Genomic DNA, 505,552 nt, shown 5'->3' with positions numbered 1-505,552 from the left:
AAAGACGCTTCTCCTTTAACCCACGCATTTCCTGGACAGAAGACCATTTGATGATGTTCACATGTGGAGTTTAAAAGATCTTGTGTCCGGGGGTGGTGGCACATACCTTTAACCCCAGCACTTGGGAGGCAGAGGCAGGTGGGAATCTCTGTGAGTTTGAGGACAGTCTGGTCTACAGAGTGAATTCTAGGACAGTCAGGAATACACAGAGAAGTCCTGCCTTGAAAAACCAAAAAAAAATCAAAGATCTGCCAACCAAATCTTACCTTTAATTTCTCTTCTTCAAGCCTCCCTTTCTTGAATCCCCCCCAAGGTGGAGGCTCATCGTGTAACCCCAGCTGACTTTGAACTCAAGATCCATCCTGCCTCAGCCTCCCCAATGCTGAAATGATACTCATGTACTCCATGCCTGACTTCAGAAATATATCCGAAGTTTGAGATTGGGGTGTAGAGTACTTGCCTAGGCCCTGAGTTTGATCCACAACACAGTAAAAATAGAACCAGGACTGTATATGAGCCTGCAGAATAGTTGCCATAGCTAATATTTGCTGGACTATTGCCACAACTCCCCCCGTTTTATTTTATAATACCTTGCCTGTTGTGGGGAATAGCCCTCTAATATTCCCTGTCTTAGATGGCATCCTGCCCCCAATTATTGCCTGTCCATGGCTGCCCAGACACATAGCCCAGGACTGACAGCACCAACGAGCCAGACCAGTGCTGCAACCATCTAGCATGCACTAACTGGGTGGTAAAATTAACAAAAGCAGTATTCCAAACCCCTCATGACGGTTGAGTTCCATAACAGTAGCAGAAGCATGCAATACTGTGCCAGGAATAACGCACATAACATGATAAAAGCTAGAACATGTTAGCTGTTGAAAAGTCCAAATATAGTCCACTTGCTCCTGAACCAGAGCCACTTGTTGGTTCAAGGTCAATATTAAGATTGCTGACTCAGCCAGCTGGTTGACAGTCTCAGCCGTCTGCACAGTCTGGGAAAGAGCAATTCCGGCAACAGTATCTGAGCTGGCAGAGATAGCAGTCATGGCAACCACAGCTGTGGTGATTCCAAGGTCTCTTCTGCCACTCTTCTTATGGTCCAGCACTTGTCATATTTGCTGATACTCCTGACACTGCCGTGGTGTTCCCCCAGGCCGAGCACTGACTGGGCTGGGGCTGTTGGACCCTAGAGTCCAATCACCGAGGAGGAGTCTCCCCCCCCCCCCCACCGTCTCTCACACCACAGCTGATGTAAAAGCATGAGGATTTTATTAATTCTGTCATGACAGGGTCTTCTAGCATTCAGGAGGCTAGAAAGACCCTGAATGACTGGTACAGGCTATTTTTAAAGGGAAAAACCACAGAAGGAAGGGGTGTCTGGGGGTTGTTTAACTATTATGATTGGCTTATTCAAAAGGGCTATTACCAATAATTGGCTGGAGAGCGGTTGCCAGATCAGATGAGGTAAGGGAAAACATCTCAGGGTCACTTTGTCCCTTTCCCAGGGCCTGAGTCAAAACATCAGTAACTGAGTCAACACCTAAGGTTATCTTGCCCCTATTCAGGGAGATGGAAAGTTCTCAGTCCGTGCATGTGTAGCTGTTAAGGCCTTGGTTCCCGGGGGTTAAGGGGAAGCACCACTGCTGAGACTGAGAGGGCTCAGAACTGTCTTAAAGCTTTACAGGGGCAAAGTGCCTTCCCAGCAGCCACCTATCAGAGCTCTGCGTCCAAACTGGTGCATGGAGCTGAGCGGAACTCAGAGAAGCAGGCTGGCTGCTCTGGAACCATTGAAGGAGCCCCATTTAACAATCTTAAGTTAAATCTTAAGTTAAAATACCTTTCTTAGCAGTTCCCAGAATCAAATAAATGTCTTTCTCCAGTTAAGAACACAAAAGGCAACACAACATACATCTGTACATATTCTATCTTTTTGAGGCCTTCAATTCACCCTTCCTGCCTCTTTTATTACTTCCCTACTGGCCAGTCTTCCAGAGGCCATCCCTCAGAGCGACTCTGGGGATAAAGAAACACATACTCCTTTTAATCTGACTTGGCTTATTCCCAGTCTGGAACGTTTAAACCCCCTCCCGTAATAAACCAGGGGCTAACTTGAGCAGTCTTCCTTGTTAGTTCTGTGCCTTGTTGCTTTTAAGAGTTTCAGTTACTTTTTGAGGCCTTCAATTCACCCTCCCGCCTCTTTATACTTGCTAATCTTTTGGAGGATGTCCCTCAGAGTATCTCTGGGGATTAAAAACAAAAACCACATTACCTTTCCCCTTACATTCCTGAATTTAGCCGGTGGATGGAGTGACCCCACTCTCCAGATCTCGGTAGGACCTCCACTTGCCATGCCACTAGTGCAGCCTGGGTGCTGAGACTGGGGGGTGCGGGGATTGAGACACTGAGGCTTCCTTTCAGGTGGAAGAACAGCAACCTTTATATTGCCCCAGTTAAAGCCTTTTACACCTCTACTGCTTCTGTGGAAAACCACTGACCAGAAAGAACACAAACATCCTTGTCAATTACAGACCACAAGGAAGTTCCGCTGCTGTTCAGGGGTAGTGAGGGCAGCTAGATCGCAACAGACTTTACTGCAGTTGTTGGACTCTAGTGTCTAATCACCGAGGAGGAGGTCGCCCCAAGAGACCATTTCTGACATCACAGCTGATGTAAAAGCATGAGGATTTTATTTATTCTGTCATGACAGGGTCTTCCAGCAGTCGGGAGGCTAGAAGACCCTGAATGTGGTACAGGCTATTTTTAAAGGGAAAAAACACAAAAGGAAGGGGTATCTGGGGGTTGTTCTGTAACTATTATAATTGGCTTATTCAAAAGGGCTATTACCAATAATTGGCTGGAGAGTGGTTGCCAGATCAGATGAGGTAAGGGAAAACATCTCAGGGTCACTTTGCCCCTTTCGCAGGGACTGAGTCAACACCTAAGGGTTATCTTGCCCCTATTCAATAACTGAGTTCTATTTGGAGAACATTCACAAGGACTCGGGAATGATGGAAAGTTCCCAACATCTCAGTACATGGATGTATAGCTATTATGTCCTTGGTTCTCAGGGGAGGAGGGGGAGTACTGAGAGGGTTCAGAAATGGCTTTAGAATTGTCTTAAAGTTTTACACAGTAAGGTGATATGAGAAACATTTGAAGCTCATCATTGCTGGGCCTTTATTCATTGTTTCCCTCCCCATTTACGTTACTGACAAGTCAGTTAAAAGCAGCTATGCTATGAGGGGTACTCGGAATTAGACTGGGCCACCCAGTTCCCAAGCCCTTTCTCTGAACTGCCACCCGGTAGGAATGTCTCAAAAGCAAATACAGTTGCATTGACCCCAGGCTCCAATGAGGATAGACTTGGGAGACCTTGTGGCACTCATATATCTACCCCCAACCCCCAGAGGATTACAGCTCTGCGTCCTTTGGCTGTTTTGATGTTGGAGGGAATTACTAGGCACTATTGCTCCTGCAAAAGTGTCACCACCCGTGGGAGTCAAGATCCTCGGGTATTTCTCTAATAGAATTTCTACCCAGGTCTTATTTGCCTAATGTATGTTTGTTTTTGAGACAGGGTCTCACAATGTAGCTCTGGCTGGTGTGGAACTCCCCAGATCACGTGGATTTCAAACTCCTATCAGTGGGGTTAAAGGTGTGAGCTACCACAGTCGCCCTTAAAGGTTAATGGTGTTTGTTTTTCAAGACAGCGCAGCGGTTTTTTAGTGTGGCTCTGGCTGTCCTGGAACTCACTCTAGACCAGATTGGCCTTGAACACAGAGATCCGCCTGCTTTTGCCTCCAGGATGCGAGGATTAAAGGCATGGGCCACCAATTATTAGATTGATTTATTTTTATGTGTATTGAGTATTTTTGCCTGCACATACGTACATATGCCTATACATAAACACATACACACACCTCATATGTATGCCTGGTTCCCACAGATGTCGGAAGAGGTAGTCAGATCACGTGGACCTGGAATTAGGTACAGATGGTTTGAGCTCCTGTGTGGATGCTGGGAATGGCATCAAGGTCCTCTGTAAGAACAAGTATTCTTAGAAGTTGAGGCATATCTCTGGCCTTTGTTTTGTTTTCAAATTTTTAAAGTTATTTACTGAGTGTGTGGATGTGTTTGTGCATGTGAGAGACGCATGTATATGTGTGTCAGAGGACAACTTTCCATGTGGGTCCCAGTAATCAAATTCAGCAGGTTTGGCAGCAAACTACTACTTGGCCTTTTGTTGTTGTTGTTGTTGTTTTGATGCAGGATATCACCATGTAGCCCTTAACTGGCCTAGAACCCATAGAGATCTGCCTCCCTCTGTCTCCTGACCACTGAGGCAAGTACCACCACACTTAGCTTCTTTATTTCTTTCCTTCCACTTCCCCTTCTTTCTTACTTAGAGGCTTTCTTTGTGTAGCCTCGCCTGAGACCAGGCTTACAAGCCTCTCCCTCCCTAGATGAAAGGTGTGTGTCACCCCACACCTGGCTTTTTTTTTTTAAGTTATTTTATGTGTTATTTGGTGTGAGGATGTCAGATCCCCTGGAACTGGAGTTGCAGGCAGTTTTAGGTTGCCATTGTGGGTGCTGGAAATTGAACCTGGGTCCTCTGAAAGAACTGCTGAGCCATCTCTCCAGCCCCCTACTATTTGTTTTTATTTTTGTTTTGAAGGCAAGATTTACCAGTTGGGGAGTGGTGGAACACACCTTTAATACCAACAGATGCAGGCAGATCTGATTTTGAGGCCAGCCTGGTCTACATAGTGAGTTCCAGTATTGTCAGTTGTGAGGGGACCACAACTTCCTATAACCACCCCGGGCATTCAACACTTTCGGTTTCCACAGGTACCTGCATTCATGGGCACATATTCCTACCACATACACATAGTAAAAATAATACATATATAATTACATATATAAACACTACATCTGTCTTCCTGAAGTGTTAAGCTACCTGGAAAAGCTAGTCCCTAAAGGCCATGACTGAGCAGCATGCCAGAGCATCCTAAGTGGGCAAACCCATGGAGACTCAGTTTCAGAAGCTAGAAATTCAAGAGGTTTGAAATTGATCTAAGATGGCCACACTGGCGCATGCCTTTAATTCCAGCACTCGGGCAGATCTCTGTGAGTTTCAGGCCAGCCTGATCTACAAGTTCTAGTTCCAGGACAGGGTCCAAAACTACAGAGAAACCCTGTCTCCAAAAACAAAACAAAATGTAGCCTGAGGTCATTTGTTTTGTCTTTTGGGATCATTTCTTTTTTTTTTAAGATTTATTTATGTATACAACATTCTGCCTTGATGTATGCCCGCACACCAGAGGAGGGCGCCAGATCTCAGTACAGATGGTTGTGAGCCACCATGTGGTTGCTGGGAATTGAACTCGGGACCTCTGGAAGAGCAGCCAGTGCTCTTAACCTCTGAGCCATATCTCCAGCCCTGGGATAATTTCTTAAAGCCAGGGTTGGCCTTGAAATCCTTTACACCTAAGGATGACCTTGAACCGATTCTACTTCTTCCCCCTCCAAGTTGTGTTGGATTATAATTGCACCACACACCAAGATTCACGTGGTTTTCTTATATTTAAGTCATCTTGATCTCTTATCAGTAATAGGGAATAACGCCCACTCCAGTATTGTGTAACTATTTCCTCCAAATTGAAACATCATCTGGGAGGGAGGAGAGAGACTCAGGAAGCCAAGGAAACTGGTGGCTCAGGCCTTTAATCCCAGCACTCGGGAGACAGAGGAGGCATATCTCTAAATTCAAGGACAGCCTAGTCTACAAAAGCAAGTTTCAGGCCAGCCAGTTACACAAAAACCCTGTCTCAAAAGATAAAACAGGACTGGAGAGAGGGTTCGGCACTTAGGAGCACTGGCGATTTTCCCAGAGGTCCTGAGTTCAATTCCCAGCAATCACATTGTGGCTCACAGCCATCCATGATGAGATCTGGTGCCCTCTTCTGGCCTGCAGGCATACATGCAAGCAGAACAGTGTATATATACTATAATAAGTAAATCTAAAAAAATTAAACACAGGCTGGAGAGATGGCTCAGCTGTTAAGAGCATTGCCTGCTCCTCCAAAGGTCCTGAGTTCAATTTCCAGCAACCACATGGTGGCTCACAACCATCTGTAATGTGGTCTGGTGCCCCCTTCTGGCCTGCAGGCATACGCACAGACAGAATATTATTGTATATATAATAAAAAATTAAACACACACCAGAAGACAACCTGCAAAGTTATATAACCTGTGAGCAAGCACTTGGAGTAAGGATACTTGGTGGAGCAGACTGCTGGGTGAGCTTTCCAGTGGTACAGCTGCCATCTCCCTAGAAGAAAACACAACCACTATCCCTTCTTGAAGACTACTCACAGACGCTACAGGAACTCAGAGCAAAGCTTCAGCTCTAGGTGTGCCACCCAAACACAGGAATCATCTAATAAGTAGTTGGGAAGGGAGACCCCCCTCAGTGGGGTTGCTTGTGAGCTGCCCAAGTAGTCAGTGATGCAGCTTCTGGGAGTCATCCCTGTATTGAGTGGGTGTTGTGGTGATGGAATGGTTAACCAGGCTAAACTTGAGTGGACACCTAAGACCAGGACCTGGAGAGATGACTCAGTGGTTAAGAGCATTGGCTGCTCTTCCACAGGACCTGGGTACAATTCCCATTACTTACATGGTGGCTCACAAACTAACTACAATTGCAGGAAGCTAATGTCCTCTTTTGACCTTTGTGTATGGGGGCTGCTGCAGATGGTTTCACTATGTGGCCTTGCTGGCCTGCTTTTATGTAGACCTACCTCTGCTTTACCAGTGCTAGCACTAAAGAGGCGTACTACCACACCCAGATTTAATGAATACGTATAAATAAAGACCTGTGAATCCCCAAGCCACCAGCCCCTGAACTCTTCCTGTCCTCTCTAGCACCTCCTCAGCCCTCTGCGAACTCCATGGCTAATCCGTCAGCCATTTGCTGACCCAGTCCTTTGGTTCAAGGTTTCTTTATTGGCACAGTGGAATGGCTGTACAAATAATTCTCCCACAACATTCCCCTACCTCTGTCTAAATAAAAAGGAAAGGTTTTAACTGTAACATAGTAAAACTTAGATACAGTAAGAACAATTATCAAGTAAGAAATATATTCACAATTGGCAAATTCAGAGACAATATCTATCTTGGTGAGTTCAAGATTTTGCACCTAATTTATTTTCTATCATAATTAAGGTAAGCTGTAACTATAACTGTCTAATCTTAACCCCACCAGATAACCTAGAGAAGTATATAATAATTATCTGAATAAACAGGAAGTGAAAAGCAAGCAACTTCCAAAACTAAGAATCAACAGGGACATCTGGCTCCCGGGACAATCACCCCAGGGTTCCTCTGCAACATTGGTGCATCCATCTTCAGCCTGGGGGCCCAGATGTCTGACAGGCTGTTCTGTGAGCCAGGATTTTGAAGGATTGTCCTACCTGCCTTGGCAAAGTTTAGCAGTTGCCTGCTTTTTGTGTCGTATTTGTCCAGTTCGGACAGCATACTGGCAGCAGTTGAAGCAAGGGCAGTTTCTTTGTCTGGTGGCAAACTTTGCCATAAATGAAAGCAAACTATACCTCGGTTTTTTAGTGCCTGTCATCTTGAGGAGTAAATTGATGCTGCCAGGAGCAGACATGTCTCTCTGTTATCAAAAGGCCCTGTGTTATTAAAATATTAAAATGCCATATTCTGTTGGTCTCTAAAGATCATATTTTTCGAGACAGGGTTTCTCACCACTGCCCAGTGCAGCTATCTTTTTAAAATATGTCTCTTGATTGACCTTGAAAACATACCTAGCATGATTTATAAGTTTGATTATTATAGATGGTTAATTACTAGCCTGTATTTCTTTATTATTTGAATTAGCATTCAAGGACTAGAACTTTACATTTTTAAATGATGCCATAAACAAGAAATAGTATACAAAAAATCATACCAAGGTAAAATATTTGAGATTAGTAGTTCCTTTTTTAGTTTGAAAGTAGATTCAATAATCTACCCTTTTGCCAGGTGTGGTGTGTCACACATTTAATCCCAGCACTCCTGAGTCAGAGGCAAGTGGGTCTCTGAGTTCAAGGCCAGCCTGGTCTACAGAGTTATTTCCAGGACAGAGAAACCCTGTCTCAAAAAGAAATTCTACAGTTTTATTCTATAATTTCTATATCCACCCCATTTTCTTTTCTGAACAAGATCCCTGAATCTTTAATTTCCTTGTTTAGGTTTCTCCCTAACCATGACCAATAACAGCTTCTGACCCCCCGCCACCAAAAAAAAAAAAAAAAAAGTCAAACATCCATTGAACATTCAAAAACCACCCAGTCCACTTCTTGGGAATATGGGCATCATGTACTTAAAATCACTTCCTGTTGTCTGGGAACAACGGCATCCATAGGGAATCCTGGGAAAAATGAGATAAGATAAATCCCGGGAGAGCTGGCTGGTGTCCAGTCTCCGAGTGATGGGAAAATCCTGGCTGGATAGAGTACAAGACTGGACCATCTTTGCTAGCTGCTTTGAAGATATCCTGAGTAGTTTGTAGTCCAAAGATGATCTCTGGGTGGTGTTTGCCACACAATCCAGGTAGCTGCATCGTTGTGGGGCCCCAGTATCCTTTTGGAGACTTAAAAGGTTGCTGTTAGGAACAGACACAGTTCACTGCAGGGAATTTAAACATGTTAAATGTCATATGCAGCAGATATCGGATAGGTTAAAGGACCATGGCCTATTAAATAGTCTGAGGTACACAAACTTTTTCTAGTAACTAGTTTCTAGTTACCAGCTTCAGACTCAAAGCCCAAAATCACATACATGAAGCTAGATGAGACCTATTTCTAGAATTAGTATTCTATATGACAGTATCACAACAGAAGGTTTAAATATATATATTAATCTTATATAAAGATATATGTCTTTAAAAAAATTGTTTTCTGAGACAGGATTCCTCTGAAGCAATGGAGCCAGTCCTGGAACTCGCTCTGTAGACCAGGCTGGCCTCGAACTCATAGCGATTTGCCTGCCTCTGCCTCCTGAGTGCTGGAATTAAAGGCATACGGCAATGCCACCTGGCAAGAGAAGTTTTAAAGACTGAAAATAAAAAGAATATCAGATTATAAAGAAGAATATGAGATTATATAGAAGAGTCCCTAATTTTGGGTTTTCTTTTGTCTCTCTCATACTAGGCGGCTCCTCTGACATGCGAGAGCAGTTCTGGATTTTCCTTTAAGCATGCTTTGGTTTACAAGAGAGAGCCATGCTCCAATTCCAGACCCTATTGCCTCACTTTGCCCCGATGAGCTTTTTTAGAAGTGATTTATATATTTTTATTTTATGTGCATTCACGTTTTGCCAGTATGTCTGTGTGAGGGTGTCAAATCACTTGGAGCTGGATTACAGCCCACCTTAATTAGTTCTTTAAAGACTGAATTTGTAGTTGGAAATTTTTCTGTCTCGACTGGTCTCACCGGACCAGTTTCTTTACCGCTCGTTTCCCACCGCTGCTTATGAAATAATCACTCAGACAAATATTAAGTATAATTGCTTGGTCTATGGCTTAGGCTATTACTGGCTAGCTCACTTTTTTTTTAAAAAGATGTTATTTATTATATATACAGTATTTTGCCTGTATGCCTACCTGCAGGCCAGAAGAGGGCGCCAGATCTCATTATAGGTAGTTATGAGCCACCATGTGGTTGCTGGGAATTGCACTCAGGACCTCTGGAAGAGCAGCCAGTGCTCTGAACTACTGAGCCATCTCTCCAGCCCCTAGCCCTCACTTGTAAATTAACCCATTTCTAATAGTCTGTATATCGCCAGATGGCCATGGCCTTGCCTATGCTTGCTGGCATCTCCCCACCCGCCTTCTTTCTCTCTCTGTTTCTGCTATATTCTATTCTATGTTAGACCAAGGCAGGTTCTTTATTAGCTAATGGGAGGAGTACATATTCACCGTGTACAGAAGGGCATCTCACATCAAGTGTTTCCACATTCACCTGCGTGCTGAGGAACTGGGGAGATGCTAGGAAAGGACCTACATCCTCCATTTGTCCAGGAGGAATGATGGGAACTCCTGGTGGGTACACACTTCCTGGAAGTGGTGGCAGTCGATGCACAGCTCTGAGAATATAAAATCCACTGAATTATCTACTCGGATAGAATTAGCTGTGCAGTGGGGTCAGAAGTGACTTGGAGGAGCATGGGTGAGTTGAGTATCGGGTCTGGAAGGGACTTCAGTTGCTCTCAAGTGCACAAGGTCTCGTGAATCTAGTATTTAAAATATATAAGACCCCACAGTGTTTGGCATTAAAGTTCACAGAGATGCTGTCAAATCAGGGTTGGGATTAGCATTGGGGCGCTTAAGACTTTTCTCATTCAGTGTGTGTGCATGTACACATGGATATACATACATATAGAGACCAGAGAGCAACTTGTGGGACTCAGTTCTGTCCTGTCACGTGGATCCCAGGGATGGAACTCAGGTGGTTATGTTTGGTAGCACATGCTGTTGAACCTTTTTAAACCTTGAAGGACCAAGCTGTGGCCCCTGGCCGTCATTTGTCAGTGGAGTAGTATTGTCTTTTCTCTCTAACAGTGTTTCCTTCACGCTAGAGACTGCTCTGAGTCCTTGCGTTCTCTGACAGTCTGTAAACTCGGTGCTGTTAACCTTTCTTCTCCAGGCCTAGTAATTTGCCCAAATTCTCTGCTCACACAGCTGATATAAAAATGCAGCAAGCAGGGACTGGAGAGATGGCTCAGAGGTTAAGAGCATTGCCTGCTCTTCCAAAGGTCCTGAGTTCAATTCCCAGCAACCACATGGTGACTCACAACTATCTGTAATGAGGTCTGGTGCCCTCTTCTGGTCTGCAGGCATACACACAGACAGAATATTGTATCCATAATAAATAAATAAATATTTTTAAAAAAAGAAAAAATGCAGCAAGCAGAGCCAGGCTGGCAGCCATTGTGCTGTGCTCTGCTGTGTGTGAGCCCTCTGTGAGAGTTTAACTATCTCACCTTGTAGAGGAGGAAACAGGCCTCTGGCACCAACTGTCTACGGTGAGGTGTCAGGAACAGTGTGAGCATATGCCCAGGTAAGTGTCTAAATGATGAGTAAATTGCAGGAATAAAATGGGGTGGGGTTATTAGGAAGGAAAGTGGAGCTGCAGCCAGATGCGGTGGCTCACTCTGTTAATCCCAGCACTTGGGAAACTGAGGCAGGCAGATCTCTGTGAGTTCTAGGACAGCCAGGGCTACACAGAGAAACCCTGTCAAAAAACAAGATGTTCCGTTAGCTGTGTGCGGTGTCTCATGCCTTTAGTACCAGCAGTCCAGAGACCAGCCTGACCTACAGAGTTCCAGGAAAGCCAGGCCTACACAGAGGAACCCTATGTCAAAAAACAAAAAAAGGAAGACAAGCACTGGCTCAGGAGGCAGAGGCAGGTGGGTGTCTCTGAGTTCCAGGACAGCCAGAGCTACACAGAGAAATCCTGTTTTAAAAACAAATGAGAAAGAAAAAGGAAAGCAGAGGTGAGAGGAAAGCAGAATAAGCACTCACCCCATCTCTCTGAAGCCTCTGTGCCCAGTGTCCTGCCTGTTTCCTGTTGTCATAACCCCTGTCCTAGGCTTGCCCACATCCCGGCAGACAGCCTTTGGCAAGGCTTCCGGAAAGCCTAACCTGCCAGGGTCATCGAGGCGGGTATCAGAAGTGTCAGTGGGGGCACCCAGACAGGTTCCCAGGTGGCAGAATGCCTGTTTGTGGAGGAGCTGCTTTTCAGCTTTGGGTGGGTGCGGCATAAACCCTCGTGACCTTGCAGCTGACATTCCTCAGAAACCACATGGTCCCAACTGGCAGGGACAGCTGCAGACGGTCTAAACCAACCTTGTTCCCAGGGTGGCGCCCGTTATCCATCCAGGCCCTACTCAGCTCCTGGTGTTGCTTTTCCCTCCCAGTGGGCAGTGGGCAGCCGATACTTTGGATCCAGCACCATGAGGGTCTAGAAGCAGCTAACCAACCACGGTCTTTCCCTAAGTGGCCAGGCTGTGGGAAGATGGGGCAGGACCAGACAAAGCAACAGATTGAAAAGGGACTGCAGCTGTACCAGTCCAACCAGACAGAGAAGGCATTGCAGGTGTGGATGAAGGTGCTGGAGAAGGGCTCCGACCTCGTGGGCCGCTTCCGGGTGCTAGGATGCCTGGTCACAGCTCACTCAGAGATGGGCCGCTACAAAGAGATGCTGAAGGTACATGTACCCGCATAGGCTGCCGTGGGAGGGCCTGGGTGCTGGGAAGGGGCTGGGAACAGGGCTGGGTGGCTCCTAACTCCCAGGCTTCTTGTTAACTTCCTGAGAATCCTCTGTCTCACAGGTTAATAATTTTCAGAATTCATGGAGGACCCTGAGGCTTAGATAGCTGGGTATCTTAAGATGCAGGCTTGTGGCCTTCAGCTCGAGCCTCTGAGCCCAGGGATCTCAAGACCAGACCTCCAAACCAAGATTTTAGTCTGGTACTTGCTGGCTGGTCAGCGGTAGACTCCAGATCCGAGACTGGGTGTGAAAGGGTGGTGTCTAGAGGATCTGCGGTGATGGGAGCTCTGAGTTGGAGCTTTGGGGTCTGCTGCTCTGGCTGTTAGGTCGGGCTAGGTGTGGAGGTGGTACAGGTTGGGCCTTGGCTAAGTGTTATCTGCCTACTACCCTGGGGTCAGTTTGCTGTGGTCCAGACTGACACTGCACGGGAGCTTGAGGATGCCGACTTCCTGCTTGAAAGCTACCTGAACCTGGCACGCAGCAATGAGAAACTGTGTGAGTTCCACAAAACCATCTCCTACTGCAAGACCTGCCTTGGCCTGCCTGGCACCAGGGCTGGTGCCCAGCTTGGGGGCCAGGTCAGCCTGAGCATGGGCAATGCTTTCCTGGGCCTCAGCCTCTTCCAGAAGGCCCTAGAGAGTTTCGAGAAGGCCCTGCGCTATGCCCACAACAATGATGACACCATGCTGGAGTGCCGCGTCTGCTGCAGCCTGGGCAGCTTCTACGCCCAGGTCAAGGTGGGCCTGGGCCTTGGCGGGGGTGGGGGGGTGGCGGGGCGGGGAGGCACAATGTGGGTCTGGAGCTCCCTGAGAGCCTTTGGGGGTGGCGGGTCTCACTGTTTATGGTAACTATTCCCTGATTTCCTTTGAGCCTTAGCCAATCAGAGAATAGAACTATCTGACTTGCCATCCTGCAAATGGTCCTGCAGATGGCATAAGGTGGCTGTTAACCTGCCTGTGGTCTCATCAGCCGTGTATTCATCTGGATGGACGAGTGGTCTTTGACACCAGTGATGTGGTTGTTCAGAGAGCATTTCTGCTGCACATACAGGTCCACAAACTCACTGGCATGGTTTGTAGAGGCTTCACCTTGCTGGCTACTACCCTCAGCCCTCCTTTAGATAGGGTACGATGAGCGCCAGGGAAGGTGGAGCCATTCAGATGTCCATCTCTCAGGTGGCCTGTGTGAGAACAGCCATGGGTGGACTTGAGCAAGTCCCCCTCTTTCCTGAGCCCTAAGGGGTCTGGCTATAAATGAAGAACAGCAGGACTCACAGAAAGGATGTAAAGATTTATTTATCAGGCTGGAGAGATGGTTCAGAGGTTAAGAGCACTGGCTGCTCTTCCAGAGGACGTGGGTTCAGTTCCCATCACCCACATGGTAGCTCACAATTGTCTGTAACTCCAGCTCCAGGGAATCTGGCACCCTCACACAGATACACATGCAGGCAAAGCACCGATGAACATAAAGTAAAAGTAAATACATCTTTTAAAAACATGTTAATATTTTTAAAAAGATTTATCTAATATTTAATGAGGAGGGTTGGAGAGATGGATTAGCACTTGCTGCTCTTGAAGAGGATCCAGGTTTGGTTCCCAGCACTGACATGGTGGCTCACAACTGCCATTAACTGCAGTTCCATACCTCTCAGACCTCTGCAGACCGCTGCATACACCTGTTGAACGTACATAACACCCAGGCACACACAATACACTTCTATCAAATAAATAAGAAATATTTACCGAGCCAGGCACTGGTGGTGAACGCCATTAATCCCAGCACTTGAGGGGCAGAGGTAGGTGGATCTCTGAGTTCCAGGACAGCCAGGGCTAAGCAGAGAAACCCTGTCTCAAAATAAAAGAAAAAAAATTTACTGAGGATCCACTACATCCCAGGAACTATTGGAGTGTGTGTTTATAGCAACAGACAATTCAGGGTCCCTTACAAAGCCACAATCTATCTGGATGAGAAGGGCAGTTGACCCAATCAGGAAGGCGGTTGTGCATCATATGAAGAAAGGAGAGCAATTCCAGGATGTGGGGTGTGCTGGATGTGGGGTGTGCTGGATATGGGGTATGCTAGGATGTGGGGTGTGCTGGATGTGGGGTGTGCTAGGATGTGGGGTGTGCTGGATGTGGGGTGTGCTAGGATAGGTGTGCTGGATGTGGGGTGTGCTGGATATGGGGTATGCTAGGATAGGTGTGCTAGGATGTGGGGTGTGCTGGATGTGGGGTGTGCTAGGATGGGTGTGCTGGATGTGGGGTGTGCTAGGATGTGGGGTGTGCTGGATGTGGGGTGTGCTGGATGTGGGGTGTGCTGCCATTGTTAAGAGAGTAGTCGGAAAGTCACGGTGGCTGATGGTGGAAGAGAAGGTTGAGCCATGCAGAAATCTCAAGAATTAGCACCAGGCCAATCTCCACCCAAAGAAAGGGAGCCACAGAGTGCCAGAGTTGTGTGAGGAAGTGGGAAATCATGCAGAAAGGTGCGTGTGAACACTTCTCGTCGCCGGGACTTTAGTGGGGAGGGGTGAGAGTGTCTCCTGAAGCCCAGTGCAATTTTAAGATTGATTTTTGTTTTATATGTCTGGGTGTTTTGCTTACATGTGTGTCTGAGTACAAAGTGTGACACCAGAAGATAGCATTGGATCCCCTGTAACTGGAGCTACAGATGGTTGTGAGCTGCCATGTGGGTGCTGGAAATCAGAACCAGGTCCTTTGGTCTTAACCACTGGGCCATCTCTCTGGCCCCAAGCTTTGGTGGAATCTTAACTCCTGGCACATGATACTTTGTCCCCCCAGAAAGGAAAATAAAGTAAGAAAATATAACAATACAATGAATTCCCATATACCCACCACTCAGATGTATTCATATTTTACTAGCTTTGGTTTACACGTTTACTGTCATATGAGAAAATTGTTGGTGTCAGACTGGGGATGCAGCTCTGGTGCCAGAGTGCTGTCTCAGTGTTCACAGAGTTCGATTCCCTCAGCACTGCATACACTGAGTGTAGTAGCACACAGGTGAGCCCAGCACTGAGGAAGCAGACCAGGCTGGCCTGGCACTCAAAGATCGTCTACCTCTGTGTGCGCCACCACCATGCAGCCTTTAAATTTTATTTTATGTGCATTGGTGTAAGGGTGTCAGATCCCCTGGAACTGGAGTTACAGACAGTTGTGAACTGCCATGTAAGTGCTGGGAATTGGACCCAGATCCTCTGTACGAGCAGCCAATGCTCTTAACCAATGAGCTGTCTGTCTCTCCAGACCTTTGAAGGTCATTCTTAACTGACGATGAGTGTGGAGAGCTCTTGGGGTTCGTGAGTTCTGTGGGAGGCAGGGATGGAGGAAGGGAGAGAGAGACAAAATTGATGGCACCTCACTATTTTTATTTTTCTTTTAGTATATTTTTTTTCTTTTAGTATATTTTTTAAACTTAGTTTATTTCCTCTGTAAGAGTGTTTGCCTGCATGTATGTTCACTGTATGTGTGTCTAGTGCCCCAGGAGGCCAGAGAGGATATCCAGTTCCCTGGAACTGGAATTACAGGTGGTTGTGGGAGCCAGTCCTTTGCAAAAGCAGCAAGTCCTCTGAAGCACTGAGCCATCTCTCCTGCACAGCCAGCGTCTCTATTTGACCCTGAAATAGTTCTGTATAATAGCTCATATGCTAAGGTATCCTGGCATTTGGGAGCCACACTGCACAACAAAGTTCACTTATTGGGTGGATGCATTGGGCTGGGATAAAACAGGAGGGTGATTGCTTTTGCTCAGGTGAAGGAACAGCAGGGAACTGAACAGAACAGGGTTTCTGTAGAGGTTCTTGGGGAGGGGTGGAACTTTTCAGGGTGAAGCTTTCCAGGGTAGGGATTGGTGGGATTTCATGTCCAGAGATTGAGCTTTTTTACTCAGTAGGGTGGGAACAGGGTCCAGCTGTTAGGGCACTTAGAGTGTTCTGTGGGTTGAACCTGGCAGGTGGAGGTCCTCGGGAGACGCTTTGCCACTTGTATGCCTCAGGGGGCTTACATCTCTCCCCACCCTCTTTTTGGTTTATTATTTTTTTTCTTTTTTTCTTTTTTTGGTTTTTCGAGACAGGGTTTCTCTGCAGCTTTTTTAGAGCCTGTCCTGGAACTAGCTCTTGTAGACCAGGCTGGCCTCGAACTCACAGAGATCTGCCTGCCCCTGCCTCCCGAGTGCTGGGATTAAAGGCGTGCGCCACCACCGCCCGGCTGGTTTATTATTGATAAACAATCAGGTTACTGGAAAGTAGGTGATGTTATCATTGAACTACTTCGTTTTGAATTGAAGTACTTTGTGTAAACAATGTCAGGGTATAATTGGGAGTCACTAACCTCTTCCTTTAGCCAGGGACCAGTAATCCTGTAATAGCAACTGATTAACAGTCTGGTTAGAGATCTTTTGAACCTGTTGAAGAAATCTAGTCAAGAAGTTTATACGGCTGGGTGCAACCAGTAGGACTAAGAAAAACAGGAGAATGGAGTAAGAAGGTGTTTCTCTTGCTGGGAAGACAACATGACCACAGTAACTCTTATAAGGAAAACATTTAACGGGGGTGGCTTGCCTACAGTTTCAGAGGTTCAGTCCATTATCATCATGGAGGGGGCATGGCAGCGTGCAGGCGGGTGCGCTGGAAAAGAGCTGAGAGTCATACATCTTTCAGGAAACAAGAAGTCAACCGAGATACTGGGCAGTATCCTGAGCATAGGAAACCTCAAAGACCGCCCTACAGTGACACACTTCCTCCAACAAGGTTACACCCACTTCAGCAAAGCCACACCTCCTGTTGTTAGTGCCACTGCGAGATGCCACACCTCCTGTTGTTAGTGCCACTGCGAGATGCCACACCTCCTGTTAGTGCCACTGTGAGATGATAGGAACCAATCACATTCAAACTACCACAGAAGGGTAGACTCCCATTCCATACTGGACAGTTAGGGAGTCGCTGGCCAGAGGGTGAGGATGGTCTGAGCCACCCACTGGGGATCCCGGATGAACTAAGAGTGAACAGCTGGGGAAGTGGTCAGCCCCACTGCTCCCATGGTGACGCCCATGGTTGTACCCAGACTGTGGTAGGTACTGGCAAGAGTTCTTCACTGGTACCACTGCTAGTTTCGGGGAAAGGAATACCAGGGAACAAGTAAGTCCCAGCCCACCCTGAGTGCTGCAGAGAATCAAGGCAGTGTAAATATTTGGGCATAGGGGCTAGGTGGTAGAACTGAGGGTTAAGGAATTATTGCAGTCTACAGAATCCAGTGTGCTCACAAAGTATGTTCCTCAGGAGCATACGTGAAGAGACGTGGGAGAGATAGGGGTGGCTTTAGAGCAATTAGAGTGTCGGGTGGACAGTCGATCAGACAATGGACGAGGCCACAGATGGTTGTCAGTTTGACCCAAGAGGGACACACGTTCCCCAAAACAGTCAGGCAAAGCATCATTCAGTAGCTGATATGCAGAGGTTAAGGTCCGAAACGAGATGGTGTGACGGAGGTGGGGACAACATTGTCTTAAAGGGGTGATGTTGGGGTGTAAGGGAGGCTTTGGACCGCTTCTACCATGTCTATACCTAGGGTCTGAAAGAGTGGGATATGTGTCCTCTGGTTTGGTTTTTTTGTTTGGTTCGGTTTTTTGAGACAGGATTTCACTGTTTAGCCTGGCTGTCCTGGAATTTGCTTTGTAGACCAGGCTGGCCTCGAGATCCACCTGCCTCTGCCTCCTGAGTGCTGGGACTAAAGGTGTGGAGCACCACCGCCCGGCCTCTTTTTGGGGAGTGGGGTGCCCTCTGTATTTTGATTGTGCCTGATTGGGCAGCTGTGATAAATGCTATAGTAAAGTTTCAAATGACCTTATCTCCCATCTGGGGTGCCATAGGTCATTAATTAGTATCTAAAAGATTGGTCATTTTGCATAAAAGGTGGAATGTCTTCCTGAGTATGCATCATACATCCTACAGGATCAATAAGGGCAGCCTCTGTAAGTCTCTGGGCAGTGTCGACAGTGAACTCTAGTGTGATCACAGAGAAAGCAGGCAGAGTGGACAGGTGTCTGAGAAGCTGACTTAGGCACAGGTATCTTCTTTTGGCAACCTGCTGGTGAGCAGACTTCAGGCCCCACAACACACGTGATCTCGCTGAACTGTTAAGTACAGGTTTCCTAAACCTTTGAAATCTTTTTTTAATATTTATTTTTTTATTATGTATACAACTTTCTGCCTCCATGTATGCCTGCAGGCCAGAAGAGGGCACCCGATCTCATTACAGATGGTTGTGAGCCACCATGTGGTTGCTGGGAATTGAACTCAGGTCCTCTGAAAGAACAGTCAATGCTCTTAACCACTAAGCCATCTCTCCAGCCCAAACCTTTGAAATCTTAATATAACAATAGCATAGAGGGAGGAAGAAACAGTTTTCATTACCTTAAACCACTTTCTTAGACCCTCAGAACTTTCTAAAGCTTTCCCCAGTAACCTCTGCTAGGCTGTCTTTAGGAACTTCAGTCCTGCCACACAGTGCTAAGTCTCAGTTGTCTTGATGATCCCATCATGTATTTTTAAAGCTAATACACCTCAGTGACTCATTTCATAAAGGCCGGCTGCCAGCATGAGGTGCATTCTCGTATGAGTACATGGAGGTGCAGCGTTAATACCTCAGTAAGCAAAAAAATCTTTTTTTTTTTCTTTTTTTGTTTTTCGTTTTTTGTTTTTCGAGACAGGGTTTCTCTGTAGCTTTGGCGCCTGCCCTGGAACTAGCTCTTGTAGACCAGGCTGGCCTTAAGCTCACAAAGATCTGCCTGCCTCTACTTCCAGAGTGCTGGGATTAAAGACGTGCGCCACCACCACCCAGCTCAAAAAATGTTTCTTTAATCTTATCACGAACCCTGTTTTTATGATTTTTGTTTTTAGAAAAGGAATTATCAACCAAAAATAGAGAAAACTGGCCAGGCATGGGGAAAGCCCCAGTGAAGGAGAGATGGGTAAGGGAGTTATAGGGTCCTGAACTGGCCTTTGACAGCCTGCTATAGAGCAATTTCCCAAGCCTGTTAGGATGGGCTGTTGGTTAAAGGTGGGGGGATATCACTTCGATGATAAACATCCATGTGTAAGGGCTACCCTGGACAGGTGTAGTTAGAAAGGAATAGAGGAGGAGAGCAAGGTGAGATATAAAAGATTTTCAGGGCCGGGTGGTGGTGGCACACGCCTTTAATCCCATTACTTGGGAGGCAGAGGCAGGTGGATCTCTGTGAGTTTGAGGCCAGCCTGATGTACAAGAGCTAGTTCCAGGACAGGCTCCAAAGCGACAGAGAAACCCTGTCTCGAGAAAACAAAACAAAACAACAACAACAAAAAAACAAACCAAATAAGATTTTCAGATCATTTGTGCAGTGGCATACACTGCCACCACGGAAAACCGAGTGTGGTATCTTAGGCCATGAAAATGCACTGAGGCCAAGCTGTTTGCAACTGAGCAAGACTCCAATGCAACCTGAGCTCACGGAGGAAGAGAGGAGGGGTTGCAAAGGACTCAACTAGACGAAGTTCCTAAACTCCAAGCTGGAGCTGAGAGGCAAGACAGAAGCCCAGGAGGACACAGAGAAGCTGTTAGACAGGGGGCAAGGCCACAGAGGCCCAGAGGGTGGGGCCCTGGAGGGTGTAGCAGGCTCCAGGAGACAGGACACTTTCGGAGTAAGGGAGGAGGGATGGATGGAGAGAACAGGTGGAGGGGAGAAGTGGCTAAAGAAGTACGCTCTAGAATTTGGAATTAAATATGGTGTGTGGCAGAAGCCAGCAGAAGCAAATGATCAAAAACAGACATAATTATGCACACCGTAAGGAGTCAAATCAACAACTAGAGTCAGTTTGAAATGTCAAAATGTGGGCATGGCTGAAGGCTAAGTGTTGCATCCTCTACCAGTGCTATCTGAAGAGAGAGCACTCAGGAAGAGGGTAGTGTTTGGAGAGAAGCCCTTGTATGCTAGGAGATGGGGCAGTAGTGAAAAGAGAAGGCAGTAGTGGGTGACCCGGAAGTTAACCGTTTTTATTTGTGTATAAGAAGTTTGACAGAGGCCGGAGCATACGGGCAAGGTGCCCATCCTTGAACAGTATGCTCTGTGTTTTGGTAATTATGCAGTGGGCACAAAGTAATTTCCCAGTTGGTGACCCAGGAACCTGAGGGCGTATTCCCCTTTTCTGTAACCTGGAGAGAGAAGAGGGAGTTCAGTTCAGAAGATACAGGGCCAGGGTCTGGAGGAGGGCCTGTTGCAGCTTACAAGATAGCTTGGTAAGGGGTTCAAGAAGGGTTCGTGTGAGGGCCTGAGGGCAGCCTCATATAGAGAAGAAAAAAGGAATCCGAGAGTGTAAGAAGCTGGCCATCCTTGGGAAGGATAGAATTTTGTCCTTGGTGTTGGGACTTTGTTCTCTATCTAGGGTAATGTGGAGTACTAGCTAATCCTAGATAAGTAACCTGAGGGCGGACAGCTGGACCTGAGAGAGTAACAGCCTATATTCCTGGCTGGACAGAAAATATAGTAAGGTAGAGGCATCAGTCTGCACAGACGGACTGGTTATATATTGCATAAGCTTGGATTTAGGAAGAGACAGAATAAGTCAGAGGCTAGAGCCTGGCTAAATAGAGGTAGCATGTCCTGGATCCCCTGGGGTAGGACAGTGCAGCAAAGTTGGGTGGGAAGGTTCCAGATCATCTAAGTAAAGGCAAAGGTATTTTGTGACTGGGGATTGAGAGATGTGGAAAAGAAGGCATTCTTGGGCTGGAGAGATGGCTCCGCGGTTAAGAGCACTGCCTGCTCTTCCAAAGGTCCTGAGTTCAATTCCCAGCAACCACATGGTGGCTCACAACCATCTGTAATGAGGTCTGGTGCCCTCTTCTGGCCTGCAGACATACACACAGACAGAATATTGTATACATAACAAATAAATAAATGAATATTAAAAAAAGAAGGCATTCTTGAGGTCCAGGACAGGGAGGTGTTGAAGGGTGTGGTGCACAGGAGAGTGTAGGCATTGGGTATCATGGGATGCAGAGGGACCATGGCTGAGATGAGGTTGAAGATCCTGAACCAAGTGGTGGTCCATTGTTCTATTGTTGTTTTAACCTCAAATAGGGGAGTATTAAAGGGGGGAGCGGGGCACAGAAGGTTCTTTCTTAGAGGTCAGAAATAAAAAGCTTATATCCCCTGATCAGGGCTGTGGGAAGAGTGGGTATGGAGTCTGGGTGTTACATTTGGTGGGGTTTGGTGAGGTTGGTAAAGCTGACCCTCTACTCTAACAGTAGAGGAATGAGGAGAGGTGGGTCCCTAAAACTCCGTCAGGACTAAGTAGGCGACCCCAATATCCAGAAGGAGAGAGACAGATCACCCTGATACTGTGATGTCTACCTGAGACTCCCAGGCAGAGATGGCACTGGTCAGGCCAAGGGAACCAGGGACCCTCAATCATCCACAGCCAGACTGAGGACGACTGAAGGGTGAGGTGGGTTTGCTGCCCCCATGCCACGAGGGACATGGTTCGGGTTGTTTACATGGGTTCAGACAGGCCCAGGCCCCATGATCCTCCTGGCTGCATTTGAAACAGGGACCAGGAAGTTCTTAGGCTTTGGGAGGCTAGGAAACCTGGGCAGTGGCTATGGCTAGTCGAAAGGCCTTTAGTAGCATCAGGTATTTTTGTTTTGGGGTTTTATCATCTCTCCCATGGTACACCTTAAAGGCCATGGCCAAGACTTCTGCCTGTGGAGAAAGGGGTCCTTTTTCTAGATGTTTAAGTTTTGCCCTGATATCAGGGAGACTCTGGGAGAAGAAGGACCTAAAGAGTTGTGTCCACCTAGGTCTAGGGGTCCAGATTGGTGTATTGTAAGGGGATCTTTGTGAGTTGGTCTAGGAATTGAGTGGGGTTTTCATGTTTGTCCTGGGTGACCTCTTGGTGTAGTGAGGGGCTGAGGGCAGGCCTGTTTTTCATCCTGCCTGGCTCCTGGCCACCTGGCTAGCTTATGCCCGGAAATAACAACACACAAATTGTATTCATTTAAACACTGCCTGGCCCATTAGTTTCAGCCTCTTACACACATCTTGACTAACCCATATCTAATAATCTGTGTAACACCACAAGTGGTGCCTTACCGGGAAAGATTCAGCATGTCTGACCTGGTGGCTGGTTCCATCGCATCTGTCCCAGAGAGGAGAGGCAGGGCAATTGCCCAGAGAGGAGAGGCATGACAATTGTCTGAGCCATCTACCTCACTTCCTTCTTCCTGTTCTGTCTACTCCACCCACCTAAGGGCTGGCCTATTAAATGGGCCAAGGCAGTTTCTTTATTAACGAATGAAATCAACACAAGCAGAAGACTCTCCCACATCATCTTGGATCTTTTTCATATTTTAGAACTTAAGGGGGCCTTCGAAGACTAGCCAGGAGGCCAGTTACAAATCAATCCCTGGCAAGGATGCCCCCTGGGATATTGTAATTCCATTCAGGGGCCTGGTCAGGGACCCTCAGCGCTGACAGGGTGGGCAGCCTGCTGCTGAGGAGTGAGACCGAAGAGAAAGGAAAGGGACCATGAGCTGAGACTGAGAAGGAGGGCTCGTTAGTGTGATTGAAAACAGCGGAGGAATCCTCTAGGTTGGGCTTTAGAGCTAGGAGGAGTTGTTTTTTTTCCTTGGTTTTCTTAGGCCATGTGGTCACTTTTAATCAAGATGGGAATGAGGCTACCTTGGTAAAATTTTATTTCTAGAAACCATATGGAAAAGCCAGGTGTTTTGTGCTTGTCATCTCTGTGCCTTGGAGGTGATCCATGACGATCACTGCCAGCTAGCCTAGACTACCTGAGACACTCAGGCCAGTGTAAGACTTGTTCCCAAAACAAAACAAACAAACAAACAAAAGTCAAATGAGACCAAGGAACAACATCTGAGGTTGACCTTTGCCAGCACGCGCACGCGCACACACACATATAATATTGAAAAAAATAGTCTGCTGAAAAAAAATCCAAAATTAAAATCATGGTGGTTGAGGTCTTTAATCCTAGATCTCTGTAAGTTAAGGGCCAGCCTGATCTATATAGTGAATTTCAGGGCAGCCATACCTACAGAGAGTGAGACCCTATTAAAAAAACAAAAGTACGCCATGCAGTGGAGGCGCACGCCTTCAATCCCAGCACTTGGGAGCAGAACCAGGTGGATCTCTGTGAGTTTGAGGCCGGTCTGGTCTACAGAGTGAGGAGGACAACACAAAGAAACCCTGTCTTTAAAAAAACAAAAAACTAAACAAAAAAAGTAAAAATTACAAAAAAAAAAGAAAGGAAAAGGCTCTGGAGAACTGGAAAGATGACTCGGCACTGGCTGCCCTTTCCAAGACTGTGGGCTCGATTCCCAGCACCACAGCTTTGTAATTCCAGTTCCAGGGGTGTTCCACAGGCACCGCATGCATGTGGGCTAAGACATGCTGCTGGCAAAACACACCAGATAAAAAAAAGTAAAGCTCAAAGGAAAAAGAGCTTATGGGGCTGGGGATGCGGCTCCGTTAGTAGAGTACTTGCCTAGTGTGCCCTAGTTTGGGTCCCCAACAACACATGCACCTATTAGCATGGTCCCGAGTGGCAGTGAGTAGGTTCTCTACCTTGAGGGTTGGCGATGCCCTTTTGTGCCAGCTTGTCAACCCATCCTGCAACTCTGGGCTGTAGCACTTTCCCTAATGGGCTCATTGTCCCTAGGTGCTGCCTGAGTCACAGTCTCATGTGACTACCCATGAAATGCTGACACCTACACCCTTTTAGTCCCTCTTCATTGATTATTGGCAATTTCTTTTTCATTTTTATCACAGGGTCCTTTTTTCTCCCAGTGTTGGGGAATGGAATCCAGGGCCTTCCAGTATGGTAAACAAATCTCCAGCAGAGCTATATCCACAGCCCTCCATTGTTATTTTTTCATGTTTGAATTCTCTTTTTTCAGTTTTGTTTATGGGGGTTAGCTGTATGTGTTACAGTATATTCAGGTTTACCCCTGAGCTATCTTCCAACCATATTTGTATTTTTTGTTGTTTTGAGACAGGCTATCTCTGTGTAGCTCTGGCTGTCCTGGAACTCACTCTGTAGACTCAGAGATACATTTTCTGCCTCCTGAGTGCAGGGATTAAAGGCATGTGCTACCACTGCCTGGCTTATATTATTTTAACTTTGCCCAATGGAAGTCCCTCCAACCTTGACTCCATATCCTTTTGAGTGTTTTATTTACTCTCTGTTTATTTGACACAGGAAAGAGCCACAGGCTCATTCTGAGCATCCTTTGGTCTAGGTGTGAAGCCTCCTGTTCCCTCAGGTTCTTTTCAGTGGGCAAAGGTGTGGGTCCCAGTGTGTTCACGGCTGCCCCATGAGAAGCTGGAGTTCCTACAGCAGGGCTGTTTCCACCCACAACCTAGTGTTGTAAACTCTGTCTTTCTTTATCGAGATAGAGATTTTGGGTCCAACTGTTTGCTTGATTGGTTGCTTAAAGACGGTTTCATGTACCCAGACTGAATTCACATTCCACATATAGCCAAAGCTGGCCTTGAACTCCTCCACTTTCTAGATGCTAGATTTTCAAGTGAGCAATGTCACACTCAGCCTTGCCGTTAGGTTTTAAATGAAGTGGGAGATTTCAGAACATGTTTGTATGTAGTATGAATGATTAGGTAGAGAGACTTTAATGATGCAGACCTAGGGGTTTGGGCTTGGGGATTGGTTCCCAGGGCATGGATAGGGAGGGGCACAGAAAGGGAACCAAGATATAGATCAAAAGATGTGGCTATCCCAGCACTCAGGAGGCAGATGCAGGCACATCTCTGTCTACAGATCAAGTTCCAGGACAAGCTACAAAGCTACAAACTCTCCAAAAACCCAAAAGACAAAGAAGGCGTAGCTAAGAGTAGACATGGGCACTCCTGAGCTGCTCTCATGAGGTGTGGGAGGCAAGAATATTGACTCTGTATCGGAGGTGCTTTTGTGGGTTTGAGGAGGATGCATTTGAGAAGGAGTTCATGGGTATGCGATGTTCTTTGGTGCTAATGCTGATGGAACTGTGCCAGCGTTCAGGAGCAGCTGCTCCTGGGAGCTCCGGTAAACTCCTGTGTGGCTCTGCAGCCAAGCAGCCCTTCTGGGGCTGGATGAGCAGGAAAGCCAGCTGTGTTTTTGCTTTTTCATTCAGTGAACAAATATTGATTTGCATCAGCTAAGTCTAAGAACTGTTTTAAGCTCTTGGCATACAGCAGCAAACCCAAGAGGCCATACCTGTCCACTGGTTTCCCATTCTGCCTGGATCATGCTTTCCACTGGAGGTCAAAATGAATGAATGAGCTGGCTGTGACCATGGCGGTGCATGTCTGTGATCCCAGTTCTCAGGAAGCATAGTTGGGAGGACTGCAAGTTTCTACTAGCCTGAACAACATAGAAAAAAACAAAAACAGAAAAACAGATGGGGGTGGCTGTCCGAGAACCCAGGTCTGGAGCCCTGCCTACCACTCACTGTGTCCCCCTCCTGTTCTGTGTCCCTGCAGGACTATGAGAAAGCCCTGTTCTTTCCCTGCAAGGCTGCAGAGCTTGTCAACGACTATGGCAAAGGCTGGAGCCTCAAGTATCGGGCCATGAGTCAGTACCACATGGCTGTGGCCTACCGCCTGCTAGGCCACCTGGGCAGCGCCATGGAGTGTTGTGAGGTGGGGAAGCTGGGAAGCACTCAGGTCGGTGGGAGTGGGAATGGATCTCAGCTCAGGACACTGGGCCCCTATTTTCTAGAACAGCCCACACAACCCTATTCCCCCACCCCCTACCCTGCAACAAGGCCTGCCATTAGCCACTGAAGAGAATATTTCTATCACAAACTCTGTCCTAGACCTTATTTCCTTCCAGTCCACCCTCAGGGCAGAGATTCCCTGTCCCCAGCAACCTCTGTGGACAACTTTGAAAAGTAAGATATAAGGGCTGGGGTGTGGCTCAGTTGGTAGAGGGCTCGCCTAAGACGCACAAAGCCTAGGTTCAGCCAGGCGGTGGTGGCACACGCCTGTAATCCCAGCACTCAGGAGGCAGAGGCAGGTGGATTTTATGGAGTTTGACACCAGCAAGTTCCAGGACAGCCAGAAATACACACAGAGAAACCCTGTCTTGAAAAACCAAAACAAGGAACTGAAGAGATGACTCATCAGGTAAGAGCACTGGCTGCTCTTCCAGAGGTCCTGAGTTCAATTCCCAGCAACCACATGGTGGCTCACAACCATCTATACTGGAATCTCATACCCTCTTTTAGCATAAAGGTGTATATGCAGATAGAGCGCTTATACATAAAATGAATAAATCTTTAAAAATAAATAATGTTTTAAAAAAAGAAAACCCCAAACAAACAACAACAACAAAGCCCTGGGTTCAATCTGTAGTCCTACAGAAAACCCAGCTTGCTGGTGCATGGCTATAATCCAGTCCCAGCACTCTGAAGGTGGAGAAGGATCAGAAGTTCAAGGCTTGACTGGTTTACATGAGACTCTATCATTTAAAAAAAGAAAAAAAAGAGAACAAGAGAAGGACAGACTCGAATTCCAGTACTTCTTCCTCTGGTCCCAATAAAGGTACTTCTCTCTGAGTCTGTTTTCATCAGCCGGAGATTACTGTGATCTTAGTGGTGCAGTGACTTCATCTGAGGATGTCATGACCCTAGCTGTCCCTCTGAGGGGCTCCTGGGTATGGAACACCTCGTATTATGATCCCCTCAGCTTGCCTGAGTGCCCAGCCTCCCTTGCAGGAGTCCATGAAGATTGCGCTGCAGCATGGTGACCGACCGCTGCAGGCACTCTGCCTGCTCTGCTTCGCTGATATCCACCGGAGCCGCGGGGACCTGGAGGTGAGATTACCAGAATGAGGTGGGGGAACCTTGGGCCCGGATCACCTTAATTCCAACTCTGCCTGGCTTTGCAGACAGCCTTCCCCAGGTACGACTCAGCTATGAGCATCATGACTGAGATTGGAAATCGCCTGGGGCAGGTACATGTGCTGCTGGGTGTGGCCAAGTGCTGGATGGCCAGGAAGGCGTTGGACAAGGTGAGGCCAGGCCCTTTCCTGTAGCTAAAACTCTCCCTGGTGCTCCCAATTTGGGGTCACATAGGCAATACCGGGGGTGTGGTACTGGACTTGTGCCCTTTATTTAACATCTGCCTCACTCTGTTCCCATGAAGTCCAAATATTCCAGTATTTACTCTCAAAGGAGGCCCGTGTCTTAGCCTAGGGACCCACAGCTTATAAAGGGCCAAAGCTGGCATTTGAGGCTGAGATTCTTAAATTCCCTTCCACTGTCTCATAGCATCCCATGAGCAGTCATGTTCTGCCCATTATGTCTGCATAAACTAAGGTAATTTGCTCACACAGTCCTTCCTACCTTCCCACGGGACGATGGCTCCACCCATTTCCCTCCCCAAGCCCACTTTCCTTTTCTTTGCATGAGTCAAGGCAGTCAGACTGCCTACAGCTCTGGCCTCTGCTCACCTTCCAGGCTTTAGATGCCATTGAGAAAGCCCAGGACCTGGCTGAAGAGGTTGGAAATAAGGTCAGACATGATTATGTCTCCTGGGTCTGGGATCAAGAACCAGAGGAGGAAAATTAGGTGTGGCATACAGCTCTAACCCCACCACTCGGTGGAGGAGACAGGATAATCGGAGTTCAAGGCTAGAGTTGGAAACCAGCTTGGGATACGTGAGACCCTGCTAGAGCTCCAAGCTCCGCGGACCTTCTGATGGTACTTGCAGCCATCCAGAACCCCCGGATCTCCAGCTTCCTCCCAGAGAATATTTCTGGGGCTAGGCAGGCATTTCATAGCTTGGAGAAGCACTGAATTCCTAGAAGCCTCTTAACTTCATTAAAAACCCCTAGCAGGCTGGAGATGGCTTACACACCTGTAATTTCAGTTCCATGGACTAGACCTCTTTTCCATGGGCACACGGACAAGGGCATGCCTGTGGCACACATACATATGTGCAAGTAGAAATACTTGAACACATTACCAACCCTAACAACATCCTCTACTCCGTAAGAGCTGGGTACTTGTTATCAGGTGCTGTGTACCCTTATAGGTATTGGCTGCAGCCTTTCCTGGGAGCGATCTCATGCTATGGATGAGGCCCAAGGCCCCCAGCAGCAGCTGCTGTGTCTTAATACTCAAGTCCATAGTATATATAGTGTCTTCAGTTGTCCCCATTACATCCAGACCCCATAGTATATATATCATCTTCAGTTGTCCCCATTGGATCCAGACCCCATAGTATATATAGCGTCTTCAGTTGTCCCCATTGGATCCAGACCTTAAAGCCTTGGAGAAAGCTTCGTGTTTTCCTGTCTTCTAGAAAATGTGCATCTCTTTCGGCTCTGATGCACAGCCCAGCTAAGATGCTGATGTAGATTTGCTTTGGCCTGGACCACAGCCACTCACATTTATCCAGGTAGCACACTGAGCAGAAGTGAATACTCAGTAACAATTGGAAGCAAATGAGTTATTGTAGAGGCAACACAGCGAAACCCTATCTTAAAACAAAAACATGGGTCCCACGTTCTCATCTCTGTTCACTCGCTTTCTGCCCAAAGGGAATCTAAGGCTCGGGGTGGGCAGGGTCTTTCTCCCAGGTCCCACAGCAAGACAGGGTTGTGACAGGAGTAGCACCTCCTTAGCCCTGCCCTCTGTCTAGCCTCACAGAATCTGTTCCCACCGTCTTAGCTGAGCCAACTCAAGCTGCACTGCCTGAGTGAGGTCATCTACCGCAGCAAAGGGCTGCAGCGGGAGCTCCGCGCGCACGTCGTGAGCTTCCATGAGTGTGTGGAGGAGACGGAGCTCTACTGTGGCCTGTGTGGCGAGTCCATCGGGGAGAAAAACAGCCGGCTGCAGGCCCTGCCGTGCTCCCACATCTTCCATCTCAGGTGAGGCCTTTGCTGGGTGGGCACGACCCCAAGACCATACTAGCGGTGTCAAAGGCAAACTACCGGGTGTCTTCCCGGGCCCACTCACTGACTTCCCTCCAGCCTCATGAGGGGGCTCAGAGAGACCCCTTCCAGGACCCCTTGCCTCGGTGGTAGCAGATGCAAACTTTGCCCTAGCCTGGAAGCCTGTGGTGCAGGGCAGACAGGAAGTGAGCAGGAGGCCCGGAGAGCCTTATCTGCCACTGAACAGTGACCGGTGGACTGGAAGGGAGAAGACACAAGCCAGAGACTAGAGACAGTCTGGTCTGGGTGAGTGGACAGAGCCCTCTGCCTCCGCAGGTGCCTGCAGACCAATGGCACTCGGAGTTGCCCCAACTGCCGCCGCTCCTCCATGAAGCCAGGTTTTGTGTGACTTCAGTGACCATCGTGGGTTTTCACACCACTTCTCCTGGCCCTTTCTCTACCATCAAGCAGGAGCCCTGGTGAAATCCTAGAGTAGCTACCAGGACCTCCTTTACCTGGTCGGCCTGCTGCTTCTCTGGTCCTTGCTCCCCTCCCCTGCCTCTTTCTACTTTGTTCTTTATAGAAAAATAAACTGTTTGTACCTGGTGCCAGCGATTCTGACCGTTTCTCCTCACGTGGGCTTCCCCAGATACAAGACTCACTCTCTACTCCATGTGAGACCCCCAGCCACCCACCTTCTTAGCAACTCAGTTACTACAAGAATTGGAGCCAGGTGGTGGTGACACACACTTTTAATCCCAGCACTCGGGAGGCAGAGGCAGGCAGATCTCTGTGAGTTCGAGGCCAGCCTGGTCTACAGAGTGAGTTCCAGGACAGGCTCCAAAGCTGCACAGAAACACACTATCTTGAAAAACAAACGAAAGAGTCTCATTATGTAGTTCTGGCTGGTCTGGAAGTCATTGTGTAGATTCAGATTCACAAAGCTCCTCCTGCCTCTGGCTCCGGACTGCTGGAACTAAGGGCACGTACCACCATACTTGGCTCTGTCACTTTTTTTAGAAGGAACTGGTCATCATCTCCCAAAGGCCTCTGTACAAACACCACCATAAGAGGGGTTCAATTTCAATGTGTGAATTTGAGACCATAGGGAAAAGTTCCTACTGTGAGTACATTTGAAGATGAGGCCTTGAACAAGACAGTTAAAGCCTGGAAAAGTAGACCAGTGGGTAGTGTACTTGCGTAGCATGCGTGAGGTTCTAGCTTTAATCCCCAACATCACATAAACCAAATATGAGAGCATATCCTAGCATTTGGGGCTGAAGATAGGAGATAATGCATCCTCGTGCTGCAGGCAATGCTGTGGTTAAGCAGGAGATTATTGTGTTTTGATCCGATTCTCTTGGTTTGATCCAGGGCTTTGGGAACACTCTTCCACTGAGCTGCACCCCTAGCCCAGGAGGATGTTCTTTTTGTTTTGTTTTTGTTTGTTTTTTGAGACAAGGTTTCTCTGTTAGCCATGCTCTTCTGGAACTCACTCTGTAGAACAGGCTGGCCTTGAACTCGGAGATTCGACTGCTTCTGCCTTCTGAGCCCTGAGATTAAAGGCGTGTGCTACCATTGCCCAAGTGGAAGTTCTTTTGGGAAATTCTTACAATAGAAGTATCCAAGCTGATTTGGCTTCTAGCCTTCAACTTAATTTCTTTTGATTCCTGAAAAGAAGTTACAAGGCTGGCTGTGTTGGCTCAGGGCCTTTGGTCTCAGCACTCTGGAGGCAAAGGCAGGGCAGATCTCTAAGTTTGAGGTCAGCCAGAGAACTCTGTCTTAAAGACCGCTGTCACTGAAAGAGACAGTATTACTAGTGTTTTATTTTAAGTTCTCTGGAAATGTGAGGCAGGTATGTACATATGTTCCAGGCACAGATGACACTGCTGTAATTCAGAAAAGGCTGCGCGCCGAGACAAAGACACCTTGTGACAGAGCTCAGGTGGATATTGGCGGAAAGTGGATGAGAAAAGGGGAGACTGGCCTCTGGGGACAGGAGTGGCAGAAGAGAACATAGAAGAGAGAGAGGAGAGAAGGACAGACAGACAGAGACAAAGAGAGAGATGGGAGGTGGACAGGGCCCTTTGTAAAAAAAAATATATTTATTTAGTCGGGCGGTGGTGGTGATGCCTTTAATCCCAGCACTCGGGAGGCAGAGGCAGGTGGATCTCTGTGAGTTTGAGACCAGCCTGGTCTACAGAGTGAGTTCCAGGACAGGCTCCAAAGCCACAGAGAAATCCTGTCTCAAAAAAAAATGTATATATATATATATATATATCTGCCTGCATGTGTGCCTGCACTTCAGAAGAGAACACCAGATCTCATTATGGACGGTTGTGAGCCACCATGTGGTTGTTGGGAATTGAACTCAGGACCTCTGGAAGAGTGCTCTTAATCTCTGAGCCATCTCTCCAGCCCTGGACAGGACCTTTTTAAAAGGGAACGTAGTGAATGTGCACAGGAGGTGCTCTTAATGGCTGCAGCTGAGGACGGATACCCCAAGGTCGGGCCAGCACAGATGCCTGTAGTCCCAGCTGCTCAGGAGGCAGGAAGATGGTTCAGTTTAGGAATTCAAGGAACTATCCCATATCTTCAGTCTTTTTTGTTGTTGTTGTTGGGTTTTTTTTTTTTTTCAAAAAACACATAGCTTTTCATAAGGAGGAGATTAGGGAATAGGCAGGGTGGGCGGGCTTAGTGTTAGAATGGTTCTCAGGGGTGGTCTCTTAGGAGTGGTTTTGAGAGGTGACTCGAGAAGCAAAGAGAACTGGGGTACGTCTCAGTGGTATAGGGCTCCTCGAGCATATGGGAGGACCCAGGTCCAAACCCCTGTACTGAAGAGAAGAAAGGCGAGAAAGCCGGTGTCACGGTTGGCAGTTTTAATGTCAGCACTCAGACCAAGGTAGGAGGGTCGCCATGAAAGCGAGCTCAGCCTGGACTAAGCAGTAAGTTCTAGGCCAGTTAAGTTACAGAGTAAGGTCCTTATTTTCAAAAAGGAAATACGACTGGAGAAATTGCTCAGTGGTTAAGAGTGCTTACTGCTCTTGCAGAGGACCTGAGTTCTATTACAAGATATTTGATTCCACTGTGTGAAGATGTGTCACTGTGACTGGTTTAATAAAAAGCGGTCGATAGCTAGGCAGGAGATATAGGTGCGACTTCCTGACGGAGAGGGACTCCGGGAGGAAGGAGGGGATAATGCCAGCCAGAGTGCAGAGGAAGCAGGACATGACATGTAAGAGGAGAAGGTAAAAGCACAAGCCTCATGGCAGCAAGTAGATTAGTAGAAATGGGTTAATTTAAGTTGTAAGAGCAAGTTAGAAATGAGCCTAAGCTAAGGCCGAGCTTTCATAATTAATAAGAAGTCTCTGTACATGATTTGAGAGCTGGCCGGTAGGACAGAGAAAGACTTATTACAGAGTTCAAATCCCAGCACCTACTTTGGTGGCTCACAACCCATAATTCCAAAAATTTCAACTCCAATGGGACCTATGTCCTCTTCTGGCCTTCTTGGGCACAGCACTCGTGTGAATGCACTTAAGTAAGATAAATATTAAAAGAATAGAAAGACTGAAAAGTAGGGATGGGGTCAAGCAGCCAAATTATCAGAAAAGTACATTCTAGAACAATGGAACAGGATTGCCTGATATAGTCAAGGGACAGCAAGGAGGCTCATCACCATGGCCTAGAGCTGGAGAGACCAGAGAGAACAAACCACACAGAGCCATCGAGCTGCTGTGAGGATAAACAGCTGCCGTCTAGGCAGAGCTACGATCTGAACAGTCTCAGAGGAATTCCACTGGTTGCTATGTAGAGGACAGACTATGTACAAGACGGCTGGCCCGGATGCTTCAACACTGTCAGCATGAGTACAGTGTGAGGTCTTATGTCTCTCACACACACACTCGAGCAATTGTGAGCCTTTAGTCCCAGCACTCAGGATGCAAGACAGTTGGATCATTGTGAGCTCAAGACCATAGTCTATGAGTGAGACTCCCTCTTAAAGGGAGTGGGGAAAATAATATGTTTGATGACCTGGATTTTTTTCTTGAACTCTTGTGCAAATACTTGGATGTGTATGCTTATGGAGTTCAACACAGAGAAGTAAGATAAACAATCACATCACAGAGAAGACATGCCTGGAAAGTGCCATGAAGGGGAGTATGGGAAACATAGTAAGACTTGACTAGTCTTTGGGGCTGATTTACATGAGAGTTCATTGATATTCAGAGGGGACACAGAGTTATAGGAAGAGGAGAAGCCCAGATGTGGGAGGAGTTATCGTGGGTCTGAGAGAACAACCAAAGGGCTGAGGCCCAGGCACTGATATGGCAAGAGAAGGTGTGATCAGAGGAGGGACTGGAGAGGTGGCTCAGAGGTTAAGAGCACTGACTCTCTTCTAACAGTCCTGAGTTCAATTCCCAGCAGCCACATGGTGTCTCACAACCGTCTATAATGAGATCTGGTGCTCTCTTCTGGCTTGCATGCATACATGAAGGCAAAATGTTGTATACATAATAAATAAATCTTTAAAAAATGTGTTCAGGGACCAGACTTGGGTCTTTATCCTAAGAGAAGGAAGGCTCTGTTTGTTAATGTTTTCTTCTTGAAAGAATGGAAACTGTAAGGTAAAAAGGCCAGCCAAAAACATACCCTGACCTTAAAACTAGAGCCAAAGAAACACTCCACCCGTGATCAATTCAGAAAAAAAAATCAGTCCTTGAGCACAAAATCCAATCTCTGAGTTTGCCCAAACTCAGGGATTAAAATCTGAACAAAATCTTCACCCTGGAAAAACTCCACTCCTTAAAAAGCCCAATATAAGCCCTCCCTGTACCTGTTCAGTTTGGGGCTGCCTTTCTCCACCCTGGCAGAGGCAGCCACATTCCTGGATTCCTCCCCTCCAATAAATCTCTTGAATGAGATTTTGGGTGATGACCTTCTTTCACTAGAGTAGAGTGGGACAGAGAACAACTTTTGCTGGAGCAGGGGGAGACCCCCTTAGCAGAGCAGAGCTGAGCTGAGCTTTAACAGCTCTCTTAGAGAGGAGAGAACTGCTACATTCCCCACCAGATCAGAACTCTAGGTATCGCCTAGCTTCTGTTGGCCAGGATGCCCTTCCCTACAGAGCTGTGACACTTACAGGTGCTATAACCAGATCTAGCTTGAGCCTAATGTCTCTGGATATGCTTTGAAACACAGATCAGAAGGGGTTGATCTCCCAGCCTGGTCTACAAAGCAAGTTTTAGGCAATCAGGGCCACATAAACAACTCTGTCTTGAGAAACAAAATGTCTTAGGATTTCTGTTACTGTAAAGAGACATCATGTCCATGGCAACTTTTTTAAGGAAAACATTTAATTGAGGGTGACTCACTTACAGTTTCAGAGATTCAGTCCATTATCATCATGGTGGGGAGCATTGTGACATGCAGACATACATGTTGGCCACATCTTGAATATGTAGGCCATAGGAAGTCGACTGAGACCATTCAATAGTATCCTGAGCATAAGAAACCTCAAAGCCCACCCCCACATTGACACACTTCCTCTAACAAGGCCACTCCAGGAAAGCCACACTTGTAAAATTGTGTCACTACCTACAAAATTGTGGGGACCAATACATTCAAATTACCCCACAAAACAGAGAACAAAGGGGTGGATCTCACCTAGTCCACTTTCTTACTATTCTCAGAGACCAGTCACATCCACCAACCTACTTTATCTTCACCTTAGCCAATGATAGAAGTTACAAAATTATTTCACACTAGTTCAGAATTACATATTTTAAAAGGGTTATTTATTTAGGGGAGACTCACAGATCATTGTCCTCAGTCACAGTTTTCTGCACAAATGGGGAACAGGAACCAAATCTAACAGCCAGAAGTGAGAATCGGAAGCAAGAGAGTGAGCGCATGCTTTACAGCTGATTTCTAGTATAAGAGACCATGCCCAAGTGAGCTATTGGCTGAAGGAGCTCCCACAGCATCTCCCCCTTTTGTTTAAATAAGACAGTTCCTAACTCAATACAAAACTATGCACATTGGTAGCAGATATCAAGTGTAAAGTTAGGCTGGGCGGTGGTCCCAGCAGTCAGGAGGCAGAGGCAGGCAGATCTCTGTGAGTTCGAGACCAGCCTGGTCTACAAGAGCTAGTTCCAGGACAGGCTCCAAAGCTACAGAGAAACCCTGTCTAAAAAAAAAAAAAAAACAAAAAAAGTATAAAGTTAGAATTACAACCAGCATAAACAATATTAAACAAGAAACATATTCTAATGTTTTAATAAATATTTTATTCTAAGGAGTCTAAGTCTTATATTGAAAATGGCTTGGCTAGGTCATAAGAGGATGGTAACTCAGAGGCAGGCGGATCTCTGAGTTCGAGGCCAGCCTGGTCTACAAGAGCTAGTTCCAGGACAGGCTCTAGAAACTACAGGGAAACCCTGTCTCGAAAAACCAAAAAAAAAAAAAAAAAAAAAAAAAGAGGATGGTAACTACAACTATCTAATCTTTAATCCCACTGAAGGCCTGAGAAGGGAGATAATATTACTTGAGTAGGCAGGAAGTGCAATCAAGCAGCTTCCAAAATGTGCAGTAGATGACAGAGACAACTTGATGCCTGAACAATCACCCAAAGTCTCATTTGCAATTTTGAAGCCACCAACTTCAGCTAAGGCCTAGAGTAACTGACAGACCATTTTCAGAGGCAGGAAAAATTTCAGAACCATCTTACCCTGTCTTGGCAAGGTTTGGCAGTCTTTTTTCTTGTATCCTGCTTGTCCAGTCTGGACATCATGCACTTTGTCAGTGATCAAGGCATGGGCAGTTCCTTGCCCAAAGGCCAGTTGTGCCAAGAAGAAAACAAACTCCGAGTGGAGTGTCTTTAGTGTTCAACAGTCTCTCGGGAATAGATCAGTACTGCTAGGAGCAATCATGTCTCACGTCAACAGAACCCTAAGTTATTTAAATGCCATGTTCTACAGATCCTTGAAGTGGTTGAAGGTTACCTATCTATGCAGAATACAACCTCTATGTATCTAAAGAACCTAACTAGTCTGACTAAAAGTATAACAAACATGAATGAGTATTGACCTATAATACTTAATACCTATATAACTTAAAGATTAAGACTTCATACCAGAATATTAAACAATCTTTAAACAACTGTGCAGTAAAGGAAGACAACAACCTCAAAATGTAAACCTCAAAATGTAAATAAACAATGTATAAATATCTTGATCAGAGGTAGAAATATATAATGCAATATGATAAATATATCCTAAAAATTGTATCAATATACAAAATGTATTAAACAGAGGTAGAAACATGCATGCATACAATCTGACAAAGTAACTTAGCATAGGTGTACAAATATTGTAAACAGAAATAGGAGCATATTCAACATAACAAATATAATTTGAACTTGTATCAATATACAAAAATCTATATCAATGCAAATTACCCATGAATAAGAGCTCACAAGTATTCACTCTTACTCACTATTATTATTACTGTGAATAAGTTCACACTAATCTACCTATTATCCCATTCAATTTTACCTCTTTTTTTATCTCTGGGCCTACATAATTTCCATTTCAACCCCCAACCCTATATGAGTAATAATCAACACCAAAATGGTGTCCCTAACCCTGAGGACAAACTTTGTTGGGAGAGGGGACGTCATCTTCTAGAATTGCTTCCACTGTCATGGTGGTGATGTTCTTTCTACAGAATTTTGTAAAAGTAAAATGATGGTTAAGTTTCAAGATTGCTGTTTTAAATAATTGCAAATGGACTCTGAATAGACAATAAGGTTTTTTGTTTTGTTTTGTTTTGTTTGTTTGTTTTTTGTTTTTAATTCTTATTTGGCATTCTGGTCAGACTGTTGTAAGAAGGCGCACCATTTCTGCAGCTGGTACCCAAAAACTGGTCTCATAGTGGCACTAACAGCATCATGACATCATATCAACCAGGTGGACTTGTGGGGCCCCATCTTCTTCCTGGAAGCACCAAAGATTACTGCAGGAAAATCTACTCTTCATTGTTGAAAACTTAAACATTATTCATATAGACATATAGTCAATGAAAGATATGATATAAACAAAATGGGCATGGAGAAAAGTCAAATATTTCCTTAAAATCTATCTTCTTTCTGTCCCATACCAGATGGCTCCTGACATGAGACAGAAATTCTGAATTTTTCTTTTAACAACATGCTTGGATTTAGAGAAGGATAGCCATTGTCCAACTCCAAAGCCAGCTCTTATTTTTAAGTAGAGATGTATACATGCCCAGATAATCAAGTTTTATAATGCAGATGGTACAGCATCAGAAGTCAGATTTCTCTTTGCTTGGTGATCCTTTCTGGATAGCTGTATTTTCTTCATTAGGCATCTAGATGTTCAAGGTCTCTCCACTCTTTGAAGACGAGTTTTTTCCTGCAAAGACAAGAACAGAAACCTGCCCCAACCCTTATGAGGTTTCCTTACCACCTGTATGGTTATCACTTCTGTGGATGAGCAGTCATTTCTCTTTCTTAAGAGGTTTCACTTTTTCAAGCCAAATCTTTATCAATTTTGATGGTATCCATAGCTTTTCTTCTCCTGTGGAAACAATAGTGAAACTTCTTCCCCAATGTAGCACATCTCCTGGTTTCCATTGTGAGGTCAGCACATTCCTGAAATATACTGACTGATTTAATTCAAAAGTTTTTTCTATTATCCAATGACTCTCCACTGCTGTTGTTTCTGTCTCATTAGCATTAAGAAAATTCAAGGTTAATAAAGCATTATGTAATCTATTTCTGGGAGTATTTTCTGTCCCTTTCTGTTTGTTTAACATATCCTTTATAGTTCTATTTGATCTTTCTATAATTGCCTGACCTATAGGATTGTTTTGTATACCTGTAAAGTGCTTTATATTATAATAAGCAAAAAACCTTTTATTTTCTTTTTATACATTTTTATTGATATTTATTGAGCTCTACATTTTTCTTTGCTCCCCTCCCTGCCTCTCCCTTCCCCCCTTCAATCTTCCCACAAGGTCCCCATGCTCCCAATTTACTCAGGAGATCTTGTCTTTTTCTAATTTCTACTTCCTATGTAGATTATATCTATGTAAGTCTCTCTTAGTGTCTGCATTGTTGTCTAAATTCTCTGGGATTGTGGTTTGTAGGCTGGCTTTTTTGTTTCGTTTTGTTTTGTTTTGCTTTTGTTTTTCGAGGCAGGGTTTCTCTATAGTTTTGGAGCCTCTCCTGGAACTAGCGCTAGTAGACCAGGCTGGCCTTGAACTCACAGAGATCCACCTTCCTCTGCCTCCCAAGTGCTGGGATTAAAGGTGTGCACCACCACTGCCAGCATAGGCTGGATTTCTATGCTTTTTGTTTAAAAACCACCTATGAGCTGGGCGGTGGTGGTGCACGCCTTTAATCCCAGCACTCGGGAGGCAGAGGAAGGCGGATCTCTGTGAGTTCGAGACCAGCCTGGTCTACTAGCGCTAGGTCCAGGACAGGCTCCAAAGCTACAAAGAAACCCTGTCTCGAAAAACCAAAAATAAATAAATAAATAAATAAATAAATAAATAAATACCACCTATGAGTGAGTACATGTGATAATTGTCTTTCTGTGTCTGGGTTACCTCACTCACAATAATGTTTTCTAGCTCCATCCATTTTCTTGCAAAATTCAAGCTGTCAGGGACTGGAGAGATAGCTCAGTGGTTAAGAGCATTGCCTGCTCTTCCAAAGGTCCTGAGTTCAATTCCCAGCAACCACATGGTGGCTCACAACCATCTGTAAGGAGGTCTGGTGCCCTCTTCTGGTCTGCAGACATACACACAGACAGAATATTGTATACATAATAAATAAATAAATATTTAAAAAAATTCAAGATGTCATTATTATTTTTTTTTTTGCTGTGTAGCACTCTATTGTGTAAATGTACCACATCTTTCTTATTCATTCTTCTGCCAAGGGGCATTTAGGTTGTTTCCAGATTCTGGCTAGGACAAACAAAGCTGCTATGAACATAGTTGAGTAAATGTCCTTGTGGCACAATTGAGCATCCTTTGGATATATACCCAAAAGTGGTATTACTGGGTCTTGAGGAAGGTTGTTTTCTAATTTTCTGAGAAATCTCCACACTGACATCCAAAGGGGTTCTACCAGCTTGCATTCCCACCAGCAATGCAGAAGTGTTCCCTTTTCCCCACAACCTCTCCAGCATAAATTGTCAGCAGTGTTTTTGATCTTGGCCATTCTTACATGTGTAAGATGGAATCTCAGAGTTGTTTTGATTTGCATTTCTCTGATGACACGACTAAAGATATTGAACATTTCCTTAAGTGTCTTTCAGCTATTTTTGATTCCTCTGTTGAGAGTTCTCTGTTTGGATCGGTACTTCGTTTTTTTATTGGATTATGTGATCTTTTGGTGTCTAATCTCTTGAGTTCTTTGTATATTTTGGAGATCAGACCTCTGTCTGATGTGGGGTTAGTGAAGATCTTTTTCCATTCTGTAGGCTGTTATTTTGTCTTGTTGACCATGTCCTTTGCTTTACAGAAGCTTTTCAGTTTCAGGGGGTCCCATTTATTGTTTCTCTCAGTGTCTGTGCTGCTAGGGTTATACTTAGGAAGTGGTTCCCTGTGCCAATGCATTCAAGTGTACTTCCCACTTTCTCTTCTATGAGGTTCAGTGTGGCTAGCTTTATGTTGAGGTCTTTGATCCATTTGGACTTGAGTTTTGTGCATGGTGATAGATATGGGTCTATTTTCATTTTTCTACATGTTGATATCCATTTATGCCAGCACCACTTGTTAAATATGCTTTCTTTTTTCCATTTGATATTTTTTGCTTCTTTATCAAAGATCAGGTGTTCGAAGGTGTGTGGATTGATATCTGGGTGTTCTTTTCAGTTCCATTCATTTTCTTAGACACATATGCTGGATCATTGTCTGTCTTTATTTGTTCATGAATGCACATGATGACCATAACTTCTAATAAATATGTGATTCCTGAGTTGGCCTTTTCTGAGCTCAAGGCAGTTGCCCATTGAAAACCTGAATAATTGTCAATGGTGTGGTGTACATATTTTAATTTTCCAAATTCTGTAAAGTGGAACACATCAATCTGCCAGATTTCATTCCTTTGAGTACCCTTTGGTTACTCCCTGCAGGTAGTGGTGTTTGGTTATAGAAAGAGCAAGTAGGACATCACTTTATAATCTCCTTAACTTGTTGCCATGTAATAGAATACTCTTTCTTTAAACCTTTGCTATTGACATAATGTTTCTTATGAAATTCTGAGGCCTTCAGTACACTTCCAATTAATAATTGATCAATTTCTGCATTACCTTGAACTAGAGGACCTGGCAGACCCATATGGGAATGGATGTGATATATATATATATATATATATATATATGAAAAAGCCTATTCCTGATTATATCTTGAACCTAAATGAATAATGAAGTCAATTCTGTACATTCTGATATAAATTCAGCATTTTCAATATGCAAGATAACTCTTTCTGCATATTGTGAATCAGTAACTGTATCGAGAGGTTCTGGGACCTGAGGCCCCAGATTGGGTTAGTTTCTTTCTCCCTGAGGCTATGCTTGCAATCTCTGTCCTGCTGGGGTAGCCTGCTGATGAGTCCTAATCTCCCTCTGCACCACAGCCTTCTTAAATCATCTTTCTTTCCCACCTCCTCCAAGGTGCCACTATTCCTTTGCCCTCAAGAGAACTGATCGGTCCTGGTATCCTTCATAATGAGAAATCTAGTCTACATCTCTCCTACTTTCTCTCCTCCTGTCCTGTACTCTCTGTGTCTTTGTGTGTGTGTGTGTGTGTGTGTGTGTTGTGTCTCTCTGTGTGTGTATTGTGTCTGTGTGGGTACATTCACATGCATATGTTTGTGTCAAAGCTAGAGATGTAATAGGGTATCTTCCTGCTCCCTGCCTCCCCTCCCTGTTTGAGACAGAATCGTTCACTGATCCTAGAGGATTTTTAAGGCTAGACTGGTGTTTTGTTTGTTTGTTTGTTTTTGTTTTCTAAGTCTCAGTCATTCAATTTTACCAATGTTAAGTCGGAAGCCAGGTGATGAGATAAAAAGCTGCTATCCCAGAGAGGCAGAGAAAGCGCCTGGCTGCCTTCCTCTCTGTTGTCATCCCCAACACAGTTTTCTCCTACGCTCATCTCAAACAGAGCTTCCTGAACTAAAGCTTCCCCTCTTCTACATCCTATGTGTCTCTGTCCTCCTGACTACTCTCTGTGGATTTTATTTTCCTGTCTACTGGTTGGTTATTCCACCTCTTGATTTATGGTTAACTTTGATTAACCCTGTTTACAATATTCAAGCATAAAACTCTTGGATTAAAGGTGCTAGGGCTCAGGCACACTACAACTAGAAACAGGTTTATTTTCCCAGTAAATAATAAATCTTGGAGTTCACAATGTGATCAAATATCCTGCCACAGATTGGCTGTGCCATCGGGGTTCTAGGCACAGGCTGTGACAGCTATTCACATGGACGCTGGGGAGCCAAACACAAGTCCTCACGCTGGCAGAGTGTTCACTTCACCCACTAAGCTGTCTCCCAAGCCCACCACCAACCCATTTTTCACAAACTTTTGCTATAATTCTCAGGCTGGCCTCAACCTCCTGGGCATGCTGCCAATCTCGGATGGAAGTAGATATTTGAGGTCAATAGGCCCGTATGATAGTGATTCTCTGAATGATCCTGGGTGCATCATCCAACCCTCTGAGCTTCTGTGTGCTTATCTAAAATTAGCAATAATCTGTCTACAGCAGATTTACGTATTTATTTAATGTATGTGTGGGTGCCTATAGGATTTAAGAGCACCACATGTATGTTCAGTGTCTGAAGAAGCCAGAAGAGGCTGTTGGGTCCCCGAAACTGGAGTTACAGGTCATTGTAAGTTGTCTTGCATCGAACTCCTTATGTATATCATGCTGGTCTCCAACTCAAAAAGAGATCTGCTTTCTCTGTCTTCCTAGTGCTGGCTTAAAGGTCTGTGATGGTACAGCCAGTCAATTTCTCTATGTTATACAGCTCACTGTGTAAATTTCTTGTTTCCAAAGTATTGGGAACATTAGTACTGAGATACGACCTCCATTACCCATGTAAATGCCAATCCCAGCACTCAGGAGACAAAGATGGGATCCTCAGGCAAGTTGACTTAGCCTATCCAACCTGGTGACTTGCACGTTCAGCAAGAGAGCTCACTTCAGTATAGGTGGAATGATGAGGACTTGATGCCAACCTCTGGCCTCCACGAGCGTCCACACTCACACAGCGTCACCCTATCCCTACACGCACACCCACGATAAAACAATTTAAAAGCCTGGTTAATGTTTCTCTTCAGTAACCTTGGGTGGGGGGGCAGTTTGTATACAGTTGTAAACTGTGGCCTAGGGCGGCATGGCATTCCTCTTTTCTGCTCCTTTGCACAGGGCTGGATGTATCCTTTATGGGGTTGGGGAACCAGTGCCATACTGGCTGTTCTGGAACTCGCTCTATAGAACAGGCTGCTCTGGAGATCCGTCTGCCTCTGCCTCTCGAGTGCTGGGACTAAAGATGAACGATTCTACACCCGGCGTTTTACAAATCTTTCAATTTCAAGTTTACCCGGACCTTGACATTGAACTTGTGCCTCCGCAAAAGCCTTTTTAGTTACCCGCCTGGTTAAAACTGCATTTCCCGAAAGACTCTGCGACTCCCGCCTCTTCCGGTTGTGCGTCAGGCCCCGCCCTGCACGTGCCCCGGCCAATAGCAGCCCACCTACCGCTCCGGCACAAACCGGAGCAACCGGCGAGCCACGGGGCGGGCTTTGTGCTGGGTTTGGTTCGTGGAGACCGAGCGGCAGATTCGCTCGGCACCGGAGACGCAGCTACTTCTGTCGAGTCTCGAATCGCGGGTGAAGTTCGCCTCTGGTGGAGAGAGGACATTGAGAAAGGCTGCGCTGGGCTCCCGCAGGGGCTCGGGCGCGCTCCCAGTTTCTGCCTCTTCATGCAGGAAATGAATCTGCTGCCGACGCCCGAGAGTCCAGTGACTCGGCAGGAGAAGATGGCGACCGTGTGGGATGAAGCGGAGGTGAGTGCCGGGAGACTGAGCGGCGTCCCGGAGCTTGGGCCGGAGTGCGAGACAGTCTTGAAGGGCCGGAAGCAGGTGGCTGGGAGTCCACCTTGGGACGAGCTTGGGAAGTGGGCAGACGACCCGACTTCTTCATCCTGCTCTGAGGGAGCTGTGGGGATGTGGGACGGCAGCTTTTAGTAAGAGTAAATAAGTATTTCTTCCTTTCTTTAAACAGCAAGATGGCATTGGGGAGGAGGTGCTCAAGATGTCCACAGAGGAGATCATCCAGCGCACACGGCTGTTGGACAGTGAGATCAAGGTGGGCGCCTGGCTCGGGTGCATGTGGTGGGGTCAACAAGACCGGCCCCGCCGACCCCAGCCTCCTTTACAATCATAATGCAGGATGCTTGGGGCCTATCTCCTGGAACCAGAGAAAGCAAAACAGAAAACTAAATCTTTAAAGAGGAGAAGGGACAAACAGGTCAGCCTGGACTACATGAGACTGTCTTAAAGCACCAATCTTTTTTTTTTTGAGACAGGGTTTCTCTGTACCTTGGGAATCTGCCCTGGCTGGCCTTGAACTCGTAGAGATCCAGCTGCCTCTGCTTCCCGAGTACTGGGATTAAAGTCTTGGGCCACCACTGCCCGGCACCAATCTTTTTACTAAGTCTCCCCCCCCCCCCCCCCCACCACCCCTTTATTCCACAGCTACTTCACCAGGAAGTTTCATAATGGCATCTTGTCTGGACTTCTGCAATTTGGACACGGACAAGCTGGGTCTCAGTGGATGGGTCTCCCAGTCTGATGTCAACAGGGCCCTAATTAATGCAAACTGAATCAAGGTTGAACGTTTTATTTTTTCTTACCAGATCATGAAGAGTGAAGTGTTGCGAGTCACCCATGAACTCCAAGCCATGAAAGATAAAATCAAAGAGAACAGTGAGAAAATCAAAGTGAACAAGACCTTGCCATACCTTGTCTCCAACGTCATTGAGGTGTGTGTGTGTGTGTGTGTAAGAGGGGGTGTGGAGACATCTTGGGATGGGCCCCATAGGGGTAGAGTTGATACAAGCTCTCCTGAGACTCACTTTCTAGACGCAGGCCTGCACTGACGTCCTGAACTTTGCATACAGAAGCAGCATAGAAGCAAAGATTTTATCAGGCCTCTAGTATATAATTTTTTATTCCTTCACTTATTTTGGGTGTGTTTTGTTTTGTTTTTTTTTTTTTTTTTTTTTTTGAGACAGGGTTTCTCTGTGTAGCCTTGGCTGTTTTGGAGCTTGCTCTGTAAACAGAGCAACTCACAGAGATCCACCTGCCTCTGCCTCCCGAGTGCTGGGGCTAAAGGTGTGCGCCACCACTGCTTGACTCGTGTATTTTATTAAGCTTAATGCTATTTTGGAGAGCGAAGTAGGATCTGTGGCCTTGTAAGTGTGGGGAATTGTTTTGGCCCACACAGCAGTGGACTCTGGGAAGTTCAAGGGACTGGGCTTATTTTTCTTCTTAGTTGCTGGACGTTGATCCCAATGACCAGGAGGAGGATGGTGCCAATATTGACCTGGACTCACAGAGGAAGGGCAAGTGTGCTGTGATCAAAACTTCCACACGACAAGTAAGGCTAGCTCAGTAGTAGACAAGTAGTAGACAAGGGGCAGCACTGGGGAGCTTCAGTGAGGAAGGAGCTGAACCTGCCTGTAATTTTTCCTGAAGACATACTTCCTGCCAGTGATTGGCTTGGTGGATGCAGAGAAGCTGAAGCCAGGAGACCTGGTGGTGAGTGTTGCCTGAGCCCAGGCAGGGCTGCTCCCGTGAGCTTACACTGCCTTAGGTCACTGTTGCCTTCGAACTTGGACTTCTCCCTGCAATCTGTGATTCTTGTATTTCCCCCATCCATAGCTTTCTTCCCCTAGCCCTTCAGGCAGAGTGGGACAAATGCAGACTCTCTGCTTTGCTCTCAGGGTGTGAACAAAGACTCCTATCTGATCCTGGAGACTCTGCCCACGGAGTATGACTCTCGGGTAAAAGCCATGGAAGTGGATGAGCGGCCCACTGAGCAATACAGTGACATCGGGGGCCTGGACAAGCAGATCCAGGAGGTGAGTGAGGGAGGCACGGACCATGCCCGCCTTCTGTGGCTTTCTCACTTACTTGACCAGATTGTGTTCCCTCATTGTGCCTTTATCCTTGTAAAAGAGTTGGGGGGGGGCAGTGTTAACTGCTGATAGCCTGGACTCCAGAGAGACTGAAGGGGTTGCCCAAGGCCACAGGAAGGGCTAGTGCAGAAGCTCCACTCAGGCTCCTCCTTCTTTCAGTGTGTGTGACGTCAGCGCATGTGCAGGTGCATGCGTGCACAGGAAATGTCACTCTCCACCTTCTTCCTGAGACATGGTCCCTCTCTGAACCTGCAACTAGGCTCGTGGTCCTCCCGACTCTGTCTCCACAGCACTGGGGTTATAGAATTACGTTCATGCCTGGATTTCTCCATGGGTGCTTGAACAGCTGAGCCATGTACCCAGCCCAGGCCAGGGCCTGCTGTTCTAGAGTGACTGCCGTAGGGTGGGAAATGGGGACTTTAATGTCTTTTCGTAGGGAGGGAGAGTAGAGCGTCTGCGGTTAGATTGGGTGCATCCCTCGGGGCATCACTCTGCTCACCCAGGACTTCTTCCTGGCAGCTGGTAGAGGCCATTGTCCTGCCTATGAACCACAAAGAGAAGTTTGAGAACTTGGGTATCCAGCCCCCAAAAGGAGTGCTGATGTACGGGCCGCCTGGTACAGGGAAGACTCTGCTTGCCCGAGCTTGTGCAGCTCAGACCAAGGTGTGTGCAGGGGCCACTGAGGAGGAGGTGGGTGGGTTGAAACTGGGCTTAAAGATTCTTAGAATCTCTTGGGCCTTTGGACTGATCTGTCCCCTCTCTCTCAGGCAACCTTCTTGAAGTTGGCAGGCCCCCAGCTGGTGCAGATGTTTATTGGAGATGGCGCCAAGCTGGTCCGGGATGCTTTTGCCCTGGCCAAGGAGAAGGCGCCATCTATCATCTTCATTGATGAGTTGGACGCCATTGGTACCAAGCGGTAAGGGAGTGTGCTAAAGACAGCCAAGGGTTCCTGGCGGTGAGGGATGGGGTGGGAGCTCAAATCCCAACTCAAGTAAATTACAGCTCTTTCCCACCCCGCTCCTCCCTCCCTGAGCAGTGACTCTTCTGCTTTTCTGCTTCCTAAATTCTCACAGCTGCCACATTTCTCTCAAAAAAGAAATGCAGTCATCTCACGTGTATTCAAAATGTGTTGCATACAGAGCTCCTATTTAAAGCCCTCTGAGCCTTTACCCCATTCTCCTTAGCATAAGCGCTACGTTTGTGTGACTGTCCTTCCGGCCTCACTCTGCCCCACCCTGGACCCTCCCAGTGTCCAGTTGGTTTTCGGCTCTTTCCTGTTCATTGGTTAGCTGCCCAGCCATTGTCTTCAGACTCCAGAACCCTTCCTGGGGTGGGGTTGGATGCCTAGGCTCCTGATTCTCTGAGCAAGGTTTTGTGGGATCACACATTGCTCAAAGCCACAGCCCTAGCCCTGGCTGTTTCTGCTCACTGTCTGTTGTCAGCCAAGCATCTGATCCCAGAAGCCTCTGCAAGCTTTGTTGAATGCTGCAGTTAACTATTGGTGACACCTTTCTCTGTGCCAGTCCCTGGGCTGGGAGCCTCAAGTTGAGGCAACCATTTCCCTGGACAAGTTGGAATAGCCTGTGCTTATGCCGTGATGCCACTGGCATCTCGGGCGCCTGTGCACCACAGCTTCGACAGTGAGAAGGCAGGGGACCGGGAAGTGCAGAGGACAATGCTGGAGCTCCTGAACCAGCTGGATGGCTTCCAGCCCAACACCCAAGTAAAGGTGAATAAAAAAATGCAGCTGAGCTGCTGGGCTGACCCGGGGCTCCAGTACTCACAGAGTTGGGACCCATCTTTCCCACACCCTGTCCTGCCTCCAGTTAGAACCATGACTCGTGCCTATGATACACTGCTTTTCAGTTCTAGCTGCTGCTGCTCTTATTCCTTAGGTAATTGCAGCCACTAACAGAGTGGACATTCTGGACCCTGCCCTGCTCCGCTCAGGACGCCTGGACCGCAAGATTGAGTTCCCGATGCCCAACGAGGAGGCCCGGGCCAGAATCATGCAGATCCACTCACGGAAGATGAATGTCAGGTCAGCTGCAAGACGTTTTTGGACCTTCCGTTCTCATCCCTCCTGTACTGTGCTGCCCAGCCACTGACCGCCCCTCCCCTTCCTATGCATGCACATACTCTCCATTTCTCCCCTACTGTCTAAGAGTTCTGCTGGCACTCAGACCCAGACCCTACTCCTTGGTGGTATGGTCCTCAAAGTCACCTGCACCTCATCCTCCCATCTGAAGACACATAGATCGCACAGCCCAGTAGGTAGGCACAGCCCAGCATGACTTAGAGAGTTTTACCAGGACCAGATGATTGGAGCTCAGACCTGTATAACTTTCAGCAGGTGGCCTGACCTTCTAAGCATGTTCTGTTATTTGAAATTTGGGAATAATTACTCCACTTTGAGAATTGGCCATGGTGATGTTTTGGTAGTGGTGGTTGTTTTTCCCCTGAGACAAGGTTTCTGCGTATCTCTGATTATCCTGGAACTTACTCTGTAGACCAGGCTGGCCTTGAACTCACAGATATTCACCTGCCTCTGTCTCCTGAGTGCTAGGATTAAATGTGTGCACCACCGCCAGCACCCAGTGCCCTGATGATGTCTTAAGTACATTGCTTGGCATAAGAGGACAGATGTGGTACCTGCGCTGGTGACTGACGCACGACTCTGGCGTTCTCTTGTTTTCTTGCCTCAGGCAGATTTGGTTACTGGAGTCTCAGATGCAGGGTTTTAGAAGATTGCAGTATCAGAGATCTTTTTTTTTATTTATTTATTTATTTATTTATTATGTATACAATATTCTGTCTGTGTGTATGCCTGAAGGCCAGAAGAGGGCGTCAGACCTCTTTACAGATGGTTGTGAGCCACCATGTGGTTGCTGGGAATTGAACTCAGGACCTTTGGAAGAGCAGGCAATGCTCTTAACCACTGAGCCATCTCTCCAGCCCCAGTATCAGAGATCTTATAAGTAGCTTTGTCTAATCTCATTTATCTTGAACCGCTTATAATGAAAGAAAGGTCAGGGTGGGTAAAGACTTGCCTGCCAGCAGAGAGCGAGTTGACTTTATTGTTTGGTGGGTGCATAGAAGACATCTCCCCGTTCACGTTCCCTCTCGGTGAGTAATCGAGCTCTGTGGTGTCTGTCCTTTCTCCAGTCCTGACGTGAACTACGAGGAGCTGGCCCGTTGCACTGATGACTTCAATGGGGCCCAGTGCAAAGCTGTGTGTGTGGAAGCGGTGAGTGTTCAGGGGATTGGTGGATTGTTTCAGCCTTGCCTTTTCCCTGGATAGATCAGGGGCCCAGGCCTTTGGAAGTTGGGCTCAGGATTCAGGGGCCACACTAGACCGCATCTGTCATGGCTGCAGGGTATGATCGCACTGCGCAGAGGTGCCACGGAGCTTACCCACGAGGACTACATGGAAGGCATCTTAGAGGTGCAGGCCAAGAAGAAAGCCAACCTGCAGTACTACGCCTAGGGGCACCCCTAGTCTGCCCACTGGGGTGTGGGCGAAAGCTGGTAATAAAAGGTGTTTTCCATTCCTTGCCACCTGTCTGTCTCATCCTCATGGACTCTGGGTGGGAGTGGCCTGTATGGAGAAGGTCTTTTCCTCAAGAGCTACAGCCTCAAAAGTCCCACAGATGGCCATAGGCCCCAAACCTCCCAGTGGCAGGGAGGTACAGGGCACAGCAGTTCCCTAGAATCTTTTCTGTCTCTTCCCCAAAGTCTCCCTAAGTCAGCTCTGACTGCTGTAGGGGCTTGCGGCCTTGGAGTTCCCAAAGGGAGACCCTGAAGAGAAGGCAGAGTTTCCCGTCTTGCATGGCAGTGCTCTGGTCTGATTCTTGTTGCCATTACAGTAAGATGTAGGCTTTGGTTCTTGAAATAAAGCCCACCGCCCTGGCTTGTAGGCATCTTGTTCCCCAGGCCTCAGGCCTGACTGTGCCTCGCACTGCGCGCCCACCTCACTCGGCGGCTGCCCTGCTGTGCAGAGCCCACAGCCTTCCGCTTGGTGCTGTCACAGCTGCGGGCATGTGACATCCCCATCTTTTTTCTACGATTGATTTATATATATTATGTATACAGTGATTGTCTGCATGTTTACCTGCAGGTCAGAAGAGGGCACCAGCTCTCATTACAGATGGTTGTGAGCCACCATGTGGGTGCTGGGAATTGAACTCAGGTCCCCTGGAAGAGCAGCCAGTGCTCTTAACCTCTGAGCCACCTCTCCAGCTCCCACCATTCCAGTTTTATGTGGTGCTGGAATAGAACCCAGGGTTTAGTTCATGTTAGGCAAGCATTCTACTACCTGAGACACATCCCAGCCCCTATATAGGTCTTAATGCCTATTTTTTTTTTTTTTATCAGGATGGCCGCTGCATTATTTTTACTTTGTGTGTGTGCACGTGGTCAAGATACATGTCCATCAGAGGACAGCTTTGTGGAGTCAGTTCTCTCCTTCCACCTTTACCTGGGTTCTAGGGATCGGACTTAGATCAACAAGTTTGTGTAGGAAGTACCTTTACCCACTGATCCATCTCACTAACCTGGGTGTACCCATTTTACAGACACAAGAACTGGCCTGAAATTATAGCATAATAAAATGAGGTGGCATCAAAGGTTTTTATTTATTTTTTTATTTATTTATTTTGAGACAGGGTCTCACTATGAAGTCTTGGCTAGCCTGGAACTTGATGTAGATCAATCAGGTTGGCGTTGAACTCAGTTGCTTGTGGCCTCTGAGATTAGTCTAGAATGTTAGGATTAAAGGCATATGCCACCTTGTTTGGCCGATCATTCATCTTTTCAATGAGTTGTTTTGGCAGCCCTGAATGGCCCTTCAAAGCTGTTAATCCTCAAAATTCCACTTTTTTGCCAAAAAGGGGCAAAAATTCCTTGGCACTTTCCTTTCTTCCCCAGAGGACATGACTCGAGCAAGCTCCACCTTGCCAGCTCTCCTCAGTGCGACCCTACCCATGTGCTGGCTCACTGAGCTTCACATGCTGCCTGGTGATTGTGGTTTAATTATGTCTTGCTCCAGGAGCTGAGCAGCTAAAGGGCTTCTGATTCTGTCCTCTGGCCTGGGCTTAGGTGCCCCTCCTCCTTTCTAACCAGAGAATGTTCTCGGCCATGGTGCCGGCTCCACCATCACCTGGCTTCCTCAGTACAGCAGAGCCTCTAACCCTCGGGCTGAGTGCAGTGGTGAGCAGTGACATTGCCATCAGCCTCCCAGCTGGGCTGCACACCACAGCTCTTGCTGAGAGGACGACCACGGGCTTGGACCTTTCTGTCCAGAGGTCCCAGCTGGGCTGCACACCACAGCTCTTGCTGAGAGGACGACCACGGGCTTGGACCTTTCTGTCCAGAGGTCCCTGGAAGTCAGCCAGGTAGACCAGATCTCTGACGGATGTGATGCTGGAGCACTGACAACTGGGCATTCCCAGCTAAGGAGGTGGCTGATTGGGTGTGCCACCTGCTTGCACTAGACTCAGCACAGATGACTGACTTATCCCACCCAGGGGGCTGCTGAAGGCTGCTTGGTGGCTTAGAGAGGAAAGTGGGTTGGATGGAGAAGCAGGGCCCCTTGCTGTGTCATGGTGGTGGTGCAGTCAGGAAGGGAGCCCGGTAAAGACCCTTTTTCCTCCTGCCGGTATTTGGGAAGTGGGTGGTCTTATGCAGCCCAAGCTGGCCTGGAATTCAATGTTCTACCTCATGTATTACCATATCCAATGCTCTTCCTATGCCTTCCTTTTTTTCCCCCTTTGTTTTCCAAAATGGTGGTTTCATGTAGCCTAGGCTGGCCTTTTAACTCCCGATACTTCTGCTACCGTTCCTGGATGCTGAGATTACAGTGTGATGTCACACAACTCTCTTAAATGAACTATAATTCCACTGAAGTCAAAGCTGGAGATGACTTCATGGTCCTGATCCCTTGATAAGAATTACTAAGGGGGGGTCAGGGAATAAATATTCTTAGCTTTATAGGTCCATAAGATGAGGTGATGGTGACGAAGGCTCAGCATTCCTGGGCGGAAGGGTTACCAGTGGAACTGGGCGGGGAAACAGGAAGCTTTCAGAGATGCACAGCAAGGTCGGATCTGCCAGAGCACTGAGCAGAGCTCTGCTTGACCGCCCTAGTATGTGGGACAGTCTAGGTGATATTTATTTACATCTAATAGAACAGGTATTTACAGACAAAGATGAACCACAGCGTAACTGCTACGGAATCATTCAGACTCTTCAGTGGCCACTTCTCTAACACTGCGACAGCAGGGCTGAAGTCTGGCTGTTGAGTGGGCCAGCTGAGCACCTGGATGTCAGCCAAGGGAAATAGTTGGGGATTATGGCTTCAGCATTCTCCCAGTTCACATTCCTGAGCACTGACAATGTGGAGCCCTCACCACCCCCACCTTACTCAACCCAAAGGACAAGGGGCCTGAGCAGGGAAGGGCAGCAAGGCTCATTCTCCCTTCCCCGGGGCATGTCTGCTGAACCATGTGCTGGCAGGAGCATTTGGAGCTGCACTGGGAGACTGCTAGCCTGAGGATTATTTGGTGCCTTGCAGACTGCTCTTTGACAGCATTTGCTGGGGAAGCATGAGCTGGTCAGGGTGGCAGCCTCTAGAAGGAGATCCTGGAGAGGCTGCCTTGCTCCATGCTGAGTGGGGCTGGGGCTGCAAAGCACCAACCTCCCCTTTTTTTGGCTGTAGAGGTGGTATGGGAAGGGCTGGGAAAATGGACAGCAAAGAGCTGTGCAGCCTCTGCCTCTAAGGTGCTTGGGACCTGGATATATGAGCAGAGCTTTAATTAGTCTTGAGTTAGAGGCCCAGGAGGGACAATTCTGGGTTCTCTGTAGCCCCGGACTCTTGGAAGAACTGAGGGGCCTGTGCCAGCACCAGCGCTGCCATTCCTTGCTGTGCTGACAGTGGGGTGGCCAGGCTCTGCACACGGGTGTCTGGCTGTGTGCACACAACCTCTGTCCAGTGCGAGGCTGGTTCTAGCATTCACCCTCTGCCTCACACACAAAGTCACAGAACAAGTTGGTTCTCTATTGCCTGCTATGCAGAGTGGGATGTCAGGAATGGTTACTCAACGAAGAATGAAAGCAGCACCATCACCACAATGCCGGAGCAAAGCAGCAGCACCTGCTGCAGGGAGTGCCTGTTGGGAGAGGGGAGACTTAGGAGCAGGACAGGGTGGACAAAGGCAGTAGTTCCTCCTGAGCCCCATCAGTGGCCGTCCCAGGAGATCACTCACCACGGGTCATTTTCTTCTAAGAGGTCGGGCAACACATTGACCAGGGCAATATAGAGAAAGCCTCCAGAGGTAAAGGGCAGGGTCCAGACCACTGTCTCCCCTGTAGGGAACGATGAGCTGGTGGTAAGCCCAGGGGGCTGTATGTACCCTACCCTCCTGCAGGGGAGACCAGGGACACGAGCCCAGGAGCAGCGGGGCAGTGGCACTGTCTGGCTGAACATGACCATGTCTCTACTGAACATGACCACTCTCATACCTACTCCTTTGGGGGACTGTGTGCAGATGGCAAAGCAGGCCCCCAGAAGGCCTCCCAGGGCTGTAGAGAACTGTAGCTTGGCTGCAGTCCATCGGTCAAAGCCAGCTCGGAGCAGGATAGCAAAGTCACCCACCTGAGGAAAGGCCCAGATAGATGTTCACCCAGAGCCTGAGCACATGAACACCCAGCGTCCTGTCTACCTTGCCCCTGGGCCAGTGCCTAATGAAGCGGTGCCCCTCTTCCAGACCACTCCTGTGGGCAGGGCCCACCCCAAATCCCTGGCCAAGCGCTACACCCATGCTGAGCATGGAAACCTTGGGATCTTGGCTTTGGGGCCACCCTCTGGGCACTTACCTCATGGGGGATCTCATGCAGGAGGATGGCCATGGTGGTTAGAAGCCCAATCTGCAGAGATGGGAGTCTGAGTCTGATGCCTCTGCTGGGTAACTAGGCTTCCCCATACCCAGTCTCTCTACAAACAAGTGCTCTGCTTTGAGTCTGCGCTGGGCGGGACACTAGCTACAGGAAAGAGCAGTGACTGGAGGAGACAGAGAGCCTGCCCCCAGCACTGACAGCCTCACTGCAGACATGCTGGGCTGCATTCACAGCACACGGGGACAGTGCCACCCCTAAGCTGCAGGTTGGCTGTGCCTGGTAGAGACGGTACAAGACAAGCACCTGCGTGGCTCCATCTGGAGCAGTGCTATGAGGAGGAATATAGACAGGTGCCTAACTGGGGGTGGGGTGGCAAGTGCCTCTTAGAAGCACAGTTCAACTGAGGTCTGACGGATGAGTTTGGGAGGAAGAGGACACGGTGACTACCTAGTGTTGGGGCGGACAGACCAGTGGAGCCAGGGCACAGATGACAGATGGTAGGCGAAGGGACAAGCATCTAGCAGTAGGTACTTGACAGAGGCATCCTAGGGAGTGCTGGCGGAAAGGAACAAAGGGTGCGGCAGAGGTGCTCACTGCTCTTCCAGAGGACCTGAGTTCACAGCACCCACATTAGGTTGCTCACCACTGCTATAACTCTAGCTACAGAGGATCCAATTCCAGCTTGGGGATCTTTTGGCCTCCAAGAGCACACAAACGTGTGACACTGCGCAGACATGCACATAACAATCTTTGAGGACAATAAAGGTGAAGGGAGATAAGGGAGAGGCTATAGCAGCATCCAGCAGAGGGATACCGTTAGTAAAAGCAAGAAGCAGAGACTTTCTTTTGGAGGTTGATCAAATTGGTACATATTAGTATCATTTCCACCAGATGCCAGAGCTCTACTCGCCCCACCCCTTACCTTTTTGCTCACAAGGAAGCTGGTGGCCACAGCCAGCCCATGAGTGAAGTTGTCAATAGTGTTGGCCAGCAGGTTGAGATAGCCGCTGACCTGGGTGAAGGGAGAGAAAGCCGTGCTGAGCCAGGCAGGCAGAGCTGAGCTGGCCATTCAGCTCTGCAGCTGCAGGAGGGGGGCCCTCATGGGCCACTCACTTTGAGGTTCCGGACCACGGCTCTCAGGCCGGGCTCTGCAGCCGGCTGGGCCAGACAGTGGCCTCCATTGAGCGCGGCAGCAGTGGGGTCTTTGCTGGGGGCCTACGGCCAGAAGAAGGAGAGAGAGGTGACATTAGATGTCCCCCCACTCAGACAGGCAGACAGAAAGACGGGGATAAGAGACAGAATATCTCCTTGATCTAGCTAGACTTTGCTGATCCATCATCAGACCTCAGCCCCACAGTCTGCCGTTATCCATCTATGAGGTCAAGCTACTTCAGAGGCTGGCACTGCCATTCTTGGGAGTTCCCTAAAGTTGGCCCACCCTACTGCAGCTCTCAGGGAAGAGCCAGGAGATACTCAGGCCCTGGATATTTATTTTACTTTATTTACTTTAGAAGCAGAAAACAAAACAAAAAACAAAAAAACCAACCAAACAAACAAACAAACAAAAAAACCCAAAACTGACATATCCGGGCTCTGGGTCTTGTGGCTTACCTGGCTGGGGCCCTCCTTCTCCTTGCTATTCAGGAACATCTTCTCCAATGCCAGAAAGGTCAGGAAGCCAGCAATGACCCATAGCCCCAGCTGTTGCTGCTGCTGCAGACTCTGCCCTTCACCACCTGAAGGGGGAGCACTAACAGGCCATGCCAAGCCAGTGGCTAGAAGGGAGTCATTGGGAATGGGGCCTAGATCAGGGCTAGTCCAGGAAGGTTTGGGAGGGGCACCTACTGAACAAGCAGCTCCCAAAAGAAGCCAGGGCATTGGAATTCGACCTTCCCTCTTAGACAAGGTTTTCTGAATCTCTCTTCCCACATCCCTCCCATGGCCCTCTCTGTAGAGCCAGCAGGGCCTAGGCCAGCCTGGGCATGGGCAGGGTTCTGCCCTCCTATCCGGCCCTGTGTTTCACTCACCGGGGCTGATACGAAAGCGACAGGTGTAGGCCCATGCCTCTGGCAGCAGGTGCAGAAGAAACACATTGCCCCAAGAGGTCCACCCAAGGCAAAACTGAGCAGCTGCTTCAGACGCCAGGCTCCAGCTGTAAAGCAGACGGAGGCCCTGGCTGAGCTTGTGCTCCTCCTAGCACACCCAAAGGCTGGATTTCCAAAGACTACTGCCTTTCTGGGTAGCTCTTCCCCCACAGAGTGCTCAACAGGAACATAAGATCTGAGGAACCACTTTGAACTCAACTGATACTGAGTTTATTGCTTAAAAGATGGGCTTGGGGCCGGGCGGATGGTTGGCGCACGCCTTAATCCCCAGCACTCGGGCAGCAGAGGCAAGCGGATCTCTGTGAGTTCGAGACCAGCCTGGTCTACAAGAGCTAGTTCCAGAACAGGCTCCAAAAGCACAGAGAAACCCTGTCTCGAAAAACCAAAATAAAATAAATAAAAAGATGGGCTTGGGCCCTGGCAAGTTCCAGCTCTCTAATCCATCTGCTGGAAGATAACTTCTTGAGACTCGGTTTCCCCCATGTACAAATTGGATCAGAATTAAACAACACAGCATAAAGCAAACGTTCATTCAGTGGGAATATCTCGCCTCAGCTAGTGCCACCTGAGGAAAAACTGACAGAAACTTAGGGACTTTACTACTTGCATGTCCAGATTTGGAAGTGCTCCTGACCTCGCAGATAGATGCCGCTGGTGGTGGATGACCCCAGGGGACACCTGCTGTTTTCCAAGTTAGCCAGAAATCAAATGCTTCCCACTTGTCGAATGTAGCCAATACTCCAGTGCATCCTGCACTGACCCTGCCAAAGCCTCACAATACCAAGTGAGCATTCTGCACAGAGCTACCCCATCCCCCGGGTTGTCTGCAGGACACCTTGCATAGGCCACGACAGGTTCCAGGAAGGCTTGGTCACAGGTGGTAGCAACACCATCAGGAGCATGGCAGATGGCAAAAGGCAGTCACTCTGCTTATTCGTTTATTATTGTTGTGTGTGTGTGATGTGTGTGAGTGTGCAACCACCTGGGTGCACAGAGGACAACTTTGTAGTTGTTCCTCTCCTTCCTCCTTTACATGGGTTTCAGGAATGAAGTCAGTTTTGACAGGCTTGTAGGGCAAGCACCTTACCCATGAGCCCCTTCCATGAGCCCTCTTTTACTTTTTTTAAATGATTTATTCTTTTTTTTTTAATTATATGCATGTTTATGAATGCAGGTGCCCTGCCAAGCCCAGAGGATCCTGCTGGAAATATAGTTACAGACAGTGTGAACTGCCTGACATGCATGCTAGGAATTGAATCTGAATCCTCTGGAAGAGTAAAATGTGTGTGCTCTTAATAGCTGAGCCATCTCTCCAAGCCCCTACATTTCTTTTTTATACTTTGAGAAAGGGTTTACAAATAGCCCAGGTTGACTTCTGCCTGTTATGTAGCTAAATAAAGATAATCTTGAACTTCGGAGTCTTCTGCCTTCACCAAGTTCTGGGATTTTCAGTAAGAGCTACACGTCCAGCTGTAATTCAGTGCTGGGGACTGACTCCTGTGTACCAGGCAAGTCCAACAGCAGCTATGCTACATTCCCTAGCCTTTAGACACTAACCAAACCTGAGGGGCAGGCAGCACTTGCTCACCTCTGTACTCGGGGTTCAACCTGAGCCTGTAAATGCCTTCCCTCCTGCACCAGGCACATCCCCCAAGTGCTCATCTAAAACTCACAAGTCAGTAACAGTACCTGCTCTCATGGCAGGTGATAGGTGCTGGGGACATGTGAGGCACTAATTCTACTCCTGAACTCCATGCTCGATCTACTAGCCTTAAAGTCTGGCAGACTAAGGCGGAGTGAGATTAAGTGGTTGCCATGTTCTACTTAGATGGTGGGTGCAGAGCCAGGATTTGAGCCCGGTGTAATGTGGCAGCCATACTTCCAGCCATTCTTATACCAAGTCTGGGAAATGTTTGCTGAATGAAGTAGAAACAGATGCATAAATGAATGAACAAATGAATTGTATACATCTTCCCACAGAACCAAGGTGACACTGCTCTCCACCCCAGACACAGTGTACCTGGTACATGAGACTCAGCATTTTTTCTAAGAGCAAGCAGTATGTTCCTTCCCTTCGAGCAGATTCTCAGGGCCACTGAAGAGCCACTCACCTTCTGAGTGTAACATGGTCCCCATCTCCAGGGGAATGACCAACAAGGGAAAACCCACTGAGTCCAACCATGAGGGAGCCCCAGGAGGGAGCAGATCCAGGTGTCCAGTCGCTCCCCACTCAGCAAAGTACCCCAAGGACTCGCTTTCTTTACTATCCAGCGGACAGGCAGCTGCAGCCCCCAGGCTCCGGAGGGCTGGCTGAGAATCCTCCAGCCCCGTCTCAAGAGCTCCAGGCTAAGGACAGTGAGGAAGAGGACCTTCTGGCCTGCCATACCCATAGCCAGGGTAGGGACATCCAGGCATGCCAGCTGTTGGAAAACACAACGATGCTATGTGAGCTGCATCCTCAGACCAATACCTACTCAGGAGGTGCAGCATCTCCTCCCAGCTCAAATGGCTCAAATCAACCCTCCTGCTGCTCCCAAGGGTGGGTGAACACAGCAAAGGGGTTCTGCTCCTCTACACTTCTCCCAAGAACCGCACATTTTTTTCCTTCTGAGCTGGCTCCAGCCTGTGTGTCAATGTGTCCGCCTGAGGCTAAACTTTCCCTAATGACTGGGTGAGGCACTGCCTGGGCTCCTTCAGCCACCGGAGGGCCCATCCCTGCTGGGTGTGTCTCTAGCTGCCAGGAGAGGCTTGGCTGCCAGGATGTGCCTGTGAAAACACTCCAGGGTCTAAGGCCAGCAATGAGCTTGACGGGGTGGCACTGAGGAGCACAGGTGGAGAAACTGAGCAGTGGTCCAAAACCTCTTCCCCCTAAATGATCTCTTGGGTACCAAGAGACAGTGGAGCAGAAGAGAACAGATGCCTCATAGATGCAGGAGCACAGGCCATGACTTGTGGCTAACTGATTTTGATCAGGGAATGGATCTGGGTAATGCCTCCCTCACAGAGTATGAGATGCGCTGATAATGCCGGTAGTTGATGGCACGGAGGAGAGAACATCAGCCATGTGCCGAGGAGGCCTGAAGCACTCCCAGAAGGAATGTGTGTTCTGCAGACAGATCACCGGATGGGGATGTGAGTCCAACCAAGCAAGAAGTTCAGTCTGGAAAGTTTAAATGTGGTCTGCCCCAGTCTGTACTGACTGTGACCTTGAACTGCCTCAGTTTCCTCCCTCTTGCTGGTGAGTAGGAAGCCCTGTATCTGGGATCTTCAGGCCTTAATTAGTGAGACCCGGGGGGGAAGCGAAGCTTCACTGGTACCAAGGCAGGCCACAGCCAGTCAAGTTCTTGGCGGGTCATGCAGAGGCGACGGGGATCACAGGCTTGGAAGTACGGGGTATGGAGAGCGCGGAGTAGGCAAAGAGAAAGGAGAGTCAAAAAGTGAGCCAGAGAGTATCTGGTGGAGGAGAGAAGCGGGGCAGCCGAGAGAGATGAGGGGCAGGAGTGTGGGACGACAGCAGTAAGGAGACTCGAAAGCAGGCAAGTTCCACTCCTAGACTCTGGTTTGGGAATCGACACGGTCCATCCCACCCCGGACCGCTGGGCCCTGAGGTCCAGCGACTCACCGTGCGTGGCAGCGGTGGCAGAGGTGGCGGCGGGCGGCAGCTGCAGCGCTCGGGCGGCCCCGGCCATCCAGCTGCAGGCTCGCGCCCCGCCCCGGGCTCTGCCTCGCCCGGGCCCCGCCACTAGGCCCCCGGCACGGAGCCACCCCCCGGAGTGCAGCCACGTCAACGGGACAGTCCGGAACCGACGCGCCCGGCTGGCGGGGGGCTAGACGGAGCGGCGGCGGGGGGGCGCTTCCGCTTGTTAGCCATGGGGGACCCGCGCGGTCAGTGCACTTCCGCTCGGGCCGGATTACGGGGCTGCGTGAGAGGCAGGACGGAACGTGGGTAGACCGCGGGCACCGCTTCAGTCAGGCTTAGCTAGGTGAGTGGCAGCAGCCGTGGGGACCTTCGTGGGAATGCAGTCCCAGCAGCGGCCACACGAGGGCGCGCGTGGCCGCCAGACCGGTCCGTCCCGGGATAGAGCGGCTGTGGCTCCTCATGAGCTAGGGAAAGGGGAAGTGCCTGCCACAAGGAGGGGCCTGGCCCCGGTACCTCAGAAGAGGGAATTTTATTCTTACTCATCGAATTATTTTATGCTTGGTTTTTTCACTTTGGAACCTCAGGCCACTGTCTCCAGGACAGTACCCTTTGAGGTCCAATAATGTTTCTAGACCCTGTGTCCTGGAATTCCAAACTGGCACAAAGGGTTTTGTGTTCTCTTAACCCTGCACAAGCTGGGCCTGACCTCTACTGGAGCAAGTAATGACAACAATTACTGTAGTTCTCTGATTTAGTGTAGCTTTTTACTGAACACCCCACTATGTACCACTCAGTAATTAGGGTTATCTCACCAATTCCTCGTGTTTGTTTTTTTCGAGACAGTAGCGCTTTGGAGCCTGTCCTGGAGCCAGTCCTGGAACTAGCTCTTGTAGACCAGGCTGGCCTCGAACTCACAGAGATCCGCCTGCCTCCCTAGTGCTGGGATTAAAGGCGTGCGCCACCACCGCCCGGCAGTTCCTTATTTTTATCAGATGTGTACTGACTGTTGTGTTGCTTTATGGCAGCCACACAAATGGCAGACCCAGAATTCAACTGGATGTACCTAGGGCCTGTGATAACCACCTCATTTCTAAGCCTGAACACAGTACAAATGTGGCCTAAAATCCCCTTTGCATCCTTTTCTAGGAATTAGCCAGCAACCGGAGCAGAAGAACATTCAGCCAAGTGCTCCCTTGGGCAGACTGTGACGGAGTGAGGGTCTCTGGTTTTCATTAGCCTTCACCTCCTATAGTAGCTCTCTACATCTGTGGCTGGCCACTTTTTCTTTCTGGGTGCTCTGAGGGCGACTGAACTCACACAATGCAGCTGATGCCCTCACCTATTGTGTGTGTGTGTGTTGCATATATGTTTCTTCATTGTTTATTGGTTTATTTTGAGACTGGTACTCTCCTGTGTAGCCCTGGCTTTTCCTGGAACTAGATGAAGCTGGCCTTGAACTCACAGGATCTACCTACCTCTTCCTTCTCAGTGCCGGGATTAAAGACTGTGCCACACTCATGGTTTATTTATTGATATGTTGTGATATAAGGTCTCATCCTAGACCATCCTTGAACTTGCTGACTAGAGTATCTGAACCTCCTGATTGTAGGTGTGCACTCCTACACCTGATGGATGCATTGCTGGACCAGCATTTTATCAGATACACCCCCAACACTATACTCTTTTTCCCCACCAAAACGGGTTCTCTGTGTACGCTGCTGTTCCTAGAACTCACTTGGTAGATCAGCTGGCCTCCTCCACTTCCCAAGTGCTGGGATTAAGAGGGAGCATCACCACGCCAGGCCTAGGCCACCACTCCCAGCTGGTACACTCTAACATTTGTGCTTTCTAGCTACCGCTCCTTCAAAAGCTTCCTGTCTGGCTTTCCTCACCAGCCCCATACGTCTCCCAGGATGTGCTTCTGGGCCCTTATGGAAGTTCTGAAACAGAATGCCCAATCAGGTTCTTTGCCACAAGGAGAAGATGTCTAGTGAAGGCCACACTGGACTTAAAGATGTCTCCTCCTGTATGCAAATCATGCCATCTTATGTAAGCACCTCACAATATGCAAATGATTTCACAATAACACTGTCAGCTTCATGACTCTAGACCCTGGCCACCCAGGATGGGCACTAGCAAGACCCAGCTAGAAATACCACTTGTTATGTGCTCTCTTCTCAGCTGGTCTGGAATGTCCACCAACAGAACCTCATGAAATTAAAGAAGCAAGCACGTGGAGCTGGAGACAGAACAGGGTGGTCAGGTGAGAAGATCCATTGTTTGAAACACTGGCTTTGATACAGGCATTTAAACACTTGATCTTGGGTGGCTGAGAGATTGTGATTGTTCTTCCAGAGGACCTGAGTTCAGTTTCCAAAGACGAAGCTGAGTCAGTTCAGATAATGGCTCACCCCCCCCCCCCGCTGTACCTCCAGCTCCAGGGGGTGGGTGCCCTTGTCTGATCTCCATGTGCTCTTCATACTTGCGGTGCACAAACATGCACTCAGGCACAGGGCCGGCCTGGTCTACACAATGGGTTCTAGGCAAGCTAAGGCTGTATAGTGTAACTGTCTCCAATTTTTCAAGACAGAGTCTCACTGTGTAGCCCTGGCTGGCCTGGGACTCACCGTGTAGAGATTGAGGTTTCCTTAAACTCAGTTTTGCCTGCATCTGCCTCTCCAGTGCTGGGATTAAACTTTTAATTCTTCTCTCATATATTGCATCCCAAATATAGTTTCCCCTCCTTCCTCTCCTCTCAGTCCCTTCCCGCCACCTTCCATTCCTCCAGATCCATCCCTCCTCCACTTAAGTGTGTAGATATAGACACATATCTGTATATGTATATACATTATATATATGCATATATGTATATGTATATATATATATATATTAAAGTTGATCTTGAGCCAGGTGCCACGCTCCACTAATCCTAGCACTTGGAGAGGCAGAGGCAGGTGCATCTCTGTGAGTTCAAGGCCAGCCTGGTCTACAGAGGTAGTTCCAGCACAGCCAGGGCTGTTACACAGAGAAAAACCCTGTTTCAAAAAAACAAAAACAAATAAAAAAGGTTGATTTGGGGCTAAGGAGGTGGCTCAAAGTTAAGATTACTTGCTGCATAAGCACCAAGACTTAGCTAAGTTCAAGTCCTAGAACCTACATAAAGGCAAGCTTGTTGGGGAGTCTGGTGAGGAAGCTCACAGTTAAGACCCTGAGTTCTCCTGTAGAGGACTGAGGTTCAGTTCCTGCACCCACATGGTTGGCTCACAACCTCCCTAGATCTGGACTAAGGCATGTGTTACCATGCCTAGCTAGGTTCTTACACAGGGTCTGCATAGGTAATCAAAACCGGCTCTAATTCATGACTAACTTCATCTTTCCTCCAGCATAATTGAGACTCAGGGCACACACCACCATGCACCATACCCAGCTTATTACTATTGTTATTGTTATTATTATTATTATTATTGTTTTTTCAAGACAGGGTTTCTCTGAGTAGCCCCGCTAGAACTCACTTTGTAGACCAGGCTGGCCACCACCTGGCTATTTTATAATTTTTTTTTAAGATTTATTTACTTGTTTACAGTGTTCTGTCTGCATGTATGCCTGCAGGCCAGAAGAGGGCACCAGATCTCATTACAGATGGTTGTGAGCCACCATGTGGTTGCTGGGAATTGAACTCAGGACCTCTGGAAGAACAATCCGTGCTCTTAACCTCTGAGCCATCTCTCCAGCCCCCCTATTTTATAATTTTTTTACTTTGCTCTAAATTAGGTGTGGTGATACACACCTTTAATTCCCAGCACTTGGGAGGAAGAAGTAGGCAGATCTCTGAGATTGAGGCCAGCCTGGTCTACAAAAAGAGTTCCAGGACAGCCAGGGGCTACACAGAGAACCCTGTCTCAAGAAAGCACACCACCACCACCACAAACCATTATTTTGAGTATTGAGGGCACTCATATGCCAAAGCACTGTGACGGGAGCCAGAGGCAGCCTGTGGTCAGTTCTCTCCCTTCCACCTGTGGGTGCTGGGGGATTGAACCGGGCTATCAGGATTGGAGGCAGCCTCTTTAACCCTGAGTCATCTCAGTGGCCCACTTGTTAGATATCTTATAGAGAAGTAGAAGAGTTGGTAAGTTTTTTGTTTTTGTTTTTGTTGAGACAGGGTTTTCTCTGTAGCTTTGGAGCCCGTCCTGGAACTAGCTCTTGTAGACTAGGCTGGCCTTGAACTCACAAAGATCTGCCTGCCTCTGCCTCCTGAGTGCTGGGATTAAAGGTGTGCGCTACCACCGCCCAGCTGAGTTGGTAGGCTTTAAAGCAAAAAAAAAAAAAAAAAAAAAAAAATGATAGCAGTTTCAGAAGGTAGAAATGCTAATTGACCTGTCTGGTAACTGTTTATTGTAAGCACATATTGAAGGATCATGCCATCCCACAAATACGAACACTTGTTAAATGTCAATTACAAAAATGGGCTAGAGCCTGGAGAGGTGGCTCAGTGGTTAGGAGCACTCATGCTCTTCCAGAGGACCTGGGTTCGGTTCCCACCACCCACATGGTAGCTCACAACTGTTTGTAACTCAAGTTTTAGGAGATCTGCTACCTTCAGACATCAGGCAAAACACCAATGCACATAAAATAAAAGTAAACAAATTTTAAACAGAGCACTGGCTGCTCCTGCACAGGACCCAGGCTTGTAGCCCAGCCCCCCATGGTGGCTCCCACACATAACCATCTGTGATTCCTGTTTCTGGAGACCCGGCACCCTCTTCTGGTCTCCTCAGGCACATGTGGTTCACATACATGCAGGTAAAACATTCATACACATAAAATAAAAATTAAAAACATAGATAACCTTTAAAGGTGCTGTGGGCCCATGATGTGCACCTTAGTAGCAGAATGTCTGCTTAGCCTGCAGCAACCAACCCTGGTGTCACCGGAGCACCGCAAAGCCGGAAATGCTAAACAATTCGGCCTGGGGCTTCCAGGTAAAAAGCAAGAGAAGTGAGGGCGTGGGGCTTATTTGCTGCAATTTGCTATCTTCAAATAATGACAAAAAGAAAATTCATTAGTATATGTGCAGTTAGAGATGTTAGGTCTCTGCATCTCTGTGTAGGAGTAGTGAGTAAAAATGTAGAAGAGTGAGTAAAAATGGTTGTGGCGCACGCCTGTGACCCCAGCACACTTGTGACCCAGCACACCTGTGACCCCAGCACACCTGTGACCCCAGCACACCTGTGATCCCAGCACACCTGTGATCCCAACACACTTGTGACCCAGCACACCTGTGACCCCAGCACACCTGTGACCCAGCACACCTGTGGTCCCAGCACTTCTATAATCCCAGCACACCTGTGATCCCAGCACACCTGTGACTCCAGCACTCCAGCGGGCGGCAGGCAGGTCTCTTTGAGGTCAAGGCCAGTCTGGTCTACACAGTGAGCTCCAGGATGACCAGGGCTACATAGTGAGATCCTGACTTTTTTTTTAAAGGGGTATGAGGCCTGGTGTGGTGATGCACCCTCTTAATCCTGGCACTTGGGAGGCAGAGGCAGGTGGATCTCTGAGTTTGAGGCCAGCCTGGTCTATAGAGTGAGTTCTAGGACAGTCAGGATCAAAAAATAGCAAGACCTTGTCTCAAAAACAAAACAAAACAAAACAAAAAAAAACGAGTATGAATGATTACTCACATATTAGGAAGTTACAAATTCTTAAGAAATCATATAAATGGAGAAGAAAAAATAAAAGACATTTCTTTAAAATTTTTTATATGATTGTACAGAGGCAGGCAGGTCTCTGAGTTTGAGACCAGAAAGTGACACACAGTGAGATCCTTTTTAAAAAAAAAAATCTGGTTGCAGACTTCCTGGGACAAATGACTGAACTCCCCATGCCCCAGTTTCCTCAGCTACAAAGGAGCGAGTGGTTTGGGGTGCTTTGTTTCATTGGAGTTTTAGAGAGAGTATCCTGTAGATGAGGCTAGCCTTGGGTTGACCATGTAGCTGAGGCTTGCCTTTCACTCTGGAACTTTTCTGGATTCTGGGGTGGCAGGTTTGCACCTCCACGCTCATCCTGTTCTGGATTGTTGTGGGAACTCACACACACACCTAACAACGGGAAGGTTTATGGAAGGGTTAGATTGATTTGTGTGTGTGGTGCTGGGGGCCTGTGTGCAGGTGCCTGAAGAGTGGGGTTGAGTTCCCTAGAGCCAGAGTTAGAGGCTGTGGAGAGGCTGGGAACTGAGCTCTGGAAGAGCAGCCAACTGTCTGATCTCTGAGCCCTCACTCCAGCCCCACAGTTAGATAACAATATCTGCTGTATACATAGTTTTATATGCCTTGTGTATATGCAAAGAAAAATAGAGACAAGGTGGGGTTGTCCTTTCAGAACCTTGGTTCTACCTGCACACCACTACCCAAGCATGTGGCAGCCAGCCAGGCCTCTGCCCTTGGAACTCAGAAGCATGTTCCTCATTGGAGTGGTGGTGGAGTCACCCTGGCCTGGTGCCTTGGCCACCTGATACCAAGGCTACAGACGCAGATTGGGGCTAAGTGCTTCCAGAGTGTGGGCTCCAGAGAGGAAGGCATCCTCCTCATCATGGGCCTTCTCTGTGGGTCAGCAGTCAGGCAGCAACATGTTGTGGAACATCATTGCTCTGGGTTGCAGGTGAAATGTGGCTCACCAAGGTGTCCGCTGAGGCTCTCTTCTCCTAGTCCTGAGCCACACGCACGGTGCTGGTGGCTGCAGGGCTCTGCTTTCTTCCACACTCAGCAACTATTCCACAAGGAGGCCAGCCCTCTCCTTTGCCATGCTGAAACCTCCACTTTGCCCTGATACCATCTCTGTCTGTGAGAATCCAGCCTGACTATCCATGTGACCTTTAATCCTGGCACTCAGGAGGCAGAGGCAGGCAGATTTGTGTGAGTTTGAGGCCAGCCTGGTCTTCATAGTGAGTGCCAGGCTACACGGTGAGACTGTCTCAAAAAGCAAAACAACAAAATTCGGCCTGTGTCTAAGGCTTCCTCTTCCGGGAGCCTTCCTAACGCACCCATCCTGGAGAGTCTCAGTGCTGAGCATTTGGGGTAGAGTCCTTTATACTCACGGGCTCCAATTCTGCTAATTCAGACTTCTAGAAAAGACAAGTTTTGCCTGTATGAATATAAATATATATAGTAATGCCTCGCCCCATTTCCTGCCCAGGTGTGCTAATTATTAAGGTGAAATCATTACACTTCAATGCAAGTCACCTTGGCTCTTTCAAGGTCTTCTTTAATTTCTGTGTTTATTTACATTTATTTTCAGATGTAAAACCAAATCTTGTCTCTGTCTACTGCCTTTTTCTTCTTCTTTTTTTCCTTCTGCCTTCTTGAAGTAACCAGAATTTTGTGAGGCTTAACACTTCGGTGGTGTTTTGTTTTGTTTTGGGCGCTGGGTCTTCTGCATACCAGGCAACATTCTGCCACTGAACAATCTCTCTCTCCCTGATCAAGATCTCACCTTTAATTCCAGGCAAATTTGGAATATAATCCTTCCTCAGACCCCTCAGCGCTTTCTTTTTACAAAGTTTTTAATATATATGTATGCTTAGACAATGTTGTTTGATTTAATGTTTCCTTATAAGGAAAAGAAACTATTTTAAGTTTTCTTTCTTTTCTTTTTTAAAGATTTATTTATTTAATACACATTGGGAGTTTGCCTTCATATATGTCTGTATGAGGGTATAGCTGGAGTTACAGACAGTTGTGAGCTGCCATGTGTGTGCTGGGAATTGAATCCAGGTCCTCTGCAGCCAGTGCTCTTAACTACTGAGCCATCTCTCCAGCCCCCCTAAGGTTTCTTTTCATTATTTAGATAGTTTCACAGTTGTTTTCATATGAGCTCTGCACAATTATTAAATTCATGCATGTGCATGTGTACCTGTGTGAGTCTATGTACATGATGCCCAAGGAAGTCAGAGGGCATCGGATGCCCCTGTAACTAGAGTGAGAAGTGAACCACCTGTTATAGGTGTGGCATCCAAACCCACAGCCTCTGCAAGAGCAGCAATCACTCTAACTGCTGAGCCTTCTCTCCAGTCCCATTTGGGAGAATATTTTAAATGGATCTTTTTTTTAAGTTTTGTAATTATATTTATGTACAGAAAACTCAGCAGTACATTTAACCCAGTTTAGTGGCGAGTTCTTTGGCCTTTGCCTTTTCCAGCTTGGCAATTCGAGCCACAGATTTGAACCCAGAACGTTGCCTCCCCAGTGGCGGTGAATCTCATCCTATCTGTCATTGTAGTTGGTCCTAATAGCTTCCACCAGTTTGGCCAGAGCACCAAGTTAACCCGTCTTCTGAGTGAACAACATGTCTTCCCATGTGAAGGCAACAGTGGTGCACATCTTCCTATGGACCAGCCGCCCCAGCCTGGTCTTTCCCTTAATGATGCAGTAGGGGACCCCCATCTTCCAACACATGGCAGGCAGGAAGACCACCAGCTCAATGGGGTCTATGTCGTGGGCAATCACCACCAGCTGAGCCTTCTTGTTCTCTACCAAGGCGGTGACTGTATTGACGCCCGCTCGAAGGACAGGTGGTCTCTTAGTTGGGCCATCCCCTTTGCCAGCAGCTTTCTTCTCAGCACGGGCCAGCAGCCTTTGCGTCTTCTCCTGCTTGGTCTCTGGCCTGTACTTGTGGGCAAGTTTAAGCAACTGGGTAGCTGTTTGCCAGTCCAGGGCCTGGGTGAACTGGTTAATGGCAGGAGGAACTTTGAGCTGCTTGTAGAGGATGGCCCTCTGCCGCTGCAGCCTGATGTAGCGGGACCATTTGACGAAGCCTGTGAGATCTCTCTCAGGCTGGATGTCCTGCCCAATCCCAATGTTCTTAGGCCTCTTCTCAAACAAAGGATTCACCACCTTCTTTGCCTCTGGCTTCTTCGTTACGGCGCGGGGGGGGGGGGGGGGGGGGGACCTTCTTTCCCTTGGCCTTCTTTCCTTTGGGCATCTTGCCGGGCTAGAGGAGAGAGCTTAAATGGATCTTTTACATTGTTTGAATGCCATTGGTAGAAAACAGGAAGAAAAATGATTATTATTATTATTATTATTATTGAGACAGGGTTTCTCAGTAGCTATGGAGCCAGTCCTGGAACTAGCTCTGTAGACCAGGCTGGTCTTGCACTCACAGAGATCCACCTGCCTCTGCCTCCCGAGTGCTGGGATTAAAGGTGTGTGCCACTGGGCTGGAGAGATGGCTCAGAGGTTAAAGAGAACTGACTGCTATTCCGGAGGTCCTGAGTTCAATTCCCAGCAACCACATGATGGCTCATACCCATCTACAATGAGATCTGGTGCCTAGAACACTATATACATAATAAATAAATTTTTTTTTAAAAAAAAAAGGTGTGTGCCACCACCGCCTGTCTCCAGTATTATTTTTTAATCATGTTTTTGAATGTCTGTGTGTTCATGTACATCACGTGCATGCAGACACCGGAGGAGGCAGGGAACACGGGGTCCCCTGGAGCTGGAGTCAGGGGTGATTGATCTATTCCTTTGATACCTTTTAACTAACCCCATTTTCTGAGTTCTAATAGTTTTTCAACATCCAATGGAGTCCTTTGAGTGGATAACCTCTAGGGTAAGGAGGAACCAGCGTTGCTATTTACGAAGATGTGACCCGGCATCTGTCTCTGGAAACTGTTTTCATTGCACTGTGGCCGAGTCATTGATGATATTCTGTGCAGTTTTGGGTCATTCACATACTGCCTTGAACTCAGTGCTACTTCTGTGAATGAATCCACTGAACTTGATTTAGCCATTCTCTTGTCGATGGCACTTGGTTGTTCTGACATCGCGACTGGTAGTGTGTGCCTGGGAATATGGACTTGGAGCACAGGCTAGCTTCTGGACTTCAAAGATGGCTGGCTTGTGACTCAGCTAAGCTCAGATCTGTGTGGGAAGGCCGTGGTTTTCCCTGGGAGCTGTTTGGGCTGGGCTCTGTCTGACAGTATCAGGGCCATTCTGATGCCCCACCTCTTTCCAAGGTCTTGAGTCTGTCAGGCGTGACAGACTGGTTTGTTTATTTTTATTTATTTATTGGTTTGTTTATTTGTTTGTTGCTGTTTGTCCAAACAGTCTCATTTTGTAATCCAGATTAGCTAGAACTCAGTGTAGCCTACCCAAGCCTCGAATTCGAGGCTGTCCTGCCTCAGCTGGGGAGTGCAGGGATTATCCGAGTCACCGTGCCCCATAGGCTAGGTCAAGTAAAATAACGTTTCACAGTGGTCTTCCTTAGCATTTCTCTCCTTGTCCTTAAATGTTTGCTGGACAATGTATGTGTTTCCTCCCTCCCCACCCCCACAGGGTTTCTCTGTGTAGCCCTGTCTTGGAACTCGCTCTGTAGACCAGGCGGGCCTCTGCCTCCTGAGTGCTGGGATTAATGGTGGGCTGTATTTCTGCTTTTGTGGCTGTCTCTCTGTTGGATTCTTGGTTCTTTTCTGACCGTGTGCAGGGGTGCTGTATGGATTTCTGGGGCGTGTGCTCCCTGCAGGCACACAGCACACAGCGTTAGTCTGTGGTTCTCTGTTCACTTTCTCTCAGGTGTCTCCACCTTTCTCTTCCCTCCACCACTGGGCGGGAATGAGTGTGCGTGAGTGTGCGCGCGAGTGTGTGTGTGCCGGGGAGGGCTGTGCCCGTCAGAATCCCTATTACTCTGACGACCCTTCCAGCTCCCTTGTCCCCCAGGACTTTGGAGGACCCTCCCATTGGGGGTGAAGGCAGTCTGGTTTGGGGAGCCCCCGTGGGCTTGGGTCGGGCAGGATGGCAGGGAGGGTCCCCGCTAGGGGGTGATCACTTCCGCCGCCCAGCTGGGGGACGGCGCTCTCCGCTCCGCTGGGCAGCAGCGCCGCGGCTCCGACTCCCCAGGGCCCTGGGGTCGGGCGCTTCGAGGGGGGCGGGGCGCGGGGGGCGGAAGCTGCCGGCGCAGATAAGGCCGGGGTCGGTCCTGCGGCGAGACCGTGCGGGGACGCAGCTGGTTCCACCCCCGCACCCTTTACCACCCGGGTGGAGCCTCGGTGGAGTGAAGGAGACCCCACCTGCCCCAGAGCCGGACCCACCCAAGGGAGCGGTGGGGGATGGGGCCTATCCTGCTCCCTCGCCTCTGGACAAATAACAAGAGACAGCGACGGCAAGGCCGCCCCACCTCGGCCGTCTCAGCGGGAAAGCACAGAAATAAGCTCACTTCCCCCATAGCACTGTGGGATGGAAGAGGTTGACTTGGACGCTCTCTGAGGGTTTCCTTCATTTGGGGGCCCGATGTACCCCGAAGCCCTTGCTGGCCTTGCCACACCTTCCTGGCTGTCAGGCTTCATTGGTCCCCAATGTATGGAGGGGAAAAGGGTTTACCAAACTCAAAGCAAGCAGATTTTAGGCTTTGTGGAACCTCAGGTTTTTACAGTTTTGGGTAAAGTGTGAGGAAGATTACAAAGCCGTAAATACAGAATGCAGACTCCCTTCCTAGGGCTAAAGGGGTACAAACTAGGAAAGACGGTCAAGTCCGGTTTCCCTAGGCAGTACTCCCTGAAATGCCTAGCGGGGCTTACGTGCCTCTTCGCAGAGACCACCCACACAGGCAACTGGGCGGGAGGCCAGGGAGGAGAACTCTGCAGGGGTGACAGAGGCAGGAGGGACGTTGCTGTAGCTGCACCAAATCCCTTTTATGTCCAGACAGTGGTCCCTAAGCCTAGCGAATGTCAAGAGCAGCACAATATGAGGATAGGCAGCCACGGGCCTGAAGGTCCACGCCTTCAAACTCCACCCTGTCACTTAGCGTGCCCAGCCCCGAGGGCAGGTGGGAACAATTCCAAGGAGAGAAGGAAGGCCCTTTGGGGTTCCTCTGTGAAAGGCAACCTAACTGGAGTTGTACAAGAGCTTCAGGGCCCAGGCAGGCAGTGGGATGAAGGGGAGGAGCTTCCCCTGCCTCCTTGCAGGCCAGCTGGGAGTAGCTAACCCCTGCCGGACCGACGCTGTTCTGAAGCTGAGGGAGCTAGGAAAGAGGACTTTTGTTGGATACCAGTGAAGTCAGGTTGGACATTTCCAGGACAGGTTAGGCACGTTTCTCCTGTGTCTCCCAACTGTAGGGTCGAGTTACTTCCTCAGGGACCGCTCTTACTCACAGAAATGAGGCCAGGTGTGGAGTCACGGTTCTCTAATCCCAGGACTCAGCAGATCTAACTTTTAGGTCAGTCTGGTCTACAGCTTGAATTAAAGGCCAGCCAGAGCTACATAGACAGATCCCATCTCAGAAACAGACGGAGGCTCTTGCCGAGAACCCGAGTTCTAGAAGCTTCAGTACCACTCGGCAGTTTACAACAGAATATAACTACAGTTCCAGGGGGATGCGGTACACGTGGCGCACAAACACACGTGCAGGCAAAACATACAAACCCATGAAACAGCACCAACTTACAACAGAAACAACACTTACAGGCCCCTGGGGTCACCTATAGGGTAGCAGTTCCCAACCTGTGGGTCGCGACCCCCTTGTGGGTCAGAGGACCCTTTCACAGAGGTCGCCCAGACCATCTGGAAAACAGGTATTTACATTACAATTCACGGTAGTAACAACATTACACTTCCGAAGTAGCAATGGAACCATTTTATGGTTGGGGTCACCTCAGCGCGAGGAACGTCACTGAGGGTTGCAGCACCAAGAAGGTTTAGGACCTGTGGTTCTGGAGTCCATGCTACTGTTTCCTCTGCTGCAAGTCCAAGGAGGTAAAGGGGCCTCTGCATGGAGGGGCTGCTCCATATCTCCACACTCTGGTTCTGCATGGAGGGCTGCTCCACATCTCCACACTCTGGTTCTGCATGAAGGGGCTGCTCCACATCTCCACATTCTGGTTCTGCATGGAGGGGCTGCTCCACATCTCCACACTCTGGTTCTGCATGGAGGGGCTGCTCCACATCTCCACACTCTGGTTCTGCATGGAGGGGCTGCTCCACATCTCCACACTCTGGTTCTGCATGGAGGGGCTGCTCCACATCTCCACATTCTGGTTCTGGTTTTGGTTTTGTTGTTTTTTTGGTTTTTCGAGACAAGGTTTCTCCGTGTAGCCCTGGGTTGTCTTGGAACCTGCTCTGTAGACCAGGCTGGCCTCTAACTCAGAGATCCTCCTGCCTCTGCCTCCTGAGTGCTGGGATTAAAGGTGTGCATCAGCAATGCCCGGCCTCATATTCTGTTTTTTAAGTTGTTATCACTACCTTGAGAGCCTGTGTGTGCACGGGGGTGTGTGCTCGCACAAGAACATACCATGATGAACATGTGGCTATCAAAGGACAGGCATCTGCTCTCTCATTCCACCACGGGAGTCCTGGGGACTGGCCTCAGGTTGTCAGGATTGGTGGCAAGCACCTTTACCAAATAAGCCATCTTGCTGCCCCTGTTCGTTTGTTTTTAATAAAGAGTTTCACGCACCCCAGGCTGGTCTGGAACTTGCTGTGTACTTTAAGATGACCTTGAATTTCTGATTTTTCGTCTCCACCTCCCAATCGCTGGGATTACATGCATATATCACTATGTTCAATTCTCATTTTGGATTTTGTGATCTCTGTTCTTACAGAAACCTGAGAGAGTTTCCCCAACTCTGGCCTCTTCCAGGCAGGATCAGGATAGCACCAAAGCAGAGATCCGGGAAGGGATGACCCCTGGCCCGGCAGTGGTGGGGTTCTAAACAAAACAAATTTATCCTGGGCTGGTGGGCTCAAGGGCTCAGCTAGCTCCCTTTTGCAGGTTGGGTCACCTGCTTTCAGTCACTCCTCTGCTCTGGGCCTCAGTTTTCTCGCCTTTAAAATGGAGCTAATCCCACAACTGCAAGTACTAAGATGTTAATGAGCAAATGGACTGCTGAATGCCACAGACCATCTAAACAGGCATGGTGGGCAAGAAGTGCCAGCAGAAACGGGGGTCCCCCACAGCAGAAGCTGAACAGAGGTCTCTGTTCCCAAGGGGGAGCCCCTTGGTTGAGGACTGAGAAGCCCCATTATGGCATTCTCCCAGACCAGGAAAGGTCAAAGCAAGGCCAGGGGCCCTGGGGTGCTCAGAGAAGAATGGAGAGTCCAGGTTCTCACCTAAGTCAGTCAGGTGTTGGGGAGGAAGTGGGGATTTCTGGAGGAGGCAGGAAGGAGACTGTGGTACGGTACTGGCCACAGGATCACCAGAGGCCCCATTCCAAACCTTGTTTGCAAAGCTTGCAGCTTAAAAGTAAGCATTCCTTCTTTTTCAGATTCGGGATCTGTGGCTCAGGGAGGGGAATTCACAGGGCACACGCTCCTGGGTCTATTGCCTGGCTCTACAGACAGCCTGCTCTCCACCAGCGCTCACTGCCCAGCAAGGCTGCCAGTGAACTGGTGTGATCTTGTTCCCGTGTGGAGGAAACTGAGGCACCAAAGAATGTCAGTCTCTGCCACTGTCCCCAGGCGCTCCAAGATGGCAGCTGTCCAGATGTCACTGTGACGCTGGGGCTCATAGTGAGAGCGGAGAACTGGAGAAAGCAAGAGTTTACCACATCATAAGGTCGTCAGCAGAGGCGTCTGCACCCCTTCCTCACCTGTACCCCAAGAGTGGAGGTGGAGCAGAAGGAAAGACTCCTGATCGTGGACACCCCAAAACTAGAAAATAATTATGAAATTTCTCATATTACAAGTCCATAATACAAGTTTTCATCCTTTTTTTTTTTTTTTTTTTTTGGTTTTTGAGGCAGGTTTCTCTTTGTATCACTAGAACTCCTCTGTAGACCAGGCTGCCCTTGAACTCAGAGATTTGCCTACCTCTGCCTCCCGAGTGCTGGGATTAAAGGTGTGCGCCACCACTGCCTGGCTTCATCCTTATTAACATGGAAGGGGCACTCTTTCAGTCTTTTCCCTAAGTGGGCAATTCAGGGAGACACACCACGGTTCCATCCTGTGGCAGTTGGGGGTTGGGAAAAGAGCAAGGACAAGGTAAAGGCCTGGCCTGCTGTCACGGTGCAGGGCCATCTTGGCCTCTACTCCCTGCTTCAGCCATCGTCTCTCACAGACAGTTGTCCATCCTGCCCCACGGATCTCGTTCAGTCTCAGAGGCTCTCTCTCCCTCTGTGCCCTGAGGCTGCTGTTCTGACATCATCCTCGTGCCCTTTTGCTATGCACTCTGACATCCACTTTCCAGGACTGGCACACAGACCGGGGTTTTCTGTGCCTCCTAGGAGGCAATCAGGACCTGAGTTTCCTGGTCAGGGGTGCCCAGTCCCAGAGAGCAGTGAGGAGGTTTGGTGGGTAGATACCGGGGAGGAGGCTCTGGGCAGGAGAGGAGCCTAGGCTGCAGAAGAGATCTGGGCGCTGGCTGGAGAAGGCAGAAGGAAGGAGGGAAGGTTACGGGGTGCCCCGCGCTGCTGCCTGGCAGGTCCCCGTGCCAGGCTAGGGAAGTTTGTTATTTCTCCGGCTCTGACTTCCCCCTTTGATTTATTATAGCCATGAAATGCTCTGCTCTCTTCTCTTTTCCTTGCTGTTCCCCGGGGTTGGAGGAACACAGGCCTCCACAGGCCCTGGGCCTCAGCCTTACTGGACTACCATCTCTTTCCAAGGGCAGGGCCTGGGGACCAGGAGTGAGAGGTGAGTCGGGCAGACAGGGTAGGATGGGAGGGGCTCTGATCCTCCACAGGCAGGCTACCCCAAGCTGGGCAAAGGAGGGTAAAACAGTTCCACAACAACAGGCTTCCTGGGGTGCTAGAGATGGCAGGCTCAGAGGCTATAAAGGTCTCGGTCAGGGTCTGAAGGCCAGGTGTCTTCAAGTGGTAAATACGATATTGGAGACATGGCTTCTCTGTAACCCCTGACCCCATATTCTGACTTAAGGGCAGCCACAGAATGCCTGGCTCAGTCCAGTTTGTGTAGTGGGTCAAGAACCTTGAAGAAAAAAATGACCTGAGATCTGAGGGCCCAGAAAATTCTAGGCTCCCTTAGATCCCAGTGGGCCCTGCTCTTGCGAGCCAGGGTCTGTCTGCTCCTCCGCGGGCCTGGTGGCAGGAGCGTTTCTCCCAGCCCCGTGTGGTGCCTGTGGTAATGGAGCTGTTGGCGTTTTGCAATGGGCAGGGGGTGGGGAGGCAGTGCACACATGCTTCCTGTGGTGGCCGGGCGCTTCCTGTTTTCTCAGGCACCGGCCTTGCTGCTGCCGATGTGGAAATAGGGGGCAGCTGCAGCCAGGGCGGCTCCAGGCTGGGCACGCTGACCCTGCCCAGAAGGACTGAGGGGCCTAGCACCCTCAACTAAAGATCTAGCAGTGAGTGCCATGCCCACACTGACACCTAGTCTTGGCTTACCACAACCCTGTCAAAAGGGGGAAAGTCAGGCATATGACTCTGGTCAGCACCTGGGGTGACGGAGCCAGGCTGGCAGTGAGGGCACGTGGTTCTTGTGTCTTACTCTCTCTAAACGCCGCTCCAAGTCTCTTCCATGATCCAGCCCTTGGTTTCTGGTTTTGTGGAGTGTCATGGCAGCCATGATGTAAACTTCCTAGCCCGCATAGGCCCTAGTTCTAACATCGCTGAGGTTCACATTCCAAGAGCCACAACTCTGGGGACAGCACTGAAGCTGAGCCCCCCAGAGGTGGGACTTGGCATAGACCTTGGCAGAAAGGGAAACTGCCGAGACAGGAAGAGGGAAAGCCACCAGGTGGGACCCATCAGGACCAGTCCTGGTGTCAATGAACAGAGGAACAATAGTGGGTATCTAGTTGATCAGAAGGACACGGGGAAAGGATCTGACACCCCAACACCCTTCCTTAGAAGGTTGGCAGTCATTTGCAGGGTTCCCATCTCCCAAAGGGATGGAGGCCCACATGAAGTGACCCAGGAGCCTTGGAGGAGACCCACTTCTGTCCCTAGCTGTCAGCCTGCTTGCCAGAGTGAGATGGGTGTTGCCATTAGGGGCACGCCTTGAGGTTGACATCGCCTCTTCCCGAAGCTGTTTGCTTTGCTCATGAGCTGGTATTTCGAGAACAGAAGGGGATGACTCTGCTTAGTGTGGCCTTGCAGAGAAGAACAAAGCTTCCAGAAGGCTGAGGCCCAACCCCCTGGACCCTGGCGCGTTTGTGGACCAAGTTAGGTAGACCTCGTTGGTCTAGGATGCTGTGAGATGTGTACTCCACAGGAAGCTCCCTTCTAATCCCAAGATTTGCCAATCACAAGAGACCAGTCTCAGCTGAAGGAACTTTGGAGTCCCCTGACCCTGAGGCTCAGGCTAAGTGGCTGTGGGTCGGACCAGCCTGGCCTTCACAGTTCGTGCACTGGGTCTGAGTGCTGAGTTGGCAACATGGCAGCTGCCCTGGCCGTGGAGGCCCAGTTATAAATAAGCGCCATCTGGCCCGGTCATCAAGTTCTGCAGCCGCGCCTCCAGCCCAGCTGCATTACCTCAGTGACCACAGGTCTGAGTGCCCAGAGCTGGGCCCACCAGAATCCACCTACTCGGACCAAAGGCTGCCTGCGATCCTCGAACCTCAGGCTTTAAGCATCTGCAAGGCCCCTCAGGCCCAAGCCTCCCTGGATACAGGTTATAGACGGACAGGGCACATTCCTCCAGCACGGAGCTATTTACAAACCGAAACCGGGAGAAGTGAAGTGGCTGTGGCCAAAGTGGCTCCAGGCCCCCAGCCCCCACTCCCACTCCGTCCCCACTGGCCCAGCCCCCTCTCTCCGTGGCTTCCTCTTTCCTTCCCGCACAGCCTCCCAGCCTCCACTGCCTGGTCAGCTCTAGACTCTCTGCAAGCACCTCACAGTGACCTCTGACCCCCACAGTACTTTCCTGGGGGTCCCCTTCTTTCCATCTCAGGACCCTAACAATTGGCGCTCTTGGGGCTGTCCCCTCCCAGTGGTGCTAGCCCACCCTGGCCTGCACAAACACATTCCCACAATTCTCAGTTCCCTTTCATGCTTGGAAAAGGTCCAACCTCAATGGCCGCCACCGAGCTTCAGGCCTCCGCCCAAGGGTGTCTTCTCTGGCTGTTCTTAACCTTCGCAGTGGATATGTGGGGTCAAGAGATGTAACCAACTTGGGTGGTACTGGAGTCCCTGGGGCCCTCATAACATGCTTCTTGGCAGGGAACCCTGGCCATCATTCTATAAAGTTGAATTTCAGGCCAAGCTTGTGTGGTCCAGACGTGGCTGAGCCCAGCACTGCTTAGGAGGTACTTAGTAGGCAGGTTGGTACTTCAGAAGGCTCAAAAGACAAATAACTGGCAACACAAAACCATTACTTGGAGGCTGAGAGTGTAGCTCAGTAGGCACAAAGCCCTGAGCTTGGTCCCCAGCACCATAGAATCAGTTGTGGTGGCACACTTGTGATGCCAGCACTCGGAAGTACAAGAGGATCAGAAGTCCAAAGTTATCCTTTGATAAATACCAAGTTCAAGGCTAGCCTGGATGATATGAGACCCTGTCTCAAATCAAATAAAAAGAAAGCCTTTACTGAGGGAAGACAGCCTCCGGCACAGGGGCTCACAGTCCACAGCCGTGTCTGTCTCCGAAACAAAATGGTCTCGTTAGCATCATAAAGTGGAAACAGAGGCTCCGAGAGGCAGCTGTGCATCCAAGGGCCAGGTTAGAGGTTCACACCCTGTCTCTCTGTCTCTCCTCTGCCTGGCCCCTTCGCTCCTCAGTTTTTCTCTTGGCAGGACAGACATATCCCAGCTGTGACAAGGACAGAAACAGCGGAGATGACCCAAGGAGGAAGCAAGCCTTAGACCATGGAGCCACCTCCCCTAGCTACAGTACTCCTGCCCAGTAGCCCTGGCCTTCTCTGCCAGCCCTGTGCCAGGTGCCCAGTGTTTCTGTAGATGAGACTCATTTTCTGGCCCTGGAAACCTGTGATTGAATGGGGAAGGCAAATGAGCTACAAAATCCCAAAAGTTCCAAGAGAAGGCTATGGGGGACGAGAGGAGCAATGATGTTGCCCGGGATGGGAGAAGGGGTACCGGAGGGGTGCCTCTTGAGATGGAAAGCAATGCAGATGGGCATCCACGCTGAGTCATACCCCACGCCTCAGCTCCAGTGGGTCCCATAGCCTGGGTGCCTTTCTTTGCTCTTGACTTTGCTGAATTCCTACCCTTCTACCAAGGCCTCGGACAAAACCATAGCAAACCAGGCAGCCCTCACCTCCCTCCTACTCAGAGCCTGAACAGAGCCAGAGACCAAGTCTCCTTGTTCATAATACCCTTGCCAGCCCCACCCGGGCAGGCGTCTGCTCCCAGGCTCCAGCCCCCTTTGTCCTCTGCTCCGAAAAGCACCGTTTCCCTTTTCTGGGTGACCACATGCCATGCACAGGGAATTTCCATTGCAGCCTGCGGAGTGTCTGATTCACTCAGGCCCCTCACAAAATTAACTCCTTCCAGGCCCAATGTACTGGGCTCTCTCCCACCCAAGTGGGGAGGCCTGGGCGGCTGCACACTGACGTTAGGCCCCATAGCACGGGAATTGAACTCAGAAACCTCACTCTTAGCACACCTCATTCAACCCTGTCACAAAAACCTTAAACGCACAACCTCAGGGAACACACACTCTTCCCATCTAGCATGAGATCTGAGGGGAGGCAAACGTGGCCCCTTTCCACCTGTGCGGCCTGAGGTGAGCCTATTGTTTATCTGTAAAGTAGAAGAAACCCCTGCCCATAGCCTCACTGAAAAGACAGGGCCCACAGCAGTGGCAGCTCTTTCTTTCTTAGTTCTCCTTCTTGTAAAAAAACCCACTCATTCAGTCACAGGGTCCCTGCTCTTTCTTTTCCTGAGAACATACCGTTCAGAGACACTGCCTTTAGGGTGTCTTGTCCCAGCAGAGACAGGCCGTCTCCCGCTCGTCTCTGCCAGGTCTCTGAGTGCTTTCCTCTGGATCTCTAAGGACTATGAACTAAGGAAGATGCTAATTTCTGGAGATGGGACTAGGTCTTCTTTCCCAGACTGGGATGCTGGTATGTTATGCCCCACACAGCGTGCCTACTCCCTCAGTTAGCCTTGAGAAATCCCCACCTCCATGTCTAGAGGCCTCTCCTATGATGGCTCGCATCTGGGGATGAAGAGCCTAAGGTCCCTAGGAGTGGGTTCCTTGCTCTCATCCATGAGGAGGATGAGGGACAGGGATAGGAGGCATGCTGACTGCTTGGGAGCGGTGTGCCTGTTCTCTACAGGCCTCAGGAAGCGTTTGCAGAGGCCATGGAAGACGACACAAAATGTGGACTTTATCTTGGAAACAAGGCTGGGATATGGTTCTTGCTGGTGCCTCTCTTTAGAGCTGAGCTGAGCCTGAGCTCTGGAGAGGGGAAGGAAATCAATAGAAGGGCACACAGGCAATCCACGGGGGGCAGGTCCAGAGGACCTTAGATGGTAAGGGATGGTAGAGGGGGCTCCATAGAGGAGGGGGCCTAAGTGGGGAAGCAGCTCCTGTCCTCGGTGAGCAAGCTGAGGGTGTGGTGCTGCCCGTGGTGAGCAGACGGAAGTCGCTGTGGGTGGCGGTGGGTTTTGAGGTACCCGAGGCTGAGTGATGTGGCCAGGAGGTGAACTCCGCATCTGCGGCCTGGTCAGCAGGAGCTGGGGTAGAGCAAGAGTCAGAGGCATGTGCTGATCTGGGCGCTGGTGCTGGGCACAGGCACCAGGGACTGACATAGAACAGGAGGGGAAACTAAGGCTTGGGAGAGACAGGGCAAACTGCAAAAAGGGCAGTGTGGGGGAGTTAAGCCCTGGAGAGAGAGTGTCCTTTAGGGTGTGGAACGGGGTGAGCCCATGAGCAAAGCCTGTGGGAGATTGAGAAAGAGGTTCTGGGAATGTTGAGTAGTGTCTTCTGGCTGGCATGGGGGTAGGGCTGGCTGGACTCCCAGTGTAGGAGACTCCATAAAGGTCCCCAAGTTGTGGGCTTCAGCTCTGAACAGGTAAGAGCTAAGGAAGTCTCTCAAGTAGGGAGAGACACAAGAACTCTAGAGTTGGGACAGCTACAGAAGCCCAGGCCTTTGGGCACTCAGAGCTGTAGGTGCGTCCGGCCCACTCGCCAGCGCGATGTGTGTCCTTGGAGCCACCCTCACCTCTTTGGCCTGCAAAGCAGCAGTGACGAGACCTCCCAGGGCCACAGGGGACAGAGTGGTTGGCATTGACCGACAGCGGGTCCAATAGATCTGATGAGTACCCGTTTCTGTGCCCAACAAGCAGAACCAAGTCTGAGCACAGGTCCCGCAGGGCTGCTCTGCTGTCCTTGCTCAGAACTGCCTGTCCGCCCTGCTTGTCCCGTTTAAGCCTCCAGCTTCAGCATTTGAGCCCCTCCCCGGCTGCATGCTCACTCCATAGGATTCTAACAAAACCACCCGGCTACTGTCTGTCATCTCTCTGTCCTTGCCATGAGGGCAGAAAAAGATTCCTGCCTCTTCTGGTCACCTAGAATCTAGAGAACCCAAGTAAATACTGGTTGACTCTCTCAGTGTTCTCAAACGTCAGCCCTGTGCTGTGACCAAAGTTTGGGGAGTTCTGAGGGGCCCAAGTGACACAGGCTGGGGCCCCAGAAGCCTCTCCCAGTGTCTCAACCATGAGAGGAAGTTGCAAGACGGCCATTTCAGTACATGGGCTCAGCTCTTTTCGGTCAGCTTTCCCAGCCCTTGGTGAAGAGGCCTGAGTTTTCACATGCATCTGGTCACAGCTCCAGGGGATCAGCCCTCTGGGCTGAGGTGAAGGGCCGGGGAGGTTGGGGGTCATGCCCTGTCTGTAGTTACAGGACTCCTGTCGGGTTTCCTGTTGGTGGCCTACTCTGCCATTGCATTAGACCCTGCCCACCTCCCTCAGCCACCAGCTCAGAAGGGCAAAGGGAGACACAACCGCCAGGCAGGCCTGCTTGAGTTCCCTGTCATTCTACAGGCCACTCTCTTGTTCAGGGTGGGAAAGCGGCTCTGTCCTGTGCTGCTAATAGGAAGATAAACAGGACAGTTTAGTTAAGGGGAATGGGGCAGTGTCTGTCTGTCTCTCTTAGAATTAAAAATGATGGCCCTTTGACCTCATAATTCAGCTTTTATACATTTTGCTAGACATAACCCTGCATGTGTACAAACTAGGGTATTTTACCGACTGCAGCTCCACTTGGAACGGCGGAGGACTGTGCTGAGCAGAGACACGCAAGCCTGTAACTGCAGCAATAGCAGAGGACTGTGCTGAGCCTGTAACTGCAGCATCTGGGAAGCAGGGCCACAAGGCCTGTGAGTTCAAAACAAGAAAAAAGAAAGAGTAAAAGACTATAAATAACCCAAATTAATAAGGACCTGGTTACAGAAACTGTGACCACAAGACACGATCAAGCAATGCAATGGGCCACAGCAGCATGCAGCAGCAATTCTGGAGCATGCAGCAGCAATGCTGGAGAAAGCAGCGACAGCTGAAGTTTCTGTAAGTTTTCTATAAAAATTAAAGTCTGCCATGAAAATAAATAAATGATATACCCAGTCTGGGTTACATACTGAGTTCCAGGCTAACCAGATCCACATGATCTCAATAAATAAGTAAGGAAATAAAATTTACTTTTAAAGACATTCATTCATAAGGAGGACAGACAGGACAGAGCTGGAGTTCAGAGCGAGCTCTGGCCCAGTACAAGTGAGACCTTGTCTTCAAACAAGAGCGTGTTGAGTCTGGTGGCACAGACGTGGAATCCCAGGTTCTGGAGAGGATGGGACCGAGCAGCAAGTTCAAAGTTGGCCTGGGCAAAGCCTGCCTGGAGACTGTGTTTCATATTAAAATGTCAAAGGAGGATTGGCTCAGTGGCACACGAGGCCCTTGACAGCTCAGTACCAGGAAAAACATAAAAGAAGAAAAAGGAAATAATGAAAGATAGCATAGAGTCCCTTCTAGATGGAACTGGCAGGGAGGCACTTAGGGAACCCTCTGCTTGGGCTCTTTTGCCCTGTCTCTTGAACAGTGCTCCATTCCTAGCCCTGATGTTTCAGGTCTTGACCTGGGTAATGATTTCAGTTGTTAACTGCGCATAAATACCTTATGAACTCTGTTTCATAAATGGTGTCCCCTAATCCTCAGTTACACAGCTGGATGTGGTGACATCTGTAGCCTTGATACTTGGTTTTGCTTTGTTTTTCAGTACTTGGGAATCAAACTCGTGGCCTTGTGCTTGCTAGGCAAGTGCCCTAACACTGCAATCATCCTCACTGCTACTTATGAGATGGAGAGTCACTTGAGTCCAGGGATTTGGGGATAACCATAACAAGACACTGTCTCAGTAAAGAAAAAATAATAAGTTTAAAAATTAGCATATATTTAGTGTTTGTGCATCATGGCATCGGGGGGCATGCACACGTGTTGTGCATCATGGCATGGGGCATGCACACATGTTTGTGCATCGTGGCATGGGGGACAGCTTGTGGAAGTCAGTCCTCTCCTTCTACCACGTAGGTCCCAGGACAAAGTAAGTTGTCAAGCTAGGGGGAAGCCCCTTACCACTGAGTCACCTCACTTGCCCTAATTTTTTTTTTAAACAAACTACATTTTTCCCCTCTGGTATTGCCACGTTACATCCTGGAAAAGTAATCAGAACTTGGAAACGACTCGGGTTAAAAATGCATTGAATAGGGCCTGTGAAATAGCAGCAGAAGAGCACTAGCCGCTCAAAGCTGGCACCTGAGTTCAGTCCCAGGATCTCACATGGCAGAAAAGAACGAACTCCACAGAGTTGTCCCCTGACCTCAGCATCTGGACTATGACACACATACCTGCCCCCAAATAAACATAGACTCACACAATATGTTTTTTTTTTTTTCGAGACAGGGTTTCCCTGTAGTTTCTAGAGCCTGTCCTGGAACTAGCTCTTGTAGACCAGGCTGGCCTCGAACTCAGAGATCCACCTGCCTCTGCCTCCCGAGTGCTGGGATTAAAGGCGTGCGCCACCACCGCCCGGCTAGACTCACACAGTGTGTTTTAGTTTAAAAAAAACTCATGTATGCCAAACGATGGTGACACACGCCTTTAATACCAGCACTTGGAGACAGAAGCAGGAGGATCTCTTGAGTTTGAGGCCAGCCTGCTTTACAAAGCAAGTTCCAGGACAGCCAGGGCTACCCTGTCTCAAAAAACCAAAAAGAAAAGAAAAGAAAGGAAAAGAAAAAGGCTAGAGAGATGGCTTAACAGTTAAAAAGTGTGCATTGCTCTTGCAGTGGGCTAAAGTCACCTATAACTCCAGCTCTGGAGCAGCGGGAGCAGCGGGTCTTGACCCCTATAGAGTCATATATCAGACATCCTGCAAATCAGATATTTACATTACAATTCATAACAATAGCAAAATTATAGTTACAAAGGAGCAATGAAATAATTTTATGGTTGGGGGTCACCACAACATAAAGAACTATATAAAGGGTTGCAGCATTAGGAAGATGGAGAAACATTGTGCTAGAGGATCCAACATCCTCTTCTGAAGTCTGAGGGCCCCTGCACTCATGGGCACATTACTACCCCATATAGACACAATAAATCCTGTAAGATGTATTGAATGTATCTAACCTCCTCCCATCCTAGCTCCCAGGCACGATCAGCTGCCGAGCAGCTAAGGGCCAGCACCCGCTCTTAGACTGCGTACTGCTTGGCCGGGAAAAGGTCAACATTCAAAATCTGAATTTCTAAACCTAAAGTCTCTGTTGACAGCGTTTCTTTCACACAATTACAAACACGGTGTGCTATCTTTCGGGTAAACACTGTAAAGAACCGAATCACAACCCTGGGGAGGGTCATGTGACAGGTGGGGCAGCCTATGCAGGAGAAACCAATGCTGTTGGCCGTTTCAAGTCTATAACATATGTCTGCATTAGCAACTCAAAAATAAAAGATAAGTTAAAACTTTGTTTTCCTTTTTATTCCCTGGAGATTCCAATATTTTTGGTTCCAAACCAATTTCCTGCCAAAGAGAATGAGTCGGGCAAGAGGCACCTGGTGACTTTCAGAAATTTCAGACCCTTTCTGCTGGACAGGAGGGGGCTGGGGTGTGCTTCCTTCTCTGGGGTCACACACATCTTCCCTTGGTCCTCCTTGTCCTCTCTTCTCCCTCAATCTCTTCCCTCCCTACCTGAGGCTCCTGCTGCCAGCTCCACACTGCTCTCCTCTATTTCTCTTGCTCTCCCCTGCTACTGGAAAACCTGACCTGCCCAGCACCCTGGCCTCTCCCACAGCTGTGTGGCCCTGCTTGAGTAGACCTCCTGGCCTCACTTTAGCAAGTTGTTGCCTTAGCCCCATGAGATCACAAGGATGCAAACATCTACAATGGCAACAGACCCCTTAACCAGCAGTTTTCCCTGGTGTGTGTGTACACGTGTGTGTGCACACACATGTACATGTGCTCATGTATCTAGAAGAGAGAGGTCAACCTCAGGTATAGTTTCCCAGAACACTGTCTACCTTTGTTTTTGAGACAGGGTCTCTCACTTGCCTTGAACTCACTGATATGGCTAGGATGGTCTCACCTGCCTCTACCTCCCGAGTGCTGGGTTTATGAGGTATACCACCATGCCGGCTTTTTATGTAGGTGCTGGAATTGAACTCAGGTCCTCGTGTTTGCAAGCAGGCACTTTATCAATTGATCTATTACCCTCACCTAAATCTCTCTCTCTCTCTCTCTCTCTCTCTCTCTCTCTCTCTCTCTCTCTCTCTCTCTCTCTCTCTCTCGGTTTTCTGAGACAGGGTGTCTCTGTAGCTTTGGAGCCTGTCCTGGAACTAGCTCTTGTGGACCAGGCTGGCCTCGAACTCACAGAGATCTGCCTGCCTCTGCCTCTGCCTCCCGAGAGCTGTGATTAAAGGCATGTGCCACCACCGCCCAGCACCCAAGTCTCTCTTTAAAGACGCTTTTAACTTGGGCTGTACATTGGCAGACTCCCTCTATTGCTCTTGCTTTAAAACCACCACAGCACCAGTGCTCCACAGCCTGTAGTGGAGCTAGACGGTGCAGCCTGGTGAACTCTCTGCAAACTGCAAACAGCTTGTGATGACCATTCAGCTCAACCTGCTGAATGCCCCAGCTCGGCACCACAGTGAATGCCGAGTCTCAGATGTTTCCCTTGGTGACAAGGCTTGAATTGCACCTCGGAATCTGGGATTCCAGATTTTAACAACAGTAGTGAGGGGAAGAGGCCTGGGAGGCCTTTGGGAGGAGAAGCGGGAAGCTGCTAAGGGGTTCTCAACCACAGGCTACTGTGTTATCCAGAGGCTGGGCGCAGTCCTCACATTTCTAGAGAGTTTTAGTCTGGGACCCACCAGGTCTGTTCTGTAGCAGGTCTGTTCTGACAGCACTCAGGACCCTGGGAATGCTGAGCACGTACTCTGACTGAGTGGAGCTCTCTCTTACTTAAAAAAAGAACAAAGGTTTTTTTTTGAGATTTACTTCATTATTTTATGTGAGCAAGCGTTTTACTTATGGTATGTGTGTGCATCATGTGTGTGTGTGCCAGAAGAAAACATCAGATCTCCTGGGTTAGGCCCTCTGCAAAAGCAACACATCTCTTACCCACTCTGCCATCTCTCTGACCAACCCTGGGTCTTTTTTTATAAACTGCCTTATATAGCTGCCATGGGTTTGGACAGACAGAGGACAATAAAACATGTTTCTTAGCCAGGCGGTGGTGGCACACGCCTTTAATCCCAGTACTCAGGAGGTAGAGGCAGGCAGATCTCTGTGAGTTTGAGGCCAGCCTGGGCTACAAGAGCTAGTTCCAGGACAGGCTCCAAAGCTACACAGAGAAACCCTGTCATGAAAAAAAAAAAAAGAAAAAATGAGAGAAAAAGAAAAAGAAATCTTTCTTTTTCTGGAAGCCCTTGAGTCTTGGAAATGCAACCTACCTGACATCCTGACTGTGATCATAGACAGAACTTCACACTAGCCGCCTAGATCCAGCAGAAACTCCGCCAAGGGCCTCATATTTATCTCAGGCTCCCGGACTTGGCACTAAGGGTTGTTTGCCTTCCCATCATCCCTTTCTCCTGGCCACGGTGATGGCACTTCACTGATGCTGCTGTTAACTCCCTGCCTCTGCCCAGGCTGCCATCTCAGCCAGGCGTGACTTTGTGATACCCCTTGCACACCGTTCCCAGGATGTCCTTTCTGTGACCCTGACCAAATGACTTGTTCCTACATGTACCCCCTACCCCTCTCTCTTGCGTTCTCTCCTCACGTCTCTCTATAGCCCTGTGAACTCCCGAGGACCACACAGGTGATGGAGGAGAGTTATCTGTCTATGTTTTTTTTATTGGTTAATTAATAAAGAAAACTGCCTTGGCCCTTTAAGAGACAAAAAAATAGATAGGTGGAGTAGACAGAACAAAATTGTGGAAATAAAAAAGTAGAGTTGGGGAGACGCTTCAGGCAGTCTCCATAGGGAGTCTCCATGCTGCTCCTCTCCGAGATGGACGCAGGTTAAGATCTCTCCTGGTAAGCCACACCTCGTGGTGCTACCCAGATTACTAAATATGGGTTAAAGAAAGATGTGAGAATTAGCCAATAAGAGGCTACAGATAATGGGCCAGGCAGTGTTTAAAAAAATACAGTTTCCGTGTAATTATTTCGGGTGTAAAGCTAGCCGGCGGCCGGGTGGCGGGACGCAGCCCCGCCGCTTCACACTACACACAGGCCTCGTTCCTGTTCGTGTGACCTTATAGGCCCAGCACACAGAAGACACTAAGTGAGACCTTAGTGAACGGGTGACTGAACAGGCGAGCAGACAAGCGCAGGAAGAAAACAAGGTAGGGTCTGGAGGTGAAACTCAGTTGACAGAGTGCTCGCCTATGCTTGAAGCCCTGAGCGCAATCCCCAGCGCCACATAAAACGGGCTACTGAGTGTGGGGGCTCTCATTTTCAGTGCTGTGGAGTGGAGGCAAGAGGATCAAAAGATCAAGGTCATTCTCAGATACAGAAGCAGTTCAAGGACCCGGGCAGTGGTGGCGCACACCTTTAATCCCAGCACTTGGGAAGCAGAGGCAGGCGGATCTCTGTGAGCTCGAGCCCAGCCTGGTCTACAAGGTTTTCCAGAAAACACCCTGTCTTGAAAAACAAAAAACAAACAAACAAACAACAACAACAACAAACCCCAAAACCAAAAAAACAAAAAAACAAAAAAAAAAACACCAGTTCAAGGATAGCCTGGGTTAGGGACCCTATCGAGGCAGGAAACAAGGTGGGATGGGGAGGAAGAAGAAAGTAAGGAAAGAGTTTGGGGATGGGCACGGGGGCTCACACCTGGAATTCCAGCACTGTCAAGGCACCACTGAGAGTACAGCAGATTTGAAGACAGTCTGGTCTATACAGCTGGTTTCAGGCTAGCCAGGGATACCTTAAGCAAGACCTTAATAAAACAATCCAAAACAATGGATTAATGAATGAGTATATCAGACAGGGTTAGGTTCTCATGTCCCGGACCACCCTTGCTTCTAATCTAGTCACTTGGAGTTGGGTCTTTCGGAAGAGGTGTGAGGAAAAGCCACTGCAGCTTAGCCTGTGTCCTCACCTCAGGGAGGAGCCTGAGCTGGGTTCCCAGGAGTCCTCAGGAAGTGTGATCTGGACCCTTTGGGGAGTCTCAAGTGTAGATACAAGAAAACAGAGAAGATGGAGGTGATATCAACTCACAAGTGAGCTTTTCTTACCAGCAGCGATGAACTACAGGGATATGTGATGGGGTCAGGCAAATTTTTATATAAAACAAGAGGTTAAAGTTTACACAAGAGGGAGCTGGATGATCAAGAAGTTCACCCTCGGCCGGGCAGTGGTAGCACACACCTTTAATCCCAGCATCCAGGAGGCAGAGGCAGGAGGATCTCTCTGAGTTTGAGGCCAACCTGGTCTACAAGAGCTAGTTCCAGGACAGGCTCCAAAGCTACAGAGAAACCCTTTCTCGAAAAACAAAACCAAAAAAATGTTCACTCTCAACAGAGTAGATTCATTCTGTGTGCTTGTGTGTATGTGTGTGTGCGTGTGTTATGTGTGCATGCGTGTATGTGTGCGTATGTGTATGCGCGTATGTATGTGTGCGTGTGTGTATGTGTGCGTGTGCGTACGTGTATGTATGTGTGTGTGTGCATGTGTGTAGTTTATTCATTGCTCTACCCTTTAGACTGGATCTCTGAAGGACAGGAAACATTTTTACTTGCCCAGGATTCAGCATAGAGCGTGGAGTTAACTAACATTTGGAAGATGCATGCATGGGTGGATAGATATGTGGATAGGCTGACTGATGGGTAGACAGCTCAGTGACTGGTGGGTGGGTATTAGCGAATGGTGGGGTGAATGAGTGATGGGTAGTAGATGACTGATGGATGAGTGGGTGGGTGGATGGATGGAAAGGGGGTTAGCTGATGGACAGACAGGCAGACAACGAATGGATATGTAGGCTAAGTGAATAGATGGGTGGATTAACAGATCAATAGATGACCAGACTGACAGCTGATTATACAGAGGAAAAACATAAAAATATAAACTGTTATCAGATGGACAGACAGGTGGCTAAGCGAACATGTCTCCAAACACAAGGGTAAGTGGATGAGCTGATTGACAGGCGACAAATAAATGAGCAGTTGGACTAACAGACAGTGAGTAACTCTGACTGGTGTAGTGGTTTGGAGATGAGCAGACAATCAGAGAGATGAGGGTAGGAAAAAGATGGAAGGCTGAAGGGTTACAAACCAGGAAGTTTGGGAAACTGAGAAATCTGGGCTGGGAAGCCCATCTCTAGGGATCTGGAAGCAGCTGTGGTACTTAGCTGGGAGGGGGGCAATATAAACAGGCAAGGATTTTCCCAGGAGGAAGGGAAGACGCCTGAGGAGCCAGGAAAAGGGATACAATGGATAGACCAAGGGCCACTGAGGGCCCTGACTGGTTTAGGTAGGCCTAGCAGGGATTGAAGGGCCTACAGGAAGATCCAAGCCTGGCAGCCTTGGGATCAAAGTCTTCCACTTGCCAGATTCACTCTGCAAATTAGGGGCCCGTCGCTGTCACTATTTTGACCCCAAAGAGATGATTCGCCACGATAGGAGTCTGAGAGTTTGGTAATATGGGTTTGGAAGAATAGTGGACACCCTTAGAAGGTCTAGCGACCGGGCAACAGAGGCCTTTCTCCCTCCCAGTCCCAGTTTCCTCAGGCAGGGGGCCGGCCTGGCCCCATAGCCTCCCAGGGCAGCCCTTTGAGCACCACCTGCCCCAGCCGGCCAGAGACTTCCTGTAGCGCAAGAGATTTATGCAAACGGGCTGGGGCGGTGATGTCACCCCAAGGGGACTATCTCCCAGTGGCAGGCCCTTCGATAAAATCAGGAACTTGTGCTGGCCCTGCAATGTCAAGGGAGGGGGCTCACCCAGGGCTCCTGTAGCTCAGGGGGCAGGCCTGAGCCCTGCGTCTGACCCACGAGCGAGCGTCCAGCCCCCCGACGGGGCACCCGGTCCTGAGGGGATCTGCACTGATCTCCACCGAGGCAGGGGATCTGACCAACTTGGAGCTCAGCTGGATGTTACAGGCGTGCAAAATGGAAGGGTTTCCCCTCGTCCCCCCTGTGAGTACTGGGGCTTCACTACCTGCCCTACCTTGGGCCCTGGGATGTGTGAACATCTGCCCCCTAACCCACCAGCCCACCGGCTGCCCTCCGGCTCCCTATCTGTGGGAAGTCGGTGTTTCCTCCCCGAAGCTGCTGGCCTGAGACCCAGAGAGGGGCCATTGGCTTCCTTAGAGCATGCCCTGGCGGGCTGAGGGTTGCCGGCTGGCCCCATGGTGGGGCTGTGATCGGTGGGGCCTGAATAGCTATTTATAGGTGGGGCTCAGTAGTAGGCCAAGCTCTAGGACAGCGTACTGGGCTGAAGGCGGTGAGGGCGGCTACTGAGAGGCCATGGACGAAGAGATCTGGACTGGCCTAGCGGCCACCGGGATTCCAACCCATGACCTGTGGGCCCCTGAGACAAAAGCTGGTGGAACTCTGGGTCACCCATGGGTCCCCAACATCCAGTTTGTGGCCTGGCATAGTGGAATGGCTGTTGATTCAAGTGTTTGGGCTTTGGGCCTACTTGGACCTGAGAGTCTAGGGCAGTGGCCAAGCCTGGTTTGAGGTCTTGGGGTCAGGCTGGGCAAGAGTAGAGCATAGAGTCAAGACATGGCAGTTAGATTTGTGGCTAGGGCTGAGCTCAGTAAGAAATCGGGTAAAGGATGGGTCTGGCGACGAGAATGGGACCAGATTGGCGCTGGAACAGGAGGACCTGGATTGAGCATTTGAGTGGATTTCTGGTGGAACAAGGACAGGGACACAAGCATTGGGCAGATCTCACTGTTCCCCCTGTGTTCAGTGACAGTGGCCGCCTTAAGCAGATGGCAGTCCAGGGTCCCTTGGAGAGGACCCTCTGGCTTCCTCCTACCCTTGGAGGTGTTGGGACGGTGAGAAAGGGCTGAGCAGAGAAAGGCTTGCCCACCTGACTCAGCTTTCCCCTAACAGATCTCTCTTCTATCCCACCCTGCCTTAGAGCCCTAGGCCTGACATCATAGCCAACGTCCTGCACAGGGGCAGGCCCAGCGTGCTGCCTGGAAACCCAGGGAAAGGGGCAGCTCTGGCCTCCTCAGGGCCGGTTGGACCTCACGGTCCTCACCCTCATCTTGAGCTCCTTCTCTCAGCTGGGATGGAGAAGGTGCTGGGCAAGCGCAGGAGATAGAGGAGGTTGTCCCAGAGAGGGTCTACTCTCCTCAAGCAAAGCCACTATCCCTGACCCTTGACCTCTCCTTCCTGAACGGCAGGCAGATGTGGGCAAGGGGCAGCCCCCGAGCTCCTATGCCAGTTCCTCAGCCCCTCTCTCCAGTCCCAGAGGTCATTCCAAGTGTCTCTAGAGCGGTGGGCTCCCAAGTAGGCCTGGCCCACCATGCCAGCCCTGAGGGCCACAGTACTATTGTGCAATCCAGGGCACACTCTGCGGGGGTGGGGAGAAGCCCGAGGACTGTTGGGAAGGCTCTGGTATATATGTCCCTGTGCCCAAGCAAGTGAGAGAGGTGGGGAAAGGAGATGGAGGAGGCAGAGGGAGAAGAGAGGGAAGAGAAGATAGAGGAGAGAGGGAGGAAAGACAGGAAGGGGAGGACAGGAAGGAGGGAAGAGAGGGGGAGAAAGTAGCAGGGGCAGGGAGTCTTCCATCAAAATTACTGAGGGAGAAGGGATAGTCAAGGCCCTCTGTCCCTTGGCTCCCCAAACCTGCCCGGGTGACCTTTGTACAAATAATCATCAGCATGACAGTCATCCTGACCATCCTGTGCCTGCCTAGGGCTGGGCTGATGGAGGCTAACAGGGAGGGAGGAGTGGGCTGGGCAGACTGCAGCAGAGGGACAGCGTCGTGTGGGAGAGTGCAGGTGGAGACAGTCTGTGTGAGCGAACTGATGGCTGGAATGTGATGTGAGCTTGTGTGTCGGTCTGTACGGATGCCTGCAGGGCTGAGTGCGCAGTGGTGTGACTGGTCCAGAGAGCAGACGCAAAGACTTGTGTGAGATGTCAGTACGCCTGTGGACAGGTGGGAGTGAGTCCCCAGAGGAGTCTGGGTATAAGTGTGTCACAGGGAGTCCTTGTACATTTGGAGGAAGGTGCAGTATGTCCCCACAGGCTGGGCAGTGTTAGGGGGCTATGGAGAATGAGCAGAACAGAGGATGGGGCTTCACCCTCTTCTCAACCCTGGTCCTCCTGACCTCTCACTTCTCTGCCCCACCACCCTTTCCTGAACCTCCCACCATTGCCTCACCCCTGCCTCCTTGGGCACTCTGGATTCTAAGTATAGGTTGGGCTGCTCCAGGTGCCTCAGGGAAGGTTGCCGGCCTCACGCTTAGCTGAAAATCTTTCTGGAGTCTCCTCAACAGTTCAGGCTCTGATCCCTTCCTCTCTCAGCAGCCGTCGGACGAACTGGTTACTTACGATTCTGAACTATACTCACGCCAAACACAAGACTACTATGCCTTTATTGGCAGCGATGGAGACAGCCATAGCGGTGAGTACATTGTCCACCTGACCTTATCACAGCCTGGACTGGGCCTGGGTGCTCAGCATGCCCAGGGGCTGGAGAGAGACAAAGACCCCTAAGGCTCCTTGAGAATAAGATGAAGGTGCTATCTCATCCCTGTCTCCCACAACTTCTGTCCCAATCCTATCTTTGAGCATCTTCCCTGTGTCAAGGGCAAATTTAGTTTCTCATTTACCTTGTCTGATCCTTGGGGCTTTTTAAAAAATAGGTTATTTTCATACAATATATTCTAATTGTGGTTTCCCCTTCCTTAACCCTCCCCACCTCCCTACCATCCAAATCTGTACCTTCTTTCTCTCTCTCATTAGAAAACAAATAGGCATTCAAAAAATAAAATAAAGCCTGGCAATGGTGGCACACGCCTTTAATCCCAGCACTCGGGAGGCAGAGGCAGGTGGATCTCTGTGAGTTTGAGGCCAGCCTGGTCTACAAGAGCTAGTTCCAGGACAGACCCCAAAGCTACAGAGAAACCCTGTCTCGAAAAAACCAAAAACCAAAACCAAAACCAAAAACAGAAAAAGAAAAACCAAACCAAACCCAAAACAAACAAACAAACAGAGACAAACACAGAAGTCCCATAAAAACATAAAACTAGAAGACTAGGAGGTTAAAAAAAAAAAGTGTTCAGACAAAGCACGGTGAGACAAAACCCTGAGGAGACACCACTGAGTTTGTTTTGGGTTGGCCATCTCCTGCTGGGCAGGGTACCTGCCCTGAGTGTGGCTCATATACCTAGTGAGGCTCCACTGGAGAAAGCTAAGTTTCCCTTTGTGAGCTGTTATTAACTGGAGAAAGCTTCTGGGTTGGGGTGGGGTCTTAGGTCCACTTCCCCTCCATCACTGGGACCCCGTCTCCTTGGGGACCTTTTAACAAGTGAGATAGGTAGGGAGATTGGGTGAGCTGACTAGGCCAGTGGATGCTGGTCAGGCAGTCAGCCCAACCCCACGCCTGCTGCTTTTTCCTGACCACTCATTCCACCGCTTCCTCTCTTCTCTGTCACTCGCTCACATCACATTCCAGCCATCAGTTCGCTCACACAGACTGTCTCCACCTGCACTCTCCCACACGACGCTGTCCCTCTGCTGCAGTCTGCCCAGCCCACTCCTCCCTCCCTGTTAGCCTCCATCAGCCCAGCCCTAGGCAGGCACAGGATGGTCAGGATGACTGTCATGCTGATGATTATTTGTACAAAGGTCACCCGAGCAGGTTTGGGGAGCCAAGGGACAAGGGCCTTTTTTTTTTTTTTTTTTTTTTAAGACAGGGTTTCTCTGTAGCTTTAGAGCCTGTAGAGCCTGTCCGGGAACTAGCTCTTGTAGCCCAGGCTGGTTTCAAACTCACAGAGATCCGCCTGCCTCTGCCTCACAAGTGTTGGGATTAAAAGCGTGCGCCACCACCGCCCTATTCATTTATTATGTATACAATGTTATGTCTGCATGTGTCCCCGCCGGCCAGAAGTTGGCACCAGATCTTATTACAGGTGGTTGTGAGCCACCATGTGGTTGCTGGGAATTGAACTCAGGACCTCTGGAAGAGCAGTCAGTGCTCTGAACTGCTGAGCCATCTCTCCAGCCGCACAGAGGGCCTTGATCATCCAAAACTCCCTTCAGTGAGCCTCCCAGCCTTACTGTGTAGCCGGTGGCCATTCACACTTGCCACTACTGAGATTTGGGGCTCAGTAATTCTGTTTGTAAGAGGCTTAGCAACATTTTTATCTCTTCTGCTAGATGCCAGACCATGAGAACCAATCTCTCCAGACCCCCGCTGTGCATAGGGAAAGTCTCTAATCATCCCTTGTAGAGTAGACACCAAGGCCCCAGTCCGTTGGAGGTAGGGAGGAGGCCTGGCCCCAACTCTCCACCCAAACCCAGCCTTGCTCTGCAGCAAGTTATGGGGAAAGGGGTCTACCTCTTAGGGACTGGACCCTGGGCAAGGAGACCCCAGGTTACCAGAGATGAATCTTGAGTTCTAAGAAGTATAGTCATGTTGTTCCAGACTGGACTGGATTTCCCCAGGAGGCCTTCACCTGGGGACTCAAGGTCAGAGAAATGCTGAGGGCCACAGCTGGAGGAGGCCTAAGATCTGACAGCCACACCCAAGGCTGTCACACAGGGCATTTTCATTTGGACGCCAAACCGTGAGAACACCTTTTTCTGGCGTTCAGCATGAAATCTTCCTGGAGGTGTACCCTAGGGGGAGGTATATCAACTTCAAGGCACAGTTCTAGAAAGGCTTTTAAACACCCTCTTTTGTTCTTCAATGTATTCAAAGTGTCTAAGAAAGACGCATTCTGGGGTGAAATCCAGATAACACAGGCTCTTTCTTTTCCTACCTTATCCCCAGTTGTTCCCCTCTCCCAGATAAGAGCCAGGTCTGAGTAACACTGACACCACATCCACCCTCCAGCGCTCAGCAAGGTCCCTGTGGGCTTGAGGAGGGCGCCCCCTGGAGGTCCTGGACTGGCAAGCACAGCAGGGCTCTGAGTCCCTTTCTCATCAGGGCAGCTTCTCCTCGGCCTAATCCCATGTTCAGGTCACTGGGTTTGGAGGCATTTCCGTCAAGTCTTTGACCACTTACGTTTTGCTGCCCAAATATCTAGAAAGCAAATGGGTCTGGGGTCGGGACGATGGAGTGAGCTTCACAGGAAGCCCGGGTTTTTCTGACTCAGCGTCCCAATGAGTTCTTTGTATCTGGGGCAGGGCATTAGGAACGACTCTTGGTTGTCATTATGGACTTCTACTTAAGGCACGAGCCCAGAATTCCTTCAGAGTCTCCTCTAGTGTCACCTCTGCCATCACTGCCCTCTGAGTACTGGTGCTGTCCCTAATAGTTACTGGAAATTACTATTCGAAGGCTAAAGAATCCTTCACATCCTTCCGCTGCCTTCTGTGCCCACACGTAAGGAAGTGATGTCAGTGGGAAGACGTGGGTGGACATGGCTTCAGTCCCGACTCCACTGATGCTGCAGGACAGCAAGAGAACCTCTGAGTGCCTCTTCCTTGTCTGCAAGGCTGAAATAATTGGAAGCACCTTGGAGCTGGAATAGCCCATGAGGTGGCACATGTCCTCTATGAGGCTGTGTGTACCATGCTGAGAACTGGACTGGGGGAGGCTCAGTAGATGTTAGCATGGCTGTACCCCAAGCAAGCAGCTAGGCCCTCAGTGGTTCTCACCTTCCTAATGCTGTGACCTTTATACAGTTCCTCATGTTGTGGTGACCCCCTTGACCATGAAATGATTTTGTTGCTACTTCACAACTGTAATTTTGATACTGTCATGAATTGTAATGTAAGTACCTGATATAAATGATATCTGGTATTTGCTTCCCAAAGGGGTCACGACCCACAAGCTGAGAACTACTGAGCTGGGGGACTGGGAACAGGACAGAGGTCTCTGTGACAGGTCAACTAGACCATTGTTTACTGGCCTGAATGACAGCCACCCACCCACCCATCTGCTCCTTCTCTCATCCACCCACCCTACCCCATCCATTCTTCCAGATACTTCCTTCTCAGTTTACATTTCTCCTTATCCACTCCTCAGTGGGCAGAAGCCCTGCTTACATAAAAGGTCAGAGAAGCCTTGGAGAGGGTGACGGCTGGGCTGAAATTTGAATGAAGAGCAGGGACTGTGCATGTGGGGTGGATGGGGACAGAGAATGACAAATTCAAGAGCAAGAAGCCTTCAGCAGAGGACAAAGTGAATTCCAAGTGACAGGGCTTGAAGGCCATGGAGGATTACTAGTTGTATCCTGGTCTTCACTCTTGCTAGGTCAACCTCCACCAGGAGTTCTCAACAGGGAATTACATGATCTGAATAACCGTATGTGTGGTGTGAATATAAATACACTTCTATTTTTATATTTATTTTGTGTGCATATGTGTGTATTTGTAGGTCAGAGAACAACTTGTTGGAGCCATCCTGCCAGCCTTAAATACATTTTAAATACTTTATTTTTAACCATTAACATGATAAGACCTCAGGGGCTGCAGAGGTGGTCCAGCAGCTATGAGCACTGGTTGCTCCCACATGGAGGCTCACACCTGTTAGTAACTCATGAGCACCACATATGCACATGGTGTATTGACATGCACTCATGCACATAAAATAAATATAGCTAAATCTTAAAACAACAAGTTCTCAGTGCCACAGTGTAAGAAATACAACATAGCAAGCAAAGCCTTCTCTCTCCCATCTCCCCACTGCTGATGGCACTGTCTATTTTGCAGAAACTTTGTGGTGCATCTGTCTTCCTGTGAGTCTGACACCACCGGTATGTCTAGTCAGCTTGCTCTGGAGAACGCCTATCCTTCCTTCGGAGCACAGGGATTTCAGGGGGCTGCCACTTCCACTAGAATTTATATGGGTATTAGGAGTTGAATCAGCGTGCCATGGTTGGGCGCCCACGGCTTTACCCACTGAGCAATCTCCCAGTTCCATAGACATTGAATTTTGCTTAGAGCCTTAGCTGTTGAGCAGAGATGGATCAGCTTGGTCTTCCAGTTTGAGACGTGTAACACGCGCAAGCAGGCTCTGAAGAGGAACTTTCTCGTGTGTTGGCTTTAGAGGAACATTTGGCTGCAGCCATTCACATTGCAGGCTCACATTTCTGTAGGCTTCCCACATGGTAATCCATTTGAACAAAAGTGCCCATCATTATGATCACGTGACTATGACATGTGGCCGAGCCACAGCCGTCCTCTGATTGCTGGCTTTACCTTTTCCCCGTGCTCCTCAGGATACTGTTGTGAGCCCAGATGGCTATGTCTGTGTCTAAGCCGGTCCATAATGACACTCACTTTTCAAGACTATTGTAAGGACAGAGTGAGCCACCATATGCACAAAGCCCAGGACAGGCCTGATGGCAGGTGTACGTCTCACAGCTCCAGAGAGGCCATGAGGGAGGCCAGGCTGAGCGATTGTGTTGCCTCTCTCCCTGTCTGTTCCATGCTCTCACCTGGTAAGCAGCAGTTTGGCTATATCAAACTTCAGGGTGAAAAAAAAATTTTTTTTCTGTTAGAAATTTGAAAACATTTCTCTTCCGGTTACTACAGTTTTTCTTATGATGTCTGGCACCATTCCATGGGGTCCTCTTTTTCATGCTCTAGCTTTGTTTGTTTTTGTTTTTCAAGACACTGTTTCTTAGATTTATTTATTATGTATACAACATTCTGCCTCCATGTATGCCCGCACATCAGAAGAGGGCACCAGATCTCATTACAGATGGTTGTGAGCCACCATGTGGTTGCTGGGAATTGAACTCAGGACCTTTGGAAGAGCAGCCAGTGCTCTTAACCTCTGAGTCATCTCTCCAGTCCTCAAGACAGGGTTTCTCTGTATATCTCTGGCTGGCCTGGTACTTGCTCTGTAGACCAGGCTGGTTTTGAACTCAGAGATCCACCTACCTCTGCCTCCTGAGTGTTGGGATTAATGGTGTGTGCTACCATGCCCAGCTATAATCTAGATTTTTATTTTATTTTATTTTTCTACAGTTTTGTCTCTCTGAAAGTCCTTTTTTCTTCTCCCCTTCTCCTTTTACCTCCCTCCATCCCTTTCCTCACCTCTTCTTTCTCTCTTCCTTGGATCTCACCATATCCTCAGGCTAACCTCACATCAGTCACCCCCACCCCCTGCCATAGTTCCCAGGAGGTAGAAGGGGAGGCGTGCACCACCACACTCAACAATTTAAAATGGTCCCACTGACTTCTGGGTAGGCAGCAGATGGAAGGGAGACAAGGAAGGGATCTGGGTGAAAGGCACTTAGAAAAGCAGGCATTGCTCTCGCATCTTCCTGATGCAAGACACAGTGGAGGCTCGGGCTAGTGGCAATAGAGACAAAAGGAATAGACATTAGGCTGGGGAGATGGCTTGGTAGGCAAGACTGCTTGCTATGCAAGCATAAGGACCTGAACTGTAATCCCCAGTCCCTACATAAAAAGCCAGGCATAGCTACCAATGACTGTAACTCTAGCAATGGGGTCAGAGCCTGAGAGCGTCCTGGCCAACCAGCCTAGTCAAAATGGGTGGATGGGAGAGTCAGTGAGAGATTCTCTTTCTCTTTCTTTTTCACTCCTTCTCCTCCTTCTCCTTCTTCTACTGAGGTAGAGTTTCACTATATAGCCTTGGCTCATTGTGTAGACCAGGCTGGTCTTGCACTCACAGAGATCTGCCTGCTTCCTCTTAAGTGTTAGGATTAAAAGTGTGCACCACCACGTCCAGGGAGAGACTCTGCTTCAAAGGAAAAACAGGTGTAGAGTGATAGAAAAAGACCCTTGAAGACCTCCGGCTTCTGCATGTGCACACTCATCTGCACACACACACACACACGCACACACACATACACTGAAACAAACAAAAGGGTTAGACATATTCAGGAGAGGTTTTGCAGGTATGACAAGTATACAGATAGTATAAAATTTACCATCCTAATCTTTTAAAATTATATCTATCTATCTATCTATCTATCATCTATCTATCTATCATCTATCTATCTATCATCTATTTACCTACCTAGCACATGTGTGTGAACATGCATGTGCCACAGCATGTAGGTCAGAATCAGTTCTCTTCCTTCATCATGTAGGTCCTGGGTATCAAACTCAGGTAGTCAGCTTGGTGGCAAGTGCCATTGTCAAGTCACCATCCGAATCATTCGAGAGCATAAATGGGTGCTAATAAAATGCATTCACAAAGGCTGGGCAGCTGGACACAGTGGTTCATGCCTGTAGTTCCGGCACCCAAAAGACCAAAGACAGAGGTTCGGGAGCTCAGGGTCAACGTCTATGTTAGTCCTGCCTCGAACAAAACAAAACAAAAAATATTCACATTGTTATGTATCCATACCATTATCTTTTGAACGCATTTTGCCAAACTGAAGCCGTGTGCCCGTTAAACACCTCCCATCCCCAATCTGTCAGCCTTCCTTCCTTCCTTTTCTTTTTGTTTCCATTTGGATTTTCAAGATGGAGTTCTCTGTGTAGCTCTGGCTGTTCTAGTACTTGCTCTGTAACTCAGAGATCTCCCTGCCTCTGCCTCCCTAGTGCTGGGATTAAAGGCCTGTGCCACCACTGCTCTGTTTCCTATCTCTATGAATTTTATGACTTTAGTGACTCTAAGTGAAATCACACGCTGCAGCTTTCCTTTTATAATGAACTTATGATGACTGCCAGGACGCCCTCAGGAGTCACCCATGTTGTAGCACATACCAGAATTTCTCTCTTTTTAAAGGCTGAAACAATCCCACTGCATGAGTGCAGTACATTTTGGAAGTCAGCTGTGCCCACCACCCAGACCACTACATTTTGCTTAATGGCTCATCTGTCATGGATGCGTCTCTTGTTTCTACTTTCTGGCTATGATGAATAACACTGCTATGACCATACGTTTAGACCATGATTAGGACTCTGACATATTCATCTGGATGCACAATCACTGCGTCCTATGACAGCTCTTTCTTTAGTGTATGTATGTATGCTTTATTTTTGAGACAGGGTCTCATTTTGTAGCCCTGCTGACTTGGATCACCATGTCGACCTGGCTGGGCTCGATCCACCTTCTTCTGCGCTGTCACCTCAGGCTGCTTCATTGTTTTCAGTTGTGTGTAGTAGGCGTGTGTGTATGCGTCTGAATGTGAGCACATGCGTGTGAGTGCGTGTCCCTGGAGGTGTCAAAGGCATCGAATCCCCTGGAGCTGGAGTTACCGGCTCGGGTCCTCTGGAAGAGCAGTGGGTGCTCCTAACCGCTGAGCCATCTCCCGAGTGCCCCTTTTTCTCTGAGGAACTTGCCCTGTTTTCATAATGGCGGCGGCAGCTTTACAATCCCAGCTACAATGCACAGCAGCCGTGTTCTTAGCGGCACTTGTCACTTCCTGTTGCTACTGTTGGTGGGGCCGGAGTTATCCACACAGCCCTCTAACCAACCACTCCCATCCTTCCCTCCACCCCACCCCTTCCACTCACCTCCCATTCGCTTTTCCATCTAATAAATACATCAAGGCTAGATGCTGTGGGGTGAATAGGATGCAGGAGCTGCCAGATTAATCTTTGTATCAGGGGAATAATTAAAAACGCCAATAACCAGGATACATAATAGCGAGAAACAGGCTCATGAGGCTTCTGCTCTCTGGGCCTCCAAATCTACAGGCTGGCAGTGGGTCACTGCTTTCTTGATTTCTCACCTGCGATTTTTGTTGTTTTGCGTTTTTTGAAACATGGTTTCATGTAGCTTAGGCCAGCCTTGAACTTCCTACAGAGCTCAGGCAGGCTTTGATGGTCTCTTTCATAAAGATTTGTTTTTATTTTTTGTAATTCTGTGGAGACGCATGTGTGTGCAGGTGTCCTTAGAGGCCAGGAGTGTTAGATCCCTGGGAACTCAAGTCATAGGTTGTTCTGAGCTGCCTGACATGGTGCCGGGAACTGAACTCAGGACCTTTGAAAGAGAGTGGGCGCTCTTAACCTCTGAGCCATCTCTCCAGTTCCTGGTCTTCTGTTCTGAGAGTACTTTGGCTCTTCTGAGGACAGCCCTGGTTTCAGGCTAGGATCTCTGTTCTGAGGGAGAATAAGCTCAGCTAAGTGACTCTTTGACAGGGTTTCTCTGTGTAATAGCTCTGGCTATCCTGGAACTTGCTTTGTAGAACAGGCTGCCCTCAAACTCGTAGAGATCCACCTGTCTTTGCCGCCTGAGTGCTGGGATTAAAGGCGTGCGCCACCACTGCCCGGCTTTACCATAGGTCTTACTTAAAGCCAACAATACTACATCAATAACCTGGGGGTCACCCCAGAGCTGGCACAGTTTAGTAAGAATTCAACCTCTGGAGATACGTAAAGGTGGGTTTGGGTCATGACACTGCACTACCAGTGGCTACTGAGACAGAGGACTTAACCTTTGAGTCACAGCTTTCTTAACTGTCAAAAGGAAGGACCTACTCTAGCCTCTGCCACCTTAGAGTACGGGTTAAAGAGTTCAAATGAGTTACAGTCTTGGCATGAAGTTAGCATCAGCAATCCTATCAAGCACTGAGAGCTTCGGCATGGCGGAGCAGTCACCAGATACGCAAAGGACTTGATGGCAGTCTCTGAAGAACTGAGAGTCTGCTAACAAGGTCTTTGGCAGCTCCAGACAGAAGGCAAAATGGCACAATAAAGGATAGAACAAAGCTGAGCACCACTCTCACGGAGAGCTGTCCAAGGCAGGTGTGGTGGCTCAGGCTTCAGACATAGGAGGATCAACGCAGACTCTGAGGCTAGCCTGTGCGAATTGTCTAGAGCCAAGTATGATGATTCAAATCTGAAATAAAGTAAGAGGATCACCATAAATTAAAGGCTATCCTTTAAATTAGTAACTTCTGGGCTAGCCTGGGCTATAAAAAGAGACACAAGAAATGAGGTTAAGAAGGCCAGAAACCTTTGTTCTCTGAATGATTGCTTGAACATTTTCTCTAGGACCTCATATTTGGAATGAGTTTGCCTACCAGACTGTTGGTTACATAATTGCTTGGGCACCCAAATCAAGGGGAAAGGTGAGGTTTTGAAACGCTGTAGCTCAGGGAGTCCCGGCCGTCGCCTTGAGGAGACTGAGAACAGGGAATGGCTCACCTTCTTCCTGCAGTAAGCATTCACACTCCTGTTATCCACAGAAGCTTTGGCTTCAAATAGCACAGTGAGCTAGCAGGGGTGTGGTGTGGCTGGAAAGAGAGGCCAGAAGCCTTCCAGCCCACAACTAGAGCAAACACTCGGGGTTCCATCCCTGCGGCCCGGATGGGCTGGGAGACGGGCAGGGAAAGGTCGGTGGCAATGGCCAGGAAGGTGCTGATCCACCCAAGAGGACTTGCAACCCAAGTCCCAGAGCCCTTCTCTGTCCTTTCGGGTTTAGTGACCTTTGTTTTCTGTCTTGGGTCTTGAACCAGGACTTTGTGTGTGGCAGGCAGTGCCCACCAGTGTTATATAACCCTAGCCTTTTTTGTTTTGAGATAAGATCTTGCTTTTTGGCCAAGATGGCCTCAAACTTTAAAAACTATTTTGTCATTTTTTTATTTATGTCTCTATGCTCTGTCTCTGGTGTGTGTGTGTGTGTGTGTGTGTGTGTGTGTGTGTGTGTGTGTGTGTGTGTGTCAAGTCATGCTTTAGGAATCCAGAAGAGGCTGTTGAGGAGCTTGTGAGTTGTCATGTGGGCCCTGGGAGCTCAACTCCCCATTCTCTGAAAGAGTAGCACTCAGGCCTCAGACATGACCTGGAACTCGGCATGCAGATGAAAGTGGTCTTGAACTCACAGAGGTCAGTCTGCCTCTGCCTCAGGAGTACTGGGATCAAAGGCGTGTGCCACTACGCCCAGCTTGCCTTTGGTCTTCTTTCCTCTACTTTCTGATATTCAGATTACAGATGTGCTAGCACGGGCTCTTTAGAATAGAGCGTGACGAGAGTGGAGGCTCCTCCTTTGTGCCAGGATTTATTCTAAGCTCTCCACGGGCATCAGATAACTCATTCATCCATAACTCACAGTATATGGATAAGATGGCTATAAATTATTAGCCCCATTCAGATGAGGAAACTGAGGCCCACCCAGGCAGCAGGGTTTGAATGCAGTCCCAAGGCATGTGTTTTTCTTCTCTGTGTCACAGCCTCCTAGAGGTGGGTCCCTGCTGCCTAACTCAGAAGAGTCACACAGGAACAAGGTCTTAGTAACGACCTCTTAAGTGGGAAATGACCTCTTAAGAGGTTCAGTGAAAAAAAAAAAAACTCTAGGGTCACAGCACAGCACTACTGGCCTGGATGAGAAAAAGCCAGGTTTGTAATCCTGAACCCCCAAAGGGTAAGTCTGAATGGTCACAGTTCAGACTCAGCTTGAGTGACACCCTGTCTCAAAAACAAAACAAAACAAAAACAAACAAGACCAAGAAGGATGGGTGAAATAGCTCAGCAGGTAAAGGCACTCACTGCTCCCAACTTGAGTTTGATTCTTGGGACCCCTGTGGTGGAAGGAGGGAGCCAACTCCTGAAAGCTGTCCTCTGACCTCCCTCCACACAGCCACAACGTGTTTGCTCCCCAAATAAATGATGCAATTAAAAAAAGAGTCCTGTGATACCCAGGACATAGCTGGAAAGCATGTCATTTTTTAGGGGATGTGTGAATAAGGATGTATTTGTGAGAGAGAAGAAGATGAAGGCATGCACATGCACATGCCCTGGGTATTGGTGGACACGCCCTGGCCCAGCACCTTCCACCTCCTTCTTTAGGTCACATAAGGAAATCCCTCTCTTCACACCATAACCATATTCTCATTTTCTTCTTTTTTTTTAAGATTTTATTTATTTATTATGTGTTCAGTGTTCTGCCTGCATGTATCCCTGCAGGTCAGAAGAGGGCACCAGATCTCATTACAGATGGTTGTGAACACATGTGGTTGCTGGGAATTGAACTCAGGACCTTTGGAAGAGCAGGCAAAGCTCTTAACCACTGAGCCATCTCTCCAGCCCTTCTTTCTTCTTCTTAAACTTATTTTTTATGTATGTCTGTGCACGTGTGACAGCATGTATGTGGAAGTCTGAGGACAGCTTCAGGAGCTGGCTAGTCCATGCTGCTACAGGCACCAGACACCCACAGGGGCTTTCTGGGGAAATCTGTCCCTTTGGTCTCCCAGGAACCTGGGTGTGGCTTTACAGAAGCAGCACCCATAGGTTTGGGCAAACTCTCGCCGTGAGAAATGTCAGCCCTGTGACTTTGCAGTCACACTCTGATCATGTGACAAGGACCAATGCTTGTGACTCTAGGTAGTCTGGAGTCTGGAAGGTCACAGAGGCAGGAAAAGGAGCTGGCTTTTCCAAGGCCTGCTCTAGGTCTAGAAGCCCTTGTGAATGTGAGCTCATTTGTATTCTCCCAATAACAATGCCACCTATTTTATAGGAGGCTCCACCGAGGCCAGAGAGTCACACAACCAATACATAGCAAAGCCAGGATTCAGACTCAGGCTCATAAGCCTGTGCGTCCAGTCCCAGGATAAAATGGCTGCTGAGAACAACACCAGGCATGACTGGAGACCCAGGCCCAGGCTCCGACGCTGTTGAGGACTTTAATCTCGGCATGTTCTAGGAAACCACTCTAAGCCTGAGTCCTTGTTATAAAGTAACAGTGTAGCACATGAAATTATAGGAGCTGATTAATGTAAATGTTTGACTCAGCCTGAATGATTACTTTGTGTTATTGTGTCCTGCCCTGGCACCCTGGCTCACCCTCCTCCCTGGCTGTCCCCACAGATCATTACTGGGATTTCCCCACACACCATGTACACAGTGAATTCGAGAGCTTCCCTGAGAATCACTTCACGGAGCTGCAGAGTGTACAGGCTCCACAGCTGCAGCAGCTCTACCGTCACATGGAGCTGGAGCAGATGCACGTCCTCGATACCCCCATGGCACCACCCCATGCCAGCCTCAGCCACCAGGTGCGTGCTGCTGGCTGCCCTCTGTCCCCTGGACCTCCAGGCCTGTGGTGAGGCATGGAAGCATAGCAGGAAGCGGACACAGGCTCTTACTCAATGCGGCTTCCTGCTCCCCAGAGCCAATGGCAGCTGGTACCCCAACGGCTCTGCTGACTTCCTGATTGACCTTATGAGCCCACACCTTTATCTCACAGAGGATGGACAGACCTCATATGACCTGCTAGTCCTCAGCCATCCTTTCCAGCCCATCCCTGTTTGTGGGCCCTTAGGGTCCATGTAGCCAGCGTCTGAGTCACTGAATCACTGGATCAGCCTCTGCTGATCCCATGGCTCCTCACTGATCTTTGTGACTCACTGACCTCCACTGCCCTCTCATTAACTCACCACCCCCTTATTAAGTCCCGCTCACTTTTTTTTCTTCTTCTTCAAGACAGGGTTTCTCTGTGTAGCCCTGGCTGTCCTGGAACTCACTCTGTAGACCAGGCTGGTTTCGAACTCACAGAGATCCACCCACCTCTGCCTCCTGAGTTCTGGGATTAAAGGCATGGAGCTCCACCACCCGGCCCGAATCACTTCCTTATAACCAAGCCACTGCTCCCTGCACCCCCCTCCATTCCTAGTCCACTGCCAGGCCAGATGGCCGCAATGAGAAGGGTGGTAGGCTCAGTAACTAGCAAACCATTGCACCATGGCCACATCCCTGACCTCTAGTGTTCCCTTCTCAGTCTTCTTGGCCCTGCTGACCACTCCCCAGCACTCCTGCTCCCACTCAGCTGACCCCTGTTGCAGCCCTGGGCTACCCCTTACTGACTTTCGGCCCTTCCTCCCTCCCTTCCCTTTGCAGGTTTCCTACGTGCCCCGGATGTGCTTCCCTTACCAGTCCTTGTCCCCAGCCCGCCAGCAGAGCTCAGATGAGGAGGAGGGTGAGAGGCAGAGCCCCCCATTGGAGGTGTCCGATGGGGAGGCTGATGGTTTGGAACCTGGGCCAGGTCTTCTGCATGGGGAGACAGGTAGGATCTGCCCTCTAATCCAGCCCATCCTAGCTGCATTTACAACCCTTGTAAATCCTAGCTAAGGCCAACCGGCCCAGTAGCTGTGTCTCAGAGCTGAGTGTGTGAGTGTGTGTGTGTGTGTGTGTGTGTGTGTGATTCTCCACTGTGTAAGACTCTAAGTCTGTGTTGTGAGTAAACAGGCATCTCCTGAAGTGTGTGAAGGTTTGTGTGTGTGAAGGTATGTGAGCGTGTGAATGGGAGACTATATGCGTGTGTGTGAAGGCCTGATGTGTCCAGGCCTGTGAGTGTGGGGCTTGTGAGCATGTGACTGTGACGGTCTGAGTGTGTGACTACTTGTGCATCTGTGAGGGCCTATGATTGTGTGAAGGCCTGAGGGTGTGTGTAAGGTCCTGTGAGTGTGTGAGGCCTATGGGGGGGCTATGAGCGTGTGGTGGACTGTGAGTGTGTGAGGTATCGGGTGTGTGTTTGTGAATGTGTGAGTGCCTGTATGTGAGGGCGTGAGGATAGGCATGTGGAAGTGTGAGAGTAGATGTAGATGCATGGATGGATACATGTGATGTGTAGGTACGACATGTGTGTGTGTGCACCTACCACAGTCAGGAGCAGCTGCTGGGACAGTTCCCGGAAAGTCCTTGTGTCCCGGCCGCACCCGCCTGATTGCCCCTCTCCCACAGGCAGCAAGAAGAAGATTCGCCTGTACCAGTTCCTGCTCGACCTGCTGCGCAGCGGCGACATGAAGGACAGCATCTGGTGGGTGGACAAGGACAAGGGCACCTTCCAGTTCTCATCCAAGCACAAGGAGGCGCTGGCGCACCGCTGGGGCATCCAGAAGGGCAACCGCAAGAAGATGACCTACCAGAAGATGGCGCGCGCGCTGCGCAACTACGGCAAGACCGGCGAAGTGAAGAAAGTCAAGAAGAAGCTCACCTACCAGTTCAGCGGCGAGGTGCTGGGCCGCGGAGGCCTGGCCGAGCGGCGCCTCCCGCCGCACTGATCGCCCGCAGAGCCCGCCAGGCCCCCCGGCCCCCGCCGGCCACAGCATTAACCCCTCGCCGGGCCCGGACACAGGGAGGACATTCCCAGGGCCGAGGCAGGACTAGGGGCCCGGCCTCGCCCTCCCACGCCCGGCCTGGCCCGTCCCGCCCCGCTTCGCCTCCCACCAGGACTCTAGCCCGGCCCAATGGCCGCCTGGGCCTCGAACCCCACCCGAGGGTCAGCCTGGCTTCATGGCCACGGTGCTTCCTTGGGAGTCTGGCGTCGGTACATCTTTGTATATTGAATGCTCTTTTTAAGGCTCTTCCTCCCCCCACCTCCCCCACCCATTAGCCTACCAAAGACAAGTAAAATTATTCTCAGCTATTCTCCCAGCGCAGAGTCTCATTCAAGAGTTTGTGTGTGCCGGGCGCAGGGTGCGCTCCCTGTGCACAGATGTCTTTCTTGTTTCTCCAGAGGACCTGTATCCAAAGCTGCACTCTGGAGACATAGTGACCATGGACGCACATAAGGAAATAAGTCCTGGGCTGTTAACCAGGGGCAGGGATCATATTGAAAGACGCTCTGCGCCGGGGAGGCTTAAGTCTTAGTGATCTCAGTGAGCCGTGATCCGAAAGTGCAGGTGCTGGTGACTATGGCGCTAACACAGCTGTTCCGACCCTTGAGCATCTGTCAGCTCTGAGGAGGGGAGACCACAAAGCATTATTAACAGAGACTTCAGCAGGGCGGTGGGGGCGCACGCCTTTAATCCCAGCACTTGTGAGGCAGAGGCAGGCGGATCTCTGAGTTCAAGGCCAGCCTGGTCTACAAGCGCTAGTTCCAGGACAGGCTCCAAAGCTACAGGGACACCTGTCTCGAAAAACCAAACTAAACCAAACCAAACCAAACAAACAAGCAAACAAAAAAACCCAGAGACTTCACTGGTGAAATCTCGGAGTCTCCCCACTTAGCTTGAAGGCCCTTTGCTCCCTGGGGCAGCAGACAAGGGCTCTTATCTGTAAACATCTTGCTTTCAGTAGGCAGAAGTGGTGATAGACAGGGAGTGAGAAAATTTCCCAAAGCACTCTGCATACCCCAAGAAACACTGATTCTAGGGATGTGACTCCTGCACCCCTCCTGGAAATGTGGGTTCCTCCACATGATGTTCCCTAATCACACTAAGAGCCTTAAGAGAAGGCTAAGGGTATGAGCTAAGGTTAGCCCAGTGGTAAGGAAGTGGGGTGTTTGTTGTTTATTTTTTGAGACAGGGTTTCTCTGTGTAGCCCTAGTTGTCCTGGAACTAGCTCTTGTAGACAAGGATGGCCTTGATCTCACAGAGATTCTTCTGCATTTGCCTCCCAAGTGCAGGGATTGAAGGCGTGCGCCACCACCACTCAGCCGACGAGCAGTGTGTGTATATAATATTATGCTTCAGTTCTTTTATTTTGTGTGTATGTATGTATGTGAGTGTGTGCACATACCACATCATGCATGTGGAGGTCAGAAGAAGACTTGCAGAGGCCAGTTCTCTCCGTCCACCAGTGGATCCCAGAGACTGAACTCATCTGCCTTGGCAACAGATACCTTTATTTGAGCCACCTTGTTGGAGGCTCTTAAGCAATGGGTTTTTTTAAAAAAAATTTATTTAACTTTATTTTATGTGCATTGGTTTGAGGGTTTCAGATTCCCTGGGACTGGAGTTACAGACAATTGTAAGCTGCCATGTGGTTGCTGGGAATTGAACCTGGGTCCTCTGGAAGAGCAGCCAGAGCTCTGAACCACTGACCCATCTCTCCAGCCCCAAATATCAGTTTTTTAAAACCATTTTTTAGATTTTTTTTAAAAAAAAAACGTATATTCCTGTTTAGCCTGCATTTATGTATGTGTAGCACATGTGTTCCTGGTGCCTGCAGAGGTGAGGAGAGGGGGTCAAGTCCCCCTGGAGTTGGGGTCACAGATGGTTGTGAGTGAGGCACCGTGTGGGTACTGGGAATGGAACCTAGGTTCTCTGCAAGAGCAAGTGCTTTTATCCACAGAGCTATCTCTCCAGCCCACATCCGTTCTCCAGAAGACTCAGATAGGCAGAGCGGTGTATTCCTGGAATAGCAACACTTAGCAGGTTGATGCAGGAGGATTGTCATGAGACCAACCTAGATTACTAGTAATAGCTTACACACACACACACGACTTAAGAGTAGATGGTGTGGCTTTAAAGTAACTAAAATTGGGTGAAAATCATGTCGGGTAAGTTTCTGTTGTATGGAAAACTCTCTCCCTTCTGATGGTAAATAATCTATTCTACTAATGTTCCTTGATGGGGGTCCCCGTAATTTACTTTTCTGTAACACCCGATGTACCTGAAGTGACTGAGGGTCCACTTGCAGGACAAGAACAGTGGGAATGGGGTGGAAGATGGGGGTGGGATTCAGAATATTTTGGCATTGATCTTTAGTTAGTCCTTGTGACTTTAGTAAGAGCTGGTTCTGCTTCTGTCTTCTACTTTGGAGTACTTTTGGAGATTCTCTTCCCTGCCCTCACCTGTAGGTTCATCTAGCACTTCCCTTATGGTGATAGTAGCTCCCAGCATTGGCTACTCCCTGCCTGACCCTAGACTAGCCCACCCAGCATTCCAAGGTCCACCAAGGCTCTGCTAATCAATGGAACAGTAGCACCAAGCCCTGGACTCTCTAGCCGTGGGTGTCACAGGCAAGAGCACCTCTACAGTGTAGTTCTCTGCTGGGCGGGTACACAGACAAGGGCGAGGCTACTCCTGAGGTCTGCAGAGGGTTGGAGGGGCAGAAGCCATCCAATCATGCTGGGGAGGGTACAGAGGACCAAGTGGCTCTATCTTCTCCATGGAGGTACTTCAGCTGGATGGAATTTGTCTATATTTAGCAGGTGACTGGCAGGAGTCAGATAAGCGGGGATGGGGAGGGGGGATGGCTCTCATAAATAGTGAGACCACAGGGCCCTGCTCAGCTCCTCCCTGGGTGGCTTTACCTGCCTGGTGCCTGGTGTGACCATTCTCAAGATGCCTGAGCCAGGGAAGAAAACAGGTAGTTGCATGTACAGGTTGGGTCTGGATCTGGGACGGTGGATGTGCACAGCTTAGGGGCAGGGCCAAGATAATATGGATGAGGCCTCTAGGTTCCAGGAAGGGACAGAATAATCTTTTTTGGTCTGTCTGTTTCTCAGACTTTTTCCCCTCCCACCTGTGCCAGGGCCTCTGAAAGAAGTACCCAGGTCAACACCCATTCCATCTTGACCTGTTTCTTCTTCAGCCAGGGTCCTCATTTCAGGGAGCCCAAATTCAGGCTACAGGGGCACAGACTCACTGAGCCCCTGAGCGCCTCCTGGTCTCACGCACAGTGTGTGTGGGATAGTGACCCTTTTCACCTCTCCATGTCTGCCACCATGCCTGAGTACATGTGGAAGACATTTCCTCTTCTCTGGAGAATAGGCAAAGAACAGAGAAACAGTAATTCAGGGCCTGGCCAGGCCTGTGCCCTTGCAGAGGTCACTGGGGCAGGGCAGGGATCCAGCCCCAGCCCCCCTGCTGCCTCCAGGCCAGCATTATCTCAGTTGTTCATTCTTAGTCTGAAGCCCTCAGAGGACAAATTTAGCTGTATTCCAAGTAAGCAGAGTGCAGGGGTGGGTGGGGGTGGCCTCCTGGTGGGAGGGGGACTGGGCTTACCCTGAGTGTTCCTAGACAGGAGAGAGAGAATCCAAGGTAGGAGTGCCCTGTGTGGTGGTCAGGACAGCAGACTCGGCTCTTTCACCTGTGATCTTCTATCACTTAACCTGAGACATAAATATGGCTGCACCTACTCCGTAGAACTGTTGGAGCACTAATGAGAGACTTGGAGTGTGCTTACCCCAGTCTCTTTAAAGAAGGGCAGCAGGGATGGGTACCAGGGAGCCCAGCCCCACAGTCTCCTCCATCTGGCTCTTCAGTGTCAGCCTTCAGCAAGAAGCCGCGGTCAGTGGAGGTGACAACAGGCAGCACTGCACTGTTCGAGGCTGAGACAGAGCGCACAGGCGTGAAAGTGCGGTGGCAGCGGGATGGCGGTGACATCGGTGCCAATGACAAGTACGGTTTGGCAGCAGAGGGCAAGCGGCACACACTGACAGTACGAGATGTGTGCCCTGCAGACCAGGGTTCCTATGCGGTCATTGCAGGCTCCTCGAAGGTCAAGTTTGACCTCAAGGTCACAGAGGCAGGTAAGGGCTTGCCGACCTTCTTCCCAAGGCTTGAGCAGGGAATGGAGGCTGGGTGCTCGCCTTTGCCCTGGCGATGCTGTAAGTCAAAAATGCACATTCCTGCTCCTGCACCAAGATCTCTCTCCACAGTAGAGGTGGCTGCAGCCTTTTCTGAATTGTGGAGATGGGGAAACATAGCAGTGACCTACAGCCCTCTCCTGCGCAGACCCACAGTGACATCACACCTAGATAAGGACTTGGCTAGCTCTGTGTGTTGGCAGGGAATCCTAAGAGCTTGGGAGGTGGGGGGTTGGGTCAAGGCCAGAGCCTGGCAGATGGACCTCAGAGCTGTTCAGAGCAGAAATCCGGACATGGAGCAGGTGGGCTGTGAGGGCGAGAACAGGAGGTGCAGGCCAGCGCCTCTCCTTGGTGTGAGCCCAATGGCTGAAGGTGACTGCCACTGCTCACATGCCATACATCTTAGGTACAGCCGGACCCAGGTCTGGAGTCTGAGAGGGTGTGTGTTGTGTCTCTGGTTAGAAACTGTGTCATGCGAGAAGACAGAGCCTGAAGTTGCTCCCACTCCTGAGGAGGCCCCTGGAGCCCCCAGAGAAGTCCCAGCTCCAGTCACTGAGTTGGAAGAAAACGCTCCAAGTCCTGAAGGTGAAGGGGGCTGGGCGCCGTGGGACAGGCCAATGGGAGGACAGTGTCCCGGGACAGGTCTCAAAAGCCTTTTTTCTCAGGCTCAGCCCCAGGGAGTCAGGCAGCCCCGGATGACCCTATCGGCCTTTTTCTGGCACGGCCGCAGGATGGCGAGGTGACTGTGGGTGAGTGGAGCTTTCTGTGCTCAGGGGTGTTATGGGAAGTAAGCTCCAGAATACCCCAAGTTCAGTCTGTCGCCCCTTTCCTACAGGGGGCAGCGTTGTCTTCTCGGCCCGCGTGGCTGGGGCCAGCCTCTTGAAACCACCAGTGGTCAAGTGGTTCAAGGGCAAGTGGGTAGACCTGAGCAGCAAGGTGGGCCAGCACCTACAGCTTCACGACAGCTACGACCGCGCCAGCAAGGTGGGGCACCTGGTCGGGGGGCACAGGGCAGAGCGGGAATGTTGAGCTGTACCAGCCTGGGTCAGCCGTCACGTTCATGTGCCTGCAAGCGCCAGTCGCTGGCCTTGAGAGGTGGATCCTCACCCTGGCTTCCTCTGTCTCCTGCCCACAGGTCTACCTGTTTGAGCTGCACATCACAGACGCTCAGGCCACGTCTGCGGGGGGCTACCGCTGCGAGGTGTCCACCAAGGACAAGTTTGACAGCTGCAACTTCAACCTCACTGTCCATGGTGAGAGACCTGGTGTCTGACCTGGTCTTGTGGGCTTCGCGGGGGCTTAGTCCCTTGGGCTTTTCTCTGTCTCCCAACATTAAAGAGGGTGACTAGTCATGGCTAGATAGCCAGACTGACCACACGTCCAGCGCCGATCACCCAGGGTGTGAAAGAAATCCATGGTTTCTGGCAGTGGTAGCATACACATTCAATCCCAGCACTCAGGAGGCAGAGGCAGGTGGATCTCTGCGAGTTTGGGGCCAGCCTGGTCTACAAGAGCTAGTTCCAGGACAGGCTCCAAAGCCACAGAGAAACCTTGTCTCGAAAAACAAAACAACAAAACAAAATCCATGCTTTCAGGGTCTTTCGGGGTCGTGGGAGGCTTAGACGAAATGAAGGGTGGGCTCTGCTGCACTTGTGTGTGTCCCTGACACAGTGGAGTGTGAACTGGGAGGTGAGTGCAGAGCTGCCTGCCATAGAGGTTGGGATGACAAACTGCCTCCCTCTCTAGACACGACCCTGAGACAAGTTGAGAAGGGGGTGAGTCCCGTGGTCCCCTCTGAGCAACCCCATCACTTCATTCTCTTTGTATACAGAGGCCATGGGTTCTGGAGACTTGGACCTCAGATCAGCTTTCCGCCGAACGTGAGCGCCTCTCTTTCCTCAGGACTTGGGGGAGGCCAGTGGGAGAGGCCGAGGCCACTCCAAGTTTTGGATAGGGACATATGGGGGTGTGAAGGGCAGGCAAACTGGCTCCTGGGTCATTGAAAACACTGTCTAACCCACAGGAGCCTGGCTGGAACAGGTCGGCGCACCAGGTACCCTTTCCTGTCCTTCTCTGTCCCATACACAGATCCAGGTGTATCTGAGATGGGTGGGAGCCCCATTGGGCTGTGTCCCTTCCTCCTACTCCACCCCACCCTCTAAGCCCCTTCGAGTTCCCCAGAAGCCTCATGGGGTCCCCTTTCCACAGTGACAGCCATGAAGATATGGGGACTCTGGACTTTAGCTCCTTGCTGAAGAAGAGGTGAGTCCTTGGGTCACGCCTTCCAGGGCAGGGAGTAAGACGTGACCTTGAGGCTTCCCAGCTATGTGGCTCTGCACACGCCACCTCTCTGAGCTGATTTCCTTGTTAAAAGGGAGAGTCCCAGTGTGGAAAGGACTTTTGTCCTGACACCCATCCTCGGTGTACCCCCAAAGGCCCCATATAGCGTCTCCAGTAGATCATTTCTGTAGACTCTGAGGACCTAGCCAAGCCCCTTAACTTCATTTCTTTTTCTGTCCTGCCTTTCCCTCTCTCCCTATCCACCCCGCATGGCTACTGCTCCTGTTCCTGCCCAGAGAGTAAGCAATGGGTTTGGGAGCCTCTGGGGCAAGAGAACATTGGCTTTGGGGTGTGCACCCTTTCTTCCGGGGTTTGGTGAAACACACACCTCAGGGTGACAGTCCTGAGGCTTCGGGTGGCCCCATACTCTGTCGGATATTAAGAAGAGCAGGTCTGCTCTGAAAAGTAGGGGCACGGTATCCGGAAGAGGGAGGAAGTGGAGGCCCTGGGAACCATCCCAGTCTGGCAGGGAGGGGCCCAGACTTCTAATGTGTCCCTGTCCTTTCTTCCTCATTGGGAGCAGCAGTTTCCGGAGGTGAGTGCCCGGGCAACCTCAGAACCCGCCCTAGTTCAACCCCAAAACTCCTAGGCCTGTAGACTGGGAGGAAGGGGATTAAAAAGAGGGGAGAAGAAGGGAAGAGAAAGGAAGGGGCAGGGGAGGGGAGGGAATAGGGCAGAGGCAGGCCCTCATCCTGTGTCCAGGAACCCCCACCCCAGGAAGGGACAAGAGGGACTGCCTTAAGCTTCCCAGTGGCCTATGGGGCACAGGGACTCCAAACTGGAAGCACCTGCTGAAGAGGACGTGTGGGAGATCCTGAGACAGGCGCCGCCGTCGGAGTATGAGCGCATCGCCTTCCAGCACGGAGTCACAGACCTGCGCGGCATGCTGAGGAGGCTCAAGGGCATGAAGCCTGATGAAAGGAAGAGCACAGGTTAGCCCTTCCACACTAGCTCCCACTATACAGCTGCTACGTCAGAAAGCACCACACAAGAGCCTGCAGGCTGGGCAGATGGGGCCCTTTGAGGTACTGGCAGTAAAAAGAGCGAATTAACACGTAAGCAATGTAGAGCATGGTTTACATAATTACCTAATTTAATTCTCCCAACAGCACCACCATACAGAAACTATTATCAGTTCACTTTGACGAGTAAGGAAACTGAGACACAGAGACTAAGGGATGCACTGGGCACCCGTGTTCCGCTGTCTGCAGGCCCAGCCTGAGCGTTCTGGGCTTGCTCAGTCCCTCAGCTGTAGCTCTGGTTTTACCAACATGGCTGCAAGGGGCAGCATTTGTGAGGTGGCCCTGGACGGACTGGAGGGCACTCACTCCATCTGCCTAATCCCATTCTCTCCCTGCAGCACAAGACTTAGGGCAGTGCCCTGGAAGACTGGGCAGTGAAAACACTAGGGAGGGAAGTTGTTAGGGTCGCTAAAATGAGGCTTGGCATTAATGAGAGGAAGAGAGGGGCATGGGTCACATTTCCCGTTCTCATGATCTTGTTGGATGTCTCTGACCCTGCCCAAGAGCTGAGCAATTAGAAACAACCTCAAGGAAGGCAGGGCAGAGACAGACAAAGGGATGGACAGACACAGAACAGAGACGAGAAGACACAGTCATCACAAAAACCCAGAGGAATATACAGCAGGGCAGGGAAGATGTAGGCAGCTGCCTTGGCGGCTGTGGCTGCCGCCTGGGGAAACATGTGGGCGCTGGGGCAGCTGGGCTGAGGTGTGGTGTTCAGCCTTTCAGAAGAAGCTGGAGCCTGCTTACCAGGTAAACAAAGGCCACAAGATCCGGCTTACTGTGGAACTGGCTGATCCGGATGCTGAGGTCAAGTGGCTGAAGAATGGACAGGAGATCCAGATGAGTGGCAGGTATGGTGGGGGTGGGCGGGGTCCTGGGCCCTGGGGTTGGGGAGAGCTGCCCTGCCCTACCTCCCTGACTCTGGCTCCTGGTCCTCATATCTTCCCCTATTCCCTCCCCACTCCCAGGGTCTATTCCCAGGTCATTTGACCTAAGGCATCTCTCTTTTTCCCTATGTATCACTTCCTTCTATGTGGAACCCTGTAATGGCCCCTTCTGTTCCATAGCAAGTAAGTCTCTGCTTGACAACTTGAAGCAGGCGTGGGGTTTGTGAAGGGCACCAAGCCCAGGAAGGATAGCCATGCCCTCCTGATACGCCTCTGTGCCCTGCCCAGGTACATCTTCGAGTCCATTGGTACCAAGCGCACCCTGATCATCAGCCAATGCTCCCTGGCAGACGATGCAGCCTACCAATGTGTAGTGGGGGGCGAGAAATGTGGCACAGAGCTCTTTGTCAAAGGTGGGCGCGGGACCAGGGGGACCTGGGAGGAAAAGAGGCCGCAGGGAGGCAGACCTCACGGTGTTCTCCCCTGGACAGAGCCCCCAGTGCTCATCACACGGTCCCTGGAGGACCAGCTGGTGATGGTGGGACAGCGTGTGGAGTTTGAGTGTGAGGTATCAGAAGAAGGGGCCCAAGTCAAATGGTGAGTGCAGGAGTGTGGGGGGGTGGGGGGTGGGGAGGTGGGGCAGGGTTGGGGGCAGGGACATCCATTGTGCCATGTCTGACCAGGCTGAAGGATGGGGTGGAGCTCACTCGTGAGGAGACCTTCAAATACCGGTTCAAGAAGGATGGGCAGAAACACCACCTGATCATCAACGAAGCAACACTAGAGGATGCGGGACACTACGCAGTACGCACAAGCGGAGGCCAGGCACTGGCTGAGCTCATTGTGCAAGGTGAGGGTACCAGCCCAAGGCTGACTGGCCACAAGGAGGGAACAGGCTTTGGGCATCTTTGGTACCCTGAACCCCATCTTCTTATCTGTAAAATGTCTGTGCTGAAGTAAGCACTGCAGAGTGTTGGCACGGGGGTGGGGGTCAGGTGAGCCTGGCAGTGTCACCCCTGAACCCAAGTTTAGGCTCACACATCTGTTACACAAATGCACATACCTGGCCAGACGCCCACACACCCGCCACTTACTGCAAGCCCACACGTCCCCACAGAGGTACGCACTACTGCATTCTTCATTAGCCCATCCGTTCTATCTATCCCCCAGAGAAGAAGCTGGAGGTGTACCAAAGCATCGCAGATCTGGCAGTGGGTGCCAAGGACCAGGCTGTATTTAAGTGTGAAGTTTCAGATGAGAACGTGCGTGGCGTGTGGCTGAAGAACGGGAAGGAGCTGGTGCCTGACAGCCGCATAAAGGTGTCCCATATAGGGCGGTGAGTGAAAGAGAGAGAGACAGACAATTCATGATGGAGGGAGGGAAGGAGGGAGGGAGGGAGGGAGGGAGGGAGAGAGAGAGAGAGAGAGAGAGAGAGAGAGAGAGAGAGAGAGAGAGAGAGAGAGAGAGACATGGGCTGGAGAGATGGCTCAGAGGTTAAAAAAGAGCACTGGCTGCTCTTCCAGAGGTCCTGAGTTCAATTCCCAGCAACCACATAGTGGTTACGAGATCTGGCCTACAGGGATACATGCAGACAGAACACTGTATGCATAATATATAAATAAATCTTAAAAAAAAGAAGAAAGCAGGAAGACAAAATTGCGGAGGACAGACAGAGGGAGAGCCTCTGTAAGACAAGAGGGCAGTGGTACAGGAGAGAGAGTGTAGGACACACAGGGTCAGGTCCCCTACCATTTTCCCACCTGGGACCAGAGACCACTGAGGTGCTGGCTCATCCCAGAGCCTCTGGGGGCCGCTCACAGAGATTATCCAGATCAGCATTGGCCTGTCCCCAAGGGCCCCCGCCATAGGGATGCCCCAGTGCAGGCATCTCTTCTGCACTGCTGACCTCAGAGAACACGGGAGGGAGCTGGAAAGCACAAAGCTAGAAAGAGAAACCACATTTTAAATATCAGGACATGAAGGAGCCAGGGTGAGGCACAGAGAGGTCAGGACTGTGTGACACGATAGGGATCCTTTGTGTCCCCACTGCCCTTCAGGGTCCACAAACTGACCATTGACGACGTCACACCTGCTGACGAGGCTGACTACAGTTTCGTGCCTGAAGGATTTGCCTGCAACCTGTCTGCCAAGCTCCACTTCATGGGTGAACTAGCTGTGTGTGTGTGTGTGTGTGCGTGTGCATGTGTGTGTGCGTATGTGCCTGCAACCTGTCTGCCAAGCTCCACTTCATGGGTGAACTAGCCACGTGAGTGTGTCACATGAGCACGTGCGTGTGCAGGCATACACAGTTGGGGCAAGGCCGGGATGCCCTGTGGCTGGGCCCTTCCTTTCTCTTAGTGTTCCTTGCTTTTCTTCTCTTTCAGAGGTCAAGATTGACTTTGTACCCAGGCAGGGTGAGTCTTGGGACCCTTTTGTGCCACCCCAGCTTTGTCTCCTTCCCCACATCCCACTTCAACCCAAATCCCTTCCACTTCACAGCCAGAGATGACAAGGACCTTGAAAGAGGGACCCATGTCTAGGTTTCTACTGCTGTGACCAGAAGCTGGTGGGAGGAGGACAGGGTTTATTCAGCGTACACTTCCACATCGTAGCCCATCATTGAAGGGAGTCAGGGCAGGAACTCAAGACAGGAGAGGAAGCTGGAGGCAGGAGCTGATGCAGAGACCTTAGGGTGCTACTTACTTGCTTGTTCCTCATGGTTTGCTCAGCCTGCTTCTTTATAGAACCCAGTACCTCCAGCCCAGGGAACAGCACCACCCATAACGGGCTGGGCCCACCCCATCAATCACTAAGAAAACACCCTATGGGGTGGCCTTCATCCTCATCTTATGAAGGCGTTTTTTCTCAGTAGAGGTTTCCTCTATTAGAGCTTGTGTCAAACTGAAATATCTAGCCAGCACAACCCAGACCTACTACGCATGACCTCTGGGTCATCATCATCTCTCTGGCCCTGAATTCTTTGTGTGTATGCGTGTTTATGTACGTGCAGGTGAATTTATGTGCGTGCACACATGTGGGGGTGCATGTGGAGTCCAGAGTCCACCCAGGGGGTTATTTCTTGGATGCCATCCATTCTGAGGGGCTCTCACTGGGACCTGAGGCTCTGATTAAGTGAAGTTGGCTGGACAGTGAGCCCCAGGAATCCGCCCCTCTTCATCTCTGCAGTGCTGGGATTAATTGTGCTCATCTGGCTTCCTGTGTGGGTTCCGGGCATTAAACTCCTCTGGTTTTGTCAGTTGAATCATCCCTCTGGCTTTGATTCATTCAGGTCTAGAATGGGAGGTGACAGTGCATCACCTCCTCACAGGGACAGTGTCACCAGTGTGAGGTGTAAGCCCAACTCTTTTTCTTTTTTTAAAAAAAAATATTTATTTATTTATTATGTATACAATATTCTGTCTGTGCGTATGCCTGCAGGCCAGAAGAGGGCACCAGACCTCATTACAGATGGTTGTGAGCCACCATGTGGTTGCTGGGAATTGAACTCAGGACCTTTGGAAGAGCAGGCAATGCTCTTAACCTCTGAGCCACCTCTCCAGCCCCCAACTCTTTTTCTTTTGACTTTTTTTTCCTTTTCCCCCCTGAGACAGGGTTTCTCTGTGTAACAATCCCAGCTGTCCTGGATCTCACTCTGTAGACCAGGCTGGCCTCGAACTCACAGAGATCCTCCTGCCTCTGCCTCCCAAGTGCTGGGATTAAAGGAGTGTGCCACCACCACCCGGCTGAGACCATGTCTTAAAAACAAAACAAAAGCCCACAGGACTAACTATGCTGAAATTTGCACCTTTTAATGTCTATAAATTATACCTTGATGAAAATGACAAAAGCCAACAGTCAGGGACACGAGCTTCCAGCAACCATGGAATGACCTGTGTATCTCCTCTGCCACATTTGTGGGTCCTCTAAACTGTACTCCCCCATACAGAACCCCCCAAGATCCACTTGGACTGTCCCGGCAGAACACCAGACACCATTGTGGTTGTTGCTGGAAACAAGTTACGCCTGGATGTCCCTATTTCTGGGGATCCTGCTCCCTCTGTGTTCTGGCAGAAGACTGTCACACAGGTACTATGGTTACTGCCTCAGTTTCCCTACCTGTGTCATAGCAGATGAGCGCTAAGCTCTGCTCCATACCCCACCACCCCACTCACTGGGAGCACAGAGGCCCCTCACTGGCCAGAAGGCAGAGCGTGGTTGGAGACATGCGGGGCATGGAAGAAAAGCTGACTCAGAACCTCGAGCCCTAATTCAGTCTGTTCTGTTCCCAGGAGAAGAAGGCACCAGCTGGGACCCCTCCTGGTGCCCCAGAAGATGCTGGTGCAGACGAAGAGTGGGTGTTTGATAAGAAGGTGAGTTTGAAGTCAAGGCGTGGCTCAGGGTCCTCACTTTTCTCTATGCATGCCGTGTCCACCCCGAGGAATGGTGGACGGATGTGGGGAGGGAGCTGACAGACCAGCACCAAAGTGGCCTTGACTTTGCTAGGAAGTCATTGTAACTGGAATGGTTCCTGAATCCCTGCCTCATTTCCCCCTTTCTTCTTTTTATTAATAATTTTCCTTGTTCTTGGGGATTTAATTCATATATACAATGAAATAAGAACATATCTACCATTTTGCCCTCCAGCCCCCACACTCTCCCCTCCCAACTCCTCCCTTTCTTCTTCTAGACTGGGACTCATTATGCAACCCTGGCTGACCTGGTCCCTATGTGGACCAGGCTGGCCTCAAAACTCAGACATCCACTTGTGCCTGCCTCAGGAGCACTCAGTCTTTTGTTTCTCTAAGTTCAATTAGTGCTGCCAATAAATGCTTATGTGAGGGACCATCCACTGGAGCGTGGGCAGCCCAGCAGCTATCACTAGCCAGCAGTGCGTCGGTCAGGATGGGGCTCTTCTCTTTTCTCTGCCTCACCTTCTGAGATGTTTTCTGAGTCTTTGGGCAGCGTGCTGTGGAGCTCCTTCAGCCAGCAAGCCTTTAACGTATCAGCCTGCTTGGGCATGGTTTCTTATACTATAAATGCAGCCTTAAAGCTTGCACGCGCTCCCTCCCCTCCTGCCTGGCTGTGGGATTCGGTTCCTGTTGCCGGCTCCTGCAGGGGACTGTGATCTGTGAGTCAGAACCCCTCACTACACCCAACTCTAGCATCCATCTTCGGCAGCGCAGTCGACAGAGATGTCTGACTCAGGGCTGAACATTTGTTATCTTTCTCTTGGCACTGACTTTTATGCATCTCTGTCTTGACTGATTGCTTTCCACTGCAAAAAGAGCTTCTTGACTAAGGTTGAGATGGCCAGGTCTGTGTGTTTGACAACATGACCATTAACAAAACAAACAATAGCAGGCTCAACCCTGGGGCCTATAGCCGCCTCAGCCAGGGCTTCTGAGCGGCATCATAGCACCAAGCGAGGCATCTGTGGAGCAGGCCTCATATCCTAACACTCACCCCATAGCGGTCTTGCTAGTGCACCAGTGGACTCATGCCTGGCAGGTTGGTATGCAGGGTACTGTGCTGGGTGAGACCATGGGCAGCTTTTCTCCCCAACAACCTCTGGCTCTCTGAAAGCTAGCCAGCAGGGAAGAGGCTTCCTGATTGCCTGGAGACTGAGGGCTTCCACAAATGACCTCGGCTGTGTGCTCCTCTCAATAAGGGAGAGGGAGTGCCTTCCCTGGCACCCTGCCTGGCATGGCCCAGTTCTGTCATTTCTCCTTGTGCCACTGCTGGCTCTTCTGAAGGACTGAGTACCGTGGTCTTTCTGGAGCCTCACAATAGCTCTTGTGGGGTCACATTCTTCCCATTTGACAGATAGGAAAATTGAGGCAGAGTCTAGATTTCATGATAAAACTAGATTAGGGTCTGATCCCTTGCCTGTGGTGTCACATTGAAAATTTTAAACTAGTCATTATAGGGGTTCACTTTCCACTCCTGCTCTGCCCCCACAGACCATGCACTGAACTTCCGCTGATGGCTACCTTACAGACTGACTTGGGTCTTGTCCCCAATTCTCTCTCCCTTTCAGCTGTTGTGTGAGACTGAGGGCCGGGTCCGTGTGGAGACCACCAAAGACCGCAGCATCTTCACAGTTGAGGGGGCAGAGAAGGAAGATGAAGGTGTCTACACCGTCACAGTAAAGAACCCCGTGGGCGAGGACCAGGTCAACCTCACAGTCAAGGTTATCGGTGAGGCAACACCACAGAGAGCGTAGAGCAGCCCCAGGGAGGGTCCAGCAGCTATCGCAGGGGCACTCGCGAGCAGGCAATTGTGGTGACTGGTTTCTTTATGCCAGAGAGAAGTCCTGCTCGAAGGGAAATGCGTGTGTAGGATGCCACTGCCTACGGCATTGGTTGTTCTCTGGGAGAAATAAGCACGGGACAGTCTCTGTGTTCTGGAGGGCTGGGTGGGTTGGGTGGATGTAGCCAACTGGAGCTGGGACCTGAGGTGAAAATGGCCAGTGAGGAGCCATGGGTGGTAAGAGAGGGGGTGGGTGGTGGCATGAGCTGATTCTAGGTGGCTTTGGCTCCGGAGGTGGTGGCTGCAGATAGCAGTTACCCATGGGGGCGGTGGGAGCCGGACACAGTTGACGCCATCCCTCTTCCCTATGAAGACGTTCCAGACGCTCCTGCGGCCCCCAAGATCAGCAATGTGGGCGAGGACTCCTGCACGGTGCAGTGGGAACCACCTGCCTATGATGGTGGACAGCCGGTCCTGGGTGAGTGCCAGGGCACCAGGACGGCCAAGGGCAGCTGTCCGCTGAGTGGCTGGGCACAGACTGAGCTCTCGTCTCTCTCAGGATACATCCTGGAGCGCAAGAAGAAGAAGAGCTACAGGTGGATGAGGCTCAACTTTGACCTGCTGCGGGAGCTGAGCCATGAGGCCAGGCGCATGATCGAGGGCGTAGCCTATGAGATGCGCGTGTATGCGGTCAACGCCGTGGGAATGTCCAGGCCCAGCCCTGCCTCTCAGCCCTTCATGCCTATAGGTGAACAAGCTGGGGCAAGGGGCAGATGGCAGCAGCCTCTTAGCTGACAGGCAGTCTCTGCACAGGCCTGGGCTCCTGTACTGTCGGGGGTAACCTGCCTTGTCTTACAGATGAGGACACTCAGGCTAGACAAGTTAAATGACCTCGGAGACACCTCACTGATAGAACAGACACTCTGGGGGGATGCTAGTCATGTCTCTCCATGATTTGAGACAGGGTTTTACTTATGTAGCTCTGGCTGACCGGGAACTCTCTATGTAGACCAGACTGGCTTCAAACTTACAGAGATCCACCTGCCTCTGCCTTCTGAGTGCTGGGTTTAAAGGCATTTGCCACTCCCTCAGAGACCCTAAAAGGGCAGTGAATCCCCTAGATTCTCTGGAGTTACAGGAGTTGCTGGGAACTGAGCAACTCCTGAAATGGACGAGTCACAGCCCAGGCCCCAGCCTTACTCACCTAACCCTACAAGGCCGGGAAACGCCCATGTTTCACACCTCGCTGGCTTTCTCTGACACTTCTAGCACATTCTAGCTGACAGGAGAGTCCTTCCTACATCCATCCCCTGTGTGGTGCAGGCTGACTCTGACCCTCTCTACCTGTCTCTGCTCAGCCCCGCCTGGTGAACCAACCCACCTGACTGTGGAGGATGTGTCTGACACCACTGTCTCACTCAAGTGGCGGCCCCCCGAGCGTGTGGGTGCAGGAGGCCTGGATGGGTACAGTGTGGAGTACTGTCAGGACGGTTGTGAGTACCCCACCCCGGCAGCCCCAACACCCTGCTGGGCCCTGGGCAGCCCTCAGAAGGTGGGAGGGATTTTTCTGACTCTCCCTCATCTGTGCCCTCACCCAGGCTCTGAGTGGGTGACGGCTCTGCAGGGGCTGACAGAGCGCAGCTCACTGCTGGTGAAGGACCTGCCCACTGGGGCACGGCTGCAGTTCCGAGTGAGGGCACACAATGTGGCAGGACCTGGAGCCCCTGTCATCACCAAGGAGCCTGTGACAGTACAGGAGATACTGCGTGAGTGTCCTTCTGCGATGACACCTGCTACTGACCTCCTTTTCCCAACCAAAGAGACCCTGCCAGAGGCGGGGGGGGGGGGGCCGGGAGCCAAGGCAGAAGGGACCAGGGCCTTCATCTATGTCCTGGTTTTCCCAAGAGCCCCTAGTTCTGGACCAGGAAGTATATAGGCCATAACTTTCTTGTTCTGTTTCACCTCCAGTGTTGTTTGATGTCTCACTCTTTTGGCTTTTTGGAGGGTCACCCACTCAGCTCCCAAATAAATCACACATAGAGGTTTATTCTTAGTTAGGAATGCCCGGCCCTAGCTTGGCTTATTTCTTCCCAGCTTTTCCTAACTTAAATTATCCCAACCACCTTCTGCCTCTGGGCTTTTTCCTTTTCTTATTTCTATGTATCTGACTTTCACTCTTTCTCCGTTGGTGGCTGGGTGGCTGGCCCCTTGTGTCCTCCTTCCTTGCTCCTCCTTGGCCTCATTTTTCCTTCTATCTATACTCTCTGCCCGCCAGCCCCGCCTATCCTTGCTCCTCCCTCACTATTGGCCGTTCAGCTCTTTATTAGACCATCAGGTGTTATAGACAGACAAAGAATCACAGCTTCACAGAGTTAAACAGATGCAGCATAAACAAAAGTCACACGCCTTAAGATAATATCCCCAGCACTCCAGCACAGAGATATCATCCACAGAACTGAACAGGAGGCTCGGGGTCATTTGGGGTGATCTGGGATCCTCTTCCCATTCTTCTGTTGTTGTTGTTATTGTTGATTGAGACAGGGTCTCTCTGTGTATCCTGACTATCCTGGAACTAGTAGACCAGGCTGGCCTCAAACTTACAGACCACCTGTGCCTCTGAGATTAAAGGTGTGTGCCACATGCACCTGGCTCATTCTTCTGTTCCTTACCTCAACAAAGGTAGGATTGGTTCTCCAGATTGGAAAGAAGTAACAGGTTTAACCAGTCCTGGGCAAAGGTTCTAAAGCCTAGAATATACCTTAACTTACATTTTATAAGGTGCGTGACTCCAAATAAGTTGCTTGCCCTCTTAAAGTGAAGCTGGGTATGGTGGCATATACTTGTAATCCTGGCACTTGGAGGTGGAGGCAGGAGGATGAGGGGTTTATGGCCAGTCTAGGCTACCTGAGTTACTCTTCAAAAAAAAAAAAAATGGTTTAACAGTTAAGAGAACTTGCTGTTCTTGCAAAGGACCAGGGTTTGACTTCCAGCACCCATATGCGTGGCTCCTAACCATTCATAACTCCGTTTCAGGGGACTCACTGCCTTTTTCTGACCTCTGCCAGCACACACAAGGTGCACATACATACATGCAGACAAAATGCTCAAACACATAAATAAATCTAAAAAAGTGAAAACCACACACACAAAACAAAACAAAACGAAGGACTACAGGGAGGCTCAGTGGACAGCATCTAGTGTGAGCATCCTGGAACTCCTGGGGCTTAGGAGAATCTGGCCCAGGGCAGCTTTCTTCCCAGTTACGGTGCTCTGGGCCTTTCCTCAAGAGAGAAGGGGCGTGTGAGATCATTCGGGCTGGGGCTACAGAAGGGCCTCCCTTTAACCCACAGAACGACCACGACTCCAACTACCCAGACACCTGCGCCAGACCATCCAGAAGAAGGTGGGGGAGCCCGTGAACCTCCTCATTCCTTTCCAGGTAGGTTGAGCCCTTCCCTGTCCCAAGGGAGAAACCACAGTGGAAGGATCTTCTGGGGCTGTGGACCCTGAGACCCCAGTCCCATGTGTGGCTGGTGTAGTGCCAGCCAGCCCTTGCAGAGAGACAAGCTCAGGGTTGGGCCGGTCATCTTCCCCCAGGGCAAACCTCGGCCTCAAGTGACCTGGACCAAAGAGGGGCAGCCACTGGCAGGTGATGAGGTGAGCATACGCAACAGCCCCACGGATACCATCTTGTTCATCCGGGCTGCCCGCCGCACCCACTCAGGCACCTACCAGGTGACAGTTCGAATTGAGAACATGGAGGACGAGGCCACGCTGGTCCTACAGATCGTGGGTATGTAGCCCAGAGCCTCCCTTTCAGCACATCCACCTCTGGAGCCTGCAAACCCGGCCCCTGCAGAAGGGCTCCATATGCTAGCATCCCCCTGCTTCAGCTCAGGCAGCTTCAGAATGTGCAGTGATCCAATCAGATCTGTCTCCTGCAGACAAGCCAAGTCCTCCCCAGGATATCCGGGTCGTTGAGACTTGGGGTTTTAATGTGGCTTTGGAGTGGAAGCCACCCCAAGATGATGGCAATACAGAGCTCTGGGGTTATACTGTACAGAAAGCTGACAAGAAGTCCATGGTGAGTTCAGGGCCCTCCGAGGCCTAACAGCCTCGCTTAACCCAGTAATCTGGTTTCCTCCACTGCAGGGGTAGAGGCACAAGGCACCCGAGAAAGGCAGTGGTCCCTCAAAAAGCCCTCCTTTCCTTCATACTCTCCAGGAGTGGTTCACTGTTTTGGAACACTACCGTCGCACTCACTGTGTGGTATCGGAGCTCATCACTGGCAACGGCTACTACTTCCGGGTCTTCAGCCACAACATGGTGGGTTCCAGTGACCAAGCCGCTGCCACCAAGGAGCCTGTCTTTATTCCTAGACCAGGTGCTGCACCCTCACTCCCACTGTGGGGAGTTCCGCTGGGGAAGGGAAGGGAAGGGAGCCTAGCTTGGGGTGACTTCCTTGGTACTAAGACTTGCCGCCAACAGGTATCACATATGAGCCACCCGCGTACAAGGCCCTGGACTTCTCTGAAGCTCCGAGCTTCACTCAGCCCTTGGCAAACCGCTCCATCATTGCAGGCTACAATGCTGTCCTCTGCTGTGCTGTCCGGGGTAGTCCTAAGGTAGGGACTCAAGGTCGTGGGCTAGACTGCCAGGAGGCTGGGCTCCTGGGCTCCCTTTGGGTAGTCCGCTCCTAAGTTTGCCTACTGTCTTTGCTCCATCTCTAGATATCTTCCAGCCTTCCCCTGAACAGGGCCTAAGGCCTCACTGAAGGCTCTGTTCATTCTCAGCCCCAGCTGAGTCTGTGCTCGAACAGTCCTTCTGAACCCCACCAGTTCCCCTCTCCTGGACGCTTTCCTAGTCCCCCTCCTTTTACTTGTCATACAGCCCAAGATTTCCTGGTTCAAGAACGGGCTGGACCTGGGAGAAGACGCTCGTTTCCGCATGTTCAGCAAGCAGGGAGTCCTGACCCTGGAGATCAGAAAGCCCTGCCCCTATGATGGCGGTGTCTATGTCTGCAGGGCCACCAACTTGCAGGGAGAGGCACAGTGTGAGTGCCGTCTGGAGGTACGAGGTAAGGAACCTGTAGGACAAAGCAGGGACCCTGGGCTTAGTTCTGCTGTACTAGCTCAAACAGCACCTTGGTTGCTGGAGCCCTGGCCCTGGCTGGCTGCTGGAGCCCTGGCCCTGGCTGGCTGCTGGAGCCCTGGCCCTGGCTGGCTCCTGGAGGGCTGCGAAGACACCACGGTTTGTCTGCTTCTCTCTTACAGTCCCTCAGTGACCAGGATGGCTCCCCAGAGGTGAACAGGTATGTATTCAGACCACCTGAGACCCAGGGCCTAGGGGGCTATCAGGAAAAGGGGGCGCAGGGGGCTTCAGTTCACTCACAAGGTCTCTGTCACAGGTACAGGCGATGCCAGCCCGTGTACCAGAAGTCCAGAAGGGAGTTGGAAGTGCCGCCCTTTCTGCTATAGCTGTGTTTATGTGTGTGTATGCGTGTGCCTCCTAGGCTGGGGAGGACTGGCCAGCAGCTGTACCAGGCAGGTCTGCTGGGCTTTACAGAAACTGACTTCATAGCTCCTAGGGAGTGCTGTTGATCTGGCGGGCATAAAGTGTGTGGTCTTCAGAAATGCTGGCTGGCTCACTTTAAGGGCAATAAAAGATGGGTGCAGTCACAGAGGGCTGATGTTCCCTGTCCACAGAAAAGCATACGGGCATTTGCTTGATCTTGACAGGCACGTCATTTTCCAAATTAGTGTCCTGTATCTGTGAGACGTTAATTAGCACTAGAAAGGGCATCGGTCTCCCCTCCACCCCCACAGACCCCTATATTCATTCTTCAGGTGAGGAAAGGACGGATGTAAAAGTCTCAGGAGCCACGGGGCTTTCCTTTGGAGGCATAGGCATGAGCGTCACCCCGGTGGCCAAGGTGGCGGCACCGGGTAGAGTCCTGGACTACACTGGTGGTATTAAGATCCCACTGCATCCACAGCTCACAACCACGTCTCACATGGGACACACTCCATCTAGCGCAAGCACAGGGAATCACAACCTTCATTGTCTTCCTCCGCAGAGATCAAGTTTCCTTATAAATCTGGTGACCAGCAGGTCTTAGGAGTGTCACGGTGGCGTGATGGGTCTTCTGCCCACAGAGTACCAGGGTTTCCCATGGCATAGACAGCCCATGGAGGTTGGACCTGGGTTACTACTGTGAGTTTTACTCAACATAAAATACACACTTGGCTGGAGCACAGAGTCCCAGGTCACACAACACACCTGTGTTTTTCTGTGACAGTGGCCAGAGCACTCTACAACCTCATGTGGTAGGTGTCCCTCTCTGGGGCCTCAGGATGCCAGAGCCTAGATGTGGGTGAACTGGGGACAGCCTTCCTCAGGCCTGAGCTGAGAGGATGTATCATTTAGTGCACGGCAGCCAGGGAGTGCAAGCAGAGTTAAAGACATTTACTTCACATCAGACAGCTGTACACTTTCTATAAATAACGCAGATCTGGAATATTTACATTCATCTCCTGTCCAGTCCATGTCCTCCTCCTGGCCTGAAGCCAGGACACACTCTGTGCAGACAGACACGCATGTTGGACTCGGCTTGGCTCTCAGGCAGACCATCACCCTCACCCCTCAGTCATCTTGTGCCAGAGGCCAGGGAGATCACTGTAAGGATCCCAGCTCCGCACATAGCGGTCAGTCCAGGAACACCGTGTCGCCGATGGGGTGGGGCAGGCAGCAACATGACCTGCGGCCACAGTTTAGGAATCGTGTGAGGAGGCAGGAAGGCTGCCATTCACACCTGCTTCCCTCAGATCCTTTCCTCCCACCCAACCCTCGGTCAGGAAGGCTGACCCCAAGGAACTGTGCCATGTACCCTACAGTGCCACATCACAGAAGACGGAGAGAAGACCCCTAAACTGGAGGGTCTAAGGACATGGAATCACAGAACAAACATCTCCAGAACACTTCCTGGGGGGCTCACAGTGGCCCCACAGATACACACTCTCTGGAGCCCTGAGGGGATAGTAGGCTAGTCTGGTGTTGGAGGAAGAGAAGGGAATGGGACGGACAGACACAAAGACCCACTTCAGACATCACACAAAACCAGCTGAACTGTGGGGAGGAGCTTGCAGAGAACCCACACATCCCCTCTCCATCCCAGCAGCTTCAATGATGAAGAGCAGCAGGAGTGAGGGCGACCTGTGAGCTAGGCCAGCTGCGAACCCCTCTATCAGCTAGAGACAGGCCGAGGTGGGGTTCGGAGGTCTTCTTCACTGCTACGAACTGCAGCCACATATGAGAAGAGACACAACACAGAGTAGCAGATCTCGTGGGCCTGCGGGGCACAGAAGACCAGGCAGATCAGTCACACTGAGATTCCGCACCGTGGCGCGAGCCCGCGTTGGGCAGCACTCACCATCGGCGTCTTGTACTTGTGGCTCACCACTTCTTTAATTTCAGGAACTAAAACCGGACGGGCAAGAGACAAAACAGAAAGTTCAAAACTAAGAGCAACAGCGTCATCCTCCCGCAGGCGGCCGAGCCCAGCAGCACTGGGCTCCCCTTCCCTGTGGCCTCCACAGAGGCCACCCTGTCCAGGCAGACTCCTCAGATAGGCATCTGAGGTCTGCCGTGACTCTTTACTTGACAGCTGGGCTCTACACACTTCTCTGGGTGCCCAAGGTGGAAGGGCTGACCGTTCTCAGCCTGGTCACAGCCACTGTCCAGGCTGTTGAGGAGCTGCAGAAGGGAGGAGAGTGGTCTCTAGCCTGTGCCTCACCTTGCTGAGATGCCCGTGAACTCGTCCTTGTCACCAGAGCCCACAAATCTAGTCATGATAAATATCATTCCCTCCCACAACACCACACAGAGGGTCACAAGGTTGTAGGAGGTAACAGAATATTAAACCCATCATCAGACTTGGAAGTGTCCTTCCCTGTGAGGCAGGAGGATCTTGAGCCTGCCCGTGTGAGGGAGAGCGTCGGGGCGGGGGGCTCTGGAGCAGACACACTGAGCAGGAGAGACAGGCGAGTACAGCACCCAGGTGAAGATGATGGACGGGAGCATCAGGCAAATACACACATGTTCACAGCCCAGAATGCAAGATTAGGAGTCGCCCCATCCCAGCCATGCAGGGGCTATGCCCAGCCAGAGGAAGGATTAGGGTCCCCCAGGTCCAGCTTGTGAAGCTGGGAGGATGGCATGGCTTCCCCTGCCTCAGCGAGGAGGGGCAGAATGAGAGGTGGCCACACCTTCTTCTGACCCTGGGAGGTAGAATCCCCGGAACCCAGTGTTAGCATGAAATACACTCATCAAAGGCAGAGTAAGAAGCCCCAGATCATTCTCCTGAGTTGGAAGAGCTCCCCAAGTATCTCTCTGGCAAAAGAGAGAAGGGTGCACAGTGAAGAGAACCCAGAACAGTGAGCCAGCACGAGGGGAGGGACACGGGGAGGAAGAGGGTGGGAGATGGGGGACTGCTGGCCATGGAAGCAGCTAGGTTGGTTGGAGGAGCCCACCTACCCACTACAGGGCCCAAGGCTGGGGCCTGGGGAAAGGCAGCACGAGCCGAGGTCACTTTACCTGCTGGAGAACGAAGGTTTTCATAGCAGCGATGAGGGCACAAAAGAATGAAGCACAGACACAGCAGGAACTCAAAGCCCCAGGGCGAGACCCCACTAGACCACTCCTCAGTGCCTGTTTGGGGGGCACCTGCCCCTTCTGCCTCTGAGGCCCGCTAGGCTTCTCTGGCCTCAGCTCAGTCTGCTGTGGCGCCTCATGCCCTCCTCTAGAGCAGAGGCCAGGTGGAACCCAAAGCGGTGCAGGCCAGGGAGGCTGCTAGACACGGCTGCAGGCAACACCGGCACAGCAGAGCTTGAGGGTCCCCATCTGCTCTGCCCCAGAACCTTCTGAGCACTGGCTGGCCAAACCAGGGTAGGGGCGCTGCACACTGCCACCCTAGACTCAACCTGTCCAAGGCTCCCTGCTCTTCAGGGGTCACTGGCTACCCTGTCTTCATCCTTCCCTCTCTTCCCTGTCACTCCTGCCCCTCCTGACCTCTCCGCAGAGGCTTTCATCCCCTAGCCCCTCCTTCTGGAGCTCCAAGGTTTGAGTTACTGCCATGTGAGTCCAGACCTAAGAGCAAAATAGTGTAATTACCAAATTCTTCCAGGACAAAGACGCCTCGAACTGTATTGCACTTTTTAATGTGATTCAGCTCTATGAAAACCTGCAAGAGAGGGAGGGAGGAGGGCGCGTAAGGCCAAAGGCTCCACCCCTGCCCCATGGAGCCCACTCTCCCAGCTACAGCCCCACCCCCAGAGGAAACCTAGTTCCCAAAGGGAGGACATAAGAATCCACACACACACAATCAAAAGCGCTAAGGAGCGAAGAAAGCAGAAAGGGTAAGTACCTTCCGCTCCTGGCCGGAGGAGAAAGCATGGGAGAGAAACGAAGGCATTAGTTTTAATGGTCAAACCCAACCCAAAGGCCCCTCTGCTGGCCTGGGCTACCTTCCCATACCCTCTCCCCAGGGCAGCACTCATGGGACACGGTGCCCCAGGGATCTCCGACTCGGCCCTTCAGGTCTCTACCCTTCCATACATCCTCCTCCGGCGCAGAGGGCTGGCACGGGTGCAAAGCTCCCTTCAGACTGTCCTTAGGGTAGGAGGTGACAGAGATCCAGGACCTCCCAAGAAGTATGCAGTGACAACAGCTACCATGTGCTGAGCACTAACTGGGCACTTGACACATTTTCATCTACCTGGTACAGTCTATACAGCATTCTCTCCATCTTACAGATGGGAAGAAAGAGGACCAGAACATTGATCTTCCCATGGGTAAAGCTGGGCCTCGGATCCAGGACATTTTGACTCCAAGTCTGTATTTTTCCCATCTGCTATTCCAAGTTGCATAACCACACTGGGAAGGCAAAAGCTCTGTTCACCCAGCTGTCTGCTCTATGGCAGATTTGTCAGGCCCACAAGCCATTGCTCCATTATCAATTCAGACCATGGAGTCAGACCCAGACGTCGGTCTTCACTATCGCTCTCTGTAGGCTGTTACTTCTAGGAGACAAGCCTTCCAGTGAGGGTAGTGTGGGCACGGTGCGCAGCTGGATGGCGAACACCGAGCACTGGACGAGGAGGCGGGCAGGGTGTCTGGATGTCTAAGAGTTCATCTTCTCTTTTGTGGGGGTGGGGAGAGGGTGCAGGGAGAGCACTGAAATGGGGTAAGAAGCCACCTCTCTAGCACCTTGATGGTCCAAAAAGACAAAGGCACTACCCCTAAGATCTTTATGTGTCTGCTGCCACACTGGGTACGGATAGAAGGACAGGCCATCTGGGCAGTCATTTAGTTATTTCGTGTCACATCTAAACTTCCCAGCTAGACGTCTTTCCAGCTAAACTGGCAAGGAAGGACAAAGCTACCTCAAAGTCAGATATTCACCTCTCCCGAGTTTCTGCTGCTTGGCCAGGGGCTTCAGGATATCATATTGGGACCTAGTTCAGAGCCTTGGGAACATTAGGGGATGGGAGGAAAGGCACTTGTGTGAGGAGTCAGAGCCGGGAACGGACCTGGGATGATGCGCTGGCCTCAGAGGGAATTAGCTTAAGGAATGTCCACTGAGAGAAAAAGTAGCACTGTGTTAGAAGACCAAGAGGAGAAAGAAACGTCAGCTCCTAGGGTGGAATCACATAAGGACCAAAGATCCTGAAGCACTCCCCATCAAAGGAAGGGCGAGGCCTGTGGAGCAGGGCAGAGTGGGGCACCCAGAGGAAGAGAGAGGACAAGAATCAGCAGAAGGAAAGGCAAACACACAAACACACAGACAGACAGACAGACAGACACACACACACACGGTTCAGGCATACTAGAAGTACATAGGACTTCAGCCAGTCTAGTCTCTCAAAGCAAAACCACCAAGCAAAGCACACCCTGGGAATACAGGAAGGCAGAGACACGCAAGAGGGGCCAAGTGAGACGCTCCCACTCACACTGTGTGGGGAGTAGATGGGCAGCAAGCCACCGGCTCTCACTCTCTTTCCTGGTTCCCAACACAAGCTCCCTGCTGCATCTGCTCAGAGCCTGGTGGTCTCACCAAGGTCACTGTGCCCTCCCCTTTGGTTTCTCTCTTGGTTCAGCCATTCACCTCTCTCTGGCCCAAGGCATTCCCTTGCTCACTGGGAGAGCACCGAGAGCCTGGAAACTGATCTTAGTATAGGCAAAACACTGGGGCCAGGAGCCTTGTCCTGTTGCTTGTACCTACCTGGTTGTGCATGAACTTGAGGTTGATCCCTTCCAGGGTGACTTGCAGCAAGCCGCCCTCTCCGGTCTTCATGTCCTGCACGGGAAACTCACCACCTAGTTCAGGCCCTGTGGTAAGGGGAAGGTGTCAGCAACCGGCAAGACGGAGAGTCCCACAGTCCAACTTCCTAAGCTGGTCTCTGTGGTCAGGAGAGGGTACTGTGGGGGGTCGACCGCTTCTCACCAGGTTTGATGCTTTGCTGCCGGGCTGCGGCGCGCTCCATGCTGTCCTTCACGCAGTAGTACAGCTCGCGACACTGCACAGAGGGAGGGGACTTCCCGTGAGAGGAGCCCTCCCAGGGCTCCACCTTCCCTGCTCTAGGCTGCTGCCGCCCAAGGCTGAGGTCAATGCCAGGACTCGGGGGCCAGCGTAAGCTACTCCACATGATAGCTGGAGGCTAAAGTATGGCTCTAGGTGTGAATTTTGAATTTTAACTTTCCAGTGAGAAACTCAGCACTTAATACTAAGTGTCCACTCAATCCCCATCTCAAACAGAGACCCGAGTACCTTCTTAGTATAGAACTTGTTGAGCTGGGTCTCAGAGCCATTTCTACGCCACAAGCACAGGACCTTGGTCTTGGGACAGTAGGTCATGTTGATGAGCTTCTCGTACCACCAGCGCTCATAAACTGTGCCAATGCTACTGCGTAACACCAGACAGTCATCACACACCTGGAAAACGGGCAGTGCAGATCAGTGCTTCCGGGCCCTCACAGTCTCCCGTCCCAGGCCACACTACACGTGCCCCGCAGGGAAGGGACAGTATGACTGAGCCTAGGAGCAGCCCCGTGGTTGTTTTCTGCCCCGTCCTCAGGTCCCCCCCAGGTGAGAACATAAGCACTGAGCTGCTGGACACACTGTCCGCATTACTGACAGAAACGGGCTATTTGAAGGAAGCCTGTGTACAGAGGCACATTCCCATCAGTTAGTGTCACCTCCTGTTTGCTCTCTAGACCAAGGATTCAGAGTGCATCTCCTGCCTCCATCTTACAATCACGGGGAGAAATCAGCTCTGTTATCAAATTCAGGGCAGGCTTAACCAAGGAGAAAAAGTTGGAGCCAATAAATTTTCAACTCTTAGCTCTTTTCTACCCCTATAAAGTACTTACTTTTATAATTACATAAGTGACACACGGTTATTATATAAAATTACTCAATTAGGGATGATAAGTGTTGAGAAGCAAGATCCCCTTTGTATGCTTTTTTTTTTTCAAGACAGGTTTTGTCTGTAGCTTTGGAGCATGTCCTGGAACTAGCTCTTGTAGACCAGGCTGGCCTTGAACTCACAAGATCTGCCTGCCTCTTCCTCCCAAGTGCTGGGATTAAAGGCGTGCACCACCACCGCCCGGCAGGCATCAAAGCCAGGTCTGGGGATGTAGCTCAACAGAGCACATGCACACAGAAAGTACCCAGTTAGCTGCTTTGACAATCTAGTTATGATATGAAACTGTAATAATTAGGAGAGGTGAGATGCCTCAGCAAGTAACAGAGCTTGCTAAGCAAGTGTGGAGACTTGAGCTTGATTCCCCAAACCCACGTAAATATGGAGCAAGAGAGAACCAACTCTACGACGTTATCTTCTGATCTCATACACAGGTGGCGGCCCACACATCCACACACAAGCAATAAATTAACCACTATAGATAACTATTATGGACATATTGATGCTCTTTGAACCTTTTTCTCTCCAAGCCCTCTCTTCTCTGCTCCTGACCAGTTATCGCAGATACAGGACCTGAAACACTGCTCATACAAACCAGACCCCAGCGCCTCCTGGGCAGGTACTCCTTCTATCTCTTATTATAGTAAATGGCACCACTTACACAGGTGCCCAAGTCAGAAGTGAGGGGGACACAGCTCCTGTTCTGAAGCAGGAATACGTATGTCAATGTAACTGAGGAGGAAGCAGATATCCCCGCAGATATCAGAACTTGGCCAGGTGTTTCTCAGAGCTGAGAGCTAACAGCAACATCACACACACACACACACACAGTTCAGCTACGGTGAGACCTGCATCATAAACACCCCATACACACACTTTAAAGGAGACATAAATAAACCCTATAAACACAGAGGTGTTATGAAGCCGCAATAAGTAAATACATAGTTAGGAGATATTCTTGCCAAGATGTTGACATCTTGATGTTAACAAGATGTTAAACATCTCTACTGGGCTAATAGTTTATATGAAATACAAAGGATCAAGAAATGTGCCAGTGTTCAAGGAGATGTGATCACCAAAGGGTCTAGATGCCCTAAAGGCAGAAATCAAATTTCTTCAGCAAAATAACCTATTCACGGGCAATGCAATTATGTCACATATCCAATACTGATAGAAGACACGGTGAGGAAACATCTAGTTACTCAATTATTTGCATAATAACTTGATCAATTAATCATAAACGGATTGTGAGGATAAATAAGATTAAATAGGAAACAAAGACTAGCATTGGTTCAGGGGTTTCTTGTGTCTCCGACAGGAAAACAGAACTCACTTCCATGAAGAAGAGATCTCCATTTGTGTCTGTCCCTGCATGTACAACAAACGTCTGCTTCTTCATGTGGCGGCTGCCACTGGACCGGATGGAGAGATCACGTCCACTCTGAGGAGAAAGAGATACTTAGAAACATTCAGATGTTGCTCTTACACACAAATCTGAATAAAAATGTCTCACTTAGCAATTAAATTCCCAACAGCTTTCTTAGCACAACCCCACCCCCCAGATAGGGTTTCACCTGTGTGAGTGCTGGGATTACAGGCATGCGCCGCCATGCCCACCACTCAGCACAGCCAATCTGTTCACCCTGGTCACAGGGAAGAATTAAGGACTGTTTAGAGTCAGGGTCCCTATGCCTCCTTGAAGATCTCAAAGAACTTCTTTTTATGTGAGTTATAGCTATATTCACTATTCTAGAAATATAAATAAAACTTAATGTTTATTAATTCATTTAAAATAATTTGTTGATAGCCAAGCATATGAAAAAGAACATACCTTTTATAAAATAGATTTCTCCTAATAACAGCAATAATAAAAAGAATAGCAATGTGTTAACTATTTGAAAATCTCTTTAATGTTTGGCTTAGGAGAAAGTAGCTGCATTTTTGAGCTGGGCATGGTGCCACACACTCAAGAGGCTGAGGCAGGAGGATCACAAGTTTGAGGCCAGCCTGGGCTACATTAAAAACACCAGTAAAAGGGTTGGAGAGACAGCGCAGAGGTTAAGAGCACTGGCTGCTCTTCCAAAGGTCCTGTTTCATTTCAAATCCCAGCACCCACATGTGGCTCACAACCATCTGGCGCCCTCTTCTGGCCTTCAGGCAGACATGCAGTCAGAGCACCATATACATAATAAATAAGTTAATCTTTTTTAAAAAAGCTACCATTAAAAAATAAAGAACAGAGAGGGAGGCGTTGGCCCTGACGCATTCCTGTCATCTCCACATCGGAAGGTAGAGGCTCGAAGATCAGAAATCTAAGAAGACCATTCTTAGTGAGAAAACTAAGAACCAGAATTCCCCTTCTCATTAAAAAAATAAAAAGTCGGGTAGTGGTGGCCACGCCTTTAATCCCAGCACTCAGGAGGCAGAGGCAGGTGGAGCTCTGTGAGTTCGAGGCCAGCCTGGTCTACACAGTGAGTTCTAGGACAGGCTCCGAAGCTACAAAAACCAAAAGTAAAAAAAAAAAATAAATAAAAATAAGGTACACACCTTTAATAGTAGCACTTAAGAGGCAGAGGCAGGCCTGGCCTACACATTGAGTCCCAGGCCAACCAGTGCTACACAGTGAGACCTGCATCAAGAATAAAATAGAACAAAACAAAATAAAAACGAGTTGACAGAATAGTTCAGCAGGTAAAGGAGCATGACACCCTGGGTTTGATCTTTGGCACCCACACAGTAGGAGAGAACCCCAGCAGCCTGCACATGCACACAAACAAATCAAAATCCAATTTAATAAATAAGAGTTACAGATTCAACGCAATACCCAGCAAAATTCTTCAAAGACCTCGAAAGAACGGTACTCAACTTCATATGGAAAAGCAAAAAACCCAGGATAGCCAAAGCAATCCTGTACAATAAAAGAACTTCTGGAGGCATCACAATCCCTGACTTCAAACTCTACTACAGAGCTACAGTACTGAAAACAGCCTGGTATTGGCGTAAGAACAGACAGGAGGACCAATGGAACCAAATAGAAGACCCGGATATCAACCCACACATCTTCGAACACCTGATTTTTGACAAGGAAGCAAAAAAATATATCAAGTGGAAAAAATAAAGCATATTCAACAAGTGGTGCTGTCATAACTGGATATCAACATGTAGGAGAATGAAAATAAACCCATATCTATCATCATGATTCAAATCCAAATGAATCAAAGACCTCAACATAAAGCCAGCCACACTGAACGTTATAGAAGAGAAAGTGGGAAGTACACTTGAATGTATTGGCACAGGGAACCACTTCCTAAATATAACCCCAGCAGCACAGACACTGAGAGAAACAATTACTAAATGCAACCTCCTGAAACTGAAAATCTTCTGTAAAGCAAAAGACATGGTCAACAAGACAAAATGACAGCCTACAGAATGGGAAAAGATCTTCACTAACCCCACATCAGACAGAGGGCTGATCTCCAAAATATACAAAGAACTCAAGAAATTGGTCATCAAAAATCATATAATCCAATTAAAAAAATGGAGTACAGACCTAAACAGAGAACTCTCAACAGAGGAATCTAAAATGGCTGAAAGACACTTAAGGAAATGTTCAAGATCCTTAGTCATCAGAGAAATGCAAATCAAAACAACTCTGAGATTCCATCTTACACCTGTAAGAATGGCCAAGATCAAAAACACTGACGACAATTTATGCTGGAGAGGTTGTGGGGAAAAGGGAACACTCCTGCATTGCTGGTGGGAATGCAAGCTGGTACAACCCCTTTGGATGTCAGTGTGGTGATTTCTCAGAAAAGTAGGAAACAACCTTCCTCAAGACCCAGTAATACCACTTTTGGGTATATATCCAAAGGATGCTCAATTGTACCACAAGGACATGTGCTCAACTATGTTCATAGCAGCTTTGTTTGTCATAGCCAGAACTTGGAAACAACCTAAATGCCCCTGGACTGAAGAATGGATAAGAAAAATGTGGTACATTTACACAATGGAGTACTACACAGCAGAAAAAAATGACAGCTTAAATTTTGCAGAAAAATGGATGAAGCTAGAAAACATTATTGTGAGTGAGGTAACCCAGACACAGAAAGACAATTATCACATGTACTCACTCATAGGTGGTTTTTAAACATAAAGCAAAAAAAAAAAAAAAAACCCCAAAAAACTCAGCCTACAAACCACAATCCCAGAGAAGTTAGACAACAATGTGAACATTAAGAGAGACTTACACAGATCTAATCTACATGGGAAGTAAAAAGTATAAAAAGACAAGATCTCCTGAGTAAATTGGGAGCATGGGGACCTTGAGGGAGGATTGAGGGGGGAAGGGAGAGCCAGGGAGGGGAGCAGAGAAAAAAATAGAGCTCAATAAATATCAATAAAATAAGAGTTGTCTTTGTTTAAAAAAAAGTAGTTGAGTGTGGTGGCACACACCTTTAATCCCAGCACTTGAGAGGCAGAGACAGGAGGATTTCTGTGAGTTTGAGGCCAACTTGGTCTACACAGCAAGTTCCAGGACAGCCAGAGCTACTACTTATTGAGATATTGTCTCAATAAGGAGAAAGAGAAAACAGCTAAATTCTCATATCTGCTTCTGCACTCAAACTATTGAATGTATGGCTTGGGCTAAGGAAGATAAAGAAAATGTTATCTCACAGGTGAGCATTGGAAAGGGGCAATTTCTAAAAAGCTTTGTAAACCAGGCTGGCCTCAAACTCACAGAGATCCGCCTGCCTCTGCCTCCTGAGTGCTGGGATTAAAAGTATGTACCACCACTGCTTGGCTCTGTTTTATTTTGTTTTCTTTTTTTTTTCTGTTTTGTTTTCTTAAAAGAGGCATTTTAGTGTTGTGATTAGACAGATTTCATCTTGTAGATCCACAGACATTCACAGACCTCCCACAGAAACTGCTATCCTATGAGAATTGGAGTACTTAGAGAGTTCCAACACAACAGAAGGCTAAAACCTCACCTGGACTACTACCCCATTCTCAAAACTAGGGATTAACGGGGATGCATAGTGACGTGGCCAGAAATATTCCATGTGGAAGCCCTGTAGCAGGGAAAGATGACAAGCAGAATGGAAGAAAGCCAAGGGATAATCTGGTATGCTCACCAGATTGGTCAGCTGATCAAGCACCTCATTGATTTGTTGGCTGTATACAAGACCAATGTGGGACTTTCCCATTAGGCGCCGTACTTTCTTCCTGATGTCATTCTTGTTCACCTGGAAAGCCAAGACAGGAGTCTTAATAAAGGATCTGCTGTCTTCCCAACAGAGGCAGAGACAAATGTCTGTTTTCACATTATCTATCCGAGAAAAATGGAATTCTGAAGAACTGTTTCACTGACTATGGCAGAACATTATCAACTGTGCATTCTGTCCAATGGAACCCAACCGTAGAGGGAACCTTACAGGAAATGCTGATTCATTTTTTGTCAGTTTGACACAAGCTAGAGTTATCTGGGAAGAGGGATTCTCAATTGAGAAAAATGACTCAGTAAGCCTGGCCTGCAGGTAAGCCTGCAGGGTATTCTTTACTAATGACTGGTGTGAGGGAGTCCAGCACCCTGGGCAGGTGGTCCTGGGGTGTATAAGAAAGCAGACTGATCTGGGTTGTAGTAGCAGCGCATGTCTTTAATCCCAGCATTCAGAAGACAGACCAGGTGGATCTCAGTGAGTTCGAAGCCATCCTGGGCTACAGAGTGAGTTCCAGGACAGACAGAGCTACAAGAGAAACCTTGTCTCAAAAACCAACCAAACAAACAAAAAGGTGGCAGGAAAAGCTGGGCAGTGGTGGCGCACGCCTTTAATCCCAGCACTCGGGAGGCAGAGGCAGGGGGATCTCTGTGAGTTGGAGGCCAGCCTGGTCTACAGAGTGAGTTCCAGGACAGGCTCCAAAGCTACAGAGAAACCCTGTCTCGAAAAACCAAAAAAAAAAAAAAAAAAAAATAGAAACAAAAAGGCAGGCTGAGTAAGCCAACAAGAGCGCCCTCTGCGGCGACTGCATCGGTTCCTGCCTCCAGGTTCCTGCCTTGGCTTCCAGCTAGTGATGGAGTGTGACCAGTTAGTCAATAGCCCTTTTGTCCCATGTGGACACAATGCTTATAACAGCAGCAGGAACCTAACTAAGACACAAGATCAGTCAAGTCAAAAAACTTACAGAACCATCTCCACATTTGGGCATCTGATTTCTTCCTGTTCTAGGGAGAACAGGAGAAATTCCTTATTCTCACAGCCACTCCCTGCCACCACCACTGCCAGAGAAGAATTCTTTTGCTTGGTAATATACTTTACCATAGCTAGACGTGAAGCACAACTCAAATTATGGTTTATAATTACCTTGTTAATAGTGGGCATTTTTTTCTTTTTGACAAGATTTTATATAGTTTTATTTGGTCTTGAACTTATAGTCAAGGCTGGCTTTGAATCCCTGCTCCTCCAGTCTCCACCTTCCAAGTGCCTTATTTACATGAACTACCATGCCTAGTTAGGCAGATTTTTCCAGCAATAGAAAATTATGTATGACAAAGGGCTGGTGCTGAAAATAAATCATGAGCCTCTGAAGGATTTAGAAAATGAATTAAATCAGTTGTATTCTGTGGGGAGCTCTATTGCCTCTTAAAACAATTTAGCAAAAAGAGCACATATAAATTCAAAGTAGACAAATAACAAGTGATAATCAATTTATTTTATAACATTCACTAACAAAAACCCAGCCACTAAGTTAAGCAAATAGTGTGCAAGCTGGCAAAGAGGCCTTGGACTCTCAGCTAGGAAGAAAGCGCCAGTCAGATACTCTGACCACTTCCCAGCCATCCCAGAATTTAGGCAATAGAAGAAGCCTTGCTCTTCAAGCACCAGTGACAGCTGGGCATCAGCAAAACCAACCTTACCTTCATCAGCAGCATATAGGATATGAGGTTGTGTAAAAGTGTGGCCAGCAAGCGGTCTTCATCCTCCTCCAGACGCTTCCGGTCATGTTCTCCCAGGGACAGGTACCTGAGCAGAAGACAGGTACAAGTTAGTTCTCAGGCTGGAAGAACTGAACAGGGGTAGGCTCATTTTTCCTAAGTCCCGTACCTGTCGATCATTTCCTGAGGACCCTGGTCCATGCCCATCCCTTCTCTTTCCAACATCACAGCGTCTAAGAATGCATCTTCCCAGAATTGCATCTGGTCCCATAAAGTAGAACGCTCTTTGCCTGTGTAGAATAATGTTATTTCTTGGGTGGGGGGCATGGCTTATTTAACATTGCAAGAATATAGCTGCCAATTGAAAAGTTAGTAAGTTCCAGATAAAACAAGGCCATTCCAAATTCCAGCGCAAGGAAATGAAACCTTTCTCCCAGATCTAATACGTTTGCCACCAACCCCAAAGGCCTCCAAGCAAGGCCCAGCCCTTCCCAGGCATGAAGAATAAACATATCACACAAAGAAAAGCCGTTACTTATAGAAAAGGTCTCCATAGCAGCATCCTCTAACTGGTCCCACATCGATCCTTTGTCCCTTCCTGTCAATTTGTGAGCAGGAAGGAACATGGTAGCAAGAGGAAAGAAAGGAGACAGAAACACATAGCCTGTTGATTAGTACCAAAACCCAGATTCATCTAGTTTTCAGCTCCTGCTTATCCCACAGATTCCTTGGTTCAGATTTCAAAATACTATCTGGACTGGTGAGATGGCTCAGTAGGTAAAGGTGCTTGCTGTCCAGTCTGATGACCTGAGTTCAATCCCTGGAGCCCACGTGACAGGAAGAAAAAAAAAACTTCAACAAGTCCTCTGACCTCCACATGTGTGCACAGCACATACCACCCCCCATTAAATAAACAAATATTGAAACGAAGTTTAAAATGCTATCTGATGTCAGAATTGATACTAGCAGAAAGCCAAGCAGCAGCTGCTGGTGCTACCCCTCTCCCATGGCTGAGCCCAGGTTTCTTCTGATGCAAGGGGCCTTACCAGTCTCTTACCTAGTAGTCCCTCATACAGATAGACTCGCTGGCTTACGTCTTCAGAAGAGCGAATTGGACTGCCAGCCAACTTCTCCTTTGGCTTCAAGCTATGGGCTTTACCCTAGAAAGACAAGGTAGGTCAGATGCCAGACTGGTAAAAACAAACCAGGCACTTCAGTGCTCAGTCCTCAGTGGACGTCATCCATTAGCAACACAATTATCCCTACTAGGTTTGGCTAAAAAGTCATTCTGATAATCTTGTTTCCTGTTACTGCTTCCTAAAGCAAGAAATGAAGGCCTCACTCTGCCTTCCCCTTACATTTTAGTCTCTTAGGGCTGGGCATGCCTTTAACCTAGCTTGTGGGAAAGGAGGGTCAGCAGTTCAAGGCCAAACCTTAGCTTTATTGCAAGTTTGAGGCCAGCCTGGGCCACATGAGATCCTGTTTTACAGCCTCACCCCACAAAACAAGATGAAATCTTTGTAGTAGCATGACACAGTAGAAAGAACACGGAGTCTGGCCAAGGTCCAGATGCCTACTTTTTACTAATATTTTAGTTGCTGAAGATTATTTTCCTTGTCTATAACATGAATATTATAATATCTCCCTCACAAGACAAGAGAGATTATTAAATTAATTAGTTTATTTACTTAATGTGCACACACATGTGAATTCACATGTGTGTGCACATGTCTAAGAGTGTGAGGGCCCAAGAAGATAGCAGGAGTTTCCCTCCACTACTTCCTACATTATACACACACAAATCAAACAAGAAAAGCCTTTACTGAGTCAAAAAATGTAAGTAAACTTTCTTACCTCAACCATACAAACACCCTGTTCACCAGCACAGGACAATTAAGGCCAGAAAAGGTAGCACACGGTGGCCAGCATCCCAGAGTCAAAGCACAATCAAGGAATTTTAAAAAGTTTTTTTATACTTTTTAATGATTTATTTATTTTTATTTAATACTCATTGGCGTTGTGCCTGCATGTATGAGGGCATCAGATCCCCTGAAACGGGAGTCAGACAGTTGGGAACTAAACCTGGTCCTCTGGAAGAGCAGCCAGTGATCTTAACGGCTGAGCCGTCTCTCCAGCCATAAAAACGTTTTAAAGAGGGGGCTGGAGAAATGGCTCAGCGGTTAAGAGCACTGGCTGCTCTTCCAAAAGTCCTGAGTTCAATTCTCGGCAACCACATGGTGGCTCACAACCATCTGTAATGAGATCTGGAGCCCTCTTCTGGCCTGCAGGCACATACACTGACAGAATATTGTATACATAATAAATAAATAAATATTTAAAAAATGTTTTAAAGACTTTTCAAAGTATCACTTATTCATTTTGCACGTGTGGCCGGGGAGGGTTTACAGATGTGCCACGGCACGCATGTGTGGGCCAGAGAACATCTTTCAGGAGCTGGTTTTCTCTTTTCAAGGATGGAATTCAGGTTGTCAAAACTTGAAGGCAAAGCCTTTACCGTTTCCCAGGGCTCCACATCTTTCTGACAAGGCTTACTATGTAGCAGACTGGCCTCAAACTTAAGACCCTTCTTAGTCCCTCAAGAAGACAGGCATGAGCCACCACACCCAGCTGGAAGGATCTTTAAGTACTCTTATTAAAACAGTCTGTGTAGACTCAGAGAGTCGGGCCTTATAACTTGAGTCTCCCTGCTAACTCTTAATTGTACCTCGGACTGCACTGGCTCTACTAGGCACAGACAAACTGAAGGACCTAGAGACACAAGCAAGCACCAGTGGTAACAATGACTTCATTTAGATCTAGCCTCTGCTTTCCTCTATAGACAAAAGGGCTGAAAAACCGTTGTGGAGAATATCTACTGTCGTCTTAAAGTGGCGGGCGCCTGTATCAGAGTGGATAACACTATCTAAAGAAGCAGGAGTGTGCACAGCAGAAGGCTGAGATAAGAACTGAGTGATTTATTTCATTTGGGTATGGGGGGCACACACTTGTAATCCCAGCACCTGGGAAACCGAAACAGAAGGATCACGGGCCTGAAGCCAGCTGGGGTTGCTCAGTGAGACTGTTTCAAAAAAGAAGAGGAGAAGGAGGGAGAGAAGGAGGGACGGAGGGAGGGGAAGACCTTACTGGGCGACTATGGCCAGTTCCTCCCTTTCCTCTGTGGCACCACGCACACGCTCAGTTCACACTGAATCACACCTCCTGCCCCACTTCTTTTCATTCTGTTCTGAACCACTTCCTCTCCCATTACAGAAAGTCTTCTGTTAAGGAATAAAGCTTACAAAGATGGTGCTTGTGGCGGAATTGGTTTCAATTTCACTATCAGACAGAGTAGCCCGAGAGCTTGTCAAGTGGGCACAGCCTTCTCCTCCTGGCCCATCCCCTGCATTGCTGCTTAGGTCGCTGTCTGCTCCAAGGGTCTCTCCAGAACTGTTACTCACCTAGAACAGACAGACAACAGGAGAGGTAGCCCCAGAGGACCGCCAGGGCCAGCTAGAAGCTATGCTACTAACAGAATCCTTTTTCAGGTGTCAAACAGCTGCCCCCAACCCCCTTATGAGATGAGTGACATTCTGTGCACACACCTGAGAGTCAAGCCGACCCGAGACTAAGAACAGCCTCCAAGGGAAGGAGCCCTTCCAAGAAGACACCCACACCTCGCCCACAAAGAAGCCAATGTGGTATCCCCCTACCACGGTGCTAACTTCAGAATCCTGACTTGAGCTTCGGACCATAACAGCTGGACTCACACCAACGACCGAGTCTTGATCAGTCCTCTGAAATGAGGCAAAGGAACACCTATATTGCTTCTAGAAAGATCCTGAGCAATGAGTTCTTTTCTTAGCTGGAATATATGTAACTTATACAATGAAATACCGCATTAAATAAATACATACTCACTATGGAAAACAAAAGAAAGAATAAAGAAATAAGAATAAGCCATAAATCTACTACCCAAATTAATCTCTACTTTGAGTATATTTCCTGTTGGTCTTCTAGTCTTTTCTAGATATATATTTTTAAAACTAAACTGAAGCTAGGCAGAGTAGCACACATCTTTAATCCTAGAATTTGAAAGACAGGGGCAAGCAGATCTGTGGGTTCTAGGCCATCCAGGGCTACACAGTAAGATCCCCCCCACATATGTAACTTATATGTGTGTATATGTATATTTAATCATACTATGTTGCTAATTTTTTGAAAACACAATTGATAGCAGTATTGCATTCCTTGGTTCTATTATATTTATTTAATTATTCCCTATTATTGGTTATATTTAGGATTGTTTCCTTCTTTTGTTTACTGTAAGAAATATTGTGAGGGTTAGGGTATAACTTAGTGGTAGTCCTTACCTAGAATGTATACACTGAATTTAATTCCCACTGCCAATAACTTATAAATACATATATCTTTGAGATAGTAATTAAGTCCTAACAGCTTTCACGAAGGCTATCACAAACCTGGGAAGCAGATGTCAGGCTCACACCGCTGTCTGCGCTAATCTGGGACTTTTTCTCCTCTGTTTCACCAAGGTCAAAGACAGGCTTGATTACCTCTGGCCCTGAGTAGGGGAGGACTTCTGTTATTCAGGGCACAGAAGCTTGGGGCAGGCTGGGGAAGGGAGCGGGCAGCGGTAGAACTCATCACATCCCAGTCACTTCTCAGGAACTGCCCCTCTCTACCACTGCGATCCACTAGAAAAGGTCCCCAGAAGTCTTAAAAACCAAATAGTACATTAGACCTGGCCAAGGGTTTCTGCAGCCATCCTCACAACCTGAGAAAATTCAGAGCAAATCATCCTAACACAAAACATCCTACAAACAAACCCCACCCCGTGGCACCCAAAGTCAGAGGTCCACCTGTGCCTGAGATTATTAAAGTGTTCCCAGGATGCTCAGTGATTCTTGACAAAGGTGTCCAAAGAAGTCAGAAAAGGTTAGGGCAAAGGAAAGAAAGAAATACCATTTCCTTGGGCACTGCCTACCGCCCCCCCCCCCCATACCATCTACATTTGAGACAAAAACAAAAACAAAAACAACAACAAAAAAAATTTTAACTCACCCACCCCCAATGGCATGGCAGAAGGACAGAACGACAGGAAGCAAGAACATATGCCTAGGCAAGCTATTAGAGAGAGCTGGGAAGCTACAGACTCTACACAGAGGGACAGCAACCATCTCTGCCAACTACACCCACAGGCCTAGAGTAAAGGTGAGGGAGGTATCAGCCAAGGAGGGGCGCTGCAATCAGCACAAGTTCGCCCCACCAACTATACAACAAAAGAAAACCAAGGTTCAGGTATTTTACACGGTAGACACCTGATTGCTAATGAAGGGAGGGGCAAGGGGCAGCTTACCAGCCACAGGCCTTGGATTCACGCACCACCTGCCCCAAGAGTCCTCTGTCCTGTCCCTACAACTCTTCCTCCAAACACCACCCAAGAACAAATTTGGGATGGGGCTGGCAAAGGGAGCCCGCCCCAGCTGGGCCTGGGAAGTTGGCAGGTATGGGAGACTGAGGGGCAGGAAGGGACATTTGTTCCTTACTCTGTTTTTCCAAAGCCTTTTGCTTTTTCACTTCCTGGTGCTTGTTCCACAATTCTACCCCAGATGCAATGCAAGCAGGAGAGAGAGACAGAGAGTCAGAACTTGTCAGATTGTCAGAAGACCAGAGACCCCCCAACCCAGTTCATTCTGCTTCCGACACTAGATTATCAGTTAAGAGACACAAAGACATCCTTGCTTGGGTAGGGTTGAGGAATCAAGAGATCTAATTTTTGCCACCCCCATCCCAAATTATGAGCTGAAGCCTCTAAATTTCTAATCCTATTCCCAATGTGAACACTGAAGAATCTCTGAGCTGGAAGGGCTCTTCATGAAAGTACTTTATTCTGTATGAGAAACTGGACCCTGCTGGAGACAGATCAGCAGACTCCCAACAACATACTATGATCTCTCTGCCAAAGGAGCTCAGCAACAGCCACGCTTACAAGTTACAGATAAGAGACAGTCACATCAAGCAGTCAAAAAATTTCAGAAACATGAGCAGAAATTCGCTTGACACACTAGACTGGACAAAGGCCAGACCGTGCGCTTGAGTAGATTCCTCCTGTTGCTGCCAAAAACATAAAACAAACAGACAAACAAACCAATTTACCCTCAGAACTATGGCCTGCTCAACCAAAAGACCCATTCTTAGACACTATCTAGGAAAAATGCTTCCAGTAGACGTAAATGAGAACAGAAAATGGCCAAGACTAGCTTCTCAGTCAAACAAAGCACAGGGAATACCAATCTCTGCTTTTTTTTTCTTTCCTGGAAGGAACTTCAGAGTTTATTTAGTATAATCTCTTTATTTCCTAGACGAGGTGACAGACATTCTGATGGGGAAGTGATCTGTCCAAGAAGATTCAAGACTTTCAGGAAAACAGTGTTTGTTTCTGGAACATTGTGTCAAGCAGGAAAAGGTCAAGCTTTACTACTGCTTCTAGGAGACTATTTGCCAACCAGAGATCTGGAGATGTCCTAAGAAGAGAGCTGCTTCACTCCTGTGAGAACGCACGGTGGTGGCTAGAGGCCGCGGCAAAGAAGCATCAGTTTAGCACAGCACAGAGACTGAGGACCTAGAATCAAAAGGAAAGTAGCCTAGAAGACTCAAGGTCAAGCAGGAGTGAGCCCAAGAGGTGACGCCAGAGAGCAAATGGAGGAACCCCGACATATGTAAGTTTTGAGTCTGAGGTGGAAAGACAAAGAAGAGCCTGCTCAGAAATGTATGGCCTGGACTGGAAACATGCCAAACACGCCAGAAAGGAACTCATTCCAGAGCAGTATAATGCTTGGATGGGCACTAGATGCAGAATCCAGATGGTCATAATTTTACATCCCAAAGATGTACCTATAAATTTCCTAATAGTTTTCAGGAACATGTTTCTCTATGTGAAGAAATTCAGATGTAAATAAAAAAGGGATGGAGAACATAGCTCAGACTCCCTGCACTGCATCACATGGTCTTTAAGCAAACTTCATTATTCCTCAAAGATGCTGGTGAGGTGGCTAGAGAGCATGCAGGAAGACAGACACATACAAGAAAATGCTGCTGGAAGCAGACAAACCCTCCTCTCTAAAAAGCAAGCATGGGACAAGAAAGTCAGGATTCTGGATGAACTGAGAGCAAGGGAAGTTACTTAAGAAGCCAAGGCCACTTCGACATTATCAAACGCAATGATGCATACCGACAGACGCTACAAAATTCTCTTCCTTTAGACTTCTTGTGTCCAGCTCCTTAGGACCCTTCCCTGTAGCACTTGGTGCCCGAGGACCCAGCTGAGGGACCCTTAGCTGTGCCATAGCTTTTGGGTCCCCCCGCCCAGCCAGACCAGGATCCTTGCCCATAGGGGTCTCTGTTGGGCTTCTCTTTCGTTTGTCTGGTTCTGTGGGAAGGAACACATACAGAGAGTGGCTAAAGGAGGCATCCATCAGATAGGGGTCAAGTCAGGAAAACAAAAGGGGAGAAGCCAGAATGCAGGGGGATGTAGAGCAGTTAGTACACGGAAGGAAAAGCGAAGGCCTTGCTTGGTCTTTATGGTCGGAAAAGATTTCCTACATATAAACACACCAGAAAACAATCCCGAAGAAAGACGGTAGGGAGCGGCACTGAGAGACGACAAGTAGGATCCCTACCTTTACTATAGTAGTGGGTCTGGGCAATCTCCAAAAGCCCAAAGATGCTGGCCATGCCACCCAGACCTGCGTGGGCATAGGACTGCTCGAGACTGAGGACTGTGCACTTGAGGAGGTCTAGCATCCCCTTGTACACCTTCCGACTGATCTCCTGCAACAATAGCCAGGACTCAGAGCTAGCAACTTTTCTGTAACTTCCACATCTTTCTGCCCCGATGATTCTGACTCCGAAGCCCACATACTTACCACATCTTGGATGACATCCTGCCGGGCATCATCCTCTGATTGCACTGCACGGTTCAGTTTGCTCAGTACAAAGACTCGAAGCTGCTCGCTCTCCAGCAGCCGGCGTACCTTTTTCATATTGAGCCAGCCTACGCCCTGGCCGTCCAGCACACTGTGCACCACTTCCTTCAGGAACTGTTGGTTCTCACTACAGGGTCCACAAACCACTTCTATGGTCATCCGATCCTTGGCAGAGCATCCCCTCTTTCACCAGACAAGATGTTTACTCCAGGGTAAAGGATAAAGCTAAGTCTCCAAAAATGGCCACCACATCTCTATGTCCCCAAGGATCTTGTTTGCCAACTTCCCACAACCTTGCAGTTTCACCTTTCTCCGCACTGTGATACTGTTGCCTGGGGACTGGTTAGAAATGGGAGGTGCTAGTTGGGCAGGGGTGGCGCACACCTTTAATCCCAGCACTCAGGAGGCAGAAGCAGGCAGATCTCTGTGAGTCTGAGGCCAGTCTGGTCTACAGAGTTACAGAGTTAGTTCAGCCAGGGCTATGTAGAGAAACCCTGACTCAAAAGAAAAAAAAAATAGAAAAAGGGTCGGGGAGTACTGACCAAAACTGATTAAATCTACTGCTCTCCCCAGTCTTGAGCATCCCTCAAAAAAAAAAAAAAAAAAAAAAAAAAAACAAAAAAAAAACACCAAAAATCAAAAAAAGAACATTATCTTATTAACACTAACTGAAAACTGCTCTGCTAGTTGAGTGTGGTGGTGCATGCCTGTAACCCAAGTACTGGGGAACTGGAAACAGATCAGTTCAGGGTCATCCTCAGCTACATACTGAGTTTGAGGCAAGCATAGTAGGCAACATGAGACTGTCTCAAAAAATAAAACAAAACAAAGCTGCCCTGCCATTTATTACCTGGAATTGCTGGACCGGCCCTGGGGTGATGGAGGCTCTCTTTTCACAGTCGGACTGTGTCTAATGACAGATGACTTCTGGTCCACCAAGGCCCTCCTGTTTCCTACAGTAGGGAAGGCAGGAACGAAGGCGTCACTGGCACAGTCCATCATCGTAGCCACACCCATCCTCCGGAAGGTCTGGACTGGGTGGCAACAGAACAGCACACACAGGTAGGAAGTAGCCATGGCAATGTGCAGGAGGTAGGGATGGAGGTCAGGCCACTCCACATGCACCAGCAGCATGCCCCATGGGCTGCATGGGTGTTGTGGGGGACAGGCAAGGCAGGTCACTCATGTGACGTCGCTTGCTCCAAGAGGAGGTCCTCAGGCAGGCAGAGAAGATGCTGGGGGGGAAAAGTCATGCACAGCTCACAGGGAAGACCCACCTTCACCACTCCCAGGGCCGGCTTCAGTAACAATCTCCATTAGAGTATTTAGCCCAAATACTGGGACAAAAATACACAATTAGTAGGTGTACCACAGTACCTGAACCCCTGTACCCCTTGACGGAGCAGTAAGTCAGATCATCTGAGCATTCTCTCAAAGCATGGAAAGTGCGAACAACCTTGGTTCCTGGGCACGTCAAAGCTGGAAGCCACGTGATCAAGAGATAACCAAGGCTCTAAGAAAACCCATTCTTAGGCCTGGGACGGCTTAAAGCCAGGGGCAAGGTAAATGACACAGAAGGCCTTCATAAACTAAACAGGCACATGCATGAAAGAAGGAACACTGTTTTGTGAAATATCTAGCACAGGGATCCTGAGGGGCTCTGGGTACCCACAGGGAGGAGACATCTTGCAGATGCTATCATGGGAAGGAAGGGTGCAGTAGGAGGATGGGGCATGGGTAGAAAGGCTGAGTGCAGCACATGAGATGAAGCATCGCATGCAATGAGAGAGTTTCAATCACTCTTCCCTTCACATGTACCAGATGAAAGCCAGAGAGGCCAACACACCTTTCCATCCCTAATCCACCCATCCACCTGAGGACTCACCGTAGCAATGCTAGTTAGTTTTCTGTGTTACTAACCTAACCTCCTTTCACCCCACCTACTCCACGGCCCCCCACTAAAGAACACTCCTGCAGCCCCGCTGTCTCTAGCTGAATATGATGGGTGGTATACTCCCATAATCTTAGTGCTTAGGTTCAGGGAGGACGCTAAGCTTGAGGGGCTCTCCACAGGAAGATCCTGTGTCAACAAGATGGTTAGTTCTCACTGTTCTTACTACTATAATTAAATATTTCAGTATAATATTCACAGATAACAAACAAATGTCAAATTAAACTGAGAAAAGCCCCTCAAGCTACAAAGATCACAGATGAAACTGAAATATGGTCTGACCCTAGAAGCCAGTCAATACCACTGACAGACTACAAGTCGGCATGAATCCATAGTAAATGGCTAAATTCTATAAATACTGCTAGACTGCCCATAATTCTCCTCCTGTGGACCAGCTCCTTGGGAAGGAGTTTACCAACATTCACGCAGTGGGAATCTGAGGATGACTGAGCTAGCACACACTTCTTTCTGATAAGGTCCTCTCCAAAGCAGAGGTAATACCACGCGGCTATTGTCCTACTGATATAACAGGGCCCCTCCAGCTACAAAGGTGATTTCTATCTGCAACCACTTAGTGCTTATGGTGTGCAGTGAAAGCCATGATAAGCAATATGAGGCAACAGCCAGGTCCAATGATTTGTGGTACACAGGGTTCCTGACAAATACTTAGATGTTTGACATGTCTCTCAGAGAAACCTGATTTGACAAGAGAAAGGTTGTAGCTACCTTTCAGGCTGGGGAATGGTGTAGTCTTCTCTCGGGCACCTTTGGTGGGCAGTGTGAGGTTTGAGAGGCTGAAGCTTGTACTGTGGTTCCGATACAGGCTGCCTACAAAGGGGAGGGTATGAAAAGCCGTGAGCTAATGTTGGAGAAGCTGCTTGTTCGTCCCGGCCGCCCAGAACCAAAATAATCACACAGAAACTGTATTAATTAAAACACTGCTTTGGCCCATTAGCTCTAGCTTCTTATTGGCTAACACTTACATATTAATTTAACCCATCTCTACTAACTGTAAAGCCACGTGGCAGTAGCTTACTGGTAAAGTTTCGGCATGTCTGACTCTGGCAGCTCCATGGCGTCTCTCTGACTCTGCCTTCTTCCTCCCAGCATTCTGTTTAGTTTTCCCCACCTAGCTCTGTTCCCCTATAGCTCTGCCATAGGCCCAAAGCAGTTCTTTATTCATTAACCAATAAAAGCAACACATAGACAGAAGGACCTCCCATACCATTTCCCCTTTTCTGTTTAAACAAAAAGGAAGGCTTTATCTTTGACATAGTAAAATTACATATAACAATACAGTTATCAATAAATCAGGAAAACCTCCCTTAAGGGAGCTGCAGCATGCCACCAGTCAAAAAAAAAAAAAAAGATGCTAAACTTTGTTTCTCTGTGTCCACCATGTTGGTGCACCAAGCTAAGAGGACAAATGTCCATAGCATCCCAGTACAGTAATGGTTGTATCATCATCATCACCTCTCTTAAACAGCATCCCAATGGCTTGATCAGATAATCTCTGCTCTATCTTAAAAAGATGCAGTGTAATTTAGGGCGAACAAAGAAACAGCCAGGTCTGCTCAAAATCCAGTAATAATTTTCTCTGACTTCCTCCCATAAAAATGTCTGAGTCTCGTTCACTGCTAACCCTGCATGAAAGCCGGGTTTCATATGCCTTTGCTCTGAAGTGATATTCTCACCTGGACCCTAGGGACACCTACAACTATAGTCACCCTTTATGGCAGCCCTCATCAGCCCCTAGTCAATCTGCAGTCCTTCCTCTCATCTGTTAAAAGCAAGCATGAAAACCTGTTGCATGTATATTTCAAACATGTTCACTAAAGCTCCTTACCAGGCAAAGAAGACAGCAGATCCAAAACGAATTTGATAAAATATATGACTTATAACTTAATGTTTAATTTTTATCTATATTGTCTGAGATACATATGTAAATGGATAAGCGGCATGGCGCAGTGGGTAAAGGCACTTGCTACCAATCCCATCAACCTGAGTTGGATCCTGAGGAGCCCCAGGGGAGAAGAGAACTCCTACAAGCTGTCCTCTGGCCTGATATCCACCTGGCTCTACATCTCAAGTCCCAAGCAACATGTACCAGACAGAAACTGAAGCAGAAGAATGAGAGAGCTTGAGGTACTTACTAGCAAAAGACATGATGCCCCCGAAGCCCTCGGTGCTGTTGTTGGAGACCGTGGAATTGGGAGAGCTTGCTCGGGAGTCTGACTCTGCATCTGAGTCACTTGCCAGTTTCAAGCTGTTGGGCCGCAGCAGCTTTCGAGCCCTTGAATGCACAGTGGCACCCATGAGTCCCAGGCAGGGACTTAATCTTGGGAGTGGACCTTATGCTACACTGCAGTTGCAGAACTACCCTCTGGGGATGGGTGGCAGGAGAGCAGGGGCATTCGGACTTTCTGAGTAACCCTCACCCGGAATCACCGCAGTGAGGGGGTCACCGCAGTGAGGTCCTTCAGTCACCCATCTAAAAAGGATTCCCAGGCTCTCACCGATTGCCACCGACATGTTGGCTGAATCGGGGAGTGTAGCTTTCCCCCTCCTCCTCCTCATCTTCCTCAGGGGGAAAGCCATATTGGGGCTCGAAGTATGGATTGTCATAGGTTCGCTGGCACACTGACCCCTCTGCAGTCTCTGTCTGTCTCCTGTCCACAGTAGATTTGCAAATGCTGGGAGGCACAGGCGTGAGGGACCTGGAGCTGCCTGCTGTTGCCTTATCATCCATCTCTGTAGAATCGGCGTGTTCCTAGGGGTCACATTACATAAAACGTGGTCACCTGATGCCCTGTGATGCCTTCCCACAATGTCAGCTCAATGGCACAGACCAGGACTGTCAGAATCCCAGACTATGAAGTGCACGGGAGAAGAGCTACAATATATTTGATCTCTGGACTCACAAACTACGGAAGCAGATATTAGTGACAGCTTAAAGGAAGCCGGATGGCCTTCTGTTGGGGCTAAAGCTCACATGCTCCATTTCTCAGAGGATTTTAGTCAGAAGGTTACAGAGAAAAAGAGAGGAAGAACATGGAAAGGAGCAGACGAGGAGCTGCAGTCAGGCTTTCCTAACAGATGGAACCAGCACCTCACCACCCACCACGTCTCCACGTACAGAGTGGGCACCATGGGCAGTAGCGCCAGGGCTCCAGCGCAGCGGGGGATTTCCCTGAGAGTTCTCACTGTCTGGACCGGGCTCCTCTCCCTCTTTCTGGGTCTGCAGCTCATCAATATCCACTTCGCTGGCATCTCCCAGGGCTGCGTGCGTCAGCGGATCCACATCTACCCGGAGAGACAGGCACAAATCACCTCAGCCCCAGAACCCACCCCTGCCTGAGAATGGCCAGTCTCCCCAAGTATACTCACTAGGGGTGTCACCATGGATGTCACACTTCATCATCTCACTGACGAAGTCTCCAAGGGAGGAGTAGGACGAGCTCGAGTCATCACATTCCACACTATCACTGCCACTGCACGGTGAAAGGAAGAGGGGCTGGCCCAGGAGAGTCGGATGTTATGGCTCTCGCTGCCAGGCCTGACAACCTGAGTTCGCTCCTTGGACCCACATGGTGGGAGAGAACCAACTCCCTCAAGTTCTCCTCTGACCTCAGCATACATATAGAGCCACACAAATGCACACACACACACACACACACACACACACACACACACACCATAAACTGTTTCAAATTTTTTTAAAGAAAAGACGCTTAAGATGTAGCTGAGTTGGTAAATGCCTGCCCCCCAAGCAAGAAGGCCTGGGTTCAGTTCTAACTCTGTTCAGTGCATTCCTCAAGCACCATAACTTGGGAGTAGAGACAACAGAAGTTCAAGATCATCCTTAGTTATTTTCATCCAGCTTAGGACACAGGAGGCCTTTTCTCAAAATAAAATAGAAACAACAACAACAAAAAATCAGAAAGGGGAGATGAAAGAATCCACAGTCAGGGGGATGGAGAGATGGCTAAGTGGTTTGAGCAGTGGCTATTCTTCCAAAGGACCCAGGTTCAATTCCTAGCACTCACAATGGCAGCTCACAACTGTTCCAGAAGATCTGACACCCTCACACAGACACCACCAATGCACATAAAAAAAAAGAAAAGGAAAGGAAAAGAATCCACAATTAGTATTTAGAACCCCAAAAAGGGGAGCACAGTTAGCTCAAGGCTAGGGTGTCAAGGAGAGCATCAGCACTGATTACAGTGGCTTACGCTGTTATCCCAGACTTCGAGGTAGAACTGTGTGAGTCTGAGGCTGTCTTAGGTTACACAATGACACTCTGTCTCAGCATATAAAAACAGATGAAGGACTAAAGATATACTTCAACAGTTAACAGCACTTGCTGCCTCCAGCAGACCCAGACCCTGTTCCTAGCACCCACATGGATGCTTACAAACATCTGTAACTTGTTGTGGAATATCTGTACTGTGTTAAGAAATATTACTTTGATTGGTTTAATAAAGAGCTGAATAGCCAATAGCGAGGCAGAAGGTATAGGCAGGACTTCTGAGCAGAGGGAGAGGAAGTAGGAGATGAATCTAGGAGCATAAGAGATGCCAGGAGACATGGAAGAAGCGTGATGGGCGATGGGCGGTGGAACGTGACAAAAACGTAGATTAATAAAAATGGGTTAAGTTATAAGAGCTAGTTAAAATCAAGCCTAAGCTAAGGCCAAGTTCACATAATTGGTAATATGTCTCCATGTCATTGGGAGCCGGTTAGCAGAACAGAGACTCATTACAGTGACTCTAGGTTCAGGGGAGCCAATGCCCTCTTTCTCCCACATCAGGCAAGACACTTAAACACATATAAATAAAAAATTAAATAAATAATAAAAACAAAACCCACAAAAAGTAACCTACCAAACAAAGGACTAGGGATGTAGCTCAGTAGAGTGCCTTCCTAGCAGATGGGAGGAACAGGCCATGGTTCCCCAGCACACAAACTGGGTGGTGGCACGCACCTTTAATCCCAGCACTCAGCAGGCAGAGGCAGGAGGATCTCTGTGAGTTCAAGGCCAGCCCAGTCTATAAGGACAGGGGATCTCTGTCTCAAAAAACAAAACAAACACACACAGAAGGACGCTGGCAAAAACCAACAAAAGCAAAATAAGAAGGGAAGAGTATGAGGAAGAGCTGAGGTGACATGATCAAGACACATTACATACATGTGTAAAACTGTCCAATGATAATTTAAATATTCAAAGAAGGAGAAGAGGAGGAAGAAACAGGCTGCAGAGATGGCCCAGTGGTAAGGAGAGCTTGCCACACAATCATAAGGACAACTTCAGATCCCAGCACCCAACTAACAAGCTAGGTGTTCCACAAACTCCTATAACTCAGTTATAAGGAATGTGAAACCCTGTTCTGGCTTACACACTCACTGGAGAGTAAATCCACAAATATATTCACTAGATGACAGACAGACAGACATGCACACACACACACACACACACACACACACACACAATAAATCAATCTCTTTTAAAGAAGAAAACCAAGTAAAATATAATGCAAAGCTTCAAAGACTCACATCTACAACTGCTACGACATTTTTGCCTCCTGGCGTGAGGGACTGCTCACCTGTCATCAGTGGGGTCAGAATCAGAATCACGTTCCGGTGGCCCACTCAGGGCCTCAGCCAGCTGAGAACTGCCGTCGTAGACTCGATAATGGACGGGCTGCAGCTGGTGAGCATACCACTTTGGCTTGTCACCAATAAGGGCTGGATCAAACATATCTATCCAAAGAGGAAAAGCAGTGAGCAATAGAGAAAAGAAGTAGGGAAGTTAAAAGCAGTAAAAATGAAGAGCAGAAGCAAAAGAGGCCCTCAAGGGGCAAAGGCAAGAGGAGAGCAGGTGGACTCACTGTTGTGAATCCGCTGAAAGGCATAGTTAGAAGGGTTTAGGATCCATTCTCCAAAGTACTCCACAGCTTGAGTCCTGGCCAGTTTCTCAGCAAAGGGAGTCTGTCGGGGACGTGAGGCCAAAAAGGAGCCAGCTTGGAAAGCTACCACAGGTCGGGGGAAGAGTCGCAGGGTACGTGTGTGCATCTGAAAGCCCTGCAGCACGTTAGCAGAGTTGAAGAAACGGACCATGGCCACTCTGGGAAAGAAGGGGGTGGTGAGATAATCCAAGACCCATACCCTGTGTCATTAGGCTATGACCCAAGGTCTTAGACCACCTCCTAACACCATTGTTTAACAGGTTTCAACCACCATGGGGAGAGATCTTAACCATCAGTCCTGCTCTTCATGCTGAGAGTGTAAACTATTTCTTCTCCCTACTTTTGCTAAGGTAGGAAATACAACCAAATATCACACACATTTTATATAAAGTAAATCTGGCTCTGAGCTGTGGTCTCCCCTCCTCAAGAGAGCATAGAAGCAGACTTAGGAACTTGTGCTCTTACCTCGTTGCAACATCGACTGAGTCTACGTCATTGCCATAAATGAGTGGATTGAACTCAGTGGAAGGCGTGGCCTGAAGGTCACCAGAAGGCCTTCCCAAGAGAAGTGGGATCTCCTGGCCCTCGTGGAATTTCTCCAGATTAAGAATGGGCTGGGTATTGAGACTCATGCTGGCCAGGGCCTGGGAACAACAAAAAGTTCTCACTTAAGACAGGTTCTTACGCAGCCAACCTCAGTTCCTAGGAAAGGGTATTTTAAAGTCTTCTACCTGCCATTCTCTGGTCACAAAATTCTCTACGAGGAACTGTGCTCATTTGAAAAATCATGACCAACTCATTCTAGAGTCTGTATCTTTGAAAAAAAAAAAGAATCCAAATAATTTAGCTTTTAGAAAATAGTCAGAATTATGTAGCTGTCAGCAAAGCTCAAGGCATTTTAAATAGAACTTAAGTCCAAGACAACAGTTTCCATTTATTTTAGCCAAGAATGTGATTTTCAAATTGAAAAACACAAAGAAATAAGAACAACTGAACTGTAAAAAACAGACCTACTGGACAAAACAACAACAAAAAACAAAAACCAGAGCCTTATCAGGCAGCCTTTAATCTCAGCACTCGGGAGGCAGAGACAGGCAAATCTCTGAGTTCAAGGCCTGCCTGGTCTACAGAAAATTCCAGAACAGCCACACTTTGCCTCTGAAAACAAACAAACAAAACCCAAAAACACAAAATCAAACAAAACAACAACAAAAACCCAGAGCCTCACCAAGACATCCACAACTATGAAAACAACAACTCCCCCCAAACAAAACGATGTAACAAGAACAGAGTCTCAGGCCAGGCGGTGGGTGGTGGCGCATGCCTTTAATCCCAGCACTCGGGAGGCAGAGGCAGGCAGATCTCTGTGAGTTCGAGGCCAGCCTGGTCTATAAGAGCTAGTTCCAGGACAGGCACCAAAGCAACAGAGAAACCCTGTCTCGAAAAACAAAAAAAAAAAAAAAAAAAACAAAAACAAAAAAAAAAAACAAAACTCAAGAAGAGTCTCAAGTCCCCAATTTAAATTAGCCCCTGAGAGACTCCAAGATGCACCCTGAAGACTACTACTGATCTAAACCATTAGTGTTTCAAAGTGGCTGAGGAATCCCCTGGGCTGGTGTCACACTGTATTTGGAATCAGCACATCTGGGTGCTTCTGTGTTAATGCCTACACAGCAGTAAGCTGGCAAAAATTCATATAGCACTCGCTCTTCACATCCTTTCTTCTCTTCCCCCCACCCTCTTTTTTTTTTTTTTTTTTTTTTTTTTTTTTTTTTTGGTTTTTCGAGACAGGGTTTCTCTGCAGCTTTAGAGCCTGTCCTGGAGCTAGCTCTTGTAGACCAGGCTGGTCTTGAACTCACAGAGATCCGCCTGCCTCTGCCTCCCGCGTGCTGGGATTAAAGGCGTGCGCCACTGCTGCCCGGCCCCCACCCTCATTTTGAGACAATGTTTCATTATATAACCCTGGCTGTCTCGGAACTGGCTCTGTAGACCAGGCTGGCCTCAAACTCACAGAGATCTGCTTGCCTCTGCTCCCTAAGTCTGGGATCAAAGGTGTGCGCTACCAAGGCAGTTTCCACATTAGCCCCTCTTAAACAGCCATCAGGAATGAAAAACACGGCAAGTGAAGACAGCTAGAGAACTTTCTGACCTACAGCCCTCACCAGGTTGCATGAGCAGCGAGGAAGCAAGTGGGAAGAAAGGAATGACGAAGAATGACCACATTCTATCAGCACCATCTAGACTCTAGCTTTGAGAAGAACTACTAGGTACTTCAGACAGCACAGAAAAAGAGCCTTCAAGAGACTGTGACTCCTAATAAGCACAGTCTGTATCTATGGAGGGGAGGGAATGGAGCCGTGTCGTAGTTTACCTTCAGGTACTGTGTTTAGCATGCAAAATAAAAAATAAATCAATCAATAAAAAATGGCTGGAAGGGCTTACACAAAGAAAGGGATTTTTTTAGGAAGGGCATCTATAGGGACTTTGGAATCAATTTAACAAGCAAGTCTGTCCAAACGTCTAACTTTCACCTTCTAAGACTGGAGGAGAACTATAAAGACAGAATGACAGAAGGGAAGGATGTTCTTGGTTTTGTTTGTTTGGGTTGCGTTTGTCTCGCCACGTAGGCCAGGCTGGCCCGAGTGCCACCACACCTGACCGAAAGCATACAAATACATGGTATCATGTGCATTGCAGTGTGACAAACAGTGAATTAAAAAGAACCCTTTAAGATTCATTCTGCTGGGGGCTGGAGAGATGGCCCAGAGGTTAAGAGGGTTGCTCTTCCAGAGGTCCTGAGTTCAATTCCCAGCAACCACATGGTGGTTCACAACCATCTATAATGAGATCTGGTGCCCTCTTCTGGCATGCAGGCAGACATAGAAGGAATGTTGTATACATAATAAATAAATAAATCTTTAAAAAAAAAAAGATTCATTCTGCTGACTTTTAGCTGTTCCCCACTTGGGAGTTCATCCTCGTGGGTTTGCTCCTAATCATTTACGGCAAAGGGATGTTACCCATGTTCCTTCTTTTGGACGTAAGCAATATGTTCACATAACTGTAGCTACACACCCGAGTCTGTAGATGTTAGCACAGAATGAGAGTTGGTCGTGTCCCTGTGTCTGTCACACCATGTCCCACCAAGCAGCATCCTTCTCTAGTCTAGTCTAAATGTCTTGGGGAACATCTGTGGCTATGTAGGATCAATTCAGAGGGGGAAATGCTTAGTACAGGGTTCTGTGCCCATTACCTGGCCAAAGCAGTGGGAAAGGTCCCCTGGTATATTTCCAATGTATTACACCCCATTTTGTCAGCTGGAAAGTAAAGTCACAGAGATCCTAAAATAATCCTAGACCTAAGTATAGTGTTACAGACCTATAACCCTGGCTCTCAGGGGGCTGAGTCAAGAAGATCCGGAGCTTGAGATCAGCCCAGGCTACGGGGCAAGACCCTGATCAGTTCTTGCTGCTTCTGCAACTATCTGAATATGTGAATATTTTTAAAAATAAAAGTTATAATTAAAAAAAAAGATTCATTTTGCTGCACAAAATTTGGATATACCTCTCCTTAAGCCTGTTCAAGGTAAAGGAAATCTCTTCCACATGAAGGTTCTTAGGCCACTCCCTTCCAACAGGACCCTATATCATCTATTACTTACTTTATTTAAGCATTTTATGGCATTTTAATTTACGCTGTGTTGAGTATGTGTACATGCGTGGGTGCATGCATGTCACAGCATGTCTGTGGAGCTCAGAGAATAACTCCTGAGAGTAGGTTCTCTCCTTCTACCGTGTGGGTCCCAGTCGTCAGAGTTGGTGGCAGGCGCCATCACCTGCTGAACCATCTTGCAGACCCTTCCCCTCCTTTCCTTCATTCCTCACCTACCTGCTTCAAGTGTTTTTTCAGCTCTAATGATTCTGGTTCTGGCAGGACAGGTAGCACTTCTGCATTGGTGGGGGCAATCACCTGCAGCAGAGAAAGCAGAAGGACCCATGACTTTAGAATGAACTGTCTAGGAGATCTGCTTACGTAAGAGCAAATAACATGCCACAAGGAGATGTGAGAAACACACATCATCACATGTTATCCTGTACATATGAGAGCTATGCAGACATACATGAGCTACATCTACATGCCTGAAAAGAAATACACCTAACATTGATGACTGTATCTGAATATTCTTATGGGTCATATTTTCTTCTTTACATTTACTTTATTTTTGAAACTTACTTTCATTATTTCTAATTATGTGTATGAATGCAGGTGCTAGCAGCAGTCAGAGGTACCAAATGCCCTAAAGCTGGAGTTAGAGAGGGCTGATATGACGGGCACGGAACTCAGGTCCTCTGAAGAGCAGTCAGGGCTCTTAACTGCGAGTCATCTCTCTAACTCCTATACTTTTCTTTTTCTTTTTATGTGTGTTTGTGTTTGGAGGGAGGTGGCATTCCATGTCACATGTATGGAGGACAGAGGACAACAGGGGTGAATTCTCTCTTTTCACCATGTGGACCCTGGGTAATGAATTCAGGCTGTTAGACTTGAAGGCAAGAGTTTTTTACCTATTAAACTACCTTGCTGGCCCGGCTCTACACTTAATTTTACTTTCTAAAATTTAATAATGAACACAGAGTAGGCTTTCTACAAGAGTTTTAATATACTCACATTGTAGAATGTTAATATAATTTTAAATGTGTGCTGAAAAACAGTTTCCTACTTGAAACTTATGGGAAGCTATCACCTGATTATCTATCTACGTTCTATATAGTGATATATACAAAAGTAACCACATGGGGCTCTTTGATTATCTACACTACATATAATGACATATACGGAAATAACCATCATGGGGCTCTTTGAGCATGTATGAGGGGCTCTTAATTCAGGGCGGACTAAATTCTATAGCCAATGGCCTATCTGCCTACTAAAATCAAAGCCACATTAGAAAAAAATTGTTTTAATAAGTATTATAGTAGAAATAACAGTTATCACACATAACTGGACCTAGAGCATGATTCCCTTAACGCCTTAGTCCACGCCTCACCCTATTGCTGTCCAGATCCACTAGCCACACATCATCGGGCATTTTGAAGTCTAGCTTGTAGAGGAAGAAGCTGGCAGGAACTCCAATGATGTATGGGGTTGGAGCCAAGAGGAGCTGTGGAAAAGATAAACAAAGACAAAGTTTATTGAGGGCACGTAATCAAGTCAGAATTTTTCCAGATAAGGCGTTCTGACACCCTTTCCCAAAATTCTCGCAGCTAGGTACTTGCAAAATTTAGAATTTTTCAAATTTTAGAAAGGAAACAATACATTTCAGAATATTAACACCTATAGCACCATAGCAAGGAGCCTATAATCACTAACTCTCACAAGCAAAACTACAAATAACACAGTTTTACCATACAATCAGTTCAAATCCACCCAAAACTTCAGACTGGTAAGTTATGTGGGGCAGAGGACCAGCCTCTCCCTTGAGAAGCCGGGGCAGCCCAGCAGGGAGGCTCTGTGGGACTCACCTGCTCTGCTGACGCCATGCAGGTCGGGAGCAGTGGGATGACGGGAAACATGTACTCCAGCGGGTAGATCATTGCCACAAAGGCCATCACAGACATGGAGAGCGCGTTGTAGTCGCGAGACTGTAGCACCACCTGCCACACCACAAATCAACCAGCACGGTAAAACAGCGCCCAGCACCCCAATCCAGTGTCAGGCTCGCCAAGTCTGCGGCTGCTCTGCCACTCCCTATCGTGGGCCTACATACTGACAGAGAATGCTGGTATGCCCGAGAAGGAAATCAGTGTAACAAAGGATACTCAACTAAGCATTCCACTTGATATCAATATTGTGATTCAATTCATGTCTACCAAATCCCTGCTATATACCTGCCATCACTTTACCTCCTGGAAATAAAAAGATGATGAGGACACACAGTGCCTGTCCTCAGCAAACTCACGACCCAGCTCCCAACAGGTCTAGGTGTACAGAACTGGCCCTCACCTTGTGCTCCAGCAGGATGCAGGTTAGCACCTGAAGACAAGCGTCCACGCCCAGAAGTTCCAGGGGAAGGTGGAGGGGGAAGTCCACTAGGGTGAACCGAGAGGGGTCTGGAAGAGCAAACGTCAGGGCTGGCTGCAGTTCCTGGGGTAGGACCTCAACATCCACTCGCTTCTGCCCAGAAACAGGTACTGGGGAGCGCAGCAACCGGTAGATCCAGGCCTCAATCTCTCGAAGGTCATGCAGAAGGGCGCTTGACTTTTCCTCCACAAGCAGAGATCCAGTAAAGATTCGCCACATCGTGTCCCTGAGGAGCACACAGCAAGACTCAGACAAACATCACCAGCTGGTACTGCAGCAACCCAATGAACGACAATAATAACTGGAAGAGGCATACTGTTAGGAAAGCCCACTCTCTAATCTCAGAGGGTACACATGATAACAAAAACAGGCGTACAACGGTATATGTGATAGAACTCAATGTCATGCCCACCAGCAAACATCAAACTCCTCAGCCAAAACAACAGTAGGTGGTCAACTCTCAGCAGTCTTTAGATTGAGACCAAACTGGTTAATTAGTCCTAAAAGAGCACAGACTAATCCTATCAACATCTGAACGCTTCCCCTTTCTTCTGAGCATAAGCAGCAAACCATACCTCTGAACACCGCGTGGGATGCCCAGTTTCTTGCCTAGCAGCCGTTCACTACAGCAGTCTACCAGACGTTTGAGAGTATACAGACACTCTCTGAAGGTCGAGAAGAAAGGATAGTGGCTAAGCACACACAGGGATGTCAGGGTACTGTTGCGGGAGCGGCTGCCCATTTTTGCACGGTGTTTGCCCCGAGGAGACTGGTTCACGTCAGGAGTGGAGTCAGCACTAGGAGGCTGCAAGGCTGAGCCACTCTCTGAGCTCTGAGTGCCAGCCTCCTTCCCACGGGGTCCTGCTCCTGCTTCCGCCTTTTCCTTCGGCACTCGCTTTTGGAAGGAGCGGTAGAAGTTAACACAGATGCCATAGCGGGTGACTCCAGTGTCCTTGTCAGTCAGAGTGAAGACAAAAGAGGTATCATCTCGAAGGCTCATGCGTCGCTGCCGCACGCTCAGACATCCCTCAGGCTGGCAGAAGAACACCACATCTGGGGGCAGGGGAAACTCAGGGTGATCCTCTAATGGGTACCGCCGCAGCAGTTCGGGTGTCTGAGCCACACTGTCGCTGCTTGGGTGTCTGAAGGACAGAAAGACATGTTCAGCAGCCCAAAAGCATATACACACTATCACACATTAACCACAGTCAACAAATAAAGCTCGAAGACACTTTCGGATAAAGTGAGCTAATTACAGGACCTGGATATCTGGGGACTGCTCACCAAGTTTTACTGGTAGACTGGAGAATGCACTTTCATGAAAACACTATCTTGAGTGTTTCAACAAGGAAATCATCACTAACACCCAAAAATGATCAGTATCTTTCAAAGTGCCTCAGCTAACAAATCACCACAATAATATACGCAGGTAGAGAAGAAGCAAAATGTGCTTTCTCCTTTTTACAAACTGTGAAAAGTTGGCTATAAAGAATATATTTGCTCAAAATCACAGATTATGTTTACAAATTTAGCATGTATTTACTTATGAGAGGCAGCATGAAGATTACAGAATGTAAGTGGAGGTCTGAGGATATCTTGCAGGAGAAACGTCTTCCCTGCCATCATGTGGATCCCAGGAATTTAATTCAGCTCGTTAGGTTTGGTGGCAAGTACCATTACCCACTGAGCCATTTTACCTGACCAAGGATGAGTTAAAAGCTGAGTTTTGAGCTGAGTGTGGTGGCACTTGCTTTCAGTACCAGCACTTGGGAGTCAGAGGCAGGTGAATCTCTGAGTTCAAGGCCAGCCTGGTCTATAGCAAGTTCCAAGTCAGCCAGGGCTACATAGGAGAAATCTTATCTCCAACAAATAAAACAAAGCTGAGATCTGCTGTCTCTGTCCAGACTGATATTCTTACCACCCAATGTATGACTCTCCCTACCAACAGCAATGTTCCCATCAGGGGAAACAATGTATGACTCTCCCTACCAACACCAATGTTCCCATCAGGGAAACAATGGGAAGAATAAGATATGCAAAGCAACATGAAAATAAGGTCAGGACATCGTGGCCACCCCGGAAAACAAGACAACTGTCAGTCTTTTTGGTTACCTTGCCCCTACGATCACTAGATAATCGAGTAATCTAGGGCAGAACTTCTTTTGCACCATGGTTCCAATGTATCAGTTCATTGCAGAGAAGTCAGCGTTCCCAGGAGGAATTCTGATATAATCTGGAAATTCAATGGGGAAAGTACTGATAAACACACATAGCGAGGCCTAAGGGAATCATCCGCTCAGTTTCATCTCAGCCAGGACGCAGGTCAGAAGGCTTCCGCTTCCTCACTCAGGATAGAATTTGACACTTGCGTAGACTGGTGGCTGTCTAGGTTTATGGGCTCCCAGGGTCAACAGACTCTGAGAGTCAGGTTTCAGGTAGAATGGGGCTAAGGGATATGGCTTACTGGTTGAGCTGAGAATGCACAGGCCCCAGTTTCAATCCTTAGCACCACAGAAAGGAGAAGGCAGAGTTGTAGGAATGAAGGCTCAGCACTATTAACTAGCTCAACTCCAGCCTAGTTCCTGGGGCTCTGCTTCTGAAAACCAGACCTAGACAGTCTAATCTAGACTGAATAATTATGATAATAAAAGAGTCGCTTTCAGGACTACTCCAGGGGTGATCAAGCTCAAACCAGACTCTTTGAGTAGCACTAATCTGTGCTTTTACATCTAGATGGAAACCTAATTATTCTGTCTCACTAAGCGGCTTTCAGCTTGATGTGTACCTATCATATAGACTTTTCAGTTAATTGCACTCAGACGGTAACAACAGCTGGATATCTAGGTCACATGATTTCACATGAAGGCCATCTATGTCCCAACTGTATCATCTCTAACCAGTTTTTCCCCCCTGGTTTTCTCTGTAGCTTTGAAGCCTGTCCTGGAACTAGCTCTTGTAGGCCAGGCTGGCCTCGAAACTCACCGAGATCCGCCTGCCTCTGCCTCCTGAGTGCTGGGATTAAAGGCCACCACTGCCAAGCCTAACCAGTTTTCCCAGTGCAACTGCTATTACCTCTGCCCTTGGTGCTGAACCAATAGCTCTGTCTGGTCTGGTTTGGGATCTGAAAGTAAAACATGTTCCCAGTAGGCCTGATCTTTCTCTATCTCACAGAGATTATGAATTAGGGACTGAAAACACTAGGTCAGAATTCTGCAAGTACAGAGAAGGTGTGCAAGAAAATTTCTAAACATATTAAAAATTAATTACCTAGGGTCAGAGAAATGGCTCAAGAGTTACAACCACTCCTGTCTCTTCCAAGGCTCAGTTTCAAGTACCCACATTGGTGACTCACAGCTGTCTATGACATATATTTCTAAATAAAATGTTTTCTCCCAGATTTCGCTTCTATGGCCACACTGAGATTGTGTTCACTGTAAGCATGTATATGTGTACACACAATCCTATTACACTACTACATACACCTAAACACATTCCACTTCATTTGCTGTGTCCACTCCCATACCTCAGACACAGACATTACCTGTAATACTGAGGGCACATTTGATTTGGGTAACGAGTTCTTTTGACCTCCTCTACCCAGAAACAAGACCTATTTACAATACCTCTGGTGTCCTCAAAACACTGTTCCTCTTTCCCCCTTGCTCTCAATAGAGGACCCATAAGTAATAGGATTCAGTTTTGTCTCCATAGCGACTCTGACTCCAAGCACTATTTATAGCAGAGCCGTAGCCCCTCCCCTGCTTGGTGACGGAACAGTGTGCTAGTGGCTAATACTCCAAAGTTAGCCATTCTTCCTAACCCTGGAGACTCCTATACCATTGGCAGCACCCACTAGGAATCAGGTTGTCTTCACTTCGGCGTTTGTTTGCTTCTCTAAATCCCACTAGCAGCTTTTAAGAGGAATCGCTTTTCACACCAAGTTCCTGAGCATACCACACACTCAGTCATTTCTGGGGTTCATCACTCTTAATATCCCCAACTACCATGCTCATTGCTATGAGCTTACTGCAGAAGTGGGTCACTCCGATAGAGCAGAGTGCCCCTCCTCCTAAGAAAAATGAAAGAGAAAAACGGAGCTATGAAATGGGATATAGGCAAAAGAAATATCTAGCTATCCACAAGACCCATATACAGCACCTTATCACAAAACAGAATTTGAATTTGTAGGACCTGAGTTGTAGGCTGTCTTTGAATGAAGGTTTATACTGAAAACCAGAAGCAGCATCCTCTAGCTAAAATCCCAAAGGTGGTGTCGAAAGTTTTCTCCTACTAGTAAGTGAGTTACAGGGCCCTTTCCAGTACTGGTGAGATAAAGCCCCTCTCCCAAAGCACGCCAGTTACCGTATACTACCCCTTCATCTCCTTCCAGAGCTGACTTCAGATACTCAGCTACAGAGATAACCAAGGCTGTTCTTCTCCTTCTCTGCCTTCCCCACAGACGCTAATCCTTTAACACCACCTATAACTCATGCAGTTTTCATAACCAGCCAGGCTCGGACTCTGCCTCTTGTTCCAATTTTATTTACTGAGCTAGAGCTCGTTGCCTGTCCCACTGTAGTCCAAATTTCTAAATGTATTCCTTTTTGCTATAATCCTACATCACCACCCACGTCTGGAAACCACGGATCTTGCGGTAATCTGTCTTTTCAGCCTACAATGGCCATGCCACCAACCCTGTGGGTTCATCCCTCATTTGAGGCAGGATCTCATAGTAAAAACCACAGGAACTCGACCCAAGGACGATATGACATCTTCGCTGACGTGAGCACGAAGGGAGGCTTCCTCCCCTTCCTCCTCCTCCCCAGGCAGTGACCTTGCAAGCTCATCAGCAGAATGGTCCAGCGTGGGGGAGAACTGGAGCAATGAAGCCAGCGATGGTTAGGACTGAGCTGATGGAGGAGAGGAGAGCACGAGGAAGAATTGAGCTGCCGGGGAACGGAGGGAGCAGTTGCAGAAAGATTAAATGGTGTGCCTGGTCATCAGCAAGTCAATACTGAAGGACGAAATGTAAATATATATATGTATATATTAGAGAATCAAACGTGGTTCTTCAAACGCTAATCAAAAATAAGGCGTGCGCACGCACGCGCACACGCGCCAGGCGCTGGCGCCTTCCTCGGGCCCGGGGCTGGACAGCTCCTCGCCCCCACCCCGGAACCCTGCGGGCGAGCGGGCGAGCGGCTGGGCACCTGGGCAGCGCGGGCGCCCCGCCCGGACCCTGCGGCACTTTTCTCCGCAGGCTCCACGCCCCCTCGCTCGCTCCTTCAGGGCCGCCTCACAGACCCTTTCCTCGGCAGCCGCCGGTTCCTCTCAAAGCCCCACGCAGGGCTCCCACGGCGCGCGCTCCCCTACCTCCCAGCTCAGAGGAACCTGTCGGGCCCGCCTGCCGCCTCCCGGCCGCGCAGCGCTCGTGGCTTCCGAGCCCGGAGCCACGGCGAGCAGGCGCCAGTTCCGCGTCTGCACCGGGGGTGCGACCCACTCAGACCTGCTGCGGGAAGCGGGCGGCTGAGGGGCCCGGGCCGTACCATTCGCCGCGGGGAACAGGGCTGCACCAAACCGAGCGGCTACGCACACCTATCGCCGTGGGAGTGGGAACGCGATGGGAGGCACTGGGCTAGCCCAGTGCCGGTAGATGCCAAGGGGAGGACCCAAAGGAATACATTTTGTTTTGGTTACTCAAACAGTTTTTAATTCGACTTGGTTATAGAGCCCGTCTTGACGAAATAGTTTTTAATATGAAAATACTTCGTAAGATAAACTGCCCCTAAGACTTTCTGAGAGTTTCTTCAAGTCCCAGCTGGCTCCCCCTGCACGCTGTTTGGACGTGCCCAGCCGGCCCGGCAGGAAAGCCAACTAGTAGGTCGGTGGACTCAACCAATTCTGGATGGCGGGGACGCTTCAGGCTGACGCTGCCAGGGCAGCACCTACACCAAGGTAGGGGTAGGAGAACAGTGACGTGATGCCCGCTGGGAAATGGAGTCCAGTACTTTTGACAACTCAAACCCTGGTCATCCTCCACCGAGCCTCCAGGGACTTTTCTTTGGGTCCCCCGGGCCCAGAAACCGAAGGGAAGGATTACCCGGCCCTGAGCCTTTAAGGCTGTACTCCTTTTTCAGATGCCAATGTTAAAAGTAAGACGTTACACACACACACACACACACACACACACACACACACACGTGAAGTGTACCGCTAAGTTATTGCTCCCTATCCCCACCCCACAGTAAGAGCACCTGCTCCAACCTGGATAATTAAATGGGAAGGTGCACCTAAGCCCAAGCACTTCTCTTATGCCGTGGACCTAGTGAACAGAAAATGTCATTTGTGATTTGCCCCTCTTCTGAGTCTGGAGGCAGATCCTAATGGACACAGGCTTCCTCCTCCACAGCACTCCCACCCAGATCCAGAAATTTATTTCCCTAGTTCTATATTCATCTTGGCCTTCCTGTTCCAAGTGCCAGACCTGTTGGTGAAGCAGCGGGGCTGCAGAATGATAGTGGAGAATTTCTTTGGGGCCCTATGGGGGAAAACAGGAAGTGGTGGAGGCAAGATGGGTAGGCCTGTGCAAAGTGGCCTTCCTGGCTAGTTTATTTGGTTGGGTCAATAAGGTCCTCAGATGGTGCACAGTGTTAGTAGGTCCCCAACTGGCCAGCAGCCACAAAACACCCAACCCTTTGACTCTCCTTTAATGCCATGCAAGGATCTCCTTCACCGGGCCCCCAGGAATGTTTGCCCTTCTCAGTCTGCTCAACCTCTAGGAAGCAGCCAGTAAGCCTCCTTCGTGTGGCCCACAGCACAGAGGACATGTGGAAGGACAGTCATTCGTGCACGTCCCAGATCTCAGACAGCAATGGGGGGAGTTTTTTGTCCTGCAGGCGAAGAGCAAACACTTGCTCTGAATGGACGCTGCTCAAAGTGCGGAGGCTCACCAATTTCATTAGCATCCGTGGGAACATCAGTCGGTCCTGAGAAAGAGAAAAGAAAGGAAGGAAAAAGTCTAGCTGTCGCTCTTCCCTGGAGAAGGTGAGATTGGCAGGGAACTGCCCCTGCTAGGTGTAGGCAGAAGTCTGAAAGAGAGTGGACATCAGAAAATGGGCCTGAAGTGCAGAAGGAAAAGGCGCTGGGGGAGACTCACGTGGGGGTGATTGATGGAGACATAGGCATGCAGGGCCTCCACATATGTGTGCTGCAGCCTCTCCACTTGCAGCTGGTCCTGCACGTTGGGCCGGTCTATAGGTCACCAACAAAGTTGAGGAGCGGGTCTGGCCAAGGTCTTGGTTCCATACCCCAAATCACAACTCCCAAATAGGGTCGTGTCCCACCCTACCTCTCATCCACAAGTGACCCAGCAGGGTCCTCCACACCCACACTTCCTGCCTCCTGTGGTTTCTTACTCAGTTTCCCTCTCGCCCCTCCTCCGCACCTGCCGAGAAGATGCTGATGGCGATGAGCAGAGCAAACTCGGCATCGTTAAGCTGGAGCTCATTCATGGCTCTGGAGAACTCAAAGATGGGATTGATGAACTCCACCTGAAGCCCTGGGGGAGAAGAGCAGGGGGAACTGCTAAGAAGCAGCTAAAAGGTCTCCAGGTTTCTGCTATTCAAGAACAAGCTTCTTCTCTGAGTCTCCTCTGAAATCCGAGTCAGCACACTGGGATTGGTAGCGCATGAATGTAATTCCAGCACTTGAAAGACTGAGGCAAGAGGATTCCAAGTTTCAAGCTAGCTTGGATCACATAGCAAGATCCTATCTCAAAACAAAACAAAACAAAACAAGAGGCAGGCAGATCTCTGTGAGTTCGAGGCCAGCCTGGTCTACAAGAGCTAGTTCCAGGACAGGCTCCAAAGCTACAAAGAAACCCTGTCTCAAAAAAAAAAAAAAAAACAGAAACCTGCTGTGATGGTGTGATGGCTACTTGACCGTCAACTTGACAGACTCTGAAGTCACTTAGGAGACAAACCTCTGAACCTACAAACAAAGCTGAGCACTTGCTTCCTCTGTTTCTGTTTCCTGACTGGATCCCCTGTGACTGTCTCCATCAGGAGTTCTTCTTCTTCTTCTTTTTTTTTTTTTTTTTTTTTTTTTTTTTTTTGGTTTTTCGAGACAGGGTTTCCCTGTAGTTTCTAGAACCTGTCCTGGAACTAGCTCTTGTAGATCAGGCTGGCCTCAAACTCAGAGTTCCGCCTGCCTCTGCTTCCCGAGTGCTGGGATTAAAGGCGTGCGCCACCACCGGCTTCCACCAGGGGTTCTTAACTGTGGGGCATGACCCCTTTAGGGCTAGCATATCAGATATTTACATTACAATTTATAACAGTAGCAAAATTACAATTATGAGGTAGCAACGGAATAATATTATGGTTGAGGTCACCACTACATGAGGAGGCTTATTAAAGGGTTGCAGCATTGGGAAGGCTACACCATCATGAGCTACACCATCAAGCCAGGAGCCAACACAACCCTTCCTTCCTTTTAAAAAAAAAAAAAAAGATGTATTTATGCATGAGTGCTCTATTTGCCCGAATGACAGAAGAGGGCATCAGACCCCATTACAGATGGCTGGGAGCCACCATGTGGGTGTTGGGAATTGAACTCAGGACCTCTGGATGAGCAGCCAGTGCTCTTAACTGCTAAGCCATCTCTCCAGGTCCCAACTGCCCAGGTCCCAACTCTTGTCATGGACTTGGAAAAAAAATAATGCAGATGGTTATATGATAAAGTGTACAGAAGGCTTAGCACAAAAAGTGCTGAATTGAACAGCAATGATATTATTAGGATTCTCAAGAATGTTTCTAGAAATAGAGGCTTCTCTTACTTTGCTTATAAAGTCCTTTTGGCTGGCAAATGGCCTTCTGTGGCCACCAGCGTCACAGCGGACACAGTGTGTCTTGGGTAGAATGCAGCACTGCAGCTGAGGGTGTGGACTGGGCCCCGAGACGGCCAGGATCTGACTCTCCTCCATCTACTACCTGGTAGCTGGGTGACTCGAAGTGAGCTGCTTAACCTGTCTGCATCTTAGAGTCCCCACCTGTAATCTGGAGATAATAAGATCTACCTTATAAACTTCTTAGGATAATAAATTAGAATAATAAATGTAGCATATGTGATATCTACTATGTGCTCTTCTGTTTTGTTTTGTTTTGTTTTTTTAAGACAGGGTCTGGCTGTCCTGGAACTCCCTCTGGAGACCAGGCTGGAATTAAACTCAGAGATCTGCCTGCCTCTGCCTCCTGAGTACTAGGACTAAAAGCGTGCACCACCACACGTGGCTTGTGTTCATTAAATTTTAAAAGACTTCATTCTTGTGATCAGGTTGCATGGAGCTCAGGCTGGCGCAAATTCACTCTGTGGCTGAGGATGATTTAGGACTGGTGGCATTATGAACATTTATGTGGTACTGGGAGTTGAGTGCAGGCCAACACTCTACCAACTGAACTTAGTTTTCCAAATGAGACAGGGTCTCTCTACATAGACTTTAGCTGTCTTGGAACTCACTATATAGACCAGGCTGGCCTAGAACTCACAGAGGTCTGCCTTTCTCTGCCCCGCCCCCCCAGTGCTAGGATAAAGGCACGTGCCTGGCTTCACCCTTGTTTTTTGTTTGGTTTGGTTTGGGTTCTGTTGCTGGTTGTTTTGTGACAGGTCTTATATAACCCCGGGCTAGCCATGGGTGGCCTTGAACTCAAAGCCTGTGCCTGTCCCTGGGAAGGTGTGCTCCTATGGCAGCTGGAAGTGAACCTCAAGAGCTTCCTCCATTGCTTTCCATCTTACTTGCTCCTGACCCTGGAGCATCCACCTGTCTCTGCCTGCTCCCCAGCACAGGGTTCACGGATGTGCGCCACTTCTTCAGCCCTTGGGCTTGAACCGCTGATCCTCATATTCATCTCCCCATTTAAAACAATAACAACAAAACCCAACAGTAATAAGCCAGTCTTCTTGCGGGGAAGACAATGAGCATGCAACAGCCCCCGACCTGTAACCCTGGTACCTGGCGAGCACTTCTCCCATGCACATTGCTAGCGTCTCCTCCCACCTCTGTTTTCTAGGCTTTCTCAGATTTCTTTTAACAACCATCTGCTATCCTTTTCCATTTGGGGTTTGTTGATGAGTCACTTCTTGTATTTTCACCCTGATGTATATCCAGAGTTGTATGTTGATCTATTCAACAGGCCAGCTTCACTTTATAATGCATTTCTTGATAAAATTTTAAGCTCCAAAATATACTAAAAAGTTCCCTCATACAAAGAAAAGGAGAAGGTTCTAGAATTGAGCTGTGCTGTCATGAGGGTCTGCAAATGCTTGCTGGAGGAACCCCTCAAATGAGACCGGTTCACATCAGTCGGCCATGGTGTGCAACATATGGGAGTGGATGTGGGGGAGACTTGACAAAACAGAGCCTCTAGGGAAAGAAGCAGCAGGACACACACGCACATGCACACACACACACACACACACACACACACGCGCGCGCGCGCGCGGGGGGGGGGGGAGAGAGAGAGAGGGAGGGAGAGGATAGACAAACCTTTAAAAAATGATTAAAAAGAGAAGAAAAAATAAAAAGAGCCTTCTGTTCCTTTTCCCAAGAAAACACTGATAAAATGAGAAAACACGGTGACAGCAAAACTGCTTAAATAAAGAAATCACATAAACTGTGCAGATAGCACAAGTCCATAAGGACTGAAGGAACAGGAAGAAATCACATAAACTGTGCAGATAGCACCAGTCCATAAGGACTGAAGGAACAGGAAGAAATCACATAAACTGTGCAGATAGCACCAGTCCATAAGTACTGAAGGAACAGGAAGGGTTCTGATAGAGCGAAGGGTTAAGAAAGTCTAAGTTAGCAACCATTTGAGGGAAAGGTGTTTGGTAGGAAAGAGGGACAGGGCTGGGTTTTAGGGCTGGATGGAGTCATCCTATTGCCCAGTAAATACCTAGACATTCAGACAACAACAACAACAACAACAAAACCACAACCGAGGGAGGCGACAGGGCCTTGTCCTCTGTAGTTAAGAGAGGCCTTCCTAGAAGGCCCACACTGGGACAAGAGGCTCATTGGTTGGCCTGAGTCACCAGACGCCAGTGGAAGCTTCCTGAACTCTGGCCTGGAACCCAGGATCTATCAGCCCTGAGAACAGTCAGAACTTTAGCAGTATTTCACAGCCTGCTCTCTCAGCGGCCAAATCTTCGGTCTCCTCCAGACTTGCATCCCTTCCCAGCTCCAGTTTCATAAACATCACCAAGAGCTGAATAAGGGAAGCCCCCACCGCTTAATCCTGAGCAGCATCAGGCCTCGGCACCAACGCAAACCAATTCTCAGAGAAAACACTGGATTTGACACTATAGCTCCCCAATTCTGCATGTTTGTCCTGCTTCAACTCTGGATGTTCAGCTCACCAGGAAGGGGGACAGAGAGAGTAAGGGTGAGTGAGCCTGCAGGATCCTTAAAGAGCATCATCTGAAAAGGGTTTCTTGCCTTTTGTCTATTAAAAGGCTAAAAATTTCAAAAAATTTTCTTAGCTCCAGAATATTGTCAAATATTAAGCAGAAGCACAATGCAGACTTAAGTAGAGTTTCATTGGCCAAAGCAAGAGTGAAGGCCGCTGCTCTGCCTTGCCTGGTCTCTCCACGAAGATAACCTCCTCAGATGTGTCAGTGGACAGAGGTCTGTTTGGAGCAGTTGAAGTGACTGATCAACATCCCAAACTTCTCTCTTGGAAAAACAATTGGTACAACCACCCAAACCTTAGGCTCTCATCACCATGGCCATCTTAGCTCTCACCTGCTTTGGCAAAGTCTTCCCGGTTATAACTGAAATCCTTGAGGAAGGTGATGCTCTCACTCCCAGGGTTGTACCTCCGTGATGTCTCCAGAAGCATCACCTGCACACAAGCAGGCGCGAATGGGCTGGTCTTGGTATGTGGCCCTCGGAAGGAGGTTCATTCCCTTCCCTAAGGACTCAGACTCTCCAAGCTGGATACCTGGAGATCCCTACAGATAACCCTACTCTGATTTCCCCTTCATCCCGTTCCCTTTCCAGCCACCTCAATTGCAGAGGTCTTCAGTAAGGCGATCTGGTCCTCCCTGCTGAGCTGCAGGAAGCCAGGAAGCTGTTTGGCAAAGTCAACAATCTCCTGCACAGACACGATGGCCAGCTCGGTAAAGTGGGCAAAGCGCTGTTGCCGGGCTTCCCGGCTCTGAGGGTCAGGTGCGATGGGCCAAGGCTACCCAGGGTGGGCAAGGGAGGAAAAGTTAAACTGCTGTGAGTCAGAAGTTAGCTGCTGCAGGCCCAGCCACCTCTCCCCAGGTCATCAAGTACCGTGACTCGAAGTCGGTCAGAAAAGGAGCGTCTGTTACACTGTTGCTGGGCAGCAACCAGCTTCTCGATCATGCCCAGTTGCTCCGGGCTGAGCTGGGGCAGGACTTGGGGAGCTGAGGAAACCCTTGGGGACACTGATGTGGTTTGAGCCTGTTCCTCTTCTTGCCGCTTCAGTTTCTTCAAGCGGATCTGCTCTTCAGACAAGACACCTAAAGACAGGGCCAGATGTGAGGTAGGATGAGGACAAGGGTGAATAAGAGACAGAGATGGGATAGAGGGGATGGGCGGTTTGATGCTCTAGAAACAAGATGTGTGTAAAAGCAAGGGCATTTTTTTTCTTTCATTCTTTCTTCTTTTGTTGCTATTGTTTTTCTTTTGTTTTTCAAGACAGGGTTTCATTACGAAGCTCTAGGCTCCTGAAACTCACAGCGTAAACCAGGCTGGCCTTGAACTCACAGAGATCCACCTCTGCTTCCCTAGTGCTGGGACTAAAAGTGTGTGCCACTTGCCAAGTTAAGGGAGCACTAATCCACACTCAGGAGACACCTGCAGGAGTGAGCATCTTTCTGCCTCCACAACAGAGCATCAATATTTCCCCATCAGTTCTTCCCAGTTCCTGCTCCGGGCACTTACACTCCTCCCGCATGCCCGCCTGGAGGCATTTGCGAAGCCGACACTCCTGGCATTTCCGTCGCATGTAGGTGTCCATGGGGCAGTGGCCCCCGCTGTGGCAAACATAGCGCGCTCCCTTGATGACACTGCGGCGAAAGAATCCCTTGCAGCCCTCGCAGCTCAGCACATTGTAATGGAAGCCAGACGCCTTGTCCCCACACACACTGCAAAGCTCATTCCCCAGCATTTTGGGGGCTGGCCCCTTTTTTCGCTTTTGTGGACGAAGCTCTGGATACAGACAGACAAAATGCTCAATGTGCATGTCCTCCCTTCCTTGATCACTCTCTCGTTCCCTCCCTCCCCATCTCTCAGATTCACAATAGGTGGGCTTTGAACTTTTGAACTCCTGGGCTCAAGTGATCTTGCTTCAACCTCCAGAGTAGCTGGAATTACTAGAACTACTGGGGCATGCCATAGTATTGTAACATTTGCCATCCTTTACCAAGGACTACTATGTCCTCGGTACTGTATGAGCTCTTTGTAAGTACTGATCCTGAAGACAATCATAAGGGTTAATTTCAAATCACAAAGAAATTGAAGCTGAAAATTCAGAAATGCCTGAGACAGACAAAATTCCCACCAAAGTCACCCAGGACGAGCGTTTGGACTGTGACACCAGAAGGCAAGGGCCCCCAGAGTTCCCCTCCCAGGTCTAGGAAGCCCCTACCTTTTCCGAATCTGGGTGCTTCTTACCTGTAGGCTCTGGAAAAGCTTCTGCCCTAGGGAGCAGGACTGTGGGCTCTGCTGCCTCCAACCCCATTCTGAAAGCACTTTCAGCAGATTGGGGCACCCTAGCTTCCTCCCTGAGGACGCAGCTCTTGCCTCCCTGGTCTTTTGCATCTTGGGTTTCTGCCTTCCACAACTCCGTTGCAGAATCTGAGCCCAAAAGAGGCACAAGGGAGTAAGAGTGGGTTCATGTTCCATCCAGACTCCATCCCCAAGTGTCTTGGCTGGGAAGCTATAAACTTAATTTTACCCTTAGAAAGCAGCCAAGCTAGCTGGGAGTTATGGAGCACAACTTTAATCTCTGGGAGGCAGAGGCAAGTGGACTTCTGAGTTCAAAGCCAGTCTGGTCTACACAGTGAGTACCAGGACTGCCACGCTACACAAAGATGTCTCGAAAAAAATAACAAACAAAAATGAAGGCACCCAAGCCCCAGCTCATGTTTTCAGACTCCAGGATTTTGTGGAATCTAGGACTAGTCGGTTGCAGCTCTTTGCACATCAAGATCTTAAACACCCCCTTGGGGATGGTGGAGAACACCCATTTCATAGATCAGACGGAACTTCCAAAGCGAGGACTAAGCATTGGCCGTGTCAGCACTACCAAGAAGGAGGCCCAGAGGGAGGACTTCATGGGGCTTTCAGCAAACAAACGCTAGAACCAGGGCAAAGGGTCTGAGCAGAGGCAGCCACACTAATAGAGCTTGTGCTTCTCAGAAGTGCGGGGTGCAGGCAGTAAAGGGGCTGATGCCTGAGGTTTCAGCCTCTGAGAGGAGGCAGAGGCCTGGGCTCAGGGAGAAGGTTTGAGTAGAGCAGCTTACCAGGACAAACATCAGGCCCTGGAGCCTCCAGCCACAAGGACATCTCTTCCCGGAGCCCTGGACATTACCAAGACACTGTCCTGCAGGAATGAACCAGGTTATACTTGCAAAAGTAGGCCTCGGCTCCCTCTGCGCTCCCTTTTATCTCCTCAGACTACCCGCTGACTTTTGCTTGCCATGCATTGGTCTGTGAAGCCTTCTGTGTTAGATCCCTATGAAATCAGGACTTTTATATTTATTCTTCTCAGTTCTGGATACTGAATGCAGGACTTTATGCAGGTTAGGCAAAAGATCTGCCATTGAACTATACCTCTAGGTTGGCAGGACCACTCTGTCTTTCTTCCTTCCTTTCTTGTTTTTCAAGACAGTTTTTCTGTGTAGCCTTGGCTGTCCTGGAACTAGCTCTGTGACCAGACTGGCCTCAAACTCAGAAATCCAACTGCCTCTGCCTCCCCAGTCACCACTCAGCTTGTCAGGGCTATTCTTAAATCCATTTTAAAGCTAAGGAAACTAAAGTTAGAAGAGATTAAGGTAACTGCCTCTAGCCACACAGGTGGAGGTGGTAGAGGAAGAGCAGAATCCTGACATCTCTGCACCCACCTCCTTCTCTAACAGTACAGCCAGCCAAAATTAGCAGGACCATGAGACTGGACTCAAGCTCACTCTGAGTCCCTGCCATTTCTGAAGTCCCAGCATAAAGTTCTTGTCCCAAGAATCTCCCCGGTACCTCCTCTCCCAGAACCTTTCCAGTCCTTATGACACCCAGTAAAACTCTATCCCTGCCCGGAACTTCTCTTGGCAGTCCTCCACACTTCGCCCCAGAGATCCTTCCCTAAGAAAATCTTCCCATCCCACCCCTCTCCAACCCAGAAGCAAGGATAGAGAGAGCCCCCCGGGCCACTGTCGAGGAGCCAACCAGATGAGTCTCCAGGCCACCAGATTTTCAGGCTGCTTAGTCTCTGGAGCCCCCTTGCTGGAGAAGAGGGCGTTGCAGTACCCGGTCCTCGAGGCCGCAGCGGGCAGCCAGTGACCAGAGCTGAGCACACAGGGACCAGCAGGGAGAAGCGGTAAAGTAAGAAAGGCTGAGGGAAGGCACTGTCAAGGGGTCCTTCCTTCCAGCAACAGGGAGCCCTTAGCCTTCTTAGGTCCCCGCCCACGAGGTAGTTTCCCCACCAGCCTAACTCCTCCCCAGCCGGCCACCCCCTTAGCCGGCGCCACCTTGTCCCCTACCCTCTAACAAGACTGTCGCGTTTCCCCCGCAGACCGGGTCAGTTTCATCTCTCTCCTTCCTCTCCTCATCCGGGAGGCTCTTTGCTGGTACTGAAGGGCAGCTCTCAGACACCCCCACCCTGATCCCAGCAGCCTCCAGAGTCAGCGTTCCCTCCCCCTCCCCCCATAGACACCTCGCGGAGCAAAGGTCCCGGCACGGCCCGGAATTGCGACACCAAGGCCCAGCCTGTGTTCCCAGCCTCCCTCCTCCCCTGCCTCTGGGAAGGCGCCAAGCTCTCCCCACTAGCCCCAGGATGAAGCCAAGCGGGTAGAACTCCGAGGGTGAAGACAGGCAGGTGCTGGGCCTTCCAGTGAGTTTGAGTGTGTGTGCCCTGAGGGGGACAGAGAAGGGAAGAGGCCAGGAAATAGAGGCCTGGGAGAGGAGCAGATGCTAGCTAGCAACCCAAGGGCCCCACCCAGTATAGATCTCAGAAGATAAGCAAGCCGCCTATCTAGGGATCAGTCCCATCTGGGGTGGTGTCATGATCCACACAGAATATACAACCATAGCTTTCCTGCAGCCTGGGACAGAAGATTCAGCCCTGAAGGAATACTTCATGTTTCATTGATTTAATCTTCCAAGATTAAGCAGCTGGCTTAGAGAGGAAGCACAGTACTGTCTTTCTGTTTGTTAAATGATAAGTAAAGAAGCAAACAAGTCCCTCTTCCATTCCATACTTATTAGCTTGAGTTAATTTCAACTCAGCGTATTCATTTCTCATTGGGTCTGGGTTCAAACCTCAGTGCTAGGCCCCACCCAGGGTAGGAAAGCACTCCTTGGCTGAGCTTTGCCCCCATTCACTTGTGTGATCTTGAGTGAGCAAATGAGTGTCTCTGAGTGGGGGTAATAATAATAATAATTTAATAATAATAAATTAATAATAATAATAGTTTTGCCACATAAGATCATTGTGAGAATAAGAACCAGCACAATGTCTCAGGGGACCGGTGGGGCTATCATTTCCCTCCCAGTTTCTTTAGTGGTTTGTCTTCCCATCACCTTGAGCCTATACACTGTCAACCCTTTGAATCTTTGTTTCCATATGCAAACCCCTCCCTATCTCTTTGGTTTCTGACAGCAACTCCAAGAGGGAAGTAGACAGGGTAAATGACTCCATTTTACAGTACGCACTGATGCTCTCTTGAGAGCTTGCCAAAGACCACACAGTTAGTGGCCGAGCCGAGGTCAGAATCCAGATGTCCTTTCTCCAGGCCCGCACAGCTTTTCTTCCTGTGTTCAAGTCTAGAGCATTCTCGGCTCTGAGAAAAGTTCTGAAATGGAAGAAGCCAAGGCTGGTGGTCAGCAGGGCTGGTGGTCAGCAGGGCTGGTGGGCTGCAGGGCTGGTGGGCTACAGGGCTGGTGGGCTGCAGGCTGGTGGTCAGCAGGGCTGGTGGTTAGCAGGGCTGGTGGTCAACAGGGCTGGTGGGCTGCAGATCTTTGCAGATGCTTCAATTCAGATGTGAGAAGCAAGAGTTGAGGTTACTGCTGGCTGTTCACCCCCTGCCCCATTCCCAGTTTCCTGCTCATAGGCCCTTCCTGTTTTGCTGTGAACTCCAATTCCCTTGGGTCCACATTAAAGCATAGGACAGGGGCCAAACAAGCAGCCAGTGGGACCAAAACAGAGATGAACGGGGCAGGAGGGAAGAAAACAGAGGAAACGGGGAAGAGTGAACTGGTTGTGGGGGTGGGGCCGAAGGAATAGGGTGGGGGAAGGACGAGGAAACTGAAGTAGAAAGGGGCTTGGTGAAGATGAGAGGAAGCACAGGCTGAGCCAAGGGAACAGGCAGAGACTGGGAACACGTGAGGGAAGACGGCAGTCTGCAGGGGTGTTGCAAAATCTGCCCATGTATTCATTTCTCACATTCAGAAAAAGCCCCTCCGGCAGCCCCCATCTTCAGCTTCTGCCTCTGGCTTTTGCTCTTGTTCCTTCTCATCACAAGGTCACCCCTCACAGGCCCCACCCTGGTCTGGGCACTTATGAATCATGTGCACAAGGCTCTCCACTCTTCTCCTGTTCCTTTCCCTATTTTCACAAGGACCTGTCATCCTGGGAAAGTAGAAACCAAGGACAGCAGCACAGGGATTGGGACTGCTCAGCACCCACCAGGTATCCAGACAGCTCTCTCTCTTGCCCAAGTTCCAGCCTAGTAGCACACTTAGAGATGTCCCTGATATATCTCATTTCAAGGAACTTGAGATGTTACATTGGTCTGAAGCCCTGTGATATTCTCTCTCTCTCTCTCTCTCTCTCTCTCTCTCTCTCTCTCTCTCTCTCTCTCTCTCTCTTTGGTTTTTCAAGACAGGGTTTCTCTGTGGCTTTGGAGCCTGTCCTGGAACTAGCTCTTGTAGACCAGGCTGGTCTCAAACTCACAGAGATCCGCCTGCCTCTGCCTCCCAAGTGCTGGAATTAAAGGTGTGGGCCAATACTGCCCGGCTTGTGATATATTTTCTAGGGGTTAAAAAACGGTGTCCCTCATCCATTCCTAATCCTATGCCTTCCCCTGACTGCCTAACCACTTTTCCAGGGTGCTTTCCAGGCCCCAGGAAGACACATATACAAGTCCAGTCTGGAGCCCACTAACCCAGGCTAGAGGCAGATGCTGAACAAGCAGGTCCTCCCCAAGCCAGGGAGGGAGCACAGCTCAGTTTTCTGAAGAAGAGGCGGCATTGCAAGTACCTCACCACCACAGTTACCCATCTCTTCAGGTTACAGGTGGTGGAGGAGCTTGGCACAAAGAGAAGGGAGAGGGGGAAAATGGGGAAAGCTAAGACCTGTAGATGGTATCTCCACAGACTTTCCAGTGACTGCCCCAAGTCAGGGCATGCAATCAAGTGATCAGCAGCTAGAAACACACATGTCCTACTTCCCTGGCCCCACCCTCATGACACAGTCCCATCCACCCCAGTGCTGAGGCCAAGGCATCCCAGTCCTGTGGGCCTTTGCTATGTTTTCTTGACTTTCACAGGAAGCAACATCCCTGGGAACATCCTTGAGGAATTTTTTAAATTATTTATTTAATTGTTTAATTATTTATTTGTAGTGCATTGGTGTTTTGCCCACATGCATGTCTGTGTGAGGATGTTGGATCCCCTGGAACTGGAACTGCAGACAGCTGTGAGCTGCAATGTGGGTGCTAGGAATTGAACTCAGGTCCTCTGGAAGAGCAGTCAGTGCTCTTAACGTCTGAGCTATCTCTCCAGCCCCATCCTCAAGGACTCTTACAAGTGACATCTCTGATTCCTCCACCCCAAACTTCCAGAGGTGGCTTCTCAGCCTAGAAATAGCAGCATCCACGAGCCCTAGTCAAACAGACCAGTAAATAACCCCTCAAAGGCAATCTTTCCCATAAGCAGGTTTGCAGAGGTGGGCCGGGGCAGTGACTTTCTGGATCCTTCTTTCAGTACTCTCGATGAGTAGAACGAAAGGGAGCCATCTTCCTCAGGCCTGGGAACCCACTCCTGCTGGCTAACTCTGTCCAAACTCCTAATCACAAAACAAAGAAGACTAGGAACCCCTGTTTCCTAACTCTGTATGTTCAGACAGGATATAGAACACAAAGAGGAAAAGTAAAGTAATATTGATTTAGGCTTTTCTTCATAATATTCTGAATGTGTTATCATTTCATTTTTTTTTGGTGTTTTGAGACAGGTGGTTTCTCTGTACCTTTAGAGCCTGTCCTGGAACTAGCTCTTGTAGACCAGGTTGACATTCAACTCACAGAGATCCACCTGCCTCTGCCTCCTGAGTGCTGGGATTAATTAAAGGCATGCACTACCACTGCCTGGCCATTGCATGTATTTTTACGGTAAATCTTAGGAGGTCACTAACAAGTTATAAATATCAGAAACTGAATACAGGGAAAACTGATTCAAAAGCTTATACTCCTAATGGAGAATGCTCACCAGTTAAGAGCCCTTGCTGCTCCTACAGAAGACCATGTTCAGTTCCCTGCATCCATGTTGGGTAGCTCACAACCACATGTAAGCATGAAGGATTTTCATTCTACTTTGGTGAGCTAAAGATTTACATTCTGAAAGCACAATGCCCTGGATAATTTTTCAGAGTAAACATTATACTAAAATTTTTTGTTTGTTTTTTGAGACAGGGTCTCCTGTAGCACAGCCTGGCCTTGAACTTGCTATGTAACTGAAGCTGTCCTTAAATTTATCTTCCTGCCTCAATCTGCCATGTGCTGGGATACTAAATAAAATAGTCTTAAAACAACTCCATGAGATGTATGTGGAGGGGCATGCCTATAATACCAGCACATGAGAAGCAGTGGCAGTAGACTTTTAAGTTGTAGGCCTGCCTGACCTACAAAATGATATGCACTTGTCAGTTAGCCATGTTTTGATCCCACTTATGTGAAAGGTTTTGTTTGGGAAAATCTCAAGCTAGTTTGGAGCTACCATATATAGTTTAACAATGCAGTTTGAGCTGGGCGGTGGTGGCGCATGCCTTTAATCCCAGCATTCGGGAGGCAGAGGCAGGTGGATCTCTCTGAGTTCAAGGCCAGCCTGGTCTACAAGAGCTAGTTCCAGGACAGGCTCCAAAGCCACAGAGAAACAAAATCAACAAACAAACAAAAAACAATGCAGTTTGAAGCGCCTAGAAGAAACTGTCCATTACAGTGTTCTTTGTAGCATATACTAAAATTGGAACAATACAGAGGAATTTGCATAGTCCCTACACAAAGATGACAAGAAAATTTGGGAAGCGTTCCTTATTTTCCTTTTTCAAGACAGGATTTCTCTGTGTTGTCCTGGCTGTCCTAGAACTCACTATGCCAGCCTGGCCTGGAGCTCAGCAACTCACCTGCCTCTGCCTCCTCAGTGCTGGAATTAAAACATGTGCCACCACAGCCCAGGGTATTTTATATTAAGGTGGTGGGCTGGTGAGATGGCTCAGCAGGGAAGGGCACTTGCTGTCAAGCCCAACTATCAGAGTTCAGTCTTTGAAACCCACATTGTAGGGGAGCATGGACTTCTGGGAGTTGTGGCTGACCTCTAGACATGCAACATACACATAGATATTTTAAAAATAGACAACTAATTATATACCAGTCAGAAATCAGAACACTTACATTTTAAACTAGGTATGACAACTTATGCTTTGGACATTTGGGAGGTAAGGCAGGTCAGAGCTAGTCTAGGCCACATAGCGAGATCCTAATTCTATCTGAAAGAAAGGGAAGGAGAGAGGGCAAGAAAACTGCTTGTTTGGGTCGTGCACACTTGCAATGCCAGTGCACAGCAGGCTATGTCGGATGGTCTGAGAACCTGTCTCAAAAGACAAATAACAACAAAAACCAAGCAAGTTTGAATTCTCTTAACTGTGTGAGCTTAGGCAAATCACTTCTCTCTGGGTTGGCATCCTAATCTTATAAACCTATAGAGGATCTTTGTGAATCACGTGAGGTTATATGCAAAATTGTATTCTATGTTCATGTTTGGTCACTTTTTCCGGAGAAAGGGCTGATTTTTCATATGACTTATAAGGGAACCTGTGGTTAAGAAAGTTAAAAACTAGCTGGGTGTGGTTGTGCACGCCTTTAATCCCAGCCCTCTGGAGGCAGAGGTGGGTAGATCTCTGCATTCACGGCCAGCCTGATCTAGAGTGGGTTCCAGGACAGTCAAGACAACACAGAGAAACCCTGCTTCCAAAAGCAAAAACAACAAAACAAACGAAAGGCTGGAGGGGTAGCTTAGTCGTTAAGAGAACTGGTTACTCTCTTCTGGCTGCGAGGGCACTGCACGCATCTCAGGTACACATGCAGGCAAAACGCCCATACACAGAAGAGTTTCTTTGTTGTTTGTTGTTGTGGTTTTTGGTTTTCCGAAACAGGGTTTCTCTGTGTAGCCCTGGCTGTCCTGGAACTCACTCTGTAGACCAGGCTGGCCTCAAATTCATAATTCTGCCTGCCTCTGCCCTGTGACTGCTGGGACTAAAGAGGAGTACCACCACCACCTGGCTAGGGTTTGGGGCTTTTTGTGTTTTTGTTCTGTTCTTTAGTTAAAAACTAGTTTTCAAGCCCTGTTATTCTACTTCCTCAGTCTTTGTCAAGGTGACTTTGGAAGTACACAATTTTATCTTAAGTCCGGAGACAGTAACAGTTCTCAGACTTGGCAGATACACTGAGGTGGGTTTGCTTACAGTCGGAAGAGCTGCATCAAAAGCATACCACAGGCCTAAGATCTGACCTGAAACTGTGTCATTATAAGGTTTGGAGTCACAAAATCTGGAAGCCAGACTGGCTACCTGCCCCTAAATCCTTAAGGCTAATGTCTGAGTTAATGCCCAGTTACATGCCTGCATCAAACTACAGCCCCAGCTGTCTGAAATTCCTCCCATGGGAATTCGATGCAGTGGGTCTGGGAAATCTGAACAACCTATACAACTCAGTTCCCCTTGGAGGAAACATGTTTTGAGCCTAATTTAATTGACAAAGACAGGGAAGGCTGAAACTGGGGAGTGAGAGGGAAAATAAAGGTTTGTGCAGGAAGGTAGACTAGACCGGGTCATTCTCAGGGAGTCCAAAGGGCTGTTTACCTGCGCTGCCCTACACCCCAAACAAGGCTACTTAGGTTAACAGCCAGAGCCAAGACAGAAGACAGGCACAGAAAGTGAGGCTCTATATTTCCTCACACCTCGCCCCAATTCTGCACCAGCTGAGTCTCCGGGATCACTCTTAGAAGCACTCTTCGAGGGAGGCGCTCGCCCTTCAGGTTAAGACCACGCCCAGGGCAAGCACCAGCCCGGTAGTGAAAGAGATTGACCTAGGGCATTTACAAAAAAGGGGGGGGGGAGGCTCCTTAAGCCTTTTCAGTTTGAAATATCGCGCTACATTCCCCAGCTCGTCCATCACCGCCGATCGTAAACCCCAAATTCCACCTTCATCCACCAGACACACACACACACACACACACACACACACACACACACACACACACACACACACACACTAACGCGCGGGAGCGCGCGCGCACAAAGATGGCGAAGAATGCACTTCCGGCAAGTGTCCTTACGAATGCATCCGGGCGTCTGCAGCAGGTACCGCCCAAGGCGTTCCGGCCCCTTTGCTGCACAGCCAGAAAACGGTGATGGCGGGCAGACAGTCTGGTTGGAGCCAGGCAGCTCTTCTCCAGTTTCTTCTTGGCATGTGCCTAACGGTGATGCCACCTACCCAGGCCCGGAGTCTGCGCTTTGTTACCTTGGTAATGGGTGACGGAGTCACCAACGGGTTCTCCAAAGCTGAAAGGGCAAAGGGCGGCTATGCTAGTAGAAGGAGGGGTAGAGCTTGTGCTCTGGGGTCGGGGTCCTCACTTCTTAAGGAGAAAGAAAGAACTGGTTTAGGAAGCAGTTGGCCTGTGGTGGATTGCCAGACTGGATTCAGAATTGATTTGGAGCCCTAGGCCATTTTGCAGAACGGGGCGACCAAGTAATGTTAGGGTATATTCTTCCCTGGGATGATTCTTCCCAAGGATGGGGATGTAATTAAAAGGTTGAGAGTCACCCATACAGACGACTTCGAAGATCTTTGCTTTCTCAGTTATTGCCCCCCTCCTCCTCCAGAATGCATTGCTTACACTACCTGTGCTTCTGGATTTGCTTATTATCTCTGGTTACATTGCATGGCTTTGTCAGGAACCTCCTGAACTGGGGTTCCTTTTTCGTTACTTAGAGGAAAGGCTTCCAAGAGGGAGTGAGATTTCCTTTCCTGACTCGGGCAGAGGTGGGCCCTGTCCTTAACCAGAAGACCCTTCTGATCTGTAGACAAATCATTGTTTTTAACCCAGCTGTATCGACATGGAGATCGGTCACCAGTGAAGACATATCCCAAGGACCCCTATCAGGAAGAGAAATGGCCCCAGGGTTTTGGTCAGCTAACCAAGGTGGGTCAGAGGCCAACCTACAGGGCCTCAGAATATGCTATGATGGGGTCATGTCTGGAGCACAGAAACTTAGCTTCCCTAAACTGCTAGTTTTCCACATGGGTTCTTATGGACCAGATGTTTATTTTACTGTTGTTTTGTTTTTGTGGTTTTGGAAGTCAAACCCAGGACCTTGACTATGCTAAGTATACTGAACTATTTCTCTGGGTATAATCAGATTTCTTAAAAAAAAGATTTATTGTGTATACAGTGTTCTGTACGCCTGCAGGCCAGAAGAGGGCATCAGATCTCATTACCGATGGCTGTGAGCCACCATGTGGTTCCTGGGAATTGAACTCAGGTCCTCTGGAAGAGCAGACAGTGCTCTTAACCTTTGAGCAATCTCTTAGCCCCTATGACCAGATTTCTTAACAATACTCTGTGCCCAGGACAGTGTCATTCACAAGTGACCACTTAACTTCGCTCCTTGCCAAGGGAAGAATGCTTAAATGTCATTGGACCTGTGAGCCATCCCTTCCTTTTGGACTTCCTTAACTCTCAGGTTTGCCCACAGGAGGGGATGCTACAGCACTGGGAGCTAGGCCAGGCTCTGAGGCAGCGCTACCATGGCTTTCTGAACACCACTTACCACCGACAAGAGGTAAGACTGGGAACTTGATCGGCAAGAGGAATGGGATTTTTGAATTATTTTCTGACCTTAGAGAATCTAAGGGTGAGGCTAGGTACTCTAGATTTCCTATTGAAATTTTGGTCCATGGACAAAAATTTAAGAACTGTCTAGAATACTGCTCTGGAGTCTGAATTGTCTCTGTTTGTCTGGGAAGAGACAAAACTGGCCAAGGGTCCAACTCTGGCATTGTAGCCATTGCTACATATTTAGTAAGACCCTGTCTCAGGTTTGGGTGGGGCGAATGTGTACCATTATGCCCAACAAGGATTCTTTTTTTTTTTTTCAGAGTGAAGTTTGATATTTATTTAGTGGGTTATGGAAGGGAAGAAGGGGAAAGAGGAGAGAGAGAGAGAGAGAGAAAGAGAGAGAGAGAGAGAGAGAGAAATAGAGTGGGGAGGGGAGAAATAGAGTAGGGAGGGGAGAAATGAGGAAAAGGGAGAGACAGAATCTGCCTCTTCAAGAGAGAGAGACACAGAAAGGCAGGGCTCTGGTCTTGATGGGAGACAAGCCAGGTATTAAAATCTCTCAGGGGGGCTGGAGAAATAGCCTAGAGATTAAGAGCATTGACTGCTCTTCCAGAGGTCTTGAGTTCAATTCCCAGCAACTACATGGTGGCTCACAACCATCTGTAGTGAGATCTAGTGCATGTAGGTAGAACCCTGTATACATAATAAATCAACTCTCTCAGATGTACCAAATGAGTGCTTTGGATGAACAGGAAGGAGTGTTTGAACTAGAGCCATTTCCACAGACTGATGATAGCTCATAGCTCAGTGTTTGGGGCCTTGGGGAATAGGGAGGATCCAGACAGGCTGTGTATGCATGGTAAGTTTAAAATGTGCTGAGTAACCATCCAGAACAGGTTTCCCCTGGGACTCCAGTGAGAAGCCAGAGTGCTTCTGCACACACAGAGAGATTTGTGTTGCCAATTTACAGGTTTATGTGCGAAGCACTGACTTTGACCGTACTCTCATGAGTGCTGAGGCCAACCTGGCTGGACTCTTCCCTCCCAGTGAAGTGCAACGTTTCAACCCTAACATTTCATGGCAGCCCATCCCTGTTCACACTGTGCCCATCACTGAAGACAGGGTAAGACTGGCCAGGAGAGAGGACTGGAAGAAGAGAGGGACAACTATGGTCGCGGCCTACTGATCCAGGCTTCTCTGCCTATTTCTCTTTAATTTGCAGTTGCTAAAGTTTCCATTGGGTCCATGTCCCCATTATGAGCAGCTGCAGAATGAGACTCGGCAGACACCAGAGTATAAGAATATGAGTATTCAGAATGCAGTAAGTAGGGGCTGAGGTGTAAGTCATCATACTGCGCTTTACTCGGAACAGTACTGATCTCCTGATCCATTTTCCTTAGCAATTTCTGGACATGGTGGCCAATGAGACAGGGCTTACGAACCTGACCCTAGAGACCATCTGGAATGTGTATGACACACTCTTTTGTGAGGTGAGCTGACCAGGGTGCCTGTTGGGATTACTCTTCTCTCCTCAGCAGGTCCAGATCTCTAGGGCAATAATAGAGCACATTGCTTGGCTACTGCCATCCCCACTGGGAAGGCCCAGCAAGCCAGTGCTTATGTAACCTGGGAACTTCCCTCATGGGTAAAAAGAACCTCAAAGTGGGAAATGGTTTACTAGCTGTCAGCACTCTGTATTTTTCTCCATCTTGAGCTCAGTACTGTGAGATTTCTTTCTGCTGAATCTGCTCTTCATGCTCGAGCTCCCTTTCCAATGCCCTGCTGTCTGCCATGTCTGCAACAGCCCCTCTTCCTCACCTCTGCTCTCCTCTTCCTCCCTCACACACACAGGCACCTTCCCCACCTGGGGAAGAAAGCCACCCCTGGAGAGGCTCTGGCCTAGGCCTAGGGAGCTAACCTGCCCGCTGCGATACACAGCAAACACATGGGCTGCTCCTGCCGCCCTGGGCCTCACCCCAAACTGTGCAACGTCTGAGCCAGCTAAAGGACTTCAGCTTCCTCTTCCTCTTCGGGATCCACGAGCAAGTACAGAAGGCCCGACTTCAGGGTGGTGAGTGACACAAACAGCTTGTCACTAGACTCTCCAGCATTAAAAATCTACTGTGGGAGCTTCTCACACACTATTCTGCCTAAGAGAATTCTCTGCTCTTTTAAAAACAGATCTCCCCTTTGCCATCCCTGCTAGTCACCCAAATCTCTAATATTCAGCCTGAGTTACAGGTCTCATTATGTAGCTCTAGCCAGGCCAGCCCCAAACCACAGAGATCCACCTGTCTCTGCCTTCTGAGTACTGGGATTAAAGGTGTGCCACCACATATGGCCTGCCATTCTCACTCTTAAGTTTAAGCCATGTCAGAAGACCCTTTCTCTCTTTCCTAATTGCATGTCTCCCTCCAGAGAACTGCTAAGGCTCTTGGAGAAAAGGCTGAGGGCAATGCATGTGCCAGTTGCTTCATTTAAGCGTTCAAAGGTGTGCGTTCTCAAACCTTTGATCACACAGTCATTTTCAGAACCTGCATACAGCAGTTGCCCTAGCAGGCCCATCTCAGGTGCTGTGTGTTCCTACTGTTAAAGCAGTCATGATCAGGGCCTCCTAGCTCAAGTTCTCCCACCTGAGTTTAAGTGCTAATAACCTGTTTTATCTGTGTCCCATGTAAACTTGACAATTCTTAGCAGTGGGCGGTGCAGTTCCAGGATGGGCTCTATGAACTGGAAGAGTTCTCTGGGTTGGTGATTAGACAAGACTAGCAGATGGTTAGAAAAGCGGATCAGCGACAGTTCAGGACACTGACACTTGGGATTTCTCTTCTTCAGGAGTTCTACTGGCTCAGATACTAAAGAACCTGACACTAATGGCAACCACCTCTCAGTTCCCTAAGCTTCTGGTTTACTCCGCGGTAAGCTCCAAACCCCTAACACTTTAGTGTCAAACCAGGAATTGGGTATTTTCCCGATTCCATTCCTGGGATACAGAGGAGCAAACGGCCCTTCTCCCTTACAGCATGATACTACCCTTGTTGCTTTGCAAATGGCACTGAATGTCTACAATGGGAGACAAGCTCCCTATGCTTCCTGCCACATGTTTGAACTGTATCAGGAAGACGATGGGTAAGTGGAACTACCAGGGTGTTCCCTGAAGGCAGCCCAGAGACTCCGTCCTGGGCATGGTGAGCATCCCCCATCTTGCCTCCTGTTAACTCTCAGGAATTTCTCAGTTGAGATGTACTTTCGGAATGACACTAAGAAGGCACCCTGGCCTCTGATCCTGCCTGGCTGCCCTCACCGCTGCCCACTGCAGGACTTCCTTCGCCTCACAGAGCCGGTCATACCCAAGGATTGGCAGAAGGAGTGCCAGCTCATAAGTGACACTGCAGACACAGGTGAGCTGCCACCTGCTTCTGTGCTAATGTCCTGGGCCAGCCGTCTTCCGCCTTTCCCTGAACAGCCTCTTCAACCCTAATACTGTACTTATATCCTCTCCCTGTTCCTCACCCTCCTTGTCCAGCTTTCCTGCTTGTATAAGCTAGTGGTCAAGTTCAGCCTCTCCACTTAGACTGCGTTGGTCTCTTCTCCCCTTCGCTGGGAATATGCTCCCCTCTCTACTGGATCACTCACCTTCTCTCTGTGATCCCTCTGGGTAAAAACTCTTCAAGAGTCGCCTACATTCTGACTTGAAACAGTGGTGTCACCTTTTACTGTGGTGACCGATTTAGTCAGCTCCTCTCAGCATTGCGCACCTGTCACTCCTTCCTTAAACGTTTCCTGAGTGCTGCAGACATGGCTCAGTGGCAGAAGCCATGGCTAATATGTATGAAACCCTGGATTCATTCCCCTACCCAGCACTGCAAAACAGTTAACATTTTCATGACTTCTGGTCTTCACTTTAACTTCCTTCATGGTTTTCTCTTCACTGAACAATGAATGTCCTGAGGCTTGTCCCTAGCTCTTTTCCTATCTATCCTGACTCCTAAGACCACATGGCTCCCCTACCTCATCACCATGGTAAGTTAAGTTCCACTTGTGTAGTATGACTTACAGATTTATGACTGCTGCTGACTTAAGGCCTCTTCTTTACATGGGTTGGATGAGGCATCTGAGTTGTCTAAAACAGCGTCTCTTCCCCTGGGATCTACTTGTTCATCTCATAGTCCTCAATTTAATAGATGCCACGTTAGTCCCATAGCTGCATGATCTAACACGAGGTATTCTCTTCCTCGTACTCCACCACCCAGTCCCACAGATTCTGTCTGCCTGGCTTCTTGGACACAGAGCTCTTGCCTCTCCAGTCTGACACTATCAGTTCTTGCCTGGATTGCTCAAAAGCCTAATGTTCATTCTGGGTCTATTCTTGTCTCTACCAGTCTCAACACAGCAGAGTTAATTTCTTAAAAAATATAAATTGAGGCTAGAGGTGTATGTAGCTCAGTTGGTAGAAAGAACACTTGCCTAGCACACAGAGAAGAAACAGACTGAACTGGTGAGTTCAGTCCCCAGCACTGGGTGTGGTGGTGCACACCTTTAATTCCAGCACTAAGATGGAAGAAGGATTTAAAATTCAAGGTCATCCTATGCCTACAGCCAGTTCCAGACAGTCTGGGCTATATAAGATCTTTTCTTTTCTTCTTTTTTTTTTTTAATGTTATGTGGCCTGGTTGTCTCCTGATTCCTAGTGCCCCTTGTTTACTCTGCTCCAGTGATATTTTCTTGCTGAATCCAGAACCCCAATCCTACTTCAGTATCAGGCCCTTTTGTACTGGCTTGTGCGCCTATGCCCCCACCCCGTGGCACTCCACTCTCAGATCTGTTTTACTTGTTTGTTTGTTTTTTCCAAGACAGGGTTTCTCTGTGGCTTTGGAGCCTCTCCTGGAACTAGCTCTTGTAGACCAGGCTGGCCTCGAACTCACAGAGCTCTGCCTGCCTCTGCCTCCTGAGTGCTGGGATTAAAGGTGTGTGCCACCACCGCCTGGCCTGTTTTTTCTTGACTCCAGGTCTCTGCTTCTATTTCCTCAGTGATTTCTGAGTAACTTACCTTGCTCATATAACATCACTAATGTGTCATTACCATCAAGTGATTGTTTACTAGAATGTGAACACCATAAGAGCAGGCTGTCTTGACCACCTTTGTAGATGCATGTTTTGTCCAGACAGGACCTGGCATGGGGTAGTGCTCTGTGTTTGTATTTGTCTGATGAATACTAATGTTACCTTTCTTTTTCCCTCCCCGCCCAGAGGTGATTGTGGCCTTGGCTGTCTGTGGCTCCATCCTCTTCCTTCTAATAGTGTTGCTCCTCACTGTCCTCTTCCGGATGCAGGCTCAGCCTCCTGGCTACCATCATGTTGCAGACAGGGAAGACCATGCTTGACAACCACTCAGTCCCCTTCCTCTGCTTCCTAGGGGAGGTGAGCTGATCCCAGCACTTAGATTCCCTGATTACATAAGCCCAGATGAATGAGAGAGGCTCTCCTGGGCTGTGACACCTGTGATTGACCATCTACACACCTGGTGTTTACCATGCGCTGTGCTGGACACTGGCTGTGACACCTGTGACTCACCATCTACACGCCTGGTGTTTACCATGCGCTGTGCTGGACACTGGCTCTCTCCAGATGGGATCTGTCTCTCCTATACTCCCTAAGGACCTGAGATACAGACTAGCATTCAGTTTCCACTCAGGACCTGGGATACAAAAACAAAACAAAACTGAAGCCGGTGCTTGACCTGCCTTGCTCTTCCACCAAGCCTTGCTCTTTGTCTTCTAGCCCACATCTCTGGCAAATGGCATAGAGGACATTGTCCCTTGGTACTTTTTTTTAGAGGCAAATACTGCAAGTCACTGGGAGTGTAAAATGTGGCCCTCAAGGAACTGGGTCATCCAACAGCAGAGTTCCCTGTGGTCTGAAGATGTGTGTCCTGTGCCTGGGTGAGTGGGAGGACACAGGCAGGAGACATATCATGAAGTGAGGCTCCCGCCCTGGGCTGAGCTCTTCGGGGACCTGAACTGGACTTGTTTAGGGCTGCAGGGACCGGGAGAAATGAAGGTCTGACCGAGTGCTGGCTCTGTGCCTTTCTTTTCTCCCCCATTCTGACACCCAAGGAGTACTCTTACAGGTCGTACTAGATCTGCTTAGAAGCCCAGCTGCTTCTGGGTTTTTTAGTTGGTGTACAAAGGATATGCTTTTATTGGCCATGTAAAGACTGAACATAAATTTAAAGAAATTCCCTGGTTATTCTGCTACCACACATCAGAAAAAAAGAAAAGTACCTTGACTCTAAGATAAACTTAGCTCCAGTCTAAAGACAGCAGGGACCCTGAGGGCAGGACCTTTGCTCCTTTTTCTGGAGCAAAATCTAGAGCAGTAACATGCCAATATCTTAGTCCCACAGTATTCCTGTTGGGTACATCTGGTCCCTTAACAAACAGTTGCCTCTTCTCACAGAACTTCTTCCCATTTGTGGGCTCCAGGTGTTGCTGTCTCGTACCCTCTTCACTGTCTTTTGTGATATTTATGTGACCTGGCTTCCTCTTGGTTCCAAATGAGAATATGATAACCTAGAAGAGACAAGAAGTCTGACTGACACCTTCTGTTACTGGTCTCAGAGCTTGGGGCTGTCATGGGGAGCTAGCAGACTGGATAATATCCTCACACTGTCATGACCAACATAAAGCCAGATGAGTGATCTGGGCCAGAGACCACTCTCTCCCAGATTTCTTTACTGCCTATGCCCTGGGATGAATAGGGCAGGGCTAGAGTGAATTTAGCCTCTTTTGAAACCTAGGATAGGGTCAGACTTAGTTGCAGATACAGCTGCTTTTACTCACCCATGGCAGTGGCCAGTGTGTCCCCCATAGGATTGAACTCATTGAGCTGCAAAGGTAAGAATTTCAGTGTGAAAGTGGGGTGAAGGCAGTACAGAGGCGGAAGGGCACATGGGGATATATTCTGATCAGAAAGGTAGCTCAGCTTCCTGTTTGAGGGTTCAAGTCTCACCGAAGTGATCCCAGAATATCCTGGATCATAGAGCTGACACATCATCTTCCCCGAGTTTCCATCAAACACATCTACTGTCCTTAGTTCATAGGGAACACAACTTTTGAGATTAGGATCTGGGTATCGGCCCACAACAATGAGGTTGTGCCTCGGATGCCAGGATGCCTAGGAAATGGGAGAGGTATACATCAGTATTCTTGAAGCCAGGAGAGACGGCCCAGTTGGTAATGGGCTTGCCACACATGTGTTTGGATCCCCAGCACCCATGCAGAAATCTTGTCATGATGCACCTTAATCATACCTGGGGAGGTGGAGACAGGATACCTGGGACTTGCTAGCCATCTAGTCCAGCCAAATCAGTGAGAGACCCCATTTATACACATGAGTTGTATCCCCCCAGTCTCTCTCTGTATATGCATATTTTTTCCCAATTTTTTTAACTACTAATAAGGCCAATAAGAACCCAATACCGCATAAAAGACAAACATGAGGGCCAGCTAGATGACTCAATAGCTAAACACATCTGACCCCAACCAAGCCTGATAACCTGTTTGATCCCTGGGGCCTATGTGGTGGGAGGGGAAAAGCAAATCTGACCACTGTGCCTACTGTGGCATGAGTATACAGGCATGAAATTAATGAAAGTGGGATTAATTTTTGAAAGATTTCTCTGTGCAGCCCTGGCTGTCCTGGAACTTGCTCTGTAATCAGGCTAGCCTTGAACTCACAGAGATCTACTTGTCTCTGCCTCGAGTGCAGGAATTAAAGGTGTGGGCCTTCACTGCCCAGCTTCTATTTCATTTTATTTTATTTTAGATTTATTATGTATACAATGTTCTGCCTGCATGAATGCCTACACACCAGAAGAGGGCTCCAGATCTCATTATAGATAGTTGTAAGCCAACATGTGGTTGTTGGGAATTGAACTCAGGACCTCTGGAAGAGCAGCCAGCACTCTTAACTTCTGAGCCATCTCTCCAGCCATATTTTATTTATTTTATTTTATTTTATTTTATTTTTGGATAGTGTCTTATTCTGTGTACTCCTGGTTGTCCTGGAACTTGCTCTGTAGATCAGGATAGCCTTAAACTACTGTGATTAAACGCATGCACCAGCTGGGTGGGTGGTGGTAGTGGCAGCAGTGCATACCTTTACTCCCAGCACTTGGGAGGCAGAAGCAGGTGGATCTCTGTGAGTTTGAGGCCAGCCTGGTCCAAGACAGCCAGGGCTACGCAGAGAAACCCTGTGTGGAAATACAACAAAAGAAGAAGAAAACAATGGGCGGGGGGGAATGTGTGCACCATCTGAAGATTTATGTGTATGAGTGCTTTGGTTGCATGTATGTAAGTGTACTGCATGTATAGCTGGTACCTGCAGAAGCCAAAAGAGGGCAGTGGATCATCTGGAACTGGAGTTACAGACAGTTGTGTGTTGCTATGTAGGTGTTGGGAACTGAACCCAGGTCCTCTGCAAGAGCAGCACTGAGCCATCTCTCCCACTCCTCTCTTGCATTTTCTTAAGGTCATACCAACTTGGGCATTTTTGTTTTGTTATTGCTATTTTGTTTGTTTGTTTTGCAATTCTGGGGACTGAACCCAGGGCCTTGTGCATACTAGGCAAGGGTTTTACCAGTGAACACCTCTGGCTCTTAACAAATGTTTTCTCATCAGCTTTCTTAAGACTAACATAGTTAAACCTAAGATATAAACCTATAACAAAACAAAAAAAAGCCTCTAGGAAATAACACCAAATAGGACTTAGGTTCTTAAGTGACTCTACCACTAATCCTTCTCTACCCACAAATAACACAGACTCGGATATGCAGTCCTAGCAGGAAGGGGAAAAAAAAGAAAACATGCATTCCTTGGTTCACATTATTCAAAACAGATCTGGCAGTGATTGGTGTGACTTATTTTCAAAACAGTTCTTAATTTTTTTGTACCGTATAACCCCAGCACAGTCCTCAAATCTGCAATCCTTCCTCAACCTAAAGTGCTAGGGTTATAGGTGTGTGCTCCATGCATGGCTTCAAGGCAGTTTTGAAGGAAGAAAGACAAAAACAAAAGAAGAGGGGGGGGAGACAATTGGGCTGGAGAGACGACTCAATGACTAAGAGCACTGGCTGCTCTTCCGGAGGACAGGTGTTCTAGCACGTAAAACGTCAGCTCACAACCATTTGTAACTCCAGTTCCAGGGGACCCCATGCATCTTCTGACCTCTAAGGACACCAGGTGTGCACATGGTACACAGATATACATGCAGGTAAAATACTCATACACATCAAATAAACAGTAATTAAGAATAGAATTAGTACATGCTTAGAAGTAGTTGCAAAAAAATTCACAGATGGATGTTGGCATCAATGGACATGATGGGAGGAGGACACAGCCCATTGAGAGCAATAACTGACCCTGAACTGATGCTCCTGCTTCTACCCTCAGGTACTGGGATTACCAATGAGTACCACCTCACCTGATGTTCTCATGTGCCCTCCCCCTTCCCTAAGGCACTGTTCATGCTATATGTAAGTTCTCTACCTTTGAGCAACATCCCCAGAAAAATCTTTGTGTGTGTGTCGATATCAATGTAGTCATGGCTAGTTCTGAGCCATAGATCCACCTGGCTCTGCCTCCCAACTGCAAAGATTAAAGGCATGAGCCACAGCACCTGGTTTCAGAAACTTTATTTTTGTTTGTTGTTTCTTTGTGTAGCTGTCCTGGAATACTCTCTGTAGACCAGGCTGGCCTTGAACTCAGAGGTCACCTGCATCTACCTCCTGAGTAGAATGATTATGACGTATGTGGGACACTAAGTTGATTCTTAAGTACTTACCAAGTGCTAGGCATGGTGCCCAGTGTTTTATGTACCCTGACTCATCCTCACAAAACCCTATTCTCTCTTACAGATGAAACAGAGGTCTAAATCGGGAAACTAAGGGTCTTATTTCTATTAGGGACTACTTAAACCTGCAAGACAATCCAAGGTTAATTTATGGGTCAGCTGCACACATGGGTAACTCAAACAGAAGTCAGAACAAAAGAGGTCAAGGTCATAGAAAATGTCCACATTAAGATCAACAGGGATGAAAAGCTTAGGAAATTAGCTTATCAAATACACTGAGAAAACTCAATGGGTGATTGGTGTGGATGATGGCACCTGCCTTTAATACAAAGCACTGGGAGACAGAAACAGGTGACCTCTACTAGGCCAGGCCGGCCGGGCCTCTGAATGGCGCTACCTTCCTTTTGTCACTCACCTTGATGGGTGTAAGGTGCTGAAAATGGCGATGGGGGTGGGGGATCAGGCTCAGGGGGCTGTCCCACTGGGAGGCAGAGTAAACCCGGATCTCATTGTTCTGGTCGGTAGTCAGGAGCCGGGCTCCATCCAGGCTAAAACAGGCTGACAAAATGAAAAGCTTGAAAGTGAAGGAACCGTAAGCCCCTGGCATCCTGACCTTCTGAAGTTCCATTTCCTTCTAGATATGGGCAGGAGGGATCAATCTGGACTATGAACAAAAATAGTGTAGAAACTCCACACCCTCAAAGGCGCAGCCAGAGCCAGGAAGGGTCCTAAACATCAGCTTAGTAAGGGTGGATGGAGTAAAGGGTGATGAGAAAGACAGGGTCCATTAGGGAGATGAGGTTTGGGATGTCACACCTGCATTGACAGGATGCCTGTGAGGCAGTGAGGAGAGGAAGCTGGTTTTCCCTTTAATTTGGCGCAGGTCCCAGATTTTCACTGTTTGATCTATGGAGGCTGTAGCAAGAAGCCAATCACAGCAGGGATTCAGGGCCACGTGGGCTACTTTCTTTTTGTGCATTCTGAGATTCCAAAGCTGCAGAGAAAAGTTTCGTTCAGGTGGAGACACAGAACCAAAGGGGGATTAGGGGGTGGGATAGTACCTACCTCCTTGCCATCTATGTTCAGGAGGATCACGTGTCCCATATTGTCTCCTGTGACCACCACTCGGCTCTTGGCAGAAACATCAAGGCTGCAAAACCAGACCCTAGAGAGAGAGAGTGCTCTGAGACAGACTGAGGTCCAGTATCTAACAGGCATTCAGTGAATATTTGTTGAATAAATAAGTAATTGTCTGGCTATAAATTTCTGACGAAGGACACTCAGCCTCGTCTACTGTGCAGAAGATGGGGGTGAGTGATAGAACTCAGAAATGTGTCCAATTATTGCTGGGCCCAGAATCCTCTGCTAGTCCCTGAAATAGCAAAGGCTACTTGTTCCCCACAACCCAGGTTCTGAAGAGGCCTTATTTATCGTTCTCATGCTCATTACTCTTCACTCTGTGGGCCAAAGGAGACGACAAACCGAACAGGAACTGTCCAGCTCTGCTCCTCACAGGGGGCTACAAATGAGCATCTGCCTCTTTCCGAGCATTTATGGAAAAATCAAATACAGCCAGAAACCTTTTCCTCTTGAAAACTATGTTAGCATAAAGAGACTAGGAAGAGGCTACTTCAAGTAGAAAAACACAAGATCTCCTGAGTAAATTGGGAGCATGGGGACCTTGGGAGAGGGTTGAAGGGGAGGGGAGAGGCAGGGAGGGGAGCAGAGAAAAATGTAGAACTCAATAACAATCAATGATGATAATTAATAATAATAATAAAAGCCGGAAAAAAAAAAAGAAGCTACTTCATGGGTCTTGATTCACAGCCAGGAGAACTCGAGTCTAGCCAGTCCCTTGTCCTGACGGTGTGCTTCTCAGTCTTGTGGGGCAACCTAAAACAACACTCTAGCTGGTTAAATTCATCATCCCTTACAGACCTGCACCTCTGGCGAGAAACAAAGTGACCTGCATTTGTAATTTCTCCAGGGACTTGTTCTTAGAGAATTCTTCTACCCATTAACATTTCCACCAAGAACAGCCATACCCCAGAAAATGGAGGGTAATAAAACTGCATTTCTTTTCTTTCTTTCTAAGACAGGCCCTCACTATGTAGTTCTGGCTGGCCTGACACTCTGTAGACCAGGCTGATCTTGAACTCATAGTAGTCCACCCAGCCTTTGCCTCCCAAGTGCTGGCATTAAAGGCGTGTGCTACCACACATAGCTAAACTTCAGTTTTAATTACTGCTCTACTCTGTAAATGCCTTTCTAAGCAAATGCCCTGTTGACTTATCCAGTGAAAGCATAGGCCTAGTTCAATATGGACATGAGTTACAGAAGTGATTACACCGTTTCCTCAAGGACAAGTGCCAAGAATCCAGAACTCTTTCTTAGGGCAATGACCCACCTGGGCCAAAGTCAGAGTAGCCAGTCTAAGGAAGAAAAGGAGTGGTACAAAGTGGCTAACACCCCATCTTCCCTGTGTCCGGCCTGAGTAAAAGAAACGGGGCTGGGTACGTTCTCTGCAGAACTGCATCTTGCGCATGGAAGTCATTTCCCTTACTAGTTAAACTACTCACTTGCAACAGTTTGACCTGGTATAAACTTGCAGAGTGTTGCCTGTAAAATCCTGCAGCCTGGTTGTTCCCTCCATTGAGGAAGCAAAAAATTGGTTCGAATTGAGATGGTTAAACTTCAGCCCAGTGATGCTTCCTCCAGCTCCCATCTAACATGAGGAAGGAAAAGCCAGTGAGTGATGATGAACCACAAGTGAGGAGCCAGGCATGGGCGCACGAACAGCACTAAGGCAGAAACACAGGTCAGCGCAGATATCTGATATTAGAATAGTCTTTATTTTTTAAGGCTTTATTTTCACTTTTATATTTTCAAATAAGAGGCAGTAAACATAACTGGTTTGGGTACACAGTTCTGTGAATTTCAACACTGACAATGAATAGCCTACCCAACCCCAAAATTAAGATTCTGAAACATTCTATTAATCCCACAAAAACTCCCTCATGCTCTCCTATTCTATCACATTTACCCCTGGAAATCACAATGTGCTCTTTTCCCAAGAGAGTCAGCTCTGAAAAGTGGTGGGATGTGGAGAGCAGGGACCCCCCCCACACCGTGTTCTTCCAGACATTACAGGCAGTGATGACACAACTGTGAAGAGCCTGGAGACAGCACGTGTAGGAGCCCTTGCCTAGGAAGCACAGGCCATGGGTTTGATCCCCTGTGGCTTACCTTATTAAACACTTCCTATAGAGGCTGGAGAGATGGCTTAGTGGTCAAGAGCATCTACTGCTCTTCTAGAGGACTAGAGTTCAGTTCCTAGCACCCACGTAGGACGGCTCCAGAGGATCCAATGCCCTCTTCTGGCCTCTGCAGGTACTCCCATATATGTGGCATATACTTGACATAAAGACACACAAATATATGTAAATAAATACATAAAAATATTTAAAAAAAACAGACATTCCCAGGCAGAGATAGGCAGTGCTCTGTGAGTTCATGGTCTACCTGGTCTACATAGTGAGTTCCAGGACAGCCAGGGCTAATAGACTGTCTCAAACAAATAAAATAAAATAAGACATAACAAATAAGAGCTGAAGCTGGGTGGTGGCAGCTCACACCTTTAAGGAGACAAAGGCAGGTGGATTTCTGTGAATTTGAGGCCAGCCTGGTCTTACAGAGCAAGTTCTAGGACAGCCAAGGCTGTCTCAAAGAAACTATCTCAAAAAACTATAATAATAATAATAACAACACTAATAATAAATAAATTAATAACAAAAAGAAAAAATAGCTGATTATATACCAAGCACTGTTTTAAGAACTTGGCATTGCCCGGGGGTAGTGGTACACGCCTTTAATCCCAGCACTCAGGAGGCAGAGGCAGGCAGATCTCTGTGAGTTCGAGACCAGCCTGGTCTATAAGAGCTAGCTCCAGGATAGGCTCTAAAGCTGCAGAGAAACCCTGTCTCGAAAAAAAACAAAAAAGAAAAAAAAAAAAAAAAAAGAACTTGGCATCAAGTCAGGTGGTGGTGGCGCAGGTCTTTAATCCCAGCACTTGGGAGGAAGAGGCAGGCAGATCTTGTGAGTTCAAGGCCAGCCTGGTCTACAAGAGCTAGTTCCAGGACAGGCTCCAAAGCTACAGAGAAACCCTGTCTTGAAAACAAAACAAAACAAAACAAAAAAACCAAAAACGGGCTGGAGAGATGGCTCAGAGGTTAAGAGCACTGCCTGCTCTTCCAAAGGTCCTGAGTTCAATTCCCGGCAACCACATGGTGGCTCACAACCATCTGTAATGAGGTCTGGTGCCCTCTTCTGGCCTGCAGGCACACACACAGACAGAATATTGTATACATAATAAACAAACAAACAAACAAATAAATAAATATCAAAAACAAAAAGATTTAAAAAGTAACAAAAATAGATTTTTATAAAATAGAATATATTCTTACTAAGGCTTCCCCTACCTCATCTTGTACACTTTTGATGGCAGTATAATATAAGATGCTGTAGCCACTACTGAGAACAGTATAGAGTTCCTCAGAAGATAGCATTAATATTTGATCCTGCAATCCCACTTCTGGGTATACATCCCTAAGAATGGAGCGTAGGCTATCTCAAAGAGATACAGGTACACACCTGTCTTCATTACAACATAATTTAAAATAGCCACATGGTGGAATCAATTCAAATACCATTCTGTAAGAAAATGCAGTACTGAGGCTGGAGGGGTGGCTCAGCTGTTAAGAGCACTGACTGTTCTTGCAGAGGACTTGGGTTCAATTTCCAGCACTGACATGGCAGCTCACAACTGTCTGTAACTCCAGTTCCAGAGGATTTGACACCCTCTCCTGGCCTCTGAGGGTACCATACACACACACACACACACACACACACACACACACACACACACACACACACACTTAAAAAGGAATAAAATTTACAAAAGGAAGAAAGAAGAAAATATGGGACTGTAGGGTGTGTAATGAAATATCATTCAGCTGTATCAGAGAAGATCGGGCAGGGTGGCACTCAGAAGGCTGAATCTTATGACCATTCTGGGCTAGTCAGGTCTTTTTCTTTTCTTTTTCTTTCTTTTTTTTTTCTTTTGAGACAGGGCTTCTCTGCTTAACAGCTCTGGCTGTCCTGGAACTCACTCTGTAGGCCAGATGGCCTTGAGTTCATAGAGAACCGCTTGCCTCTGCCTCCCAAGTACTGAAATCAAAGGCAAGTGCCACCATACCCAGCAAGATTATATTAAATAAATATTTAATATAACCCCAGCAGCACAGACACTGAGAGAAACAATTAATAAATGGGACCTCCTGAAACCGAAAAGCTTCTGTAAAGCAAAGAACATGGTCAACAAGACAAAATGACAGAATACAGACTGGGAAAAGATTTTCACTAACCCCACATCAGACAGAGGTCTCATCTCCAAATATACAAAGAACCCATGAAATTGGACACCAAAAGATCACATAATCTAATAAAAAAAATGGAGTACACACCTAAACAGAGAACTCTCAACAGAGGAATCAAAAAAATGGCTGAAAGACACCTAAGAAAAGGTTCAAGATCCTTAGTCATCAGAGAAATGCAAATCAAAACAACTCTAAGATTCCATCTTATACCTGTAAGAATGGCCAAGATCAAAAACACTGACGACAATTTATGCTGAAGAGGTTGTGGGGAAAAGGGAACACTTCTGCATTGCTGGTGGGAATGCAAGCTGGTACATCCCCTTTGGATGTCAGTGTGGTGATTTCTCAGAAAATTAGAAAACAACCTTCCTCAAGATCCAGTAATACCACTTTTGGGTATATATCCAAAGGATGCTCAATCATGCTACAAGGACATGTGCTCAACTATGTTCATAGCTGTTTTGTTTGTTATAGCCAGAACCTGAAAACAACCTAAATGCCCCTCGACCGAAGATTGGATAAGGAAATTGTGGTACATTTACACAATGGAGTACTACACAGCAGAAAAAAATGACATCTTGAATTTTGCAGAAAAATGGATGGAGCTAGAAAACATTATTTTGAGTGAGGTAACCCAGACACAGAAAGACAATTATCACAGTACTCACTCATAGGTGTTTTTTAAACATAAAGCAAAGAAATCCAGACTAAAACCATAATCCCAGAGAACCTAGACAACAATGAGGACCCTAAGAGAGACTTCCATAGATCTAATCTACATGGGAAGTAGAAAAAGACAAGATCTCCTGAGTAAATTGGGAGCATGGGGACCTTGGGAGAGGATTGAAGTGGGAGGGGGAGAGGCAAGGAGGGGAGCAGAGAAAAATGTAGAGCTCAATAAATATCAATAAAAATATATAAAAAAGGGCCGGAAAGATGGCCCAGAGGTTAGGAGTGCTGCCTGCTCTTCCAGAGGTCCTGAGTTCAATTCCCAGCAACCACATGGTGGCTCACAACCATCTATAATGATATATATTGAATATTTAAAAAAGAAAATGACAAGAGTGTATACCAGAGCCACATTTACCAACATACTAGAGGTCTGTGTAGGAAAGAATGGGGTAAATAGTGCTAGAGTGGTGAATAAAGAACTCAAACTTTTATCATGTGTAGGTAATAAGATTATATAGGGAAAATTAAATCTTGAGCCGCAGTTTTTCTATTATTCCTTTATTATAATGTGTATGGGTGTTTGTCCTGCAAGTATGTCTGTGTACTATGTGTGTTCCTGGTGGAGGCCAGAAGAGGGGATCAAATCCCCTGGAACTGGAGTTTTAGATGCTGTGAGCCCCCACGTGATAGGTGAGAATTGAACCCAAATCTTCTGTAAGAGCAGACAGTGCTCTTAACTGCTGAGCCATCTCTCTAGTCCCAAACAGAAAAACAAAACAAAACAAAGAATAAAACCAAGCAAATAAAAAACCTTAGCTTTATCTTATGAGTGTTTTGCCCGCATCTATGCATGTATCCCACATTTATATCTGATGGGTGTTAACTCTCCTGGAGCTGGAGTTCTGGATGGCTGTGGGCCACCGTGTGAGAACTGAGAATGGAACCCATATCTTCTGCAGGAGCAAATAGTGCTCTTAACCTCTGAGCCATCTCTCCAGTCCGAAGGAAAAACAAAATGTTTTAAAGAGAGTTTTGTTAGGTGTGCACCCTGCAACCCCAGCACTTCAGAGGCCAAGGTAGGAAATCTGCCACAAGTGAGATCAACTTGAACTACATGCTGAAAGCTAATCAATACAAAAGGGAGAGAGGGACAGCTCTGTCAGGAAAGCACTTGATGCACAAGCATGAACCCTGAGTTCAACGCCTGGCTCCTGCATACAAAGCCGAGATGATGATGCTCACTTGTAAACTAGCACTGGAATTCACTGACTAGCTGGTCTAGCCTACTCTAATCGGTAAGCTCCATGTCACTGAGAGACTCTGTCTTATAAAAACCATGGGGACAGCATGATGGCACAGTGGGAAAGGTAAGGTAAAACTGAGCAGGCCTGAGGGCCTGAATTCAGTCCCGGGATTCCATGTAGAAAATCCAGATGCTATGGCAAAGCAGCTGTAATTCCAGCATTCCTACAGCAAGATGGCAACAGAACTGCCTACAGTACATAGCAAGGCCAAACAAACTATCCTCTGACCTCCACCCATACACCATGATACATACATGATTCTTACGTGTACATGCCCACACTCATATATACACAATAATAATAAATTTAAATTAAAAATAAAACAAAGGTAGAGAGCTCCTAAAAACTGACACTTGAGTCTGCTTTTGCCTTCACACACACAGACACACAAGATACAAAGATATACTGATCAGCTGGAGTGTTGTGGACATCCCTTTAATACCAGCACTTGGGAGGCAGAGGCTAGTGGACCACTTTAGCTCAAGGCCAGATTGGTATACATAGCATACCTGGTAGGCAGCCAGGGCTACATAGTGAGACCCTGTCTCAGACAAAACACAAAAATACAGAGAGGATCTCACTACATGCTCAATGATTCTCCTGCCTTTGCCTCCAGAGTAGTTGGGATGATGGGTGTACACACACACATACACACACACACACACACACACACACACACACACACACACACTGCCACCTTACTTGGCCTGAGTAGAAAAATATTTAACTTTTGTGTGTATATGTGTGCACACATGTGTACAGAAACCAGAGGCTGATATTGCTCTCTGCCTTACACACTGAGGCAGGGTCTCTCACTTGAACCTAGAACTCATTATGTTCTGGGGGATTCATCTCTACCTCCCATGACTGGGATTATAGGCGGGGATACAATGCCACCTGCTGGAGATTTGAACTCCAGTCCTCATTACCCTGTGAGCCATCCAAGTAGGAAAAACATTTAAATTTTTAGATAAACAATGACAATAAAATATAGATTTCTGCTTCCAGCCATGTTAGTACCAGGAATAAAATAATCCTCGTGCTTTACACAACTAGAAAAATAAACATAATATCTGAAACAAGTTTTAAGGCCATGTCCAGTAAGACAGACAATAAAGGATGGAAAAGTACTGAAGTCAGCCTGGAACTGTGCCGGCTCACTGCTAGGGAGGGAGGAACAACAGCCTCCAAGTCTCGGTAAGATGGGCAGACAGACTGTCAACAACGCAGAGGCACAGAGAAGACTCTACTCCTGGAAACGTTCCCATGTGCTTCTTCCAGTATTAATGTATAAATGGATATGAGATTACACAAAATTAGACGAAATAAAAATACCAGAAATGAGTTGGAGAAAATACTCCCAACAATCTATAATCTCATCATTCAATGAAAGGGTTAGGTTTTGTTTTATTGAGGTGGATTTTTACTATCTAGCCCAGGCTAGCCTACCTCTATCCTCCTGTTTTTGCTTCCTGAGTGCTGGGATTACAGGCTGAGAAATAACATTATACCCAACTTGAAGCCATTCTTAATATACAGGGTATCTACTACCCACTATTAACACACTTCAGGGCAGCCATATGCCCAGTTGGCCAACACAAAATGAACTAAATGGTTTTTTGTACACTTTTTGTTTTATTTTGATTGGCTATTTTTTTAAGACGGTGTCATTATATAGCTCTTGCAGTCCTGCAACTTACTATGTAGACCAGGTTGGCCTTGAACTCATCAATTTCTCCCTGTCTCTATCTCCTGAATTAAAGGCTAAAGGCATGCACCACTGTGCCTGGCTGTTTGGGCTTTTGTTGTTATCTTATTGGTCTTTTGCTTATTTTTTTAGTTTTTGGTGGTTTTTCTGTGTGTGTTTATGTTTTTGGGGGTTTGCTTATTTTTAAAGAGAGATAAAATAAAAAGGTTGAATAGGTAGAAGGTGGGGAGAACTGGGAAGAAATTGAGGGAAGAGAAAACATGACCAAAATCTACCATATAAAATCATTTTTTTCAATAAAAAAATAAGTCCAGGCATGGTGACACAGGCTTTTAATCCCAACACTCAAGAGACAGAGGCAGGCAAATGGGGAAAGGAAGTCGAAAGGGGAGAACAAAGAAGAGAAAGAGAAAAGTGGAGAAGAACTATTGGAGGGAATGTGGTGTGAAAATTGCCATATTGGTGACAACTATAAACCCAGAGGCTGAAGCTCAATGACTGCAAGCAGAAGCACTTGGAAAATTAAGATGCACATCAGAATTTCTTGTTTGTCATTCATTCATTCATTCATTCATTCATTCATTTGAGACAGTATTTCTCTTTATAGTAGTAGCCCTGGCTGTCCTGGAGCTTGCTGTAGCCCAGGCTGGCCTCAAACTCAGAAATCCTACTGCTTCTGCCTCCCAAGTTCTGGGATTAAAGGCGTGCACCACTACCGCTGGCTTCCATTTATTTTTTTGAGTCAGGGTTTCACGAGGCTAGGGTGGCCTCCAAATCAGACATAGACTGAGGCTGGTCTTAAACTCCTGGTCCTCCTACCTCCAACCTCCCCAGTGCTGGGATTGCAGGAGGGTGCCACCATGCATGAATTACATGAGAATTATTTTTAAAGGAGGCAGAAAAATATTCATATAGAGATATTTATAAGAATGGTGGCAAACTTCTCATTAGAAAGTGTCTTTGAAGGGGCTGCAGATGTCTCAGCAGTAAATGCTCTTGAAGAGGGCCTGAGTTTGGTTCCCAGCACCCACCTGAGACAGCTCACAACCTCCCGTATGTAGCTCTCACTCCAGAGGGCCTAATGCCTTCTGAACTGAGAGCACCTGTACTCATACACATACCCACACACAAACACACATATGTGAACATAATTTTAAAATGAAATAAGAAAAGTAAATCTTAAAGCATATTTGAAGTACTGGGAAAAAATGAACAACACATTGTGCAAAATAAATATATCAAATTTTTATTTGTCAATCAGAATGTAATTTTAGGCCTGGTGAGATGGGACGGCTCAGTAGGTAAGGGCACTTGCTGCCAAGATTGACTGAATTCAATCTCCAGAACTCACATAAATTGTCCTCTGTTTTCTATATATTCTAGTACTCTCTAACAGACAAACAATAAATAAAGGTAAAAAAATTTAATTGATTTTCTAAAAATTATGGATCTAGAATTCTATACATAATAAAAAACACCTTCCTTAAAAATATAGTAAAATTCTCTTTTAGGCAAATAGAAATGGGAAGATTTTATCATCAACTAATCTATATTACAGATAATTAGTAAAGGATTTTCTTCAGACATAGGAAGGTGTTTCCAGGAAGAAATCTAGATCATACAAAAGAATGAAGGGCACTGGAAGTAACAATAAATAGACAAATATAAATGCTTTCTATGCCTTAAAAATCTTTAGAGTGAGGCATGGTGATGCACACCTTTACTCCCAGCACTCAGGAGGCAGAAGCATGGAATCTGTGAGTTCCAGGTCAGCCTGGCCTATACAGGCAGTTCGGGGAGAGTCAGCTACATAGAGACCCTATCTCAAAACACAGGGTTGTGAGGCAGGTTAGAGAGAGAGAGAGAGCTCAGCAGTTAAAAGTACTTGTTCTTACAGAGGACCCAGATTTGATTTCCAGCACCCACATGGTGACTCAACAACCATCTATAATTCCAGTTCTAGGGAATCTAACCCCTTCTGACCTCCTGACACCAGGATGCATTTGGAATACATACATTCACGTAGACAAGACACTCATATGCATAAAAAATAAAACATAAATCTAAAAAAAAATACCATACTTTCCATTATTAAATGGCTGGGTCGTAGCTTAGTAAGAGTAACTTAGCATGCACAAGGCCTGGTATTCAATTCCCCATCACCCCCACACACCTGTAAAAGATTTCCACACTGTAGCTTGAACTGTTGGTTCAAGACCAGTTTGAGGTATATAGAGACACCTGGTTTCAAGAACGCACAAAAAAAGATTTCTACACTAAACCTAGTCATTCCAATCCAAAGTATTTACTAAAGAAAAATATTTTCACACAAATACTGTACATGAAAATTCACAGCAGTTTTATTCGCAGCAATCAAAAGCTGGAAAAATGTAAACATTCTTCAACAGGTAATGGGCAAATTATAATATATTATTATAATGGAACACTATCCAGAAAGGAAAAAAAAATGAAGATGCATCTCAAATAGAGTAAAAATAGCAAAATCAGAAAATCAAGAGTGTATTTTTTTTCATGACAGGGTTTCTCTGTATAACAGCCCTAGCTGCTGTCCTGAAACTCACTTTATAGTGGCCTCAAACTCAGACGCCTGCCTCAGCCTCCTGAGTGCTGGGATTAAAGGCGTGCGCCACCACCGCCCCCCAGCACAGTGGCACAGACCTTTAATTCCAGCACTAGGAGGCAGAGGCAGGCGGATCTGAGTTCTGACCAGCCTGGTCTACAGAGAGCTAGTTCCAGGACAGCCAGGGCTACACAGAGAGACTCTGTCTTGAAATAACAAAACAAAAACAAAAATAAGAAATTTCAAGAAAATGTAAATTAATCTGTAGGGATAGAACACAAGAGCAAGAATAGAAAGAAATGGATTTAATATTAGATTTGGGGGTTTTGTTGTTGTTTTTGTCTTTTTTTTTCTGAACTTGTCGCCATCACCTTAGCCACATGGGTGAGCTCCTTGTTCAGTAAAAGACTATGCCCCAAAATTTAAAGTAGAGAGTGACTGAGGACGACCCACAAGGTTGACTTCCAGCCTCCACATGCACATGTACACTCACATATACCACACACACAGAATTAAAGAAAGAATAATACCAGTTCTACAAATTCCAGAAAACTGAAGCAGAGTGAGTACTTCCCAACTTATTTTATGAGGTCAGCATTACACTGATACTAAAATGAAAGGCACTGCCAATAATAGGAGAGGAAGAGAGGAAGGAAGGAAGGAAGGAAGGAAGGAAGGAAGGAAGGAAGGAAGGAAGGAAGGAAGGAAATTCAAAATTACAGAGCTAGGTATGATGACACGTGCTTGCAATCCCAAGTGAGGCATGGAGGTTCAGAAACTCAAGGCCATCCTTAAACAGTGAGTTCAAAACCAACCTGGGTACTAATGTAGAATGACATACTGGGGAAATACTTGATATAATAAGTTGACTGTAACGTTTTATGATAGAATATTTATGTGTTAATACTAGAAGAGACGAATGGGTACATGTAATAGTGTATACGAGCACAAAGAAGTGTTCAAAATGGAGATTTTTGGATATTCGTTTAAGTCTTTAAACTTCTATCACTTGAATTTTATAATGGATATATGTTTTATGATAATGCATTAAAGATTTCTTCATTTTGAAAATGTAATGCATAGTTCCTCACCAAGGGTTTGAGAGATATTAAGATCAGAGCCGAGATCACTGAAGTGACAAATCATGGCCCTGCTGATACCCTGTAACTGTTCTCAAGTCAACTTTCTATCCGCCTCTGCAGGTAAACAAACACCAGCACACGTTTTCTCTGCTCCAAGCTAGTGCCCTGGGAAGCACAAAATTCAAATGCTCATACCAATCTCCATGGCAGTGTAAGGAGACTTTTAGTTCTATGCACATATGATAGCATACATGTATAACGAGGCTAGAGGTGTGGCTCAGGGATAGAGATATGCTTAGCATATATAGAGCTCTTCAACACCCTCTTCTATCAAAAAGCGTGGGGGAGGAATGTGTGGAAACAAAAGCATGCTCAGTCTGGACCAACTCGGGGCAGCTGTCATTCTCCTTTTAGTCAGGACATTTAGACTACTACTTATCACCTCCAGGCAGAACCATATTTCTCTATCCTATGTCCTAGATTCCTGAGGGAAAACATCTGCCAGAATTCTTTGCTCTAGCTTAAATGTACATGTCCCCTTCTTTGTCACCTACCCTGTGGAGGGCAGGAAACCTACTCAGCCTTCCCTCAGCACTCATCTGGCTGTCTTTCTTCTAAATGTTGGACTTTCTTTCCTGACACCCATCTCAGACCTTGACTCCTGGTCTCCCATGCCTGTCCATGCTAGCCTTTCCGATGAGCCTTTCCCAAGCCTCCCATTTAAAGAGGCCTCACCTCTTCCAGTTCCTACCAAGAAATGGTAAGCTAGAACATAAGCAAGCTCAGATATGTGCTTTATCTTATTTAGCCACAAAAATATTTAAAACCTCTGAAGACTAATGCCAGTACAGTGAGCTAGTCCAAGGATGTAGGAATCACTTGAACCTAGAAGTTTAGGGCCAACCAAGACAACATAGTGAGACCTTGTCTCAAAAATTAAAATAAAGTGGTTAATAAGGTATTTTGTATGTATTTTAAGACAATTAAAAATAATTTTAAAGATAGTTGGTGGTGGCGTATGCCTTTAATCCATGCACTCAGAGCAGAGGTAGGCGGACCTCTGTGAGTTTGAGGCCAGTATGGTCTACAGAGTGAGTTCCAGGACAGCCAGAGCTGTTACACAGAGAAACCCAGTCTTTAAAAAGCAATAAATAAATAAATAAATAAATAAATAAATAAATAAATAAATAAAATAAACAAATGACAAAAAAATTTTAAATGGTACTTTGATGTTATGTCCACTTTGGAACTTTTTAAAATTAGGAGGTAGGAAGAGGGGGGAATTCAAGGCCAGTGTGGACTACCAGCAGATCTGATATCAAACAATAGCAGCTGAATATAATAGCACATGTCTTTAATTCCACCACTCTGGATAGAGGCAGGTCAATCTCTGTGAGTTCCAGGCCAGCCTGGTCTACAGAACAAGTTCCAAGCCAAGAAGAAGGGTTAGATAGTAAGACCCTGTCTCAAAAAAAGAAAATCCAAACCAAATAATCAAAACAAACAGAAATAACAACAAAAACCATATAGCACATATAGAGATCATACATATACTTTCAGGTTTTATTTGAAAAAAGGAAAAAAAGTCATATCCAAAAATTTAGAGCCTACATTTTTGCATTAATGCTACATGACCCCCCCCACCCCCGCAACCTGTTTAGCTTTTTGAGATCTATGTAGTTTTGTTTTTTGTTTGTTTGTTTGTTTAGTTGTTTTTTTGAGACAGGGCTTTTCAGTCGCTATGGTGCCTGTCCTGGAACTCGTTCTGTAGACCAGGCTGGCCTCAAACTCACAGAGGTCCGCCTACCTCTGCCTCCTGAGTGCTGGGATTAAAGGTGCAACCACTGCCCGGTTTATGGAGGATTTTTTATTTTTACTTAAGTTCATCACCACCACCACCCTGTCCCGAGAAAGGGTTTCTCTGTGTAATGACAGCTCTAGCGGTGCTGCAACCTGCTTTGTAGACCAGGCCACCTGGAACTCTCAGAGATCTGCCTGCTTCTGCCTCCCAAGTGTGCTAGGGTTAAAGGCGTGCGCCACCACCCAGCTACTTGAATTCTGGAAGGTCACTTTTTATAGTACAACTCAGCAATGTTATTTACCAGCTAGAAAAGATAAATGTCCTAGCCAGCCAATATCTCAGCAACTGCAGCAACTGCAGATAAACTTAGATCATTCCTAAATGGACTGGTGGGCATGAACTTAGAATTCCATACTTGAGAGATGGATATATGAAAATTATCAAGGCTAAATTATTATTTAGCCTGAGCTAAAATAAGACCTTTTTTTTCCCAACAAATCAAATATCCCAGGCATTGTGGCACATACCTTTAATTCCAGTACTCATGAGCCACCATGTGGTTGCTGATAATTGAACTCAGGACCTCTGGAAGAGCAGTCAGTGCTCTTAACCTCTGAGCCATCTGTCCAGCCCCACAACAAGTGCTTTTAACAGCTGAGCCATCTCTCCAACTCCTGATCTGCCTTTTAATTATTTTATTATTTATAAATTATAGGCAATCTCAGTGAGTTTGAGGCCAGCCTGGTCTAAATAGAAAGTTCCAGGTCAGCTAGAGATACACAGTAAGACCCTGTCTTAAAACAAACAAACACAAAATATACAATAAAAACTTAGGTGGGGGTGTCAAGACCAGTTCTTGGTAGAAGGCTTGCGATTGAGCCCTAACAACACCTAAAAACTACACCAAATCTTCCAATCTTGCCTGACAGCTGACAGCATCATGCTGTTCCTCATTCTCTCCTGATTATGTAAGCACTGTTCTTCATGAGGCCTTCACCTTCTTTCACTCACAAGGGATCATCTTTCGTGTTCTAGAGCGTTTGGCATCGGCACTATTAGTTGTTTTACACCCTTTGTCCAGCTGTACTTCAAATCCCTCATTCATTCAACAAATACAAAGCAGCTCCTCTAGGCCCTGAGGGTACAGTGAGGAAGCAGAAAGGCAGGTCCCTGCCATCATGGTTATTTTCCAATGGGCAAAGACAGAGAAATACAATATTTCAAATACTGATAAATATTCGGGGACATGTGCAGCAGGGCAATTATCTAGAATTGATTGAGAGGGATGAGAGCTACTTCCTCTTTAACAAGGCAAGGCAAGTTTTTACTACCAGCACTCTTGAGGCAGAGGCAGATGGATCTTTATGAATTCAAGGCAGACTTGGTCTACATAGTTCTAGGCAAGCCAAAGCTATATAGTAAAACCCTGTCTCAAAAATAAATAATAAAATAATTAAAAGGCAGATCAGGAGTTGGAGAGATGGCTCAGCTGTTAAAAGCTTGTGGGGCTGGAGAGATGGCTCAGAGGTTAAGAGCACGGACTGCTCTTCCAGAGGTCCTGAGTTCAATTCCCAGCAACCACATGGTGTCTCACAACCATCTGTAATGAGATCTGGTGCCCTCTTCTGTCATGCAAGCATACATGGAAGGAATGTTGTACACATAATAAATAAATAACAGAAGACCCAGGTTTGGTTCTCAGCACTATATGGTGGCCCCCAACCATCTATAACCCCAGTTCTAAAGGATCTGATGCCCACTTCTGGCCTCTGAAGCACCAGGTGTGCTGTGCATGTGGTACACATACATATACGCAGGAAAAGCATTCATACATAAAAATAATAATAAATAAAATCTTAAAATTAAAGAGCAGATTAAGTGGAGACTTGAACTGCAAGTAGGAGCCAACCATGAGAGAACATAAAAAGAGAATTCCAACCCAAGGAAAAAACAAGAGGAACAGAAGTAGCTAGTGTACCTGAACCACAGGGAGTGCTATGGTTTGGGTAGGAACTTCACCCCCACCCACAGGCTCATGTATTGGAGGTCTGGGTTCCGGATGAAGGCACTGAAAGGTGACCACTGCTTTAATTTACTAATGGGTTTCACACTAAATGGGCTAGTAGGACATGGAGCCTGGCTGGAGAAAGCAGGCCACTAGGGAGCATGCGTCACTCCAGACCGCTACAATCTATGTCTCTCTACTTCCTGACTGTCGAGATAAGCAGCTCTGCTCCACAATACTCTTCTACCATGATGCTCACATGCCCAGATAAATTAAAGCCAACATGTTTGGAACAAAACCTCCACAACTGTCTTTCTTTAAATCATTTCTCTCAGATACTGTCAGAAAAATGATAAACCAAAAATAGGAAAGCCAGATAAAACGAGATTAAGTAAAAAGGGATACAGAAGGGCATGGCTGAGGTGGGCAGATCTCTGTGAATTCGAGGCAAACCTGGTCTACAGAGTGCTTTTCCAGCCAGTCAAGGCTACATAGTGAAACTCTGCCTCACAAAGAAGATTAAGAAGAAGAGGAGGAAGAAGGAATAGAGTCTATGAATGACTAGCCTGTACCATTTAGTATTTTAAAGGCCAGCATTCAAAACATACTTGAGTTTTCTTACCATTTATAGTTTTAAAAATACCCACTTACTTTTGTTCCCAACCATTGTGCTACTAAATCCACCATTCTTCCCATCCCTCCAATAAACAGTTTCATAGTGTGACTGCCTGGCCCCTGGAACCACTTACCCCTTTAATGAAGATAGGTTTGTCCTTTATGCCAAAGTTCCAGATCATGATATCCCCCCCTTTGGAGCCCACAGCCACGGTACTGGGATGAGTCGGGTGCCATGTCAACGATGTAGTCCTCCTGTCAAAGGGGGCAGCTTTTTGGAATACCCGGTAAGAAGCCAGAGAGTGCAAAAAGGACTTTTGGAGACCCTAATACAGAGAAAATAGAATTAATCCAAATTCACTGAATTAAAACTCATGTCCTGAGCTGGGCATGTGGCACATGGCTTTAACTCCAGGATTCAGGAGGCAGAGGCAGGTGCATTTCTGTGAGACTGAAGCCAGTCAGGTCTACATATAGAGATCCAGGCAAGCCAAGGCTACATAGTGAGATTTTTTTTTGTACCTGGAGAGACAGCCGTGGGTGCTGAGAACCGAACTCATATTTTTGGTCGTGAGCCTAGCCTTTAATGGCTGACCCATCCCTCCAGACCCACAGTGAGATCTTGTCTCAAAAACATAAATAAAAATTAAATTGGGGGGGCTGGAGAGATGGCTCAGAGACTAAGAGCATTGCCTGCTCTTCCAAAGGTCCTGAGTTCAATTCCCAGCAACCACATGGTGGCTCACAACCATCTGTATGGGGTCTGGTGCCCTCTTCTGGCCTTCAGGCATACACACAGACAGAACATTGTATATATAATAAATAAGTAAATAAATAAATAAATAAATAAATATTTTAAAAAATTAAATTAGGATCCTGGGTAAACTGTCACTCCTTCATAGATAAGCATGAAGTCTTCTCTAGTCTTGTGCATGGAATATCTGCAATGTAATGTTAACTAATCCTGGAAACAAAAGGGCAGAATGCATTCCAGCTGGGATGTTTACAGGGTAAACCTTTTTCTCCTTGACTGGGACTTCAGTAGGCCAGTCATCACAGCCAGGTGACCGGACCATCCTGATAATCTGCTGAACCGATTTATCATCTAGTTAGAGCTAGCAGTAGTAGAAGCCCTTTGGCATCTCAGACAGGAAACATCTCACCTGCTGTAGTGATGGCCAAGTGGCTCTGCCTAACTTCTGCTGGTAAAGATCCCTGATGATGCTGCTACTCCGGGGCGGGGTCTGCAGGCCAGACATCTCTGCCAAAAGGCAGCATGACTCACATTTCCTGCTGGATACTGCAAGAAGAACACAAACACATCTTCCTCTCCACCATCTCAAGAAAGGTTTTTCCCCTGAAGCCCTTTGCTATCTCATTCAGTACAGCCAATCTGTACCATCATTTCCTAAAAGCCTTTCCATGCACTGTTGAGTTCACTTAGCCCAAGAAAGAAATAACGTTTCCCCTAAACACCCCTCCAAACAGTAACTCTGTTCTGAAACTAGATGAGACCTTGCAGGGTTCCTTAGAGTTGAGCCAAAGAGATACCCAATAAAGTACACTGCAGGCTCTTCTTGTATGGGATGACATAATTAGCAGGACTTGAGGGACAATCTTAAAAATCACATGCCAAAATTTTCTAGGACAGCATAGAAGTAATTGCTTAGGAAAGATGTTTGTCAACCTAAATGCCCTTCAACTGAAGAATGGATAAGGAAAATGTGGTACATTTACACAATGGAGTACTACACAACAGAAAAAAACACATCTTGAATTTTGCAGGCAAATGGATGGAGCTAGAGAACATTTTGAGTGAGGTAACCCAGACACAGAAAGACAATTATCATATGTACTCATTCATAGGTGGTTTTTAAACACAAAGCAAAGAAAACCAGCCTACAAACTACAATCCCAGAGAATCTAGACAACAATGAGGACACTAAGAAAGACTTACATAGATCTAATCTATGTGGGAAGTAGAAAAAGACAATATCTCCTGAGTAAATTGGGAGCATGTGATCCTTGGGAGAGGGCTGAAGGGGAGGGGAGAGGTAGGAAGGGGAGCAGAGAAAAATGAAGAGCTCAAAAAAAATAAAAACAAAAAGGAAAGATGTTTGTTTAATCTTATATTAAAATACTATGGTGGTGCAAAACTGCAATCCTAGCACTCAGAAGGCTGCAACAGAAACAGCTTGAATTTGAGGCCAGCTTGGGCTACACACCAAGACTCTCTATTAAAAATAATAATAATACTGTAACAAGCAGCTATTACTTAAGGGGGAACCAGAAGGATCCAGTAGGGTTTAGAAAAACTCAAACTGATTAGATTGTTTCAGGGAGGGGGAGGTAAACCGGAGTATAATGAGAATAAAGCAATTCTGAATCATCAAGCCCTATTCATGGACCCAATCTTGTAGGTCCTTTCTCTTGACAACTTTCCTTTCTTCTGATGGATAAAAACCACTCCACCAACTCAGAACATTCCTTAAAGCTAGGTTCAAGCCCTAGTAAACCTCTGAGAATGAGCTTCCTGAAGAAAGGAGGGAGATTTCAGACTCTCTGCTGAAACCCAAGGCCACACAGCTAACAACACTGACTGGAAATTCAGCAACCACGGGCCCCAAGAACGGTAGGATTACTTTGAAACAGTAGATATGTAAAACTTCTTAAATAAAGAAGGAAAGTGGGGCCTGGCAGTGGTGGCGCACGCCTTTAATCCCAGCACTCAGGAGGCAGAGGCAGGCGGATCTCTGTGAGTGAGTTCGAGGCCAGCCTGGGCTACAAGAGCTCGTTCCAGGAGAGTCTCCAAAGCTAGAGCAGAGAAACCCTGTCTCGAAAAACAAAACAAAACAAAAAAGTGTGGACGGTGGGTCTATAGTGATGGAGTTCATCTTCTTCCTGTTACCTGGAGTGGAGGTGGGGGGCGGTTAAGATTAAACTCTTGGGTGTCAATGAACTGGCAAATAAAATGCAGTCCGAAGTTTCAAATCACTTGCTTTGCGTACTCGAGGCCTGAGTTGGAACCTTAAACCTCCCACATAAAATCACAGCCTGAGGCGACGGGGACCAGAAACTGCTTCAGGGTCCTAGGCATAAGCATCCCCACCCCAGCTTCGACCTCTGGCCTGAGCACCCTGAACCACCGGAAGACGAAGGCAAGCAGCGCAGGCCGTACCGAGACCCTGCGCACACAGCTTCTTGGCTTCGGTCTCCAGCTCCTGAGGACTTCTGGGGCTTTTGCTCTTGAGGAGCCGCGCAACGTCGGGGGACTTCTGGGTTTCTGCGCATTTCTTGGGAACCATGGCGTACTCTGAGAAGAGATATCAGGCGCAATGGTAAAATAACGAAGCGAGGACTAAAAGCCTCTGAGGAGAGAACAGGAAGGGATTACGTACGAGGCGGCGTCGACGCAAGAAGCTCGGCTGAGCCAACTTCGCGCCAAACGCTCCAGGGGCAGCTTTACTTTTAAGCCTCGTCCCGCCCCCTCAGGGCCGCCCCGCCCCGCCCCTCGGAACCGCCCCGCCCCCTCGGGCTGCTACCGTGGGGGGCCACCTCGCGCCCGGAACTGCCCCAGACTGTCTCGCCCCCTCGAGCCTGCCCCGCCCCTAGATGCCCCGCCTCTTCCGGGGAGGCGGGGCGCGTGGGGTAACGTATGGAGTTTTTGTTTTGTTTAACTCCCTAAGAACTGGAAAGTCGCCTAAGTGTTGGGCCTGATAAAACTAGTTTGTTTATATCCTAGGCAGAGTAAAGATCAGCCGGGTGGTGGTGGCAGTGCACACTTTTAATCCCAGCGCTCGGGAGGCAGAGACAGGCGGATTTCTGTGAGTTCCTGGCCAGCCTGGTCTGCAAAGAGAGTTCTAGATCAGCCAGGGCAACACAGAGAAACCCTGTGTAAAAAAACAAAACAAGCAAGCAAAAAGCTCCAGGTTTCTAAAAATATGAAAATGTCATTGTTTCCTCTCTCTTCGCAGATGTATTTTACCTCATAGATACTGTAGGGAAGGACGGGCGTGGTGCGTGCCGGCTCTAACTCCCAGGATTGAGGAGGCTGAGACAGAGAGTTAACCTGGACCACACTGTGACAGGGATCAGATAAGAGTGAGAAGACCCAGTGTGCTATCACACAGCAAGGCCACACAGTTCAGTATCAGGTGCTGTATATTTCAAAAAAAGGAGAAAGGTTTTGAGTGTTTTCACCATAAATGATATGATATATGAGGAGATATGTTTAACCTAATTTAAACCTGTGTGTGTGTGTGTGTGTGTGTGTGTCAAACACCATGTACTCTTTATGGAGAGTATACTCCATAATTATGTATAATTTTTAAGTTTTTATGTCGCTAACTTAACTTTTTTATTAAAATAAAACTGCAGGGGAAAATAAAAAGCTGAACCTAGCCAAGCACCAGTCTTAGTCTAAGATGGGTTTGAATTAAGAACTATAGGACAGCCAGGCAATGGTGGCACGCACTTGGGAGGCAGATGGATCTCTGAGTTTGAGACCATTACAGAATTCCAGAATAGTCAAGGCTACACAGAGAAGCCCTGTCTTGAAAAACCAAAGTAAAGAAATAAATATAATAATAAAAATGAATCATTAAAAATAGGTAAGACAATAATTAGAAAGATTCTGAGGAAAAATAAAGGTAATTTTAGTAGGCTTGTAAAGAAAGGTCCATTTCAGGGTGTTATCAGCCTCCAGCGATAGGGATATTCATCTTTTTTTAAAATTTTGTTTGGTTTTCCTTCTTGTGTGGGTTTTGCTGTTGTTTAAGAGAGTTTCCAGTTGGAGAGATGGCTTAGCATTTAAGAGTACTACCTGCTCTTCTAGAGGTCCTGAGTTTAATTCCCCCAACCACGTGGTGGATCACAACCATCTATAGTGGAATCTTATGCCCTCTTCTAGCATAAAGTTGTATTTTATTTTTTTAAAGATTTATTTATTATGTATACAACATTCTGCCTCCATGTATGCCTGCACGCCAGAAGAGGGCGACATATCTCAGTACAGATGGTTGTGAGCTACCTTGTGGTTGCTGGGAATTGAACTCAGGACCTCTGGAAGAGCAGCCAGTGCTCTTAACCTCTGGGCCATCTCTCCTGCCCATAAAGTTGTATTTTATTTATTTATTATGTTCTATCTGCACTCCTATACATAAAAGAAATAAATAAATTTTAGAAAATCCTTAAAAAATATCAGACTAGGCTACACAATGTGGCCCTGTCTCAAAACAAACAACAACAGAACCCAAAAGTAAAAATAACAAATAAAAAAGAATCTTATCTGTCTGGTTCAAGGAGGGATGCTTTTCTCATAGGAAATATCATGATTTGGCTTTAGGTGAAGGTATGTCTGTATTTCTGTATTCCTCTGTTCCTCTGTGTATGATTAGAAGCTTTTTTTTTGGTTTTCTGAGTCAGGGTTTCTCTGTAGATTTGGATCCTGTCCTGGAACTAGCGCTTGTAGACCAGGCTGGCCTTGAACTCATGGAGATCTGCCTGCCTCTGCCTCCCAAGTGCTGGGATAAAGGTGTGTGCCACCACTTAGAAGCATTCTTGCTGTGTTTTAAGTACCTTTAGCTCAAAATAACCAAAGTGGTACATTTGGAAGTAGCATGTTCTAAACCCATCAATACGCAACCATAGGATTACACCTATTTTCTAAAGTCTCCAATCAGAGCAAAGCCTTGATTTGAACCCTTCCCCCACAGCATCCAGTACAGGTCAATACCCTCTTAGAGCCATGTTCTGTCTTCGGAAGGGTCAATTACCTAGAAGACATAAATGGACTGAGAAACTTGGATAGGAAAGTTAACTTGACTGGTAGCACCATGGAAACTTACTTTTTTTTAAAAAAAGATTTATTTATTAATTATGTATACAGTATCTGTCTGCAGGCCAGAGGGGGCACCAGATCTTATTACAGAAGGTTGCTGGGAATTGAACTCAGGGACTCTGAAAGAACTGTCAGTGCCTTAACCTCTGAGCCATCTCTTAGCCCTACCATGGAAACTTCTGATAAGAAGACTCACATACCAAACCCTTCCAGACTGCAGGGGAACTGACCTGCAGATAGACTCTTCCATCCCCAAAGTTCCCCCTTTTCAATCCTATAAAATGCCAAGAACCCTCCACCCCCACCCCAGGCCACTGGGCACAGTCTCATTTCCTTGGAAAGACTGCAGCCCTTCAGTTATTCTGATTACAAGAACAATTTTGCTTCTGGAGATTGTAATGATCTGTTCTGTCCCTTTTTTTGTTTGTTTGTTTGTTTTGTTTTTGGAGACAGGGTTTCTCTGTAGCTTTGGAGCCTGTCCTGGAACTAGCTCTTGTAGACCAGGCTGGCCTTGAACTCACAAGATCTGCCTGCCCTGCCTCTCCCCACTTCTCCCCTTCCCCGCCTTCTGTCTCTCCCTCCCTCTTTCCCTATCCCTCTCCCCACCTCTGCCTCTCTGCTCTTCTCCCCTTCTCCCTTCCCTTCCATAACCCACTGAATATCCCCCTCACTCTGCATGGCGTGCCTATCCATGTCTCTCACCTGCTGCGTGGCTCCCTGCCTGGGACGAGCCACCTTGGGAGACCTGCAGCGTGGTCTCATGGTGTGCCCATCTGTCTGTCTCACCTCCTGCACCATCCCTGGGACTGGCTGCTACTGGGACTCCCTGCCTGCTGCCTGCCCCTGCTCAGGGACCTGCAGCGTTTCTGCCAATTAATCCATTACAGAGATGTCTGCTGTCTTTTATTTTCACATCACCTCCAGATCCTGTTCTAACACCTTCCTATAGTATGCCTTCTCCGTTGTGAAGAATGGTAAGATCTATAAAATGTGGTAAGTTGAGAGTAGCAGCAAGGGGGAAGAAAATGACACATGATAGGGACATTTTCTAAAACTTATTCTCAGAGCCAGAGGGATGACTTGGCAGTTAAGCGCACAATTGCTCCTTCAGAGAATTTGGGTTCAGTTCCTAGCACCCACATCAACACGTGTGTAACTTCTAGTTGTGTCCTCTCCAGGGACTTCACACACATGGTCCACAGACACACATGCAGAAAAACACCTATACACATAAAACAATGAAATACAAAACTGTACAAGAATATGACTCTTGACTGTGTCGAGGAAACGGGGAGGGTCCCAGGCAGAGGGAGCAGGAAATGCAAAAATCAGAAGGGATTAATGAGCTGTGTTGGACTCATGAGCAGAAAAAATACTTAGCGCCAGGTTTTCTCAGAATCTGGTTTTCAGAACTGGGAAATTTTCATGATGGATAGAACCAACTGTGAGCAATAGAAACCTGCCTTGCGCACACCAATAAAACACTTTGTTCCAGGTTGTGGTTTTGCGGCAACTTCAACCCACACTTTGCTTTGTTTCCTCATTTCCCAATAAAACCTCTGCCTGGTACTGATGCCCCTGCTTCGCAGCTGATGAGCCACCAGGTGCGGGATGGGCAAGTGTATGTCGTGTCTATTTTCAACATGTTCATCTGATAAAGGGTGCGTGGTGAAGTATTGCTCCAGTTTTAAGCTGTGGCCTTGAAACCCATTTATAGATGCTTGAGTTTTTTTGTGGTGGTGGTGGTGGTGGTGGTGGTGGTGGTGGTGTGTGTGTGTGTGTGTGTGTGTGTGTGTTTGCAATACAAATTTTACTATAGGGAACCACAAAGCAGCTCTTTCAAAAGTTGCTGTTTGCAGCAAATCACGGTCTCGTGTTTGCTCACACTGAAAGCTGGGCAGACTATGGGTATGGCCCTAAATAATACCCGTCTCTTTGATCTGCACAACAATATCTGGCTTCTTTGGCGTGTTTTCTAGAACAGATAACAGAGCACAGTGTGATGAAAGTTGTGCCTAGACTTGGACCTGGAACTCATCATTTCCCTCCTTTGTGCTTTAGTTTCCTTGTCAGGAGCTGCTGGAGGCCGCAGGACCTGCTTTTGACAAACTGAGACCACCCACACAGATGGCACAGATCATCCAGCGGAAATTCCTAATGTTCCAACCATTATAGATAGGATCACCGGCCAGCACACCAGGACACCCTAGACAAATGTCAGCCCCTCACCCCTACCTTTGCTACTATAAAAACCCAACTCTGATTGAGCTTGGGGCCTTCTAATCACTCCAACATGTTGGACACATGGAGAATCCGAGTTTGCAAACTTGTGTAAGAATAAAGGCTCTTTGTTTTTACGTACAGGACTCGGTCTCCTAGATGGCTTTGGAAGATACACTGTGATCTGGACATAACAGGCTAAGGAGGAGAACTGTTGGTTCCCTCCCAGGTTTAAGATCTGTGAACTTAGCCGGGCGGTGGTGACACACGCCTTTAATCCCAGCACTCTGGAGAGGCAGAGGCAGGCGGATCTTTATGAGTTCGAGGCCAGCCTGGTCTACAAGGATCCAAAGCTACAGAGAAACACAGTCTCAAAAAAAAAAAAAAAAAAAAAAAAAGACCTGTGATCTTGTGAGTTGCTATGCAGGCAGCAAAAAGCAAGATTTCAGGTCACCTGTGGGAGGTGGTCACCTGGTGGGAACCACTGTCCCAGTGCAGGCTAGTACATGACTCAGCTCAGCCCAGGCTGCCTATGAATCCAAACCCTGCTGACTCTGCACAGATCTGCACTACAGCCTGTGGTTTGTAATGACAAGCTCCAGTGTACTGAAAAGCTTGCCGAGAACTCAAATTCCTGCTGAAGAACAGGAGACAGAGTGCAAACGTCCAGTGCCCGTTGTTTCTCTAGTACAGGTTTAAATGTCAAATACGAGCAAATTCATAATAATATTAAACGAGACCCTGAATTCACCCCCTGGGAATATTGAATGTCATATTAAACACTAATTTGTTGGGGGAAAAGTCAGATATTAAAGCCAAAAAGTCTACTAGCCATTTTATTGCAAATTTCTTTGAATAATTTGTTGTTGAAAATATTTTATTTTATTTTACTTTGCTTTTTTAGACAGAGTTGCTCTATGAAATAGTCTTGGCTATCCTGGAACTCATTCTGTAGCCAAGGCTAGCCTTGAACTCAGAGATCCGCCTGCCTCTGCCTCCCGAGTGCTGAGATTAAAGGAGTGTGCCACCCCTCCCAACTACTGAAAATATTTTTAAATGGGGCTAGAGTGATAGCTCAGTCAAACACTACCTGTGAGAGCTGGAGGACTGAATCCAGGTCCCCAGCACCCACAGAAAATAATAAGTGTTAGGAACTTTCCTAATGTGAGCTCTCTGCAAATGCAAAAGTCCCAATCAAGCCAAATCACAACAAGCCAAATTAAAAAATATCCATGTTTAATGGGATTCCTACGCTCTCTCGGGTGGCCCCAAGGGGGAACTGGGATGCCGCAAACACGACCAGGTGGGGGGGGATGGGGGGAGGAAGAGACCACAAGGGAACTTTCCAGAGAAGCAGTTTAAAATACTGGGGTCAAGATTTTGGCAGGCTATCTTGACCCTCCTCCAGGAAGGGGTCAAGGCTTGGTGGGCACAGGATCGGGGCCTCCAAAGTTGGAGGCCAGAGACCGGGGCTTACATTCCAGACTGTTTGTATAAGGGGTAACAGGAAGCTGGGGTGATATTTTAACTAACATTTAGGCTCTCTTAGGAAAAAGGAGCATTGACTCAAGTCTGGCTTGAGTCATTCCTGCGGGAATGGGACAACGTGGGGAAGGGGAGAGCTGGGTGTTGGTGGGTCCACACTCAGCTGGAGGTGTAGTTGGAAAGGCATCCCATGTACTGTCATTCCGGAAACCTCAGGCATCTGTTCGTGGGGGAGGTGAGAAGGCTGGTGTCTAGGAAGAAAATATTGTTATTACCAAAGATGAGTGTGCCAGGATGAGGAGCAGGTAGGCCCTTCATTGTGACATCCTGGAAAACCGGAGGGTGGAAGATCCTGTCTGCTGGACAGACCAAGTGTCCTGTGTAGGTGCCCGCTTGAGCCTGAAGAGTTGGTACCATCATGGGTGTCCCAAGAGCTTGGCAGCCGAGGGGGTGGTGAGGATTACCGTGTGAGGTCCTGTCCATCGAGGTTCCAGAGACCTAGGAGTTAGCTGTTTGAGGAGTACTCTGTCCCCTGGGGATAGTGGGGCAGGTTCAGGGGCATTGGCGTCCACTGGTGTGGTGGCAGGAAGACAACTATCAGTGTGTGAACGAAGAAGGGACCTCAGAAGGGAGAGGTAGGGTAGGTACCCAGCCAGTGGAGGAGTTTGGACTGGGAGATGATGATTAAGGAGAAAGGGCCTTCCATAAAGCAGCTCAAAAGGGCTCAGGCCCATAGGGGAACATGGGGTGGCCCTGAGGCGAGTAAGGGCAATGGGGAGAAGAGAGGGCCAAGATAACCTGAGTTCAATGGAGAGCTTGGTTAGTAGTTGTTTGGCCCTCCCCACCTTTCCTGAGGGTTGTAGATGGTAGGGGGTGTGGAATTTCCAGGAGATGTTGAGAGCTTCTGACAAGAGCTCTATGACCCTGGAAGTGAAGGCTAGACCAATGTCCATCTGGATGGTTCGTGGGACACCAAACGGAGGAATGATGTGGTCCAAGAGTACCTGAGCCAACACATCTGCTGTTTAAAAAATGGAGATTAGTGTTAACCCATCTTTAATCTCTTTCTTTAAACTAGGGTCACTATTCAACCTGGGTTTTGTTGACTGTTTTTTGAGAAAGTGTCTCTTGTTTTTCATCTGGCCTTGAACTCAGTAGGTAGCCAAGGATGACCCTGATGTTATGATCCTTCTGCCTCAGGCTCCTGAGTGATACTATCCCAGGGATGCACCTCCATGTATATTTTTAAGCAGTGCCTGCTAGGCAAGCCCTCTACCACCTGGAGGTGCATCCTCAGCCCTAGAAACCCTGCAAACCGTTCCCAAGGACAGTTCCATACAATTCTATACAGTCCCTTAGATGACACACTGGCAAGTAAGAACTTTGAAAGCATGAGAACACGAAATGATTCCTTTGGAAAAAGATAAAAAGTTCATCTTGACTGGGGTTTAACCTGTAAGAGAAAACCTTCATTGTGGATTCAAAGGAACTAATGCTGACGTTTATTGCGTCATCCAGAGAAAACTGTTTTTCATATGTTCATCAAAACAGACAGAAGTCAGTGTGATCAGTACCCTGCTCAAAGTAAGAAACGGAAAACTAGAGAATTAAAAGCACATATCACAAAGGTTTTAAAAATTAACTAATTATTATTATTCTATTATTGTGCACATGCGTGTATGTGGACATGTGTGTGTGTGTGTGTGTGTGTGTGTGTGTGTGCATGCACGCACAAGTGCTGGGTGGAGTCAGTTCTCCCCGCACACATTTGTGTGGATTCCAGGAATCCATCTCAGGCAAGTGCCGCTGAGCCATTTTGCTGGCTGACCACAGAGCTTCCTAAGCAGCAGTTCATTTTCACAAAGGCCATGTTTGTAACACTCTGCTGGCCTTCCTGAATGCATGTGACCCAGTTATGAGGGTTTCATGTGTCCTAAAAAGAAGTGTGTGCTTTCTCCTGAGGTCAGTGGAGCCGGATCACTGACAAGTGTGGGAGACGTTGCAGGGCGGGTAGCTAAGGCTGGCTGAGGCAGAAGCCAGTTAGGAAACAGAAAGGACTGTGGATCCTGAGAGCTACGATAGGCTGATTGATTAGGTGTGGGGTGTGGGAAAGAGGTGAGAATGAATGCTGGAGGCTGGGGAGATCATGGCGCAGAAGTTGAAAGCATTGCTCGCTTCCAGGGGACCTGGGTTAGTTCCTAGCAGCCATACCAGGTGACTCCAGAGGATCTGACACCCTCCTCCAGCCTCCACAGGCACTGCACTCACATGCACAGACTCACACATATACACATACATAAAAATATGTCTTTTTTTTAAAAAAAATGAACGAATGCTAGGATCTAAAATATTGCCAATTACCTCTTAGGAGGCAGCGGCAGGACAGAAGTTCATGAGACCTGTAGGAATTTTTCCTAACGTGAGCTTTCTGCCTATGCAAAAATCCCAGTCAAGCCAAATCACAACAAGCCAAATTAAAATATATCCAGGTTTAATGGGATTCCTGTGGTCTTGGGTAGCCCTGCGACCACCGAGGGGAAGAGGAAAGAGACCACGTGTTTCTCTCCTGGGAGCTCACTTAAATACCCTGTGGGAGTGGTTCTGACCCTGCCCCCAGGGGTCAGGACCTGGCATACTCGGATTTGGAGTCCAGACCAATACAACTCCCAGGTCTGGGGGCTATGCTCCCAACTTAACATTCCAGACTCTTTGGATATAAGGATGACAGAAAATTGAAGTGATAATTGTGAGCAACAATTTAGGCTCTCTAGGAAAAGGGGCGTTAACTCAAGTCTGGCTACCTCCTATGGGCATAGGATAATGTGGGGAAGGGGAGAGCTGGGTGTTGGTGGGTCCACACTCAGCGAGAGGTGTGGCTGGAAAGGCAGCCCACGTACTGTCATTCCAGAGACGTCAGGCATCTGTTTCTTGGGGGAGGTGAGAAGGCTGGTGTCTAGGAAAAAAATATTGTTATCACCAAAGATGAGTGTGCCAGGATGAGGAGCAGGTAGGCCTGTCATTGCAGCATCCTGGAAAACCAGAGAGTGGAAGGTCCTGTCTGCTAGACAGACCAAGTGTCCTGTGTAGGTGCCCACTTGAACCTGGAGAGATGGTACCATCATGGGTGTCCCAAGAGCTTGGCAGCTGAGAGGGTGGTGAGGATTACCGTGTGAGGTTCGAGAAACCTAGGAGTTAGCTGTTTGAGGAGTACTCTGTCCCCTGGGGAGAGCGGGGCACAGGGGTACAAGTTCAAGGCCATCCATGGCTAGCCTGGGGTTATATAAGACCTTGTCACAAGGGATCTTTCCAGGGAAGCAGTTTAAATAGACTGGGAGAGTGGTCAAGATTTTGGCAGGCTGTCTTAACCATCCTCTGGGCAGGGGCCAAGGCACAGGGTAGGAGCCTCCAAAGATGGAGGCCAGAGACTGGGACTTGGGACTTATACTAGGCATGTTGGCACTAACTTGTAATTCCAGTGTTGGGGAAGCAGAGGCAGAAGCCTCCCTCATGCCTGGTAACCAGTCAACCTTACCTAACTGGTAAACTCTTGGTCCTAATGATAGACTCATTGTCTTAAAACACAGGTGAACAGCTCCCGAGGAATGACAGCTGAGGTTATTAGACATATATGCATGTGCACATACACAATTCATTTAGGTGGATTTATTTTATATGTTTGAGTGTTTTATCTGCATGTATGTATGTGTATCACATACACATCTGGTGCCTTATTAAGTCAGAACTGGAGTTGTGGATGGTTGTGGATAACCAGTCCACTGCAAGAGCAAGTCATCTTAACTGTTGAGTCATCTCTCCCCAAGATGAAAAAAAATGAATAAATATATTAAGAACATCTAATGGTGACTTTCCATTTGGATTCTGCATACGCTTTTCTAGGGAAGTTAAATATCAAAATATGGACGTCTTAAACTCAAGGAGACTTTACATTATTTTATCACAAACGTTAAAAAAATGTAGATTAAAAAAAATTACTTCTCTCGCCAGGCGATGGTGGTGCACACCTTTAATCCCAGCACTTGAGAGGTGGCAGAGGCAGGCAGATCTCTGTGAGTTCGAGGCCAGTCTGATCTACTAGTTCCAGGACAGGCACCAAAGCCTACAGAGAAACCTCCTCTGGAAAAAAACCAAAAAAAAAAAAAAAAAACACCAAAACCAAACAAACAAAAGACCAAAACAAACAAACAAAAAACCCTTCTCTACCTGTAATCCTAGGACTTGGAAAAGGCTGATGCAGGAGAATAGTGAGTTTGAGGACATAGAAACAGCTCCAATAAGAGGTGAGAAAGGAAGGGAAGAGAAGGAGGAGGAAGAATAATAGAAAGAAATGGTCTGTCCTGTCCCTTTAAGAGACAAGCCATGCTCACTCCCTCCCTGTCCCCCAGGCAAGCTGTTCTTCAGCTTCCAACCTGAGTCCCTTTCTTTTAGTCTCTCTTCTCTCTCTCTCTCTCTCTCTCTCTCTCTCTCTCTCTCTCTCTCTCTCTCTCTCTCTCTCTCTCTCTCTTTCTCTCTCTCAAAGAGGCAGCTTCTTTCTCTCCCTTCTCCCTACTTCTCCCCTTTCCCCCCTCTCTCTCTGCCTTTCTGCTCTTCCCCCCTGCTCTTCCCCCTTCTCCCCTTCCCTTTTATAACCCACTACATATTATCCATCGACCTCTGGGTTATGGGCCCAGTACACTTTTGCTGTATTTAGTGGATTATGGAAGGGAGAAGGGGAAAGAGCTGGGGGGGGGGGGAAGGGACTCAGCAGGCTGGAAGTTGAAGATCAGCTTGCCTCAGTGGACAGGGAGGGAGTGGGCATGGCTTGACAGGACAGATCATTACATTCCCATCTCTTTTATAATAAAAAAGCAGGAGATTAGGCACAACAGGTTGAAGGAACTGGGGTGGCAGATTCTCAAGACTGCTTCCTGCTTATTTGTGGGCGTCATCTTTGGGAAACCTGAGAAAGCTGGGTGCTGGTCACATCCTGGGGTAGCTGGTCTCTTTGTTCCTGTCTTGTGTTTGTGGTATGGAAATGTCTGGTGTCTCTTATACATGTTTAAGTTATTGGCAGAACAGAGGACAAAGTTAAGTTTAGGGAAAAAAATTTTTAGGTCCAGAGAATTGAGAGGGGTATATCTGAACTGTTTAAGGTGGATCCTTCAATTTGGCTCCCTAGAACTCACAAGAATTCTTTGGGTTTGTGAAAACAGAAGTTTTAGACACATACATTGTGTAAACAGCAGCAGATTTATGTCAGAATGACCGTGACAGATGTTTTTGCACAGTGAAAAGTATTTTTAAGGCTATGGAAGGCAGCGTGAGAGAGAAATTTCATAGTGTTTATTTGTCCTCACTTCTTTATAACTTGTAGGTATACACCTTGTAACTTGTATTTGTATTTTGTTGAAATTTGTTTGGTGAGGTTATCCTTTTAAGGACAAAACCTCTCATCTGTCAAAGTGCGTCAGAGATCTTTGAGAAAGATGAAATTTTACTTGAGTTAAAATTGATTAAAAAATGACAGAGAACTTGCTTGGTGGGCACCTAGAGCTGTTCCTCGGGGTCCTCCATGGTTGCTGAGGGTCATATTTGTCTTTTCCTGTTTAGCGCAGGGCCTGCCAGGCTCCAGAAGATCCTGTGGGCTAAGAAATCTGTAGGAAGACAAGCCTACCTTGACCTGAGCAGCTAGGCTGTTGAGTCCAGCAATTCTGTCCATGTGTGGAGATCTTCAGTTTAGATAAAAGGCAGATTTTCCGGTGTTCAGTGCTTGGTAGTTGAAGCAAATTGCTGATGGACATTATTTTGTGCCCATTTGTCTTCTGTCATCTTTGGAGGAAATAGAGTGCTGCTGCTGGAGCAAACCTGTCTCTTTTTGTTATGAAAAGTCTTTTGATAATTAAGCATTTAAATGCCATATCCCCAGATCTCTGATCTTTGAGGGCTGTTTACCAGGCATAGATAAGTTATAACTACAGTGTAGAATCTGCCTGGAGAGCTGGATTCAAGCTTGACTGTACTGGCTCTCAATTTAATAGGTAAAGCAGGGTTGGATTAAGAGACTTAAAAGTACATACTAATTTAAAACATGAGACTTATTGCTTTGTAATCTGGAACGAGATACAAGGAATAGACAATCAACAGTAAACATAGGTACATTTAAGTTACAAGTATGCATGTAGTGAGGAGCTGCGGGCAGGCCTACTTTTCATCCCGCCCGGCTCCTGGCCACCGGCTAGCTTAACCCAAAATAATTACATGAAAACTGTATTCTTTTAAATACTGCCTGGCCCATTATTTTCTGCCTCTTACTCACATCTTGATTAACCCATATCTAATAATCTGTGTAGCACCACAAAGTGGTGCCTTACCGGGAAGTTTCTAGCGTACATCCATCTTGGGCTGGAGCTTCATTGCGTCTGGCATCTCTCTCAGGAGAGGCACGGTGGTCTGTCTCACTTAGGCATCTGACTGAGCCATCTACCTCACTTCCTTCTTCCTGTTCTGTCTACTCCACCCACCTAAGGGCTGGCCAAGGCAGTTTCTTTATTAAAACAGAAGACCCTCCCACATCGTATGCATACACACAAACACAGAGTGAACAGGAATTGGGCAAAGTGGATGCTGTTGGTAGGCCCTACCAAAGGCATGCCACTGCACAAAACACGCAACAGAGCCAGCAAGAGGAATTTAGAGACAAAAACCTAAGTAAACTGGGACCAGGCAGGAAATACCTCAGTAAAGATGGCAGAACTTGGTCACCTGACCTGGCTATCAGTTAAGATGATGGTGAAGTCACCTGACCTCACTAAAGATGGTAGTAAGGTCACCTGACCTCAGTCAAAATGGCAGTTGCCACATGTATGGAAGACAGACCTAGAGGCGTGATCCTCCCTGTTACTGAGCAACTGCACCACAAGCCGTGGTGGGAAGCAAAGCCTGGAACTGAAAACAGCCACCTCGTGGCTCCAACCAATCTTGTTGGCAGCAGTAGCAGTGGCAGGGACAGTTTGAGGAAAAGCGGAGCCAGTGGAGCCAGAAGGACACCGGAGGAGCGAGAGTTTATACCATAGCTGAATATGTGAAAACCCACAAAAATGGTGACACCACAAGGCTTATAGGGGGACGTCTCCCCTCTATAGGCGGGGTGTGAAACAGTGAGGAACACCGCAGGGCTTGTACAGGAGCATCCTGTCTCTACAGGCAAAATGCTAAATCCTGGCTGGCTTTGGTCTGGGCAGCTCGAAAGCCAGAGTGGCCATGGTGGGGACCATTGATGAGTGGCCCAGAAAAAAAGAAAAGAAAAGAAAAGAAAAGAAAAGGAAAGAAAAGGAAAGGAAAGAAAGAGAGGAAGAGAAAAGAAAAGGAAGGGAAGAGAAGAGAAAAAAGGAAAAGGAAAGGGAAGGAAAGGAAAGGAAAGGAAAGGAAAGGAAAGGAAAGGAAAGGAAAGGAAAGGAAAGAAGAAAGAAAAATCCGAGAGACCCCGGGCCCCCAGTTGAATGCACGGCACAGGCACAACGTGTGCAGTGCTAGCGCGGGAGTACTGACCCCGGGTTGTCCAGTCACGGTTTTTTTGTTTTTTGTTTTTGTTTTTTTTGGTTTTTCGAGACAGGGTTTCCCTGTAGTTTCTAGAGCCTGTCCTGGAACTAGCTCTTGTAGACCAGGCTGGCCTCGAACTCAGAGATCCGCCTGCCTCTGCCTCCCGAGTGCTGGGATTAAAGGCGTGCGCCACCACCGCCCGGCCAGAAAAGGGTTTATTTAACTTACACTTCCATATCTCTGTTCATCAGTGAAAGAAGTCAGAACAGGGTCTCAAACAGGGTAGGATCCTGGAAGCAGAAGCTGATGCAGAGGCCATGGAGGGGAGCTGCTTACTGGCTTACTTCCCCTGGCTTGCTCAGCCTGCTTTCTTTTTCTTTTTTTTAAAAAATATTTATTTATTTATTTATTATGTATACAATATTCTGTCTGCGTGTATCCCTGAAGGCCAGAAGAGGGCCCCAGACCTCATTACAGATGGTTGTGAGCCACCCATGTGGTTGCTGGGAATTGAACTCAGGACCATTGGAAGAGCAGGTAATGCTCTTAACCACTGAGCCATCTCTCCAGCCCTCAGCCTGCTTTCTTATAGAACCCAGGGAACCCAGGGATGGCACTACCAACCCATTGATCACCAAATGGGAAAATGCCTTGCAGCTGGATCTCATCGAGGCGTTTCCTCAGCTGAGGCTCCTTCCTCTGACGATTCTAGCCTGCATCAAGTTGACAGACAAAACCACCCAGCACAGTGTTCTTTACTACAAGGTCTGATAAAGGTGATGAAGCAGCTCCATGGTGGTTTTAACCTTCACCCAGGACTACAGATATAGTTGGCAAAATGTTTGCCTAGTGTGTGTGATGCCCGGAGTCAGATTCCCAATATCACATGAACTGGATGTAATAGTGAATACCTATAAGGTATAGGCAAGATAATCAAGAGTTCAGATTGGCTACTATATAACATGGTCAGGATTTGTCTTAGGCTTCCTATAACTGTGATAAAGCACCATGATGTTCTATGACAAGGTTTTTTTCTGGGGCAACGCAACACACACATCTACTTACCCTAGATAAGGAGCCCATGGCTGACCAAAGTACAGATACCACCAAAGTCCAATGAGTTTTACTGTGGTTACTTATAGAAATATGTGTGAGGGATTGCTTACAGAAGCAGAAATAACTCCAAGACATCTGCATCACCAAAGCCCACCCCAGCACAGTTCACAAAGCTGGGAACCTGGGGCCCATGGCACAGCCTGTAAGCAAATCAACAGATTGGCAAGTATCCCTTCCAAGTGTCCCAGTTGATCTAAGCCTCTTCCAGGTAGATTGGCTTATCTGAGAATATCTTTTAGCCTTCTCTTTTACTTACTCTAAGAAGGAGGGGAACCTTGTGAATCTGGTCAGTTTCAGGGACTTACTGAAGTTATATATTGTTTTGTTCTTTAAGAGAGAGTTTCTCTGTGTAGCCCTGGCTGTCCTGGGACTCACACCATAGACCAGGCTGCCCTGTGTATGCTTGCAGGCCAGAAGAGGGTACCAGACCCCATTACAGATGGTTGTGAGCCACCATGTGATTGCTGGGAATTGAACTCAGGACCTTTGGAAGAACAGGCAATGCTCTTAACCTCTGAGCCATCTCTCCAGCCCCAGGCTGCCCTGGAAGTTGGAAATCCACTTGTCTCTGCTAGGATTACAGGCATATGCCACCAGTACCAGCCCTGAAGCTGGTTTGAGTTGTTCTGTTTTGAGAAGCTTCCTTGAAAGACGGATTATTTCAATCTTGGCAGAAACTGCTACACAACACATTACCAAAAGCAACTTACTTGAAGAGAAAGAGGTTTGTTTCAGCACAAATGACTGTATCACAGTAGATCATTGAAAAAAGTCAGGGCAACGTGACAGTGGTGGCACACACCTGTAATTCCAGCACTGGGGAGGCAGAGGCTGGTGGATCTCTGAGTCCAGCTTGGGCTACAGAGTGAGTTCTAGGACAACCAGGGCTGTGCAGAGAAACCCTGTCTTAAAAACCCTAAAAGAAAAAGAAAAAAGTCAGGGCAGGAACTCAAAGTAGAAGCTGAAGCTGAGTCTGTGAAGAAACACTGCTTACTGGCACTGTCTCCATGGCTTGCTCAGCCCGCTTTCTTATACTACTTGCCCAGGGCTGGCACCACAAAGCCCTCCCACATTAATCAGTAATCAAGAAAATGCTTGACAGATTTACCTATAGGCCATTTTTTTTGAGACAGAGTTTTCTCTGTGTAGCCCTGACTGTGACTGTCCTGGAATTGGCTCTGTAGATCAGGCTGGTCTCGAACTCAGAGATCTACTTGCCTCTGAGTGCTGGGATTACAGGAGCCCGCCGCCACAACCCAGTCTACAGGCCAATCTTATGAAGGCATCTTTCCATTTGAGAATCTCTCTTCTCAAATTACTCTAGTTTGTGTTGATGTAAAACTAACCCATTCAAGGTTCAAGGTCATTCTGAAATGGGGTGGGAAGTATTTACGAGTGGGATAGCCATCATGGCAGGGGTTGAACTCTGACGCCTTCTACTTTTCAGATCCAAAGTTCTCATCCAAGGAGTGCAGAAATCCCAAATAACAGAAAGGAAAGTGCTTCTTTGTGGTACAGCCAAGAGTCAGTCACATGCTAGCGGGGCAGGGGAACTGCACTTCTATTCCGTCACCTTCTGCCTTCCCACTCCCTTTTCCGCTGCCCTGCATTGGCTCCTGTCCCTGTTATGACATTGTCACTCCACGACCATGTGTCAATTAAACTCGCCCAAGCCACTCCACGGAAGTTGTTCAATGTAGAAGAAAGAGTGATTTGCTTCATTAGCTGTGGTTTTCATTGGTGCAGCCTTTAGTCTGGTGGTCCAGTGGTTAGTGTTATTGTCGATGAATCACACAGAATCCAGATAGAATCGTCTGGGGGCCGGACCTCTAGGGTCTTGATGCCCTGGTTTCCCTGCCATGGTGCACTGGGAACTAGAAGTCCTTTCTCTCTCTTTTTTTAAAATTTTTTTATGATTTATTTAACTTTATTTTATGTGCATTGGTGTGAAGCTGTCAGATCCCCTGGAACTGGATTTTCAGACAGTTGTGAGCTGCCATGTGGGTGCTGGGAATTGAACCTGGGTCCTCGGGAAGAGCAGTCAGCGCTCTTAACCATTGAGCCATCTCTCCAGCCCCATCCTTTCCTCTCTTAAGTCACTTTTGTCAGAATGTTTGATCATAGCCATGGAGAAGAAGCTGAGAGTTGGAGAGATGACTCAGCAGTTAAGAACACTTCTGTTCTTCTGAAAGACTCAGGTTTAGCCGGGCGGTGGTGGCGCACGCCTTTAATCCCAGCACTCGGGAGGCAGAGGCAGGCGGATCTCTGTGAGTTTGAGACCAGCCTGGTCTACAAGAGCTAGCTCCAGGACAGGCTCTAAAGCTGCAGAGAAACCCTGTCTCGAAAAACAAAAACAAAAACAAACAAACAAAAAAAACCTCAGGTTTAATTCCCAGCCCCACATCTGGTATCTCACAACTGCCTGTAACTACAGCCCTGAAGTAGCCCTCTTCTGGCTTCTACAGGCACCATATACATGGCATACAGTCACATAATCATGTATACATTTATATACATTTTAAAAATTTATTTTTTAAGAAAGAGACAAAACAAATCTACATATGTCCTCCTGAAATCTACATATGTCCTCCTGAAATGACAGCTTCTGAGTGGGTACAGACACTATTTATTCAGATTTATTTTATGTTTATTTAATGTGTGTGGGTGTTTTATTTCATGTTTCTGGGCATCATGTACATGCTGTGTCCAAGGAGACCAGAAGAGGGCCTAGGATTCCCCAGAACTAAATGAGATTAGAGATGATTAGAGCTGCCACATAGGCACTGAGAATTGAACCTGGGTCCCCTGGAAGATCCAGCAGCACTTTAACTACTGAGCCATTTCTCTATTTACTTTGAATTTTGAGACAGGGTCTTATTTCGCCCAGGTGGGCTTTGAACTTGCTATATAGCCAAGTCTAGCCCTGAATTTTTTTTTTTTCGAGACAGGGTTTTTCTGTCCTGGATAGTTCCTGGATAGTTCTTGTATATCAGGCTGGACTCGAACTCACAGAGATCCGCCTGCCTCTGCCTCCCAAGTGCTGGGATTAAAGGCATGCACCACCACCACCGGGCATAGCCTTGAATTTTTGATCCTACTATCTGTACCTCTTAATTTCTGATATTACAGACATTCACCACTCATCTGACACAGACACATTTACTGTTCCTTTGTTCTTAACAGGCTTAGTTCAGACAGGCTAAGAATTGAAGAGTTTTATTATCATTATAGGCAGTCTAGATGATCATGCCACCTCTGAATTGGCAGCATGAGGGCTTCTGATCCATTATGAAAAGAGGCACACTTACGAAACTTCATAGAGAAAACATGTGAAAGCTGCTTATCTTTAAAGATCAAGAAGAATTTGATGATCTTTTCAAGGAAAGCAGTCTTGGCTTCCTAGCAAGCCTTGAACAGTGGTTTCACTGATCAGTTTCTGGAAGGATATGTACATCCTATTCTCCAGAGCCTGTGAAAGCTAACTTATTTAGAAAAAGGGTCTTGCAGATGTAATTAAGGACTTTAAAATGAGACAGTGAAAGCCAGGGATGGTGGTCCATGCCTGAAATTCTAACACACACACACCCATTATTTTTAAGATTTTGGGAACAGGCAGGATGGGAGAGCTGATAGAAGGAGACAGTGTGGGGAGAGACAGCTGGAACTGGAGGGCATTTGGGGGCAATACGCAGTGCAGTAGAAACCCACAGGATTCTGTGAGGGTAACCCTAGCAAAGACTCCTAGTAACAGAGGATATGGAGCCTGAACTGGCTGTGTTCTGTAAACAGGCAACTCCCAGTGGTGGTACTGGGAGACCAACTGAGCCACAAATCCTTTCGGCCTACAATCTACAAGATGTGCTGAGGTAATGGCTGGTCTAATTTGAGGCCCACACCACAAAAGGAAGCCCATGCCTAACAATGCCTAGGAACTGAAGGCTGGATAACCCAGAGACCTAGGGTAGAAAAAAAAATCAGTAAAATTGTTTCCTAATGATATACTCCTATACTCATAGATTGATTTCTAGCCCAGTTGTCATTAGAGAGGCCTCCTCTAGCAGTTGATGGGAGCAAATGCAGAGACCCATAGTCAAACATTAAACAGAGAAAGCTCAAATTGGAGATCTCCATCAGGTCCCTCTCCTTGGAGCTCAGGGAACCCCATGGAAGGAGCAAAGGAATAATTGTAGGAGTCAATGGGGTAAAGGACACCAAGAGAACACGCCCATAGAATCAACTAAGCAGCGCCCATAGGGGCTCATGGCAACCAGAGCCTGATGGATCTATGCCAGGCCCTCTGCAAATGTTATGGTTGTTAGCTCAACGTTCCTGTGGCACTTCTAACAGTGGTGTGGGTGTCTTTGACTCTTCCTGCTCTTGGGACCCTTTTCTTCCTTCCTATTGGGTTGCTTTGCCCAGCTCTGACATGACAGTGTGTACCTATTCTTAGTGTAGCTTGTCATGTTGTGTTCAGCTGATAACCCTGGGAAAGCTGCTCTTTTCTGGAAGGAAATAAAGCAGGAGTGGATCTCAGGGAGAGGGGAGGCAGGGGAGGGGGCTGGGAGAAATGAGGGAGGGAGAAACTACAGTTGGGATGTATTGCATGAGAGAAAAAATTTTAAAAGATTTGTTTTATTATTGTTAAAATTATATGTGCTTCTCTTCCTCTCTCCTCTCTGCCCCCTTTCCTCTCTCCTTTGAACTCTGCCCCAACCTCAGATGGGGTCCTATTGTGTGACTCTGGATGGCCCAGACCTTGCTATGTAGAAGAGGTTAGCCTCAAACTTGGATGGAAAGACCTCCTCCCTTGGTTTCCCAAGTTCTGGGAGTGCAGGCCTGAGCCACCACTCTTTGCTTTGTCTGCTTGTTCGTTTGTTATGATAACATCGCACTCTGTACAGCACAGGCTGGCCTCAAACTCAAGATGATCCTCCTGCCTCAGTCTCCCAAGTGTCATTAGCAAGTTCTGGAAGCTCTTTTATTGAATTACTTCTTCTGTCCCTCTGCTTCTCATGGCTCTGCTATCATCGAGACATCTCTTCCTAGTGTCTGCTGCAACCTTCCATTGGGCTTCCTGCTTTTAGGGTTCTCCCTAGTCTACGAGTCACCTAGTTTTATTGTGAAAAGAGTCAAGAAGTAAATATTTTAGACTTTGAAGACCACACAATCTCTGACCCAACCTTGGCCAATGTAGTGTGAAAGTTGACAAAAGCCAATTTGTATATAAGCAAGCAAGGCTTGATTTATTTTTGAACACTAAAATTTGAATTTCATGTGGAATATTCTTTTATGTTTTATTTTCCAATCATCTAAAAAAAAGTTAAAAGCATTCTTTATCCTGTGGGCCATATGGGCCACTGTTTGCTGATTCCAAGACCAGTCAGCTGGTTTCTCCCTCACTTTGCTCCCTGGCCTCCTCCTGCCTAGGAAGACACTACGAAGCCTGGCAGTCTGTGAATGTTGTGGCGTTTCCCCATCTCGGTCACCATGCCTTACCCTTTCTGCCTTTTGTCCAGAAGGTCAAGGTCCCATTTCAGGGTCTGTGTACGCATCGGAGTGACAGTCCTCTGTGTACCGTGTGTGCTGTCCTCTGTGTGCTCTTTCCCTGGGATGTTCTTGGACACACACTCTCTTCACCTGGCTGTTATATGACATTTTGGTCTTTGGGGAAGAGAATTCTAGAGTCTTTCCTCACACCCTTTCCTCCAGTGCTAGGCACTGCCTGTACAGAACATGCATTCTCCCACTACTAAGCTGCACTCCCACCCTGCACTCCTCCCCTCAGCCATTTAAAATGTTTATCACAATCAGTAATCATGTATTATTTTACCTTACCAGAAAATCTCAGGAAGCCAAGACCGTGTTTGCCTTCTTCAAGGTGAGGGCCGAGCACCCAGAAGCTGTTTGGGTGGAAACTGTGGATGTTTCCAGGAAATGTTCTAAATGAAGAAATGTCAACTCTCATCCCTCAGCCACCACGGCAGTCACAGCTGGAAGCTGAAGACTTCCAGCTCCCTGGGCACCTCCTGCTTGTCTGTGATGCTCCCTAAGAGTCTGCCCTGAGCAAGTTCCTGCACTTGAAACTGCTTTGTGCTCAGCAGCCTGCTTTGCGTTTCCTCTCTGGGGCCCTTCCTCTGCTGGTCTTCTGAATCAGCCTCCTCTAATGAGGGTGACCCCTTACCGTGACTCCGACCAGTTTTTCCACCTGGCGTTGCCCAAGATCTTAAAGGCATAGCTGTTAAATCAGGATACAGTACTCAGCTGCTTTTCAGAATTGCTGGGGTAATGTCCAGACACTGAGAGAGACTTGAGAAACAAGGCATCTTCAGAGGAGTCCAGCCCAGCCTGCAGTCCTGTATGCTGCCCTCTGTGTGCCATGTGCGCGGTCCTCTGTGTGCCGTGTGTGCTGTCTTGTGTGCCGTGTGTGCTGTCCTCTGTGTGCCGTGTGTGCTGTCCTCTGTGTGCCGTGTGTGCTGTCTTCTGTGTGCCATGTGTACTGTCCTGTGTGCCGTACTGCACCCTAGGCTGGGTTGGGCTGGGCTGTAGTTCACTGGTAGAGTGGGTAAAGCCTTGGGTTCTAATCCCCCCAGTGAGAAAACAGAAGGACAAGCCTGACATGGAAATGTGCCCCTCTATCCTAACTCCTCAGGAAGCTGAGGTAGGAGACTTGTTTGCATCCAGGAGTTTGAGACTAGCCTTGGTAACATAGGAGACCCACCTCCTAACTAAAAAAAGGATTAAAATTCAGTTCTTTGGATACCCTAGCCATGATACAAACGCTCAGATGTCTTGTGTGGCTGTTGGCTACCAATTGCACAGCACGGCTATAGAACCTTTCTACTATTGCGCAAATTCTATTGGACATTGGTGTTTTTGACCCAAACCCTACTCATCATCCTTCACCAGTTTTCATTTTAACTACGGAATTTAGCTAGGCTTGAAGGCACACTGCTGTAAACTCAGCATCTGGGAGGTGGAGACCAGTATCAACTATCTTGCCAACTTTCAAAGGCAGTCTGAGCTATGAGACCCTGTCTCATAAAACAAATAAAATCGCAGAATTTACACAGTAAGTACATTAATTTTTTTTCCACGCTGGAAATTAACCGTAAGTCTCTGTATGCTGAGAAAGCTTTCTTCTGCTGAGCCATGCCTCAACCTCTCACCATAAATCCTCTGACGTGTCCATTTGAGACTTCTTTCCCAGATGTAGCTTCTAAAATCAGTCTGCTGTATTTCCTCTCTGAACAGTCTTCTGCACTTTTCTTTCCGTTTAACAGCGTCTTGGAGATATTCCTACGGGAATACAAGAATATGTGTGTATCTCTGGTTGAGGTGGAACTCAGAAGCAGAACATTTGCTTAGCATAAACAAGGTTCTGAATTTGACCTACAGAACTGCAAAGAAAATGTTTAATTAGAAAAATATATTTTTGGGCGGTGGTGGTGATTGTCTTTAATCCCAGCCCTCAGGAGGCAGAGGCAGGCGGATCTCTGTGAGTTCAAGGCCAGCCTGGTCTACAAGAGCTAGTTCCAGGCCAGGCTCCAAAGCTACAAAGAAACCCTGTCTCGAAAAACCAAAAAAGAAAAACAAGGCTATTGATTCATCATTTTGAGTGAGGTAACCCAGACCCAGAAAGACAATTATCACACGTACTCACTCATAGGTGGTTTTTAAACATAAAGCATAGAAAACCAGCTCGCAAATCACAATCCCAGAGAACCTAAACAACAATGAGGACCCTAAGAGAGACTTACATAGATCTAATCTACATGGGAAGTAGAAAAAGACAAGATCTCATGTGTAAATTGGAAGCATGGGGACCTTGGGAGAGGGTTGAAGGGAAGGGGAGAGGCAGGGAGGGGAGGAGAGAAAAATGTAGAGCTCAATAAAAATCAACAATAAAAAAGAACTCTGCATTGAAAAAAAAAAAGACAAGAAAAATATGTTTTCTATGCCGGGTGGTGGCGATGTACTCCTTTAATTTCAGGAATTAAAAGGCAGAGGCAAGTAGATCTCTGTGAGTTTCAGGACAGCCAGGGCTACACAGAGAAACCCTGTCTCGAAAAAAAAAAAAAAAAACTGAAATAAAGCAAAAAGTATGTTTTCTTTGCTCTGGAATTGTTCCAGAGAAATCTGTAGCTTTAGTTATTCAGCAGTTTCTTTCCCGGTGGACATTTGTATCTCATGTTCTTGGATTCTGATCAGTACTATATGCAAAGTGCCTGACATTTCCGTCTGTATTTTACACATTTGTCTCTGGTAGATACCAGGAGGTAGACCTGGTAGGCCAGAGAGTCACACACCAGTAACTCTGGGACTTGGCACATCCACCGAGAAAGCCTCTCTACATGACTGATTTCCAGTCACCAAGTCCAACCAAGTGTCGTGCCTTTCCTGTCACTGTTTTCTCCCACGACTTTCTATCCACATCTCCTCATTGTTGTATACGTAAGGCTCAGCCTTATTTCTCTACCTAGTCCCAAATCTAGTACAGGGTTTAGCATAAAGCAAAAATCCAAATGTTTCCTTGACTGAACAAACAAACAAACAAATGAAGGACATTCCAGAAGTCTGCGAGTACCCTAAAAGCTGGCTGCTGAGCAGCTTGCCACCTGATACTCTAAACCAAGGTGCTTCTCACTAGGTTTCTGTCTTTGGACCTCTGGGCCGGAGCGTCTTGTCTTGAACTGTTCAGACTGGGGTGACACTGTGTGTGTAACTAAGGGCTCTGGCCGTAGGACACCGGAATCTGAGCCCCAGGGAGCTGGGTTTCCGAGCTTCACCTACAGCCCGCTCTCTTCCCAGGACGTCAGGGACGATTATGATCAGCTGCAACATTTTTGCTTTCCAATTCCAGGTCTGAACCCAGGGAAGCCAGATGTTTTCCACTGCATATCCACTTCTCCCTGTGGTCTGAACAGCCTTGTTTCCTGAGTCTCCAGATGTTTTCCACTGCATATCCACTTCTCCCTGTGGTCTGAACAGCCTTCTTTCCTGAGTCTCCAGATGTTTTCCACTGCATATCCACTTCTCCCTGTGGTCTGAACAGCCTTGTTTCCTGAGTCTCCAGATGTTTTCCACTGCATATCCACTTCTTCTCCCTGTGGTCTGAACAGCCTTCTTTCCTGAGTCTCCAGATGTTTTCCACTGCATATCCACTTCTTCTCCCTGTGGTCTGAACAGCCTTGTTTCCTGAGTCTCCAGATGTTTTCCACTGCATATCCACTTCTCCCTGTGGTCTGAACAGCCTTCTTTCCTGAGTCTCCATGTCTTGACTTCTGTACATCCCAGAGCCTGGCTGCCAACATTGTTTTTAATGAGGTTTTAGTAGGCTGTTTCTGTAATTAATTTCATTCTTGCATTTTCACACTTTCTGTCTAGATGCCTAAACACCCCTAGGCGCTAGGTGGGATGCTAACTATTCCAAATAATACAAAACACTATGACTGCGATTAGACATTTTCCGAGCCCCCCTCTTTGGCAGCTGTTTTACAATAGCTAATTAGCTGGGCACAGAGCCCAGCGGAAGGTCAGGCAGGCAGGTTACCTGTCAGGTTTTATAGAGGCAGAAATAGATAAGGAGACAAGATTTGTTCAAGCCCTTGAGAGAGTGAGTGTGTTAAAATTGGTTTCAGAAACCTCATGCTCAGGTGTCTGAATCTACTACTCGAGATTTGCTACATGCCGCCAGAGTCCTGAGGCCAAAGGTAGTATGAAGGGAGACAGTCTCCAGCTGCTGGTGTTGCTTCTCCTCAGCAGCTTCTCCCCACCACCCCTTCCCATTTTGTGAGTGGACTCCACTGAGCAAGGAGCGTACTAATGATTCCTTCCGCATTTAGAAACAACACGATTTTGCTATTTTTAAAGTTGTCTTTTAAAACTCCGCGCGCACGTACTCATACTTCTAAGGGAGTGAAGGGGGCTGGGTTGGAAATGTACGTGCAGGAGAGAGAATAGCTAGGCCTGTTGCTTCCAGAGTGCGCGTGGTCCCCGAGGGGCGGTCCCCTGGCCTCTCCAATCTCGAGGACCCCTGAGCACCAGAGGTCTGGGACCCCGCTGGCCCGCGTTCCCTCCTGCCTCTTGGGCACCGCTGCTGGGTCACCAGGTTCAGAAAAGAGCAGGAGGGGCGAGGAAGCGAAGCAGGTGGTGATTAGGTCAGCCTCAGAACATTTCTTGGACCACTCCAGTGGATATAAATAACACACCCACAGGCTCTGAAATCCCGAGAGGCTAGGGGTGGGGGAGTGAAGAAGGAGGGATCTATTTAGGGTGGGGTGGCATCGTGACGATTCGGAAAAAGTCTACATTGGACAAGGGAGGTGAAGAGACCAAGGGATTTAAGGATATGAAACGAGGTACAAAATCTGGGACTATGAAGACGGACGGGGGGGGGGGGGGCGGAGGATTCTTGCTTTTTTGTTCCACCCCCACCGCGTTTGCCCCAGGTCTCTGAATGCGCGCTAGAGTGGCCAACAGAGCTATGCTAGGTAGGCATGGCTTTACAGTCTGCTTCTGCCAGACTAAAGATCATGGGCAAACCGCTGAAGGTCTCTCTAAGCCTCATTTTCTGACTTCAGAATCCTAATGTTTACAAGGAGGAGTGGTCGTGAGCCTCCCGGAGCTAACCTTTAAGAAAGGTGCTCTTAGCAAAGAATGTAATGCAACGGTGTCCCCCTATCCCACCCCAGTGATGCGGATGCAGGCTCTGGTTCACTCCCACCGGCTTCTCAGGCTCTGCAAAGACCGAAGAGCCGCAAGGCTGAAGTTTAGCTCTCTGCTAGCCTCGTTCGCAGCGCCACCCCCGACAGTTGGCTCCTGTTCTGCATGGGGGAGCAGAGCCTTTGCGCCCCCTCCCCCCCCCAGCCACCCGGCGCCCGGATGCCTGCAGTCCCCGCGGCGGGGATGCTGTTGGTGGGGTTGGGTAGGCGGCAGCGCGGAGAGGGCGGGCCCGGGGGGCCGGGCTTCCCGGGGGAGGGCCCGGCGCGCTCCAGGAGGCGGTGGCCCGAACCCAGGAGTGTAAGACTCCGGACCGAGCGTGGCCGGATCCCCCACCCACCCACCGAGGGGCCCTGAGAGGACGCGGTGAGTGCCTTGGAGGGGACGCTGGGGGACGCGGCGGTAGTGCCGTGGCTCTAGCTCGCTCTTTGGTCCTCCGACTCCTGAAGTTGGCAACGGGGACGGACTCCCGCGCTGGAGACCCCGGCCATTGGTTGCCACTGAGCGCAAGGCCATCTCATCTCCTACGCCAAAGAGGCGATTCTTCAGGCCAGCTGGGAGTAATGGGGCGTCCAGGCTGGAGGAGCAAACCATCTCTTGGAGCTCTTAGAGGGTCCCAAACTGCTCTCCTCGCTCCCGTTCTGAAGCCCTAGAAGGGGCTTCTGTAGAAAGCCCGGATTCCCCACCCGCTTCACGCCACACCATCTGTAGTCCACCGCCCGGCTAGCCCTGGCAGGCAGCGCCCCTTCCCCTCCGCAGTAACCAGCTGGTCCCACCTCCCCACCGAGACCAAGTTCAACAAGTTTGTCCAAGAAGTCGTAGAGCGTCCATGTCTAGGCCTGGCTATGCCTGTCTGTGTGGCTGGCTCCACCAGCTCGGAGTTGTTCAACCACCGTGCCTTCTGGGATCGGGAGGTGGTTTGTCGAGTGGCGCTGTATGTAAGGGTGGAGGCCAAAGACCGGCAGTCCCTGGGTTCCGAGATTTGGTGTGGAGGCTCAAGGTTAGGAGTGCGTCATTAGCGAGCAGGCACCTCAGCTGGTAGGTCGGGTTTCCAAAAATGCCCCTTTGTTGTGCCCCTCCCTGGCCCTGCCTCCTCCCCTTTCTCTGCGCCACCCCTCCCCCAACCCTCCAAAAGGCTGTGCCAGTCTCTTGATTCCACGCGCCCCTCTCTGGATCAGCAACTACCCCTCTCTGCGCCTTCTATCCTAGGTCTACCGACTGACTGGGAGAAGCTGCTGACGAAGCCCTTGGGCGCAGCCTGTGTGACTCAGGACACAGGACTGAGCAGGGCAGGGTGGCTTTGCTCTCTCCCAGCTCCTGGAAAAACGTGGGGGCTAGCTTATGTGTAGAAGAGTAGGGCCGAAGCCTTTGGAGCTCAGGTGGATAGAGCGTGTGCTCCCCTGAAGCCCAGCACTCTCAGCTCAGCGGCTGTGAAGAGACCCTGCCCATGGCCCAGAAGCCTCCTCTGCCTGGACAGGTGGAGGCCCTGGGCTGGGAAGATTTTAACTACCTGTTCTTGCTCTCTGAGCTCTTGCTGTGGTAGAGTGTGTTTACTCGGATTTGAGTCTCTGCTAATGTCAGGAGGCACAAGGTGCCAATCCTCCTCAACAGGGACCAGGGTGCCAGGTCCACCCCCATAGCTAGATGAAGCTGGGGTGCCGGGGCCTGGCTGTGCCTGGGGATCCAGTCTGTGTTTGCTCTGTGAGGTCTGAAGGAGCTGTGCCAGCCCTACACACACAGCCTGCTCTGTTCTGGGCCAGGGAGAGGGAATGGGTGGGGGGCAGGTCTCCTGGGAGCCTGGGCAGGGAGGCTGGAGTAGGCAGGAGCCGCAGGCCTGAATGGTTCTCTAGGACAGCTCCAAAGGCCCAATGACTTATGGCTACTGTTTTTTCTTTTCCCATCTTGCTGGCAAGCCATTCTGGACAAGTGGTGTTGACTCAAGAGGAAATAAGGTGAAGAGCTAGTTAGGGTGGTGGGGAGTTGCTCTGTGTCCTGGGAGCCTCAATGCCTCTATGCTAATGGGGTCTCCAGGGAGAGGCCTGTCCCCTCCTGCCAGCAGAAGGAAGTCAGTTAGGCCAGCCTCTTTCAGGGTTGCCGTAGCCAGCAGGTTTTCTGCACTTCAGATGGGACATCATTCCTCTTTCCTTTTTGATGCTGGTGATGGAACCTCTGGCCTCAGAGCATGTTCTACCTCTGAGCTGTGCCTCCAGTTCCTTGCTGCCACTGATTCTAGTGCCTGGGTTAACACAATTTGAAACTGCAGAAGTCTGTCAGTGACTGTGGACAGTCCGGTCACAACCTATGGACGCACGGTGGGACCAGGATCCCAGCGGTTCTGGGAGTCCTGCGGATGGAGGAGTGGGGAAGATGGCCTCATCTGAGTTTACCAGTTTAGAGAGAGCACTGTGACAGAGTCCTGCTTCGCTGCAACCTCATACACTTGTCCTCTTGACCCACTGTCCCTTAGGCCTTAGGCCATCTCAGAGAAGAAAGCAATTTCCTTCTATAGACTAAGAGGCAGCTGGTACTAGGGAGAACTGAGCCTTGCCTGGAGTCAGGAGGCTGCGAGTCACTGTGTCATCTACCCCCTGAGGGAGAGAGACTTCGGGATAAAAATTCATCTTGCGGTCCTCCACAGTTCTTACTGGCTGTGCATGAAGCCCCACCCTAGGCTTTCTGAGGGAAGAATGGAATTGTTTGTTATCTCAGGACCCTTTGAGGCTTCCCTGGATCTTGTGTGGTGGTGGTAGAGGGCAAGTAAGTGTCCCCTTCCGACTGACAGATCTTTCAAGTGTTTCTGGTTCGTTGCCTAGTTTGAGTTTTACATCAGCCATAGCATGGGTGCTGACCAGGTGCGGGGATTCCCACCTTAGGGTGCGCCGAGGCTCCCTTAAGACAGTACAACACAGTTTTCCAGAACCTTCCTGGTCATGGCAGGGCCCAGGTCTCCTGGCTCTCTTTCCACTCTGCTCAGAACGCATAGTTGCAGTGGCTATGAGTTGGGTACCTATCAGCTGGACTGGTTTGATCATGGGGTTGCCTTGTCGTTCAAGGGGCCTTGGTTAGGCAGCAGTCCTCGTTTACAGTAGGAGTGTGGGACTTTCTGCCCACCACCTACCCCTGTCTGTCACCTAATCCCCCGCTGGATCGTGTGACCCGCCTGGCATTCTCAGCCTGGAATCTGGTACTTCTGACAGCAGTTGCTATATTGGAAGGAGCTGGGCACCGCCCTAGACACTGGAGGCTCCCAACCCTTACCCCTTTCTGTGCTCTTGTTAACTTCAAGGCAGAGTCGTAGTGGCAGCTTGGAGACTTGGACACGGGTCCTTGAAGTGATCTGGAGACCCCAGGTATGTAGACGATGGACTGAGGAGGGTAAGCCTAGAGTGAGCAGGGAGCTTAGGAGCTGCCATCATTGCCCCATCCTGCCTTCTTTTGAGGACTTCTAGCTTGTTGTTGTTCAGTCCTTGCTTTGATGGTTCTTTGGGTGGTGGGAATGGCAGTGGGACAAAGCTTTTGACTATTAGGTCTTTTCCTAGTCCCCAAACTGCAGGCCTCACTTTTCTGCTTCCTAACTTGGCCTCCACAACACCACATCTGCCACCATTCTGTGCTGCAGGGACGCCATGGCTCCAGAAGAGGATGCTGGAGGAGAGGCCTTAGGGGGCAGTTTCTGGGAGGTAAGTAGCTAGGGACTGGCAGAGAACTGTCCCCTTCTCCCTGGCTCTGCCACCTATGGGGGAGGGGCCTGTCAGCCCAGCTGGAGAGGGGGCTTCTCCCTGATAAAGCCCTCCCTCCTATGTGCCCCAGGCTGGCAACTACAGACGGACGGTGCAGCGGGTTGAGGATGGGCACAGGCTGTGTGGGGACCTGGTTAACTGCTTCCAAGAACGTGCCCGCATTGAGAAGGCCTATGCCCAGCAGCTGGCTGACTGGGCCCGCAAGTGGAGGGGAGCTGTGGAGAAGGGTGAGCCAGCATGCAGGCCTAGGGATGGAATGAAAGACCTCAAGCGTATATAGCAAGAGGGATCTATATTCCTGTCCCTCCCCTGTTTTCTAGAGCAGAAATGAAGATCAGAGAAGGGACTTGCCTGAAGCCTCACAGCTAGAGTTAACTGTGGAGTGCAGGTCTTCCGACTGGGTAGAAAGATCCCAGGCACACAGAGTTTCTACAGCAGACTTGGGGTTTTTTTTTTGTTTTGTTTTTGTTTTTGCCTGTCCATGATGGCAGTAGCACTGTCCCCATGGTGGTACTGGAGGCAAGAATTCACGAGATCGCTAACATCAGGGTACAGAGTAGGCACTCCTAATGCAGCACCTTATATTGCTGCTGTTAGGCTTTGCACCCCCACTCCTACCATGCCTCTGTCTGGCACTCAGAGTAGGACACTCTGGGGGTTGGTTATATTTGATAACACCCCGTCTGGCCCAAGCTCATTCCTCTGCAGGCCCACAATATGGCACTCTGGAGAAGGCCTGGCATGCCTTCTTTACTGCGGCTGAGCGGCTGAGCGAGCTACACTTGGAAGTGAGGGAGAAGTTGCACGGTCCAGACAGTGAGCGTGTGCGGACCTGGCAGCGAGGGGCTTTCCACCGGCCAGTGCTGGGTGGCTTTCGGGAAAGCCGGGCTGCCGAGGATGGTTTCCGTAAAGCCCAGAAGCCCTGGCTAAAGAGGCTAAAGGAGGTGAGGCTGGGAGCAGTGATTATTGGAGGCAGGAGCCTTCCAGGGCTGCACAGGACCAGGGTGTGGCATCTAGAATCCAGAGCTGTTCTCACGCATGTTAGGTTGAAGCTTCCAAGAAGAGCTACTACGCAGCACGCAAGGATGAGAAGACAGCCCAGACCCGGGAGAGCCACGCGAAGGCAGACAGCTCCGTGTCCCAGGAACAGCTTCGAAAATTGCAGGAACGAGTTGGACGCTGCACCAAGGAGGCAGAGAAGGTACAGGCTCCTGGCAAAGCTTCCTGGGTGCTTGCCTTTCCAGGCTCTAGGCTCTTCCCGCTCTAATCCCTGATGCTGCTCTTGCTTGTCATGGTTATTTAAAACAGGAACTTGGGCTGGGTCTCAGGGTACACCCTTTGATACAAGCTCTCAGGAAGCAGAGGCAGGTGCATTTCTATAAGTTTGAGGTCAGCCTGGTCCACATAGAGACTAGCTCAGTTTACATGTAGTTTTAGGTCAACCAAAGCTACTGTCATGAGGCCCTGTCTCAACAAACAAACCAACATAAAGGAGGAACTTGGGGGTGGGAGGTGGCTTAGTTGGTAAAGTGGTTGCCGGTTGCCGTGCTCGGCAAGGCAGCTGGATAAAGGGGAGGTGACAGAAGGGTGTGTGTGTTGGGAATGGATGGGGCAGGAGGATCCTGGCGACCTCAGTGGCCAGCTTGTCTCATGGCTGGGAGGGCTGAGAAAGGCACACTAAGTTGACATGTGGCCTACACACACAGAGCACACACATGTATGTGCACAGAGGTGATGTCTTACCCAGGAGAGGAATGGTGGGGTTTCAGGCAGCTGAGGCCTTAGTTACCTGGGGCCAGTTCTCATATTGCAACTCTGTCCCCTGCCCTGAGTGCCCTTCCCTCGAGCATCCCATCCCCTCTGAGAGGTGTTGTGGTGTCTGTAACAACTCCTTCAAGAAGCCTACTTTGATTTCTCTCACCTTATCATGTAGGTTGACCCTGTCCTTTGCTCCAACCAGATTCTTATAGGCACTTTATTTGAATATCACTTCCCCGTTAGGCTGCCTCTGTCAGTCCCTGAGGGTAGAAAATGAGTTTCAGGACTGCCTGCCCCACCCCCACCCCCAGCTCCAAGGCTAGCCCATGACTGGGCTCAGTGGCTGCTGGTGCAGTTCTGAGAAGAAGGCAGTCTGTCCTCATTGCCTCCCCTCTCTCACCCAGATGAAAACCCAATATGAGCAGACACTGGTGGAGCTAAATCGCTATACCCCGCGCTACATGGAGGATATGGAGCAGGCCTTTGAGAGCTGCCAGGCTGCGGAACGCCAGCGGCTTCTCTTCTTCAAGGATATGTTGTTCACCTTGCATCAGCACCTTGACCTCTCGAGCAGTGACAAGTACGGCCTGCACCCTGGACGGAGGCTTCCCTTCATCTGCTGTGGGTTCTAGCTGGGCTGAATGGAACTCTAGGAGCTTGGGCTCCTGTCTGATTGAGTGCCTCGTAGGTTCCATGAGCTCCACCGAGACCTGCAGCAGGGCATCGAGGCTGCTAGTGATGAGGAAGATCTCCGCTGGTGGCGCAGCACACATGGGCCTGGCATGGCCATGAACTGGCCACAGTTTGAGGCAGGTGTTACAGACTGGGTGGGACTTAGAGGTGGGCTGGGCTCGGTGCAGGCCCTGAGGAGATGACAGGGTTTGGGGTAAGTAAGGTGGTCTGGACAGCCCTGTGGCCACCATGGTTACAGTTCAGCCTGACTCTAGAAACTCTCTCCACAGGAGTGGTCCTTAGACACACAGAGAGCAATCAGCCGGAAGGAGAAGGGGGGCCGGAACCCTGATGAGGTTACCCTGACCAGCATTGTACCTACAAGAGATGGCACTGTAGCCCCACCCCAGTCCCCAGCATGCCCAGCATCTCCAGGGTAAGAGCTGGGAAAGAAACAGCTCTGCCCGTGCTTGCTCCCCTCCCTTCACAGAGGTTTAGGTTTCTCACGCTCCTCATGTTTTGGCTGTATAACAGCCTGTGTGCAGAATGGTACCTACGTTTGCAGTCATGGTGGCCAAAGTGTGACTGGTTCATTTAGCTCCTTCCCATCTGCGTTCCTCCAAGTGTCAAAACCTTTGCCTTGAGCTGAGTATGGTCGCTTTTGTCCAGAGTTGCCCCTTTGTGTCTTCTCTCTAGCAGTGGGCAGGATGAGGACTGGTCAGATGAAGAGAGTCCCCGGAAGACTGCCACTGGGGTGAGGGTGCGGGCGCTTTATGACTATGCCGGCCAGGAAGCCGATGAGCTGAGCTTCCGAGCAGGTATGCGGGGGTGGTAGGGGTGGGTGGGGGGTGGGGCCCTTTCATGTCCTTTCCATTTCAGCCTGTCCTACCTGATAGAGCAGGGGATGTAGAAAAGGAAAGCCAGAGACCCCCTTCTCGCAGCCTGATCCGGGTCCAGCCAGCTGGGGCCCGACGATGTCGTCCCTGGGGTCTAGGGCTGGGTAGCTTAGCTTGCTGGCTGTGTCCTATCCTGGTCTGAGCTGGGCGTCCTCCAGGTTGTAGGCCCTTCTGCTAGTCCATCCCCCTCAGCCCTTGACCTAGTTTTGAGATCAGGGAAGCCAGTGCCTCCGGCAGTGACCAATCTCTCCTCCTTCAGGGGAAGAGCTGCTGAAGATGAGTGAGGAAGATGAGCAAGGCTGGTGCCAGGGCCAGTTGCAGAGTGGCCGCATCGGTCTGTACCCTGCCAATTATGTAGAATGTGTGGGTGCCTGAGTGCCCCGACAGTCCTGTTGCAGCTTCTCTCCAACCAGAGCCAAAGCTCAGCCCTTCCGGGAGCTGGACCTGAGGACCCTGAACCAAGTACCGCTGCTGTTCTGTTTCCGGAGAGGGAGGATGCCCGAGGGCCCATGAAGGGGAGGGGTCTGCGTCTAGAAAGAGTCCTAAAGAGTTCAGATTGGAGGCAGGAAGGGAGGTTGGAGTGACAGGAGTGACAGGTGCCTGAGCCTCCCGGGAGCTTTTGGGTCATCCCAGGAGTAGGGGATCCAGTTCTTAAGCTGGGAGTTCCTGAGGATGAGGTTGGGGAGAATGTAGTTTGGGGCTAGCAGCATCCTATTTTGTGACTTGTAGTGTGTATTAAACTTGATCAAGAATAAAAGTACCGTCTAGTGTTGTAAGCGTCTTTTGATAACCCATTCTTGAAGCTGGTGGGAGTCGTGGGGGAGGTTCATGGGCCCAGTATGTGTTATGGAGCCGGGATTGGGCAGGCAACTGCCTCCTGGTATCTGCCCTGAAATTTCAGAAATGTAACCTGGACTGGAAGGGACTTGAGATGAGGGTTTTTAGTGTGTGGGCCTCTGCTCCAGACCGGTTGCTGGATTGTGAGCAGGGTTGGAGCCCCGCCAGTGTCTTCCCGAAGGGATTAGGAGTACTCGGGCGAATGTTAATCATTACTCATCTATCGGCAACTCATCAGACGTTGTGTCCATGGTCTTTCATCATCCGTAGCCAGTGGCCCTGCGGTATGGCAGTCTCTGCGTCCAGCAGCGACTAAGAAGAAAGTTTGGGCCAGCCTACGAGCCGTCGCCCGCTCGGGCTGCGGATTGGCCGGGCGCGCCTCGGCGTTCAAGCTCAGGCCCATTGTGGAGCTCCCGGCAGCTGACGTCATGCTCTAGTCCTGCCCGACGCTCATTGGTCCAGATCTGGTCGAATCGCTTCACTCGTAGGCGGGTCAGGGCCCTGCGGGGGCGGCGCGGTGAGCCCGCCTTCTCCGCCGCGGATTGGCCCGTGGCGGGAGCTGTCGGTCGCGGTTGTATCTGGGAAGGAGAGAAAATGGCGGCGGAGCCGAGCAAGACCGAAATCCAGACTGTTTTTAAGAGGCTTCGTGCAATTCCCACCAACAAGGTGCTTGAGAGGGAGGGGCACGGGTCCTGTCGCCGGCGGAGAAGACGTCTCTTGTCCTCTGGGGCCCGAGGGAGGGCGGGGACGGAGGTGGGAGGCTTTCTTGTGGTTTCGAACGCTGGGCCTCACTCTAGGCCCTAACCATTTACTTGTCTCCTCTTCCACTTAGGCTTGTTTCGACTGTGGCGCCAAGAGCCCGAGTTGGGCCAGCATCACGTATGGTGTATTTTTGTGTATTGACTGCTCCGGAGTGCATCGCTCCCTGGGTGTCCATCTCAGTTTTATCAGGTAGGCTCTGTGCTACCACAGGGGCTGAAAGGACGCCTTCCCTTGAACCTTTCTAAATTCTATGTTTGGATACTTCCTGGCGGGAGTTCAGTTGGCCTACTGCGCGGAGGGTCGGGGGGAATCCTCCTCTGTTTGCTTGTAGCCATAAAATGTGGATCAAACACCCCTTCTCCTCACGGTTAACCTGAGACCCAGCATCAATTTAGGGGAGAAGTCAGCTGCATTGACTTTGTTACTGCAGACAGATTGGCTCAACAGGTCTCCAGTACGATTCTGACCACCCTTAGACGTCGACCTCCTTTCGGATCTCCTCAGAAATAATTGGTACCCTTTATATTAGGTAAAGAGCAAAGATTTCAAACACAGGGAAGCGAGGAGGAAATGGAACAGTGACTGATGGCTTCCTGGACACCCACAAAAGCCTGAGGCCACATGACAGGTGTAGGCTTGACAGGGAAGCATGTTTTGGTATCAGCGGGTAGGTAACAAACAGTCCTTGTGCACAGGTCAACAGAGTTGGATTTGACTTGGAGCTGGTTGCAGCTGAGGTGTATGCAGGTCGGCGGGAATGCCAATGCGGTAAAGCTTCTTTATCTTCCCCCACCCCAGTTCTTTTGCCTGGGTACTTAGCTTTTCTATGACTTCTAAGTAGTGAAGAGCGTTCTCAGCTCTGTAACACCACACACACAGCTTTTTTCAAAGAGGCTTAAATAGAAACTGACCGGGACAGGTAGTCTCCACAGTCAGCTGAGGCTTTGTGGGCTCCTGGAGGGAGGAAAGCTAGTGTGGGAATTACATACTTTCCTCGGTTCCCTAAACTTCATGGCCTTGTCTCAGAGGGTGGGAGGTGGCATGGTGGGTTTTTTTTGTTGTTGTTTGTTTGTTTTTGTTTTGGAGGAAGGAAGCACCTCCAAAGATGGATTAATGAGTGAAGATATTTTCTCTGTGAGCCTGGCAACCTGAGTTCAATTCAGGAAACTCACGTAAAGGTGGAAAGAGAGAATCAATGCCACAGAGTTGTTTTTTGACCTCCACACAGACTGTGGTGCGCACATAATAATGAAAATTAAAGTTTTTTTTAAAGGAATTTTACCTCTATGAAAACCTGTTGTTAGTGTGTGTCCTGTAGAAATAATAACCCAGCTGTTGAGTAGTATCTCCTGTAGTGTGAATAGTTTGCTTTGTTGAGAGTACTTGCACATACATGCTACATTCTTTTTGCTCTCTAGACTGCTTTTTTCCGCCAACACGGATGTACGGCCAATGATGCTAACACCAAATACAACAGCCGAGCTGCCCAGATGTACCGCGAGAAAATTCAGCAGTTGGGGAGTGCAGCTCTTGCTAGGCATGGCACTGATGTAAGTGCTTGTTCCTGGCATATGGGTGATGGGGTAGGAGGTGTTAACAGCCCTGAATTCCAGTGTCTCCATCCTTCCAGCTTTGGATAGACAGTATGAACAGTGCTCCTAGTCACTCTCCAGAGAAGAAAGACTCTGATTTCTTCACAGAACACACTCAGGTGAGTACCACAGGGTCATTTCCTTTGATAAATGCTTTACTTGCCAAGGCTACACCTTTTGTGATCATGACATAAATTCTTTGCTTAGGTACAATACCTCAGAGAACGTCTGTGGTTCAGAATTGCCAATTACTGCCTGCTGGGTAGGCCCAGAAATTTCTTCCTATTTATGGGAGTGGAAATGAATCGTCTTTAGAAATGGGCCCTGAGCTGGGCGGTGGTGGTGCACGCCTTTAATCCCAGCACTCGGGAGGCAGAGGCAGGGAGGCAGAGGCAGGCGGATCTCTGAGTTCGAGGCCAGCCTGGTCTACAAGAGCTAGTTCCAGGACAGGCTCTAGAAACTACAGGGAAACCCTGTCTCGAAAAACCAAAAAAAAAAAAAAAAAAAAAAAAAAGGGCCCTGGTGGTAGAGAATAATTTGAAAGCTCAAGAGATCTCAGGGACCCTAAGCAATGTCTAGGTTTTTAAAAAAACGAACAGAGGTTGGAGACAAATAAGGTTTCCCTCTCCTGTAACCCACCTTAAGAAAGGTTTTCACCCTTCTTGGTAGTGGTCATTAAAATCAAGAGTCTCAGGTCACATCTCACATCTCTGCTTGGTATTCTTTTGATGTGGCCAAGTCATTTAACCTGGCAAAACCTCAGGTTCTAAAGGAGACACAGCTACTTCCTAGGGCCTGCTGTGAGTAACTGAACCTGTTGTGTCTGTGAGCACCCTTGGATTGGTGCCTAGTCGGTAGGTGAGAGTTGTTAATGCTTTATCAATTAAGGAAAGGCTCGGCTGGAGCTTAAAGATGCTATTTTTCTGCATTTTTCTTCCATGGTGACTGGTGACTATAATTGCTAATTTCTAGTCTTCTCTCATACCTGGGAGCATAAGAGCTAAGTGCCTCCTACCCACAAGGTAGGTGTAGCCTCTTAGGAGGGCTCACTGAGGCTTCTGGGATCTGGCTTTCTTTTTAGGCCTCTGTTTGGGATACAGCAGCCACTGAGCCTTCAGGGACCCAGCAACCAGCCCTACCTTCAGAGAGCAGTAGCCTGGCACGTGAGTTCAGCCCATATCATAACCAAGTGCCTGACCTGGAAAAGGACTAGCGTTTAGGACACTTGGCCAAAGACATAGGAGTTGGGAGAATGTTTTCCTGTATCCTTGGGTGGAATGGGATTCACTTTAATCCTTGGAGGAAGGGTGGGCATATATCTTCTGGTGGCAAACAGAAGGAAGTCAGTGACCCTTACCATCTCCTGTCATTGAATTCACAGAACCTGAGCATGGTCCTAACACCGACCTCCTTGGAACCTCACCCCAAACCTCTCTGGGTATGATAGCTGGCAGGTGTGGGGGGCTGGGAGAGAGTCTTCAAGTGTGTCTTCTAAATCTGCTGCCTGGTCATGTGAGCTGGGCACAGGAGACTGAGCAACTGACCCTCTGGGGTGGGACCTAGAATTGAAGTTCTGACTGCCACACTGACTTCAGGGCCTTTGGGCTGACAAGCCTGGATGGTTGTCATTTTGAGTGTGGGGGTAGATCTAGCCAAGGTATGGGGAGGTTGGAATGGGACTGGATACCAATCCCTGGTGTCAGGCGGGGTTGGCTTGTTCTGCCCATTTCATGAGGTGTGGGGGCAGCTTTGAGCTGCTCGTGGCTAGAGGCATACTGTCCTTTCAAAGTTCAGCCCTTTCTACTCTTTAGTGGCCTTCAGACTTGGTTAGGGTAAACAGTCCCTTTGCTGACCTTGGTTTGTTCTGTTGACTCTTGGGGGTTGGGGCAGGAAGCCAGTGGAGTGACTGTCCAGCTAATTCTGTGAGAAGGCTTAGCATAGCTTTGAAACAGGCTGTGTGCAGGCCTCTAGGTTCGGGAGCTTTATGAAGCTTTTGGGGTGGGCCCTCATTAGCCACAAGTCTGTTTCTTCTCCAGAGTCCATGTATCTGTCAGCTAAAGGGGCCTCTTCTGCCAGAGGTAACCAGTGGTTTGGGAAGCCTGTCCCCTGCTTGCCCACTCTCTGCTCCAGGAGTTGAGGCTGTTGAGCAGCCTTGGCTTGGGCACTTTGTCTTTGGTGCTTCAGGTCTAGGCTCCTACTGCTACTTTCTGGGCATCAGCGAGCTCCCCTAACCTTGTCTGTCTTTGGCTTGAACAGTCTTGGTTGGAACTGGTGGTGGCAGTTTGTCTTCCCAGCTGAAGCAGTTCTTTTTAGATATTCTTGCTGTGAAGCCGCATGGTGTGAACTGAGCCATGTTCTCTGACTTTCCTTTGTCCTGTCTCATGTCCATCCTCTTCCTCACACAGAACTGAAAAGCTCCATTATTGGCAAGAAGAAGCCATCAGCAGCTAAGAAAGGGGTAGGTGGGGAAAGGCCGTCTTGTAGGGTGGTTGTGAGCGGGAGTTTGACTCCTTCAGTTCTTCTCATGTCCTGGGTAGCTATATGATGGACCAAGGCCCTAAGTTGTCTGATTCTTTTTTATGAAAGGGATATAAAAATACTCATCTTAAGGGGACTCATGGGCAGTAAGCAAGATCAAGCACATCTAGTACTTAGAGTGCTTGGCACATAGCAGGCCCCAGTCAGCATTAACTGCTGTCCTCATCCCCGAGACTTGTGTGGGGATTGCGTGAATCTCTAGCAGAATCGCTGTTGTCTTAGCTACGTTCATTGACCCTAAGGAGGACCCCCTTCCCTGTGGGTGTGACTACAGTGACCACACTGGGAGGGAACTGAGAAGACTGGCTGGTAAGACCCCATATCACATGGTTTTCTCTTCAGCTGGGTGCCAAGAAAGGCCTGGGAGCTCAGAAGGTGAGCAACCAGAGCTTTACTGAGATTGAGCGGCAGGCCCAGGTGGCAGAGAAGCTCCGGGAGCAGCAGGCAGCTGATGCCAAGAAAGAGGCAGAGGAGTCCATGTGCGTGACTGCTGTGGTGCCCGTGGCTTGTGTGGGGGTTGGTGGCAGGTGGCACAGATGGCAGCCTCCAACTGTTCTTTCCCTCCAGGGTTGCCTCCATGCGTCTGGCCTACCAGGAGCTCCAGATTGACCGCAAGAAGGAAGAGAAAAAGCTGCAGAACCTTGAAGGAAAGAAGCGAGAGCAGGCTGAAAGGCTGGGCATGGGCTTGGTGTCCCGAAGGTGAGGCTTGGGCCCCGGTGTGTCAGAGAAATGCCATTGTTTTTCTGGGAATCTGGACAGACCCTACCCAGCAAGTCAGGATGCCTTAGTCTTCCTCTGAGGTTGAAGAGAGTATTTTGTTGTCTTAGGCACTCAGCACAGTGGTTGGCCCATGTGTATGTTAGTTGCTTGAGTGAACAAGATGGCACTTATGGATGAGGCTGCTTCATGGCTGGACAGTTCTTTTTTCCAAGACCTGAGAAACCCAGGGCTTTTTTGCTTCCTAGTCCTTGCCCACTAAATGCCGTCTGTTGTGCCAGATACTCCACGCATTTCAGATGCTTTTGGTTGGGGAGTCCTTTTGTTTTTTTGTTTTTTTGAGACAGTTTCTCTGTGTAGCCCTGGCTGTCCTAGAACTCACTATGTAGACTAGACTGTCTTCAAACTCTGAGAGATGATCTGCCTGCCTCTGACTCCCAAGTGCTAGGATTAAAGGAGTGAACCACCACCCTTTGTTTCAGAACTGCCGGGTCTGTGTTCCTGCACTTGCTTTAAAAAAGCAGATCAGTTCTCTGAAGCATTTTGAGTTAATAATCAGAGGTTTCTGTAATAGTGTTTTTATTTTTTGTTGTTTTAAGATGGTCTTCCTTGCTGGACTCAAATGCACAGAAATCTTTTTGCCTCTTATCTATCTCCCAGTTGCTGGAATTAAAGATAGCAATAGATTTTTTTTTTTTTTTTTTTTTTTTTTTTTTGAGTCAGGGTTTCTCTGTAGCCCTGGCTGTTCTGGAATTTGCTCTATAGACCAGGCTGACTTTGAACTTGAGATCCACCTGCCTCTGTCTACCGAGTGTTGGGATTAAAGGCATATACCATGACCACCCAGACAGATTTTTATCTTTGAAAAATTAGAATATCTGCGGGCTGGGGATGAAGCTCAGTTGGTAATGTGCTTGTCTTGTATGCATGAAGGCTAGGTTCAATCCCCAGTACCACATAAAACTGGTGTGTTGGTATTAAGTCTGTAATTCTGCACTTGAGGCAGGAAGATCAGAGGTCAAGGTCATTCTTGGCTATAGAGCAAATTTGAAGCTAGCCTGGTCTGAAAATTTTATCTGTCAGGCATAGTGACATACACCAACAATCCTAGGATCAAGAGTTCAGGATGATCCCTGGCCACATAGGAGTTCAAAGTCAGATTGGGCTCTGGGAGACCCTATTTCAAAAAGAAAAGAATAATAATAAAAAGGAGCATTTACTGATGCCATTGACTGGACTGTGCTTGCAATTAGACTTGGCAGCAAATGTTTTTTACCCCCGAGCAATCTTACCAGCATTGACAAACATCTTTTTATTAATTTTTTATTTGTATGCTTGTATGGGACCTACATGTACTGTGGCACACGTGGAGGTCAGAACGACTTGTTGGGTCAGTTTCCTACATATCCTAAGCAGTGAGCCCTGGTTTTGTGTTTTTGTTTTGTTGTCTGCTAGTTTGAGACAGGGTCTTACTATGTAGTCCTGGCTGGCTAAAACAGGCTGGTTTTGGTTTTGTTTCTTAAGCAGGTTACGTAGTTCAGGCTGACATGACCTATACAGCCAAGATAGCCTTGAACTCCTGCTCTCACCTGCCTTACTTCTTGTGTTACCACACCTGGATATGTTTTCTTTTTTAATTCATTTTCTGATGTTTAGGGGTGTTCTATATGCATGTATGTCTGTGAAGTGCATGAACACAGAGAGCCTTGGATCACCTGGGACTAGAGTTAGAGACGGTTGTGAGCTGCTATGTGGGTGCTGGGAATAAACATGAGTCTCCTGGGAAAGAAGCCAGTTCTCTTAACCTCCAAGTCTTCTCTCTAGCTCTTGTGATTTTTTTCTCCTTTCTTCCTTCCTTCTTTCCTTCCTTCCTTTTTTCTTTTTCTTTTTTTAATTACAGGTAAAGCAGAATCTCTTACGCAACCCTAATCTACCTTATTTAAAATCCAGTTGCATTTCATCTTCTCTTTGGAGACCATATGTCCCAGTGAGTTTGTCTGATGAAGTGGATCCAACAGGCAGGCCCTGCACTAGGAGATGCACTGCTCCCTTCTCCCTTTTCCTCCTCTTCATTCCTTTCCTTTCTTAAGAAATAGGATGATTACGGACTCGCTGTGATTCCATGAGAATCATCTGGGTGTTTTTCACCCTTCGCTTTGTGCTGTGTACATGTGTCTCAGGAAGGATATAGTCCATTTTGCAATTAGGCTTTGAGTAAGGATGGCAATGGAGCTAGGCATGGTGGCTCGTGCCTCTAATTTCAATACTGGAAAGGCAGAGGGAGGAGGAACTGGGTCACATAGCCAATCTCCTTAGAAAAAAACAAACCAGATCCAAAAAGGGAAGAAGGGAGAATGAGCACTCACCATTTGGTGTACATTATTAAGATGGCAACCAGTAGCCATTGGCCAGGGAAAAGCTATTTGAGAGAACAAAGCTGGTGTGTTAGCATTTCTGCGCATGCTCCCAGGCCACTCCAGACAGTTCACATCAGTTCTCTTCCTGAGCTGGTCCAGTGCTTGGGGAAACAAACCCATCAACCTAAGCTGGCTGTTACTCTTGGGCAGTGAACAGTTGATATCATTACCAGCCTTCGGCCTGCTGTGCTTTCTCCATAGCTCCATCTCCCACTCTGTGCTGTCTGAGATGCAGGTGATTGAGCAGGAAACCCCACTGAGTGCAAAATCTTCCCGGTCACAGCTTGACTTGTTTGATGATGTTGGAACTTTCGCCTCCGGACCCCCAAAGTAAGACTATTGCTGGAGCATAGACTTGCCTGTTGTGTTCCTACTCAGGTTGCTCTGAGCTACTCTGCTATCTCTCTAGGTACAAGGATAACCCCTTTTCCCTGGGGGAAACTTTTGGTTCCCGCTGGGATTCAGATGCAGCCTGGGGTATGGACAGGGTAGAAGAGAAGGAGCCCGAAGTAACCATCTCCAGCATCCGGCCCGTTTCAGAAAGGTAGTGTGTGCAGGGCAGTGCTGTTTGCATAACGTGGTGCAGGGTGGAAATGTTCAGTAGTCGAGTGCAGCTGAGAGACTGAACTTCTACTGTGTTTAATACAAGCTTAGCAGATGTAAATAACCACATACAGCTAGTGACCATGCATTAGTCAGGGCTGTGCTTAGCACAACCAGCCTGGTAGCTTCTTTAGGTTGGGTTCTATTTTATAGTCTAAGGGGCTGATTTTCTGTTTCATTTCTGATGTCCCTTCCAAAGGCTATATGCCTCTAAGCCTTCATGTTTTGATTGACTACAGTATTAGGGATCAAACACATATTTTCCAACCGCTAGGCCTTTTTTGGTTTGTTTGTTTATTTGTTTTTTGAGACAGGGTTTCTCTGTAGCTTTAGAGCCTGTCCTGGAACTAGCTTTTATAGACCAGGCTGGCCTCGAACTCACAGAGATTCCGCCTGCCTCTGCCTCCCAAGTGCTAAAGGCATGTGCCACTACTGCCCAGCCCCTTATTTTTTTTTAAAAATAATTTATTTTTATTTTATGTTCATTGGTGTTTTGCCTCCATGTACGTCTGTGTGAGGATGTCAGAAGCCCTGGAATTGGCAGACAGGTGTGAGTGGCCATGTGGGTGTTGGGAATTGAACCTGGGTCCTCTCAAAGAGCAGACAGTGCTCTCAACCACTTAGCCATCTCTAGGCATTTAAAACCAAAACCAAAATGCATTCCATTGTTGAGAAGCAATGTTTTGTTGGCAGGTTACCATAGATGATCCGTTTGTAAACTCGGCCATGAGTAATATCTTCACTGGACTCTAGAAGCCCCAGCCTTTTCATCCACATCAGCATGATTGTGAGAGAGTGCTCGCAGCCACTGATAGTCGAGGCAGGAGAGTGGTGTGAGCCAGGCACACACACAGGCACTTCAGACTGTGAGTGGGGCTTAGATGGCAGCAGCGATTGGATCTTCTGCACCTTAGTTAGCCACAGTAGTGCAGAGCCTAAGCCCTCCAAACCGTATTCCCACTCCATCTAATGGAGGGAATTGAGGCTCTTTGTGCCTTGACTTAGGCAAAGAAAGGGGAGAGGACCTCTTGCTATTCTTTTGGAGGGAAAGGTTCTTGCATCCCATAGTTACAGGTTTGATATGGTTTCCATGGCCAGAAAGCTGTGGTATGTATTTTGGTCTCTGAATTCTGCTTCCCCTGGTAATGGGAAGAAACCGAGATATTCTGCACTGGCCCACAGATCCACAAGCCGGAGGGAAGTGGAGAGCCGGAGCTCAGGGCTTGAGTCCAGTGAAGCGCGTCAGAAGTTCGCAGGAGCCAAAGCCATCTCATCTGACATGTTTTTTGGTCGAGAGATGGATTCTGAGGTTAGTGAAGTTGTCTACTTGGTAGCTACTCAGCAGCCTTCCCTGCCTGTCCTGCATTAGGGTGGTTTGGCATAAATCAGTTCTTGTATCCCTGGCCAAAAGATTCCCTAGACCTTGCCTTTTCTCCACCACAGTATGAAGCCAGGTCTCGGCTACAGCAGCTCTCGGGCAGCAGTGCCATCAGCTCTTCAGACCTTTTTGGGGACATGGATGGAGCTCATGGAGGAGGTAGGGCCCCAGTGTGTGGTAGGGCATAGCCGAAGGCCCTGTAGCTGGGAAAGGCTTCTTGCGGGGCTCTTGATCACCCCTTCCCTTGCTTTTACAGGAACTGTATCTCTGGGGAACGTACTTCCTACAGCTGACATTGCCCAGTTTAAGCAGGGTGTCAAGTCTGTGGCTGGCAAGATGGCTGTACTGGCCAATGGTGTGATGAATTCTTTACAGGTGAGGCTGGGCTGCTGGGCCTGGGAAGAGATGTAAAAAGTAATGCTTGGAGGTTTGCCTTCTACGCTATCCAGACACTGCTGAGAGCCCCCTGCCAGCTGTAGAGAGAGCACTTGTTTTTCTTGGCAGGGCAATTTTCCATCTCTGTATTTGGACTAAGCCTCTCCCTAAGGTGATTTGGCCAAGCTTGTTACTTCTACTCTTTGTCTTCCCTCCCAGGTTCTGTGAGAACTGGCAGGACTTCCCTTTTCATTAGTGCCCAAGTGGCTTTTACCCTGCTAGCATCGCATACTCTCAACTTGGGTCCCCAGCCCTGTTCTGCTATGGGGTGTGCAGGGGAGGTATTGTGGTTACTGGGGAGCTGCTGCAGATTAGAGACTCTGACTTTGTGTTTTTATTCTCCCCACTCAGGATCGCTACGGTTCCTACTGATCCAGGCTCCATAGCTCAAGCCTGTGGTGGTGACAGCAAGAACCCTGATTCCCAGGCCAGGGATGCTCACCTTGTGAATCTGGGCCTTTGTTGACTTTCTGTGTGTGGTGTATGAGTTGGGTGGCTTTGGAGGATCTTGGACAAGGGAATGGTCATCATCAGCCCTTGTCCTTTGCCTGTGCAGTGAGTCCTTGTCCTCGCCCCTCACACTCTCCTCTCCACGCTAGTGTTCTTTCTTCCAGTCCTGCTCCAAAGCTGCTGCTACTTAGCCTGCTGCACTGGGAGTGAGGGAAGGAATTCTATCAGGATGGCTTTATGGATCTAGTTTTTCCCCAAGAAGGGAAGGCATAAGGCTTCTGCGGGCTCTAGGATCCTTGTAGGTGGTCTGGGGGGCCTGGGCCTCGTCTTCTAGAGACGGGAGGTCTAGCAAGAGTTGTGCTGTATCAGCCCTCAGGAAGAAGTTCTGGACTTGCCACTGCTGTTAAGTCAGTGGAGGCATGGGTTAGGAGAAGGACCCTGGTAACTCACCAAGGGCTAGAACCTTTGCTTGGAACCTAAAGTGTTTAGGATCAGCTGGAGGCTTGAGCAATCTTCCTTTGTCACCGCTGTCCCTAGGCTGACTTCTGCCTAGGTGTCTGAAAACATCTACCATTATTGTGGGTCATAGCACCCCTTGTCTATGCTTGAGAGTCTATTCTTTTGTGTCCTGCTTGGCTCCCATGGCGGGTCCCATCTGTGTGTCCTACCTGGATGCCGGGGACCTGCTACTGGCTGAGGAAGCTGAGGCTCTGGAAGTCCCTGGAGCTCAGCTTTCGTCCTCTGCATCATTCTGAGTTTAGGGGTCCTGAACAGCACCCCACCAGTCAGTGAGAGCTTGAGGACCTGCAAGTTACAGGCCCCATACTCTGGCAGCTGGGCCATGCACTGTGTCATCCTTGGTGCCATCTCCCCCTGCCATGCTGGCAGTCTGGGCCCAACCTTACCTGTGGGTTGCAGGTTGGGCTCCCAAACAACACAGACCACTCTTCCCTCATCCCTCCCCAGAGGGGGACATGACTTTCTTTCAGCACTGTTTGTATTGAAACAAAGTGGTGTCAAAATAAAGCCCCCACGGGGCACTGTGGGTCAGTGTCCTCTCCATCCTGCCTCCCTGCCCAGTGTGGCCCTTCGCTCACTCTCTGGGCTCCCACCGATATGAATTGGGCGTTGATTCCAAAGCTGGGGGCACGCTCTCCGGGGCCTCCAGCTTGTCTCTTCTCTGAAAGCCAAAGGCCCCTGGCTCCTTGCCCCTGTGCTGCCGCGGGGTCCGGTACAGCCTCGACCTCACCACCCTGTTGCACGTGGAGGAAAGAGGCGGTGTTAGTTGGCCCTCTAGTTTGTCTACATCCTTGTCACAGGAGGCAGACTGGGACCTGTTTCTCAATGGAGCTGGTTTTTTGTTTTAGACAGTGTCTCCATAGCCCAGATTGGCCTTGTACTCGCAATCCTCCTGTCTTGGTTCTGGTGCTGGAATGACAGGCACGCACTAAAATGCCTGGCCTGAAGAAGCATTTTAAAGATTCAGACTTTGGAAAAGTTAGAGATGCTGTGTCGACCCTTTTCCTACAGGGTCACTTTGTCCTTGGGACTGCTCAGCACTGTACGTAGGAAATGGGGTTAGGAAGGAGAGGCGGAGGGAGCAGTGAGCGCTAAGCTGGTCACTTCCAGTGCTTAGGGTCATGTGGGATGTTGGGGAAATACAGATTTTTGTTCCTAAGCGCACATGGTACAGTAGGACTCCACCTTGGTAACTGTCACTATCCCAAGTTTCCCTGTGGTTCTGGTACACATCAGAGATTGCAAAACCTTTCAGGGGCTCACTCAGATGTTTGGCACCGCGGGGCTTTTTGGAAGCCTCTTGTAATTGTCTACTGGCAGGTGTTGTTAGGAAGGATTGGGAAATTATTTGTACAGTAAGTGATGACATTGGCCTTACTTGGGGCAGGCAGCCTGTTCTGCCATGACTCCTGCATGAATTTTATTTTGTGGGCAGTCTACCTCATTCGAGAGAGATGAAGATCACCTGTTCACTTTTCCAGCCTCTGCTCCAAACCTGCTTTGTGCATATCTGCAATGCTGCCCTGACCTGGGAGGTTAATGAAACCCTGGTGAAAAGGTTCTGCAGCTTGTGACCAGGGACTCCCAGGTAGTGAGAACGCACTGAGCACCCTGAGGTGTTGCTGAGGGCTTTGAAGGCTGCCCTCATCTGCATGAGGGCCAGGTCCTCTGTCAACTGAGGCAGGTCTCGATGCTGGAATGGCCCCTGGCTCCACCTCCCGTCCCGTCAGAAAAGACACCCAAGTCACACTTGCCCTTCCCTCCCTGCATCCTGCGGCTGTAGACTCGGTGCTTACCAGAGACAGGGACTTTATTCATTTCACAGATTGAACTATTTGATACAAACTTGAGGCCGATTTTGAAAGTGAAATTCTTGCCCATCCTCCCTCTTACTCCAGCTAGTGGCTTACTTCTCCAGCAGAAGGCCACAGTTGATATGTCTTCCCAGCACATGCTCTCAGGAGTCACCCTTGACCATGAAAACCCAGTGTTAGTAATTTGTGTTCCTCTTATGGGAGTTGTGAACAATGACCTTCACTAGGAGGATCATGGCTGGCTGAAAAGACACTGTACTTAAAGCATAAGCAGCGCTGCCAACAAAAGGCGAAAGCCAGTACCCTCCCCAGAGTTGAAGTGGCCATGGTACAATATTCAATTTAGGGCCCAACAGGTTGTCAAAAGCTGAGAGCATGAGTCATGGGATTTCTGGGATCACTGATCTAGTGGCTGCAGGACTGTTATTTGTGCTTCTCTCCAGCAGAGGGCGGCACAGTGATGCTGGAGAAGTCTGGTGAGGGCAGCAAGAGCAGGGTGGAGCAAGGTACAGGCCACAAATGGGACCCTTCAGATTCAAGTCTCAGACTCATCTGTCTCTTCAGTGGAGCCATCGCTCTCTGCATCCAATTTGCGGGAGCGATGAAGGGGTTTCCATGGGGAACCAACCCGGGGAGGGGTTCGGGAAGGCAGGCAGCTGGCCTCAGAAGTGGCAGTGATGGAGTTGACCAGGCCTGGGACCTGGACCAGCCTGAAGAAGGAAAGAAGCCCAGAGGGTGTTGTGATGAGTCTCCCGTTCAGAGACAGGACCTCCACATTTAACTGTCGCACTGAGCAGACCCCCAAAAACATCCCTGGCCAAGATGGGACGTTAAAAAGTGCTGTGTCCCCTGCAGTGGGGCACAGTCACCTCTAACGAATTTGGCTTCCACAAGAGGGCAGCATCTTCCCAATTGACACTTACAGCCGTTCCAGCTCCTCATCCATGGCTGGGTCGTGCATCAAGTCTCCTTTGTCAGGCAAAGCTCCTAGAAGACAGGGATTTGGGGTAAAGTCATAAAACAACGGAAGGGCCCTCTAAGGAGGCAGAATTCTGTCCCTTGCCTTCATGTCTGACAACTTTTTGACCAGGACAGTTAGTCCATGTGGAACAGGAAGTCTTAGGTGCCACTTTATAAATTTAGTGAGTCTTACTACTTTACTTTCCCTTCCTTACTTGGGGCAAGAGTGGCAGTTACAGGGCTGAGAGATGCTCAGAGGTTAAGAGCACCAGCTGCTCTTCCAGAGGCCCTGAGTTCAGTGCTCAGCAACCAGTGGTGGCTCACAGCCATCTCTAGTGGAGTCTGATGTTCATTTCTGTCATAAATGCAGATAGCCAGGTGGTGGTGGCGCATGCCTTTTTTTAATCCCAGCACTGGGGAGGCAAATCTCTGTGAGTTCGAGGCCAGCCTGGTCAGTTCCAGGACAGACATGACTTTCACAGAGAAACTGTCTTGAAAAACAAATGAAAAAAGTGGCAGCCAAGGAGAGAGATCCTCAAACAGTCTCCTTCCAAGACTGGATGTGCTTTGTGACCAACACTGAGTGCTTAGTTCTTGAGGCCCCAGGTGCTGAGCTGGAAAGATTATAACCTAAGCTAAATCCAAAGGGTAGAAAAAAGCCAGTGTATGGAATTGACCTCTTGATCCCATCCGAATATGTGGGATATGTGCTTCTAGTGGGAAATTACTGCTTCTAATGAGGAAATCAGTCCCACCTGAGGTCTGGTACTAACATCTGTCTGGATTGGTTTCTATAGCCATAAAGGAATAGGCTGGTGATGCTATTGGAAAGTGTATGGAGTATTTTGGGTGTTTCTCCACTAAGTTTTCTTTTTCTCTCTTTCTTTCTTTCTTTCTTTCTTTCTTTCTTTCTTTCTTTCTTTCTTTCTCTTTTTCAGAATAATCAGATTTTTTTCTAGCTGGGAAAAATAGCACCCACCTCCATAGCAGGAAGGTGGGACTGAAATGTGCAGAGAGGAGATCTCACCAACAAGCTGCTGGAGGAGCAGGGCCTGGCAGTAGTAGTTGAGTCAGGCTGGACAGCGGTGCTGGGCTTCCGGGAGACTCAAGGGTCAGCTCTGGGCCCATTTCTGACCCCTTCAGATTGTGCCTCATATGAGCTTGTGGGGTGTTCTGGGGACGAGGGGATCTCTTCTACAAACTGTTTCAAGCAGGGCGTTTCCAAGTTCCTATTTTTAGCACACACTGTCTTCTATTGCTGCCTAGTCTATATATTTACTCATGAATTAGTACTTAGAAAGAAATGGTGTGAGGTTCTTTTTATCCCTCAGAACTGGAGATTGAACTGAAGGTTTTTATTTAGTTTGTGTTTTTGACAGGGTTTCTCTGTGTCCTGGCTGTCCTGAAACTCACTCTATAGACCTGGCTGGCCTTGAATTTATAGAGATCCGCCTGCCTCTGTCTGACCAGTGCTGGAATTAAAGGTGTGCGCTTCCACCCAGCTTTGAAGGTTCCTTTTGAAGACCGGAGAGGGTATGGGATGAGTGCAGGCGGTGATCATTGCTAACTAGCCTTTTCCTCCTAGCAGCTGTCACTGGCAGAAAAGACTGTGAGGGGCATCTAGGGAGTCGCCACTGGCTCTTGAATCTGGTTTCCAATTGGCTTCTCTTCTAGCCGCAGTCCAGCTAACTAGGTGACCCTAGTTAGGAATCTCATGTAGTTGAGCACACACACACACACCCGCCTGACTCAGTAACTAGACTTCTAGGCAGCATGCATGCTTATCTTGCCTGTCTCCTCTAGAGCTCTGGCAGGTGTACAGAAATAAGCATAAAGGCTCCAGCACAGCCCATTGTGCTGGATGTTTAGTAAATGTTAATTATTCTTCTCTTGATCCCATCCCCTCAACTGCCACAAGGAGGGGGAATGCCTTGTGTCTCTCTGAGACTCAGGAACCTGGATCTAATCACACAGGAGATTCTTCTGAGCGAAGATGGAATTATAAATCCTTTAAAATCCAGCAGGATCTGGGTTTCATGGCACACACCTTTAGTCCTAGCACTTGGGAAGCAGAGTCAGGTGGTTCAGGGTTGGCCTGGTCTACTTAGTACAGTCCAGGCTACACAGAGCTGTACAGTAAGACCCTGTTTCAAAATAACAAAACCAACAAACCTCCAGCAAGAATGACTTGCTGGTCTCTCCCTGGGAGAGGACTGTTGTGGGGGGTGGGGGGGTTGGGGGGGAGGGGGGAGTGCAGTGGGTGGAGGCCCGCCAGTGAGGGTAAAGACCACAGGCAGGGAACCTGGGCCGGTCTCCACTTTTTTTCCATTTGTCTTTCTCAGATTTACCAGATTTCTTTTTTCCCACCTGGAAAAAAAAACAAACAAACAAACAAAAAAAAAAACAAAAACAAAACCACCTCCCAGACACAGCTTTGCCCTGTTTCTGAACTGAATTCAGGTCACTTTGCTATATAATCTCCAGAGCCACCGGGTAAATAGCCCTGCATCTGCCCAGCCTGCAGGCCCCTCCCTAGAGCAGAACCAGGGATTCTCTAGGGAGGGGCTGGGCAGACCTATGCCAGAGAGCAGAGCAGCAGCTCCTCATGTTGGGGCAGGGCAGAAGGCTGTCAGTCACATGGAATGTGAGCAGTCACATGGAATGTGAGCAGTTGCATGGAATGTGAGGGACCTCCTAGGGCTGGCAGTTTGGGATTATGCACACTGCAGCTTCTAGGCCCAAGAATCAGAAGCAGTGTCCTACCCTTGGAGGGCCACGTCTGCCATGGTGACCAGCTGCTACTGCACAGAGGTCACATGAGTTCTGCTTACCCAGCGTCTGGTTGATTCCATGATGCTTTGAGAGGGCCACAAGGAAGCCATAGAAAGTCAGCCTCTGGACGTTGCTCAGGATCTCTTTGACAAGCGCTGGGGGTGGGCAGCTGGAAGGGAAAGAGCAGAGGTTCAAGTCTAAGGGCCATTTTTCTTTTTTTCTTTTTTTTTTTTTTTTTTTTTTTTTGGTTTTTCGAGACAGGGTTTCTCTGTGGCTTTGGAGCCTGTCCTGGAACTAGCTCTTGTAGACCAGGCTGGTCTCGAACTCACAGAGATCCGCCTGCCTCTGCCTCCCGAGTGCTGGGATTAAAAGCGTGCGCCACCATCGCCCGGCTTAAGGGCCATTTTTCATCCCCACCTCCAGGACACTCAGGGCTGGGAGGATCATGGCCCAGACTGCAGACAGGGCTGGTGTGCTTAGTGCTATTTAGTTGGGGTTAGAGACGGAGCATGCTAGGTATGTGCTCTGCCATACCCAACCCCATAACCAACGCTTTTACAGGGGACCTGGAAGAGGGAAGAGGACGTGGCCACTGGTGACAGCTCCTTGCCTGGAGGCTGTATCTCTAAGGGGCCTTTGCACTTCCCTTCCTGTAGGAAGTTTGGAACAGTGAATTTGTTCTTTTTCAAAAGGTCAAGGCTTGTCTTCCCTGGTAAGCAAGTCACCTACAGCTGTTTCTCCTGGTGAAAATGCTTCTTTGTAAGCGAGCCACCTGCCTTGGGAACAAATGGCCCTATCTTTAAATCACAACCATCCTGGGCCCGGGGAAACCCTGAACCAATCAAAATGTTTCTAGAGACTTGTTCCCAGACCAGTGGCCTGACCCCCAGGGCTGAAGTGGGCCTCTGCCCATGTCCCACCTGTACTTGTGCCGGTCACACAGGCTCTCCAGGCGCTGACGGAAGAGTGACGCCTCCACGCCATCCAGCACACCAGCGTCACCCAAGGCAGGCCGCTGGCGATGCTGTCCACTGGATGATGTTGGCACAATCACTGTATTGGGGTTCTTCCCCGACAGCAAGTCCTGATAGATGGCAGCCACACTGTCCAGAAATTCTGGTACCATAGGGATAGGAAGGGGCAGTTTAGGCAAGGAGGTCATATTTCATTTTTCACCACGTGCCACCTCCTCTGATAGCTCAGTTCTATCGAGCCTCGGTGCAGATGGCGAAACAGCTGGAGTGAGTGACTGCTGCCCTCACGAGGTGCCGCACTCCTAGACCAGATGGCCCCACTGTATACTTGCAGAGCACCCTATCTTTTTTTTTTTTTGGTTTTTCGAGACAGGGTTTCTCTGTGGCTTTGGAGCCTGTCCTGGAACTAGCTCTTGTAGACCAGGCTGGTCTCGAACTCACAGAGATCCGCCTGCCTCTGCCTCCCGAGTGCTGGGATTAAAGGCGCGCGCCACCACCGCCCGGCTGCACCCTATCTTTTTTGAATCATTTACCCAGTGACAAGTTTGCTATGTAATTATTTGTTTATCTGTCTCCTTGCTGGAAGGTAAGCACCTTGAACAATGGCAGGGGCCATACCCTCCGAGTGACTAATACTGTGCTGGTTCATCTTAAATACTAGAAGTGAACACATGTACATTCTCATTGATGAGCCCCGTTTCACGAGGCCATCTACTTCATGAAAGCATATTGGAAGCTGCAGGAAGTATTATTTTGTTACTGCCTGGACAAGGCCGCTTTCAGTGTACTCTAAATACCACTGCGGAAGAGAGGAGCCTACAAGCTGCTAATTTAGTAATCGTTTGACGTTTTCCAAGCTTTGCAGTCACATTGTTAGTAAACAATGACTTACGGCCTGCCCCCCCCCCCCCCCACCACTCCTCTCTTTCCTCTGTGTCAGCCTGTTAGAGGAGAGGAATTCTCCCAAACATGGCTGCTCTTCCCTAAGGTGGGACAGGACTGCCGCGGCAGCTGGGCGCAGGCAGCTGGACCCCAGGGTCTAGCTCCTGCCTGAACAGCCCTTGGGCTGCAATCAAGGAAACAGATTGGGGCACTTAAGTAAGGCCAAAGATCAGACCTCAAGCGCAGGTCTGAGGTCTAACCTCTGCAAGCCTCTCTCAGGACGCGTGAGCGGATTCGAGTCCTCAGCTCAGTGCTGACCTGGAGGCAGTAAGTTCTTAATAAGTGAATGATGCTGATATCCTTACTGTGTGTGTGTGTGTGTGACTGGAAGAAGTGCTTTGTCAGTATCTTCAGGAGGCTGAGAAAGTAGTTTGGCACACGGTATTGTGACCACCAGTGTAAACCAGACATCTTGTTAGTGGGTTGTTCCCCTTAGGAAGTGGGGAAGGGAAATATGTGTGCCAGGCACATATGGAAAAGATAACAGGGTGAGGAACAGAGACATGGTCCCTGACAAAAGACACATTCTCACCTGAATAATAAAACTGGATCTGGAAAGCAAAAAGGAAATCTGAAAAAGACATCAAGCAGTCCATAGCATCATCCATGAGCACGATCCTGAGGGGAAAGAGGGAGAGAATCTGAGAAACGAGAGTGTGTTACACGTATGTGCCCTTGAGGGGATAAAAACCAAACGGACAGTGACAAGGATGAAGCACAGATGGCATTTCTGCGCCTCTGGTCTCCTTGGAGCCGCAGCACATTTGGGAGGAGGGCCCCAAAGCAAGCCGCTCTTCCATTCACCTCACCTCCCCATCCGCTGCACGAGCACACCACTCCAGGGCAGCTCCCAGGTCAGTCTCAGAGGCACCAGTCAGTGGAGCATGGGCAGAGTGGGGTGGAGGCAGCTAAGAAAGGGTGCAATTGTAGTGCAGCCAAGATTTCTTTTCATATTCTTAAGCAGTAAATCCTCATTCTGCAGTGAGGGCCATTTAGTTCCGAATAAATACTGCTGATCAGAGGAGGCAAAAAGGAACAGCCAAGAGGTTTAAAGTGGTCTTGGCAAGTGGTGCTGAGATTTAATAAGCTATCAAATGGCCAAAGCAGCAACAGGGACCTCTGCTCTGGGACATGGAAGGTAGACTGGGGGCAGAAGTGGGCAATTCTGCACTTGTGAAGTGTCAGAAAACATGTATCTGCTAATGGTGGCCACTGCAAGTGCCTGTCTCATTCTTCCTGCTGGCACCTCAGGGAGAAGCCACCCCCCAGCCATGCCCATACTCTGCTCAGGGATGGAGGGAGCGAGCACTGCTGGGCTCTAGTCGTGCACCAGGCAGGTGCCAAAATCCTCCACTAGAGTGGAGCTGAGCCTCCAGTCTGTTTCTGACGGTGCCTTCTGGCTTTAGCTTTCTTTTTCTATTTTAAATTGTTTTAGTTTTGCTTTGGGGTATTTCTCTAAATCTCTACTTCCTCAATCAGAGGGTCTCCACCCTGGCAAGTGGGTCATCTTGAGAACCAGTATTGTTTACTGCAGAGAAAGGACTTTATGGAGAATACTGTTTGTAGTGCCCTCGCTGTAGGACTGTGCAGAGCACTCTGCCCCACAGCGGGCACTACACATCGTATTTAACTACCTTCATTAAATTTCATCCCATAACACCGTAAGAGGTTGGGGTTTGTTGCTTCCTTTTGTACCTGAGGGTCTGATCCCAAAGGAGAAAGCTCACTAAAGTGCATACGTAATATGTGAGTTTGTGTGACACCAAAGGCTGAGTGTTTTCATTAGGTCACGCTGCTTCTTCTAAAAGAAGGAAGAAGTCAACTGCATGCCTTATATCCCAGCACTGGAGAAGCAGAGGCAGGTAGAGCTCTGTGAGTTCAAGGCCAGCACCAGCCTGGTCTACAGAGAGAGTTCCAAGACAGCCAGAGCTACTTCGAGACCCTATCTAAAAATAATAAGACACAGTAGAGACACTAGTGTTAGTTTACACGTTAGCTTCTGGCTCCTTTATGTTTATTTCTCATGTGTATCTTAGAGCTTTAACTGTTCCTCTGGGGAAGAAGGAAAGCTGCCTCCACTACCAGCTGGGGAAAAACGGAGGCCAGAGTAGGAAGCAGCAGTGTTGCAAGGACCACAGGAGGGTGCTTAGGGCCCTTATCAGTGGCTGGGAAACTACATGAAGCATCAAAATCCAAAAGATGCCCATGATTTCTCATAACCTGAGTAAAAAATTAAAAGCAAAAATAAGAGTGAGGGCAACGAGTGAGCCCACTTCCTACATCTGGATGGCGTAACAGTCTGTCCTGTCTCTTTAAGAGACAAGCCATTACCCCCCCCCCCCCCCCCCCCGCCACTCCCCTCTCCTAGACAGGCTGATCTGCTTCCAGCTTGAGTTCCTTCCTTTTCCATCTCCCTCTCAAAGAGGCAGCTTCTCCCTCTCCCCACTTCTCCCCTTCCTCCTTCTGTCTCTCCCTTCTCTCTCTCTTTCTCTCTCTCTTACTCTCCACTTTTCTTCCCTTCTCCCTTTTCCCTCCATAACCCACTAAATAAATATCCAAGCTCATTCTGCATGGTGTGCCTATTCGTCTGTCTCTCACCCGCCACGTGGTTCCCTGCCCATGACCAGCCGCCTTCGGAGACCTACAGCATGGTCTTGTGACATGCCTGTCTGTTTCTCCTCGTGGCCTGCTGTGCTGTCCCTGCCTGGGACTGGCTGCTCTCGGGACTTGCTGTTCGCTGCCTGATGCCACATGGCCCACTGCCATTGCTTGGGATCTGCAGCGTTTCTGCCACTGCAGCCACCAGGGGTCCAGGGATCCTGCAGCATTTTTAATTAATCCATTACAGATGGGAGGGAGAAGACATAAAGAAGATCCACTGCAGAGGCAGAAGGTGCAGGCTCCACCAGGAATACCCAGGGGGAAGGGCCAGCTCAGAAGGGGAGATGGGAGCACCCTATCCCTGCTGCTCTCTCTGCTCCTGGATGGCCAAGCACCCTAGCGAGCGGCCAAAAGCAAATGACTTCAGGAGAGAACTGGGCTGAGTCTTGCCCCGGGAAAACCTTGGGTGATGCCTTGAAGCTTTGGAAGACAGCAAATGCCTCTACCTTTAACCTGAATCCTGGGCTCATGTTGACAGTCATAGTTGATGTGTATCTTTATTAGTCATTATATTGTGATGTAATTAAAGTACCGTAAAATCAACCCATGACAAATGTGTAAGTCAGTGTTTTAGTATACTGAAAACATTGTGCAGTCATCATCACAACTGCTCATTCTAGAGGCTACTCTGAATTTCTCCCCATTAGCATGCTCCTGAGGCAGACTCTGCTTCCCAGAGGCCCCAAGCGGACACTGAGCACCTCTCTGGAGTGTTAGCAAAAGCTCTCCCTAACCCAGACTTGTCCCTACCTCAGAACTGGCTCCAGCTTTCTGTCAGAGGTTTTGCTTGTTTGTTTTATTTCCGTTTTTCAAGACAGGATTTCTCTTGGCTGTCCTGGAACTCGCTTTGTAGACCAGGCTAGCCTCAGATTCACAGAGATCACTGCCTCTGCCTTCCGAGTGCTGGGATTCAGGGGTGTGTCATCACACCCGGTGACTTTCTTTTCTAAGATTTTGTTTAGTTTTAGTTATGTGTGTCTGTGTGTAGCTATGAGTGTGTTAGTACAGGTGTATGTGCTAATATTAGTGTTATGGTAGTTGTGAACCCTGGGTGCTGAGAACCAAAGCCAGGTCTTCTAGAAAAACCGCGAATACTCTTAACCACTGAGCCATCACTCTAGCCTGAGAGGCTATTCTTGATTAGATCATTAGCCTCCTTTTATTGCTTTTATTATGTTTAGTCTCAGGTTTTATTTAAGTACAAATAAAATTTTTTTTAAATGCAAAGTATTAACTCCACACCCTCCCTGCTGTACAGCTAGCTTCTGGGACTATTGGCCTGACAGCCAGAGAGACAACGACTCATATATATATATATGAATACGTATATACATATATACATATGAATTTATTATTTATCTATTTCACACCCTGGCTGCAGTTTCCCCTCCCTCTTCTCCTGCCAGTTCTTATCCACTTCAGGAATTTGCTGCTCTTTTCAAGATGGCTTTGCTATTCTAAGAGGAAACACTTGAACAGTTTTAGCATAGGAGAATTTGTGACCAAAGAGCAGTGCTTTCGACTGTGGGTCAAGAATGTGTGCCTGTCGCCTGGTCAGGAGCAAAGTCCCTGGGAGTATGAGCTTATCTGTTGCTCACAGACACAGTGCTGAGCATGAAAATCTGGCCCTTGACACCAAAAGATCACATAATCCAATAAAAAAAAATGGAGTACAGACCTAAACAGAGAACTCTCAACAGAAATTCTAAAATGGCTGAAAGACACTTAAGGAAATGTTCAACATTTTTAGTCATCAGAGAAATGCAAATCAAAACAACTATGAGATTCCATCTTACACCTGTAAGAATGGCCAAGATCATAACACTGATGACAACTTATGCTGGAGAGGTTGTGGGGAAAAGGGAACATTCCTGCATTGCTGGTGGGAATGCAAGCTGGTACAACCCCTTTGGATGTCAGTATGGTGATTTCTCAGAAAATTAGAAAACAACCTTCCTCAAGACCCAGTAATACCACTTTTGGGTATATATCAAAAGGATGCTCAATTGTGCCACAAGGACATGTGCTCAACTATGTTCATAGCAGCTTTGTCATAGCCAGAACGACATAAATGCCCCTTGATCAAAGAATGGATAAAAAAAATGTGGTACATTTACACAATGGAGTACTACACAGCAGAAAAAAAATAGCGACATCTTGAATTTTGCAGGAAAATGGATGGAGCTAGAAAACATTATTTTGAGTGAGGTAACCCAGACACAGAAAGACAATTATCACATGTACTCACCCATAGGTGGTTTTTAAACATAAAGGAAAGAAAGCCAGCCTACAAACCACAATCCCAGAGATCTTAGACAACAATACGGACACTAAGAGAGACTTACATAGATCTAATCTACATGGGAAGTAGAAAGTATAAAAAGACAAGATCTCCTGAGTAAATTGGGAGCATGGGGACCTTAGGGGAGGGCTGAAGGGGGGAGGGGAGAGGCAGGGAGGGAAGCAGAGAAAATTTAGAGCTCAATAAATATCATGGAAAAAGAAAAAAGAATATCTGGCCCTTGAATCTTTTCTGCAGTCTGTTGTCAGTACCTCTGGGATTCCAGGAACCGAACTTACATTTGAATTACTGATCATGCTTGTGCCAGAAACACCTCCTCCTCTTCTCCTTTTCCCTTCTTTTCCCCCCAAGACAGGTGTTTCTCTGTGTAGTCCTAGCTGTCTAGCTATCCTGGAACTCACTGTGTAGACCAGGGTGGCCTTGAGCTCCTAAAGCCTGGGATTAAAGGTATGCGCCAACAAGAGTATGCACAAATCTATCGGATCCTGGAGGGATCCTTGCAGGCCATAGCTCTGGGCTAGCGAGCAGGCCTCTGGGGAGAAATACAGGCACTCTGGTTCAGGCTGGCTCTGAGCAAGAACCATGTGGAGGGTGGAGTCCAGGGCAGCCAACTGTGATGAAGAAAGTTTAGTTGGCAGGGTCGGAACTAGTCCCAGGGGCTTGGCTGCTCTCTTTCTTGCTGACTTCCAACAGCTGGGACAAGCTGGCTGGCTGGGAGGTAAGTGGGTGCCAAGCTTCCAGTCCAAACTCCTAGGGTGCCAACTTCCTCTGCATCCCTGCTCTAGTGGCATGAGCAGGTCCCTTTCCCTGAAATTCTGGGTGTGCTGACTCAGGGATCAAGTCTCAGTTCTATCTGCATCTCAGTTTCTTCACATATAAAGAAGAAATGATCACGGCTCAGTGCAAGTCAAGGCCACCAGCTTCCAAGTCAGGCAGAAGCTGCCTGACCAAAGTTGGCTACTTAGTTTCTAGCTCACTTTTGGGGAAACCAGCTCTTAGCCAAGGCTCAAAAGAACAGCTGCTTTACATGACTGAATGTCTTTGGAGAGGCCTTGTGACTAGTGTCCTTCGTTGGGATGGTGGAAGCATGTCCCCAGGTTGGCTTGTGTTGTCAGGGCTGTGAGAAGAGGACCACGGTCAAACCACAGGGACCTGACCCCAGGTCAGGGAGCTGCCACTGGGGAAGGCTTGGGTGGGAGATGTGCTACCCCAGTCCAGTCCTCAAAAGGCATAGGACATATGGGCCACAGCTTTTCCTAGGGATCAACCTTACTTTCAGGGCACTCCAATCCCTGTAGGGCCTGACAAATCTGACCCAGAGCAATATTAATAACAACAACAATGCTTAATATCTTTTGAATTAAGATTGTATTTGCTGATTTGTGAATATGGAGGTGGACAGGTCATGCCACGGTCATGGGTGGAGGTCAGAGGACGGCTTAAGGGGACAGAGATGGAACTCAGGTGCCATTCTTAGTGGCAAATGCTACCTGATGAGCCGTATCTGCTCTTACTGGTTTGGTGAGATAAGTTCAGTAGGCATATTTACAAGGACACAGGTTCACATGCTAACCAAGATCACAAGCTAGAAGCTGGAGAGTCTCATTCAAATCCAGGTCTTTCTGAATTGTAAATACAGATTCTAAGCCATTGTATCTGTTAAGAAAACACAACCCTGGACTCTGCTGGCAATGACCTTCCTCGGGGGGGCCTCTCCCTGCTCCTGCTCTTGCTGCTGCTCCCAGTTCTGGCACCTGCCTGGAGAAGGGCTGAAGACACAGGCCTGACTGCCAATTATATATGACAATTAATTATGACAACTTATAGCTGCAGTATCCCAGAACCACCAGAGAAGCCTGAAGTCTTGCGTGGACGTCCACACAGGTTTGGGGAAGGTAAAGGCCTGCACTTAATGTGCTGCTTAGAAGGCCTCCCTTCCTCCTGCCCTAAACACGTCTCTCTGCAGGCACTGTCGGTGCACATTTTACCTGGAATTCTTTGGTCCTCTCTGCTCTGCTCTGCTGTCTAGTCAAATCATCAAATCCTGCCTTTCCCTTTTCGTTTCAAAAAAGTACTTAACTCTCAGATTACTGCCGAGAATAACCTACTATCTAAGTTCTTCAATTCAACTTTTAAAAGTTCTTGTTTTGTTTTTGTTTTTGAGACAGTCTCACACAGATCAGGCTGGTCTTGAACTTCTGATCCTTCCGTCAAGTGGAATTACAAGTGCATACGCCACCATACCCAAGTAAAACGTTTTTAGTACTAGAAAGTTCTGGGACTTCTAGAGTCTAACAAAGTAAATATTCTCTTCTACTCTTTCATTTTTTTCCCCCTGAAACTTAGTAAGTAGACCAGGCTGTCCTTGAACTCACATAGGTTGTGCCTCCAAAGTGCTGGGATTAAAGTTGTGTACCACATTGTCAAGATCAACTTAAAAACAACAACAACAACAAAACAGTACTAGGGACTGACTACTGAACTATATCCTGCCCTCTTCATACCTTTGAATTTGAGATAAGGTCTCTGTAATGGTAAAATTAAAAATGCTGCAGGATCCCTGCAGCTGCAGCAGCAGAAATGCTGCAGGATCCCTGCAGCTGCAGCAGCAGAAATGCTGCAGGTTCCTGAGCTGGAGCTGCCTGGGTCTCAGGGATCCTGCAGCATTTTTAATTTTTCCATTACATTAACCACCGGCTTCAATTCTGGTCAGCTTAACCATTTCTCTGAACCTGAGAAATAAACTGGTGAGCTCCTGGCAATCTTCTGGTGTTCCTAGAAATGGGGGGACAGCCCCCAACCATGGACTGTTGAGCCTTTCACTGACATTTGTCTCTGGATTGCTTCCCTTAGCTAAAATTGTGACCGGACTGACTCGGGGTTAATCCTCCTGTGCTAGCACTGCACATTCTGGGTGGTGCATTTGACTGGGGGCCCAGGGTTCCTCGGTTTTTCTTTCTCTTTTTTTAAAGACTTATTTATTTATTATATATAAAGTGTTCTGCCTGCATTATTCCTGCATGTATGCCTGCAGGCCAGAGGAGGGCACCAGATCTCATTATGGATGGTTGTGAGCCACCATGTAGTTGCTGGGAATTGGACTCAGGACCTCTGGAAGAGCAGCCAATTCTCTTAACCACTGAGCCATCTCTCCAGCCCTCAGCTTTTCTTTCTATTTTTTTTCTTTTTCTTTTCTTTTCTCCCCCTTTCCCCCACTCTCAAAGGCTGCTCAGAGTGACCTCTGGCCTCTCTGCCTTCTGAGTCACCCCGACCGGATCCAGCCAGGCCATAGCACCCAACCCAGGATCAGGGGACGCCCTCCCACAGTCCTGTGGTGTTCGCGCTGATTTACACCCCACCTATAGGGGAGTCGTCCTGTTGAGGCCTTGTGGTGTCACCGTTTTTCATGGGTTTTCACAGTTTCAGCTGTGGGTAGCAAGCCATCCATGTCTGTTCCCCCCTGGGATGGATGCCTTTTAGAGGCCCTAAAACCACAGGCCTTAATGCCCTACTCCTTCAGCTCCTACCCTCACTCTGCTGGTGTCCCGCCAGTTCCTCTTTTACGAGAGCTTTCTAACACTGTCAGTGCACAGGCAAATGGAAAGAGTTTCCTCAAACTGTCCCTGCCACCACTACTGCTGCCAACAAGACTGGTTGGATTCACGAGGTGGCTGTTTTCAATTCCAGCCTTTTGCTTCCTGCTGCAGCTTGTGGCATGGCGGCTCAGCCACAGGGCAGATCACACCTCTATGTATCTCTTATTATCATTAAACTTAAAATCCCTGCAGCTCAAAAATTGTCGCTTTTCCATACAACATGTGACTGCTGCCATTCTGACTGAGGTTAAGTGACCTTACTGCCACCTTAACTGAGGTCAGGTGACTTCACCAACATCTTAACTGAGAGCCAGGTCAGGTGACCAAGTCCTACCATCTTTACTGAGGTATACCCTGCCTGGTCCCCCAATTTACTTATGTTTTGTCTCTAAATTCCTCTTGCTGGCTCTGTTACATGTGTGTTTTGTGAGTGGCATGCCTTTGGTAGGGCCCACTAAGAGCATCCACTTCACCCAATTCCTGTTCACTCTGTGTATGTATGTTCATATATGTAACTTAAATGTTATAATTGTTCATTGCATCTCATTTCAGACTACAAAAACAATAAATCTCATGTTTTAAACTGGTATGTACTTTTAAGTCTCTTACAAAAATACTTTATATTTAATCCAACCCTCATTAAAATACATTAAGCTGTTCTCTGCTATTGTCAATTCTACCATTAACCTTCTATTGCAAGCAGTTTTTTCTACTTTCTGCCTTTTTATGAGTATAAATCTTGCCTGTTAAGTTGAGAGCCAGTACAGTCAAGCTCAGACCCAGCCCTCCAGGCAGATTCTATACTATAGTTTTACCTGATAAATAGCCCTCAACTACTCAGAGATCTGAGCTTGAATTTAAATATTTAATTATTTAAAAACTTTTCATATGCTTTAGATTATAATAAGTAAAAAACAGTTTCATTTTCTTAGAGAAAAAAAAGCTTTTCATAACAACAAAAAAGACAGGTTGGCTCCTAGCAGCTGCACTCTATTTCCTCCAAAGAAGACAGAGACAGACGGGCACAGAACAATGTCCATCTGCAATTCGCTTCAACTGCCAAACGCTGACCACTGGGAAAAACTGCCTTTCATCTAAACTGAAGAGCTCCAGACATGGACAGAATCACTGGAATGGATAGCCTCGCTGCTTGGGTCAAGGTAGGCTTGTCTTCCTACAGATTTCTAGCCTACAGGGTCTTCTGGAGCCTGGCAGGCCCTGTGCTAAACAGCAAAAGGCAAATATGACCTTCAGCAACCATGGAGGACCCTGAGGAGTAGCTCTAGGTGCCAACCAAGTAAGTTCTCTGTCGTTTTTAAATCAACAACTCAATAAAATTTCATCTTTCTCAAAGATCTCTGATGCAGTTTGACAGCAGAGAGGTTTTGTCTGTTTAAAAGGACACCTCACCAAACACATTTCAGTAAAATACAAGACCTGCAAGTTATAAAGGTGTGAGGACAAATACAAGTTATCAAATTTCTCTCCCACACTGCCTTCCATAGTCTCAAAAATACTTTTCATTGTACAAAAACATCTGCCACGGTCATTCTGATATAAATATGCTACTGTTTACACAATGTATATGTCTAAATCTTCTGTTTTCACAAACCCAAAGAATTCTTGTGAGTTCCAGGGAGCCCAATTGAAGGATCCACCTAAAACAGGCCAGATACACCCCCTCTCAATTCCCTGGTCCTTAATTTCTCTTTCCTTAACTTTGTCCTCTGTTCTGTCAATACCTTAAACAGGTGTAAGAGACACCAGACATTTCCATACCACAAACACCAGACAGGAACAAACAGACCAGCTACGCTAGGATGTGACCAACACCGAGCCTTCTCAGATTCCCCGCCCCCAAAGACAACGCCCACAAATAAGCAGGAAGCAGCCTTGAGAATCTGCCACCCCATTCCCTTAACCGAGATGGGAATGTAATGATCTGTCTCTTTAAGAGGCAAGCCCCGCCCACTCCCTCTCCCATCCACTGTGGCAGGCAGATCTTTCCTGCTTGCAGCCTGAGTTCCTTCCTTTTCTGTCTCCCTCTCTAAGAGGCAGCTTCTGTCTCTCCTCTCTCTCTCTCTCTCTCTCTCTCTCTCTCTCTCTCTGCCTCTCTGCTCAGAGATCTGCAGCATTTCTGCCGCTGCAGCCACCAGGGATCCTGCAGCATTTTTCCATTTTATCATTACATTGGTGCCATGAGTGGCATCAGTGGGCAGCATGTCTCAAAAGCAGCCAGGCCTAGGCTGGGACTGGCACAGGTCCCCGAGCGGCAGCAGTGGGCCATGTGGCAGCAGGCAGCAAACAGTGGGTCCGAGAGCAGCCAGTCCCAAACAGGGACAGTACAGTTCCGTGAGTGGCTGCAGCAGGCCATGAGGAGAGACAGACAGATGGGCATGCCATGAGACCATGCTGCAGGTCTCCGAAGGCAGCTGATCCCAGGCAGGGAACCATGCAGCTAGTGAGAGACAGACATGTCATGCAGAATGAGGTTGCATATTTATTTACTGGGTTATGGAGGGGAAGGAAGAAGGGGAGAAGAGCAGAGAGGCAGAGAGAAATAGAGAGACAGAGACAAAGAAAGAAGGGAGAGAAGGGAGAGACCAAAACTGCCTCTTTTAGAGGGAGATGGAAAAAGAAGAGACTCAGGCTGCAAGCAGGAAGGAAGATCTGCCTGCCTCAGCAGACAGGGGAGGAAGTGGGCGGGGCTTGTCTCTTAAAGAGACAGAACAGATCATTACAGTCTCACTAAATTGCTGGTGCTCACCTTGAATTCATTCAGGAGTTCAGGCAAGCTTTGAACCTATGACTCTCTTGCCTAACCTCTGTAGTTAGGATTACAGGCCTCTGTCACCAAGTCAGGCTTGGTTTGTTTACTTTCAACATAGGTCTTATTATATTGCCCAGACTGGACTCAAACTCCTGAGCTCAAGTGATGCCCCTTCCATAACTTCCCACAGAGCCACGACTTCAAGCATACATCACCAACTTCAGCTTTTCTGAGGGCCATGGTCCTGGGGATTGAATTCATGGCCTTGTGCATGCTAAGTATGTGCTCTGTTACTAGCTCACACCTCAGTCCCCAATTTTGCTGATGGTATCTTTTGTTGAACAGAACATTTACATTTTAATTCCTTGGAAAGTACAGTTGTTCTCAACCCGTGGATCTTAACCCTTTGGGAGATACCATATCAGATAGCCTGTGTATCAGATATTTGCATTACGATTCATAATAGTAGCAAGATTACAGTTATGAAATAGCAATGAAATAATTTTATGGTTGGGGGGTCACCACATCATGAGGAACTATATTAAAGAATTAAATTAAAATTAGGAAGGTTGAGAACCCCTGGTCTATTAGTTAGCATTTGACATTTGAGGCCAGGGTTCAACTTGCCATTGGGAAATTTCTGCTTCTTTAATGGTACCTCCCTCGTCCCTCTGGGATATCAGCCCCACAAAGGCAAGAACTTTTTGTTCTTTGCTCTAGCAGCAGTACCAGAAATGGTACCTTGCAGGAATGGCACGCTTGCTCAATGAACACTGGCTGCTGAATTAACAGTTTTGTTTGTGGACAACTGTATTTGTCTTGCTCATTGGGCTTGGGCCTTTTGTAGCATATTTAAGAATTCTTTTGCCACTTCACACCAGACGCTCAGCAAACACTTGAAGAATGAATTCAGGAGTGAGATACCACTTTCATTCACTATACTATATATGTATTTAAAGTTTTTTCATTAAAAATAATTTTTTTGAGGCTGGTATCACTGTTAGCTATAGCTGAGCTAACACTAGACACTAGGCTGGCCTCAAACTCACAAAAATATGCCTGCTTCTACCTTCAAAGTGATGGGACCACAGGCGTGTGCCACCATGCTTGGCTTCCATTTGTCAACTGTTGGCTTTATTTTCTGAGAGACTGGAGTCCCACAGAAGCCCCTCTTTGTATCTATAGCGTGTGCTTCCCTCCGTTTTCCCTCTAATAGCGTCTGATCTCACACATGGCGCTGACTAAGCTAAAAGGGTTCTCTGAGGTTGTAATCACTACATCTGCCTTTCCAAGCAGCACCCAGGTGCCTGCCTCTGTCTCCTGAGTACTGGGATTAAAAGTGTGCATCACCATGCTCAGCCCCTACGTTACATTTTTAAAAATTGGAAAATTTGATCACTTTTCATCCTTTGGGCTAAAATCAAGTGTAAAAAATTAGGTAATTTATTACGGTATATTGACATGGGTTTTAAATGTCTTTTTTAGTTTTTCTAGACAGACTGTAGCCTGGAACTAGCTCTGTAGACCAGGCTGGCCAGCTCAGCTAAAACAATCTGGTAATAATAATATCAATACTGCCATAACAGTGAATTATTCATGTACTTATTTATATATTCTTATTTCATTTTATCTTTGGTTTTTGTTTTGAGATAAGGTGGCAGGTATCCCAGGCTGGCCTTGAACTCCTAATCCTCTTGCCTTACCTTCTAGGAGGATAGGCATGCACCACGATGTTTGATTTAACTATTATTATTATTATTTTGTTTTGTTTTTTCGAGACAGGGTTTCCCTGTAGTTTCTAGAGCCTGTCCTGGAACTAGCTCTTGTAGACCAGGCTGGCCTCGAACTCAGAGATACGCCTGCCTCTGCTTCCCGAGTGCTGGGATTAAAGGCGTGCGCCACCACCGCGCCCCGGCATTACCGCCATTGTTATTCTTTTGGCCCTTTAAGAGGCAAGCCACGCCCACTCCCGGCGACCCCTGACCTCTCGCGGCCATCTTGAATCTCTCTCTTGCATGCTTGTCTCTCTGTCCCTCTCTCTCTTTTCTCTTCTTCCTCTCCCTCCCTCCCTCTCTCCCTCCTCCCTCCCTCCCCCTCCCTCCCTCCCTCCCTCCCTCTCCCTCTCTGCCCCCTTCTCCCTTTCCCCTCCATAACCCCCTGAATAAACATTCAACATGTTGTGTCTGTCCATGTCTCTGTCTTCTGCCCGCCACAAGCCGGACCGGGGACTCGCCAGCGTTTCCTGCTGCTAGCTGCTCTGGGACCCCCCCTCCCAGGGATTTTGGGCGACTCTGCCTTGGGCTCCCGCTGCTCTGTGAGCTCACTGCCTGCTCACATGGCCCCAGGGGATCTTGCAGGGACTCACAGTTGTCTCTGCCTTGGGACTGGCTGCTCCCAGAGTCCGCTGCCTGCCTACAGCTGCCGCCTGGTACCTTATACCATTTTTAAAAAACAACAGCCATCTTACAAATCAGGACAGTAAGGCTCAGAGATGATAAATCTGGTTCCAATCACATGCTCCTGTTCTGCAGGGCTGGGGACTGAACCAGGGTCTCACACATGCTGTGAGGTTCTCTGCATTCCCAAGCCCCAAGTGCATGCTCTCAGCAAATCAGGAAAGCTTCCTAGCTTAGAAATTGATGAGATGAAGATGCTCTGGTGACCATAGGGATAACAGGTCCAACTTCTCTCATTCCTGAAAGAATGCTGAGGTGGAGGGCTTGTCTGGCTGGGGTGCTCTGTGTTCCCAGCCCATCACACCTGCTGCCCCAGGGCCTGGCCAGAAGGCTTTGTTGCCTTGTGGAAATGCTCTTACCATGCGCAGGCTCTGGCTCACAGCTGCCTGTGGATTACATTCTTTTCCATATGCATCACCACAGATGGAGCCTCCTGCAGCCTGTGCCCAGACCTCAGGGCCCTGAAGAAGTAAACTGGCAGTGGATGGCTCAGGGCAGTAACCACCCACATCTGGAACTCTGGTCAGAGTCCAGAGGCATTTCTGGTGGTTACAGTTCTTCAGCACACACAGCTGGAGTGGAGTCTTGCAGGCACTCCCCTGTGATTTGTACAGCACACTCACAATCCCTCTCGTTGTTGGTATGGCTGGTTATGATGTGTCCATTCCTCATAGTGAGAGGGTGCATTTCTGTCAAGGAGCACATAAGCCTCTTACCACAGAGGCCTAGAAACCTCTTTGTATTGATAATTGTACAAAGCACCATGACATTAAGATTTTTGTTTTTTACCAACACCTGAGAGGTAGAGGCTAGAGATCAGAATTTTTTTAAACTAATAACTAATTCTTTAAGATTTATTTATTACGTGTACGGTATTCTTTGTGTGTGTATGCCTACAGGCCAGAAGAGGGCACCAGACCTCTTACAGATGGCTGTGAGCCACCATGTGGTTGTTGGGAATTGAACTCAGGACCTTTGGAAGAGCAGGCAATGCTCTTAACCACTGAGCCATTTCTCCAGAGATCAGAATTTTAAGGCTAGAGATCATCTAGGGTTACACAGTGAGCACTAGCTTAGTCTGGGCTACCTAAGATCCTGTCTCAACAAAAAAGAATTCATTTTTGTTCTTAAACTTTTATTTATTTAAAAAAATTTAGATTTATTATTAATGTACATGAGTATTTTGCTTGCATGTATGTCTGTGCACTACATGCATGCCTGGTGCCTGTGGATGTCAGAAGAGGGCACTGGATGCCCTGAAACTGGAGTTATGGACAGTAATGAGCTGCCATGTGGGTGCTGGGAAATTGAACCCAAGTCCTCTGTAAGAACAACAAATGTTCTTATCTGTCGAGCCATCTCTCCACCCTATTTAAACCTTTAAAATAAAGATCTTGTTTAGGGCTGGAGAGATGGCTCTGTGGTTAAGAGCACTGCCTGTTCTTCCAAAGGTCCTGAGTTCAATTCCCAACAACCACACGGTGGCTCACAACCATCTGTAATGAGGTCTTGTGTCCTTTTCTGGCATGCAGGCAAACATGCAGACAGACTACTGTATACTTAATAAATAAACAATTATTTTTTAATAAAAGCTTGCTTATTTGTGTGTGTGTGTAAATTGGTATCTATTCATACACGGGGTATCTACTGCATATGTATGCAGTGCATGTATCTATGCGCACACATGAAGGCCATATCAGGGCCATGGATCCTTGGGAGCTGGGGTTATAGATGTTTGTGGGGTGCTGGCTTGCTATGTGGATTCTGGGATCTGAACTCCAGTCCTCTTGCCTGTGTAGTGCTCCTAACTGCTGAGTCATCTAGACCAGGATTTGTGGTTTCCAAAGTATCCTATTATTTATAATCTTGTAGTGTTTACACAAATCTGATCACTTAGAAGGATCTGGGAGAAGTGGGTGTGGCAGATGCCAAGCTGCGACTTCTGTCCGTTTACTGTACTATCAAGAATGGAAAAGGAAGGGGCTCAGTGGTCAAGAGCACTGGCTGCTCTTTCAGAGGATCTAGGTTCAATTCCCAGGATCTACATGGTGGCTCACAGTTCCACAGGATCTGACATCCTCTTCTGCCTCTGTGGGCAGTAGGCACATAAGTGGTACACAGGCAAAGCATCCATATGCATAATTCTATAGATAAATAAATAAATACAAAGGAGGGAGGGGACAACAATAGATGTTCTGGAGTGAACGGAGCCAGGGCGACACATGACAACCGCTGGCAGGCAGCGCAAGTACTCAAGAGGCCCACGTTTAACACCGCGCTGTGAGGGACAGGAATGCATTTTATTAATGACTCTATCCTCGGTATTCAGAGCAACTACTTGCATAAAACTGGCACCCAAGAACTATTTGATGGGGCTGGAGAGATGGCTTAGTGGCTGAGAGCACTTGCTGCTCTTGTAGATCTCGTTTTGGCTCCTAGCACCCACAAAGTGGCTCACAACGGCTCGACCCCCAGTTTTGGAGGATTTGATGTCCTTTTCTTACCTCCTGGTGTTCTTGCACATGTGGTGCACATAAACTCACACCGACACACACATATACACATAAAAATTAAATGTTTTGTTTTGCTTTGGAGCCAAGGTTAGCCTCGGCCTTGAACTCAAAATTTCCACCTTAGCCTCCCCTAGTGTGCTAGGAGGACCACAGGTGTGCCCCACCAGGCCAGATCCTTCACCAGACCTTATCAGAATTCTCCAAGAGGCATATTTCTTTCTTTCTTTCTTTTTTTTTTTTTTTTTTTTTTTTCTGAGATGGGTTTTGTTAAGTCTGGAGAGCCCCAGCCCCTGGCATTCATCCCAGCCCCCCTGGCCTGGGAATTGCATTAGTCTGGACTCCAAACCCCAGCATGCCCACTCCCACAGGGTATTTAAGTGGACTCCCAGAGGAGAAACACTAAAGAGATTCCGGGTTTGCATGTGCTCCCCGCTTTTCTGTCTCACTGTCATGTGCTCGGCCACCCGAGAGCACCGTACTTAAAAAAATGATGGGCATTTTAATTTGGTTTTATCTGACCTAATTGGATTTCTTTGCACCGGCGGAGCTGCTCGTTTAGGATTTTTTTCCTAACAGGTTTTTCTTTGTATCTCTGGCTGTACTAGAACTCACTCTGTAGACCAGGCTGGCCTCGAACTCACAGAGATCTGCCTACCTGAGTGCTGGAATTAAAGGTGTGTGCCACCACTGCCTGGCTCATATTTCTATTCTTAAGTCCTGACTTTTTGTTTCTTTTTTTTTTTTTTTTTTTGGTTTTTTTTTGTTTTTGTTTTTGTTTTTTTTGAGATGGGGTTTCTCTATGCAACAGTTCTAGCTGTCCTGGAACTAGCTCTTATAAACCAGGCTGGCCTTGAACTCACAGAGATCCACCTGCCTATGCCTCCTGAGTGCTGGGACCAAAGGCCTGTGCCACCACTGCCCAGCTTCTAATGCCTTTTCTGAGATACTCTGTTCTGGTTTCTCTGAGAAGCTCTGGTCCACAGAGTACAGCTGACTTGAAGACTCAGACTTGGACATACGTACCTGGCTGCTTTCTGAGTAAGTTCCAGTGGGAAATCTGGGCACAGTAGCTGCAGCAGACAGTGGTACTCCCTCATGGTCAGCAAATCTGCAGCGCAATGAAAAGGAGCACGTTAGGACTACAGCTCAGGCCACTGCCCACCCTGGGTTATGTCATGGCTTTCAGGCCCAGTCTTTAGAATGCTGTTGCAGCTGGAGAAGCAAGTCAGTGTAAAACGTGGGGTTCCCAGATGGGAGCCTGTCCCTCCTTGACTAGAGGTCAGAGTGTGAGCTTATTTTTACTCTTTCAAAGTTGTTGACAACAGGTGTGGCTACAAACAAGAAACCCTGACCTAGGGTGTGGTTACTTGGTGTTTTGGACATTAAGAAGGCTCATAAAGGTGGATCCGCTCCACCTTGACTAAAGGTCAAAGAATTCAAGTCTATTTCTGCCCCTTCATTTTAGAACAGGAGGTTTGACATAGGGAGTGGCTGCCTACAGGACTCTTGGTCTAGGGTTTATTTGCTGCATACCCTGCCCAAAACATCAGAATGCTAACTCAGGAAGTAGTGACTTGATGTCTCAAGGGTTGTGTCATGTCCACTGTGTGTCATGTTAAAGCAGCCTTTTGCCTTCTCCACCCTCTTTGTATTGGGGTGGATAAGCGTATGGAGAACAGATGTGGGCAGAGTCAGCAGTCAGAGCTGCCCTCCCGGCACTGTCCTGCGTCTCTGTATTTCTTCTGTGTCTCTGTCTATTCTGCCTAGCATTTCTAATCCCCAGACTCTTACCCTAGAATGTAACCAGATGAGCTCCCTGAGAGTAAAAGACGGAGGTTTTTCTTTCCTATGGAGCTCTGGCTGGTCTGGAACTATGTAGACCAAGCTGGCCTCAAAGTCACAGAGATGCCTTCTGAGTGCTGGGATTAAAGAAGTATACCACAGCTTGCCCATGAGGTAAGATTTTAGGACTAGTAACTACCAAGCCACCCCTGGGTGAGGCACCAGTTATAGTATTCCGACCAAAGGAGCTGCATGGGCCCAAGAACTGGCCAAGTGAAGAGAGGAAACAAGAAAGCACCTTTGTCTATCTTCCTACCCTGATGTTCCCTGACTCCAAAAGTGGGTGAACGAGTCATGCCAAGGCTGTTTGAGTCCATTCAAAGTCTCTGGCATGGCAATATTTACCACTGCATGCCCAAAAAACCATCTACAAAATATCAACAGGCAGTAAGGAAAACATATTGCATGCATGGGGTTAGGGGGTGGAGAGAGAACAAGTCAGGAGGGGCACATAGCACAGAAACCACAGTCCTAATTGTTCTGCCACCCAGGACTGCAGCCTGCTGACCTCTTTGGGATGCTTGCACACATATCTGGTCATCCTGTTGTTATAGGAAGCCAAGACAAAGGTCCAAGATACACAGTTGTGGCAAACAAATAATTCCTGATCTCCAGAAGTAGCGCTGTGAGGGACGAGCCAGGTGTTCTGTGGGCCAGATTTGCCAGAGAGGCGAATGGCAGCGAGGCTCCCAGTGTCCCAAGAGAGGAACCACACCAATGCTTCCCCACGCGATTGCTTGGCTGCAGCCTGCACTACAGCTAAAAGGCTCTGGGTCAGCCAGTCAACAACAGTCTTCAAGAATTCTCAAGGAGCACCGGCTTTCAAACATGGAAGGCCATGCTCATGGTGAAGCAGGAGCAATGTGGCTGCAGCTATCCCAAGTGGGAGGAGGGAGCCAGAGGCTCTGGCTGTGCTGGGGAATGACACAGGCACTTGGGTTCTTTGGACCTAAGTTAGCCCAATGTAAAACTCTACCGGTTCCGTTCCTGTGCTCTACTCACTATGTGCTACGGGAACTAGGCTGAAAATTTAAAAAAAAATACACACACAGGGGCCTCGGGGACATCCTTGAGACAAGAGTGCCCAGAATGCCCCTTTTCTATATAATTATGAGCCATCTCCCCGGGAGCCTCCGCTTGTAAAGCACCATGTCCGTACTGCATGGAGGCTACACCTATCACCCTGTGCACTGCAAGATGGTACGCAAGCCAGGAACTAAGCTGGAGATTTAACAACACATGCACACACAGACAGAGACACGGACATGGGGACATGGGTCACTCGTGATACAAGAATGCCAATTTTATTGTGCTCAGGGGAAGCTTATATAGTGCTCTGGCCACACCCAGCTCTTGGGATCTTTCAGCTGCAGACACAGCAGCCTGCCATCAGGGTCTCGTGCTCAGAGCAGCTGCAAACACAGGGAAAACAACCGCTCACAGGGAATTCAGGGTCTGGGGGTCCATAGCCCCCAACAGCTCCCAACAGCCTAAGCCACAGGAATCCAGGTCTTATGCCCCTGCTCATTTGTTTGATATTTTTTTTTTAAGGGAAAACTCCAAAACCTCCAGGGTCAGCCTGGGCTTCAACTACTTTTTCATCACAACTCACTTCAAGGTGGGGGCGCTGAGTTAAACCAACCACAGCACCAAAGGCGGGGCACCAAAAGAGCAGACTCAACGCTGAAGTAGGTCAGGGGATCAAAAGGGCTTTTGTGGCCTTGACCTTGGCTTCGGGGGCTTCACACTCTTTCTCAGTCATTTGACCCAGGCAGTCTGGCAGGAGATTATTTCTTCAAGCACAGGAGTAATGGCTGCTCAGTGTCACCACGTGATAGGAGTGATGGGGGAGGAGAAAAGACCACTGTGTTCTCCCTCAAGCACTGTGTGGAGGAGGGTGCTGTCTGACAGTGCCGCCTTGGAATCCTCCAGTGCTTTCTATGCTAAACTTTGACACTGTTGTTGGGAGTGTGGCCAAAACTGCACAGGAATTAGTATACAGTCCAAGTCACCTGGACAGTCACCTTGAGGAGATGTCTATGGTAACACGGTGGGAAGATGTCTATGGTAACACAGTAGAAGAAAACAGGAAGGAAAGGAACCAGTCTCTTTCTACTGGTTTTCAGAGCTAATGCCCTGTGTATTATTTTCTCTGTGTTTAAGATGGTAGAGGTCAAACTTTCATATACTACACAAGTTCTCTACCACTGAGGTATACCTCTAGCTCCTCATTAGGTTCTCTGTATGTGTATGTGTGTCTGTGTGTATATATGTGTGTGTAGGTTTCTGTATATGTGTGTATGTGTTGTATGTGTCTGTGTGTATATATGTGTGTGTAGGTGTCTGTGTATGTGTGTATATGTGTGTGTATGTGTGTATGTGTGTGTAGGCCTGAGAACAACCTTGAGTATTATTCCTCAGGTGTTGGCAAACTTTTTTAATCTAATTTTTTTTTAAAATTACATCCATTTTTGGGGGTTGAATTCAGGTCCCCATGCTTGTGAGGCAAACATTTTGCTGACTGAGCTATCTCCCAGCTTCCCTTTAGGTTTGTGGTGTTGCTCTAACTCATATAACTCAAATACTTGTTTCCCAAGGGTTCTATATATTACTTTGTACCTCTCTACTGTAACAAAGGCTCTGAAAACTACTAAAACCAGAAGACCTTCCTGCCCACCACTTCTGGAACCGACTCTCCCCAAAGCTGGGTGAGGAAGTCAGTCACAGGAAGAGGCTCAGGAAGAAACAAACAAAGCAGCTTTGATGTACGAGAGAGCAAATATGGGCAGCTGGGCAGTGGTGGCACAGCCTTTAATCCCAGCACTCGGGAGACAGAGGCAGGCGGATCTCTGTGAGTTCGAGGCCAGCCTGGTCTACAGAGAGAGTTCCAGGACAGGCTCCAAAGCCACAGAGAAACCCTGTCTTGAAAAACAAAAAAAAAAAAAAAAAAAAGCAAAGCAAAGAAAGAAAAAAGGGCACCAGACAGATAATATCAAGGCCAGGGAACTGCAAGAGCGAGCAGCCTGCACCTCTGGAGATGGGGCACCACAAGTGGAAAGACTGGTTCCGAAATCCAACCACTGCCCACTGGCTCAGCTTCAAACCAAGGCTCCTAACTCAGGTATGGAACCCCAGGCAAACTGCTTCATCTCTCCATCTATCTCAGCTTCTCTGCGGTAAACTGGGGACAGCCAGGCTTACTTTTCAGGATTGAAGTCAAAAGAGATGCTATCTCTACAGTACTTAGCAGAATGTCTGGACCTTAGTAACATCAAACACTTGGAATTGTTTTGGTTTGTTTTCAAATCCCGGGGGTGGGGTGGGGGGGTGAGTTAAAGACAGGAGGGGAGAGGAAACCACCTTTTGGGGTGGGGTGTTTTTTTTTCTCCCCTGCTTGGTGCATTTGAATGATTTAATCCACTGTGTTCAGTCTTGGAAAGGCTGCCTGTTCTGCCTCTACTCCCTTAACATCGGCACTTGCCTCCTGCATCCCAGGCACCGCATACGGGGCAGGGCGGGTGCAGCAGTCACAGAAAGAGCTGCTGAGGTTGAAGGCCCCAGCTCCCTCAGGCCTCTGTTAACTCCCAAAGGCTGCTGTGCGCCCTGGGCTCTCAGGCTTTCAGAGAGTTTCCTAGCAGCCCTTAGGAGTGTGCAGTTTTCCAGCTCTGTGTCTGGTGTTCGAATCTGCACTGAACTTCACGGCAGCTCACGACGCTGACTCCCTGTTTCTACGCCCAAGTCACAGATGCGTGCGTGTGTGCGTGGAAGCTTGGAAGGTCTAATGGCTGATGATCATTGAGGGGAGCCTCTGAGAATCAGGAGGATATGAGGGGTTCTAAAGACAAGAGGGGCTTAATGGAAATACTACTTACTGATGTTTTGAGTATTCACTGTGGGGCAGGCTCTGCTCTCTCTGTGGTTTACATGCACTATCTGACTTTCATCTTAATTCTTTTCTTGCCCCCAGCAAACTCACGCTTAGACCAGGCTAGCCTAGAACTGGCAGCAAATGTCTTGTCTGTGTCCTGAGTGCTGGGATTACAGATGTGAGCCACCAGCTAATCTTCACGATTTAATTTTTTTTCATATGTGTGTGTGCATACCATGGAACCCATTTGAAGGTCTCAGGACAATTTTGTGGAATTGGTTCTTTCCTTCCATCTTTATGTGGGTTTGGGGATCAAACTTGGGTTGTCAGGCTTTTGCAGCTACCCACTGAGTCATCTGGCCACCCTAATTGTCACTATTTTTATCCCCATTTCATAGACACGAGAATTCAGACTGTGTGTACACAAGGATGGAACTGGAATTCAAATCCAGGCAGGAGCTACAGAGTTAACTCAGCTAACACTTCAGCACCTTGGTTTTACCAATCTGCTGTGGGAAGGCACGGGCACTGGTCCCCCCACCCCAAACAAACTCAATAACCAGGTCCAGGTGAACTGAATCAAGGAGACAATCCTAGTGAACTGGAATCTTTCTTGTAAGAAATTGAGACTGAAAGGTTCTAATTACCGTAAACAGGAAATACTGAAGCTCAGCCAGCAGCTGGAACCCGCTAGGGAAAGCCGCCTACAGCAAGCAGTACACCTGCGCTGCTGGCTGCCCTGCAGCCCTAACCCCGCCCACCTGTGAGCCTCCGCGTCAGGCAGGTGCAGGGAAGGGAAGTTAGTGGCAAGTACCCACAGATGCTTCTCTAAAGGAATCCCCCACCATTAGGAGAGCTCAGCCAGCAGGTCCTGAAAGTTCAAAGGCAAAGACTTTGTATAAGATCAAATCCACAAATTAGTGCTTCTCCTTGTGTGGGCGGTCAGAATTGCTGAACTCTCTTCAAAATCTTCTACTAGTCTTACCAACTGGGTACTGGCCCAGGACCAGAGAGGTTGCCACTTTAATTCTATCATCTCCAGAGGCTGCACGTGCTCTGGCTCCAACATTAGAGCACCCAGGACTAAATGCCAGGTTTGGCATCGACTTCAACATACTTACCAACTCCTCCATGCTCCAGTTTCACTGTGTTTAAGAGGCTTGTGTGAGCATCGCAGAGTTGTGAGTTAATGTTAATGCACAGACTAATGTCTGGCCCATCATGAGCATTGTTGGTATTTGCCATGACTATTTCAGAAACAGAAACTCTGCGCTGGGAGGGCAATTATTTTCTCAAGGAAACAGCTGGGTTAGAAGGCTGTTCCTCAGACCTAACTCATCAGACTCCAAAGGCCACAAGAGTTCCATCCTAACAGGTGGAATCCAGTTGGTTCATGGAAGTCTTAGCTTCCGATGACGGGATTATTGATGTCAGGTGACTAACAGAACCCCACAGGCAGGCTAATTCCACAGGCAGGGGGGCCAGTCAGTCAGGGCAGCTGTACTGGTGGAGAACTCAGACGCTGAAAGCAGATGAGGTAGCATCAGAACCTGGTTCTAGTACTGAGCAGCGGACCAATTAGACAACTCTGTGCTTTCACTTCATTGTTTAAAAGTGTGCATAGCACAGCTCCTTCCTGACAGAAGTGCTGTAAACAAAACAAAACAAAGCAACAAAAGCAAAAAACCAGAAGAGGCTATTTACATACCTGATATCTTTATCAAAAGAATCAGCAAGGTGGCTAATCTGTTTAAAACTGCAATACTGTTTTAAAATGAACTGATTTAAACTTGAAGTCCTGGGCCAGGGGTGGAGGTGCAGGCCTTTAATCCTAGCACTAGGGAGACAGGGGCAGGCTGATCTCTGTGAGTTCAAGGCCTGCCTAGTCTATATAAGCAGTTCCAGGGCAGGCAGAGCTTCATAGAGAAACCTTGTCTCAAACCATCCCACAAACAAACAAACAAACAAAAAATAAGCTTGAAGTCCTAAGATGTGGATTGAACTGCAACATCCAGCTAAATTCTGACACTAGCAATGAGTGTATGCTGAAGGAGTGAGTTGATAAAGCCATGTGTCACACAGTGTCCTAGTCAGAGCTCACAGGGGCAGAACTATGGTCACCATGCTGCGGCTCTGTTTGGAAAGCCTTTAGGAGCAGAGCCTTGCTGGAGGAACTGTGCCCCTGGGGGCAGGCTCTGAGTTTCAGAGCCTGGTTCCACTCTGTTCCTGCCCCTGATATCAAAGCTTCCTTATCACGTTGGACATATCCCTTCTCAGACTGTGAACACAAATAACCCTCCAACCTTTCAGTTCCTTTTTCAGAGAGTTTTATCACAGTGAGCGAGAAGAAACTACAGCAAAGAGTGAATGCAGAGAAGGAGATCTCCAGGAATAAAAAGTATTCTGCAAGTGGGAATTTGAGAGACTCCAGAAGCTGCGAAGAACTGAAAATGGCACATGTCCTGTTTCACAGACACTACAACTATCAGCAAAAACAATTCATCAAGGCAGGTGTGCCACGGTACCTCGGGTGAGCCCTAGGATCTTCTCCCCAAGCGCTCAGTTCAGTTAGCTTAAATGTTTTCAAGGGAATGAATGGCCACTTTTACTATGAAGACCTACGGAAGCCAGCGGTCAGCTTGCAGAAGCGCACTGCACTCCGAGTGCAACACCAGCGTGAGAACCTTCAAGACGAGAAGCACCCAGACTCGAAATATTCTTTTTGTTGGTTATCTCTACCCTAATCCTAATCCTAGATATTGATGGACAAGGTTCTTTTAGCTAAGAAAATTAATCTAGTCAGAAATGATTAATACGCAGTGCACTCACAAGCTAACTTAGCCTCATCTGTAGGAACAGAAGGAGGCATTTCACATCTGGCCTGTCTTTCAGCTGTGGAAGTCCCTGCCTCTGAAGCTCTGTGGAGGCAGCTTAGTCATTTCTACATCCTCTCTGCAGACCACCATGTGTGTCCACATTTTCTCAGGAGAACTGTGGTGGTAGGTGCCTGTAGACTCAGAGACCTGGGCCTGGTGTCTGCCAGCTCCTGAGAGCCATCACCACAGAGCAGCAGAATAGTGCCAGAGGGAAGAACGGGGGTATATCTTTGTCTCCCTCAGAGTGAGTGAGTCCAGGACTGCCGGCCCTCTGAGTGTGGGGATCAGTCTGAACTCGCCTGTGTGTCAGCTGCATTAGCGGTGCCTGGCTCAGGCCTGCAGATAATGAAAGGCTAGGGAGCCACGGGACCCAAGGGCTGGATGACCTCTGGCTGGCCAGCTGCATGGTTTGAATAGAGACCGCCACCGAGGCCAGAGAACACCACAGACCCTGAGTGGACTCTGCAATTTTCAGTCACAATTGTTTTTATCTGCATTTTTGCAGGAACTATGAAAGCTCACTCTAAATGACACTTACCCTTAGCCAGGATGCTCTGCCAAGAGATGCTCGGAAGGCCATGGAGAGTTTGGGGCATGATCACACCACCCCTTCCCATCCCTAGGGTATGGAGGCTTTGTTCCCAGGCCACAGCTGAGTAAATACTGCTCAGTGCTGCTCTGCAGAGGAGGGAGAGGGAAGTGAGGGAGAGTGGGGGGCACCTGACAGCTGCCTTCCCCATGGAACAGGGTACCACAGTTACAGGAAGATCGCCAGTCTTAAAGGCCCCGTAGCTGTCGAGCAAAGCCTAGAAGAGAACAGTCTGTGATCCTAAGCATTATCTTCTTTGGCAGAACTGCTGTTTCATGTTATAAATGGATGGAAATGACAATTAGTTTACTGAAAGGGAAGTGACCCATAAAAGGAACGAGAAGAAATGGCTTCCAACAACACTTGTGGGGTATAATACTTGAGCCATTATTAACTCTGGCCTCTACCAAGTCACTACTCCCCAGAGTATCTGTTTAGTATGTTCAAAGAGAAGCAGGAAGCCAAATCCTTTATTTGTTGTATTTTTATTATGACTAAGCACAGTACAAGTGAGAGATGTAGCTATCTTATTTCTCTGGCATTAAATCAGACAAGGCAATGATCTTGGGGCGATGTTTAGGGTGAACAAGAGCAACTGCCCAGGAACTGTCTGCATTAGATACAAATGGTGAGAGATTTGGACTTTTCAATCAAAGATCATATACACACATCCTGTATATGGTCAGGTCTATGAGCTAACTACAGCCATCTCTATGCACCGCCTGATCTGCTACATAAGAATCCCCTACCCTCCATCTCTATTTTCTGACCCTCAGATAGGACTGAGGGTTGGGAGTCTACGGCAGAGTACTGCTTTTTTTTTTTTTTTTTTTTTTTTTTTTTTTTTTATAAATTTACTTATTACGTATACAATGTTCTGTCTGCATGTGTGCCTGCCCAGTAGGAGAGAGCACCAGATCACAGATGGTTGTGAGCCACCATGTGGTTGCTCGGAATTGAACTCAGGACCTCCGGAAGAGCAGTGCTCTTAACCTCTGAGCCACCTCTCCAGCCCCATGTTTTTTGGTTTTCAAGACAGGGTTTTGGCCAGGCAGTGGTGGCACACACCTTTACTCCCAGCACTCAGGAAGCTGAGCAGGAACTCACTCTGTAGACCAGGCTGACCTTGACCTCAGACCTCTGCTTGCTTCTGCCTCCCTAGTGCTGGGATTAAAGGCGTGCGCCACCACTGCCTGGCAAGAGAAACATTTTAAAAATAAAAATCTTACATGGAACTTTAATATATATCATTGTGGTGGTTTGAATGGTCCCCATGGACTCATATATTTGAATGCTTGGTCATTAGGGAGTGGTGCTACCTGATGCAGATTAGGAGGTGTGGCCTCATTAAAGGGAGTGTGTCTCTGGGAGTGGGTTTGGAGTTTCAAATGCTCAAGCCAGGCCCAGTGTTTTTCTCTTCCTGCTGCTATAGATTCAGATGAAGAACTCTCAGCTACCTACCTGTCCAGCATGATGTCTGCTGTGTGCTGCCATGCTTCCCACAATGACAATAACAAACTAAACCTCTGAGTATAAGCAAGCCCCAGTTATGTGTTTTTTTAATGAGTTGCTGTGGTCATAGTATCTCCTCACAGCAATAGAAAATTGACCAAGACAATCACAGATAAAATAAAGCCTTTCTCACTGAACTTTCTCTTCAATGGCCCTTACCCAGGTTAAAATAATGGAGATTGGGAACTGAGCCACAGATTGAAAACTCAGGGGCGGAGAGATGACTCAGTGGTTAAGAACACTTATTGCTTTTTTTTTTTTTTTTTTGAGGCAAGGTTTCTCTGTAGCTTTGGAGCCTGTCCTGGAACTAGCTCTTGTAGACCAGGATGGCCCCGAATTCACAGAGATCCACCTGCCTCTGCCTCCCGAGTGCTGGGATTAAAGGCGTGTGCCACCACCACCCAGCCACTTAATGCTTTTGTAGAAGAGCTGAGTTTGATCTTCAGTGCTCAAGTGGCAGTTCACACTGTCTCTAACTCCAGTTCCAGGGGATCCCAACTTGGACACCAAGCACAGGAGCACAGATGTACATGCAAGCAAAATACTCATACACATAAAATAAATACATCTGAAAACATTAAACCAACTAACTAACAAACAAAAAACAGCACAGGGGCTGGAGCAATGGCTTGGTGGTTATGAAAACACTCCTCTTGCAGAGGACCTAGATTCAGTTCCTGACTATAATGGTCTGCTCTGTCCCTTTAAGAGACAAGCCACACCTACTCCCTCCCTGTCAGCTGAGGCAAGCTGATCTTCAGCTTCCAGCCTGAGTCTCTTTCTTTTCCATCTCTTCCAAAGAGGCAGGCAGCTTCTGTCTCTTCCCTCTTCTCCCCTTCCCACTTCTCTCTCTCTCTCTCTCTCTCTCTCTCTCTCTCTCTCTCTCTCTCTCTCCTCTCTCGTCCTTCTCCTCCTCCTCCTCCTCTTCCTTCTTCTTCTTCTCCCTTCTCCCCTTCCCTCCCATAACCCACTAAATAAATATCCAACCTCACTCTGTATGGCGTGCCTATCTTTCTGTCTCTCACCCACTGCATGGCTCCCTGCCCAGGACCAGCCTGCGGTGTGGTCTTCCTCGTGGGACTTGCTGCCCCTCGTGGCCCACTGCAGCCACTTGGGGAACTGCACTGTCCCTGCCTGGGACTGGCTGCTCTTGGGACCTGCTGCCTCCACTCGGGGACCTGCAGTGTTTTACTTGATCCATTACACTGACACCCATATGGTGGTTTGCAACTCCAGCTCTAGGGGAATTTAATACCCTCTGCTGGCCTCTGTGGGCACCTGTGCACATATACAAATACACACACATAAATAAAATTTAAAACTCACCATGATGGTATGCGTGTAATCTCTGCATTGGGAGGCTGAGGCAGTAGAATCCTAAGGCCAGCCTGGGCTATACAGTGAGACCCTGTTTTAAAGAAACTAAACTACCACAACAAAAACTCCAGAGTTTTACTAAAGGCAGCCTAAATACTACTGTCCCCAATTTCTGAGGGAGTCTGGCTGAATGTGAAACTTCTGAATCAGTCACCTTAGGTCCAAACCCTGGTTCTTCCCTGATTAGCTAAGTGACAGCAAGCAAACCATTTAGAAATGAGTGCAAATCATGACCGACTGCACCATTCTCTACAAATCTGGAAATGACATGTGTGTGTGTTCATCTAAGTGTGAGTCTGTGTCTAAGTGCAGTACACAGAGAAGCCGGAGGACTTCAGATTCCTAGGAACTAAACTTAAAGGTCGTTGGTTATGAGCCGCCTATGTGTGTGCTTGGGATGGAACTTGGGTCCTCTGCAAGACGGTGGCTGCTCTCTCTCCAGCCTATGACTGCATTTTGTTTTTTTCAAGGTAGGGTTTCCTTGTGTAGCTCTGGCTGTCCTGGAACTCACTCTGTAGCCCAGGCTGGCCTCGAACTCAAGAGATTGGCCAGGCTCTGCCTCCCGGGTACTAGGATTAAAGGTGTGCGCACCACTGCCCGGCCCCTTGGCAGCATCATTAATGACATTCACATGAATGATGACAGTTCTAACATTGATCATGGAGAGTTTTTAAGATGATGATGAGATGATTCATGATTAAGAGAGAGTGAGCGGGCAGTAAACCAAAGTTCTGGCACAGGGCACAGGGCACAGCGCTGTTCCTGCTTCCCTGCTTTGGAGGCAGAGCAAAGGGGTGGGATGGCATTGCCTAACACAACAACTGAAGTTCTTCAGCTCAGCCAATCCCACTCCTTATCTCATGATTATTTTATCATGCCTTTGTTCTTTATTGGTGAGTTACAGACTTCCTGCCCAAGGCAGGTGCACACTATTTTCCTTGACAGCCAAAGCATTATGGGTCCTCCGGCCCCAGCCCTGCAGTTATGTGCTGTTTCCACACGCACTATCACTGTGGATCCCAATAAGAAGCTGGTGGAGATGAAGAAAGTTAAAAATTCCAACATGGTTTCCCACCCCTAATCGAGGGGCTACTGGCAGCTGGCTGCTGGGGAAGGAGGAAGCCATTGGTAGAACGCCCACGCCCCAGTGGGCGACCCATGTGCATGTGGGCAGCACTAATTGGACTTCTGCAGTTCTGGGAAAAAAACCCATGAAGTTGGGAGGGAGGGAGCTATGTTGGGAGGGGCATGAAGGGGAACTGGAGGGAGGGAGAGGGTGTGAACATGACCAGGATACGTTGTATTCATCATGACATTTTCAGGAGAATAAACAAAGTCTGTGAGATCACAGCAGTGTTTCCACCCTCCTTTGTGCTGCTCTAGGGATGGAACCCAGATCCTTGCAAGTGCTAGCCAAATACTTTCCCACCAAGCTCCATTTCCAGGCCCCATTTTCTAGGCAAGGAAGAGTGTGGGGGGGGAGCCGGATGACCCTGAGCAGAAGCTTAAGGGCACTCCCTCCCACTCCACAGCCATGCTCCCTCCCACTCCACAGCCGAGCTCCCTCCCACTCCACAGCCATGCTCCCTCCCACTCCACAGCTGAGCTCCCTCCCACTCCACAGCCGCACTTCCTCCCAGTCCTTCTGCTGCTTCTGTCTGTAGGTCCTTGGGAACCCAAACATTTAAAAAATGATTTAGTTATCTCATGGGCACTGGTGTTTTGCCTGGATGTATGTCTGTGTGAAGGTATCAGATTCCATGGAATTTATATTATAGACCTTGTAAGCTATCATGTAGGTGCTGGGAATTGAACCCAGGTCTCCTGGAAGAACAGACAGTACCACCGAGCCATCTCTCCAGCCCTGACACACGTGTATTTTTAACTACCTTTTCCTTTCCAATTTTAAATCAGGCTAGCACAATAAATTTTCTTTTCTGGTATTTTGAGACAGGGTCTCACTATGTAGCTCTGGCTGTCCTGGAACTCACTACGTAGACCAAACTGGCCTTGAACTCTCAGGGATTTGCCTGAGTGCTTCATAATGAACTTTGTATCAGCAAAACTGTCTGATGAGAATTTAAGAAAGCTTCAGAAAACAAAAATTAAATAAGTGATTTTTCCTGAGCCTTCTACTGTTGAAGGCAGCCATAGAATAAACAAGAAGTAGGGCATCTCATCTGCTTAAAATGCGCTCTCCTCTAAATAAATATAAAGAGAAGAGTGGTCAGTGGATTACTCACTGAGGGCATTTGAACCGAGACAGGCTAAAAATAAAAAGCAACAACCTAAGTTCTTTGGCTCCTGACAGGTGCTGTAAGCAGGGGAAGGCTGTTTCCAGCTACAGGCGTATTTATAAGAGCACGGCCCACTCGCCCATGGAATCTACTAACTTCCACCAACAACGGTAGGTTTATGGCTGCCATCCCCTAAAAACAGAATCAGAAGCAGCAGGAAGTAGGAAGAGGCCGGCTCTGGATAAACACAGACAAGGCTTCAGATGAACCCACCTTTGTACTTCCTGCTGTGCCCTGTCTGCTGTGGGCACAGGCTCTGGGCCTGTAAGGACATGTGTGGCTGCGAGCAGAGGCAGCTAAGAGAGGAAAGAGCGCCTGTGTCTCTGGGTGCAGGGTGGGAACGGAACTGAAGTCAGCAGTCGCACCTCCCAGAAGCCATCAACTTTGTTTCTGAAGAATGGTTTTCCTAGTAAATGATCCCAATGAAAGTGAACCACTCGCCTTATTTTAATAAAAATATGAACGGAATCATAGCGTTCCCATCTCATGACCGAAATGACAGGTTTTTTGTTTCCTTTTGTTTTTCTTTTGATCCTTGATCCTTATCTTTGACTGGGTCTGGCAGGCACACAAAAAAAGATGAAAAAAGAAATACCCAATGGTATTAAAGGATGAGTTCACTCATTATTTGTTTAATTAAAAATATTCTAAAAAACAAAAGTCTTGCTCCCTCACTGAGTTTTGGGTTGTGTTCTTGGCTTCCCATTGATGAAGGCCTTCTAAATAGGTTCCCACTCTCTGAAGCTCAGTTCTTCCTCTATCAGGCTTCCCAGATAAACAAACTGAATGATTAAATGTAATGCAGTTTTTAAATAAAAATTAGCCAGGCGGTGGTGGCGCATGCCTTTAATCCCAGGACTCAAGAGGCAGAGGCAGGCGGATCTCTGTGCGTTCGTGGCCAACCTGGTCTACAAGAACTAGTTTCAGGACAGGCTCCAAAGCTACAGAGAAACCCTGTCTCCAAAAAGAAACAAACAAATAAAATAAAAAAATTCACACACACACACACACACACACACACACACACACACACACACACACACACACATGTGCACGCGCATATAGACAGGTAGATGGATAGATACATGCACCATGTGCCCATCTGAAACCTGTGGAGATCAGAAGAGGGTTTTTGAGTTTTTTTTTTTTTTTTTTTTTTTTTCGAGACAGGGTTTCTCTGCAGCTGTTTTAGAGCCTGTCCTGGAACTTGTAGACCAGGCTGGCCTCGAACTCACAGAGATTCGCCTGCCTCTGCCTCCCGAGTGCTGGGATTAAAGGCGTGCGCCACCACGGCCCGGCTGGTTCTTGAGTTTTGAGTAATCATGTGTGTTCTGGGAACTGAACCTGGTTTCTCTGCAAGAGTAGCAAGTGTTCTTAACCACTGAGTCATCTTTCCAGACACTAAAATTATTATTTTTTGTTTGTTTCATTTTTGAGACAGGGTTTCTCTGTGTAGCTTTGGAGTCTGTTCTAGAACTCACTCTGTAGACCAGGCTGGCCTCAAACTCACAGAGGCCTGCCTCTGCCTCTCAAGGGCTAAGGTTAAAGGCGTGCGCCACCACCATGACCCAGCACCTAGAATTATTTATGTGCGTGAGTATTTTGCCTTCAACCTCCATGACATCTGTGCACCGCTTGCGCATGATGCTCTCGGAGGTTGGAAGAGGTGTCAGGTTCCCTGGAGCGGAGCTACAGTTGCCTGTGAGTGCTAAGACTTGAACCCTGGGTCCTTTGGAAGAACATCCAGGCTTTTAGCCACTGGACCATTTATCCAGTCCCATTAAATCCATTTTAAAATATGCATGATTTTATGCCCTTCTGTCTTTTTCAGTTTTTGTCTGGTCCATGCATCCTGATTTCCGGGAATCTGGGTCTGTGCCTAGTGCTTTGGTTATCTCTTGTAGAAACCAGAAGACCTGTCATGCTAGGCCAGCATTCCTACAAGGCCACAAGCTAAAGGTAGAGAGGAGAACGTTCTTGTTACTTTATCACCTAAATGACAGTTGTGTTTCTTAAGGTGCCTGCCTTTACATTTTAACCCATCTGAGAAATCTCCCATATATGCTTTCATGTGCAGACTTAATTCACCTGACTAAGTGAGGTAACACAGAGACCTCAGGCCAGCTTTGAGCTCCTGTCTCTAAGCCTCCTCATCACCACTCCACAGGGCCTCAGGCGCTAGTGGTCTGTCTCTATCAGCAGTCTGCGAGGCAAGTGCGCTCTTCCTTATGTCACGTGCAGCTCTAAGGAGATGAAGTAATCTGTAGGAAGGCACAGTTGGCCAACAGCACAGGCAGGCTTTGAACTGGGAGTATCACAGGTCTGGATTTCTGCTCTCAAGCAAATAGCTAGTTGCTGTCTTCATTTTGTTGGTGAAGAAACTAAAGCCTATGCAATACAAGGTTTTCACAAATGATATATCTTGTCTAGAAGAGCCAGGAAAAGCTCTAAGGGTCTATTAGATCCCAGTCTTTTTTTTAAAAGGTTCATTTATTTATTATGTATATATACAGTGTTCTGCCTGCATGTATGCCTGGAAGCCAGAAGAGGGCGCCACATCTCATTATAGATGGTTGTGAGCCACCATGTGGTTGCTGGGAATTGAACTCAGAACCCCAGGAAGAGCAGCCAGTGCTCTTAACCTCTGAGCCATCTCGCCAATCCAGAGAACAACTCTTGAAGGTATGAACTCCAACTACTGGCTCTTCTACACCACAAAGAATGATATCCAACAGGCAATATACAGTGATTTCTATCTCTGTGTTGATGTCAAATCTTTAAAGGCAATGGAGTCTCTCTCTGTGTGGCTCCTCATAGTTTGCTTCCTGGTGCGTCTGCATCGGAAACCTGGCAAGTGACAGCAAACTGCTTTGAGCCTTGTTTTTAAACTCAAGTTTAAATATGAAGTTCACGTGACCCATATTGGCCAAGTGGTTGAAATTTGCTTTCTGGAGTTGTTCTTAGTTTCACATTTCAGCTCTACCACTTGCAATGAATTAGCTAGGGCGAGCTAGTTACTTAAATCCTTTGCTTTGTTTGACACATGGCTTCACTCCATAGCCCAGGCTAACCTGCAATTTACGCTGTATTCCATGATGGCGTAGACTTCATAATGATCTTCCTGCCTCAGTTTCTAGCGTTCAGGGATTGCACACATTGACACACCTGGCTTTACTTCCATTGCCTTTAGTGTTTAAAGATTTATTTATTCTTGCTGGGTGGTGGCACAGGCCTTTAATCCTAGTACTCAGAGCAGGCAGATCCTGTGAGTTTGAGGCCAGCCTGGTCTACAGAGCCAGTTCCAGGACAGCCAGGGCTACACAGAGAAACCCTGTCTCAAACAAACAAACAACAAAAAAATTTACCTATTCTTATGTGTATCAGTGTTCCAGCATGAATGTGTGTGTGCCATGTTGGCAAGTATCTACGGGGGACAGAAGAAGGTGCTGGGTCCTCCTGGAACTGGACTTACAAACTGTTGTGGGTTACCACATGGGTGCCAGAAATAGGAGCCTTCCATCACCTTTAAAATGGAAAGATATGCAGCTGGTGTGGTGGGCCCACCTTTGACTCCAGCACCTAAGGAGGCAGAGGCCGATGTTATGGTTTAAATAAAATGCTGCAGATTCCCTGAGGGGCACAGTGGCAGAAACGCTGCAGGTCCCCAAGTGGCAGCAGCGGACAGTGGGTAATGAGACCACGGCTGACCATGAAGGCAGCCAGGTCCCAGGCAAGCAGTCCCTGAGTATGACACTATTCCCCGTGGGCCACGAGGAGCAGCAAGTTCCAGGCAGGGAGCCACATGGTCGGTGAGAGACCAAGAAGGATAGACATGCCCCAAGACCACGCCACAGGTCTCTGAAGGCAGCTGGTCCTAGGCAGGGAGCCACGTAACAGGCAAGAGACAGAGATGTGGAGGCCTATCTCTGTGAGTTCAAGTCCAGCCTAGTTTACTAGTAAGTTCTACCACAGCCAGGGCTGTGTTGAGACTCTATCTCAAAAACAAAACAAAATGGAACAATAAGGGATTAAAGCAATAGTTCAGTGGGTAAGAGTAATGGCTGTAGCTAGGAGGTAGTGGTGCACGCCTTTAATCCCAGCACTTGGGAGGCAGAGGCAGATAGATCTCTGTGAGTTCAAGGCCAGCCTGGTCTACAAGAGCTAGTTCCAGGACACAGAGAAACCCTGTCTTGGAAAACCAAAAAAGAAAAAAGAAAAAAAGAGTAATGGTTGACCTTGCAGAGATGTGTGTGTGTGTGTGTGTGTGTGTATACATATGATATTTATATGTGTGTGTGAGGGTAGTCTCATACATGTGTGCATGTGTAGAGACAAGAAGGAAGCAGAGTGTTTGATTCCCAGCACCCACAACCATCTGTAACTCCAACTCCAGAGGATCTGACACCCTACAAAACATTTATACACATAAAACTAAATAAATCTAAGCAAATTTTTAAATGGGACAATAAAAGTAATTACCTCGCAGGCTTGCTCCCTCTCCGTGTGTGTGTGTGTGTGTGTGTGTGTGTGTGTGTGTATGTGAAGGCTGGGGGTTTAACCCAGGGACTTATACATGCTAGACAACTGCTTTACAACTAGGTTAAATCCCCAGTTCATTGGTAGGTTTGTTAATTAGAGAGTATGGAACAGACACTGTCTTTATGTGGTCTTTGCCTTCATGGAGCTGATCTTACAAAAGGAAAGACTAATAAACAGCACAGTAAGTTAGCGATAAGCACACTGGAACAAGTGCATACCAGGATAGGGTTAGGCAGAGGGGGTATACTCTATGCCGAGGGGATAGGCAGGCAGCACTAAGCAAAGATCTGAAGAGGGCAGGTTAAGGAGTAACAAGGGCAGACTGGGCAGAGGGCAGAGCACTGCAGATATCTCCAGGAAGGAGTGTGCCTGTGGGGAAAGAAGGACAGCACAGAAACTCACGCAGCCAAGAGCTAAGGGGGTAAAGGAAAGGAATCAGAGAGGAGGGTATGGGGATAAATAGGGCCAGTTCCTGGATGGTCTTTCAGCAGAGATTAAATGAGATATTCATGTTAAGAGCTTGGAACAGTATTTGATACACAGTAAACAGGTAACCAGTGTTCCCTCCATGTGTATTTATGTGACTAGCATCTGGTCTCGAAGCAGAGCTAGTCTACAAGGTCAGGCTGCACGGATTATTATAGCTCCTTTGTGTACTTTGGTGGAGTTAAGAGAGTTCTTCAACATTTCCAGAAGTACAGAAATCAAACAGATCAAAGGGCTGGGTGATCCCCACCAGCAAAGAGAGATGGTTAATTCTCTGCAGGTGCTCAGAAAACTGAACTGAGCGCTGACACAAAGTCAACACTGCAGCAATAAAAGACAGGAGCACAGGGTGTGGACTGGGCAGGCTAGCTGAGAGCTGAGCCAACAGCAAGAGCAGCAGTGTGGAGCGTGGACGCGTCCCCTACAGCGGCTGAACCCATCCTAATGTCAGCGAGACCACAAGGTCGTGATGAGAGAGTACAAACCGCGAGGGAGAATGCAGTCAACCTGGCAGCACGGGTGCACTTGCATGGAGGGGACAGATTAAGATGCGCAGGCCACATGATCCCTTTCTTTATGAGGCTCTTTAATTGTTAATATCTCCTGATCGTACCCAACTAAGACAAAGGGGTAACTTCTGAGAAGACCTCCCCGGTGAAGGGCTCCTGAGGAGTCCGCTCTGTGTCTGGCAGCCTGACAGCAAGTTCCCTTGGTTGTTCTGTCTCACAGTGGACAGCACTAAGGTGCCTGTCATGTGTCCTCCAGGGCTACCACTATGGAGGGAACTGTTGACAGGAATGTAGTTTTGCTGGAGACTGGAAACAGGTAGGAACCAAATGAAGGCTGGATGGAGATGCACACGCTGGGCTTGAAGCTGTTCTAAATTGTGCCAGTTTCTTCTGACTCCTGCCCTAGAGAAGGCAAAGGCAGACACTGTCCAGTGGAAATTTGGAAGTGGGGTATCCTTTGTGGCCTCCATTATGCTTGGTAAGAAAGTCTGCAGCACTTGGTCTGTGTAACCCTGCCTTAACCTACTCAACAGGGAGCAGTTTGGGCTGCGGTAGAAGAGATGAAAAGTGGCTCACTTTAGGCAGCTCCTGAGTCAACACACTGGATTTGTAATTAAAGGCATTGCTAAAATTGATATAAGAAACACTGCATGCTCATGGCATTTCCCCAACAATGTGCCTGTTTACCCTTCCTGTTTCCTGATGGTAATGATTACTACTTCTTGGGCACAGTGACACAGACCTTTAATCTCAGCACTCAGGAGGCAGAGACAGGAGGATCTCAGAGAGTTCAGGGCCAGCTTAGTCTACAGAGCTAGTTCCAGGACAGCCCTGTCTCAAAAAAACAAAAACAAACAAACAAACAAAGATTTGTGTGTCTTATCCATTACTATTTTCCCAAACAAAAGCTCCTCCTCCTGCTGCCTCCTGAGTGCTGAGACTAGAGACACGTGCCACCACACTGGGATTCCCTACCTCTCTTTTAAAGTAAGGGTCTCAGGTAGTTCAATATGGCCCTGCACTTCTTATGCAGCCGAGGCTGGCCTTATCCCCCATCCCCTCTTTTTTAGAGAGTATCTCACTCTGTGATCCTAGCTGACCTGGAATTTATTATGGAGACCAGGCTGACCTGAAACTCACAAAAGTCCACCATCCTAAACCCCCTAAGTGCTGGGATTAAAGGTGTGCCACAATGTCTAGCATACTCTTGAACTCATTTCCTCTGCCTCTGCCTCCTAGCTGCCATCCCCCTGCAGTGAAATTCCCATTTCAGAGCACTTACGTTCTACTATGTGTAGGGATGCAGATAACAAAGACAAAACTCTTTTAGGAAGTGGTAGGATGATAAAATGTAAAAAGAGAGGTGTGTTTTTACATACAGTAAAAGCAGGTAGGACCACATACAATGTGGAGGCTAACCTGTTTGAGAAGACATCACTAGAGCACAGAGCAAAAGAGGAGGCAGCCACGCACTGTGATGGGAGAAGTAGGGAGCTCAAAGACAGCTGGGAACCAGCAGCAAGGGTGTCTCACTGTCTGCCTTCCCGTTCTGCACGAGGATGCTAGCTCTGTCCCTGGTCTGTTGCAATCTGTTGAAGAAATTGCTCTATTAGGCCTGGAAAAGGAATATTATTGAAAGAAACAAAATTTGCTGGGCAGTGGTGGCTCATGCCTTTAATCCCAGCACTCGGGAGGCAGAGGCGGGCAGATCTTTGTGAGTTCGAGACCATCCTGGTCTACAAGAGCTAGTTCTAGGACAGGCTCCAAAGCCACAGAGAAACCTTGTCTCAAAAACAAACAAAACAAAACAAAACAAAACAGAAACAGAATTGAGGCTCCCCAAATACTCAAGTGGCTACTGCCATGGGGAGCATACATAGGGACATGGCCAAGTACTCTGTTCCCACAGTAAAGATGAGGCACGGGCAGTGGGAACGGTGCTCCCTGCGCTGCCACCTTCCGTTGCCACGGTTAACTGGCAAAGCTGTCAGTGTGGAAGAGCACAGGGCGCCAGTCTGCAGCACCACTTCACACATCAGCATGTGACGTCTCCGACCGACAGGACTTAGCACTCTGTATCTGGCAGAGCCACAGCGAAGCAGAGACAATGCCCTGGATTATCCAAAGCATCTGACCTGAAAATGAGGAGTGAGGAGGACATTTTTAAAAAACAGCTCCTGAACGGTGCAGTGAGCCAACTCAACATTGAACAGAGACACACAAACATCCAGCAGCCTCTAAGGCATAAGGTCACTTCTTGTGCTTGTCCCTGGTCTTCGGGATCCAATTTCTTTATCTGAGCTCAGTCCCTCATTTTCCCAGCCAAAAGGATGGATGTGAAGCAGAGACAGGCCAGATAGACTGCTCCTCACTGTCCAGCTCCAGAGGGGCAGAACAGCTCACGTGGCTGGGAATAGGCGCACTGGGCAAGGAAGGGGGCTCAAAACACGCCCTCTGAAGGGAAAGGCTTACAAAAACTTAATCCACTGTATTGATTTATTTAGAGACAGGCTCTCACTGTGTCGTCCAGGCTGCCCTTGAACCTGTGACCCTCTCTGGGCTCCCGAGGGGAGGGATTATGGATTACAATCACACTGCACCACACCAGTCTCTCATTCCTTCTCTTTAGTTGTGCGTACTTACGGGACACAGTGTGATGGATGGTTTAGTACACATATGCAGTGTGCATGCAGTGTGATGGAAAGCTCAGTACAAATATGCAGTGTATATGCAGTGTGATGGGTGGCTCAGTACACGTATGCAGTGTGTATGCAGTGAGATGGGTGGTTCAGTACACGTATGCAGTGTGTATGCAGTGTGATGGGCGGTTCAGTACACGTATGCAGTGTGTATGCAGTGTGATGGACGGTTCAGTACACATATGCAGTGTGTATGCAGTGTGATGGACGGTTCAGTACGCGTATGCAGTGTGTAATGATCAGATCAAGGCAGCAAGCAGTTCTGGCTCCCGATTATTTCTTTGTGTCTAGAGAGCATTGGGCTTTTCTAATTTTTTACATTTAATTTTTTGTTTTGTTTGAGATAAGTGTGGAGCCCAGAGGGTGACCTCTAATGCCTAGTGTCTTCCCTATTGCTTCCTACCCTTTTATGGCAGTGGGGGTGGGGGTAACTTTAGATATCTTCCCTTGATTACTATCTTTTTAGTTTTTTTTTGAGACATGACCTCTCACTGATCTGAAGGCCATCAGTCAGTGAACTCCTGCCAGTCTCTGCTTTCCCTAAGCACTAGGCTTAGAGACATACATCACCAGGTCAGGCTTTAGGGACTTATGTGGGTGCTGCCAGGGATGCTTTCTGCTCCTCGTGCTTGTGCCCAGTCCCCTCTCTTCTAGTTTAAAGAGAGACTGGCTTTGCAGCTGAAGCTTATATTCACAGCCAGAGATTTACCTGGGGAAGCCTATCACAGGTCCTAGGTTTGAGATGGGGGTGGGGTGGGGAGAGAAGAGGAGAAACGAGGGGGAGGGGGAAAGAGAGAAGAGGGAGGGAGGGAAAGAGGTAGAACTATAGTGTCCTTATCTGTGCAGTACTGAACTTTGAAATCCTCCTCCTCAGCTCCTGAGTTCCCCCGGCACCACAGTGCTCTCCCCAAGCCCTTCTCACACAGCTGTGAGGGAAGATTTACTGGATGGAATGTGTTTGTAAATCTGTTTTGTTCATTGGAACATGTTTATCAAGAAAGAAAGAAAAAAATCCTGCCCCTTCTCACTATTTACTCTTTGGTGACCACCTCCTGGGATCTGGAACTGGATAAGCAGATGGACTTCCCGGAAGGATCAGGCTGCACGCCAGGATGTGGATATATATCTTAGTCCCAGTATGTATGTGGCAAACAGTCTTGATCCAAGCAGCTGTGCTGGTCTGAGAGAGAAGAGAGGGGACAGTGTCTTATGGACTCCCAATGCCCCAAAGGTGTATCTCCCTGGTGGAACACTGGGCTACAGGATGCCAAAACGTTTTTAGAGCTCTCGGATGTATGAGCCAATTTCATTTACTGGCCTCTGGCTGTAGGAATTAAGGGTTATGCCAGATTCAAGACTATTGCTTGTCATTGGTACTGGGTTTGTTCAGTGTTCATAAGTGCCCGTGGTATTCCAGCTATGCTATCTATGATGGTGAGAGAAGTCTGTGTACTTTCACAGATCCTGGAGAGGCATGGATCCATGCTGTGTGTGCACACAGTCCACAGGAGTCCTGGGCTATCTTCCAGATATATTAGAGAGACCCAGGTAGAGTGAGTCAGCCTGCTGCTGCTGAAGGGGAATTGGGAGAGACTGTGGAGAATCAGGGCCCCAAACAACACACATGTCCGTTGCAGAGGTGGGATTAGGGAAGTAGTTCACGATTCAGTTTACTTTCATAATTCAATGCGTACTTCAACCACAAGGTCTAAAGAAACTTTAATTCCAGGGGAATTAGAAAACATATACCCTTCTGTTTCATCTGCTTCACAAATATAGTAAAGATGAACATGTCTTTCCTCCTTGAAAGTTTCATGTAAACAATGACTTTTAAAAAATAACAATACTGTCCAAACATGGAACTGCTGTCAAATAGAGCCAAAAGCCCAAACAAAACCACTCACTGAGATACCACGGACTGCATTCATCAGCTTCAGACAACTCAAGGCAAGAACATTAAACGATTAGAGTCAGCAGACCAAGGTGCTATAGGTAATAGGCGTCGTGAGGACGGGACAAAAGGCTAGCTTCCAACAAAGCTTCTACACATCTTTCCGCTGCAGTAAGCACTGAGCAAGGGGGATGCTGCCCAGGAAATGAAAGACCTCAATCGTTCCTCTTCAGTGAGCAGGCCCAGGAGGAGGGTTCCAGGGCACTCTCTCAAACACTCTTTAATAATCCCATCCAGAGCCTTTGATTTAAGGAACTTGCTGACGAATAAACAGCCTATTAATCTGAGTTTGCTGGTGTGCCTGAGTATTCAGAGCAGCAATGAACTAACCCCCTGGCTCTTGCAGGCATCCCAACTGCACGCCATTGCTGCTCCACTGCACAGCTTGGCTCTTCCTTCCACCTCTGCATGCAATTTGTCCTTGGAAAAGCTTCAAGGTTTGGGGGTCCCAATGGTTTCATCTAAGGATGGCCAGGCCAACCCGGAGTGCTAAGAATGGAAACAGCACATCCTTGTTCGGTCACCAGAAGGCATAGCCATGTGACCAGACTCAAATGAGAACTGTGTGGTAGTGTGACTGGGGAAGGAGACAAAGTCATCACTCTGCCTCTTTCTGAGCCAAGTTGACAGCCACAGGCCTGGGAAAGGAAGGCACAGTTTCAATTGCTTCCTAGTTGTTGTTACCTTGGTGGCAGGAAGGGCGCCTCTACGGGTGGGCTTTGGGTGCCATTCTGTGGAAACATTTTTGGAAGTTCTGCTGAAGTGAAAGTTAGCAAGGGGAAGTAAGGCAGAAGACAGGGCGACCTCCATCTTTGTTCTTTCACTGTGAACCCCTCCTTAGAAACAGCCAGACCATGAGGCTTTGGGCTCTGTGTCCTGTTCTGAGGCAACAGTGAACCTGGAGGAAGAAAGCCGGCCCTCAGGGGCTGTGAGGCCAAGAGGAGCTGCTGGTTTGGGGAAAAGGTAGCAACCTCTGTTTCTCTGCTGTTTACTGACTGGGCAAAGTATATGCCCAGTCGTAAGAGGGCCGGTGTGACAACGGATACACCAATATCAGTATCACCTAGCATATGAATGAGTGTGCTAACACACACACACTTTTATAATGCATATCCTTTTTTACTTCAAATTTATATTACTAAGAAGAGCACATTTAGTAAAAACTTCCTCTTAAGAAAACAATTTCAGGCAGGTGGTGGTGCACGCCTTTAATCCCAGCACTCAGGAGGCAGAGGCAGGCGGATCTCTGTGAGTTTGAAGTCAGCCTGGTCTACAGAGCTAGTTCCAGGATAGCCGGCCAGGTCTACACAGAGAAACCCTATCTTGAAAAACTAAACAAAAAATTTCAAAGGTGCTTCTGAGGCAGCGGTTCTCCACCTTCCTAACGCTTCAGCCCTTTAATACGGCTCCTCGTGTTGTGGGGACCCCAACCATAACATTATTTTCATTGCTACTTCGTAACTGTATTTTTCTACTGTTATGAATCATAATGTAAATCCTTCTTAAGCTAGAGGTTTATTAAGGTGTGGAAACCCACAGGTTGAAAGACCATATTCTAGAGCCTCTGAATCTGTGGTTGGTCTCTTGTGCGGGGAGGAGGGAGCATCTTACGAAAGACAAGGGAGAGGTGTGCAGCCCAATACTGTTCCGTGACTGACCTCAGAGGCCTCCAATGACAGGGACTAAGCAAGGGTTTGGGGGTCACACAGATCTATGATGGAGGAGTGTCTATGTGTTACTTTCATTGGTTAATAAAGGAACTGCCTTGGCCCTTTGATAGGACAGAAAATTAGGTAGGCGAAGTAAACAGAACAGAATGCTGGGAAGAAGGCAGTGAAGCAGATACTTTAGGGAGACGCCATGGAGCCAGCCGCCAGGCCAGACATGCTGAATCTTTCCTGGTAAGCCACCACGTCATGGTGCTACACACATTAATAGAAATGGGTTAATCAAGATATAAGAATTAGCCAATAAGAGGCTGAAACTAATGGGCCAGGCAGTATTTAAATGAATACAATTTGTGTGTTTGCTATTTTGGGGCATAAGCTAGCCAGGCGGCTGGGAGCGGGGTGGCGGGAATGCGGCCCGCAGCTCCATCTATAGAATGGCACCTAACGTGGCTATCCAGACAGTGAGATGTCTCTGTCATTTCTAGAGTTTGGAAGTTGCTTATTTCTTATTTGCTTAGGTAATATTATATCCTTCTGGAGTCTTTGATGGAGTTGAAAAATGGTTAGTTATAATTATAGGTTTCGTTAGTTATGATAAAAGATAAAGTAGATATAAATATTGTAACAGTAATTCTTGCTTCATAACTGTTTTGTTATATGTAATTTTACTATGTTAAAGTTAAAGCCTTTCTTTTTTGTTTAAACAGAAAACGGGGAAATGATGGAGGAGGGTCATCTGTCTATGTGTTACTTTCATTGGTTAATAAAGAAACTGCCTTGGCTCTTTGATAGGACAGAAAATTAGGTAGGCAGAGTAGACAGAACAGAATGCTGGGAGAAAGAAAGCAGAGTGAGGCAGACACTATGCCTCTCCTCTCCGAGACAGACGCAGGTTAAGATCTCTCCTGGTAAGCTACCACCTCGTGGTACTACACACATGAATAGAAATGGGTTAAGCAAGATGTGAAAGTTAGCCAATAAGAGGTTAAAACTAATGGGCCAAGCAGTGTTTAAATGAATACAGTTTCCGGGTAATTATTTTGGGGCTAAGCTAGCCGTGCGAGAGCTGGGTGGGACAAAAAGCAGGCCTGCTCGATCCCATTACTACAGATATAGGTCTGAGTTTCCCTGATGCCATTACTTGAAACCAGTGAGCTTCAACCTCCTCATCTGTCAGATGAGAATATCCTCATGGGCTCATTGTGAGGAGTGGATAAGTGCACCCAGACTGAGGCTGCAGGACTCAACAAACCACCAACATGCTTGACATTTGGACATCTAATTGCAGGCACAACAATCAAACATGGCTCTGTGGGAGAATCCAAGCAGTGGCCAGCATTCAAACTGCATGGCAAGGAATGTCTTCATTGAGCTGAGCTCACCAGGTTCCTAGGTGTTCCTTTAGGACTTTAGAAATAAAAGTCTGAGTTCTGTGAGTTACTGATTCAAGGGTAATGTGAGCTCAATGGCTGAATTTTTTTTTTAAAGATTTATTTATTTATTATGTATACAACATTCCTTCCATGTATGCTTGCATGCCAGAAGAGGGCACTAGATCTCATTATAGGGGGCTGTGAGCCACCATATGGTTGCTGGGAATTGAACTCAGGACCTCTGGAAGAGCAATCAGTGCTCTTAACCTCTGAGCCATCTCTCCAGCCCTGGCTGGAATTCTTGAGGCTTCATTTTTTGGTTTGGGATATTCCCACCCTAGATTCTGGTATTGCAGGCACGGCCTTCTTCCTCTCGGCTGCCACCTGTTGAGGCACACAGATGGAATCCGAATACAAGGGGCTGGCAAGCACAGATCTGATATCAGACAGCCTTCCTCTGCAGCATTCATGGGGTCATGAAATGACAAACATTCCGAACAGGCTGAATCTACTAACCCTTCTGGCCCTGCAACTGGGGCTTTCTAACACTGCTTCTTGTGATTGTTCTCAGTACTCTGTGAGGCGGATTTCATTAATATTGATGTGCTGTAGCTCGTTAACCTCATTTGATGTTTATTTACAACCATTCTTCTCATATGCTAATGAGTGACACTGGGCTCTTCAGATAGAAGGTGGGGAACAGGACCCTTCTGCCAGCACCTCTTTGGCAAACTCTTGTCCCTTGAAACAGAAGTTTGCACAGAGGGAGTGAGGCCAAGTGGAGGGAATGCAGCAGAGAGGACAAACTGGTGTGAAAAGAATGTCTGCAATGTTCTGGGCAGAGAGGAGCCCGCTGCTGGCTGCCATGTGATGAGGTCGGGTTACACCACCCATGGGTGACAAGGAGAAGCTGATGGTGGGATCTGAGGGCTGTTGCAGAGGACAATATGTCAGACTTGGGAACTGGGGACAGACAGAGGAGTCAAGGACTGAAGGCCACTCTACAATTCATCCCAGTTTCTAATATGATCTAAGAGAGCAGCAGGCTGGGATTTCTGCACAGCTGCCCAGTGTCTGTGGCGATGCTTATCAGACACAGCTTAGAGAAAGAATACACCCACGCATGACTGTGAGATAGACAGGCATGGGGAAGCCACTGCCGCTTCTCTTCCTTCAGTTATGTAGGTACAGCAGAGAACAGCTGTTTAGGGGGCGAGGAGGACGTCGGAGGATGGGACACTGTCCGTGTCCTTTTGTTTCAGGCCGCGAACCCACAGGCGCAGTCCTCTTCCACACGAGTGGACTCTGAGTAGCCTCCTCATCCATCCTAAGTGTAGCAACAACAGCAGCGTCTTTTGAATGTCCACTTCCATTCTCCTCCCATGCTGCCTTCTTTCTGTCACTGTTTAGACAATTATGCCTGTCCTGCCTTTGGGGGCCACACCCTCTTCTTTCTCCAGATCTGGCTTCTTCTTTGAAGCACTTTGAAGATCATTCCTCCCTTGATGTGCCTTTCTATAAGGCTGAAGGGGCAAGAGAAGAAAGAAACCTCCTACATTAAAGATTTAACCACATTTTACTTAAGCATGAAGTATTGGTTCTAACGGGTAGGTTTTATGTTTGAGTTGTTTGTCTGAAATCATTACCCCTTAGGGGACAGATTTCATCTTCTTTTAAGTTCTCTCTGAACTCAGTTCCTTTTAGAAGGATGTAATAATCAATAGCAATTTGCATTAGCCCTGACAATCTGCAGCTTGTCTAGGCCGGGGGAACACCTCAGATACATACATGCTGTTCTAGACTACAGCAACGCTCTTCAGTGTTTCTCACCATCTCACCCTCAACCCCACGGGACATGTGTTTCCTAGATACTCACCCATATCAAGTTTTAATGGCCTAGACTTATAATGCCATAACCTTTCTCTTTTATCCCTAAAGAAACAATTTTTGCCCTGCTGGAGGTAATATTGCCCCAATTGAGAACGCATGTTCTAGCTGAGTAGCACAGCCTGAATTCCAGGACTTGGATGGGAATGAAGCATGAGAATCAAGTCTGAGGCCATTCTCAGCATCACAGCCAGTCTGAGGTCAGCCTGAGGCAGGTACATGAGATCCTGTGTTAAAAAACAAGAGAAGTGGACAGAAGGAAGGAGAGGAGAGGAAAGAGAAAAGGAGGGAAGACAAGAGAAGATATTCAGGGTGGTGACTCATGTCTGTAATCCTGACTTTTAGGAGGCTAAGGCAAGGGCTGAGGAGATGGCTCAGTGGTTAAGAGCTTTGGCTGCTCTTCCAGAGGACCTTGGTTCAATTCCCAGCAGTGACATGGCAGTTCATAACAGTCTGTAACTCTAAAACTAGGGGATCTGGCACCCTCACACAAACATACATGCAGACAAAACATCAATGCACATAGAAAATAAATTAATTAAAACAACAAGGGAACAAACAAAGCACAAGAGGATAAGGCAGGAGGACTGCTGTGAACTCAGTGCCAGCCTGGGCTAAAGAGTGAGCTCTGTTGTGTTAAAAAGGAGGTAGTATCCAATTTACTATGTATAGGAGTGAACCTAATATTCTCTCAAAGTGAACATCAAACACAATTACACTTCTGTTCTGATTTAGAGAGGGGGGATATCTTTGTTTCTATCTAGTTAACTACAGTTCTTCCAAGGGAGAGGTCAAAACCCCGTCCCTCTCGCCACACTGGGCCTGACTTAGCCACAGAATAAACAGCTTACTTCTTGGCAGTGGGTTAACTTTTGACAACAGTCCTATTTGCACACTGGATGAGGCAATAGCTTGTCATGCCTGCAAAGACCCCAAATACTTTGTTCTCCTCAAAGTCAACAATATGCCCCCTTGTAAGAGAATTGAGTAAAATGGAGTTCATTCTCTCATTAAATTTTCCAAACTTTTGAGGAAGGCAGTGATTGCTATAACTGTCCCCTTTCCAGAGGCAGAGACATGTAGCATGGGCACTAGGCAGCTTAATGTAGGTCACTGGGTAATGCTCCTTCATGCAAGCATCTTTTAAACCCCACAAAGGTTGCTCTAGGGGTTTCTAATCCTATGTCTTTTGGTTCTTACTTTAATTTAGGATGATCATTCTCCATTAGAAATATTTTAACAGTTACCCTACCTCTTTTTCTCTCTATCTGCCAAGAGAGAGCAAAAACTGTGTATTGGGAGTGTTAAGTGAGCCTCTGAGGATACACATCACGCCGCATGCCTGCAACACCAGCACTCAAGAGGGAGAGGCAGATGGGTCTTTGTGAGTTTGAGGTCACCCAGGTCTACATAGTGAGACCCTGTCTAAACAAAACAAAACAAAATAAAAGGATATCAAAATGATGAAGAGAAAGAACCTGGACTATTCTCCAAACATTACCTTTTCACAAGCAGTGTAGAGACACGAGCATAAATAACTGTATAAGAAGAAATGCAAGGGATTTCTCCCCCCCCCCCGCCCCTTTTCTAAGACAACCACTACCACCTTCCCTTGCTTGGCTGAGAGTCACTAAACTAGGATGTGCTCCTCAGGAAATGCAAAAACCTGAATCAAGACCTCCCACAAACAGTCTTCAACATGAGAACTATTTGGCAGTCATGGGAACTGACCACATCTTAAAGAGCTTGCCACAAGTGAGTAGGATTAGAGGATAGTGAGCCAAATAAAAATACTATCTAAAAGGGTTCTTCTCTGCAAAAAGGCTTGGGCTGCTTTCATTCCCAAGTAAGCCAGTGTGAGAACAAACCAGTCCTTCAGAATCAAACACCATGTATTTCTGCTAAAGAGTGATTCCAAGAGATAACTTGTCATCTCATGCCATCAAATAGGTCTGTACCCAATTCACTTGTCATATTCAGTATCTATTCTACTTAAGATGAGGAGGGAAGGGCCCTGGGCAGTGCAGTCTATGTGGCCAGTATTGAACAGTATCTCTAATATACTTGTCCTCATGAGATCTAAGCCACATCGCAAAAGTCCTTCTTTATCTGAAGAGATGGAGATGAGCTGGGGTAAAGGTTTTAATGTTTTGCCAAGATCCAGAAGGTAAACCTTAGAGCCATCCAAAGGAGACAGGGGAAGCATCCACATGCATGCGGTGTACTCTGTGCAGACCTTTAGCCTGCGGCTGTAGTTGTTGCTGTGCATGCAGTGTACTCTGTGCAGACCTTTAGCCTGCAGCTGTAGTTGTTGTGCATGCATGCAGTGTACTCTGTGCAGACCTTTAGCCTGCGGCTGTAGTTGTTGCTGTGCATGCAGTGTACTCTGTGTAGACCTTTAGCATGCAGCTGTAGTTGTTGTTGTGCATGCATGCAGTGTACTCTGTGCAGACCTTTAGCCTGCGGCTGTAGTTGTTGCTGTCTGTTTTTGTAAACAGCAAGTAAATCTTAAGGTGAAAACCAAAAACAGCAAGAGCTCCAAAATCCACACTTGGCCTTAAAGAAAATGAATTGGGACTTGTGAGACAGCTCAGTGGGAAAGAGCACTCACCGCCAAGACTTAAGAACAGAGTTCAAACCCCAGGACCCACACAGTGGGAGAAAATTGTTTCTCAAAAGTTATCTTCTGACTTCCACATTGACCACTCACATACATACACACAAACAAATGTAAAGAGATTTGTAAAAGGGGGCATTTTCAAAGAAAATTATTTCCTCCTGGCTGCTATGCTAGGAACAAATCCTCTGAGATCCTGGCTATGAGGAGTGCTTGGCTGAACCCCAGAGACCTCAGCACTGCCAGTGAACTGGGAAGTGAAAGGGACGGAGGGTCCTGTGCCCTCCTCCCTTCTAAGAGGGGCCTCACGAGGTAGCCTGCTCTGGCCTGGACCCCTGGAACTTGCAGTGACCCTCCTGCCACTTGATTTCAGTGTTGAGATTACAGCTGTGTGCGTCCCACACTGCCCAAGCCCAGCAGCTCTGCCCACCTTGTTCTACCAAGACAACTCTGGAGAGAGGTGATCTTGTCTAGATCTTGATCTAGTCCTGTTAGAAAGGCCTGGTATTCTAGCTACTTTGGAGGCTGAGGCAGGAGAACTTAAAGTTCAAAGTAAGCTTGGGGTACAGGGTGAGTTCAAGGCTAGTAAAGTAAATTTCATAAGACCCTGTTTTGAAATAAAAAGTAAAAAGAAGGCTGAGCATGCACCTGGCACTAATGTGCTTGTCATGCTTTCGTGAGGCTCTCAGTTCGGTCCCCAGGACTGCCAAAAGGGGAAAACCTTAAATTCAGGAAAATCTTCATGGGCAGGTGGCAAAAAAAAAAAAAAAAAAAAAAAAAAAAAAAAAAAAACCCACCTTTTCCTACAAGAAATAAGAAGCAAGATTCCTTTCAAACATTATCTGAAGTGCTCAAAACATCTGCCAATATTAACACCCAGCCCCTGCTTCTGCATCCCACTGTGTTGACAGATTGCGAGGGAGAGTAAATTTGGTTAGGAAGGATAGCTCTACTGCATCTCAGTGTCTCTCTGATCACAACTTGAGAAAAGCTCCCCAGAGAGGACGTGGGTGGGGCCCCAACTCTTCCAAGCTTGCTGGCAAAGATCTCATTCTGTCATTTCAAAGGGAGTTCAGTCAAGTTTCCCTGTGACAGCTTAGGACGCTAAAGTTTCATTGGGCCTGGGGAGAAAGGCAGAAGGAAAAGTAAGGAGGCTCCCGTTTTTAGATATGAGGAGAGAGCAGGCCCGTTGAGTCCACAGGTTTTTGTCCTGGTTCTGTGCTCACTTAGCAGCTGTGTGGGAAGAGAAGGACTAAAGTAAATGACTTGCTCAAAGTGACACAGTTGCTCACAGAATTCAGGGCTTCACTGCAAACAGAGACAGACTCAGGTTATCTGAGTACTGGGAGAGGTTTCAGAAGTAGAAACCAATTTTTCTTCCTGTTTTTCAGATTGGGGATTGTACTCAGGGCTTTGCATATGATAGGTAATTTCTCTACCACTATACTACCAATTTTAAACAGAGAAGAGGAGTGCTGGGGGTGTGGCTCAGTTGGTAGAGTGTTTGCCTGGTACGCACAAAGCCCTGGATTTGATTACTAGCGTCTGATAAGCTAGGTGTGATGGTGCACACCTGTAATGCCAGCATTCAGGAGGTGGAGGCTGGAGGATAAGGAAGTTCCAGGTAATTATCCGCTACTTAGTGAGTTCAAGGATAGCTTGGGCCATCTGAGACTGTCTGAGAAGGGGCTGCTTATCACAGTTCTGTGGTCTAACTTCAGAAGTATAGAGAGATAGATATATAATCCTATAGCAGTTACATAGAAAACAACTTCATAATCAGAAGTTTAAGGAACAGACAGTACTTTTTGTTCCATACTTGTGCACAAATACAATTCGGTGTTGCCATGTTGTGTTCCTGATGGAGCAGATCTACACAGTCGACAGTGAAGCATGTCACACCTTTGAAAAGTTAAGGAATATGTTTAAATGAAAAAGCAAGGCTGGAAAGATGGTTCAATGCTTGCCGCCCAATCATGAGGGCTAGAGTTCACACCCTACAAACAGTATGACTCCAGTTCTGAGGGACCCAACATCCTCTTCTAGCCTTTGTTTTTTGGTTTTGTTTTCTTTTCTGTTTGTTTGTTTTTCGAGACAGGGTTTCTCTGTAGCTTTGGAGCCTGTCCTGGAACTCACTCTGTAGACCAGGCTGGCCTTGAACTCACAGAGATCTGCCTGTCTCTGCCTCCCGAGTGTTGGGATTAAAGCACCACCACCGCCCAGCCTGACTGTTTTCTTATCCTGTTCCTGGATTTTCTCCTTGATGTCTTGTTCAGCACCATCTAGAAAAGCACCACCCAACAGAACAGAAGCCACTATCCATACAGAGCTCAGAGTACTTGAAATGGGACTAAAATAACTAAGGAAAATTAATTTATATTTAATTTAAAAAGTCAACCTTATTGGGTTATAGTTGACCTAAAAATCTACACATATGAATATGTACAATATGATACTCTTGAACACTTGCACACATCTGTGAAGTTCCTACCACCACCATGAAGACAAGACACTCATCCTTCCCACAAAGGTTCCTTGAGTCCTTTGTGGGGTATGGTAAGAACACTTGATATGACCATGAGATCCAGCCTCCTAAAAAATATGGCATGCAGGTTTATGGACAACCCCCCCCCCCCACACACCTACCTCATTTCAGCCACTCCCACCTATGAAGCTAGCCCTGCTCTTACTGATGAGGAAACGTGCTCCAAGACCACTCAACAAACACGTCCACGCTAGGACTGGAGCTACTCTTCCCAACTGCTGTTCTTTCCTGTTGTCTCCCTTCCTCCCTGCACAACGGCGCTTACTGTAAGGGACTGTCTGGTCTTTGTAGGATGTGTTTAGGACTTTGTTAAGTTTGCCATATCTGGCACCAAAACAGTTTTTGGCATAAGCAAGCACTCAGTAAGATTTAGGGGATGAAAAATGAATAAACAGAGCAAGATCTTTTCTCATTATTCCCTCTATTCTTGTATTACATCTAAAGTTAATTCAGCTTCTTATTAAACAGTAATACTCAGTTTACATCTCTTGGACTTGGAGCTGTGCTGTGAAGGTACACAGTATCGTACCATTTTCTTTTCTTACCTGTGTGTGTGTGTGTAAATGCACACATGTGTATATGCATATAAGCATGTTCTTTTGTATGTGCACACACACACACACACACACACACACACACACACGTCTCTCTGTAGTCTCTCTGTAGTTTCCTGCGTGCATGCTGGTTATTAAGCCTGTGGTCTTGTATTCAAGTGTCCTACTCCTGTACTAAGGCCATCCACCCAAAGGGGTGAGACTCTGGCCTCCAGGCAGGTCTGAGGATTCCTGCAAGGGAGTGCAGGCTCCTTCAGATTGAGCTGTGAGGTTTGCTGTGTGATACTCCATCCCGCCCTGCCCCCACCTTGGCCCTTTTGTCCTGGCGGCTTTCCTGGGCTGCCAGGAATCCCTGAACCGGTGCAGTGGAGTTCCATCTGGACGGAACCTTCATCTGGCGATGGATGGAGCTAGAGACAGAGCCCCACATTGGAGCACCGGACTGAGTTCCCAAGGTCCTGACGAGGAGCAGAAGGAGGGAGAACATGAGAAAGAAAGTCAGGACCGTGAGGAAACCTTCATCTGGCGATGGATGGAGATAAAGACAGAGCCACACATTGGTGCACCGAACTGAGCGCCCAAGGTCCAAATGAGGAGCAGAAGGAGGGAAAACATGAGCAAGGAAGTCTGGACTGCAAGGAGTGCTCCCACCCACTGAGATGGTGGGGCTGATCCCTTCGGAGCTTACCAATGTTATTCTTTTGGTCCCCGCCCCTTTCCACGCCCACTCCCAGCGACCTCTGGTCTCTTGGAGTCATCCTGAATCTCTTCCCTCTCTCTCTTTTCACTGCCCCCTTTTTGTGTGTGCACACGCGCCCTCCCTCTCTCTTTCTCTCTCTCCCCCTCCCTCCCTCCCTCCCTCCCTCCCTCCCTCCCTCTCTCTCTCTCTCTCTCTTTCTCTCTCTCTCTCTCTTAATAAAGCTTTATGTCTATTTTCTGTGTCTGTGCCGTTAACCCGCCGGTGCACCGCCTGTTCACCCGCCGCCCTGGTCACACGTGTTCCGCAGGGGCGGGGACCAAAAGAATAACAACCAAGGCCAGCTGGACTGGGACTGAAAAAGCATGAGATAAAACCGGTCTCCCTGAACATGGCAGACAATGAGGGCTGCTGAGAAGCCAAGGACAATGACACTGGACTTGGACCCTACTCCACATACTGGCTTTGGGGGGGCATGGCCTGTTTGGATGCTCACCTTCCTAGACCTGGATGGAGGGGGGAGGAACTTGGATTTCCCATAGGGCAGGGAACCCTTACTGCTCTCTGGACGGACAAGAGAGGGAGGGGGAGTGGAGGAGGGAGGGGGGTAAATGGGAGGTGGGGAGGAGGCGGAAATTTTTAATAAATAAAAAAAATGAATAAGCCTGTGGTCTTTCAGGGATTCCTCCATCTCACACCGTTTGCTGTAGAGGCTCTGGGATTAGAGATCCCGTCTGCTGCACTTTCCCCGGAGTTGTCTCCCTTGCTCTCTCACTGCTCCAGATCAGGGCTCTCACTGAACCTGGAGCTCATCCACCTGTCTCTGTGACGCTGAGGGTCAGACAGGGCAGTATCCTATCGCAGCTATGCCCTAGCCTCTAAACTGAATTTTCATTTGCATATTACATTTATATATTTCCATTTGATTTGTAAAATAAACCTTTGCTCAAACTGTCTGCTATTTATTGGACCCCGAGGACGGGGCCGGGAGTGTGGCATGACTCTGCCACCAGTTCTGGCCCTCATGGCCACCATGACTGAAGCCCCGGGGAAGAAGATAGGAGCCTGTGATAAATGTTTTCAAAATGGTGCAATAATTGATTCATTTCCCTCGGGTCCCCACTAGATGCCTTGTGAGAGACGGCCTTTGAGTGCACTGTCACCGTGTTGTTTCTTATGATCCTGTATATAAGTGACTGGCAGGATGGCATCTTTGCCGCCTGCTCAAGGCTGGAACATGGTCACCTATAACGCAGAGTAGGAGCTGGAGAGAATGACAGAGCGAGTCTCAGTCTCCACTGGAGTCAGCCTCCTGGGCATCACTTTTCATGACACTTACCAGGTCAGCACCAAAGGTCATTTCCATATTAAACCTCGTTTTCAAGAAAAGGTCTTACTAGACAGCTCAGGCCAGCCTCCCACATGCTTAGAATTTCTAAGTTGACCAGAAATGTTCTTAGCTTATTAAAAAGATTGATTATGAGCATAAATTAGCTTTTGCTTATCACCTTGGGTTCTCCACTATGAATTAGTGTCTGGGATCATATAGATAATACATACAAGGACCTACTTGTTCCTGCGTTTATTTATTTATTTTTTAATTGTGTGTATGTTTGCGCAAAGGAATGTGTGTGTATACATGTGACTATGTCAGATACCCTGGGAGCTGCAGTTATAGGTGCCACCATGTAGGTGCTGGGAACTTGAACTTGGGTCCTCTGCAAAAACAGTGTGTACTTTTAAATGACAAGCAATCTTTTCAGTTCCTTGTTCCTGTTTTTAATATGTATTTCCTTTTCACCAGTTGGGTCTTTATTTTCCTTTCTTTTTTTGTTTTGTTTGTTTTGTTTTTTGAGACAGGGGTTCCTTGTGTAACAGTACTGGCTGTCTTAGAATTCACTGTATAGACCATACTGGCCTCAAACTCACAGAGATCCACCTGCCTCTGCCTCCCAAGTGCTGGGATTAAAGGAGTGCACCACCAATGCCCTGCTCAGTTGGGTCTTTAATAGCTCCCTTTTCTACTAACATTTATTGGCATATGGCTAAGGCTAGTGATGACTTGTAATAATTATTATTTATTTATTCTTTTAAAGATAGGGTTTCTTTATATAGCCTTGGTTGCTCTGGAACTCATCATTTTGTAGACCAGGATGGCTTTGAACTCACGGAGATCCTCCTGAGTACTGGGATCTTGCCATTATTTTTATCTACCACCACTGACAAACAGTACTATAGGTTGTGGATTCTCTCTTCCCTTCTCCCTTTTCCTCCCCTCCCTCTTCCTTCTCCCCTCTCTTTGGTGTTTGTGTGTGCATGTGTGTGTGTGCACAAGAGCACTTGTGCACCAGAACAATTACCTATGTATGAGTGTGTGTAGCTCAGAGGTTGATGCTACGTGCCTTCCTCTACAGCTCTCTGTGTTAGTTTAAATGAGAATGTTTTCCATAAGCTCAGACATTTAAACACTGGGCTCTTAGTTGGTGGCGCTGTTTGGGGAGGCTTAGGAGGTGTGGCCTTGCTGGGGAAAGTATGTCACCAGAGATGGGCTTTGAGCATAAAAAGCTGAGGAGCCTGCCTGACTCCATTTTGAAAGAAGAAGCCATTATGCTGTATTATTAAAAATAAGTTTCTACTTATCTATTTAATTATTTAAAATAAGTTGCATTGTGTTACTCAATGTTTCCTGTAACCTGGTCTTCCCCAAGCTATGACCTTGACTGGTTTTAGGGAATACCCTTACCCTCCCTGCGCCTCCCTGAGTCCTTCCTAATCACACAGTGACTACATGATTTTTTTTTGAGAGTTTTTTTTTCCGTATTCCCTAATTGCTCCATTGTCTCTCTTCTGTAAAACTAATCATGATTTTACTCCTTTAAAGGGGCCCAAGAAATGGATTTGGGGCTGCTCTCTTTAACTTGAGTTAGGAGGCAATCATTGGCCAGCTCTTGGGTGCAACCTAATAAAAAATCAAGCTTGCTTCACATTTGGCTCAAATTGTGATAGTGGACTTTCTAATTTAAATGTTCTTTGAAATGCACTGGTGTTTGCCTGCGTGTGTCTGTGTGCAGTGACAGGTCACTTGGAACTGGGGTCACAGGCAGCTGTGAGCTGCCAGGGGGGCGCTGGGAAGTGAACCCAGGACCTCTTGGAGAACAGTCAGTGCTCGTAAGTGCTGAGCCACCATCTCTCCAGACCCTGTAGTAGTGGTCTTATTCTCACTATTGGGATTAACATCTCTGGAGGCCCCAGTGAAATTCAGATCACCCACTCAAATTCTAAACCTGGATCTTTGCTCTGGAACTCCAGGGACTGGGGGGCTGCCTCGGGAGGCATAAGTTTTGAGATATCCAAGGCTCTGGGGCTGCCTTCAATTCATGGACTATCAGGTTGAACTTTCATGCTAAGAAAAGCAGCAAGCATCTATGGAAATCTCTTGGTGAGTTACAGTCTGGTACTGTTTTGTGGGATACCTATATGGGACATGGAGGAGGTTCGATGGGACCCCATCCAGGGCAAAAGACAAGATGTTGCACTGCCCATCTGAGGTTCTTAGTCTGGTTTTATGCCTTTTTTCTTGTCTTGTGTTTGGCTTCACTTTTACTGTGATCTTTCTGCCTTTTGTACTTTTTGTGTTAATTGGTTTATGTTAGACTTGGGGCAACTGGACTGATAGACAGTATGGGTAATAAGGCTAACAAGTCTAACAGTCTTATACCCTGTGTTCTAAATTATTTTGATAAACTAACCCCCCTAAAGTTAAGGAGAATTATGATTATCCTATCACTAAGAGTTTCCTCCGAACATTCTGTGAAACTGAATGGTCCACATTCGAGGTTGACTAGCCCTCCCAGGGTACTTTTAATTCTCAGATAGCCTGGGCAATGGTTCATATTACCCTCATTAATTATTAATTATTATATTAATTTAAGTATACTATTAATTTAAATATTAACTTAATATTACCCTCGGTAAGCCCAGCCACCCAGATCAGATTGGATACATCTTGCCTTGGGCTGAAGCAACTTCTCCCCCTTCATTCCCCCTGGATGAAGGTCTGTATGGTCCTCAATGGGTAAGGTGGCCAAGCCTTGGTTGTTGGCAAATGGACCCTTCAAGGGCCTGTAGCAGAGACTAATGAGCCCCTTCTGAAAACCGTTCTGTAGGACTCCCTCTTCTCCCCCTCTTCTCAACCTTCACCTTTGCCACTGTAGTCCCTACCACCAAGGTCTCACTCTGCCCCCAGGCTACACCTGTCCCTACCACATTCTCTACTTCTTCCCCACCTCTGCCTGTCTTCTCCCCACCCCAGCTCTCCCATACCTCTCCTTGTCTTTTCCCCTCCACACATAGGCCAGTGAGTCCCAATATGGCCCTCCCGACTTCCGCTCTGATTCTGGGTCTTGGGAGGTACCTCCTTCACTCCCCACTCTCCTACTGCCATTTACTGACCATTGTTACCTGTATGTCTCTTTCTTTTTGGCATTAGCCCCAAACCCTTAATTTCTCTATTGATTCTATTTTTTCCAATCATCTCCCCAAGTGGGATGACTCAGCAGATTCTCCACACCCTCTTCACTATCAAAGAAAGTGGATGGAGTCTCATGAAAGCAACTGAAGTACTCCCTGGAATAGCTTCAATGGCTGATGGACAGAAGGTAGAGGCAACTGACCGTACTCTGCCAAGGAGACCTCACTGGGAGGTAACTCAGTGAATATCACCAGGTTCTGCTAGAAGGGATGAAGTAGGCAGCCTGGAAGTCCACTAAACTATCTAAGGTAACTGATGTGAAGCAGGGCCCCGATGAATCATCTTCAGCTTTCCTGGGAACTTCCTGACAGCTGTCAGTCATTCACTCCTATAGACCCAGAGGACCTGGCAAATCTCAAGGTGATAAACCTGGCCTTTGTTACTCAGTCAACCCCTGACACACACAGAAAGGTACAAAAGATGGATGGGTTTGCAGAAAAGAACAGGTCAGAACTATTAGAAATAGCCCAGAAAGTGTTTGATGTCAAAGACAGCAAAGATCTTCTCATAAAGATGGGGCATGCTACTGTGGATGCACTACAAGCCCAAGTCACTTTCAACTCTATACATGCACATCATGATAAAAGGAGGAGACCTTTTCAAAAGGACCAATATGCCTACTGCAAAGAAATAGGTCATTGGAAAAATGAATGTCCACACTGGAAAAAGGTAGGTTCCTCCCCCAACACAAGCTAATCCTAGCTTTGGTGGATTAGTGAGGCTGAGGCTCCTTTGAACTAGGCCCTCAGGAGCTTATGGTAACCTTTACCATAGGAGGCCAATCAGTAAAATTTCTGGTGGACAGGCAGGGGCTACTCATTCAGTATTATAGGAGTTCCTGGGACCCCTTACAAACTAAACAATGGAAGGAGAGGGGGTATCAGGGGTTGTCAAAGAATACAGATGGACCACTGAGAAGACTGTTAACCTAGGACAAGGAACTGTGACTCTTCTATTGCTATCCTTGAATGTCCTACCCTTTACTGCAGCAGTACCTCTTAAACAAGTTTCAGGCAACAATATTGTTCTCAGGAGACTCTTCTAGGTTGCAACTGGGAGTGCCTGCTAAGGCTTTAACTATAACCTGCCCAATAAGTGAGGAATATCTGTGCCTCCAAAATCCAACCTATTCCCTGTAAGGAGAATGGAAAAGTTGTTGATCCAGGAAATTACTACAATTTGGGCAGAGGACAATCCTCTTGGCTTAGCAAAACCATCCTTGTGCAACTAACATCTAGGGCAATGCCCATCTGAATCAAGCAGTACCCATCAGTTCAGAAGCCAGGGAAGGGATTAAGAGTCACATCAGGCACCTCCCTGAAGCAGGCATATTTATTCTTTGTCAGTCAGCTGGAATATCCCCTTGTTTCCTGTCCAAAAACTGAGAGTATGAGACTATAGACCAGTACAAGACTTAAAAGAAGTGAACAAGAGGGCAGACTCCATTTACCTGACTTGGCTCAGTTTATCACCATCACAGCATAAACTTTACACTGGATTGGACTGAAAAGATGCGTTCTTCTGACAAAAATTAAGTCAGTTCATCTTCACATTTGAATGGGCCTATCCTGAACTAGGAATATCAGGATCAACCAGGACCAGACTGCCTCAAGGGTTCAAAAACTCTCCCACCATCTCCAATGAAGTTCTCAACTAGGATTTAAGTCTCTTCCATAGTAAATGTTCTAAGGTAATTTTGCTTCGATATGTAGATGATTTATTATCGGCTGGAGATGGAGAGGACTATTTGAGAGTCACCAGAGGCCTTTTGGACACTCTAGCCCAGTTTGGGCTGTAGAGCTTTTAAAAAGAAAACTCAAAAGTGCTCACCCCAGGTAACTGACTTGGGATGTGAGCTGAGAGAAGGGAAAGACTGCTGTCCCAGGCCCACATAGCAGCCAAATCCCAAGTTCAACCACCAAGTTAGGGAATTTCTGGGAGCTGTTGGATATTGCTGTCTTTGGACACGTGGGTTTGCTGAAATTGCCAAAACCTTGCATTCTGCTACGGCCAGGAGAAACAACCCTTTGGAACGGGTAGAGGAACACGAACAGGCCTTTAAGAACTTAGAAGACATCCTGGTAAGACCTGCGCATTAACTCTCCCTAATATCTCCAAGCCCTTTCATCTTTACACCCTTGAAGGAAAGGGCATTATGATGACTCCTTCCATCTATGAGCCGCCCCCACAGTTGCTGCTACCGCAGCCTTTCTGTCACTTGTCCCAGGACTTGTTGGACTACAAAGAGAGGCTCCTAAAGTAAACTTTCTAATTTACAAAAAAAAATACTAAAAATATTACAGCAGGAATATTAGCAGAAATTAATCAAGAAATGGGAGAACTGAGAACAACTGTTTTTCAAAATAGAGTTCCTATAGATTACCTGTTACTTAAGCAATCTTGGTTGTCAACAATTTCCTAGAGTGTTCCATTTAATAGCTCTGAGTTCTCTCATGCCATTGACAACCTAATTGATCATCTATGTAAAGAAATAGACAAAATCTCTCAAACAAATTTAGACTGGCCAATAGGGCTAGAATGGTTCTCCTTTGTCACTGGTCATGTAGTATTATCTCTACTAGTTACAACCAGGTCATCACTAACCCGATCACCTGTCAGATCAGCAATTCTAGAATCATTGCTGCCCAACAATATTATTAAGTTATTCCCCTATCAAAGACTTGACAGAGAGACATGAGCCAGGGGGAATGAGGAGCCTGCCTGACTTCATTTTGAAGGCAGGAGCCTTTATGCTGTATTATTAAAAATAAGTTTCTACTTACTGAGTTGCTCAATGTTTTCTGTAACCTGATCTCCCCCAAGCCATGACCTTGACCTGCTTTGGGGGATACTGTTATACTCCCTGATCCTCCCTAATCACCTGGTGACCACATGATTTCTTTTAGATTTTTTTCCTGTATTTTCTAATTGCCCTATTGTCTCTCTTCTATAAAACTACCCATGATTTTACTCCTTTAAATAGGGCCCAAGAAATGGATTTGGGGCTGCTCTCTTTAGTTCTATTAGAAGGCTGGTCAACTCTCAGGTGCATCCCAACCAAAAATCAAGCTTGCTTCAAATTTGACTCAAATTGTGGTAGTAAACTTCTCGCCATGGGGATTAACAAAACCTCACCTGTTCAGTTGGAACTTACAGCTCACTCTTGCTTGATCTGGAAAGCCCTACTCCTGTCTTTCTCTCTCTTCTCTCCTCCCCTCCCTCTCTCTCTCTCTCTCTCTCTCTCTCTCTCTCTCTCTCTCTCTCTCTCTCTCTCTCTCTCTCTCTCTCTCTCCAAATCTCACTCTCTGAACAAAGGGAAGGCACCAAAAAGCTCAGTGCTCAGTTCCATGTTCTTGGCACTACTAGCAGCTCCTCCCCTGACGGTGCCAGCAGCTCAAACCCTCGCCTAAAGTGCTCAGCTTTTGACCACATTTGCACAAACCCGGCTTGGCTTGTAGCAGGCAGAGCCTCACCTCTCGTCTAAAAGCTATAGAGTTTCCCTGTCTTAGTTAGGAGTGCACTTCTTCGGCCTCGATCTCTGGAACTAGAGAACCTGCCTGGGAGTTGCTTTGCTCAAATAAACTTGTTCCTATAGTTTTTCAATTTGGCTTGATCTGGTTTACTGTGTGGGTGGGGAAACCTATTATTGGAGGACAGAAAACCTATTACCACCCACTTCTAGCTTGCTCTTTCTTGGCCTGGACTGCATGGCAACCACTGCTGCTTGACAAAGTTCTAGCATTTTGACTTTGCAGACCACAGTTCTCCATTTTGAAGGCAGGAGCCATTACGCTTTTATTTTCATATTTAATAATTCTCTGTTAGGATTCAGGCATTATGCTGGCCCCTGTCACTTGGCAAGACATACCCAGGCAGTACTCTGGCCAGTCCAGAGTCCTACGGCTACTACATGTGTACATAGGTGCAAAGGTTCCCTTTCAGAGAAAGCTCTCCCACTTCTGCTCTCTCTTTCCCACAGTTCTTGTGGAGAGGCAGGCTGGTCCTTTCCTCTTTCTCTCTGTATTTCTCCCCCTCCCGTTTACCCTTCTCAAGAAACTCCCCCTTCAGCTCTGCCCCGCATGGCAGAGTTCTCTTTCACTCACCGAGGCCTCTGGCTCTCACCTGCCAAAGTCTCTTGTGCCATTTTACGTTTGGTATCAACTGGGTCCTGGCTCAGAGTTTGCGCTTGGTGGACCACAAAGGTAGCCTGTGCCAATTATATCTCTGGGCACTGGAGATCACAAGCTTAGGATCTTGCCTCTCTCCCTCGTGGAAACTACAGCCCTCATAAATCAAACCACACAGCCCCTTATAGGCTCCCTACATTCTGCCAGTGGTTTGGTAGCTGGAAGTGCAGCCTCTGCTCTTTCCCCCTTCTCTTTACTTGCCTACCTGCCTCCCCCCATCCACCACTGCAGTGGCCTCTTGGCCTCCCACCGTGGCTGAGCCTGTCTTGTGAAGGCTCCTTCCTCTACCTGGAAATGCTGTTTCACTCTCCTGTTCAAAATGTCCAGGCTCTGGCACTGCCACCACTGCACTACTCAGCCAGGGGTGGTGAGCTCCCCTTTCCTGCCTGGCTGTGCTCCTACTCTGTCTCTGTTCCCACCCTTTCTGATGCAACCCAGGCAGATGGGTTCCCTTTTTCCCGCCCAGTTGTAGGCTGGCAGTATATGCTCAGAATGTTTCCTGTCTGCTTCATGTATGAAAGAATGTGTGGCCACACAGGGTGATTCTGACTGTTTAAATGTGTGTTCTATGCATCCTGTATGCCTGTCCTGTTAACTGGGTCTGTTTAAAATTTGCACGACTGCTCTAAATAACATGTGGTTTCTCAGTGCCTTGCAACAAGTGGGCATTGCAACAAACAAGTGGGCAGACACCATTTTAGCTAAGGGTAGGTCATATGACCTAATCTTCCAACGATGGCCAATAAGCAGGAAGCAGTCTGGAGAAGGCAGCAGGCACTCCCATCCCTCCCCACCTTTTTATAATATGAAGAAGGCGAGAATTGTTAGGAAGGATTCAGGCATTACACTAGCCCCTGTCACCTGGCAAGATAAACCCAGGAAATACTCAAGCCAACCCACAGTTCTACGCCTGCTACGTCACTACGTACGAAGGTACAAAGGTCCCTTTAAGAGACAAGCTCCGCCATTCCTGCTCTCTTTTCCTGCTGCTCTTCTGAAGAGGCAGCTGCTCCTTGCCTCTTCCCGCCCCTTTACCCTTCTCTCAATAAAGTCCTCACTTAAGCTCCCTCTGCATGGCATATTGTCTTCTGCCTGCCGAGACCCCTGGTTCTCACCCGCCAAGGTCTCTCTCGTGCTGGTTTACAACATCCTCACTATTATGAGAGTCCCTTATACCTTTCTCTTTGGAAAATTTTATGAGGGCTTTGAAGGGTGAAAATGTACAAAATGGCAGCCTCTTTGAGCAAAATAATTCTTTGGAAAAAAATCCTTGCCACCGTGGAACTATATAATGTGATAACTCTGCCTGCTCCCACACAAGTTAACATAAGCTGGTAGAAAATGTATATAAATAACATACTTGATGATCAAGATTTATAAATTCCTAAGGTCTACTCAGGTTCACTGTAATGTTTCTCTAGCTTTGTCTTTGCATACTTTAAGCTTTAGCTATTTGGATAAAGTAAGTCATATAAAAAACTGCATTAGCCAGCCTACAGTGGAGTGTCTGACTCGACCCCATCCCCAAGTCCCTTTCCCAGGGTCAGACTTTTAGTCAAAAGTCTGCATTCCCTCCTGGTTTGAAGAAAGGTCCTGTTTGCTACACAGGGAGTCGTTCTCTTTATCTCTGTCTGGCAAGTGGAATCTGTGGTTTTCCATTAACAATACAACCGTAGACCCACTAACTTGTCAAGGTCAATGCTAGCTTCCACAATCTTTGATCACAAGCCACACCCCAACTCACAGGCACCCTTTCTCCCCTTTAATCCTTGTGCGATTAGAGTATAGAAAGTGGCCTTTTTTTTCTCAATAAGGTGCCAGACGTCCAGATTCCACCTCAGGTCCTGTTGTCTCCTCCTTCCCTTCACCAACCCTGTACCTCCTCTCTGGGATTTGAACCCTACTGGAACTGGACTCTGGCACTTTGTGCTTTAGGTTTGTGGTTCAAGATGTAAGTCTTAGCTTGCTGCTCCAGCCAGCACGCCTGGTACTTGCTGCCTGGCCATCATGGATTCTAACCACCTAGAACCATAAGCCCAAATGAACTTTCTTCCAAAAGCTGCCTTGTCATGTTGTTTTATTACAGCAACACAAGAAGTTATGAATACACTCTCATGTTATCTTTTAAGACAGGCTCTCTCACTGAATCTGACGCTCACTGTTTCAACCACACTGGCTACTGACTAACCTCTGACCACCTAACTCCCTCTCCTGGTGTGGAATTACAGCTGTGTGCTGCCATGCCTAGCTTTTGCAGTGTGGTGGGGATCCTAGCTCTGGTCCTCATACTTGTGTAGCATGTGCTTTTGCCACTAAACCATTTTGTAGTCTAGTATTGTGGCTTCAGCATTTATTACTCAAGGTCCCTGGTGAAACTACTGGGAAATTACCTCACCTATAATGAAGCATTTAAACTCTATAAACATTGGTGTTAACCCACCAAACAAGAATAAGACCAGGGGCTGGAGAGATGGCTCAGAGGTTGAGAGCACTGACTGTTCTTCCGGAGGTCCTGAGTTCGATTCCCAGCAACCACATGGTGGCTCACGGCCATCTTTAATGGGATCTGGTGCCCTCTTCTGGCATGCAAGCATACATGGAAGGAATGTTGTATGCATAATAAATAAATAAAATATTTAAAAAAAAAAGAATAAGACCACTACTATAATTTGAAGCAAACTTTAATTAAATACTGGCCAGGTGGATGGGTTTTGGCTAGGTTCATACCCAGGATCCTGGGAAGTGGCCCAGAATCACAGTTTGTAGTGGTTTAAGAAGGAAAACCCATAATTCATTGCATTTTCCACCAGGTCCAATCAGGGGCAAGCATACTTCCTGGTGTACCTCCATCCAAGCTCCTCCCCCGACCCATGTGGTCAAGCACATGGGTGCAGATGGGTCAAACAAACTCAAACAAACTTGTTTAGGGAAATGATAATCACGTGACTTGTTATCACCCATAAACCATAGTCTCCAGCATTTTAGAAACTATCTGTTCTTGGGCAAGGTGTTAGGATTCAGGCATTATGCTAGCCCCTGTCACCTGGCAGGATGAACCCAGGCAGTACCCTAGCCAGCCCAGTGTCCTATGGCTGCTATGCCACTAAGCAGGTGCAAAGGTCCCTTTAAGAGACAAGCTCCACCTACTCCCAATCTCTCTCCCTGCTGTTTTTCTGAATAGGCAAGCAGACCTTTGCCCCCTTCCAACCTTTTTTTTTCTCTCCTTTCAATAAACTCCACAATCAAACTCTGTCTGCATGGCGTATTTGTCTCCTGCCTGTATTCCCCACCTGCCATGGGACCCACCAAGGTTTCTCTTGCACCATAATCATAACACAAGGGGCTTTGCTGATCAGAGGCATTTTGTTTCATGGATCTCTAAGGCATAGTAATGAAAACTTAAAATATAACTTTGGCTCTCACAATTGGCTGCTTACAAGCTATTTTCACTCACGTTCAAATTACTAAGTTTGTACAGCGTACAGGTTCTACTGCTGTGCTTGAGACACTAAGGAACATTCACAGTGTCAGATACTAGACTGAGGGTCTGTCCAGTGTTTAATGCAAGTCAAGACATTGGTAAAATTTAGACTCTTTAAGGTGTAATGATGTCTTTAATTCACTCATCTTATCAAAGTAGCCCAGAAAATTACTTTGTCTACCTGGATTGGGAAAGTTCTTATGTTTTTATTTACAGAGCATTAGACCAAGTAGCCAGAGAGTGGTGGTGCACACCTTTAATTCAGCACTTGGGAGGCAGAGACAGGCAGATATCTGAGTTTCAGGCCAGCTCGGTTTACAAAATGAGTTTCAGGACAGCCTGGGCTACACAGAGAAATCATGTCTTGAAAAATAAAACAAACAAACAAAAACAATGCAAAACAAAGCATTTGAGAGTCCCTGAGGTTAATGAAGGACTCTCTGCATGTGCATATGAATACAAATGTAACATAAATAAAAAAATCTAAATCATGCAAGGATTTAGCTATATGGGTTCTTGCTTCCCTACTTAAGGGCGTCTTTTGTAGATAAAAGACTTTGTTCATTTACTCCCCCCTAAAATTCCTCTTTGTTCTCAGGGAAGGTGTATGAACTAGTCAGTCTTTGATCAATTTTAATCATGTGTATATGTGCACATCTTGTGTCTGGGTACTTGAGTGCAGCGCCCACCAAGAGAGACAGCCCAGGAGTTGGCTCCCCGTGGCTGGAGTTACATGCAGTTGTGAGCTGTCTGATCTGGGTACTGGGAACTGAACTGAGTCCTACGAAGAGGCAGTGTGCAATCTTAAATGCTGAGATACCTTCAGCCCCAGCTGTGGCGCTTCTTAAGAAACAAGAAAGACAAGATGGCTCAGCAGGTAAAGGCACTTGCTACCAAGCCTGAGGGTCTGAGTTTGATCCTGGAACCTGTAGCACAAATTCTAATTGGTACTAATAATAAAAATCCAGAGTCAGATATAGGTGTTAATGCTGAAGACCAGAGAAGCAGAACACTAACCACTAGAGAGTTCTTTTACCCCTACCAATGCTCAGACCAAAGGGGCAATCCTGTCCTCAGAGTACATCTCCAGACTGCATCTGTCTCCACCAAACCTCAGATTGCAATGAGTTCCTGTCTCACTCTGCTTTATATTTCTTTCTTCACCCAGCCATATCATTCCTGTCTCCACCTCCTTAGTGGTAGGATTAAAGGTGTAGGATCCCAATGTAATGATCTGTCCTGTCCCTTTAAGAGACAAGCCCCGCCCATTCCCTTCCCCATTCACCACAGAAGCAGGCAGATCTTCCTTCCTGCCTGTAGCCTGAGCCCTTTTTTTCTGGCTCTCTCTCAAAGAGGAAGCTTCTGCCTCTCTCCCTTCTCCCCAATTCTCCTCTCACCCTCTCTGTTTCTCTCTCCTCTCTTTCTACCTCTCTCTCTGCTCTTCTCCCTTCTCCTCTTTCTCTTTCCCCTCCATAACCCATTAAATAAATATCCAACCTCGCTCTGCATGGTGTTCCTATCCATGTCTCTCTGTCTCTTGCCTGTTGCGTGGCTCCCTGCCTAGGACCAGCTGCCTTCAGAGACCTGTGGCGTGGTCTTGGGGTATGCCTATCCTTCTTGGTCTCTCACCGACTATGCAGCTCCCTGCCTGGAACTTGCTGCTCCTCGTGGCCCACGGGGAACAGTGTCATACTCAGGGGCTGCCTGCCTGGGACCTGGCTGCCTTCATGGTCAGCTGTGGTCTCATTACCCACTGTCTGCTGCTGCCACTTGGGGACTTGCAGCGTTTCTGCCACTGTGCCCCTCAGGGAACCTGCAGCATTTTATTTAAACTATAACATTGGCACCTGAGACTCAGGAGGCACTCCCACCCCAGAGTGGGGATCCAGAACAGGGTATTTTTTCCACAACAACCGCGTGTTCCATCTGCCTGAGCGCCAACCTCTATGCACACCAGCAGCTTCGCTGGTGAGTTTTCCCTTCCATCCCCCAACCACTGCCTTCACAGCTACGGTTGAGCCCTTTGCCTTCTATAGCTAAAAACGTGACTAGACGGCCCAGGGTCAGTCCTCTTGCGGTAGCACTGCACACACTGTGCTGTGCATTCAACTGGGGGCCCAGGGTCTCTCAGATTTTTCTTTCTCCTTTTTTTCTTTTCTTTCGGACCACTTGACAATGGTCCCCGCCCATGAGAGACTGCTCGGAGTGGCCCCTGCCTGTAGAGAGAGGATGCTCTTCTACATGCCCTGTGGTGTTCACTGCCCTTTGTGTTTTGGCGGAATTTCACATTTTCAGCTAGGATATAAACCCCCCCTCTCTGCTGGTGTCCCGCCAGCTCCAGTTTTCCTCAAACTGTCCCTGCCACTACTACTGCTGCCAACAGATTGGTCAGATCCATGAGGCAGCTGTTTTCAGTTCCAGCCTTTGCTCCCACCACGGCTTGTGGTGTGGTGGCTCAGTGACAGGGCGGATCATGCCTCTAAGTCTCCCTTCCATACATCATATGACCGCTGCCATTTTGACTGAGGTCAGGTGACCTTACCACCATCTTAACTGAGGTCGGGTTACTTCACCGCCATCTTAACTGAGAGCCAGGTCAGGTGACCATGTCCGGCCAACTTTACTGAAGTATACCCTGCCAGGTCCCCCAGTTTATTTATGTTTTTGTCTTTAAATTCCTCTTGCTGACTCTGTTACATGTGTGTTTTGTGCAGTGGCATGTCTTTGGTAGGGCCCACCAAGAGCATCCACTTTGCCTAATTCTTGCGTGCGTGTGCAAATATATAACTTAAGTACACCTATGTTTACTGTTAAATGTTAAAATTGTCTGTTCATTGTATCTCATTCCAAACTACAAAGCAATAAGTCTCATGTTTTAAACTGGTATGTACTTTTAAGTTGCTTACAAAAATACAGTATACTTAATCCAGCCCTCATTTAAAATATATTAAGATGTTCTCTACTATTGTCAGTTCTGCTATTAACCTTCTATTGCAAGCAGTTTTTTCTTCTCTTACCTGTTGAGAGCCAGTACAGTTAAGCTTGGACCCACTTCTCCAGGCAGAATCTATACTGTAGTTATACCTGATAAACAGCCCTCAACTGCTGAGAGATCTGGGAAATATGGCATTTCAATATTTAATTATTAAAAAACTTTTCATAACAAAAAGAGACAGGTTGGCTTCTAGCAGCAGCACTCTACTTTCTCCAAAGAAGACAGAAAATAAAAGGACACAAAACAATGTCCACCCACACTCCACTTCAACTGCCAAGTGCTGCCCACTGGGCAAAGCTGCCTTTCATCTAAGCTGAAGATCTCCGGACGTGGACAGAATCGCTGGACTCAACAGCCTAGCTGCTCAGGTCAAGGTAGGCTTGTCTTCCTACAGATTTCTTAGCCCACAGGATCTTCTGGAGCCTGGCAGGTTTTGCACTAAACAAGAAAAGAAAAATATGACCCTCAGCGACCATGGAGGACCCTGAGGAGTAGCTCTAGGTAACAATCAAGTAAGTTCTCTGTCGTTTTTTAATTAATAACTCAAGTAAAATTTTATCCTTCTCAAAGATCTCTGATGCAATTTGACAGCTGAGAGGTTTTATCAGTTAAAAAAAACAACCTCACCAAACAAATTTCAGTAAAATACAAATACAAGTTATAAAGGTGTGAGGACAGTTGCACACTATCAAATTTCTCTTACTGCTTTCCATAGTCTTAAGGATACTTTTCATTATGCAAAAATATCTGTCACAGACATTCTGATATAAACTTATATTTTCACAAGCCCCAAAAATTCTTGTAAGTTCCAGGGAGCCGAATTGAAGGATCCACCTTAAACAGGTCAGATACACCCCTCTCAATTCCCTGGTTTTAAAATATTTTTTCCCTAAACTTAACTTTGTCCTCTGTTCTGCCAATACCTTAAACAGGTGTAAGAGACACCAGACATTTCCATACCACAAACACCAGACAGGAGCAAAGAGACCAGCCATGCCAGGATGTGACTAGCACCCAGATTTTTTCAGGTTTCCCCCCAAAGGCGATGCCCACAAATAAGCAGGAAGCAGTCTTGAGAATCTGCCGCCCCAATTCCTTTAACCTGTTGTGCCTAATCTCCCAACTTTTTATCATTATTTAAAAAAAGGAGAGATGGGAATGTAATGATCTGTCCTGTCCCTTTAAGAGACAAGTCTTGCCTCCCCCGCCCCCCCAACACAGAAGCAGGCAGATCTTCCTTCTTGCCTCCTGCCACTGAGCCCTTATTTTCTGGCTCTCTCTCAAAGAGGCAGCTTCTGCCTCTCTCCCTTCTCCCCACCTCTCCTCTCCCCTTTCTGTTTCTCTCTGTGTTTCTCTCTCCCTCTCTTCCCCCTCTCTCTTCCCCCTCTCTGCTCTTTTCCCTTCTCCTCTTTCCCTTTTCCCTCCATAACCCACTAAATAGATATCCAACCTCACTCTGCATGGTGTGTCTATCCATGTCTCTGTCTCTCGCCCTCCATGTGGCTCCCTGCCTAGAACCAGCTGCCTTGGAGACTTGAGGCATGGTCTCAGAGGTGTGCCTATCTGTCTTGGTCTCTCACCCTCCATGCAGCTCCCTCGCTAGGCTCCCTGCCTGGGACTTGCTGCCCCTTGTGGCCTGTGGGCCACTCGGGGAACAGTGTTGTACTCAGGGGTTCCCTGCCTGGGACCTGGCTGCCTTCTTGGTCCACCGTGGTCTCAGGACCCAAGGCCCACTGCCCGCAGCCGCTAGGGGACCTGTGGCATGGTCTCATGACCCACTGCCCACTGCTGCCACTCTGGGACCTGCAGCATTTCTGCCACTGCGCCCCTCAGGAAACCTGCAGCATTTTATTTAAACCATAACACCCAAGTGTGGGCATCACCTTTGTGTGAACTTTGTTTCTCTTTGAGACAGACTGAATCACACAGAGCCCAGGGTGTCCTTGAACTAATAGATATCCTTCTGCCTCTGTCTCCCTGAGGGCAGATTAAAGAAAGGTGTGTGCCACCCTTCCCTGGCCTCTAGTGGCTTAGCTCTGCACTCTCTTCAGACACTCTTTGTTAAAACACAAATAAAATATCACTACAGGAACCCATAAGGTAGAAGGAGAGAACCATGCCTGCAAGCTGTCCCATATCTCTACATGCATATGGACATGCACACTAGTAAATATGTACAATTTTTAAAAATTAGTGCTGGGATTACAGGTGACTCTGAGTGAGAACCACTCAGCAAAGCTGGTCATGACCCTTAGAAACTAAGAACTAAAAGAATTATTTACTGTCTTACTCCCCAAGTTATGCAGTAAATCATAAGACAAGAGATAACTGATACACATTCTATACCATGCATGCTTCCATCTCTATGCCAAAGGTGAAACACGGGCCCAGGTGGCTGAGCAAGTTATTACAGCCATGTTGCTAACAGTGGTAAAGCCGTGACACAAGGACCACATTGTTTGCTCTGTTACGCTATTTCTATTCTGTTAATTACTTTATTAACTATTGATTGCAAATTTAATTAGCCTGCTACTGAGGCTCTTACTATGCAAATAATGAGTTAAGAAACAAAAGGTTTGGTTAAAGGCACAGTCCACAATTACATTTCTAGGCCATCAGCATGACAAGAAGCCATCGGTATGCACACATTGAGGACAGCTGTTCATCCTGTTCACATCACCTAGTCCGTGTTCCTCTGCTTGTTCACAATGATATCATGAAGATACAGCTGAGAACTGCTGAAATCTAATTAAACCAGAATATACTAAATACTGCTATACTGAAGAAGATTCCTTCCATTTTAGTCTTGTTGTTTCTTCAGAAAAGGGAATGCTGGGATAGGGAGACATTTCAGCCAGCGAAGTGCTTCCTTAGGACATGGGTGTGCAGACTCAGGAGGCCGAGCTCACTGGCCAGCCAGCCTAACCTAGTCTAATGGGGAGCTCCAGGGCAGTGAGAACACTGTCTGAAAACAAGGTGGACAGCTCCTTCCACATGCAGTAAACACAACCACACCCACACACGGACAGATGGACAAAAGGACACACATACACAGACAGACAGACACACATGAACAGATGGACGAAAGGACACAGACAAAGACAGACAGACAGACAGACAGACAGACACACACACACATATTTATAATTCCTTTTCCTCCTCTTCAGCTACTGTCATTACACCAGACACAGTGGTGCTAGTCTTAAGTCTCAGCATCTCAGAGGTGGAGGCATGCAGGCAGATCTGTGAGTTCAAGTCCAGCGAGGGTTGTGTGGGGAGACCTCCTTTTCAGCACTATCATTGATATAGACAAACACATTGACTTCCTTAAATAACCACATTTAAAATTTTTTATTTATTTTTGTTTTTGCTTTTATTTTGATTTTTGGGGTTTTTTTGGAGACAGGGTCTCACTATGTAGCTATGGCTGTCCTGGAACTCACTATGTAGACCAGGATAGTCTCGAGCTCATAGAGTTCCACCTGCCTTTGCCTCATGAGTGCTGGGATTAAGGGGTGTGCCATTACATCTGGCTCCTTTTATTTTTAAATTGTGTGTGTGTGTGCGCCTGTGAGTATATGTATGTGAGGGTAAGTGCCCACAAGGGCCAGAGGATGGTGTTGCTAGGTCAGCTGTGGCCTGATGTGGGTAGCAATCCACTGTGGACAGCAGGTTCTCTCTCTAGCCCCAGCCATCACTTATGTGATAAACAGTCATACATTATTTGATCTTATGCTTAGGGCTGCCCTATAAAGTACGCTCTTGTTATTTCTACTTCACTAATAGGGACTCTTGGCTTACAGAGGGAAATCACTTGCCAATGTGATTTTACTAAGAAATAAAATAGCTGGGATTGCAAAGTCCTTACCTGCTTCTTTCCTTTTTCTTCTCTATGCACCCTAACAAGCTAGAAGTGTCACAACACCCTTTTCTGTGTACTGACAACCTGTTGCTGCTGTTCAGGTGAAAGAAGTCAGCTGAGACGGATGCCAGCATTGTCTGCCTTCAGCTCCAGCCTTCTGAGGATCTCAACCCATCCCCCACAGGACCACAGCTTTCCTCCCTAGGCTCCCTTTCTCAGAGCCCATCTCCAAGTCCTCAGTGCCCTGGAATACAAATCAAGCAGAAGAAAGTGAGCCCACTGGGAGGAGGGAGGTGGCCTGTTACAGCACAGCAATGCTGACTGCAGCCCCTGACCCCAGTGTGACTTTGCCTTCCAGTCCAGAGAGCATTCTATTTGCAGGAAAACAACACACCGATGCTGAAACACGGGTGAGTGCTCTATTTTCTTCCTTTATTTGGTGAATATTACATGACTCGCCTGGACTTCATCTTTTTGTTGTTTTGTTTGTTTGTTTCGAGACAAGGTCTTGCTGTACTGACCAGGTTTGTCTGGAATAGTAATCCTTCTGTTTCAATCTTTACGACTGTGTTACTATGCCTGGCTCAATTACCTTAATTATCTTATATAATTATTATATCATATATAATTATATCTTATATAATTATCAATTATCTTAATAAATCAAAAATTATCTTTTTTTTTTTCGAGACAGGGTTGCTCTGTGTAACAGCCCTGGCTATCCTGGAACTCGCTCTGCAGACCAGGCTGGCCTAGAACTCACAAAGATCCACCTGTCTCTGCCTCCTGAGTGCTGGGATTAAAGGCATGCGTAGCTCAAAAAAAAGTATCTTAATAAAACACTTAAAAATACTGATTCTACAAAGAAATTTGTAGAACTTTTTGAATCTTTATTGACCTTTTATATATATCCCTTTGTGAAGTGGCTCATGAAGTCTTCTGCTCAGTTTTTAGCAGGCGGCTTTGTCTTACTGACCAGTAGGCGTTCTCTAAGTGTTCTCATGTATTGAGGTGGATGTGTGTGCTGCAAATGTTTCTTCCCAGCTGTCATTTCTGGGTCTCTTTCTTCTTTTTCTTCCTCTGCTCCTTTTCTTTCCTTCAACAAAGTAAGTTGCTGGTCTGTTCAGGTTGGCCTAAAACTTGATGTGAATTTGAGGACTGAACTTTGAATTCTCTTGCCTCTATTTCCAGAGTGCTGGGGTCACAGGGATGAACTAGCAGGCCTAGTTTTCATGGTGCTGGGGGGGGGGGCTGTGTCAAACTCATGACTCCATGTAAACAAGGCAAGCACACTACCAATTCAATCCCAGCCTTTATCTTTTAATTTTCTTATTGAGCAGAAACTTTTTTTTTAGAGAGCAAAGTTTACTATGAATGTAAAGAAATTGTAGCTTTCACACATTGCTAGTGGAAATGTAAAATGAATGATACAGCCACAGTCTGGCAGTTCTGTAGAACAGTATTCTTACAGGACCCAGCATTCCACTCCAACATATATACATACCCAAGAAAAATAAAAACATCCACACAAGAATCTGTTTGCCACTGTTCAAAACAGCATCATTAATGATAGCCCCAAAGGGGAAAACAACCTAGTGCTACATGAATGGGTAAATAAAATATGATAAAAATCATTCAATGGAATATTATTTGGTCATAAAAAAGGAACAAAATCTTGACCTGTATTATGACATGAACAAAACCTTAAAAATACTAAATACTGGGCTGGAGAGATGGCTCAGATGTTGAGAGCACTGGCTGCTCCTCCAGAAGATCTGAGTGCAGTTCCCAGCAGCCACATTAGTAGCTCACAACATCTGTACTGAGATCTGGTGCTGTCTTCTGGCCCACAGGGATACACAGAGGCAGAACACCATATACATAATAAATAAAGAAATAAATCTTTAAAAAATATCAAATAAAGGAAGCCAGACAAAGAAGTTTTGGCAGTATATGATTCTACCTACATGAAGCATTCATAACAGGCATTGGTCTTATGGATACGTGAGAGCCAAAGTTACATTTAAGTTTTAATTACTATGCCTTAGAGATCTATGAAACAAAAATGCCTCTGATCAGCAAGCCCCTTGCCCAAGGGCAGATAGTTTATGAAATGCTATGGTTTATGAGTGATAACAAGCCACGTGATTATCATTCCCCTAAACTAGTTTCTTTGACCCATCTACAATCAGAGCTTGATCATATGGGTGGGAGGGTCACAGGATGGAGGTACATCAGGAAGTATGCTTGCCCCTGATTAGACTGGTGGGAATGCAATGGATTTTCCTTCTTAAACCACTACAAACTGTGATTCTGGGCCACTTCCCAGGAACCTGGGTATGAACCTGATCAGAGCCCATCCACCATCCACCTGTGGGCAGCAGACAGCAGGCCTAGGAGCAGTCACAGAGCTAGGAGTCAGTGGGTGGGGAAGAGTGTGTCACCGAAACACATGTGAGTTTTGTTCCCTGAAGGGGACAGTCTCAAAGAAATCACTAAACTGAGGGCTGAGAAGACGGTTGAGTTGGCAAATGCTTGCTGTGTAAAGCATTTGGGTCCCTTCCACCCACATAAAAAGCCAGCACAGCTCTCTGTGCCTGTACTCCTAACACTGGACAGGTAGAGACAGGAGGATCCTAGGGACTCACTGATAGCCATCATAGCTGCATCAGTGAGCTCCAGGTCCACCGAGGACCCTGTCTGAAAACACAGGATGATCAAGAGAGACTTCTGATATCAGCCTGTGGAGGCACACCCCCCACCCCTCACTCCCCCACCCCCGAGTTCAATCTCAAACTCCGCTTGCTAGCAATATGAATGTGAAAAAGTTAATTCAAGTGGGCTGTTCTGAGGATTAAATGATTAAATAAATGTAATTGGGCCTAACAATTATTTAGTACAATTATTATGGCAATATAATATAATATAATAAATATAATATACCATACCATACCAGGATCTCTCAGGGCATTTCCTGTTTTTCTAGTTTACTCAGTTTTCCACTATACCCTTTGTCTCAGCAAAATAAGCCATCAAATCAAATACAAAATCTTGACACTTTCCACTGCAGTCCCTAAGTCTTACCTTCCTGCTGAACAAAGGACCTCTGATGATGCTGAAGCCTGCTTCTCTAGGGCCTCCACAGCCCTCCCACACGTCCAGGCTGTCTTCAGAGTCCCCATGGGAGTCTGAACTCTCTTCCAGACATTTTATGCCCTTACTTCTTGGTGTGACATCACCCAGGTCAGCTAGCCTTGCCAATGGCTGGGTCAGACACACGTGCTGCTGTGCCCGCCCGGCTATTTTACCCACTTTTGCTATTGAAAACAAGGTCTTCTTTTGTTTGTTGAAATGAACATTCTTTAAAAAAAAATGTTGATTTTAGTATCCTCTGACCACCTACCTTGCTGGATTTGAATATTTATAATATATTTCAGTTGGATTCTCTTAGCTATTACTAGTGATTTATCAATCACATCACCTTCAGTTATGTAATTTCCTCTTTCCCTTTCAAATGTCTTATGCCTCATTTATTTCTCCTGCCTTATCATTATTACCTCCAGAAAAATGCAAATAATGGCAGCAAATAGGGAACAATGGAATTGTTTTCATAAGTACTAAGATATCCATCTCATTTCTCCTGCCTGAAAGATACGACATGAAGCTAAAGATTTAAGTTTTAAAATGAATTTAAGACATATATTAATATATTTTTGATACATAAGAAAAACACATGAAAAGGTCTTCCATGTTAGCAAACAGGCTCTCTACGATGCATATTCGGAGGACGGGCAGATGGCTCAATGGGCAAAGTGCCTGCCACGAGAACACGATGACCTGGGCTTGAACCCCACGACCCATGGAGAGCTGGCTGCGGTAGCTCATGCGTCTGCCGCCCTAATGTGGCTATAGAGGGAGACATAAAAAGAAGAATAGTATGCAGAGAATAATAAACAGACAGCACTAGCCCAGTGAGCAGGCACTTGCCTGGCAGGCAGTAGGTGAGGCGGCAGGTGCGTGGTGCTGGCCCTGCTTTGCTACATCCTCTCGTGCTCCTTTTCTACAGTAAGCAGGTGTCGCTTTGATGACCGTATGAGCATAAACAAACAGAGGGGAAGGAATGAATGAAGGACATGATGCTGACCCTGGGTCTTCATACTTGAAGTCCCTAAGGCCACACTTTCCTGACTCAAGCAGGCTGTGTGACCTGCTTCAGAGATGCTTTATCTGTGTTTTCCATCTGGCTGCACTGCCTCCAGTGTAATCCTTCTTTCCCTGAATCCAAATGTTCTCTAGCACATGCCCACCCTCAGATCTGTGTCCAGATATCCAGGCAGCCATGGATTTTTTTGATCCCAAACTGCTTTGCTTCTCCCAAGTCTGTAGTGGCATTTCAATTTTATTTTATTTTATTTTATTTATTTATTTTTGGTTTTTCGAGACAGGGTTTCTCTGTAGCTTTGGAGTCTGTCCTGGAACTAGCTCTTGTAGACCAGGCTGGTCTCGAACTCACAGAGATCCGCCTGCCTCTGCCTCCCGAGTGCTGGGATTAAAGGCGTGCGCCACCACCGCCTGGCTCAATTGTATTTTAATAAAGAAAGACTGCCTGAAGATCTGCTCAGCCTTACAGACCAGGTTATGGTAACACACACCTTTAATCCCAGGAGCCACACTAGTTGCCATAGAAACTGGGTGGTACATGCCTTTAATCACAGTGACGCACGCCTTTAATCCCAGCCCTAGAGAGGATTATAAAATGGGAGGAAACAGCTTTCAATATACAGTTTCATTCTGAGATCCTGGAGACAGGATCGCCATTTCAGACTAAGGTCGAAGGTAAGAACCAGTTGTTGACTGTTTTGCTTTTCAGTCTTCAGGCTGAACCCCAATTCCAGACCCTGAGCTTTTTATTAATCATGTTTCACTGTCTCTTGAGTCTATGTCTTTTTCCTGGTCCTGAGTTCCCCCACAAGTTCCTGGAAGGAGCTGGACCACAGTGCACCATGAGGAAAACTGTTTTCCAGGATTCCTGAGCACCGACTTTTCCTAAGCAAACTAAACTCTTCCTAAAGTCTCTGGCTGCTGCTCCTGCCAGGACATGGTGAGTGTGCATTTTGGAGACACAGCATGCAGCCCTGAAGCAAGTCCCTCAAGTCACACTGACCAGCTTGATCACACCCTGGTCCTCCCTAATCTCAGATGCATAGCTAGGCCATTCCCTCATTCCGATTAGACTTTGAGCCAGTCTCCTTATGGAAGATGCTCAGGCATTTCCTATTCTTAGATCTCCATTCTAACCCAGTGTTCCAAACCCTAACTAACTCTCTGCAGATACTCTGATTTAATGGGAAGAGTAAAGTCATCTAAAATATTTTAAAGTGTGTGTGTGTGTGTGTGTGTGTGTGTGTGTGTATGTGTGCACATGTGCACAAGAGTCCAGAAGATGGTGTTGGATTCCCTGGAGCTGGAATTATAGGTAGCTGTAAATTGCCCAATTCTGAGAACTGAACCCCAGTCCTCTGCAAGAGCAGCAAGAACCCTGAACCTTAGCCACCTCTGCAGTCACCATCGAATTCCTTAAGTCACCTCCATCAGTCCTCTGCCATCTGTTGCCACCTTCTACAATCTAACTAACATCATTTCTTCTTTTTTATTTTGAATTTTTTATTCATTTTACATACCAATTCCAATTCCCCTTTCTCTCCTCCAGCATACTCCCCCCCCACTCCCATCCACTCCTCAGAGAAGGTAAGGCCTCCTATGGGGAGTCAACTAAGCCTAGTATATCATTTCTTTTTCTTTTCTCTCTTTTTTTTTTTTTTTGGTTTTTCAAGACAGGGTTTCTCTGCAGCTTTTTTAGAGCCTGGCCTGGAACTAGCTCTTGTAGACCAGGCTGGCCTCGAACTCACTCACAGAGATCCGCCTGCCTCTGCCTCCCGAGTGCTGGGATTAAAGGCGTGCGCCACCACCGCCCGGCTTAAGCCTAGTATATCAGATTGAGGCAGGACTAAGTCCCTCCCCCGTGCATCAAGGCTGAGCAAGGTATCTCACATTGAAAATGGGCTTCAACTAGCTAGTTCATTCATCAGGGATAAATCATGGTCCCACTGCCAGGAGCCCCATAAACAGACAATTGTCACTCACATACAGAGGACCTAGTTCGGTCCCCTGCAGGCTCCCCAACTGTCAATCCAGTGACCATGAGTTCTCACTGGCTCAGGTCAGCTGTCTCTGTGGATTTTTCTATCATGTCTTGACCTCCCCTCCCCGCTCATATAATTCCTCCCCTGTCTCTTTGACTGAACTTCAGAAGCTTGGCCCAGTGCTTGGCTGTGGATCTCTGCATCGGCTTCCATCATCCACAGGATGGAGGTTCTATGATGACAATTAGGGTATCACCAGTCTGATTACAAGAGAAGGCTGGTTCAGGCTCCTTTTCCACTATTGTTAGGAGTCTTAGCTGGGGCCTCATTTCCTCTCTTGCTTTCCTTTCCTTTAGCCTTTATAACCATTTTCCTCCTTTGTAGTAATTTTATTATGTCTACAGGGAGTGCAAGAAACACCGTTTTTTTTGTTTTGTTTTTGTTGTTGTTTTTTTCCTTTCAACAGTGGCCTGTAATTATTTACATGGTGCTTTCTTTTCTTTATAAACAGAATTATATTCTCCATACCCTTTTTTACATTGGTGCCTAGAGTAAGACCCGGCCCAGAGGATGCACTCTATTGCACTGCTGAATGAGTGGACAAATGAATGAGTGGTGCTCGCATGCTTTCGTTCAGCTTTGAGCATGAAGGAACTTAATATCTACACAACTCAGGGCCTTCAAACACACGGCTCTCCAACAGTTCCCTTGAGTGCAGAAAAGGGTTTGGACTAGGAATGAACTAGGAAGAGTGAAGCCCGAGTCCATTGCTTGAAAAGTCTCAATTTTAATGTATTTTTTTTCAGTTATCATTTAGTTTTGAGATGGGATCTTGCCATGTAGTCCTGCTGGCCTGGACCTCATAATGTAGACCAGGCTTGCCTCAGACTCAGGGATCCATCTAAGTACTGGGATTAAAGGTCTTTGTTACCACACCCAGCCTTAATACATTTTTTTAAAATAAAATGTTTGCCCCTCCTTGCTCCCCTGCCCTGCTTTGGATTGTTCTAACAGGCATAAAGCAGAGAGTCCCAGCGAGGGTCCAGCATCAGTGGTGTAGCAAGACCAAAGGCCTCAAACCAGATCAATGATTCTCTGCGATGAGCATCCCTGTGTAAAAACATATGGTTAAAGGGTTCGCTGCATGACTCCTGGTCACACTGCAGCTTCCACAGTGAGACTGCCCCTTCTTTTTTTTTTTTTCTCTTAAATTTTATTTTGCTTTATGTTGGTGGGGGGAGCTGGGTGGGATCCGGAGACACAATGTGAAAGACACAAAGAATAAATAAAAAGAAAGTAAAAAAAGTAAAGATGTATTTCTGAGGAATTATTAACCAATTTGTCTGACAAATGAGGTTCTAAAAATTGCAATTATTTCTTTTTTAGATTACTAATACTGTAATTACCAAACCTATTATAATTACAACATGGTTAAGTGCATTCGTCCATCCACCAATCTGAAAAGATATTAGTCACCTGATGGCGTTTTGTAAGCACTCTCGTCCTCTGGACATTTCCTGAGCATCCCATCCCTGGTCCACCCTTAGCTCCTCTGCTAGAGACTGAGCGAGTCTGACCCTCGCCGCCATCAGCCTCTTAAATGCCAGTGCTGACGGCAGAGCCCACTTTGTGTAATTTAGTCACATAAAATTAATCATATCAGTTTTTTGAGAAATGATAAATAATCTGAAGCCTTGAAGGTCCTCAGTCCTGTAAACCCTGAAAAGCAGCATGTAACCCAACAACTTCTTTCCTTCACCGTTCTCCCCTCCCTTTCTCTTCCATTTCTAACACACACACACACACACACAAGTTTCCAGAAGTGTCTTTAAAATCAGGGCGCGGGGCGGGGGGGGGGGGGGGAAGAGGGCAGGAATCCTTGGCTTCAAAGAGTTCAGTGTGCTGGGATCAGCAGCCAACTGGGCGAGACTCACTGCGCCCTTGCACCAAAGCCAGAGAATGAGGTTGAAGGCAAGGAAATGCAGGAGATTCTTCAAGTGACTTCCCAGGAGGAATCTCAGACCGGCCACACCCAGACCCTTCATCTTGGTAAATAACTCAGCAAAACTGCAAATGGGCTTAGCAGAGTCCCTGCAGGAACCTCTCCCAAGAAGCAGGGGATTTCTCCTGGCTGCTGCTACATGCAGCTCCCAAGCCCAGCCTGCCTGCAGGGGAAGCCTGTGCTCTCCCCAGTCACGGCATGTTTACCACAGGAACAAACAAACAGCAAGCAGCTCATGAGGCTCTTTACTGGCAGAGGAGGAGAGTCACTGTCTTCTCGTTAGACTGGGGATTTGGTCACTTAAAGATGATGGTAAATGCTTCGGTAAAAACCCCACTTTCTGTCCATATTTGATGGTTAAATTAAAATTTGAACTGTTCCTAAAACAAACTAAACTAATTGGAAATGGACTATAAATAAATATGGCACAGAAGGCGTTCATTAATTTACACACCCAGCATTCATTGAGCACATACAATAAGCAAGGCACAGAATCGGGGACTCAGAGCTCAAGGGGGCTAAGGACGATGATCATCGCGATGATAAAAGCAGCAGACTCTGACAGCACTATGTGCTGGGACTGCTAAGCACTTTAGTCCATTACCCAAACACAGCTTTCCAGTGCTGAAGTAGCGTAGTCTCCATTTTACAGACGGGAAAACCAAGGTTCAGCCACGCAAACTGCTGTATCTAAAGGTACTTAAGCACAGGGCCACTGGACTCACAGGTCCTCTTCAGTGCCCCCCTCAGGCGACAGTGGGAGGCATCTTGACATTACACAGGGACCAGCAAGAGGGCCAAGTGGGTAAGGGCTGTTTCTACTGAGCCTGAGGGCCTGAGCTCAGCTCCAGAGATGACGTGATGGGAGGGAGGCACCCTCCTCCAGGTTGTCCTCTGATCTGCACAGGAATGCTGTCACTCATCCCGTACCATGTACACAAACATCTCAAAAATGGAACAAGCCAGTTTGTAAACAAACAAAAAACCAAATTTATAGTCCAGATGGGGATATAGGAAAAATATCACAACTCTTTTATTTTTAATCCTCTATTTTAAGACAGATATTCGTTTGTGAGTCATTAAATGTAATGTATGGTAGAATGAGTGCCGGAACAGGGTCACTTTTAATGGGCTGGGAGCAGCCAGGGACCTGAGTCTCTGGAGCCGAGAATGTTTGCCATGAGTGAGAATGTTTGCCGTGAGTGGGAGCACAGCAGGAGTGGGGCAAAGTTCCACCTGGAGGGCGCAGGATTTTAAAAGGTGTGCAAGGGGCAAGCACAAGAGTGAGTGACAAGAGTCAGTGCTCTCGCGAGGCTGCAAAGGCAGTGGGACTGTGAGAGGCTATGTCCTCAGCAGGCAGTGGCTGACCACTGTGCTCTGGAGTGCTGGGAGGACCTGTGCTAGAGGAGCTCCACCGAGAGGAGGTCTGGTGTGGTTGGTGCAGATGCACGGCAGTCTCGGCATACAGGCAACAGAGGCTGGGAGGCACCAGCTTGAGGCCAGTCTAAACCAAAAGGCAGAACCCTGTCTTAAAAAAGGCAAAAATAACCGGGGGTGTGGTGGCACATGCCTTTTACTCCAGCACTCGGGAGTCAGAGACAGGCAGATCTCTGTGAGTTCGAGGTCAGCCTGGACTACAGAGTGAGTTTCAGAACAGGTTCCAAACTCCAAAGACACAGAGAAACCCTGTCTCAAAAAACCAAAACAAAACAAAAAACCCTCCCCCAAACCAAAAAACAAAAAAATACAGCCAGGCATAGTGGCACACACCTTTAATCCCAGTATTCAGGAGGCAAAGACAAGAGGATCCCTGAATCCAAAGCCAGCCTGGTCTATGAGGCAAGGGCTACAGAGAGAATCTGTCTCAAATAAACAAAAACAGAAAAAAAAAGTTGTTTTTGTTGTATGGGGCAATAGCACATGTCCATAATCCCAGCTCAGGAAACGGAGGCAGGTGGATGTTGTGTTTGAGACCAGTCTGGGATATGGAGTGACTCTGTCTTACAAAACAAAATAAAAACAGCAGCAATAACAAAAATTTTAAATTAAATGAAAATAAAGAGTCTTTCAGTAGTTTTCAAACTCTACGTTTTTAGCAAGGCTTATTTATTATGTGTATGAACATTTTGACTGCATGGATGTATGTGTACCATGTGTGTACCTGGTTCCTGCAGAGGTCATAAGAGGGTCTCTCGGATCCCCTGGAACTAAGTCACTGTGTGGGTGCTGGAAACCAGACATGAGTCCTCTGCAAGAGCAGCAAGCTGAGCCATCTCTGCAGCCCAGTTCTCAAGGAGCAGCACAGCTGCCTGCAGTGTTGAAATCCTGGGCCAGCTCCAGACTCTGACTAACTCCATGTGGGGTGGGGCCTGGCTGTCAGAACTGTAAATTTCCCTAAGCGAGCTGAATAGTGACCAAGGTTGAAAACACTGCCCAGTGTCAGGAACACAGCAAAGAGAACAGGTGAGAGCTGTTCCACGTCCCCCACCTCAGTGACCCTGAACACCACCTGAGGGCTTCTTAAATGATGAAACCCCAGGCCCATTGAGACAGGATCAAGGAATCTATCTGTCTTTTTAATAACCCGAGATGTGTAATTAGAGTTCTAAAGAAGGGCTGTAAATTAGGGTCAGGTGGTGGCAGTGGGCATAAAGAACATGTTTTAATGCCAAGTAAAATAAAACTGGAAAAGATTAAATTTTCAACACTATTTATATTTGCTTTTATATACATCCAGCTTAAAACCTACCAAAACAATCAAATTTGAGTATGGTTTATTAAATTGACAACTTTAACCTAAGTTGGTTTTATTTTGATTCATAGTGGATAAACTCAATTTAGTCGTTTACTTTTCTTTCTAACAGAACCATGAGACAGAGCAACAGACTTGAGGGACCTAAGAGGAACCACTCAAGTAGATCTACTGTAGCGGTGGCTTCCAACAGCACTGTATGTGAGAACTGACAGTTCACCCTAATGCTTTAAAAACACTTGGTTCATTTTCTTTAACTCTCAGGATCTGCACCTACATCCTTCAGCATGAGATGCAGAGGGAAGCAGGTACTGTACTCCCATCTATAATAAGAATCATGACTCAGAAGTAAAGGGAGTAATGATTTGGTTTTTTGTTTGTTTGTTTCTCTTGAAGACAGGGAAAATGTAAAGAACTAAGGTAAAGGAAGAAAGATCAGGGGGTCAAGGCTAGCCTCAGCTACATAGCAAGTCTGAATCTATAGCCCAGGATACCCAACTCTGTCTTTAAAAATAAGCTGTAAAGTCTATAGTAGCTGAACTTACTCTTCCTTTATCTGCATAACAATGGCAGACAAACCATCACAAGCAATTGAAATGCATGCTAATGCTTTAACTCCTGTGAGAACGTGCTGGAGTAGAAAATGATACAGTCATCTCAGAGACTAAAAGGCACAACGTGTACTGAAGTCCATCTAGAGCAGGCATGATGCTTATAAGGGCATGAGGCTGAGAGTCAGAAAGACCTCTTTTTTTTTTTTTTGGATTTTCAAGACAGGGTTTCTCTGTAGCTTTGGAGCCTGTCCTGGAACTAGCTCTTGTGGACCAGGCTGGCCTCAAACTCACATAGATCCGCCTGCCTCTCCCTCCCGAGTGCTGGGATTAAAGGCATGCGCCACCACCACCTGGCTTAATCTCAATTTTTAGTATCTATATTTAGGGTATATTTTAGTAGATTTTAGTAGATTTATATATTTAGTAGATTTTTTTCATACTGTATTCCCTCTACAGACACCTGCAGCTTTTCAGAGGTACCTTTAAGACTCTATGAAGACTTAATTTCAATTCTTATTAAAAACACACCAAGTTTGGTGGCATAGTCTTTAATCCCAGCACCTAAGAAGCAGAGGCAGATGATGGAGGACTCTCATTGGTTAATAAAGAAACTGCCTTGGCTTTTTGATAGGGCAGGATTTAGATAGGTGGAGTAGACAGAACAGAATGCTGGGAAGAAGGGAAGTGACACAGATGCCTCAAGCAGTCGCCATGATTCTCTGACCCGAGACAGTCGCCATGAAGCCATCCACCAGGTCAGACATGCTGAATCTTTCCCGGTAAGCCACCACTTTGTGGTGCTACACAGATTATTAGAAATGGGTTAATCAAGATGTGAGAATTAGACAATAAGAGGCTGGAACTAATGGGCCAGGCAGTGTTTAAATGAATACAGTTTGTTTGTTGTTATTTCGGGGCATAAGATAGCTATGCAGGAGCTGGGCGGGATGCAAAGCAGGCCTGCCTGCAGCTTCTCACTACAGGCAGAGGCAGGGGAATCTCTGTGAGTTTGAGACCATCTGGGTCTATATAGTGAGTCTCAGAATAGCTAGGACTATGTAGAAAAACTCTGCCTCAAACACACAAACAACCACAACTTTCTTTTAAAATCTATAAAATTTACATGGCTGGAAATATGGCCTAGTGGGACAGCACTTGTCTACGTGTGTGTGGCACAATAAATACGTCTTAGTTTAGCTTGGTGAAGTATGGTAGGAACTGTAGTCCCAGTGCCTCACCAAGTGCAAATACACACTAAACAGACTGCATAGCAAATTTTAATCTCTAGACACTACCAACCAGCATTTGTGGGGCCACTGATTTATGGAGCTTCTCCTTAGTTACAAATATACATATTTGAAATTGTAAATGTATCTCAGATTAGGAAGCTTTTAACTGATCTACATTTTGTTTGTTTGTTTTGCTCTATTTGTGATGCCAGGATCAAATCCATGCCCTCCCGAACCTAGGCAAGTGCTCTACCACTGAGTCACATTCCAAGCTTCCTTCCTTTTAATCTAGGGTTATAATGGCATAAAGGATATGATTACACAAAATCTTTGTATTTAGCTATATCTTGTTTCTGGATGATCTGTTGTGGAAGCAGACACAAAGGAGACATATTATTATACAAAATGCTTGGAAATTACAAAATAGATGCCAAGATATAAAATTCAATGTTAAGATACTAACAACTAGCAAAAATGTAGCCACATTTCTGACTATAAATGCAATGACTAGAGAAACTAAATATAGAATTATATTAATCACAAGCTGATGTAGGTGTATCTTCTATCTATCTGATGATTTCATTGGTTAATTAATAAAGAAACTGCTTGGCCTGATAGGTCAGAACATAGGTGGGTGGAATAGACAGAACAGAATGCTGGGAAGAAGGGAAGTGAGTCACATGTAATGAAGCTCTGACCCAAGGTGGACGTAGGCTAGAATCTTCCCAGTAAGCCTCCCCTCGTGGTGCTGCACACATTACTAAATATGGGTTAATCAAAATGTGAGAGTTAGCCAGTAAGAGGCTGAAGCTAATGGGCCAAGCAGTGCTTAAAAGAATACAATTTGTGTGTTGTTATTTCGGGTGTAAAGCTAGCCGTGTGGGATCCGGGTAGGATGAAAAGCAGGCCTGCTCGCCCCTCGCTACAACAAGCCTTACAAAGTCAAGAAGATCATCATGAACAGTTAATAGTGCACAAGGATTCCCCAGTACTAACAGATGGCGTTACCCTAATTGATGAAGACTCCACTCTGCTAAGGCCTTGAAACTACAGACCTTCCAGAGTCATCTGCAGCAGATTTACATCAGTGATAACATTAGAGCGGCCTGCCTTCCTTCCTTCCTTCCTTCCTTCCTTCCTTCCTTCCTTCCTTCCTTCCTTCCTTCTTCCCTCCCTTCTTCTTTCCCTCCCTCCCTCCCTCCCTTCCTTCCTTTTCCCTCCCTCCCTCCTCTTATTGAGATAAGATTCCATTATATAGCCTTGGTCCACCTAAATATGTAGCCCACACTGGCCTTCGATTTGCAGTGGATCCTCTTGTCTCTGCCTCTGGAGAGCTAGGATTCCAGGCATAAGGCACCATGGACAGCAAGAATTCATCCTTGTAAGAAGTTTTTAGCCGGGCGGTGGTGGCGCATGCCTTTAATCCCAGCACTCGGGAGGCAGAGGCAGGCGGATCTCTGTGAGTTCGAGGCCAGCCTGGTCTACAAGAGCTAGTTTCAGGACAGGCTTTAAAAAAGCTACAGAGAAACCCTGTCTCGAAAAACCAAAAAAAAAAAAAAAAAAAAAAAAGAAAAAAGAAGTTTTTACTTAGTTGGTTTTTCTTCCCCACCCAGGTCCTAGAACACTCTGGGCAATCACTAAGACCCTGAGCTGAGTCCTGAATTCTCAGATCCCAGAATTCATCCTGCTTTTACTGAAGTTTTCTGACTGAAACAAGGCAGGAGTAAGAATAAGAATCAAATCAAATCAAATAAGAAGTTACTATTATTTCTGCTCCTTTCCTTTCTTTCTTTCCTTTTTTTTCTTAAATAAAACAAAACAAACAAAGCAGAATCTCTCTGTACAGACCTGGGTGACCTGGAAGTTACTAAGTTACCAGGCTGGCTGTGAACTCACAGAGTTTCTTCCTTTGCCTCTCATGTGCTGGGATTACAGGCATGTGTCACCATGCCTGGTTATATGTCTACCTTAAAGTAAACCCATAAAATGTAGGTTTACCAAGTACAACCTAATAAGGCAGGGATACACGTTGTCATACTAACAACCTAGGATAAAATGTTAACGGTACACCAAAACAAGGTTTGGACTCTATATGAAAAATAGTTACTTTCTGAAACTATAAGGAAAAGCATATACCATGCTGATTGGTGGGCACAGTTTACCATGAGAATCCTGGAGACTGGAGGCATAAAACTGGCAATACACTTTCCATTTTCCTCAAGTTCTATGTGGACTAGAAACCTAGGATCCAAGTGCCAGCAGGGACAGTGTCTGGTGAAGGCTCTCTCCCTGGCTTGCAGAGAGGGAGGGGGTGGACAGAGCTGATAAAGGCACTGATTCTAGCAGATTCTATCTACAATCACCACCTCATTTAGCTCTACTGCTGCCTATTAGGCTATAATTAAACACAAAGAGTTTGGGACTTCAAATTAGAAGTTTTAAAGGGGACAACTCAGTCCATAATAGCCTGAAACTCATACACAAGCCTCTATGAACCTTTGACTTTTGTCTGGAGGTATATGTAGCTCAGGGCTAAATTATTTGCCTAGCATGTAAAAGGTTTCAATCCCTAACACCACCCAATGACGACAATGAAGAAGAAGGAGGAGGAGGGGAGAGAGGGAGGGAAGGAGGGAGAAGAAAAGAGAGAGACCTTTATTTTTTTTAAAACATTGTTTGTATGTGTGCAAGTGCCTACAGATGTATGTGCATGTATGCATGTATGTATGTAGAGGCCAGAGGTCAACCTCAAGAACCATCCACCTTGATTTTTGAGACAGGATCCATCACTGGGACTGGAGTTTGCTGACTCAGCTAGACTGGTTGGCCAGGGAGCCCCAGAGATCCTCTGGTCTCTGCCTACATATGTCCATGTTCACACTTGTACCCGCATGCACAATCACACTTACAAACAGAACAGAAAACAATCCATAATGAGGATGTAAACAAACTGGGGCCCCTTCCAGTGTGGTGAGAGTGTAAAACGGTGCAGCCTCTACAGAAATCAGTAAAGCAGCTACTCAAGATAACTACTACTACTAAAATCAAGCAGTAATTTAGCTCCTACTTACATGCCCAAAATGACTGAAAGCAAGGATTCAAACACGATATCTAAGTACCTGTGTACACTAGTGGAAATGCATAAGTCATCTAAAGAGACCACAGATGAACAAGATGACCATGGTGCTTGTCCACAGTGGAGTACCAGTCATCCATCAAAAGAGTTAAATTCTGAAACACATTACAACATACGTGAATTTGAAACCAGGTTAAATAAAAACTAAAAAGCAGCCATAAAATGGCAATTATTGTAAAATGGCAATTGTTGCAGGACAATTGTTGTCTAGGACAGTCAAATAGGTTAGGACTGAAGTATAAAAGCGGGTTTCCGGAGACTGAGAAGGGGAAATGAAGTGTAGTTTTAGTTAGCGGAAAGAGTTCTAGAGTTGGATAGCGGTAACATAACAGTGAGAGTGTGCTCAATGTCACAGAGCCTGAGACAAAACGACAGTTAAAGTGACCAATATTATACATCATTGGCCACAATGAAAACACGGGTCTGGAGAGATGGTCCACTGATTAAGAGCACTTGCTGCTCTTCCACAAGACCCAAGTTCGGTCAGTACCCATGTCAGGCAGCTCACACCCTCTTATAATTCCAGCTCTATACGATCTGGTGTCCTCTTCAGGACTCCGAAGGCACTCACACACATGTAGCACACACACACACACACACACACACACACACACACACACACATAAGTAAAAACAAAAATAAATCTTAAAAAGAAGAAAAATAGGAGTTGGGATGACTCAGTGGGTAAAGCACTTGCTTTGCAAGTGTAAGGATCTGAGTGTGAATGCCCAGACCCTCCATGGTCAGTCTCAGTAATGCTGAAGGAGAGGGGACAGACGGCTCCTGGAGCTCTCCGGCCAGCTAGCCCAGCCCACCTGATGACTCACCAGACCAATGAGAGACTATGTCTGAAACAAAGATGCCTAGCAACAACACTGGAGGTTGTCCTTTGACCTCCACACACACATGTAGACACATGCACGCACACCTCTTCATACGCATGCACACCCTCCTCCACTGTTTAAACAGTACTAGCCCTAGGTTCAAGACACAATTATTTCTAAGACCTCTTTTAATGATAATGCTTTATAAGACTCCTTAACAGCAGAAAGAAAGAGAGAGAGCGAGAAGAAAGAAAGAAAGAAAGAAAGAAAGAAAGAAAGAAAGAAAGAATCTAGTTGAGGAATAAGCTCCTGGTTCCCCATCTTCTAAATTGAGAATGTAACTCTGCCTTTTAGTGACTGTTTAGGGGCCAGAAGTTCTAGCAACAGTAACAAACTGAGAGAGGCCAGGCAGGAGTGAGCAGGCAGAGGCGGACAGCTGAGGTGAGGTGAGTCTGAGCAGCACACTGGAGCAGCTGCAGCTCCACCCGACAATCTGTCCCCTGAAGGAATGTGGGCACAGTGCTGGGAGGAGTTGCACTTGAGATTTTTATGTGTAATGCTGGCATCTCATTTTTTAAAAAACATTTCTAATACTGCAAGTCAAAGGAAGACACCTGTAGGCCAAGGCATGTGCAGCCCACCGCTGCTAGTTTGTGATGTCTTTCAGAAAGTCTCATATACAAATGGAGGAGGAGAAGGCGGTGGTGGCACATGTCTTTAGTCCCAGCTCTCTGAAGGCAGAGGCAGGAGGATCCCTGTGAATTGGAGGCCAGGCTGGTCTACACAGGTAGAGTCCCAGGACTGCCACGGCCAAAAAGAGAAATCTGGTCTAATAAAAAAATAATAAAAAAGAGTTTCATTGTACTAATTTTTAAGGTTTAAGTTAATGAAGTAGATCATTCAAATCATTTAGAATGTACCAATAGGCATTGAAAATTACTTTAATTCAGAAGTACTTAACTATAGTTACAGTATAATTCAATAGTACTTAAATACAGTACTAGTTGTTAGTGAAATTCTTAGAGCATGAACTTCAACACCCCCATATGGTAGGTACATAAGTAACAGCCATGGTTACATTCTTTTACTCTGAGACAGGGTCTCACTATCTTGCCCAAATTGGACTTGAACTCCTGGGCTCGAATGATAGTCTTACCTCAGTCTAAGTACTTGAGATTATAGTTTCACATTACCATGCCAGTGAAGGACATACGGTAAGACCCTGCCTTAAGCAAAGGACAATGGCTCTGGGCTCTGATTGTTCTTCATGGACGGGCTCTGTGGGAGCCTTCTCAGCTTGGTCGATCACCTTCCTGGACCTGGGGGGAGTTAGGAGGACCTTGGTCTTAGCATAGAGTGGGGAACCCTGATGGCTCCTTGGCCTTGAGAGGGAGGGAGGGGAGGTATGGGTGGAGGGGAGGGGAGGGAAGGGGGAGAAGGAGGGGAGGGAAGGGGGAGGAGGAGGGAAGGAAGGGGGGAGGAGGAGGGAAGGAGATGGAAATTTTTAAATATAAAAAAAATAAACCATGAGGGAAAAAAATAAATAAATAAAAAATAAAATAAAATAAAAAAGCAAAAAGCTCTTCTAAGATATAGAAAAGGGAAAACAAATTTCCTTAGCTAATTTACAAAGCAAGTTCCAGGAGAGCTAGGGCTGTTACACAGAGAAACCCTGTCTCAAAAAACCAAACAACAAAAAAAGAAATCACTTACCTACATTGGGAAGTGGGGATATAATTAATGCATAATAAAAAAATGAATAAGGATTTTGTCCTCATAAATCTTACAATCTAATAAGAGAGATAAATAGTGCAGGTTAAATAATGTCATTCAGATAACTACATTGTCAGGAATCATAGAAAATGATGAGACTAAAAAAACACATGGGGGAGGTTGGAGAGATGGCCAGAGGTTAAGAGTACTTTCTGCTCCTTTGGAGAACCCAAGTTTGGTTCCTAACAGCCCACATGGGTGGCTCATAACTGCCTGTAAGTCCAATTCCATGGTATCTGATACCTTCTGGATTCCAAGGGCTAAGAAGTAACATAAATTTTATGACTGGTAACAAGACTCTGGGTAAAGACACTTGCTACTAAGACCAATTACTGTGTTTTAATACCTGGAATCCACATGTGATTTCCACATATGCACCATAGCATAGATGAGTATGATATGCAAATCTACATGCACAAATGCATACAAAGACACACACACATGCACAAACACAACATAAACATACAAACAAGTAAGTCAATGTAGAAATATTTAAAACATATAGAATGGCCAAGTGTGATGGCTCATGCCTTTATTCTCAGCAGAGGCAGGCAGATCTCTGAGTTCAAGATCAGCCTGGTCTTCTACAGAGAGAGTTCCAGGATAGCCAGAATTACACAGAGAGCCCTGTCTCGAGAAACCATCTGTCTTAGTTAGGGTTTCTATTGCTGTGAAGAGACACCATGACCACAGCAACTCTTATACAGAAAACATTTAATTGGGGTGGCTCGCTTACAGTTTCAGAGGTTCAGTCCATTATCAGCAAGCAGGCTACCATGCGGTGCTGGGGCTGACAGTCCTTATGTCTTGACTCAGAGGCAACAGGAAGTCAGCTAACTGTCACACTGTGGAAAGCCTGAGAAAAAGAGCTCTCAAAACCCACCCCCACAGCGACACACTTCCTCCAACAGAGCCACACCTCCTACAGCTTGTAATAGTGCCACTCCCTTTAGGGGTCATTTTCTTTCCACACACACACACACACACACACACACACACACACACACACACACACACGAAAAGGATTCGTGGAGGGTCCTAATTTAGTTGAGGAAAGCTTGACACAGGGAAGCTCCTTCAAGAAGCTGACCTTTAAACCCAGACCTGAAAGGATAAAGGAAGCTAGCAACTTGCGAACTGAAGGTGAGGAGTTTTGCGTGGGAGAGGAGATGGTGACAAAGCATCTATGTGGCATGTGTGACAGACCCAATAACTGAAATGGGAATTAAACAGAGGAAAGGCTGAGCTAGTGAAGGCAGGAGGTTGAAAAATTCTGAAGAAATGGAAATGAGAAAGGAAGGGAAACTTGAGGTCTCAAAGGGAGACTGGTGAGTACGAGCTCAGAGGCTGCTCACTACCTTCCTTGGGCAGGGGAATGAGTGTTAGGGTTGCCCTGGGAAGAGCGTTAGGAAGGAAAGTCAGGTCAGAGCCTTAGCTGAGCCTTATCTGTCTGCACTGCCCCTCGAATTCAACAACATGATGAGGAATATTTTAGAAAACTTAGCAGATTTTTAAAAATTATGTAATTAGATGTTGAAAATTCTCTGATTCCAGCTGGGTGGTGGTGCATGCCTTTAATTTAATCCCAGCACTAGGGAGGCAGAGGCAGACAGATCTCTGAGTTTGACACCAGCCTGGGCTACAGAGCTAGTTCCAGGACAGGCTCCAAAGCCACAGAGAAACCCTGTCTCAAAAAACCAAAACAAACAAACAAACAAAAAACCCACAAACTAAATAAAATTCTCTGATTCCAAGAGCTTAAAGTCTGAAAGTGGGATTTTTGTTAGGTCACTGAATACAAGACCACAGACTCCATGAGAAAGAGGATTTCTGCCTAAGCAGTGTGACAAACAAATGTTCCCAGATCGAATCCACCCAGACCATGAAAACAAAGCCACAGAGAGCTCAAGTGGGGAAAAGAAAGATGAAAGGAAAGAAGGAAGGAAACTGGGTCTCGAACTTCTGTCCTGCCGCTGCCTCCTAAGAGGTAATTAGCAATATTTTATATCCTAGCATTCGTTCATTTTTTTACAAAAAGACATATTTTTATGTATGTGTATATGTGTGAGTCTATCCATGTGCGTGCAGTGCCTGTGGAGGCTGGAGGAGGGTGTCAGATCCTCTGGAGTCACCTGGTATGGCTGCTAGGAACTAACCCAGGTCCCCTGGAAGCGAGCAATGCTTTCAACTTCTGCGCCATGATCTCCCCAGCCTCCAGCATTCATTCTCACCTCTTTCCCACACCCCACACCTAATCAATCAGCGTATTGTAGCTCTCAGGATCCACAGTCCTTTCTGTTTCCTAACTGGCTTCTGCCTCAGCCAGCCTTAGCTACCCGCCTGGCGACGTCTCCCACACTTGTCAGTGATCCGGCTCCACTGACCTCAGGAGAAAGCACACACTTCTTTTTAGGACACATGAAACCCTCATAACTGGGTCACATGCATTCAGGAAGGCCAGCAGAGTGTTACAAACATGGCCTTTGTGAGTATGAGCTGCTGCTTAGGAAGCTCTGTGGTCAGCCAGCAAGATGGCTCAGCGGCACTTGCCTGAGATGGATCTGAGATGAGAACTGACTCCACCCAGCACTTGTGTGTGTGTGCACACACACACATCCGTGTACACGCATGTGCACAATAATAAAATAATAATAATTAGTTAATTTTTAAAACCTTTGTGACATGTGCTTTTAATTCTCTGGCTTTCCGTTTCTTAATGTGAGCAGAGTACTAACATACTGACTCCTGTTTGCTTTGATGATTAACTAAACATATGGAAAGCAGTTTTCTCTGGCTGAAACAAAATAAACATCAGCATTAGTTCCTTTGAATCTGCATGAAGGTTTTCTCTCACAGGTTAAACCCCAGTCAAGATGAACTTTTTAGGGCTGGAGACATGGCTCAGTGGTTAAGAGCATTGCCTACTCTTCCAAAGGTCCTGAGTTCAATTCCCGGCAACCACATGGTAGCTCACAACCATCTGTAATGATGCCCTCTTCTGGCATGCAGGCATACAGACAGAATATTGTATACACAATAAACAAACAAACAAACAAACAAACAAAATTCTTACTTGCCAGTGTGTCATCTAAGGGACTGTATAGAATTGTATGGAACTGTCCTTGGGAATGGCTTGCGGGGTTTCTAGGGCTAAGGATGCACCTCCAGGTGGTAGAGGGCTTGCCTAGCAGGCACTGCTTAAAAATATACATGGTGGCACATCCCTGGGATAGCATCACTCCGGAGCCAGAGGCAGAAGGATTATAACGTCAGGGTCATCCTTGGCACCTACTAAGTTCAAGGCTAGATGAACAAGAGACACTTTCTCAAAAAACAGCCAACAAAACCCAGGTTAAATAATGACCCTAGTTTAAAGAAAGAGATTAAAGGTGGGTCAACACTAATCTCCATTTTTTAAAGATATGATTTTTATCTTATGTGTACATGGGGGGGGGTATGTGCATATGAGTGCAAGATGCCCTTGGAGGTCAGAAGCACTGGACTGCAATGGAGCTTGAGTGAGAGGCATCCGTGAGCTGCCTCGTATGGGTGCTGACACTGAACTCAGATCCTCTTCTAGAGTGACACTCTTACCCACTGAGTCACCTCTTCAGCAGCCCCTCGGAAGATCGTCTACTGATAGTACACTACTTTCACAGCATGGTAAAGTAAAAGGATCGTTAAGTCCAACCACTGTGTGGTATGTCCACAGTTACTTATAGGTCGGATTAATGCTTTGCTGTTTTTTGGTTTGTAGAGCTGGAACTGAACCCAGGCCTTAAGCATGCCAGGCATGTGCTAAACCACTGAGCTACACCCTACCCCTTAATACTCTGCTTTTAAGCTGCTGAGATTCTTACCCAGTAAACACCAGGCATATTTTGAGGTCTTTCCATCTGACTGGAATGTCTAGCCTGCTGTTTTCTGGTGATTGTTTAAATTCATAAGATGTGTAAAGTTTGTAGTTAGTGGTTCACATATCCCTGAACAACCTTCTCAGTGTTACTCCAGTCTGCAGAGTCTGGCCACCTTGGCCTTGGTGCCCTGCTCTCTACCTGGGTAACTCCAGCACACTGTCATGCTCTTTGAATATTTCTTTCCTTACACTGTTAGCGACTCTCGGATGTAATCCCAGCTCTTAGGATGTGGACGCAGAAGGATTGGCGTTCCTGGTCCTCTTTGGCTACACAGGAACTTTGAAGCCAGCCTGGGATACTTGAGACCCCATCTCAAAACAAAGAACAAAGGTTGCTATGACTCTGTCTCAAAATGAATAAGTAAATAAATAATAAAATAAAAAAGAGAGAAAGAGGAGAAAAAGAAATGCTGGGCGGGGGTGGTACATGCCTTTAAGGATTTCTATGAGTTCAAGGCTAGCCTGGTCAACTGCTTCTAGGGTCTCATTGTTACCACTGGCTGGTAAACAGTATATGACAATAATTGTTTCAGTATTAATTGTGTCACGATGACAATTCTCTTGATAGATATTCTTCACAATAGAATTACCTACTGTTATTTTATCAACTGAAAATATATGTCAAATATATATTTCTGTTGGTAAAGAACAAAGCCCCTAGTTAAATTCTTATTGAAAGAAACTGAACAAAAACCTCTTTGGAGCTGATACTCCCCAACAGAAGCAAAGATTAACTTCAAACGAATTTCAGTCTTTTTCAGGCTCAGAAAATTCAGATTAATCTCTCCACACTGAAAGAAATACCAAAGCAAGGGGATGAATTTTAAAGGTCTTTTACATTTGAATAGATCTTTCAGCTTCCAAAAGTCTTAAGTTGCCCAGATAGCAAGAGGTTTACTGTAGTGTTCATAAGATTATCTGAAACTCAGATACAAGGAAATTAGCACCATTCAGAACTGTCGTACAGAAATGACACCGAATCTCTGTATTTGCTAAAAACTGCAAGGAAATGTTTCTTGCCAGAGGGGTCAGCTCCCTAAGTTTCTACAGGTGGCTTCGTTTTAGACAGGCTGGAACTGCAAACTCCTCTGCTACCTCCCAGAAGGTTCAGCCTCTTCCCGCGAATGCAAATGTGAATGCAATGCTGTAAGGAAATTATCTGTAGAACAGCACAGTGCAGCTTGGCTGTGTCAGTGCCTGGCATCGAACTGGGGTAGGGGTTAATAAATCTCTTCCTTCTAAGTTCTGCCTCCGAGAGCTTTCGCTCATTCCACATTAAAACCAGGGACTGGCAAACTCTGGATGGTGCTCCGGAGTGTCCTGGACGAGGCCGAGACAGCATTAAAGTGTTTGAGAGAGGTTTTAGGTGCTTCTAGACACAAACTTTGCAGCTGGTCTTTAAGAAATTGGAAGCTGCATAACTGAGAAGCCTAGAAATGAGCGTCAAGTCTGAATCTGGGTCTTGCGTATAGCCAGAGGATCACAGAGAATGTGGGAGCTACTTTCCTCAGCAGCTGGATGCATCGCTGGCAGCTGCGATTAGAAAGATAAAGAAATCCACATCTGCTTAGAGTTCAAATGTTACATGAATCCCTTGTGAAGGTACATAAATTCCTGAAGAGGCCCTACTCCCAAATCAAGAAAAAATAAGGGTATTTGGGCTGTTTTCCATAGTCATCTCTATATGCCATATCACTAAACCAGTCCAGCATTCTTCAGCATACCAGATCCTCAATGAGTTTATTAGTGACCAAGGGACAAAGAAGGAATTGGCAAAGACAGAGTCTGCTGTAGTACAGACTTCACTTACACACATTGTGTGGGCATTTACATAGAGACCAGTGGACCAGTTCACTTGAGGTTGAATCTACCTTTCATTCTGTAAAGGGAAAGATGCTATTGCCAGTACACTGGATACTTCTTGTGTGACAGGACGAAGCAGCCTTCAAAGCAGAAACAGTGGAAGAAGCACTGCGTGAGCACATCAGCGTATCTAGGTCTTCTGCAGCTTGACAGCGAGCCAGCTATGCAACCCTCCTCCAAGTTAAACAATTACCATTTATTTAATTCTTTTTCTTCCTCAGAGTCAAGATTTTTATTAATGATTTTAATTTAATATAGGCTTAAACATAAGGCAGAAGAGAGAAACTGAGAGGTGTTTAGAAGGTAAGCCAGGCCTGAGAGCATGTTTGTGAACTTCTCAAACAACAGGCAGTCACCCAAGTTACATAATTTGATTAATTACAAAGTGGGCAAAATACTCATATTATCTGTTTGTTAGGATAGTTGAAATGATCTAATAAGATTCGGGATGATTTTTAAAAAGGTCACATAAAGAAGCAGAGACCTGCTCAGAACAGTATGGAGGAGCGTGTAAATGAATGGAAACAGCTGGACACTGTGCCCACCTACTTCCTCTACATGGTAAGCCACCAGATGAGTGCTTGGCATGGAACTATGGTCTTCTGCAAGGGCAACAAGTGCTCTTAACCACTGAGTTAAGTCTCTGCCTCCTGTCCCCCATGTGTTTTGATGTCTTGCTATACAGCAACTCATGATCCTCACCTTCCTAGCACTGGCGGTACAGGCGCCACCATATCCAGCTCGCCAGTCTTTCTTTCCTATCATTTGAGTAGCATCCCGAGAATATTTCCTTCACGATTTCCTTCACACTCACAATCAGCTGGTTGACAGAGAGGTCTTGTTTTTGGCTTCTCTCGGGTTTTGACATGCCTTCCTCCTTAAAATTAAGCATTTATTTCAAGTGATATAACTCGCTTTTCCCCTTGCACACTTCTAGGCCACTATAGGGTTAGTAATGGCCTAACTCCAACGCCCTGCCTTGGAGAGCAGGAGGGTCAAGAAGAGGGAGAGAAGGGAGATGGCTTACTGCAGAGCACTTGGGACATGCACAACACTTAAGTTCAGTACCTACAGAGGTACCAGTCATGCCCCTAAAACAAAGCAACGGTAAGGTCAAAGATCACTGAGCAGAATCGCTATAAAATATCTCATGACAATGGAAGAGTTAGACATAGAGGGAATCCCCAGCGAGGGAGAGGGAGAAAGAGCACAGCGCACTATTATAGTAATGGTTCCTGTCTGTATCCTTGCATGATAGGAACCTGCACAAAGCTTGAAACTGTAAAGAACACAAAGCTGAAAAATGCAGTGAGAGAAATGCTGTAACATGTATTTATTCCTTTTACTTACTATAGAGCATATAGGCCAAGAGCAAGAACTTTGGAGTCAGGATGCAAGGGCATTGATCTGGGTCTGTCATTAGCTATGTACCCTTCCCAATCACTTAGCTCTCTGGTCCTATTTCAGAACTATACTGGGTTCTTAATGGGCATTAGTGTGATGATGGCTAATAATATTTCTGACACAGTATAGTCATCTCCTCAAAATAAGGTACTTCAAAGCCTACAACCACAGGCTCAAACCATATTAGAGAACCATACTAAAAACTGTATGAGCTGGCATGTGCTATCAAGCCTGATGACCTGAGTTCAATCCCCAGAACCCCCAAGATGGTGGGAGCTGACCTCTGACCTCCACATGTGCACCACTACCTTCAATGTGCATTCCAAACACCTTAAATAGGTCACTTTTGCAACCTACATACACACATGAACAATATCCAATACATAAATGGTATTTTTAAAAAAGGAAAATGTTTGGAAAGGATAGAAAGGGGGAGGGGAGGGAATGGGAAGAAATAGAGTTAAGAAGACTTACCACCGTTTTTGCCTACGGTTCGAAAGCATCTCCAGAAGGCCCGTAGAAATGATGCCCGATTGTGAGGTGTCGCTTGGATAAAGCTGAATTCCCGGAAGAGAATGTGCGTTCCTTGGCATACGCTGTTAAAACTGGAAAAAGAAAAATGAAAAATTCATCATTAGATGAAATTCAGAAAACTGGAACCAGAATGAAATGTAAAACCAGAGAGAAAGAACCACTGGTGAACAAGGGGAAGGTCTATTTTTTCCACTTGCAAAATTCTCAACTAAAGATTAGATCAAGTCCTTCTATAAAAAACGTCTTTGTACAACTGTGGCCCCTGGAAGGTCATGTCACCTCTGCTGTGTGCCTCCCAGGAAGGTTTAAGGTTAAATGAGAATCCTTGTCTTTACCTGGATGAAACTGCTACTTGTATCTTCTGGGGTGCCTCTCCTCCACTCCCCCTGGCACCACGAACACCTTGAGCAGGCCTTGCTTCCCTCACGACACCCTCTGGCACTAGTCTGAGCTGTGCCAGCTGCTCAAGGATGACACGGCTGTCTGTTTTAGGGGTGCTACAGTACTATGCACACCACTACAATAACCACTACAATACAGAGACAATCCTATGTGTCAAAGGAGAGAAATGACTTACGGGATAATAGAGACAAATTAGAACTCGGGGAGCAGTGGCCCCTAAATGAAAATGCGGAGCAAAGCCCCAGGGCTCATGTGAGTCATTGTTTAAACTGGGCCAGGAACAGAAGGAAAAAATGTACTCTGTTGCTTTTGGATTTTCCTGCCAAAGAAATAGAGAGTGTAGAGCCCAGTGTAATCTACAAATGGAAATTCCATAGGAGACTAAGCAATTATCCAATGAACGTCACCACCAAGGGCAGTGTCAGACTCCAGACTCCTAAATCCCCTAACAGGGAAACGATGAATGTAAGCACGCTGCGTTTGTGGCACCAAGACGGTAGAGTGAAGGTGGCAAGCAGTAGGGGCATCAGTAATTTCAAATAACAGTTTCCATTTGATGGCCACCTAAAAGAAGGATACGGATCACTGAACTGAACAAGAAAACATTTCAAGAGCCATCTCGTCCATTTCCCTTCTCAGAGGAGCCCCAGGGGAGACTGTCTACTGTCTTTAACAGAATGTGTTGTCACTTAGGAGAAAATCAGCCTTTCTATTATTAACAGTGCTGTGGTGAAAAATCAGATTAAATACTCTTCTCATGGAAAAACACCACGGAAATCAACATTTAACGCACTACAAGGCCAGCTGAGAATATTTGGCAAGGCGTGGTATAGAAGAGAGGCCTTTAAATCTATGAAAGGGTTAATCTAGCCATGAATTTATGGCAGTGCCATTGTCATCTTACATAAGCAAAATGAATATTACAGCAAATGAGCCAGGATAGAGAAATGGGGCAGACTACATTCCCAGCAAATGGAGTCTAAAATGATAACATTGTATCCTAAATTCATGAAGCCATCTGACAATGAATAGCTTCCCAAAGTCCCAAAGCATGTTTTATACTCAGGGCAGAAAGTTAGTGTCTAAGTCATGGTCTAAACTGCAGAGGAACTAATGATGGTGAAATCACATCCTTCACACAGTTTTTAAATTTTAATTGTGTGTACGCGTGCATAAATAAGACACCTACAGAGGCCACAGGTTTTCAATCCTGGTGGCGCTACTGGTACAGGCAGGTGTGAGTCACCCAATGTGAAAGCTAGGAGTTAAATTTGAGCCTTCAGGCACGTGCTCTTAACCACTGAGCCATCTCTCTAGCCCCTCAATGTAGTTTTAGACCCTATCTCAAATGCAATAGTCCTCTTGTGAGTCTGTCCCCAGGCAACACAGGCCTATCATATCTCATCTATAAGTCTCTAATGATTCAACATGGTTTCTCTATTTACATTTTTATTATTTATTTGCTTACTTATTCATTTACTGGAGATGTGTGAAGCCAAGGCACACACGTGAAGGTCAGAGAATAACTTGTATGCGTCAGTTCTTCCATACCACGTGGACTCCAGGGATGGACTCAGGTCATACAATGCTCACTGGATGGGTAGACTTTGGATCTGGCTAACTGCACTGCACGACATCTTTTATTTGTAGGTTCTTTGTAGTAATTTTTTTATTTTTGTTTTTTCAAGACAAGGTTTCTCTGTGTAGCCTTGGCTGTCCTGGAACTAGGCCTATAGACCAGGCTGGCTTCAAACTCACAGAGATCTGCCTGCTTCTCTGCCTCCCAAGAGCAGGAATTAAAGGCGTATGCCACCACTACTCAGAATAATAAGTTTTAATTAAATAAAATGGGAGAATCAACATTAAAAATATCATTAATCAGTCAGACAGTGGTGGCACACACCTTTAATTCCATCACTTAGGAGGCAGAGGCAGGTGGATCTCATTGAATTTGAGGTCAGCCTGCTATACAAAATGAGTTCCAGGACAGCCAGGGCTATTACACAGAAAAACCCTGTCTCAAAAAACAAAAATAAAAAATATTATCTCTAACTTTGAAGAAATACAATGAAAATGGAGCAGCATGTCATATCTACTAGACATCTATGAGGAAGGACAGAGAGACAAGGAAAGAGACATGCTAGGGAAAACCTGAAGAAACTAGGGCTGAGAAAATACATGGGAGCCTTTCTGTAAAACAATTTTATGGTTTCTCAGTATTTTCAGTACTAGTTACATATCCAAAACAGAGAGATGAAGACATTTGTACACTAGAGCGTATACCCAAGCTTCTGCCATCCCATTGCCCCTAGGGGTACTGGGGGGTGGTGCAGAGACAGGAGAATGCCCAAAATATTGTTGGCCACCCAAAACTAACAGAAAACTAACAGACTCTGTCTCAAACAAGGTGTCATCTGACTTTAACACGCACTCTGTTGCACACATGTGCCCACATCTGTACACACAAATGCACACACACACACACACAAACACAAGGAGAAGGAAATTCTCAGGTAAAATGAGACTGTGTCTAGAAATAGTTTAAGAACCCCATTTTAAAGAATGCACTTGCTTTTGTTTGATTTTGTGGTTTTACCTCCCAGTTTTTGTTGTAAGATCATTATCATTGCTTTCATTGTCTCAGAGAGGACCCTAGCCATGCTCACTGGCTACCTTCCTAACATCAGTTTTCCTCATGTAGACAGGACTCGCAGTGCACAGGCATCTTGAGTGGGAGGTTTTCCTCTCTCCAAGGAACAAACTCGCCTAGACCAGGTCACACACTGGATGACTTTAAACTCCATCTTGATATTATGATGATATCACTGAATTCCTGTGTAGCATGAACTCCTGAGTATTCAAATTTCACTACAAACATTTTTTCATTCTTTCAGTTGTTGTTGTTTTTTTTTTTCCTGAAAGACTGGAGTTTTATTCTTCAAAAAGTTGGCAAACCCCAAAGATATATTTCTCTGTACAAATTGGTCCCTGAAGTAACAATCCCTGGATTTGTTCTTTCCTTCCTTGTGAAGCTCAGACAAGGCCTAAAGCTCTTAAATGTTTCTTTTTCTTTGCATTGACAATGTGCTACAGAATTTGGCAATGGTAACTTGATGAGAGAAGTCAGCGGAGCATGACCACTAGGCCTGGTTGCAGAACTCTGGAGTTGTTTAGACAGCACACTTTAGCAGAAGCTGCTTGAACCCACTGCTTCTTCTACAGAGCTACAAAGACCTTTCTAGACATGAATTCAGCCACGGTGTTTCTAACCCTTCTACATCACTGCCCTGTTATTATCTGCCAACCCGTTATTCTATGTACAGTGCACCCACGAAGTAGGTGAGTGATGAGCCTGTGTACAAGGAGTGTTTTGACAAAGTGATTTTAATATGTAGTGCATTTGGAATGAGCCTCTATATGCAGATACGAATCAGGGAAACTGTTGGGTTTATTGACTGTACATTCTCTGAGCAGCAATGAGCATCTGCCACCGTGGCTCTGAGCTCTGTCCCTGGAACTCACACGGTATGTAGAGAGAACTGACTCCAGCTAGTCATCTTCTGGTTTCCATGGGCACTTCATGGCACTTGTGCGCACACACACAGGGCCAGATACACGCATGCACATACTCTAAATCAGTCAACAACGTGATCAGAGCCTGCCACACTGACAAGATCTTGGATTCTAAAATAACCCCAAGCTAGGTTACAGAGCTGGGTCAGCGGGTAAAAGCACTTGCCTGACGACCTGAGGCTGTCCTCTAGGCCAGGGATGCTAATGCAGATCTTTTTTTTTTTTTTTAGAAAGGGTTTCTCTGTGTAGCCCTGGCTGTCCTGGAATTCATTCTGTAGACCAGGCTGACCTCAAACTCAGAGATCCATCTGCCTCTGCCTCCTGAGTGCTGGGATTGAAGGTGTGCGCCACCACTGCCTGGTCTGTAAGGCTGACCAGTGGTACTGTTTTACTCTCTGATCTTCAGGCAAGTTTTATTTATTAAAATACAAGTGAAATATCATTACAGCCAGGGATACACACATATTGTCTCAAAAATGAAAAAGGAAAGAAAAAGTAAAAAAAAAGTTGTCTTCTGACTCCCATGTGTCTGTCACACACAAATAGTAATTCATAAAGTAAAACAAAAAAAGATTAGTCCCAATTTTTGGAGGAATTCAATAGGGACTAACCAACCCTCAATCACTATGTAGGTGAGCCAGGCTGGAACATGGAGCAGTCACGGAGGTGTGTGACTCGCAGTGTCTGTGAGAGACCCAGATGAGCCACCAGGTCACTGCAGCAGTGGCACTTCAAGCCAAGATTTGCTTTCTGACCAGGTAACTGTTCTAGGGGAGTTCATCTCTAGACCACGATAGTAGGGACAGACTTTCCTGCAGTGCAAAGAGAAGAACCTATGAGAGCCCACAGGCCTTAAGAGCTATGAAAAGTCTCTGCAGGGGGAAGATAAAGCCCTGGTTTCTTTCCTTGATCACTTCAAATGCGGCCACCAGATCCCATAAAGAATTTTCCTAAAGGGGGCTGGAGAGATGGCTCAGAGGTTAAGAGCACTGGCTGCTCTTCCAAAGGTCCTGAGTTCAATTCCCAACAACCACATGGTGGCTCACAGCCATCTGTAATAGGGTCTGGTGCCCTCTTCTGGCCTGCAGGCATACACACATACAGAATATTGTACACATGATAAATAAATAAATAAAAAGAATTTTCCTAAAATAGAAGTGGAACAGAGCACTCATCCCAAATAGGCCTGTTGCTAAGGGGAGAGGAGCCCGTTCCCATACAGGTCACTTCCCAGAAAGGCTAGGCCGAGGGGCTTAGTTCTTACAGGTGGCTTCTCTGAGAGTTGATTATTTCATATGTATGTGGGTGTGTACACGCCACTGTGTCCTATGAGAACAACCTCTAAGAGTGGATTCTCTCCTAAGATATGGGTCTAAGGAATGGGACTCAGACTATCAGGAATGGCAGCAGACACCTGTATCCACGGAGCCGTCTCACCAGTCGATCTTTGTTTAATAGTCAAATTCCTGCCAGAGTTTAATTTTTTCTTTTCATTATATGCATGTGTATGTATATATATATATGTATATGTGTATGTGTACGTGTATGTATATGTATACGTATATGTATATGTAGGGAGTGCAGGTGCTTTAGGCAGGAGGGCAGGCCTTGGCTCTAACAGGCTAGAGTTACAGGGAGTTGTTGTTGGGAACCAAACCCAGCCCCTCAGCAAGAGCAGTTGTTAAGCCATCTTACTGACCTCCCTTTTCTTTAAAGACAGAGTCTTACTATGTAGGCCAGTGCGCTCTCTTTTCATTTTTATTTATGTGTGTGGGGACATGCGTGTATTATGTGTATTATGTGAACACTCCACCTTGCCAAGAAAAAGTCTCTGTTGTTATTTCTATTACACTCCATGTTCCCAGCTGGCTGACCCACAAACTTCAGGGCAATTATCCTGTCTTTTTTTTTTTTTTTTGATTTTTCGAGACAGGGTTTCTCTGTGGCTTTGGAACCTGTCCTGGAACTAGCTCTTGTAGACCAGGCTGGTCTCGAACTCACAAAGATCCACCTGCCCCTGCCTCCCAAGTGCTGGGATTAAAGGCGTGCGCCACCACCGCCCGGCTCAATTATCCTGTCTTAATGTGGGCTCTAAGGCTGAATTCAGGACAAAAGGATTGCACACACACTTATAACCACTAATATCTTGCTGGCCTTGCAATGTTCTTGAATTCACAATCCTCTTGCCTCAATCTTCTGAGTGTTTGGATTACAAGTGTGCACCACATACCTACCGCCAGAGTTTCAAACTCTCTTTTAAAGTCTTCAGGCTTCCAAACACATTTTTTCTTTGTTTTTTTTCAAAACATGGTTTCTCTATAGCTTTGGAGCCTGTCCTGGAACTAGCTCTTGTAGACCAGGCTGGCCTCGAACTCACAGAGATCCGCCTGCCTTTGCCTCCTGAGTACTGGGGATTAAAGGCGTGCGCCACCACCGCCGGCCAAACACATTTCTTAAAGCTTGCTATGGTTCACGGCTGACTATCTCTGGATTCAGCTCCTTCCCACTGAGCATTAGCAGAGAAGCAAGATAACTGAGTATCAACTGGAATCTCAGCTGCTTCCCTGCAAATGAGGACAGGGAAAGCATGCGCCTCAGGATGGGAAATCAACACAAAGCATCGGGGGAAAGCTTACTGAGTCTATACTCTTTATAGCAAAGGAAAATATCTTTAAATATAAACACTGTGGTAATTAAAAATACTTTTTCTAGCCGGGCGATGGTGGCGCACGCCTTTAATCCCAGCACTCGGGAGGCAGAGGCAGGTGGATCTCTGTGAGTTCAGGGCCAGCCTGGTCTACAGAGTGAGTTCCAGGACAGCCAAGGCTACACAGAGAAACCTTGTCTTGAAAAACTAAAATAAAAACAAGCAAACAAAAAAAATGCTTTTCATAGCCGGGCGGCGGTGGCGCACGCCTTTAATCCCAGCACTTGGGAGGCAGCAGCAGGTGGATCTCTGAGTTCGAGGCCAGCCTGGTCTACAAGAGCTAGTTCCAGGACAGGCTCTAGAAACTACAGGGAAACCCTGTCTCGAAAAACCAAAAAAAAAAAAAAAAAAAAAAAAAAAGCTTTTCATGTGCTATATTTTACAGTCAGGTTGCCATAAATGTCCTTTGTCTTTTTAAGTTTTTGATCCTTTTACCCAAGGCCTCTAAAAGAGCTTCCAGGACTTTGTCTAATTTCACTTGGAATCCAAAGTAATTACATTTTGTATTTTCTCCGGGGAAAACATCCCCTAACTGTGCAGAGTAGCCTGGACAGAGACTGTTTCTCCTTGGCACGTTTCCCAGGATTCTGGTGATGACAGATGTCACAAAATAATTCCACAGCAGTTCAGAATTATGAATAATAAAGGGTTATTTAAATAAATAAGGGAAAACTTACAGATCACTGTTCTAGACAACAGTCTTCCACACGAACAAGAACAGAGTCTAGCAGCCAGAAGCGGGAGCCAGAAGCAAGAGAGTGGGCACAAGTTTACCGCTGCTTTTACAGTATAAGAGACCACTCCCAAATGGGCTGGTATCTTAAAGGCCATTGGCTGAAGGAGCAGAATGTGCTCCCACAGCACCTCCTACTTTTGTTTAAATAAGAGAGTTCCAAACCCAATGCAAAACTATATACAATAGGAATAGATATCAAGTATAATTAGAATTACAACCAGCATAAACAATATTAAGCAAGGAACGTATGGTAAATGTTTTAATAAACATCCTATCCTAAGGAGTCTGAGTCTTGTATTGGAAATGGCTTGGCTAGATCACAAAAGAACAGTAACTATGACTATATAATCTTCAACCCCATCAAAGGCTAAGTATACTATTTGTATGAGGTATTATAAAACACCTTCCTCTGTAACACCCTGTTTAAAAACTCTAAGTACTAAATGGTCAGTTTTCTTGGTTCAATATTTGGTCATTCTAAATCATCATCTTTTGTTCTTATTCAAGATTACATTAGTTTGTGGTGGGGAGGGAACTCTCAAATGAGTATATTAGTAACAGACCAAATCTTGTTAGATAAGACCCAAATGACAACAAAGCCAAGGGTGGGCTGCTGATGACTCCATTTTCTTCTCCTGGGTGCCATCTGACCAGCAGGACTTTGCTACTACTATTGCTGGAGTCGTCTTCCTTTGTTACTTGATGCTCATTGACTCCAGACTTGGTCACACCTGTCTTTCAAGCACCCACTTTAATTAAAGCTTCTTTGTGCATGTTGTTTATCTTTCCAAGAGCAAGTCCACTGCATCCCTTCAAAGGGTGTGTGTAGTGATCCAGCAGGAGTGGGTAGGCCCTTGATTAACTAGTTAGCTCAATGATTCAGCGTGCTATGAAAATAATCAGTTTCTTTCAAACGCCTAACAAAATTGCCAGGCAGTGGTGGCTCACACTTTTAATCCAAGCACTTGGGAGGCAGAGGCAGGCAGATCTCTGTGAGTTTGAGACCCACCTATTCTACAGAGCGAGTTCCAGGACAGGCTCCAAAGCTACAGAGAAACCCTGTCTCAAAAAAAAAAATCAATTTTTTCTTATTAATTTTAATTTCTTTTTTCTTTTCCCTCTTAAAGACAGGGTCTCACTATGTAGCTCTGGAACTCATGTAACCAGGTTGACCTCCAGTTCACTGAGCTCTGCCTGCCTCTGCCTCCTGAATGCTGGGATAAAAAGCACATATCCTCACTTCACTCTCACTTGCTTGTTCATTCTCTCTTTTAACATTTATTCATTTATTTGTGATTATCTCTGTGAGGATACAGGTATGGGTGCCCATGCATGCATGTGGAAGTCCATCCTTTTCCCCACTCTGTGGGTTTCTGGGGATTGAACTCAGATTGTCATGCTTGGAGGTAGGTACCTTCATCCACTGATCCACACTGCCAGCCTAGATATTTCTCAGTACTCTGCTGTGACTGACTGGCAAGCACAAAACTTTCAAGGCATTCACATAGAGGGACAATGAGGCTTGAAGTCATGGTCAGCTATTTAAGAAGCTCAAGACCAACCGGGGCTATGAGACCCTGTCTCAACAACAACAACAACAACAACAACAACACACATACAGACAGCACACCTCATGAAAATCCATATTGACAGCTATTTTTCAGCTCAGTGGTAGAGCACTACCATCTAGCATATATACTGCCCAGAGTTTAATTCACAGCACAGAAAAGCAAAAGAAAACCATTTTCCTACCAACCTTTAGTAAAAATGATTTACTTAAGAATTAAAAGATAAGCAGCAAGAGAGACGTGCAAATAATAATGAATATAATGTCTCAAAAACCAAACATTGATAGTATCATAGTGTATGTTAGCAGTCCCTCTTGGGAGCATATAGTAAAATGCAGTGAAGTTAGAGACACAGGCCCATTCTTAGACACCCATACTCAGAGCAGGATAATAACATACAGCAGTCCAGCAACCCCAGAGTTGCCTGATGGGAAAACGGAAAAGCAAACCATGAAATCTCCTTAAGCAGGATGATAGCGACCTGCTCTTTTCCCTTTCTTTCTACATTCTAGGCCATAGGTGAGCGTGGCTCTACCCACTGTTCCTGCTACTTTGTGCTGCCTTGCTGTCACCCAATGGGACCAAAGAAACATGGACCGAGACTTCCAAACACTGAGCCCACAAGAAACCTTCACTCTGTATATCTTACAGTAATAGAAGATGAACATATACAATATGCATGACCGGAAAGACATTGTTCTAAATGAAATAAGTCAGTCACAAGAGATAAATACTAGAGAGTCCGCTTACATGAGGTTTGTGGAATAGTCAAGCTATAGACAGTCCTAGCATGCTAGTTGTCAGGATTTAAAGGACAGGAAGGACTAAAGAGTTAGTGTTTAATGGGTACAGAGTTTCAGGTTCAGAAGATGAAAAGTTCTAGTGATGATAGTTACAGGACACTCTAAATGCATTAAATGTCACAGAATATTACATTTAAATTCTGTATAATTTTAGGCTTTTTTTATGGTTTTAATTTCCAAGATAGGGTTTCTCTGTGTAGCCCTGGCTATCCTGGAACTAACTCTGTAGACCAGGCTGACCTCGAACTCACAGAGATCTGTATCTGCCTCGCAAGTGCTAGGATTAAAGGTGTGAGCCACCACTGCCCGAGTAGGTCATGTATGTTTTCCCGCAATAAAAGAGAAGGGTAAGATATTGATGCTAATACCCAGAATGCATAGTAGAGAATTGACTGATAAAATGAGATATGGAAATTATAAACAAAATATTTTGAATGTGTATGCTTAATACATGCATGACTCATGTATGTTCAGGTACATGGGCACATGTACGCTTGTAAAGGTCAAAGTTTGATGTTGGGTATCTTACTTTTATCATTCTGTTACCTTTCTTTTTTGAGACAGGGTCTTTGACTGAACCTGGAGCTTCATGATTCAGCTAGACTGGCTGGCCAGAAAGCCCCATGAGCTTCCTGGTTTCTGCCTTCCCTGTGCTAGGCATTCAGATGTGTACCACGATGGGCTTCTTTTTTTTTTTTTTTTTTTCAGCTGAAAACACAGATGCAAGTCCTCATGCTCCCACAGCAAGCACTAACCAGCTGAGTCTGCTCCTCAGCACCAGCCAACAGCATTGAGAGCGGATCTGGGATGACAGCAACTGCGTCGCGCTGGCGGTGGAGCTCAGCTGGTAGAGAGATCTCCAGCACTACACAAAGCATAGAGTGGTGGCTCATGGCTCTACACCAGCACTCTGAATTCATGAGCCGGAGGCAGAGGATCAGATGCTCACATTCACCATACTGGAGGGCAACAGCCTGGATCAAATCTCACCACTTCCTAGTCAGTATGACTTTGGCTCAGATACATGGTTTTGTGTCTCAATTACTTTTTTATTATTGGTTTGTAACAAATCTTTTTCATAAAGTATATTTTGATCATACCTGCAGATCTTTCTCACCTCCCTACTCAGCCAACTTCACATTTTTTTCTCTCTAAAAAGCACCAAAACAAATCGAAACCAAAACACACACACACATGCACACACCCCCAAATCATGGAATCCGTTTTGTGTTGGCCAATGCTTCCTAAGCATGGGCCGTTCCCCAGAGTGTCACTGATACATCCAGTGTCACTCCACTGGAGAAAACGGATTTTCCTTCTCCCAGAGGAGGAGTCAATTGGCTCTTAGTTATGGGTTAAAATTTTGTGCCAACTTCCTCTTCTTCATGCTGGATTTCAATTATTTTTTAATTATTAAAATTGGTGTATTACTAATTTGCTATGAATCAAATATGTGAAAGTTTTGACCTTCTAAAAATATTAGTCTTAGGATATGAATACTTTCCAGAGGATCTCCATGGTATCTGGCTTTAGAGATAGCTATAAAAATTTATATATGAGATAACAGTTTGAAAGTAATTTTCTCCAGAAGATGGAGATGTCCAATTCATTCACAAGGAGGCATGTTTTTCTTGTTAAGAGTATGGAGGAGCTGTGCCCAGGTCCTGCCAAGGCTCTGGAGGGTGGGCACCCTCTGCATGGACGAACACGTGGTGCACACATGGAGGGTGGGCACCTCTGCATGGACGAACACGTGGTGCACACAGGAGGGTGGGGCACCTCCTGCATGGACAAATACGTGGTGCACACATGGAGGGTGGGCACCTCTGCATGGACAAACACGTGGTGCACACATGGAGGGTGGGCACCTCTGCATGGACAAATACGTGGTGCACACATGGAGGGTGGGCACCTCTGCATGGACAAACACGTGGTGCACACATGGAGGGTGGGGTACCTCTGCCATGGACAAACACGTGGGCACACATGGAGGGTGGGCACCTCTGCATGGACAAACACATGGTGCACACATGGAGGGTGGGCACCTCTGCATGGACAAAACACGTGGTGCACACATGGAGGGTGGGCACCTCTGCATGGACAAACACATGGTGGCACACATGGAGGTGGGCACCTCTGCATGGACAAACACGTGGTACACACATGGTGACGCTAGAGCACATGGTGGAGATGGGAGAAAGAGAAGCGGAGCAAGCTACTGCAACTGTGGAGAGAGACGCAATGGTGGTGAGGAACAGGCCAGCTATGAGGAGCCTGTGCTGCCACCTGCGGCCATGGTAACGTCCATTGGTCCTATTGCTGCAGGGTCTGTGCTGGATGTCTGATGGCCCATGTGGATGTCCCTGGTCTGTGGGCTAGTGCTGAAGCCATGTTGAGGTATGAGGGCTGTGAGCTGGCCCCACCCCCTCACCAGCCTTGGGAAAAACTGTCTCCAACTCTTAGCCCCCTCACCGGGAATAAAAAGGGCAGGTTCAGCTTTTCCTCTCTGGCTCTGTCCCTAAACTCTCAAGCTCTTACCACGTGGTGTCTCCACCTTGTTATCAAGCAGCAAGAAGCCTCCAGTGTATAAGGCCCTAATCTTGGACTTCCCAGCTCTAGAACAGTGGCTCTCAATCTTGGGTAATGACCTCTTTGGGGTCAAACGACCCTTTCACAGGGGTTGCCTAAGACCATCAGAAAAACACATATTCCATTACGATTCATAATAGGAGCAAAATTACAGTATGAAGTAGCAACAAACTAATTTTCTGGTGAGGTCCCACCACATGAGGCCCTGTAAAAGAGCTGAAGCATTAGGAAGGGTGAGAACCACAGTTCTAGAGCCAGAAGCCAAATCAAACTCCTACTATTTAGTTATTATTCCCAGTCATCAGGATTCGACTCAGAGCAGCAGAGACAGAAAACAGTGGAGAGAAGGGGACATCGACACAACGGAAGGACTGAAAGGACAGAGGCACCCGTGAGCTGCCAGCACCTAGGCCACAGCTCTCAGAAGATGTCACTGAGCTCCTAAGCTGGTTTCTCTGGAAGGAAATCTTCCTTGTCCTAGAAAAGACCTGTGGATAAAGAGAGGATTAAAAAACTAATATGTTAAGAAGTGGAGGGTGCTGGGCTTGCAGCTTTCTAGCCCAGGATCCTTTATCTTTCTTGAGAGTCCCCAGATCTCTTTTATTCTAGGTTCAGTAATTTAACACTCTCAGCTCTCATTCAAAGCCCGTAATGACCTTGCTGTGCTGAATTATTAGTCTAGGATATAGAAAAAGAAAGAGAGAAGAGGGGGAAAAAAACCCTCTAAAAACAACAGAGGCCCTTTTGATCAGAGTACCACACTGCAGCTCGCTTGTAACTCAAGCTGTCCATTCTTATATGGCAGGACAATTAAGGACTCCCCCTGCCAGGCAGGACCCTATTAAAAGACAATAGCTGTTGAAAAGGGTAAGCAAGTTGATATGGATATAATAGGCCACATATGGGGGCCCCTTCTACTCTGAAATAAAGCCCCTTCTTACAGTTGTGAGCTGGGAAATCCAGGATTCAGTAAGGCAAGAGGATATCGAATAGAAGAGGGTGGGCAGCCGTGCAGAAATGCTTGAAGGTGCGAAAAGAAAGAAAAGGAAAGAAAGAAAGAAAAGAAAAAGAAAAGAAAGAAAGAAGAAAGAAAGAAAAGAAAGATAAGAAGAAAGAAAGAAGAAAAAGAAAAAGAAAGAAAGAGCGAGCCCAGAAGAGTTCCTTGGAAGAGATGAGCCTCCATCACTGAGGATGGGGGGGCTTTCAGAAACAGCCAGGTGCTCAGGTCAGAGAGCCTTTAGGCCAGAAATCAAGATAGCAGTTAGTTTCTTTAATTGGTCAACAACAAAAACCCCCAACAACAAAGCAATGCTCTCTTAGCAGAGATGTTACCACAGCCCAAGAGCAGTCCTCACGCTGGCTAACCTAACGCGGCACCACACTAAAGCCTGCATTACCACCTCATGCCACTTGCTATTTCTCGGATGACATTCTTCATAGAAAGCCTGTGAGACAAAGACAGCATGCCCACAGAAGTGCCTGTAAATCACACCCCTACTGAGAGAGAATGTCATACTAGCTAGCCCATGTTTGCCTGTGCATTGCCACAGTACTCTTCCCATTAACAAGTAAAGCTTTTGAAGAATCTTTAATCCAAAACAGAATTTCCAACACTGTTTTAGCTATCTCTAAAATCTTGATAAGCATGATACAAGAGATTTAAGAGTGACTGAAGGCATTCAAACACCTTAATCTGATGATTATATAAACCTAAAGTCTTGAATCCTCAATGCCTACGTGAAAATATTAGAGAGCTATTTTTCTTTCTTCCACTATACTTTGTCAACCTGCCAAATGGCCTTCCAGTTCCCATCCATTGCAGTTAATGGGCTAGCTTGATGGGATTATAACTAAAGACAATACAGGATCTCCAGTGCTGTTTGATTGAACGGTCCAACCGGAGTACAAGCTTACCTTAGCAAGTGAAGGTTTTTGTCAATCACAGAGAGGACCTGGATTCCTAATGGGACAGATGTATTATCCTCAAGCCAGAGGAAAGGAGCTAAGCATCCTTTCTTACTTGAGTATGCTGAGAAGGGAAAGCAGCCTAGAACACTGGCGCTGCTGTCTCCATGAAATACAATCTGCCACAGCTGCCCTCTGCCATGGTTTACATTGCTCCCCAAAATAAACTATAACTCAACCCCTCAATCTGATTGCATTTTGCATCAACCCCAATCCAGTGAGCTTGTCATAAAAACCAAGCCTGAAACTATGTTCTGTGTTGAGAGAGGAAGAGCATGAAGGGATCTGGAAGAGAGGGAAGTAGGAGGGAAAAGAAGGCAAACATCATATGTTCTCTTTCATATGAGAAGCCTAGGTGTGTGTGTGTGTGTGTGTGGTGAAACTAAAAAGGAACATATTTGGGAGAACTGGGAAATGGAGCAAAGGAGGAGCAAGATGAGCACAGGATAATGATATACATTATGAAAATGCCATAAAGCTGTTATTTTGTATATTTACTTAAAAAATAAAAAAAGTCAAGTCCTCATTTAGATGAAGTTCCTCTAGTGCAGTTTCTTGGTCAAACTCCTCAAATATGATTAATATCATTATTCAATAGTAAAGAATAGAAAAATAAGAGACAAGTTGCTGGCCACCATATCTAACATATCTAACATGTGTAACATGACACTGGGAGAGAGTAACTACTGAGGATTTCCATTCAAAAAAAGGGAAAAAACTCAGGAGATAGCTTGGTGGTAGAGCACCAGTCTAGCATGTTAAAAAAAAATGTGTGTGTCTCTGTGTGTATGCATTTACGTGTTTAAGTCAAGTGTGTTCACACAATCCTGTTATCCCAGAGCTGGGAGGTGTGCAGGAGAGTCAGTAGTTTAGGCTGTCTTGAACATGCAGTAAATTTAAGGCCAACCTGCGTTACACTCAATTCTATTTCAAAACATGGAAACAAACAAACAAAAAATCAAAGTAGTAGCAACAACAACAACAAAAAACAGTTTATGTAGTTTGGCTTCAAGCAGGTATTCAAAATTCAGGTATTGAATACTGATTATAAAATAATTAAAGGTGGGCATGGGAGCCAGGCCAGTCTAATCACAGAGATGTCCTTTCTCCTGGTCACTAACTGGTTTAACTGTCAGTCCCAGGCCGATGTGGTTAGAGCTGGGAAGAGTCTCTTTTTCTATTATCATCCGATACTCAGAATGTAAGCCCCAAAGCACGAGTGGCCACTTTTGAGGATAAAACCAGGAAGATGGGAGAGAAGCAGATGCAGACGTTAGGCAGCTGAACTGAGCCTGGAGGGATCAAGGCGGTGTCTACCGTGGGCTATTCATAAAAGCCAGTTAACTTCTTTTTTTTAAATATTTTTGTGGTCTATTTAACTTTATTTTATATGCATTGGTGTGAAGGTGTCAGATCCCCTGCAACTGGATCTTCAGACAGTTTTGAGCTGCCATGTGGGTGCTGGGAATTGAACCCGGGTCCTCTAGAAGAGCAATCAGTGCTCTTAACCACTGAGCCATCTCTCCAGCCCCAGCCAGTTAACTTCTTTATATTGCTATTTCTCTGTCCTCTCCTTTCCTCGAGCCATTTTAACTGGGGATTCTAGTACTTGTCGCCAAAATGTCTTCCTAATAGTGGCATACTCTTTGAGGGCAAAGCATGTGACAATTCTTTTTAATCCACCCCGGCACTAGCACAAATGTCGACAGAGTAAATACTCAATAAACATGAAATTTAGAATAAAAGCACAATAATCAGTATCCTGTCCAAGTGGCACTGATACTGTAACAGGCCACCACACCTAGTAGGCCCACAAACCTTAGCACGACTGACTCCATGATGAAAGTGCCATTCAGGTTGTAAAGCAGCATGCACACAGCACCCACCTGACAAAAATAAAACACACAACCTAATCCATCAAAGTCCCAAATTCTGGCAAAGTCTTTAAAGCACTAACTTTATTTTTAGTTTCTGTTGTTCCACTTCTGGCTAACTGTTCTTGCTAACTGAAGTATGTCAGCTCAGGACATGGTTTTTGTGCTTAAAAGTTCACCCTGAGAAAGGCTCAGGGCTACACTGGGATTCTGAACACCCATATAGTTGCTAGCTGGCTGATGAAGACTTCCTATTGGTTTAACCCACAAGCACGCAGTCTTCTCTAGTGAACACTCCATATAAGAAAAGGAAGAGGATACCAAGTACTCTCTAATTTACAAGATATAAAAGGAATTCTTTCTAAATATTTTGTGGAAACTTTAATATTAGACCCAAAAGAAGCAAGCTTAGCCACTGGAACCTCTCCTCTCCCTTTTTATTCTCATACGCCACAGAGGGGAAGGTGACTGAGAGTCTGCCCCTTATCAATGTCATCTGAATGGAGCGGCTCTGGAGAGGACGGTTGCCATCATACATAACTCTAAGATACCATTTCACAGTAATCTAGTCTTACATGTCAATCAATTCCTATCATCACCAAGGGCTTTCCTTCTTTTCTATTTATTTTTACACTAGAGTCTCAATAAACAATCCAGGGCTATCCTAGAACCTCCTTCATAAGCCCAGGCTATCCTCAAATTTGGTTTCTTTCTTAGCCTCTAGGATTAGAGGAGTGTACGTACTCTGGGATTAGGTTAGTGCACCTAGTTAAAAGTTCCACCTCTCTCTATCTCTCTCTCTCTCTGAGACAGAGTTGTAGCACGAGTAATTAAAAACCCTGAGACAGACTATTGGGGTTCAACTGACAATCAAAAAAGCAAAGCAGCCAGACCACTACAGAGCACTTACCTGTATATCTTCAGAATGAAAGAGAGCAAGTTCCTGTCTTATCTCGTTTTTTTTCACTTTTTTAAAATTGATTTTTATTGAGCTCTACATTTTTCTCTGCTCCCCTCCCTGCTTCTCCCCTCCCGCACTTCAACCCTCCACCAAGGTCCCCATGCTCCAATTTACTCAAGAGATCTGTCTTTTTCTTACTTTCTAATTCCCATGTAGACTAGATCTATGTAAGTCTCTCTTAGTGTCCTCATTGTTATCTAACTTCTCTGGGATTGTGGTTTGTAGGCTGGCTTTCTTTGCTTTATGTTTAAAAACCACCTATGAGTGAGTACATGTGATAATTGTCTTTCTGTGTCTGGGTTACCTCACTCAAAATAATGTTTTCTAGCTCCATGCATTTTCCTGCAAAATTCAAGATGTTATTTTTTTCTGCTGTGTAGTACTCCATTGTGTAAATGTACCACATTTTCCTTATTCATTCTTCAGTCAAGGGGCATTTAGGTTGTTTCCAAGTTCTGTCTATGACAAACAAAGCTGCTATGAACATAGTTGAGCACATGTCCTTGTGGCACGATTGCGCATTCCTTTGGATATATACCCAAAGCAGTATTGCTGGGTCTTGAAGAAGGTTGTTTCCTAATTTTTTGAGAAATCACCACACTGAATCCAAAGGGGTTGTACCAGCTTGCATTCCCACCAGCAATGCAGAAGTGTCCTTGAGTTTTGTGCATGATGATAGATATGGGTATATTTTCATTTCTTCTACCTGTTGATATCCAGTTATGCCAGCACCACCTGTTAAATATGCTTTCTTTTTTCCATTCGATATTTTTGCTTCCTGTCAAAAACAGGTGTTTGAAGATGAGAGAATTGATATCCGGGTTTCTATTCAGTTCCATTAGTCCTCCTGTTCTGTTCTTATGCCAATACCAGGCTGTTTTCAGTACTGTAATTCGTAGTAGAGTTTGAAGTCAGGGCTTGTGCTGCCTCAGAAGTCTTTTATTGTACAAGACTGTTTTGGCTATCCTGGGTTTTTTTTGTTTTTTCCATACGAAGTTGAGTACCGTTCTTTCGAGGTCTGTGAAGAATTTTGCTGAGATTTTGATGGGCATTGCACTAAATTGTAGATTGCTTTTGATAAGATTGCCATTTTTACTGTCCTAGAAACTCCCTTGTAGTCCAGGCTGGCCTCGAACTCACAGAGATCCTCCTGCCCTCTACCACCAGAGTACTGGGATTAAAGGCCTGTAACGCCACTGCTTGGTTTTTTTGATGGTTTTTGAGACTGTCTTTCCAATAGGGCCCAAGCGGCTTTGAAATCGCTATCCTTCTGCTGCAGACTCCTGAATGGCAGGACTACAAATATGAGGCACCATGCCTAGCCGAAGTGGAAATTATCGAACTGAAGACTTTAATAATAGATTTAGCTTGGTAGGTGGGCCCTTAACAACATTTAGACACAAATGAGGACAGAATTAATGAATTAGAAAATAAAATATGCAAAATAAAATCTAAAAGACAAAATTAAGGAAAATGCAGAAAAATACAAAGAGACAAAATACCGTTGAAGAGGTCTAATATTTGTATAATTCAAATCCCCAAAGAGAAGATAAGAGAAAACAGACGTAAATTTGAATAGCTTCTAATTGAAGATTTGCCAAAACCTCATTTTAAAAAACAAAACAAACTAAATAATCAAGATATGGCCAACAAGATGACTCAGTGAGCAAAAAGTGCTTGCTGCCAGCTGTGATGACCTGAGTTCAAACCTGAAGTCACACGGTGACGGGGAGAATGACGGCCCTCAAGCTGTCTTCTGACCTCTAGACATGCAGTGTGAAACACATGAATGTGTGAGCATGCACACACAATACACACAAAATAAACAAGTGTAAAAAATAAAGACATCAAACTACAGTATTAAGAAACACTAAACACCAAATATTTTAAATAATTTTTAAAAAGCAATCTATTCAAAGTATACCAAAACTGCCAAAATCTAGAGACCAAGAAGAAATATCCAAAACATAGCCAAGATAAGAATAGGTTATCCTCTAAGGAGCAAAAATACGCGCAGCCCTTCAACAGGGGCAGACGAGACAATGATCAATGGTAAAATTCTGTCAACCTATACTGTCAATGGGAAGGTGACAATCCCATTGAGAATCCTAGTAGTGGTCAGCTCTGCAGCGTGGTGACCCAGCCAGAGCAGTGCTCACAGGAAAGTGCATCACCATGGGTCACAGCCAGGGCCTGAACTGTCTACTGGTATTGTTACTGATGCTGATAGTTTCATCCTCCTTACAGAAGATTGTAACAGCAGTAGAGGCAGAACCAGAGGGGACGGGCTCGGCATTAGCTCTGCAAGGCTCTACAGTTCAATACTATTACATGATACACACACAAAGGGATGGGATCAAAACAATTCTAAGGAGTGGAGAGATGGCTTAGAGTTTAAGAGCACTGGCTGCTCTTTTGAGGGACACAGGTCTGTTCTCAGCACCAACCTGGAGGCTCATGAGCATCCCTAACTCCAGTTCCGGGTTCAAATACCCTCTTTGACATCCTCAGGCACCAGGTGTGTACATGGTTTAATTCATGTATGAAGGCAAAATGCACATACATGAAAAAAATTAAAACAATTTGAGAACAGAATCTCCATGAGGGCTGGGACTGCTCACCAGTTTTTCACTGCTATATTCTTAGTATCTAGAACACTGACAGAGGTGCAGACACTCAGGAAAAACTCGAGAGTGAGTGCATATCGACAGTAACTGACTACAGCTTATCCAACACCAGCTACATCTTAGGCAGAACACCAAGCACTTCACATTTATTATCTTATTTAATCCTTCCTTCTAACAATTTGGTAACAAACTTATTTTTATGTATGACTCTCAGAATTATTGCTGAAGCTAAGTAACCTGCCCCAAGTCACATGGCAGGCCCTTAAACATTATATGTTCTTAACCACTACGCTACTGTGCCTTCACGAAACATGGAAAGTTCTCTTTTTCCCTACCCACACTCCATTTGTCTTTCCCAATAAAGGCAGGCTCCTCCATAGTGCCCTATTTAACTACTCTTATTTAACTAATAGCCACTCTTTCTTCTTGTTTTCAATTCTTAGCGCGCTAGCACTGCAGAAGATCCGATGGTGTGCTCCAGTTGTCTATTCCTCTGTGAGCATCACCCTTTGCCAGAGTACAGAGCACACATGATACTCTCTCACGATACTTACTGTATGGCAAAGGAAGGAAGAAAAATGTACAAAAAACAGTGTTTGGAGATCAGATCTGTATGATTTAAAACTTTAACATCGCACTGAACTAAGAAAAACACTCTTGAAAAGGTGGTTTTGACATCAAATTTCCCATAATATCTCTTTTTCCTTTTATCAAGTTAGTGAACGTGCAGGGTAATCTGGACATATCAGTACTTAGTTAAGTCCTCTTGACAGAGCATGTGTATTACATATTAGGTGAAGTATGAACAATTACCCACACACATGTAAACTGCAGCTTGCGTGGTGTAAACAGACTCCCCCTGTGTGGAACTGCCTGTATAATGCTCTCTTTGGGCTCTGTGGTTTCTCCATACATTCCAACTGTTCAGAGGCTGGGGTGCGACTGCCAGCATGAACAGCAATGGCCTTGGTGGAGAAGGGCTGCTTTTCATTATCCAAACACATCACAGCTAGAGGAAAGAGGAGAAACCATACGAGCTGGAACACCTTGACACTTTTGAATCTAAAGAGGGAGAGGAAACTGAATGGAGACAGTGAAGATAAGTGAAGACGGAGGAACAGGAGGAAGGAAGGAAGGAGGGAGGGAAGGAAGGAGGGAGGGAGGGAGGGAAGGAGGGAGGGAGGGAGGAGGGAGGGAGGGAGGGAGGGGGAGGGAGGGAAGGAAGGAAGGAAGGAAGGAAGGAAGGAAGGAAGGAAGGAAGGAAGGAAGGGGGCTGGAGAGTTAGCTGAGCAGCTAAGAGCACTCACTGGCTACTTTTCCAGAGGACTAAGGTTCAATTTCCAACACCCAGATGGCAGCTCACAAGTGTCAGGGGCTCTGACACTCTTACACAGACACAACAATGTACAGGAAATGTAAAATTAAGTAATCATTTAAAGAGAGAAAGAACAAAACGCTTTGTCAGGCAGTTATCTGAGTGAATGATCGAGTGGTTAACACTGATGCCGACAGTCACATGGTAAGTCCTCAGCTGTTTGGATCTCCCAACACTACACAGAATGCAGGGTGAGGAAGAAGCATTAGAAAAACAGGAGATAATGGAGTACTCTATCTTGAGACCTATTCAGTTTTGATCCCATTTAAAGAGTGAGAAGAGGAAGATTGTTACTTTTCAATAAATAACAAAGCAGAAGCAAATTGCAGATAGACCAGCAGGCACACAATAGAGCTAACTGGATATGGCTAGATACTTCATGTGTTATTTGGCTTGTTTATATCACATGAGACAAGTATTATAATTCCTGGCAATAATCTAGAGCTGGAAAATCGCACCAGAGACATTAACCAAGATATTTACTGCTGACCACACTTAAAGACAAGGCAACAAAGCCAGGCTTGATCCTGAGGCACACCTGTAATCACAACACTTGAGAGGCAAAGGCGGGGGAAGATTGTTGCAAGTTCCAGACCATGGGCTACACAGCAGGGTCCAGGTTAGCCAGGGCTACAAAGGGAAACCAACCTCAGGGAGAAAAAGACATAGGGAGGAATTCAAAACTGTTTCTGAGCCAGGTGGTGGTAGAATCCCAGCACTCAGGAGGGCAGAGGCAGGCGGATCTCTGTGAGTTCAAGGCCAACCTGGTTTACAAGAGCTAGTTCCAGGACAGGCTCCAAAGCTACAGAGAAACCTGTTTCTGAAACTTCTATAATCCCATAGGAAACACTGTTTCTCCAAACTGCTGTCTCAGTGGCGTGCTCTGCTGCCACAGCTCCAGAGGTCAGCACCCTTGGAGACACTACTACCCTGAAATACATTCACAAGCTTTTTCTGACAGAACAGTATCCACATCTGACAGCCAAAGAAGGGAGGAAATAGGTTGACTCTGACCCCTCTGATGGTTCCTGAGGAACAATTTATTTGGGGTAGGTCCTTAGCTACAGAAGCACTTGCTGTAGGCTGGGAACTGAGAAATGGGTGAACGCTCCAGTGAATCCAAGCAGCACAGGGAGGCTTCATTTGCCTTTCATTTTCCTAACTGTCCTTCATTCTCCTCTGTCCCTGTCACGCCATCCTGGTTTATTAAATAACTACTTAAGGAGACTGAGGAGATGGTTCAGAGGTTAAGAGCACTGGCTGCTCTTCCGGTGGTCCTGAGTTCAATTCCCAGCAACCACAGGGTGGCTCACAGCCATCTGTAATGAGATCTGGTGTCCTTCTCTGGCATGCAGGCAAACATGCAGACAGAACACTGTGTAAATAATAAATAAATAAATCTTTTTTTTTAAAAAAGAGCTGCTTAAAGTGCCAGACTGTTGTTCTTTCCTGTTCCTTTGCCAAGGCTGTCCCACCATCAGACAGCTTTGAGAGTTCTGGGGAAATTGTGGAAACAATTAAAAGCACAAAAGAATTTAAATTGTTAAAAAGCCGGGCGGTGGTGGCGCACGCCTTTAATCCCAGCACTCGGGAGGCAGAGGCAGGCGGATCTCTGTGAGTTCGAGACCAGCCTGGTCTACAAGAGCTAGTTCCAGGATAGGCTTCAAAGCTACAGAGAAACCCTGTCTCGAAAAACCAAAAAAAAAAAAAAAAAAAAAGAATTTAAATTGCTCTGTTGAATTGATAAAGTTACATTTGTTAATTTCTGATGGCTATATTACTAATAGTACAGCAGATGTGTTGGTTCATATCTGTGTGTGTCCACTTGATTCCCAGAGGGCACTCTGTGAATTAGCAGAGTTGTGCCGAAGAGGGGATATGAGGGCTAAGACTAAGTAAGGGTCTGTTGGAGGGGAGGCTGCTTGTTCGTTCCCAGCCGCCCAGCTAGCTTAGAGCCAAAGTAATCACACAGAAACTGTATTAATTAAATCATTGTTTGGCCCATTAGCTCTAGCTTCTTACTGGCTAACGTTTACATATTAATTTAACCCATTTCTATTAATCTGTGTATGGCCACGTGGCTGGGGCTTACTGGCTAAAGTTCCCAGCGTCTCTCTCTGGCAGCAGTTCCATGGCGTGTCTCTCTCTCCCCCTTCCTACTCCCAGCATTCCTCTTAGTTTTCCCCGCCTAGCTCTGTTCTACCCTATCTATCAGTTTCTTTATGTATTAACCAATAAAAGCAACACATAGACAAAAGGACCTCCCACACCAACGGTCTTTAAATTATTTGTAGATTGCAAAAGGTCAAGTTATTTCTCTAAAGAGAAATGTTTCAGTGTGAAGAATTATACCTAATTTTATAGTAGTGTTTGCAAAAGCAGCTCCCATGAAAGCAACAGTTATCAGCTTCTTAGGAAACTTCGGCCTTCATTTCCTCTGACTGGTTACCTAGCAGTTGAGTTCCTCTTAACTTGGGAAAGAGAGGGGTGAGGAAGTAACAGGCTCTTTTCTGACAGAGGAAAACAGAACCAGTTACTATTTTTGTAACCTTTGACTCTGACCTCTCATTGAGTTGGGGGACCAGTGGGCTGTGAAATCGCTTCCTCAGTTACCAGGTCAAGTGCTGCTTGCTGGGTGATATCCTGTAATGGTAACATGAAGGGCCTCCCTTGTACCCGAAATGACTCTGGATCTTTCAGTGTCAAACAGAAACTTGTGACACTCAGCTCTTCTCTCCAGCACACCTCTGCTAATACAGACGAGAGCCGGAAATCTGTGTGGATTAACACAAGTGTCTGGGCAGTGTTGCTTTAACTGAAGACAAAATCTATTCCTAGCAATTCTGACTCTGAGAATTCAGTTGCTGACAAAATTACTGAAATTGGTAATTTTCAGTTACAATGTGTCAACTCTAGCTAAACCCTGAACTACAGAACAAAGGCTGGCTCTTGGAAGAAGCCTGGAATAGGATTAGTCACCATTGCTTCACCACACCACAATCTGACTTAATGTAACAACAATAAGTAGAGAAATCATGGGGCAGAAATGACCCAGAGAAGTCTTAAATCCATCCTCGATTCTAAGCCACGAGCCTGGAAGTCCGATGTGTTTCTTATTGCCCCAGTCCTCTGCTCCTCTGTCACTATAGGCACAGGACAAAGCAAAACAGCAATACTTACATGGGAGATGGTGAAAAACCTGACAATTCTAGAAATGTAAGCTTCTGCCCTGGTTGTTCTAGGCTGTTCAAAGGCCTTGGAGTACTTGTCTTATAAAGAAAGAAACAATCCTTGTTTATCATGTCATGTGGATGGTGCCTGGCAGTGCCCACAGAGGCCCAAAGAAGGAGTTAGGGCCCGGGGGACTATAGCTACAGACAGCTGTGAGCTGCTATGTGGTTGCTGGGAACAGGACCCAGGCCTTCTGCAAGAGCAGTAAGTGCTCTACAGCTCTTGCAGTTTATACTTTGTAACCATGGACTGTTTTTATTACAATTTATGAATATGTACTACTGGGAATTTTTTCCTCTATGAATGAATTAATAAGATTCACATTTCATGGATTTAGTCTAATCAGGCCAATAAAGAAGGTATTTGATGTGCTGCAACTTTTTATGACAGTAATCCAAAACATATTTTAACTTCTCAAGTGAATTCTGATGATTACTATGTCTTAGAATGAAACTGCTGTTCATTTCTTAAAACCTGATAAAGAAAATCTCCTGTTTCCACATTTATACTACATGAGAGATAACACAAATAATTTTTCTGACTGCTTTATTGCTTATCAAATGTGAGCAAGGCACAAGAGAGGCCACTGTCCTTTTGCTAAGACAGTAATTTCATTAGGGCATGCACCTTGGCTTGCTCCCTGAAACAACCATTGCCAAGAACACAGAAGCACAAAAACTAAAATAAAACTCCCTTTCCTAACCCAAGGAAAAGCAAGCAATCAAGGCAGGCAAAGAGAAGGGGAGTTAGCCTATGAAATATGTTTCTGACTCCTGATGACATAGTTCTCAACGTTTTCTCCTCCAAGAGTCTTCAAGGCATCCCATAAATCATATTACCCTGGTTACTTTCTTGTTATTTATCTCATTATAGTTGTCAGTTGTATATCCTTCAGAATGTTACTTTTATGAATCTGAATTTCCAAATGTATGAAATGAGAATAATATCGTTACCTTGCCTCATAAGTATGTGGAAATTAAATGACAGTGTCTGCTGAGAGCACACGGTGTTCACCAATTATAGCTCTTTGCGCCGTCAGTTTGCACTCTTGTTAAAACAGTGTCCATAAGGTATGCACCTTGCTTTTTCCTGATATAGGCTGTGGTAGCTTGAATGTATGTAATTGCCCCCATACTCTCAGAGCGTGGTACTATTAGGAGGCGTGGCCTTGTTGGAGGATGCCTGTCACTGTGGGGGCAGGCTTTGAGGTCTCTTTTGCTCCAGCTTCACTCAGTGTGATAGACAGTTTGCCTTCCTGTTGCCTGCAGGCTATACGACTTTCAGCTACTCCAACACTACATCAGTACCATGTCTGCCTGCATGCCACCATGTTCCCTGTCATGATGATAATAGACTGAACTTAAACTGTAAGCGAGCAACCCCAAGACTTCTTTAAAGTTATGGTGGTCATCGTGTCTCTAACTGAGACAGAAATTGGGGACTAGAGTACTGCTGTGATGGCCTGACCACGTGACTGTCCCGAGGAACCTGGACTTTGGTACTTTTGGTTCAGAAAGCAGTCGAATGCTTTAAGCACTGCTTAGTTGGCCATCCTAGTATGCGCTTGGAAGGCGTGGTGCTAAGGGTTATATGAAGTATGGGGGACTCACCTGAGAGGTTTCAGAGGAGAAGAATTTTAGTATGTTGCCTACAGATCATTCTTGTGATATTTTGGTGAAGAAAGTGGCTGCCTTTTGCCCTTGTCCAAAGAGTCTGCCTAAGGCTAAAGTGAAGAATTTTAGATTAATTTCATTGCTAGAGGAAACCTCAAACAATCTAGTATAGACTCTGTCATGTGGTTTTTAGTGGTAATTCTAATTTTGGTGTGATTTATAATTAAAAGGAGCAAGCTGAGTAGGGTAAATCTCAAAATGAAAAATCTGAGGAGAAAGAGAATAGCAAAAAGTGAAATAGAGTTAAATTCTGTGCTCAAGGATTAAGAAATAGAATAAAGGGAGTAGTGACCTCAGGGCTTTTAAGATCCCACCCAGCTAAGTTTCCAACTTGAGAAAAAGAACTAAAGAAAAGTTCAGAGCTGGGATGATGGGCACACCTTTTAACCTGGCACTGGAAAGGCAGAGGCTGCTGGATCTCTACAGACAAAGCTTCAGGAAAGCCATGCTTAACAGTGAAAGACAGAAAGCTGGTGAAGATATAATTGAACAAGAGGGCCATGTTTTAGCCCCAGCAAGCAGCAAAACTTGGCAGTTTTGGTCATGTGATTATGGGTTTAAGGACAGAAGAAAGGAGTTATGAGCTAGTTGGTGGTGGTGCGTGCCTTTAATCCCAGCACTGGCGGGGGGGGGGGGGGGGGGTAGGCAAACAAATTACTGTGAGTTTGAGGCCAGTCTGGTCTCCAGAGTGAATTCCAGTACAGCCATGGCTGTTACACAGAGAAATCCTGTTTTGAAAAAACAAAAGCCAAAAAAAAAAAAAAAAAGGAGGAAGAAGAGGAAGAAGAAGAAGGAGGAGAAAGAGGAGGAAGAAGAAGAGGAGGAGGAAGAGAAGGAGAAGGAAGAGGAAAAAAAAAGAAATTATGGAATAAAACTACTGGGGCCAGGCATGTGTCAGGGATGTCCCTGAATGGGGGCCTAAAGAGGCCATTGTGTGAAACTGTGAAGTTGCAACCTGGATTGCCTTGGAAAATCCGAGATGCTAGAGATGCCAGAGTTGTGGCATATCTGCCGAGGAGGGCTGCTAACAAAAAGTGGAACCAGCCCAAGAGAAAGAAGTGTGCTTCAGTCAACAAAGTTAAATGGAGTTGGAGATATGCAGAGTGTTTTGACATCAGACATGGAGATGCAGAGTTTGGAGTTTGCCCAGCTGGTCTGGGGGGAAAAGTTAAATAAAATGAGTATTTAAGCAAATGCTAGCTCATGATTTTATCTTTAAAATAAACCTCCAGCAGAGCTGGAGAGCTGGCTCAACTGTGAAGAGCGTTTGTTGTTCTTGCAGAGGATCCGGGTTCTACTACTAGCGCCCACATCGTAGCTCACAACTGTTGAGAGCAGAACCCTCAGCCCCTCGCATCCATCCCAGCCCTCAGGCCTGGGAGTTGTATTCGTCTGGACTCCAAATTTAAGAGAACTCCCAGAGGAGAAACACGTGGTTCTCCCCCCCCCCACCTCGGTTGCATAGTGGCCTCTCGGTTCTCCCTTGGGGCCACCCGAGAGTGCAAGAATCCCATTAAACCTGGATATTTTTAATTTGGCTTGTTGTGATTTGGTTTCATTGGGATTTTTGCATCACCAGAGAGCTCATGTTAGGGAAAATTTCTAACATCTTGGAGGTTCCACCGGGTAGGGCAGCCTTTCCGTGTGGCCCTAGGCCACGTGTTGAAAGCCCCTAGTCCACAATCTGAGCTCTCCACACCATGCTAAAACCGGCTCCTGGGCTACAGTGGCTGCGTCTTGGTGAGTCCCTTTTTCTTGTCTATGCTATAGGTTTTTGGGGAACCCATTCATACTTACTTTTGTCCATTATCGGACTCTTATTGAAGCCACGAGCTCGTGCCAAGAGTTTGATCTCAGCAGCAGCCTGATCTTCAAGACCGGGCCTGGCTGAGGTGGGGGCTTTGTTTGCTCCAGGGACGCCTAGCATTCAATTTCCACGACCCCGTTAGGCCTAAGAGATATTTTAGCAGACACACTGTAATAGACTTAGGTCACTTGGTTGGGCATAGACTTTAAAATAGGCACTTGAAGTTCAAAGCCAGATCCACTGTCACCCCTGGGATGCCTCTTACAAAATCTTTATAAGTTGGGCCTGTCTGATAAAGACAAACGGGCAGAGCTTACACACGTCCATGGCTTTTGGGCTCTGCACTCTCACCTTCCCTTAGCAGCCAGTGTCTCACAGCACCATGCAGCCAGAGGCCCTGGTCCCTCCCCCACTCCCTCAAGCCCACAGTACCCAAGCCCCTCCTGTGGAGCAATATTCTCCATATTCCTCTCCTTCCCCGTCTATCCCCTCCCTTCCCAATCCAGAGGTTCAAGGTCAACTTCCACCTTACCCACCTTCCTCTCCTCCTCCTACCTCATCTCCCCACCCTTGGACCCCTCTGCACTGATGGAGGAGGATCATCTGTCTATGTGTTACTTTCATTGGTTAATAAAGAAACTGCCTTAGCCCTTTGATAGGACAGAAAATTAGGTAGGCGGAGTAGACAGAACAGAATTGTGGGAGAAAGAAAGCAGAGTCAGGCAGTCACCTCAGTCAGTCGCCATGACTCTCCTCTCCAAGACAGCCGCAGGTTAGGATCTTCTCGGTAAGCTACCACCTCGTGGTGCTACACACATTAATAGAAATGGGTTAAGCAAGATGTGAGAATTAGCCAATAAGAGGCTGAAACTAATGGGTCAGGCAGTGTTTAAAAGAATACAGTTTCTGTGTAATTATTTTGGGTGTAAAGCTAGCCAGGTGGTGGGACGCAGCCCACTGCTCCTTCTACACTGCACACTGGGCTAGCCCCTCCCAATCCTCCCCAGTCTCCTCACGTACCAGATCCCACCATAGCTCAGCCCTTCTGTGTCCTCTCCAGGGTGGCGGGAATCAATGGCATTATGAAAGTTAATGTTCCCTTTTCTTTTCCAGATCTCTCTCAGATAGAAAAGTGGCTAGGTTCCTTTTCTACTAATCCTTCTGCTTACTCATTTTATTTCTCAGTCAGCACCTGATATTAGGAAAAAGTTAAGAAAGGTTGAAGAGGGTCCCCAAACCCCTATACGAGAATTGGTGAAAATGGCCTTTAAAGTTTTTAATGCCTGAGAAGCTGAGTCTTCCCAACAGACAAGGCTACAACAATCTGCAGGCCCAGGCCTTAGCAGCTGCCCCAAAGTCGCAGGAATGGGGACAAGGGAAGCCAACCACTGGGCTCTACCCTGATAGAGCCCAGCCTAAGTCAACCTCACAGGTAAGCTGTTTCAAGTGTAGCCTAAATGGTCATGTGGCATGATATTACACTATACCTCCTCTGAGGTTATGACCTAACTGCCAGCAACCTGGACACTGGAAATCACAATGCCCCCATATGGGCTTGTCCTCTATGCCATGCCATGGAGGACGGGCCTCACCAACATCGTCAAGTGAAACTGTGCCAGCCTTCGAACTTCTCAGCCTTGCAGAGGAGTGATGCTGCCCAGACTTGGTATACCCCATAACCCTATCCGAGCCTAGGGTAAAGCTGCAGGTAGCCGGTAAGTCCATTACTTTTATTTTGGACACGGGAGCTACCTATTCTGTTCTAACATCTCACTCAGGCCTTAAGTTCCCCTCACTAATTTCACTTATAGGGGTAGATGGGACCCATTCCTCCTCACTTAAAACTTTGCCACTGCCCTGCATTCTTGAAGGACAATTTTTCTCTTATTCTTTCTTAGTGATACCCTGCTTGCCCAGCACCTTTACTGGGTCGAGAAATCCTTAGCCACTTCCCCAAAGTTTTGTTCTGCTTCTTGGAGCTCCTTTTTACCCCACCCATCTCTGAGATTGTATTTTACAGGTCACTCCTCCTGCCAGACATGTGCCCAGGCCAACCCACAAGGGGCTCTCCACATACGTCAGTCTCTACACCAGCTTCGTGGACACCAACTGGGCAAAGATTGGCAGGTTGATTTCACTCATATGACTACTCATAAAAACTCCGTTATCTCTTAACACTTGTGGATATGTTTACAGGATGGATAGAAGCGTTTCTAGCATCTGGGGAAACAGCAGATGTGGTGGCTCAGGTACTCCTGGACCACATCATTCCTCGGTTTGGTGTCCCACAAACCATCCAGACGGGCAATGGAGTCATCAAACAACAACTAACCAAGCTCTCCATTGAACTCAGGTTATCATGGCCCTCCCTTCTCCCCATTGCCCTTACTCGCTTCAGGGCCACCCCATGTTCCCCTACGGGCCTGAGCCCTTTTGAGGAAGGCCCTTTCTCCTTAACCATCATCTCTCAGTCCAAACTCCTCCACTGGCTGGGTACCTACCCTACCTCTCCCTTCTGAGGTCCCCTCTTTGTTCACACGCTGACAGTTGTCTTCCTGCCACCACACCAGTGGACCCTACTGCCCCTAAACCTGCCCCGCTCTCCCCAGGGCACAGAGTACTCCTCAAACAGCTCCTAGGTCTCTCGAACCTCAACATGAATTTCTTTCACTTCCTGTCAGAAGGACAATGTCCAGAGGTATGTTACATTACACACAGCACAGAAGAAGACCCCTGGGGTGTGCCTTCTTGCTCCCAGGCTCTGCAGTGCTCAGCTCTGGAGGCACACACGGCACTCGGCAGTCACTGGGTTACAGCTTATGAGTGGCTTACAGGAGCCACTGTAAGAATGCAGTGTGGAATACAGCTGCTGCTCAGGCCACAGTGCACTCAGCAGCCCTTTCTTCCCACTGATTCCCACAGGGCATCTTCAGAAAGGTGAAAGAACAGACTCCCACTTCTGTCATGTGACCACCTCTCTTCAGAGCCCCAGCCATGCTGTCTGATGGAGTCTGAACTCTCCTCAGAGTCCTTGCTATGCTGTTGTTTTATACTGTGACTGTCTACAGAATTAAAAACTCTTTTGATAAACTCCATGTCCCCAACAATCTGCCCTCATTGCTCAGTGTTTTCTTCCTGAACCCCTGTTCAAGACCTTTCACTTCTGGACTATCTGAAACATGAAACTCCAGAGTGATATCACAGGCTAGAGAGAAACACCTGTCACTCGTGTATGAGAAGCAACACTTGATGATATGGAAGTGTACAGTTTATATGCTTTTTAGAAAGTTGGCTGGGTGGTGGTAGTGCACAACTTTTAATCCCAGTACTCAGGGAGACAAAAGCAGTCTATGTGAATTTGAGGCCAACTTGGTGTACAGAGTAAGTTCCAGGACAGTCAGGGCTATACAGAGAAACCCTGGTCTTGAAAAACAACAACAAAAACAAAAAACAAAAAGTCATGCTTACTGTTATTTAAAGACAGCTCAATTGATCTCCTTAAACTCCAATGCTAGCTACTTACATTCAATGAACTGAGATTATACCAGACAAGGCTACAGGATAAGCTTGAATGACTAGTTCCCAGGAGCAGTCAGGAGTTATACAAACAATAAGAAAACTTAAAAAACATCAACGGTAGGGAAGGGTGCAGAGAAAATGTAGAGCTCAATAAAAATCAATTAAAAAATTAGTGGCAAAGGCTTTCCTTACACTAGGCAGAGAAGTAGTTTGGAGGCTGCAGAGAGCAGTAGACTTGGTAATATTGCAAACAATGCTTGCTTTCTTAACTCTGACAGTTACTAGCTTTAGAACTTGAAGGCTTTTACCTTTAAATTGAGGAGCCCAATCATAAAACAAGGGGTAACAATCCCATCTAGTTCAAAGAGCTGTAGCAGAGGCAGAGTGAGCTGAAAACTGTGCAGTGTCATCGTTAGCGGTAGCAGGTGAGGCTGTGTCAAACCCATCTCAAAGGTGCGGCAGTTTCAACAAAGTCAGAACTCTGCTCAGGTTAGCAACAGAGAACAGCTTTCCTTTGTTTGTTTGTTTGTTTTGTTTTGTTTTTTGTTTTTCGAGACAAGGTTTCTCTGTAGCTTTGCAGACTGTCCTGGAACTAGCTCTTGTACACCTGGCTGGCCTCGAACTCACAGAGATCCACCCGTCTCTGCCTCCCGAGTGCTGGGATTAAAGGCGTGCAGGCATGTACCACCACCCGCCTGGCTGAGAACAGCTTCTTGAGAGAGTGGGTGATCTTCTCTCATGAATCCTATAGACGTGTCCCTGAACAAGAGAGCATTTTCTTTAGATAATCACATTCACGTAGTAAACCAGAAGCCTCCACCATCTGGGTCTCCTAACACCACCCCAGTACTTCCCGACTCTGTCACAGAGCCACAAGTCCGTTTTTTTTCTCTTTTTATGTCTTCATGGCTTTGATGCTGGTTCACTTTTCACACATCAGAATAACTTTACTTTGAGCCAGAGTTGGATAAATGTCAGGTATGTGCCATCTACATACCTTGTAGAAATTGTAGTTTTTCTGAGAAGAAGGATCAGCTCACTTTGGCAACTAGATTTCTATCAGTATTATGAAAAAAATCATGAATTCTTTTTCAACAGTGTATTAGAGATTAAATTTAAAAAACAAAACCTCAAAACCTATCAGGAGTCACCAGCATACTGGCTTTCTCGGAGCTCAGTATCATTTACACAGGGCAACTGCAGCTTGTGTATTGGGGACTAGAAACACCTTGTAGTTCTTGAAAGGAAGAATCTATAGAGCTTTTACTCTCTTAAATCAACAATAGATAGGGGTTGAGGGCAATAGCTGGTATGAGAGGATCAAGAATAAGAGTAGTAGGAAACACTGCCTGCGACTACATAGAGAGGACCACCAGCCACCCGGCGGGACACCTCACTCTTTAGGGGCCCTCCCCCACCTGCCTCAGCTTCTCTAACCAGCCAACAGGTGAGCTTCCTGCAGGTAGGCTGCTCCAACACCCCCTGACACAGACAGCAACAGTACAGAGCAGACCAAGAACAGTTCCCAAGACACAGACAAAGCGACAGCACAGAGGAGACCAGAACAGTTCCCAAGACACAGGCAGCCTCTGCAAGGATTGGACCAAGATGCAAAGACACTGATGGCATCAACTGAAAAAAGGAATGGGTATGGCGTCAATGCAAGAATTCATCCAACAATCTAAAAAGACAACTGGTAACACCAGAACCCAGTGGCCATACAACAGGAAGACTTTATCATCCTAACCCAGTAGAAGCAGAAGAAAATGATCTTAAACATAACTTTAGAAGATGATGGAGACCTTTAAGAGGAAATAAAAAAACTCCCTTACAGAAATGGAGGAAAAGACAAACAAAAAAGTTGGAAGAAGTTAATAAATCTCTCAAATAAAACCAAGAAAACCAGAAAAAAAACCAAATAGGTGAAGCAAACAGTTCAGGACTTGAAGTCTGAAATAGAGATAATAAAGAAAACACAAACCCGAGGGAATTCTGGATATGGAAAATCGGGGTAATGAATGGGAACTACAGAGGCAAGCATAAGCAACAGAAGACAAGAGATAGAAGAGAGAATCTCAGGGGTTGAAGATACTATAGAGGAAATAGATTTACTAGTCAAAGAAAACATTAAATCCAACAGATCTTACACCAAAACATCCAGGGAAATCTGGCACAACATGAAAAAACCAAATCTAAGTATAAAGGGATAGAAGAGGGAGAAGAACTCCCAGCTCAAGGCATAGAAAATATATTCCAACAAAATCATAGAAGAAAACTTTCCCAAATTAATGAAGGATATCCCTATGAAGGTACAGAAGCTTACAGAACACCAAATAAAACTGGATCAAAAAAACCTTCCCTCTCCATATAATAATCAAACGCAAAACATAAAAAAATATTAAGAGCTGCAAAAGAAAAACAGGTCCAATAGCATAGTAGGCTGGACTCATCAGAGTACACACCAACTTCTCAATGGAAAACCATGAAGCCAGAAGGTCCTGGATAGATGTGTTGCAGACACTGAGACCATGGATGCAAGCCCGCGACTACACCAAGCAAAGCTTTCAATTGCCATTGATGGAGAAAACAAGATATTCCATGATAAAACCAAAATTTAAAACAATACCTATCCACAAATCCAAGCCCTACAGAAAGTGCCTAGAAGGAAAACCGGCAACACAAGAAGCTAACTGTATCCACAAAAACACAGGCAACAGATGACCTCACACCAACAAAAACCCAAGAAGGGAAACACACTACTACCACAGAAAAATAACAGGAATTGAACAATCACTGGTCATTAATATCTCTTAATATCAATCGACTCAGTTCACTCATAAAAAACATAGGCTAAGAAAATGAATACAAAAGCAGGATCCATCTCCTGCTATCTACAAAGACACACACCTCACTTCATAGACCAGACATTACGATTACCCTCAGAGTAAAGGGTTGGGAAAAAGGTTTTCCAGCAAACGGACCTAAGAAACGAGTGGGTGTAGCTATCCTAATAACTAACAAATAGACTTCAAACTAAAATCAATCAAAAAGAGATGGACAAGAACACTTTATACTCATAATATACTATACTCAATATAATATATAAGATATTCAATTAAGGTGAGTCTCAATCCCTGAACATCTATGCCCCAAATACAAGGTTACCCACATATGGTAAAAGAAACATTACTAGAGTTTAAATCACACATCAAACCCCACACACTAATAGTAGGATACTTTAAACACTCCACTCTCACCACTGGACAGGTCATCAGAGAGAAAACCTAACAGAGAAATTAAGAGAACTAACAGATATCATGACTCAATGGAATTAAACAGACATCTACAGAACAGTTCCACCCAAAACACAAAAGAATATACCTTCTTCTCAGCACCGTCATGGAAGCTCCTCTAAAATTGACCATATAACTTGGTAACAAAGCAAACCTCACCAGATACAAAAAAATTTGGAGTAACCATCTATATCTTATCAGATCACCATGTCTTAAAATTAGAATTCAACAGTGACACTAATTTCAGAAAGCCCACAAACACATGGAAATTAAACAGTGTGCTCTACTGAACCACCACCTGGATCAAGGAAGAAATAAAGAAAAAAATTAAAGACTTCCTAGAATTCAACAAAAATGAAGACACAACACATCCAAACCTATGGGGCATTACGAAAGCAGTGCTAAGTGGAAAGTTTCATAGCACTAAGTGCCCACATAAAGAAAGTGGAGAAGGCTCACATTAGTAAACTTAATGGCAACACCTGAAACTCTAGACAAAAAAGAACAGGCTCACCCGAAGAGTAGAAGACAGGAAAAAAATCAAATTGAGGTGTAAAATCAATAAAATAGAAACAAAGAAAACAATACAAAAAAATCAATGAAACAAAGAGCTGGTTCTAATCAAAAGGCAGAGAGAGAACATCCAAAATTACAAATCAGAAATGAAAGGGGGACATAACAACAGACACTGAGGAAATCCAGAAATCATTAGGTCACACTACAAAAACCTGTACTTCACAAAATTGGAAAATGTAAAAGAAATGGACAATTTTCTGGATAGGTATCACATACCAAAATTAAAATCAAGACCAGGTGGACAATTTAAACGGACCTAGAACTGCAAGGAAATAGAAGCTATCATCAAAAGTCTCCCAACCAAAAACCTCAAGGGCCGGATGTTTCAGTGCAGAATTCTACCAGAACTTCAAAGAAGAGCTAATACCTAGACTCCTCAAAGTGTTTCCACCATAATAGAAACAGAAGAAACATGGCCAAACTCTCTTTATGAGACTAGAATGACCCTGATACCAAAACCACACAAGACTCAACCAGAAAGAAAATTACAGAACAATATCAACTCATGAACATAGATGCAAAAATACTCAACAAAATACTGGCAACAGAATCCAAGAACTATCAAAAAAAAATCATCCACCATATCAACTTGGCTTCATCCCAGAGATGCAGGGATGGTTCAACATACAAAAATCCGTCAATGTAATCCACCATATAAATAAACTGGAAAAAAAAGGCATATGATCCTCTTGTTAGATGATGAAAAAAGCATTCAACAAAATCCAACACCCCTTCAGTGATAAAGGGTCTTGGAGAGGATCAGGGATACAAGGAGACATATCAAACATAATAAAAGCAATATACAGCAATATACAACGGCCAACATTAAATTAAATGGAGAGAAACTCAAAAGCCATTCCACTAAAATCAGGAACAAGACAATGCTGTCCACTCTCTCCATGTCTATTCAACATAGTTCTTGAAGTTCTGGCTAGAGCAATAAGACAACAAAAGGAGATCAAGGGGATACAAATTAGAAAGGAAAGAAATCAAACTTTCATTATTTGCAGATGATATGACAGTGAACCCCAAAAGTGACCCCAAAAACTCTACTAGGGAACTCCTACAGCTTCAGTAATGTGGCGGGACACAAGATCAACTAAAAAAAAATCAGTAGTCCTCCTTTACAGAGATGATAAATGGGCTGAGAATCAAAATCAGAGAATCATCACCCTTCACAATAGCCACAAATAACATAAAATATCTTGGGATAGACACTAACAAAGAATTTCGACAAGAACGTTAAGTCTTTGAAGAAAGAAATTGAAGAAGATACCAGAAAATGGAAAGATCTCCTATGCTCTTGGATAGGTAGGAGCAATATAATAAAAATGGCAATCCTACCAAAAGCAATCTATTGATTCAATGCAATCCCCATCAAAATCCCAACACAATTCTTCACAGACCTTGAAAGGACAATACTCAACTTCATATGGAAAAACAAAAAAAACACAGGATAGCCAAAACAATCCTGTACAATAAAGGAACTTCAGGAGGAATCACAAGCCCTGACTTCAAACTCTACTACAGAGCTACAGTACTGAAAACAGCTTGGTATTGGCATAAAAACAGAGAGGTCGACCAATGGAATCAAATCAAAAACCCGGATATTAATCCACACAGCTATGAACACCTGATTTTTGACAAAGAATCTAAAATTATACAATGGAAAAAAGAGCCGGGTGGCGGTGGCGCACGCCTTTAATCCCAGCACTCGGGAGGCAGAGGCAGGCGGATCTCTGTGAGTTCGAGACCAGCCTGGTCTACAAGAGCTAGTCCAAGGACAGGCTCCAAAGCAAAAGAAAAACCCTGTCTCAAAAAACAAAAAAAAAAAAAAAAAAAGAAAAGAAAAAAAAAAAGAAAAAAGAAGCATCTTCAACAATGGTGCTGGCCATAACTGGATGTTAACATATAGAAGAATGAGATAGATCCTATCTATCCCCATGCACAAAACTCAAGTTCAAGGTGGATTAAGACCTCAATATAAATTGACCACACTGAACTTGACAGAAGAGAAGTGTGAAGTAGCCTTCATGCATGGGCACAGGAGACCACTTCCTAAAGTACAACACTAGTAGCACAGACACTGAGAGCCACAATAATAAACAGGACCTCCTGAAAACTGAGAAGCTTCTTAAAGTAAAGGACACAGACAATAAGACAAAAAGGCAGCCTACTGAATGGGAAAAGATCTTAACCAACTCTACATGAGACAGAGGATTGATCTCCAAAATATATGAGAACTTAGAAATTAGACATCAAAAATTCCAAATACCCAATTAAAAAATGGGGTACAGAACTAAACAGAGAATTGTCAACGGAAGAATCTCAAATAGCTGAAAGATTCTTAGGAAATGTTCAACATCCTTAGCCATCATGGAAATACAAAATCAAAACACTCTGAGATACCATCTTACACCAGTCAGAATGGCTAAGATCAAAAACACTGATGACAGCTTATGCTGGAGAGGATGTGAAGTAAGGGGACACTCCTTTATTGCTGGTGGAAATGCAAACTTGTACAACTATTCTGGAAATCATTATGTTGGTTATCTCAAAAAATTGGGAATCAATATACCTCAGAACCCAGCAATACCACTCTTGGGCATATACCCAAAGATGCTCAATTGTACTACAAGGACTTTGCTCAACTAATATTCATAGCAGCATTATTTGTAATAGCCAGAACCTGGAAACAACCTAGATGCCCCTCAAACAAAGAATGGACAACAAAAATGTGGCACATTTATACATTTGGTGTACTACTCAGCAGTAAACACATGACATCTTGAAATTTGCATGTAAATGGATGGAACTAGAAAAAAACATCCTGAGTGAGGTAACCCAGGCCCAGAAAAATGAACATGGTGGTATGCACTCACTCATAATTGGATACTAGCAGTAAAAGCAAAGGATAATGAGCCTATAGTCCACGACCGACCCTAGAGAACTAAGTAACAAGGGTGAAAACCTATATAGATCCACCTGAAAAAAGGGGGAAATACACAAGACGGCCTGATAAAATTGGAAGCATGAGGGTCGGGGGAGTAGGGAGGGATAGAAGGGGAAGAGACGAGGGGAGAAGGGGAGAACTTGAGGGTAACAGGAGTAGTCCGAGATGGAGGGAAGGACAGAGATGAGAGCAAGGAAAGAGCTTATTTTGATTGAGGGAAGCCATTATGGGGCTAGCAAGAAACCTGGCTCTAGAGAAATTCCCAGGAATCCACAAGGATGACCCTAGCTAAGACCCTAAGCAGCAGAGGAGAGGGTGCCCAAACTGGCCTTTGCCCTGTAGTCAGATTGATGACTACCTTAAATGTCACCACAGAACCTTTATCCAGCAACTGATGGAAACAGGCAAAGACCTGCATTAGGGGCACTGGGTTGAGCTCCCAAAGTCCAGTTGAAGAGATGGAGGAGTGAGAATATGAGCAAAGAGAGGTCAAGACCATGATGGGGACACCCACAGTTTACCTGAGCTAATGGGAGCTCACCAACTCCAGTCAGACAGGGAAGAAAACAGCATAGATCCAAACCAGTCCCACTGAATGTGGGTGACAGTTGTATGGGCTGGGGCAGACTGAGGGGGCCACTGGCAGTGACACCAGGATTCATCCCTACTGTATGTACTGACTGTTAGGGAACCTATTCTCTTTGGATGCATACCTTGCTCAGTCTAGATATAGTAGGGAGGACCTTGGGCCTTCCCCAAAGCAATGTGCCTTACCCTCTCTGAGGAGTGGTGGAAGGTGGGGTGGGGGACTAGGTGGAGGGAATGGGAGAAGGAGAGAAAGTGGGAACTGGGATTGGTGTGTAAAATGAAAGAGATAGTTTCTTTTCTTTTCTTTTCTTTTTTTTTTAAGAATAAGAGTAGCAGACAAGTACGCCACTGCTTAAAATGTACTTCCTAACACTTTCACCAAGGTCTTACACACTACGTGCACAGCACACACACACTAGTGCACAGCACGCCAACGCTGGAGAAACAACAATGGAAAGAAATGATGCCGAGCCACAAGATGCCAGGAAAATAGCGGAGAGACTTATAGAGGAGATGGGACAGGAGATGAAGAAGGCCAGTTAGAGCATTCCCCAAAGCGTCATATTTCACTTGCCAAAGAGATTGCCTAAGAGCTGGGACAGATAATGGCCTGGAACACTCGACTCTTATCAGTTCTGTAAAGCAAACATGGCTATGCAATCTCAGGCTTTATTCTCTGCCCACACCATGAGAACAAGGAAGTTTCCTGTCTCTACTTCATCCTTCTGTAGAAGACTAAGTGAAGAACTAGCTCTCCTCCCAAGAAACTTGCTTAGTCCCCCTGAAACTTAAAAATTCCAAAGGATAAAAACATCTAGATTTTAAGGCTGGGGGAAAGTGGCTTATTGGTAAAGTGCATGCTTAACGTAAGTAAGACAACCAGATTCTATCTATGGTACCATACACATAAGGATGTGTAGGAAGGAAGGAAGGAAGGAGGGAGGGGATGGAGGGAGGGAGGGAGGGATGGAAGACGGGGAGGGAGGGAGGGAGGGCGGGCAGGCACAAATGAAGAAGTAAAAAGAAATCTATATTCTACCAAATTTCTTTCTGAGAAGTCAAGCACAGCAAAAGACTAGGGTGAGTAAAATATTCCCTTTCCTTTAATTACAACCCACATTGCGGAGGCAACTAGAAACAGGTGTTTGGTGCCCTAAAGCCTCTAGGAGAGCTGATAGTGGAAAAAGACACCTTTGTATCCAGGGAAAAATGGACTTCAGTTCTGAATTACCCTTAAAAGGAAGCTGGCAGTGGGTAACTCCCCCTTTCTTAGAATGTTCCAAAAACACAAGAAAAGTTATATACAATAGTAAGGGTATATTACTTATAATACTAATAAACACAAAATAAGCAGTAAAAATAATTCTGCTTTGTGTTTCTTTAGTATAACCTTTCATGAAGATTAAAATGTTTTAAAGTGATTAGCTTAAAAACCACTTGGTAATATTCTCAAAATAGCAATTATGTTGATTTTCAAACAGTCAATGTATACTTTACAATGAAGTATGACCCTTTCAAAATATATAATCATTAAGCAATTAGTACAACATCCTGTGAAAAGAAAAGTACACGGGCACAGCATTCAAAAACAAATTCATGAGAAAACCAGCCATGAAAATGATCACCAAGTAACAGAATCAGCTAGTGTTGTGGATAAAGGGGAAAGTTAAAAGTCGTAATACAGGTAGAACTAGAAAGCTGGGTCAGTGAACAAAGAGAGAGCACTGGCCACTACTGCAGAGGACCCTGGGTTGATTCCTAACATCCACACAGTGACTCAAACCGTCTGTAATTCCAGTTCCAGGGAGTCTGATACCCTCTTCTGACCTCTATGTGCATGTACATGGTGCATGAATACACATGTAGACAAAACACTCATACACATAAAATTTAAAAATAAATTAATCTTAAAAGGTAAAAACAACAAACAAAAATCATAGGAACAAACATACTTAATAAATCAAAAAATCACCATAGTTCTGACCATCCATTGGACACACCATTGAACAAAGGCATGCTCTTGTTCCTACACATGTTGGGCAGCTTCAAACCATCCTATCCAGCCAAGCGTCATCTCTACTGGTTCATGCATCCTGCCTGCTTCCAAGTACCTACTTTGGGCCTGCCCAACTAGCAAAGCACTCGTACTCACTATTCAGTGAAGAACCGGGCAATACCATACTGGCTAATGTCCTCCCTGTTCTCCAGCAGCTGGCACACTGCATCCTCCATGTAGGTAAGGACATGTCGCTGAGCTACAACAGAAAAGAAAAAGTAAGGAAAAATTGGAGAGATTAAAATAACAAATTTCTTCCAATCCCAATGAGAATCCATGGAAGTCAAGGTGTCATCTCTGTCCTGGCAGGGTGGAAGAGAGACACAGCTCGCTGGCCATAACTGAGCTATGATCCCAAAGGGTGAAAGAGATGAGTGCAAAACATGACCTACTGAGGCCTAACTCGCTGTCAGCACCACCTTCTATTCTTGTTTTCAATAACCAAGGGCTCCAGCCCCTCTTTCCTCTATGCCTTCTGTCCTCTCCCATCTGCGCATGGCCAGATATATTCCAGGAAATAGATGATCTGATCCTAAAGAAAATTCAGATCTCTAATTTTTAAAAGTTACTGGAAAAGGCTAAGGAACATGACAATTTTAATGCTGTTTACAGGTGTACATTATTAACCTGGGAAACAGCAAAAATTTATTAGGTATACTTATTGTTAGATATACACAAGCTGCATTTGGCCAGGCGGTGGTGGTGCACGCCTTTAATCCCAGCACTCGGGAGGCAGAGGCAGGCAGATCCCTGTGAGTTTGAGGCCAGCCTGGTTTACAAGAGCTAGTTCCAGGACAGGCACCAAAGCTACAGAGAAACCCTGTCTCGAATAAACAAAACCAAAACAAAAAACAAACAAAAAACAAAAAACCAATCTGCATTTGTTGTTACTGGGAAATGTGTGAATTAATCACAAACTTGTCGAAAAAGCTTGGCATAGAAAGACAAGTATCAAAGCGACTGAGAAGGGGATCAGAGGGGACGAGGACACAGAGGGAAGAGAAAGAAGGGTGGATATGGTCAAAGCATGATGTACATATAGATATGGAAACGTCACAATAAAATCAATTCGTTTGTATAATAGTTAACAATAATGTACAATAATAATGTTAATTAAAATTTATTCCTTTCAAAAAATACATCTATCTTGTAAAGATAGATAGAGATAGGTAATAGAAGTAGAGAGGCAGATTTATTTGTTATTTGCTTTTTTGAGACAGAATCTCATTATATACCCTTGGCTGGTCTGGAATCACTAAGTAGACTAGGTTTGACCTTGAACTCAGAGAGATCTACCTGCCTGGGCCTCCCTCCCAAGTGTTAGGACTAAGGGCATGTGGTCTCTGTGCCCAGTGTAATAGTATATTAAAGTCATGAAGACTTGGGTTCAAATGACTGCTTTCTGCAGCTTAACTTTGAATAGTTAACTTACATTAACTTACATTTGTTTGGGGCTTTATCAAGTGTACAAAGCTATGTAATTTAAGTCTGTAGTAAAAACAAACAGAAGAAAAGTGTTACAAAGAAGATACTTGTAACTCTGTCTTGAGAGTAAAGCTGAAAAATAATACATGTCAAATTCTAACACTGTTCTCAATAATCATCATAATCAAGTATATTAAACTAAGAAGAAAAACCCTGGCAGGCTAATATTACAACACAGTCATGTTTCATGGCTGTACCACCCCCTTCCTTTCTTCTACCCGGCTTCACAAAAACCCTTCCTTCCTTGGGCTCTCTCTGGCTTTTGATGACTTACCTGCACCTAAAGAAAGTACAAGAATTCAGTATGCCCTCCCCCATTTCATTTCATTTAGAAATGAAAGAACGTCTACTTAGAAGAAACCCTGCTCCTTCTCCTCCCTAGCTCCAGGGACGGAAAGTCAGTGGGAATGTTTTTGTTAGAGTCAAAGTATTTTCATCCTAGGGGCAAAAAAGGAGATTTTTTTTTTTCTTTTTTGAAAACAGACTGGAGGGGAGTAGGATTTTGCCTGTTTAACATTTATCATTCAATCAGACACTTAGTTTACTATATTACAAATAATACCCACTATTTTGAGCCCCTATCCAACTTATTGAACAATGTGCCAGATAATGTATTAATTGTTCTAATGCATAATTTTATTTAATATAAGCAACAATCTTATGATAAGTATTTGAAGACTTCTATTTTACAGTTGGAATAGCTGAAACTTAAAGAATTAAAGCAACATGCTCAAGATCATGTAGCTGGTAGTAAGAGGGGCTGAGATTCCAATCAAGGTGTGTCTTGTCCAAGCACCCATGCGTTTCACAGAGCGCCTCATCAACACTTCGCAACAAGCCGTGGAAGTAAAGTTATCTTCATGTTACCAAGAACGTAGGGCATGAGTATAGCCAAATCACCTGAGGGATGTGATCTAGTCCTGTCCATGTGAACTGTGGGCATACATGTACACACATGACTGTCACGTGTGTGAGCACCTTATTATCCTGTCCCTGCCTGCATCCAGACCAGCATCTGTGTGAAGTCAGGACTTGCCTCCAAATTTCCAAGTGTCTTACCAAGAACCAGTCACTCTACCACAAGGTATTCACCCCACCCCTTTGCAGGTCACAAAGTGGAACTAGAAAGCGCTGCTGCTTGCTTCAATCTGAGCTAAGGGTGGGAGTTAAAAAAGAGCCACAGAGACAGGAGGGAAGGCTCCTCGGTGGGAATTCCGGCCAGCCAAGAGTAAGTGTGAAGCTCACTCTTCCTGTTTTCCTCACCTGTAGGTCTCATCAAGCTTCGTGCTCTCTGTGGTTAAGTGTACCACCCAGCCCAGGAAATCCTTACAGTGGCTCAAACGTCAATGAGACTCAGTAAGTCCAAGGCTCTGGCCCAGCAGTAAATGTGGAGAACGCTGCTTTGCACTGCTTTGTAAATGCAAAGGAGTCGTTTTAATTGATGTGAGCGATTAAAGAATTCAAACAGCACACCTGCACCCCCGGAGGGGAAAGATATCTGGGCACCTGAGCTGCCTTTTTGGAAAAGGAAAAGCATTTCAGACTGGCTTTTCCTCTTCTGCTTTGCCATGACTTCCTCAACACGGTCTGGATTAAGTCTTCCAACCCATACCAATAAGGTTTCACTGTCCTGAAATCCCCATTAACCCCTAGTTGCAAAAGTCATGATCTGATAGCATTGTCTGAGATAGACATTTATACTTTCATCATGCTAAAATGAAAAATCCAAGTAAAATGAAGTATAAGTAAACATTGCCTAATCTTTTATATGAACCAAGGGAGTAATGGAAATGTAGATCAGAAATTTCTTGGTTCTGTTGATTCGGACTATGCTGATCACACTACCTCTTCATACTGCGGTGGCTCCTGCTTTTAAAAGGACTGGAACTAAAAATGTGTCTGGAAAAAAAAAACCTACTTTAATTCAGCACTCAGAAGAGGCAGGTGGATCTCTGTGAGTTCCAGGACAGCCACGTCTAAGTAGAAAGACCCTGTCTCAAAAAAACAAACAAGGACAAAAAGGTTTTTATATCTATAATAATTTACATAATCATATACCCATTCTAGTTAGGGCTTTTAAACCTGTGGGAAGCACTCACTTATTAACTGCTAATTACTCAGCAGGCCCTAACTTCCACGGGGAAAGTCCACACTGATTTCCCTTTGCTCTCCTCCCAAACACAAACACCATCAAAGCGCCAGCTGTTGATTTCACAGGTAAGCGATAAGGGAGCCTATTTGGGAATTCCTGCTTGAGGGGTCTAGAATTTCCACCCACAGCATTAGTTACACCATTTCCACTTTTAAATTATCATTTAAAACTGTCTTAACACTTGAACAAACAGAAATATATTAATGAGTTACTATACATGCTATCAATAAATATAAGGAAACAGCAATGCAGGAAAAAGCAGGATATATGTATGCATACATTCTATCTTAAACCTGATTCTCCCCTCTCATTCCAGAACTCTTTTGAAGCACACTTCATTCTTTGTGCTCTGAAGACTCAAATGCTGAGTAGCACAAATAAATGTTAAACTAAATTCAAACTGTTCTTTAAGATGAAGAATCTAAGTCTGCTTGGCCACCAGCCTGTCATGTAAACGGCTAATATGTCTCAAGTTCAATATCATTTATAAATTACTAACATCATCCTATACATGACCATGTACAGTACAAACAAATAGCTAAATGTATTAATAAGTTTCTAGACTTCTAGGTTTATTGTTTGCATCTTCCATCTTTATTTGTATTATCTGGGTCCTAGAAAACAGTGTGTTCAGCTAAAACATTTTATCTTCTGCAAGAACATCTTTGATCTTAGTCCACACTAAACCAATTGCCCTTGACCAAATGGGATGAGGGAATGAGAAAAACTATCACATTGAATTCCCATACAGCTCAGTGAAGCAGACAGAAGTTTCTTTAGCAGCAGAGAGGGGTCAGGGAGCCAGCTGAAGTCTCTGTGACTGGCAGGGAGCAAGGATTCACATTCATGTTTGAGCCCAAAGCTAACGTTCTTCCATTTGACATTATTGTCTTTCAAAAACAAAAAGCAAGTTGGTTTACTCCTGTAATTCCAACACTCAGGAGGCTGAGGCAAGAGGATTGTTACAAGTTCAAGACTAATCAGGGATATACAACAAGACTGTCTCAATGAAACAAGGGGGGAAACAACAAAATAAGAAAAGCCCCAAATCTTCCATGTGTCCCTTCTAACATGTACTTAGCTTTTCACTAGTAACAGTAGGAAAGGTGCTTAATGAGTAAACGACACAGTTAAGTTATGAACTCTAATAAACACCTCTAGGCTTTTGTCTCTAGGCTTTCAAATTACACACTCTGATTTTGTTTATGGCTTCAGATGACACAGATAAGATACAGACGAGTGGATGGGTGGCGGTTCTCCTAGGTTTAAGACTTTCTTCATTCCTTTCTCTAAGTTCCTTTCTTCTTGAGACAGGGTCTTAGGTAGTCCAGGCAGGATTTGAAGTCATTCTGTAGGATGACCTTGGATTTCTTCTAATCCTCCTGCCTCCACCTCCCAAGAGATGGGCTTCAATGTACACACCATCACAACCAGTTTTGGGGAACCCAGGATTTTGGACAGATAAGGCAAGCATTCTACTAACTAAGCTGCATTCCCACCCTAAGAAAAATGCTTTAAAAATATAGAGAGAAATATGGGCTAGCAAGATGGCTCAGAGGTAGGGATGCCTGACCTTTTGAGCATAATCCCCAAAACCCACATGGTAGAAGGAAAAACTTGACTTCCAAAAGTTGTCTTCTGACCTCGAAACATGTAACATGAGACATGTTCACACCTCTGCCCCATACACACAAAATAAATAAACAAACAAACAAACAAACAAACAAATACATGGATAAAAATTCTAAAGCTTTCTTGTCTGTTTTTTAGAGACAGGGTTTCTCTGTGTAGCCCTAGCTGTTCAAGAACTGGCTCTGTAGACCTGGCTGGCTTTGAACTCAGAGACCCTCCTGCCTCTATCTCCCAAGTTCAGGGGCTAAAAGCACACACCACCACTCTCGGCAGCTTTTAGCTTTATTGATTCTAAACAATGTTGTGTATATTTCAATGGGAGGTTGGTTTGTATTTCTTCTATTAACACCCCTTCATATTTGACTAATTGTAATAGAAAAGGTTAAAAGCTGACCAGCTGTGAAGAAAGACTCTCCACTCAGGCTCTGGTCAGGAATGCTGCCCTTGAAGGGAGAGCCGCTCCCAACCCCAGACACTAGACAGGCTGACACACAAGTTCCCTTGCCACCACTCCCCCAAAAAGTAGCATTATATATACCAAATGGAGAATTCTGGGAACAAATTTACAAATTAAAAACAATCTTTTACATTAGTAGTTAATTATAAAACAGACAAAACTAATCCATGGCCTCTGTGTGGCCAAACCACCAGAACCCAGCTAGTCACACTGCATTACCCAAAGGAGCACTAGAAGTGGACCAAACACAACACACAAGCTAGCATGACCTCTGACACCAGAGAGCCAGCGGTGACTAAAGATCTGTGTAGAATATAAAAACTAAAGCCCACTTCACTCAGTCCAAAGAGGCTCTGCATCGTTAACAGATGTGCAGAACTGAGAGTCCCGCAGTCCAAACAGTCTCTGGGCAGCTATTACTCCTCCTCTCTCCCTTTTCCTTCTCTAAAACTGGGAATATATTTTGAGAATGCCAATTAAGAATAAGTGCTTAAATTCCATTATAGCATTTCCAGACTAAATCTCTTAACACAGAATGAGTAGGATGGAGTCCAGCAATTCCAAGTACCAGAAACTACAGAATTTCTTTTTAAGGAGGCTTCCATGGAGATTCCAGCTAGGAGTGCTCAGTTAGCAGATTATAACAGAATGTACTTCCTGAATACCAGAGGACCCTGACATGGCATTCACACTTCCCACAGGGAACTAAGGGACCTGTACAGAACCAAGAAATGCCTGTCATGAAAACAACTTTGCAAAGATAGCTATCCACAGAGGATGCGTTTATCAAGTCAATGCACATAAATCTATTTTCCAGAAAGCATGACAGGTTTTAAGCTTCACACCCCAACCCAATCCTTCAAACTGCCAATCCTGGGGTCAGTGACATACCACTTGCAATGTTACATCAGGAACAAATAGTAGTCATAGGGTAGATATGAATTGTTCCATACAGTCTCCCAAAGTTGTAGATCTTGGAGGGTGATTTACAATGGTAATGTGAGATTTAATTCAAATTAGTGATAACAGCCATAAGATATTAATGTAAAACTTTATAATTTACTTGATATTTTATGTTTAAAGTGTTGTTTTTTTTAAAAAAAAAACTGTTCTGTTACTCACATAACAGTAACAGCCTCTCACTTCCCTGACAATGGCAACTAGACAAGTCTCATTAAAGTTGGCTAACCCTCACTGGATTAGAATTCCTGCTCTTTCGCCTTGTATGGAGAAGGCCTCTCTGTGAAGATGGAGATTGTTTTCAAATGGCAGATTCACCTGTCAAATCCCCCTAAGAGCTGTCCACAGCCTGCTTGTGGATATGACTGTAACAATGCTTGGTAATCCTGGTCATTTCTATTTCTGTTACAAAAGCAAAGGAGGCCATTGTAGATATTTATAGATGCCCCGCAGGCCCAGGCCAAAGCACACAAAAATCACATAAGATGAATGACTGGAGAGTCCAGGCTAGACAGAGAGGCCCCAGTTTACTCTACTCACAAGATTCATGCTAACATTTAGCATATCATCTACATTAATGGTATAAAGCACTACCAAAACACCCTATGAAAATACACTTCAGATCAATACTCTTTTACTCGTTACTTTTAGGAAGGTTGTACTAACTGATCCTGCATTTCCCACCAGGCCCAGTTCAAATGCCATCTGTCAGCTGCAAGAAGTGTTCCCCAATTTTCTTCCAGCTAGAAATAATCTTTTCACTTTCTGAACCCCTAACACCTACCCTAGATATGTCCCTGGCACGTTCTCCTGGACACAGGCTATTCCTGCTACCCACATGCAACACATTTTGTCAGACCTCTTGTTCTTAAAAATGAACAGGTATCACGACTCATTTATCTTTTAGTCCCTTTAACATAGAGGGTCATGCAGCCCCTTCCACACAGGAGTCCTCCAAATGTTTACTGATTGCCTAAGTAAACTGTGCACACGATCTGCAGACGGCGGTGCAAGCACACAGGCCTCAGGACCAAACAGCCTCAACTACAATATTAGGGTTTTTGCAGGAAGCTGCTTTTGTCCTCTTCTCAAGCACGGTTCAAGCTGCCTTTTGACTGCCGTCTCTCTATTCTAACAAGCAAGCACTTGTCCTTCTCTTGTTCTAAGAGCCTCACTATGCTCAAGGTAAAGTGGAAAACTGCATCCGATGCAATCACCAGTTCCTCACAAACCTAGGGGCATCCAGGACTCAAATAAAAGAAAGTCTAAATTCTTTTCACTCCTAAAAACTATTTTCTTTTTAGACAGAATGGAAGCCCCAGCACAGGAAGCCGTGCTCAGGAAGCCGCCGTTCATAACCAGCTTTGCTGAAAGCACAACAAAGGTTCTGTTGTGCTCTTGCATGGCAAGGCCAGTGAGCAGCAGGAGCAGATGAACTCTTTAAGAAGCAAGGGTTCTGTCCTCATGCAAATGTTTGCATTAATAAAAAATGAAGAAAAAGATATAGAAAACGCAGGCTAGCTGGATATAATAGGTCACTAAATGGGAGGTTTTTCACATTTTCCAGGCGGAGTCAGCAGGTCTCTTAAAAACTTTGTCATTCTGAACATTTCACAGACATCACAAGATAGACATGCAAATAACAGAAGCAAATCAAAGGACATCCCGCTGCTCTGCTGGCGCCTCCCTCATCCATGCCTGGTTTGTCATTTTCTGTTAACCCCAGAGCTGGCTGCTATTCTGTTGAGGAATGGAGTTCCTAGCTCAAGGGGCAGTGCGCGTCCAGCCAGCTGGCCCCAGCACTGATAGCATTACAATGCAAGCCATGTACTGCCACTCAGGGACACGTGCTGCCAGGCAACAAGTGCAGCGTGTGATTTTTACACACTTGGTTTGCAAATCTGCATGGGAAAGAGTCTCTAACAAGCCACTTCAGAAGATGCACATCACTAAGTAGTTCTCTGAAGAATGTGTGAGCTCAGTCCTTCCAAGTGAAGCCACAGTCAGGACCATAAAATACAGACCTATGGGGAGGGTTAGCTACGATGTGCCGAAGGCCGTGCACTATGTGCCTAGCTTCATTTACTCTTCACAGCCACAAACTAAGGCATATATCTATCCCATCTTAGAGCTGAGGAAACTGAGGCTTAAGGAGCTTATATAACTGTCCGAGGACACTTAGATAAAAACGGAAGCCAAGGCTCAAAAACCAGATGTTAGCAAATTCTCCACCACTCCATACATTTATTATACGCAATTACTTTTTTTTTTTTTTGAGGGAACAGGAAATGGGCCAGATAAGCTAGGATCCCAGCCATATGTGCCATTGCAGAACCAGCGGCATGGTCCTCCTTCTCTATTTCAGTCATCTGGAGAATTTATTGTTCATTTTTAAGAATGAGTGGCTTATATCCATAATCCCAGAACACAGGAGATTGAGTAGGAGAATCACCAAGAGTTTGAGGCCAGCCTGACCCACATAGTAAGCTCGAGGATGGCCAGCTACTGAGAAAGGCTGTTCCCAAACACTACCCATCTCTTCCCCCAAAAAGATGAGGTGGTTTTTAGCTTGTGATAAAAATCTGATTTAAGAGGTATATTAATTTATTATATTATATAGATACATTATATTAATTTATACTAATAAATAAATATATTTAACACAGCATCCAAGAATCTCCTAGCAGTCATTACAGACCCTGGGGTCTCACCACCTACATGAGAAGGAAAAGAAGGGAACGACGGCCCTCGGACACCCCTCTCTCTAGATACAGACGGCCTGTTTTCTTCTCGTCTTTTCCCTGCCACTCTCCTCCAGTTCAGCAACAACATAATGATGGCCACTAAAACCTCACCCTGCAAATTCCCTGTCCTCCAACACACTGGTCCTCTACCAGGAAGTCAATTAAGCCTCGCCACAGACTCCATCCCATTGGCCTCTGGACTGCACAGTACTCCTTCCGTTCCCACAGTCCTGCTTCCCGTGGTCTCAGAAATACGCTAAGTACAGGGTTCAGCCCTCCACGGGGCTGCAGACAAGGGAGAGCTGGACGCAGCAGTCAGACCCTGCATTGCTGTGTCATCACGGCTCCTAAGTTACTCACACTGCTCAACTCCCGCCATTTACCAGTAAACAAACCAGTCCTTACTTTCTGCCCCTCTAGAATCAGGATGTGGAATTCTTGGGCTTTCTTACATGGGACTTTGAAGTTTTGTGTATTTCCATGTATAATCAGAATGCTGAAGTTTTTCTTTGAACAAAGTAAACAAATCATGACAAAAACTGAATATTGTGATTCCTTGGAGACCAAAAAAGTTAAAGAAAAAGGAACTAAAAACACATACACACAGAGGGCTCAACTAAGCCCAAATACCTCTCCACTTTTTAAGAGTTTTTCCTTTTTCATTTTTCTACCTTTTAAAACTTTACTTGGTACTATATTTCTCATAATTTTATTATATATCCTCTTACGAGATAATAAAATTTCTTTTTATAAATATTGATTTTGCCAGGCAGTGGTGACACACGTCTTTAATCTCAGAACTTGAGAGGCAGAGGCAGGTGAAACTCTGAATTCGAGGCCAGCCTGATCTATATAGCTAGTTTCAGGACAGTCAGAATTATACAAAGAAACTGTCTCAAAAACTAAAACAACAGCCGGGCGGTGGTGGCGCACGCCTTTAATCCCAGCACTCGGGAGGCAGAGGCAGGCGGATCTCTGAGTTCGAGGCCAGCCTGGTCTACAAGAGCTAGTTCCAGGACAGACTCTAGAAACTACAGGGAAACCCTGTCTCGGAAAAAAAAAAAAAACGAAAACAACAAATAAATAAATATTGATTTTGTTTTCTGCTAGAAATCTTAAAATTTTATTTTAATCAAAATAATTTATTGTTGCTCTATGGATATAGTATTCTCTTTTATTTCATCTCTTGTTCCTTAAATCTCCAGATACAAATTAGAATACGGCCGGGCGGTGGTGGCGCACGCCTTTAATCCCAGCACTCGGGAGGCAGAGGCAGGCGGATCTCTGTGAGTTCGAGGCCAGCCTGATCTACAAGAGCTAGTTCCAGGACAGGCTCTAAAAAAGCTGCAGAGAGACCCTGTTTCGAAAAACCAAAAAGAAAAAAAGAAAAAAAAAAACAAATTAGAATACGTAGCTAAGGATAAAAACATTGCTAGAGTTTTCCAGCATAGATTATGTAAGCTTATGGATATTTTCTCTTATTTGTTATTATTATTGATGGCAGGGTTTTATTGCTCTACTGTCTGGAACTTGCTATGTTGACCAGGCTGGTCTCTGCCTTCTCAGTGCACATAAAGGCATGTGCCACCATCCTTGGTGATATTTTCTTTTATAAATCATTCTTCCTTCACAACACACACACAGACACGCAACATTTCTTAGCTTCTTTTGTAGCTGCTTTGGTCATATGATTTATGTGATTATAACATATAAATAGAATGTTTTGAGTCTTCTAGAACTAAGGATAATGAGTGATGTCCCTTATTTACCTGAAGAATAAAAAGTTTCTTCAGTCCCCATGGATTCTGAGGAAAGGGACCAAATCTAAAGCTAGGATAAACAGGATAACAGAAGCCAAGTCTTTTGTGGCAGTTTGGAGTATACCACTCCACTCTGTCTATCCTTAAAAGAAGAATAATTTTTTTGCTTGCATTTATTTAAGGTGTTTTTCTAAGATTTACTGTATTCTATGTGTATGAATGCCTGAATGCATTTAAGTGCACTCCATGTGGGTACAGGAGCCCAAGGAGGTCAGAGGAAATCATAATACCCTCTGGAACTGGAGTTACAGGTGAGCCATGATGTGGGTGTCAAAAGCTGAACCTGGGTCCTCTGAAAGAACAGTGAACTCTCTTACCCACCAAGCTATTTCTCCAGCCCCAATTTTATTTTTTTAACAGCATCTTAGTCTGTTGCACAAGCCAGAACTTACTTTGGAGCTTGTGGCAATCCTCCTGCCTCACTCCTTGAGTGCTTGGATTACAAATGTGACTCACTGTACACACAAATGTGACTCACTGTACACACAAATGTGACTCACTGTACACACCTTCCTACTTTATTTGAACCATATAATTTTCTAAAATGTATAAATGAATGGATCTGACTAATCTGACTAGCAATATTCAACAAGAAAAAATCCACGAGCCTGCTGCTGTGTGTAAACAGGGGGGGTAGGATGGTATGAGTCAGACACACACACTCCTGTCCCCAGGGCCCACAGTCTAGTGAACAAGGTGACCTTCACAACTTAAACAATAACACTTTAATTGCTCCTAAAAGGTTACTACTAAATACTCTCACACACATTATCTCTTTGAACTTCACAATCAACCTAGGAGTCAGATAAGGCTGGTTTACCTGTCTTACAAATGAAACTACCCAAGGCCACATAGTTTGTACTGCAGGACAAACTCAACCTCATAGTTTAACTATTCCATTGAATTACAGTATTAGAATAATTCACAAAGAAAGCTTAAGATGGTCATGACTAATACTAATTAATTGATAAAAACTTCATTATAACATAGATGGCCATAAAACAATTTCTTAGAATTTCACAGAACTTACATTAAGGTTTCTTTCTAAATTAATTTTCCATCGACTAACCAAGGAAACACTAACTTTAGAAATGATGATGGCTCTATTTCCTTCTCAGATGCCACATTTTGAACTAGAGGAAAATGCGCAGAGACAAACAGCACATAAACTATGGGTTCTCCAACCCAAAGCCAGTGCTATCCAGAATAAAACAAAACTTACTTTGCTTAAGTAGTCTACCTCATCTAAGCTAGGTAATTTATCTTCAGTCCAAATCTTCAACAGTTCTACACTGTTGTCCCACATCTAGACAGCCAGACTTAGTGACCACAGCAAGGAAGTCCCATTGCTTTGTACCTGGTTCCTATCTCAAACTACATATAAAAGTTAACCCAAAATGGACCATAAAGCCAGCACTACTAAAACTCTCAGAATAAAAAAAATATATATAAATCTCTATGAATTTGGTGTAGTCAATAATTTTATTGGTGTAGGAGGTCCTTCTGTATTTGTATTACTTTCATTGGTTGATTAAAGAAACTGCCTTGAGCTAGTTGATAGGGCGGATCCCAGGTAGGCAGGAAAAACAGAACAGATTTCTGGGAAGAAGGGCAGAGAGGCAGACACCATGATTCTCCTACCCAAGACAGACTTTGGTTAGACTCATGCCGGAAAGCCACAGTCAAGTGGTGATACATATTAATAGAGATGGGTTAAACTAATATGTGAGAGTTAGCCAATAAGAGGCTAGAGCTAATGGGCCAGGCAGTAATTTAATTAATACAATTTCTGTGTGGTTATTTCGGGGGCTAAGCTAGCTGGGCACCGGGAACATGGCCCACTCCTCTTACTACGTTTCATAATATTCAAAAGGTAAAAATAATCTAAATTATCCATCAACTGACAAATGAGTACCCAAAATGTATTGTATCGTACAGCCAAATATTACTCAATCACAACAGTGAATGAAGTCCTGAAAACTTTTCACAACATGCGTGAACCTTGAAAACATGCTCAGACTGCAAAAGAAATACCCAAAGCAGACAAACTCACAGAGATAGAAAGTAGATTAGTGGTTATCAGGAGTTGGGTGGGGGGGTAAAAAATGGGGCATTTTGAGGGATGATAAAAGTTCTGGAATCAGGAATCTGGAATTTGCTTTTTGTGCAAAAAATGAGAACACGAGTATAGATTTCCTGCACCCATATAAAAGCCAAGTGTGATCATACACATCTGTAACCATGGCACTGGAGTGTGTGGGGAGACGGAGACAGAGACAGGCATGTGCCCAGAGCTCATCTGCCAGAGAGCCTAGCAACCTGGTATGCTCTGGGTTCAGGAAGAGACTCTGTCTCAAAAGATAAGGTAGATAAGGCCAGTAAGGGTTGTAGATAATTAGTTAAGATGTGTTACATTTGCGGTTATGCTGTGGAATATTTGTTTAATGATGCAAAGATGTGTTGCATTCTTTTATGTTGCATTTGTTTAACTATGTAAAGCTGTGTTACTTTGCTTTTCTAAAACACCTGATTGGTCTAATAAAGAGCTAAACGACCACTGGGCGATGGTAGAACAAGCCTTTAATCACAGCACTTGGGAGGCAGAAGCAGATGGATCTCTGAGTTCGAGGCCAGCCTGGTCTACAAGGGCTAGTTCCAGGACAGGCTCCAAAGCAACACAGAGAAACCCTGTCTTGAACCCCCCCCCCAAAAAAAAGAGCTGAACACCCAATAGCTAGGCAGGAGAGAGAAATAGAGAGAAATAGCAGACAGAATAAATAGGAGAAATCTAAGGAAGAGACGAGACAGGAGAAAAAGAGGAGAGGAGGACACCAGGGGCCAGCCACATGGTCACACAGCCAGCCACAAAGTAAGACATATAGAATAAAGAAAGATAAAAAGCCCGGGCAAAATGTAGTTAAAGAGAAAGGGGTAATTTCAGTTAGAAAAGCTACCTAGAAACAAGCCAAGCTATGGCTACGCATTCATAAGAAGTCTCCATGTATTTATTGGGGAGCTGGGTGGTGGGTCCCCAAAGAGAAAACAAACAACTACAGGTGAGATGGCTTTGTAGGTAAAGACACCACCAATCCTGATTACCTGAGTCTGATCCCTTCCGAGACCCACAGGGTGGAAGGAGAGAACTGTTCTGTGACTTCATGCATACAGTGGTATGTGTATGCACACAGCATACATATATGCATGAACACATACACAAACACACACGGAGACAGACAACTAAGGTGGGGAGTTATAGTAGAAGACACCCAAGATGTTCACACACAAGCATACACATGTACACATAAGCTTACATGAACATGTACACATCCATGCACTTGTACACATATACAGCACACACACTCACACATAAGTTCTGGAATTACATTGTAATAGTGGTGGTACAAATTTGTGAACACAGTAAAAAACACTAAATCCTTTAGAATACATTAAATTGAATTTAAAAGGATAAATCTTATGGTAGATCAATTATCTCAATAAAAGATAACAGAGCTGGGGATGCAGTTTTCTTGCATGTGTACAGACGTGTTATGTTGAGGTGCATAGTCACATGTGTATGTCTGTGGGCCTAAGACTAACACTGGGAGTTTTTCTTAATGTTTCTCCACCTTATTCACTGAGGCAGGGTCTCTCACTTGAACATTGTCTCAGCTAGTCTAACTATCCAGCTTCATCTAGGGATCCCATCTCATGGCCTTCCAGAGACTAGGACTGCGGGGGGCTGCTGTGGCCACCCAGCATTTACATGGGCTCTGGCAATCCGAGCTACTGTACTCAGTCTTCATGCTTCTATAGCAAGCCATCTCCTCAGCTCTACAGTGATGGAGATTTTTAAGATGGGATAAATAAGAGTCTAAGATTTTTGGAAGGTTAAAATTAGACAAATGAGTAATAATTACCACAATGTACAGGAAAAAAGTAAATTAAAGTCACTAACTCGAGCAAGTTTGTAGAGGGTTTGCCCAGCATACAAGCAACCCTTGATTTAATCCCTAGCATCATATAAACCATGCCACAGAGACTATGTTGTCCTGAAGTTTCCTCTACTAAAGAAATTAGTTCTATTATTTTTTTAAACTTAGCATCAGGCAAGTTCTTAGGACACTGGCAGAAGGCAACCAGATTCTTTACCAACATTTCACAGGAACGACCCACCTCTTGAGCAGGGCTGCCTTCCAGGCTTCCAAGTAAAATGAAATAAAATCAACAACATAGGTTCTTCGCAGCAACACTAAACTGTCTGGTACTAACTTCAGAAACAGTTACTTTCTGTTGCTGTGACAGAACACCACTACCAAAAATGACTTATGGAAGAAACTTTATTTTGGCTTCTAAGGTTCCAACGAGAGAATCTATAACAGCAGGGGAAGCATGGCAGCAGGAGGCCAGAGAGGGAAGCTGAGAAATCACATCTCCAAGTGCAAATGTAAAGTAGACAATGAACTGGAAGAGGAGAAAGGCCATACACTCTTAAAGTCCATCCTTCAGTCATGTGCTGCTTCAAGAAAGGTTCCACCTCTTAAAGGTCCCAAAACTTCCTCAGTGCTGCCAACTGGGGACTAAGATTTCAATACATGAGCCCGTGGAGGACATCCTCACTCCAGCCACCACACTGTAAAAATAGAAGTGGAAGGAGAAAAGCAATTCTACAAAGTTGTCAAGCCTTCATACATGCATGATAGGCCTACATGTGTATGTGCATACATGTGTGCACGCATGTGTTCGCGCACACACACAAGCATCATTTTCAACATATCAGAAGCTGAGGTATATTCTTATATAGCTTACCAAAGAATCTAAGGAACATATATTCTATAAAAAATAAATTGAAGCCGGGCGGTGGTGGCACATGCCTTTAATCCCAGCACTCGGGAGGCAGAGGCAGGCGGATCTCTGAGTTCGAGGCCAGCCTGGTCTACAAGAGCTAGTTCTAGGACAGGCTCTAGAAACTACAGGGAACCCTGTCTCGAAAAACAAAAAAAAAAAAAATTGAAGTTCTATGCTTAAATCTTTAATTTTAGATTAAAACATAATTAATTTCCCCTTTCCCATTCCTCCATTCAAACTCTCCCATACACCCCTCCATGCTCTCCTTCAAACTCATGGCTTCTTTTTTCATATGTATATATTGTATATGTATACATACATTCCTAAATATCACTTACTCAGTATGATGATACTTAAAGCTTTACCAAAAAAAAAAAAAAACTTACTAAACTGAACAGGAAAAAATATTTACTGAACTAAGTAGGAAAAAGCTTTCAGAAATAACAGACCTTGAAAGAAATCTAAGTGCCTACCAATACTACTTTGGAGTCAGATAAATTTCCTTCCTTTTTCCTATTTTTAGTTCTATTTTTCGAGACAGGATTTTTGTGTATGACTCTGGCTGTCCTGGAACTCTTTCTGTAGACCAGGATAGCCTCAAACTCAAAGATCTGCCTGCCTCTGCCTCCCAAGTGCTGGGGATAAAGGTGTGGAGTCAGAAAAAATCCGTCAAACCAGCTCCACACACATTTCACTTAGTGACAAGTCACATGTACTCATCTATTTCCACAAGGAAAAGTGAGATTGGCCTGCTGTGAAGACAGGAAGACACTGTACACCTCTCCATCCCCAGTACTCTGAGTCACTCTGCTCAGCAAGATGCCAATTGGAACCCATTTTACTTAACACAGTGTTGGGGCAGCTGTACTGCTAAACCACCATACTGAAAGACCTGGATAAATCCAGACCCCTCTAGCAGAAAGAATAGAGCCAAAACTCTAGCAGGAAAAATAGAGCCAAAAATCTATCAGGGAGAGAAGAACCAAAAATCTAGGTTAGCTGGTTTAGTGACTCTGTTCCAGGACTAGCTGACCATAAAGTTAGATTATCATCTTGAGAATAATCTTGAGAAACGGGGAGTTACCCCCTTGTGATTATCACTGGTATTTTCAGAATTTTCCAAAGATCACTGGTATTTTTGGAATTTTCCAATGACGTCCTTCCTACCCCCTTTAGGTTGTGGTTTCTTCCCCTAAATATCCCTTCTCCCAACTACTTGGGGTCAAACTCCTCTGCCCCGGTGTGGGAAATGAGTTTCGGCCCCAGCACGTTGGTTCTTGTCAATAAACCTCATGTGACTGCAGCAAGGACGGTCTCTTGTGAGTTCCTGGGGGGGGAGGGGCATGTTATCCCGAGACTTGAGTGAGAGTCTCCCCACTCCAGGGGTCTTTTAATACCATGCTTGCCTTATAATCTGTGTTTTTTTTAAAGGGTTAGAGATGGCTCAGCAGTTAAGAGCACTTGATGCTCTTGCAGAGAACCCAAGTCCAGTTCCTAGCACCATATGGTGGCTCTCACCATCCATAACTCCAGTTTTGGGTCCCAATGTTCTCTCCTTGTCTCCATGGGCAATACATACACACAACTGCAGGCAAAACACACACTAAAATAAAAAATAATTTTAAAATAGGAGGCTGTTTCTTTAAAAATAAATAGCTAATTAAAAGACATGGATCCTGCCTTAGATTTAGAATTTAAATAAAATAGCTTTTCCCCTTAATATGTTTGTGGGAGCCAGCCTTGCAAAGGAACCTTAGGAGTCTTCTCAGGTATTGCTGCCCATGATAAGCTAAGTATGGGCAGGTCATCCAAAAGAAACTCTTTATTTCCAACCATTATCACCTGCCAGTGTAGAATTCAGCCATCGATAAATTTAATAAGAGGCCTGAGTCTCAGTAGTTTACCCTGAAGCAGGGTTGCAGGAAGAACCACTAGCTGAGATTACCTCCACCCAAGAACAGACCATTCAAAGGAAATGCCTAACATTCCAACTGCTGTAGACAGGACCACCTGCCAGAACATACTCAACCAGGACACCCCTAGACAAATGTCAACCAATCACCCCTCACCCCCACCTTTACTACTATAAAACCCTATTCTAATTAAGTTCGAGGCTCTCTGTTTATTCCAATACGTTGGACATGTAGAGAGACAGTTTGCAAACTTGCTTAAAATAAAGGCTCTTTGCTTTTATGTGTGGGACTCGGTCTCCTTTTTGGCTTTTGCAGGTACTTTGCTGATTTGGACATAACAAAATGAAGTTACCCAAATACTACTAACTATAATTGGAAATAAAAGGTGAAATCCTGAACTTGCAAAGGAACCTTAGGAGTCTTCTCAGGTATTGCTGCCCAAAATACAAAAATAACTACAAAAAAAGAAGAAGATACTTCAGTAATAATTCTGTCATTTAAAAATATAAATTGGGGGCTGAGAGATAGATAGCTCTGGGGTTAAGAGAGCATCCTGCTTTTGCAAAGATTCTGAGTTCAGTTCCCATATCAGGTATATCACAAGTGTATGTAACTGTAGATCCAGGAATCTGACAATCTCTTCTGGCCTGAAATCGGTACTACACTGTACAAACACACACATAGACACACATATAGACATGTCATTTTAAAAATAAAACCAACAACAAAAACAAATATACTGTTTCCTAGTATACCTTCTTATCTAAAACAAAAGCTGTTGTCATTAACTGGCTGAGTTTGAGGACTTTCAAGGTGCCAAGCCTACTGTTAAGTCTTTCAACCACAGTGATTTTGCTCTCACCACACTAAAGGGAAAAAAATTTCACAATGTGAGAACAATCAACCACTTCTTGTAATTTGTTGCTGCTTTAGAAATATGAGATTAAAAAATCAAATATCTACTGAAAAACAAAGGCCAAAGCCTCCCAATGTCCAGACAAGGAAAAGATTAACAAGACTCCAGAGAATATTTGTAGTACAACCATGAAGAAAAAGAAGCAGAGCCACTCTCCCTGACGGTCTAGCTCACTCTCATTTACCTATATGACCACCATCCTCTGCATGGTGGCTAAGTATGCACTCCATCTGTGAGAACTCAGGAAGCGATCATGGGCTAGACAGCAGGTCTAATGGTTTGCAGACTATCAAGAAAGACAATTTAGGTCTCATTCAATGGTTTACTTTCAAGATTCCTGGCTTATATTAATTCATCTTCTCTGCCTTTGTGAGCTCTTATCAACTCTATTTGCTGGGGAAATTTAATCAGTGAAAATAACAGCAGAATTTCCTATTCACAAAGCACCACCCTACAAAGAACTCCCCGTGATTGTCTTCTCATCTCCCCATGTTCTGGTAAAGTAGGTGGCAATGTTCCTTTTGCCATTTTCATTTTCACAGGTAAAACCCTACAGCTCAAAGAGCATAATAATTTACCCACAGAGTAAACCCATATTTTCTACATTAACTGAACATACTGCTTAGGATTACAAGACCATAAACTCAAGTCTGAAATGTAAATAGTACAAGGGCACTGAACTTTTAGCTTTCGCTGTGGCCAACTTTCATTGTATTACATCCCCCAAAGACTAGGGTGTGCATGTTGTTTAAGCTCATGTGTTCATTGTTTATAAAGAATACTGTTACCATTTTCCTAAATTTGTCTAAGTTAGTCTGGATACTCAAACGCTGAATTTTTTTGTGTACTGTCTGTGCACTAGCATTGTAAATGATGTCATCAGGAATATTCAAAACTCTTTAAGACAAAGCTGCAGGGCTAATAAAAGCAATTCACTTGGGGGAGAGTGCATTTCTTCTTTCCTTTCTTCTTTTAAGTAGCTAACACACAAAGATGACTCATTAAGCCCAAAAGAGGTGACTATGGCATGTAAGCGCTTCTTATGCAGCCTTCCACAAAGGGACCTGAGTGGCAGCGCAGGCCTCCTCTCCTCTGCATTTCCCTTCAGGCAGAATGTGCATTTGTGTGGCTACATACACAATTATAATCTCCTCTGAAAGGCAATCCCTTCCATATGACAGGCTGCACAGTGGCCCGAGCGCCAGCCTCATGTTGTCCGTGCAGTGAACATGCTGAAATACAGACACATTTAATCTCTCCTTTTTGGAAATCTAAGATGAGACAGAAGGGGCAAAGCTGGGAAGAACTCCATGGAGAGAAAAAGGAGGGCAGCCCAAGTGCCCAGACTCACTTTCTCATGGGCTCAACTTCTTTGTGCTGTTGTCTGAATATCTGTCAACTGCAGGACTTTAGGGCATGAGAACCATGGTGTCCAGTGGTTCTGGCAGCTGCCTCTCCATTTGACAAGCAAAATCAAAAACATGTGGCCTTTGGTACATTTCACATTCAAAAGTGTTATTGTTTCAAACATGCCTATTTTAAATACATAATTTTCCCATTTAGAACACGCTGTACAGAAGTCTGCCACGGGAGGAATTCTGCACAAGATTGTTTTCCCAAAGGCAATGGGGAGCTGGACACTCCAGCACATGGAAGGTAGAGAGAAAAGGGATCAGGAGTTTAAAGCCATCCTCAACTATCCAATGCAAGGCCAACCTGGGCTACATGAGACACTTTCCAAAAACATAACAAACAACAACAAATGTGGTACAGTCCTGTTGCTGCCAGATGTCTGTGTGTCTGTCTCCTGGGGGCGTGGAGGACTATCCCAGGTGAGAGAAGCCTGAGTCTGACAAACACCTGAGTGACGTCCTGAGGCACCAGCAGATTTCTGTGTTCGATTACAGAAGCTGAGCTGGCACTATGCTGAGCACCTGTAATCTCAGGGCCAGACGCTGAGCTACACAACAGGACGACAGCCAGAAAAGGGGCTCCCACTCTCTCCGAAGAAGAGATCCTCTAAAAGCTAATTCAATGAAAGAAAAAAAAAAAAAGAATGGGCCCTGGAAAGGGCCTTTTAAAACAATGTTTACTTTTCTCCTGCTAATCAAACAAAACTTATTCAAAAAGCTTTCATGAAAAATGTATTTGATAATTTCAGCAGTAATTGCTTCGTTTAAAGAAAAGTGCTCAAGAAGAATGTATTTAATGAGATCACTACTTTGGTAAATTCAGATGTGTTTGGGAAAATCCCTCCTCTCTTTGATAAATAATTAAAATTCTGTTCAGATAAATGTGTTTTGACTTGAAATTCCAATCACAGAATGAACGGTTTCCTACAGCTGCTAGGGAAGAGCACAGGGCAGCCAGAGCCAGAAAGAGACCTGGGTTACTTGACAAGGGTAGCTCTCCTCTCAGTCAAATCACAGCACTCACACAGCTAAAGGACAAATAATTACCTTTAAAACAACGATTAAATCTTATGGTTGGGTAACCAAGGTATAGAAACTGTTATCAACCAAGAACTGAGCTTAGGTATAATCAGAGTTTAAAGCCAAAAGCATCCAGGGCAGATTTTAATCACTCATCCTTTTTTTTTTTTAATCCATCAAAAAGAGGGTGGGGACATAGTGTCTCTTCACGTGGTAAGATTCAGTAACTGTTGGCTAAACTAGATTCCTACCTCTCATATATTTTTAAATGTATTCTGCAGCTTGAAGCAAATCATTCATTCAACAATTGAGCACTTCACTTGGGTCAACCACTATACTAATGTTAGAGCTACTGAGAAAAGCCTGCCCCCATGGCTTACATTCTAATAAGAAACAGATGCTAACCAAGGATCCAGGAGGAAAACAAGGTAACTGATAATAACAGGAAAAGAGGCTCATGAATGTCTTTTCTGAACTATAAGTACCTTTGAAAACGCTTAGTTACCTACTCATCTTACCTAGGCAAGTATTATATGTATATAGGAAGAGAAAAAGAAAAATGATCGCCAACTTTTGGACAGAACTTGAAAGACTTTATTATTACTTGAATATAAATAATAAACAAGGTCAAAAATTTAAAAGAATTCTTTCTGGAACAACAATGAAATCACTCTGCAACTTATTTTAGAGAAATGGACGTGACCAAGGGTCAGAAACCAAAAGCCTTGGAATTCATCTGCTCCTCCCACTCCCCTTAACAATGAGCTACAGAGCCCTCAGAAAGGTGGCAGAGAGGGTGTAGGCTAAATTTCTAGGAACCACTTCCAAAGGGCACATTCTTGAACTAGCCCAACAAGACAACTGCCTGCTGCCCCTTCCATGACAGAGAAGCTGCTGACCAAATGGGGAGCAAGCTGAGAGAGCTGCAAGCTCCCGAAACATCCGGTACACTCCACGATGGTGCTTCTTTCTCAGTCCCTTGGTGTCCTGCTCATTTAAGAGTGTGTTCCGTCTCCCATGTGTGTCAGAAGATACTTTACACTTGGGCTTGCTTTTGATTACTCAGGAAGAGAAGGAGTGGAAGGAAAAGACAGGTGATTGTGAACAGCTCTGTAGTTATTCTAAAGTGAATTTTTTATATTAATCTGGTTTCCAAAGATTTACAATCAGTGTAACACATATATTTCATTTCATTTCAGTTCTGAAACAACCTAAAGACTATGCGTTCTGAAGACAATCTCAGCAAATTAAGTATCAATGTTCTATAGTGTAGTATTGAATTTGAAGGCTCACTAATTACATTTCAAACAAAAATAAATTTATTAGGATTCCTCCAAAAGCAAAACTAATGTGTCTGGCAGTCAGACAAGTAAACTTCATGTTATAGTATAAACAAATACAAAAAAAAATTTAGAAACATTAAAGTCTTCCAAGTTGAATAAATTCCAAGTCAGAACCTTTGCCAAGACTTAGAGAAACTGCATCAACTTCATGGCTGGAAAGGGCTGTATCAATGATATTGTCTTAGTTTAGGTACTCTGAGAAGCAGACACTAAAACAGGAGCAAACATGAAAAGATGTTCTGAAGGAAACACCTTGACCAGAAATGAGAAGAGGGCGGGGGAGCCTAGAAAGCTTCTCGACCATGATGTAAGCCTGTCATGAATAAAGGAGAGAGGAAGGCTGACCTCAAGCAAAGCCACCCTCAGAGAGACATCTCCCGTTAAAGAGGGTCTGTCCGGCCCAGTCAGTGACTAAAGGGAACACATGGGGAGCATGACACACCATGTGAGCAAGGTGTTGGATTCAGAGCTGAGGTGGAGTGGGTATTACTCCTTCCCTCCCCACAGCAGGAAATCTGAAAGGCTCATTTTCATGGTTGCCATGGACATGGGCTCTATTTGTATAATGACACAGTAAGGGCAGCCACCACTTACTCTGCTCCTACCCAGGTGCTCTTCTCCACATAGTTTCTTCTCACAACGTAGACACAAATCCAGCATCTGCACTAAATGTTTATATGCTCCAGGCCTGTAGCCCTGGCTGGCTCCAGCTGTTGTGCAGGCTACCCTCAAACTGTCTGTACATGCAGAATGCTGACATTACAGGTGTGCTCCACCATAGCCAGCCCACTTCACATTTCTCAGATGCAGAAAACCATAAATAGAAAGTGTAGGCAAATTCTTCACAGCCACAACAGCTACCCAAAGCACAATGACCACTACTGGAAGAAAGGAACTCTCTCAAATGGTTAGAAGTTCCCTTCCTCACTGCCTGTCCCTGAGGATGAGTCCACTGACAAGAGAGAACTGGAATATCGGCATTTCTTGATCCATCCTAATTCCTAGAAGGCCCCCTCATGAGCAGAAATACTAAATGAAGCCTTTGGAGTCAACTGAATTCACTCCAGAGATCCTTGTATGAGCCTATGTAATAGTAAGGAACCCACTTTTGGCTGGAGCCACTCAATGTATTGATAGCAGAATTTAACAATGTGGACTTGAACTAGATTGCTCAATTATAATCCTAATTCCACCACTTATTAACTTGACATTTGATACCAGCATGTGTGTGCATGTGTGTGCGTGTATTTGCATGCACACATGTATGTGCACACATGTCCACGACCCACATGGTGAAAGGAGTAAACCGACTGCTATACGCTGGCCTCATCTTGCATGTGCACACTTACCCACACTCATGCACCTACCTCCTTCATATACAGATTTTTTAAAAAGCAACAAAAAAATTTTAATGCCAGATTAAAGAAAAAAACCTCTATCATTTATTGTAATTCTTCTAAATACATAGACCTCAAAAGAAGAGTGCAACCTCTGAGTTCTGGTTTCCTAGAGATAGCGATTATGTCACCCCATTGCCAACCGGTTCTACAGAAGCAGAGGAGCCGGCCTGAGTACAAGTGAAAGCACGCACTTCCACAATTAGGTGGAGTAAGAAGGAACCTCACCCCTCACACTCACGCTCAGGTCGGCACTTAGGTGATTGTGTAAGTCTGGGTCTGGAACGGGCTCCCTTCGGCTCTGGAGTTCTCCACACCCAGCAGACATATAGACGCACCTCAGCAGCTGGCATATGCCTCCAACAGATCGCCTCCATACGGCTGGGAATCTCTAGCTTTCTTCATCTCCTTACCAAGTCCTCTCTTCGGTCTGGATGTCAATACAGTGTCTGTTGCTACACTGACTGCCTACATGAACATCTTTCCTGATGACCTTAGCCAGGTCAGGATTATAGGTTCCAAATTCACCAAGTCAATGCAGAAATCAAATCAGTTTACCCAACATGAGGAAAGGCTGCTTTCTTCAGAAATAGTCAAAAACCCAATACAACCCCTAGCTAGCAGGCAGAAGGGATGCCTACAGGCATTCACTTACAGGTGTCACTGTGCCCCACACTATAATCCTGAAGAGGGACTCTAGGTGTACCTCCCCAGGGTGCTCAGCTGTAGTTTTTTGTTTTTATTTTAGTGAGTGTCACGGACTTTTCTGTCTATAGTATTTTGTTCTCCATGTGTATTTCCTTTCTAGCCTGATATATGCAAGTGAATTTATAAATTGTAAGTTAATCAAAGTGAATTAAAAAATAGATTTCAAGATCTTAAATCAGAAATATGATCTAACCTATAAAGAATGACTTTTAAATTTTATGTTTATTCATTGATTTTAATAACCTTTGAGACAAGGATTCACTATGTATGACAAAGTGGCCTCAAATCCAGGATCCTCTTGCCTCAGTGACCCCAGTGCTAAAATTATAGTCATGTGTCACCATGTACAGCTTCTAGGGAGTGGTTGTTAATGGTCATTATGTTGAGAGTGGATGTTTCAAAACAACATATCTCTATGAGAGAGTATGCTGTAATAGGCAGGGCTAGTTCTTAGGTAAAAATAAATGTGTTTCAGCAGTTACTCAATTTGCTGAACCATAAGGAAGTCAGTGAGTGACATGACTTGCTCAGGGAAGTACGAATATCCTGATGCCAGTCAGGACTATTAACTACACAAGAGAGCCAAAGGAACGTTTGTGCAGGATACAAGAACAGTGGAAGGTTGAAGTCCATGAACACCAAAACTTTTCAAGTGCCCTGAAACAATGAATCAGCTCACAGACTGTCAACACTTACGCCACTTGGAAAGAGATGGACTTCTGTTTGTCAAGGCAGCAGTCAGCCAGACAAGCCTCTGAGATATGGACTTTAAATAGCAGAGATCCAAGGAACTGGCAAGGTACGAGAATGGTCAAGTATTCCACAGCTCATGGAGTAGTAAGTAAATTAGCAAACAACTAAAATCTTTACCAAAAGTATAGGTGCTGATATTGTTATGCATTAGGTACAAAGTTATCTGTGCTTCTAGCTAAAGTCATCTGAGGAGGAAACTCCAATTGAGAAAAATGCCCCCCAAAAGGAGCTATAAGCTATAGGCAAGCCTGTAGGGCATTTTCTTAATTAGTGATCACTGGGGGTAATCAGTGATCAGTGGGGGAGGGTTCAGCCCATTGTGAGTGGTGCCATTCCTGGTCTAGTGGTCCTGGGTTTATAAGAAAGCAAGTCGAGCCAGGCAGTGGTGGCGCACACCTTTAATCCAAGTACTCAGAGGGCAGAGGCAGGCAGATCTCTGTGAGTTTGAGGCCAACCTGGTCTACAAAGCAAGTTCTAGGACAGCTAGGAGTGTTACAAAGAGAAACCCTGTCTTGAAAAACAAAAACAAAAAACAAACAAACAAGTAAAACAAGAAAAAAAAAAGCAAGTTGAGTAATCCAGGAGGAGCAAGCCAGTTAGCAGCACCCTGAACTGTCTCTGCATCAGCGCCCGCCTCCAGGTTCCTGCCTTGCTTGAGTTCTTGTCCTCACTGCCTTGGATGATGAATTGTTACATGGAACTAAGAGCCAAATAAACCCTTTCCTCCCCAAATTGTTTTTGGTCATGGTGTTTCATCACAACAGTGGTAACCCTAACTAAGACACAGGTGTACTTCCCACTCCACCCCCAAAATAGGGCTTTTCTGTGTAACAGCCCTAGGTATCCTGAAACTTTCTCCGTAGATCAGACCTTCCTCTGCCTCCTGATTGCTGGGATTACAGACATGCTCCATGTTCTTTTATTTACAGAATAATCTGCAGAAGGATGCACAGAAAGCTAGTACCATCAGTTACCTGTGAGGAACATGCCGGACTTGTGGAAAGGGACGTGTGTCCTTTTACTATAAATTTCTGTTTGTATGTATCTGCTGTGTGTGTGTGTGTGTGTGTGTGTGTGTGTGTGTGTGTGTCTGCAGAGTTCAGAAGAGGCCCAGGAACCCCTGAGCTGGAGTTGCAGGTGCTGTGGGGGTAATGGGATCCAAACTCAGGTCCTCTGGAAAAGCTCTGGAAAAGTAGCACATGCTCTTAACTGCTAAGCTATCCCCCAAAATAAAAGTCTTTATATTAAAAAGCCGTTTTGAAGCAATGTTTCATACGGTTAATTAAGAAAATTTAATCATCTATCAGGTGTTATGATTCATGCAGTAGACAGGCAGAGACAGGAGTATCCCTGGGAGTTCAAGGCTAGCCTAGTCTACAGAGTAAGTTCCAGAACATCCAGGGTGACACAGAGAAACTCTGTCTTGAAAAATCAAAAAAGAAAAAAAAAAGAAATAAGCTATCAAGCTACAAAAAGACACGGAGGGGCTTTAAAGCCCTATTCATAAGTGAAAGACCTGTGAGGAATAAACAGAATGTCTCCAATCACTCTCAAAGGGGCAACATTTTAAAGTCAGTAAGCTCAGTGGTGGAAAGGGGTGGGGCAGGGGAATGGATGAAGGGGTGAAGCACTGAGGGTTTTCAGCACAATGAAATGATTCTGTTGAATACTTTAATAGTGACTGTATGATAATATGAATTTGTCAAAGTCCAGAAAACTGCTCAGCACAAAGAATAAACCCCAATGTAAAGTATAGGATTTTGATAATCACACTGAGCTAATAACCAATTGCAAGAGATGTATCACACTAATACAATATATTAATAATAGACGCTAAATAGAAGCCAGACAGTGGTGGTGCACGCCTTTAACATACCAGCACTGGGGAGACAGAGGCAGGTGGATCTCTGAGCTTGAGTTTGAAGTCAGCCTGGTCTACAGAGCAAGTTCTAAGACAGCCAGGGCTACACATAGAAACCTTGTTTTGAAAAAAGAAAACAGAAAAAAAAGGAGAATAAGAAGCTAAATAGAAGATATAGAGGGTAAAAAGAACTCTCTACTATCGGCTCAATCGTCTACAAGCTTAAAATTCCTCTAAATATTTAAGTCTGTGAATTTTAAGTGTATATGTATGCGTATAAGTAAATGCTTTTCATACTCACTGTAAGGTGCTTATCAAAGTACAGTACTTACTACCACATAGCCTTAGCTCAAAAGCAAGGTCCAGGGTCAAGTTCTGCAGTGGGCAAATATGATCCTACTACTATCTAACTGTGTGGTTTCATGCAAATTGTCTCTCTAGCCTTAGTTTCTCCATCTGTAAAGTAGAAAACAGCACCCCCTCCTAAGTCTGTTAATAAGAATCAAAGAAAGAATGCTGCATGCAAAATGCTTGCCACAGTGTGTAACAAAAGAGAAAAGCTCGAAATTACATCGCACTATGAAAGCAAAATTATTATTCACAAAATGTCTGATGTCACTTCAAAGGCCAAGTTTACTCCAATACCAACCTATCTGGAACAGCCCTGTTTAGGGCCTCAGCTTCTTAACTGTGTTACTTTGAACGCATTCCTCATTCCCCGAGTGCTAGTCCACAGAGTTAGGACATTCTTTACTTCATAAATGTTATTTTTCATTCTTATTTGGCCCTACGTTAGAGGCTCAGGCCCTGAAGCCCCTTCTTTCTGTCCCTCCCCATTCCATCCAGACCCGCTACCATTCAGGCTCCACCCCTGTCTCCTCCCCACTCCTTCACCTAACTTCACTTCTTTCCTTTCCCGAAGCTGAAAGAAGCCCCCCTACCCAGATACTCGTAGTCCGGTAGAGCTAGGCGCTCGGGACTCAGCATCCTTTGACCGGGTAGTTTCCACGCTCCAGCTCTCCGGCTTCCGGAATCCAGGCTACAGCCTGTTTCTGTTGCCATGGTACCCATGCGGCCAGAGAAGAAATAGAAGGCGGAGAGGGTGTCACATAAACAGCTCCGACTGGCAACGCGGAGCCCACTACTCAGGTTCCGGAATCCGTCATTTCAAGATTTTTCTTTTCTTTTTTTTTTTTTAGCTCCTATATTTAGGACTTGTTTTTAAAGCACTGAATGTGTCATATTTCGTGATGCCAGAATTACTGTCACTGGCTCATTTCCACAATTTCTGGATTTCATATTTTTTGTATATCCTAATGATAATTATTATGTATGAACTCGCACAAAACTGAAGTCTTGCTACCTATTATTAATCACTTTTAGTATTCTCTCTTAAGTTGCTACAAAGTACTCATTGTATATTGGCGGCCTCTCGGGGTCAGGGATGTACATTTTAGCACCTAACAGGGTTAGACACAAGAGGTTTTCATTAAGGGCCTGTGAGACGGTTCAACACCTTTAGTTGCTGAGTTCAATCTAAGGTACCCCGTATGGTGAGGAAAAGAGCTCCAACTCCTTCAAGTTGTTCTCTGACCTCCATGTGTCCCCTGCCCCAAATAGATAAATATATATGTACATATATAGAAAGACAGGGTCTGACAATGCCCTGGTTGGCTTGGAACTTGATTTAGACCAGGCTGGCCTTGAATTTATAGAGATCTGCCTGCCTCTGCCTTGCAGAGGGCTGTTTGAAAAGGTGTGTGCCACCCCACCCAGTAAAGTGTCATTTTGAAAACTACTCATTAAGTCCCCTGTAAATTAACTGACATTCCTCTGAAATTCCTTTTAATCTTTAGACTCTACTTCTCTTATCCCTTATTATTGGATACCTCGTCCAAGTGGCTTTCCTTTTTCCTACAAAGATAGTTCACAAAGGAAGTGGATCAGAAACCAGAGCATTTATTAGATTCCCCCGCCCAATTATACCCTTTTAAAAAAGAAAGACCATCCATTGGGGTTTTCAAATAGATATTTCCTTTTGCTCCTCCCTCCACACAATAGAGATCTGTAGCAGCTGTCATAATCCAACAGTAGCAGAAAGTCACTTGGTCCTCGCTTTTTGTTTGTTTTTAAGTAAGTTCCCTTTCCTCCCCCTTCAACAAAGGGAGGTTTTGTGACAAAAAAAGAAAACAAAATTTTTACCATCAAAGGAGAGGCTGGGAATCCCGCAGACCACCTACACTGGGAGAAGGAAAGAGAAGCATCTTCTCTCATGTTCTGAGTGGCCTATTCTTAGCTTCTGCTAACAAGGAGCCTCTCAGACCTTGTAATTCTCCCTTTCCCTTAAATTTGTATATATGTCTCAACTCTAGGCTCCTCTGAGTCACTCTGAATTTGGATGTGGAAATTAGAAAGGGGCAGAGCCAAACTAGGAGCAGTGTTTAGTGTTCTGAGGTAATGAATTTGACAGGAAGTCTTAAAAATTTGATTTAAAAGAGTTGCCTTCTCCTTTCTCCACCATTCCTCTATGAAGGCTGAGGGTACCTTATATTTGGGCTTATTACTATAATGTAAAGTAATAATAAATTTTTTTAGATTGAGATAGGGCCTTATGTTTTTCAGGCTTGCCTGTAACTCACTAGGTAGCCAAAGAGGACCTTGAACTTCCGATCCCCCTGCCTCCATCTCTGGAGTGCTGTGATTCTAGGCATGTGTCACCAAGTCTGTTTTATTTGAAGCTGAGATGAAATCTAGGGTCTTCTTCATCCGTGCTAGACAAGCAAGCAATGCTAATATGGTAATTACTACAGATGATAGTCTTCTTTTACTCTCCAACAGCCTGAAGTTATCTGAGGATAATTTCATATGTTTTGCCTCATGAAAACTAAGGCAATTCCCTCTTTTCTAAGTAGGAAAACTGAGGTATGGGTCACAAAAGTGACTATCTACTCTGTGGGAGGGCTGGGAGTGGATCTCAGCTATATCAACATCCAGGCGAGTGGGCTGACCACTAAACCACACAATCTCCTTTTTTAGAGATTTTGGGTTGGTGTTTATTTATTTACTTTTCTTTTTGTTCTGTCCTGTTAGCAACCGAGAGCACCCAGATAAAAACAGAAAGTTTTGAATCCAGGCTACACACTTGACATCCACTTATTTGTGGAACATCATTCTGGGGCTTGGAGGGTGCTACTATTGGGGTCTGTGTGGTGAGGCTGGGATCCAACCCCAAGAATATAGCTTTGTTTGGGCATTAACCCATTTGCGGTTATAATAATGATAAGTTTCGGCACCAGTGGCGCCCGACTGTTAATGACTCAAAGAAAGCTAAATAAGAACAAGATGTCATCTTTGGAGCAATTTGTAAGTTTTTCCTACAGTTCCATTTCTCCTATTAAAGTCCCAACGATCCTTATGGTTTTGGTTTGTTTTTGTTTTTTAGAAGATGGCTTTTTTAAAGGATTTATTTATTCATGTATTTTATGTATATGAGTGCATTATTTGCATGTGTGCCTGCTTGGCAGAAGAGGGCATCAGAGAGAAGAGGGCACCAGATCTTATTACAGATGGTTGTGAGTCACCATGTGGTTGCTAGAAATTGAACTCAAGACCTCTGGAAGAGCAGTCAGTGTTCTTAAGCACTGAGCCATCTTTCTTGCTCTTTCTCATTTGTTTGTTTATTTGAGACAAGGCTCTCTGTGTAGCCCTGGATATCCTGGAACTAGCTCTTGTAGACCAGGCTGGCCTTGAACTCACAGAAATCTGCCCGCCTCTGCCTCCCAAGTGCTGGAATTAAAGGCATGCACCACCACTGCCTAACAATCCTTATGCTTAAAGCTAGTCTTCCACTATGAGTGTTCCAAACAGTGTATTGGTGAAGTAACCTAGAAAGTGCAGGAGGCTACTAGTCTAGAGCCTCAAATATTGGGGGGTTTCTTAGAAATAATATTAGCTCTTTCTGGTGGTGGATTACTGACTATATTTTCTTCCTTTATATTTTTTCTATAGTCCTCACATTATCTTTCTATTATGAACTGAAAGCACACAATGGCAAGCATGATGACCTTTTAGAGAGTATTATCTAAGAAGAAGCCACTGTTTTTGGATTTCTCTTTGGTCACAGATTACGTAACAGATTTTGGCAACACTTACATGCTGGATAAAATTTTTCAGTGAAACAAGCACAATAGTCTTGAGAGCAGACATGAGAGTGGGAGCGACGGCTCAGCAGCTAAGAGGATGTGCTGCTCTCGCCCAGGACCTGATTTCAGTTGCCAGCACCCAGATCAGGAGGCTCACAGCTTCCTACAACTCCAGGTGACTCAGCACCCTCTTCTGGACTGCAGACATCTGCACTCATGTATATAAACACACACACACACACACACACACACACACACGTAATTAAAAATAAAATAAATATATTAAAATTTTTAAAAGAATAAATGAGTTTTATATTTATGTAATAGTATGTATTATATGTATGTCACATGTGTTATATGTATATGTGGTGGTATGTATTTTTGTGATCCTGCTGAATGTTAGTGGAAAAAAGTATCAGCCCTCAATTTAAATGGACTTTCTGATCCCAATATTATTACAACATATTTCTAAAAATTTACCCAAACAAATAATCGCTTAGACCACTGGTTCTCAACCTTCTTCATGCTGTGACCCTTTAATACAGTTCTTTTTGTGTGGTGACCCTCAACCATAAAAGTATTTTCATTGCTACGTCATAGCTAATTTTGCTATTGTTAATGTAAACCTGTGTTTTCTGATGGTCTTAAGTGAACCCTATGAAAGAGTCATTTGACTCCCAAAGGAGTTGTTACCCACAGATTGAGAACCACTGACTTAGACAGCTGAGTCAACAAAAAGATAACTCTGCACTCCTGAGAAATGCAAGTGACAGGGCTGTGAAACCGGCTCAGTGAGAGCTACTGCTGAGAAAGCATAGGACCTGAGTTCAGAGCCTTATGTGAAAAATATAAGGGGGAGGGTGGCAGTGGAGGCACACACCTTTAATCCCAGCACTGCAGAGGAAGAGGTATGTGGATCTCTGTGAGTTCAAGGCCAGGCTGGACACAGAGTGAGTTCCAGGACAGTCACAGTCAGGGCTGTTTCACGGAGAAACCCTGTTTCAGGGGAAAAAAAAAAGAAGGAAGAAAGGGAAAGGAAAGGAAAGGAAAAGAAAAGAAAAGAAAAGAAAGAAAAGGAAAGGAAAGAAAGGAAAAGAAAAGAAAAGGAAAGGAAAGAAAGGGAAAGGAAAGAAAGGGAGCATGGCTATACTTGCAGTCTCAGCACTAGGTGGTAGAGGCGACCACTGGGGCTCACTGACCACTAGCATATATGAAAAACACTTAGTTTTTTAGGCTCCAGGTTCAGTGACAGATTCTGCCAAGGAAACAAGGTAAAGAGCAATAGAGGAGGATGCTTGATGTCCTCCTCTGGCCTCCATAAACAGCTGTACTTTCTTTTTTTTTTTAAGTATTTATTTACTTATATTATATATACAATATTCTTTCTGTGTGTATGCCTGCAGGTCAGAAGAGGGCACCAGACCTCATTACAGATGGTTGTGAGCCACCATGTGGTTGCTGGGAATTGAACTCAGGACCTTTGGAAGAGCAGGCAATGCTCTTAACCACTGAGCCATCTCTCCAGCCCCCAACAGCTGTACTTTCACATGCAACACACACAGAGAAGAAACTACTGTTTGGACCACACACAAAACAGATTTGGAAGGTGCTGTGCAGGCTGCCTGGGAAGAAAAGACATCAGTGGTCTTATCCAGGAGTGAACCCTGAAAGCTACAGTACCAACCTACCAGACAAGTGGTATCCATTGCTGCAAAAGTAGCATGAAGATTATGGAAATAGCTAACCACTCGCTGTCTGGATTTGAGACCTAGTCCACAGGAGGGAAGGAGAGAATTCATGTCTCATACTATGGCTTAGGAGGTCATAAACCTAGGAGCTGATTCTGCTGCTGTTATGCTAAATGAACATGTTGCCAAGCTGCTGTCTAAAGAGGGAGCAGAGAGAATGTAAGCCAGAGAAGAATGCAGTGAAATAAGGTCCTCTAGACAGGACCTGGCTGCTGTGCTCATGAACTCTCTGCAGCTATGGTTCCCAGCTCAAGGCCTATCAGCAAACATTCCAGAAAACAACACTAATGAGACTTAGTGGGTTACAAAAATAAATAATAAAAGAAGCCGTGAGGGTTGAAAGAGGGCATACAGGGGACGTCTGAGGAGAGAATAGAGCATACAAGAGATCGAGATTCATTGTATATGTACAAAAACAAGCGGCAAACAATAGAAATGGTCTTTCCTGTAAAGTGGAGACACCAAGCTCCAAAGAAGGGAGAAGCATCCATGTCCCCATAGGCAGATTTGTCAGCTTACTGTATGTGATTTCTGATTGCATAAAGAGAAAATTAATAGAGATATGTTGTTCCGTAAATGACCTAGGAATGTACTGATAAGGAGGAAATGTGAACACTACAAAAAGGGAACATGGTTTTTAACCTAGGGAATCAGCAAGGAGAGAAGAAATGCAAGTTGGGTTATTGTGCTACAAAACAGGTTCAAGAAACTAAGAAGCGCTCTTTATTAGCTCAACAGGCAGAAAGATGCTAAAGGCAAAACAGCCACTAAGAAATGCAAGTCATGAGTCCTGCTGAGCAGCTGGGCTCCCCTTAAAAGACAGTGTGCACAAAGCAAAATGGGGCTAAGCGTGATGCCACTGTCTGAGACGAACATGTTTACAATAAAAATGCTGCCTAACTGTGAATTGTCACACAAGTCAACAGACCAGAGCTCTGGGGAAGTTTCAAATGAAAATAAATATTCAATCTAGGAGCAATGGCACATATCTTTAATACCAGCAATCAAAAAGCAGAGGCAGGCAGATCTCTGTGAGTTTGAGGCCAGCCTGAGCTACATAGTGAGACTGTCTCAAAACAAAACAAAAAAAGAAAGAAAGAAAGAAAGAAAGAAAGAAAGAAAAGATAGAAAGAAATGTTCTTTTTTTTTTTTTGACAGCTTGTAGGAACTTTATTTTCCTTCCACCTTTTTTCCCTTTGCTCAGGTGTCTGCAGAGGAGCTCAGGACCACTCAGTGGTGGCTCCAACCCACTCTGTGGCCTGCGCTGTGGGAGCTGCTGACCAATCCTCAGTGGCTGGCTGGGCACTCCAGTCTTCAGTAGGGAACTGCTGGATGGGCACCGAGGGCACCTGCACACCCTCAGACCAGTCAGCCACCTCTGGCTGAGCAGCAGTGAACTCAGGAGCTGGTGCAGTCCATTCGCCCTGAAATTCCTCCTTGGTCACGGCCTTCTCAGCAGCAGCCTGTTCTTCCTTCTCAATCTCCTCTGGGTCTCTGTAGAAGTAAAGATCAGGCATAACCTCCCATGGGTGCTCACGGGAGATAGTGCCACGCATGCGGAGTACTTCCCGGGCCAGCATCCACCACATCAGGCCCACCGAGTGAGCTCCCTTGTTGTTGCACGGGATGGCGATGTCCACGTAGCGCAGAGGTGAGTCTGTGTTACACAGGGCAATGGTGGGCAGGTTCACGTAAGACGCCTCTGTGAGGGGCTGGTGGTCAGCCCTGGGATCAGTCACCACTAGAAGCCGTGGCTCCCTGAAGGCTGCCTGGATCTGGTTAGTAAAGGTCCCTGGGGTGAAACGGCCAGCAATCGGAGTGGCTCCAGTGGCGGCAGCAAACTTCAGCACGGCTCTCTGCCCAGTGTTCCTGGAGGAGATGACGCTGACATCAGCAGGGTTCTCAATGGCAACAATAGCCCGAGCTGCAAGCAACAGCTTCTCCCAAGTCCTCTTCAGATTGATGATGTAGATGCCATCGCTTTTCCTTTTGTAGATGTACTGCTCCATCTGAAAGTCGAGGTTGGTGCCACCTAAGTGGGTGCCTGCAGCGAGGAATTTGAGGACATCCTCCTCCTTCATCTGCAGGACATCAAGGGCTCCGGACATTGTGTAAGTTTCCCTTTAAGTTACGTCGGGAACCAAGAACAACGCCGTATGGACCCGTCCCGGGGCAACGCGGAAAGGAAAGAAATGTTCTTAATCTCTTGGATATTTAAGAATCAATAATGTGGGGCTGGAGAGATGGCTCAGTGGTTAAGAGCACTGGCTGCTCTTCCAGAGGTCCCAGGTTCAAGACCCAGCACCCACATGGTCTGTAAGTCCAGTTCCAGGGGATCCGACACTCTCATACAAGCATAGAAGGAATCACTAATATTTTATAAGGAAGTAGTTAAAAGGACGTTGTTTAAATTGAACTGGAACTTGTTATGTCCAAATCCACGAAGTCTCCCAAAAGTCAGCAAGGAGACTGAGTCCTGTACGTAAAAGCAAAGAGCCTTTATTTTATGCAAGTTTGCAAACACGGTCTCTCCACATGTCCAATGTATTGGAATAAACAGAGAGCCCCGAGCTCAGTTAGAGTTGGTTTTTTATAGTGGTAAAGATGGGGGTGAGGGGTTTCTGAGGTTCAGGATTCCTGACTGGCTGACATTTGTCTAGGGGTCCTGATGAGTGTGTGCTGGCAGGTGGTCCTATCTACAGTGGTTGGAACATTAGGCATTTCCTTTGAATGATCTATTCTTGGGTGGTTCTCAGATAATCTTAGTTTATGGTCCTTTCTGCAACCAGGTATTGCTTCACGGTAAACTACTAAGACTCAGGTCTCCATTAAACTTATAGATGGCTGAGTCCTACTCTGACAAGTAATAATGGTTGGAAGTAAAGAATTTCCTTTGTGATCTGTTCATATTTACCTTATCATGGCTGGCTCCTACAGAACTCAAAGGCAATTAGAGGCTTTTAACTTCTTATTGTTCCTGTATTTTCTTTTTAAAAAAATGATTTATTTTAACTTTATTTTATGTGGATTGGTGTGATGGTATCAGATCCCCAGAAACTGGAGTTACCGACAGTTGTTAGCTGTCATGTGGGTGCTGGGAACCGAACCCAGGTCTTCTGGAAGAACAGCCAGTGCTCTCAACCGCTGAAACATCTCTCCAGCCCTGTTCCTCTATTTTCTTCCTTCCTTCCTTCCTTCCTTCCTTCCTTCCTTCCTTCCTTCCTTCCTTCCTTCCTTCTTTCCTTCCTTTGAAACAGGGTCTCACCATGTAACTCTGTTTGGCCTGGAACTTACAATGTAGATCAGGCTGGCCTTGAACTCACAGAGATCTGCCTGCCACCCCCACACCTTCCTACTTGTGCTGGAATTAAAAGTGCCACTATGTCTGGACAGAAATATTTTCTTAAAATTATTTAGATTAGCCTATTAAGATTTTCATGATGACTCAGTGGTTAAAGAGCACTGACTGTTCTTCCAGAGGACCTGGGTTCAATTCTCAGAAACCACATGGCCCCTAACAACTGTCTGTAACTGCAAGATCTGACACCTTCACACAGACTGATATACATAAAATTAAAAATTAAAAATAGATTTTCACAAAGGCATAAAATTTTAGATGTTAGTTAAAGAACACCTGTTGTTAACTTACTACCTAACCCCTCTCCTAACCCCTTTCTTACCTGGGGAAGTGTTCTTCCTCATTGTGTAGAATCAGAGGTATGAAAAAATAAAAGGGTAACTGACATAGTCCCAGCCTTTGGTGGGGTTCAAGCAGGATCACAAGTTCTAGGCCAATCTGGGCTGTTTAGCAAAACTCTATTTCAACTTCCCATTGTGTGTGTGTGTGTGTGTGTGTGTGTGTGTGTGTGTGTGTGTGTGTGTTTGAAAATAAATTTCAAAAATAAGAATTTGGAGCCGGAGAGATGCTAGGGATTAAGAGCAAGGGGTGATCTTCCGGAGGACCCAAATGGCTGCTCACAACCATCTGTAACTCCAGTTCCAGAAATCTGGCCCTGTCTTCCCATCTCCTCCACACTGCATGGAAGTGCCACACAGACATTCATGCAGGCAAAGCACCAACACACACTTTAAATTAAAAAAAAAAGAAGACTTTCACTTTATATTTTGCAAGAACTTTCTAAATGTTCATTAAACAAACAAGTAAAAATATGTAGTGGATATTTAATTCAGGAACAATTTTTAGCAGTAGCTGATTAAGATCTCAGCTTTGGTTTTCCTAGCTACAAAAGACTATCGATCATTCTTTGTACTTGACAGCCACTTTGGATTCACTATGGCTTTGTTATGCCATCTCTCCCATCTGGATTACATCTCTTTTACCGTCAGCTCCCTCCTTTCCCCAGCAGACAGCCCCTCTTCAACTGTCCAGCTACCTTGTGCTCAAGGATTGCCTTCTCTCTTTTCCTAGCCTTGTGCACATACTTCCACCAAGTCTGCCTCTCCATCGCTAAAGTTAGGAGCCCTATCCTACTCATCTCTGTCTTTTCCCATACTTGGCAGACCATCCGGTTTTCATTCATTTAACCAGAAAGAAGTGTCGAGGAGTATGTGGCAGGCACAGTTTTAAGGTATTAGAGAATAAAATAAATAAGATCCCACATCACTGAAGCTTAGTATTCAGTGCCTTGGAAGGAAACAATAAGCACGAAACAACAAATGAGCCTTATTTCAAAAGATGGTAGGTGCTGCAGAAGAACCGGGCAGGGTAAGGGTGGTGTGCGAGTTGAGAACAGGACAGTGGCAACACAGGGCATCTCTGAGGCTGTGATGCCGAAGTGAGACCAGCAAGAGGACACAGCATCTGGAGTGGAAGACACAGCACACTCAAAGTTTCTAAGACAACAATGATGGCCTGCTTCAGAGCTGAAGGAAAGGCACTGAGGCCAGAACAGAATGAGTGGGGGAGTGAGCTAAGGCAGGCACAGCTGGGCTCGTGAAGAGCATCAAGAGCACATGAAGAGCAAGGATCTTAGGACATGGCATGATTAGGGTGATCCTTTTAAAGAAATCACTATGGCTGCTTCACAGAGCATAAATTCTAAAAGACCACACGTGAAAACAAAGACTGTTTACAGGGATTTGATTTGTATTTGCTATTAAACAAGTGCTTGCTTTTGGTCTGGTTACACACCACTCTCCATTTATCTTTGCTGCCGCAGTGAAAGCAAGCTGTTTTCTGCAAAGGCCCTGTTTATCTGTGTCAGGTGTGTGAATATCAAGCTCGCAGGAGATAAAAATGTTCTGCAAAGCCCCACCTTTCAGGGTGTGCCCCAAGTTAGGCCAGGGCATAAAATCAGCCATATGCCCCAGGTCCTGGCTCAAGTTTCACTGCTGAGCTAGGGGGAAAGAATGTGGGCACTGGAGACAGTGCCAGAAAGCGCAGAAGTTGAAATTGGACATGGTGGCACACGCCTGCAATCCCAGCACTCCTGGGAGGTAGAAGCAGGAGGGTTAGGAGTTTAAAGTCATCTTTGGGTCCATGATGAATTCAACTAGCAGGGGCTACATGAGACCCCAGTACCCCCCAAACAAACTAACAAACAGGTGGGGGATTGCAGAAATACTGTCCTCTGAAAAGTCCAAAGCTCCCAGACTGTAGTAGGTGCCTCTGTCTAGTTTACTTTCTATTGCTGAAATAAAACTCTAGCCAAAACCTTTTTGGGGACAAAAAAGTTTGTTTGGCTTTCAGGTTACAGTCAGTCGTTGAGGGAAGCCAAAGCAGGAACTGGAGGCAGATGCTGAAGCAGAGAGCACGGAAGAATAGAACACTGGCTAATTCAGTCTGCTTTCTCATATAACTCAGAACCACCTGTCCAGGGTGGCACTGCCCATAGAGGCTGAGCCCTCCTCTTCAATCATTAGGTTAAAAAAAAAAAAAGAGGTTTCTTCTTCCCATATGACTCCAGTTTGTGTCAAATTGATAAAATACTAACCAACACCTCGCCCAACCCTGATAAAATCTTAGTCATTACTGTTTATGATGCTTTTCAAATTTTTTCAGACGGTATTTTTATTTTATGTATATAGTGTTTTTGCCTGCATGTATGTCTGTGCATCATGTGTATGCCCAGGGTACACAGAGGCCAGAGAGGGCATTGGGTCCCCTAGAAGTTGTAGATGGCTGTGACTGCGGTGCAGGTGCTAGGAACTGAACCTAAGCCCTTTAGAAGAACAGCCAGTGTTCTTAACCACTGAGCCATTTATAACTCTCTCATAAAGGCTATGAGTTCGTCCCTGGTTCAAGGCCTTTGCATACACTGTTCCCTCTGCCCTGGTAGACCATCCCAGCTACTCTTAGTCTGATGATTTTTCTTTTTTCCTTTTTCTCTTTGTTGTTGTGATCCAACCCAGTGTCCCTTATGGGGGAGGCAAGTGCTCTACCACTGAGCTACGCACTCAGACTGTCTGATAACTCTGAAGTGTCAACACTGCTAACAGGCCTTCCTTAAACTTCCAGTCTAAGGAGGCCTCCCCTGTCACAGAGCCCCAGCCTTCCTTAAACTTCCAGTCTAAGGAGGTCTCCCCTGTCACAGAGCCCCACATTTTCCTTTCATCCCTTTATTATCTAACTTTAAATTCATTTACAAGATCATTCTTTTATTGCAAATGTTCAGCCCTTTGGGGCCGTTAAATTACAAATTCCAGAAATCCCAATATATTTGTACACAACTGTTTGCACAGTACCTGGCATAAATGACCTTTAATAGATTACTAAATGAATGACTACTAGAAACGGGCTTATGGTACATAGTTATAGGACCAGGCTCTTAAATCTTTTAATTGTGTCTTTCTTGCTTTTTCTTGTAATTATTTTTTCTTTATCTTTCTGTTCTTTTTTGTTGTTATTGTTATTGTTTTGTTTGCTTGTGTTTTGAGTCAAGAGCTCTTTTTTTTTTTTCCTTTTTGTATCTTTCTGCTTTTTTTTTTTGAGACAGGATTTTATACTGTAATCCAGGCTGGCCTAGGAATTCACTATGGAACACAGATCAGCCATGAGTTTACTTCAGCCCTCTTGGATCAGCTTCCCAAGTGCTGAAATTACAAGCATAAGCCAGTGCCCTTGGAGAATTTTTAAGGACTTTCCCCCTCTATTTGGATTGCTTTTAACAAGTTAGTGAGCTCGCAAAGATGAAGGGGCTCATTTGAACACTGCTATTCTCAATTTTTAAAAGTAGTTTCTCTGGGCTGGAGAGATGACTCAGTGGTTAAGAGCACTGGCTGCCTTTCCAGAGAACCCAGGTTCAATTTCCAGCACCCACATGGCAGCTCACAACTATCTATAACTGCAGTTCCAGAGGATCTGACATCCTCAAAGACAAAACACCATCAGATATTTTTTGTTTGTTTGTTTTTGTTTTTCGAGACAGGGTTTCTCTGTAGTTTTGGAGCCTGCCCTGGAACTAGCTCTTGTAGACCAGGCTGACCTCAAACTCACAGAGATCTGCCTGCTTCTGCCTCCCAAGTTCTGGGATTAAAGGCATGTGCCACCACTGACTGGTTTTCAGACATTTTTTAAAAAATGAAATAAAGTAGTTTCTCAAGCTCAGCATTACTTACTAGTTGGACTGGTAATTCGTTCTTGTTGGGGAGTGTCCTGTTTATTATAGGATGCTCTCCAGCAACTTGGCTTCACATAACCCACATATATCAGTGGTGCCCACTTTAAAAATGCCAGCAGATACTACCCCAAGCCTGCAAAGTCTGTCCCGATCAAATGTCTTAAAATGCGAAGTACCAGGTCTTTATCACTTTTAGAGGAATTGTACTTGGAAATTAAATTGCTGAATGATGCCTGGGTTACAAGAATTCTACCACCACAACTGGATCAAAACTGTGCCCATTTCTGGCTTGTTTCTGTGTTACCCCCTGCATTTCCCTTGAAAAGGTCACTAGTGATGGTGGGATGCAAAGCAATATTGTGGTCTTAGAAATTCAGCTCGCTGGGTTGTCCTAGAAGGATGAGGAAAGGGGGTGGCGTTTCTGAGGAAACCAGTGCCTCTGAGACCCCTCGGGAATTGGCAGTTCCCTACAAATGTTCTATGTGCATGTCCCACAGGACAATAAAAGGGAGACAAACAGCCCATTCTGGCATGCTTTTCAGGGTCTCTCACTCCAAACAAGAAAGTCTGAGAGGCCTGGTAAAAATAAATACGGCTTACTGCCCCTGGCATAAGAACAGTTTCTGACAGCTAAGACTTAACTCACTCTAGGGGGTGACCCAAGCAGGAACTGCATGAAGTTAGTTTTTACCCATTGATAGTCCCAGTGACTCATGGCGGCCAGGGATGGTGCTGTGCGCTGGTGCTGTGCTCAAGCATGCTGCAGGACTTGGGATGCTCCTTGAAAATGCAGTCTCTCTCAGTGAGTGAGACAGCCAGTCCCCCACTCCCTCACCAATCCCAGAAAAACAACAGAAAAAAAAACAGAAAGGAACCTATCCTTTGTATCCAGGGTGGAAACAGTTTATAAGTTCTTAATCTCCTGACATTAAAAGTATGGGGACCGTCTGTTCTGGATTCTTTTGGGACAAATGTATTCATTATCCCACATGTCCCTAGTTGCCATTTGGAACAAAGTATCATCTCCAAAATCACAAGGTCTTTCTCATCATGTTTAAACAGTGAGTCTTCCTAAGCAGCATGTATTGAAATCCTGAGACCAACCACGAACTTAGGAAGGTAGGGGCAGGATGAGGAATCACCCTCGCTCTTCACTTTTCTCTCCTTTCACATTGGGCTAAAATGACTGATGACAGTAAGCGGGACAGATTCATGTCTTTCCCAAGCGCCAAACCACATAAACCTTATCTGATTCTACTGCCATCTTCAGTCTCCAAGAAGAATTACACAGCCAAAATTATCTAGACGTTAGTTACCATGGTGATGCTAAATTCAACTAAATTGCATCTAGGCAAAAATTTCAGGGGTGGGTGGTGTGAGACACAGCATAAAGTACAGACTAAGAAAGAGTTAATATCACATTTTTCTGTTATTGTAGCTTTCACTAAGTATGCTTTATGTTAGCTTTGGTCAAAGACAGCAATTTAAAGTGAAAGCCTTGGAAAATGGAAAACAAGCAAGAATGAAATGTCAACCTATTCATTTGGAGAAAATGCCTAATATCCACTTTGCACTATACCAAATTACTTCCCTCTCAGCTAAATCCAGACTAAGATAATTGAAAATCAGATGATGCTGGCTTATCAATTTGGGGAAAAAGTGATATCTCAGGCCCTAAGAAAGTTGGGGGTGTAGGCACAAAGCAACAAAACAACTTGGGAATATGAGAGGCGGCAAAATTAGCGAATAACTAACTACTCGTCTACATGGGGGAGAGGGATAGACCACAGTGATAACGTCTGGAATAGTTTACAAATTTATCTAGTAATCCAAACGTTTCATATTGCTGGAAGGCTCTCCAAACGGAAGCTGAAGGAAGGCGGGGGGGTCTTGCGGGAGTGCAACTCCTAGCACGGATTTATTTCCTTACCCCACCCCCACCCCTTCCTGGCCAGGATCAGAAAGTCAAAGATGGTGAAGAGGCTAACAACCGCTGATTTACAGACAGTGAAGAGGAACTGAGTCTGTCTGGGCCAAATCTGGACGTCTGAACTGGGGCGACAGGACCCAGACAACCTCACCTCAGGAAACGAGTAAATGAAAGGGGGAGGTCGCCGAATTATTTAGCCCTAGAACAACACTGCCCAGACCAGGGGAGGGGCTGGGGTGCAAGAAGAAAAACTTCAGAAAAGGAATTTTGACAGTGAGAACACTAGTTAAGACCTAGCAGGGCAGGGCCCCTGATGCCGTTGTTTTGTGTCAATAAAGGTCGAGAGTATTAAGCACTCACAAGCATTGCATATTTTGAGACATTACAATAAAGTCTGGAGTTTGGGCTGGTAGGGGGCCGGGGTCAAGCCCAGGCGACTTGGGTCAGCACGGGTGCTCCTCCCTGGTGTAGAACTAGAATGAACTCGGGCAGAGAGTTGCCACTAGAATAATTTTCTTTTTAAGCTGGGACATTTGAGTAGCAGTAATGGGGACAGATAAGGGGCTCTCTCCGGAAGGCTAGGAATGTTGGGGCGGCTTGAGTAGGAGCCAGGGCTAGTGAAGGAGACACTAGCGGGTGGGGTCCAGGAACCGGGGGGCGAGGGCAGAAGGCGGGAAGGGGCGGGGCCTGAGTCGGGGGCGGGACCAGGCGCGGCGGTGGTGGCGGGGGCAGAGGCGCGGGGGGCGGGGCGGTCGGGCTCGGGACACCCCCTCCGGGTCCCCTGGCGGGGCGGCTTCGGCTTCGGCAGCACTGGAGAAGGCAGCGGCCGGGTGGGCGACTTGCAGGGCGAGCCGGCCGCGCTGGACCCGGGACATTTTCCACCCCGGGGGGACCCTCAGCTGATTCTCTCAGCCCCGGCGTCCGGTTGGAGCCCGCGGGACCTCCGGGCCGGCAGGGAGCTCCGGCGGCGGCCGCAGCACCATGAGGCAGTGGTGGGGCGCGCTGCTGCTTGGCGCCCTGCTCTGCGCACACGGTAAGCTGCGTCGCAGCGCCCGCGCCGACCGGGCCACCGGGAAAGTTTGTCCCTGAGTCTGGCCCTGCAGGACTCGCCGCCCGGGAGCGGAACGGCGCAGGCTGGGGCCTGAGATCCCAAACTCGAGCTCACTTCAAGCAGTGATCCTGGCAGAGCACGCGGAGGAAAGCAAGTTTGAGGAGCTCCGGCAGCTCTTCAAGCACGAGAGGGGACAGTGGTGGAGGGACTCGTCCCCGCTGTGGTCTGGGCCGAGTGGCATACGATCCGAGACGCTAGCTCGGCTTCCTTCGTTGCTCTTTAAAGAGCTAGGTGTTGGTTCCCTTTCAGGTTAAGGCAGGGTTTCCGTGTCCCTGGTGCGTGCGAATGAATGTGTGCAAAGAAAGGGAGGCGGGGAGGATGGTCGCTAAACCCATAAATTGTAAATAGTCCTCCTTCGAGGATCTGTGGGATCCCGGGTGGATTGCAGAGAGGGGCCCAGCAGAATCTGAGTTATTTGAGCATCCAGGATTCATGGACTTGGGGAGCGGTTCCTCGGATACCAGGTTATCTCCTAGGGTCTTTGGTCATATTTGCTTGCAGCATCTCCCCTAAGTGGAGTTTTGGGTTCCCTCTCCTAGCTGCGGCCAATCAGCTTCCTGCCCCGGATCCTTCCCAAGGGAGGGGTGGGGAACAGCAATGGAAAAGAGGTTGGGGAGGAAATTTGGGAAGAAACTACTGGAAGGCTCCGGCAGATCCGTCCTGGCCTGGGTAGAGGGCGGGGTGGGGGGGCGCGTTCTTAGGGAACTTCCAAAGGCAGCTTCCTGGCCCATGCAATGGGGCCTTGGCCTCGGGGGAGTTGGGCGAATGGCAGCGGCACTGCTGCCTCATCTGCTCTTTATTAATAACGTGTTCTGTGCCCGGACGCAACTGTTGTGTCTACTTAGGACTCCAGTGGAATCTGCCTCTCTGCAGCCACTTGGGAACATAGGGTGCACCCTGTGATTTAGCAGCTGCCTCTGAGTTTGTGCCCAAAGATCAAAGATCGATCTTGGAACTACAATCATATTCACCCGCCGTCTTTTCCACGTGGGGGAGATCCAGTTTTTCCGATTCTCTCGGCTACTGGACGAGGGGGTGGGGTTCAGTAAGAGCGGTCTGCAGACCCTGGCGGTGCCCGGGTTCTTTCTTTCACTTGGAGGAGCTCGTGTGGAAAGTGCAGATTTCGGAACTTGCCTGGCAGGGTGTGGAGCTGTCTGGGCACTTGTTTTAAAGATTGTTTTAGCTCCCGAATCCAAAACAGAGTTTTGGTGTCTGTTATTTAAACTACGCGTGGGTTTTCAATGGCTTTTTCCATTTGGTGTCTAGCGCCGACGGAGTCTTTTCTCTCTGAGGAGTGGTAGCCTGGCCGACCCGCGTTCCTCTTCACGGCTCGCTCTCCCCCTCCCGGACTCTCTCCTCGAAGGTTATTTGTAGCCTCTTCGGCGTGTTGGGACAGCAGCCCTACTGGGGTAGGAATGTAACTGTTCTTCCCACCACATGGGCCCCTTAAAGGGACAGCTATGCTTTTGGGGGGTTTCCCCCTTTGGGCTGCAAGGGAAGGGGATGGAACTTTCCTCCCGGCCCCCTGGAGGAAGTTTTGAAAAAGATCAAGGGGAAATAGCTAGGCACTAGGAAAAGGGGGGTAGCGTGGGGGCTAAAACGGATACCAACAAAGCCAAAGAGGAGATTGTCGCCTTCTGCCCCAGGGAAGGGGGAGCTGGGAGGTTCCGGACTGAGTCTGGCCAAGAGGAATTCACTCCGGAGCCGCTGTCACAACTGCGAACTTTACATCTGCATGGAGGATGGGGGGTGAGAACAGGGGCAGAGAATCGCAGATTCTTAAAGCTTTCCAGAAAAAGCATTAAAGGGTTCTTGGTGGCTTGTTTAGGTTCATTTTTAAAGGAAAAAATTTAATAGAAACTTGTAAGTTGGGAGACTTCCTGTACACACGGAGTAGGCAGAGGTAGAAAAAATGGCACTTTGCAGGGCCTAACACTGAGCAGGACTTGGAGACCCATAGAAAACAGATTCACGAGTCTGCAACCGTCATCCCACCCCTATCCCCAAATCCCACTAGGATCCGTAGCCATAATCCTAGGCCCTCTAAAGAGGTGCTTCTGAAAAGCTCAAGTAGACAACCTCAGCTAGAAGTGAATTCAACACCTGACCAAAATGCTTATTTATATTCTATTAGTCCTTGGGGGTGGGGGGTTTCTAGAGCCTCTCTATTTGGTATTGGCATAGATCACGATCCACAATTCGTTCTTAAAAATTTAGAAGGATGTGGATGAAGGCTCAGTGGTTAGGAGCACTAGCCGGTCTTCTGGAGGAGCAGGGTTTCATCCCCACCACCTACTTGGCAGCTCACACTGTAACTCCAGTTCCAGGGAATCTGACACCCTCTTCTGGCCTCTTTGAGTACTTCACACATGTGGTGCATATACATATATGCAAGGCAAAACCCTACCTACACACATAAAAATAAAAAGGAGGAAAAACTAGGCATGGTGGCTTATCTCTAATGCTAGCAACTGGGAGACCGAGGCAAGAGGATTGAAGCAAGGGTGAGGCCAGTCTGGGCTACATAGTTTGAGGTCATCCCAGACTACGGAACAAGACCCTTTTCTCATAGGACAAAAAGCCTATACGTGGTAGGTGGAAGAAGCAAGAGAATTAGCAGTTCAAGGTCATCCTCAGCCACCTTGTGAGTTCAAGGCTAGCTCGGGGCTTCCTGAGACTCTGTCTCAAAAACTAAAGCTAACAACAGCAAATGCTCTAGTTTTTAAATTTTAAGATTTTTGGAAGGAAACTTAATGGTTAGTAAAAGCCACGGGTATTTTCATACTGTGAATTATGACTGGAGTGTGCAAACCACCTTGGAAGTCTTTTCTCGGTAAGTGAACCCTGGCAGTTCTGCCCAGGAGTGCTTAGGTAGATTTCAAAAAAGTTTCTGAGGATGAGTTCTGAATAATCTAGCTTGAGACTGTCTTATTTCCATGTGGTTGTTGTCATGACCATGGTTGTCATGGTACTTGAGTGACCTTGCCCTTGATCTCTTAGACTTGTGCAAGATGCTTGGCTTGTCACTGATTCTGGATTTCCTCTCCTGTCCCCTGTTGAATATCAGATGACATCTTTGCAACTGGCACCTGGTATTAAGAATAACAGGTGCAAGGGAACTAAGTCAGGCCATGTCTGACATAAGCACGTTGGGCATGCTCATCCTCTGGACCAGCAAAGAATGCAGGAGGTCACAGAGGACAGGATTCTTTGCAGCTCTTTGCGTAAGCTTTCTACAGACTAACTGCTAGTCTTTCCTGAGATGAAGGACGATAGGATGCTGCTGCTTTTTAAAGAGATAACCAGTATGGGGCTGGGGGTGATCTTGAATGAGAACAGAATAATTTCAGAGACTAAAAATGTTTCTTGTCTTATTACTGGACATACCTCAAATTTATAGGCAAGTTCTGTGTCTTTGGTCAGCTGGGTCTGTTGGCCTGCTGCTACCCACCATCTCTACATCCTTTGCTATAGTGCAGCTGTGTTTTGTCACGGATGCCTGGACATGGGACATGTGAGTTCCAGGCTGTATCCTGGTGGCCATCTTCTCTCCAACAGTGAATGTCTTTCTTTCCTTAGCCCAAGAAAGACTAGGTGCTGAGGTTTAGTTGGCAGAATCTGAGTTTGGCTCTAAAAATAGCACTGACGACTACCTACACTTGTTGCCTTCCTGAAGCCCAGAGCTAGTGTGGTCAGGCTCATCTCCGTGTCCCTAGGAGCACTGCTCGGGCTGAGCATTCCATGTAGGCATCTGGTCGTCCATTCAGCGAACATGCCCGTCAAACTCTATCACGACATACCTCCCTCAGCATTTGAGAAAGCACAGGCAGACAGGTTTCACACCTGGCAAAAACACTGGCTCTTCTTGAGCTTTGGGGGCTCTTATCCGCAAATGAAGTTACAGTGGGAGACGGCAGTAATGATAAAGTTTCACCCGTGAAAATTTCATGCTGTAAAAATTAAGAGATAATAGAATGTTCCAATTATCCAGCCTGGAGCCTGACAACTGCTATGTAGCTCTAGGCCTAGATAAATGTCAACTGTTTCTTAGTAAGATGACTTAAACGGATCAGAGATGGTTCTGGGATTTGGAATGTGGGAGCCAGATAAGTTACATTGCAGCATCTCATAGATAAAGGAGATTTGGTCCTTCATTCATTTCAGTTGGTTTCCCCCAACCGCCCTCTTTTTTTTTCTCTATGAAACAACTTGTTCTTTCTTTTTCCTTCTTGAAAACCTAGTGAAACCAAAGTGTCATTCTCTCCTTCCTCACTTCCAGAAAAGAGCTTTATTACTGGGATCCTGCTCTTGAGAGAGAGGAACTCCTTTGGGAACATCCCAGTTGAAGGGGTCAGAAGTAAGCCCTACAACTTCTCACCCAGGGTGAGAGGGGTTGCCCAAGGTCTCTTGTAGTTGGAACAGTTTAGAATCCCTCGTACTGGCCTGAGGAAGGAGTCAGGCCCCAGAGCTCTTAGAGGTAGTCATTACCCCAGTTTGGGGGCTGGGCTGTTGGGAGCATGCTTTCTTCCCTGCCACAGTCTTCAGTCAGGAGTCCTGTCAGTGTGTAAGAAACTGAGGTGGGTCTACAGCCCAGACTCATCCCCAACCTTCAGCTTCTTCACCACAAAGTTTGATCCCTGTTGTCTCTTTGTTTCTTCCTTTAAAGTTGGTGCCGGGGTTGTGATGTTTCTGGGACTGCAGAAAGTTGTAACCCAGAGCAACCGGCAAGAAAAGCTGATTCACTTAGCTTCCTGGACTTGTAGTGTCTGTTGTGCCTTTTATTTAGCAAGAAGCAAAGATCCCAGGTGCCCTTGGGCACCTCTTCCGCCCATCCGTGCAGACTTCATTCTTTCAGTGCACATAGGCACCCATTTGGGTCCTGTGATTGAGCTGATGGTCTCTCAACTATTTCTGACACCTGCTCCTCACCATTCAGGTGAGAGTGAGGAGGGAGGGGTACTTCCTAAGCCCCAGCTGGAGAAAGTCTGGCTAGGACTCATGGCAAGCCCTGACTTGGCTTATGGGAGCTCCCCCTCACCTCTGTTCAGAGCTAAGGATCAGAGCTTCCAGCCAAGCTGGAAACAAAAGACTGGGGGCAAACCTCCCGTCTGGCTGATAGGCAGCCACACAAAGGTGCTGCTACACAATTTATCACCGGAGATTTTCTGCAGTCAGGGAGCTCCAGGCTCAGGCAGTGCCTTTTGGGGGAACTGGAAGGGATCATCTCCCAATTTCTGGGTGTAAGGCCAGACAGGTATAAAATAAGGTATTAAGAGAGACACCTGATTAGCACGTGGAGTAAAGCACCTTCTGAGGTTGTCAGTGTCTCCAGGGATCACAGCTCAGTGCCTCCACTTCCTGTCAGACCTGCAGAGGGCAGGGCCTGGGGTGGGGGAGCCGCGGTGGGGGGTGATGTATGTTCCCTTCCCATGGCCCCAGCCTGTGGAACGCAGCTGCTACCATCTTGTGGACATGGTGAAGATAAGAGAAATCTGTTGGTTTGACTGCAGCATTTTAGAAACAAATGGAGATGCCAGGCTTAGCCAAAATAGGGAGGGAAGAGGCTCTCTTCCTTCTGGTTTCCCATTCCAGGTAGTTTAAGCAGGAAGTTTCTCCTTGAGGTTCAGAGAAACAGCAAAGTGGAAGACTTTAAATCGGGGTTCTCAACCTTCCTGAAGCTGCAACCCTTAGTACAGTTCCTCAACCCCAACCATAGAATTATTTTAGTTGCTTATTCATAACTGTAATTTTGCTACTGTTATGAACTGTAATGTAAATATCTGGTACTTCCAAGGGTCTTAGACAACCCCTGGGAAAGGGTTATTTGAGTTCCCCAAGAAGTTGAGACCCCCAAGTTGAGAACCACTGTTTTAGACGGTTCTTTTTAAAAGGGAGCTTCTACTTTTCTCTACTGACTCTTTTTGTGCTACAAACTGGGGCACGTGGTCTAAGAAATACAAATGTTCTCTAGGTGGTTCGTTCTGAGCATTTTGCTGTGCTGCTGATGTTCTTAGGAGGGAGGCGTTGCTATAAACTAGTAGGTTTTCTGTAATCCGATAATAGGTTTCTGAAAAGTTTCAGCACCCCAATAAGCCTCTCTGCTGACACAGTATCCAAATCAGATCAAATCAAACTGATTTAGAAAAAGTTCAGGTTTAATGGATACAACTCTCTTGGTTAGTTTTTCAGCTGCCCAGAGAGGAGATGGGAAAGGAAGACCAGAAGATCGCCTGTCTGTTCTCTGGGGGGGCAGTTTAAATACCCTGTGGGAATGGTTTGGAGAGAGATGGGGGAGGGGGCTTAGGGTGGAACTTCCAGCAGAACATTCCAGACTCTTTGGGTATATGGATGCCAGGGGTTGGGGTGATGCTTCCCCAGAACAGTTCCTCTGCCCATGCAATAAGGCAGATCAAGTCCAATTGAAAAAGCAAAAGAACAGATATATTTGAGCAAAGCAACTTCCGGGTGTGCCCCGCCAGCCCCAGAGCTTGGGAAGGGGTAGCCACGTGGCTGAACTAAAGCAGGGAGTTTATACAGCCTGTAGTGAAGGGTGAGATGTGCTATCCACAGCTGGGTTTGTGCGCAAGTATGATCAAAAGTTGATGGCTTTCAGCGCCCTCTTGGGCTACTGGCAACTTCAGGGGAGGAGCTGCTGCAGTCACCAAGAATGTAGAACTGGGCTTTTTGGTGCCTTTGTTGGAGATTCTCTGAGAGGGCCGGGATTGGAGAGAGAGGAATGGGGCTTTCTGAATCAAGCAGGACTGAGCTGGAGGTTCCAGCCGAACACCAACATGTTTTATAGATGGGAAACTGAGGCTTAGAGTGGTTTGCTGTCACATAGCCACTGAGTAACTGCATCAGGATTTGAACTAATTTGAAAATTAGCTTGATGTGTATTGATTGGTCTGTGGACCACATGATTACAGGTATCTGAGGAGGTCAGAAGTAGGTATCAGATTCCCTAGAACTGAAGTTACGGAGGTTGTTAACCACCTTGCGGGAGCTGAGAATGCAGCACTGGTCCTCTGGAAGAACAGCCAGTGCTCTTAAACACCGCACCACTCCAGCCCCCAGAACAGAATATTTTAAATCTCAGTTGTCCTGAAAGATCCAGGTTGGAAAATTTACACCTTTTTGAATTTTTTTAAAAAACAGAGCATTGTGTGTGTGTGTGTGTGTACCAGAGCATTGTGTGTGTACACCAGAGCATTGTGTGTGTACACTAGAGCACTGTGTGTATGTGTACACTAGAGCATCTTGTGTGTGTGTGTACACCAAAGCATTGTGTGTGTATACCAGAGCATTGTGTGTGTGTACACAAAAGCATTGTGTGTGTACACAAAAGCATTGTGTATGTACACCAGAGCATTGTGTGTGTGTACACCAATCATCTGTGTGTATGTGTATACACCAGAGCATTGTGTGTATGTACACCAGAGCATTGTGTGTGTGTACACCAGAGCATTGTGTGTGTATGTGTGTACACCAGAGCATTGTGTGTATGTATGTGTGTACACCAGAGCATTTTGTGTGTGTGTGTGTGTGTGTGTGTGTACACCAGAGCATTGTGTGTGGAAGCTAGAAGACAACTTGAAGTTGGCTCTCTCCTTCCACCACGTGTATCCTTGGTCTCAAACTTACTGTGTCCTCTTAGCACTTAAAATGCATAACCACGTAGCAGGCTTTTATGTGAGTGCTGGGAGCCAGACTAGTGCTTGACATCCTCCCTTACGTTTAATTTTAGGAGGCAGGATCTCTCTATATTGTCCAGACTGGCCCCGGCACCCTGGACTCATGGGATCTTGCTCTCTGTTTCCTGAGTAGCTGTGGTTACAAGTGCATGCCACTGCATCTGGCTTGTTTTGATTATTTATTTGTGCAGGGATTAAACCCAGGGCCTTGAGTATACTAGGTATTCACTCTACCACTGACCTATATCCCTCAGCTTACAGATCTGTCAGGTCATACCAGAGTGTTCTGGTGTACACCTATAACCCTAGCATTTGGAAGACTGAGGCAGGGGGATCATGAGTTCAAGACCCTATCTTAAAGACAAAACATAGTATGTAGAAGGCGTTATGCCAAGTTCCTCTCAGAAATTGAGTATTTTTTTTAAAACATGTATATGTGGTAGGAGTTCTTTTGTTGTTTTTCCTGATGGAAACCTAAGATATAAATGAACTGCTCAGGAACCAGAAGGAACAGGATTTGTACTCTGGGAAGTATTGTTTCCATGCTCTTAACATTGTATATTTCTGCCTCAGGACTTTGGGTGCTGATTATTAAAAATGTATTTTCTGGGGCTGGAGACATGACTCAGAGATTAAGAGCATTAACTGTTTTTGCAGAAGACCTAGGTTCGATTCCCAGCACCCATATGGCAGCTCACAACTGTTAGTAACTCTAGTTCCAGAAGAGTCAGTGCCCTCTTTTGTCCTCCTCAGTGTACAAGCAGGATGCATGTGCGCGCGCACACACATACACAGAAACACACAGACACACACACACACACATACATGCGCACAAAATAAATAAATAAATAAATTTTTTTTTTGTGCTTGAGTCTTTTTTGAGCTTGGATTTATTTATTTATTTTCATTTCATGTGTATTGGGTTTTTTTTTTTTTTTTGTCTTCATGAATGTCTGTGTGGGGGTGTCAGAGTCCCTGGAGATGGAGTTATAGACAGTTGTGAGCTGCCATGTGGGTGCTGGGAATTGATCCAGGTCCTTTGGAAAAGCAACTAGTGCTCTTAACTGCTGAGCCTTCTTTCCAGCCCCAATAAATAATTTTTTTAAGTATTTATTTATTATGTATACAATATTCTGTCTGTGTATATGCCTGCAGGCCAGAAGAGGGTACCAGACCCCATTACAGATGGTTGTGAGCCACCATGTGGTTGCTGGGAATTGAACTCAGGACCTTTGGAAGAGCAGACAATGCTCTTAACCTCTGAGCCATCTCTCCAGCCCCCTAAATAAATATTTTAAAAAAGAATTTATTTTCTACTTTTTAAAGTAGAAAAAAAGGAGAAAGAGAGATAGAGGAAAGAAGGAAGAAGGAAAGAAGGGAAGTAGGGAGGGAAGGAAGGAAAAAGGAAAGAAGATGCCTGAACTTTCTGAAACCCGTGATCATGTATCTAGTGTGTCCCTTTTGAGAGGATCTTCAAGGAATTGGCCAAGTAAGGCTGGCCATAAGACAGAAATGAGTCAGTTTCACAGTCTGAGAATACGGTGAGGAAGAGAGCTTCACCTTGCTAGAACCAGGAAGCTGCCTGAGGAAAGAGAAACATCAAATTTTCCTGAGTACTGGTTAGATAGAGGATTGACTCCCGCTTTGACTCCGGCTCTCACAAGACTCAAGCGTGCACTGCTCATTCGTTTCACAAACTTGCAGTGATCATCCAGTGCATCCAGCGCTGAACATGCACTGTGAGTATGGTTAGAGCTGTCTGGCACACAATCTCAACAACCCAGAGACTTAGGTCTAGTAAGTGAGCAACACAAAGGGACACACAGGGACTTCCAGCTCAGCCTGGGTCAAATATGTCCAGGTAGGACAGCATTAGAAAAGCTTACTTTTTTTTTTTTTTTTTTTTTTTTTTTTTTTTGGTTTTTTCGAGACAGGGTTTCTCTGTAGCTTTGGAGCCTGTCCTGGAACTAGCTCTTGTAGACCAGGCTGGTCTCGAACTCACAGAGATCCGCCTGCCTCTGCCTCCCGAGTGCTGGGATTAAAGGCGTGCGCCACCGCCGCCCGGCAAAAGCTTACTTCTTGACCTACCTACTGCCAACTGCTTAGCCCTGTGATGATGATGATGATGATGATGATGATGATGATGATGATGATGATAATTACTGCTACCACTATTGATGTTTGCTAGGCAAACTGTTCTCTCCTAACGCTGGTCTATAGAGTTCTTTCCAGACTCTGGGTAGATGGGGCTTGTTGGGTTCATTTCCATGTGGCTCTTCATTGCCATGCCTTTCAACGTTTTCTGTTTTGTTTGCAACGAGAATGTCCCCAGAAGTGTGCCGCCTCAGAAGCTGAAATCAGTCGAGTTGCCCCTCAGTCTGGATGTAGTTATAGACTTTCTCATTAAATAAGGTTTGTAGCCTCATCTTCCTGCCAGTGAACAGAAAAAGGCTTTGGCATCGTACAGAATGAGTAGCCTAAGAGGTGTGACTCAGCCGTAGGTGTGGATTCAGCTTGTCGGAAGCCTTGGGCTCATCTCTGTCCCTCCAAAGAAAAGGAGGCATGAGGGGCTGGGGATGCAGTTCAGCTGGTAGACTGCTCGCGAGCGTGCACAAAGCATGTTCAATCCTCAGTACCTCATACACTACATATAGTAATCCCACACCTGTAATCCCAGAATTTGGGAAGTAGAGGCAGGAGAGAACCATTTCCAAACTTCTTGGTATAGAATTGCTTTCACCCCTAGTTTATGGATGAGCAAACAGACTTTTGATTAACTAACTTCTCAAAAACGTGGGATCTCTGTTGTCTACGATGTTACAGAGCTCTGACTGGACGGTGTGTGGTTGCCTTTCCCTTTCCAAAGAAAGCACTGGGAAATGGCTAAGATAGCTAGGTTGAGGGGGCTGAGATGTAAATGGTGAGATTTTGGTTAACCTCACAAAAAAAATTCTCTAAGCCAGATGTGGAGGTTTATTCCTTTAATACCAGCATCTGTGAGGAAGAGACAGGCCGATCTCTGAGTTTGGAGCCAGTCTGGTCTACACAAAAAGTTCCAAGTCAATCAGAGCTACATAGTAAGACACAGAAGAAGGAGGAGGAGGAGAAGGAAAAGAAGAAGAGGAGGAGGCAGAGGGGGAGGAGGAGGAGGAGGCAGAGGGGGAGGAGGAGGAGGAGGAGGCAGAGGGGGAGGAGGAGGAGGAAGCAGAGGGGGAGGAGGAGGAGGAGGAGGCAGAGGGGGAGGAGGCAGAGGGGGAGGAGGAGGAGGAGGCAGAGGGGGAGGAGGAGGAAGAGGAGGAGGAGGAGGAGGAGAAGGAGAAGGAGAAGGAGAAGAAGAAGAAGAAGAAGAAGAAGAAGAAGAAGAAGAAGAAGAAGAAGAAGAAGAAGAAGAAGAAGAAGAAGAAGAAGAAGAAGAAGAAGAAGAAGAAGAAGATCAAGATCTTTAACACAGATCCCAAGAATACTGGCTTTTTGAAAGGTCATGAACACCTGGGGCAGAGTGCAGGTGACGGAAGGGCTATTGCCTAAGGCCCTGGGAGCCAGCAGAACTGCAGTTTCCACCTCCAACCATTTGTTTCCTTTCTTTGCTCTCCATTCTTAAGGGTTAAAAGCTGCCCTTTATGATCATGGCCAAGACTTGATTGAAAAGGCAGAATTTCTGGGGCAGTGGTGTCCAGAAGTCTGTCTTTTGGAATATAATGTGTCTGCTTCCTGTATGAATGTCCAAGTCAACAGTGCAGGGGTAGGGGGGGCTGAGTTGAGCCATTTCTCTGACGCACAGGCAGTTGTGCTGTCTTTAGCTATCTTATGGCTGACTGATGGAAGACCATGTTCTTGCTGTCTGCACCAGGACATCAGAACCTGTGCTATCACTTAGCCAAGTGTGGGGGCTGGGGATAAGGTTGATGGCTCTTATTTGCTTTCATATTCTCTCTTTTTAAAAATATTTATTTTCATTTTATATGTATGAATATTTTGCCTGCAGGTATGTCTGTGCACCCTGTATTTAGTGCCCAAGGTCATGAGGAGCATCGATTCCCTGGAACTGGGGCCATAGATGGCTGTGAGCCATGTGCTAGGAATTGAACCCAGACTTCTAGAAGGGTAGCCAGTGTTTTTGACTGCTGAGTCATCTTTTCATGCCTCTGTATTTGTCTCCCTTGTATGATTTCCAGGAAACTGCTCATCTTGTTCTTCCATTCCTGGTATTCAACAATTCCCAAATCAAGGCCTTCTGGGAAAATGTGACCCCATCTGCATACCTCCAATCTCTCCATGTCTACTTAATGATCATTTTCAGTGTGCCATAGCTTAAAATTCATTTATTCCACATTTATTTTTATGTCTAAATCTGGCTTTTATTTTATTCTTCTGTAACATATTAATACACTAAATGAAGCCTGGCAGTTCAGCCTGTTGATCCCAGCTACCTGGGATGCCAAAGCAAAAGGCTTTCAAGTTTAAGGCCTACCTGACCTACAGAGTAAATTCCAAGCCGGCAACTTAATGAAACCCTGAACCTTGTATCAAAATAAAAAGTGAAAAGAGATCTGGGATGTGGCTTAGTGTGTCCGGGGGGGGGGGGGGGGTAGGGGACAAATTACACAATGTCATGTACTCGATTGGTGGAATCCAGGGTCGGTTTGCTCCAAATCTTTTTTCCTTTGTGTCCCTCCATAGGTCCTTCTTCCTATCTCTCCTGTCTGGACCTCACTCCAGGTCTATCTCTGCTGCTTGCTGTACGACACTAACAATATTTCTCTACCTCTCTCAACTTGTGGGCCAGTTAATGGGGGCAGGGAGCATCCTGTGCACTGTTGGGATACTTAACTGCATCCCTGGCTTCTTCTCACCAGCTACCTGGAGGACCACTAGTCTACTGAAGGACAAATCTACTTCTCTACTACTATTGAAACCTACTAATTAAGCCTTATGTTCTCCCTGCAGCTTTTCCATGAAGGGGAGTTGTGTGTCAGGGATATCCTTGCATGGGATATTCCATGCTGCTGAGTCTAGCCAGGGTTCCCTAAAGGAGTGTTTAGACTGTGCTGAGCAAGTATTCCTAAGGTCTTGGTGAGCAATGCCCTTACTCCTCAGTTTTCTAGGAATGGAAAGGAGCAGGTTAGAGCCCTGGGCAATTGGATCTTCTGAGTTTCTCAGGGGAAGAACCCTCTGGTCTGCATTTGTAGAAAGGGGTGTTGGGCTCTAGTGAGGCCTGCCCATGAGATATGCAAAGCTGTTAGCCCTCCTAAAAGGACTCTACTTGTCTTCTGCAGGATTTTCCTGGGATAGTTAGCTCCTTACAGTAGACAGTCAAAGGAAGGCCAGGCCTCAGTTGATAACCTGGTAGGAGTGTGTGGTCCCTCACTCCAGAAATATTCATTTTGCCTATAGCTCTAGAGGCTCATACATGTCAAAGACTGATTGGCCATCCATATGTTCATCCATCCATTGCACACTAGGAAGCTCTGCCTTAACCTCACACCTTTGGAGAGCTGACCCAGTAAGGGGACAAGAGTGGCAATGTAAAGCTGACTCCTTCCCTGTCCCAGGCCAGCCTGAAGGCAGGACCCAGCTAATGGGAGGGACAGAAGAGAGCTAGAGAAGGGATGAGCAACAAGGCAGCCCCTCCTTTCAGCTGCAGCAGCCCAGCGGGTTAGATGAATAGTCTGAGGAGGGAGAGTGACCCTGGAAGAACCCTTTGTTCCAGCTGAGCCATTCACACGCCATCCCAGGGCATCCTGCTGGGTACTCTGGGGAGGGGGCACAGCAGCCAGTCATGGGACTTGGCCAGGCAGATAGTTTGATGCTCAATAGGGAAGCCCAGCTGCATGCTGCGGAGGTTGGGGGAGGTGCTGTGTCCAACGGCCTTCCTCCAGGCTGTGGTCTGTCTCACAGACCTGGAAGGCACTGACTGGGTCAGCTACTCTGTCCTGAGGTGGCTTGATCTTGTCACCCTCCTCAAAAGCAAAATCTGAGACTAGGGCTCCCAAACTTCTTACCTCCCCATGAAGAGGCTCCAGTGTTCTGATGTTCTTATCACTTGCCCTCAGTGCTTGGGGTTCAAGATGGGAGCAGATGTGTCCATTCCTCAAACGGGTTTTGGAAGAAAGCATGTAGAGCTCTTAGTAGATCCTTCTGTCCTTTGCTCCCCGTCTAAGCACAGCACCCCATGGTGACTTTGTCTCCTGGCCTTCAGAGATGTGTAAAGAACTGGGCTGACTATGAACCCAAAGTCTCAAGGTATTTTTGGAACCATGTCTGTCCTGGCAGAGGAAGTAAAGCACAATTACATTGTCCTCACATCTTGCTTGCATTGTCCCTGTGACTCTGAGTGACAAAGCCCCTGGATGAGGGAGGACAGGAGTTGACGCCCTCTGCTTCCTCTCTCTGCCCAGGCCTAGCCAGCAGCCCAGAGTGTGCTTGTGGTCGAAGCCACTTCACATGTGCAGTGAGTGCTCTCGGCGAGTGTACCTGCATCCCCGCCCAGTGGCAGTGTGACGGAGACAATGACTGCGGGGATCACAGCGATGAGGATGGGTGTAGTAAGTAGCCTCCCAGGGCTGTAGAGGTGGAGAGAGACCTGGCTCCTTCACATGCACACCTTTAACTGCTCATATTTCTATTGATGATTCATGCCTATAATCCCAGCAAAACACATTTTGAAAAACTGATAAAGGGCCAGGCATTGTGGTGCATGCCTTTGATCCTAGTACTCAGGAGGCAGACGCAGGCAGATCTCTGAATTTAAGGTCAGCCTGGTCTACAAAGTTAGTTCCAGGACAGCCAGGGCTATACACAGAAACCCTGTCTCAAAAAAACCAAAAAAGAAAAAAAAGAAAAGTTGAAAAAGGTGTAAAAGAAAATACCCTTGAAACCACAGACAGTCTTTAAATTTTTATGTGGTATACATAGATGCAGATTATTTTCTTGTTTCTTATTTTAGTATTCTATATAGTCACAATTATTAAACAAGATAGGCTTTGTAAGAAGTCTTCTATTTGGGGGGAGTGGTGAGACTGCCTAGCAGGTAAGGGTGCTTTCCACCAAGCCTGATGACTTGGTTTGGTTCCCAAGATTCACACGGTGGACAGAAAAAAGCCAACTCTAGAAAATTATTCTCTGATCTCTCCACGAGCACTGTGGCTTCTAAGCCCTCTTACCACAATGATAATAAACTCTAAAAATAAGGTAGAGAGCTATTGAAGAAGCCCCCTGATGTTGGCACACATGCATCTATCTGCCTTAGTAAGTGTCTATGAACCACACTCACATAAAAGACTGGCTGAGGCTGTGGGCCAGTAGTGGAGCTACATGCCCTGCACGTGTGAGGTTCTAGATTCAACCCTCTCCCCACACTGGGGGAAGAAAGCCTTGTATTCTATTTCAGTTTGCCTTCCCTCCTGCATAGTCACAGACAGACAGTGGGCCAGGGTGTCCTGTTTTGGATATATATAAATCTCACTATTAAGCCAGTTGTCTGGCTTTAGAGGTACGTGTCTGGCCCATAGCATCTATGTCTGATGGCGACTAATTAGTCTAATGGGAATGAAGCTACAACCTGGACCTCATTAACCCTAAACAGCTCAGCTAATTGTGACAGTAATAAAAGCTTCCCTTTCATGTAGCACTTTATCTCAAAAGCCCTCTGTGAGCTGAGTGCAATTACCCCCTTGTATGGTCAAATACTCCTCAGGTAGGGCAGACGACTTGGTCCTCACGGTACTAATGACTTCTAGAAGTGGAACCCGGAAGTGTCAGTCATCCTTTAATAAGAGGAAAGCAGGGGGAAAGTGTCCCTCCTGGAGTCTTTTAGGCAAGGTCTCATGTAGTTCAGGCTAACCTCACAGTTGATCTGTAGTGGAGGGTGGAGGGTGACCTTGAGCTTCTGATCCTCTGCCTCTACCTCCCAAGTGTTGGAATTACACGTGTTCACCTCCACCCTAGCTTCATGAGGTACTGGTGATCAAACCCAGGGCTCCATGCATGTTAGGCCACACTCTGCCAACCAAGCTAGAACCACAGCCCTGCTTTTCTCTCTTCGCCGTCTTAGAGTAGAGGCCTCTGTTGCTCTCCCATTCCCTCTGCCTCTCCCTCTTCCTAGCTGCAGTTTCTTGGGGCAGGGGCAGGGGCAGGACAGTGCATCCTGGTCCCACCTGCCCACCTGACCCACGTTTGCGTTCTCTTGAACCCAGTGCTGCCCACCTGCTCACCTCTGGACTTCCACTGTGACAATGGCAAGTGCATCCGCCGCTCCTGGGTGTGTGATGGGGACAATGACTGTGAAGATGACTCTGACGAGCAGGACTGTCGTGAGTGTTGGAAGGGGCCAGGAGAATTCTATGGGCTCTGTTGGGAAAGGATTTCCTGTCAGAAGTATGTCCCTGGCCCCTGAGTCCTTGGGTCTTCAGCTTTTGTTCTGTCCTTCTCCCTCCTCTCTTGGTCACCTCTTTGGGCGTCTGGGGGCAGCACTGGGACTGTTGACTGCCCCAGAAGGCTTTATTGAGGGGCTTGCAGGCACTGTGCTTTCTGTCCACAGCAGCCTGATTCCTCTGTGCCCACAGCCCCCCGGGAGTGTGAGGAGGACGAGTTCCCCTGCCAGAACGGCTACTGCATCCGGAGTCTGTGGCACTGTGATGGTGACAATGACTGTGGGGACAACAGTGATGAGCAGTGTGGTGAGTGGTGGGAGACCGAAGTGGGAGTGGCTATGGGAGGAGCCCATGCTACCTCACCTGAAGTTCCAGGGATTTGTGCAGCTGAAGGAAGGCAGGAGGGCAGAGCAGTCTATGCCATCGGGGACATGGACCTCCCCTTGCCACCAAAGTAGATTCTGTGGGACTCCTGTCTCATTGCATCCCTAGACATGCGCAAGTGCTCAGACAAGGAATTCCGCTGCAGTGATGGGAGCTGCATTGCTGAGCATTGGTACTGCGATGGTGACACGGACTGCAAAGATGGCTCGGATGAAGAGAGCTGCCGTGAGTGCTCCTACACCTGATGCTGCTGGGCCGGGACGGTGACTAAGGGCTCTGTCTCCCGGATGACGGTTGACTGGGTTGGTTGTGCGCAGTGAGCAGGTCAGGAAGTTTGTGCTCTAAAGGACTGATGCTCGGAGTTGAGGGTGTGACTCATATATGTGCTTGCTTAGCATGCACGAAGCCCTGGGTTCTGTCCTCAGCACTGTATAAACTGGATGGGCATAGTGGTATACACGTGTGTATAATCCTAGCAGGCAGGAGGTGGAGGCAGAAGGATCAAGGTTTCAAGGTTCTCTTTGTTTGAGGCCAGCCTGGGAAGATACATAAGCCCCGAGCTAGCATAGCAGCAGTTATGGAGGGTTGACTTTCTGGTCCACCAGCATGTGGACATCTGTAGGACCATCACAGATGTCCCTGTGAAGAGTCAGGACCCTGTCCCCAGTCACTAGGGCCTGAGGGCTGCTCTCCCTTCCAGCCTCAGCAGTGCCCTCTCCTCCTTGCAACCTGGAGGAGTTCCAGTGCGCCTATGGCCGCTGCATCCTGGACATATACCACTGTGATGGCGACGATGACTGTGGAGACTGGTCGGACGAGTCTGACTGCTGTGAGTGCTCTGGCTAGCGGGAGGAGGGGCAGCTGCCTGCCTGCAGGGCACAGGTGCCCCAGGCACTGAGGGGAGTAGGTCTCTGGGACAGAACTGGAGTGTTGGGGGGGGGAGAGACGGGACTTTCTGCTCTACCACGAGGCCCTCTGCCCACCTTTGTTTCCCAGCTTCCCACCAGCCCTGCCGCTCTGGGGAATTCATGTGTGACAGTGGCCTCTGCATCAACGCAGGCTGGCGCTGTGATGGGGATGCCGACTGTGACGACCAGTCTGATGAACGCAACTGCAGTGAGTTGGGGTGGCGTCAAAGGCAGTGGGGAGCTAAGGAGGGGGTTTGGGCCCATAGAACATGAAGCCATAATAAACGGCTCTGCAGCTGTGTAGAGTGTACACTCAACAGAGGCAATATCTTCAAGGGCTGTCTGTCCCCTTGTAGTCTGTAGATTTATAGAAACATCATGCAGTTTCCCAGCAGGTGACACCACTGTCAAGAAGAGCGGCCTGTGTGCTTTGGGTGGCAGCACGTAGTTGCGGGCTGCGATGGGGCCAGCCTTTCATTAGGCCTTTGCTTCTCTAGCCACCTCCATGTGCACAGCTGAGCAGTTTCGCTGTCGGTCAGGCCGCTGTGTCCGTCTGTCCTGGCGCTGTGATGGGGAGGATGACTGTGCAGACAACAGTGACGAAGAAAACTGTGAGAACACAGGTGGAGTCTCCCTGGGGTGTCCCAGGCCCCTGTCCTAACGTTGGGAGTGGGAGGCAGAGAAGAGGGGACATTGCTATTGCTGTCTCTGCTGGCCAGAAATGATGTTTCATTCCTTCTTCAATGGCCTGGACTTCCCCTGCCCTTCCCAGTGAGCAGGATCAAGTCCAGGTACAGGAGCAGAGGGGGTAGCTCAGTGAGTAAAAGCACTTGTTGTGCAAGCACAGGGACCCAAGTTCAAATCCCTAGTACCCAAGTTAAGAAATTGGGCATGGCTGTGAACGCCTGTAACACCAGCACTGGGAGACAGAGAAAGTCAGAGTCCAGAGAATCACTAGCCAGCCAGCCTAGCTAATATGACCAGCTGCTGATTCACTGGGAAACCTTGTCTCGAGACCATAAGACAGAGAATGAACGATGGTGAAAGTTATCATATATCCTCTGGCCTCTGCCTGCATATATATGGGCATGCATACCATATAGAGTCACATGCATGCACTACAAACACATACAATCCAGGCAGATTGTTGACTGTGTCCGTGTTCTTGAACACAAAGTCAGGGCCGTGAGTCTTAGCAGCTGCTCAGATTCTCACTTTCACTCTCCAGCCTTGTCTGTTTTCCCTCTGCAGGAAGGAATGGCAGTCCCTGTGTCTATGCATTCAACCCGCTAAACGTGGTTCTGAGTATAAAGGAACACTCTTTCACTCTGTCCCAATCACTCATCCACTGTGGAATCTCGGACTCTCAACCAGCCTTGTCTGAGCTGTTTCCTGCCTTGGACCCCAACCCTCCCACCTTGACTCTCATCTGACTCCAGTTCACCCTAGAAAATGACAGCCTCCTGTTCCTTGTGGACTCAAGTCCTACCCTCCTGTGACCTGACTCTCCCGTCCCTCCTCCCTCTCTGTCTAGGAAGCCCCCAGTGTGCCTCGGATCAGTTCCTGTGTTGGAATGGGCGTTGTATCGGACAGAGGAAGCTGTGCAACGGGCTCAATGACTGCGGTGACGACAGCGACGAAAGCCCACAGCAGAGCTGCCGTGAGTGTCTCTAGTGTGTGGGCCTGGGCCATGGTTTGTGGCTTAACCCCACCCATAGGCTTCAAATGGAGGCCTCCCTTGGGACTCTTGCAGTTTTGGGAGCTGTTCTTCGTGGTCCAGGTGGAATGCCAAGTTGGCCGGACGGGGGTGGATTCTGGGCTCAATTCCCAATTCTGGCTTGGCTGGCACAGGGCCCCGGACGGGTGAGGAGAACTGCAGTGTTAACAACGGTGGCTGTGCCCAGAAGTGCCAGATGGTGCGAGGGGCAGTGCAGTGTACCTGCCACACGGGCTACCGGCTCACAGAGGATGGGAGAACATGCCAGGGTGAGCGGAGGCCTGCCCTGGGTGACAGTCAGGATGCTGAGTGGGAGCAACATGTAGGCAGCTGTGTGGCACATCAGATCACGGTGATGTCATCTCATCACTGCACTGACCCGGGGGGTGGGGATCGTTTCTTCCGTTTCAGGTGAAACTGAAGGGCAGAGAGTGTAACTTACCCAAGGCAACACAGCTAGGAAACAGCAGAGGTAGGATGTGAACCCAGGTCTACATGACATCAAAGCCCTAAACCACTTGCCACAAGTTTCCCATCAGGCTGAGGCAGTAGGTGGGGATATGGAGATATGACCAGGAAAACAACTACTTAGCGTAGGAGTGAATTGGAGTGGGCAGACGGCAGAGGCAGGCTTCCTGACCCTTCCCGGTGTTTGCAGATGTGAATGAGTGTGCTGAGGAGGGGTACTGCAGCCAGGGCTGCACAAACAGTGAAGGGGCTTTCCAGTGCTGGTGTGAAGCAGGTTATGAGCTACGGCCTGATCGGCGCAGCTGCAAGGCCCTGGGTAAGGACTGTTGGCACTTGACTGGGTGTGCTGAGGGCTAAACAGAGAGAAGCAAGGTGCTCCAGAGCTGAGGGAGTTCCTAAGGAGTCTGGGTCCCAAGCAAAAGGTGATTGGGCTAGTAGAATCCTCCTAGATGCCAGCAAACAGGATATACCCTAGAAGGCAAAGGGCCCCAGCTATTAGCTGAGGGTCCAAGAGTGCATGCTGATGGGTATCTGGTAGCTCTGAAGCCCAGTGGGGTTCTGTTTCTATGCTGTGTCCAGGGCCAGAACCTGTGCTACTGTTTGCCAATCGTATCGACATCCGGCAGGTGCTCCCGCACCGCTCTGAATACACACTGCTACTTAACAACCTGGAGAACGCCATTGCCCTTGACTTTCATCACCGGAGGGAGCTGGTCTTCTGGTCTGATGTCACCCTGGATCGCATTCTTCGTGCCAACCTTAATGGCAGCAATGTGGAGGAGGTTGTGTCTACTGGGCTAGAGAGCCCAGGTAGGAAAACAAGGCCCTGCATGAGTGGAGAGCCAGGGAAACCATATGCAAAAGCAGTGGAAAGGAAGGAACAGACCAGTGTTTATAAACTGTACAATGCAGAATGTCTCTTCCAATGAAATCTTGAGTGGAACTCTGATACAGAAAACAACTGGAGGCTCGAGAGATGGCTCAGTGGTTAAGAGCACTGACTGCTCTTCCAGAGGACCTGAGTTCAATTCCCAGCAACCACATGGTGGCTCACAACCATCTGTCTATAGTGGGATCTAATACCCTCTTCTGGAAGAAAGGCATACATATGGATAGAGCACTCATATACATAAAATAAATAAAATACTTTAGAAAAGAGAGAGCAGCTGTAGTGTTGAAGATGTTGCTTGTTTCACAAAGTGCTAGCCTGGCTTGGATGCATAAAGCCCTGGGTTTGATACATAAAGCCCTGGGTTTGATCTCCAGCACTGCGTAAACCAGACACGGTGATGCCTGTGATCCTAACACTGAAGAGCAGAAACAGAAAGATCAGTTCAAGGTCCAGTTCGAGGCCAGGCCGCGATACAGGAGATCACCCCTCTTCCATCTCAACAAAAAAAAGCAACAGCTAATCTGATGAGCTTACACTATTCTACAGGCAGGTCAAGTGACTTAGCAGTGGTGTGCAGGGCTGGAGTTAAAACTCAGAAGTAGAGCACACTTACCTACTTGTGAAAGGCACTGACTTATATCCTCAGCACCAGCCACAAAAACAAACAAACAAACAAACAAATAAATAAAAGGGAGAGAGGGAGGAGAGATCAAGTACCCAGAATCTGTTATCCAACCAGGCTCAGATGGTACACTTCTGAAGTAAAGGGGGGGGAGGTCAGGAGATCAAGGTCATCCTCAGCCATATTGGGAAGAAATGTACGACCCTGGCCAATTGCTTTCGTTCTCTCCATTTCCACCTCATGGAATTGGTAGTACCTAGCTCAGAGCTGTGACGCCTGTAAAACAGCTGCCACAGGTCTGGCCCTAGAAGTGTCTTCTTGTAAGAGTCTGCTCTTGTTTCCAGAACACAGAACTGCCTAGGGTGAATCCCTAACACTTTCCCACTGGCTCTTCTCACCAGGGGGTCTGGCTGTGGACTGGGTCCATGACAAGCTCTACTGGACTGACTCGGGGACATCGAGGATTGAGGTAGCTAATCTGGATGGGGCCCACCGGAAGGTGTTGCTGTGGCAGAACCTGGAGAAGCCCAGGGCCATTGCCCTGCACCCCATGGAGGGGTGAGTAGGTGCCCCAAGTGTCCAAGTCCCTCCTCCAACCTGTAGGGATTGTTCTCAGGCTTCTCAGTGATGCTGACGACCGTGCTGTCCCACATGCCCCTGTGTCGTGAGTCAGTGGCTGTGTGGCCTTGGGTTAGTCAGTATTTCTTAGTTGGTGAATTAAAAACAAACAAGCTATATAAATACATATATTTGGGAGGCGACAGCAGAAGGATTGGGAATTCAAGGTCGTCTTTGAGACGTAGTTGGAGATAAGCCTGGGCTACAAGAGACTCTGATCTAAACAAACAAATATAGCTGCTTTTATAGATGCTCTACGATTAAATAATAAAACACAGACAAGGAATAAAATATACAAATTAGGTGAGGTAGAGTGTAACTAATTAAAAATTATATTAATTTAAGGCAGTTAGCAGTTGAGCTAATTAATATCATTAATTTGAAATGATTTTAAAAATTAATAGACAAGTCTCCTGCAGTGAAGCTTCTTGAAATGGAAATTTCTTAGCCTCTGGCTTGTGTACATTCCAGGACCAACTGAAGGGATGATGTGTAAGATCCTGCAATTCTATGTCAATTGTTTGAGAGAAGAGGTGTGTGGGAGAGGAGGCCGCAGAAGAGACTGAGGAAGAGGCGCGTGCCTGCCTTGCCTCCAGTCGCCCCCGCTGTCAGTCTCACAAGCACAGGATTGTCATCTGTTTTGTCTTCTGCTCCCTTTCTCGTGCCTGCTGTGCCCTTTCCATAACAGATACTCAAAAAAAAAAAAATCTGATGAATAAATACCCTGTCTCAAGACATTTAAACTATCCAGATATTTAAAAAAATTATTCTGCAGATCTGGTAATACTGCTCAGCGGTAGAACAGTTAGTTGCCTGGCATTAGGTTCTGGATTTAATTCCCCGGGTTCAGTCTTCAAAGATGGGGAAGAAATCATTTTAAACAAACAAACAAACGAAAGCACCTCTCAAAGCTGAGCATGGTGGCACATGCCTTTGATTCCAGAACTCACTGAAGCAGGTGGATCTCTGAGTTTGAGGCCAGCTTGGTCTATGTAGTGAGTGCCAGGACAGCCAAAGCTACACAGTGAGACCATGTCTCAAAATAGGTGAACAAGCAAATAAACAAACAAGTAAAATGCCTATTAGGCAAACTGGTGAAATCCAGTGTGTAAAACTCTCTGTTATCAGCCTAGTTTCTACTCATCTGTCCTCTACTACCTGATAATTTCCTTTCTTCCTAGAACCATCTATTGGACAGATTGGGGCAACACCCCCCGCATTGAGGCCTCGAGCATGGATGGCTCTGCACGTCGCATCATTGCTGATACTCATCTCTTCTGGCCTAATGGTCTCACCATCGACTATGCTGGACGCCGTATGTACTGGGTGGATGCTAAGCACCATGTCATCGAGAGAGCCAATCTAGACGGCAGTCACCGCAAAGCTGTCATTAGTCAGGGTGAGGTCTTTGATCTGTCCTCTTTCATCTCTGTGCTCCTTCCCCAATCCTGCCCCCAGGAGCCTTGGCAAAGGGCGAGATTTGTGTAGCTGCCAGGTTTGGGCTCAAGGGCCATGGCAGGCCATGTCTGGACTAAAGTCTTTTTGGATTATCTCCAGGCCTCCCACATCCCTTTGCCATCACAGTTTTTGAAGACAGCTTGTATTGGACAGACTGGCACACTAAGAGCATCAATAGTGCCAACAAGTTTACTGGGAAGAATCAGGAGATCATTCGAAACAAGCTGCACTTCCCCATGGACATTCATACCCTGCACCCCCAGCGTCAGCCTGCAGGTAAAAACAAAACAAAAAAAAATTTAAAAAAAAAAGAAAGAAAAAGAAGTGTCACCAAACAAGTTAGATTTGTCATTAGTGATGTGGTTGCTGGTGCCTCTTGAGAATCTTCCTCGTATTTGTCATAGATATATTAATTCTGGTCAGGGAAGGCCAGAGCTGGCAATGTGGTGGGAGCTCGTTGCTCCCTCTGCTGGACATTTTGGAGGAAACACCACCAGGGCTCATTTGGCTTTCCTTTTTCCTTATGTGTCAGGTACTGTGTCCGCATCTGCAGCAAAGTAATAAGACAGAGTTCTCCTTTGTATAGCGCTCAACCCTCCACCGCTTGGCCTGGGGTCTACTTTGTAAACTTTTAATCTTCCTGATCATCTTGCTCTGGGTTCTTTGAGCAGGGAAAAACCGTTGTGGGGACAACAATGGAGGTTGCACTCATCTGTGTCTACCCAGCGGCCAGAACTACACCTGCGCCTGCCCCACTGGCTTCCGCAAGATCAACAGCCATGCCTGTGCCCAGAGTAAGTGGGCTTGGGAGACCAGCCTCAGGGAGGTACCTTTCAGGACAATTAGAAGGGACAGCGAGAAGAGCTGGAGGGATTGCTGGTCACAGGAGAGAGTCGGACTCCTCGAGGAGCCCATGACAGACTTTAGAGGCTGAGGGCTCCTGTATCAAAGCTGAGGACCAAGAACCGGGCAGTAGCATCTGAAGGTTTAGTGACACCATTTAGTGTATGAACACCTGCAACTGGGCTTATCTTTCACTTCATCAGGCAGGATGCCTTCTGTCTAGGCAGAAAGAAGGCCCAGTTCTTCTAGAAAGCAGGGGAAGGGTTTCCAGCCTCTGCACCTTTAGTCTGACCTATAGAAGACTTTGTGTCATTAGGACAGAGAAATGTGATTGGGATCCTGAATGATGTTCTGTGACCAACAAGTGGCAGATGATAGAATACCCTGGTTTCTCCCAGAATCTCTACTTTGGGTTCCTTTGAGTTCCTGCAAGAAAATTACTTGCAAAGTCAGCCCTAGAAATCTCAGCACACGGGTGACTTTTTCTAAGGCTAGTACAGTGAGAATTTGATCGGGAATATGGCATAACCAGCAAGGGGCCAGGGATAAATTCTTTTGTATCATTATTGCTGTATAATACATTGACTCTCTTAAATCTATTAAAATCAAATTGTTGGAGCTGGAAAGATGGCTCAGTTGGTAAAGTGCCTGCCATGCTAGCATGAGATCCTGAGTTCAAACCCCTAGCACCCACGTAAAAGCCAGGTGTAGTGTTATTTAGTTGTAACCCTAGAGTTGGCGGGGGAGAGGGGAGTCAGATCCCTGGCCCTCACATACCATCCAGCCTAGCCAATCTGTAAGGTTTAGGTTCAATGACAGACCTTACCTCTAATTAAATAAATAAGATAAGGTAAAGAGCTATAGAAGGAGATGCCCACATGTACACATGTTTACACATATCCATATACAATTACACACACACACACACACACACACACACAAACAAATCAGATTCTCAGAGCCTTTTCCAGAGAGTGATTAGGGAAAACATCCAGAGGTTTCATTCAAATACATACTTGAAAATTAGTTTCATATGTTGTGCTTTCCTGTATACTCTTTTTATTTGTTTCATTTCTTTCTTGAGACAGGGTTTCTCTGTGTAGCCCTGGCTGTCCTGGAACTAGCTCTTGTAGACCAGGCTGGCCTCGAACTCAGACCCTCCTGCCTCTGTCTCCTGAGTGCTGAGATTAAAGGTGTGCGCCACCACCGCCTGCTTTCCCATATAGTCTTCTATGCCCAGTTGCTCCTGTTATTTTGTGAGATGCAATATGCTTCCGGGCACTTCCTTCAGAAGATTTACCAAAGCTTGCAAGAGGGTTCGGTAAAGCCAGGAAGAAAGTGCCGTTCTGAGTAGAGAAATATGTAGTCAGGTGTTCATCTGTGGGTCTCTTGTATGGATTTAGCCAACTGTGGACAGAAATTCTAAAACTCTGTACTGAAGCTGTGTTGCCATTTACAAAGACGTTTTCCATTTATTTGTGTTTGTGTCTGTATTCTCGGGTGTGCGTGAGGTCAGAAGACAACTTGTGAGTTAGGTCTCTTCTACTCTGTGGGGCCCTGAGATGGAACTCAGATTGTTAGGTGTGGTGGCATGTGAGCCATCTTGTCAGCCCTCTATCAACTGTTTTGGTCATTATTCTATAAAGAAGACATTGTAGGAGCTGGAGAGGTGGCTCAGCAGTTAAGAGCACTTAATTTCAGAGGACCCAGGTTCAGTTCCCAGTTCCTACACAGTGGCTCACAACTGCCTGTAACATCCGGGGAATCTGATGATATTTTCTGGCCTCTAAGGGCACTCGGCACACACATGGTACACATATAGGCATTCAGGAAAACACTTAATTAAATTAAGAAAAAGGCCTACACACATATTTCTAAAAAATGAAGGATACAGAATAACAACGAAGTGGGAGTTATATTGCATATTGAACCCCTAGAATCAAACAAACAAATATTAGATTACAAGTAATCCAGAGATTATTTAGATTATATAGGATGCCCACAGGCGATATGAGAATACTACCGTATGAACTGAGTCCTGCAGGGTTCCCTGCACACACCAAAGGCTAACTATCCTGGGAAAATGCTCAGACAAGCAGAGGATGGAAAAGCTGCTGTGGAGAGCAATGGCCAGAGCTCCCTCTGTGGACCAGACCGGTGCAGAACTGAGTCCTAGTTCTGGCCGTGTTCCCTGGTTCTGCTGGCCCCAGTCACTCATCTGAAAACAGGAGCAAGAATGTGTCTCACAAAGCACTGGTATTAGGCATTACAAAGAACTAGGCTTTATTATGACATTTAGCAAAGCTGGTTTTTTTCTCCTCCCCTCTTCTCCCCCACTCTCCTGCAGGTACACCCCCATACCCTATACTTCTCTTGGCCTCCTTTCTGCTCTAGTGTCATATGCCATTTTGTTCCCCTCCTTTCCTCAACAGTGTTTTTCCCTTCTTGTGGTTTCCTATCTAATTTCATAACCTCTTACACATGCATATAAACATGACAGTTAGGATCCACATACGAGAGAGAATTTATTTTGTTTGTTTGTTTTAACATTTTGAGTCTGGGTCATTTCACTTAATAATATAATACTTTTCAAGTCTATCCATTTTACTGCAAGGTTCATAATTTTATTTTTCTTCATGGCTGACACCATGTCTGTTCAGCTTTTCTAAGCACAAAGTCCAGTGCCTGGCGGGGGAAGAACTTAGTGACCAGTTGTCGTTGGCTACAACTGTGAAGAAAACAGAAATGGAAGGATAATTCTAGACAATATGATAAAAGCAGAAACTCCAGCCAGGTAGCATGTCTGTAATTCTAGCACTTAGGAGGCTGAGTCAGGACTGAGAGTTTGATAAAAAGCCTAGGCCATATAGGCTTATATCAAGGAAACAAAAAGGCAGAAGACTTGAAATAGAGTAAACATCTCAGAAGTAGGCAGTGGCCCAGCTGCAGCACTAGAAATGGGCAAGAGAAGTCAGAAGAGAGAATGATTCAAATAAAGCTGGTAGATACTCCCGCAGTGGGGTACAATCATTTCCACTGGACTTTAAAGTCTAACTCTATGCAGATGGGCAACCTGCAGTGTAAAGAGTGGGGGTGAAGGGCAGCAGGTCCCAGGAGATGTGATTGAACCAGGTGTCACACAGGTGAGCATCTGTGTCTGTCACTGTTACTGGACTTAGAACATTAAAAGGAGACCCCTCTCGGCCTTTGATCAGGTCTTGACAAGTTCCTGCTTTTTGCCCGAAGGATGGACATCCGTCGGATCAGCTTCGATACAGAGGACCTGTCCGACGATGTCATCCCACTGGCTGACGTGCGCAGTGCTGTGGCCCTTGACTGGGACTCCCAGGATGACCACGTATACTGGACAGATGTCAGCACTGATACCATCAGCAGGGCCAAGTGGGATGGAACAGGACAGGAGGTAGGGCCCAGTGTGGCTCCAGCCCTTCAGGAGGGAAGTTTTCCTGTTCCCTGCAGTTGGTGGAGTTTGAGGTTCCAGAGCTGGACAAGGGGTGCCGTGGGTGACACAGCTTTCCTTCCTGTGCAGGTGGTAGTGGATACCAGTTTGGAGAGCCCTGCTGGCCTGGCAATTGATTGGGTCACCAACAAGCTCTACTGGACAGATGCAGGTACGTATAGGGAGCTGTGGCCTGGATACTTGAGTCTTCTGAGGCTTTAATACTTATTATTCAAATTGCAACTTCTTCTGTGCTATGAAGCATTTTGGGTAATGAACTTATGACCTGGGGTTTTTCCATTGATGTCTGGATAAAACCTTAGGCAGTTTTCTATGAATCTTGGTGGGGGCAGGGACTTGGAGACAAAACAAATACCTTTAAACCAGTGCTTCTCAAAATGTAGTTTCTGAAAAAAATAAAATTAAAAAAAAAGTTTGCTGCCACCGATGGCTTCTTTGATAATTGTCTGCTTGACTTCATTTGTATAAAAGGAGATATTAAAATATACCATGTATTTCTTCAGACCTACTGGATATTACTATCATGTAGCTTAATATATTAAAATTACATAAAAATTTTAAAAAATGTAGTTTCTAGAACAAGAGCATCACCATGTACTAGAAAGTGGTGAGAAATTCAGATCCCGAACCCCAGACTTACTTAGAATCATGAGGAATTAATTGCAAGAATCTTTTTTAAAAAAAATATTTATTTATTTATTATGTATACAATATTCTGTCTGTGTGTATGTCTACAGGCCAGAAGAGGGCACCACACCTCATTACAGATGGTTGTGAGCCACCGTGTAGTTGCCGGGAATTGAGCAAGCAATGCTCTTAACCACTGAGCCATCTCTCCAGCCCTCTTTAGTTTTCCAAGACAGGGTTTCTCTGTAGCTTTGGAGCCTGTCCTGGAACTAGCTCTTATATACCAGGCTGGCCTCAAACTCACAGAGATCTGCCTGCCTCTGTCTCCCAAGTACTGGGATTAAAGGCGTGTGCCAACACCGCTTGGCAATTGCAAGAATCTTTAAAGATTTATTTGTTAATGTGTATGTGTGTGCCTGAGCATATGAATATATACCATGTATGTACAGGTGCCCATGGAAGTCGGAAGAGGTTACAGGCAGTCAGGAGCTGCCCAGTGTGGGTGCTGGGAATTGAACCTGAGTCCTCTGCAAGAACAGTAGGCCCTCCTGATCCCTGAAGCATCGCTCCAGCCCTGGGAATCTATGGTTTAACAAGCTCTTTTCGTTCTTATGCGCACAAAATTTGAGAATCGTTGCCTTGAATCAAAAGACAGAGTTTCTAAGTTTAGGAAGTTGTGCTGTTCTAAGTAAAGAAACTAATAAATTGAATTTCTTCTCTTAGTTTCTGTCACTGTATATGCACCACAAAATCTTTGCTGAGTAGTCACTGCATACAAGGCGCTGTGGAGGCATGGGATGGGGAGAAGAAATGAACAAGACTGGAATTAATTGTTTTGCCCGTATTCCGTGGTAGGTACAGACCGAATTGAAGTGGCCAACACAGATGGTAGCATGAGGACGGTGCTCATCTGGGAGAACCTTGATCGTCCTCGGGACATTGTGGTAGAACCCATGGGCGGGTATGTACTATCCCCCCCCCCGAGAACTGGGTATAAAAGGGGTATCTGCACATTAGGGAGCGGGGGCAGATCTGTGGATGAGCTAAGGGCAAAGGGGAAAGTGAAATCCCTGTCTCTTCTCCAACAAGGAAACCTTTCATTTGAAATTTTCTTTAAAAAGTTTTGTTGTTGTTGTCTGCTTAGAAAAGTCATTTCATTATTAAAGAAGATTAAATTTTGTAGAAAGTGAAATTTTTATCTCCCAGCGTAATCACTGTTAATACTTTAGGGTGTGTTTTTCCAAAATATATTTTGTTCTAAATGCCTATAAAAATTGGTGGTGGTGAGGGAGGGAGGGGAGGTATGGGTGGAGGGGAGGGGAGGGAAGGGGGAGAAGGAGGGGAGGGAAGGGGGAGGAGGAGGGGAAGGAGGGGGGAGGAGGAGGGAAGGAGATGGAAATTTTTAAATATAAAAAAAATAAACCATGAGAAAAAAAAATTGGTGGTGGTGGCAGATTTGATTTTATAAAAATGACATACCATTTTGGAGCCCAGTAAGTACCTGTAACCCCAGCATTTGGGAGGTGAAAGTAAAGCATTCAGGAACATCCTTTGCCACTCAGTGACTCAAGACCATCCTGGGCTAGATGAGATCTTGTCTCAAAAATAAAACAAAACAAAAATCCCCACTGTAGTGAGGAGCTGCGGACCGCATTCCTGCTGCCCTGCTCCCGGCCTCCTGGCTCCCCCATAGCTAGCTTAAAACCCGAAATAACAACACAAAATTGTATTCTTTTAAACACTGCCTGACCCATTAGTTTCAGCCTCTTACTCACATCTTGACTAACCCATATCTAATAATCTGTGTAACACCATGAATGGTGTCTTACCTGGAAAGATTCAGCATGTCTGACCTGGCGCTGGCTTCATCGCATCTCTCCCTGAGGAGGCATGGCAGTCTGCTTCAGAGAGGCAAGGCATGGCGATTTATCTCACTTAGGAGAGGCGTGGCATCTGACTGAGCCATCTACCTCACTTCCTTCTTCCTGTTCTGTCTACTCCACCCACCTAAGGGCTGGCCAAGGCAGTTTCTTTATTAAAACAGAAGACCCTCCCACATCACCCCACCAAAAATAAATCTACTTTAGGATGTTTTCTTCCTTCTGCTTTCCATACATCTTTTATGTATACCTCGTTTGAGTGTACAGTCCTGCTTTGCTCTTTTGCATAATTGCAGACAGTTTTATTATGTTTATGTGCCATAATTATTTAATACATGTGGTCAAGAAAACATTTTTTATTTCTTTTTATTATGTATACAATATTCTGTCTGTGCCTGCTGGCCAGAAGAGGGCACCATACCCCATTGCAGATGGTTGTGAGCCACCATGTGGTTGCTGGGAATTGAACTCAGGACCTTTGGAAGAGCAGGCAATGCTCTTAACCTCTGAGCCATCTCTCCAGCCCATCAAGAAAACATTTTTGCTAGGTGTGGTGGTTCCCCTCCTTTTTCACTCCCATGCTCTATACTCTTTAAGCCTTGGCCTCTCCTCTATCAAGACTCTGAAGTACCTTTCGATAGTGATTAGAGATCTAAGTCCTTCTCCTAAAACTCTTTGGGGACCCTGCATCCTCTTTGGTATTTTTTTCATGCTGTGAATTGAACCCTATACCTCACGTGTGCTAAGCACTCTACTAGTAAGACACACTGAAGCCTCCACAGGGTGCTAACTGGAAGTCTTATGTCCAGGTACATGTACTGGACGGACTGGGGTGCGAGTCCCAAGATTGAGCGAGCTGGCATGGATGCCTCCAGCCGTCAAGTCATCATCTCGTCTAACCTGACTTGGCCGAATGGCCTGGCTATTGACTATGGGTCCCAGCGGCTGTACTGGGCTGATGCTGGCATGAAGACTATCGAATTTGCTGGGCTGGATGGCAGCAGGAGGAAGGTAAAGTGGCACTATAGTGTCTTCTCCCAGCTCTGGAAGCCCCCAGGACAGTGTCCTCAGGTGACAGGAGCTAGGGGGACCCAGAGGTGATGGGACCAGCATGGGAAAGATGCTGTTTCTCTAAAGCTGTAGCTACAGGGGACACAGGGATGCTGGTTGATTATTCAAGCAAACTAGGAATTAGTGTGAAGTGTGGGCTGGACACACACACACACCTAATATTCATTGCAACTAGCAATAATCAACCACCTGTTGTGTGCTGGACTGATGACTGAGCTGCCTCTCCTTTGCCATTGTTTATTTTGTTATGATTTCTAACTTTAAGAAAAATTGGCAAGAGTATAAGAGGAATAATATTTTGCCATGTTTCCTATACCATGCTCATTCTCCTCCTTCCCTCTCCCATCTCTCTCCACACACATACACAAATATAAACACACATACACAGTTATTTTTCTGAATCATCTGAGATTATCTTGGCATAATTCCAAAATATTCCAGTGCATATTTCTTAAGAACAAGAACCTTACATGGTGAAATTGAGCTTGGAGATGACACAGTAGGTAAAAGCATTGGCCATATAACTGTGAGGACCTGGTGCCTGTATAAAAAATGTACAGAGTAACATGAGTTATCTTAGGACCCCCACAGTGAGAGGGGAGGCAGAGACGAGCATCCCAGAAGTTTGGAAACAGCACAACACAGAGACCCTGGTGGAAGGCAAAGGCACACACAAGGTTGTCCTGACTTTCACACTTGCACTGTGAAATGTACCTATATCGACACCACACACAAAAATATAAATAATTGAATTAAAATAATATTGGCATACTACTGTATAATCCACACTCTGTTTAATTTCGTTACCAATTTCTTCAGGACTTTTTTTTTAATAATTTTGTTTTTTTCTTTTACCCCAATATGTCGGGGTCCGATGCTAGCCCGGACCCTCAATTATTTCTCTTGACCAGACCCCAACATAAACTGTCTCTTCCTGGACTGGCATGGAGGCGCAGGAATAAAGACACAACTCACATGGCTTTTTCGGGAGGGAGATTTTCATGAAGTCCTGAGTTCACATCCTGAAGAATTTTTCTTGTTTATTCTCCTAACAGTCTTTATATCAAAACCTGACTTAGGGGAAATACATTAGCATTCTGTCTCCTAGGTAACCAGGTGAATGGCTTTCAGTCACATCCACAACTACCTGTCTGCTGTGTATGCTAGCTGTCACATAGGTTTGACTTGGCATTTCTCCAAACTATCTGGCAAATAATCTGGCATCCTCCAAATTACAAAGAAGGAGCAACAACATCTTTACCTTTTGTTAGGTTGCGACGGCCAGTCTGGTAGGCTATGTGACCATCCTCAGGTGGGGCCTATGGCTTTCAAGTCTGGCTGCCATACCGTATAGAAATATGGGCCTACACCAATATCTAATCCAGAATAACCCATTGCATTTAGTGACCCCTTTCTCCCTCTCTCTGACGGTCTTTCTATGTAGCCCAAGCTGGCCTCAAACTTGGGCAAGCCTTCTGTCTCATCTTCCTCAGTTCTGGGACTATAGACCTGTATCACAGGCCCAGCTCTGTGTCTTTTTAACCTCGGATCTGGTTCCTTCCTCAGACTTTCTTAAACTTCCTATTTAAAATAATACCATTTATTTAAATTTTTTTAAAAGATTTATTTATTTATTATGTACACAGTGTTCAGCCTCCATGTATGCCTGCAGGCCAGAAGAGGGCACCAGATCTCATTACAGATGGTTGTGAGCCACCATGTGGTTGCTGGGAATTGAACTCAGGGTCTCTGGAAGAGCAATCAGTGCTCTTAACCTCTGAGCCATCTCTCCAGCCCCCATTTATTTAAATTTAATGTGTGTGTATGTGTGTGTGTGTGTGTGTGTGTGTGTGTGTATGGGCAGATGACAATTTGCAGGATTCTCTCCTCCCACTATGTGGATTTCAGAGATTGAATTCAGGTCACTGTTATGCCCAAATCCGTGGGTCCCCACAAAAGCCAACAAAGGAGACTGTGTCCCATATGTAAAAGCAAAGAGCCTTTATTTTAATCAAGTTTGCAAACTCGGTCTCTCCACATGTCCAACATATTGGAATATCTGGAGAGCCCCAGCTCTATTAGAATTGGGTTTTTATAGTAGTAAAGATGGGGGCTAGGGGTCTCTGAGGTTCAGGACCCCTGATTGGCTGACATTTGTCTAGGGGTGTCCTGGTGAAGTGCTGGCAGGTATTTCCATCTACAGTGCTTGGAATGCCAGGAATTTCCTTTGAATGGTCTGTTCTTGGGTGGGGGTCGGGTAATCTCAGCCTGCCAGGCATTGTCTCCGGGTAAACTATTGAGACTCTAGACTCCATTTAAATTTATCAGTGGCCAGAGTCCCAGGTGACGATGGTTGGAGGAAGTAAAGAACTTCCTTTCTGCCCAGACTTAGATTATCATGGCTGGCCCTCACAGTCACCATGTTTGGTGGCAAGCACCTTTACCTACTGAGCTGTCTTGCCAGCCAGTCTTTCCATTTTCAAAAAGGAAAACTGCCTTTCTTTTGTAGATACTATGATATCTATTTTGATTGCTTGACCAAGGTTGTGAATTCTGTAAAGTTGCTCGTTTTCTTTTTGTGATTTGAGCCAATCCATGAAAATGATACCACAATACCTAACAGTACCCAGCTCGGCGCTAACACTTGCTGGCAGACACCAGCTCTCACATTCAGGCGCTGTGGCACAACTTCCAGCCCCTTGCTGAGCTCTTGCCTGCTCCCTGGACTGTTGTGTGATGCCAGTGTTGGGGCCTGCCAGGTGCTGATTGGAAGTCAGCTCCCCCACCCTTTCGGGCTGACTCTGTATGGACAGCGCATCTACTGGACAGACTGGCAGACCAAAAGTATTCAAAGTGCCGACCTGCAGACTGGGTTAGACCGGGAAACTCTGCAGGAGAACCTAGAGAATCTCATGGACATCCACGTCTTCCATCGCCAGAGGCCTCCAGGTGAGCAGCCACCAGCAGTTGTTAGCCTCTCCCTCAGCCTTCTTATGCCCTAGCCTGCCCCACTGATAGTTCCCCGCCCTGTACAGTGACAACGCCATGTGCTGTGGATAATGGTGGCTGCAGCCATTTGTGTCTCCGGTCCCCAAATCCAAGCGGTTTCAGCTGCACCTGCCCCACAGGCATCAACCTGCTGATTGATGGCAAGACATGTTCCCCAGGTGAGTTTGTGTGGAGAAGGGGCTGTCCCTGCTCTGCAGGAGTCCTCCGACATGCTCTGGGGATCTGTGAGTGCCGCCACTGCTCCCAGGAGCTCAGGAGAGAGAGTGGAATTCTGAGAAGGGAGAGAAGTGGAGGAGCAGGTAGGCAGGATGGAGACCAGGGTCTGTTTCCTTATGGTCATCTTGTTACGAGAAAGATGTCCTGTCTCAACAGTTTCAGCTGTTGCCAAACTACAATATGATGATTTGTTCAGAACGAGACTCTTCATTTCTTTCTGCACAGGCTTGGTAAAAGATGTGTGACTTTTGTGAGCAGCAGGACCTATGTATCATTCTTATGGGAGTGTCCCAGAAGTAGGGCCTGGATACTCAGATGTTGGGGGAGGGCGGTCAAGGTATCTCCTAGGTAATACCGCATTTGAACTCCAACTTCCTAAAGAAGCTGAGTGCCTCTCAACTTGCAAATGAAGCTTTCTGGGCCCTTTTTCTACTTTTCTTCAGCTTCATGATAAAAGGGTCCTTCAAAGAGGGCTGCTGTTACAATATTGCTCTTTATTACGCTTATGCTTAATATTGTGTGTCTGTGTGTGGGAACTTGAGGGAGTCTTTTCTTCTCCCACCATATGGGTCCTGGGACTGGACTCAGGTCATCAGGCCTGGTGGCAACCACCTTCACCCCACCCCTGAGTCTTATTATCAGCCCTCCTTCCATAATATAGATGAAGAGGTGATATATGCCTGTAATGCTAGCACTTGGAAGAATTAGGAGTTGAAGCCCTCCTCATCCTCACAATGAGGTCAAGGCCAGTGTAACCCCTTTACAAGCTCTCCCACCCTCCAAAAGGAAGTACCATTCGTGCATGTGTATGAAGCATAATTCTCAGTGCTTTATGTATGCACATTACTTCTTTGGATGCTTCTAGTTATCCTGTTACTATGGCCATTGTATAGAACAGAAAACCGAGGCCTAATTAATTTCAGTGATTTGCCTAGGATCACACAACTAGACCAACAGTGTCTGTCAGGCTCTAGGCTTCAGTTTGCCCACCTCCAAATCCTCTTGGTGGCTCTACTAGAGTGACTGTCTCCCTCCTTCTCTTTCCACCTGGGCAGGCATGAACAGTTTCCTCATCTTCGCCAGGAGGATTGACGTACGCATGGTCTCCTTGGATATCCCTTATTTTGCTGATGTGGTGGTCCCAATCAACATGACTATGAAGAACACCATTGCCATTGGGGTGGACCCTTTGGAAGGTCTGTGTGACCCTTCTTCCCACCTATGGTTCTGTGCCTCAACAAAAGCTGTTATTGTCCTTTCTTCCTCTCACCTTTGCCTTCTGCTCTTTCTATCCTTGCCAAGAGCCGTCCTCCTATGCCGTTCCTCCCCCTCCACCGATTGATTTCCCCAGGTTGGGACTATGGGGTTTTTGATATGTGCCAGTGTCTCAGGCTCTGGGCAGTCGGGGCCTGGACTGAGTCAAGCCTTCCTTCGCAGGAAGAGTGTACTGGTCAGACAGTACGCTGCACAGGATCAGCCGTGCCAGCCTGGATGGCTCACAGCATGAGGACATCATCACTACAGGTGAGCCTTTCCCTCAACCCAAGGGCCACCTGTCTGGCTATGCTGGGGAATATCCCATTTGCCTGAAGGCGGGGGTCAGTGTGTTCTTCTGACGTCCTATAGGTCTGCAGACCACAGATGGACTTGCGGTGGATGCCATCGGACGGAAGGTCTACTGGACAGACACAGGAACAAATCGGATTGAAGTCGGCAACCTGGATGGGTCTATGCGGAAAGTGTTGGTGTGGCAGAACCTTGACAGTCCCCGGGCCATTGTACTATACCATGAAATGGGGTGAGAGCTGGCTTTATCAGTCTGGATTGCTGAGTGGACCAAGCTTAGCTGGGGCTATAGATAGGTGAAGGTTCACAGTGGGAAATGTATTAGAAGAGCACTGTGAGCCCTGGAGGTCCTGACCCAGGGCTCCTCCACTCCTTGGCAGCTTCTGTCATTGCATCAGCATAGCATGCAGCTTTAAAGCATGAGCCTTGCCATCAGAAGACAGGGTTCGAGGGTAGGGAGATGCGTCAGTTGGTGGAGTGCTTGCCACACTAGCATGAAAGCTGAGTATGGAATCCCAGTACCCACACAGAAAGCCAGGTACAGTGATATGTGCCTATGATCCCTGTACTGGGGAGGCAGAAATAGGGGGACCACTGGAGATCACTAGCCAGCCAGTCTTGCTGTATCAGTGAGCTCCAGGTTCAGAAGATCTGATCTCAAAAAGAAAAAAGGGTAGAGTGTGAGCACCATCCACCTCTGGCCTCAAGCCTCGTGTGCACACACATACAAAGACAAGATTTAAATTCTTTCATGTGCAGTGGCTTCCTCACTGTGGACCTAATGTTTGAGCTTTCTGATCCTTATCAGCTTTCTCCCTCATCAAGCACGGGTGACAATAAAAGTGCAGACCTTGTCACCCACCCTTGCAAAGCGAGGTAATGCATGTGAAATGTCTGGCATATTGCAGGAACTCACAGGATGTTTGACACACTGCCAGTATTCACAGTCTACAGAGCTGTTGGGATAACCAGCTGCTGTATTTCCTTAATCAGGTTCATGTACTGGACAGACTGGGGGGAGAATGCCAAGTTAGAGCGGTCTGGAATGGATGGTTCAGATCGTACTGTACTCATCAACAACAACCTAGGGTGGCCGAATGGACTGACTGTGGACAAGACCAGCTCCCAGTTACTGTGGGCTGACGCCCATACTGAGGTGAGAGCCCTGCCCCTGCTTCCCGGGAGTCTCAGAAGACAGGAGAGATCTGTTGAGGATCTTCAGCAAAGGCTCCTGGTAGACTAATAACCGCCTCCCTCCAATCTCCTCCACAGAGAATTGAGGCAGCCGACCTGAATGGTGCCAATCGACATACATTAGTGTCACCAGTACAGCACCCATATGGCCTCACTTTGCTTGACTCCTATATCTACTGGACCGACTGGCAGACCCGTAGCATCCACCGGGCCAACAAGAATACCGGTAGCAATGTCATCTTGGTGAGGTCCAACCTGCCAGGCCTCATGGACATCCAAGCTGTTGACCGGGCACAGCCACTGGGTGAGAAGACCCCTGGGGCTCTGAGTCAGGGCCTCTGCATTTCTGGGAATATGGCAACAGAAGAGCTATAGCCAGGGTACAGAATTACTTACAATCAGAGAGACTTTCTAAGCCCATGTCCAGTAGAAGTCCTTTTTCCCTCTAGGTATGACTGATACCACAGGTCTATGCTACTGCTACCTCCAAAGAATTCTCAGAGGTACTTGCTCTGCCTCACACTTCTATCTAACCCTGAATCTTGTCACTAAAAGCAGTGAACAGTCAGCCATAAGATACTAGTTCCTTTGTGATAGAGTCTGCCAGACCCCCATGCTGGGTGTTAAAGCTCGCTGCTCCTCTCTCACCAGGTTTTAATAAGTGTGGCTTCAGAAATGGTGGCTGTTCCCACCTCTGTTTACCTCGGCCTTCTGGTTTCTCCTGTGCCTGCCCCACTGGCATCCAGCTGAAGGGGGACAGAAAGACCTGTGACCCCTCTCCAGAGACCTACCTGCTCTTCTCTAGCCGAGGCTCCATTCGCCGCATCTCACTGGACACCGAGGATCACACAGATGTGCATGTTCCTGTCCCTGGGCTCAACAATGTCATCTCCCTAGACTATGACAGCGTGGACGGAAAGGTCTACTACACAGATGTGTTCCTGGATGTCATCAGGTGTGAACAGCACTGAGACCGGCAGGGGACATGGAGCTGTAGCCCTGCCCACTTCACAGGATGCCATACTTTTATTGCTTGCTTGTTGGTTTAATGATTATAAGCTACTCAGGAGGTTGAGATTGGAAGATCACTAGTTTGAGGTCAACATGGGCAAGGTCCAGTCTCAAAAAATAAAAACAGAGCTGGTTATGGTATTTCCCCATCTATAATCTCAGCATTAAAGAGGCCGAAGCAGGAAGACAGTGAGTTTAAGATTAGCCAGACAATATGGCAATCTGTCTCAAAAACACAGTAAACAGAATGTACCTTAGTTTATAATGTTCGTCTAGTATACACAAAACCCTGGGTTTGATTCTCAGTACTGCTAAGTGGGCTCTAGAGAAGTAGAGACAGAAGGATCAGAAGTTTAAGGCTATCTTTGACTATATAATGAGCTAGTTTAAGGCCTGGGCTACATGAGACCCCATCTCATAAACATATCTATATCAATGTTTATCTATCTATCTATCTATCTATCTATCTATCTATCTATCTATCTATCTCTCTATATCTCTATATCTCTATATCTCTATATCTATGTGTATGTGTATACATATATGAAACCAGGCATATTAAACAAGAAACCATAAAGCCAAGTTGGGAACCTGAATCATCCACACTTAGTGCCAGGCCATCAGTGGACTCTAAGAATCCCCTAAGGTAGATGAAAAGTTGGGATCTATATTGCAATATAGGAACCTTAACCCAATATTAAGTTTTAAATTGCTTTACAAAGTTGTTTTGAGTGATTTTTTTGCCATTCTTTTTATTATTTTTTACTACTCTTATTTCAACACAACTCAAGAATATGATGTCATACAAGTGATTTTTACCATGGCAGAGACAAAACCCAAGACCACTGCTCTACCACTGAACTACACTCCTAGTCCCAATCTACCTGTCTCATAACCACCCCCAGGTAGCAATCCTTGTGTTCTCACAAAGATATGTTAGCAATTATTGGTTTGCCCTGGGGTAAAACATGCATCCAAACCGTCTAGTACTTCCAGCTTGCAGGAACTCTGAGAACTCTCTCTCATCCATTCCTCATGTATTGAGCTCTTATCATGCCGGGTGCTGAGGAGCGTATTTTATCCCTGTCTGTGGAGCTTACAATAAGTTTCATGTTATTATATTATTTCTGGTTAGTCTGGTTACTCATGTAACCCTGTATTGTCCCCAAGGCGAGCAGACCTGAATGGCAGCAACATGGAGACTGTTATTGGGCATGGGCTGAAGACCACTGACGGCCTGGCAGTGGACTGGGTTGCCAGAAACTTGTATTGGACAGATACAGGTCGAAATACCATCGAAGCGTCCCGGCTGGACGGTTCTTGTCGCAAAGTGCTAATCAACAACAGTCTAGACGAGCCCCGGGCCATTGCCGTTTTCCCCAGAAAGGGGTAAGTTCGTGTCTAGCAGGAGGGCCTGGTACAAGAGAAGCTCCCGGAAGGTGTTTACAGATTAACGAATTGTTATCCACTATGTTCTGTCGACCTCTTGGCACCGTCTCCCCGTGCACTGTGACAATGACACTATTGTGTCTCAGGTACCTCTTCTGGACAGACTGGGGCCACATTGCCAAGATTGAACGTGCAAACCTGGATGGTTCTGAGCGGAAGGTCCTCATCAACACAGACCTAGGCTGGCCCAATGGCCTTACCTTGGACTATGACACCCGCAGGTGAGAACCCAGGCCCAAACAGCCACCTGGAAATGTGGTGGGTTAAGGAGAGGACAGAGATTGACATGAGGAAAAGATGGATAGGTCTTTAGGAGACCAGGAAGAGAAAACTACAGAAGGGATGAGACCATTCAGGAGTTGCTGAATCCAGCTTGGGCCCTCTGTAGGGTTTGGACTCCTTGGTTTACAAGTCTTGGAGGACCTTTAGTAGACAGAGTGTGTCCTGTTTTCCATTTATGGGCTGGTTCTTAGGTTTCTTACTTATGTGAGGAAGCAACAGGCTCTGAACCTGAACTCTTCCTCTAGAATATATATACCCAAATGTGAAACTATGAAGGGCAGAGGAGGGTGGCTTCTCCTTCCTGCCTGCAGAGGAAAAGAACTAAAGTCACCTGGGGAGTTGGTCAGGAATCCTCTTCTTTTAACATTGGTCAGGGCCACATGGCCTGAGCTCTCTTTCTGAAGACCATTTGTAGAAATTTGGGCTTAGATTTCTAGACAGGACCCAAAGGGTGATCACAATGTCAAAGAAGAGGCTGCGGTGGCTCCTCTAAGATGACTAGAGTCTCTGTGTCTCTGCAGCGCAGCTCCAGCCTCCCTCCCTCCCTCCCTCAGCTGGGACTCACAGGGCAGTGCAGCTCAGGAAGGAACAGACGGTGCCTTATGGGAAAGAACTGGGCTGCGCTGCACACATCTGCTTCTCTTCTCTCTTTCTTTGCAGGATCTACTGGGTAGATGCACATCTGGACCGGATTGAGAGTGCTGACCTCAATGGGAAGCTGCGGCAGGTCTTGGTCAGCCACGTGTCTCACCCCTTTGCCCTCACACAGGTACTGGTTCAAGAGAGAGGTAACTAAACCTCCCTGGCTAAGGTGTTTTCTGGGGGTTCTAAGTACTCTGCTATTCTGGCCTGGCACTTCCAAGTTCTATCATTTGAAGACATGGCTCTCAGAGGTGCACAAAGTCAGCTCTGGAGGTGTTAGATGCAAGACGGGGCTTTGTGGTGACTCGGCCCAGGAATATGCAATTTTGACAAATTGCCCTGTTGATCCTACCGTTGTACTCTTAGCTCACTCAATAAAGTTGGTTAGAATGGTTAAAGGCCAGAGATTTTTGGCAGCCAGTTACATGCCCAGCCCTGCATTGTGTATTTGATTTTACCAGCCAGAAAGCTTTTGTCTGGGTTTACCTGATGAAAGGCTAATAATGAATGTATTTTCTCAATCTACAAGGGTCCTCCAGAATCCCTAACATTGTACCACCGAGGAGAAGGAGAATAATACTTTCATTTCCCCTTTCCTCCTTGACTGAGAATCTTAACACCAATGAAATGCATGGTGGGGAAACTACCACAGAAATAAGCAGAGTATTTGACCTGGAGCACTGAACAAAAAGACCAAACCAGGAAAGGCTGGCGTGAACTTCTGGATTCCCACTTGCTGGGTAGTGACGAGGGACTGAGTGTGGTCCGCAGACTCAGACGAGCACGCACACTCTGGAAGCGAGGAACTGGACTGGGATAACCAGCACTTTGGAGGGAGCGGCACGAGGTTCTTGAGTGTGAGGGCTGCCTGAGCCACAACATCTCAAAAACACAAACCATAGCTAGGCCTGGCGAGACATACCTATTGGTTCAGCTCTTGGGAAGTGGAGGCAGGAGGATTAGGAAGGGATTCAAAGCCATTCTCAGCTACATAGCAAGTTTGAGATCAATTTGGGCTGTATGCGAGCCTGCCTCAATAAACAAACACAAAGCAGATAAACCAACAAACAAAACTGAGTCGGGTGGAGCGGACAGAAACACCAGCAGTTCACTACTGAATGTCAATGCCATGTGAAGGAGCTGCATGATGCAGAACAACATGGAGGGGAGAGTATACTCCATGAATTCGGGATGACTTCCTGAATATCTGGGTGTGTGTTGAGGGAGGCTGCTTGTTCGTTCCCGGCCACTTAGACCCACAATAATCACACAGAAACCATATTATTTAAATCACTGAAGTGTATTGCTAGCTAGCTCTTATATCTTTGGTTAACCCATTTCTCAGTCAAGGAGGAAAGGGGAAATGAAAGTATTATTCTCCTTCTCCTCGGTGGTACAATGTTAGGGATTCTGGAGGACCCTTGTAGATTGAGAAAATACATTCATTATTAGCCTTTCATCAGGTAAACCCAGACATATATTTGCCATGTGACTGTGGCTTTCCGTCAAGGTTCCGGCTGGGGGCTTGCATCTTTTCCCTCTAGCGGCTCCATGGCCATTGGCTTCTTTATTCATTAATCAACAAAAGCAACACATACACAGAAGGACTTCCTACACCAGGCATGCATAGAATTGATCTGGGGGGAAAAAAAAAAGAATTGATCTGGGGATCAGAGACAGAATGTATTTCAGCAGAGGGAGAGCACACACTGAGGCAGAGAAGGGGCACCGGGATCTGACTGCTGAATACTTCTTCTTTTGGGTTCTTTATTGAGTAGCAGGACAGGTGGATCTACTGGACAGACTGGCAAACCAAGTCCATCCAACGTGTTGACAAGTACTCAGGCCGCAACAAGGAGACAGTGTTGGCCAATGTGGAGGGTCTCATGGATATCATCGTAGTGTCCCCTCAGCGGCAGACAGGTGAGCCCCTGGGAACTGAGCCCCTTTCCTCTCCATCAGTGGGATTGGCTCTGGTCACCCCAAGGACTGTTAGTGGTCAACATAATTAGAGCCATGAGAAAACCTTGTGGTTATCACCTTCCTGCCCTATTGTCCTAGGAATGGGATATCCCTGAATTCCCTCCCTTTGAAGAATTTCCTCCCATTCTGTCTCAGACCTGACACATTTACTCTGCCTCCAGGGACCAATGCCTGTGGTGTGAACAATGGTGGTTGTACCCATCTCTGTTTTGCCAGAGCCTCTGACTTTGTGTGTGCCTGTCCTGATGAGCCAGACAGTCAGGCCTGCTCCCTTGGTGAGTTCTTCCTAGAACAACACAGCCCTTGGAAAGGGATGGGATTGGCAGCCTCAACTCTGTCCTTTTAGGTAGCATCATAGTGGCATAATATAAATGAGCTGGATGCTTGGGCCTGGCTTTGTCTGGCTGCTGGCAGTTATTAGAACAGAACCTTGGGCTTGTGATGTCTTGCTAGAGATCATCAGATCATCATCTCCATTCCTAATCCTTGTGAGCAAGTGATTTTATCTAGAATCACTAATACTAAATCTGAGTCCTTTTTAAATTTATAGCAATAAAACATAGTGCCTGAGATTAGGGAATCTAAAATATTCTGTCAAGGCTTGGATTTTGTCAAGACTTGTAGCTGCTACTCTTGAACCATAGATAGGTTTCAAGCAGTCCATTGCAATCTCCTTTTCTCCTCAGTGCCTGGTCTAGTGCCCCCTGCTCCCAGAGCTACCAGCATGAGTGAGAAGAGCCCAGTGCAGCCCAACACATTGCCCACCACCTTGCGTTCTTCTACCACCAGGACCCACATATCTCTGGAGGGGGCAGAAGGAAGGTAAGTAGGGTCAGGCCAATACAGGATTGAGATCACTATGCCCTACTAGTAAAAGAGCATTGTCCCAGTTTCATAATCTGGCGGATGAGAGAGATAGATCACATCATTAGCCACTAGTTCCTATGTGGGACATGGTGTGATATTTATAATTGTAGATTGCTTCAATGACTCCCACTCCTACTCCCACCCCCAAGTCAGGGTTTCTCTGTGTAGCCTTAGATGTCCTGAAACTCATTCTGTAGACTAGGCTGGCCTCAGATTCACAGAAATGCCTCTCAGGTGTAAAGGCATATGCCATCATTGCTGGGCCCCATTTATTTTTTCTATTTATTTATTTTTAATTTTTTTTTTCGAGACAGGGTTTCTCTGTAGCTTTGGAGCCTGTCCAGGCACTAGCTCTGTAGACCAGGCTGGCCTCGAACTCACAGAGATCTGCCTGCCTCTGCCTCCCGAGTGCTGGGATTAAAGGCGTGCACTACTACCGCCCTGCAATTTTATTTATTTATTTGTGTGTGTATGTATGTGTGTATTCATGTGCATGCTTGTGAATGTCATTTGTGCACGTGTGGAAGATAGCTATCACACATCCTCTATCTCTGTACCCTTAGACAAGGTTGCTTGCTGAACTTGAAGCTCCCTGTCCTTTTGGCTAGGATGGTGACAGCAGTTGTCTTGTCTGTGCCCTCCACTGGTAGGGTTACAGCATCATATGGTGTGTGATTGTGCAGTCATACCCAGCTTTATACATGGGTGCTGGAACACAAGTGCTCTTATTCACTGAGTTATCTCCCAGTCCCTGATCTCCTTTCATTTCTGAGACAAGAAGCTGAAAGCCAGTTTTCTAGAGACTCCTAAATGCACTCCTCTGCTGTTCGCTTTCTTTCGGTCTCATGGCACAGCGCTCGAATTATGTTTTTCCTACAACAGCGGCACCGCAGCTGGAAAACACTGGTTTGTCTCTCTCTGTCGACAAGATAACTTTATAACTTGGGTGTGATAGCCAGCACTGAAATAAAATGTATGTGCCTGCGTGTGTGAGTGCACATGCACACGCGCACACTCACATCTTTATCAAATATGCAACTATAACCATATGAAATTGAATGAAATGTATGCCCTTGCGATGCTGAAGCAGGCATGGGCAGCCCATACATGGCGGTTCTGTTCAACTTGTCCATGTTGGGTTTCATCATCTAAGTTGATGAGGGAGGATGACTGACCAGGTCTCTTCCTCAAATATAGCCATATACTGTGTTCAAATAAAGCATGAGATATATTTCATTAAGTTTATTGTGCTACCAACTATAGTTTAAAAGGTAATTGACCTGATTTCAGTTTTGAAAGCAGAAACAATAGCTCCAAAATAAGTACTCTAAACTCAGTGTCTCCAGAGTGTAAGATTTCGTTTGATCAGATGCAAATGCTGTCTGACCTACTCTTTCTGTTTTGTGTAGTTCAAGAAAACAAACATCTAGCTGGAACCCCGTGCCTTTCTGACTAATTTGAAATGCTATCCATCATCTTTAATCTTAAGTTTTCTTTAGAATCTTTTTGTTTTCACAGTGCTGGAGAGTGAACTTTCACACATACTAGGCAGGTACCCCAGCGCTGAGCTACACTCCTAATTTCTAGGTTTATTTGGGAAACATCTGGACTCTACTCAGACCTTTTTATTCCTGTGTGTGTGCATACATGTTCCTCTGTGCGTGTGGAGGCCAGAGGTCAATGTGCAGTTTCTTTCTCAGTTGCTTCCCACATTATTTTCGAGACGTGGTCTCTCCCTAACTTTAACTCTTACCAGTTGTCTAGGCCAGAAGCTCCAGGGCTCCTCCTCCAGGCCAGCACAGGGTCACAGGCGCTGGCTGCACTGGCTGTGCTGGCTGCGCTGGCTGCTCCTGCTGCAGCAACCAGCTTTTCATGCTGGTCCTGGGACTCCCAGTATTCAGACCTGGCCAGAACCTTGCGCATAGAACAGTATCTCTTTGGGTCCTCTTTTTTTTTTTGTTTTTGTTTTGTTTGTTGTTGTTTTGTTTTGTTTGCTTATTTGTTTTTTAATGCTCATATAATTCAGCCCCTTGTTCTTTGTTTTCTGAGACAGCATTTTTCTGGCTGTGCTGGAACTCTATTTGTAGACCAGGCTGGCCTTGAACTCACAGAGATCCACTTGCCTCTGCCCTCTAGTGCTATGATTAAAGACTTGCACTACCACTTCCCTTGTTATTTCTTTCTAGCCTGTGGTAATAAATGTTTTGATTATTTAAGTGTGTTAGCTGGAATATAACTTTATAGAGAAACACTATCCCACATGACTAAGCAGAACATAGGTGCTAAAAGAAAAAGTTTCCTCTTCTTTTTCTTATTAAAGCCATTTTAATGTGCATGTGTCCCACAATTGAAGAACCAATAATAACAATACCTAGCATTTCTTTCAATTTTTACTTGTTCTTTGACAATTTCCTATCCATTACGCTTGAACGTTTTTTTCAGACAGGGTCACTATGTAGCTTAGGCTATCCCTCACACTTGGGAAGCTCCAAATGCTGGGATTGCAGTCACTCGCCATGAACACTTCCTCAGGTCTTTCCCGGTAGAGTTCCAGTTGAAGATTGGTCGTGTTCTGTCTGTAGGCCTCTTCTCCAGGCTGTTGGGCGGTGCCTCCAATTGCTTGTCATAACATGCCAGAGTTACCTTCTGAGCACTGCAAGTGCACTAGCTGGGCGCTCCCTCTGGATGTCTTGCTTATTCCCTTGTGAGACACTGGAGACAAGAAAAACAATTTTTTTAACCTTGTGATAACCAATCAGATTTGCTTGGTTAGCAGCTGTTTCCCATTCATTCTTGTAGTATAGGAAAGATTTGAATTGGTGTCCTTAGAACTCTGTCTAGCTCACTCTAAAGCTGCAACTTTTAAATGTACATAATTGAAAACATATTTAAGCATGGCATAGCAGTTGGAAAATACTGGTGTCCCCCTCCCCCAGGGTCTCACTATGTATCTCTGGCTGTTCGGGAACTCACTATGTAGACCACTACAAACTCGCAGAGGTCTGCCTACCTACTTCTGCCTCCCCAGTGCTGGGATTAAAGGCCTGTGCCACTATGCCTGATTTAATACATTATATTTTCATTCCATTTGGGGGCACATATTCCAGCACATATGTAGGTCAGAGGACAAGTTGTAGGAGTTGGTCCTCTCCTTCTACCGTGTGGATTCCAGGGGTCACACTCAGGTCATCAAGCTCGGCAGCAAGCACCTTTACCTGCTGAGCCTGACTCCCTGATAGATTATGTCAGACCCGAAAGCCCTATTCATAGCCTTTCCCTCCTTTCCTGGAAGTCAGTGAGAATCTGTTTGCATACAAGAAGCCTTCATGTCTGTTTTTTATGCCCCACAGATGCTCTGAAAGGGATGCCCAGCTGGGCCTCTGTGTACATTCCAATGAGGCTGTACCTGCTGCTCCAGGTAGGTCCTGTTTATCTGCTTTTGAAACAGACTATTTATTAGCATGTAGGCCATGCTGGCCTCAAACTCTGAATCTTCCTGCCTCTTGTCTTCCACGTGCTGCAACTACAGTCCGGGTACACCATCACACCTAGCTTTATGGACCACAGTCCGGGTACACCATCACACCTAGCTTTATGGTCCACAGTCCGGGTACACCATCACACCTAGCTTTATGGACTACAGTCCGGGTACACCATCACACCTAGCTTTATGGACTACAGTCTGGGTACACCATCACACCTAGCTTTATGGACTACAGTCCGGGTACACCATCACACCTAGCTTTATGGACTACAGTCTGGGTACACCATCACACCTAGCTTTATGGACTCACTTCTCTCCTAGCTTTTGTGAAGAGTCTTCATCAACTCTTTTTCATTGACTAAGTCCACAGAAATAACAATCCTAAAAGTCACCATTTCCATGTACTTGCCAGGCATTTGATAAGCACTGTATGCCATGTATACATGTGTGTGGGTATTATGGTGCCCTGTCTTAGTTAGAGTTTCTATTGCAGTGACAGAGACCATGACCAAAAGCAACTTGGGGAGGAAAGGTTTATTTCCTCTTGTAACTCAGGTCACACTCTGCCACTGAAGGGAGTCAGGGCAGGAGCTGAAGAAGAAGCCGTGGAGGAGTACTGCTTACTGATTTGCTTCTCGTGGCTTGCTCAGCCTGCTCTCTACATAAGTCCTTTCTTAGGACTGCCTGCCCAGTGGCGGGACTGCCTTCCCCATGGAATAGGCTCACCCATATCAATCTTTAATCAAGAAAATGCCCCACAGGCCAATTGGGGGCTTATTCTCAGTTGAGGTTCCTTCTCAAATGACTCCAGCCTGTGTCAGGTAGACAACAAAACTAAATAACCAACATATGGTCCTTATCCATGAAAGATACATTCTAAACTCACTAATGAAACCTGAAACCTCAGGTAGTACTAAGTCCTATGTTTTTCCTATACATACAATATCTATGATGTTTTTTTTTAAATTAGGCAACAGTGATTAATAATGCAATAAAACATTTTTAACAATCTACTATAATAAAGTTATATGAATATCATTGCTCTTTTCTCTCCAAAGATTTTAATTTCTCACTGTAATATAATGTTATTTCCAGGCTGTCATTGGTGATTGGTAATTAGAATGACAGAAAGAGAAATCATAAATTAGAGGGGCTATTTATGTGTATACATGTGTACCGTCATTCTGTTTCCACAAGTTATGTCTAACGGATGAGAAATGTGCACTGAAGTTAAGCATCTTGCCTTATGTCACATAGTACGTAAGTGGTAAGGCTGGTACTACAGATGCTTGCCCGCCCATCCTCTGCTCCTTGCTTCTGTGACCCGTCACCATCCTCAGACAAAAGGAACCCTTGCACCAGCAACACCAGTGCTTGTCTCCTGTCTCTGCTCTCCTAGGTGAAGGACTTCACATCAGCTATGCCATCGGTGGGCTCCTCAGTATTCTGTTGATTTTGGTGGTGATTGCAGTTTTGATGCTGTACAGGTAACCTCAGCTTTGCTCTATGGGTGACATGTTCTTTGGTCTCTGTTAGCCTGTCTGGGTTCTCTTGAAGCTTCCCAGTTCGCTGAATACCCCTCCACACAGCCTAGTTTGACCACTGGGCTCCTGGCTGGAGCAGAAGAGATTGGAAACCCTCTGTCACAACCTCAGCCCCTTACTGGGTGGCTGACTTCTTCCATACCCCTCTCCACCTCCAACCATTGGAGTTGGAAATGGTCTTCCTTTCACACTACACAACCTCTCAGTCCACGTAGTCGGCATGCATTGCTCGCTGGGCACGACTCTGAGAAGGTGCAATTTGTCATTTTCAACTAAGGATCTTTGTATGCGCCTTTTTCTTTATAGTTTCTTCCCAGTGATTTAAACATTGCAAACAACAAAACTATCTGGATTTTGCAGCCACTGCTGAAAATAATAATATAATAGTAATATCACTGGCCTTTTAATGGAACAGTATTATTTATGTCCTAACCTGGTAATTTCAGTGTTTCTATTGCTGTAATGACCAAAAACTTGGAGAATAAAGGGTTTATTTTGATTCCACATCATTTTTATCATCAAAGAAAATCCGGGCAGGAACTTTTACAGGTAGGAACCTGGGGGCAAGAGTTGATGCAGAGGCCATGGAGGGTGCTGCTTGCCGCCGTGTTTGTCACAGTTGCCCAGTCTGCTTTCTTCTTGTTTGTTTTTTTATTTTTTGAGACAGGGTTTCTCCCTGTTGCCCTGGCTGACCCGGAACTCGCTCTGTAGACCCTGCTGGCCTCAAACTCAGGGATCCACTTGTCTCTGCCTCTGGAGTACTGGGATTAAAGGGATACACCACCACACTGAACTTCCAGCATGCTTTCTTATAGAACCAAAACAGCCAGCCTAGGGGTGTCCCCACCCACAATGGGCCGGGCCCACCCACATCAACCACTAAGAAAATGCCCTACAGGCTTGCCTGCTTCCAGACCAGTCCTATATACCAGTGGTTCTCAACCCTCCTAATGCTGTGACACTTTAATACAGATCCTCATGTTGTAGTTACCTCTAACCATAAAATTATTTTCGTTGCTACTTCATAACTAAAATTTTGCTAATGTTATGAATCATAATGTGAATATTTTTGGAGACAGAGGTTTGTTAAGGGCTTGCGACTCACAGGTTGAGAACCACTGCTATAGACTCATTTTTTCAGCTGAGGCTCCCCTCTTACGACAACAGCTTGAGCATAAAACCTAGCCCACACACCCGGCAAGAGGTATCTCTCCTCCCTTTACAGACAAGGACCTGAGCTTCAGAGAGATTAGATTATGTCTACCCATATTCTAGCTAGTAGATCAGAGGTAGGATTAAGACAAAGACCCATCTCTGCATAGCAAGTGACCCCAGAAGCCCTGCGTTAACATGATAACTGTCCATGGCCTCACAGTCCGTGTGGATTAGAAATATGGACGCATCTTCACTGTGTGCTCTGCTTCAAGGTCCCTCACAGGTTTGCAGTCTGGGTAACAGCTGAGTTATGACCTTATTTCAGGATTTGACTGGGAAGAAAATCCTTCCAAATCTACTGAAATAACGGTTAGCAGGATTTAGTTCTTTACTGGCTATTGGTTGGAGTTCCTCTCGTCTGCTGCCTGTGGACCTTTCTAGAAAACAACTGACAATGTGGCAGTTTCTTTAAAAAGAGGGAGGGAAGGAGATAGGATGCACCACTCAAGATGGAAGCTTATCTAGTATCTAGTACTTTTGCATAATGGGTTCACATGAAATGGGTCACCAGCTCCAGCCCACACTCCAGGGGTGAGATCAGAAGGGTGTGGGTGCCAGGAAACAGGGTCATACTGTAGGTCACTGGGACCTGCAGAGAAGCTGCTTCCCACATAGGCTACATCCTTCCCCTGTATCATTCCTATAAAGATCTCAACTAATTCTGCTTAAATTTTCCTCTTGAAGACGCAGAAGGTCTAAATTCACGGATCCTGGGATGGGAAACCTGACCTACAGCAACCCCTCCTATCGAACTTCCACTCAGGAAGTGAAAATCGAAGCAGTTCCCAAACCAACCATGTACAATCAACTGTGCTATAAGAAAGAGGTAACAATGGAAATACCTATTTAGGTTTTTCTGGGGGTTGGGGAGCAGGAGAGAGGAGTTATGACTGAATTGTCTAAGTGGATGAGGAAGGACCATGTGCTGTCTGATCTACAATTTTGAAATAACAGTGAACAGAACACTGAGTGTGATTTGGGTTTCTGTAAACATGGAGTCTTTGGGAGACCATAGCAAAGGCCAGGCTCGAAGATTCAGGTCTGAAAGCAATGAGTATGTGTCTCCCTGAAAGAGATTGTCCAGGTGTGTGGGTGCTTTCCGCCTTGGGGGCGTCGTGACTCTGTGCTGTGGCTGTACCCCTCTAAAGCAAGGGGGCTTTTATGGACATTACTTCCCAAACTCAAAAGCTCCTGAACTCTTTGTCTAATCTCTGATCCAAATACCTGTTTTGGGAAGGGCTAGTTTTTCCTTATCCTTGCTCTTAAGCTTTTAAGGAGATTTTTTATAGAAATCTGAAGATTTATGTGTTTTTATTTTTAAAATGTTTTGTTAAGTCTTTGCAAAATATTTACTGATTTAGAAATGAAAAATAGTCCTTTTTTACCGACAGGGATCTGAGGTCTAAGATGTCAGGTTTTCCCTAATCCGATAGACTTGATTTCTTTTAATCCTGTAACTTTCATCAAGTTATCCCCTAAGAAGACCCTTATCAGTCTACTCTGATGTTTAGCAGGTCAACCCTGCAGGACCCTCACTATACACGGTAATCCCTGGATCCAGAAAGTATTTAAAAAGCTGCCACCATAATTCACAAAACTACCTACAGTTCTGGGGACTGGAAACCTCTCCTCTATTTCTGAGAAAGACTATTGAGGATTCTTGAGTTCCTGGAATGTGGGCTGTCCCAGAAAAGAATCACAAGGAAGGTTATCAGTTAGAGCTGAAATAGGTCTGAGGGTGTAACTCAGCAGTACAGCACGGGCTAGGCCATCAAGGCCCATCCCACTCCCACAAAAAGGGAAGAAGAGAACTGTGTGACCTCTTTCTTTTGTTGTCTGCTTCTTCCTCAGCAGCTCTTTTCCCCCTTCCGATAGTCTCTCCCCCCTTTCTCTTCTGATCTCCTCTTGATTCAGGTACCTGTTGCTCTGTGTGTAGAGAAAATGGTGTTCCAGAACTACCACTGCTATGTACCCCACCTCTCCCCAACTTACCCAGTGCATCTCTGTGATGAGGACTTGCAGTGGGCCTGCATGTTATCCACACTAAGCTCAGCTTGGAGGGTTGCTGGGTGAATGGGAGTTTCTATGTGTGCTTGCAACTCTCTCTGTCTCTTGTCATGATTGAAGGCAGAGCCAGTATCAAGCTCCTAGCATAGAATCTGTTAATGCAGGACCTTTCACAGTACACAAAAATCATTAATGTATGCACACTAACTTGCTTTTGCCAATTGTTTTTGATTACTTATGCCAGCATGATGTCCCATTAATAAACCACAAGAATGATGCAACAGAATAGCATATGATACAACTTAAAACCTTGGATAAAATGCATACTGAATTGCTTTTGATTTCCTTTTTGGCATGATGCCCATTACCAACTCATGGTGACAGTACAGCAACAGTGGACATGTTCTAGTGTATCGTGTCCAGTCCTCTAACAGTTGCATCCCATGAATTGCCTCACTTAAACCTTACAACAATTGGTGTGACTTGCAGATGTCTTGATTCCCTATACTGCAGATGTGAAGACTGGGTTTTAGAAGTGTTAAGTAATTAGCTCAAGATAACATAGCTAGTAAAAGGCTGGTGTAGGATCAGAAGCCATGGTTCCCCCCTCCCTCTGTGAAAATGTAGTTATCATCACAGCTGCCCTTAGGTGGGACCTTATTTTTGCTTTGACCACATGTTCTACCAGTCTGTGGGGGTTTTTGTTCTCCATAGCCCCTTCAGTTCTGCTTCCATTTTCAGCTTACCATGAAATCATTTATAGAATGCCAACTGACTATGTGTCTCCATTCTCCACCCAAGGGTGGACCTGATCACAATTACACCAAGGAGAAGATCAAGATTGTAGAGGGAATTTGCCTCCTCTCTGGAGATGATGCTGAATGGGATGACCTCAAGCAACTGCGAAGCTCCCGGGGGGGGCCTTCTACGGGATCACGTATGCATGAAGACAGACACAGTGTCCATCCAGGCCAGCTCTGGCTCCCTAGATGACGCCGAGACAGAGCAGCTGCTGCAAGAAGAGCAGTCAGAGTGTAGCAGCGTCCACACTGCAGCCACTCCAGAGAGGCGGGGCTCTCTGCCAGACACGGGTTGGAAACATGAACGCAAGCTCTCCTCAGAGAGCCAGGTCTAAGGGGCCCACATTCTTTCCCTGCCTGCCCACTCCTTCTCTGTGTGGACTTCCGATCCTTGTGCAGGTCCCTTTCCCATGTGCTCATCTTCTTCCTCCTACTCCAAACTGCTTCCAAGCCCCCATAGAGCCTGTTGCTCACCTGAGTCCACAACTACCTGGGACAAGAAATGAGGGGCACATCTCAAGATTTTAGACCCTGTTTACCATGAACCTCACCTCTTTTGCGCTCTAGGCCCCCTGAAACTGGGCTAAGCATGATTCCTGGTCAGCATAGAGCTCCATCTCTCTCTCCCCAGGCACCCTCTGTGCCTGCCCCACAGTACCGATGCAATTGATGATGTAAGACTCTTCCCCGTCACAGCTGATATGATGGTTTCTTTGTGAACTGGCCTACTAGGGGCTGGGACTGGAGGTCACAGGTAAAAGGTAATGGATAGAGGCTGAGAGAAGGGAGAATCGTCCCAGCTGGTCTGGGTGTTTGGAAACCTCCAGCCTCAGAAGCTGGTAATTATGAAAAGCTTTTGTGGGGTATTGAGCCCTGGTGTTTTGTCCATTGCTGGCAGTGGACATTTTTCTCACTCAGGAGTCACAGCTTGGTCAGCTATGACACAGGTGAAGTGTGTGGGTGTGGCTTAAGCTGGTCTTCCTCCTGCTGGGGCCATTTCTGTCTTGGATAACTGGAGACCCCAGTCATGGCAACTCACTAAAAGGAACTCCTTCCTGGTGCTGCTATTGGCCAGTACTCTTCCTAAGCCTTTAACTGGGTTCTGGGCCTTGGAGACTAGAACCTCTAAGACCTTTAATGAAAGTCTGCGTAGGTCAAGCACAGTGTCCTACCTGAGCCTCACTCTTCTACC

At 46.8% G+C, this 505,552-nt stretch overlaps 14 protein-coding genes, 2 long non-coding RNA genes and 2 pseudogenes across 61 annotated transcripts; 11 read left to right on the top strand and 7 right to left on the bottom strand.

Moving 5' to 3' along the window:
- Nucleotides 1-12,080: 12,080 nt before the first annotated feature.
- On the top strand, nucleotides 12,081-29,686 carry Rapsn (receptor associated protein of the synapse). Of its 2 annotated transcripts, XM_038331696.1 has the most exons (8): nucleotides 12,081-12,272; nucleotides 12,734-13,072; nucleotides 25,881-26,039; nucleotides 27,116-27,214; nucleotides 27,289-27,411; nucleotides 27,860-27,913; nucleotides 29,075-29,274; nucleotides 29,614-29,686. In XM_038331696.1, exons 1-8 carry the CDS (start codon nucleotides 12,081-12,083, stop codon nucleotides 29,684-29,686), a joined length of 1,239 nt encoding a protein of 412 aa, XP_038187624.1. The 2 variants fall into 2 exon arrangements, with proteins under 2 accessions (XP_038187624.1, XP_038187625.1); XM_038331697.1 differs by lacking the exons at nucleotides 27,289-27,411; nucleotides 27,860-27,913.
- A 13,404-nt stretch (nucleotides 29,687-43,090) lies between these two features.
- On the top strand, nucleotides 43,091-49,077 carry Psmc3 (proteasome 26S subunit, ATPase 3). Its single transcript, XM_038330220.1, has 12 exons — nucleotides 43,091-43,384; nucleotides 43,602-43,685; nucleotides 44,236-44,361; nucleotides 44,874-44,978; nucleotides 45,077-45,139; nucleotides 45,325-45,462; nucleotides 46,039-46,182; nucleotides 46,287-46,435; nucleotides 47,152-47,248; nucleotides 47,415-47,560; nucleotides 48,685-48,766; nucleotides 48,896-49,077. Exons 1-12 carry the CDS (start codon nucleotides 43,301-43,303, stop codon nucleotides 49,004-49,006), a joined length of 1,329 nt encoding a protein of 442 aa, XP_038186148.1. The 5' UTR covers nucleotides 43,091-43,300; the 3' UTR covers nucleotides 49,007-49,077.
- Nucleotides 49,078-51,617: 2,540 nt separating this feature from the next.
- Nucleotides 51,618-57,932, bottom strand: Slc39a13 (solute carrier family 39 member 13). Its single transcript, XM_038331823.1, is given in 15 exon segments — nucleotides 51,618-52,685; nucleotides 52,782-52,881; nucleotides 53,038-53,170; nucleotides 53,392-53,442; nucleotides 54,335-54,424; nucleotides 54,526-54,627; nucleotides 55,024-55,148; nucleotides 55,440-55,509; nucleotides 55,512-55,564; nucleotides 57,629-57,681; nucleotides 57,683-57,708; nucleotides 57,710-57,763; nucleotides 57,765-57,839; nucleotides 57,842-57,907; nucleotides 57,909-57,932. Coding segments are annotated over 15 exon segments (1,098 nt in total). The 3' UTR covers nucleotides 51,618-52,609.
- Nucleotides 57,933-67,308: 9,376 nt separating this feature from the next.
- LOC119815438 lies at nucleotides 67,309-68,136 on the bottom strand (annotated as a pseudogene).
- A 21,285-nt stretch (nucleotides 68,137-89,421) lies between these two features.
- Nucleotides 89,422-106,986, top strand: Spi1 (Spi-1 proto-oncogene). 2 transcript variants are annotated; one of them, XM_038330466.1, is made up of 5 exons: nucleotides 89,422-89,700; nucleotides 92,050-92,149; nucleotides 104,428-104,615; nucleotides 105,457-105,622; nucleotides 106,300-106,986. In XM_038330466.1, exons 1-5 carry the CDS (start codon nucleotides 89,656-89,658, stop codon nucleotides 106,617-106,619), a joined length of 819 nt encoding a protein of 272 aa, XP_038186394.1. In that variant the 5' UTR covers nucleotides 89,422-89,655; the 3' UTR covers nucleotides 106,620-106,986. The 2 variants fall into 2 exon arrangements, with proteins under 2 accessions (XP_038186394.1, XP_038186395.1); XM_038330467.1 differs by having other exon boundaries at nucleotides 89,424-89,700; nucleotides 92,053-92,149.
- Nucleotides 106,987-110,448: 3,462 nt separating this feature from the next.
- Nucleotides 110,449-127,054, top strand: Mybpc3 (myosin binding protein C3). The gene is made up of 34 exons (XM_038331421.2): nucleotides 110,449-110,818; nucleotides 111,338-111,460; nucleotides 111,541-111,624; nucleotides 111,711-111,859; nucleotides 112,011-112,128; nucleotides 112,707-112,755; nucleotides 112,899-112,928; nucleotides 113,084-113,137; nucleotides 113,452-113,454; nucleotides 113,739-113,750; nucleotides 113,984-114,147; nucleotides 114,959-115,091; nucleotides 115,308-115,310; nucleotides 115,416-115,540; nucleotides 115,619-115,724; nucleotides 115,811-115,977; nucleotides 116,298-116,463; nucleotides 117,185-117,291; nucleotides 117,512-117,541; nucleotides 119,074-119,213; nucleotides 119,417-119,497; nucleotides 121,165-121,324; nucleotides 121,750-121,854; nucleotides 121,936-122,124; nucleotides 122,735-122,869; nucleotides 122,975-123,142; nucleotides 124,727-124,815; nucleotides 124,974-125,169; nucleotides 125,321-125,460; nucleotides 125,601-125,760; nucleotides 125,865-126,001; nucleotides 126,267-126,446; nucleotides 126,650-126,687; nucleotides 126,784-127,054. Exons 1-34 carry the CDS (start codon nucleotides 110,449-110,451, stop codon nucleotides 126,851-126,853), a joined length of 3,981 nt encoding a protein of 1,326 aa, XP_038187349.2. The 3' UTR covers nucleotides 126,854-127,054.
- A 766-nt stretch (nucleotides 127,055-127,820) lies between these two features.
- Nucleotides 127,821-168,395, bottom strand: Madd (MAP kinase activating death domain). 29 transcript variants are annotated; one of them, XM_038331214.1, is made up of 36 exons: nucleotides 168,158-168,371; nucleotides 164,897-165,017; nucleotides 163,360-163,926; nucleotides 162,707-163,010; nucleotides 162,226-162,357; nucleotides 161,751-161,864; nucleotides 160,595-160,675; nucleotides 157,172-157,350; nucleotides 156,629-156,864; nucleotides 156,344-156,500; nucleotides 154,128-154,231; nucleotides 153,877-154,043; nucleotides 153,257-153,510; nucleotides 152,894-153,033; nucleotides 151,467-151,568; nucleotides 150,067-150,126; nucleotides 149,640-149,742; nucleotides 148,730-148,916; nucleotides 148,484-148,634; nucleotides 148,036-148,233; nucleotides 146,351-146,404; nucleotides 145,265-145,365; nucleotides 144,497-144,580; nucleotides 144,086-144,244; nucleotides 141,844-141,946; nucleotides 140,956-141,076; nucleotides 140,769-140,874; nucleotides 138,988-139,098; nucleotides 135,189-135,296; nucleotides 133,201-133,365; nucleotides 132,877-132,949; nucleotides 132,655-132,761; nucleotides 130,545-130,614; nucleotides 129,909-129,971; nucleotides 128,806-128,852; nucleotides 127,821-128,724 (listed from the first exon to the last, which is right to left on the bottom strand). In XM_038331214.1, exons 2-36 carry the CDS (start codon nucleotides 164,953-164,955, stop codon nucleotides 128,620-128,622), a joined length of 4,872 nt encoding a protein of 1,623 aa, XP_038187142.1. In that variant the 5' UTR covers nucleotides 164,956-165,017; nucleotides 168,158-168,371; the 3' UTR covers nucleotides 127,821-128,619. The 29 variants fall into 29 exon arrangements, with proteins under 29 accessions (XP_038187142.1, XP_038187147.1, XP_038187148.1 ...); XM_038331219.1 differs by having other exon boundaries at nucleotides 129,969-129,971; XM_038331220.1 differs by lacking the exon at nucleotides 129,909-129,971.
- Nucleotides 141,748-144,755, top strand: LOC119815064. Its single transcript, XR_005285495.1, has 2 exons — nucleotides 141,748-141,959; nucleotides 144,332-144,755. It is a non-coding gene; the product is annotated as an uncharacterized LOC119815064 (long non-coding RNA).
- Nucleotides 168,396-169,370: 975 nt separating the features above from the next.
- On the bottom strand, nucleotides 169,371-178,734 carry Nr1h3 (nuclear receptor subfamily 1 group H member 3). 6 transcript variants are annotated; one of them, XM_038331968.2, is made up of 10 exons: nucleotides 178,568-178,733; nucleotides 177,338-177,417; nucleotides 176,487-176,669; nucleotides 175,755-176,021; nucleotides 175,122-175,330; nucleotides 174,847-175,026; nucleotides 174,585-174,684; nucleotides 170,229-170,342; nucleotides 169,941-170,035; nucleotides 169,371-169,770 (listed from the first exon to the last, which is right to left on the bottom strand). In XM_038331968.2, exons 2-10 carry the CDS (start codon nucleotides 177,378-177,380, stop codon nucleotides 169,624-169,626), a joined length of 1,338 nt encoding a protein of 445 aa, XP_038187896.1. In that variant the 5' UTR covers nucleotides 177,381-177,417; nucleotides 178,568-178,733; the 3' UTR covers nucleotides 169,371-169,623. The 6 variants fall into 6 exon arrangements, with proteins under 6 accessions (XP_038187896.1, XP_038187898.1, XP_038187897.1 ...); XM_038331970.2 differs by lacking the exon at nucleotides 178,568-178,733 and adding an exon at nucleotides 178,335-178,461; XM_038331969.2 differs by lacking the exon at nucleotides 178,568-178,733 and adding an exon at nucleotides 178,254-178,395.
- On the top strand, nucleotides 178,385-193,207 carry Acp2 (acid phosphatase 2, lysosomal). Of its 3 annotated transcripts, none has more exons than XM_038331979.2 (11): nucleotides 178,385-178,409; nucleotides 186,405-186,500; nucleotides 187,054-187,140; nucleotides 188,107-188,259; nucleotides 188,359-188,457; nucleotides 188,537-188,626; nucleotides 189,075-189,207; nucleotides 189,972-190,054; nucleotides 190,159-190,265; nucleotides 190,362-190,537; nucleotides 192,387-193,207. In XM_038331979.2, exons 3-11 carry the CDS (start codon nucleotides 187,060-187,062, stop codon nucleotides 192,518-192,520), a joined length of 1,056 nt encoding a protein of 351 aa, XP_038187907.1. In that variant the 5' UTR covers nucleotides 178,385-178,409; nucleotides 186,405-186,500; nucleotides 187,054-187,059; the 3' UTR covers nucleotides 192,521-193,207. The 3 variants fall into 3 exon arrangements, with proteins under 3 accessions (XP_038187907.1, XP_038187906.1, XP_038187905.1); XM_038331978.2 differs by lacking the exon at nucleotides 178,385-178,409 and adding an exon at nucleotides 185,222-185,333; XM_038331977.2 differs by lacking the exon at nucleotides 178,385-178,409 and adding an exon at nucleotides 185,629-185,822.
- On the top strand, nucleotides 183,239-183,339 carry LOC119816017 (annotated as a pseudogene).
- A 70-nt stretch (nucleotides 193,208-193,277) lies between the features above and the next one.
- Nucleotides 193,278-217,760, bottom strand: Ddb2 (damage specific DNA binding protein 2). Of its 2 annotated transcripts, none has more exons than XM_038331976.1 (11): nucleotides 217,734-217,760; nucleotides 217,370-217,504; nucleotides 215,355-215,491; nucleotides 214,326-214,517; nucleotides 199,568-199,713; nucleotides 198,054-198,153; nucleotides 197,805-197,982; nucleotides 197,404-197,546; nucleotides 194,148-194,312; nucleotides 193,979-194,024; nucleotides 193,278-193,708 (listed from the first exon to the last, which is right to left on the bottom strand). In XM_038331976.1, the coding sequence occupies exons 2-11, from the start codon at nucleotides 217,494-217,496 to the stop codon at nucleotides 193,644-193,646; spliced, it is 1,299 nt and encodes a 432-aa protein (XP_038187904.1). In that variant the 5' UTR covers nucleotides 217,497-217,504; nucleotides 217,734-217,760; the 3' UTR covers nucleotides 193,278-193,643. The 2 variants fall into 2 exon arrangements, with proteins under 2 accessions (XP_038187904.1, XP_038187903.1); XM_038331975.1 differs by lacking the exon at nucleotides 217,734-217,760 and adding an exon at nucleotides 217,590-217,682.
- Nucleotides 217,761-220,920: 3,160 nt separating this feature from the next.
- On the top strand, nucleotides 220,921-222,391 carry LOC119814988. 2 transcript variants are annotated; one of them, XR_005285484.1, is made up of 3 exons: nucleotides 220,925-221,004; nucleotides 221,526-221,634; nucleotides 222,092-222,391. It is a non-coding gene; the product is annotated as an uncharacterized LOC119814988 (long non-coding RNA). The 2 variants fall into 2 exon arrangements; XR_005285483.1 differs by having other exon boundaries at nucleotides 220,921-221,634.
- Nucleotides 222,392-243,337: 20,946 nt separating this feature from the next.
- Pacsin3 (protein kinase C and casein kinase substrate in neurons 3) lies at nucleotides 243,338-250,948 on the top strand. 6 transcript variants are annotated; one of them, XM_038332176.2, is made up of 11 exons: nucleotides 243,338-243,472; nucleotides 246,393-246,456; nucleotides 246,726-246,786; nucleotides 246,917-247,073; nucleotides 247,555-247,790; nucleotides 247,892-248,047; nucleotides 249,009-249,184; nucleotides 249,293-249,413; nucleotides 249,567-249,712; nucleotides 249,976-250,094; nucleotides 250,432-250,948. In XM_038332176.2, the coding sequence occupies exons 3-11, from the start codon at nucleotides 246,733-246,735 to the stop codon at nucleotides 250,545-250,547; spliced, it is 1,281 nt and encodes a 426-aa protein (XP_038188104.1). In that variant the 5' UTR covers nucleotides 243,338-243,472; nucleotides 246,393-246,456; nucleotides 246,726-246,732; the 3' UTR covers nucleotides 250,548-250,948. The 6 variants fall into 6 exon arrangements, with proteins under 6 accessions (XP_038188104.1, XP_038188099.1, XP_038188100.1 ...); XM_038332171.2 differs by having other exon boundaries at nucleotides 249,973-250,094; XM_038332172.2 differs by having other exon boundaries at nucleotides 246,646-246,786; nucleotides 249,973-250,094.
- A 567-nt stretch (nucleotides 250,949-251,515) lies between these two features.
- Nucleotides 251,516-262,963, top strand: Arfgap2 (ADP ribosylation factor GTPase activating protein 2). 2 transcript variants are annotated; one of them, XM_038332167.1, is made up of 17 exons: nucleotides 251,516-251,675; nucleotides 251,842-251,960; nucleotides 252,467-252,539; nucleotides 253,190-253,321; nucleotides 253,402-253,482; nucleotides 254,445-254,526; nucleotides 254,745-254,801; nucleotides 255,400-255,441; nucleotides 255,769-255,821; nucleotides 256,244-256,380; nucleotides 256,469-256,600; nucleotides 259,237-259,365; nucleotides 259,445-259,579; nucleotides 260,821-260,947; nucleotides 261,082-261,175; nucleotides 261,273-261,391; nucleotides 261,803-262,963. In XM_038332167.1, the coding sequence occupies exons 1-17, from the start codon at nucleotides 251,604-251,606 to the stop codon at nucleotides 261,821-261,823; spliced, it is 1,605 nt and encodes a 534-aa protein (XP_038188095.1). In that variant the 5' UTR covers nucleotides 251,516-251,603; the 3' UTR covers nucleotides 261,824-262,963. The 2 variants fall into 2 exon arrangements, with proteins under 2 accessions (XP_038188095.1, XP_038188096.1); XM_038332168.1 differs by lacking the exon at nucleotides 255,400-255,441.
- Nucleotides 262,964-264,212: 1,249 nt separating this feature from the next.
- C5H11orf49 (chromosome 5 C11orf49 homolog) lies at nucleotides 264,213-436,610 on the bottom strand. The gene is made up of 9 exons (XM_038332177.1): nucleotides 436,490-436,610; nucleotides 408,227-408,329; nucleotides 367,195-367,325; nucleotides 287,204-287,288; nucleotides 270,415-270,500; nucleotides 268,887-269,082; nucleotides 268,026-268,135; nucleotides 265,158-265,221; nucleotides 264,213-264,944 (listed from the first exon to the last, which is right to left on the bottom strand). The coding sequence occupies exons 1-9, from the start codon at nucleotides 436,608-436,610 to the stop codon at nucleotides 264,770-264,772; spliced, it is 1,071 nt and encodes a 356-aa protein (XP_038188105.1). The 3' UTR covers nucleotides 264,213-264,769.
- A 5,985-nt stretch (nucleotides 436,611-442,595) lies between these two features.
- LOC119814790 (40S ribosomal protein SA) lies at nucleotides 442,596-443,618 on the bottom strand. Its single transcript, XM_038330843.2, has one exon. The coding sequence runs from the start codon at nucleotides 443,544-443,546 to the stop codon at nucleotides 442,659-442,661; it is 888 nt and encodes a 295-aa protein (XP_038186771.1). The 5' UTR covers nucleotides 443,547-443,618; the 3' UTR covers nucleotides 442,596-442,658.
- Nucleotides 443,619-451,713: 8,095 nt separating this feature from the next.
- On the top strand, nucleotides 451,714-505,347 carry Lrp4 (LDL receptor related protein 4). The gene is given in 39 exon segments (XM_038330146.1): nucleotides 451,714-451,981; nucleotides 466,149-466,295; nucleotides 467,946-468,062; nucleotides 468,315-468,428; nucleotides 468,615-468,731; nucleotides 469,207-469,335; nucleotides 469,503-469,622; nucleotides 469,912-470,037; nucleotides 470,949-471,074; nucleotides 471,266-471,400; nucleotides 471,790-471,915; nucleotides 472,179-472,409; nucleotides 473,515-473,671; nucleotides 474,913-475,130; nucleotides 475,289-475,465; nucleotides 475,861-475,983; nucleotides 479,248-479,456; nucleotides 479,583-479,664; nucleotides 480,996-481,101; nucleotides 482,830-483,031; nucleotides 485,851-486,040; nucleotides 486,127-486,258; nucleotides 487,372-487,512; nucleotides 487,754-487,840; nucleotides 487,943-488,114; nucleotides 488,876-489,038; nucleotides 489,155-489,380; nucleotides 489,728-490,031; nucleotides 491,258-491,476; nucleotides 491,623-491,757; nucleotides 492,479-492,587; nucleotides 494,239-494,383; nucleotides 494,605-494,718; nucleotides 495,130-495,265; nucleotides 498,661-498,728; nucleotides 500,194-500,281; nucleotides 502,238-502,379; nucleotides 504,362-504,475; nucleotides 504,477-505,347. Coding segments are annotated over 39 exon segments (5,718 nt in total). The 5' UTR covers nucleotides 451,714-451,929; the 3' UTR covers nucleotides 504,696-505,347.
- The last annotated feature ends 205 nt before the right edge of the window (nucleotides 505,348-505,552 follow it).

The sequence above is a fragment of the Arvicola amphibius genome, chromosome 5 (assembly GCF_903992535.2).
Source record: "Arvicola amphibius chromosome 5, mArvAmp1.2, whole genome shotgun sequence".
NCBI lineage: Eukaryota > Metazoa > Chordata > Mammalia > Rodentia > Cricetidae > Arvicola > Arvicola amphibius.
Note: the sequence above shows the minus strand (reverse complement) of the source record. Positions and strands in the feature narration are given on the sequence as shown.

Bases quoted from the DNA above. Each gene is read 5' to 3' on its own strand.
- Rapsn (XM_038331696.1), top strand. From the start codon at position 12,081: ATGGGGCAGGACCAGACAAAGCAACAGATTGAAAAGGGACTGCAGCTG. The intron at 27,215-27,288 runs GTGAGATTACCA...CTGGCTTTGCAG, and splicing joins GGAGCCGCGGGGACCTGGAG to ACAGCCTTCCCCAGGTACGA. The intron at 29,275-29,613 runs GTGAGGCCTTTG...CTGCCTCCGCAG, and splicing joins TCCCACATCTTCCATCTCAG to GTGCCTGCAGACCAATGGCA.
- Psmc3 (XM_038330220.1), top strand. From the start codon at position 43,301: ATGCAGGAAATGAATCTGCTGCCGACGCCCGAGAGTCCAGTGACTCGG. The intron at 45,140-45,324 runs GTGAGTGTTGCC...CTTTGCTCTCAG, and splicing joins TGAAGCCAGGAGACCTGGTG to GGTGTGAACAAAGACTCCTA. The intron at 45,463-46,038 runs GTGAGTGAGGGA...TCTTCCTGGCAG, and splicing joins TGGACAAGCAGATCCAGGAG to CTGGTAGAGGCCATTGTCCT.
- Spi1 (XM_038330466.1), top strand. From the start codon at position 89,656: ATGTTACAGGCGTGCAAAATGGAAGGGTTTCCCCTCGTCCCCCCT. The intron at 89,701-92,049 runs GTGAGTACTGGG...TTCCTCTCTCAG, and splicing joins GGTTTCCCCTCGTCCCCCCT to CAGCCGTCGGACGAACTGGT. The intron at 105,623-106,299 runs GTAGGATCTGCC...CCTCTCCCACAG, and splicing joins TCTTCTGCATGGGGAGACAG to GCAGCAAGAAGAAGATTCGC.
- Mybpc3 (XM_038331421.2), top strand. From the start codon at position 110,449: ATGAGAGACTTGGAGTGTGCTTACCCCAGTCTCTTTAAAGAAGGGCAG. The intron at 122,125-122,734 runs GTGAACAAGCTG...GTCTCTGCTCAG, and splicing joins TCAGCCCTTCATGCCTATAG to CCCCGCCTGGTGAACCAACC. The intron at 126,688-126,783 runs GTATGTATTCAG...TCTCTGTCACAG, and splicing joins GGCTCCCCAGAGGTGAACAG to GTACAGGCGATGCCAGCCCG.
- Madd (XM_038331212.1), bottom strand. From the start codon at position 164,955: ATGGTGCAAAAGAAGTTCTGCCCTAGATTACTCGATTATCTAGTGATC. The intron at 150,127-151,466 runs GTAGCTACAACC...TTTTTGTCCCAG, and splicing joins ACCATTCCCCAGCCTGAAAG to TATTTGGGCTAAATACTCTA. The intron at 133,366-135,188 runs GTGAGTTCTGTT...CCCGTTTTCCAG, and splicing joins GAGATCTCTTCTTCATGGAA to GTGTGTGATGACTGTCTGGT.
- Nr1h3 (XM_038331968.2), bottom strand. From the start codon at position 177,380: ATGTCCTTGTGGCTGGAGGCTCCAGGGCCTGATGTTTGTCCTG. The intron at 175,027-175,121 runs GTACTTGATGAC...CACCCTGGGTAG, and splicing joins CTGACCGACTTCGAGTCACG to CCTTGGCCCATCGCACCTGA. The intron at 174,685-174,846 runs GTGGCTGGAAAG...GCTTGTGTGCAG, and splicing joins TGAAGACCTCTGCAATTGAG to GTGATGCTTCTGGAGACATC.
- Acp2 (XM_038331977.2), top strand. From the start codon at position 185,709: ATGGCGGGCAGACAGTCTGGTTGGAGCCAGGCAGCTCTTCTCCAGTTT. The intron at 188,627-189,074 runs GTGAGCTGACCA...TGCGATACACAG, and splicing joins ATGACACACTCTTTTGTGAG to CAAACACATGGGCTGCTCCT. The intron at 189,208-189,971 runs GTGAGTGACACA...TCTCTTCTTCAG, and splicing joins GAAGGCCCGACTTCAGGGTG to GAGTTCTACTGGCTCAGATA.
- Ddb2 (XM_038331976.1), bottom strand. From the start codon at position 217,496: ATGGTTCCCAAGAAATGCGCAGAAACCCAGAAGTCCCCCGACGTTGCG. The intron at 197,547-197,804 runs GTGTGACATCCC...TCATTTTGTCAG, and splicing joins CAGGCATCCTGTCAATGCAG to CCTGTTTTAGCCTGGATGGA. The intron at 194,025-194,147 runs GTGAGACTTGAA...TTACCTTTGCAG, and splicing joins GATATTCTGGGATCACTTCG to CTCAATGAGTTCAATCCTAT.
- Pacsin3 (XM_038332171.2), top strand. From the start codon at position 246,733: ATGGCTCCAGAAGAGGATGCTGGAGGAGAGGCCTTAGGGGGCAGTTTC. The intron at 248,048-249,008 runs GTACAGGCTCCT...TCTCTCACCCAG, and splicing joins GCACCAAGGAGGCAGAGAAG to ATGAAAACCCAATATGAGCA. The intron at 249,713-249,972 runs GTAAGAGCTGGG...TCTTCTCTCTAG, and splicing joins GCATGCCCAGCATCTCCAGG to CAGTGGGCAGGATGAGGACT.
- Arfgap2 (XM_038332167.1), top strand. From the start codon at position 251,604: ATGGCGGCGGAGCCGAGCAAGACCGAAATCCAGACTGTTTTTAAGAGG. The intron at 251,961-252,466 runs GTAGGCTCTGTG...CCTTGTGCACAG, and splicing joins GTCCATCTCAGTTTTATCAG to GTCAACAGAGTTGGATTTGA. The intron at 255,822-256,243 runs GTAGGTGGGGAA...TTTTCTCTTCAG, and splicing joins CATCAGCAGCTAAGAAAGGG to CTGGGTGCCAAGAAAGGCCT.
- C5H11orf49 (XM_038332177.1), bottom strand. From the start codon at position 436,610: ATGGCAACAGAAACAGGCTGTAGCCTGGATTCCGGAAGCCGGAGAGCT. The intron at 270,501-287,203 runs GTACGTATGTCC...CTTTCCCCTCAG, and splicing joins CTTACTCAGAAAGCAGCCAG to GATCGTGCTCATGGATGATG. The intron at 265,222-268,025 runs GTAAGCAGAACT...CCTGTCTTCTAG, and splicing joins TGGAATCAACCAGACGCTGG to GAGCTTTGCCTGACAAAGGA.
- LOC119814790 (XM_038330843.2), bottom strand. From the start codon at position 443,546: ATGTCCGGAGCCCTTGATGTCCTGCAGATGAAGGAGGAGGATGTCCTC.